Source organism: Pelodiscus sinensis, chromosome 25, assembly GCF_052426305.1.
Source record: "Pelodiscus sinensis isolate ZL-2025 chromosome 25, ASM5242630v1, whole genome shotgun sequence".
NCBI classification, from domain to species: domain Eukaryota; kingdom Metazoa; phylum Chordata; order Testudines; family Trionychidae; genus Pelodiscus; species Pelodiscus sinensis.
The window spans coordinates 20,155,852-20,710,638 of record NC_143076.1 but is presented as its reverse complement, the minus strand read 5'-3'; the positions used below and the strand labels follow the sequence as shown (position 1 = coordinate 20,710,638).

Here is a 554,787-nt window from a genome sequence, read left to right as displayed (position 1 = left end):
CCCCCCCAACAACAGGGATGACTCTGCTCCCCCTTCTGCACAGGGCTGGGTCATAGCCCATAACTATCCCGCCCCAGGAGCAGCTGCATCGGTTCCGCATCGGCCCTTCTGCTTTCTCCCACCCTCCAGCTTTCCAGCACACTCTGCTGCTTCCCCTTCCACCCCAGCAGACCCTCCTGAAACTTGAGAGCCCCTGAGTAGCCTGAGCACAGAGTTGCAGCCCCAGCCCCCAGCCCCCAGCCTCTCTTGCTGCCCTGGGTGGCGTCCTCCATCCTCCCTGGGGCTCGGTGCGAAGCTCGGCTCCAGCCCTGCACCCAGGCTTGCTCATTTCAAAGCTCAAAGGAAAGGGAACGAATATTTTTCAGCAGAGTGCTGGGCTCTCGGTGCTCACAGCCTGGTAGATAAAAGCTGAATGCCTGGGGCCTGCCACGGCACTAAAAGCTCCCTTGGATGCTGTCCGCACCCCACACGAAAGCAGCAGGCAACTCCCTGTAAGGAACTTGCTGAAACTTTCCTCCTTCCTGCCTCTTCCTGCCTCCCAGAGGTGAGAGGCACCAGCTAGCGTTTCCTTTCTGAACCAACGTTCCCGGGGTTTGGAGTCGGGAAGCTCATTGACACCAGCTCTCGACCCCAGTTTCCTCTTTGACAAATCTGCATTTTTCGGGGGTAAAAGCTTTTGTGGAGAAATCGCTGAGCTGCTCTACTCACGACCTGTATTTTGCAGGTAGGAGATCAGAGGCTTGGGGAAGTTACGTGTCTAGCCCTAGATCACCCTGTAAATAAGTAGCAGAGCTCAGCTCCCAGCTCTGGCACAGACTCTCTGGCAGCGCCCAGGGCCCGTGAGTCTGGAGGGGAGGAATACATCGAGGGCTGCAAAAGTAACGGGGCCATTTCGCTCCCCGGGGGGGACACAATTCCCAGGAGCTCTTAGAGAACTGGCTGCATTCACATCACTGGCTGCATCAGCCCCAAACAAACCCGCCAGCAACCTCACTAGCAACGCTCTCCAGCCTGGACCCCCGGGGGCCTGTCCTTGGGGAAGTGCCCGTTCTCAGCTTGGCGCCTGCTGCGATGGGAGGGGAAGCCCTCTGGGCGGCTTGTGTCTTCTGCCCTGTCAGCTCCTCGCCCAGTGTCAAAGGCCCATCAGCCAACAACAGCGGCTGCTTTCCTGTCCCCACCGCCGCTGCGGCTGCTTCGTACCAAACACGAACCCCGGGCTGGGCTGCAGCCACCCTGGGGACACCGGCTTCACAGAGTCGCGGAGCCCACGAGGGGCCATGTTCACCCGGAGCCAGGCCCCAAGCGGAGCCGGGGCATTCAGGCACCGAAGGGGAGTGCTACAGCCAGGGCGAGTGCCCAGCGACACCTCCTCCCTCCCGGGCAAGTCAGCAGCCCCTGCTAGGGAATCCCAGGGAAAGGTGCCAATGGGAGAGCAGGGCTACAAGATCTCAGGATGGGCTAATACAATCCAAGCGGCTCCTCACGCCCCCAGCCCAGGCAGCCAAGCCGCCGGCCCAGCGGGTGCACAGTGAGCCCCTGGCGGCTGAGTCAGGGCTGCAGAGCCTTACCATAGACCTGCAGGCACAGGGACACGGCCACTCCCACCGTCAGTGCTGCGAAAGCTGGTGCCATCCTGGGAGCTGCATTGTCTGTGTGCGCCCGGCTGGGAGAGCAGAGTGCAGCCTGCTGCTGAGGCTCGCTGCACCCTTGTTTTCCCTCTGGGAGGCCGGGTGACGTCTGAGGGGGCGTCAGCAGAGCAGCACAGTCCTTTGGCTTGTTTCCACGGGCCTCTCACTTCCGCCCACTCCTCCGCAGAGAACTTGTCAGCAGCTCTCGGGTATTTCCTCCCGGCGGCCCACAGCCGCTCCGGGGGCTTTTCTGCCCAAAAAGGGGCAAATCCCCGCAGTGGCACACACACCAGGGCGTGGCTGGGCAGGGGGATGTGTTATCATTTCAGTCTGATTCCTTTTGTGATCTGAGGGGCGCTGCCTTTCCTCTTCAAACCTCGCTGCGCTACAGCCTGGGAACGCGTTTCAATCGAAAGAAATGGGCCGGCTCCACCAGCCTCAAGACTCCCAGCGGGAAAGCTGCTTTTCTGAATAAGGAAAAAATGAAGAGAACAGCCAAGGAGGAGCCCCGCTTTATAAATATGGCACCGGAGGGCAAGTGCTGTGTGAAGTGCTTGTTCTGTTTAATAAAATACATTGATACCCTGTTACATCCCAGTTACCATCCTAAAACAGCTTGGCACAAATTTTGAGCAAACGGTTAATTAGCTACACCCAGTAATGCTACTCACTGCTTTTCAAAGTTACAGACTAACACAGCTACCACCTGAGAGTTAATTCTCTAGTAAAGCAGCAATATTCTGAGTCACCACTTTCTAACATTGTACAATGTAGTAGTGGGGGTACCTTGCTGGTTGCTGGGCTGGGGCTGTGGGTGACCCCACTGGCTGCTGCCTGTACCACCGCCCAGCCGAGTAGCTGATGGGGACAGGGAGGTGACCTGTTTACCGGTTACCCCCAGGGAGAGGAACAAAGGAAGGTGGAATGCTGCCCCTGGCTGGGGGCAGGGCTGGAAGGGACGGTCTTTAGTTGCTGTCTGGGAAGCAGGGGAGAAGGAGCTAGGGAGGGGGCTAGGATTGTAGGGCCTAGACACCCTCCATCTCAAGGGGGGGGCACTGAGGCCTCCTAGCCCCAGTTCCTGTAACCAGATGACATCTGTGCTGTGCTGTATCCTGGAGGAGCAATAAACTCCCTCTGTTCTACTGGCTGGTGGAGTCTATTCGTGCCACTACAGGGGTGCAGGAGGCGGGGGACCACGACGCGCCACAACTAGTAATTAATCAGAAACTGAAATTAATAAGCCATGTCCCTTGCTTAAATATCTATAATTAATTAAAGGCCCCTTGCTAGGGAGCAAAAAGACATCCCAGATTTGTGTCGAGGTGCTTTTTAGCAGTAAATCAAGCTATTTTAATAATTGCATCAACGAATGAGAATGCGCCTTTCTTTAGAAAAGAACTGAAGTAGAAATGGAAAAGTTCATTAAAATCTCTGCTTCAAATCAGAGCTTCCCGTCTGGCGATGAACTCAACCGTGATTGACATCAACCCACCCTGCCGGGGGGAGAAATTCAGACAGTCCAGCATAGACTAGTGCCTGCAGTGACGCTTAGTGATGACTTTGTGTTCGGGCCTGGGAATGGCCAGACTCATCTCTGACAGCGCCCACACCAGCTGCTTGGGAGGAGGATGAGATCACCTTCCCCCAGAGAAAGAACCTTTCTGACCCTCGTGTCTTAGAGGCCAGCGCGTGGCCTGAAGCAGGAAGTCTGGCAGCCGTCCCTAGACTCCTGGCTGCGTTTAAATGTCCTGGGCGAACCAGCAGGCTTGCGGGAGTTTCTAAAGACACCTTGGCATCGATGGATTTTCAGGGTAGTGGTGGGTGCCACCTTACAGCCCAGGGTCAAAGGTTTCTGGGAGCTCTTCCAGGCGCATAGATCCAAGGCACTGAGCAGAGGTTTCCTGAGCTGGGTGTGGGTCTGGCCATTAGATAATTCATGGAGGTTGGGTCCATCAACGGCTCTTAGCCAGGATGGGGAGGAATGGTGTCCCTAGCTGGGAATGGGCCTGGTTTATACCCAGCGTGCTGGACTGAGGGGGCCCAGAGGCCCTGAGTGTGCTGGAATACGTTGTTCTGCTATTGCAAAAGGAATCGAGCCTGAGGCGCTGGTGGGAGGTTTTTCCTGCGGCCGATGAGCAGAGCAGCAGCCCTCGTGACAGGCAGTTTCTGTTTCAGAAAGTCGAGAAGGGCTGAGGGGAAGAGAATTTCCCACCTGGGCCTTGCATTAGTAAATCAATAGAACGAAACAGAGAGGACCCAGAGAAACTGAGAATGCAGCCCCGGGTCTCCCGTGCCCGGCAACCAGCTGCACGTGCCAGGCTAACCAGTCCCGTCCCTCCGGTCCCGGGGGTTAGTCCCGGCTGCTCTTAAACGTCCCAAGCAACGGAGCTTCCACCGCCTCCCTCGGGAGGTGATTCCAGCCCTCGCAAGGCCAGAGCCCCGAGGCAGGAAGTTTCTCTTCTGAGTCTCCCTGTTTCCTCTGCATGCCCCTGCTGGCCCCTGCCGAGGAGCCCCTGAATTCAGAGCCTGGCCAGCCCTAACGTGACAGTCAAGCTCCTCCAAAGTGAGCTGGACAAATCCCCCAGGAACATCCCCTCTTAGGGCTTTCGCAGGGGCCCAGGGACTGAGAAACGCAGGGCCAGGTCCCAAGCCCGTCCGAAATGAATGGGAAAAGAAGCGCTGCTACCCAGCTCGGGCCAGGGGCAGTCGCTGGGCTGGGGCCGGCTGCATCCAGGGGCCTAGGAGCCTGTGGGCCGAGGCAGCAGTTCCACTTGCTACCACACCCCGCCGCACTCTGCTTTCTCCTGGGGCTGCAGAGGGGGAGCTGCCCGTCCCGTCTCAGCCCCAGCGGAGCGCAAGCCAGCCCTGGCTCCTTGGGCAGCCGCTGGGCGTTCCCCCTCGGGGGCGCACAAAAAGCTGTAATCCCGCCCCCCCCTTGCGCACGGCCGGTGGGCTCGGTGGAAGAGAGGGGGCCAGCCAGCGCCACTCCTTGCGGTGCAGCTGCTCTGGGGGCTGGGGTGGGGGTGTATCCTGACCCCCAGCTGCACCACAGCCTGGGCTCCAGCTCCGGCAGCCGCCACGCGGCCCTGACCCCCGCCCCAGCCATGGGTGGGACGGCCTCGTGTTTCACTTCGGCTTCTCGTGCTGTTATTCTGAGTGCGCAGGAATGATGGAGGTGCCTGCGGGAGCGAGTGGCGGCTGAACTAGACCCACAAGTGCACGACCGTGCCGCTGACATTTCACGCTGGCCACCCCTCACGTCAGTTCTGGGCGCTGTGCAGTTGTGTTTTCTCAGTCGTGCGAAGGGCTCGCTCACGTGGCTCCTTGCCGGCCGCTTGTTCCGAATCTCAGTGTCGTCGGGCTGGAGAGGAGCCGGCCCGCACACGGCCTGACACGGGGGCGCCAACGTGCCGCGCACGCGGCTCCTTGCTGTTTCGCCCAAGCTCTCCCGATGAGACGCCCGCGAGGTGGAAAGCAGCGGTGGGAGCGGCCGTGTCCAGCCGGGCAGCGGGCCAGAGGCGGGGGAGGCTGCGCACGGCTTAGGAGAAAATGAAGCGGCTGGAGGAGAAAAGGCAGCCGTGCTGCACACTCATCCTGAGAGCGCGGCTTTCGCACCCCAGCCCGGTGCTGCAGTGCGTTGAGCAGGAAACAGTGACAGCTGCTCCTAGCCCCCCCCACGGCCACGCCGACATGCTGGCCTCCCCGAATAGCGGGTGTGCTCAGGGCCGGTGCCCCCAGCAGCGTTCCTGGTGCCGGTGGCACGGGAGGGCCTGAGGGTCAGAGGTGCCTGTCAGGCCCCGCGGAGCAGCAGGTGCATTCGTTCCAGCTGCGCCCCTGCAGTCCTGGGGACTGGGGGGCATTGAGGCTTAGGGCGAGCCCCCTGCTTTCCATAAGCCTGGCAGGTGTTGGGTGCCCCTGGCCACGCACTGCACACGGGCCCAGTAGCCTCCGTTGCTTAGAGAGCGGCTGTCCCCCCACTGCCTCTGGGAGCCCCCAGACCCCTATGCCAAGTCTCCCATCAGCCTCCTCAGGGCGGGGGCTGGGCACCCTGCTGCAGGGAGCGGATGTCGAGAAGGAAAGGGGAGAGGACCTTGGACTGCCCTGGTGGGTTAATCTGCCCAGCCTTGGCAGCAGACACATGGACTTTGCTCTCCCTTGCCCCCAGCTCTCTCACCTCCCATGGGCTGCTGGGCTGGGTCGCCTTTCCCTCTGCAGACACCGCCAGCCCTGGCCCACGCCTGCAGGGTGGTGCTAGACCAGGGCAGGGCGGCCGTGTCTGTGCCCAGCTCGGTACCAGCCCGCCACAAGCCCAGCTGTCCGGGGGGGGGGGGGGCGGTGCCTGGACAGGGCACAGGTCAGAGGGTGCAGAGGGGAGGTTTGAGATCAGATCAGTGTGAAAATGCTACCGAGTTTCCCTTTTCTGCTCCAAGCAATGACTCATTTCTGTTGTGACCGCCAACTCCACGTTTCCAAAGATTGGAAAGCACCCTCTGGCCTTGCAGAGCAACACAGGTTTCGATAGCTCCGTCAGGCTCCTGCAAGCGGCAGCAAAGGAGGCTGGAAGAGGGGACAGGGAGCTGGGAGTCAAGGACTTGTTCTGGTTGTGCCACTGACTCGCCACAGGCCTCGGTCATGTCTCTTCACTGCTGCGTGGTGCAGGGACCCTGCTGGAGGAACTGGTGCTGCTTGCAGGGTGTTTTGGACGCTGTGACGAGCTTGGTGTCCGTGCTAGCCCTGGGCAGGTTCTGCTGCCAGGGTGCGCGAGCTGCTTAGAAGCTTTCTAACTGCCCAAACACTGGTGCTACCGTCCGCTCTGCCAGGGGCTCTGTTCCCCAGCTCGTGGCTGCTCATTACTCAGGAATGTCCCCTACCCGCACCCTGCATGTGGACATTGCCCAAACTCACCTGGTGGAAGGGTCCTCACTGGGAAGCCAGGGGAAAGTTGGGCTCGGCTCAAGAGTCCATCCCAGTAGCTGGGGGAGGGGCGAGCTGATGTGCTGGTCATAGGAAGCAAGGGTAGGTGGCTGCCACCTGCACCTGCATTCCCGAATGAGGCCCTTCTGTAGCCGACACGAGCGCGGGACATGGGTGAGCTCTGCGCTCTCCCATCCCAGAAAGCCCCTTTGTGCTGCAGCCACACGACAGGCCAGGAAGCAGGCGGGAGAGCCAGAGTCACTGGGCAGTAGCAGGCCTCGGCATGCCTGGGCTCTGCTCTGACTTGTCCCCCATTTGTCTGCCTGGGCCTCGGTTGCACATGGTCTAACGGCTGCATCGGGAGCTCTCTGGCCAGGCAGTCACAGGATCCTGGAATCCCAGGGCGGGCAGAGCCCTCAGGAGTCCTCGAGTTCGGCCCCTCCCGAGGCAGGACCAGCCCTGACTCAATCAGCCCGGCCAGGGCTTTGTCAGACCGGGACTCAAAAACCTCCAGGGATGGAGATTCCACCCCCTCCCGAGGGAACCCAGCCCAGCGCTTCCCACCTGCCTAGGGAAATAGCTTTCCCTAATATCCAACCTAGACCTCCCCCGCTGTAACTTGAGCCCATTGCTCCTTGTTCTGCCATCTGCCCCCACTGAGAACAGCCTCTCACCAGCCTCTCTGGAACCTCCCTTCAGGAAGTTGCAGGCTGCTCTCAAATCCCCCCTCACTCTTTGCTTCTGCAGACTAAAAGACCCAAGTCCCTCAGCCTCTCCTCATAGGACATGTGCTCCAGCCCTCACATCATTTTGGTTGCCCTCCGCTGGACCCTCTCCAATGCACCCACATCCTTTCTATAGTGAGGGCCCCAGAACTGGACACAATACTCCAGATGTGGCCTCACCAAAGCCGAATAAAGGGGAATAATGACATCTCTGGATCTGCTGGCAATGCTCCTCCTAATGCAACCTAATATGCCATTAGCCCTCTTGCCTACAAGGACACACTGTTGACTCATCTCCAGCTTCTCTTCCACTGTAACCCCCACGTCCCTTTCTGCAGAACTGCTACTTAGCCAGTCGGTCCCCAGCCTGTACCAATACTTGGGATTCTTCTGTCCCAAGGGCAGGACTCTGCACTTGTCCTTGTTGAACCTCATCAGATTTCTTTTGGCCCAATCCTCTAATCTGTGCAGGTCACTATGGACCCTTCCCTGCCCTCCAGCGTTTCTATCTCTCCCCCCAGCTTAGTGTCAGCTGCAAACTTGCTGAGCGTCAGGGGTGACTGGTGAGAGGGGGACCCAGGGTGCCACCAGCCACATGACCCCCCCAGACCAGGGAAGGGCTGAGACAACCTCCCTGTGTCCCAGACCCTGCCTATGCCCACCCCTGCTCTGCCCCTTCCTAGCCCCCTAGCAGCAGCAGGGCTGGCCTTACCAGGAGGCGAACTGAGGCGGCCGCCTCAGGTGCCAGTCTGTGTGTGGGGGGCCCACTAGGACCCAGAGAATCGAGGCTTTTCACAGTTTTGGCCCAAGCTAGGAGGCAGGAGGGCGTCATTTGAGCTCCCCGCCTCAGGTGCCAAAATGCTGTGGGCCGGCCCTGAGCAGCAGGGAAGTCATTCTCCCGCTCTACTCCGTGCTGGTTAGGCCTCAGCTGGAGGATTGTGTCCAGTTCTGGGCACCACATTTCAAGAAAGATGGAGAAATTGGAGAGGGTCCAGAGAAGAGCAACGAGAATGATGAAAGGTCTAGAGAACAGGAGCTAGGAGGGAAGGCTGGAGGAATTGGGTCTGTTTAGTTTAGAAAAGAGAAGATTGAGGGGGGACATGATAGCAGTTTTCAGGTATCTAAAAGGGCGTCATAACGAGGAGGGAGAAAACTTGTTCATCTTGGCCTCTGAGGATAGGACAAGAAGCAATGGGCTTAAACTGCAGCAAGGGAGGTTTAGGTTGGACATTAGGAAAAAGTTCCTAACTGTCAGGGTGGTCAAACACTGGAATAAATTGCCCAGGGAGGTTGTGGAATCCCCATCTCTGGGGATATTTAGAGCAGGTTAGAGAAATGTCTGTCAGGGATGGGCTAGACAGTGCTGGGTCCTGCCACGAGGGCAGGGGACTGGACTCGATGACTCTCACTAGTGTTCTCTGATTCTAGGATTCTAAGTGTGGCTCCACTTCCTCTGGTGAGTGTGGGAGCGGTCGCACCCCTCCCCTGCGCGGGAGAGCGGAGCCGGCTGGATGCATTGCTTCACTTCCCCCACTGCTGCCGTGTGGGCAGGGGCGCCAGACCCCAGCGGTGGCCCCCCCACTAGTCTGCCCAGACACCTAGGGACTCTGCCCCCCAGCTGCTGGCCAGCCCCTTGCTCCGCCCGCCCTTGTGCACCCCCCATGCCGCCCCCGCGGAGGGTGCAGTCCAACCCACCGTCCGGATCGTTACTGAAATGATTGAATAAAACCAGCGCCAGGACTGACCCTGGGCGCTCCGCTTGATACCGCCCGCCCAGCAGGCACCCAGCCCCTGAGCCGGCTGAGCCCCACGGTCTCGCCAGCTCCGCCACCCTGCAGCCCGTCCCTCCGCCCAGGCTTCCTGCGCTTGCAGGCTGTGCCACAAGCGTTCACGCCCACCGCCTTCCTGTCCCAAGAGCTGGACTTCACCCCCCACGGGAGGGCGGCCAGATGGTCTCCCCAGAAATCCCAGACACGCTTGCCATGACATCCCCATCTACATCCCATCTCATTTAGAAAGTACCAGACATTGCGACTGTCTCATCGCTATTGTCTCCATTTGTTTCCCGAACAGAAGCTCAAATGCTGGACTGTCCCATTCAACACCGGACCCCTGGCTACCCTACCCTCTGGCCAGCTGGCCTCCGCCCGCCCGGGGCTGAGCAGGGACTGAGGCAGTGAGGCGAGGGCCTGGAGCACAAGCCCCCGAGGCCCAGGCGGTAAAGCAGAGGGGAGCCGCGCGCGAGAGGCAGTCCCTGCTCACAGGCGTTGGCCAGGGCAGGGCTGGTGTCACGGAAACACCGAGGGGCACCAGGCACCACTCGTGAGCACGTTCCCGAGGGGTCGTCACAAAACTCCTTGCCAAGGAACATCGCGATGCCCCTGGGAACAGGAACAGCTGACCCTGGCTCAGGGTCCAGACAGCACCGGGCCCCCATACGAGGTCATGGGTGGATCCAGGCGAGGTCAGAGGGGGCCAGGAGCGGGGTGTCACTGGGTTGGACCTGTGTGGTCTCTGGGAGCCTGCTCCGGGGCCCAAGCAGGCAGACGTGCTCTGACTCCGCGCGCGCCAGGCAGCAACAGCCGTGTGCCCGTGGGCAGTGCCTGGGCTAGCTGCCCGCACGCGCAGCCAGGGGCTCTGTGCCCAGACGGCTCATCCGAGGGGCTGGCTGCTCGTGTGTGCACTAGCCAAGCAGGGCCAGTGCCCGCCTGTCCACCCACCAGCTGCAACGGGGCATGCGCAAGGGGGGGCGATCAGCGGGGACAGAGGATCCTCCAGAGCCAAGGCAGGCTCCTCTGGGGCCGCAGCGGGAGGGTGACCCCGACTGGCCCCAGGGCTAGAGGGGAGGCAGCTCCTCCGGCCGCAGAGGAAGGTTGGGGACCCAGCTCCTCTGGCCAAACGTGGCCACATGTTCCTCCTGAGCATGCCCGGGCGGCGCCCTTTGCCCACGACGCGCAGGGAAGGGCTCGGCATGCGGGGGCTGTCATGCAGCAGCCGGAGGAAGAGCAGCTGGGAAGCTGGAACCAGAGACATTCCAACCGCCCAGGCGAGGGGGGCGAGGTCCTCCAGCCACGCAGTGCCGGGGGCAGACCGTACAGCTAGAAAATTATGCCTGGCAAGTGGTGCTGGGTGTGCAAGGGGCCCACACGTACTCCAAGCAACCCGGCGTCTCATCAGAACATCCGAGCGGCCAGCCTGGGTCAGACCAAAGACCATCTCGCCCAGCGTCCTGTCGGCCCACAGTGGCCAGTGCCAGCTGTCCCGGGGGAATGAACGGAACAGGGAATCCTCACGTGATCCCTCCCCTGTCGCCCATTCCCAGCCTCTGACAAACAGGCGAGGGACACCCGCCCTGCCCATCCTGACCAATAGCCATTGACGGCCCCAACCTCCATGAACTTATCTAGCTCTTTTTTGAACCCTGTTATAGTCTTGGCTTTTATAACATCCTCTGGCAAGGAGTTCCACAGGTTGGCTGTGCATTGCATGAAGAAATCCTTCCTTTTGTTTGTTTTAAATCCCCTGCTTATTAATTTCATTGGGTGACCCCTAGTTCTTGTGTCATGGGAAGGAGTAAATAGCACTTCCTTGTTCACTTTCTCCAGGCCGTTGTTACTAATAATGGCTTACGGTATCATTGCACTTGAAGTCAATATTTAGGAAAGCCCTTCCCTAAGTCAACAAGCAGAGGAGAAAGTCACTTTTGTTTCCTTGGGTCCAAGAAGGAAAGGACTGGTGTGGACGGAAGCACTGCTGTGCGCCGATAATCGGTGAAATGACAAGAGGCGTGGCCACAGGAGGAGGCTGTGTTATTTCTAAATGCGCTCTTGGTCGCGGTGGGCTTGGTGGTTCTTGTGGTGCTGACTAACGAGCACAGAGCGGCAGTTAGAAAGGTCAGTCACCTCCATTTCAAAGAAAACTTGGGTGAGGTGCTCTCAGAGCAAGAGCCAGCCCGGACCCAGGAGACCCGCAGGCGGAGGGGCGGGAGGGGAACGCTGCCGAGGTGGGTCATGACGCAGATGCAGAGACGTTCGCTGGCTTTCTCAGAGCAGTGGACAGGCCACCTCCCCTGGGCACCGCCTCCGGGAAGATGGCAGGTGGCACAAGCTTCCTGAAAGGCAACCAGGAAATCCCAGCCCCGGGGGCGGGACACTCCAGTGGCCTTCTCAGTAAATAGGCCACCCAGCGCTGATCGGCAGGGCTGGCCTTTCAGCCGCGAGGGGCCCGCCCGCCGTGGAGAAGCTATCAAATCCATCCAGAGACTGCAGGGGCCGCCTGGTCCCGGCCCGGTCAGCGCAGGACACCAGCCGTGCAGGGAGGCAGGGCCAGGAGGGCGTGTAGAGCAGGGCGTGGGCCTGTGCGCAGCTGCACCCATGTGACAGCTTGGAGACGGTGTCACGGCTCACAGGACGTGGCCCCTCGGCTCCTGGGCGGACCCCCCCAGGGGGCAGCCCCTTCTCGGGGAGCCCCTCCTCTCCAGCGGCAGAGAGACGGCCCTTTCCCAGGGAGTCCTCTGCAGTGTGGCGACCCTCTCTGGGGGGGGGCCCTCTCCCCTGGGGGGTCCGCCCCCCGCCTCCGGGAGGCGCCTCTCAGGCCTCCAGCCGCCTGCTCTCGGGGGGCCCCTCCCTCTGGACCCCTGGGGCCTCCTCTTCCAGAAGGAACAGCGCCCCCCTGTTCTCCAGACCAGGGCGGCTCCCAGCCAGCACCCAACAGGCGGGTTCGTTGAGCTTTGAACAGCAACGGATCCCTCCGGCCAGTCGGCCTGGGCCCTCAGCCCCATGCCAGCCTCCCTGCAGCCGGCTGAGTCCTGCCTGCTCCGCCCTCAGCCCCCAAAACAGCCCCCGGCGCCCAGCAGAGCCCCCGATACCCCCGCAACAGCCCCTCCCCCGGCCAGTGTCTCTCCCCAAGAAAGAGGGTCGCCTGGACCCCTCTTCTCCGCCCCCCTCCCCGTCCAATGTTCTCCCCTGGCTGGGGTCAGCTGGGCCGGACGCTGGGGTCCCCTCTGCAGCCCCTTGTCTCCCTCTGGCCAGAACCGGCCGTGTCCTCTGAGCAGGGCCTGGGGTACGAGGGTCCCAGACACCGCGGCTCCAACTCTGGACTGTTCCCTGAAACAACAACTCCCCCCCTTTGTCACATTAACCAGTGACTGCCGGGCACTGAGCGCCCCTGTGTGCAGCACCCCCCGAACCCCAAACTCCCCCCTTGTCCCATTACACCAGTGACTGACTGCTGGGCACTGAGCGCCCCTGTGTGCAGCACCCCCCGAACCCCAAACTCCCCCCTTGTCCCATTACACCAGTGACTGACTGCCGGGCACTGAGCGCCCCTGTGTGCAGCACCCCCCGAACCCCAAACTCCCCCCTTGTCCCATTACACCAGTGACTGACTGCCGGGCACTGAGCACCCCTGTGTGCAGCACCCCCGAACCCCAAACTCCCCCTTGTCCCATTACACCAGTGACTGACTGCCGGGCACTGAGCGCCCCTGTGTGCAGCACCCCCCGAACCCCAAACTCTCCCCCTTGTCCCATTACACCAGTGACTGACTGCCGGGCACTGAGCGCCCCTGTGTGCAGCACCCCCCGAACCCCAAACTCTCCCCCTTGTCCCATTACACCAGTGACTGACTGCCGGGCACTGAGCGCCCCTGTGTGCAGCACCCCCCGAACCCCAAACTCTCCCCCTTGTCCCATTACACCAGTGACTGACTGCCGGGCACTGAGCACCCCTGTGTGCAGCACCCCCCGAACCCCAAACTCCCCCTTGTCCCATTACACCAGTGACTGACTGCCGGGCACTGAGCACCCCTGTGTGCAGCACCCCCCGAACCCCAAACTCCCCCCTTGTCCCATTACACCAGTGACTGACTGCCGGGCACTGAGCGCCCCTGTGTGCAGCACCCCCGAACCCCAAACTCCCCCCTTGTCCCATTACACCAGTGACTGACTGCTGGGCACTGAGCGCCCCTGTGTGCAGCACCCCCCGAACCCCAAACTCCCCCCTTGTCCCATTACACCAGTGACTGACTGCCGGGCACTGAGCACCCCTGTGTGCAGCACCCCCGAACCCCAAACTCCCCCTTGTCCCATTACACCAGTGACTGACTGCCGGGCACTGAGCGCCCCTGTGTGCAGCACCCCCCGAACCCCAAACTCCCCCCTTGTCCCATTACACCAGTGACTGACTGCCGGGCACTGAGCACCCCTGTGTGCAGCACCCCCCGAACCCCAAACTCCCCCTTGTCCCATTACACCAGTGACTGACTGCCGGGCACTGAGCACCCCTGTGTGCAGCACCCCCCGAACCCCAAACTCCCCCCTTGTCCCATTACACCAGTGACTGACTGCCGGGCACTGAGCGCCCCTGTGTGCAGCACCCCCCGAACCCCAAACTCCCCCCTTGTCCCATTACACCAGTGACTGACTGCCGGGCACTGAGCACCCCTGTGTGCAGCACCCCCCGAACCCCAAACTCCCCCTTGTCCCATTACACCAGTGACTGACTGCCGGGCACTGAGCGCCCCTGTGTGCAGCACCCCCCGAACCCCAAACTCTCCCCCTTGTCCCATTACACCAGTGACTGACTGCCGGGCACTGAGCGCCCCTGTGTGCAGCACCCCCCGAACCCCAAACTCTCCCCCTTGTCCCATTACACCAGTGACTGACTGCCGGGCACTGAGCGCCCCTGTGTGCAGCACCCCCCGAACCCCAAACTCCCCCCTTGTCCCATTACACCAGTGACTGACTGCCGGGCACTGAGCGCCCCTGTGTGCAGCACCCCCCGAACCCCAAACTCCCCCCTTGTCCCATTACACCAGTGACTGCCGGGCACTGAGCACCCCTGTGTGCAGCACCCCCCGAACCCCAAACTCCCCCTTGTCCCATTACACCAGTGACTGACTGCCGGGCACTGAGCACCCCTGTGTGCAGCACCCCCCGAACCCCAAACTCCCCCCTTGTCCCATTACACCAGTGACTGACTGCCGGGCACTGAGCGCCCCTGTGTGCAGCACCCCCCGAACCCCAAACTCCCCCGTTGTCCCATTACACCAGTGACTGACTGCCGGGCACCGAGAGCCCCTGTGTGCAGCACCCCCCGAACCCCAAACTCCCCCCTTGTCCCATTACACCAGTGACTGACTGCCGGGCACTGAGCGCCCCTGTGTGCAGCACCCCCCGAACCCCAAACTCCCCCCTTGTCCCATTACACCAGTGACTGACTGCCGGGCACTGAGCACCCCTGTGTGCAGCACCCCCCGAACCCCAAACTCCCCCTTGTCCCATTACACCAGTGACTGCCGGGCACTGAGCGCCCCTGTGTGCAGCACCCCCCGAACCCCAAACTCCCCCCTTGTCCCATTACACCAGTGACTGACTGCCGGGCACTGAGCGCCCCTGTGTGCAGCACCCCCCGACCCCCAAATTCCCCCCTTGTCCCATTTCACCAGTGACTGCTGGGCACTGAGCGCCCCTGTGTGCAGCACCCCCGAACCCCAAACTCCCCCCCTTGTCCCATTATACCAGTGACTGCCGGGCACTGAGCGCCCCTGTGGGCAGCACCCCCCGAACTCCAAACTCCCCCTTGTCCCATTACACCAGTGACTGACTGCCGGGCACTGAGCGCCCCTGTGTGCAGCACCCCCCGAACCGCAAACTCCCCCCTTGTCCCATTACACCAGTGACTGACTGCCGGGCACTGAGCGCCCCTGTGTGCAGCACCCCCCGAACTCCAAACCCCCCCTTGTCCCATTACACCAGTGACTGCCTGCCGGGCACTGAGCGCCCCTGTGTGCAGCACCCCCCAAACCCCAAACTCCCCCTTGTCCCATTACACCAGTGACTGCCAGGCACTGAGCGCCCCTGTGTGCAGCACCCCCCGAACTCCAAACTCCCCCCCTTGTCCCATTACACCAGTGACTGCCGGGCACTGAGCGCTCCTGTGTGCAGCACCCCCCGAACTCCAAACTCCCCCCCTTGTCCCATTACACCAGTGACTGACTGCCGGGCACTGAGCGCCCCTGTGTGCAGCACCCCCCGAACTCCAAACTCCCCCCCTTGTCCCATTACACCAGTGACTGCCGGGCACTGAGCGCTCCTGTGTGCAGCACCCCCCGAACCCCAAACTCTCCATGCCTCACAGAGGGTCGACGGGCCATTCCACACACACCGGCTGCCCAAGAAGGTTCACCCGAATCACTCGTCTGTTCCAGGACATGACGGTGAAGGACTCCCCGGGGTGGCGTTTCCCTGCATTTGAGCTCTCCAGCAGCGTGACGCGGGCCTGCGCCGGCCAGCACTGTTCAGCTTGTCCCTTGCCCGCATTCCCACCATGCAAGGAGGGACTCGGCTCAGGGCACCTACCTGCGCCAGCGACGTGGCGGCTCCCTCCTTGAGCTCTGAAGGCGCCGCGCTGAAGAGGCTTCCCACAGGCTCACAGCCAAGGGTCAGCGCTGATTTTCTGGAGCATCTCAGCCCTTTGGCCTCACCATCCGTCTTGGGAAGGCAGAGTCTGGTTGCAGCCGGTGCCTTGTTCCCATGGCCGCGCGCCAGCCATCTTCATCCGAGGCAGGTGGCTGAAACGCGGAGCATTTCAAGTGTGTCTTGAGGGACAGTCCCTGGGCAAGAAGCAGATGCTCTTAACCCAGCCTGTGTCTCTCCACGGCCGGCAGAGCCACAGGGCCGGGGCTGGCAGCTCTCCGCGAGGCAGCTGAGCCGTGGGCCCTGCGGACGTCACTTTACATGGCTCCAGCAGCTTTTCACGCGCTCCCTCCGCTCAATGAGGCGCATTCGCAGGCCAGGCAGGGGAGCGGTGCTGAGGTCCTTGAGCAAACGCGAGCAGCGCCGAGGAAAGCCCAGGCGGACAGGGCCAGGCCCCAGCGCAGGCCGTGTGGGGGGAGCTGAGCCAGGGCCCACGAAGGAGGGGCGCCGGGTAGGTGCTGTCCGATGGCCGGAAGAGCAGTCTGCACTGGGCTGGCATCAGGCCCAAAGAACGGGGCCGGTGGCCAGAGCAGGGTGTGGGGCGGCCTCTGACAAGTGGGGCGGGATCGACTAACCGTCCCCAGGCGGCACACGACAGCGCCCTGGAGCCGCAACATCAAACCGCACAGCCCGGGAGTCCCGCGCCCTCCGGGCGGCCGCCTCTGCTTTTGGGTTCGGACCGCGGGGTGAGAACGGCGACAGTAGCGGCGCTGCCAGCGAGGACCAAGCGGCCGGACTTCACAGCAGTGAGAGGCCAGGAGCCACAGGCTGCGTGGGGCAGGCCCAGCTGCAGACAGGCCCTCGGCAATGGCGGGGTTAGTGCTGCTGGTGCCCACCTGCACCGCGCAGAGCAGGAGCCCGCTGCCAGGGGTACGTGCAGCAAGACGGAGGGAGGGCACGCGTGGGGAAGCGAGACCCCGGGGGTCAGCGCTGCAGAGGCGAGGGGGGGACGGCCCCGCTCGCCAGAGCTGCGTGACAGCTGCAGACAGGAAGGAAGCGCGCTCAGTGCGGAAGGGAGTGGGACACGCGGGCTGTCATTCCCTAGTGGACTTGGCAGACACGGAGGCTAACCCCCGCCTCCGGCAGAAAGCGCCCGGCACCGTCCGTGAGCACGGACTGCTCTGATTCGGGAAGGGAACCTGGCTGGGGCTACTGGGGCACCGACTCGCTGGATGGAGTGACACTGAGTCCGCAGCTCCATTTCCTCAGCGCCCAGGGCTTTCTCAGTGCCTCTGCCCCAGGCCTGTCCACGTCCCCCCGCTCTTGCTAGCGTGGGTAGAGCCACACAGCAGACACGATCCTGGCCTGTGGCCGTGTGGCTTCCGGCTGAGCCACACAAACACGATTCTTATCAGCTGCTCTGGGGCTCAGCAGTAACAGGGCCCCAGGAAGCACGTTACACCGGGTAGCTTTGGTCGGAAGGCGAGGGGGGGCTCTCCTGGCTCTACCAGACCTATCACTGGGTCTAAGAATGGCCGTTGTTGGGGGACGTCACTTTCCATTCACATGCGCCACTTTTCAAACCCCAGTTTTGATAACCTGTTTCGTTTCCAGCAAGTGAAACCCAACAGTTTTAACGAGCACTCACCGTTTTCACTGGCAAGCACCTGGCTCCCCATTTCCCCAGGGAACCCCCTGGGAAACCTCACAGAAAATGAACATTTTTCGGGAAACTCTTTGGTTCAGCCCCCCCTCCCCCCCAGCTCTGCCCTGCGGGTCTTGGGACTTGGCAGAGTCCAGCTGTGCCCCCGGAGCGGGCGTTCTGCACAGCCAGAGGGGCCAGAGGCCGGCCCAGCGCGGTTCGGACCACATGGAGGTCCCTCTCCCGTGCAGCCGAGCCGGGGGCTGGCTGAGGTGGCCGAGTCAGATGAGTCAAAGAGACACTTTTCTCTCCCTGCTCCTCGGCCCGGCTCCACCTCTGAGCACGGGGCTGCTTGGGGCGCTGCTGAAAAGGAATCGCAGAGTGAACTGCCCTGTGGAAATGACCAACGAAATGGGACTCAGAGGGCAGGACGCCCCCCTTGCTCCTGCATTCTCATGTACTCGGGGCTAGAACTGCTACTGGATCCAGCTCCTCCAGCAGGAGCAGTCTGCGGCCCCCTTGCGCTGCTGGACGTGACCACAGGAGGGCAGGCCGGCAGATCTCTCCAGCCGTGAGTCGGGACAGGGTTTGCAGCGCTGCACTGACGGCCTCCCCTCGCCAGCCGTGCAGCACTCGCCCGAGCTCCTGTCCCACCCCGAACCGGATCCCCCGGAGCCATGGAGCCAGGATTCTCCGCGCAGAGCAGCCTGGCAGGGACCGGCGACGCCCCACCAGCATGTGGCGCAGAGCATCACTCTCCTGATGTCCTGTGGCAGAGACTGGTCCCCCCTTCTTCCCGCGGCTGGCACAGGGCCGGCGTGATGCTGCTGGGGACATGGTGTGCCCCGAACGGTCCCGCGGGGCCAGCAGTAGCTGTTGTCCCTGGACGTGGAAAGTCGCAGGCCCCTTGGATTCTGTGTTCTCCCCTTGCGACCCCCAGCGGGGGAGGGCAGCTGTGGCTGCGGCAGTGACAGTGAGGGGGCGGGAAGAGACAGGGGCCTGGTTCTCCTCCGCTCCTGTGTTTAGCTCAGGGTGAAAAGGGGGTGTTGGGGGGCATGTTTGTGTCTCCCATATTCTGGGGCAGGCTGCCCAGCCCCAGCTGGGACTTAGAGCAGCCCCAGGGTTGCTCTACTTGATACCCTGCCTCTCATGGCCCCCTGTGGCTTGTGGCAGCGGAGAACAGCCAGGGGCCGTGGCCTGGAACTGGAGAGCTCAGTGCGGCGCTGCTGGGCCGGAGCGGGGCCCTTTCTCCCAGGCCGGCAGCGAGTGAGCTGGCGAAGGGGCGTGGCCGCACCTGCTTGGTGCCCTCTGAGTCACGCTCTGCAGCGAGCGCCTTAGGAGAGTGACCTCACTCCAGGGAGTTCACATGAAACTGGGCTGCTCTCAGGGCTCAGCTGGGGGAGGATGGGGCAGCTCTGGGCTCAGGGAGGAACGTTTGTGAGCCAGCCGAGCAGCGAGAGAACCGGCTTCAGCGGGGAGCCAGGTTAGGCTGTTTCGGCAGAAACCACCCGAGTCTCACACGTGGATTGCGGCATCAGGGCACGAGCGCCCGCCTGCCTCAATGCACGGCTCAGGCTGAAAGTGCCACCGGACTCCCTGTGTCCCCTTGAACCGAATCACGCTGAACGCAACGGACCTCCGAGTGTCCCTGCCCTCCCGCTAGGGCGTCCGGGACTTTTCTTCCCGAAAGATGCAGCTGAGCTGGCAGTGAGAATCCAGGCCCCTGCCAGGTTCCTCCCAGGTTTCTGGTGCCTCTGCGCAAAGATGCCTCTGCCCAGCTGTCAGGCCGGGCGGATGGGGCGGTAAGTAAGAGGCAGATATTTATACACAACGTATGGGGTAACCGGGAGCAAACAGCCTGCAGAGCTGAGTGACAGGTCAGGCTGGTTTTCCTCTGCTGATTACCCTGGCGTTCCCGTACAGGTGTGAGGACAGACACACTTCCTGTTCCATTCCGGCCGAACTCCTGCTCTCTCCGGATCTCTGGAACCATGGAGCTGGCAGCCCTCTGATCCCTGACCCCAGCCCCAGCCGCGGCCCTGGAACCGCACAGCCCTCTGGTAAGCAGGTTAGGAAGCTGCCCAGCTCCTTGCAGAGCTGCCAGGCAGGGATTGGGGGTTAATTAACATGCTGCTTTCTGGGCATGCGATGGGGAGTGGACCTGGGTTTGTTTTCCTGCCCTCTCCGAAGGACAGTCCTCTCAAGCAGCATGTTTGTAGCAGATGGGAGAATTCTGAAGACTGAAGGAACTGGGCTTGTTTAGTTTAGAAAGGAGAAGACGGAGAGGGGACATGACTGCGGTTTTCAGGTATCTGAAAGGAGGAGGAGAAAACGTGTTCTCCTTGGCCTCTGAGGACAGGACAAGAAGCAAGGGGCTTAAACTGCAGCAAGGGAGGTTCAGGTTGGACATTAGGAAAAACTTCCTGCCTGTCCGGGGGGTGAGACACTGGGATAAGTTGCCTGGGGAGGTTGTGGAATCTCCATCACTGGAGATTTTTAAGGGCAGGTTGGCCAGACAGCTGTCAGGGATGCTCTAGATGTTGCCTGGTCCTGCCGTGGGGGTAGGGACTGGACTCGATGGCTTCTCGTGGTCCCTTCTAGTTCTAGGATTCAGTGGAATGGGGGCGGAGGAGCCAGGGTTTCTGGGTTCTTTTCTCTGACACTGACCATCACTGCTCTGTGCCTCGGATTCCCCATTAGTGAAAGGGGCAGAATAGGAGCTGCCTCAGCAGGTGCTTTAAGGCTCAGTGAGAGGTCGCCAGGCAGACGCTGGCATTGTGGTGGTGAAGGGGATGTTACTTTTTCTCGGTGGCTCTGATTTTTCATGGTGAAATGGACCAAGCTCCCATGGAAATGCAAGGCCCAGGGTTAGGCCAAAGGCTCTGCTGGTGTCAGTTGGCCCTGCCGTGGTGAAGTGAATGGAACAGCCCCAACGTGGGCCCAGGCTTGGTACCGTGAGGCCACGGGCCAGAGAACCAGGAACTCCTGAGCCCTGAGCTCTGCTGTGTCACTGCATGGCCTTTGGCTAGTCACTGAAGTGCCTTTCTGTGCCTCGGTTTCCCCATCTGTGACATGGGGCCGATACCTCAGCGGGGTGCTACTGCCGTAACGTGCCGTGGCGTGTTACCGCACAGATTTGCGACTGCTTTGCCCGACGGCCCAGGGAGAGGCCGGCTGCCCGGACGTTTGTTTCTCCTCTTAGTGACATTTATCCCTTTCTGTTTGGAGAACAGCGATCGCCCTCTCCCGGGTGCTGCACCGAGCAGAAAGAACCAGCCTGTTCTCTTTAACACCTGCATGGACTCGACGGATGCACGGTGAGTTCCTTGTCGTGGTGCAAAGCTCCCTGTGTATACACCGGCCTCAGCTAGGGGTGCTGGCCGGCTCTGTGGGCAGTGCTCCTTACCAAGCCAACGGCGGGGGCGGAAAGGGCTGGACCCTGCCGAGGGGGGGGGGGATAACCCCTGTGCCCACCCACTGGCCAGAGCCTGGGCTCGGGGCCTTTGTTCAGGTGGAGGGGTGGCTGGATCAGCAGGCCCAGCGTGGTGAGGGACAGCTCCCGGGCTCCGATGGAGCAGGGAAAGGCCCAGCAGGAGCCAGGGGCTGGAAGCTGAAGCGAGACGGATCCAGACTGGCCAGAAAAGGCTCCTGTGAAGGGCGCGGGGAGTTACCCTGGGAACCGCTCCCCGGGGGCAGCAGGTTTTCCGACTGGTGCTTTCTGAAGAGGGGCTCTAGCTCAAACTGGAGTGGACGCAGGGTTGCCCTCGGGTCTGAGCTTTGCCGGTGGTAGGCGGGCACGCTGGCCCTGCTGGCTCTACTCCACGGGTCTGGGGAGCAAACCATCCCCTGGGGACCTGCCCAGCAAGTACACCCCTCCGGTGCCCTGCGAAGGGGCTGTGCTGAGGACAGGAGGGCTCCTGTGGCACCCTCCAGACTACCAGGTTAATCTGGGCATCAGCCTGCGTAGGTAAACCCCACTTCATCAGGTGCATTGGAGTGGAAATGACAGAGGCAGGGAGATAGAGGTGTGAGCGCTTGTACAACAAAGGGAGGGAGTTACTTATCAGATGCAGGACCAGTGATAAGGAGACCAGTTCAGAGTGGGTGGATGTGGCTCACGCCCAGCAGCTGATGGGAGGTGTGAATACCAAGAGAGGGGAAACTGCCTTTGTTGTGAGAGAAACCTTCTAAGTCCCTATTCAGTCCTAGTATGACTGTGTTAAACTGGCAAACCCTAGAATCCTAGACTCCTAGGACTGGAAGGGACCTCGAGAGGCCATCGAGGCCAGTCCCCTGCCCTCACCAGACGGCACTGTCTGGATCATCCACCCAGAGAAGTGAAAAAACAGACCAGCAGAGCCAGAAGAATTCCCGGACATGAGCAACTTCAAGACAGGCCAAGAAGTGAAAACAACAGAATTCTACTTGTCACCTGCAGCCCACAGCTTAAACCCCAGCAATCTACAGCCCGTCCTGGAAAATGACCCCTCACTCAGAGACCTTGGGGGAAAGGCCAGTTCTCACCTACAGACAACCCCCTCGCCTCAAACAAATTCTTTCCAGTAACCACGCAGCACCCCCCCCCCCCCATCACACTCACCCAGGAACCCACCCCTGCTGTCAGCCCAGGCGCCAGCTCTGTCCACACAGCTACACCAGCGATTTCATCACTGGACCCAACCACGCCAGCCACTACATCAGGGGCTCATTCAATCACACACCCACTGATGTGATCTATGCCAGCAATGCCCCACTGCCCTGGATATTGGCCAAATGGACAGTCTCTATGGGGAAAGCAATGGGCACAAATCAGATATCGGAAAAGGCAACACACAGAAACCTGTTGGAGACACTTTAATCTGCCTGGACACCCAGCAATGGATCTCCAAGTCACCGTGTTACTTCCGGCCAATTCCACAAGCCAAATGCACAGGGAAAGGTTAGAACTTAAGTCCATTTACAAGTTTGGGACCCATCACAAAGGTCTGAATAAAACATTCCCTGGCTAGCACGCGACCTTCCACATGCCAGTGCACTTAACCAACTAAACAATGGGCACTTAAGAACAATTTGCACCTTCTCTATCAGCTTCTTGTAACTCAAGGCTCTAATTCACTCTCTTTCCCCCTTGTTTCCCTCCCCCCTTCCCTGTTTTATTTTTGGAAATGGCCTTTTTATACTCCAGGCATCTGAAGATGTGACTCGTGTCCATGCAAGCTCATGACACCGTCTACAGGGTTTGTTTGTCTTCAAGGTGCTGCTGGACTATTGGTTGTTGTTGAAGTTTTTCCAGTTACAGACTAACTCAGCCACCCCTCTGAAGCTTTAGCTCATCCCTGCCAGGTGTCTGTCCAACCTGCTCTTAAGTATCTCCAGGGATGGGAGATTCCACCACCTCCCTGGGCAACTTATTCCAGCCCTTAGCCACCCTGACAGAAAGTCTCTCCTAATGTCCAACCTAAATCTCCCTGGCTGCTTCTTACCTTACCCTCAGAGGCCAAGGAGAACCATTTGTCTCCCTCCTCCTTGTGACACCCTTTTAGGTACTTGAAAACCACTCGCACGTCCTCTCTCGGTCTGCTCCTTTCTAAGCTAAACAAGCCCAGTTCTTTCAGCCGTCCCTCCTAGCTCCTGTTCTCTCGACCTTTCATCATTCTCGTTGCTCTTCTCTGGACCCTCTCCGATTTCTCCACATCCTTCTTGAAACGCGGCGCCCAGAACTGGACCCGATCCTGCAGCTGAGGCCTGAGCAGGGCAGAGCAGAGCGGAGGAACGACTCCTCGTGTCTGGCTCGCAACAGATGAATTGCAGCTCTGCTGTTTGGCTGTGTAGCCCGGTTTGGAAGTGGCTTTGTAGGAGGATGGCCACGTGTAAATCCATTACTGCGAGTGCAGAGAGGTGAACGGGTCCCCCTCCTGTTTTGTATGTTGCCTTTCTTGGTGTCTGACTTACGCTCGTTTACCCACAAAAGCTTATGCCCAAACAAACCTGTTAGTCTCCCTGGGGCCACAGGACTGCTGGTTGTTTTCGCAGCTACCGACTAACACTAGCTGCATAAGCACGGGCCGGGGAGCCAGGAGTTCTGAGGGTTGCACTCAGCTCTGCTGAGGACTCACTGCATGAGCTTGGGTAAGCCCCTGCCTGGCTCCGTGCCTCAGTTTCCCCCTCTGCAGGGGGGCCTTGGGGTCTGTGGCTGAGGAGCTTGTCTCACTGGGCTGCAGGAAGCCGTGTCTGAGTTGCTCCATCTGACCCCCCACCCCAGAGCCAAGGGAATAATAGCCGTGTGGCGCATCCCGCTATACATCAGCCTTCTTTGGGCTGGCGTCTTCAGTACATCGGTGCTCTCGGGGGTCTGAGCAGATTTCAAAGGGGTGCAGTCACTGCGGCTGCTACCCTGCCCCTTGCTCGGACCGCCCCCTGCCTGCTAGATGGGCCCTTGCCCTGGCCTGACCGTGTCAGAGGAGAAGTCCCAGGTATCGCTGCAGGATCAAGCAGGCTGGTTTGCAGCATCACATCGCGTGTTTTGGTGGATTAGAAACCGTCTCTGCTCTCACCTCAACTTCCTCCTGCCGCCGCGCACGAGAAGGGCTTGTTTATACTCCCGCCCAGAGGGACTCGGCAGGGCCTCTCAAGCTCAGTCTAGCCTGAGGAGGCGAGCGAGGCACTAGCCTGGCGCTGGCTCTGCAGCAGCGGGGACTGTGCCCGTCGCTAGCCGGGGGGCTCCTCACGGCACCAGCAGTGCCAGCCACGGGCACAGAAGAGCCAGGCTCTCGCCCTAGGGCGTTTGCTTTTCCGCTCAGAAAGGCAAACGAGTTCAGAGGCCAATGGGTGATGGGCCGGGAAGGGGGAAGAGCAGATCTTTAGGCAGCTCATTTCAACTACTTCAAAACCACAGGAGTTTTTGGTCTGCCTCTGATCTCATTCCTCCCAAGTGATTGATACTTACCCGATTCCTGGGACTTTCAGTTTCTGTTTGTTTCACCGTACCGTAAGGCCGCAGCTGGGTCCTTTCAGTTTTGCTTAAACACCCACTTGGAAGCAGCCGATAATTTCTAACTGTCACTTGCACCTGCTTTCCCATCATTGATTTTGAACACTGGGCTTGGCCTTCTGTGAACTTTGTGTTAAGGAAATGCCAGAGGAGGTGGTGAAGGCCAGGACTTTAACAGGGGTCAAGAAAGAGCCAGATAGATTCATGGAGGTTAGGGCCATCAATGGTTACTAGCCAGGGTGGGTAAGGAATGGTGTCCCTAGCCTCTGTTTGTCAGAGGGTGGAGATGGATGGCAGGAGAGAGATCGCTTGATCATTACCTGTTCGGTTCACTCCCTCTGGGGCACCTGGCATTGGCCACTGTCGGCGACAGGACGCGGGGCTGGATGGACCTTTGGTCTGACCCAGTCTGGCCGTTCTAATGTTTTTATATGATAGAGGTCTATAAAATCATGACTCGTATGGAAAAAGTGAATAAGGAAAAGTTATTTACTTATTCCCACAATAAAAGAACTAGGGGTCACCAAATGAAATTAATGGGCAGCAGGTTTAAAACAAACAGAAGGAAGTTTTTCTTCACTCAGAGCACAGTCAACCTGTGGAACTCCTTGCCAGAGGATGTGGTGAAGGCTAGAACTTTAACAGGGTTCAAAAAAGAGCTAGATGGATTCATGGAGGTTAGGTCCATCGGCTATTAGCCAGGATGGGCAGGGATGGTGTCCCTGGTCTCTGTTTGCCAGAGGCTGGGAATGGGCGATGGGAGGGACCTCGTGGTGATTCCCTGATCTGTTCACTCCCTCTGGGCACCCGGCATTGGCCGTTGTGAGCAGACTGGACACTGGGCTGGATGGGCCTTTGGTGTGACCCAGGCCGGCCGCTCCGATGTTCGTAGGTGGCAGGTTGTGTCTCAGTTGTTGTCTTTACATCAGGGTGGGATTTCACTGGAGAGACACACTATTGCTTATGCATGAGCCCTGGCACAGAGGCGGGAATTACTCATGGAAGTTTTCCAGCTTGTGCTGAGTGGCTGCTTAGCCTGGATTGCCATCACAGTCCCTTCTCGCCTTGATGCCTGAGTGTGTGTGGGTGACATGGGCTGGTCTGGGGTCAAAGATTAGAGCTGGAAACGGGCAGATTGTGAATCGAGTGCTGCCTGGCCAACATGTTTGCTGAATTTGTGTCATTTCACGGGAAGGGTTTGATCTGAAAGGATTTCTGGTTTAGAAAAGTCTTTCCAGTGTATCGAAAAAATGGCCAAACGTTAAGATAAGCTACAAAACCAAACAAGCCCCTTCGGCTGGTAATTATCTGCGATTACTGGTCACCACATTTTCCATCTTCTGGTAGACCTGGCATATTTGTTTTCAATTTTCTGGATTGCCAGAGAACTGACAGATCGGTCAGTCACCTTGGGCAGGGGGGAAGCATAGGCAGGCCTAGAGCTCCGTCCCAGCAGCCTTTTGTGATGTTGTTCTGCTCCTCCAATGGAAAAATGAGAAAATAGCCTGATTGGAGGAGGCGCAGGGACATCTGTGATGACTCGCCCAAGGAAGTTAGGGTATGTCTACACTACCCTCCTAGTTCGAACTAGCGGGGTAATGTAGGCATACCGCACTTGCAAATGAAGCCCGGGATTTGAATTTCCCGGGCTTCATTTGCATAAGCGGGGAGCTGCCATTTTTAAAACCCCGCTGGTTCGAACCCCGTGCAGCGCGGCTACACGGGGCATGAACTAGGTAGTTCGAACTAGGAGGGTAGTGTAGACATACCCTTAAATATTACATGTACCAAGTGGATAGTGAAATTCGGCAGCCGTTCAATGTACTCATGGAAGAATGTGCCATTCCCATGGCAAAGGGGGCAAACCGAGGCCAAATCAAATAGTCAATAAGAAAACTCAGCAGGAATCAGACCAAGCCGCTGCTCCGGGAGAAAAGTGAAGACACCAGCAGCCCAGTTTTCTTCTTTAAAGGAAGTTTGTGGTTATGGAGAAAAGTTTGAAAAAGTGACTCTGACGAGTTCTAAACCCACAAGGAAAGGACGTGGACGCATTAGAGAAGGGTCAGCGGAGGGCGACCAAAATGCTGAGGGGGCTGGAGCACATGGCCTATGAGGAGAGGCTGAGGGATTTGGGTTTGTTTAGTCTGCAGAAGCGAAGAGTGAGGGGGGATTTGAGAGCAGCCTTCAACTTCCTGAAGGGGGGGTCCAAAGAGGAGGGAGAGAGGCTGTTCTCGGTAGTGATGGATACAGAACAAGGAGCAATGGTCTCAAGTTACAGCGGGGGAGGTCTAGGTTGGAGATAAGGAAAAGCTATTTCCCTAGGGGGGTGGGGAAGCGCTGGGCTGGGTTCCCTAGGGACGGGGTCTTTAAGCCAGCTTGACAAAGCCTTGGTCGGGATGACTGAGTTGGGGTTGGTCCTGCCTTGGGAGGGGGCTGGACTCGATGACTCCGAGGTTTCTGTCCACCCTGGGATTCCAGGAAGGCAAATCGAGAGCCACCGCTACGCGTGTAAACTGGCCTCATGGCTTTTTGGAACCCGACTGTGATTTGTGAATGTTTGGGGTTGGCGGAAGTCGCTCTGGCTTGTGCGGCCGCGTGTCCCTTGCTGAAGGCGCACGCCCTTCCTTTGCTGCACTGTGCATTGCGTAGGGATGGGCCCAAGAGTGGCTGCTCCGGGATGCACGGAGAGCCTCGGGGACGGTCGGTGCCCAGGCGGGCTGTGCTGCTCAGGGACTGGAGCTTCCTTCTTCCGCTGGGTGAGAACTCTCCCTCGCTCAGCGCTTGGCCGGGGCAGCGGCTGCTTTGGGGCGAGCCGGACCTTTCCACCTCGTGGATGAAGGCTTTGAGAGAGAAACGCTGACAATACGTGCTCCCCGCAGCCTCTTGCCTTTGTAACCCGGCCGGGGAGCGGTGACCTCCCGGTTTGTGTCTCTGTTGGAGAGCCATCCACGTCTCACTGGTGTCCCCTTTGCACAGACTGTCTGAAAGGGCTGACTCATAGCACGCTCTGGTGTTTGCTGCGCCATTCCTGGCCTCTCTCGCTGCACAAGTAACATTTTCCTTTTGCAAACTCTCTGTTACAAGTGACTTCTTGCTGCTAAAAGTAGCCAGGGATTTAAAACAGAAACCACTTTACCGACAGGATAGGATACACAAAGAACAAGTTAAAAATCACTTAGGAAAGTTAGATGTCAGCAAGTCACCAGGTCCTGATGAAATGCATCCCAGGATACTCAAGGAGCTGATAGAGGAGGTATCTGAGCCTTTAGCTATGATCTTTGAAAAATCATGGCAGACAGGGGAGATTCCAGAAGACTGGAAAAGGGCAAATATTGTGCCCATCTATAAAAAGGGGAATAAGAACAACCCAGGAAACTACAGACTGGTCAGTTTAACGTCTGTCCCAGGGAAGATAATGGAGCAGGTAATTAAGGAAATCCTATGCAAACACTTGGAAATTAATAAAGTAATAAAGTGATAGGGAATAGCCAGCATGGGTTTGTGAAGAACAAGTCATGCCAAACTAATCCGATAGCTTTCTTTGATAGGATAACGAGCCTTGTGGATAAGGGAGAAGCGGTGGATGTCATATACCTAGACTTTAGTAAGGCATTTGATACGGTCTCGCATGATATTCTTATTGATAAACTAGGCAAATATAACTTAGATAGGGCCACGATAAGGTGGGTGCATAATTGGCTGGATAACCGTAGTCAGAGAGTTGTTGTTAACGGTTCTAAATCCTGCTGGAAAGGGATAACAAGTGGAGTTCCTCAAGGGTCTGTTTTGGGACCCGTACTGTTCAATATCTTCATCAATGATGTAGATATTGGGATAGAGAGTACGCTTATTAAGTTTGCAGATGATACCAAACTGGGTGGGGTTGCTACTTCTTTGGAGGATAGGGACATAATTCAAAATGACCTTAGCAAGTTAGAGAAATGGTCAGAGGTAAACAGGATGAGGTTTAATAAAGAGAAATGCAAAGTGCTCCACTTAGGAAGGAACAATCAGTTCCATACATACAAGATGGGAAGCAACTGTCTAGGAAGGAGCATGGCGGAAAGGGATCTAGGGGTCATAGTGGACCACAAGTTGAATATGAGTCAACAGTGTGATGCTATTGCAAAAAAAGCAATTATGATTCTAGGTTGTATCAACAGGTGTGTTGTAAGCAAAACTCGTGAAGTCATTCTGCCGCTCTACTCTGCACTAGTTAGGCCTCAGCTGGAGCACTGTGTCCAGTTCTGGGCGCCACATTTCAAGAAAGATGTGGAGAAATTGGAAAGGGTACAGAGAAGAGTGACAAGAATGATTAAAGGTCTAGAGAACATGACCTATGAAGCCAGGCTTCATGAACTGGGCTTGTTTAGTTTGGAAAAAAGAAGATTAAGGGGGGACATGATAGCGGTTTTCAAATATCTAAAAGGGTGTCACAAGGAGGAAGGAGAAAATTTGTTCCTCTTGGTTTCTGAGGACAGGACAAGGAGTAATGGGCTTAAAGTGCAGCAGGGGAGGTTTAGATTGGACATTAGGAAAAAATTCCTAACTGTCAGGGTGGTCAAATATTGGAATAAATTGCCAAGGGAGGTGGTGGAATCTCCCTCTCTGGAGATATTTAAGAACAGGTTAGACAGACATCTGTCAGGGATGGTGTAGACGGAGCTTGGTCCTGCCTTGAGGGCGGGGGGCTGGACTCGATGACCTCTCGAGGTCCCTTCCAGTCCTATGATTCTATGATTCTATGACAGAACTACCGATTGTTCTGAGCTCAAAGCCGAGGAGAACGGGGGGAACGTGGCACAGGGATCTGGATTAGCTCAGTAGGGCGCTCAGGAGCAGGGGTGTAAAATCCTGGCCAATCAGTTCAACATTATGTTTAACCAGTCAGCTGATTAAACAGGGGCAGTGGGGCTGGAGCGACCCCCCCCACCATGGGCAGGAGCTGCTCTGGCCAGACGGGCCTGCTGTGGATGGGGGCTGCCCCGATGGGCTGGGGCGCCTCTGCCCGCAGGCCCGGCAGGCCCGGCAGGGGTGATGCTCACTCCCGTCCCTGCTCAGGAGTCGAGCAGACAAACCCTGGGTCCCACCTTCCCGCTGCGCACTTGTGACATCACGGCAGAGCAGCATTCCAGGGCGCAGGAAGTTTCAGGGCTTGGACCTGCAATTATGAATGTCACTAATTAGCCCTGGGAGCTTCATGGGCCTGTTGGGAGGGAGTGACTCAGGGGCTTACATAACGATCGCTGCCCTGTTTCCAAACCCCGCTGCCTCGTGCCTCACCGGGGCGGCGCTGCGGCTGCGGCGCTGCGCCGTGGGGCCGGGCCGAGTTCCAGGGTGGATGCGCTTGGACAAGGGGCCTGCAGTCCCCAAAAGGAGAAACACCAGAATGACGCGGCCTGAGGCTTTTCCATCCCTACAGAAGACACCTCTTTGCCCGTGGTACCCTGGAGGTGCATCTGCATCCAAAGCCAGCCAGCTCCTTCGGGGAGCCCTGCTATTGGGCCTTGCTGGCTGCCGCCCTGGCTCCTGCTTTACCAAGGCCGGTCCTTTGGTGGCCTCCTTCCCCTACTGCCAGCCGGCCCCACGGGCTCCCGGGCCGACTGCGTGAGCGACGGTGTCTCCTTTCCCCGCAGGTCAGTCTGACTCCGCCAACCAGCCACCTTGCTCCCGAGCCCTATGCCTCCTGAGCCAGCCGCTCCATCGCCACCCTGTCTGCGCAGCCCCGAGGGAGTGTCCGTGGGAGCCACTGCACGCCGTGCACGCCAGAGCCTGCGTCGGCCCCACCACTCGGCCTGGCGTGCGAGGACACAAGTGAGTTCGCCTGCAGTGTCCTGGCCTGGGCTGCACTCGTGAGCCGCAGGTGTTCGGGCAGTAGCCCCCCCTTCCCCCCGGGGTGGGCTGGCTGGGAGATGGGACTGAAGGTACCAGCTGGGGGGGGGGGTCCCATGCAGGAGACAGTGTCCTGCCACCCCCTGCTGGCTAAAAGAAACACCCACAGCCTGGGAGAGCAGCGGGGGCAGGGAGGGGTGCCCAGGCGTGTGCTACGGCCATGTGCAAGGACGCCCGTGGCCTGGTTCTACCAGAGCATGCAGGAGTCACGTGCTAAGCAGCACCGTGGGCATCTCCTCTGCCCCGGGCCGGGGGGCTTGGCCTGGCGTTAGGAATGAGGCGGCGACACTCGTCAGGCCTGCGAGACCGGGGCTTGCCCTGGACCCTTGCACAGGGACCCTGCCGGGGTGGGCCCGGCTAGCCTCCGTGCAGATCCAGCCGTGACGGAGAGATGCTGGGGCCTGGCCCCCACGTGTCCCTCGGTCCCCGCGCAGGGACCCTGCCGGGGTGGGCTTGGCTAGCCTCCGTGCAGATCCAGCCGTGACGGAGAGATGCTGGGGCCTGGCTCCCGCGTGTCCCTCGGTCCCCGCGCAGGGACCCTGCCGGGGTGGGCTTGGCTAGCCTCCGTGCAGAGCCAGCCGTGATGAAGAGATGCTGGGGCCCGGCTCCCGCGTGTCCCTCGGTCCCCGCACAGGGACCCTGCCGGGGTGGGCTTGGCTAGCCTCCGTGCAGAGCCAGCCGTGATGGAGAGATGCTAGGGCCTGGCCCCCACGTGTCCCTCGGTCCCCGCGCAGGGACCCTGCCGGGGTGGGCTTGGCTGGCCTCCGTGCAGAGCCAGCCGTGATGGAGAGATGCTGGGGCCTGGCCCCCACGTGTCCCTCGGTCCCCGCGCAGGGACCCTGCCGGGGTGGGCTTGGCTGGCCTCCGTGCAGAGCCAGCCGTGACGGAGAGATGCTGGGGCCTGGCCCCCACGTGTCCCTCGGTCCCCGCGCAGGGACCCTGCCGGGGTGGGCTTGGCTAGCCTCCGTGCAGAGCCAGCCGTGACGGAGAGATGCTGGGGCCTGGCCCCCACGTGTCCCTCGGTCCCCGCGCAGGGACCCTGCCGGGGTGGGCTTGGCTAGCCTCCGTGCAGAGCCAGCCGTGATGGAGAGATGCTGGGGCCTGGCCCCCACATGTCCCTCGGTCCCCGCGCAGGGACCCTGCCGGGGTGGGCTTGGCTAGCCTCCGTGCAGAGCCAGCCGTGATGGAGAGATGCTGGGGCCTGGCCCCCACATGTCCCTCGGTCCCCGCGCAGGGACCCTGCCGGGGTGGGCTTGGCTAGCCTCCGTGCAGAGCCAGCCGTGATGGAGAGACGCTGGGGCTGTGTTTCTCAGTCCCCACAGGTGCAGGGGCGAGGGGGCCCCCGGGCAGGAAGGCGCTAGGGGAACGAGGCCTCTCTCCGTGTGCGCTGGCAGGGTGTGTGCCCTGCCTCTCCGTGGCCTGCTGTCTGGAGAGCCAGCCCCAGTGGGGAGCCCCTGGGCTGGAGAAGAATGGGGCACGCCAGGGACCCCTACAAGCAGGCGCACGAGTGACTGTGTTTCTCCTCCCACCCCAGTGGCGCCGGCGGCGACGTGCACGGTCTCCTCATGCATGAGCCAGAAGAGGCTGGCGCTGATCCTCTGCCTCTCCTTCCTGATCCTCCTGCTGATTGCCCTCATCCTGCTCTGTGAGTCTCTCCCTTCCATAGCCGGCTTGCGTGGGCCCAGGCCAAGTCCCGGCACCGCCCTGGGGGCAGCCGCGTGCCTGCGCTCGGGGTCTGGGCAGGCCCGGCACAGCGACTGGCCCGGGGCTGTAACCCGAGGGGACCGGTCTGTGTGCCGCGCCTGGACAAGGAAACGGAGGAGTGAATACAAAGGCCCGCCCTGGTGCCGGTGGCTCCGGAGAGCCAGAACCGAAAGCTGCCCAGCGTGTGCTGCCTCCCGCCTGCTCCCCGACTCCTGGGCAACCAGACCTAGGTCTGAGCCGCCGCGTTTGCCTCAGCTCCCAGGCGCCCCGGGAGCCCGAGGCTGGCCAGACTTGGCTTACTGCAGGGGGCATGCGCTGGGCAGCTCGGATTTGGGTCCAGAGTGCCCCGGAGACTGAAGGTGGTTCAGCTCTGATGTCCCTCGAGGGCCAGTGTGACGGGCTTGGGCGCATGGGCTGAATTTTCTTCCCTCCCCTCCCCCTCGGGGTAAGAGCATTGACTCCAGCGTGGTGACAGGCTAGCAGGGGTTACTCAGGAGCTGGGCTGGTCTCCCCTCCGCCGCGCTCCCCCTCAGAGCCCTCTGGGAGGGGGGAGGGGTGTCCCTGCCAGCCCGGCCGCAGCCTGGGAACAGAGGCTAGCCCAGTTAGCGCTGCCTGGCTGTCCGGGGGCAGGGGGCTGCCACCCTGCGCACATGGCCCAGGTGCCTCCACCCGTCTGTTTCTGGAGTTTTCCTGACATCTGCTGGGCACCGGGGAGCGAAGGGTTTTGCTGGGAAATTCAATCAAGCCGGGTGGCTCGTTCTGGCTACGTGCTGAGCTGCCACGTGCCCCGAGTACTCGCAGGCCAGCGGTTCGCTGTGTCGATAAGCCGCCCGGCACTTTCCATTTCCTGCCAAGATTTCCAAGTGCAGCCACAGCTACCAGCACTATGCAAAGCCCTTCTCCTCCCTGCCTGTGCCAGGCTGCTCTTGCAAGGGACGAGGGACTTTTCTCACGTACCCCTCCCCAGCGGGGAAACTGCCACGTTGAATGCAAATGTAACATCACCAGGCGGAACCAAACCTGGGTCCTCTGGAGCTTAGTGTGAGCTAAAAGCCAGCTGGCGCCCGGCGAGCAAACCCATGCTCTGCTCTCTGGCTGGACGGGGGCTCCGGGCCATTCCATGGGACAGCCCCACAGCCAGCAGGTGTGTGCGCTGCGCAAGTACAATCACTGCTTTGTTGGCAGTAGCGCTGTGGGGCACTAGGGCTGTGGGGCTGCCTGGGGCACTAGCTGCCAGCCCCACATGTCAAGGTCTGTGTGCTGGGGCTCTGCTGCCACCCAAGCCTGTCGGGGGAGGGGGGTTTTGCTACCAGCTCCATGCCCCCGGTCCAGGTTGCCAGCCCCACATGACAGGGCTTTGCGGTGGGGGTGGGTGGACAATGGGAGGGGCTGGTTTTCAGCCCCCCACTCACCAGAATGTTCCCAGGCCAGTGGGGTGGATGAACGCTGTCTGCATAGGAGCTGACTGGCAGCATTTACACTCAGCGACTTGTAGTGGCCAATCCGCAGAGAGAGAAACGTTATTTTCCAGGCTTCCCCCAGTGAGGAGTTTGGGTTTTTTCAACTCCTCTGTCAGATCTAGCTGCTAGGTTTCCTTTGCTCAGCTGCACTTCGGAGCCCTGCTGCATCCCGCGGATTCAGAGCATTGTTACTGGGCACATCCAGATGCAAATTAAAAGTGGGTGCAGTGAGGATGGACAGTGGACGGAGCTGACCCACACGCAGCAGCTCTGGATTGCCCGGGGGTGGGGAGCGAGCGAACTGAGACTGGCCCAAAGCAGACTCTGGATGCAGAGGACTGGCCCCGCCCCAGACATGCCCAGGCAGCTTGGGCCCGTAACAGTCTGAGGTCTGAGCGCCAGGCTCCGACGGCGCAACCCGAGTGGGGCTGGGCCCTTTTCCAGCGAGACCCCGTCCGTGGGGACTCACGTGCCCTGAGCGCTGGTGCAGGGGAGCCCAAAGGTGCCAAGGGAGAGTCAGTCGACTTCCACCGGCCGCCCGGCTTTGCCTGAGCCCCGTGCAAACCATCCAGGGGCCGCGTGTGCTCTGAGCGCATGTGGGTCGGGGAGCCTCGGGCACAGGCTGCATTCCCAAGGGGCATGGCCTGGCGGCTTCCAGCCCAGGTTTGTCTGTGTCTGGCTTTCCAGGCAGTCCCTCGTGGGGCCGGGGTGGGTCGTAGCGCTGACATAGGGACAATCAGGGTTTGAGGGGGGCACCGGGCTGAGCGGCCTGCTCCTTCCTGCCGGCACAAAGAGGGTTACCTTGGAGCTGGGGGAGTGCGCTTGGGGAGCATCCGCTCCATGCCCTGACCGGGACTTTGGAGCAACCACAACAGTGACTGCTCCTGAGAATCCAGCGCAGGTTTTGCCAGGGGAGTTTGGCCCCTGCAGCCAGGGCAGGTGTGGGAGCGAGTGCCTGGCCAGGGGGATTGGCTGGCAGGAAAGCCCCCGGCCCCCCGTCTCCAGCTCCCCGTGTGTTTGCTTGCAGTCCTGTTGTGGCGGTCGGGCACCGGCTTTCAGTACAAGGAGCCGGCGGAGAGCTGCAACCACAGAGCCGTGCGCTGTGACGGGGTGGCCGACTGCTCCCACAAGAGCGATGAGCTGGACTGCGGTAACTCGCCTGGGGCGCAGCGGCTCCCCGGGCCCTGGCCCCCGCCCTGCGTGCTAGGCTCCTGCCCCCCGACGCAGACGGTCCCAGGCCAGGCCTGTGCAGTGATGCCTGTGCTGGCACGAGGGCGCGGGGCCCAGGCCCTGTGGGGTCCATCGTGTCCCGTGCTGGCCAGGCCTGGCCCTTTGCTAAGCCCCGTCCCGGCCGTCCCAGCTTTTGGCCTTTGTCCCTGGGCTGGTGAGCAGTGGTGAAATGCCCCCTTCTGTCAGGAAAGAGGGGCCTGGAGGGACATGTGGGGGAGGGGGGAGGCCAGCCCCAGCCTTTGGAAAACCCCCTGACATCCAGTCCATGCATCCCCGCTCGCCCGAGCCCGTCCCGTCCCGCCCCGCGGGGCACGCTCACCCTGGTGCAGGCAGCTTTGCTCTTGGCCAGGCCCAGGTGAAGGGCGCAGGCTGGAGCCAGGCCCCGTTTGCCCTCCCACTGATCCGCTCTCTCCTGCCTGCCTGCAGTGCGGTTTGGGTGGAACCGGTCCCTGCTCCATGTCTACTCCAGCGCCGAGAGCCAGTGGCTGCCTGTCTGCAGCAGCGCCTGGAACGACTCCTTCTCCAGGAAGACCTGCCAGCAGCTGGGATTTCACAGGTAATCTCCCGGGGAACCCAGCCCCACCCAGGGAGCGTTCCAAAGGCACAAGGGGCGACTCACCAGCCAGCGTGTCTGCCCCCCAGCCCTTGGTCCTTTCAAGAAATGGATCCGACTGGTGCATGGCAGGTGTTGGAAGGGGGACCAGGGGACTCGTCTACAATGGGCCCCCTCCCCCCAGCACAGAAGTGCCAGCCCCTTGCCAACTGCCCCCAGCGCCGGTTCACAGGGTCCCCGCAGAAGCGACTTGCACTGGTGCTGCTCACCCAGGTTGTTTCCACAAGCAACCGTGCAACTAACTCTACATTGGTGCAGTGCGGGTGCACTAGCATTTCCAGGGGCACGGCTACACTGTCAGCGCAGCAAGGCAACCCCCCTGCCCCGTGCAGACCAGCCTGGGGACTAGGGCACCCGCCTGGAGAGAAGGGACCTTTGCTGCCCTCCAGTGGCTGGTCCCCAACCGGCTCCGGCAGCTGCCAGCTAACGGGGATGTGTCCAGTGCAGCCCAACAGCCGAGTGGGGCCTTGGTGCTGTGCGTAGACCCGGGAGGGATCCCGCGTGTGTGGAAGGTCTCAGCGTTTTTAGCTCCGCAGGCCTGGGTTGGCTGACGTGGTTCAGTGGCAGTCCCGCCACAGGACTTTCATTCCAGTGTAGACATACCCACAAGGCCCTTGCTGCGTGCCCTGGGCAGCTGGTATTCAAAGCCCTCTGGTGACCCAGGCAGGGGCTGCTATGAATGCACCAGGGATGAAGACCTTGCTGCTAACCCAGATTGGGGTACGTGTGAATGAGCAGTTTGTGGGTCACATCACAGCCGTCCTGCAGTTCCGTGCGAGGGCCGTGGGCACAGACCACATCACAGTCACCGTGTAGTTTTGTGCGAGGGCCACGGGCACAGACCACATCACAGTCACCGTGTAGTTTTGTGCGAGGGCCGTGGGCACAGACCACATCACAGTCAGCGTGTAGTTTTGTGCGAGGGCCGTGGGCACAGACCACATCACAGTCACCGTGTAGTTTTGTGCGAGGGCCGTGGGCACAGACCACATCACAGTCAGCATGTAGTTTTGTGCGAGGGCCGTGGGCACAGACCACATCACAGTCAGCGTGTAGTTTTGTGCGAGGGCCGTGGGCACAGACCACATCACAGTCACCGTGTAGTTTTGTGCGAGGGCCGTGGGCACAGACCACATCACAGTCAGCGTGTAGTTTTGTGCGAGGGCCGTGGGCACAGACCACATCACAGTCAGCGTGTAGTTTTGTGCGAGGGCCGTGGGCACAGACCACATCACAGTCAGCGTGTAGTTTTGTGCGAGGGCCGTGGGCACAGACCACATCACAGTCACCGTGTAGTTTTGTGCGAGGGCCGTGGGCACAGACCACATCACAGTCACCGTGTAGGTTTGTGCGAGGGCCGTGGGCACAGACCACATCACAGTCACCGTGTAGTTTTGTGCGAGGGCCACGGGCACAGACCACATCACAGTCAGCGTGTAGGTTTGTGCGAGGGCCGTGGGCACAGACCACATCACAGTCAGCGTGTAGTTTTGTGCGAGGGCCGTGGGCACAGAACACATCACAGTCACCGTGTAGGTTTGTGCGAGGGCCGTGGGCACAGACCACATCACAGTCACCGTGTAGGTTTGTGCGAGGGCCGTGGGCACAGACCACATCACAGTCAGCGTGTAGTTTTGTGCGAGGGCCACGGGCACAGACCACATCACAGTCACCGTGTAGTTTTGTGCGAGGGCCACGGGCACAGCCCACATCACAGTCACCGTGTAGGTTTGTGCGAGGGCCGTGGGCACAGACCATGTCACAGTCAGCGTGCATGGCGTGACTGCTCCGTCTCCTCCCAGCTCCTCGCTCACGGAGTACGTGCCCGTGCCCTTCCCTGGCAAAAGCCTCAGTGTCACCAAGGATCATCTCACCATCCAGCAGAGCCTCAACAGGTAAGGCCGCGGCTCTGTCGCCTTTTCCCTTGTGCTGGGGAGCCTACGGGACAGGGCGGTGCCCTTCCCCAGTGTCCGAGTTACAAAGCGGGGGAGGGAGGGCCAGGATGGGCACCAGTGTTCCCTCCCCTCCGATGGCCAGAGCAGCCGTCTGGGCCGCAGCGCGGTTTGCAGAGACCTGGCAGTGCAGTGAGTGCCGGGTGCCCCGGGACAGCCCTGCAGGCCTGAGCTGCTGCACCATGGCCCGTGCTTTGGCACTGGCCTACCCATGCCTGGTACGTAGGGGAGGGGAAGCACCTGGGAGCAACGAACTCTGGCCTCAGTTTGCACCGGTGCAAATCCAGAGTGGCTCCAAACGGGTCAGCCTGTGTCTGCTGGCCACCGTGCACGCTGCCGGGGGGCGGCTGTGAGACAGGCGCCCCGCAGGGAAAGAAAGGGGACCCGCGGGAAAGCTCCCGGTCCCCCGGACTGACCAAGAGACCATCTGTGCTGCTTACGTGCCAGCCGAGCATGGCAGGAGCGGGAGGGGCCATCCAATCGGACTCTTCTCACCTTGCTTTTGTTCTCTCCAGCAGCTCCAGGTGCCCCACGGGAAAATACGTCTCCCTCCGATGCACAAGTAAGAGGGAGGTTTTACCATTGCCGGGAAAGCGTAGACTTAGTGCCAGGGGAGCTGGGTCTGGGCTGGGTCTTGAAACCACCAGAAGAACTAGTGTCAGAATGGTCTGAAAGGGTTTTACTGGCTTTGGGGATTGATGCCAGCTCCCAGGTTCTCTGCAGCTGCTTGGAAAAGTGAGAGTTTCATCCAAACCACTTTTTTAGTTAAAGTTTTTCATTGAAAATTCAAAATCTCAATTAAAATAATAGTTCACAAAATGTTGACCAGCTCCATCATGTCAACTAATCTGAACTCTTCTTTCTTTCTTTCTTTCTCTCTTTCTTTCTTTCTTTCTCTCTTTCTCTCTTTCTCTCTTTCTACCTACCTACCTACCTACCAACACAGATGTTTTAAAGTGTTTGTTTCTATCCCCTCCAGCTCAGTGGAATATATATTGCTTAGCATGGTAGCTACCCTATGTCACAGTGGGTATATGTAACGGGCCATGCAATTCAAAGTTGCAGGGGTTAGAGAGTCCAATTGTCCAGCTGAACTTTAAAGTTGTAGACAGAATGGGTGTTTCTAGACTACAGGGTTTTTTCGAAAAAACGTCCCCTGCCTCTAGACTGCTGCCACGTTCTTTTGAAAGTAAATTGAAAGAACGCGGCAGTTTTTTCTACCATGGAAAACCCCGTTTTACGAGCAAGGACGCCTTTTTTCGAATGTGCTCTGTAATGCAAACAGGGCTTTTTCAAAAGAGCGTGTCCAGACTGCCTTGCCTTTTCGAAAGTCCTGGTTGTAGTCTAGACGCTCTTTTTCGAAAGAGGCTTGCAGTCTAGACGTAGCCAATGATTTGACACTCTCTCCCCAAGCATGCAGCCAGCATCCTATGTTGTCTTGGGGTTTTGGGTTGGGTTTGTCTTGGATTCTCCTTTGCAGTTCCCCTGACGCAGAAAGGCACGGAGGCAGGATGCTGGAACTAATGGACTCCTGGTCTGGTCTACTGTATGAAATGCTCTGCCTCTGTTGGGCATTCTCTAGGAGCACAGTTTGCCAGGGTGTGATCTGTTAGAACTGCAAGAGACCTCGAGAGGTCAAGTCCAGTCCCCTGCCCTCAGGACAGGACCCAGCCCCATCTAGATAGGCCACCCCTGACAGGAGTCTGTCCAACCTGCTCCCAGATATCTCCTGAGATGCAGATTCCACAACCACTCTGGGCAGTTTCTTCCAGTGTCTCACCCCCCTGACGGGCAGGAACTTTTTCCTAATGTCCAACCTGAACCTCCCTTGCTGCAGTTTAAGCCCATTGCTTCTTGTTCTATCCTCAGAGGCCAAGGAGAACAAGTTTTCTCCCTCCTCCTTGAGACACCCTTTCAGATACCTGAAAACTGCTATCCTGTCCCCCCTCAGTCGTCTCTTTTCCAAACTAAACAAGCCCAGTTCTTTCAGCCGTCCCTCATAGCTCATGTTCTCTCAACCTTTCAGCATTCTTGTGGCTCTTCTCTGGACCCTCTCCAATTCTCCACATCTTCCCTGAAGTGTGGTGCCCAGAACGGGACCCAATCCTGCAGCTGAGGCCCGATCAGCGCGGAGCAGAGGGAGGAATGACTCCTCGTGTCTGGCCCCCCACGCTCCTGTTCATGCAGCCCAGAATCACGTTTGCTTTTACTCCTGTTTAGCTTGTGGGCCACTATGACTCCTAGATCCCCTTCCGCAGGGCTCCTCCCCCGGCAGCCACCCCCTCTCTGTGTGTGCAAAGCGGGTGGCCTGGCTTGGTGGTCTAGCACTGGGCTTGTGTTCCCCGCCTGGCTCCCTCGGGGAGGGGCTTTGGCACCCTTAGCATGTGTCTCTCCCTGCAGGCTGCGGGCAGAGGATCGCTGGCCGGATCATCGGGGGGAGTGAAGCTCTGGCCAGCAAGTGGCCCTGGCAAGTTAGTCTCCAGTATGGCATGAGCCACATCTGCGGGGGCACAGTCATCGATGCCCAGTGGGTGCTGACCGCTGCCCATTGCTTCTTCGTGTAAGTGGTGCTCCCCGAAGTGTGGCCGGGAAGACGGGCCGCTTGCAGCCCCGGGGCGCAATGCCGACCGGCTCGCCAGCAGCGGGCACGGCTCTGGGCTGACGCTGATGTCACCTGGGATCAGAGTCTGGCTCCTGCCCTGTCCTGGGATTTTGGCCCTGCGGCCGGCAGCTCCCCTGGGAGAGCGGAGGCAGAACTTCCCCTAGCTGGGAGCCAATAGAGGGAGCCCGGCTGTGGTCCCTAGTGGGCACCGGCCTCCCGCCTAGCACCAAGCCGGGGTCTCTCGGGCGCGATGCTGAGGTGGGTGCATGGACAGCGCGCAGGCGGGGAGCTGTGCGAACGCCCAGCCGAGGTCTCTGCCGCGGAGAAGCCAGCAGGGGCGCGGCCCGGCGAGGGGGAGTTACAGCGCTGACCGACACAGCCTGGTTCGGCTCAGCCCGAGCCCCATCCGGCCAGCCCTCCAGTGGCAGGGACGGGGCCAGAACCAGATGGGGAGGGGCCTTTTCGGGCCAAGGTCTGGCACCAGGCCTGGCAGCTAAGTGCTGGAGGGAGGCTGGGAGCTGGCCCGAAAGCCCAGCGCTCGGGGACAGTGGGGCCACCAGGAGCTAGCTGAGGGCTACCAAGGTCGCTGCTGGTCTCTGAGCGATTCTAGCCCCTGTGCCCTGGCAGCCGAGCTGTGCAGAGCCCGGGTGCGGGTTTGGGGCTAGACCAGTGGCCAGCCCATCTGACAGCAGAAATTACTGAGTGACCGGGGAGGGGAGCAAAGCTTCCACCCCCCCAAGCCCCACTGCCCTGGGCTGCAGGGGCCAAAGCCCTAACCGGGGGCCTGTAACCTGAGCCCCGACACCCACTTCGGCCCCAGGCCCCGGCAAACCTAACGCCAGCCCTGGCGACCTCATCGAAACAGGCTGTGACCAATACGCTCGCTGCTCTTCCAGCCACGTGCGGGACAAACACTCTGTGCACAGTGGCATGTGCGGATGTGCACCACCAAGAGCAGCGCGGCTCCTGGCGCTGGGCGCTCTGCTGATCAGCTGGAATCTCCCGAGCGGGCGCCTAAGTGCCCAGCCGCGGGGAGCCCGGCCCGTGTCCCGAGCCCCGGTGCCAGAAGGGCTGCACTGGACAGCAGTGGGGTCCAGGCCCGGGGGGAGAGCAGCCCGCGCCTGGCCTGGGCGGGGTGGGCGGCTCAGGGCGGTCACTGCACCGCTTCACCCTCTCTTTAGGAACAGCGTGAAGATCCTCGACGAGTGGAAAGTCTACGCCGGGGCCTCCGACCTGCTGCATCCCGCCAAGGGCATCACTGCCTCCCACATCATCATCAACGCCAACTACAGCGACGACCAGGACGACTACGACATCGCGCTGGTGAAACTCGCCTCGCCCCTAACCATGTCGGGTGAGGCTGACTCCCCGCCTGGCCAGCAGGGCCTGCGGCTGCCTGGCTTGGCCGGCCAGACCGCCTGGGCCTGGGAGGGTGCAGGGATGGAGAGGAGGCAGCAGGCAGGCAAGGGGAGGACCCCGTCCCAGTGCGGCGGTGGGGCGCAGTGGGGCGGTGGCTGAGTCGGCCGCAGGGCGATGCTGGGAGGCGGTGGGGCGCAGTGGGGCGGTGGCTGAGTCGGCCGCGGGGCGATGCTGGGAGGCGGTGGGGCGCGGTGGGGCGGTGGCTCAGTCGGCCGTGGGGCGATGCTGGGAGGCGGTGGGGCGCGGTGAGGCGGTGGCTCAGTCGGCCGCGGGGCGATGCTGGGAGGCGGTGGGGCGCGGTGAGGCGGTGGGGCGCGGTGAGGCGGTGGCTCAGTCGGCCGTGGGGCGATGCTGGGAGGCGGTGGTGCGCGGTGGGGCGGTGGCTCAGTCGGCCGTGGGGCGATGCTGGGAGGCGGTGGGGCGCGGTGAGGCGGTGGCTCAGTCAGCCGTGGAGCGATGCTGGGAGGCGGTGGGGCGCGGTGGGGCGGTGGCTCAGTCGGCCGTGGGGCGATGCTGGGAGGCGGTGGGGCACGGTGGGGCGGTGGCTCAGTCGGCCGTGGGGCACGGTGGGGCGCGGTGGGGCGCGGTGGGGCGGTGGCTCAGTCGGCCGTGGGGCGATGCTGGGAGGCGGTGGGGCGCGGTGGGGCGGTGGCTCAGTTGGCCGTGGGGCGATGCTGGGAGGCGGTGGGGCACAGTGGGGTAGCAGCACCTGCATGTCAGTCTAACGTCTCTGTCCTTGTTCGGTGCTTCCCTCCCTGCAGGGCAGGTCCGCCCGGCGTGTCTCCCCATGGCCGGCCAGACGTTCCAGGCCGGGCGGAAGTGCTTCATCACCGGCTTCGGCAAAACCAGTGAGAACAAAGGTGGGAGCAGCTCTGGACCGGGCGTCCCTGTGGGGCGGGGCCCGCCGGGCAGCACGTGGGGAGCACCAGGAGCCTGCTGGGGGGGACTGGGAAGGCCGATGACTCTGAGGGCCTCAGTTGCGAGAGGCCCTGAGACGCTGTTGCTCCAGTGGAAGTGCAGCGGGGCCCAGCACCCCAAAAGTCAGGCTCTCCCGGGTCCCGCTGGCCCTGCACTACTCTCAAAAGCAGCTGTACAAGGAACAGGCCCAAAACGGGGGAGGGGGGGCAGTTTTGCTGATGTGGTGCCACGGAGCCGCCTGTGGGAGGGAGCCCAGGGTCTGACCGGGGGACACGGTGCGCGTGGTCTCCGAGGGGCTCTTGAGGGCGCGTGTGGCTAAGCCCCCGGGAGCTGTGCCCTGTGGGAGTCTCGGTGCCGTGATACGTCCCCCGGGGGGCGGGGGCCAGCGGACGGCCAGAGGCAGGGCCTGGCTTCACCTGTCTCCTTTCCAGAGAACACCTTCCCACGGCTGAGGGAGGTGGAAGTGAGCCTCATCGACTCCAGGGTCTGCAACGGCAGCAGCGTGTACTCAGGCGAGCTGACCTCCCGCATGCTGTGCGCCGGGGACTTGCAGGGCGGGAAGGACTCGTGCCAGGTGAGGCTGTGGGCCGGGCGTGGGCTGGAGGGGGGCGTCCCAAACGCAGGGTTCCGCTCAGCGCTCCTGACTCTGCCTTCCTGCCGCAGGGCGACAGCGGCGGCCCCCTGGTCTGCGAGGACAGCAGCCGGTGGTACGTGGCCGGCGTGACCAGCTGGGGGACGGGCTGTGGCCAGAAGAACAAGCCCGGGGTTTACACACAAGTCACCGAGCTGCTCAGCTGGATTCACAGCAAAATGGAGGTGAGCTGGCTGCAAGGGCCCGGGGGACGTGCCGCCTCTGCTGCCAGGGCCGGGGGCGCGTGAGCAGGGACTCCCCGACAAACGGGGAAGGACGCTGGCAGCTGGGCGCTTGTGCTCGAATCCCCCGGCAAAGCACAGGCCTCGCTCGCCGGCGCCCGCCCTCCTGGCTCCGGAGCCCAGCGGAGCTGGGGCAGCCAGCGGGGGACGAGCGGACTCTCTCCTCAGGAGTTACCAGCGCCCGCGCGTGGGCCCGCTGCGTCGAGCCCGGGGGAGCTGGGGCAGCCAGCAGGGGACGAGCGGACTCTCTCCTCAGGAGTTACCAGCGCCCGCGCGTGGGCCTGCCGCGTCGAGCCCGGGGGAGCTGGGGCAGCCCCAGGCAGGCCTGGCCCTTGTCTGCATGGCCTGGCAGAGGGGCGCTGGCAGGAAAACGGGTTTGGGCTGCAGTAGCTCTGCAGAGCCGCAGGCGGCAGGCTGCCCAGGCTGGCTCTGGCTTTGCCTGCACTTCCGGAACAAAAGCGCAGGCAGCGCAGCCCTGGAAAGAGAGCGTGTGGCCGTGGCCGTGGCCGTGGCGCCGTGCCAGACACCTCCCGAGGGGAGCCGCTAGCGGGGCCGGCAGCCTGTTCTCACGGGTTCTTCACAGCCCTGCCGGGGGGGTTCACACGCAGCAGCCCTTTGGGTGGGTGGGGCTCTCCCAGGCCCTGCCCGCTTGCGCTGGGTGTTCGATTCCCTGGCGCTCCCTGAAGGCTGGGCCTCGACCAACGTGCGCCTCCCCCCGGCACCGCTGCCCCAGGGCTGCTGCCTGGAGAGAGGGTCGCAGGCCGCCACGGTGTCTCACCTCTCCACTGGAGCCCAGGGGAGCTGGGCCGTGTGGCACGTGGAGCCCAGCCCGGGAGCAGGTGGCCACCCCAGGCCCACGCGTGCCGCTGGAAGCCGTGGTTCTGTGTGACTGGTGCGTCCCCCTTTTCTCTTCGCAGAGCGAGAGAAACTAAGGACGAGGCGGGCGCCTAGCGGGGCTGCGGCTTCTCCCGCTACCAGCCCCTGGTGCGGCGCTGCCCCGGCCCTGTTCTGCTGTTGGGGTGAATGCCAGCGGATCGCCCCTCGCGCATGGACTGCCCAGGGGATTTAGGACCCGGCGGTGCCTAGAAGCCCCAAGCCAGTGTCTCTGGGACTTGGAAGTCCAGTCATTTTGCCAGTAACCCAGATGGGAAGTAGAAGCTGAATGTCCAGGGAAACGGCCACAGATGTCCCCAAGGAGAGTGGGCGAAGCCCCACGACTCGAGACACTTGACAGTGGACTTGACCAAGCACTTGGAAGGAGCCTGTAGGGCCCCGCCCTGCTCTGGGGGCGGGGTTCAGTGACCCAGCACCTCCCTTCCGTCTCTACCTTATATAAGTCTTGTCTTGTAAACCCAAACAGTAGCCCCGCGCCCCCGTGTCTCTGTGCCAGACCCCGGGCCAGCTGCACCTGGTACCGGAGGGGCCAGGCTGAACGCGCCTGGTTCCTTGAGGGGCTCCCCGTCTGAAGGGACGCAGGCTGGAGAAAGGACGGTCATGCTGCCCCCAAGTGCCTGGGCTTGTCTGAGGGGGCCCTGGGCCTGTGGCTGAGCCCAGAGCCTGAGCCATGGGGCTGCCCATCACCTTTCCTGCATGCAGTAAGGGCCCGCGCTCCTCAGGGCTCAGCAGCCAGTGACCTGTGTGGTTATACTCTCTTGGGGGCGGGGGAGCGGGGATTGCTTGCGAAGGAGCTTTCCGGCCCCTATAGGAATATCTGGGGGAGGAGGGGGTATCACGGCAGAATGACCTGCCCAAGCAACCCGCTGCTGCCTGTCCTGGCACCGGGGCGGTGGCGTGGTGCGAGCTACTGTGGTGCCGATACCACGCGCCCGTGCTCAAGTGCACAGGGTTCGGCCTGCCAGCCACAGATCTGGGGCAGGAATCCGCCCCTCCTGGGGAGCAGAGGAGCAGAGGAGCGGCGGAAAACTCCAGGCAGAATGGGACCCCCCAGTGCGCCGGCCAGCGTTAGCCGCACCACCTGCTCCAAAGCACCCGTCTGGCCCCGACGGGAGGGGAGTTTTATAAAGAATCAACGGTGCATCCGGTGGCTTTGCTTTCTGACCACGACGCCGGAGGGAGTTAATGGCCACGCTTCCCTCCTGGCCTCCTCCGAACGGCCAGACCGGCCCGCCCAGCCGAGGGTCCGTCTCTGGACGGGCCAGAGCCAGCTCTCCTGTGTACAAGGGCTGTAGTGCTCCTGGGTGCACAGAACGGGACCCTAAGGCGCAGAAGGACAGAATCCCCCCCATTGATACTTTGTACTGTTCCCTGGGGCAAGGGGCGGCTCCCAGTTCCTGAGCCGGATGGATGGCTGCGTGTCTCTGCACACTGGAGCCCGCTGCGCCAGGCTGTGTCCGGAGACGGGACAGGGTCTGCAGACACCACTGGCACAAGTTATTGCAAAGCACCAATGAAAACTGCTGGGCAGCGCCTCTGGCTGCAAATGCGTCACTTCCCGGGGGACGGGGGCGTGGCTTTCGCCCGGCCCCCGCCCCCAGCACGAGGGGCGAACAGCAGCGCTGAGCGACGTGGGCGAACTGCCGGCGGAGGGTGGCTGGTGGGCGGGGGGGGGCTCCAAGCTGCGGAGTCACGGTCCGTGACCTGTGCGTGGGAACCAGCCGGCGGCTGGAGGAGAGTTCCAGGCTGGGCTGAGCGCCGGAGGAATTTCAGGCCTCTCGCTCGTCTGCACAAACATGCACCCAAAATAGCCCAGCCCAGCCTGGCCTGCGCCATGGAAAATGTGACGGGTTTGTCTCACGCAGCCCTTGGGGATCACAGGCTGAGGGCCAGGGGCCCCGCCTGTCGGGCCGAGGCGGGTTGCTGGGTGTGCACCCCTTTGCTGGCGCACCCAGGGGTGCTTCCCTGAGCAGGGGGTGTATCGTGGGCAGGGAGTAACAGGCGTTGCCTCTTTGACAGGCCCCCGCCTGCTTGGCTGCGTGGACACTGGGATGGGAGAGGCCTGCTGCCCTCAGCCACGCCCAGGTCAGTGCACTGCGGCTGGAGCGAGGGGCTACAGGCAGGGAGCCCTGGGCCCCCAGTGCTCACTCCAGCCACGCAACAGGCTCTGGGACACCCCCGGCTCTTGGGTGCCCTGGGACGGAGGCGTTTGGGCTCCGCTAGCTCTGGCCAGGCACTGGGAGGGGCAGGATTCAGTCTTGGCTCTCCGGCACGGCTCCGAGTAGAACTGGTGTCCCTCCTTGGACGGCCATGGGGCTGCTCCCAGTTTGCACTGGGATAGTGAGAGGAGAGACAGCCCCTGCATCCAGCAGGAACCTCTCCTGGTGACTAGCAAACCCGCCCTGGGGCCGCGCCTCTGAGCACGTCTGCAGGGAATAACGTGAATGGCGAAGCGGAGAGAAGGGTGTGGATCTTGGGGGGGACCCTGTGCTCAGTGACGTACGATGGGATCCAAGCTCTGCCCCCCAGCAACCAGCATGAACCCCCTTCCCAAGGAAGCGCTAGCTGCCGGTGGGATTAGACCCCATTAGCCAAGGGGCAGCGAACGGGCTTTTCGCAGCAGCCGGGGAGGTTGCCTGTAATTGGCTTCCTGCAGCCCATCATCCTCTGACTGCCGGGAAGGTTGAAGGGTGAACTCCCGGCTTTCTTCATAATGGACTGAACCACTCTCCCGCGAGTCCCGTCTCAGAGCTGCCAGGCCCGCCCTGTCTGTGAGCTGCGGGTAAGTGGAGGAGGAGATGCGCTGGAATTCGCAGACCACTCTTCCTGGAACGCCCCAGCCCCTCGCTGCCACTAACAAGCTGGGAAAGGCGGCGTGCAGCGGGAAATGCCCGTGTGCTTCAGAAGAGCTATGGGCAGCTGAGTGGGGAGAGCTGTGTGCGCTGCAGTCTGTGGAGCCAGCACCGCGTGGGGTCTGGTCGGCTCAGGACCAGTGTTCCCTGTAAGCTGAGCGCTTGGGCGGCCACCCAGGAGAGAGTCGGGTGTTGCCCAGCTGATCAGCCGAGTGCCCACAGCTGTCAGTCTGTGTTTCTACTGGTGGTGCATGTTGCCCCATTCTGCTGCACCAAACAAAATTTATTCCACACAAAATGGAACCAATTAGAGGGAACACTGGCCAGGAGTCTGCCTGGTGGCTTCTTTCACAATGGTGCTTCACAGGACTGCCCGGCGTGGTGCGACCGCCAGTCACGGCCTGCTTCAGCCTCACGGACAGCGCATTGTTTGAGAGCTCAGGGAAGGGTCCGGACTCCACCCTCCAGCAGGGGCTCGCCTGACCGCGCCTATCCAGGGCCGCATTCTGCCTTCGTGGGCCCCTCCCACCATAATAATATCAATATGAACAATTATTTTGGATATAACTTTAAATACTTCAACATTTTATTTTTTTTCTGTTTTAGGCAAAATGTAATAGATTTTCATGGGCCCTAAAAGTTTCATTTTTTTCTGATGTGAGAAAAAAATTAAAACATTTTCTTCGACCCTAAAAGTTCATTTTTTTTCTTCTGATTTTAAAAGAAATTAAAACATTTTCATGGGCCCCTACAAGTATCGTGGGCCCTAGGCACTGTGCCTCCTGTGCCTAATGGATAAGTCGGCCCTGCTCCTATGCCGGGGGCACTGTAGGTCCCATGCCCGGATCCCGCAGGTGAAAGCCGAGTGCTTGGCCTGCTAGCCGCCGAGCCCAACACACACAGGGCAGGGCTGCCCGGTGGGAGGGCAGAGGGAAAGGCTGGAAGCCGGCAGTGGACACAGGGAGGAGCTGGGAGCCGGTGCAGCCTACGATACTCTGAGCAGCGCTTGGCCTCTGGCGCTGAGGTGGGGGGGGTCAGGAAGGCCTGAGTGGAGAGGGGGCTGAAGTCAGAGTGGCCCTGCTGAGGGCCCGTGTGGGGCATTCAAGGTGGGGACAGCAAGATGTGTACGGGGAGCGGGGCAGAGGGGACACAGGACCTCGAACCAACCCTGCCAGGCCCTGGGGAGCGGAGCAGGGACGGGTGGGGAAATGGGGCTGCCTGCGGCCTGTGACGGTCAGCGCCCCCAAGGAGCCAGGCCGAGCTACCCCAGGAGTAGCCGCCATGCAGCTAGCGCGGGCACTGCGGCCCTCAGGCATCTCAGGCGCCCACCCGGACGGGGTAGCTGACGTGCCAGCCCTGGTGTCTCCTGTCCTCGCGTCACGCTGGCCGAGGGGTGTGCGGGGCCACTGGGCCGGGACAGCACATGGTGCACGGGCTTGTGGCAGTGCGAAGGGGCGTTTGGCTCAGCTGAGCGGGCTGGGCCAGTGCGCGTGGCACAAGCAGGTTCACCAGCGCCGTGGCATTCTGGCACTGGCTGTCTGTCCGCAAGCAGGGGCAGGGCCCCAGGGCCAGAGCGAGGGAGGGGGCAGCAGGGAGAGGGTTAACGAGGGCCGGATTAAGACCTTCAGAGGCCCTAAGCACTGAAGAGATGGTGGTGCCCCCCATATGTAATTCAAATGAAAAACAAGACTGTCCCGTAACATCACATGTTATTTTTCGAAATGACACAAAACTTGCAGCTCTGCTGGAACGACAATCGCGTCTTTCCAGATTGACTGACTGCAAATTCTGGGTAAGTCCATGGAGGCTGACTCGGCGCAGCACGTCCGCTGCCATACGCAATAGGGAAAGTGAATCCAGTCTGTCCTGACGCATCGCTGTTCTCTGAGGGTTTTTTATTCTTTTCAGCTGAGAAAAAGAGCGTTCTGCCGAGTTCTGATTTTCCCACGGTGACAACTTCGATGCTTTTTTTGAAATATCAAATATCAAATTTAAAAAAAAATCTCATGTTTTTTGGCACTGCTTTGCTGGTGGCTTAAGCACTGCTTAGTCTGCCCACTGGGTAACCCAGCCCTGGGGTTAACCCTGGCTCCTGCGTAGTGGGAGGCCACAGCTGTAAACCCTGCGGGTGGGATTAGCAGGAGGCAGGGCTGGCAATCACCAGGACAAGCCTTTCTTAAAATCAGCGTAGGGCTGTCCCTGATGTAGCTGCCCCTGCCACTTTGAATGTTGTGGGGTGGCCGGAAAGGGGAGCTGAGACAGCAGGCTGGCTGGCAAATATACTCGCCAGGGATTACGCCGGTTATCTCGTTAGACTCTAGTGGATGGTCAGGAGACTGGTGCGTGACAGCTCTGATGGAGATCAAACAGCGGAGAGGGGGCATCTGATCATCGCTAGCGCTGGTGATCCCGCAGCCAGCTCTGTCCTAGGGGCGCAATTAACGGGTGGCTGTCCAGAGACAAAGGTAGCGTTTCTCTTTGAACTAGGCCAGGCTGGCTGCTGTGCTCGTGCGATACGGACGCTGGCTGGCGAACAAAGGCGAACTAGCAGTCATGCACTTGTCAGATGGCTCTGCAGACGGCACAGCCAGGCCTGGGGCTGACCTCAGAGCTCTTGGGGGGAAACGGCAGTGAGGCCTAATGAGCATGAGGCTAGGCAGTGGGCAAGCCTCCGTGTTCCTCCCAGATCCGCCACTGATTTGCTGTGTTTGTGAGTCACTAGGATTTGGTGCGTCTGTAGTAAAGCTGGCTGGGCCTGGCAGATGTAACTGATGCTAAGACTCAGCGCTGCTCTAGCGCCACGAACCAGTGGAATTACAAGCGTTCGTTCCCGGGCGTAAGAGTGATCAGAACCCATCCCAGTGTGTTTGCCAGCCCTGCGGGGGTGTGTGTGTGTTCGTTAGTTACGGGCTGTGCCGGGCCGTGTTTGCATTTCGAGTCTTGCCCTTTGGGTCACGTCCACGCACACGCCCCTGCAGTGGGGCACGGGGTGAAGGCATGGGGCTGTGCTCTTGCCAGCTGCTGGGGGGTCATGGCTGCTGTTCTGCAGGGAGCAGGGGAGGTGATGTTTCCCTTGCTGGAGATGCAGGGGATAAGGAAAAGCCCATGCACATGCCAGGCGGCTCCTGTGCATATGAATGCACTTGCACACACACGTGTGAAGTTTGTGCAAACTCCTGACGGAGGCCAATCGTCACATTTCACCCCCTGTGATTCAGGCAAGGATGCTCCAAGCTGTCACATTCCATCGAATTTTTAAAAATAGAAACAGATCATTTTCTCTCCGATCCCAGCGACTGTCATTTCTAGTCCACTCTGGTCCAGAAGCGCTATGGCGGCATAGAAATGTTCAGCTGGAAGGGCCAGGAGGCTGTCAAGTCCAGGACAGGAAAAGGGAAACTAGGCCACCCGTGGCACGTGTCTGTCCAACCTCCGCTTACAGATGGACAACCCCCTTGGCAAGCCTCTTTCAGAACTAACATTCCCTTGTGGCTGGCTTTCCCCAGGATCTCCCCGTGGCTTCTTGTCCTGCCTTCCGTGCCCGTCGCTCCCCTTTCCTCGGCAGCCCGGAGCTGACTGGAAGGCTGTTCTCCGATCCCCACTCCCATGTCCAGGCTACAGAGGAAAGGTGCCCGGTTTTAACCTTTCCTCAGAGGTCAGGTGTCTCCAAACCTTCCAGCCATTTTTGTTGCTCTCCCATTTGTCCACGTCTTTCCTGCCGCGTGGCGCCCAGAGGCGGAAGCAGGACTCCTGCGGAGGCCCTGCCAGTGAGGAGAGCCGAACTGCAATTTCCCGTGGCTTCTGTGCAGCGCTCCTCTTGGTGGACCCGGAATATTCACCTCTCTCACCATCACATGGGACTTTTCCATCCGGGACGAAGGAACCCGTGTGCCGCTCCAGGAGAGCCTGTGTGCCTGTCGCACACACACGCATTGCATCACAGGACGAATACAGGCTCACGCGTGGATTATGCCCAAGTGTCCTCCACTAGCTCTGCTCCTGCAAGGTTCCTGTGGTGGAATCGGAATGGCAGATCCACACCTCACGAGTGTGCAGTCTTTGTGCTCGTGCAGCTCCAGCAAGCACCCTGGTAGGCACAAGCTGCTGACACATGCACACAAGCATATACCAGTCTGTGCATGGGATTTAGGTACGTTTTGCTTGCATGCTGGCCCTGACCACTTGATGTGTGAAGGGAAAGCGCTTTGGCTGGTCTGAGTGGCTAAGAAGGATGGATCTGAGCAGGGTCTCTGGTGCCCCCTGCATTTTCTATTAGTCTGATTCGATTAGGGATTCCAGGGGTATTAAATCACAGACTGAGTGCGCCTTTGTCCAGATGCTATTTCCTGAATCTCTTGCCTTTTGCCCATAAAAGCCGTGGCATGCAGCAGAGAGCAGCAGGCTCCTCGTGCTTTATTGCTCTGAGATGACATGTAGGAAAAACAAATTTGAAGAAACCTAAACCAAAATTTGTAATCTAATAACAGCTGGTCGTCTTGAAACACTGCTCCTGCTAACAGCGCAATTTCTGTGCCCAGCAGAATTATGCATCTAAGCAGGATTTCATCTTCCAGGTTATTGCTCCTCTGGGCCCTGGGAACATCATCTCTGAAGCAGATAAATGGTTTCAGATCCCTAATACAAATGTCATTTATTTCTCTTAAACATCCAGCAGCCATGCCGCTCAAGGTAACATTCCTCCTTGCAACCTGCACTTCTGAACCGGGGGGAAGCGACTATATTCTCTCGAAGCTCTCTGGACAATTTTTATTGGCTTTTAGCCTTTGTTTAGGCATTTTGCAAGGAAAATTCCACGCAGAAGCGAAGGGGGGATGCTAGACTCAGGGTATGTCTACACAGCAGCGTTATTTTGGAACAACATCAGTTATTCTGAAATGACGTATTGTGCATCTACTCAGCAAGCCTGTCACTTTGAAATATTCAAAATAATGGGCTTCTTACTCTGACTCCCATAACCCTCATTGTATGAGGAGTAAGAGATGTCGGGGGAAGAGTGCTCTGTTGCCAAGCGTGCTGTGCAGATGCGCCCAAATTGGAACTAAGCTATTTGGACATAAGCATGCAATAGCATAGCGCACGTTGTGGCGCTTATTTCAAGGTTAGCCCTGCTGTGTAGACGTGCTCTCGGTTTCATTCCTGTTCTCAGCCCTTTGTGCTACAAGCTGCTGCTCTTTGGGAGGCTACGTCTAGACCACGCTCTTCAATCGGAAAAGATACGCAATTCGTGTGTCTCTTTTCGATTTAACTTCATCACATGGCACCAAATTTCAGAAAAAAGTTCTCTTTCGAGCCATCTCTTCTCCCTCGTAGAACGAGGTGTGCAGGGACGGTGAACGAGCGCGTCCGTTCTTTCAAAACCATTTTTCAAAAAAGTAGACGTGTTCCTTGGACGCGGCGTTGCTTTTCGGGACACTTCGGGTGACCCCCGAAAGCAATGCAGTCTAGCGTAGCCTGAGCCTGGGCAGGGAGCTTTTCAGTGGTGCTGGAGGGAGAGAGCAATAGACACATGCACACGTGAGGGCTGACTCACAGCAGGAGCGAATTGCTGGGGAAGAGACTGAGAACATTTCCTCTCCCAGGAAGAGGGCTAATGGGTTCCTAAAAGCATTGGGAAGAAAGCGATGCTTGGTCCCACGTGTGAAATAAATCCCTAGCAGTGGCCACATCACAAACTCACCTGTTTACTAGAGCGGCGTGGAGGCCAGGACTTGTCCTGCAAACAATCAGCTCCAAAAGCAACCTCGGTCGGCGCGTGGCCCCACACGTCGTGTGTGTCACTGTAGTAACACTGGGAGGAGAAAAGCGACATGGACGGACGCCAGCAGAATCTGGCAGCCCTTTGCAGGGCCAACAATTAACCAAATGTCTCCTGGGCCACCCATTGGACCCGCTGGGCCAGGCGAGGCCACAGGTTGCCCCCCAGGAGCTAGAGAAGTCGGTGTACCCCTGGAAGGGCGCTGTGTAGCCCTGGTTGAGAACCACTTGCCTGAAAACCCATCAGCTCATGGGGTGAGAGTCTCTGGCCTGTGCCCTGCCGGAGAACGCAGATTTGCTAATGGGCTGCTCAGTGTCGCTGGGGAGGACACAGAGAGAATACAGTCTAGAAGCTGGAAGGGGAAGCCGGACAAATTCGGAGTGGAAAGAAGGCCTACCGCTTCTACCAGAGGTGAAGTGACCGTTGGAACGACTGACAGACCCCCCTCCATCAAGATTGGATGCTGTAAGGCAGTGTTCCTCAAACTGTGCACGAGACATCGCCAGGGGCTCCGCGCAGTTGACAAACTGGAAACATCGACAGGTACAACACAGACAATCAGGGACCGCTGGGGCTCCGCATACATTTGTACGCATGTAAAGGGCTCCGGAGCCCAAAAAGTGTGAGAACCGCTGCTGTAGGACAGTGTTTCTTACAGAGTGTTCCACAGCACAGCGGTGTGCCGCGAGGCAGTCAGAGGTGTGCCGGGAGAACAGAATTCAAAATGGCTGCCTTTAAAGGAGCAGGCGACCTTGGTTTTTTGCTCAATAACTTTCCCCCGACCTTTTTTTTTTTCCCCTCAACAAAAAATCCTTGGAGTTCTTCATAAACAAAAATTCTCATTTGGTGGTCCTCGGTCTTAAAAAGTTTAAGAAACACTGTGGTAAGAGATCTGCCCTGGGAATGGCTTGGGAACAGGTCTCTGGCCTGTGTGATACACTCCGTCTTCAGTCCTGTTTTCATTCCAGCTAACCCCCTGGGAAGGCTGTCGGCTATGAACGGAAACCTGAAAGCTCTGATCCCCCAGCCTAACAGCGGATGTATCCCAGAGACTTATCAACCGGCCGGTTATTCCATCTCTGCTGCAAGCCTGCACCCCAAAGTGGCTATTGGTGTAATCTGATTCCCAGCCTTTCCTTTTTCCTTGTATTAATCTTGTATTTAGCCAGCAGATGCTAGAGGATGGGCCCAGGGTGCTCTCTGGGTAAGATCCGCGGTGCACGTTGACCTGGGGCCGTGGCTGGCCCTTCGGGAGCAGAAGAACCTGTTCACATTTTGTGAGGTCGGTTTTCCTAGCCGCTCACCTGTGTGGGGGTGGCGGCAGCACAGCGGAGCTGGAGAGTCTAGGGGACTGCGGGTGGCACCCCCTGCTGGCCATGGGGTGAGTAGAAGCACTCTGTGCAGCTGGTGTGGTGCCCTCGAGTGGAGGGCCCCACACTTGGGCGATGTGTAGCCCTGTCTTTATGCTCTTTGCCCTGATTTGACCCTCTCAGCGGTGCCCCCAGACACCACCCGTATTCCAGGGCCACGTGAGACTCTACGACGGTGCCCTATGCAGGGCTGAGGAGCGCTGCCTACCTGACAGGCCCCTCTGGGTGACTCAGCCCGTCGCTCATCCCCAGGGCAGCGCAGCACGCCCCATCCCTCGCCCACGAAGACCGTGGAACCGGGCGCCAGGGCCCCGCCAGGTCTCAGTGACTTGCTCAGCGCCGCTTGGTGGAGGGAGTTCTGTCCTGTGGGAACAAGGCAGAGGCCCGACAACCCCATTTCACATCTAACCCCCCCATGGCACTTCCAGTGGCAGGATTTGAGGCGGGGGTGGTCTCTACGCAGAACGCTTCCTGTCACTCACATCCTGCTCTCCGGAGCCGGCCAGCCCCCGGCCCAAGCGCTGTTCTGGTTTGAAGTAAGAGCCTTTTCCAACCAGCTGCAGCTGAGAGTGAAACTCTCCTCCCCCCTCATTTTACAGCTCGGGGTCCAGTTCCCGCATCAGAGCAATTTGTACTGCAATCAGCGTGCCCTGGCTCTGACGTGACGGGGGAAAGGTGCGGGGCTCTCACAGGGCAGTTCTGCTGAGCCAGAGACCAGGACCCCGAGCCGTTTCCAGGTCTGGGCTCTGCAGCCGGGGGATTTGAACCGGCTCTATAGCACCCATCTCCTTGGTCATTGTCGAGCCAGGACCCTTCAGGGCACAGCTGGGCCGTGGCGCTGGCGCCATCCCAGTGACAGTGACTTTGCTTTAGTGCCGTTCGGGGCCCGGCTCATCGTTTCTCAGCGTGAAAGGCTGGGATTTGCTGCCGGGAGATGGCCACTGGGAAAGCTGGGTGCCCTGCCCCATGCATAAGGGTGCGGTAGCTAGTCAACCCCTTACAGCCACCGGACGGACCAACGGCACCTACCTCCCACTTGAGGCCCTTCACTGTTCTTGCGCCCCCTTGGAGAGGGCAGTGCGCCCCGGGAGAAACAGAGGCTCTTCCCTTCCCGCTGGCTGGGCACGCAGCCCTCCTGTCCAGAAGTTCTAGTCGAGAGTCTTCTCTTTCCTCTCTCTGCCCCGCGGCCCGCCTCGCTCTCTCCTGACTTGAGAGCGTGTGAATCTCCATCCCGCGCTTGCAACGCTGAATCACAGTCATCTGTTACCATGGCGACATCTGGGCGGCAGCGTTGGCGACTTTATCGGCGCGCAGGAGGAGGCAGCAGAGATGTAGCTGTACACCCCAGCAATGAAAAGGAAGCCCTTCGCCTCGTTTGCCTGGGCCCAGTGATCTGGAAGTGTCCTGGCTTCGTGCAGGGCACGTGATGGCCCCAAAAGGGCTACTTTGTATAAACCAGTGTTTCTCAACCTTTTTTTTATAAAGTACCCCTTAAAAAATGGTAAGTGCCCCCAGTACCTACAGTTTCAGATGCACAATTTTTTTTCTACTGTTGCAACACGTTTGTTTAAACAACTTAATCGTAGTCGGGCGGGTGATGACATTTTTGGGTGTAAAAAGTACAAAAATAATAAAGCACTGCAAAACTTTAAACAAATTCAGTCTTCTCTAAATTTCCATTGTGTTGACGTCCCCCGCCCCCCCCCCGACTTCTCTTGAGTACCCCTAAGGGGACTCGTACCACTGGTTGAGAAACACTGGTCTAAACTACTGGAAACCCCTAGACTCTGGGTGTGACCGGCCAGGGGAGGGGGTTCTGGTGACTGAATGTTTCCATCCTGCTGTTATGCTGGAGGGCTCTGGTGGCACCGGAGTGTCCTGCCTGCTCTGGTAGTTTAGCTGATCCCTTGCTCTTAGCCTGGGTTGTTTTGCCCCCAAGTCCCCCCTTGCAGGTCAGGAAAGGGAGGAGAGGAAACCGGGAACAGGTTTTGCAAAGTCTTGTTTGTTGTGTTGAGACGTTTTGATTTTATTGAACTGTTCGGAGCCGCTCTACTCCTCAGCGCTGCGATGCCATGCGCAAGGCCCAGGGCTGAGCCCAATGCCGGAGGGACTGACCCACGAGGGGAAAACTTCCCCAGAGGGAGGGTGTCCCAGAACTGCGCCTGTGCCTTCTTCCAAAGCACTTGATTCCTGGCACGCCAGAGACAGGATGCTGGGCTAGATGGACCATAGGCCTGGTCTGTGCCTCTGAATATCTTCCTGGGTGGCACTGGCCAAAGATTTTCCAATACAGCAGAATATGGGAATTGCCGAGATCAATGAATCAGTGGTGTCTTTCTCAAGCGCCCCTCTTGTAGCCCTTTATTCTAGCACGTGTTCTGATTTGCTTGCCTGGCATCGCAGAGAATGGTCTAGCAGAATAGTTCTCCGACTGCAGAAAGTTTCATCTTTGATGGGCAGCTTTGTTCTTTTTCAGGCAATTGTTAAACTTGACCATTTTACATGATTGTCATGGCAGCGGTGCAGAGTTCCGTGCTAGACCTTCCCTTGGTTAGCGGTTTTAATTCAACATGTCCTATTGTCTCGCACTCTCTGTATAAGCCAGGGCACAGAGAATGAATCAGTTGGGTCTGAGTTAAGATGTAATTTTTTTTTTTAAATTACCATGTGACTCCATGAACTTTCCCTTGCTCTTTTGTCTCTACTGAGTTCCTGGTCAGGTTCCCTTAGGCTGCCAAGAGGGAAGGTCCTCTCATGGATTGGTAACTGGTTAAAGGACAGGATACAAAGGGTAGGAACAAATGGTCAGTCTTCAGAGTGGAGAGAGGGAACTAGTGGGGTCCCCTGAGGTTCTGTGCTAGGACGAATCCCATTCAATAGTCATAAATGATCTCAAGAAAGGGGTAAACAGTGAGATGGCAAAAACGTGCAGATGATACTAAACTGCTCCAGATAGTTAAGTCCAAAGACTTATTCTTGCCATCTTGCTGTGTCCCTAGCCTCTGTTTGTGGTAGGGAAATGCCAGAGGAGGTGGTGAAGGCCAGGACTTTAACAGAGTTCAAAAAAGAGCTAGTTAGATTCCTGGAGGCTAGGTCCAGCAGTGGCTATTAGCCAGAACGGGTAGGAATGGTGTCCCCAGCCTGTTTGTCAGAGAGCGGAGATGGATGGCAGGAGAGAGATCGCTTGATCATTACTTGTTCATTTCACTCCCGCTGGGGCTCCTGGCATTGGCCGCTGTCAGCGACAGGATACGGGGCTGGCTGGATCTGATCCAGTATGGCCGTTCTTATGTTCTAATGCACATTGAAAAACATAATCCTAACTATAAGTATCAAATGATGGGGACTAAATTAGCTGTTACCACTCAAGAGAGAGATCTTGGCGTCACGGTGGAGAGTTCTCTGAAAACAGCCCCTCTGTGCAGCGGCCGTCAAACAAGCAAACAGCGTGTTACAAATCGTTTAAAAGGGATAGAAAATAAGACTGAGAATATCTTATTGTCTCTATGTAAATCCATGGTACGCCCACATCTTGAGTACTGGGTGCAGATGTGGGCGTCTCATCTCAAAAAAGATAACTTGGCACTGGAAAATTCAGAAAAGGGCAACAAAAATGATTCAGGGTTTGGAACAGCTGCTATATGAGCAGAGATTAATGAGACTGGGACATTTCAGCTTAGTCTCTTTTCTAAGGGGGATATAATAGAGGGCTGCGAAATCATGACTAGTGTGAAGAAAGTAAATGAGGAAACGTTATTTACTTGTTCCCATAACACAAGAACTAAGGGTCACCTAATGAAATGAATACGCAGCAGGTTTAAAACGAAAGGAAGTTTTTCTTCATGCAGCGCACAGTCAGCCTGTGGAACTCCTTGCCAGAGGATGTTGTGAAGGCCGGATCTTTAGCAGGATTAAAAAAAGAGAAAGATAGACACGAAGAGAATAGGTCCATCAGTAGCTATTAGCCAGCGATAGTGTCTCTAGTCTCTGTTGCCAGCAGCTGGGAATGGGCGACAGGAGGTGGATCACTGGATGATTTCCTGTTCTGTTCGCTCCCTTTGGGGAATCTGGCATTGGCCACCGTGGGCAGACAGGACACGGGGCTGGGTGGATCTTTGGTCTGACCCAGTCTGGCCGTTCCCATGTTACATGGCATCGACAAAGGATCTATCTCGTGGTGCAGCCAGCACCGACTACTCACATGGTGCCACTGACAGGTGGGGTTGGCGGTAAGCAAGATAAACAGAGGTGCCCAGAATTAGCTCTGAAAACTCTGTATAACATGGGTTGATTTACAGTAGCAGGTTCATCAAGAGTAGGGCCCTGTTGTGCTTGGTGCTGTACAAACCCAATAAAAGCACCTGTGTCCTGATGAACTTGCGGGCTAACGATGCAAGTCTTAGACTTTCACTAGCCAGGGCTTGCCTTCCAGATCAGTGCCACAAACCTCATGACCCTCCATTTATCGTTCTCAAATGAGTGAATCCTTCACTTTTCTATAGCATTTTTCATTCAGACGTGCTCAACAGTTTCACACATCGAGTGGTAAAACCTTGCGCCCTCGCCCAACCCCATAAAGTTGGTCATTACCATAATTCCCACTTTTCAGGTGGGGGAAACAGCCTCACCAAACAGGGACGTGACTCTGGGTCACACGGTGCCAGGAATATGGACTAACCCTCTGGATTCCCAGCGCTCCACCCCCAGGAATTCATGCTTCCTCTCTCCGCTGGGCACGGTTGACGTCTGCTCGTGTTTCTCCCAGTGCTGGTTTGCAAAGCGACGGAAGGTGTCAAGCCTGAAAGGCTGGCGTGCCAGTGCCCAGCACTGTGGGGTGAGCTGCAGAGGTAATTTCACACAGCCGGGATGCCCACACATATCCTCTGTTTGCATCAATGACTCTGCAAATATTGGCTCCAGGGCCTGTCCCAAATTCTAATCCCTGCCAGGCTGGGGCCATTACTCATCCCATCAGCGGAGCTCATCCCAGCAGTCTCGCCAGACCATGGTGAGTCATGCTTAGCAGCGTCCATGCTGGAAGCCAGTCCCAGGATCAGGGCAGTGACAGAGCCTGCTTGCAGAGCGACGTGGCAGCGAAAAGGGCCATTGTGTGCCTGGGCAGTAAGGAAAGTGAAGAGTAGCAGAGAGAAGCTTTTCCCTCCGCATACAGCACCAGTGAGCCTGGCCCTGGCACCCTGCCTCCAGTCCGGGTGTCCACATTGCTAACAGGACGTTGAAAGATGGGAAAGGTGCCGGCAGGAGTCGCGCTCGTTGGTCGAGGGCTGGAGAAAATGGTGGGCGGGCGCTGAGAGCCCTGCAAAGCGCTGTGTCTTCAGCGGATCGGAGAGAAGATTGAGAAGTAACTTGGCTGCGGTGCCTGAGGAGCTTTGTGGAGAGCGAGTACCAGGGACGGGGCGGGGGGGGGGGGGGAGGAGGGCGGTTTCAGGCTAGCAGAGACAGGCAGAAGAACCAGTGCCTGGAAGCTGAAGCCAGATCATTGAAATTAGAAGCAAGGCCCGTAACCTTTCCTACAGTGAGGCAGTTAGACACCGGAGCCAGCGCCCACAGGGAGCGGGGGATGCTCCATCTCTCGGTGGTCACCCGGCAACGTGCTTTGGCCAAACACAAGGGGCTGGGTTCAATGCGGGGGAAGCTGGGGGAAGGTGACATGCAGAGGAGGCCAGACTAGAGGGTCTGGTGCAGGATTTCCCAACATATGTGTCTGGATCCAGCTGTGGGTCGCCATTACATTTCAAAAGGGGCGCCAAGCATCTCCCCAGCTGGCTCTGCTCTCCCTCCTCCCCCCATCTTTGAATTGCCTTGGGTCACCAAGTCTTCCTGGGTCCCCATCTGGAAAAGGTGGGGAACCGCTGGTCTAGAGGTTCCTTCTGGCCTCCTGGTGCTAGGAAGCCGTGCAGAGCAGGGAGGGCTGCCGGTCTGGAGTGTATCTCCGTGCTTATACCCCTGCGTGCACTGTGCCTGGGACTACCGACTGCTGCTGCTCCAGGATGCTCTTTAGAGCCTCACTTCCAAGCAAAACATTTTGTTTTAGATGAGAAGCCCTCAAAGTAAGTAGAACTGGGGCCCGAGGCCGCTCTGGGATTCTGCTGAACGGGCAGCTGGAGAGAAGGAACCAGCTGCAGCTGCCTGTATCCCTTGGTGACTTGCTTCTCGGCTTTGTGTTCTACTGACCTATTCTCTGCCCTCTTGTGTCCTGGTGCTAGTAACAGACGAAGCAAGCCGGTGGCTCAGCTGACAGCAGGGGCAGCCCTAGACTAGCTGCCAGCAACTGGCACCCCAGGCGACCCTGCAATCAGCGCCCCCCCTCCAAACCCCTCAATGATATTGCACCACCATGTGGCACCCCATTTAACTCGGTGCCCTGGGCGACCGCCTAGTTCGCCTGTATGGACGGGCTGCCCCTGGCTGATGGCTACATCCGTCTGCAGCTCGCGGCCATCTGCAAGGTGGGACCATGGCCAAAAGCACTTGCCCGTCAAGTCAGAGAAGAAAACTCTGCCCCACGCTCCATTTCCCCCCTTCCTTTTGGCAACTTTTTGCCTCCAGGCCACGATGCAAATCTCAGAATGGCCGGACCGGGTCAGACCAAGGCCCATCCAGCCCAGTGTCGGGTCGCCGACAGTGGCCAGCGCCAGGTGCCCCAGAGGGAGTGAACAGAGCAGGGAACCCTCAAGGGGCCCATTCTGAGACTTTCTGTCACGTTACTGGATTTTGAGGGGAGCAGCCAGATCGCTGCTGCACCCATGGGGCGGGGGGTGTTGGCCCCAAAAATGGTATAGAAGGGGCCATGTGAGGTATTGAATAGAAGCTCACTGTCTGCTGATCCTGTGTACGCGGTTCATGTGATTGTATAATGTCTGTGTGTGCAATTATAAGCATGTACTTGTATGGATACTGAATATTTCCCTGCATGTGGTTGAGCATTGGGCAGGGCCCGGCCTATGGGCATGCTAATCAGCAAGGCCCTGTGGGACAATGGCACTCAATGGGCCAAGGACACACCTAAAGAATGAGGGTGACTCATACCTAAGGCCTACCAGCAGGCAACACAGGAATAAGGTGGACCAGGTGACCTGCTATAGCCAAGAAGAGACCAGGAAGGAGGGATAAATAGGCCATGTGGTGGTCTCCATCTTGGTCTTCAGCTCAGCACTTCATCCCAGAGGCAGCAGTGCAGGGATCAAAGAGCCAGAAAGACCTGTGGACCCATCCTGAACCTAGGATGCGCAACAAGGACTTTTAAACCAGCAGCTGTAACATCTCTGCTAGAGCCTGCATCGAGGACTGGGAGATTCGATGCATGTAATGTACTATTCTTTAACAATCTTACTCTCATGCTTTTCTTTACTGTAATAATAAACCTTTAGATGTTAGATGCTAAAGGATTGGCCCAGCATGATTTGTGGGTAAGGTCCAGAAGGTAAATTGACCAGGGATCTGTGGCTGGTTTCTTGGGACCAGACAGAACTTGTTCGGGGTAGGTGGGATTGGGTGCTAGGACCCCCCACCTGTGTATGAGGCCCGGGCCATCTGGGGCACGGATATTGGTGGGGTGCCGGAGGGGTTTTGCTCATGAGGCATCAGGCAGGCAGCTGAAGCGCTCTGTGGGACTGGTTTGTGACCTGTGTGGAGAGATCACCAGTCTGGGGGCTGTAAGGAGCCCCGAATTTGAGCAATTCGCCCTGAGCGGATGCCCTCAGCTATGCCCAGACACGGCCTGGTCTGTCACACTTTCCTTTGAACTTTTCTTTATGGAATCTAAAATAGAAAAGCACCAAGGCCAGGATTCAACATGCCCGTGCTGAAGTTACCTGCAGAACCCCACTGATCGGAGTGGAGCCAGGAGGTCCGGCCAACTTCTCCACTGGAGTACACTGGCATTGCTCCTTTGGCTTCGGTGGAATGATGCAAATGTACACCTGCTTTAGTGGAGCTATGCGGATTCATACCAGAAAGGCCCAAAATCAGAGGAGAAAGAGAATCCCATCAGCAAATCACTGGATAAAGAGTAATCAGTAAAAATCTGTGCAGCAGGAGAAGTATGGAGAGCATCTATTTCCTTGCTTTCTGTTGAAATGCTCGGACTGTAGCAGTGCCCTAACAGACTCTTCGTAGAATAAATCCGAGATGCAATATGCAGCTGAGCTGGGTTAATATGGGGAAAGCTGGGGATGTGGATTTTTCATTCAACTGTTTCTAATCTACCATAGTTAGAGTTTGATCAAGAACTTCTCGTAAATGGTAAGAGCTAAGATCATCAAATTTGGTACACGGCTTCCTCCTGTCATAACTGGAAGCAACATAAGGGCCTGCCTAGCTTGCAAACAGGGAGATTGCAGAGGGAGTTCTCCTAGAGAAGGAGGAAGCTAATACAGGACCCTTGAGGGAAGTGGCTGTAGAGTGAGTTTGTGTTTGGGGGCTTCTTGCTGTGTTGTGCTGAGCTTGTGTTTGGCTGTTTGACTGGGGTTTTTCCCCCTTCCCCCTCTTGCCCCACAGAGTATGTGCTGTGGCTGGCAGGTGGAAGCTGTGAGCTTCTAATTAGGGTTTGAAATCTAGAAGCCTCTGCTCATTGGTTGAGCTTTAATCAGGGGGAGGGGCTATCAGGCAGTCCAAGGCTTTATAAAGGAGTGAGTCAGCAACCAGGGAGCTTGGAGAGGGAGTTGGGAAGGAGGTGAGATACACTTGCCATTCTTTAAAATCTTTTTGCTACACTCCTGCCCTTAAAGGAGGCATTGAGTAACATCTGAGGAAACTCTCGGAAGGAAGGAAGGCAGGCAGGCAGGTTTAGATAGTGATAGGTCTGCTGTTGTTACCAGCACAGCATGTGCCATGTTTGTCTGCGCTCCAAGCAATTGCTGGCTGCGCACACAGCACCAACTCCCTTTGCCAGCGAGAGAGGCAAGGTGGCCCCACGTGTGGCCCTGCCCCTGGGGAGCCCTGGCATGTCTGACCTGCACTATAAGGAGGCTGAGAGGGGGAAGTGATCAGGAATAGTCAGTATGGATTCACAAAGGGCAAGTCATGTCTGACCAGTCTGATTAGCTTCTATGATGAGGTAACTGGCTCTGTGGATGTGGGGAAGGCAATAGATGTGATATACCTTGACTTTAGCAAGGCTTTTGATACGGTCTCCCACAATATTCTTGCCAGCAAGTTAAGGGAGTGTGGATTGGATAAATGGACGGTAAGATGGATAGAAAGATGGCTAGACTGTCGGGCCCAGCGGGTAGTGATCAATGGCTCGATGTCAGGTTGGTGGTCAGTTTCTAGCGGAGTGCCCCAAGGATCAGTTCTTGGACTGGTTTTGTTCAACATCTTTATTAATGACCTGGCTGAGGGGATGGATCGCGCCCTCAGCAAGTTTACAGATGACACTAAACTAAGGGGAGAGGTAGATACGCTGGAGGGCAGGGATAGGGTCCAGAGTGACCTAGACAGATTAGAGGATTGGGCCAAAAGAAATCTGATGAGGTTCAACAAGGACAAGTGCAGAGTCCTGCCCTTGGGACAGAAGAATCCCAAGCATTGGTACAGGCTGGGGACCAACCAGCTAAGTAGCAGATCTGCAGAAAAGGACCTGGGGGTTACAGTGGATGAGAAGCTGGAGATGAGTCAACAGTGTGCCCTTGTAGCCAAGAGGGCTAATGGCATATTAGGGTTCATTAGGAGCAGCATTGCCAGCAGATCCAGAGATGTCATTATTCCCCTTTATTCGGCATTGGTGAGGCCACGCCTGGAGTATTGTGTCCAGTTCTGGGGCCCCCACTATAGAAACGATGTGGGCACATTGGAGAGGGTCCAGAGGAGGGCAACCAAAATGATTAGGGGGCTGGAGTGCATGACCTATGAGGAGAGACTGAGGGATTCGGGTTTGTTTAGATGGCAGAAAAGAAGAGTGAGGGGGGATTTGAGAGCAGCCTTCAACTTCCTGAAGGGAGGTTCCAAAAAGGATGGAGAGAGGCTGTTCTCAGTAGTGACGATGGCAGAACAAACAGCAACGGTCTCAAGTTGCAGTGGGGGAGGTCTGGGTTGGAGATTAGGAAAAATTATTTCCCTAGGCGGGTGGGGAAGCACTGGAATGGGTTCCCTAGGGAGGGGGTGGAATCTCCATCCCTAGAGGTGTTTAAGACCCAGCTTGACAAAGCCCTGGCCGGGTTGATTGAGTTGGGATTGGTCCTGCCTTGGGCAGAGGGCTGGACTGGATGACTCCTGAGGGCTCTTCCAGCTCTATGGTTCTAGGAAAGCAGGATGTGCCTGGAATGGGATTGAGTCTCCTAAAACCTCCCAGAAAAGAGACAATCACCAGATCAAGCACAGTCCTCAAAACTGACATAACCGAGTGCATGTTGAAAGATACTGAACCAAGATAAGCCAGACACATAGGGTGAACCTGGAATAGGATTGCTTGTCAATAAACCTTGCCACAGAGAAAAAGTGGAGAAATTTGGAGTCCTTCTCTGTTTTGGCACCACTCAATCAATGTTATTGGAAGCCAAATTGACTATACCTTTTTTGTTAAGGCATAGCGAATGATAACAGTTCATAAGGGTGAAGAAAAAATGTACTTGATGGAATTCCAATTTTTAAAAAATTTACTGAAAAAACTAAATAGAAAAATTAACAAACATTTTTAAAGAAATCCAAAATAAAAATTAACTGAATAAAAATAACACTATTTTTGAAAAAAGCAGTCACTTAAATAGAGCATGTACACTTTCCTTTTATTTTCAAAAAATCTTCTAGTTTTATAATTACAATAATGCCAATGGGAAAAAAGTACAAATTCCTAGCACCACTGAAATTCCCGCTTGCCTGCCAACATGCCAAAGCTTTCAGTAATGGTGAGTGAGAGGACGATTTACACTGGGCCCCCTTGGCCTCTTCAGAGAGCCAGCAAACGGAGATGTCTCCAGGAGAGGCTGACTGTTATGCCAGGGTGTTTTATTGCACAGTAGAGATAACGGCCTGAGAGCACAGGACTAGTCACAGAGCCCTTAATCTGACCTCATCTCCTGTTTACAGGGTCCTGGTAGAGACAGAGAGCAACTGATTGATCACAGAGTCTCACAATCCCCAACCATAAACAAAAGACAGGACGTTTTCTGGTCATGCATGTGGGCCCATTATTTCTCTAGTGTTCTAAGAAATTGCCTTGGTATGCAATGTTGATTTCTCTCTCCCTGCCCCCTTTTTAAACTGGAAACAGCCGAAGGAATGTGCATCCGAGCATGGAACATTTTTCTGAACAACTGATTCCGTCCAAGCTGCCTGTGAGTAAGGCAGGGAGCACTGCACGGCCCTGCCAGGATTTTGTTTTAACGAGGAGAGAGCTCTGGGGAGCAGCACTTGGGGATGGGCATGTGAACGCATACCCACGTGCATGTACGCGCTGTGACGTTGTGGGGGGCTGTCTGCTCTGGAACCGGGGTCCCCTGCGCTGGGCTGTGCGATTCCCACTGACTCACCCGCATGTGAATTGGCCCAGACACAGGCCCAGTCTGGGCAGTTAGCAAAGCTCTTCCCAGGGGGAGAGACAAGGGGAGGGAGGCGGAGACGAACACCCGCTGTGGGGAAAAGGGTCAGTTGCTGGCTGGGGAACATGAAGGGAACAGCCTTAGCTGAGGGTCTAGGGGTGACAATGGACCCCCTAATCCAGTAGAAGTGCCCCTTTAAGGGGTCCGGGGCCGGGAGGGGGGCAGAAGAGTTGCCCTGGTGTTGGCCCGAGTGGCCACCAGGGAAACCTGGGGAGGGCTAGCCTCCCACTAGTTCGAATTAAGGGGCTACACACCCCTTAATTCGAACTAGCTAGTTCGAACTAGGCTTAATCCTCGTGGAATGAGGTTTACCTAGTTCGAACTAAGCGTTCCATTAGTTCGAATTAAATTCGAACTAATGGAGTGCTAGTGTAGCGCCTATGAAAGTTAGTTCGAACTAACTTTGTAGTGCAGACATACCCTCTCTGAGCTGAGGTTTGCCTGCCAGTCCCTGCCTCTGGGGCAGCCTGCCCTTCCTCCAGCCCCAGCCAGCTAACCCTGGAAAGTCCCAGGTCATGGGACCTGGTGCACTGAGCCCTCTTGTGGCCTTTTTGCCCACAGCGATGGCAAGTTAGGCTTTGGGCTGTCTCTGTCCAGGCCCTGGCTGGTTCTCTGGGGCGCAGACGACCTGTTCCTTGGGCTCGCCTTGTAGTTGACTCCCTCCGTCGCTCAGCCGAGATCCTGTCTCTGCGCGATTCCCTTTCTCTCCGGGACTCCCATTCACACCCGGACCGGCTCTCCGTGAACTCGTCCGCCAGCCTCCCGGCCTCCTGGGGGTTCTCTGGTCTCCGGTCCTTAAGCCACAGCCTCAGTTTGGGTGGGCACGCTTCATAGAACTGCTCCATCAGGACCAGCTTGAGCAGCTCCTCTGCGGTCTGGGCTCCGACTCCAGACACCCACTTGAGGCAGTATTGCGACAGGTGGGAGGCCAGATCCACATAGGTCTCCCGTGGCTCCTTCTGCACCCCCCGGAACTTCTTCCTGTACGTCTTGGGAGTCAGCCCGAACTTGTGCAGCAGGGCCTCCTTGACTTGGCTGTAATCCCTTGGTTGTAGGTCCTCCAGCTGACTGAGCACTCCGGCCGCCTCCTGGTTCAGTGCAGGGATGAGCTCCTGCAGCCAGTCAGCTGGGGGGACCCGTTGCAGTCCACAGGCCCTCTCAAAGGAGCTGAGGAACCCGTCTATGTCACCCATGTCCTTCAATTGGGCCACCACGAGCCTCTCCAAGCGTCTGGTAGTCCCGGGACCCTGGGGCCCATCCGCACTTGGCGCAGCCAGTACCCCGCCGGTTCTCCGCTCTGCCATGGCCAACTCGTGCTGTCGCTGCCTCTCTTGGTCCTGGCGGTCCCTCTCTCGATCTTGGCGCTCCTTCTCTCGGTCCTGGCGGTCCCTCTTTCAGTCCTCTACTTCCAATTCCTTGATCCGCAGCTGGATCTCCAGCCGCCGCAGCTCTGCTGGGCTGGCCCCTGCCCTAGATGGGCTACAGCTTGCAGGCCTCCTGGGGGAAGCTGTCTCATCTCTCCGGTGGGTTCCAGCGCTCTCCCCCCCTCTCTGAGCCTGACACACTCTCAGGAGGGGTCTGGCTGCTCCCCCTGGGGACAAGATCCTGGCCCTGTGGCTGGTCATTCTCTTCCAGCTGGGCAATCAGCTGGGCCTTGGTTGCTTTCTGCACAGGCAAGCCCCTCTCTCTGCACAGCCCCACCAGCTCTGCCTTCAAGAGTTGGGCGTAGGCCATCTGCCCGCTGGTCCCCTCGGTGCAGACTCACCAGTCTAGTGCTGCAGCGCCCCACGATTCCCAGGAACCGCTTCGCTCGGTCTCCTGAATACCTGCTCCAGGGCTCTTGCTTCTATGGCGCCTTGTCACTCACCGCTGGAAGCTCCATCCACGGGGTGCAGTGCATCCCGCTCCTGACACCAGTGTGACGATGCGTTGGGGTCCCCTGCCTCCAGAGCCAGCAGCATAGAAACCAGCCAGGTACCCCCACTACAGCACAACCCTGACGTGCCACCGCACGTGCATGCTGTCTTTGGAGAGGAGGTGTTTCACGAGGGAGTCCGCACTGTGCTGTCTCGGGGAGGGGGCAGCATTTTCAAAGGAAAGTGAATCCATACTCGCATTTGGCTAGAACACGGCCATTTCTATTGCCCTTCTGTTCCAGAAGGCACACGTTGGCCCTGGGATGCACACAGAAGACTCTTACTCCTCCACCTTGCCAGTGTGAAACTGAGCTCTCTCGGGCCAGATTCTGCTTGACTTGTAGCCCACTGGCCCCTGGGCTGCACCAGCATCTCTGAAGTTATCCTCTGACATCAGCGGGTGCATGTGGGATGGACCATGAAGCTGCTGAACAGAATTTGTCCCAGTGGCTTGACATGGGCGGTAAGTCAGAATGCAGCCCCTGGTTTGTAATGGGCCCAGGCACGTAGGGAAATCCCACAAATCCCAGCAAGCATGGGGAGAAATCGTTGCCTTTTATCTCCGATGTTATCCCACTCCGCCAGCGCGCTGCTTGCTGCTCTCTGCCCTTGGGGGCTGAGCCCTCCCCTCCCCCTTTCACTGCAGGGCTGGTGCAGAAACCCAGAGTGCAGCTTTCACACGGGGCCAGCCAGCCTGCAAAGCTGGCCAGTGACTTGTGCAGAAGCCTCGTGGCTCAGGCAGCCGTGTTTTCCCAAGGGCTGGCTGTCCAGCATTGGAAGGTCACAACGCCTGTGGCTCTAGAATAAAATAAATCATAGGGCTGGTACCGTACCTTGCTGTGATTGTGTTTCTCCCCTTCCCACCCTCCCTCCTGCCCCGGCGGTTCGATGGGCAGGAACAGACCTGCCCCCACCATACACAGTGCACTGCTAGAAACTCACCTCCCACCGCATCACGCTCCTCTCCCAGGCTATGCCTACACTACAGAGTTTTTTGCTGCCTCCCCCCTCGGGGCGCTTGGGCTCTGCTGCCCCCCCTTGGAGCGCACTTGGGCTCTGCTGCTCCCCCCTTAGGGTGCTTGGGCTCTGCTGTCCCCCCCCTCGGGGCGCTTGGGCTCTGCTGCTCCCCCCTTAGGGTGCTTGGGCTCTGCTGTACCCCCCCCTCGGGGCACTTGGGCTCTGCTGCCCCCCATACGCTGCTGCTCTTTCTCCCCTTATCCCCTCCCCAGCCTGCTGGGGAAGTGGCAGAGTTTATTCTGGCGGGGACGGTCGGCATTTCTACTCCCCCCGCCCGCCCTGCCAGCGGGAAGCCTGGCCTGGTGCTGCAGCTGTGCTGGGTTCCCCGCTGCATAGGCGGGAGGTGGGGACTGAGCTCTCCACACCCTCACCCTGAGGAACAAGAGCAGGCTCCCTGGAGGCTTTCTCTGCTGCAGCAGGGTGCCAAGCCAGGTAAGCATCCCCCCCTCATGCCCAGACCCCGCCCCCAACCCGCCCCCCTACTCTCCTGCCCCTGCCAAGACCCCGCATTCCCAGCTTGCTCTGACACCCTGCCCCATGTCCCCTCCTGCACCCTCCCTCCTGGCCAGACACCCTGCTCCAAGACCCCCCCTCTCCCCTTCTTCCTGGCCAGACACCCTGCCCCAAGACCTGCTCCTGGCCAGACACCCTGCCCCAAGTCCCCTCCTCCACCTTCCCTCCTGGCCAGACACATGACCTTATTTAGCATTTGTTTATTATCATCCTTACTTTTTTGTGGGCTACGTTTTCAGCTCCACGTACCAGACTGTTATTAGGGCAGTCTTCCTGAGGAGGAAGGGGGCGGGGGATCATGGCACATTTCCACCCCTAGGTCTCCCAGGCACTTTTTTTGTTTGACAAAACAATCCTTGGTGTTCCCCATAAAAAAATGTATTGTTCGGTGTTCGTCAGTCTTAAGACGTGGAAGAAACAGCGCTCTAGAAAGACAGCCGAGTTCAAGAAAACAATGGCGTGAGGTGGGTCACCGTGCCAGGCAGCGGTCTCTGCAGCCTCGCTCTTGTCAAACGTTCGGTAGGCACCGTGGCAAAGGACGGGTGTGAAGGCGACTCATGGGGACTGTGACGTAGTGGGGGGGAACTTGCTGGTTTCTATGGGTCTGTGGTAACCTCACTGGCTGCCGCCGGGGCCACAGCCCAGGACAGGGATGGGTCATTATGCAAAGGGATCTCTCAACCCGTCCGACCAGCTACCCCCCAGGGAGAGGAACAAAGGAAGGCGAATGCTGCCCTGGCTGGGGGGCAGGGCTGGAGGAGAGTTAGTTAGTTTCTGTCTGGGAGCATGGAGGAAGCAGCCTCAGCAACAGGCTGGGGGGTTTAGAAGCCGAGACCCCCCCCATCTCAAGGGGGGCTGAGGCATCCTAGGCCTGCCCTGTAGCCTGATGACATCTGTGCTGTGCTGTATCCTGAAGAAGCAATAAACCACCTCTATTCTACCGGCTGGTGCAGTCTGTTCGTGCCATTCCGGGGGTGCAGGAGACAGGGGACCCCCAACGCGCCGTCACAGGGACCAACATGGCAGGTACTTCTGGGGCCCCGGGAGAAAGGTGCTTGTTTGCAGGTGGAACAGGGGTTCTGCAGCGGCCAGCGTGGGCCCGTGGCAGAGGAGCCTTTCCCGCACAGCGCTCCATTCCACTGACAGGGCCGTTCAGTGGGGCAGCCCTGGGGCTGTTTGCCTGCGCCGGTTCCATAAACAACATCCCGAAGGCTTGTCCCAGGGGCCTGTGGCTGCCGCCTTGGCTCCATGCCTCTGAGGGGCCCTGTGGGTGGATCCCACAGGCCCTAGCCAGCAGGTGTGCTCGTTAGTGGAGCGGATGTGGGGCTGATGCTGACAGCCTGCGCCAGCCGGGTCCGGATCACCTCCCTCTCACCGGAGGGGGCTGCTTCCTGGAATTGCAGCTGGGGAACTGGGTGCCCTCCCTGCTATTTATAGCACAAGCTCTTCAGGGAAGGGACAGTCACTAACTAGTCCACCTTCCTGCACCTAGCACAGCGGCACCAGAGAAGGTGGCCCTAGGGGCTTGCTGGGTGCTCAGGGGAGTTGCCCTGTGCACACCCATTGCCAGCAAGGCGGGGGTGGGGAGGGGGTAATTTGGCTCCAACGAAGCCATTGTGCTTTTGGTCAAGGACACTCCTCCCTTACAAAAGCCCCCCTTCCTCTTACTGCCCTGGCTTGCTGGCCCCAAGCTCCCGAGCTGGCTGCAGATCGGCGGTGCTTGAGGCTGGGAAGGAGCCGGGACTCCTTGGGAAGGAAAGGTGCTCCAGGAATGCCCCAGGACCTCTGGGTGGAACCCAGGCCCCATGGAGGCGAAGGCCACTGCTCTAGCGGGCCTGGCTCATAGGGCGCAGGGAGCCTGTGCTGCTGTCTCACAGCTGTGCCCTCAGGCGGCTAGCAGCTGCTTTGCCACCCTGCCGTGGCTGAGTTTCACGTGCACCGTGGCAGGATGGTGGGGGTCCCATTCCTCACTGAGGCTGGTGAAGTTACAAGGGTGGGGGGGAGGTGGCAGCTCTGCACTTGGGCACGACGGCTGTTCCTATGCTGCCAGTCACGCACTGCAGACCCCCGACACTGCAGCTGTTGCAGAGGGGGTACAGTCACAGTGGCATGGCTCCCTGTAAGCAGCGCTGCCCAACTGATTAGCAGAGCCCATAGCTGGCAGCCTGTGTTTCTACTGGTGGTGCACATCCGCCCCTACCATGGTGCACAGAACAAAATTTATTCTGCACGGGGACGGAAAAAATGAGGGACCATTGCACAGTAGCCCCAGGCTGCTGTTTGCCATTCCCCCTGTGAAATGACCCTTCTCTTAGCAGGAGGCGGGCTCGCTGCTTTCCTCTCCCCGCGCCAGCCCTGGCAGCTGCACGTTCCAGCCATTCGCGGGCCGCTCGCTTGATTCACACCGGAGGGAACCTCAGCTGCGTCTCGGCGCTGGAATCCCCGAGGAGTCGCAGGGAGCGTCACCCCCGGCTAAGGGCGTCTGCACTCGCTCCCTGGAGCGCCCCTAGCTCGGGGCCCGGCGCGCCCCTTCCCCGCCTTCGATCCCTGCCCAAGTGGGAGGCAGCGTTTCCCTCTGCCCCCGGCCCCGCGCTCCCTCCTCACGCAACAGCTTCTCGTCAGCCCCTCCCCGCCCGTCCCCCTGTGCGCCCCCGCCACGCCCCTCCCCTCCCGGCCAGTCCCGCTGTGCGCCCCCGTCCCGCCCGGCCAGTCCCGCTGTGCGCCCCCGCCACGCCCCTCCCCTCCCGGCCAGTCCCGCTGTGCGCCCCCGCCCCTCTCCGCCCGTTCCTCTGTGCGCCCCCGCCACGCCCCTCCCCTCCCGTCCGTCCCCCTGTGCGCCCCCGCCCCCCAGCCATGCCCCTGCCCTCGGCGCGCCTCGCCAGCGCGGCCACGGCGCTTTGAAACCGCCGGGAAAGAGCCACTCGCCAGCCAGCTGCCGCCGCGCTATCTGGGCTCCCGCACGCCCAGCCCCGCACGCCCCGGACCCGCTCCTCGCCAGACGGAGGCGGAGCAGCCGCGCCCGGTCCCTTGCGCCCCGGACCCTGCGGGCACTGAGCGAGGTAGGGGGGCTCTCGGGGCCTGGGGAAGTTTCCTGCCCGGCTGGGCGGTTCCGCCCGCTTGTGCCCGGCTCCTGAGAGCTCGATATTAAATGGATTTTTGGAACAGGGAGTCGGGGCCGGCGGCGGCCGGGCTGCGGGGCGCTGGCTGCAGAAGGCGCCGCACGCTCGGGGCGGGGGCGGCTCCTGGGGGGCTGCGCGCCCCAGTTCCCGGGCTGAGCCCCCCCGGGGCCCGCATTCCAGGTGCAGCCAGGGCGGGGGGAAGGGGCGCCCGGGTCCGGACCCGCCGGGCGCGTCTCCTCTGGCTGTTGTTTTGACGTTGAAACAAGTCTCTTGCCGCCCCCGCCGGGGCCTCCCGCCCCCGCGCCGGCCTGTCTGGCCCGGGACCGCACCCTCCGGATTGTCAGGCGAGCGCCGGGCCGCAGCTGTTTACAAGGGGCTGGGAGGCGGCTGGGTCTGTCCTGCTCCAGGCGACGTGACCTGGGAGTTAAGTACTTCGGAGCAGCCAGGCCCTTGCTGGCCATGGGCCGTGCCCCGACAGCCCCCGCCCTGCTCCCTCCGTCTGCAGCCCTCGCCCCCGGGGCAGCCTGCCCCCCCCCCCCCGAATCCCCCTCCCTGTGCAGCCTGCCCTCCCCCCCCCGAATCCCCCTCCCTGTGCAGCCTGCCCTCCCCCCCCCGAATCCCCCTCCCTGTGCAGCCTGCCCTCCCCCCCGAATCCCCCTCCCTGTGCAGCCTGCCCTCCCCCCCCCCGAATCTCCCTCCCTGTGCAGCCTGCCCTCCCCCCCCGAATCTCCCTCCCTGTGCAGCCTGCCCTCCCCCCCGAATCCCCCTCCCTGTGCAGCCTGCCCTCCCCCCCCCCCCCCCGAATCCCCCTCCCTGTGCAGCCTGCCCCCTCTCCCCCCCCCGCCGAGCTCCACCAAGTCTCCCCCTTTAGGAGGTTGGGGGAGCGTACATTGTGCCCCCCCTGGGAGCTGGGGGGCCTGCACTGCCCCCCCATCTCCTCCTGTGTATCCCTCCTGCTGCCCTGTCTGCGTGGCAGGGCAGTGCTTTGTCCGTGGCATGGGCTGGGCTGGCACAGGAGGGTGCCCGGTGCTGGGAGCAGGCGGCTGGCAGGAGCCCCATTGTTCACGGTGCTTCCCCTGGCTGCCTCCCGCCTTGCCACTTGTTGGCGCCGCGTGTGCACATGTCTCTGTCTCTTTCATTGTGAGCCCGGCTGTTCCAGGCACGTGACCTGCCTTGTAGTTGCCATGCCAACACCCTGGTACCATGGTTCTCCCTCTTTCACAGAGTTGCCTGGATACCAGTTATCCCTGCCTCCTCTAGAAGGATGCTCTTGTCTTGCCTGCTCCCCTTCTCCCGGGCAGTCACACAAGCCTGCGCACACTGCAAACACACACAGAGCAAGGGCAGGGAGACCTTACAATTATCAGTGCCAGGTGGACAGTCTCCCGGGCATCTTCTAATGCACACCCACTTCCACACACGCACAGTCACTCTCGCTAACACAGGCACCATCTTGCACAGTCTCTCTCTGACACGCACACCTCATCTTGCATACTCATCGGGGCACGTGCCCAGACAGCCTCACAGCTGTCCTCTGATACACTCATACACATGCAGTTGTACAGACATCATCTCACAATCACAGACCACACCCACACATCCACTCACACACGTTCTCATATGCACTTCCAGAATGCAGTCCTTTGGATCAGATTTTACACTCTCCCCTTTCCCCCCAAAAAATCTTCTTGGCTAATTGCATGTAAATTTGGAGAAGAGCAAAGGAGTATCTAGTTGTGTGTATCAAAATATTTGGAAATATTTTTGCCTATGTTATTAAATATTGAATAAAGCTAAAGTACTATAAACAAATCAAACACTTTATCCCAAAGAGATAAAGGGAGGCAATATCTAGATCTAGCTATATGTTTAATCCTTAATTAAAGAATCCTGAAAATTGTATATCTGACTCTCGGCTGAAGTTGAGATCCTGAAGGGCTGATTTGCGGGAAGGGCAGTGACAGGTGGCATATCTGGATCTGTGTAAGCTTCGCAGTATAAAAGAGCCGCTTGTGAAGAAATGTTTTCAAAGCTGCATGCGGATTATGACTTACATTACAGTCCCCCTTGTACCATTTCAATCAGTCTGCTGCCAGGAGGTGTCATTGTGTGCTCTGGTCTCAGCACAACATGACATTTCTGCTCCTGTAGGTGCTACTGAAAACAGTCTACCTCTGTTTTGAAAACAAAAAGCACTATCCAGAGGGAAACTCTGGAGAAGTAAATTCCCTTTTCCGTATGGAAAATGTCTCTTCAGAAATACAATGTGTCTTTGGGTATGTCTGCACTGCAGAGTTTTTCTGGAAAAACTACACTTATGTGCACACTGTAGAGGGTTCTTTCAATAGAAAGTCAAAAGAACAGAGGGGTTTTTCTGACAGCGGTAAATGAGGAAGAAGCCTTTATCCGAAAAAGCTCGTTTGGAAAAAGGCATGTGTGGATGCGGAAGAGGGTTTTTTTCAGAAGAAGAGGCCTCCAAGAAAAAGCATAGGTGTCCTGGTAATCACAACTTACATGCGAGATAGCGTCCAATCATTGTGGACGCTATCTTTCGAAAAGCAGATTGCTTTTTCAGTGCGCTTTGGCAGTGTGGACGCTCTCTTTTGGAAGAAGTTTTTTTGGAAGATCTCTTCCAGAAAAGCTTCTCCCGAAAGAAGCCTGCAGTCTAGACTTTGAGTTGAGCAGCAGGGGGACAGGAGCTGAGGAAGGAGAGAGAACATTGTACATTCTCAACGCTGTTCTAGACACTGACACCCAAGGACAATAGTTACTAATTCCAGGCTCAGAGGCAGTGTATGAAACAAGCTCAGTGTTACGATGTTCGCTGTGACTCGCGGGGGTCTGACTGATGTGGGGTGAGTTGGTTGCTGTGAGATTTGTGTCACTGTAGGAGTTCAGTCTGTGGGCTTGCTCCACACATGCCAGCTTCCAGAAGATAGTGCACATGTGCATGACTTTGTCAGGAGTTTAAACTTTTGCAGAGGGGACAACCCTCGTAGCGGACAGGTCCATCAACTGCTATTCCTAGCCTGTTTTCCAAAAGCTGGGAATGGGTGACGGGAGGGATCACGTGACGATTCCCTGTTGTGTTCCCTCCCTCTGGGGCACCTGGCGCTGGCCGCTGTCGGCAGCCAGGGCGCTGGGCTGGATGGGCCTTTGGTCTGACCCCGTCTGGCCGTTCTTATGTTCTTAAAAAATCAGACTGGAAACTTAAATGTCTTGCTCTCTCGTGTCTGCCCTCGTGGTGTCTGTCCATGGCTGCGAACGACTCAAGGGCCGGTGCTGGCACTTGCTCAGACTGGAGCATAAGTGCAAAGCACGATTCTAGGCAGAGCCAGCCAGAAGACTCAGGCCGAGAAGTGCGCGGCGCGTGTCTCTGCTGGGGGTGTTACCAAGGACACAGCGGGGATGGCCTCTCCCCAGGGTGCTTTTGGTTATGTATGTGCAGCGAGTAGCCCTTCCTTTTGAAAACGAGAGGAAATCGCTTTAGACGGGGAGGCGGGGGGTGGATTCTTTGACAGGCTGGTGACGGGGAAAGTTTCCCAGTATTGCCAATATCAGCAAGGGGGTAGAACTAACTTACCCGCTTCCCAGGAGAGAGATTTCACAAACCAGATCGTGCCAAGTCCTGTTGGTTCATTATTGCTGGGCCAGGAGCGGTTCCTGGCCAAGGGACCTCGCCATCCAGGAGTTAGCCAGCATGCCACCGACGAGCAAACAGACAGGCGGGGGCAGCAGGAAGAGGTAGAGGTATATTTGCATAGGATAGTTACCGATGTCTCGCAGGTGTTACATGCACAGAGGGAATGACTCCGAGGAGCAGTCTCAGCAGAATCACCACTGCCCAGCAGTAAACGGGCAAGTTCTTCCTTTGGGTTTTATTTTCCCCATTCCCCTCCCTCGCAGTGCATGCGCTCACTTGCTCTGCCATTAGCACAGCACTAATCCCCGTGGAGAGACTCCTCGGATAAGGGACCAGCAGTTTTCGGGCTGCCAAGTTCTGTGTTACGAGATGAACGTCATGTTGACAGGCTGAGGACTGAGGGCCAAGACAAATACCTCTCAACTGATTTGGCAACCATTCCTTGATGTGTTAGGACAAGCTTGCCGGGAGCCAGGGAAAAAACCTGCAGAAGATTTGTTTTGCATGGTCTTATTAGTCAAAGATAGGGCTGAGGGCCAGGGGAGGCGGAGGAACACAACCTCACTGTTGTTTTGTCCAGCGTGATCTCATGGCGTTGGATTGACCCGTTTCACAAGTGAGCCATGGGGCTCCGTGGCGTGTGGCAGTCTGGATTGGGGGTGGGACCCTGTGTCTCCCAAAGAGCACTCGGATTCCTTTGACCGTCCCCTGCTTTTGGCAGCTCTCCCGCGCCTGCAAGGGACGGATTCGTCTTAGCAAAAGCTGTCTTGTGTCTCCCGTGCCGGCAGCTCGTGAATCAGTGCAGACCTGGAAAGTTGTGAGCGGTGTCTTGCATGCTCCAAGGGTGTAGGCTGGAAACCTATCAGCGAGGAGCAAGAGAGAGAGGAACAATAACTGCATGAGAAGCCACAGTGACGCTGACGTGAAATGGCAGAAGAGCACAGATCTGCATAGCTGCAAATGTCCGTTCCCTCACAACCGCTCGTACGTCCTGCGGGCAACTGAGCAGCCCTGTCACGGGCTTTGGGGAGATTTTAACTTGGTGTGAGCTTTGAGAGATGTCCCGAGGACTCATGAGGGAAGAAGGCGGCTGCCCAGCATGAATTCTGAGAGCTGAGGCTTGACAGGGGCTGATCTGTTTGAAATGATTAAAAATAAATGTTTAAAATTCTTTTCAAGTCTCTTACAAATTGCCTCCTTCTTCTTGAGGAGTTTTCAGTATTTTAAGGGGCTGACCAGCCTCCAGAACATACTGTTTGTCTGCCTGGCTTTCGCTCCGCCCTGCCTCACTTACCTGAGGAAGACGAAAAATTAGGAGGGGGGATTTTTAAGAGAGAATGAGGAAATGGGGAGAGAGATTTGACTTTTACTATGCTCCGGAGCGTGGCGCAGAAGGCGCAGTGCCCCTGTGATCATGCAGTTGAGAGACCAGCCTGCCTTGGGCGTGGCCGTGGGAGAGGTGGGGTAGCGTGTATCTGCGTTCTGGCCTCTTTTCCCTGCGTGGGTCTGCCTCTCCCAGGGTATGTCTACACTACCCGGTAGTTCGAACTAGCGGGGTAATGTAGGCATACCGCACTTATCGTGGAATGAGGAGTAACGGTAGTTCGAACTAGGAAGCCTAGTCCGAACTACCTAGTTCGTGCCGCGTGGCATGGGGTTCGAAGCAGCCGGGATTTAAAAATGGCGGCGTCCGGCTTATGCAAATGAAGCCCGGGAAATTCAAATCCCGGGCTTCATTTGCAAGTGCGGTATGCCTACATTACCCTCCTAGTTCGAACTAGCGGGGTAGTGTAGACAGACCCTCACCAGCTTTCCTGGAGGCCTGACCCCAGCGCAGGAGCATGGCTTTCCCACTGGGGTTCGCACGGGAGGCAGGTTGCCGCCCCCGCTAAATGAGTGAAACGGTCCCCGGGAGTGGAGTGGCTCCTGGTGACTGGCACAGGCGTCCCAATTCTGGCTGCAGTGTCACTCTGCAAATGGAAGGGCCTGATGCAAAGGCCACTGAGAGTCAGCTGCAGTGGGCATTCCATTACACCCAGTTTGCAGAGTAGCCTGGTGCATTTCGGGGAAGGTGCTGTCCCCCCAAGCACCCCCATAGTCTGCCCATGGACCAGACCCCACGCAGAGCCAAGCCAGTAGAATGCTTCCAGCCTTTATCTGTGAATGTGCATAAGAACATGAGAACGGCCAGACTGGGTCAGACCAAAGGTCCATCCAGCCCAGTGACCTGTCTGCCCACAGTGGCTAATGCCAGGTGCCCCAGAGGGAGTGAACAGAGCAGGCAATCATCACGTGATCCCTCCTCTGTCAGCCATTCCCAGCCTCTGACAGACAGAGGCCAGGGACACTATTCCTGCCCATTCTGGCTAATAGCTATTGACGGACCTAACCTCAATCAATTTATCTAGCTCTTTTTACAATCCTGTGATTGGTTTGGACTTCACATCATCCCCTGGCAAGGAGTTCCACAGGTTGACTGCATTCTATGAAGAAATATTTCATTTTGTTTGTTTAAACCTGCTGCCTGTTAGTTTCATTTGGTGACTCCCTAGTTCTTGCTCCCATAACACAAGTAAATAACTTTTCCTTGTTTACTTTCTTCACGCCAGCCATGATTTTATAGACCTTTATCATATCCCCTCTTCGCTGCCTCTTTTCCTAGCTGAAAAGTCTCATTATTATTAATCTCTCATATGGCAGCTGTTCCATACCTGTAATCATTTTTGTTGCTCTTTTCTGAACTTTTTCCACTGCCAAATACCCTTTTTGGATCCACATCTGGATTTATATAAACTGTGGATTTATATAAAAGCAATAAGATATTCTCGGTCTTTATTCTCTATCCCTTTCTTATTCCAAACATTCTGTTTACTTTTCTTGATTGCTGCTGTACACTGAGTGGATATTTTCAGAGAACTATGCACAATGACTCCAAGATCTCTCTTGTTCCAAAACCTCCTGTAATAACACCTCAGTCTGGGAAAGTTTCTGAAATTTGTTACCTAAAAAGAATGTGTCTCAAGTTTGGGAATCTGTCTCATGTCCTTAGCCGTGAAGACAGAAGCAAAGAATTCATTTAGTTTTTCCACAATGACCTTATCAGACTTAATTTTTAAAGTTTTTATTTATTTATTTGCTATTTAAGTTTAGGCTAGCTGTTCTCCAAATTCCTTGTTGGCCTTCCTAATTATATTGTCACACTTCATTTGACAGAGTTTATGCTCCTTTCTAGTTTCTTCACTAGGGTTTAATTTCCACTTTTTAAACAATGCCCTTTATCCCTCATGGCTTCTTTTACTGGGTTGTTAAGCCACGGTGGCACTTTTTTGGGTTCTCTGACTGTGTTTCTTACTTTGGGGGTGTACACGTAAGTTGGGCCTCTATTGTGGTGTCTTTGAAAAGTTTCCATGCAGCTTGCAGGGATTCACTTTTGTCACTGGACCTTTTAATGTCTGTTAAACTAACCTCCTCAATTTTGTATGGTTCTCCTTTCTGAAATTGAATGCCACAGTGTTGGGCTGCTGAGGGGTTTTTCCCATCACAGGGACATTACATTTATATTATGGCCATTATTTCCACGTGGTCCAGTTATAGTCACCTCTTAGACCAGATCCTGTGTGCTGCTCAGGACTAAATCAAGACTAGCCTCTCCCCTTGCGGATTCCAGAACCAGCTGCTCTAAGAAGCAGCCATTTAAGGTATCAAGAAATGTTCTCTGCATCCCGTCCTGAGGTGACGTGTTCCCAGCGAGTATGGAGAGCGTGGAAATCCCCCACTATTATCGAGTCTTTTAATTTCATAGCCTCTTTGATCTCCCCTAGCATCTCACAGTCACTGTGGCTATCCTGGTCAGGTGGTCTGTCATATATCCCTGCTGCCAGATTCTTATGATTGGAGCGTGGAATTACTACCCATCGTGATTCTATGGAACATTTTGGGGTGGAGGGATTGCTCAGTGGTTTGAGCATTGGCCTGCCAAAGCCAGGGTTGTGAGTGCAGTCTTGGGGGGGGGGGGGGGGGCATTTAGGGATCTGACGCAAATCTGTCAGGGAAGGTGCTTGGTCCTGCCATGAGGGCAGGGGACTGGACTCGATGACTCTCGAGGTCCCTTCCTGCTCTAGGAGAGAGGTGGAGCTCCACAGATTATTATGATTTTTGGTTCATTTGATTCTACATTTTTCTTTCACGTATAGTGCCCCTCCCCACCCGCACGACCTGTTCTGCCCGTCTGATGTATTTTGTACCCTGGTATGACTGTGTCCCATTGAGTGTCCTCATTCCACCAGGTTTCTGTGATGCCTGTTATATCAATATCCTTCTGCAGTATGACGCACGCTAGTTCACCTACCTCATTATTTAGACTTCTGGCGTTGTATATCACACTTGAAAGATGTGTCCCTCTTTAGCTGGGTGCTATTGCAGGATGTGAGTGAACGGGACTCTTTCATTTGACTGTTTGCATCAGATCTTCCCCTTATTTTGTCATCCTCTGTCCTTTCCTCCACTAGAGATGTGAAAGGTTAACTGGGCGTGAGCAGTCCCCCACCGGGATCCCGCTTAGTCGGTTCACTGGTCAAACGTTCGGTTGATCTAACACCTAACCAGTTAACTGATTAACCGGGTTTTACATCCCTGCTCTTCGCCAGGACAAGTGACCTTGTGATCCCAAGCTGCCTTTTGCCTTGGCCCAGGAATTTTCTCTCTCAAATGCCTCGTGCGCTCTTACCTCCTGCCTTGTGGATAGTCAGAGGAAGCAAGAATCACAGCATAGACAACTAGCATATCAAGGTGTTTAGGTGGCTAATCCATTGGGATAGCATCAGAATCCTGGTGCGGGTGCCTGCATGTGTGTTTACACGCATGTGCACGTGTGTAGCCCAGCTTGCAAAATGATCACAAGCACATACCTGTCCAGGCACACGACTGACTTACTGGCTGTTCCCATGATGATGACAGTGGAAGAAGCGAATGGGGTTTTGCTAATTGCATCTGGCTCTCGGTATGCGGGAAAGGAGACCAGGGGGAACTCGTGTTTTGATTCAAGTCAGAGGGAGCTGCCGGGCGGGGATCTGTGTGCACGTGTGTTAGTGGTGCTGGTGGTCGCAGATGGAGCGGTTCTGCGGGGACAAACATTTACCATCGGTGTTTGTTAAACGTAGGTTGGCGTGTGGAGCCCAGTGACAGACGGCGCAGATCTGCCTGAGAGAACACAGCCACTCCTGCAGCTGTTGTTCTGACTCACACAGTGCCCGGCTGCCAGGATGCCTGGACAATGGGTGCCCAGCAGCCAGCAAATAACAACCGCTCGGCTAGCTCACACTAAAGGCGCAAGGGAGTGCAGGGCCAGGCCCACTGACACAGGGGGGCAAAGGGGGACGTTGTCCCCAGGCCTGGTGATTCAAAGAGGCCAGCTGTGGGTCCCTCAAATCACCACCAGAGCACCGTGCCATGTGCTTCATGTGGCTCTAGGCGTTGCGGGTGCAGGAAGCTGGCTGCTCCGCCCCTTTCACGAGCAGCTCCGCCCCTTCCACTAGTGGCCCCGCCCCTTCTGGGAGTGTGGAGCCTGCCCTCTCCCCACTTTGCTCGAGGGCCCACACTGGCTGTGCAGGGCAGCAGGGCTGTGGAAAAGGGGGGGTGCAGCTGCTGACATTTTTGCTTTTCCCCTTTCATTTCAGGCTCACGAAACCACTTGTCAGTCGCTTGTATGAAAAGCCTTTGACATTTCATGCAGCCATGCCCATTTGAGAGAGAAACGGGCTCTTTTCTCACCCCAAACCGATGCTGTTCTGTCGCGAGTGAGAACCGTGACAGTTCTGCAGCTGGCTTGGTCTGACGTTGACTTTCCGATTCTCACTTGGGCTTCGATGGGAAAAGACCTCGTTTGCTAAATTGAATGGAAAAAGGAAACAACTCTGCTGGCACAAAACCTCCAAGAACCGAATGGAGAGAAGAGGCACCAAAAAAAACCCCCGAAAACGGTGTTTCCTGTTTGTCAGAGCCCGTCCAGACTAGGGATGTTAAATGTCGATTAATTGGCTAATCGAGTAGTCGACGGGAGGGGGCTCCTCTGCGCCGCAGCCTTTGAAAAGTACAAGAGCCGCCCGTGGCGGAGGCGCAGCAGCGGGGACCCCGCACCAGTGGGACCACTGCGTTCCCCATTAGCGCGGGTTCGCTGCTGCGCCTCCGCCCCCCCACGGAGACGGTGCTGCAGGGAGCCGGCTTTTAAGCTGGTCCCCCCAGCACTGGCTCCTGCTGCCCCCCTTGGTGCCTCTGTTGCAGGGCAGCGACTAGTTGACTTGGACTACCCCATGAGCCTCGGCTTATTGGATAGTCTAGCAGTTGCTTAGATCCCTTGTCCAGGCTGGCGCAGGGAGTCCAGCTGCTCCTCGGGCGCAGGACAAAGTGCACTTTGCTTAGACCCGTGGCGCTCAGCTGGTGGTCCATGGTGACGTTTTCGGGGGTCCACAGAAACATTGTCCAAGTCCCACGGTGTGAGCTGGCGCCGCCGTGAGGCTGTTCTATGCCGTGTTCACACGCACGCGGCGCGTCAGCCATAGCGTCACCTGGGACACAAGCGCGTTGTGTTGCCAGTAACGTCCGTCTGGGCTCTGAGCGTCAGTGTAGCTGCTGCCGTCGCGCTGAGCGGTGGCTGCGTCGGTCGACCGGTGCTACGTGTGCTGGCGGTGGGCCGCGGACTGTTTTCGATTGGCCTGGTGGTCCGTGGACTGAAACGAGCTGAGAACCACTGGCTTAGACCAGAACGGTCTTCTCCCTCCCTCCTGGCTGCAGTGAGCTCGGAGCGGGGAGACGCCGCTGTAGGCTGGTATTCGCCCAGGATGTGCCCATTGCTCACGCCCGGGAGCAGGCTGGCGTCAGTAAGAACCTTTCCGAAGCCTTTTCGCAGGGTTTACAGGCAGCGCCTGGGGCGTGGCCTGAGCTAGGACCGAGTGAAACCAGAGAGAACGGGCTGTGGGCTTGGCCTGTGTGCGGTAGCGGGGGCTCTACTCACTGTCTTGCTCTATGTTGTATGGGACTCCTCCTGTCTGCGGCTCTGGAGTGACTCTGTGGGTATGTCTACACTGCCCCGCTAGTTCCAACTAGGAGGGTAATGTAGGCATACCGCACTTGCAAATGAAGGCCGGGATTTGAATTTCCCGGGCTTCATTTGCATAAGCGGGGCGCTGCCATTTCTAAAACCCCGCTGGTTCGAACCCTGTGCAGCGCGGCTACACGATGCTCGAACTAGGTAGTCAGGTTGCAGGGTTCTTTTTCAAGATAAACTTCAGACTTCTGAAGAGTCAAGTGGAAAAATGATCAGCACGGAACCCTGTCGCTTAGATCCCCTGCGTCCCCCCGGGCAGGCTGCCACGCTCCGCTACCCTGTCAGCGCACAGCGCTCCGGCTCCGTGCTGCCACGCTCCACTACCCTGTCAGCGCACAGCGCTCCGGCTCCATGCTGCCACACTCCGCTACCCTGTCAGCGCACAGCGCTCCGGTTCCGTGCTGCCACGCTCCGCTACCCTGTCGGCGCACAGCGCTCCGGCTCCGTGCTGCCACGCTCCGCTACCCTGTCGGCGCACAGCGCTCCGGCTCCGTGCTGCCACGCTCCGCTACCCTGTCGGCGCACAGCGCTCCGGCTCCGTGCTGCCACGCTCCGCTACCCTGTCGGCGCACAGCGCTCCGGCTCCGTGCTGCCACGCTCCGCTACCCTGTCGGCGCACAGCGCTCCGGCTCCGTGCTGCCACGCTCCGCTACCCTGTCAGCGCACAGCGCTCCAGCTCCGGCTCCATGCTGCCACGCTCCGCTACCCTGTCAGCGCACAGCGCTCCGGCTCCATGCTGCCACGCTCCGCTACCCTGTCAGCGCACAGCGCTCCGGCTCCGTGCTGCCACGCTCCGCCACCCTGTCAGCGCACAGCGCCCTGGCTCCATGCTGCCACGCTCCTCTACCCTGTCAGCGCACAGCGCTCCGGCTCCGTGCTGCCACGCTCCGCTACCCTGTCAGCGCACAGCGCTCCGGCTCCGTGCTGCCACGCTCCACTACCCTGTCAGCGCACAGCGCTCCAGCTCCGGCTCCATGCTGCCACGCTCCTCTACCCTGTCAGCGCACAGCACTCCGGCTCCATGCTGCCACGCTCCGCTACCCTGTCAGCGCACAGCGCTCCAGCTCCACCTCCATGCTGCCACGCTCCGCTACCCTGTCAGCGCACAGCACTCCAGTTCCGTGCTGCCACGCTCCGCTACCCTGTCAGCGCACAGCGCTCCGGCTCCGTGCTGCCACGCTCCATAACTGTGACATAGTGTGGGTACATTGCTGGTTGCTAGGCTTGGGTTGTGTGTGACCCCGACTGGCTACTGGCTGCAGCACGGCCCAGCAGGGCAGGGGATGAGTCGTTATGCAAGGGGGCTCCAGACCTGTCTGACAAGTTATCTCCCAGGGAGCGGAACAATCGGAAGAAGGGGAGTGGAGCCCTGGCTGGGGGCAGGGCTGGGAGTGGGTTAGTTAAGTTTCGGTCTGGGAAGCAGGGGAGAAGGAGCTAGGGAGGGGGCTGGGATTGTAGGGCCCAGACACCCCCCATCTCAAGGGGGGCACTGAGGTCTCCTAGCCCCAGTTCCTGGAACCAGATGACATCTGTGCTGTGCTGTATCCTGGGGAAGCAATAAACTCCCCTGTTCTACTGGCTGGTGGAGTCTGTTCATGCCACTAGGGGGGTGCAGGCGATGGGAAAACCCCAACACGCTGTCACAATTACCCTGTCAGCACAGCGCTTCGGCTCCGTGCTGCCACGCTCCATTACCCTGTCAGCGCACAGCGCTCCGGCTCCAGCTCCATACTGCCATGCTCCGCTACCCTGTCAGCGCACAGCGCTCCGGCTCCGTGCTGCCATGCTCCATTACCCTGTCAGTGCACAGCGCTCCGGCTCCGGCTCCATGCTCCATTACCCTGTCAGCGCACAGCGCTCTGGCTCCGTGCTGCCACGCTCCGCTACCCTGTCAGCGCACAGCGCTCCGGCTCCATGCTGCCACGCTCCACTACCCTGTCAGCGCACAGCGCTCCGGCTCCAGCTCCATACTGCCACGCTCCATTACCCTGTCAGCGCACAGCGCTCCGGCTCCGGCTCCAGGCTCCATTACCCTGTCAGCGCACAGCACTCCGGCTTCGTGCTGCCACACCCCTTTACCCTACCGGTCTGCTGGCTGCGCTGCTGGAGCAGGTGTAGCTCAGAAATCCCCCTCGACAGCTAGTCTCAAGCTCCTGGATCGGTGGCGTTTGCGTGCGGAGAGGCTGCCGTGCAGCACTGTGAGCGTGGCTGAGTGGACAGTCAGTCAGTAGTGTGTTTGGGCAGCAGCACGTGAAGTGTTCATTAGGTCAGTGTAGGGGCGGTTGCCCCAGGGACAGGCGCTTACCCTGTGAGAGCTCCAGCCACTGCCAAGCTCGGTACCTTGCGCCAGATCTTCTGCTTGGGGCATGGAAATCTTCCCCTTTCCCTGATACGTCCCCGTCCTCTCCCCTGCCTGCTCCCTCGCCCTCCTCTCAGAGCCCGACCCCCAGCTCGGGCTTCTCACCCGCGCTGCAGGCACCGGAAGGCTGGGGGCTGAGGCATAAACCAGCAGCCTGTGTCCCGAGGGTCCACGTTGGGTCCAGTGTCCTGCAATGTAATCTCCCCCTTGTCCTCCTGTCTCTGTCCTGCCCCGGGGCCTTGTTCGCTGCTGGATACGAAGCCGCTTCACCGGCCTCCCTCGCTTGCTCCTAAGAGTGTGGAGGTGTAGCTCCCCGGTGTGGCGCGCCATGCACGGCTCCACCACACCTCCATGCCACCGCTCCCTGGGGCGCCATGCACGGCTCCCTGGTGTGGCACACACTGCTCCACCACACCTCCACGCCATGGCTCCCCAGCGTGGTATGCACAGCTCCCTGGCGCGGCACACATGGCTTCCCGGCGTGGCTCTGTGACGTGGCATGCCCGGCTCCACGGCACGGCACGGCACGGCACGGCACAGCACAGCTTGCGTGCCTGTGGCATCCTGCCCTGGCTGAGGCTGCAGCAGCCTGATGATCTCTGCCTTTGTGGGAGGGTAGGAGCCACCTTTCCGACACCTCCATTTCTGGCCCTGCCCGCTAACCTCGCTCAGCTGCCTAGTGCTGGGTCCCTTCGCCCGCTGGCTGCCAGCACGGTCCCCAGCCTGGGCCCCGGCTGTGCAAGAGTCCCACAAGCAATGCTGGGACTCTTGGTGATGGGGCTGGAGGATGGAGAGCTAGGATCTGCCTGGTGGTGGCAGTTTGTGGGCCAGGCTGTGGCCTCCCCTGTGGTCTTGTTATCTTTTCGGTCCTGGCCCCTCTCTCTCATTTTGCTGCCTGTTGCTGGCGGAGCTTGGTGCCGAGGTGCTTGCCCATATCTGCTGGTTTTAAAGGGCCTGTCACTTGCCCTCGGTTACTTTCCAGCTGCGGGGACCAGCGATCCCGTTCCTCCGAGCCGCTGGCTGGTTTGCAGACTGAAATAACGGCTCTGATGTGTCTCCTTTGCCTCCTCCCATCCAGCCCTTCCCCCCGGCATCCACTAAGGCGAAAACCCGCCTCAAACCACGGGCCAAATTCCACCCAGGTTTTGCCCACCTGACTTCAGTGAGCCTGGGATCGGGCCCTTGGGCAGCAGGGGAGCTGGCTGCTCTGAGTGCGAACCCGGAGTACCTTCCCACGGCCCCCCAGTGCTTCCGGAGAGGGAGGAGTGGTAACGCCCGGCTGAGCTCTCCCTCGCCTCACTAGCGCTGGGGAATGTGAAAATTAGGAGGCCGGGTGCAAATTGCAAATCCCTGAAATAGAAAACGTGCCGGGGCTTTTGGCGAGAGACTGGAGCTCGGTGGTGAGGTGCGGTGAGCCTTAGGGCCGGTGGGAAGGAAAGGCTGGGAACGGGCGTGGGAACACTCCGTCAATTCACAGGTACTTCCAGTGCAAAAGATCACGCCAGGCCCAGAAAAGCCAGAGTGAGACAAATATCCATGCTGGCAAGTGGAGGTTTGCTCCTGACGGTGCTAATCAGTAGGTGCTAATCAGTAGGGACATAAGCGACTAGTCAGGTGGGCGACAACCCAGGAAGCTTATCGGTGGCTCGGGTCACTACTCAGCTAGTTGCTTCTCCCCATCCTTTGCTGCCTCTGTCAGAAGCCTGCTCCCCTGGCACCGTCTCCGTGGGGGGCGGGGGAGGCAGAGGTGCAGCGGGGACCGGGTGTGAGCCGGGACACTGAGTTCCAGCTCGCGCCCAGTCCCCCGCCGCGGCTCTGCCTTTTAGATGCAGTAAGGGCCACCCGGGTCTTAATGCACTTAAAGGCAGAGCCGCAGCGGGGTTAGCTCCAGCTCTGCAGTTTCCCCCTTGTCGACTTATCGAGTAGTCGATGGCAATTCCATTGATTACTCGATTAACTGATGAAATGCAATTTAACACCCTTCCTAATCAGCAGGACTCATTATACAAGCCGCCTCTGCAGTTTGTAGCACTGGGAAGCTCTTTCGCTGGGGTTACTCCGGAGACATTCGGCAGCGTGAGGTACGTGGCGTGTGGCTCGTGTACGCGCTCGGGGAATGTGTGGGCATGCCTTTAACCATCGCCGGGTGCTCACTTGCCCGTGCACAGTCTGCATCTGAAAATGGCTTACGGTGAATATTTGCAAAGGGCTTTGAAGAGTAGAAAATATCTAGGAGGAGAGCCCTGCAAATTTGTGGCTCTCCACGGACGTGGATCTGTGGCCCTTGTTTGCGGCTATGGATGTTGTACCTGCCCAGGGCTCTGTCAGTGGGCACTAAGCCTTAGTGGTTCAAGTTTGAACAGCGTTTCCCTCCTTTTGAGAAGCCAGTGGAGGCCGGGCAGGGCCGGGAGGTTGCAGGCCAGTGGACTTTGTGCAACAGGCTGGTCACTGCAAGTGCTGAGCTAAGGGGTTGGTGAAATGGAAAACGTTGCCTTGTGGGGCGATTGAGGAGCTATCCGCATAGGAGCATTTCGAGCAGGGGTAGGCAAGACCCGGCCTGCGGCTCGCCTCGCCAACACCCTCAGGCGGGCTCCCTGCCGGCCGCAGCTCGCCAAGGCGGATCTCAGGGCCGTGCGCCGGAAGGGCGGGGGAGACTTTACCGGACTGTCTGGGTCAGTCCTGGCAGCCCCAGCCGCGGGGTGCGAGGGGCGGCACTGGGCCATCCCCCGTGGGACTCGTGGCTGTGAGTTGACTCAGAATGGTGCAGCCTGGTTGAAGCCTCTTCCCTTGCTTCCTCCTGCATGGCGAGCGCCCTGAAGGTGGGCGGGGCTTGTCTGCAGAGCTGGGTGATTACAGGCCGGAATAGAGTTCGTGACAAGTGATGTCACAGCAGTGCCTGGGCCCGAGTCTGCAGTTGCAACTTGGGTGAGCTGCTTGGGGCCTGATGTGCGTTATACGAAGGCTGCGTTGGTGCCCAAGGGGGCGTGGCCGTAGTGCAGATGCAAATCAGGTTGCACTGATTTCCGTGGAGTCAGGCTGGTGTATTCCTGGGGGGCCCACTGGTGCGGGGTATGTCCCAGCCGTAGTATGTCGGATAATAGAGTCGGTGTGTAACATCGTTGAGAGGCTGTGCCGTTCAGTGAGCATGATCCAGCTACAGAGAGAGTCAAATCATGCAAAAAATGTATCGGATGAATAATTTATTGTACAAACAATGGCGTTATTAATAGAACCTAAGACTCAATGAACACAATTCATTCAGCTCGCGTTTTGACTCTCACCAATCAACATGGCTGCATCTAGACTGGCAGGATTTTCCACAAATGCTTTTAACGGAAAAGTTTTTCCATTAAAAGCATTTGTGGAAAAGAGCATCTAGATTGGCACGGACGCTTTTGTGCCAAAGCAATTTTTGTGGAAAAGCGTCTGTGCCAATCTAGACGCGGTTTTGCGCAAGAAAGCCCCGATCACCATTTTCGCCATCGGGGCATTTTGTGCAAAACGGTTCTCAGTTGTCTACACTGGCCCTCTTGCGCAAATGGGCTTTTTCCCGAACAGGAGAGTCATTGTATTTGCGGAAGGACACTGACAATCTTACATGAGATCGTCAGTGCTCTTGCGCAGATTCAAAGCGGCCAGTGGAGACAGCTGGCAAGTTTTTCCGCAAAAGTGGCTGCAGCCCATGTGTTTTAAAGACAGTCCAAAGTGTTTTGCACACTGTGCACTGTGCATTTTGAATTCAGCATTTCCCACGCTCCGCTCAGAGCAGTACTGGATATTTGTAATGTCTCTTGTTGACTTACCAGCCATCTCATCTACAGAAAACAACCCCGCAAGTTACTGGATCGTCAGCTGTTGGGCTCGCTTGGTGATTTTTTTAACTCAGTCATCGCATGACATGCTGTGACTCACCCTAGACAGATAATCGTGGGGGCACGCTGTACCAAAGGAGCCCCACGTTCTGCCGCACTCTCGAACGCACAGAACCTGGAGCCTGCGGCAGGGAGGGAAATGAAACCAAAGCCTGTTCGGATGGAATGGGTCCATTGCAAAATGACAAGGCACAGAGAAGATCTCGCTCGCGAAGGGAGGTGGCCCGTTATGAAAAATGGGGACAGCTCTGACAATGTGCACTGAACTTTCACGGCACGGAGAATAAATCCCGGGACAGACTCCATTGCCCACTTACACTCGCCCGAAATCCTGGCTCCAAACTGCTGACAAGCCGGGGCCCTGATCGTGTGGTGGGGTCTCAGCAGGCTGGCCCCCCTCCTGTGCGGAGTGCTGGTGGATGCAGTGGGATTCCATGCAGTCCTTTGCAGGCCTTAATGAAGGCCAGAAGCCAGGTGCTGGTCCAGGCACCCGGCCCTGCAGGCCTGGGTCCTGGAAGCAAAGCAGAGCCCAGTTCCTAGGGGCCGGGCACGCCTTGGCCGAGATTGACAACAGGGACAAAGCCCCAGTGCTTTGAAACTCACCAGGCTTGTGTCACACAGACCTCCTGGCAGCCAGCGCACCGGCAGCACCTAGCCCAGCCCGACTTGTGTGTCCTCCCTGAGTTCAATGCCTGGGAGGCCCCTTTCTCACCCACACCTGGCAGTCTCTGGGTTGCATTTGCTAGCCAAGGCAGCCGTGTTCCTAGTCACAGAGGGTAGGTCTAGACTACAAGGTTTTGTCGACAGAAGTGTTGACAGATACTGTTGACAAATCTTCTGTTTACAAAGAGCGTCTAGACTGCATCCAGTTCTGTCGACAAAGCAAGCCGCTTTGTCGACATAACAGTGTGGACGCAAAGGACAGTGTAGATGCAATAACGCCTTCTCTGGACAGAACTCTGTCGACAAGGCGTTATTCCTCGTAGAATGAGGTTTACATACGTCGACAAAACTGCTGAGTTTTGTGGACGTTATGTCGACATAACTCAAAGGCAGTGTGGACGCAGGTATAGTTTTGTCGACAAAACCCTGTAGTCTAGACACACCCAGAGCGCGAACGGGCAGGGGCAGGAGGAGCAAGCGGTGACAGCAGGAAAGAGGAGCGCTCTGACTGGAGTGCCTGTCCCTGTGACAACTTGGATGGTTCTTGTGATTGTGCGTCAGTCTCACCAAGCGGCTGCTCCCATCAGCTGGCGGCCGGAGTTGGGTCTGACCAACGTTCCCTCCAGGTTTGCACCCACGGACAGAGTAAATGTTGTGTGCACTGAGGGGTGTGCACCACCCGGAGAAACACCTGCTGCCGGCTATGGGCTAACTGGCTGAGACCCCTGAGTCTCTCCCGAGTGCAGAGCTTACAGGGGAGGCTGCTCTGACCCCTGGCAGGAGATGCTGCTGCTGTTGGAAGCTGCTCCATTCTGAACATCCCGGGCTAGTGAGATTCCCGCCCCCGGATGGTCTGCAGAGCCTGGGGCTGACCGAGCATTTACGGCAGTCGCCGGCAGCAAAGCCGATAAACAAGCAGAAGGCCTTGAGAGGGAGAGCGGTGGGCAGCTGCAGCCCCCAAGCCAGCGCCCTTCTCGGGAGCCTTTGAGCTCGTCCCCCCGGATGGAGCCTCCATCTGCAAAGCTTCCAGCCGGCCCCTCCGGCGGGAGGCATGTGGGTGTGCGCACGGTGCAGGCAGCCGCTGCCCCGGGGAGGAGAGCGGCCATCGCCCGCCCAGCGGGGAGGAGTGGAGAAGGCCGTCCTGCTGCCCTTCCCCAGGCGCTCTGTGCTCCACTTCAAGCCGTCCACAGAGCAGCAGCGACTGGCGATTGCTGCTTTGCCCGGGCCGCAGCGCTGCGTGGATTAGCCAGCTCAGGGCTCCCCGCCAAACCGATCCCCCTCTTCCAAGCCAGTCAAAGAAACGGGGTGTGGAATCTCGAGCCGAGTCGAGATGCTCTTCCGGGCTCCCTGTGGCGTGAGCGGGGTCAGTCTGTTCCGCCTGCCTCCCTTGGGTGCAAGAAGAGAATGTGCTACAATCCCCGTCGGAGCACAGCCGATCTCAGCGCACGGCAAGCCGCTTTTCCATAGCTCCAGATCAGCGTTTGGTCCAGGGCCCAGTGACTGCACTGGGCTTTGAGACAGGCCTGTAAGTGCCAGGCTGTGTGAAAGGGGAGGGAGGCCATTGTGCCCTCTAATTTTTTTTCCACGTGTGGAATACATTTTGCTATGTGCACCGAGGCATGTGTTATGTGCACCACCAATAGAAACACATGTGTGAGCAATGGTTCTTCAGGACGTGTTAGCTGTAGAAATGCCCCTGTGGAAGTGGATGTGAAAACCAACCTTGCTCTGCAGCTCAGAGGGAAGCCGCATTAGTCTAACTGTAAAAACAGCGAGCAGTCCTGTGGCACCGTAGAGACTACCAAATGTATTAGGTCACGAGGTTTCCTGGGTACAACCCATTTCATCAGATGAGTTGGAGTGGAAATAACGGGGTTTGGGGGGTGTATATAACAGCAAGAGAGTTACCTGTCAATTGTAGGGTCAGTGTTAATGAAGCTAATTAAGCCAGGCTGGATGTGCCCCATTCACAGTGTTCGATGTGGAGATGCGCATGTCAAAGGCTGGGAAATTGCCTTTGTAGTGCGTGAACCACTGAAGGTCTTTCTTCAGCGCAGAGTTGATAGTGTTGAATTTGTACATGACCCCAGTTTCAGTGCTCACCCGCTGTTGTAGAAGAGGGCTACTTTGGAATGCGTTGCTCAGTGTTCAGGGAGGTGAAAGTGTCCCCCCCAGGGACACAGGGGTCAGGAAGGAACCGCTCCGCACAGCCAGGTGCACTGCCGCCCATCCCAGGCAGCCTTGTGCGCAGGCTGGCACTGGAGCCGGGAGGGGGGACCCGCGGGGCCAAACCAGAGAGGTACCCGAGCAGTGAAGCCGGATTCTGGTTCTGAACTTCTGGAAAGTTCACGCACTCTTGGCTCCGGTCCAGGCTCACCGGCTGTCGGGCCTGCTGGAGTGAGTCTGGGGAACCCGAGACGGCCCTTTGCTGCTTGCCCCCGCTCTGCTGCTTTGTCCTCGCTGCCTCGGCTGAAGCGTGACTCCTCTCCTCCTCTTTTCTAGTGGCCATGGAAACCGCACTGATCGTCCTGTGCTCTCTGCTGGTGCCTGTGGCCGTGGCGGACGGTAGGTACCCCGCCCCACACGCCTTGCTGTCTGGAGGGGGACGGTGTATGGCCAAAGGGCAGCGGGCCCCAGCAGATACACCCGGGTTATGCACCCAGGTCGGGGGCTGGCGTGCTCACCCCCTGGGCGTGGAGCAGGTAGGAGCAGAGCAGGTGGGCGGAGAAACATCAGGGCTCGTTTTCAACCCTCTTTCCTTGCTGGGACAATCTAAGGGTACGTCTAGACTACATGCCTCTGGCGACAGAGGCATGTAGATTAGGTTACCCGACAGAGTAAAATGAAGCGGCGATTTAAATAATCGCCGCTTCATTTAAATTTACATGGCTGCCGCATTGAGCCGACAAACAGCTGATCAGCTGTTTGTCGGCTCAGCGCGATAGTCTGGACGCTCCCCTGCCGACATCAAAGGGAGTTGTCGACAACCCAGGTATGCCTCCTGGGATGAGGCATACCTGGGTTGTTGACAACTCCCTTTGATGTCGGCAGGGGAGCGTCCAGACTATCGCGCTGAGCCGACAAACAGCTGATCAGCTGTTTGTCGGCTCAACGCGGCAGCCATGTAAATTTAAATGAAGCGGCGATTATTTAAATCGCCGCTTCATTTTACTCTGTCGGGTAGCCTAATCTACATGCCTCTGTCGCCAGAGGCATGTAGTCAAGACGTACCCTCACTCCCAGCAAATAACAGACACCAGCATGGCCAGCCCTACGCTACCTGATGGGGGCTCTCCGCTAGGGGGACTCAGCCACGTCGCCGCTGCGAGACGCATGGGGGCGCGCAGTGAGAGCCGGCAGCAGCAGGGAGCTGTCGCCACGGGGCACGGGCAGCCGGAAGCCGCACGCGGCACAGGCTCCTGGGAATGGCGGATACGTACTAGCACAGCCAAGCCGTGCCGCCTCCCCGCCCCCTTCCTTGCCAAAGAATGGCTGCTGGAGAGCGGGGGGCCCGTTACCTCTGAGCCCTGACTGGGGCGTCCACTCACCCTTTAAGAAACTAGGTTAGCCCCTTCCCAGACTCACCTGGGAAACGCCCCCTCACGGCTGTGACTTACGGTCCCGACTTCCCAAGGAGGCTGCTCAGGCGCTTTCCCCTGGTGTTTACTGGTCAGCAAGTTCTGAGTTGTCACGTGATCCCTCGTGCACTGATCATTGCAGGGGGGGGGGGGCTCTCCGGCACCCCTGCCCCTCAAAGCTACAGCCGCTGCCAACTTGGAGGCTGCAGGGGGCCCCTCTCTTTGGACAGGGCATCGCCACCATGTTTCCTTCTCCCTGGACGGGCACGATTTCCATAAGTGTGTGCGTAGACTCCAGCGCCGAGGCTTGGCGTGTGAGCCACTGGTTTTGTGCCGCCAGATCAATGGCGAAGGATCCATGAATACCCTGAACGGTCTGGTGAAAAGAGAGGCTCTCGCTGCGTTACTGCCCACACAAAGACACCGTCCTTTCTCTCCACAGAAGGGTTTTGTTCGGTGCGTGGAGTTTCTTGCGGCACAAAGCGACAGGGTGTTTCTTGTTCTTCCCTGGCTGCTGGAACACGGCCCCCAAAAGCAGTGTCTGATGCCGCCTTGCACAGTTTGAACACTTCAAATCGGGGCTAGCTAGCACAGGCTTTTCAGACAAGGTTTCTTCCCCGCGCCTTTGTGCACACAGCTTTGTTTGCTTTCACGTGGATTTGTGATCGTAGACACAAGTCACTGACCCCTCCCCCCAGGTCATCTGTCAGCCCCCGGAAAGATTGGGTCTGTTTCTTCATTTGGGGTACAGGCCAGTTTGAAGGGAGCTGGGCTATTTGATCTCCCCCCAACCAGTTTCCAAAAGAAGGAACCGGGCCAGTTTTACTCTTCGAGGCTTTTACCATGAGACCTGCCCCTTGGAGGGCACGGTTCCCAGGAGGCAGGTTGAAATGTGTGTGATTAGGCTCTCCGGGAGTAGGGGTGCATGGGAACCCGGCTTCTCAGCTAGCTCCCTGCACGTATCCACTCCCACCTGCCGCCCTGTGCTGCTGCCTCTGTACAGAGGCTGCAGCGCAGGGCAGCAGATGGCTCCCCGTGCGTCCCGGGAGCCTGCGTGTAACCGTGAAGGTTGACTGATGAGCCCAGGCTCGTTGGTTAACGGTGCACGCAGCTGCATTTTCACATCCCTAGTGCCCCGGTGTGCGTGTGATCAGCCCAAGTGTCGCTAAACTCTGCTGTCGCACGGGCTCGTGCACAGCCCTGCAATCTGTTCAACGCTCGATTGACCAGTTGCTGAATGGGCCTCCTGCATTAATTAATGGGACCATCATGAACCCATAGAGAGCCGTGTCAGTGATGGAAGCAGATTTTTTTCTGGGCATACCCATCCAAAGGAATGGACAGCAACCGTTAACCAGATTGAAAGAGAGATGATATTGAGCTTTGCTTAAGATATGCTCAGTGCTAGGCATAGGACAAGCAGCTGGTACCGAGACGGCCCTGCGTGTCCTGTAATCAGCGCAAAACCTCACTGTGTTGTCGTCTCAGGGACCAAGGTGACAGGTGATGCCAAGAGCTGCCAGACTCTGTAACTATGGCAGAGCTAACTTGCTTCGCACGCGTCTGCTCTTGCACTTTGCCAGTGACCCTGTAGAGTCTGCTGGGAGCTGGCGCTGACCCTTCTCCAAAGATTTTGTGCGCAAGCAAGTTGCCTTCCCTGGCCTGCTAGAAAACTCCTCTCTGTTGTAGCACTGATGCTGCCTCTGCCATTTCAACTGGTGTCCGTGCCCGGCGGACGTGGACGCTTTCCAGAGATGAGTCAGTTTGGCAGTCAGTCAGCAGTTCAGGGAGGTGGTGCGCCTCAGTTTCCCCTCCTGCACAGCAGATTCTGTTTACAATGGCTTCCCTGCTGCGATAGGCTGTCGGTCTGTGGGAGAGCATTTCCCAGGGGCGTTCCCCACGGTTGGTCTCATTCGCTCCTGCCCAAGGATTGTGCATTTTCTGTTTGTTCACTGGGCTTAGGTCTCCTGTTGCAAAAGAGCGTTGCCAGGTAAGTTCATCGATGGGCCCTGTCTTCTAATGCTTTGCTGAACCTGTGCACGTGCTCAAGTGCTGGCTCTCCCTCTGCCTCCGTGTCCCCTTCGCCGGGATCCCTGCGGAGTCCTCGGGTCCCCTCCCGCTCCGTCTGATAGATCGAACGGGGGGACCCAGCGGATTCTTGGGGCATCTCCCTGGGAGCAAACAGGCAGCGAAACAGCAGCTCGTCCCGATCTCAGATGCTCTTCTTCGCATCCAGGCCCAGCTGAGAGTTGAGGCTCCTGCCTGGACACGTACAGATGCATCTTCTTACACGTGGGCTGTCGCTCTCCAAGGCGGGACCTTCTCCCTGTGTCTGCTCAGCACCCTGCCCAGGGGAGCCCCCATCCCTGGCAGAGCCCTGCGATAAAAGGAGTGGTAATTCACAGCGTGCCCAGGGCCATTTTGCACAGGGCTGGTAATCCCCACGCTCATGTTCACAAACGGTTTTTCTGTTTTGTTTCCAGCGATGAATCAAGAGAAGGAAAAAGACCCTTTTAACTATGGTGAGCAGCAGCGCCCGCGGTGGTGTGGGTGTGGATGGGTGCCTATGGCGCTAAGACGCGTGCGCTCTGGGGGAGACCTGGCCGCGTCTGTGGGAACGCTGCGCCCACTCGGAAATGAAACTCCCTTTGCCCTCTCGCCTCCTAGATTACCAGAGTCTGAGGATCGGCGGGTTGGTGTTCGCCGTGGTCCTGTTCTCTGTCGGAATCCTCCTGATCCTCAGTAAGTTGGTGAGGCTGAGTCAGTGGCCGGGCGAGACGCCTGGCTGAGAACCGGCTGCCCGGGGGTTCCTCGTACCTCAGGGCTGTGCTCGGGGGCTGGCTGATGGCACAGACCTACTGCCGCTGCTTCTCTGCAGCTCCCAGGGCCGGAGAGAACCCTGCCAGCTGCAGTGCAGATGGGAGAAGGGCCCCGAGACCTCTCTCACATCGCTGCTGGGTGCCCCTTCCCCCTGGCGTGCTGCGCGCTCAGCCTCCCTCGGCTCTCTCCTTTCTGACCGAGGAGGAGCTGCGTGGCGCCCCCGCACCTGTCCCTCGCTGCCACCTGCCCAGGGACCCGCTGCCGGGGAGGGGCGGTGACGCGCTGGGGAAAGCCCTGGAGACTCCCCTCCGCGCTCAGGGCGTTTCTTACTCTTGCAGGCAGGCGGTGCAGATGCAGCTTCAGCCAAAAGCCCAGGTACGTGCGGGGCCGCTCGGGGACTCAGCCCCCAATTGGAACCCTTTCGACGCCTGGCCCGTAAAGACACCCAGAGCTGCACCACGGCGGGGGGGGGGCGGGCGGTGCCCGTCAGACACGCAGGCCCCCTCCGTGGGCTTCCACAGCGAGGGCCACAAGGCTCCCTGGGCAGGGAGGGGACGCTGCCTCTCGGGAGGTTCCCTAGGAGGGCATGGCTGTCTGGGACACTTCCCAAGGGATCCGAGTGCAGGTACCAGCCTCAGCCCTGGGGACGCACGTCCCCTTGCAGGTTCTGGCTGCCTTTCTCCTCAGGCGCCTGCCTAGCAGAGTGGCGATCGTAGGCCCACGTGGAGCCCGGCACACGGCCTCTGGCCCCACCACTGCAGGGGTCCAGTGGGGTGCAGGGGCTGCGGGGGGGCTGCTGTACGTCGCATGGGGCCCTCAAAGCCTGGAGAGATGCTTGTGCAGACTGGCTGCTGGAAAGAGCCAGGCACGGTACGGGGACTCCTCTCCTCCTCCCACCTCCCTCCGACAGAGAGCGTCTCCTCCCCGCACCCAGCCACTGCTCTGCGGTGCCCGTGGGTTCGCGCTTCTGCCGGGCTGGGCCGGTTTGCTGGGCACAGACAAGAGTCCGTCCTTTCCTGGGGTCCAGCGCTCGTAAATCGGAGGGCCGAACGTGAGCAGGCCTGGGGCCCACTCAGCCCCTCCCGCCGTGCTCCGGCAGCAGCGTCCTGGCGGGCGCGGGTCTCACTGTGCGTCTCTGTTGCAGAGCCCCGGGGGACGAGGAGGCGCAGGCGGAGAACTTGATTGCCGCGAACGGTAAGAGCTGGGGCTCCAGGCTGCCCATGGGGGTGTCCGTCGGGCTGGCCGGGCCTGGGCGGGGCAGCGGCAGAGGCCTCTTGGTGGGCTCGTAAAGACGTTTTGTCGTTTCCTTTGCAGCAACGGGGCCCCCGAAAGCAGAGAACTGAAGTAGAGCCATCAGGTGAGCCACAGCCAGAGTGGGGGAGGGGGCTGTCTCCCTGCAGGTCGGGGGTAACGGCAGCCGCAGCCTCGCTGGAGGTTGGGGGGGTTGGTTCCCGGAGGCCCCGCAGTCGGGGGGGGAGTCGGTTCCCAGAGGCCCATTCTCAGACAGTCCCAGGGGGGCACTCGTGGAAAAAACCCAGGGCCTGATTCTGGTCTCCCCACACGTGCGAGACTCGCTGAGGGTGAGACTGGCGGGTGTGAGAGCCGAGCGGGGCCCCGGTTTGCCGGCAGGAGCCCTCTTGGCACTCGGCCCAGCCTTCAGGGGGTGCGGAGGTGGCAGGAGGCGCGGCTCAGGAAAGTGCAGCCGCACACGTGCAATCTCTGCGGAGCTCGGCGGCGCGGCGGATTGTACCTGCTGCAGCTCGCCCCACCCGTGCACCGCTCGCACCCTGGCGCCCTGTCTCTGTGCCTTCCTGACCCGCCTCCTAAGCATCACTCAAGCCACAAGGCCTCTGGGTTCCCCCCTCTAGCGGCCCTACCTCACGGGTGTTCCCGCACTGCAGCCCGCCTCGGAAACGTCATCTTCCCGGAGCGTTCGAGCGTCCTGCCCGCTCTGCCCGGGCTCGGCTCAGTGTCTGCAGCGCTTGGTACCAGGGGAAGGTACCTGTGCCGCTGCTGAGTCGGTGTTTGGAGCGAGTGGCCCCAGGCCTGTGGCCCCTCTGCCGGGGCTTTTTATGTGGCCTGTGAGCTCCACTTGGTGAATTGGGGATGGAAGTCAAATCCCGGGGGGGGGGCGCGCGCGCGCTCCGGGCTGCCTTAAGACATTACGTGCCCTGCAAAAGCAGGCGCTTAGCCCAGCCCCTGGCTTCCACCGGCTGGTGTCCCGCTGCGCCGGCTGCCGGACCCCTTTCCTGGGCTGTGTGTGCAGAGCAGGGCGCACGATGCACCGGCTCCATTTCCCCATCTCTGCGCGGGACCCTGCTCCCGGTCGGCGTCCCTGGCGCGCTCTGGGCTGTGCCGTGCTGGGGAGCTGGCGAGCCCGGGGCGAGCGCGCTCCCCATCACGCCCTGGGGAGAGCGGGGCCGGCCTGACTCTCGGCGCCTGTCGGGGCTCGGCTGCGGGTGCGAATTGTGGCCCCACCGTACGGGATTGTTACACCGCGGGCCCAGGCGCGTCAGCGGGAGCGCACGGCACCCAGGCGAGGGGCTGCGCCGCACTTGGCTTTTCTCCTCCGCTGCGGGGCTGAGCGGCAGCCAGACTGACTCCGTCCCCCTCCCGCAGATCAGAGACCTGAGGACAGACGCTTGGACCACAAGAGCAAGTGGCCTGCAAGAAAGCGCCAGTGAGGTCCTGCTCAGGAGAGGCAGCGAAGCTGTGTCCGTGTTCTCCTCGGTACTTTGCTCCCGGTTCTCTCCACAACCCCAACTAAGCTGCGCCCTGCTGTCTGCCTGCAGCGATTGATGTTCGTGTGTAGCCGCTCCGGGCTCGCTGTTGCCCATGTTGTAGTCGTGCGTTTCCCTTCGTTTCCTGGTGCTGTCGAGTGGTGCGAGACGGGGAGGAGGTGCTCCCCTGCCCCTTCGCTTGGCTCCCACGTGGGGGCGGGCGTAACTAAAACCGTCCCTGCTGATTGGCTCTCTTTCACGTGAGGGTGGAGCCTGGGGCAGCCCGGACACCGCACTCGGGTGTTAGCCGCCCAGAAGCCGAGGGATTTAAATTGTTGGTCGCCATTCCGCCCCTTCGGCCCCCAAACTCCAGCTGCTGGAATCCGCCCCCGGAGGGTCCCATTGAGTTTTATTCGCTAGGTGGGGGGCTGGAAATTGTTAGAGCCGCGATGGGTCCAGACCCATCCCCCGCTCCAGTGCGTGTTTGACGGCGGCTGGGAGGGGGATTCTGAATCTGAACTCACTCCCTGATCCACATTTCTTACCGGCCCCAGCCTCCCTTGTGGGCTTTGGCCAGTTTGAGATCTGCCGCCCGGCTCCCAGCCCAGGGTGAGCTGAGCGGGGGACAGGTCTCGGGAGAACCCACTGCCCGTGACACCTGTTACCCACCCATCGCCTGTTCCCAGGTGCGACAGCCAGCCCCTGTGTGCGTGTGCATGACCACTGCTGCACACTCAAAGCATTGCAAGCAGCTGCTTCTTGTGGTAGTTTGTGTTGGGTTTGCACAGGGCTCCAGGGACCACTCCCCTTGTGTTTCGGTTCCACTGACTGTAGCTGCCATACAACACAGGGCGGCTGGAAGAGCGCCTGGGAGACGATTGCAGCTGTAACCTCCTGTCCCCACGGGCCCTGGCTGCGGAGGAGACAGCAGACAAGTCAGTTGCGTTTATTTCCCAGACTGCTCCTTCGCGCTGGTCCAAACCCAGGAGAGCTCTGTGCAGCGTGTGGCTTGTCCCTGCAGCACCCTCCTCTCTGGGCTTCTGGCTAAACTCTCCCCCAAGAATGATTGTTAAAGGTGCTCAAACGCTGCCTTGGACGAGTCAGTCTGGAGCCCCCGTGCAGCAAGTACCCGGCTCCCTCCTCCCGTCGGCGGGACTGCGGGACGGGAGGGGGTTCCACTGTCCCCCCATGCAGCAAGCACCCTGCTCCCCCCCTTCCGTCGGCGGGACTGCGGGACGGGAGGGGGTTCCACTGTCCCCCCCATGCAGCAAGCACCCTGCTCCCTCCTCCCGTCGGCGGGACTGCGGGACGGGAGGGGGTTCCACTGTCCCCCCATGCAGCAAGCACCCTGCTCCCTCCTCCCGTCGGCGGGACTGCGGGACGGGAGGGGGTTCCACTGTCCCCCCCGTGCAGCAAGCACCCTGCTCCCCTCCTCCCGTCGGCAGGACTGCGGGACGGGAGGGGGTTCCACTGTCCCCCTGTGCAGCAAGCACCCTGCTCCCTCCTTCCGTCGGCGGGACTGCGGGACGGGAGGGGGTTCCACTGTCCCCCCGTGCAGCAAGCACCCTGCTCCCCTCCTTCCGTCGGCGGGACTGCGGGACGGGAGGGGGTTCCACTGTCCCCCCGTGCAGCAAGCACCCTGCTCCCCCCCTTCCGTCGGCGGGACTGCGGGACGGGAGGGGGTTCCACTGTCCCCCCGTGCAGCAAGCACACTGCTCCCCTCCTCCCGTCGGCAGGACTGCGGGACGGGAGGGGGTTCCACTGTCCCCCCGTGCAGCAAGCACCCTGCTCCCTCCTCCCGTCGGCGGGACTGCGGGGCGGGAGGGGGTTCCACTGTCCCCCCGTGCAGCAAGCACCCTGCTCCCCCCCTTCCGTCGGCGGGACTGCGGGACGGGTGGGGGTTCCACTGTCCCCCCGTGCAGCAAGCACCCTGCTCCCTCCTCCCGTCGGCGGGACTGCGGGACGGGTGGGGGTTCCACTGTCCCCCCGTGCAGCAAGCACCCTGCTCCCTCCTTCCGTCGGCGGGACTGCGGGACGGGAGGGGGTTCCACTGTCCCCCCGTGCAGCAAGCACCCTGCTCCCTCCTCCCGTCGGCGGGACTGCGGGGCGGGAGGGGGTTCCACTGTCCCCCCGTGCAGCAAGCACCCTGCTCCCCCCCTTCCGTCGGCGGGACTGCGGGACGGGAGGGGGTTCCACTGTCCCCCCGTGCAGCAAGCACCCTGCTCCCTCCTCCCGTCGGCGGGACTGCGGGACGGGAGGGGGTTCCACTGTCCCCCCCGTGCAGCAAGCACCCTGCTCCCCCCCTTCCGTCGGCGGGACTGCGGGACGGGAGGGGGTTCCACTGTCCCCCCGTGCAGCAAGCACCCTGCTCCCCCCCTTCCGTCGGCGGGACTGCGGGACGGGTGGGGGTTCCACTGTCCCCCCGTGCAGCAAGCACCCTGCTCCCTCCTCCCATCGGCGGGACTGCGGGACGGGTGGGGGTTCCACTGTCCCCCCGTGCAGCAAGCACCCTGCTCCCTCCTTCCGTCGGCGGGACTGCGGGACGGGAGGGGGTTCCACTGTCCCCCCGTGCAGCAAGCACCCTGCTCCCTCCTCCCATCGGCGGGACTGCGGGACGGGTGGGGGTTCCACTGTCCCCCCGTGCAGCAAGCACCCTGCTCCCTCCTTCCGTCGGCGGGACTGCGGGACGGGAGGGGGTTCCACTGGCTGAGGGCTAAGCTGGTCCTGTTTCAGCAAGTCTCTGCTAATGAGCCAGTTCTGCCTATCTGAGGCAGCAGAGAGATCCGGGGAAACTGCAGCAGTTTGCCACGAGTGCCGCTCTTGGCTGATTCCTGTGCCGTTCCCTGCCGGGTGGCGCTGCCGGTCAAGACCTTGGCAGGAACGTCCTGTGCAAGTGCAGAGCAGTGACGCTGTCGCGCCCACTTGCTGTACGACCCTCTGCAGGGAGCACCGCGAAGTGTTGCTGCCTCTGTGCTGGCCCAGGGCATGGAGGGAATTTCACCCCAAAACTTCCCCAAGTCTGGTCACTCACCCAAAGCGCTGAGCCCCAGGATGATGGCCCAGCCCTGGCGGCTTACACGTTACAAGGGGCAAGCTCGTGCGGTCGGTTACCTCCTCAGCTTCCCAGCACCTGCCAGGCAGAGGCAAACCCCAAAGAGAGAGGAAAGGGGGGAGAGAAATGAAGTGGCCGAGGGGGGTGCAGGTGGAGGGGGGTGGTGTGAGTTCCAGAGCATCCGTCTCAGTCCCAATCCACTCCAGGGAGACTTCGGGAGAGAAGGGTCCAGCCCGGTTCACTCCCAGGAGAGTGGATGAGCAGAGGGAGGTTGGCTTGGGTTCCAGGACACAGGGGCAGCGGCGTCTGAGCGGGGAAGCACCTCCTGTCCCAGAGTGAATGTGTTGTGCACCTCCCGCTCTTCTCTTTGTCCGAGCTGTAGCAGGCAGTAAAATGTCCCTTTTCCTTGGTGGCGTTCCACGATCCCCAGGGCAAACAAGCAGCCCGTCCCGGCCTGTCCCTGAGCGTTAGCTGTACACGCCCCACCAGTCTCCATGTTCAGTGTCTGTACTGTGCCGTCGGTAGAAAATAATAAATGTAGAAAATGGCAAAATCTTGAATGTTGTAAAATCCAACCGCCTGTTGTGTTTTCATTTTAATGGGCAAACCTTGCTGCTGCCATAAAGGACTCTTGTTGTCTGTGTTGTATCCAGAATCTAAGGGGGGAGGAATAAAATATCATTTCTACCGTAGTGATTCTCTGGCTGTTCTGTCCCATACTGCCGGGATGTCTGGGGGCAGGACCGAACCCTCCGCCGAGTGGTTAGCAGACCCAGCGGGTAGGGGGCTTGGGGCAGGGACTTTTTGTTCTGTGTTTGTACAGTGCCTAGCACAGTGGGTCCCTGTCCATTACTGGGGCGCTGAGGTGTCCTCTGTACAAATAATAACTCCTCTTACTCTTAACAGCAATTCACACTCGTAGCTTCATGTTCCCAGGATGCAGTGCAGTCTTCCCTGACCAAGAAGCATGGTGCATCATGGGAGATGTAGTCTGGCCAGAACTGGGGTATCGCACACTTGAAACACAACTCGCACGAGCCAGTGGCCGCCACAGGGAAATGCCTGGGAATGTGGGGCTGGTTGGGAGTGTAGAGTGTGCAAGCGGTTCCACAAGCCAAAGGTTGAAATTCCAGAGCGCTGAAGGGTTTTGCTCAGAGGTGCTGAATCGTTTAATCTCAGAACCTTTCTGAGCTCCCATCACTCAAAGTATCCTCCTCCCTTCGCACTGAACTACACACACACGACCATGCCTGGAGCCAGCCGACTCTGGGAGGCAGACCCTGTCCTACTGGGGTAAACTGAGGCACAGACAAGCCAGCGTCTGAATCTGAGGTAGAGAGAGGGACAGGACCGTGGGTTGCCCCCACTGCGTTCCAGCGCCAGAGGCATGAAGGAGTTTCCCCCGTCTTCATCTACCGCCTTGGGTTTCATGGCTCTTCCCTGAGCAAATTGGAGTGCGGGAGTCAGCCAGAGAGACACATCAGGCAGGATTTTCCGCAGTTTTGTTTTCACTTCAGCATTTCCGAGGCTTTCATGCGTGGCTGCTCCAGCAGCCTTGCAACTACTTCGGGAAGCAGTGCTGGGGGCACTGCAGGGGCCTCTCCGACGTCTCTTTGGAAGCACATGGCAGCTGTTTCTGGAGCCAGAGCTCCGTACGGCAGAGCGTGCATGCCTACGGCCCGGCCTGAGCAAGCCTCGGCATGGCGCAGCCAGCGCACGCCGCTCGGGAGCAGGTGGAGCCCCGGTGGCGAGGTACCACGTTGGCGTTTGCGCTGGCTCTCCCGTCGCGTGCAAATCGGGCCTGCACCGCATGCTTGCTGGAACCAAAGCGTAACTGAAGCTAATTTAGTCCTGCAGCTGGGCTGTTGGGCTGGACGTGCGGCTTCATCTGCAGGGTGTGTCTGAGTCTGGCCGAGTTTCTCGTGCTCACGAGTGGGGTGAAAAGTGAGCTGCACGTGGCCTTGAGTGGAGAGGGCCACGCGGCCTGAGCTCTTCTAGGGCCACAGCCCTAAACCGGGAGCCACGAGCCCTGGAAATAGCATCTGCCGCCTGAGCCGCCGCCGGGGAATTCTATGGCCCCGGCAGCAGGGCATCAATAGTCCGTGGACCAGGTGCAGTCTGTGGGCTGGATCAAATGGTCAGGCGGGTCGGATCTGGCCCATGGGCTGTATCTTGGCCTGGCCCATGGGCCGTATCTTGGCCCGGGTTACCAGCTTGATCCGCAGCACAGCCACCTCCTGGGAAGGATCGGGCCAGCGTGGAAGCAGTTTCTCCGCTCCGCACAGGCGATCGGGGGCAAACCGAAGCTCACTCGTCCGCCGTGGAACAAGGCTGGGGAGAGCTGGGTTTTCCTGCGGCTCGTGGGGAGCGTTCGAGCCAGTTCCAGGGTGAATGTGACTGGCGAGGGCCGACGAGCCGCACACTCACCCTGTAGCTCTCCAGTGCAGGGCGCAGGGCTGGTCACCAGCCAGGCAGGCCGTGCAGAAAGCCGGGGGCTGACCTTGGGGAATGCCAACGGTCGTGTTCTGCTCCAACAAGTGTTCCGCCTTTTAGCCGGCTCTGTGTATTCAGCTCCACTGTCCGAAATGGGCCCCCCCGCCTCAGGCACTGTGCCACCTGCGAGTGGAGGAGGCCCGGGAGAGAGAAGTGACATGCGATGCCTGGTCGCTGGGCGAGGAAGGGCCCCAGGGCACGGCCAGGCTACTGATCAATCGGCGTGACCCCTCAGCCGGATGGAAGCGCTGGAGGAAAAGCCCCTGCAGCCACGTACCAGCCAAGTCTCTCTCGTCCCAGTGTCGGCGGAGGGCCCTGGGCACTCGTGGCCCTGCGGCAGGGACGGTAAGTCCTTGCTAATGAGGGGAACATGTGCCTGCCGGCTTTCTGGGGCACCGGGGGATGTTGCCGCCTGCTGAACCACCGATGACGCATGCACAGACGGGAGTAACGCGCCTGCCCGAGCGACATTCTGCAGCTGGCTCATACCCTAGCGGATTGTCTTTGGTGCAGCCTCCGGCAGCCGCTGGGGGAAGCTCGGTGAGACTTCAGCTTCCTTTCCTTAGGCTGCACGTTCGTCAGTACAACGTTTGTCGGGCAGGGGGTGTGAAAACCCCCCTCGTTGGGAGAGGCCTGCTGGGCGGGCAGGGAGCGGCCACCCGCCTCCCTCGCGCAGCAGCCCAGCTCTGTGCCGCTGTTCAGTGGGCAGTGCAGACGCAGCCCTTGTTACGGGGACGCGGCGCTTTCGGAGATGAGCGCGAGCCTGTGCGTGCGAGAGGCTTAGAAACCAGGCCCAGCCCCCGGCCTCCCTGAGCACCTGTAGAACCTCCCAGCCGGCTGCCCCCGTGGACACAAGTGCAAGCTGGGAGTGGCCAGTGGCCACCCATGGCCCTAGCGCTCAGGGGCTCTGTGCTAGTGTCAGCCAGGGAGTCTGTCCCTCCCCTGGACGCTTGCAGCCAAAGACACTGGGAAGCGGCTCCTGCCACCCAGCTGTGGCTAGTGCCCATGTGCTGCCGCCCTGTGTGTGTGCGCAGCTGGGGACACCCACGGGACAGCCGGTGGTAGCGCTGACAGCTCTCCCGTCGGCTGACAGGTCAGTTCCGGGCCGGGCGGAGGGAACCTGTCCCCGCGGCGGCAGGCAGGCTCTCGGGTCAGTGCGACTCAGTGGCCCAGCCCCTTGTCAAACGAAAGCTCATCTTACACTGATTCTGTATATGCTCTTCTGCCTGCCTAGTGTCTGGGTGTGATGTTATAAACATGGACTCTGTGTCAATACTGGAAGTTTCTCTGTGTGGGACTGAGCAATAGACGAAGAATGCTCAGCCAATGGACATGCTAATGAACAAGTCTCCATGGAACAATAGCCCTCTGTAGGCCAAGGACACACTTCAAGAATGGGGACCGAAACCTAGGGGCTACCAGCAGGGGACACAGGGATAGGCCACTGGCCAGGTGACCTGCTGCAGCCAAGAAGAGACCAGGAAGGAGGGATATAGGGGCCATGTGGCATCCACCATTTTGTGCTCAGCTCAGCTCTTCATCCCAGAGGCAAGAGTGCAGGGATCAACGAGCCGGAAAGAACTGAGGACCCATCCTGACATAGGACGTGCACCAAAGACTTTAGCCAGCAGTTATAATGTCTCTGCTACAAGCCTGAATCGAGAACTGGGAGATTCGATGCATGTAATGTATGATACTTTAACAACCGCACTCTCAGGCTTTTCTTTCTTGTTGTAATAAACCTTTAGATTGTAGATTCTAAAGGATTGGCCCAGCGTGATTTGTGGTAAGGTCCAGAGGGTAAATTGACCAGGGATCTGTGGCTGGTTTCTTGGAACCGGACAGAACTTGTTCGGGGTAGGTGGGATTGGGTGTCAGGAAACAGCCTGTAACCTGCTGCGGAGGGGCTGTGCATCAGCCAGCCAGCCAAAGGGTGCTGTCCAGCCAGCCCCCTTACACCTTTGCCTCTTGCCTCATGCCTCAGAGACTGGGCCTGACGGAGAGTCTATAACAGACACGCGCCGTTTCCTTGCGGCCACGCTGGCTGCCATCAGTGCTGATTGGATTCGCAGCGCTGGCCTGTGCGGGCCTCTCTCCGGCTAGCCGGCTACGTCTCACACGGTGCCCAACCCGGCGGGGTCCCAGCCCGTCCCCTTTGGGCTCTGGGAATCCGGCACGGAGAGCTGCCTGGGGCAGGTTCCACTGAGCTCGGGAACAGTAACCTGCCAGCACGCATGACTGCCTGGTCACTGATTGCCAGCACAGAACACACTGCCCATAGCCTCGGCCTCGGCCTCGGCCTCCCGGGCAGCACGAAGCAGTACGCCTGGCCAGAGCCAACGGCACGGCTTGGTGCAGGGTGCGGCCGTTGCGGAGACGTGTGCGCACTGCAGGAGCAGCCCGGGGGGGCGGCGCCCCGGGAGCGGAGGTGGGTCGTGGCTCTGGAGCGCTGGGAAGGGAACGGGGGCCGGTGGCGCGCAGGCTGGGAGCTGAGCGTGGGCGGGTGCCGCTTTGAAGCGCCGGGGCGCAGGAGACAAGCAGCTTGCCTGCGGCGGGTCCGGATTTCCGTTGAACGCAGCTCTGCCCTTTGTCGCTGGTCTCTGCTGCTGCCTGATTGGACGGCCAGTTCGGCGAGGGGGCGTGTAACTCGCGTGTTCGAAATGCTGAGATTCTACCGTGTCCCCGCCGAAGGACTGGCATTGGGGCAGGCAGCTCCTTAGGCCCTGAGACTCTGCGCCTGCAGGTGGGCCACGTGCTGCTGGACTCTGGCTGGCAGGGACCCCCTCTCCCCGCCAGGCTGGTGGCGTAGGATTCCCCTTCTCCTCGTATGTTGCTAGCCAGCAGCCAGCCCAGAGACATGGTCAGGTGATCAGAGACAAGGGCTGGAGCTAGGAAATCCCCACACCTCTGCCACTGAGTCACTGGGTGCCCTCAGCCAAGTCTCTTCCCCAGGCCATGCCTCAGTTTCCCCAGTGCCATGGGGATAAGGACAGGGCCCAGCTGGCAGAGCTCATGGGGGCTGGGTGGTAAGGAAAAGCACCTGGAGAGTGGTGCCCCTACTGGTTATTAGCTCTCCCCTCTCCTGCTGGGGCTCCGAGCTGAGCTGACTGTCCGAGTCGGAGGCTGGCTCTGTGTCCGGTGCTGCCCTGCGCTGTGCGAGCTGGCGCCAGCTGGTTGCAGGGGCTTGTTCTTTCCTTTGCCCCAGGGATGTTTCCAAAAGCTGAGTGTGGGCTGCGTGCCTCGCCTTGTGACCAGGCTAAACATTACCCACGGCCGTTAATGGTTAACGATGGTCGGGCCCCGTTAGTCGCTTTCCCGCTGGCGCACACACCAGAGCGAGGCACTAGCTGGCCGCTCGCTGGGACGATGGCTGACGGTAAGGGGCCTGCTGCTCTGGGGAGGCCGCGCGCTCTGGCTGGAGGCAGGCCGTGTTCTGCCAGGCTGCACCCAGCAGCCAGGGCACCGCTGCCTTTCCCGCCCCTCTCTGCCGCAGGCTTTCAGGCTGGGCTGGTAGCGTGGCAGGCAGGTAGCACAGGGCGCTTGTGCAGACAGACAGACAGGCAGACTCCGCCGGCAGGCAGGTAGCACTGGGCGCTTGTGCAGACAGACAGACGGGCAGACTCCGCCGGCAGGCAGGTAGCACTGGGCGCTTGTGCAGACAGACGGGCAGACTCCGTCGGCAGGCAGGTAGCACTGGGCGCTTGTGCAGACAGACGGGCAGACTCCGCCGGCAGGCAGGTAGCACTGGGCGCTTGTGCAGACAGATAGTCAGACTCCGTTGGCAGGCAGGTAGCACTGGGCGCTTGTGCAGACAGACAGACGGGCAGACTCCGCCGGCAGGCAGGTAGCACAGGGCGCTTGTGCAGACAGACAGACGGGCAGACTCCGCCGGCAGGCAGGTAGCACTGGGCGCTTGTGCAGACAGACAGACGGGCAGACTCCGCCGGCAGGCAGGTAGCACTGGGCGCTTGTGCAGACAGATAGTCAGACTCCGTTGGCAGGCAGGTAGCACTGGGCGCTTGTGCAGACAGACAGACGGGCAGACTCCGCCGGCAGGCAGGTAGCACAGGGCGCTTGTGCAGACAGACAGACGGGCAGACTCCGCCGGCAGGCAGGTAGCACTGGGCGCTTGTGCAGACAGACAGACGGGCAGACTCCGCCGGCAGGCAGGTAGCACTGGGCGCTTGTGCAGACAGACAGACGGGCAGACTCCGCCGGCAGGCAGGTAGCACTGGGCGCTTGTGCAGACAGACGGGCAGACTCCGCCGGCAGGCAGGTAGCACTGGGCGCTTGTGCAGACAGATAGTCAGACTCCGTTGGCAGGCAGGTAGCACTGGGCGCTTGTGCAGACAGACAGACAGTCAGACTCCGTTGGCAGGCAGGTAGCACAGGGCGCTTGTGCAGACAGACGGGCAGACTCCGCCGGCAGGCACGCCCAGGCATCTCAGCAGCGGGCTTTGTCGGAGGCGCCAGGCACTCAGCCCCTCCACGAGCCAGGCTGCTCCCTGGGGGCAGTCACCCCTCTGGCCCCAGGCGGGAAGCTTTTGGCTGATGCTTTGAGGTGCCGTATCCTAGTGCCTGGCATGGTCTCATCCTCCCGCTGGGAAGAGAGATCCCTCGAGGGCTGAGGAGAGATCCCAATGGCCCTCCAAGATCTCTGCCCAGGGCAACGGAGCAACAGTCATAGGAAGGGTCAGTGGGTTTTAGTGGGGACGTCCCCTCCCGGCTGCTCTCCCCTGGGAGTCTGGCCAGCCCGCTCTGGAGCAGAGACCGAGGGGCCGGTGGTGCTGGGATATTACTGGGTGACCCGTGTGAGCGGAAGGCAGCTGTCCCGGCCTGCGGCTCTATGTTCCGCTGCGGGGAGACCAGCTCAGCTGTGCCCTGCCCTTTCACCCGTGCGTGTGGGATCGCCAGCTGTGCCGGCTTGCTGGCCAGTGCGGTGCGAGCCGGGGACACGGTGCCACACCATTGGGCAAAGTCTGATTGCAGGAGGGGGTGTCCTCAGCTCCCAGATACCCCGAGGCCATTCGCAGTGACTCTGCCCAGGGTTAAAACGGAGATGGGGGCCATTCGAGCGCTTTCCGGTTCATCCCCCTTTTCTCTCCTATTCCCCAACCCCTCCGCGCCCTGCTTGAAGCACACGGAGGCTGCGTCTACACTGGCATGATTTTCCGGAAATGCTTTTAATGGAAAAGTTTTCCATTAAAAGCATTTTTGGAACAGAGTCTAGATTGGCCCGGACGCTTTTCCACAAAAGCTCTCGCTGCCTGCCCCTGCCCCGGGCTCCTGGCTGGCTTTCCCTCCCTCCCCACGGTGCTGTGCCCAGGGCCCAGGGCGCTGAGCTGGGCAGATGCAGGGCAGGCACCCGCAGCCGGCTGGCTCCGAGCAGGTTGAGATCAGAGCCTGACTCACTGGCTTCAGGGCCTGGGAAGCGGAGCCCTCCCGAGGCTGGCCGTGAAATCCCAGCACGCGTATCCCAGTCTGGCCGGGCCCTGTGCCCGGTGCTGGGCCTTGCTGAGCGCCCGAGCCGCCCGCTCTTGGCTGCCCTCCAGGTATTTCTGTGGCACCGGCCGGCAAGGCCTTTCCACGCGGCGGGGGAGCGTGGCTCAGGCAGCTTGGGGCCGGCGGGCGGGGTGAGCCCCCCCCACAATCCCTTTGTGGAGCTCCAACGCCCCCCCCACTGAACCGCTTCCTCTGTTCCAGACGTCCTGCCCGCGCAGGTGCCTGACAAGTTCACCTATGGTAAGGCTGGTCTCGCGCGGCCCCGGATCCCCTGCGCTCCAGACATGGCGGCACAGACAGTCCCTTGCCCCACGTCACTGCCTCATCAGTGGGTGGAGGAGGAGGGCTGCTGGCCCCCGGTGCTGCGGGGAACTGGGGCAGGGAATCTGGGATGGGCCAGGGATCGAGAGCAGGTCTCTCCGGCGCCCTTAGCCCCCAGGTCCTCCTGCCCCACGGCGAGCCCGGGGGAGCGTCGCCGGCTGCCCTTGCGGCCGCACACACGTCACGGGGCCGGATGCCAGGCTGCGTGGCACAGGGTGTGTCCGGAGCCAGGCTGCACGGGGCCCACGCCCCGCCCCGTCGGCGCTGGTAGGGCGATGGAGGCCCAGGCCGGCCAGCGGGAGAGGGGAGCTCAGAGCTCAGGGAGAGGCGACTCTCCCCTCCCCGGCCCCCTTTCCCCCCAGGCTAACCCCCGTCTCTCTTCCGGAGATTACGAGACCATTCGGAACGGGGGGCTGATCTTCGCCGTGGTGGCTTTCCTGGTCGGACTCCTCATCATCCTCAGTAAGTGTCACTGGGGGCCCAGAGGCCGCGCTGCCAGGGCTGAGGGAGGAAAGGGGCAGGCCGTGCCTAGCCATCGCCGTCGGCGACCTCGGCCCATCTAGCCGTGGGCATGTCCTCGGGGGCCCTGCTGCCGTGCCCCTGCCTTGGGGCAGGGTGACCTCTGCCCTTAGCCCAACCCCTGGCAGCAGGGCCTAGGCTGGGCCCAGCAATGAGAGCATCAAGCTTTCCCTGAACGTTGCCCTGGCCTGTAGCGTGGTGCGCTGTTAAACGCCTCTTGTGGTTCACCCCAGAGCTGGCTGCATGCCTCCCCTCGGCTTTGCTCTCTGCTGCAGCAGGCCCCACTGAGCCGGGAGCCGGGGCAGGTACCTGGCCCACAGCTGAGGGGCAGATGAGGGTGCGGGTTAATCTCTGGTAGGAGTTGGGAGGAAAATTCCCGTCATGGCAAGATTCCAACTGAAAATGGAGGGAGGGGGTGATACTGCAAATATTTGCAGAAGCAGCTTTGCATTTTCCTGCCAGCTTCCCGGCTCAGGGTGGAAAAGTCACTAATTAAAACTGGGAGCAACCGCTCTGACGCTTCTAGCGGCAGAAACCAGGGTTTCCCCAGGGCTCCGCCTCACTGGTGTATGGCAGACCTCACCATGTGCACCCAGAGAGCATAGCCCACTGCACCATGCAGCCAGCTCTGGGGCGAACCACACGAGGCGTTTAACAGCGCACCACGCTACAGGGAAGGAGTAAACTACACACACTTGAAACCGCCAGGGCAGTATAGAAGGAGCAGCAGGACGGGGCTGGCATCCCAGCCCTGTGCAAGGCGCCACGGACTCTGATGGCCTGCGCTGTGCGTCTCACCCACTGGCCCCAAAGTGGCAGGTGGGAAGGGCAGCCCATCCACGTGGGTTCCAGGCACACAGCGGCTCTGCACGGCAGCTCCCAGCAGGCAGGCCACCCTCGCGCTCTCAGCTGGTGTCCATGCCTGGCTGGGCCGTGTGGGGGTGTTTGGGGAGCTCAAGGCGGCTGACGTGTCCGACTGGCACCCATGGGCGGGGGAGGGTGGGGAGCCCAGAGCACAGTCCCACCATGCAGGGGTGGGCAGGCAGCTTCTGAATATCGAGCCCCAAGGGGTGGGAACAGCTAGGTCCTGAGCCGAGACCAGCCCAGAAATGGCATGGTTCTACCCGCAGCCACCCCAGTGCCGAGGGCTAGCCAGCCCTACGCTTCTGAGTCCTGCATGCTTAGACCTGGCTGTGCCTGGAGTTCCCCCTTCGGGAGCCCTGGCCCCCCCGGTGGGGCCACGCTGAGCGGGGGGGCTCTGCCCGCAGGCAGCAGGGCTATTACAGCTGCAGGTGGGGGGAGCCTGGGATCAGAGAGGGTGGGCCGGGCAGGGCTCTGCCCACCAGTCCAGGCCCAGGAGGCCTCAGACTTTGCCCTTGCTTGCAGGTCGGCGGTTCCGCTGCGGCGCCAGGAAGAGGAAGAGGTTGGTGTCGCTGCGCCAGTCGGCAGCTGGGAAAGGGCCGGGGACGTCCCTGGGCTGCTGGGGCTGGCGCTGACGCTCTTTCTCTCTCTCTCCCACAGGCAAGGGGAGGACGAGGAGCTGTAGCGGCAGGTGAGCGGAGCGGAGGGGAGGGAGTGGGCGGCCGTGTGGACAGCAGGGCTGGATGGCACACGGGGCTGGCGGGGGTGCTTGGTGCGCTGGCCTGGCAGCAGCTGTCCATCGCACTAGGCGGGGGCTCAGTGAGCTCCGCTGACCCCCTGGGCAGGGGCCGGGCACCCCGCCGAGATGCAGGGAGATGGGAGTGCGGCGCTGGGAGGCGGAGGATCTAGGGTGTGGGCTGAGCAGTGTCTAGAGAGGAGTCCAGGGGGGTCCCAGGCCGGGAGAATGTCTGAGCGCTCTGCACTCACCAGTGTTGTAGGTAGCAAACCCCAGGACTCTCCATGCCCTGTGGGCTCTGCTTGTAGAGCAGGCTGGGAGAGGCGCCTGCTCACACTGCTGCTGTCTGAGACCACAGCTGGACCTGGGGGAGGGAGGGATCCAGGTGTCCCGCCCCCTTGGGTCTGATCCAATGGCGGGAAACAGTCGTGACCGTGCAGCTGCAGTGTGGTATGAAACCCTCTCAGCCAATCAGAGGGCTCAACAGGCCAAGAATGGGGTTGCCTGGTGGGCGTGGCCTGTCCCCGAGGCGGGGGCGGGTGTCCACAGGGTGTGTTTGTGCCAGAGGAACACCACCGGCACCAGCAGGGGGCGCACCACCGAGCCAGGCGCTATCCTGAGCCAGCTGATTTAACCCTTTCTTTCCCCTTCCAGAGTGCCCTGCCTGCCTGCAAAGGGGCTTCAGCCTGGTGCTCTGAGAGGGGGGAGCGCCCTCCAGGAGCCAAGCGCCTGGCACTGCAGACGTCAGCCTGCTGAGCCCACGCTCTGAGCGGTCCCTGTGCACGTCCACTCCTGCTGTGCCCCAATAAAGCCCCCGCTGAGAGGGGTTAACGCTCCCGCCCCGGCTTTGTCCCCATGTGTCTGCCCCGTAACAGCCTTCTCCTGCCCAGGAACAGCGGGCAATGCTGAAGAGAACCCAGCGGGTGAAATCCCCCCAGGCAGCTTCTGCCTCCTAGCACTCAGCAGCCGGGTCTGTCAATCAGCCATGGCAGGGAAGGGCCTTTCCTGGCGCCCGCTTCTCCGGCTCCTTTGCACAAACGCCCTTCTCCCCGCGCTCCAGGCGTGTTCCCTGGGCATGATGGCGTGTCAGACACGTGGGGCGCACGCTAGGGAGCATCGCCACCCTGCCTGCTGGCGGCAGTGCTGCCTTCGCAACGGGCTGGCTGGGGGAACTGAGGCTGGGCACTGCCAAGCCTAGAGGTGCCAGGGCTCAACCATGGCAAGGCCATCACAAATGGAGTATTGATGGGGCTTCCCTAAGGCCCTGGGGATAATGAAGCCGAGTCCCCCCGTCACAGGGGAGCCCTATAACTGCTCACGGCTCCACAGGACCAGTGCTACGCCCCCCCCCCCTTGGCATGGGCTCCAGGAGGAACCCCCTACCTGCGTGAGACTCGCCGCACTGCGTGTCTGCCTCCTTCAGCTGGACTTCTGGCCCTGCAGCTCTCCTGCCTTGTCCGTGAGCTCTGTCCAGCAAGTCCACCCAGGCAGAGCCCTGCAGAGACTCCAGGCTCCTGGGGGATGAACGTATCACACTAGGCGTTTGCATTGACTCCCCCATAGCACTGTCCAGACAGCTGGTTTGATCTGTCAGCTGCAGCCAGGGCCCTGACGGTTACAGAACCGCCCATTCTGGTGTTGGGCTCCAGGTGAGAGCGCTGCCTCCCCCTCCCCGGGCCGGTCTGCTGGAGCTGGGGCAAAGCCATAACGGGGCCGCCCGCCGGGGGTCCCAGGAGCTAGCTCAGTGCAACATGCGGCGCCGTCCCGCTGCCACTTCCACCCCCGGACGGCAGTGTCCTCTTCCGGGCCCCCCTGCCAGGGCACCAGCAATGCCAGTCCCACCACTTGCCTCCCCGGCCAGGGGCAGAGCATGGCCAGCCCCTCGCGGCAGGAGCCCAGCCACTCTCCTCGCTGGCAGGTAGGTGCCTGGGGACCCAGGCCTGCCGACTACGCTGCGGCTTGACCCACAGCAGCCTGTCCATCCTCGTCCCTCTGCCTGCTCTCCCTGGCCACCCTCGCAGCCCCAGCCTTCCTGGAAATCCGGCACCCGCCCACACTTAAAGCCCCTTCTAGCAGCGGCTATAGGGTAGGGTGAGTGGGGCGGCTGCCCCGGGCCCCGCACTCAGGGGTGGACTGGCCCGGTGGGATAAATTCCCCGGTGCCGCACGCTGGAGGAGCGCATGTGTGGCGTGCTGAAATGCCGAGCAACACAGGTGAGAGAGGAGACGCCCGGTGAGGGGTGGGAGGGGCCCCATGAAATTGAGCTGCCCTGGGCCCCACGGAACTCTCATCCACCCCTGGCCCCTCCCCCAGCCTCTCAGGGACCACGACACCCAGGTGCCACGTGAATATGAGGGACAACTAATGAAAACCAGGTTCCAGGGAGCAGGTCCCAGGGTCGAGACGAGAGCCCCAGCAGGGGCCCCCCAAGCAGAGAACCCCAAACAGCAACCGCTGCTCCTCAAAGCGGTCTGGGGAGCCAGGGGGTGCCTCCCAGTGCAGCCCTGCCTAGAGGCATGAGATCATCCCACAGCGACAGGCTCAGGCGGGGGAGGGGGAGGGAGTGGTGAATCGTGGGGTATCCCGAGTTCCTGCCTAGTCCCCACTCTCCAAACACAGCTCCAGTAGCTCAGCATTGCTCCAAGCAGGGCCCAGGCATTGTCACCTGGCCAGGGGAGACTTGAGCCTTTACCAAGAAAACGGCAGGGAGTTTCAAAGTTCCCCAGGCTTTACAGGGGGAGGGCAGACGTCTGTTTACCTGGTGTGGGAGCAGCAGAGCGGCTGGCTGCAGTGGTCCCCTGGGCACTGGGATATCCTGTGGAGGCGCGGCACCACCAAAGCATCACCAGTAAGCGCCTTACGCCTCTTGTGAACCTGCTGAATGTCAGCGCAAAACGTCCTTGGCAAGTGCAGACGCTGCCATGGGCTTGGCACACAGCAGGGATCCTTTCTGCCGTACGTGGCAGGTGCAGACGCTGCCATGGGCTTGGCACACACAGCAGGGATCCTTTCTGCCATACGTGGCAGGTGCAGACGCTGCCATGGGCTTGGTACACACAGCAGGGATCCTTTCTGCCATACGTGGCAGGTGCAGACGCTGCCATGGGCTTGGCACACAGCAGGGACCCTTTCTGCCGTACGTGGCAGGTGCAGACGCTGCCATGGGCTTGGCACACACAGCAGGGATCCTTTCTGCCGTACGTGGCGGGTGCAGACGCTGCCATGGGCTTGGCACACACAGCAGGGATCCTTTCTGCCGTACGTGGCAGGGCAGACGCTGCCATGGGCTTGGCACACAGCAGGGATCCTTTCTGCCGTACGTGGCAGGGCAGACGCTGCCATGGGCTTGGCACACAGCAGGGATCCTTTCTGCCGTACGTGGCAGGTGCAGACGCTGCCATGGGCTTGGCACACACAGCAGGGATCCTTTCTGCCATACGTGGCAGGTGCGGACGCTGCCATGGGCTTGGCACACAGCAGGGACCCTTTCGGCCGTACGTGGCAGGTGCAGACGCTGCCATGGGCTTGGCACACACAGCAGGGATCCTTTCTGCCGTACGTGGCAGGTGCGGACGCTGCCATGGGCTTGGCACACAGCAGGGACCCTTTCTGCCGTACGTGGCAGGTGCAGACGCTGCCATGGGCTTGGCACACACAGCAGGGATCCTTTCTGCTGTACGTGGCAGGTGCGGACGCTGCCATGGGCTTGGCACACAGCAGGGATCCTTTCTGCCGTACGTGGCAGGTGCAGACGCTGCCATGGGCTTGGCACACACAGCAGGGATCCTTTCTGCCGTACGTGGCAGGTGCGGACGCTGCCATGGGCTTGGCACACAGCAGGGACCCTTTCTGCCGTACGTGGCAGGTGCGGACGCTGCCATGGGCTTGGCACACACAGCAGGGATCCTTTCTGCCGTACGTGGCAGGTGCAGACGCTGCCATGGGCTTGGCACACACAGCAGGGATCCTTTCTGCCGTACGTGGCAGGTGCGGACGCTGCCATGGGCTTGGCACACAGCAGGGACCCTTTCTGCCATACGTGGCAGGTGCAGACGCGGCCATGGGCTTGGCACACACAGCAGGGATCCTTTCTGCTGTACGTGGCAGGTGCGGACGCTGCCATGGACTTGGCACACAGCAGGGATCCTTTCTGCCGTACGTGGCAGGTGCGGACGCTGCCATGGGCTTGGCACACACAGCAGGGATCCTTTCTGCCGTACGTGGCAGGGCAGACGCTGCCATGGGCTTGGCACACACAGCAGGGATCCTTTCTGCTGTACGTGGCAGGTGCGGACGCTGCCATGGGCTTGGCACACAGCAGGGATCCTTTCTGCCGTACGTGGCAGGGCAGACGCTGCCATGGGCTTGGCACACACAGCAGGGATCCTTTCTGCCGTACGTGGCAGGTGCGGACGCTGCCATGGGCTTGGCACACACAGCAGGGATCCTTTCTGCCGTACGTGGCAGGTGCGGACGCTGCCATGGGCTTGGCACACAGCAGGGATCCTTTCTGCCGTACGTGGCAGGTGCGGACGCTGCCATGGGCTTGGCACACACAGCAGGGATCCTTTCTGCCGTACGTGGCAGGTGCGGACGCTGCCATGGGCTTGGCACACACAGCAGGGATCCTTTCTGCCGTACGTGGCAGGTGCAGACGCTGCCATGGGCTTGACACACACAGCAGGGATCCTTTCTGCCGTACGTGGCAGGTGCAGACGCTGCCATGGGCTTGGCACACAGCAGGGATCCTTTCTGCCGTATGTGGCAGGTGCAGACGCTGCCATGGGCTTGGCACACAGCAGGGATCCTTTCTGCCGTATGTGGCAGGTGCAGACGCTGCCATGGGCTTGGCACACACAGCAGGGACCCTTTCTGCCGTACGTGGCAGGTGCGGACGCTGCCATGGGCTTGGCACGCAGCAGGGATCCTTTCTGCCGTACGTGGCAGGTGCAGACGCTGCCATGGGCTTGGCACACAGCAGGGATCCTTTCTGCCGTACGTGGCAGGGCAGACGCTGCCATGGGCTTGGCACACAGCAGGGATCCTTTCTGCCGTACGTGGCAGGTGCGGACGCTGCCATGGGCTTGGCACACACAGCAGGGATCCTTTCTGCCGTACGTGGCAGGTGCAGACGCTGCCATGGGCTTGGCACACACAGCAGGGATCCTTTCTGCCGTACGTGGCAGGTGCAGACGCTGCCATGGGCTTGGCACACACAGCAGGGATCCTTTCTGCCGTACGTGGCAGGTGCGGACGCTGCCATGGGCTTGGCACACAGCAGGGACCCTTTCTGCCATACGTGGCAGGTGCAGACGCGGCCATGGGCTTGGCACACACAGCAGGGATCCTTTCTGCTGTACGTGGCAGGTGCGGACGCTGCCATGGACTTGGCACACAGCAGGGATCCTTTCTGCCGTACGTGGCAGGTGCGGACGCTGCCATGGGCTTGGCACACACAGCAGGGATCCTTTCTGCCGTACGTGGCAGGGCAGACGCTGCCATGGGCTTGGCACACACAGCAGGGATCCTTTCTGCTGTACGTGGCAGGTGCGGACGCTGCCATGGGCTTGGCACACAGCAGGGATCCTTTCTGCCGTACGTGGCAGGGCAGACGCTGCCATGGGCTTGGCACACACAGCAGGGATCCTTTCTGCCGTACGTGGCAGGTGCGGACGCTGCCATGGGCTTGGCACACACAGCAGGGATCCTTTCTGCCGTACGTGGCAGGTGCGGACGCTGCCATGGGCTTGGCACACAGCAGGGATCCTTTCTGCCGTACGTGGCAGGTGCGGACGCTGCCATGGGCTTGGCACACACAGCAGGGATCCTTTCTGCCGTACGTGGCAGGTGCGGACGCTGCCATGGGCTTGGCACACACAGCAGGGATCCTTTCTGCCGTACGTGGCAGGTGCAGACGCTGCCATGGGCTTGACACACACAGCAGGGATCCTTTCTGCCGTACGTGGCAGGTGCAGACGCTGCCATGGGCTTGGCACACAGCAGGGATCCTTTCTGCCGTATGTGGCAGGTGCAGACGCTGCCATGGGCTTGGCACACAGCAGGGATCCTTTCTGCCGTATGTGGCAGGTGCAGACGCTGCCATGGGCTTGGCACACACAGCAGGGACCCTTTCTGCCGTACGTGGCAGGTGCGGACGCTGCCATGGGCTTGGCACGCAGCAGGGATCCTTTCTGCCGTACGTGGCAGGTGCAGACGCTGCCATGGGCTTGGCACACAGCAGGGATCCTTTCTGCCGTACGTGGCAGGGCAGACGCTGCCATGGGCTTGGCACACAGCAGGGATCCTTTCTGCCGTACGTGGCAGGGCAGACGCTGCCATGGGCTTGGCACACAGCAGGGACCCTTTCTGCCGTACGTGGCAGGTGCGGACGCTGCCATGGGCTTGGCACACACAGCAGGGATCCTTTCTGCCGTACGTGGCAGGTGCGGACGCTGCCATGGGCTTGGCACACAGCAGGGATCCTTTCTGCCGTACGTGGCAGGTGCGGACGCTGCCATGGGCTTGGCACACACAGCAGGGATCCTTTCTGCCGTACGTGGCAGGTGCGGACGCTGCCATGGGCTTGGCACACACAGCAGGGATCCTTTCTGCCGTACGTGGCAGGGCAGACGCTGCCATGGGCTTGGCATACAGCAGGGATCCTTTCTGCCGTACGTGGCAGGTGCAGACGCTGCCATGGGCTTGGCACACAGCAGGGATCCTTTCTGCCGTACGTGGCAGGTGCAGACGCTGCCATGGGCTTGGCACACACAGCAGGGATCCTTTCTGCCGTACGTGGCAGGTGCAGACGCTGCCATGGGCTTGGCACACACAGCAGGGATCCTTTCTGCCGTACGTGGCAGGTGCAGACGCTGCCATGGGCTTGGCACACACAGCAGGGATCCTTTCTGCCGTACGTGGCAGGTGCAGACGCTGCCATGGGCTTGGCACACACAGCAGGGATCCTTTCTGCCGTACGTGGCAGGTGCAGACGCTGCCATGGGCTTGGCACACAGCAGGGATCCTTTCTGCCGTACGTGGCAGGTGCAGACGCTGCCATGGGCTTGGCACACAGCAGGGATCCTTTCTGCCGTACGTGGCAGGTGCAGACGCTGCCATGGGCTTGGCACACAGCAGGGATCCTTTCTGCCGTACGTGGCAGGGCAGACGCTGCCATGGGCTTGGCACACACAGCAGGGATCCTTTCTGCCGTACGTGGCAGGTGCAGACGCTGCCATGGGCTTGGCACACACAGCAGGGATCCTTTCTGCCGTACGTGGCAGGGCAGACGCTGCCATGGGCTTGGCACACACAGCAGGGATCCTTTCTGCCGTACGTGGCAGGGCAGACGCTGCCATGGGCTTGGCACGCAGCAGGGATCCTTTCTGCCGTACGTGGCAGGTGCAGACGCTGCCATGGGCTTGGCACACACAGCAGGGATCCTTTCTGCCGTACGTGGCAGGGCAGACGCTGCCATGGGCTTGGCACGCAGCAGGGATCCTTTCTGCCGTACGTGGCAGGTGCAGACGCTGCCATGGGCTTGGCACGCAGCAGGGATCCTTTCTGCCGTACGTGGCAGGTGCAGACATGCCCCTAAGGGTCAATGCTGGGCAATTGGCTTCGCTGTTGTCTCCTCAGATGCTCTATTGCTACATGAGTCGTCCCTAATGACGTCAGTCCCGGGAGCTAGCTAGGGGCTGTTCTACAGGCCTGTCCCACCCGCCATGTGAGGGGGGCAGCGACACTGACAAGCCTGTTACAAACCATTCCTGCTGCATCCCAAGGGGTTACACACCTGCCCCCCCCCATTCCTGCAGCTGTTGTGGGGCCTGAGGCAGGTACTTATCCATTTCTTGCCTCTGTGTGAACACCCCTGAGGGCTTCCTGGCTGTGGAGCATCCCCAGAGCTGGGCCCCGGGGCTGCAGCTCAGTTTCCCTCAGCCTGATGAGAACTGATGTGGGGTGGGAGGCTGCATTCTCCACAGGCCCTGACTGCTGGCGGGCTACTCTGCAGCTGCCTGCAGCGGTGCCGCGTTCATTGCATAGTAAATGGGCCGCACTGGTTTAGGTTGGACATTAGGAAAAACTCCCTGCCTGTCCGGGTGGTGAAACACGGGAATGAGGTGCCCAGGGAGGTTGTGGAATCCCCTTCGCTGGAGAGATTGAAGAGCAGGTTGGACACACACCTGCCGGGGATGGTCTAGACGGTGCCTGGTCCTGCCATGAGGGCCGGGGACTGGACTCAGTGACCCCTGAGTGTCCCTCCCAAGTTCTAGGGTTCTATGAGTCTGATTCTATTTTTATTTCTGCAAGAGCATCACAAGCTTGTTAGCGAGAGTGAAAGGTGCCCCTGTCCGGTGTTAAACACGGCCTGGATTTGGGCATCCGACCCTCCATTCGGAAGCCAACTGACTTGCCCTTCTAATGCAGATGGGAAACGTCCCATTTTCTTAGACAGAGGTGAATAATCCCTGGGATGGAGTGGTTGTCCCACACTGGCGTGGAAATGGTTAAAACAGCCTTGTGAGCGGGCTGATCCTGGGACCCAATCCGGAGAGGGCATGAGGCAGCCAATCAGGGCCGGGCTAGGCCCTATAAAAAGAACTGCAGTGGCCTAGGGCGTTAGTCTCTTTCCAGCGTTGGGGAGGAAGGGCTGGTTATCGATGAGGGGGGTGGTGTCTTGGGCAGGTGCTGTGGGCTGGCAAGGGCCTGGCTCCAGATGGAAGGTGGAGATTGGTGGGAAGAGGGTCTCAACAGGGCTGCCGGGAGAGGGTGACGAGAGGCTCTAAGGCTGGACCGAGTTAATTCCCAGACTGAGCAGCAGGAGGGGTTGGGGGGGGGGGCAGGTCTGTTACAACCTGCGATGGGCCCTTGCGTCTCACTGCTGGTGTGTGCTCTACCGTCCCCTGCCTCCGCGGGGGGGCTGGCAACGTGGCCTCCTCTTGGTCATGGGGCGGGACCCTGGCAAGGGTGGGGCTGCACAGCTAGGTCCCAGAGAGCAAAGCAAGCGGGCTATAGACACTGGGCAGGTGGGGGGAAGGTGGCCTGGCCTGGCCTGGCCTGGCTGCCCTTAGAGATTGATCAAGTTTGATGTAGTGGCAGGGTGACCCCACTCCTGGGTCTCGGTACCCTGCTCAGTCCTTCCTCGGGCAGGCTCAGTCCTGCGCTATTAGCCCTGGGCAGGGTTTGAGCGCTGGTCCCCCAGCCACAAAGGGCCCTGGGGTCAGTGCCCTGGGGTCAGCCTGGGCTGGCAAAACAGTCCCCTGCAGCTCTCAGCTGGGCTCTGGCTGCTACGAAAAGGAGGGCCTGGAACCCCCATGTGGCGCTCCCGTCCCCCTTGCTGGCTCTGGCCTGTTGCTGTTGTCTGGTCTCACTCCGCATCCTCTTTCGCTGCCCCCACCAGCAGGGCTTCCTTTCCAAAGGCTCCTCAGCAGCCTCAGGTGAGATCAGCTGCCCTGTCTCCTTTGCTCCTGATGGGCCAGGGCTGTTGCCTTTCGTGGTTCTCCCTGTTGTAGTCATCCCACCTGACCCTGTCACAATAGAGATCAGCAAAAGTGCCTGTCAATCGTAGGCCCAGTGCTAATGAGGCTAATTAAGTGGGCTGCAAGTGTCCCGTTCTTAGCTTTTGGTGTAAAGAGTGTAATTGTTAAAGGCAGGGGAGCTGTATCTTGGTTTATTTCCATGCCAGCTCATCTGAAGAAGTGGGTTGTGCCCACGAGAGCGCATGATGCCATCTATGGATTCGTTAGTCTCTACGGTGCCACAGGGCTGCTCCTTGTTTTTAAAGCTGCAGACTAACACGGCCGCCCCTGAGACTCATTGTAAGGAGCCAGCCGTTCCCAGTCTCCAGAGCCATTCTGCTGATGCCACGTTTGCATACGAATCCCAGCCCAGCCGTCTGCGTTTGAAGCTTTTTGCTTAAGAATGTCAAGTTTCACGTCTGTTCCCAAGTGTCCAGGGAGACACAGTGCTCGCCTGCTGGATTTGTACCTTGTCTGGTTTGCCCGTTGAGTCTCTTGCCTGGAGACAGTCCGGTTTGTTCAGTGCATGTGGCAGAGGGGCATTGCTGGCAGGTGATGGCACAGGTCACAGTGCGAGATGTGCAAGTGAATAAGCGCCAGGTTACATACAGTGTGTGGGCTTGGCTGGGCCAAGAGAGACCTCTACCGGCCAGCTGCTGGAATCCTAGCTCTAGTTCTCTGGAAACAGCCTTTGGTGCTGAATGGCTGCCCTCCCGTGGCACTGGGGGCAGAGCCAGCCCATGAGTTTCTGGCACCTGGGAAGAACTATGACTGGCAACCCCCCCCTTCCAACACGCAGAAAAATGAAATGTCCAGGGTGAAAGTTTTGCCTTTGTTCAGTTGGCATTTGAAATTAACTGTGTCAATACAAATCTTTTTCTACTTTTCATTAACCCAACCAGAATTACACTGCGGAGGGCAAAGTGCCCAGCAGCGACACTTTAAAGTTGTAACCGGTTTTGAGTTGTACAGTGTTTCTGGTCGGCCTATAGACAGTAGCATTGCAAGCTGCAGCCGTTTTCCTTCCAAAGGAACTGACTTTTGGGAAGTGATGAAAATCTTTATTCCTTCATACTGAATGAAGTCTGATTTTGAGTTGTAACCCTTTTGCACCGGGTCATCTCTCTCCTGTGTGTGTAAATGTTTAGAACTTTGCTTTTTGTGTCTGTGTGTTCACAAAGTTGTTTGAGACAAAGCTTTCAAGCTATTTCATGTTCTTCCGAGACGGTGGCCAGTCCAAAACATCTTTTGGCATGGAAGAACAAAGGTTTGTCTTTATTAATTTTAACTTTGAAAAGCGATGCTCCGCACTAGCTGTTTATTTTTATTATTTCAATGTTCACTTAAAGCTAGTTAAAAATAAAACAACTTCCATTTATTACTATTGCAGTTACAGTGGAAAGGAATGTGAGAGAAGTGGTATTAACATTAGCAGTCAGGATTTTGAAAATCAGGGGTTTACTGTTACTTAAACAGTAATCGTCTACAATAAATACACAATCTTAATCTCACAAGTACTTGTGATTCTCCTTTTACAATCCTGTTACAGCCTCTTACGAAATCCAACACAATACACATTTTTTGTGGGCACAGCATCTTTGGGAGCGCGACAGCCCTGCAAGCCTGTGAATATCTGCTGTGTAGCCATGGGTATCTGCATCCGCCAATCACTTTTGCAGGTGCAGATAACAACTTTGTAGCCACGCAAGGCTCTAGGGAGCAAGGTTTGTAAAACAGCAGAACAGCACTTACGGGTCACACAGGCTCCATCTACACTGCAGTGTTTGTATATTTGGGCTCGATATTCAACATCCCTGTAACCCTCCTTCCACGAGGAGCAAGGGGCGTTCCAGACGAGCGATGTATTAAAATAAGTGCTGTGCAGACAGCGCCGAACTTCAGAATAAGCTATTTTGAAATTACATGGCAATAAGATACACGATGTGCAGAGCTCACATTGCCCCTCATTTCGTGCTCCAGCGCAGCGTAGACGCACCCTGACTGGCCTTCGCTATGGGGCGAGCAACGCTGACTCGACTCAACGTGATACGCTGCAGGGTGCGCCTCCAAAACCGGCACTCTCTGGACTGGCAACATCCTGGGGGTGAATGGCTGGTGGAAGGGCCAGCTGGTGGCAACCCGGGCCCGGTGGCAGGCCCCCTGGCCCAGCGAATGCTCCAGTTTGGCACCAGTCAGGGTGCTGGACCTGCCCGGTCTAGCCTGTACTGAGAGTGACTGACTGCCCAGGCAGCACGCCCAGGCGGTGCTCTTCTGAGGCTCTGCCTGGACACACGTTTACATGCCCCACCAGGGGAATAACGTGCCCAGCCTCTGCCGTTGTCCTTTACACACGAGATGACACGCACAAGCGAAGCAATCGCTCCCCTCTACCGTGGCACCCCTGGAAGCCAAGTGCCCTGGTGACTTCCTAGCTCCCCTGCGTGGGCAGCCCAGCCCTGCTGTGTGGGTGCTGTGAGCACTTCCCTGTGCCCGGGCCTTGTGCTCAGTGGGTTAATTAATGAGCTCTGCTTGCTATTCTGTAGAGAGGCATCAAAAGCCCTGGCAGGAAGAAACCAGACCAACAAGTGACGTAGAAGCCCTGGCGATCCTCGGGTGGGCGGCTAATCCGTACGGGGCCTTGCACCTGCATGAGATCAGACAGTCGTAGGGCGGCCAGGAGGGATGCAGGTGGGTACTGCAGCAGGGGTGTGGGCCTCAGTGCCGGAGAAGCAGGGAGGGAGGGATGAGGCCCTGAGTGTGGCGCTGATGGGGAGTGATTCTGGCTCCATCCCTACGTGAACCTATGGCTGGTTCATCTTCCACTCCAGCCCCTCTGAAGGGCTCCCCAGGCCTGGACCAAGGGTCTGCACGTGCACACGCACACACACAGACATGCTGTTGCTGCCCCCTCGTGTCCAACTCTGCCTGTTGCATTTAGGTTGTGCCTGTAGCATTTACGCGAGCAGAGTTGCATGTTCACACTGTCTCGCTCTCCGGGGACACAGGTTCATGTTGTTCTGCTGTTTCACAGCACAGGGACGGATCATTGTGCTTCCTGTTGTAAGTCCCATTGAAAGCGGGCTCCGCTCGGCTGCAAAGAGCGAAAGGGAGCCAATGGCAGCCGCGAGGCTCCGTGGCCACGGTGCCAGTAAGTAAACATGCGGGGCGGCCCGTTAAAGTGCCTCTCTGAGGCTACGTCTACACTACACTGCTTGTTTTTGCACAAAAACCCTAGCGAAAAAACGCATTGGCAGAAAATATGCAAATGACATTGCGACTCATGCAAATGAGTCCCTCATTAGCATATTTTTTGCCAAGAAAACTCGTTGTGCAGACGTAGCCTGAGTGTTCCCACAAAACGCTTCAGAAACACTGGTCTAGACCAACCCTGAGAGCTGTTTGCCCAACCTGCACTTGAATCTCCCTCATTCACGGCCTCCTGGGCACTTGATTCCAGTGCGTAACAAGTGTGACAGTTTGGAAGTTCCTCCTAAGGTCCAACCTAAACTGCAATTTAAGCTCGTTGCTTCTTGTCCTAGGTTAAAAACACGTTTTCTCTCTTGCTTGTACCAGGGGCTTGGTTTGACCTGGGCTCTGATCCCTCCGGCTCTGCCGTCTTTGACCAGGAGGCGTGGCGAGGTTTGTCTAACGTGCCACGCCTCAGGCACGCGCTGGATTGTCCACGGGGGCATTTTTGGCATGTGGCCTCCCCCCAGTGACCCAGTTTGACTCAGTTACCTGTGGGGCTGTGATCTGTGATCTTCTCATGAAGAGATCTCGCCAAGGCTGCCGCCACGCTGGCAGCACCTGAGTCAATAATTCAATGTACAGGCTGCCACGCTGGATACAAAGCAACCAGGGCTAGCAGGGTCACTGCCGTGTGTTGTGCCAATGCTCCGCAGCCCGTCGCCGCTGCCCCGCAGGGCTAAGCCCTGGGCTGGGGAACGAGTCACTCCAGCCAGCAAGCCAGGGAGGGAGGGGAAGGCCCATGGGACGCTCCCAGGTGCAGCTGGCAGGGGGTGGGAGAGATCCCTTAACTCTTACTCAGTGTAAACCCCCTGGCGTGTGCAGAGCCCAGGCCAGACTGATCCATGGGGGGCTGGCCTGGCTGAAACCGCTCCGGCAATGGGAGAGGAGGCAGCACGCTCCAGGTGCTCAGCAAGGGGAACAATGTCACCCCCCCACACATGGCCTGAGCTCGGGGGGCAGGGCCGGACTGAGCCATTTCGGTGCCCCGGGCAGACAGTTTCATTGCACGCCGGGCTGGGGGAGGGTGCATGAGCGGCCCTGCCTCCGACCGGCACATGGGGGAGGGCGCGTGGAGCTGGTGGTGGCAGCAGGATGCATGTGCCCGGCCCGGCACGGTCCGGCCCAGCCCGGCTAATGCCGCTGGTGTGCAGCCCGGGGTGGCCGTGCAGGGCCCTGCGGCCGCAGGGGGAGGGGCGCTGCTGGCCAGCGCTGCGGGGGGTTAACGTGGCCCCCGCCCCGGGCAGCCACTGCAGGGTGGCCACTGGGAGCTGCTGCAGCCCGTGATCCGGGAGCCGGGCACGCAGCGCCTGATGGCAGCTATCAGGGCGCTGTGCACCCTTACAGCTGCCATCAGGCACCCCCATAGGTTGGTGCCCCAGGCAGCTGCCCGGCTAGCCCCCCCTTAATCCGGCCCTGCCCAGGGGGGGTGAGATTGAGACCCGCGCGGGAGTCAATGGAGCAAAGTCAATGGAGCTCCGGGCCACTACTGGTCCTTAAATCCGCCTAGCAGGCCAGCGGCACATCCTGTGGGGGCGGGGCTTGGGAGAAGGGGTGCCGTGGGGGGGAGGGGCGGGGCGTGGAAGGGCACAGCCCAGGGATGTGAACGTGCACCCCTGTACACCGATAACCGCTGAGCCTGGGCTCACTGGCTAACCCTCGTGGTTACACGCCACGCCCCCCGCCCCGTGCGTCCCAGCAGCCTCCAGGGGCCGTGCAAGGGCACGTGCCCGGTCAGCCCCTCGCCCCGAGCGTGTCCCTCAGGCACACTCACAAGGAGGGTCACACAGATGGGAGCGGCCCATTCCCTGAGCCCCCCGTGGCTCACAGCGCAGATTAACAGGCACAAAAAGCCGCGTCTGGATTCCCTAAGCAGGGATCTCTGTCTGGGCACCAGATGGCATTAACAGCATTAGGCTGCACCGTGTGCACACGTGCCCAGCGGCCTGAGCCAACACCCTGGGAAGGGGCGTGAGAGCACTTAGAGGGCCCCCCGCCAGGCCGGGTTGGGGGAGGGGGCGCCCAGCTGCCAGCACCTGGAGGCTGCGACCTGGCAGCTATGGGGCAGCAGCTGGCTGGGGCAGAGGTTAAACTCCCCGGCCGCCTCTTCTTAGCATTCAACTGGGAGAAACCTAACTAAGCCCTTCAAGACGGGGCCAGGGGTCTCCTGCCTACGCTATGGAGGTGGGGGGCCAGGGCGCGCATGGAGGACTGTGTGGGGGGCAGTGCGAGGCTGCCCCCCTCCCCCAGCTGCACGCAGCCTGTCCTCACAGTCCGGGGTCTGCCTCAGGCCTGGCTCCATGCCGCTGCTCCTCCAGAGGCTGCCGGGAGTCGCCAGAGCTGCGGAGCCCTCGCAGCGACCGCTCCCGTGCAGAGCCAGCCCGGCGCGCCTGAGGCGGCAAGGAAGACGGTAACCCCCGGGCTGACGTCGGCAGAGCTACAGGCTCTCCGCAGCGCCTGTCTCCCTGGGCCCGGAGCCAGCGCTCGCTGCTGGACGGAGCGGCCGGACAGGCCCCCGGGAGCGTCCCTGGATTGTGTCCATGCGGCTGGTTGGGGGCTGCAGCGCTCTGGCCGCTCACGCCGGAGATTAGGCCGGGCCCCCGAGACAGGCCCCCGCTACTGGCCATTTCTGTCCCTGCTCCTGGAAGCTACAAGCAGCGTTTTTTCCTCCAGGGGCGGGGAAATAATTCCCCAGTTGCTGGGAGAGCCCATTGGCCCCATCTCCTGCTGGAGGCAGCGCCTGGGCGATGCAGCCACGGGGACTAGACCCGCTCCCGTGTCACCGTCCGGCCACGGCGCCTGAGGCTGCACAGGCCCATGCGGCTCCACGGGGCACGGGGAGGCGCGAGGTCGAGGTCACCCAGCTAAGTCAGGAGCCGTAGAACCCACCAGGGACTAAGCCCCGAGGCCCAGGGCGGAACCTTTCTCGGGTCGGGGGCCACTGACCTGCAGAAAAATCAGTCGGGGGCCGTACACAGGTGAGAAGTGGGGGTGGAGCACCAGGCTCCCCAATGCTGGAGGGGGAACCCTGAGCCTCGGGGGCTGGAATCAGGCCCGCTGGGAGCCACATGTGGCCCCTGGGCCTTGGGTTCCCCTCCCCTGCCCTAGGCACTGGCCTACAGGACGAGGAGTAATGGTAATTCGGACTAGCAAGCCTAATCCGAACTACCTACTCTGTGCCGCGTGTAGCCGCGGGCACGGAGTCCGCACTAGCGGACATTTAAAAATGGCGGCGCCCGGCAATATGCAAATGAAGCCCGGGAAATTCAAATCCCGGGCTTCATTTGCAACTCCGGTTGCCTACATTACCACCATAGTTCGAACTAGGGTGGGAGTGTAGACATACCCTAAGGTGCTTACCGAGGTCCTAGCCCATGACAGGCTGCCGGCCCGGTGCCCCCAGGGCAGGGGGCTGCTGTAGCCCTGCCTGGGGGGCGAAGAGACCAGGCTGCCAGCGGAGTGCGAGCAGCTGCCCTAACTCCCCAGGAAGGAATCGCTGAGCGGGGCGCAGGGAGGGAAAATACCCCCGTTCCCGCCCTGGTGGCCTGTTGATTCATGGCCCTGGGGGGCGTGGGGCAGAACCCCCGTCCCGGGCGTGACAGCAGCTCCCACGGGCTCGGCTCCTTCCTCCCCGGGGCACGCAGGGCCACTCTCGTCTGCCTGCAGCACTCGGGGGCAGCAGCACACGACTGGGGCAGGCCAAAGGGAGCAGGCACAGAGCCCCCTCCCCAGAGGGGCTGGCCCCGAGCAGGGGTATCGCCGGCTCCTTTGGCAGCCATCCTGCAGTGCGGGAGGCATGGCCAGAGTGCACTGTGCCCAGCTGGCAGAGCCCGGATCCAGAGCAACCCTCGGGCTGCTCTAAACCCCTCTGGCGCAGGGGCAGCGCTGGGAACTCGGCGCCTGGCTCCCTCCCTCTCCCAGGCCGGGCCGGGGTTGCTCCGGGCGGGGGTGCAGCACAGCCAGTCGCAGAGGGCCGAGGGAGGTGCGCAGGCTGCACAGGTGCAGGCAGGTGGCAGGCCGGAGCTGTGCCGGGCAAGGCTGCATGCCGGGTTTCAGTCAACCGTGTGCCCAGGCTGCAGGGGACAGGAACGGAGGGGCTGGCCTCCCGGGAATGGGAGCTGCCCGCCGCCTGCATCAGTCACGCTCGGGGGCTGCCCCCGCCCCCAGGCTCCAGGGCTGTCGTCCAGCCATGCGCCGGGCGAGCCGGGTGCTTTGTGAGCAGCAGAGAAGGCGCCTGCCCTGCCGAGTATGCGAGGCAGAGTGCCCTGGGCGAAGGGCACGGCAGCCTGGGGGCGACAGGGCAGCCTCTCAGCGCACACTCGAGGTGCTGTCCAGGAGCCGCAGGGCGGGGCCGCGAGGCCGGGACACATGGGCCGAACCAGCTTGTCATCGGCCACAGACTCATCAGGGCAGCCTCCTGACTGGAGCCAGCTACTTCTAGGGGGGACAAGGCCACAGGGCGCCCTAATCCCTTCTGGCCCTCACGGCGCCGGGGCACACAGGAGAAGCAAGGGGGAAGACCCCGACGCCTGCTGGGGCCCAGCAGGAAGGTCAGAGCGGGGAGCAAAGGGCGAGAGACGGGCCGGGGAGGGGTAAGGAGAGAAGAGGAGACAGAGAGAAAAGGAGGGGAGATTCAGGGGGAAAATGGGGGAAAGGAAGTGGAAGAAACTGAGGAAGAGACGCAGAGAGAATGGAGAAAGGAGAGATGGGCAAGGAAGGGGTCTGACCCTGCAAGATCCTGGCCTCTTCTCTAGGCCCTCCCTAGCTATCGGTCTCCTGGGGCACCTTGGCTGCTCCCAGATCCTGCAGCTAATCAAGTGCATCCATTAGATGAGGCAATTGAGGTATAATCTTGAATAATTAGCCAAAAATAGCAGGTGCAGAGGCCCCTAAAGCCCCTTGGTTAACACTGGGCCGGCCACCCCCCCACCCCCCCCCACACACACACCCACACACACACACACACACACAGCCACACACACACACACCCACCCACCCACCATTTTCAGTTGTATTTTAACCTTGGCGGGAGAGGAAAGTTTTTCTACACCAAGCAGCCCCTTGGGATTTTCCCCACGCTCCCGAGCCATTCATCTTCCCAAACTGCCCTGTGGCATAAAGGCGATTGGGTAACTAACACCACTTGGACAACTGGAGCATCTCTCCCTTCTGGGAGGCTCTTCCAGGCACCTCTGCCCTGTTTGTGGAACCCAGCGCTGCCCTGCTGCCATTGCGTCACGTGGTCTGTCTCGGACTGGCCTGGGGACGCTGCTGGGGCAGGGGACCAGTTATAGTGCAGGGGAGATTTGAGTGACGTGAATAAAGGGTTGGGTTCAACGCGGGCTCAGCTGTGATGTAAAAGCGCCGGCGGGTTTTATTACAACAGGAACTCTTGGCAGTGGCAAGAGAAGCAGAAGAAATACCCGTGTTGCTCTCATTCGGCAGGCGGACAGCAAGGAAATCAAATTCTACTCTACACAGACGCTCTCAGGGCGCAGAAATTACTGAGCCAAACCCTTCACTCGGCTGTAGGTGCTGCGCACGCTGCGGGAAGTGGAAGGGAGATCACTCTTCCTTCGACTTCCCTCCCACCTCGTCAAAGCAGGACCACCGGCATCGGCAGCAGCTCCCCTCTCACTTCCAATCACCCCCAGGCTCAGGGCGCCCACGGGACGCTGGGGCACGGGCCTCGTTGAAAGTCCCTGGGGGTCATGCCCCTAACTCACACAGGCCCTTCGGAGAATCCCGCCCTTCGTCCCCGGTTCTGCGCCCGGACACCTGGCCCCTTCTCAGAGGCTCTCGGCTGGCGCGGTGCTGGGCTCTTGGGCAGTTGGCCCCCGTCTCTGGCTCTAGGCTCCAAGCCCGAAAGATTCTTCCCCCTTGTCTACGCGGCGCCGTGTCTCACATGTCCGCGCGAAGCGTCTGGGACCAGGGCAGTAGGAAAACGCAGCTGTACGGTGAGCACAGCTGGGTGGGTTAAACGTCCTTTGCCTGCTGCAAAGTGGAAAGTCCGTGGGACAGACGAACTTAAACCCATATATCAAGTGCAGCGCCGGCCCTGGCCACCCGCCCGGCACGGGAACAAGATACCCCAGGAGCGGCCTAGGTATCGCCTAAGGGCCATGGCCCCCCAATGCAGAGCCCCTCGCTCCTCGGTAGGGAAGATCTGGGGACCCCCACAGACTGGTCCTGAGTCACGTGTGACGGAAGCTTTCGGACTCCCCGTCCTTTGCTGTAGGGCAGAGGGGCCAGGGGGCGAGGTGCTGCTAGACACAAGGCACGGCCTCTCTGGCTCCTGGTGCTAATCTACGGCCAACCTGCCTGGTCTGGTCCAGGCTCCTCTCTGCTGCCATGCTCAACACTAGGGGGAGGCACGGAACTGGCTGATTTCCTGGAAAGGTTTCTCTGGGCTGAGCTGAGGGGAGCCGCACGGAGCGTTTGGAGCCGGAGAGCACCTGTCCTTTCCCGGGCACCAGGCCCTGTGCGCGGCCCCTCTCCGAGCAGCCCGTGCGCACCGCACAGCGCACCAGTAGGTGGGTTTATTTAGCGAGCCTGGTCCCTTTGCACCACGAGCCGAGTGTCCACGTCTGGTCTCCCACTGGACCCCGAGGGGACCCAACAAAGCACTTGGCACACAGCCGGGCGGCTCGTTTTACCTGCTCCTGAAATGCAGCCATCTCTGGGGCGGAGCAGGGCAGGAGCGACGCTCGTCTGGGATCCAGTTCTAATGCTGCACCCGCCCTGAGCCACACTGAACCCGAGTCATAGGCACGTCTCCGCCCCGCGCAACTGCCTCCCTGGCCGCGCTGTTTCATGGCAGGGTGACCGAGGCCCAGGCTCCACAGATCCTTAGGGGCTTAGTGCCCAATGCTTGAAGCTTTTCTCCCAGCACCCTTAGCTAGGCGCTGGCTCTTTAAATCTGGCGGAGGCCGGCAAGTAGCCGCACCTGTAGCATGGCCACTTTATTGCAGCATTGGGCGGGGACAGGGCAAGGTTCCTGGCTTCTCCTGCCTTGTGGTGTTGTCCTGGCTGGGGCAGACTGGCCGGTGCTGCTGAGGACTCCTCACCCCACGGTGCGGGGGAAGGGACACACAGGACGGCGGAGTCCCGAGGTCCCCCAGCAGGTCGGTGGCTGGGCTCATCTCTCCGAGCCCCCAGCCTCTCTCCATGTGCCCTGCACCAGACAACCCGGCTCAGCAGCACGTCAAGCAGGGTGCCAGTGGGGCTGCTGCAAAGGAGGAGTCGTCGCAGGCTGGGCTGGGCCCAGCAACGGGGGGAATTGGGATCACGGGCTTGGTGGGGGCTGTGGGAATGTAGCTGCAACCGTAGGACCATTCAGAGCCAAGTGCAAGTCCTGCAAATTCTATGCCTGCCTCAGGCTTGCAGCTTGGGGGGGGCACCTCTCTTCCCCCCCAGAGCCATGCGCCCGCGCCAGCATGTGCCTGGCACGAGCAGCTGAATGGCGGCTGGCAGACCTTTTGCAGACGCTGCCTGGCTCTCCTTGCCCTCTCAGATGTAGCCGAGGGGGGTGAGGCTGGGGGGAAGGGAAATGGAGAGGCTGTGCTTATCTGCAGAACAGCTGCAGCCCGGGCAATGGTCCCACTAGCCTGCCCCCAGCCTGCCGCGGCTTCCCAGAGTGCCCTTGTGGCACAGGGCACGGGGCACCGGCCGGACTGAAGACCCCGGCCAGTGGGCCAGACCGCGTCTGTCGGACTGCGACCGCTCTCAGCCACTGCACGGCCACAAGCGCCCGAGCCTTTCGCCAGGCCGCTGAGCTCCGGAGCCCCTGGCTAGGCCCTTGGCCCACAAGGCCGCTCGCGCCAGAGGGCAAGGGCCTGGGGCTCAGAGGGATGGAAATAACCCGGACCCCAAATGAGCGCGGAGGAGTTTATGCCGCAATTCCTGCCCTTCGCCCAACGTCTCTGCAGCGGGACCCCAGAGCCCGACCTCTGCCGGATCCGCTCCCGGCGAGTGGCCTGTTTGCTAGAGCCGGGCCAGGCCCGGGTGCTACGCTTCCACTCTGACCCGCAGAGCCTCGCGTGCCCTGCCAAAGGCTGGCTGAGACCTGACCAACTCGCACCTCTAGGCGCTCCCAGCTGCGGGTGCCCACGGGGGCTGTCCTGGGCACCTGCCTGGCTGGCCCATAGCCCGGCATCAGCTGTCCGGTTTGAACGCCTGCGGAAAGGACCCTTCCCGTGAGTCTCCCGAGGGCGAGCTCCAGTAGCCACGTTCCTTGGTACGGGCGCGTGAGGCGTGAGCTCCCGCAGGGCCGGCTCCGAGTGGTAGCAGGCTCCAGAGTGTCCGAGCGCAGGGAGACGGGCGCTAAACAGTCCCTCCGAGCCGCCCATGGACGGGCCAGCGCGCCTGCAGGGGAGGGGACCAGCGCTGCCGAGAGGGGCCCTGCCCGGCGGCGCCCGTTTCTCTGGCTGCCCTCGTGCTGGCCGGCACAGGCAGCTTTGCCCTGCAGGGAGGGGTGCTGTGTCTGCGGTTCCAGCCCCCCCGCTCGGGGGAGTAACCAGGGAACTTATCAACAATGCTGAACAGCGAGGGAAGCTAAAAACGGAGCCTCGTGGGCTCCCTCCTGGGCACTGCCAATGGCTATTCCCAAGGCCCCGGCCCGGCGCTGCTGCCAGCACCGTCTCCTGCACCTCCAGCCCACGCGCCCTGCCCTCCGGCCTTGGCGGGGGGGCCGCAGGGCTCCGGCTCCGGAGAGGGAGCTACTGTTGCAGATTCCTACCCTCGGGCGTCCCTGGGCTGCCCTCTCTGCACCCGCTGCCAGGAGGGAGTGAGGGCAGGCGGCCCCCCTCCGCCCGCGAAGGGCTGTGGGGAGGAAACGGCCTGGCTCGCCAGCGGGATGGGGGAGCAGCCGTGGGGAGAGGTAAAACCTAGTTTTCAGAGGGTGAAATCCTGGTCTCATTTAAACCAATGGCAAAACCCCCATTGGCTGCTCAGGGCTTGGATCCGGGCGTTGCACGAATAGCACAGGAGGGAGACCGAGGTGCGGATGTTCCCAGCAAGCCAGGGAACCAGGTGGCCTGCCCCGCGACCACTAGGTAAGGCTGCCTCTCTGAGACCGCGCCCCTCCCCGCTGGGCTTTCGCCTAGTTACCGCGGCGGCTCTGATGTTCTGGGATGCGCTTCCTCCCCTCGGCCGGGCTGGAGCGCGGAGACAGGCTGGCTGCTGGCCTTGCAGGAGCAGGGCCATTCAGCTGGCCAGGGAGCTGCTCTTGCCAGACTTCCAGCCCGCTTCTGCTGGCTCAGGCTAGGAGGAGAGCCCGCCGACGGGGCGCTTCTCTGGGCCCAGTGCTCGCTCTGGACCTGAGGCTGCTTCCGCCTGGGGCGGGGCCCGGTCCGGAGCGCTCTTCCCTAGGGGTCTGTGCTGTAGCATGGTGCCAGGAGGGGGCATTGGGCAGGCCCTGGCCACTTGCCCTTTGAATCCTTCTTTAAAACTCACCTCTGCCCGAGAGCTGGCGAAGGCCTGACCCGCGCCAGGCGCTGATCCCTGCTCACTAGGCGGCCCATCGCCGGCCAGCTCCCTGCTGCGACCGGGGCATCTCGGGACAAAGGCGGGTACAGGCCGACGGACGGATGAGAACGAGGCAGCAGCGAGACGGTGTGGCTGGCCCGGTAAGCAGTGGTCCCAGCGCCGTTGCCCGCGTCTGTGCTTCCCCCGCCTGCCTGCTGTCCCCCATCGTCTCGCGTCACAGCCTGCGGCCCTGCCGCCTGGGACTCTGCGTGGTCTTTGCCGTGTGGGCCGCGCCCTCGCTCCCACTGGGGCCTCCGAGCGACCGTGCACGGAGCTCAGCCTGAGCTGCTCAGGGAGTTCTCTGCTGCAGTGGTGATCACAACCCTGCCCCCTGGCCAAACTCCAACGCAGGGAACCGCATGCTGCCTCCCGAAATTAGCTCCTTGGCTTTCATTGGCTGTTTCCAGGCCCCCGGGGCTGTAGCCTTCTCACCCTGGAGGGCCAGTTGGAGGGGTTATTTTACACTTGCTGACCTAAGCCATTGAGGTATATGAAAAGCTGCTGCGTTGCACTCCAGGGGTATGTCTGCACTACCAGCCTAGTTCGAACTAGGGTGGTTAATGTAGGCAACCGGAGTTGCAAATGAAGCCTGCAATTTAAATATCCCGGGCTTCATTTGCATCTTGCTGGGCGCCGCCATTTTTAAAGCCTCGAGGCGTACCAGCAGTTCGGATTAGAGAGCCTAATCTGAACTACCTACTCCGTGCCGCGTGTAGCCGCGTGTAGCCGCGTGTAGCTGCGTGTAGCCGCGGGCACGGAGTCCGAACTAGCGGGGATTTAAAAATGGTGGCGCCCGGCAAGATGCAAATGAAGCCTGGAAAATTCAAATCCCAGGCTTCATTTGCAACTTCAGTTGCCTACATTAACCACCCTAGTTCGAACTAGAGTGTTAGTGTAGACAGACCCCAGAGGTGGCTGCATTTCAGTGGTGGAGGAGGTGAACCCCATCTATCACGTACAGTTGCCGCCTGTGGGTGTTGTGTTGTCTGGAGAAGGGGCCCTAGTCAGGTCTCAGCGACACTCGGACAGCAGGGGTGAGTCCCCTGGCTGCACGATTTACGCTAATGAGAGCAGAATAAGGCCCAAGGTCTGTTGAGTGCTTGGAGACCCTGGGAAGAAGAGCACAGGGGTGTGGAGAGCTAGAGGTGCCTGGGGTGGTTCTTACCAACTTGGGGCAGAGCCATGTCCGAAAGGGGCGTGACCCTGCGGTGTGGGCTCCCCAGAAGTGCCCTGCCCGATGGCCAGTAATTCAGACTTGCTGGCCCACCTACCCTGGCTAACGGCAGTGTAGACCAACCCTGAGACTGGCTGTTTCGGAGCGCTGGGCGCAAAGGGAGGCACTGACATGCAGTGATGGAGGGAGGGGAAGGGAAGGAACAGGAGGGATCCCAGACTCAGACGGTCGTAGGACTGGAAGGACCTTGAGACAGGTCTTCTAGGCCAGTCCCCTGCCCTCCGGACGGACTAAGATTAGCTAGAGCATCCCTGCCGGAGGTTTGTCAAACTTGCTCTTGAATCTCCGGCACTGGGAGGCTTCCCCCCCGCCCCCAGGGCAATTGGTTCCAACCCTGGCAGGAGTTTTCCCAATGGCCAATCCAAACCTCCCTTGCTGCTGCAGGGCTGGCCTCCCTGGTCCGGACTTCCGTAGTGCGGCACCATCTGGGGTCCGGCGTGGCCGTGGGTGGTCCCAGGCTGGAGCACTGCCCGGGAAACACAACTCCTCCCAGAGCATCCCGTGGGCCCCAAGAACGCTGTGGGAGAGGGAGGGGAGTGTGGGGATGGGGGACACTTGGGGAAGAGGCGGGAGGCTGGGGCCACGAGCACAGCGGGGGCAGGGGGGAGGCTCAGGGGAAGAGGCAGGGATACGGAGTCCCAGGAGCACAGTCTTTCAAAAGTGCACCGAGCCCCATGGCAGCCGGGGGCCCAGGAGTGCCGCTCGGCTGCCCCGGGGCTCCGTGCACTCTGCAGGACTGCTCCTGGGACTCCGTATCCCGGCCTTGAGCCTCCCCCGTCCCTGCTCAGTCAGCGCCAGCCCCTCCGCTGGCAGCAGAGAGGCTGGCATTGACCTCCCTTGATCTGGCAGAGTCCCTGGTTCAGGACCCGGCGGGGTGGGGTATTTAAGCCCTGGCCTTGGACGTGAAGGGGAACACCTCCCCCCCCACCCCCACCCCTTGTAACGCTCTTCCATGGACTTGACAGCTGCTACCATGTCCTTCCTGTGTCTGCTCCTGTCCAGACTGAACACGCCCGGCTTTCTGTCTTCCCGCATGGCGCCTGTCCTCTAGGCCTTTCGCCGCTCCTGTTCCTGGACCCTCTCCACATCTGCCCACATCTGGGCACAGGACTCCAGCAGAGGCTGATCAGCGCAGCGCGGAAGAAGGACGCCTCGTGTCTGGCTCACCACGCTCCCCGAATGCTCTGTGCTTTTCGTGTCTCACTGTCGGCTCACATCTCGCTTGTGGTCCGCTCTGAGCCCTGGATCCCTTGCTGCAGGACTCCTTTCTAGGCAGCCACAGCCCGCCTCGTGTGTGACACGGATTGCTCCTCCCTAAGTGGAGCACTCTGCATTTACCCGCATTGATGCCACCCTGTGTCCCGAGGACCCTGCCCCCCATTTGCACAGACTGATTTCTCGTCTCGTCGGAGGAGGGACTCCTGGGGCTGCCGTGGGCTTGCTGTGCGACCTTGGGCAGCGGCCACTCTGTGCCTGGACACCCCGGCAGTGCGCGGCGGGTACGCTGCGCTCCCCCCCCCCCGTGGACAGATCTCACAAGGCTTTGCAAAGGCGGGAAAGGGTTGTTCCAGGTGTGGAACAAGCTGGCCTGCCCCTTTAAGGGCCGGGAGGCCTGTGGCTAGTCAGCCCCACCTGTTCCAGCCAAAGGGGGCGGGGCTGCTGGGGTCAGGTGACAGCTTGGAACACCTGGCCTGGTTGAGGGGCCCAGTGGAAGCCGCAGGCCAGGGGGAGGCTGGCTGTTGTAGAAGGCCTGGAAGGCTCCGGGGGAACGGGGGCAGCTGGGATGCTGAGGTGCTTACTGGTGCCAGGAGAAGCTTTTTGCCTGGCCTCTGGTCCCTGAGGGAAAGGGGTGAATTCAGTGTGAGCCCATGTCTGCTGTGTGCTTTGGGGGCTGCCATGGAGGCTCTGCGGAGGTGCAAGCAGCCTTTCTCGCAGTGCCGGGGGGGCAGGCTTTTTGGGAGGGTGGATGGATACTCCTGGAGGGGGAGGGAGCAGTGTATCAATGGCAGGTGAAAAGTGGGGTGCTGGTGTGGTGTAGTGGACAGGCAGCACTCTCTGGGCATTCACTGGTGGCTGTGTCTGGGCTGTGGGGGACCCCTACTGGCCGGTGTCCAGAGCACTGCTCAGCAGGTGGGCTGCCTAGGTCACGTAGACAAATACCCAACCAGTCAGACCGGTTGAGGGCAGCGAGGGAACTAAGGAAGAAGTGAGGTTCGGGGGAAGGGGAAGTCTTGGGCTAGCACCATGAAGGGGACAGGCTAAGGAGGGGGATGGGAATCTAGGGGCCCAGGCACCCCATCTCAAGGGGTCTGAGGCATCCTGGCCCTGACCCCTGTAGCCACGTCATGTCTATGCTGTGCTGTATCCTGGAGGAGCAATAAACGCTCCCTATTCTACTGGCTGGCGGAGCCTGTTCTTGCTGCTACGGGGGTGCAGAATCGGAGGAACCCTGACTCGCCATCACAGTTGGGCCAGAAGCTGTGATGGAAAAGCCCAAAGGTAGCCGTCCCCCAGGGAATAGAGGGAGAGGAATCCGAGAGTCCTGGCTCTGCTGACGTATTGTGTGGCCTCGCTGTGGTGGCATGTCGGGTACCCCGATCCTGCACCCCGTCTGCAGCCAGATGAGACCGTCAGCCAGTAGAACGGGGGGTTATTGCTCCTCCAGGATCCAGCCCAGCACAGGTGTGATGTGGACATAAAGAGTAAGGGGCTGGCAGCCCTAGACCCCTTGGGGTGGGGTCCACAGGCCTCTGAACCCTCAGTACTCAGCTTAGACGCCTCTCTTCATGTTTCCCCAGCCAAACTGCCCAGCTCCCAGCCCTGCCCCCCAGCCAGGTGGCTATCTCTGCCTCCCTTCCTTTGTCTCTCCCCCGGGAAGAGCCTTGTTGATGGCTCAGGCTGGGCCGAGGTGTCTGGGCCAATCCACGTGTGGGTGAGTCAGTGGGAATCACGCAGCCCAGCACAGGGGACCCCCAGTTACAGAGCAGACAGCCCCCTTGACATCACGCTCATGCCCTGTGGCTGCACTGTGTCTACCTTCCCCTCGTACGGTGAGGCTAATGCTTACCTGCCGTGGGGGGCACAGGTGGGGTCTCCTTGCTAATGGCTCCCCAGCTCGTGCTAAGAGCTCTGGAAACAGTCAGAATTCATATGAACTAGAGCTGGGCTGCACAGCCCAGATGATGTTCCTGAGGCTCTAGGATTGGGGGTGTTTTATTCCCCGTGAAAATGCCAAGTCTGCTATGAAAAGCCTAAAAATTGTCTTTGAAGACCAAAGCCTGACAGCTTTTACCTCCTTTTTTTGGGGGGGGAGGGTGTCAAACTGAAAAATGTTAACCATGTCCTTGTGAAAACCAGCTCTTGCCTTCGTGGACTAGTTCAGCAGTACGGTAAATAGTCACTTGCTCAGTAGGGTTGAATTTGGTCATCTGTTGGTTGGAGTAGGATCTGCTTAACTGATTGTCCTAGGCCCTGTACCACTAACCCGTTAAAGGAGATTTTCCTTCCAAGCGAACAGTAAGGGCCAGTGCCTTTTTATGTGGGGGGAGCTGAATTCTGCCCTCTCCTCCCTGCCCCCCCATGCTGCACAAAAGTCCAAGGGGCCATGCTGTGCAGCAGTGAGCAAAATGTGTGGCATGAAAGCGGTGGTGAAAAGAATGGGCTAGGAAGGGCAACTGCCAGTGTGAAGGCAGCATTCACCAAGAATGAATAAGCAAAACTTTGAAAACTGGATCCCTTAAACTCCCCTCAGCCGAGGAAGGGGCCGTGCCCAGGAAGCTCGTGGTGCATCTGCATGGGGTGTTCCTCTCCGAGGTGCTTGCAGGACTATGGGTGGCTTTTATTGTGCCTGTGAGCACTTTGGAGAGTTGGCACTAGGCTCTGAGTGGCTCTACTAACTTGCAAGTCCCCAGGGACCCTCGCGGGGCTCAACCAGCGTCCCCACAAGCCCTGTCCTCCCCCTCTCGGGGCCTGGGTGGGCGATTTTGTAGCTTGCTAAGCACGTGTTGAACTTCACAGGTGTGCACAGGCCCGGCAGGGTAGAAGCTTTTCTGAGCCACCTCCTGAACTGTGCAAGTTGGAGTGACCGCCTGGTGCGCCCAGCTCCTGGACAGGACAGGGGGAAGGTCTCTGCAGTTCCCTGCCCATGTGCACGCGTCTCCCCGTGCACTGGTGAAAGGCTGCTCTGGGCGGCTTTCCCGTTCCCGGAGCCCTGTTGTGCACGCACAGGCGACGAGCGTCCTCTGGCGCGGAGAGGCTGAATGTGGCAAATGCCCCCCCGTTCAGATAACACCGATAATCTCGCCCCCCACGGCACCGATTGGCAGCTGCAACTGGCCAGGCTGCTCCCCAGCGCGTGCGGAGTGTGGGCGGGGAGTGCACAGGCAGCCCGGCCCACCCTCCGGCTGACACGAGCCGGGCGAAGGGGGAAGGAGGAGCTGCGGAGAGCTCAGCTGCGAGCATCCGAACCTGGCTGGTCCTGGGAGCGGCCGGGCGCGAGGCGCGGCGTTGCACGGCACCCCAGGGGACGGGGCTCTGGATGGCATGTGGCTGGTAACTTTCCTCCTGCTGTACTCGTGGCACAAAGGTAGGGCGCTGCGCGGGCCGGCCCGGGGGGGCGGCTCTGGGGCTAGCGGGATCTGGTGCCGCCGGGGTGCGCGGCGTGCTCCGAGCGCTGCCCGGGCTGTGGCTAGTGCTCCGGGCGCGCCTCTGGCCTCGGGGCAGGGAAGGGCTGTGTGGACGGCGCCCCCCGCTCGCTGGCTCCCCCAGCCCGGCCGGCCGGCGGGTGCGCGGGGCAGGGCCGGGCCGGGGGTGCCCGCTGGCGGACGGGGGGAGGGGCGCTGAGGGCGCCCCACGGGGCGCGGAGTTTGGGCTCTTGGAAAGTCTGGCTCTACCCCCCCCCCCCAATTCTGCACGGGGAGAGCGGAGCCTGCCTGCTGCTGTTCACTCTGTCGAGGCCCAGGGATGGTGGGAGGCTGAGGGGGGCCCCCGCTGGGGGGTTAGAGGGAGGGGGCCCTGATGGGGGCAGTGGGAGGGGGGCCGTGCAGCCTCCCACCCAGGGTCAGCTCTGGCGCCCCCCCCCCGGGAATGGGGCAGCTCCAGCCCTGCTGCCGCCACTGGGATTGTTAATTCAGTAATTACTCAGGACTGTGGCGGTGTAATTGCAGCGAGCGGGGGGGGGGGGGGGGGACGCGGCTCGGAGCTGAAGTACCCCCGGGGGGGGGGGCCTCTGGGCCGGGGTTGCCATGGGGCTAATCAAGGTCCAGGGGCCGGGCAAGCCCAGACGTGCAGCGCCGGCCGCGCGCACCTGATCCCGGGGAGGGGGCGCTGCCCCCGCGAGGCCTGGGGCGGGCTCCGTGCCGTGGGGAACCGGGCACGCGAGCTGCGCTGCGTTTGGAAACACCCCGGCTGAGCCCGGGAAGGGGCCTTCTGAGGGGGAGGGGCTGCTGCTTCATGAAAGAATAGCCCCCCCCCCTCAGGCGCCCAGTGGCCGGGGAGAGGGGCGCGGAGCCCGCAAGGTGTCTGTTCCCTGCGCCCTGGGCCCCGGCCACTGCCCGCCCCCCTCGGCAGAGGGCTGGGGGGCTCTTTGGACGGTTCTGGCTGAAGCCCGCAGAGGCTGCCCCAGCGCTGGGCTCCGTGCACACGGGGCTGGGCTCCCGAGCCGGACTCGCGACTCCCGTCGCAAGCACCCAGCAGAGCCCAACTTGCGGAGTTCGCTCTGCGGCCGCTCAGCTCTCCCCCGGCCCGGCCCGGCCCCCGCACACGCGCCTCCTTGCCCGGATGGTGCGACGCGTTCTGCCCCGGCCAAGGCTGCAGCCGGGAGCGGCACTTTCCCACCCGCTTTGTCCTGCCGGCCCCGCGCACCGCGCCTCCCCGGGGCACCCACCCAGCCAGCCCGCGGGGGCAAACCGAGCCCGCACTCCAGTCACTGGGAACTGGGATCGTTGGCATCATTCAGATCTGGATGCGTCATGCGCTAAATTGAGCTCGCCAACTAGATGGCATGGAAAAGGGAAGATGTCTGCGCGGAACGCTGCGAGTTAAATTACAATCCGTTTGTTACCAGATCCGATGTGGGCTAGCACAGCGACCCTGCTCTGATTCTGCAGGGTCGGTGGTTGGTGGTTTTTTTGTAATTACTCTTTAATGTATTATCAGGCCACCAGTGTACTAACAGAATTGCCCGTGTTCTGGGAAATGAGCTACTTTCAGCTTCTAAAACATTTTCTTTACTAATCGCTTTTGTCATGTGAAAATAGCAAGATGTGATCTTAGGAAACAGGTAGTGAAGGAAACAAACTAATAGACAGCAGTCTTTTTAAGGATGCCAAATACCCTTTTATTTTAATGGGAATTTAAAATAGTTACTGAGGTTTAATAGTGTATCGTGTTGTTATGATAGTCAATTATTTAATCAATTATTACATATGAAATAACTGTTTTGTTAAAGCTGGAATAAATCTGTTTGGGAGCTTTAGCCAAAATTGCTATTGTTAGACATGGGTTTGAGAGCTGCTGTATTGAACATGGTAGCATCTGCTTTGCCTACATTTGCATGTTTCCTGTGCAAAAAGGGAAAACCAAAACAAATAACCATCCAAGGCAGTAAAACTCTTTCCCCCCAACATCGAAAATAATAAGGGGTTGAGTTGGATTTCTCATTTGTGCACATTTTCAGCCCCAGCCTCTCAGGAAAGAGTCTGTTTCAGAGCTATCTTCTCAGAAGAGCAAATTAAAAGCCTCCATTAGCTCTATACCTTATGGCCTCATTATTTCCCCCCCCCCCCTTTTCAGTTCAAGAGATTTTATTTTTAAGAGTCTCTGTGCTGAAAGTGTTAAAGCGGAACAATTCCAGAGAGAGGACAGTAATACAATGGAAGTTTCATTATAATAGGATGAAAAAATTGAATTGCTTAATGCATGATAAACCTTTCAGATACTTAATACTTCCAGGTATCCGAGCACAACCATTTAATACATCTCGGCTGGAGAACAAGAGCTCAATTAGAAACTAAAAGCAAATACACATTTGATCCCAGGGACCACTAAAGTTTAGAAATCCCTCAATAGACTGTAGCTGCTTTTTTTTTTTCTTAAAATAAAAATAGGTAGTTACAAAATGGGGACTGTAACCACAGAGGGCTTGGTAGTTGATTATACAAGTTAAAGCTAATCCATGACAAGGAAGAGGCGGGGGTGTAAATAGGAAGCAATATGATCCAGGCGGGTGCACACGCCACAAAATCTTGAACCGGGGGGGATAATCTCCCGGTGTGATTTTTGTTGGAGATCTCTGCTTGATGATTTGTGATGCTGGCATTTAGTGTATGCTGTGTTCAAATCCTAGAAGCGGCGAAGTATGTCGCTTGCATTTTTTAAATCTCTCCCCCTCCGCCCCCAGCGTGGTCCGGTGCTCATTTATCTTGGAAATGAAACGTGGAATCCATTGAATCCAGACAGGCAGACCTTGCACTGCTAAAGCCCTGGCAGTGCCCAGTGTCGCTATAGTACGCCATGATGCCATCCTGCTGAGAGACCCGCATCTGTGCCTCGCTCAGCTGGAGAGCTGGGTGTGCCGTCAGTGCACAATCCGTACTCCCAGCCCTAATGTTTTCTGGGACTTGTCTTCTTCAGAAGGGAAGCACAATTGCTGCTTGTCTGCTTGCCCGTGCTAGGAGCCTTTGTCCTCGCCCAGCTCACAGAGGTTGGCGGTGGGTTGTGAATGGAGGAATCTGCTGGCCATGTTCTGGACACCCACAAGATGCCATACGTATCCAGTGTAGTGCCCTCTATGCTGCTCATGCACCACTGAGCTGTGCCTTGTTTGGACCAGCTGCTGAGCCCAGCTTGGAGGTGCCTTGGTGGAAAGAATTCACCTGGCTTGGAAGCGTGTGAGTTTGGAGCTGTTGGAGGACGAGGTGTTAGCAGACTCCCAAACAGGCAGGTTGTTATGTGCAACTTCTGAGGAGAGAATGAAGCACAAAAGTATTTGGTTCTTTCCGTAGAGTCTGAAGTACCCTGCCAGTGAGTTTACCTGGTGGCTAGTTCAAGCCTAAAATGTTATGTATCTTTGAAATACAAGTTCGAAGTAGCTATTTTTAAAAGATTCCTCCCCCCCCCACCCCCAAACAAAAGCCAGGACTATGCAGCACTTGAAAGACTAACAAGATGGTTTATTAGGTGATGAGCTTTCGTGGGCCAGACCCACTTCCTCAGATCAAATAGTGGAAGAAAATTGGCCTGACCAAAGGATACAATCAAAAAAAGTGATCCCTTTGGTATATATGGTCAGGCCAATTTTCTTCCACAATTTGATCTGAGGAAGTGGGTCTGGCCCACGGAAGCTCATCATCTAATAAACCATCTTGTTAGTCTTTCAAGTGCTGCATCATCCTGGCTTTTGTTTCAGCCAGACCAGACTAACACGGCTGCATCTCTATTACTATTCTCTCCCCCCCCCCCCCCCAGATTCTTAAGAAGTTAAAAATAATGCTCTCAATCCCCCTATAGCATTCCCCCTTGCTGACTAAGCTGTATTAAATCTCTAGAAACCCAGCTCCTTAGCTTTGGCTAGCGTCTGCTGACCAGACCAGGAGTTACATTTTGAAAGGCCTGTTTAATTGCAGCCCTGTGGGGACCAAGGAGAGCCAATGTTCATCCCAGCGAGCGGGTGGAAAGGACCCAACTGGGGATTTCAATACGTCCCTCTACCTCTTCCTTCTGTTGATTGGCTTTCTGGTCAGTCTTGCCCCTCGTGGAGTGTGAGGGAAGCCGTCCTCTCTGCTCGCAGAAGCGTGCCGGCTTGGCTAAGGGAAGTCCTGGCCTGCTGGCTCAGGACAGGCTGGCAGTTGCTGCGCACGCTCATCTGACTTGCTGAGCCCTCGCCTTGGCTTAGTTCAGTCCCGCGCCTCCCTTGGGTGGACACGCGCCGTGGCCGAGAGGTGTGTTGGCTCAGCCACGTATCCAGTGAAGACTCAGGTGAAACTTGCCAGCGCTGCTGGGTGTGACGTAGGCAGAACTTGGAGTTGGCTCTGCAGGGCGGAGAGGCTGGTTTGTGCACACCCTGCTCTGGCTCTGAGCATAGTCTCTTGTCTTGTTCTGCTTGTCCCCTCTGTAAATATCCCTGTGCCGAGGGAGGAGGGGGGGTTGCATTGCTACCTCCTTTTTGGGTTTGGGATGTTAAATATCGGTTAATTGAATAGTCGATTAACCTCGTGAATTCTTCTCAGTTACTCGACTAGTCTATAGTCCGTGGGGATTGGGGGGTATCCAGTGTGCTGTGCCCCACTTCCAAGGAGCCTCCTGCCTCTCCACGCTGCTGCCTCTGATACAGAGGCAGCAGCATGGGGTGCCAGGCGAGAGCTGGTCCGCAAGGGGAGCCAGTCTAGAACCCAGCTCCCTTCCCACTGCAGTTAATGTCTCGGTAGGCACCTCTTAGCAGCCTGCGGTGCGCTGGGGCCGTTGCTCTGTCTCCGCTGACTTGACCGTGCCTTGTGACCTGGACTCCGGCTTCAGGCTGCGTGTGCACGTCCGCCCAGAGAGGGCTGTGCTGCAGTGTGCAGAAGAGTGGCGTGTTAGTGACCCCCGCCGAGCCCCTGGGCCACGGTCTGAGGGGTGGGGAGTCAATGCCTTGGGCCTGAACGCCCCACACATGCTGAATTAAGCATCTCCCCCCCCCCCCATTTCTTTGGCTGGATGCACAGGCTGAGAGCGTCAGCGTCCATCGCTTCTTGTGCCTGACCACCAGGCGGCCCAGGGATAGGCGTGGGCTGGCTCTATGGTCACTGCCGTGGCTCCTCGCTAGAGTCCACGAGGGCTTTGCATCGACCCCCCCTGCAGTGCCGAGAGAGACTCTGCTTCTAAAGCTATTGCCCCTTAAAGAGTCCAGCAAACAAGGCTAGTAAATACAGCTGAGGATGACAAAATGACTCGCTTTTCCCAGCGGAGAGGGAGGTATTAATATTTCAATACCCTAGGTTGTAATTGACTGTGATTTAAGAAGATTGCACTGTGGTAACACACAGTCCTCGGTGCTAGTGAGGCACGGTCCAGCTACGCGTACACCCCCCTCCGCAGCTCTCCCCCGCACTGTTCAGGTCTCCAGTGCTCGCTGCACTGCCTCTGCCAGTGAGAGACCGTCTCCTCGTAGGAAACTCTTCCGTTTTTCACCACGCCCACTCCCAGCGCGGGAGGGCTGCATAAATTAATGCCCTCGATATTTAGGTTAGGGTCAGCGCGTGTGAGCAGAAGCCAACAGTGATTTCTGGTTTAAAAATATTGCAGGGTTATTTCTAAATTTTTAATCTCGCTCAGTGATTTGGAGACAGTTTTATGAAACATGGGATTAGGATGGTGCTCAATGTTAAATGGTAAAGGAGATTATATGGATTTAACTCTATGCGTCTGTCACATAACTACCATCAATCCCATAACTTCCATTTTCTATTAAAAATCCATTTCCCCCTTTGACCTGAAAAAGCTTTCCTGGTAATCTGAATTTCTGTCTTTATTTATGAGGTACTTTTCCACTCCTCACCCCAGCCCTCTGTGTATCGCCACATGCCAGGGGGAGGTCTGCAGAGACCAGTCCGTAGCAGGCCGATACTTGATCATTGCATCGTACAGTCAGCAACGGCTCCTGCAAAGTGGAGCTTCCCTTCAAGCAGGGTTACTCACTAGGTGCTGCTCGTTCTGCCTGTCTTGGGGCAGAACAGGGAGCCCGTCCTCAGAAGCGAAATGGGGCGGGTTTCGTTTAACGGGGCGGGATGGGAAGGAATGGGTAGAGTCCACCTCTTCTCTCACACTTAAAGGCACCTCTAGGATCCCAGGGGTGAAGAAGAAATGGGAGAGGCCTATGCTATGGGCCAGAGTGGCGGAATATTCCCAGCGCTAGGTCTGTACGTGCCACCTGTAGCTATGCCGCGGGAAGGACGTTCTGTGCGCTCCACTGATAAAGGTAGAGCGGGCTCCATGCCAGATTGCGTCCTAGGGCATGTGCAGTCTCTTACTGTGATGGGCGGCACACGGATGCCTTCTCTTTGCTTGTTTTCCTTCGTCTGACACTAAACACACATTTTTGCTCTTGTGTACAGGAAACATGAGATGTTCTGAGCAGCAGAAATGCTGCTTCCTGAGGACAAACTAGCCTTACGGCGTGACTGACGTGTGTGTTTGTAGCCAGAGTGACTTAGACAGATTGGAGGATTGGGCCACAAGAAATCTGATGAGGTTCAACAAGGACAAGTGTAGAGTCCTGCCCTTGGGACAGAAGAATCCCAAGCATGGTTACAGGCTGGGGACCAACCAGCTAAGTAGTAGTTCTGCAGAAAAGGACCTGGGGGTTACAGTGGATGAGAAGCTGGAGATGAGTCAACAGTGCGCCCTTGTAGCCAAGAAGGCTAATGGCATATTAGGATGCATTAAGAGGAGCATTGCCAGCAGATCCAGAGATGTCATTATTCCCCTTTATTCAGCGCTGGTGAGGCCGCATCTGAGGTATTGTGTCCAGTTCTGGGCCCCCCACTACAAAAAGGATGTGGACGCATTGGAGAGGGTCCAGCGGAGGGCAACCAAAATGATTAGGGGCCTGGAGCTCATGACCTACATGGAGAGGCTGAGGGACTTGGGTCTGTTTAGTCTGCAGAAGCGAAGAGTGAGGGGGGATTTGATAGCAGCCTTCAACTTCCTGAAGGGGGGTTCCAAAGAGGATGGAGAGAGGCTGTTCTCAGTGGTGACAGATGGCAAAACAAGGAGCAATGGTCTCAAGTTGTGGTGGGAGAGGTCCAGGTTGGATATTAGGAAAAACTGTTTCCCTAGGAGGGTGGTGAAGCGCTGGGATGGGTTCCCTAGGGAAGTAGTGGAGTCTCCATCCCTAGAGGTGTTTAAGTCTCGGCTTGACAAAGCCCTGGCTGGGTTGATTGAGTTGGGATTGGTCCTGCCTAGAGCAGGGGGCTGGACTTGATGACTCCTGAGGTCTCTTCCAGCTCTGTGGTTCTATGAGGAAGGCCGGGCTGTGTCTTGGCTGACAGCGTGTCCAATAGCTGCTGAGATGTTTCGTCTCAGGAAGGATTAACTAAGAGGGGGAATTGTCGGTGGGCAGAGTTTCTCCTTGCTTGTATTCCCAGCTCAGTGAGTGAGCATGTTCTGGAGGAGCCTGCAAGCCGGGACTCCTGGGTTCTTCCATTCCTCTGACTTACCAAGACTCAATGGGCAATTTATTTCACAGTGCCTCAGTTTCCCCATCTCTCCAAAACCAGGACTCCTACGTCCGGTGCCAGGACGTTTTGCGCTCTGGGGAGCTGTGCTGACAGGGAGCTCCCTGATGACTTCCATTGACAGGGAGGCTTGCACAATGAAAAGTCTGCACAAAGTAATGATGCAGCATTTGTCTTCCCCCGTCGGCTCAGGGAGGCCTGAGCCAGCTGGCGCCGTGACGCTCCCCCAGGGCGGGGCGCGAGGTCCCAAACCCCCATCCTGATGAAAACACAAGGACCGGCTCTTTCGGGGAGGGAGTGCTGAGGGCCCCATCGCCGCGTCGTGATGGGAGCCGCTCTGCCCAGCCGTGCTCGAATGGCCTTTTCGTAAAGAGCAGTGGGGAAGCCGTCTCCCTGGGGGGCTCCCTGGGGGGCTAATACAGCCGAGACTCGTCTCCCTTCCTCCCCGCCCCAAAGCTGGAGAAACGGAGGGTCCCCTGTGACCCGTTCTACAGCAGCAGAGCTGGCCACGCCGTGGGCTAGTGCAAGCGGGAGGGACCGTGCTCTCAGCTAGGACTGTTCGTCCTCTGACACCGTGCCCAGCGTTGGCCTGCAAACTGCAGCGCGTTCAAACTGGTTCTATGTGACAGCGAACGTGTCCCGCCCCGTGGCCCTCAGGTGTGAGGCTCTGGCGGGAGAGGCGGGGAGTGGAACCGCAGGAAGGGGGAGCTGGGAGCGAAAGGCCTTCTCCCTCCTGGAGGGAAACGCCCCTCCTCGTCCAGCCGCCACCGTGCTGCAGAATTCCGCAGGCCTGCTGTCTGCGGAGACGTCTCCGGAGGGCCCCTAGTCCCTGCTGCCTCCTCCCTCCCGAGCTCGGCTAGCCCGGAGCGAGGGGGCGGACAGGTGGCTTAGCTGCGGGAGCGTCTTGGGAATTGGCGCTTGCCTTGGCCAGAGGCGTGCTCGCGATGGTTGGGAATCGCCGTCCTGTGGCCGGGCTGGGCTAGGGCTCCGTGGCATCCCCTCGGCCCTGCTCCCGCCGTGCGGAGAGCCCCGTGCGCCTCCGCCCACTGACAGGCTGGCTTGGGCGGTCGCTGCGGCAGCGGCCGGCTCCCAGGGCGCGTGGCTGGGAAGCTGTTGCTCTGCAGGCCGGAGGAGTCTGCCCATGCGGTAACGCCCTGCTCTTGGCTCTGGTCTCTCCACAGTGCGCACTGAAGATGTCGGGACCAGTCTCTACTTTGTGAATGACTCTCTTCAGCAGGTGACCTTCTCCAGCACCGTCGGGGTGGTGATCCCCTGCCCGGCAGCAGGGTCCCCCAGCGCCGCCCTTCGCTGGTACCTCGCCACCGGGGACGACATCTACGATGTGCCGCACATCCGGCACGTCCACGCCAACGGGACGCTGCAGCTGTACCCCTTCTCGCCGTCAGCCTTCAACAGCTTTATCCACGACAACGACTACTTCTGCACCGCCGAGAACGCGGCGGGCAAAATCAGGAGCCCCAACATCCGGGTTAAAGCAGGTAGGGCCTCGTGCGGTGCCGGGGCAAGGGCTGGGGAGATGGCCAGACGCCCGTTTGGGTGCCCCGGCTGAGTCTCTCCGTGCCGTGCAGTTGCTGTACGGCGGCCGGCAGGCTGGGCTCCCGTGATGGGCGAACTGCTGACCGAGGGGGCGTTCCTCCAGGGCTGGAAGGGGGGGCTCTTGAGTCCTGTGCCTGGTTCTGCTGCTGACGCTGCGTGACCAGGGCGAGTCGCTTCCCCCCGGGGACAACGAATGCCCGTTCACGGCCCAGCGTGCTCGGCAGATGTGCGCGCTGATCCGCCAGGCGCTTGGACAACCTCCAGGGAGCCCACGGCGGCTGCTCCTGGGCTTGGAAGGAGGCCTCTCTGCTAGGCTCCCACAGCTGCACGTGCAGGGTCTGCTCCTGCCAAGGCAAGGGCTGGCGCGCACCTCCGTGGGGGGACAGGCGGCCCAGAGGTGGCTCCGGAGCGCTATGGGGAAGGAGAAGCTTCTGCCTGTAGGTCAGGTCGGGGTCCCCTTCAGTGGCTTGCACGTGGCGCTGAGCCCTGGGCTCTGCAGAGGCAGCTGGTCCCAGCAAGGCCCCGGACGGGACACGGCTGCAGGCAGGACAGGGAGTCGCTTCCCTGCGCGGGCGCCACTAGTGCAGGCAGAGGTGGCAGCCCCCGGGCCCAGCGCTGGCTCCTCCTCAGCTGGGGCTCGGGCTCCCTCTCCGTGGGGCGTGAATGTGCCCAGGTGCTTGGGTGTCATCTTGCACCGCTGGGCCAGAGGCTTGTGGCTCAGGCCCAGGAGCCCCGTCACTGCTGCTAATTCTCTTCTCGGCCTTGGGCAACCTGCCTTGCTTCCCCTCGGTGGGGTGAGGCCGGTGACGCTCGCCTGGCCCACGAAGAGCATGCGTGGTCTGCTGTGTGGCTCTGCGGCTGGGCCCTGGGCCGTGGAACATCTCCTAGCTTAGGGTTTCTCCCCCCAGCCTGGGGAGGCCCCTGAGCCTCTGGCTGGGGGGCCTGAGAGTGGGGCACAGAGTGAGCGTGTCTGAGCCGACCCGGGGCTCGTGGGGCAGCTGTGTGCGCGTGGGCCGACAGGCAGCGGGTGTGTGCTTAGCGTGCGGGAGAGGCTTCTCTGGCAAGGCCGTGGGACTAGGACGGATGCTCTATTGCAAGAGGATCAATCGATGTCGGCACAGACAGCTAGTAGATACGAGGGCCGGGTGCTGGATAAACAGGGGGCGGGGTGCCAATAACGTTTCAAAAACTGCATCCGACCCAGGCCAAGAACAAAGGATAATTCAGGCCACTGGCTGGCGGGGGAGCTCTGCAGCGCGATTAGCAGGGAAGGCAGCGGAGGGCCAGCCAGCCTAGTGCTGCCAGCTGAGGAGGGTCCGGGGGAAGCTGGCGGGAGCAAGAGAGCATGGGCCTGCAGGGTGGGTGCCTGTCTGGCAACGTCTGAGCCCCTTCGAGTGCTAGAGAGCCACAGGGACAAAAGCCTCCAGCGCATCCCTATGAGCCGGTCCCAGAGCACTGCTGGGCTGGCACATGGGTCATGGGTCATGGCTCTGATAGCGGCCGTGCAGCCAGGCAGGGTGGAAGAGGAGATGCAAGGACACGGAACTCCGTTCTCTTCCAGGGACTATGACCCGCCTGCAGCAGAACGAGAGGGGGTGTTTCATTTACTGCCCTCCTTGAGCCCTTCTGGAGGTGGGACGTGGGTGCGTACAGCCTGCACCCTGCCAGCTCCCTGTGATTCTGTGGCCGGAGCGCTTTGCTCGCCAGACCCACGTCCACGCTGACGTAGCGGGACAGCAGGCTTGGCACACGGGTCTGCGGAGCAACGGGGAGGGCCACCGGCGTCTTCTCTCCAGCAGCGGTCCCGGATGCCACTGAGACCTGGAGCGGCCCAGTGGCATCTGGCCTGTTTGGAGACCAGACGCTGGATTAGATGGCAGAGTCCAGAGCCAGCTGTTCCAGAGGAAGGGGCAGCAAGCTGCTGTAATCATCCTCACCCACGTCGTCTGAGATGGGCTCTAGCTCTGCAGCACGAGGGTTTCTCGCCCTTCTCGGACTTTCCTTAGCATGAGTCTCAGGAACTCCTGGAGAGTCCTGTATGATTGTCCTGTCCCTCAGCCGGTCCCCAATGGAGGGGAAGCCCCTGCCCCATTAACCCCTTCCTAAACCCTTGTATCTGCATTGCAGGCTCCAGCCCAGCACCCCAAGACTCCTAAGGAAACAAAAAGAGGAGGAGCCCGGCCAAGTGCTGCTTTCCAGAGCGATTCTAGTAAATTATTGACCAGGCTGAGGAGGGCTAATAGCCCGGGAATGACTTCATTAAGTAACCTATTCAAACCAGGGCGAGAGCTCAGAGCAGCCAAACAGACTAAAGGGCGTTTTTATTCTAATTCGTTCTACTGCAGAGTAAACTGGCATTAGGGCCTCTCCGGCCGCCCGCAGAGTGAACGACTCCCCAGCATTAGCAGGCTGGCTCTAAAGCACAGAGGAAGGGCGTGTGCCGTGTGTGTGTGTGTGTGTGTGTGTGTGTGTGTGTGCCGGGTGTGTGTGTGTGTGTGTGTGTTAAGGGAGGGGGTGTAAATAAGTGCTTGTCAGATGTTGTGCGTGGCTTGTGCCAGCCCAGTTCTGGTGGCAGTTGACTGTCCCATCTGCGCATAATAAATAGCAATCTTAGTTAGAGACACCGAGGGAGAGGCAACGCTTCTATTGCCTCACCCACCTTGTGTGTCTAACGTCCTGGGCTGACGCCACCACCGCTGCCCCACATGCCTGGCCCTTCCATGCAACGTCTCATCCATCCAGCTGAAAATAGCCCTGTTCTGCTAATGGGGAAACTGAGGCACGAGTGACTTGGCTGGGTCCAATGCTCTGTCTGCTCCATGCAGAGTTTGAACCAGTGTGGGCTGGGAGCTGGGTGGTGGGCTGCCCAGATAGGGCTCGGTAGGCTGGCATGAGGCAGTATGTGGAGGGTGCTATGGCAGCTCCTGCTCTCCCAACAGCCAAGCGGGGTGGGGGCCTGAGAACAAGAGCGACTGGCACAGCTCTGCAGGCCCCTGCCCCTAGCTGTTCCAGGCCCAGCTGTGTTGCATCCGGCACGTAGCTGGGTGAGCAGCGCTCCTGCAGGCGGGTTTCCAGAGTGGATGCTCCCGTCTATTCCTGCCTCACCCCCTCCCCAAACCCTCCAGCCCTCGAGGAAAGACCTGGAAAGTGCTGCTTCTGCAGCACCGCCTGCCAGGGCCAGATGGGCCACACTGTTTGTGGAAGCAAATGCTGGTGTGGGGAGGGGGAGGGGATTCCATTTTCTTAGTCCCTACTAGGTTTCTAGAGGTGAAACTCCACCTCTGGTCACAACTGTGGGGTCCTGCTGGCCAGTGACTCCCTCTAGACACTGAGATGAGCCTGTGAGTGAGTCCCTGGCAGGGCTGGGGACAGAGCCCAGGGGGCCTGACGCTAGCTCCTGCTCTAACCACTGGACTTGCTTGCCCTCTTTGGAGTGACAACAGGCAGCCGCAGCCTTCATCTCCTGTCTGAAGAGGGGTGTTGCAAGCCGGATGACAAGGCTTTCAGCTGCCAGGCCTGGCTGGTAGACCAGGCCTCCTCTTCTCCTTCAGTGGGTGCCCATGAGACATTTGAACATGCTTGCAGGGTTCCTCAGGGTGCCACTGGGACTGCTCCGCCCCGAGGGTCAGAATGAGTTGGGCTCGAGGAGACTTAGAAACGCTTTGCAAAACCCCTAGGTGTGTGTCTCAGGAGCGTGTGCCTGTTCCCGCCCACTTCCCGAATGCCAGGCAGTTACCCCCTGTCCCTGAAACCCCTCTTCCACCGCTTTGCATGGGCCATCGGCTGGAAAAGCCAATTTGACCATGCTACATGGAGAGGGAAAGCTGGAAAATTGGAGATTTCTCGGGGATCCGGGATGATTCGAGGGCTGTGCAGGCTGCCTTCTAGTGAGTGATGGGCAGCATGCAGGCTGTCTCCTTTGCCCGGCAGAGGGGATAAGGTGCACTCATGGCGGTTTACAAGAACCTACATGGGACAGAGACGTCCGATAGACAACAGCTCTTCGGTCTAGCAGCCCAGCCGCACAATCTAATGGCTGCAAGCGGAGACCAGACAAACGTGGAGGAAAATAGGGGTGCTGAGACCCTGTGAGCCACCAGTAGGTGGCAGGAGAGTGCACCCGGGTGCTTTCCGGTTTCACGCCGCACCAAAACCCAAAAGGCAGCGCCTGCGGGTGAAGCAACTTGCACGGGGTGTGGCACATTCGCCATCACCCGGAGTCTTTCTTTAAAGACTGGCTGGATTTCCAAGGGTCCCTTCTAACTCAGGCAGAAGTGATGGGCTGGAGGCAGGTTCTGGTGCAAGGCTGTCTGGCTTTGCTAAAGTAGGAAGGACCGGCTAGGTGATGAGACGGGAAGCTTGTGTCTTTCACCATCTAGGAGGGAGGGAGCTGCCCCCATGTAACTACCAGGGCTCCTGCTAACCAAGCCGCTCTGGTCCTCGAGCTGCCCCATGCTGCAGGGCCCACCAGGCCTGCCCCAGACTCTGGCCGCAGCAAGAAGGGTCTCCAGTGAAATTCACCCGAGAGTGCACCATTGCCAGGGGATTGTGCCCAGCCCCACCGCGCTCTGGTGCCAGCAGGGCTCGGGTCCTCAGAGAAGAGCCACGTCTTCCTGCCAGGATGCTGCCCTGTGCCCTGGCGGGCCGCGTGGAGCCCTCCCGTGGGAGCGTTGCGCAGCCCTGCAGCGAGACTGCTTCCCCGTGCTGAGGGCTGCAGCCAGGCGGGAGGCCGTGAGTCCCTCGGGGAGGTGCACCCAGGCTCCTGTTGGCAGAAACGCTCTGAGGTGGGAAATATCCGCTGTCCCTCTCCCGGAGCGGCTCGTCGCCATGCGGCGATTGTGAGGGCCATGCCACTCTGGAAGTGGACCCCCCCAGCCCACTGCCGTGCTGGCCTGCTGCTGTGGCCCTCCGTGGCCCGGCTGGCGTGGCATGGCCAGGAAGAAGGTGCAGTCATTGGAGTGCCGTTGGCAGAAGATCTTTCTTGGCGTCTCTCTCCTGCGTGGGCCCTGTGAGCACGTGGGCTGTTGAGGCCCCTGATGCAGGCGCGCGGGCGGGGCAGCCAAGCTGGCAAACGCTGGAGCTGCTCCACGTGTGGACTGGTGCGGTTTCAATGCACGTGTGTGGAGTGGCACAGCTTGGCGTCGGCGCCTTGACCGCTGGCTGATCATCTGCTCTTCTCTCTCCAGTGTTCAGGGAACCGTACACCGTCCGGGTGGAGGACCAAAGGTCAATGCGTGGAAATGTGGCTGTTTTCAAGTGCCTCATCCCTTCTTCAGTGCAGGAATACGTCAGCGTTGTGTCCTGGGAGAAAGACACCGTTTCTATCATCCCAGGTAAGAGAGGAGCAGGCGGGGGGTTTCCCCTCTCCCCGCAGCTACCCACTGCGTTGTCGTGTGCTGAATTGTTGTCTGTGGCGCTCTCTTGGGTCGCGCTCTGTTCCTCAGCCCCCAAAGCAAGGGAGTTTGCTGATGAATCGGCTCTTTGGGAACACGAATGTGAGGGGTTTACGCTGGAAATGAGTGAGATCTGACCATGCCACACGTGCGGGGGGCCGGTTGTATTGGTCAGACTGTGGCCTGTGCTCGGAGGCTCCGGGGTGTAAAGCTAACGCGTGACAATACGTCTGTGTCTTCTGGGCTCTCCCGCCGCTAGTGACCAGGGGCGTCAGAGGCACCTGTGCCCTCATCCTCTGGGAGCGGGGCTTCACGGTCGCCCACCTGAGGCGTCAACAGGAAAGTCTCTCTCGTGACTCTTTGCGTCCCTTCCAGTCCAACCAGAAAATCCCATTTAGCAACCGTGGCTCCTGCCAGCAGGGGTGTGCAGGGCCCTGTGCTGCCTGTCTGTCCGTGGTGCAGTTGCTGCCCACTAGGACTCGTGGGCAGGGAGGAGCAAGGGGCCCGCTCTGTCTGCGGGGGAGGGGAGCGCGCAGAGGACACGTGCCGCCAGCGTGTGTGATTGGCGGGGTGGCTGTACCGATGCCCCCCTGGGGGGGAGGGGCTAGTGGCTGCAGTGGCTTGGGGGGAAAGCCTTTGATCAGAGGCCATGCTCCAGCGGGACCTGGGCCTGAGGAATCCAGCTCCTGGGACCATTTTGGCCAGGTGTGGGGCATCCTGTCACCCCGAAAGCCTAGTGGGCAGGGCTCCATGCCATGTGGGACTGGCCCGTGCCAGGCACGGCTCCCAGGGAGCACAGAACGAGTCCAGGGCCTGGTTCTGGGGTGTCTGCACAGTGTGGGGTGGCCCATTGCAGAGACTTGGGAGGCGAGGCTCCACACTGCCCAGGCACTGAGGGCGCGGGGGCTGAGTGGTCGGGGGGAGCCTGTAGCTGTTCAGTGCTCGGGCCTATTCTCTTTGCGGAGGAGGGCTGTGGTTGTGTGGCTGGGACCGGGCACCTGAGCATGATCCTCTGGACCAGGTGTGCAGACTCCCTGGCACCTCAGCCGGGCCCGACGCGTCACACCCGGCTCCCTCTTTTGCAAACCGGTGCAGATTTGGCAACATCAAAACACTTGACAACTTCCCGTCTATTGCACCAGACTGTTTGGGTTGGAAACAAACCCTTGGGAAGAAGCAGCAATGTTTTGTTTGGCTGGTTTCAAAACACAGCGGCTTGGGTTTTGGTTCCTATTGACGTTTCAAACGTTCCTCTTTGCCGTGTATTTAACCCCCTCCGGAGCATTACAAATGTCCGGCACTGGGACGTGGTGTGCCAGGCAGAACCCACCCACCGGGCCCATCCTGAGTGGCCATTGAGAAATCTGCCTTTTGCCCAGCTCTGCTCCAAGTCATGCCTGCTTCGACTGACAAGCCCTAGGGAATTGTCGAGGGAGGCTGGGAAGCTCCCTGGAAGAGGAGGCTAGCCCCCCCCCACCGACGTGACCTTTTTGGTGGGCACATTGTTGTTTGAGCAGAACAAAAGGCTGCATGAAGTGCTCATTGATTTGTGAGCAAGTCGCGCACAGAAACAATTGCTGCTTTGCTCCGTTGCCCGATGCTCTCGTGTGCTTGGCGGTTGCCTGGTGCACTGATGGTGCGGCGTTTGCAGTGGGAGGCCGGGTTCACTGGGCCATGTGCAAGGTGCTGCACTGAGCCGGGCGTGTTTCCACCTGCCACCCGCCCTGAGGTTTGTGTGCGGCTCAGTACAACTTAGCATTGCTGCTCTCCCAGCGAGCGGCACGGGGGCACCCCGCTCGAGCGCTGGTTGTAGGTGGGCTCCAGGGCTCTTCGGGTTGTGAGGGTGCCCTGGCCTCTGTTTGCTAGAAGCTGGGAACAGGGACCGGGGGGACGGCTTGAGGATTCCCTGTTCTGCTCATTTGCTCTGGAGCACCTGGCACAGGCCACTGCTGGCAGAGACCCGGCTCCATGGGTCTCTGGTCTGCCCTGGCACGTCTGCGCTAACCCGAGTGGGGCAGGCAGCGGGTGAGGTTCCTCCGTCCTGGGGTGACCTTCTGGCTCTCTGCTCGGAGACGGTATTGATGGCAGCGCTGGCCTACCGCGCAGCACGTGTGCGCTAGTAGTAAAGCCGTCAATACGGCTGGCTCTGGGGATCCGGAAAGAATTAAAGGATTTTGCCCGCAGTTAGTGCACTGTGTTTGATATTTGCTCACAGGTCAGTCAATAGGAAGAGCCCTCGGGAGCGCGGGACGGCTGTAGTTGGGATGTTGCCGATGGGCTGGGCTTTCGGCGGCTTGGCCGCCTGCCTCTCGGTGCTTAGTAAAGAGTTTCGTGCCACGCACGCAAGTGCCACCACCAGTTCAGCCCCAGGGGCAAAGCTGGAGCCGTCTCTCAGGGGAGCAGGTGTGCCCCGGGCTTGGCCACTCTCGGAGGACTGTCTCAGTGATGTGCTCGCCTGGTGAGTGGCATGGGGCTGCTGTGAGGGCGAGATTCAGCCCAACCGGCCTGGGAACGCGCGCTTGGCACCTTGCTGCATCATCTCCTGGCAGGGCAGCTGGCTTTCCCGGTGGGACCCGGCTGGCTCAGGGATCTGCCATTCAGTGCGGTGATCCTGTGCCATGTGGTGGATGCCGGGGACTCGAGCTGGAGGGCGGGAGCAATATTTGTTCCCACATTCATGGTGTTTGGTTTCCCCACAAGCCGCGTCGCTGTGAGGTTTACCCTGCTGTCCACCCCCAGGGAGTTCTGGTGACGCTTCTGACTAAGCTGGGAGGGGCCGAGGGGAGTGGTGGCTGTCTGGCCACGGGCCTTTCCCTCTGGGCGAGTGGGTGGGTCCCGCGGTGGTGGGGTCAGTCCCGCTTGGGCCAGGGCGGCGCAGGAGCCGAGGAGAGGGGGGAGCTGCGAGAATAAACGCCTGCTGTCGCGGTGCAGGGAGCTCTGGAACCGAGCTGGGATCTAGGAGGGCGAGGTTCTGGGAGACTTGGTCTAGCTGGTGTAACTAGCCGCTGGTTTAGGCGAGCGGGGTGGCCACCCAGCAGTGCTGCATGCGCGCCAGCCTAGGGTAGCTCCCGGGCAGTCTGGCTCCTTGCTGGCTTGCAGGGCTGCCGTTAACCGGGCCTTCGTCCCGCGCCGTCCATGCCTGTGCCCCGCTGGAGTCCTGTGCTGGGGTGGCCAGGTGTCCGGTATTGACCCGGGCAGGCCGGTATTTTCACCTCCTGGCCGGGAAAACATTCCGAGAATACCGGGCACCTACAACGGCCCGTACTTTGTGATTCTTTCCCGGCCCGGAGCGGGAAGACAAGATGGTGGATGGCTGCCGGCAGCCTGGTAGGGCCAAACTGCCTCTCAAACATTTCTTAAAGGGGCCATGCTGATTTTTTTTAATTTTTAAAATTTTTTTGCTTAACTCTCAGGGTCATTTTTTTTTCCCTCAACAGCTTTGGTCTCCCCCTTTTTTATTCTCAACAGAATTTTTTCCCCGGTGTTTTTTTGAGTGTGTGTGTGGGGGCGGGGGGCATGTAGGTGGCGGTTGTGTTCTGTATTTTTGGTTAAACTATCTGGCAACGTTACCTGTAGTTGGGGGGGAGGGGGCGGGGGCTGTCTCCTAAAGATCCCTGCCAAGTAGAATTGGCCCAGGCAGCAGCGCTGTATGGCCCTGACTTACCCACCAGCTCTTGGGCAGTGAGGCCTTAAGCGACTCTCTGTGGCCACTGAAGCAAACGGCACTTGGCCGAAGAGGTGCGGCGGGGTCCAGATCTCTGCTCATCTCACGCCCCTTCCTGGAGGATGCTGTGTCTGTGGCCATGTCCCTGTGGCAGGGACGTGCAGCTGCTAGTGTTTGCTCTGCAGTGGAACTGCTGTCTCCCTTCCAAGGGCGGCAGGGCCCCACGGCAGCCTGGCTGTGGCTCTGCCACGTGGCCGGGACCGAACTAGCCCTGCTTTGGCAACATGTTAGGGCCCAGCCAGGCTTGCAACAGGAGCAGGGCCCTGTACGCAGCTGGGGCTCTGGGGAAGAGCCCTCAGGCCGGTTCGTTGCCCTGCCTCCAGGCACAAGCGTGTCCCGTTCCCTCCCCCAAATGCGAGTGTGGGCCACCAGGGGCCTTGATCTGAACCCTGCTCTGTTCCTTCCCTCCGAGCGGCCAGCTAGCCTCTCGCCGACTGGTCGGTCCCCCTCCCCCTCGCCCCCCAGTGACCAGTGCAGCCAGGGACCGTTGTCAACAGATGGCTCTTCAGCGCCGTGGCGGGCGGAGAGGGAGAGGCCCTGCTAGTGAGTGTCTGCCACAGCTTCCTCACTCGGCTCGGCTCAGCCAGACTCGGGGATAGCTGCCCCCTTGCCCGCTGGCGCCGCACAGGCCTGGCACGAGCAACACTTGTCCCGCTGCTGCCCGCTGCTAGCTGCTCTCTCGGGCAGATGAAGCAGTCCGGTGTTTGGGCCTGACCCTGGGCTTCCTTTGCACAGTCGGTTTGTTGGCACGTGGGCTGGTTGACCTAGTGCCCTGCCTTTGCGTGTTCCTCGCCTGGGCTGGCACTTCAGTTGTGCAGTTTGTGCCGGATGGTTCGATTTGGGGACGAACTTTGAGCGGAACAATTGTAACGTCTTAAAGCCACGATTACCCTGAAGACCGAATATATAACTTGTGGAGCGTCGACACAAGCAACATACTTGCCATTGGATTATAAATTTGCATCTGCCCAAAGCTGGGTTTTTATTTGCTTTCGTGTTGAGGCTAAAACTGAATTCACCGGGGCTTTGTTCTGAGCTGTTGTGATCCTCAGAGTCTATCCTGGGTGGGTGTATCCTAGGAGGGGGTTATTAGTGCTGGCTGAGCTCTCATTGCTTTGGGTGTTGTTAAATAAAACCAACCAACCAAAACTGGTTCAGAAACAAAGCCCTTTTCTGCCTGAAACCCTGTGTTGTGAACTGAAGGTCAAACCTACCAATGCAGCACTCTCCTGAAGTCATCCCTTCCGAAGAGCAGATCTACGCAAGGACACCTGCTTTGAAAAGTCAATCTTGGCAGTAGCATCAAGCCAGCCGTGTGGCCTAGTGTGTTACCGCGAGCCTGCTCCGCTTACTGTAGCAGCCTGCATCTGCATCAGAGATGTGTGCCTGTTCTTGGCGTGCTCCAGCAGGAGAGACACAAGAACAGCCAGACGGGGTCAGACTAAAGGTCCATCCAGCCCCGCGTCCTGTCTGATGACAGCGGCCAATGCCAGGTGCCCCAGAGGGAGTGAATCGAACAGGTAATGATCAAGCCATCTCTCTCCTGCCATCCATCTCCACCCTCTGACAAACACAGGCTGGGGACACCATTCCTCACCCATCCTGGCTAATAGCTAAGGGTACGTCTACACTAGCCCTCTTGTTCGAATTAGGGAGGCTAATGAGGGCGACCGAAATTGCAAATGAAGCCCGGGATTTAAATATCTCGCACTTCGTTAACATGTTCCCGGCCGGTCGCCATTTTGGAAATTGACTAGCCCGGAAGAACTGCCCGTGTCTACACATGGCAGAGAAGGGCAATTCCGAAATGAGTTTTAACTGGTAATTCGAAGTAAGGGGTTTATTTCCTTGGAGCAATGAATGGGTTAATGCTTGTGCTTTCTTCTGCCCCCTACTGGGCAGAGCTGGAGCTGCCGAGCTGCCAGAGCTCCGGCATTTGTAGCGGTAAAGGAGGATGTTCCTGTTGCTCAAGGGGCAGAGACCTGTGCTGTGTGAGGGGCAGAGTGCACGTCTGTCCTTAGCTAGTACCTGTGATGCGAGTGTAACTTGACGATTGAACTGGAAGGGCACCGAGTGCCTAGAGAAGGCTATTGCATGGTCTTCTCCCCGGGGCGAAGGCCTCTTCTAATGCTGGACAATGCGTCTTTTGGGTTTCACATTCTGTCTTTATGGCTGTTCCAAATTATTTCAGTCAAAGGCATTAGGCAGAATTTGAGGCGCGTGGTCTCTTTCGCGGCTAGTTAACAGCACAGAACTGTTTGATCTGCAACGGGCACCTCTGCTTCGCCTGCTCTGGTTAGCTCCTGACAAACAGCTCTCTCCAGGAGCACCTGCTACGTGTATCTCCGAAAATATTTAAAACAATTGCAGAAAAAGGCTGGACCCCTATGTCCTGCTATTGTAATGGCTTTCTGGCTGCTTTTTTCTTTTCCTAGCCAGCTGCATTATTTAGTTAACTTGGCAACACTGTAACTTACCCTGAAATCAAAGATAAATTCTTTATAAAAGGTTATCCTGTGCATAAATCATCATTAGTCTACCTCATTTTTGTTTAATGCCTACCTAACTGTGCTGTAGTGTAAAAATGTGTGTTTAGTGAAGTCAAGGGTTGCAGAGAAATTATAGGGTTTTCAAAAACCCATTTGCTTTGCTGGTGCTCACATCAAAATCAATTTTGCCTTTAGTTCTCAACCTCCTAGCAAACATGCAGCACCACTCGCTGAGTTCTGGCATTTAAAGTTGGGTAGCGTTTATTCAGAATAAGCCAACAGTGCTTAGAGTGGCGGACTATGTATAAGATTGCATTTCACACCAAGGTTGTGATTTTTGAACTCTGTTGCTAGCAAAGAATCTGGGCTTTTGGGGAAAGGGGAGCTGCAGTATGTTTTTTTTCCTGGGTTACTCTTTCCTCCAGGGAGAGAGCTGATGTGTGGAAACTCTTGACCAGTAAAACTTCAGTTTTGAGCAGTGAATGAGGGTTTTTTTGTAAGGAGTAAACCATCCAACCATTCTAGGTTGGATCATACTGAGAAGTCTAGGAAGTACATGCAAAATTTGTTTTAAAATATGGATCATCTCTCTCTGATTTTATTTCTCATAGAGCCATGCTGCTAGTGTGAGCAACTGAAGCTGCTTTTGAATTGTTGTGCTCTAGTATCATGGCAGCTCGTTAGGTACCTGTGACGTAGTGGGGGTACCTGGCTGGTTTCTATGCTGCTGGCTCTGGGGTAACCCCCACTGGCTGCCGTGGGTACCAGGACCCAGCAAAACAGGATGAGTCACTATGCAAACCAGTATGGCCAGACACCCCCCATGGAGAGGAACAAAGGAAGGTGGAATGCTGCCCTGGCTGGGGGGCAGGGCTGGAAGAGTGTTGGTTAGTTGCTGTCTGGGAGCATGGAGGAGACAGCCTAGGGAAAGGGGCTGGAGTTTAGGGGCCCAGTCTCCCTCATCTCAAGGGGGCCTGAGGCATCCTAGCCCAGCTCTGTGACCAGATTCCATCTGTGCTGTGCTGTATCCTGGAGAGGCAATAAACTTCCTCTATTCCACCGGCTGGTGCAGTCTATTTGTGCCATTTCGGGGTGCAGGAGACGGGGGACCCCCAACCCGCCGTCACAGTACCAACAAAATCTTTACTTTACAAAATCAAAACCTGTTGCCAGAGCTGATTCAAATGTGGAATGCAAGGTTCTTTTTCACAAACTTCATCTATTTGTAAGAAAAATTTCAGTGCGAATTTTTGTTGGTAGTTAATTTTTGAAATGTTTTGACCAACTGTACCGGCAGCAGCTTAGATCTGGATTTAATTTGTCCTAGCCAGCCTATTTCTGTCTCCCTTCTCCTCGATCTCCTGTGTTTGGAATATGTGTGGAGGCCTAGAAATCTTCTTAAACTCCTCTCTGCATTGGTTTTTGTGGCCATCTAGGAAATGAAACTGACATGGCATTTTAATGGTTAAATATATCCACTTTTCTCATGTATGTTTTAATCTTTCCGCTGTTGCACCTTGGAACATCTGTCACATGCTCTATTTTCTCTGTGATATTGGAAGTAAATGTAACTATATTAAAATTCCATTTTAATCTGTCTTCGAGTGTAATGAGAGTCTAGAGACACAGCATGAGGCTATCGAAAATTAAAAACACCAGTAGTATTTATGGGTCTAATGTTGCTCCAGCTTGTCCCTTTATATTCCGCTGCATTGGAAATGAAACGCGTGCGTTTGCATTATAGCTCAGGCCCTGGTGGCAAGCAGGTGGCACGGGCTGCAGAACAGAGGGCTGCATGGAAAGATGATCCAAGGCACAGAATAACCAGAACCTAGATAATTAAGTATTGTCCTTTATCAATAGGCTCTTTTCAGAGACCATCAATCTTGTGTTACTGGAGAAAGCTGGAAGCCCAGCAGAATAAACACTGCAGGAAGCAGTGAAAGGCAATCCTTGTTTGTGTGTTTATCTTCCTGGGGTGGGGCGGGGACAGGAGATAACTTGCAGGGTGTATTTACCAGCTGCCATCTTCTGTTTGTTTTTGCTTGGAAACAAAATAACTCTAACCGTTGCATCCTCCTCCTTCATCCTGCTGTTTGGAATGGTGCAGGACGGGTGCATTTGTGTGACCCCCCCTTCTTTGGGGGCACCGGAGGATGCTGAACGGTCCATGAGTTTCTGCATCGCTTGTGGCTGGAACCTATGAAGTTTACGTTGCGCAGAAATCGGGAAAGGGTTCCGACCGCTGGCATGGGGCTCTCTGGGCAGGTGGAGTGCCAGCCTCAAGCCATCTTGCTTTGTTGAGCGCACGCTCTCACCCCCATTTTTCACTATGCACTTGGCCGGGCCCCGCGTTTGTGCGTACAAAATCCACGTTTGTGCAAGCCCATTGGACAGGTGGCTGCCTGGCTGGTGAGTGCATGAAGCCAGTTGAGCGCACAGTGACCTTGCTGAGCTGCCTGGAGGCCCATGTGTGCGAGCAATCAGGCTGAAGCTGAAACCTTGGAGGCCCTGGCAAGGTTCTCATGCCCTGGAGCTGATTGATGGCCGAGTCCCAAGTCTGCTGCTGCCTTCAGAAGCCAAGGGCGGGTTTATCCATAGTGGGAAGGCCACCCATTTGGAAGTGGGGTGTTTGCCGGAATTGGGGATACTCTGTGCCAAGCGGGCAGCCCACCATGTGCAAATGTCGCCCTTTTTTGACCAGCCAGGGAATTACAGAGTAGTCAGCTTAGCTTCTGTATCGGGAAAGATAAAGGAGCAAATAATGAAGGAATCAATGTGCAACCATCTAGAAGGCACTAAGGTGATAAGTAATAGTCGAGAACAAATCATGTCAGACCAATCTGGTGGCTTTCTTTGACGGGCTAACAAGCCAGGTGGATAAGGGGGAAGCAGTAGATGTGGTATAGCTAGTGTTTAGTAAAGCATTTGAATCACATGACCTTATTAACAAACTAGGGAAATCCAACGTAGCTGAAGCTATTATATGGTGGGTGCATAACTGGCTGGAACACTGTTCCCCAAGAGTCATTGTCAATGGCTCATTGCCATTATAAGTGGGGTTCTGCAGGGGTCTGTTCTGGGACCTGTTCTGTTCAATATCCTTAGCAGCAATTTAGATATCGACATACAGAGCACATGTATTGTTTCCAGATGCTACCAAGCTGGGAAGGGTTGCAAGTGCTTTGGAGCAGTGTCTCAACCTTTTTTTATAAAGTATCCCCTTTTAAAAAAATAGTATATGTACCCCCAGTACCTACAATTTTTAGACACACAATTTTTTTTCTACCTTTGCAACACATTTGTTTAAAAAACTTAATTGTAGCTGGGCTGGCAATTTAAATTTTTGGGTGTAAAAAGTACAAAAATAATAAAGCGCGGTAAAACTTAAAACCAAAATTCAGTTTTCTTCTACTTTCAGTTGTGTTGCTGTACTCCCCAGACTTCTCTCGAGTACTCCTGAGGGTACTTGTGCCACCGGCTGAGAAACCCGGCTTTGGAGGATAGGCTCATAATTCAAACTGATCTGGACAAACTGGAGAAATGGTAAATAGGATGAAGTTTAATAAGGACACATGCAAAGTGCTCCACTTAGAAGGAGCAATCCGTCTCTCACTCACACAGTGGGAAGGGACTGTCTAGGAAGGATACTGCAGAAAGGGATCTAGGGATCACAGTGGACCCCAAGCTAAATGAGTCAACAGTGTGACACTGTTGCAGAAAAAGCCAACATGATTCTAGGATGCATTAAGAGGAGTGTTGTGGGCAAGACACCAGAAGTCATTCTTCTGCTCTACCCTGCCTCAGCTGGAGGATTGTGTCAGTTCTGGACACCACATTTCAAGGAAGATGTGGAGAATTGGAGAGGGTCCAGAGAAGAGCAGCAAGAATGGTGAAAGGTTTAGAGACCATGAGCTATGGGGGGAGACTGAAAGAACTGGGCTTGTTTAGTTTGGAAAAGGTTCCCCCCTTGAAATCTTGACCTCGTCCTACTTACAGGCTTTGTACCTTTGGGTGCTATTGGCTTCCTTTCCCGGAGGTGCTGTAAATACAAAGCTGCTCCTCTAGCTGTCCATGAATGGAGCAGACACATGGGCGTTGCTGGCTTTCATGCATCCTTCATTTGTCTGTGTGGTTTTTCTGCACGAGTCCTATGAAATGGCCTCTCTTCCCTGGGTGCTGGCAGGACTCCCCTCCTCAGGCGTGGTGCAGGCTGCTCTCAAGTGAGGCGAGGCCCCGCTGGGTGGCAGGACATCATGGCCCGTCTCGCTGGCGGAGGAGTCTGGGGCTGGCCAGTGCTGTGCTGAGAGCTATAGCCCAGCCTAGAAAGAGGCATTGGGACCTTTTTGTGGCCAGTGCTCCCTAGAGAGCAGGGACCAGAAGGAGCTGTGGCCATGTGTTGGCGACGGGGACGTGCAGGTTCCAGCTGGCCCGAGGAGAGATTCTCGGGAGCTGCTCCAGAGAGCAGGAGCGGTGGGAGAGGGGGCTGGGCCAGGGGATGGCTTGAGTGAAAGGTCAGCAACCGCTGGCTTCCCTCGCGGCCTCTCTGTTCCTCCTCCTGTGCTAGACACGGAACGTGCAGGAGATGCCCTGCTGGGAGGGGCTCCACCCACGTCTCAGCTGCTGGGACTGTTCCCGCCTCCGCTTCCCCAAGCAGCCACGGCGGGCGTCTGGCACCCCGCTGTTGGGACCACGCAGCAGGCGGCCCTGCGCCTAGGAGCCTGCGCTCCCCCGGCCTCAGCGGCAGGCCAGGGATCGTGCGGGTGAGCAGGCTGGCGGGGAGGGTCCTGGCAGGTCTGGGTGGGGGAGGCTGGGGGGTGGATCCCCTGTGCTCAGGGGTGCCAGGCTGTGACGTCTTGCATGCGACACTCGTGACCTCAGCCAGGAGAGCTGCTCAGTGTGGCCACAGGCCTGGCAGAGAGGCTGAGCCCCTGTGCGCTGCCAGTAACCTGGTCCTGGGGCCCTGCCCATCGCGGGAAGCTGCCCCGCGACGGTGGCTTTGGCATCTGGGGAAGTGTCTCCCCTTCCCCACTGGGCCATGGGGTGTCTCTGCTCCGGCAGCTTGTGGGGTGCAGACCCTGTGTGCCCCCAGGGGCAGGCGCGAAGGGCAGTGCAGGTGGGGAGCCTGGCCTAGACGTGTGGCGTGCAGGCATGCCAGTCGGCGCCCCATGCCTCCCCGTTGCCGGAGCCTTTCCCTGCAGCCTCGGCCACTTCCTTCTCCCGTAGCACCACGCTGCAGCAGGGACACGCCTCGCTGCAGCAGGCAGCTGCACGTACCCGACCCGCTGCTGCCAGTGCAGGCGGCCGCTGGGTGCACGCGCCACGCTTGGCCCTGCTACCTCCTGGGCATTCAGCCCCCAAAGCATTTTACACTCCTGTAGCTGGAAGGCAAAGAGCAGTGTGGCCTAATGGTTGCATCGGGGTGCCTTGAGGCAGGGTTCTGTGCCCAGCTCTGCTACTCTGCTATGTGAGGCCTCAGCTCTGCAGAGCCGGTGCTGGCTTTTCCATGGCTTTTCCAGTCACTTCACCTCTTCCCGCTTCCATCCCCCTGCCCGTGACGGGAGGCTCGCGACTGTCCTGCTCACGGTTTGATGCTGGAGCACAGCTGTGAGAGGAAGGCCTGACAGGTGCGCACAGGGCTATGAATTCATATCCAGCATCCCGCTGGGATGGGCTGGCTCCTGGCTGAACTGGCACTGGGACGGTTCGGGGGGTGGTATCCCTGCAACTCCTCCGTGCCCCCTGCCCTCCCGGCAGGTGCCCTGTCCTCCCCCGCTCCGCCCTCCCAGGGTGAGACACGTGGCCAGACCTGCTACCGAGGGAAGTCGCTCCCGGCGCTGTTCTCACCAAGTGGGGCGAGATTCTGTCTGAAATAATTCCGTCCTTCCCCAGAGAGTTAGCGTGAATTTTCTCTAATCGCCATGGCAACAGATAAAAAAAGGTGTGAGCACATCTCTGTTTGCCGTGATAATTCAGATTTATATATTCAGATCAGATTGGGAGTGCGATGCTTTAAAGGGAACAGATGCAGCAGGCAGCGCGCCTGTAAATAACGGGCCACCAATGTTTGATGCGCCTGCCCTTTAAGACGGCAGAGCGGTTTCCTGCAGGTTTTTTTGGAATATAATTATTCCAGCAAACCCATTTGAACGGCGCTCATTATAGCCCTGATCATGCAGAGTCATGTTGGAGGCAGCCGCACCCGCCACGATGGGGCTGAAATGAGGACATCGAATGCGTGAGAGCGGCATGGGGAAGGGCCCTGTCTCTTCCCGGCGCACCCCCAGAACAGCTGCCCGCGCTGCCGAGATGAGGCAGGCTGGCGAGAGTGCTGGGGGGGAGGAGGCCCTGCCGAACGGGGAAATGGCCGGGCTGAGTTTTCCCCCCGTGTGCGCTGGGTGCTCTCCGGCACGCCTGTGGGACCTGCTCTGGAGCCACCCGCCGTGGGAAAACAAACCCCTCCCCTCCTCCTTCACGCTAGGCATGGAAGGGCCCCGGCCCTGTGCGGGTAGGAACAGACCTGACTTCCTGGAGCCCCTGTGGCGTGCTCTCGGGGATCCTAGTCGCGCCATCCCCCCGCAGCAGGCCCTGCGGTTTGCAGTGCGAGTACCCAAGCGGGCTCCAGGGACCCCCTGCCCTGCCGTGCGTCGGATCCCAAACTGCCTGTGCTACAGGACCAGCTGGCTGAATGGGGGGAGGTTTGGCACAGGCTGGGCCCTGGACGGAGGGGTCCGGTGGGTCTGAGGAGTGCAGGCTAGAGCCGGGTTTGGGGCCCGGGAGCTGCCTGCTGGGAAGGGAGAGAGGAGAGCGGCTGAGAGCGAGGCTGTTCGCCAGCTCACTGCGCGCTAGGTAGGTGTATCCTGCTGGGTCTTGCTGCCTTAGGAAGTCACTGTGGGATGGCACGTGCCTGGCCTCGTGTCCGTTCCTGGAGCGGCCTGCTCCCTTTCCACGTGGCCGTGCGGCGCTTGCACTGCCTGCGGCAGGCGCTGGGCACCGGGAAAAGGAGCAGGCGGCCGAGGGGCTGTAAGTCTCTCCGCCTGCTGGGCGTGGCGGTGCCGTGCCACTGAGGAAGGGTCGCGAAGGCCGGCTGGCTGCTGTGGGCGTGGCCCCGGCGGTGAGGCAGGGCGGTGCGTACTGGGGGGTGTTTGCGTGCGCCGCGGTGCCGAGGGTTCTCGCTCTGCGCCAGGGAGCACGGGGCTGGCTGCTGTAAACACCACCTCTCTGGTACCATGTGTTCCAGTTCAGGGCACCTGACTGTCACCCTCAGCCTTCTGGTCCCCGGCTCTTGTCCCTCTGGGGCGGAGCCTTTTATATGCCTCCCTCCCTCCTTCCCGAGCAGCGTATTGCAGGGCTGGCCCGTTCCCTGCCTTCCCTGGGGCCCTCCTAGCATAAGCAGACCCGCTTGCGGTCCCCTGGGAGGCTGTAGCACCTGCAGTGACACCCCCATGTCGCCGGTGCAAGGGGAGCCCGCTGCACACCCACAGAACCTGCCAGCTGCCTCAGAGGGCCACAGAGATCAGACCTGCTCCTTCGGGGCTCGGGCAGGAGAGTTCACCGCCCCACCCTGGGCTCCGCAGAGAGCGCCTGGCGGAGTGCAGTCGGCCCTTTCTACCGCTGGGAGCAGGAGACGGTTGGTTTCTCCCCACGGCTTGGTTGGAAGGGGGCCGCTTGCATTCCCGAGAAGCCCATCTCCCAGGTACGAGCCTCCGAAGGCCCTTGGCTGGGTACCCCCCAGTGATGGCGTGAACCTGCCTGCCCAAGAGGTTCCACGGAGCCGCGCAGTGGTACTCGGGCGGCTGCCCTTGGGGGGCAGGACTTCAAACTGGAGTTGAACCCGCTGAGTCGGGGGGAGGCCCGTAAGATGGTACAGGGCCCTGCCACCATTGCTGCCCGCAGGGTGAGCTGCCGGGTTCTCCGGGCGCCGAGGGGGCCAGGCGGGCATGGTACACAGCTGTTGAAGGGGAGCCGCCTTGCGCAGAGTGAGTGGCCCTGCTGTGGGAGGCCCCTGAGCCCTCCTGCCTCTGACTCCTGCTGCTTGGACTGATGGCCCGTGGAGCAGGGACGTTCCTCTGGCTGCAGTACAGGCCGGGAGGGGGAGAGACCCGAGTCCCCTCCTGGCTCTGCACTGTAATGGGGGCCTGGCCTGGCCTCAGTGCCCCGCAGCACAGAATCAGGCTCCGGGAACGCTAGCGCTGCAAGGGACCGCGAGGGGCATGGAGTCCAGTCCCCTGCCCACATGGCCGGACACAGTACCGTCTAGACCAGGGGTGGGCAAAAGGGCCTCCGCGGGCTGGATCCAGGCCCTGCTGCTGCCCTGCCCCAGCTGTGTCCAAGGCCCGTCTTAGCCTGCGCCGTGTCCGAGTCCCCCTGCCTTGGCTCCTGTTCAACGTTTCACATGAAACCAGGTCTCTGCTTCACCCTTCTTGCTGCCCGAGTGCTCCACCAGGAGCCACGTGCCCCCCGGGGAAGAGATCCGTCCGCTCACGCCGGTCTTGCCTGGGTACAGGGCGTCGCTAGCGACCCCTCTCCAGGAGCCGGGTGCTTCCTGGGCTCTGCAGCAGCAATTGCCGGCTGTGTCCTGAGCAATCCGTGCAAACTCACCAGGCCAAAGCCACCTTCCGGCCGGGTGCTGTGCACAGGAGGCGGGTTCTGCTCCGTCCGCCTGGGCCTATTTGGAAAAGCGGGCTGGTTCCTGGGTGGAGGCCTGAGAACGGGACCGGCTTGCCGTGGCTGGATGAAGAGTGTCTCTGGTGTCTAGCGAGGGGGGCGCACCTGGCGGGCTGCTGCTCTCTGCCAGTGCAGTTCGGTTGCGCCTACCCCTCCTCCCGCCCGGACGCGGGAACAATCGGGGTCGTTCTGTCTCTTGGAGTGACAGTGGCAGCAGAGATGCCAGCTTCCTCGCACAGCCTCTGCTTTATTTCATCTCCTGCTTTTCAAAGCCTCTTTCATTTTGCATGAGAGACAGATGTGAAGGGCTGCAGGGTTATAAATTCTTCAGTCTTCTGAAAAGAGAAGGGTTTGTTGTCGTTCCCCTCGTTCCAGCCCAGCCGCAGTGGCAGTATTTTCGTTGGAGGGATGTTCTCTGGTTTGCCCTTCTGCCAGGGAAACCCCACAGCTTGAGTGGGGTTGGGCCTCTCACCCTGCCCGGGCGAGGGGACCCCGACGTGGCGTTAGACGCGTGGAGGGGACGGAGACGGGCTGCGTGGGGACCGTGGCGTTAGACGCGTGGACGGGAGGGAGACGGGCTGCGTGGGGACCCCAGACGTGGCGTTAGACGCGTGGAGGGGAGGGAGATGGGCTGCGTGGGGACCATGGCGTTAGACGCGTGGACAGGAGGGAGACGGGCTGCGTGGGGACCGTGGCGTTAGACGCGTGGACAGGAGGGAGATGGGCTGCGTGGGGACCGTGGCGTTAGACGCGTGGACAGGAGGGAGACGGGCTGCGTGGGGACCGTGGCGTTAGACGCGTGGACAGGAGGGAGACGGGCTGCGTGGGGACCGTGGCGTTAGACGCGTGGACAGGAGGGAGACGGGCTGCGTGGGGACCGTGGCGTTAGACGCGTGGACGGGAGGGAGACGGGCTGCGAGGGGACCGTGGCGTTAGACGCGTGAACGGGAGGGAGATGGGCTGCGTGGGGACCGTGGCATTAGACGTGTGGATGGGAGGGAGACGGGTTGCGTGGGGACCGTGGCGTTAGACGCTTGGACGGGGGGGAGACGGGCTGCGTGGGGACCGTGGTGTTAGACACTTGGATGGGAGGGAGACGGGCTGTGAGGAGACCCCGGACGTGGCATTAGAAGCGTGGAGGGGAGGGAGACGGGCTGCGAGGGGACCATGGCATTAGACGTGTGGACAGGAGGGAGACGGGCTGCGTGGGGACCGTGGCATTAGATGCGTGGATGGGAGGGAGACGGGCTGCGAGGGGACCATGGCATTAGACGTGTGGACAGGAGGGAGACGGGCTGCGTGGGGACCGTGGCATTAGATGCGTGGATGGGAGGGAGACGGGCTGCGAGGGGACCATGGCATTAGACGTGTGGAGGGGAGGGAGACGGGCTGCGAGGGGACCATGGCGTTAGATGCGTGGACAGGAGGGAGACGGGCTGTGAGGGGACCCCGGACGCGGCATTAGACGCGTGGAGGGGAGGGAGACGGGCTGCGAGGGGACCATGGCGTTAGATGCGTGGACAGGAGGGAGGCGGGCTGCGTGGGGACCGTGGCGTTGGACGCGTGAACGGGAGGGAGGCGGGCTGCGTGGGGACCGTGGCGTTGGACGCGTGGACGGGAGGGAGGCGGGCTGTGCATCCTCGACATCCAATCGTCTATTGAGCCGTATTCGGAAAGGTGCGAAGCTGAGACCTGGTTTGCTTTGCCGGTTGGGAAGCGACACGAACCAGCTGAGCTGAGAGGGTCTGAGAACCAAACCACCTGCCCCCTAGACACGTCTCCGGACTCAGTCGGCTCACAGCCAGGGCTGCTCCTTTGGGACGGCTGCTGGGTGTGTCCGGACTGCCAAGCACAGTCTCTCCAGGATGGTCCTGTATCCTCACCCTCGTTCCTTCCTCTCAGGACGGACCGGAGCCCTGCTGGGTGCTGGCAAGAGGTTACACCTCCATCTCCCGAGCTGCCAGCCTGGCACCCTTCTCCGCATGGCAGTGAGCGGCAGGGCCGCACCCCGGCGGAATAGCAGCAGGGGTGCAAACTCCCAGTTAATCGGCGAAGTGTTAGATTAACTTAACGATAACCAAGTAGACGGGAGGGGGAGGGGGACCTCTCCAGCCCAGCTGGGGCTTTCCATGGCTGGCTGGCCTCCCTGCAAAGACGCTGCTCCGGACACTGGTGCCGTCCCGGCCTGCAGGGTGTGCCCGGGTGCACAGCAGACAGGGGTGGCTCTGGACAAAAGCAGCCCCTGTCCGCAGCAGGCCCCCTGTGCTACAGCTGGTTCAGTTGCTCTCAGCGCCCCCTTCTCACTGCACCAGTTGTTCCCGCGCCCCTGCACCAATGCAGCTGGAGAGAGTAAAAGGTGCAGAGGCCCCTGGAGTGCAGGGCACGTTCTGGGGGGGGGGGGGGGGAAGGGGAGAGGCAGGAAGCTCACAAACACTGGAAACCCCGGGGGCAGGGGGCTGCTCCAGCCCCCACCGGTTAACTAGAACCGGTGAGGCTAACTGGTTAACCGGTTACCCTTTTGTCTCCCTGGTGCCGCGTGCGACCCAGTCGAGACCACGCTTTGCCCAGCCCGCACCTGGACTGTCGCGCTAACTCCCAAAGGGCAGCGGATCCGGCCCCAGGCGGCTTTGAGAGCGGCTAAGGGGCAGCCAGGCAGGGCTGTGGTCGACAGACAGATCTTAGGCTTTGCTCTTTGTGGTGTTCCGTCACATCCGTCTTGCTTGCTGTGAGCGCAGGCTTCACACCCCTTGGCTTTTTCCTCCTCTTGGCACTAGCTGACGATATTCCTATTTTTAAAAATAAATTGCTCCGTCTTTAATTGCAGTCTAAATAACGGCTTCATTTTTATTTAAATGGGGCTCTGTAAGGCTTCGAGAACAATTAGGAGAAAATACAGGGCACTGCTCTGGTGCATGTTTTCAAGCATATAATTAATTTTTTTATTATACTGATGTTTGCCGAATCTGGAAAAAGATCTTATTGTTCCTCTTGATTTTAGTCAGGCACGAGTTCTACAAATATACCAGCCTTTGCAGAGGGCCATTTCGTAAGCCTGTCAGGCTAGGGATGGACGCCCCGAATGAGCATGTCCCACTGTATTGTGGTGGGGTAGAAGGGACCCGAAGCCGGACTGGGCTGTGGCAGGTACATGGAATGTGAGAGACCCTGCCCTAAAGAGCTTCCTGTGTTCATGTGCTTCCTGGCTCTCCCCCCCAGAACGTGCCCTGAACTCCACAGGGCTTCTGCACCTTTTGCTCTCTTTGGCTGCAGGGGCGCGGGAACAACTGGTGCAGCGAGAGGGGGGCGCTGAGAGCGACTGAACCAGCGGTAGCACCTGACTTCCAGCACCGCTGATTAGTTTGTGCGTTTGGCCTGGGTTCTCCCTGCTGAACTTCAAAGGCTCCTAAGTCACTTGGGAGTCCAGCGCCTATTTCACAAGTGACTTAGGACCCTAAATCTCATTGCAAGTCAGTGACGCTCAGGCGCCAAGGGGCATGTCTAGGGTTACGAATCCGAGCGGGATGCGGTAACGGTTATAACCCTCTGCAGCACTTGTTTGGCTGTTGGACTCGTCAAAAAATTGGTTCATCCATTTATCAAAACATGTATTAGCCCTGTATAAAGGGAACCCTCGACTCAAGTGTGAGAGGTTGCTCCAAAGGGCAATTTCATTAATCCCAAGTGTCCAAAAAATCACGAGGCAGACCCCAAAACCCTGAGGGTCGGTTTTTGTTTTCCTTCTTTTTAGTTACTTTTTTCTTGCCTTCTGTGCCTGCCCCCTCCCCCCGAGCTCTTTTCAGCCAAGTGGGCTGGAACGTTACTTCTTCTTTTTAAAGGGAAGCTGCCCTTTCCTCATGTTCCTGTGACTTCATGAACCAAGACTCAGAAGAAACACCACTATTACGAGATTCAATGCAATTATGAGTTGGCAATGCTGAAAGGGACCCCTCCCCTCCCACCCTGACTTCCTCCACTCGGCGTTAGTTTGTTAGGGTACGTCTACACTAGCCCTCTAGATCGATCTAGGGAGGCTAACGAGGGCGACTGGAATTGCAAATCAAGCCCAGGATTTAAATATCCCGCGCTTGATTTGCATGTTCCCGGCCTGTCGCCATTTTAGAAATTGACTAGCCCAAAGTAACTGCCCGCGTCTACACACACGACAGTGAAACGGGATTCCGGAATAAAGCCCTAAATCAAATGAGCTGTTATTCCTCGGGGGATGAGGGTTACCACCTAATTCGATTAGGGTCAGGGGTCTCCACCCTTTTTAAGCCACACGGTCACTTTTTCAATGGACGTGCACTAAGATCTACCCCAAACCCAGATCCCCTTGCCCGGCTTCCTTCCCGCCCCTTTTCCGAGGCCCTGCCCCTGCTCCAAGGCCTCACCCTGCTCACTCCATCCCCCTCCCCCCCATCCTCCCTCACTTGCACCAGTCTGGGGGAGGGAGTTGGGTGCAGGCTCTGGTCGTGGGCCAAAGGATTGGGGGGGCCCTCTGGGCTTACCGCAGGGTGGAGGATCAGGGTCCAGGAGCGGTTCAGGGGCAGAGGGACTCACTTCTGGGGCAGGAGGAGGTTCGGGGCTGGGCTACGACAGGGGTTCAGGAAGCAGGCTCTGGCTGGGCACCGTTTAACAGGGACGGCCTCCGGGGGGGTAGAGCAGTGGGGTTGAGGCAGCTGACTCCTGCCCTGTCCCTGCACCGCTCCCGAAAGCAGCTGGCATGTACAGCGAAGGCTCCATGCGCTGCCCCCCATCTACAGGCACCGAGCCCACGGCTTCTACCGGCCACGGTTCCCCATTACTGATCACTGGGAGCTGCAGGAGCGGTGTCTGCAGGCCAGGACAGCATGTGGAGACCCCCTGCTCTGCCTCTCTCAGGGCTTCAGGGACACGCCAGCCACCTCCGGAGCAGCAATTCCCACGGGGAGAACGACTCCAGCCACGAAGGGTTGGGCACTTGGGAGCTCTGCTCACAGAATTACATTCAAGCATAAGGGAGAAATGAAAACAATGAAATGCACAGGCCGGTCCAACCCCAACCAACCCACTTTGCAATCAGAGACAGAAGTAACAACTCGCCCCCCTCCCCCGGTGTGTGGCGGGTCAGGAGATGAGCGTGCAGGACAGTGTGTGTGTGTGAGAGTGACAAACACACTCAGAGTTGCATTGCCATGCTTCCTTCCCTCTGTGAGGAGATGGGGGGAGGAGGGACACCCTGCCATCAGCTTCCCCCCACACCCTGCAGGAGGCTCCCAGGGGGGCAGCTCCGAGGCAGAGGGCAGGCGCAGCAGGGCAGCGGGTGAAGTGCTTGAGAGCTTCCCTGCCAAGCCAGTCAGGATCCCCGGTCGGAAGCTCCAAGATCTCCCGGTAGATCCCGGTCTCCTGCTTGGTTCCACTGGCCTAGCCCAACCGGCAGCGCTCTGTTCCACGTGGCTCTTCCCGCCTGAGGGGTCTCCTCCCCGAGCCGTCTCCGTGCTCCTGCCGGGCAGCCCGCCCTGCACCCTTCCCCCTGAGACTTCCGGGGCACAAATGGCCTTTCAGTGATGGCCACTGCAAAGCGAACGGGCGCGGACGGGACCAGCTGTAGGCGCCTTGGAGCCACAACGTCACTGCACATTCATCAACCTTTGCAGCGGGGAGGAGGCGGTGGGGGAGGGAGAAGACAAGGCAAGGGGGCTGGAGAGTCACATGGGGGCGGATCCGGTGGGCGGGGGGGAGAGGAGAGGAGAGTGGAAAGGTTCAGGGCAGAGTTGCCCTCATTATCCAGCCCTCCAGCATCTCCTCGGGAGCTGGGCCCATTGCAGCCCAGGAGGAGAGGAACGTGGGGGAGAAAGCGACCCTGGTTCCGGCCGGCGCGCTAAATGCAGAATGCAGTTCCCTGGGGCTTGCCTGGTGTGACGGACCGGGCCGTGTCTGGGCACAGCTGAGCGCGTCTGCTCAGGGCGAATTGCTCAAATCCAGGGCTCCTTACAGCCCCCAGACTGGTGACCTCTCCAAACAGGCCACAAACCAGTCTCACAGAGCGCTTCAGCAGCCTGCCTGAAGCCTCCCGAGCAAAACCCCTCTGACACCCCAGCAATATCCGTGCCCCAGATGGCCCCGGGCCTATACACAGGTGGGGGGTCCTAGCACCCAATCCCACCTACCCCGGACAAGTTCTGTTCGGTTCCAAGAAACCAGCCACAGATCCCTGGTCAATTTACCCTCTGGACCTTACCACAAATCACGCTGGGCCAATCCTTTAGCATCTAACACTAAAGGTTTATTATTATAATAAAGAAAAGCATGAGAGTGAGGTTGTTAAAGGATAGTACATTACATGCATCGAATCTCCCAGTCCTCGATGCAGGCTCTAGCAGAGATGTTGCAGCTGCTGGTTTAAAAGTTCTTGTTGCACATCCTAGGATCAGGATGGGTCCACAGGTCTTCCGGGCTCTTCGATCCCTGCGATGCTGCCTCTGGGATGAAGTGCTGAGCTGAGAACCAAGATGGTGTCGACCACATGGCCTCTTTATACCCCCTTTCTGGTCCCTTCTTGGCTGTAGTAGGTCACTTGGCCAGCGGCCAATCTCTGTGTTCCCTGCTGGCAGCTCTCAGGTGACAGCTTTCATTCTTTAGGTGTGTCCTTGGCCCATTGAGAGCCATTGTCCCACAGGGCCTTGCTAATTAGCATGTCCACAGGCCCAGCCCTGCCACATGCAGGGAAATCTTCAGTATCCATACAATTACATGCTAATAATTGCACACACAGACATTATACAAACACATGAACAGCATACACAGGATTATCAGACAGTAAGCTTCAATACCTCACATGGCCCCTTCTATACCATTTTTGGGGCCAACACCCCCACCTATGGGTGCATCAGTGATCTGGCTGCTCCCCTCAGGATCCAGTAACATGACACCTGGGATTTCCTGGAGAGCTCTGTCGTCTGCCCCCTCAGTCCGCTCGTCCTTGGGACGGCGCCGAGCAGGACCGGTGTCCGTATGGGGTGGGGGGCTGGCTCTCACGGCGGGTGCCCTGCCGTGGGCTCCTGGCGCTAGGCAGCGCGGTGCGTTTCAGACCCCAGCACCCGGCGAGGCCAGGAGGGGCCTGTTCTCTGCTGTGTTCTGAGCGCGCCAGCAATCCCCGCAAGAGAGCAGCTCATTTGAATCTCATCTCCATTTCATTTGAAGGCTGCGTCACGCTGGGCTTCAGCCTTGTTAGGTTTTCTCCTGAGCAGCGCCTGTAATTCCTGCAGCCTTTGCTATTCCGTTCGGGGCCTCGCTTGCCCGGAGTGCGGCTCCGCACGGATAAATCATCTCCGAGTCGCACCTGTTCTTTCCAGCATGTAACACGCTGATTCACCTGATCCCCCACTCCCCCCGCCTCCTGTGCCCATCTGCTCCGTGTCCCTGCGTCTCTCATGCAGCTCTTACACGGAGCAGGCTTTGCACTGGCCGTGCTGGGCTCAGGTGGGCAAGCCTGGCTCACAGCGCAGGAGATGTCCCTGGCTCTGGACGAGGACAGACGAAAGGGGCACTTGCAAGAAAACGAGGGGGCCAGACATGAATGAGGGTGTTGCTATTAATACCGAGTTCTTGGCTCCGCCCTTGTCAGCCCAGATCTCTGGGGGCAGCAGAAGCCCGCCTTGGGGAACCAGTCACTTCTGCCGCAGCTGCCTTTGCCTGGGCTGGCCGGGGCTGCAGAGGGAAGGGCCGAGTTGCAGATGAAGGACGTGCAATCTAAGTAATAGAGATGCAGCCGTGTTAGTCTGGTGTAGCTGAAACCAAAGACAGGACGATGCAGCACTTTAAAGACGAACAAGATGGTTTATTAGGTGATGAGCTTTCGTGGGCCAGACCCACTTCCTTTTTCTTCCACAATTTGATCTGAGGAAGTGGGTCTGGCCCACGAAAGCTCATCATCTAATAAACCATCTTGTTCATCTTTAAAGTGCTGCATCGTCCTGGCTTTGGTTTGTGCAATCTAAGCTCTGTGTAGAAAGAGCCTAGAATAGCTATTGCAGAATCATTCCCCTGGGGAGCCCTTAGGCTTGGTCTGCACTGCAGCCCCCGACTTCCAAGTGTCCCAGTTACACCCATGAGCTAGCGGAGCCAGCGCCAGGTCGACGGGGGGCTGATGCATGATAGCCAGGCTGTTAAAGCAGAGCAGCTATTCCGCACTAGCTCCCATGAGGAGACGCTGATGCTTAGGGCCCTTTCAAATTCATGGCTGTGAAAAACATGGCGCAGAGCGTGATGTCTGGTGCTTTTACCTTGTACTTGACATGTCACCGGGGAGACCAGTGTGTCTCCAACTGGGGGTCCGGACTCAAAAAGGAGCTGTGTGTGTGTGTGTGTGTGTGTGGTATCGCCACCCTTCCTTCTGCACTGCTTCCTTCGGAGCTGGAGAGCGAAGACTGCTGATTGAGGGCCCAGCCCTGCAGGCAGCGGCATGGCAGGAAGGGTGTTGATACCCTACCATACCATCCTTTCTTCTGGGCTGCTGCTGGCAGGGGCTCTGCCTTCCGAGCTGGGTTCCTGGCCAGCAGCTACCGCTCTCCAGCTGCCCAGCTCTGAAGGCAGCGCTGCTGCCAGCAGCTGTGCAGGATAAAGGGTAGCAGTACTGCAACTTCCCCCAATAACCTTGTGACTCTCTCCCAGCTCCCTTTTGGGTCAGGACCCCTGCAATTGTAACACCATGGGCTACATCTAGACTGGCATGATTTTCTGCAAATGCTTTTAACGGAAAAGTTTTTCCGTTAAAAGCATTTGCAGAAAAGAGCGTCTAGATTGGCAGGACACTTTTGCACAAAAGCACTTTTTGCGGAAAAGCGTCTGTGCCAATCTAGACGCAGTTTTGTGCAAGAAAGCCCCCGATCGCCATTTTCGCCATTGGGGCTTTTCTGCGCAAAACAATACCGCGTTGCTACTGGCCCTCTTGCGCAAAAGCATTTGTGCCAGAGGGCTTTTGCCCGAACGGGAGCAGCACAGTATTTCCGCACGAACACTGACAATCTTACATGAGATCCTCAGTGTTCTTGCGGAAATTCAAGCGGCCAGTGTAGACAGCTGGCAAGTTTTTCTGCAAAAGCAGCTGCTTTTGCGGAAAAACTTGCCAGTCTAGACGCAGCCCATGGAGTTCATGGCTCTTTACAATTTTTATGAAATTGACCAAAATGAAGCATGAATTGGTTGGGCCCCCCTTATGCTGGACTGAGAGTGCTTTTGGGCTGGCTCGACCTCTCCATGCTGAGGAAACGCCCTGCAAGGGGAGGGGACCTGCAGGACCCAGTGGAGCTGAGCAGAGCTGGGAGGGGCCGTGCCCTGTTTGCAAGAATAAGCCCCCAGTGCTTTGGCCGCAGGAAATCGGTGAGAGGACTAGATCGGGGTGACCGTGCTGAGAAATGACAGGCACATGACAGAGGCGTTTCTGTGACCTCAGGGAAGTGCCACTAAGTGGGTGGCAAAGTCCCTTGGTGGCTCTTGTACAGGAGAGGGGGGAGGGTACGTTGGCAGGAGTCAGATGCCGGTTTAGTGGCCTCCAGTGGAGAAGGCCGCAGGACTCTCGGTGCTGCACTGGGTCTGAGACGGGGGTGCTCGGGTCCCTTCGCTGGGGTGCTGCGGCCCTGGAGCCAGAGCGCCCTGTGCTGCTCCCTGAGCGCCTGGCGGAAGCTCTCAGAAAGGCAATTTCCACCGAGGCGGGTGTGACTTACACACGCTTCCCTGCCGCAAGACGACTTCTCCATCCATTTAGCAGTGCTGCCGTGCCCGCTGCAAGGCAGGTGACACTCGTCCTGAGCCGGGCAGGATCCCTCAGCGCCACGGCGTGTTAACGCCCAGCCGGCCTCAGAAGCACTTGGCGCAGCCCTGCTGGAGCGTGCGAGACTCGTGGTTGGGTGGCGTTTGTATCGTGCCCTGGGTCCGAGCTGTTAACCCGCCGTGATTGAGGTGGGAAGAGCATCGGCTGGGGCTGGAGCAGAGACCTTGGGGGCTGCATCTCTGACACCTCCTCCCATCACTTCACCGTGTGCCTTTGGGGGAGGCACTTTGTGACAGCGCGTTGGGGTTTTCCCGTCTCCTGCATCCCCGTAGTGGCATGAAAAGACTCCACCAGCCAGTGGAACAGAGGGAGTTTATTGCTTCCCCAGGATACAGCACAGCACAGATGTCATCTGGTTACAGGAACTGGGGCTAGGAGGCCTCAGTGCCCCCCCTTGAGATGGGGGGTGACTGGGCCCTACAATCCCAGCCCCCCTCCCTAGCTCCTTCACCCCTGCTTCTCAGACAGAAACTAACCCGCTCACTCCCAGCCCTGCCCCCAGCCAGGGCTCCACTCCCCTTCTTCCCATTGTTCCGCTCCCTGGGAGATAACTGGTCAGACAGGTTCGAAGCCCTCTTGCAAAATGACTCATCCCCTGCCCTGCTGGGCCGTGCTGCAGCCAGTGAAGGTCACTCACAACCCACTGCCCAGCACAGCAACCTGCAAGGTACCCCCCACTATGGCACACACTTCCCCTCAAGTCTTGCTGGTGTACGGGGGAGACAACCCTGGGAAGCAGGGTGTGCCGGACTAGCGATTCTGCTGGGCCCGGGAGAGCGCTGTGGAGTCTGGGCATGAAGTGGGGGCTCCCCCAGGAACTGCCTCCCCTCCTGCTATGGGAGCGGCGGGGGAAGGGAAGTGTGCAGCTGCGATCCCGTTCCCGCGGAGCCGCCTCCGTGCCATGCGTGTTCCCGGATTAAGGGCGCCTGGAGCACTGAGGTTTAAGGGCGCTGACTTTCCAAGGGCTGTGCTGTGCCACGCCCTAGGATGGCAAGGGCTAGCAGGCACCTTGCTGCCGATGCTTTGGGGCTTGCACGGTTCCCTGCTCTGTTTCTCATGGCCCTTTCCCACCTGTTCCATGCACCCCCTGCTCTGTTAGGAACCTAGGGAGGAGCAAGAGGGACTGTTCCCCAGTGCGGGAGACTGCCCCTGGCCCGGGCCACACTGAAAGTGGGGGTGTTGGGTTTCTCGGTTGTCCCGTCGTGGCTTTGCTGCTCTCCGGGGATATGGTGATACTGGATCGCGGGGGTGGGGAGTGCGGGTGGAGAGTCCTCTCTCTGTGAGCCCTTCGGAATTTTGTGTCTCGTGCCTAGAGCGCTGCATGAGAGAGAAGACGGCTGCCATTTGTTCTCCATGGGGAAAGGGTTTTGTGTGGTGGCTTTCTGCTGCTTTCTGTGAGGTGAACGGCTCAGACTAAAAATATACACGGCTGCTCTCGGTGCGTTTGCCTGCCCACTTCGGGGCCGGGTGAATATCCCTGCATGGGCCCGCACATGGCGAGGATGTCTGTCAGGACTGGCACGATGTCCAAAAACTAAATGGAACCTTGGAGTAGGAACTCGTCCCAAGACCCGGGAGAGTCCAGTCTCTGGATTGTGTGGGTTTCAGGTTGAACTGGGTTAGTGGTGTCTGAGCCCAAGCAATGTGACTCGTGTTGCTCGTTTCTGCCGATGTACAGATGTCTAGCTCCCTCTAATAGCAGCGAGAAGGGGGCAGGGAATTGTGCAGCTACTAAACCTTGTGGATGCACCTGAAACTGGCATGAAACTCCAAACTGCTCCAGCCTGACTCTGATCACTGGGAGCTGCTTCTGTCCGAAGCCCCCGTGTCACGTTGGAGGGAAGTTCCGCTTGTGGCAGTGAAAATTGGTGACGCCCCTGGAATAGCTCAGTGTGTCATTCAGTGTCCGTCTGATTCGAACCCCGCGTCTGTTTTTGTTCACGTTCTACTGGGCGTTTCCCAGCATCGTGTGCTAAATGGAGTCGTAATCACTGAAAAATTACCACGGCAGTGAATATATACGGTTGCTTCTGTCTCCTTCTGTGCTTTGCGAGCATTTACACAGCATTTTAATATGTATTCACAGCGTTCTTTCTCTGAGAGCGCGCTCGCTCTCTCTCTCTCTCTCTCGGCGGACACTAGAAGTTCTACTTGTACATTTGTGAGCTGTCAGACGCTGGGACGTTCTCATTTGTCTTCCTAGTGTGATTACAGCAGGCTGCAAAATAAAGAGCTAGGGTAGAATTGTTTTCAGCAGTGGCAGGTGAACCTAAGAATGGCCAGACTGGGCCATACCCATGGTCTAGCACAGCCCCGTATTTTGTACTTTTGGCAGGGAGCACAGGGTGGAGTTTTTAACCATCTTGGCTCATAGCCATTGGTGGGCCAGTCCTCTGTGATTTTTGGGGAGCCTGTTGTGCTCTTGGGTTTCACAGAACGGGTTGGCAGTGAATCCCGCAGGGGGGGGGGTGCGTGTAATCGGCTGCCCATCAATTTCCTGGGGTGGTCCCCGGGTCCTGTGCTGGGTGACACAGCAGGTAGCCACACAGGTGTCAGGCGTGTGTGTCTTGTGGTGCTGAAGGATTTGTGGGTGAGTGTTTGGGAAAAGGCACACGCTGAAAAGTGATTACACAGAATATTTGCAGGGGACATTTATAGCAATTGCGAAAAGGTTTTGAGCCTGCATCAGTGAGATCATGGAGAGGGTGTGTGTGAAAATGAGGCCTGGAGATCCTCCGGAGCGGAGCTCCTAACACGTTCTACCAGGGAAACATCACCTAGGCGCATCTGCTGTGCATGTGTGTGTGGTGGGTGCCCTCCCTGCAAGAGCTGAGTTGGGCCAGGTGGGCCCAATCAGCTAATTAGGCTACGAGCAGAGGAGAGGGAGGCTGGAGGCAGCTAATTAAGGACAGGCTGTGCAGGAGCAGGCTGCAGAGAGGGGGCTGCTGGCCCTGTGGAAGCTGGCAGGTCCCTACGCGGAGGGAGTTGGAGGCTGGCAGACTCTGAGGGGGGTAAGCCTGGTAAGCCAGGGGGGCAGCAGCAAGAGGGAGGGTTGTCTGGGGCTGGGGCTGTGTGGGCTTGAACCCAGTGCAGAGTCCTGCCCTTGAGAGGGAAGAATCCCAAGCATGGTTACAGGCTGGGGACCTACCAGCTAAGTAGCAGTTCTGCAGAAAAGGCCCTGGGGGTTATAGTGGGTGAGAAGCTGGATGAGTCAACAGGGCGCCCTTGTAGCCAAGAAGGCTAATGGCATATTAGGTGCATTAGGAGGAGCATTGCCAGCAGATCCAGAGATGTCATCATTCCCCTTTATTCAGCTCTGGTGAGGCCAGGCCTGGAGTATTGTGTCCAGTTCTGCAAAAAGGATGTGGACACATTGGAGAGGGTTCAGCAGAGGGCAACCAAATTGCTGAGGGGGCTGGAGCACATGACCTGTGAGGAGAGGCTGAGGGATTTGGGTCTGTTTAGTCTGCAGAAGAGAAGAGTGAGGGGGGATTTGAGAGCAGCCTTCAACTACCTGAAGGGAGGTTCCAAAGAGGATGGAGAGAGGCTGTTCTCAGTGGTGGCAGAACAAGGAGCAATGGGCTCAAGTTACAGTGGGGAGGTTTAGGTTGGACATTAAGAAAAACTATTTCCCTAGGCGGGTGGTGAAGCGCTGGGCTGGGTTCCCTAGGGAGGGGGTGGAATCTCCATCCCTAGAGGTGTTTAAGTCCCAGCTTGACAAAGCCCTGGCTGGGTTGATTTAGTTGGGATTGGTCCTGCCTTGGGCAGGGGGCTGGACTTGATGACCCCTGAGGGCTCTGCCCGCCCTGGGATTCTATGACTCTATGGTGGACCTGGGCTCCCAGGGGCTGGCAAAGGGCACAGGCGATGCCAGGCAGCAAGTCTGGAAAGACTGTAGGGGGAGGGAGACGTGCTCCTTGGGAGAGGGACATGTTCGCGTCCAGCTCCGCCTCTCCGCGCCGCTGCCTGGGACTGGCCCTGCTGCCGTGCGCCGAGAGTCTGGCCTGCTCTGGCAGGAGGTGTCGCAGGGGGACCCTGCAGGCTGGGGCACTGTGGAGTCTGGAGAGCTTTGCAGGAAGGGCGGGTGCTGCACAAGGCCCAGGCCGAACTAGGGCTGCCAGGTGTCTGGGTATTTGAGCTTTCTGTCCCCAGCGTGCCAGGCGGGTAGAAAGGCGAGTCCCAGCGCCCCTCCTCAGCTCGACAGCCCGCTCCCGGCTTTGTGGCAGGCTCTGGGTGCCCACCCGAGGGGCCTACGTGTTTCTGTCTGTCCCGTTCTGCCACTGGCCCCGCCGGAAACCCCCGACGGCTAGCGGCCAGCTGCAGCCAAGGGAGGCAATAGTGGAGTCCATTGACAAGCTCACCGCTTAATGCTGTGGATTACACCCGTCCTGTCCCCCCGCCAGCAGCCCCACTCAGTCTCGGCTCCCACAGGTCCAGGACCCTCCCGCTGCGACTCTGCATTTAAATTGTGTTAGGAGCCAGACAGGCAGGCGGCCCGTGACTGGTCCAGGAGCTCTGCCTCCCCCTCCCTGGACACTGGCTGCTGCCACCCCTGCACTGCTGCCTTTGATACAGCAGCTTGGACTGATGGGGGGGCTCCTCGGGAGTGGGGCCGGAGCACACTGGTGGCCAGCCCCACCTTGGGGACCATAGACTATTCGGCTAACCAATGAGAATTCAGGAGGTTAATCGACTGTTCAGTTAACCGATACATAACATCCCTCGCCCTGAGTGCAGCGCCCCTCCCGTGCCCCGCCCCTCCCGTGCCCCGCCCCTCCTGCTCGTCCCGTAGAAGCAGGGGTCTCTCCTCTCTCGCGAGTTGCGTGTCCGGCTCTAGCCAGGGGGCCTGGGTATTCATGATGGTCCTGCAGCCCGGGTGAGACTGGCATCCCCAGGACCCCAAGGGGTGTGTTCCAGCATGAGCAAATGGATTCCAGCGACAGAAACTGCCCTGCTGAGGCAGAGCCTGGTGCATCCATACGGTTACCAGCTGTGCTGCCCTACTGCCCATTTTACTTGCGCCCTGAGTTACTCTGCTGCTGCCTCCGCTGAGGCCTGGATTTGAACGGGGGGACCTGAAAACCTCAAGTGTCTCGTCTGCAGCCCCCCGGGCGATCCAGCCCCTCTTTCCCGTGTGCAGCCAGACCAGCGTGTGCCAGGTTCCACCGCTCCCGGAATCTGCATCTGTGGTGGAGTGACCGGCCCAGGGGATGGGGAACCTCGTCCTTGGGATCTAGTAGGCACTCGTCCTGGGACTGCGCCACTGCGTAGCACCTGCGTCTGGCCTGCTGCCACGGCCAACGTGGTTCTGTCCCGGTGGAGCTCCCTGGCCCGCTGTGCAGCCAATGAAATGGGCAAAGCACAACGTGGCGCTGGCGGCGGAGCCGGGCTGTTTCCTGGGCATGCGTTCCGGTGTGCATGGAGAAGACCAGACCCCCCCGGCGCAGAGCCAGCGCCACCAGCCAGGTGAGGCGGAGCGGGGCGCACTGTCGGACGGGGGGAAGGCCTGGCCTTGGTGCTTAACGTCTTCTCCAGCTGCGCCGGGGGCCCTTGACCTCCGCAGGGTCCCGGCGTGAGGCCGGCTGGTGGCGAAGGGGTTTGTGTGCCTCTGGGGGCTAGCGATGGCGGCGTGGGAAAGGAGTGCAGCCAATCAGAGGGGGGTGCGTGCAATTCTGGACAATTGCCGCGCGCTCCTGTGCAGAGCTGTTGAGAAACCGCAGCCGATACATCTCGCCTCATGCTTGTGTGGGGTGAATCACGCCGGGCGCCCTGCTCTCTGGCCGGGGCGGCGGCAGCGAGTGGTAACTTGCCCCGGGTGTGTCAGGAGCGTAGAGATCTCCCTTCCCCGGCTGCTGGCCTGCAGCCCCTCCAGCGTCTCTCCCCTTGCGTGTCACGAGCTCCCGCTCGCTCGGCAGCACAAAACATTTCCTTGTAATGAAGAAATTGAGGAACAAGCCTCCCGCACCTGCAGATGCCCTTCAGGGCTGCTCCGGCCGGCCACCTGCCCTGGCAGTAGAGCAGAGAACTGAGGCCCTCCGGATCCCTTTTGCCCCCCGTTTTGCGCACGGGGGAGCTTTGCTGCAGGCTGCTCTTAATAAAAATAGCGTATTGACCCCCCCCTCCCCCCCCCCCAGGCCAGTCTATTGGCAATTGCCGTGTGGCGTTGTGTGTTGAGCTGGCTGCCCAGGAGGGAGCCGCGGTCCCTACAACGTTACCCTCGGACATCCGGCAGCTGCCTCTGCGGGGAGGCGTGGGATACGGGGAGGCGTGGGATACGGGGAGGCGTGGGATACGGGGAGGCGTGGGATACAGTACGGGGGTTAAGGCAGCTGGAGTGGATTTCACATGCGTGTCCTCAGGCCTTTATTTCCCTTGCAAAGTGTCCAGCCCTGGATTGGGATTTCATCTGGAGCTGTGGATTGCCTTGCTTGCTGGCCTTTCTGCCGTCTTTGTTCCACCGCTCCTGCCCCGTGCTGCTGGGCTTGGAGACGGGTGGTTGGCTACTGCGCCGCCAGCTTCCGGGTCTCTCTGCAGACCAAGGTGTGTCCCTGCCACAAAGAACACTCCCCCCCCCCCAATGCAGACATTCGCCCTCCGCACAGCATCATGCCCGGGTCTCTCTTGGGCCTTGTTCGCTGCATCGTTACCTTTCTGCAACCGCAGAACCCTCAGCGCATTCCCGACTTCTTCAGGTAGGCGCTCTGCCGCTTGGCCCCTTCCACAGGCGGGTCGCCCTGCCCGCAGTCTGCTGGGGCCTGATCGGACCTGGCACGGCCCGTTGTCTGAACACGCCGAAGGCATGCGGCACGCGCGCTTAGTGTCACTTCATTGTCCTCGCCGAGATCTCCCCCGTGGGATGGCAGCCCCACGGGCCCACAGGAGCTTGTGATTCTGGCTTGGCCTTCGGGGCGGCTCAGTCGCGCTGCATTCGGTGGGGTGCGTGGGGATTCCAGCCTGCCTGGGCAAGGGCCAGAGGAGGCATTTCCTCCTCTCCTGCGCCGGGTGCAGCCTTGTGGCTGTGCGGGTGTGGAGTGCTGCCGGGAGCCCTTGCGTCACCTGGCAGCCACCCCCAGCTGTGTGGGGCACTCGTTTGGGGCATCAAACGAGGCTAAATGGGAGCCACGCGCCTGCTAAACGCAGAACGGGCAATGGTCCTCTTCTCTCCCCTCGGCTTTGGTCTCGCAGACTCCTTGGCTCTTCAGAGGGGTGGGGGGAGTGGCCCGGCGGGAGTTTGGCAAGGGCAGCTTGTGCTCGCCTTCCAGAGAGGTTAGACCTTCAGGCCCACCGGTGCGGGGGAGAAACAGGGTGGTTTCTCCGAGGCGGGGGCCTGGCCCTTTAAATCACGCTGCAGTACCACGTGCACATGGACAGCCCCTGGCCCCGCCCCCTTCTGCCCGAGGCCTCTCTCCTTCGGGGAGCGCAGAGCCGGGCACCCCCCTTTGCCTGGGTCCTTGCACAGGCCGTCGGCTCACCTGGGCATCTTGCTGTTCTCGGTAACTGGACAGTCGTGTAACCCCCCCCCCCCCCCCCCCCGCAGCCCAGCCACCTGCTGCCCCGTCTTGCAGCCTCTGATAGAGGCAGCAGCCCTTGTCTGTGCGGGGTCCGAGCGCCCCAGGGACAGAGGCTGCTGCCCCGGAGTAGCCTCTGTCCACGGGGAGCCTGACCTGGCCACGGACAGAGGCTGCTTTGTCTCAGCCTCCCTCTGCCCCTGGGCAGCAGCGTGGGGGAGGGCAGCACCAGGTCCTGCTTGCCCCCCCTCTCTCCCCGCTGGCTCTGTAGGCCCCTCGTTGGCTTCCGTCTGCCTCCCCCCCCCCCCCCCATGCTGCTGCCTCTCTCTCAGAGGCACCCAAGGAATCAATCTATTAAAACCCTTCCAGGCGGCCAGCTCCGCTCTATGGAGGGCCCAGAAGCTGGATTCCATTGGACTTGGCTCAGTCCTTCCGGGTCCATGGGCTCTGTGGGTTCTGGGCTCCTTCCGCTCCTGCGACCTGCTTTCCCCATCCCGCTGAGGGAGCCGATGTTGGGCTGACTTCCTGTTCCTGCGGGGGGTGGGGGGTGCCCGGATTTGCCCCTCTAAATACAACATTGGTGGAAAGCAGTGAAACATGATGAATTACACGTAATGCTGCTGCGTGATGGAGATAAAGCCCTCGTTGTTTTGGCCGCATGACTCCTCACCCAAAGCCTGGGGGAAAATAAAGCCATTTAACTGTGTTTGCTGGGTCCTGGCGGTGTGGCCGGTTGTCGGTTTCTGTCCGAGGCACGGTTCAAGCAGGTCACTTGGGCGTCTCTGTTTCACGAGGGCCGGGGGGTTAGTTTATTCATTTTTGGCTCTTCCATGTTCTCAGTCTTGTAAGTTTGCTGAGATTATGAATTATGCTGCCGCTGGGGTTGCCCTGACTTGAACGGCCCAATCCAGCGCATCTAACGCGCGCTGTGAAATCCACTGGGGCTGTAAGGAACTGGCCGTCCCCCAGAACAACCCTGCGATTCTACGCCACGCGCGTGCATCTGTCACTCTTGTTCCAGCCCTGAGAAGCAATTCCGCCATTCAGGGAACACGAGGCCATGAGCACGGGTTCCAGAGCGTTGCGTCATGGAGACTCACGCAATCTTCTCCAGCTGGCAGAGAGCCCTTTGCCTTTCCCAGGGCCCTAACGCCTTGTCCAGCCTGGACTCGCCCGGAGCCTGTGGGGTGCAGTGTGCTGACTCCATGGACGTCCCGGTGCGGATGGTGCTGATGAGCTTGCAGGGTCCATGAGCTCCTTAACTTGCACACAGAGCAGAGGGGACCCCTGGTCTCCACCACCACTCCCCAAGGCGAAGGACTCGCCACCCTTCACGTTTTCTGCCTGTGCTCTGGGCACTTGGACTGCTCGCCTCTCCTGCGCCGGGTGGTGGTTGGGGGGAATCTGCCCCACAGGGCGGTGCTGAGTGGCCGTTTTACCCTCGCTAGGGTGAGGAAGGGGCTGAGCTGATGTGGCCAGGGCACCACATGGGGCCCAGCTGAACAGGTGGCAGGTCGTAAACTTTTATGGTGTGTGTGTTTTGTTCTAATGGATCCATTTAGCCCCATGCCAGACCTGACCTCCTTTTACAGCGGCTGTAAATCGGCGCTCCCCTTTGGCTGGAACCCTGGCGTCGGGGGTGGATTCAGACTCTCCTGTGTCTCTCTCGCGCCCGGTCCAGCGGCCCTGTTGTGTGCAGCGTAAGGCAAAGGCCAGGGCACCAGTGCCTAGACTGGGACTCCAGGGCTGCTTTCCGTGCTGGTCAAACGCAGGGCGGGCTTGGGCTCTTGGAGGTGGCGGGAGACAAACTGCAGAGCGCTGCTTGCCAGCGTCGTGGGAAGGTGCCCTGGAGTCGGGCGAGCCCTTGGCCTCGTCTAGCGAATGGGTTGCACCGGATGAGGGAGAGGATTTTAGTTAGGTTTGATTTAAATGGGCCAATCCCGGTGTGGACACTTGCAAATCGGTTTAATCTTGGCTTGTCCCATTGAGGAGCATCCAGGGGGCTTTGCACAAGCTTCAAAACACTTGTACTAGAGACTGTGCCTGCGTCTCCTCCCCCTTGGGGATGCCACAGCCCCCCGTAGGAGCACCCCCACGCCCCGTCTCTTCTACCCCACGCCCCGTCTCTCTGCGCCCCCTTCTGCGCTAGGCAGTCATTTTGAAATGACAAGCGGTGCGTCCACACGACCACGCCTGTTCTGCAATCGGCACTCCTGCTTTCCACAAGGAACAACGCGTATTTCGATATAGCGGGGGGGTATGCGCCACTGCTGCTATTTTGAAATGGCAGCTCCCCAGAGCCATTCAACGTCCTGCTCCCCAGCGCCTCCTGGGCTGCCGGGCCAAGGTAGTGCGCCCACGTGAACGGAGCCGGCCTGGGGCTGATTTTGAGGCTCCCCCAGATGAGAGGAGGGAGCGATGCATCCTGCAGACCTAGGCGGGAAGAGAACTCTGCCCCCCCCCCCCTTCACTAGCCCTCTTCCCGGGGCTCTCCAGAGAGGAATCCATCCTGGTGAGCCCCCGTGCAGCCCCCCTGCGACCCACAGCACTGCCGGCGGCTCCCTGGCTATTGCTCGGGGCAGGGCCGGGCTGTCTAAGCTTTGTCACTGCTGTCAGTCGGAGAGCGTGGCTGGGACCCTGCCCGAGTGACAGAGCAGGGACCGTGCTCTCCCCGTCTCGTCCACGCTGGGCCTGCCGATCAGGCCCCTTTGCTGTGTCCCTTTCGGCTTCCTTTGCGCTCCCAGGCAGCGGCTGTTGGAAGCCAGCGTGTTGGCGCGGCTCACGGAGAAGCAGGGTGAGACGCCCCTCTCCTCCCGCCATCCCCTGCTTCCCGGCCGCGATGCTGAGCCTTTCCTCCCTTAGCCCTGGCGAGCTTCCATAGATCGGTAGCCTGCCGCCTGCCTTCGCCTGCCCCTGCCCGCAGCTGAGCTGAGAGGGAGTGATCGGCTCGCCGACGCTGTCGTTAGTTGCAGGCGAGAGGCACTGGGGCCGGCAGATGTGTGCTCTGCGATTAGCCCCATGGACCTGCCAACCAGACGAGACGCCCGGGAGATAATGGACCTGCCTGGAGTGGCGGGCTGGGCTGCTCAGGGCTGGGCTTTCTCGTAATCCCCTGCGATACTTCCCTGGTCGTGCTGCCTCCGCTTTCCTCTGGCTAATCCATGTCTGGCTGGTGCGTGGAGGGGCTGCAGCCGAGCTCTGGAGCTGCACTGGGCTAGGCTACGCAGCCTGGGATGCATCCACACTGCAGCCAGAGTGAGCTGTTCCGGCTTGGCTGCATGGACTGGTGCCGGCTCTGATCCGGCTAGTGCTAACAGTAGAAGCTGTCCCGGCTCAAGTATGAGATTGGACTCCCCCCCCCCCCCCCCCCCCCAGTGCAATCCCGTCAGACGCTAGGCGAGTAGTCAGGACGCTTTGCGCTACCATGACTGGCCTTTGCCTTCTAGCTCATTGGCTTGAGCATTTAAACCCCGGGCAAGGCCAAAGGGTGGTTGAGGAAATAGGGGCACTTAAATGATTTGACCAAGGAGATGCAGCAGGTCAGTGGCAGAGCTGGGGGTAGAACCTCTCTCTCTCGGCTCCTACTCCGACGGCTTGTCTGCACGTCCACACTTGTTTCCCAGCAGCAGGCCTCCGGCAGTCTGGACTGTCCGGAGCGTGACGTGTGGAACGGGGAGGGGAGGGGGATGAGAGGGAACAGGAAATGTGGGAAATCCTAAAGGCCAGAGCTGTTAGCCTAGGCCGGAGCCTTCCCTGGGGGGCACTGGACAGAGCCTCGGTGCAAAGTCTGCCTGGGCCAAGGAGCAGCATGAGCAGGGTGCCGTGCCCGTGGTCTGTGCGCTGTTCAGAGAGGCAGCGGCCATTTTGTGTTTCTGGGGAGCACCTGCTGTGTTCTAAGCCAGGGCTGTGCCGGCTGCGTCGTATTCCCTGGCCTGAAGCAGAGAGCCAGGCTGCAAAGCCCGGCTGAGGTTTGCCGGGGGCGATGTGCTCCGTCACCCGGGCGAGTGAGGAGCGCCAGTCCCAGGCACGGCCGAGGGGGGTACTGTGCCCGAGTGCCCTTGACGATTCCAGCCTCCCCCCTCGGGGGGTGAAACGGAGCCAGGCAGGAGAGCCTGTTCCTGATTTCTGGGGCGTTACATGGAGCCCAAGGGAGCTTGCCAGCCCCCCCTCCCTTGCCCACAAAGGCAGGTGAACCTCCTGCATTCCGGTGATGCTCGCTGCTCTTCTCTCTAAAGACAGCTGGTAAACCCTCCGTGTGCCGCCCCCCGCTGCGGGATGGCTCAGAGTAAGCCATGGCTTTTGAGGCTGGCTGGGTAATCCTTCCCCACCTCCTCACCCTGCACCAGCGTTTTCCAGCTGTGCCCCTGCCTTCAGAGAGACTGGCTTTTCCCACCTAAACGTAGACATTCAGCAGCGACTGCTTGAGCTGTTAGCCATTTATCTGCTTTCCAGCTTAAGTCTGAGAACAGAACAATCTCTTCTGCAGAACTCTGAAGGAAATCCCGCCCTCCCCCAAGGGTAGCGATTTCTTCCTTTTACGCCAGACTATTACTTTAATACTTCGACCAAAAAGAATGGGGTTTTGGAGATGAGAAGGATTGTAGAGCATGCCCACCGGTGAATTGGGGGTCATCTAGCAGGAATCATCTGCTCCGAATATTCCCCCAGAAGCTTTTGTGCCCTGCATCACAAACATATTTCACTGTAAAGGGGAAAGTACACGTATTATCAGGATGATAAAAAAAGTGCAGCATTTATGGGTTCTAATGCCGTGGCTGAGTATTTTAACCCCCCCCCCCCCCCCCACTAAAAGCATATGCATTAAAGCAATTTTCCCGAGTAATACAGCAAGAGGTCTACAGAAGCTCTGCAACATTTGATAATAGTTGCCATCTTCAGCTGAAGATAATGATGTTAACCAATGTAATGGGAGTAATGAGTGGAGATTCAAAAAGCGCCTTTTGTTTAATTTTTTTTTGTAATGGAAATGAGTTTGGGAATGAAGGAGGAGAGCAGAAAATAATGAAAACTTGATTTGAAATGAATCTTAATCCTCCCAGCCAACTGGCAGAGGAGGAGGCTGGGCGCTGCCTCGGGAGCTGGAGGAGGGGGCATTGTTTTCTTCCCCAGTCTCGGGAAGGGGCTTGTTCGTGGCCATGCTGAGCATCGCATGAGGGGTGAGCCTGTGTCGTCCTCCCTCGGGCGGATTGGACAGGCATATGGGGATCGAACCCCTTGTAAGCTTCAAGGGCTGCTCCCCACCTTCAGGAGTGGCCACTTACAACGTAGACTCCCCTTTTGATCAGTTCCCGTAGCTTCCCGCACACCCCAAACCGGAGAGCGCGCTGGTGCCCTGGCTTGCCTCGTTACTTTTCACTGCTCTGGTCACGTGCCGAGCGGCCGTGTCGGGCAGGAGCCAGGGCCCCGTTCTCCAGAGGGGGAAATGGGCACCGAGATGCAGTGAGTTGGCCACGGTCACGCCGAGTTGAGGACCAAGCCCCTGCCCCCACGCTCCCAGCCTTAATTGCAGCATTTCACCATTTCTCTTTCCTCCATCCGCTCCGTGAACCGTGGGCATGAGCGTGCCCAGAAAGGGGGACAAATCGGGTGTAAACGCCCGTCATCCCGGGCCTTTCGCTGCTGCCCGTTCATTCCTCCTCTCCGCCCTCCCGTTTCCCAGTCGAAGCCCCTTCCCGTTCTTCCAGGGGATCGGCCACAGCTGCAGTGTGGGCCGTGCCCCGCAGGAACCCTCGTCATGTGATTTTTCTGGTGGCGATGGCCAAAGGCAGCAGTAGGGCCGGGGCTCGGCGCATTTGCTTTCCCCAGGTACTGGTGAAGTGTGCAGTGCAGGGAATGGACGCGCCTCGGTCAGTCGCATGGTGGCGGAAGGTGATGTAAACTCTTCCAAGAAACACACCTCCAAGGGAAGGAGAAAACACCTCCATCGCTAACGGCCCCTCTGCCTGGGTTGGAGACACAAGCATCATCAGTTCAAACACAGGGAAACTAAAGGGCACATAAACTCAGGCGTGTGCAGCGTGACAGGCCAAAAAAGAATTCAAGCCCCTAGCGACAGACGGACACCAGCAAGGTTTTAATAAAAGCGTCCGATGCAAGAGGGCTGCCGGATGAGACTCTGGGGCCAATGGGTCTGTGGGGCGCTCAGGGGCCCTTTGAAAAGACAAGGCTGCTGCAGAGAAGCGAAATGAGTTATTTGCAGAGGATGACACACGAAGCAATAGGCCAACAAGTTCCAATTAGAAGAATGTTCAGGTTGGACCTGCATAGACAAAGTTCCCCCCTTACCGGTGATGGGAGACTAGGGACCAGACCAATAAGGCGCCGTTTCTCCCCCCCTCCCGTTTGGATCCGTGTGCTGTCCCTGCATTCCAAGTCCCTGTGTCCTCATTCCCCTCCCAGGCGATAACATCCGATGGATTTAATCCCGTCGCATGGAAGCTGGCTCTTGCAGGGCCCGCGGGGCGGAGTTCCCCTAGCACGCCGGAGTGCCAGCGTCCGCTGAGTTGCTGTTTGGGGTGGTGTGCTCTGGGGGCTGGACTTGTCAGGCTCAGCATTGGCTTACAGAAAGCCCTGGAGCTATGGGTGATGTTGAGTCCTTCAGCCGCACCTTGAAGCGCTGCTGGCGGGGCACGCGTGGGCACATACAAAGCTGCACACGCCAAGTGCTAGTGCTCAGCCCGGACGCTCCCCCCTCCCCTTCTCTCTCGTTTCTGCGCAATCCCTCCCGGCCGGGGCAGTGCAGAAGGCAGGTCGCGGAAGGGCGGTGCCTGGCCAAATAACCCAGCTGTGGTGTGGGGGCAGGTCGCTGGCTCCGGCTCGGAGCGACTGCTCAGGTCTGGCTCTGCGCCCCGTGTGCCGCCAGCTGGCATGTGGGCCAGCACGTTCCCCTTTGCACGGCTCCGCGGGGGACGTCTGCGCACAGAGCACGGGGCCCTTGCTGCCATAGAGCGCTCGGGACCCATTTGGCCTCGGAGGAGGGGACACGGACAGTCTGGGAACCAGCTGGCTCTGGTCAGGAGCTGGATACTTTGTGGGTTTCTCTGGCAGGGCCCGGCCCAGGCCATGCACGGGCAGGTGTGTCGCTGGCTGCAGGCCGGGTGCCCTGGCCGTGCAGTTTGTTGGGAGCATGAAACGAGCGGAGGGCAGGTGGCGGTTGGGTTTGTCGAGAGGGCCCAGGGTGCAGCGTGTGCCGGTGGCCCCTGTGATTTATTTCGGGAGCTGCTGTCCTTGGTAGCCCCGGCTGAGTGCGTAATGTGCGGCTCCCTGTGCCCGGTCTCTGCCCGGTGGTGGGTCCCCGCGCAGGATACGCGCCTGCTCTCGCTGGCAGCTGAAGCGGGGGAAGCCGGGCGCCGAGACCACTGGGGGGCCTGTCCTGCGCAGGCAGTGCAAGTGGTGGTGCCCACCCTAAGGTGCTCAGTGGCGCCGTGGGCACTTGCAGAGGTGCCAGGCCGGGGGAGGGAACGGAAGCCAAGCTGCTGAGGCCACGTCGCTGGTGGGGCGGGAGGCTGCAGACCCGCTTTGCGTTACCTCAGATGGATCTGCGGCTCCTTTCCCGCCCCCGCGGGACAGGGCGGGGCCGAGGGCGGAGAGGCGAGAGGCCGGTTGGTGGCCAAGTCTGAAGAATGGTCGTAACGCTCTGCCCGTGGACACCCAGCTACGGGGGAGCTCAGTCCGCACGTGCCAGCACAGCCCCAGACGGGCTGCTCGCGCCGGCCCGGAGGCTGTTGAGGGTGGAGAGGTGCGGTGGTTCTGCCCCGGCGTTGCTTTGTGACCGGCGCGCGCAGCCCTTGTTCGTGGCGCGACCCGCCTGGGTGGCGGGGGAACGTTCCGCTTGGAACGCGATGTTCAGAGGGTTCCTGTTCGCGTACGTGAGCCGTGTCAGCCCGCAGGGCGGGAGCGACTAGGGCGGAGGCACCCGAGGGGAAGCGGTTTGTCTGGAATCGTCCATTTCCTGTATCACCATTCTGGCCGGACGCCCCAAGTCCCTTTTGACACGCCCTGCTCTTAGGTGTGCTGCGTCAGGCCCTTGTGTCGCTGGCCACGCCCTGCAAGCAGAGGTGCACACTCCACCTCAGCCAGCCGTGAGCTGAGCAGACGCCCTGCACCCTGTGGTCTGGGCTGGCCCAGTGCTTGGGGGTGGCTGCACTCTGCCCCGTGCCGTTGCTGGGGGGTCTGAGCAGGCCCTCGTCCTGGCTTACGCGCCTCTGGACACTCGGGCTGAGCGCTTCCCTGAGGGGGAGAGGCGGGGACGGACAGGCTCCTGCTCGGGGGAAGGCCGAGTCCCGGCGCTAGTATCTTACGCCATAGGCCCGCTGGCTGTAACTCCTCGAGCCAGCCCCGAGCGCAGCAGAGCGGCGGCTGTGCTCGGGGGCCCGCGTGCGAAGAGGGCCTAATGGATGGGGCTGGGGGGGCATTGGAACCTAATGGCACCTGTAGCGGGGGCCCCGAGGGGGACACGAGAGCGGAGTGAGCGGCTTTTAGCGTCCGTGCTCAGGAGTGGAGGGGTGAATAATGGATGAGCTCTGCGACGGGCCCGGCTCTCCCTGCTGGCGAAGCAGAGCAGGCGGAGGCTGGGGCCAGCGCAGCTCGGTCCTTTGGGGCACGGTGGGTGAACTCTGGGCCCTGGGCGACTCTCCCCCACGGAGTCCGAGGTGGCTTCCCTCCAGGGGAGCTTTGCCTCCAGGTTGAGTGGGTGCCAGAGAGAAGCCTCTCTGCAAGGGGATCCCCGAGGACCTGGGGAGGGAGAGCCAGGCGGTCGGCAGGGCAGCCCACGTCCGTCTGCTGCGTCGCTGGCACAAGTCTGTGGCCTGGGCGGGGAGGCTTCCTTTTGCCACACACGGGGAGCAGCCCCGCACTGGGATGGCTTTGTACCGAGAGCATGGCACCTCCATGGCAGGCTGCCGTGAGCCTGGAGAGCAGAACCGGCTGTGCCTCTGGGGAGGGCCGAGCTGGGTGGGAGCAGGGTCCCGTTCTACTAGTGACCGTGGCCCACAGCCAGGCCTGTGCAAGGACCCACTAAATCCACGTGGACAGTTTCCCCTGAGCCCAGTGCTCCACTGGGCGCCGGGGAGCGAGGGACGTCAACCTCCGGCAGCGGGGCCACGGCAGGCCTGTCGACTCCAGCTGCGCTCTTCTCATAGCTGGAGCTGCACGTTTTCGGTCGACTTCCCGGCCTTGGTCTAACGGGGAATACCGATCAAGCCCCCGCTAGGGGCTTCTGTCAAATGCCCCCCACCTCCGGCCAGCGTGGGCTTGATTGCAGCTGGACATGGGGTGTGTGGAGCGACGGGGGAGGGGAAACAGAGCAAAGCAGCACGTAACGGGTTAAATAAGCTGCTGTTGCAGAAGCGTAAGCGTGGGGCAGCTTGTCCTCCAAAAAGAGGAGAATTCACCCCGTGGCGGTAGAGACACTTCAGGAAGTTCGTGACACGTGAATGCCACTTCCAGCCTGCCTATGCGTGTTGCGGTGTGTGGCGCAGACTGATGCCTGTCTGGAGTTTGCTGCGCTGTTCCTGTGAGAGATTCCCCTGGAAGCAGACTGTGCTCTGGAGCACTTGTTCCCTACAGTCGGTAAAGCCCAGGGACGTGGTGAGTGGAACACGCCGGCCATCTGAGCGGCCTGTGCATGGGAAATGGGGGGGCAGCCCAGGGGACAGACAGGCATGTCTGTAACTCCTGCGAAATGGCTGCCCTGCCAGTAATGTGAATGGCAGCGGTGCTGGAGTGGCGGGGAGGGGAACGGCAGCAGCACCCCCTAACTTGAAGTGGCTTCCATTCTATGTGGGGTTCACCAGTCAGGTCACTGACTCTCTGCCCTGTACTGTGCAAATGGATCCAGCTCCGCGGGTGCCTGGGCTTTAGCGGCCGGACTGTCCTTTCATTCAGGGTGGGGGACGCTGCCCCGTCTGACTTCTCTGGCCCCAGTAATGTCCGGTACTCCCAGCACTGGGGCAGGCAGGGACGTGACTGGGTGAGCCCAGGGTGTCCCCGGGAGCTGGGCAGAGCCGGGTCATTCCATAGCCCCTGGGTTCCGGCCCCTGGTGGCACGTGGTCCAGTCGGGCTTGAGAGGAGGCGAGGACTCCAGGACTGTCAGCGCTGAGCCCTCTGCGCCACTGTGAGCTCCGCCGCTCCGTGCGAAAGGGCTTCTCTTCGACTCCCGAGTCTGCCGCACGCGCCCCTTCAAAGCCTCCACTTACTGCACAAAGCGCTTTCATGCTCGCGGGCGGATGGAACACAATAAGCCCTTTGCAGCTGCAAGCCTGAATGGAAGGGAGGAGGAAGTTTTGAGCCTCCTGCTGCTCTCTCTGAGCTGCTCTACAAAGCAGCCGCCCGGCTTGGCGAGGAAGATACAGTCAGAGGTTTGAAAGTTGTGACCTTAGCAAATGCATTAGACGGGAGGAAAGAGCCTTTTTTCCCTGCCTCGTACGGTGTCAGTGTAGTCGTGGCTTTTAAACCGCATTACACAGGCTTGTCATCCAAGATAAAATGTTATTAAGATTAAATGCTACGCAGGGAACAGTAGGGGACTTCCCACAGTTGTATTTCAGTGCCGCGGCAGGATGGCTGTCCACCGCACAAGCCTCTGCATTTGCTCGCAGTGAATCCATCACCTGAAATAGAAGCTAAAACGTTTCCCCCAGCAAAAGCCCTCCCCCCCTTTCTTTACATGTGTAAGGTGCTGGCTATGGGTGTGTGACGTAGCGGGGGTAACCTGCTAACTCTCTGGCCGCTGTCTGTAGCACCACCGAGCAGACAAGCGATGAGTCACTATGCAAAGAGGGGATCCCAACTGGTTTGGCCAGCTGACCCCCATGGAGAGGAACAAAGGAAGGTGGATGCTGCCCTGGCTGGGGGCAGGGCTGGAGGAGAGTGAGTTAGTTCCTGTCTGGAAAGCAGGGGAGAAGGAGCTGGGGAGGGGGCTGGGATTCCCCCATCTCAAGGGGGGCACTGAGGCCTCTTAGCCCCCAGTTCCTGGAACCAGATTACATCTGTGCTGTGCTGTATCCTGGAGGAGCAATAAACCACCCTCAATTCTACTGGCTGGCAGAGTCTGTTTGTGCCATTTCGGGGTGCAGGAGACAGGGGACCCCCGACGCGCCGTCACACGGTGCTTTGCCTCCCTGCGTGGGCTGGCCCACGCATCAGATAAGTGCCTACTGCTGCTACCAGCTAAGGGAGCAACTCCTTTTCCATTTCCGCTTTGGTAAGGGAGGCCTTGGCTTTCGTTGGTGTGGGCTATATGGTATCTCCAGCTGCCTGGCTTCTCCTGCTCCCAGGTTCAAGCCCAGGGACCTGGTTCTGCCAGTCACATGTGGCCTTTATTCTGGGAGCTCGACCTGCACGTAATGGGCAGTGGGTGGGCCGGATTCCAGGCGTGCGAGGGAGAAATGGGGTAGCCGCCTGCTGCCGTGCTTACTGTGGGTTCAGATCTCCTGCTGCAGCTGCACCATGGCTGTTCTGGGCACACGGCGGGGAGATGTGGCGGGTGCTCTGAACCCTGCCATGCACGTCCGAGGGGGAGGCTGGGGGAAGGAGCAGGCTCGCCCTGGGTATGGGGCTCCATGAGATCAGCTTAGCCCCACCGGGTGGAAGTCAGGGCATGGAGAGGGCTGTCTGTGCTCTGGGCCTTTCAGGAGGAAGGAAGGGAGGCCGTGTGTGAGAGGCCTGTTATCCACGTCCCGGGCTCAGCCACAAACCCCACGGATGGCAGAGGTGCTTGGTGCTGGCAGGTGAAGACCAGACTAGGGTACAGGAAAGTCGTTTTCCACGTACCCTGCCTGGGGAGGCCACCCTGCTTGCTGCGGGGGGCCGACACCCATAGGGATGAAGCACTGGGCGTCCTGGACCTGCCTGTCACCGTCTCCTGTTTGTGCCCCCACCAGGGCTCCCAGGGGTGAGAACTGCTGAGCCCAGAGCCCAAGGTGTGAGAGGAGGGCAGCGTGGTGCTTGGGGCATACCCTGCATGCCCCTTCCCCATCTGCCCACTCCTGCGCCAGGCTCATCCTGCGCGGTACAGCTGGGCGCCCGGCAGTGAGTATGGCTTCTCCCGTCGCCGGCTCTGATGCCTGGAACAGCCAAGGCAAAGGGGCTCTGGCTGTAGTGAAGCGAGCGGCCGCATCAGAGGCCTGGCCTGTGTGGAGCTGACAGCAGGCATGTGGGAGGCCCAAGGGCCTTCCCCGGGCCCCTCCTTCATGGATCATGGGAATCATTAACTGCAGCTCTTGCCTCTGCCTTTTGTTTGTGCTGCCCTGGCGGTTTTACAGGCCTGGCGCTTGAGGTCATTATCTTCACATATGCTGCCTGCTGCGCCGGCCCCTGCTCCGGGTGCAGATTCTGTTCCTCTTCCCTTTCATTTCTGTGTGAATAGGATTTGATCCAGGGTGTCCTTGGCAGTGGCAGACAGAGCTACTGCCATTCAGGACAGAGGAGCCTCCACGGTACTTCCCTTTCTGGGCTTGGCTGGCTCCCCGGAGAGCATTAGCAAGCCTTGGTGTGGCAGAGAGTCCCTGGCTGGAGTCTGGAGTTTCATATGGGTGCAGAGCTGGCCCTGTGGGTGGGGCTCCAGGCTGGAGAGCTGAGTTCCTTTCCCTGTCCCCCATGGGACCTTGCTCAGTGCACAAGCTAGGACCATAGATGGCGTGGGCAGAATTCTTGCCTTCCGTGGAACGAAGTCTCCTGTGTCCTCCAGTACCATCCTCTGCCTTGGCAGGAGGAGAGGGACCAGGAGGCCAAAGATGGGTGAGGGATGGTGAGGGAAGAAAGCAGAGGAGTGGACACAGGGAAGAGGCTGTTGGTGGGGAGCGGGATGGGGGAAGAGGCAGTTGGAGGGGAGCAGGTGGGGAGCGGGACGGGGGAAGAGGCCGTTGGAGAGAAGCGGGTGGGGAGCAGGACGGGGGAAGAGGCCGTTGGAGAGGAGCGGGTGGGGAGCGGGACGGGGGAAGAGGCCGTTGGAGAGGAGCGGGTGGGGAGCGGGACGGGGGAAGAGGCCGTTGGAGAGGAGCGGGTGGGGAGCGGGACGGGGGAAGAGGCCGTTGGAGGGGAGGGGAGCGGGACGGGGGAAGAGGCCGTTGGTGGGGAGCGGGACGGGGAAAGAGGCCGTAGGAGAGGAGCGGGTGGGGAGCAGGAGAGGAGCAGGTGGGGCGCAGGACCGGGGAAGAGGCCGTTGGAGAGGAGCGGGTGGGGAGCAGGACGGGGGAAGAGGCCGTTGGAGAGGAGCGGGTGGGGAGCAGGAGAGGAGCGGGTGGGGAGCAGGACCGGGGAAGAGGCCGTTGGAGAGGAGCGGGTGAGGAGCAGGTGGGGAGCAGGACCGGGGAAGAGGCCGTTGGAGAGGAGCGGGTGGGGAGCAGGACGGGGGAAGAGGCCGTTGGAGAGGAGCGGGTGGGGAGCAGGACGGGGGAAGAGGCCGTTGGAGAGGAGTGGGTGGGGAGCAGGAGAGGAGCAGGTGGGGAGCAGGACCGGGGAAGAGGCCGTTGGAGGGGAGCAGGAGAGGAGCAGGTGGGGAGCAGGACCGGGGAAGAGGCCGTAGGAGAGGAGCGGGTGGGGAGCAGGAGAGGAGCAGGTGGGGCGCAGGACCGGGGAAGAGGCCGTAGGAGAGGAGCGGGTGGGGAGCAGGAGAGGAGCAGGTGGGGCGCAGGACCGGGGAAGAGGCCGTTGGAGAGGAGCGGGTGGGGAGCAGGACGGGGGAAGAGGCCATTGGAGAGGAGTGGGACAGGGGAAGAGGTAAAAACAAGGCAGCCTGGAAGGGTCTTAAGGCCACCTCCAGTCCTGGGTGGAATCAGGTGCTGGAATTTAAACTGTTCGCTCAGTTATTTCAAACTCACACGCAGTGTTGAGACATCTACTGTGTGGAGAGCCCCAGGGCCCTGCCCCGCTTACCACAGCAATCTGCCACACCCCATTTCCATGCAGCAGCATGGGGAGAGCCCCACTGTTCTGTTTCCCTGTGGGGAGGGGACCCATGGGGCCACAATTGGGTGCATGCCCAGTAGCTCAAGCATCTCCACAGCACTTGAGAACTATGTCCAGGCTCGCTCCATGGCCAAATGCAGCCCCTTCAGGAGGGATATGAACGCAGACGGCATGAGCTAGGCCTGCAAAATGCAAAGGCTTGGCAATAAACGCAGCTGCACACACCTCTTACATAAGAACGGCCGTCCTGGGTCAGACCAAAGGTCCATCTAGCCCAGTATCCTGTCTACTGACAGTGGCCAGCACCAGGTGCCCCCAGAGAGGGTGGACCAAAGACAATGATCAATCGATTTGTCTCCTGCCATCCCTCTCCAGCCTCTGACAAACAGAGGCCAAGGACACCATTTTATCCCCTGGCTAATAGCCTTTTATGAACCTAACCTCCATGAAATTATCTAGCTTCTCTTTAAACTCTATTATAATCCTAGCCTTCACAGCCTTCTCTGGCAAGGAGTTCCACAGGTTGACTAGTGATAGAAATGTAGCCGTGTTAGTCTGGGGTAGCTGAAGCAAAATACAGGACAATATAGCACTTTAAAGACTAACAAGATGGTTTATTAGGTGATGAGCTTTCGTGGGCCAGACCCATTTCCTCAGATCAAATAGTGGAAGAAAATAGTCACAGCCATATATACCAAAGGATACAATTAAAAAAAATGAACACATATGAAAAGGACAAATCACATTTCAGAACAGGAGGGGCATGTGGGGGGGGGGGGAAGGAAGAAAGGTAAGTGTCTGTGAATTGATGATATTAGAGGTGGGGAGAGTGGGATGTTTGTGAGTTAATGGTATTAGAGGTGATAATTGGGGAAGCTATCTTGGTAATGGGTAAGATAGTTTGAGTGTTTGTTCACTCCTTCTTGGAGAGTGTTGAATTTTAACATGAATGACAGTTCAGAGGATTCCCTTTCAAGTGCAGATGTAAAAGGTCTTTGTAGCAGAATGCAGGTGGTTAAGTCATTGAGAGAGTGTCCTTTCTGGTTGAAATGGCAAGAAACTGTTTTTTCTTTGTGATCTTGTCTGATATCTGTTTTGTGGGCATTAATCCTTTGGCGAAGTGTCTGAGATGTTTGTCCAATGTACATAGCAGACGGACAGGTTGACTACACGCTGTGTGAAGAACTTTTATTAGTTTTAAACCTACTACCTCCTCCACCTCCTCTTCCTCCACTGCCTGCCATCCCCTCCCCACCTGGCATCGGAGATGATTCCGTCTCAGCCCATCACGAGCCTCAGCAAGGCACTGCAGGGCTCACACCTCAAAAGAGGAGCCAGTGGCAGGTGCCAGCACCTTCGTAACTGCTGTGTTCTGGACAGACGGAGCGTGCAGAGCAGGAGACTTGTTGGAAGGGTTCTCGGCCCTGACTTGTGTGCCTCGGTTTGCCCATCTCTAAAATGGGAGCTAGCGCCCCGGGAGCTTTGGGGGCTTTCCGGAGTTTACTTGCAGTTCACAAGGACCCATGTGTCCTGTCTAGTGCCCATGGTGGCAAAAGGGCTTTTAACCACTCCCCTTGGGTATGTCTACACTACCCCGCTAGTTCGAACTAGGAGGGTAATGTATGCATACCGAACTTGCTAATGAAGCCCGGGATTCGAATTTCCCGGGCTTCATTAGCATAAAGCCGGCGCCGCCATTTTTAAAAGCCGGCTAGTGCGAACCCCGTGTAGCGCGGCTACACGAGGCACGGACTAGATAGTTCGAACTATCTGTACACCTCGTTCCACGAGGCAGCTTTTAAAAATGGCGGCGCCGGCTTTATGCTAATGAAGCCCGGGAAATTCAAATCCCGGGCTTCATTAGCAAGTGCGGTATGCATACATTACCCTCCTAGTTCGAACTAGCGGGGTAGTGTAGACATACCCCTTGAGTGCACAGACGGCTCTCAACCCTTGCTCCTCAGTGGCACAGATGCAGAGTGCAGCGCCATAGGCAAGACCAAGCAGCTCTCCAATTCACGGGAGGGGCTGGTAACCCCGCTTGAGTGCGTGAGCTAGAAATGAGCCCAAGGCAGCAGCTTGGAGGCCTTTGGTTCTGTGGGTGGCTGGCTGGGTTGGGTTGCCCAGACCTTCCTCACAGCAGCTCCCAAACTGGCAGGGGATGTTCTGTTCCCATCCCGATGGTGCTTGGCCCAGCCTTTAAGCTGAACCCTGCAAGGTTCCCCCCCTTTGGCTTCTCGAGTGTCGACCTGCTGCCTGGCTTCGTGGCCCCCTACGCCCGGAGGAGCTCAGAGGGGAGCAGCGCGGCCGTGCGGGAAAGAGGCCCCCAGACGCTGCCACACTGAGTCCGATACGCCCGGGACATTCCCCTCCGGAGCTGTGGTGCTGCCTGAGCGCGGTTGGGAGACGTGCGGGCGGCATGTACCTGGAGCTGTAAACGTGCTGGGCAGCGTGACTGAAAACGAGCAAACGCGTTGCCCAGAATAGTTAGGCGGCCTGCGGCGCATCCGGCCCCTATTATTAAACCGCCCTGAGCCCGCCGGGAAGGACAACAGCCCCTGCTTAGCTGCACAGAGGGGGCAGGGTGCTCTGGATCATGCTGGCGCCTGCGTGGCTCTTCTTGTCCTGGCTCAGCGCTTGGCTGATGGGCACTTGTGCCGGGGGCCCATGCCCTTCCGCTGGGCGCAGGCCGGGTTTGAGGTCGAGGCAGCTCCTTTCAGCCTGGCCTCGCCCTAGAAACACCAGCGCAGCGGGGCAGGGAGGAAGCGGCTGAAGCTAGAATCGCCCTTGTGGGATCCAGGGTGTGCTAGTGTCACCCTCCCACCTCCTGGCTGCGGCGCTGTCCCATCTGGTGGCCCGGAGACAGCTTACACGCCGCAGGAGCCTGCTCCGAGCCTGCACCGAGCCTGCTGCCTTTTAACTCCTGCGGCAGAGGCTCGTGCACTAAGCTCCAGAGGTCCCGGGTTTGATGCCCCCGTCCGCGTTACGCTGGTTGCCCTGCCCCAAGAGCCTGAAGTATTTTCAGTGTCAATGCCTGGCTCCTGCCATGCAGTTTGAACGTTGCCACGTGCTGCCTCCTCCCTGGACACTTAACGGGCAGCAGCCAGGATCTGCCTACAAGCACGAGGCACGTCTGCAGGGAGAAGGGTCTGTAAACCCTGGGGCGACCCCGCCGCCTCCTCCCTGCTTCCAGGCCTTGTTCTTACTGACTTGGCTGGAGTGTTGCGCTGCCGGTGCTGAGCTAGCAAAGCCCTGTCCCTGTCCGCAGTGCAGGCGCTGGCATGGCTTCCCCTTCAGCCCCCCTCGGGTCTGGGCAGGAGGTGACAAGGGAGTCTCCCTGGGGCAAACGGCTGCTTTGCTGAGAGCGCCTCTCCCTCCCCCCCCCCCCCCCCCCCAGCGATCCCTTAAATCCCCCTCGCAGCAGCCTGACTCTGCCTGCTGTGGCCACTTGGTGTCTGAGCCCCAGGCTTTCGGCCTCCAGCAGTCGATGTGTGGGGGGGAGGGGTGTTGGCGTCACAACTTGCCCCGTGGAAGGGGCCCAGATGAGTTCCCGCGGCTCCCCCGGCCAGCACTGCCCGGGGTCTGGATAGCGAGTGTTCTGCTCGGCGCTGGGAACTTCTCCTTTCCTGCCGCGTTCAGCGCAGGGCAGCTGGAAAGGGGAAGAGCCCAGATAAGCCACTTTCTCTTCTCTGGGTGGAGGGTGGCTGGCCAAGGGCCCCTGCTCTGGCAGGTACGTGGGAAAGGGAAGCGTTCCCCCGAGCCTGGGAACCTGCCGGGCTGGCAGGCGGCCCCAAGGATGGGTGTGCAGGAGGCTCCCTGGGGAGGTGGGACACAGGTGGGTGATTGGCAGGAGACGGACAAGCGTGATTGGGAGCTGGGGGCTGGAGTTGGACGTGCCCCCCCCCCCCCCCCCCAGCTGAACTAGCCAGACAAGGGAAAGCGCCAGGCAGAGAGCACCCAGTACAGCCCTGCTCCAGCCGCCGCCTGTTCTGGTCCCTCCCGCCCCCTTACTGTAGCCTCCCCGCCTGTGTGCTTCCTGGGAGGCTGTGACAGCACGCTGAGGTTTTCCCGTCTCCTGCACCCCCGTAGTGGCACGAACAGACTCCACCAGCCAGTAGAACAGAGGGAGCTTATTGCTCCTCCAGGATACAGCACAGATGGAATCTGGTTACAGGAACTGGGGCTAGGATGCCTCAGCCCCCCTTGAAATGGGGGAGACTGGGCCCCTAAATTCCAGCCCCTTTCCCTAGACTGTCTCCTTCATGATCCCAGACAGAAAACTAACTCCCTTCCAGCCCTGCCCCCACAGCCAGGGCCGGCTTTCCACCTTCCTTTGTTTCTCTCCCTGGGGGGTAGCTGGTCGGACAGGTTTGGAGCCCCCTTTGCAGAGGGCTCTGGTGCAGCTCGATGGGGCTACAGGGCCGTGCGGGTTTCCTAGCGTCTCGCTCCTGTTGGCGCGGTGCCGTTCCTGAAAGCGTTGCTGGCAGCCCAGCCCGACAATTGCCCGCCTGGAGCCACGGGAGTGAGAGAAACGTGACAGGGTTTGCCCCTTCCTGTGAGGAGCAGGCCCTCGGCCGGTTATTCTGTGCCTGGCTGGTGAAAGGGACCCGGGCTGGGGCCTCCTGCTGGGGGAAACAGCGAAGAACCAGGACGAAGGTGCTGGACCCCAAGCCCTGTGCAAACCCAGCTGGCCGGAGTGCCTGGCTCCCTCCTGCGCTCGCCGCGGGGCGGGCAGGTTTGCATTCCTAACTGCTTGTGTGCGCTCCGGCTCCTTGTCCGGTCCAGGTGCGGGAGGGCTGTGGAGCATCCCAGCCTCGTTAGCTTGCGTTCGCTCGGCAGGGCCCCCCCGAACACGTCATGAGCAATGTCTGCTGCAGGCAGGGCCTCCGAAGCCTGCACCCTCGACTCAGCTCCGCCACTGACTGCCCGTGTGACCAAGTCACTTCCCCAGGCTCTCTGGCCTCTGCCACTGTCTTGTCTACCTAGTGTGAAGCAGCGCGCCTGTCCTGGTGGGGCTGCACAGCACTCGCACCATCGGGAACAGTGACGCTCTTCAGCCCTTTGTGCTGCTGTTGCTTGACCATGCAAGGAGGCCGGGTGGCGCCAGGGTGGTGGCGGAGGCCCCGGGCGCTGCCGGATCCACACAGCAGAGCCCCGTGAAGAACAAGGGGAGGGACGAGCCGCTGGGACTGGGCACCCTGGAAGAAGAGGAGCCACGTGCCATTGTGTGCTGGGCTACAGGGCTGGCAACACAGCGCCGGGCGTTAACTGGCGTGTGCGTGGAGGAGCGTCTGAGTGCCAAAGCAGTGCTCTTAGCTGCCTTATTAAGGCTCGTGGCTGAGTCAATACGCGCGCTTCCCCGCTGGCTTAGGCTGTAATTCCGAACGGCTCCCAGCACTTTGCTAACACTGCGTTGCCTTGAGGTTTCTGTGTTTTCCTTTAGTCGAGCTCCAGCCCCTCCTCCCGGCCTGATTGTCTGACAGCTCTTGCTTGCGTGAAGGGCCCAGGTTGACAGCCCCCCGGGAGGGGGAGAAGCCGCGTCGGCAGAGACTCGGCTGCCGGTTCCGAGCGCCCCGCTCGCGTGTGGGTGATCACGGCAGGAGGCCTTCCATGGAACGGAATCCACTCGTGCATCCACCGGCCACAACCCGCTAAGGGGCTCGATCCCGGATTCCTGACCTGGGTCACGGCCGGGCAGACGTCTCCCAGTGGATCGCGCCCTGGCCGCGCCTGTCCCCGTGATCCTGAGGGCAACGCTGTGGAGAGTCTCCTCCTGGCAGGGTCACCCAAGGCAGCAAGCGTGCGGGTGAGGTTCCAGCCAAACCCGCTCCCCTCTCCCCGGGTCCTGGATGGCAGAGCCGGCAAACAAAGAAGCAACTTCCTTCAGGGGCCGTGAAGGTCTCCGATCGTCCTAGTCATCCAGGCTGCTGGATGATGGTGATCCTGTTCCGCACGGGGTGGGCACTAGTGTGCAAGTGTCTGCAGGTTAACGGAATTCTCACACCCGTGTCTTCCATGTTCCCGCCCTTGTCACCTGGCAACGGGAGCAGGAGTGCGGAGTGGCAGCTGCCAGTCATGGCCTGGCAGGCAGGCGGTGGCTGGGGAATAGTTGGTGCTTTACACTGGGACAGGAGTAGGAGTGTAACTTGGCAGCTGCGGCTAAGACCGAGCAGCCCCTTTTTGGATCCCTTCTGCTCCCCCTGCTGGGGGGGGACTAGACACGGGGCCCTCAATAGAGCCCACCCTGCCTCTCCCTGAGAGGTAACTGCGCCGTGGTGACGCCTTACGGCGGGTGAGAGGATCCACGAAACGTGGAAAGCACTTCCAAGCCAACCCAGAGAGCTGCCCATTCCCACCCCGGTGAGAAACACAAGCCCCCTGCTGAGCGAAGTGGCAGCAGACCTCAGTGTCTCCAGGCCCCACAGGGAGAGGAGGAAAACACCTGCAGTCCGACCGATCCACCCTTAGCCCTGGGTAATGGCATCCCAAAGACACCCGGTAAATAGCCTTAGGCGACCGTGCAACGCCCCCGCTCTTGCACTGGCTTTGGGAGGCAAGGGAACGGGTTGGAAGTGCGGACTCTGCGGCACAGCAGGGTTCAAAGCCTCCGACCTGCAGTGTAGCCTCGGGTAGGTCCCTGGGTGTCTCTGCTCTTGTCCTCGCTGGCGTTGTCTAGCCCCAGTGCCGCCCCCTTGTGGTGCGGGCGTTCCTGCACCCGCTCGGTGCTCTGGTGTGGTTTGCCCCTCGTGAAAACAAATCCAGTGCAGACAAGCCCTCCCGCCTCTCCCCATGTTTCACCAGGGTGTTTGCACGCGGCTAGTCAGGTAAACATGTCACGGCAGAAAGAGGCAGCACCGGGGATGGGGCGGGCAGGTGGCCTTGCGGGAGCCTGTCAGCAGGGGGCTTCCTGCGTGTACCGGCTCCCGCCTGCCCCCTGGCAGTGGGGCAATGCCGCTCTCTGCCCCATGGAGCTGGAGTGGCCCTTGTCCGGTCTGAGGCTCTCCCGTCGGTCCCCTCCCCAGCACGCTGGATAGCCTAGGGACACGTGTGCAGTCCCGGGGCAGCTGTCTGATCTGTCTCCCAGCGCTAGCTTGCACCCGGGCTCTCCCAGCCCGCCTTGGCCTGGGGGGTTTTGGGAACTGGGAACTTGTCTCAGTCGAAGCCAAAGGAAGCGTCATGGGACTTGCTCCAAGCGAGAGCAGCTGGGCAGGGGCTGACTGCAGCACCTAGTACAGCGGCGCCCCACGGACCTACCAGTGACACCTGGCGGGCCGCTCCGGGTCTCCAGCACCCACTGCAGGGTTTGGGCCCTCGCCCCCAGGGCCGGTCGTGCTCTAAGGCGGCATGTGTGGGCTTGTCGCCCCGTGTCCGAAATCGCAGCGTTCCTCTGCAGAGCTGCTGCTCGGAAGGAGGCAGATGGCAGGGTCGCCTGCCCTGCTTGGTTGAATGGGCTGAGAGGGAGCCATAAACCAATCGTACGACCTTTGCTCACCGTAATGTTTATGAACCCACCAGGGAGTTGCTGAAGCGGGGCCTGTGTTGGGCACCTGGCACCGATCCCTTTCACTCCCAGCTGGTGGGCAGAGGAGGGAGCTTCCCTGGTTAGCAAATATTTGCTGGCAGAGGGAGTTAATCCTTTTTATAGCCCCGTGTCCTTCCTCTTCCCAGCTTCCGGCCCGTCGGCAGAGGGGATGCACTGTGCGCCAGTGGTTGGTTGCGATCGGAGACGGTCAGGGCTGGCAGAGACCTCGGGGTCCTCGAGTCCAGCCCCCTGCTCCAAGCGGGACCATCCCGCAGCCCAGGTGGGGAGCCGCGGGGGTGCCGTCCCCGTGCCCCCGAAAGGGGACTCCCGTCCGCGAGCTGGCTGGCTCTGTGTCCTGGCGATTTCCTCTGCGGGAGAGAGAACTTTGATTTAAAGACAATGGGAGCGTGTTCATCCAGCTGAAGGGGTAAAAGTCTCAGACCTGGTGTGATGGGCCAAAGCCCTGACCCAGGCGAGGTTTGCTTAGTTCACCCCTCCCTCCTGGGTAGCGTTACAGCCGCCACACCCCACCGGAGGGGGGAGAAGGGCCCTGCCTAGTGCCCTCCCTGGCACGCGCCCCAGAGGGCTCTGTTGGAAGTGTGTGTTGGCTCCTGGAGGCCCGGCCTGGGCTGGGGGATGGGTGGGGAGCCTCAGCTTGGGGCTCGCGTGGTTAACAACAGAGCGAATTCCAGCCCGAGCCATTGCCTTGGGCAGGGCTGCTCCTGGGGCTCGTCGGCTGGAGCCCAGGGACCCACGCCCTGCCGGCTCCCGGGGACGCAAGCACCTCCCAGCTGCTGCAGACAGCGCCCCAACACCCCCCAGCAGCCTGGGCCCAGGGAGGGGTGCAGCAATGGTCTCCCGCCGCAAGCCAGACCCTCGGGAGCCAGGGAGTGGCACGGACTCTGCCCGGGGGCTGCTGGGAGCGGAAGGAAAGGCCCGTTCTTTGAACAGGGTGTTGGCCGGGTATCCCCTTGGGCGCGGGAAAAGGGGCGGAGGTGGCTGCTCACTTGTCTCGCGTTTTGTCGGGTTTCTCCCGGGTTTCATCGGCAACTTAGTTGTATTAAAACAAAACCCAAACAGGACGCCGGAGCCAACGAAAAGCCTTCCCCAGCGCCCCTTCTCGGAGCTTCTGGGCGGCGCGAAAGGCTTGCCGATGGATTGCCGGCTCCCCGGCAGCTGTGCGGAGTGGCTGGAGGGTTAAGGGCTGATTGCACACACGCACAGCTGGTGCCAGTGAGCTGAACAATGAAGTAGCCACTCAGGGCTGATTGGGCTAATCCGCACTGCAGCCCAGGACTTGTTTGCATTCTTTTCAGCCCGTCGAATTAGGCTGTTAGTCGGCAGAGCCTGTTAAACCCGCAGCACCCCGGGAACTCGTGGCTTCCCCCACCACTGGTGAGTGGTTCTTGGACCTGGCAGGCCAGTGTGGCAGCCCCTGGGTGGGGAGGGAAGGAGCTGTCTGGGAAGGTCAAGATTCCTCCCTCCAGGGCAGGCAGCCTAGCTGTTCTGCTGGCAAAGCCCGTGATTGCTGGGACAGTAGCGCTGCTTTCTCCCAAGCCAGCCCGCTGAGCTGGCCAATGCTCCGTGCTTTTCGGAAAAGCCCGTCCCCGCCCCCAGTGCTGTGCGCACTCAGCTGGGCTGCTTGCAGGGCCGGGAAGGGAGGGTTCTGCCCTTCGATCCATCCAGCTCGCCACAGACCCTGTCACGGGGTTGGTGCCTCCTTGCACTGTAATTACCAGTCGCAAACGACTGATCGATCTATCAACGAACGGCTATTGATGGGCCGGCTGTGACCTGGAGACAGCGAGGCCACGTTCTGCATGGCGTTGTCCTGCCAGCCGAGACTTCGGACAGCGGCGCGGGCCCCGGAACGCTGGGCCTTGCTATGAAACAGCAGACGTGCTGTGGGGCTGCGAGTTAAGGTGCTGCCCATCCCCTTGTTCCCCCGCGGCACAGATTAGCACTGGACACAGGGTTTCTAATGAGGGGAGAGCCCTCTGGAGAACGTTGCCTTTGGGGTGTAAAACAGCACACGCCGTGCATCCAAACCCCGGCCCAGGCAGACAGCGGCCCCTGCTTCCCATTAGCACGGAGGCAGTAAGGCTTCGTTAGGCTGAACTCGGTACATGTAGCAGCCTGGCAGGTGTGTGCGGGGCTGGGCGCTCGCTTCCTGTCTGTGGGAAGTGGCAGCTGTCAAGGGGGAGGATAATGGTTGTGCTGATGTTCTTATTAAGCACTCGCTCCTCTAGCAGCTAGGAGAGCTGCACGCAGCTAGGGCCCGACTCGGCTCCGTGCCTGGCCGGAGGCGGACGGGGCACACGCTGCGCTGGGTGACACACGGCCGCCCAGCTTCCTAGCCGAGGGCTGGCTCTGCCGTTCTGGTTGGACAGGAGGGAAGGGGCCCAAAATAAACATGTGTGTTCGGCAGCTTCTATTCTGAAGCCGCCGGTGGACGTCTCGGGCCGCAGCAGAGGTCTCACCGCGGTGATGGGCCCGACCGACGACTTCCCCAATGCGCACGGACTCCGCCTTGCGCTCGGGAGAGCCAGGCACCTCTCAGGGCTGGGCTGCTTGTTGGGTCCCTCCCGCTCCGAGGCTGTGCTGGGAGGGTTGGCCCGTCTGAGCCGGGCGGAGGGCGAACGGGAGGGGGACAGCCCCCCAGAAGTGTCATGAATGTAAACGCCGGCGCGATGCTACTGCCGAGGGACGGAACCCGCTCTTCCAAGACGGTACCGAGCAGTTCCGCAGCCCCTCTCTGTTCCGCCCCTCTGGCACCGAGAGCGCGGGTGGGAAAGGCAGGGGGTCCCCCTGCCTGCCTGGAGCCAGACGACACCAGGGGAAGCCCGGACGGTAACTCGGTGCTTTTCTGCGCCCCTCTCCACCTGCGGCCCAGGGTGCTCGGCAGGCGCAGCCTCCCTTGGCTGGGGAGCACCCTGAGGGCTAGGCCCTGTGCTAGCTCCTTGCTAGTGAGACGCAGCCACCGTTGCAGGAGAAGCGCAGGAGGCCCGGTTCCCGCCGTGCACGGGGGAGTGACGCCCCAAAGGCAGCCGTGTCCTGGGGTTCCCGGAGTCGGCGGGGATCCTGAGGGGCCCTCGGAGAGCTCTTCTGGCTAACCCCGTGGCATGTGCGCGCCTTGGAAGGACAAAAGGCTAAGGGCCCTGCGAGGACTCACCTAACCGTTCCCTGCTTAGTCCCTCAAGGCATCCCCTGGAGGGAGCGAAGCGACACTGCTGAGCCGGCATGCTGGGGTGTCTCCTGAGGGCTCTGCTCCTTCCCTTGGTAATGCTGGAGTGTGTGACGACTGTGCGTCTAGTCCCCCCTGCCCCGGTGCTCGGTGCTGTTCTCCCCGAGCCGAGGGCTGGCTTGTGCCAGGCTGGGGAGGTGCAGGCTGTGCACTGAGCTTGGCCGTGCCGGCTCCCGCTCCGCACAAGCAGGGCGCGTTCGGCAGCGCAGTGTAGGAATCAATGTTTCAGTTGCGCTATAAATAATGGAGTGGGGAAAGATGTTGTGTAAGTGGTGCTCTGGGTTTTGCCAGGAGGGATGTGTGTGTGTGTGTGTGTTTGTTCTGTGTTTCTTCCCCTTTCTCAGTCCTGTGCAGAAAGCTTCACGCCAGGGATTTGAAGGCAAGTACCTCTGCTGCCAGGGAAGGAGACGATTAAACTGTTGAAAGTGAGTAAATCAATTGTTAGCCAGGCACCTGGCCGTGCTGTGAAGTAAGTGACGGGGCTGTCGCTTAGAGCAGGGCTGGCCTTTTCTCAGCTCACAGCCCTGCAGAGGGGAGCTCTGTGCAGGGCGGGTGGAAGGAGGCAGAAAGCAAAGGGCCCCTGGGCGTGTCTCAGGCAGGGGCCTGTCAGAGGTTGGCTTTGTAACAAAGGGACCGGAACTGGTAGCTGAGTGGACCTAGATCTGATGCCATCTCTCTGGTCAGCACAGGCCGGCTCCCTGGGGACACCGAGCTCCCAGTTGGGATCTGGGTGCAGGGCAAATGTGCTATAAAGCCGCCCCTGACCCCAGCTGCGTGCTGTTCAAAAGGGACCGTTTTCATCAAGTCCCAGTTTATGCCACCGTGAGTGGTTCCCCTCGCCGTGCAGTTAGGTGCCGAGGGGACAAATGAGAATATGGCGGCTAGAAACGCCCAGGCGTGTCTGTGTCTGTGTCTGTCTGTGTAGCGGGTGCGAGAGCAGCGGCTTGAAATAAGGCCACGCGGGCATTTCGGGAAGCGGTTTTCCGGTTAGGTGGTGCAGAGAGCCCGACAGAGCTGAGCATGGAGGGATTTGGCAGAGCTGACCAGAGTTATTTTGTGTTTCACTGGCCGTGTGACACGGTAACTAGTAGCCCAGTTTGGTTCTGCTCACGGCATGTCCCTCATCCCTGGCACCACATTCGACTTTGCACTGGGCTCTGGGCATGGCCAGGAAAACACCCACCTGCCTGTGATACCTGCCGCCTTCCTCTTGCTGACGGGTCCCAGTGCCGCCTGCTCAGCATTCCCTAGTCCAGGGAGGCTCTGCTTTTGTGACCTGCTCAATGCGAGGCCTGAGCAGACCCGTCTGCAGAGCTGTGTCCTATTAGCGCCCGCCAGCGGGAGGACATGTAGCTGGACTCCAATGGGAAGGCTTCCTGGAGACAGCTGCGCTGCATTGGCTGCCCATGGCCCACGAGGGTCCCAGTGCCCCTCTGCCGTGCCGACGTAAGGGACAAGCAAGGAGAGTGGCCGGGCAGCAGTGTCCGTGGGCATCTCCTTGAGCGCCAGACACGCCACCCTCAGCACAGCCGCGTCGGCGCGGAATGAGGCATGGTCCTCTCCTTGGCGGCTCGCCAGCCGGCAGCCTCAGTCTTCAGCAGACCCAGCCCTGCCTGTCGAAGTGGCAGGCGAGTCCGTGTCTCAGGTGACAGCTGCATCGAAGGCTGTCTGGGTCGCGGAGCTGATCCGTGCTCTTCCTTCCTCCAGCCCTCCCCCGGGCTCCTCCTCCACTGAGCTCTGCTGCCCCTAAGCTCTTCTGAGGCGTTAGTGGCTTTGCTTGAAGCCAGCCAGCCCAGCATTAGTGGGGGAGAGGATTACAAAAGGACTTTGCTTCTCCCATAAATCAGTGTTCTCGGCTGCTCGTGTTGATGTGGATCTTGGCGCAGATAAGCCAGGTGCTCAGACAGCAGGTTGACTGGAGACCCTGGATTTGGTTGGATTTATACGCGGCTGTTGTTACAAACAAGATCTTAATTGATTTTATCTGTGTGGGAGGCTTTTAATTTTGCCCTAGAGCTGAGGATTTCACACCTAAACCCGCGGGGAGCTTCAGCACTCACAGGTGGAGGGAACCCAGGTTCAGCACGGACTGTACGCTGCCCTTGGTGCTTGGCCAGCCAGAGCTGTCTTGGGGGGAAGGGATCCAGTACCCTGCAGACTTGGATGACGGTGCGTGCACAGCCATGCAGGTGTATTGGCTGCTGCATGCCGAGGAGGAAACAGCAACTCAGCAGAAAGTAAAACATTCCTTGGAGGGCTTGTGTTCAGATAGCGACGGGGCGGGGTGCTTTGAAACCACACCCGCTAGCAGCTTGCTGGGGGCTTTCCAGACGGCAGAAGGGCCCTGGCGGAGCGCAGGGATGTGTGTGACGCTGCGATTCTCCAAGCCTGCGGGCTGCCGGAATGCCCAGAGGAAGTGGATCTACCGAGGCACAGAACATGGCGGAGTGGGGAATGGCTGCACAGGCTTATCCCTCCTCTCCCTCGATGCTTGGTCCTTTCCCTGCTCAGTAGCTCGGGGAACCCGTGGGGAAAGGGGATCTGCAGGGAAAGCCATGGGAGCCTTTGTGTGAACTAGAGGAGAAGGAAAGGGCCCGGTAAACGGGGCGGCTAGAGATAGCTGAGGGGTCTGTGGAGGGGATTTTTACAAGGGATACGTGTGGCCAGAGGTGTTCGCTCAGCCACTGCCCACCACCAAACAGCGTGACGCGAGGCCCCGGGTTTGTCTGCCTAGCCCCATGGCAGAGACCCCATTAAAATCCTTGTAACCTCTCACTCCAGATCCCAAAGCAGGGGCAAACAGACCAAGCCTTTGAAATGCAAAGGGCTGCGTACGGCCTTGGCCCTGTGTGTAGCTGAGCAGTGTCTGAGAGGAACGCCCGGCCCCGGTTTGAAGCCGGCGTCGGCACAGAGATGGGAACACCTGTCCTTGTGCGCAGAAGGGGTTGTGAAGGGCTGGAGACGCGAGTGCATGGAAACGCCCCCTCTGTGACGCTCTCCTGGCTGGGCCCGAAGCTGGCGGTCGTCCCGGGGGGTGTTCAGTAGGCGCGCCGAGTCCGGGCACTGGGACGCACGCAGGGCACGGGGGCTGGGGAGATGGCAGGACTGGCAGGAAAGGGTCCGTTTCTGCTCTCTCCTGCTCGCCTCGTTCCGTTGTCTGTGAGCAGCTGTCTCTCCGCAGCTGACCCAGCTCCCCGGGAGTGGCCCGGTGTGGAGAGGGGCCACAGGGCTCCGAGCAGGCCCTGCACAGAATGTGCCACGTGCATCAGGGTGCCAGCCCTGCGCTGACAGAGGGTGGCAGTGACGTTCCTGGCTCTGTTTGACTTGGGGTGCAGCGCGGCCCCTCCTGGTGCCCACGCCGATGGGGGAGGCTACAGCCCGTCCCTGCCTGGGGGAGCTGCGGGCTCAGCCAGGATGCTGATGGTGGTTGATCTGGGAGGGCAGGCGTTAGAAAGCCGGCGCGTGGCGCTACGGTTTGCGCTCTCCCTCTCGCCGTGTTAGCGTAGCCGCATCTCAGCCCATATTCCTCAAAGGACTGCTGCCGCGGAAACGTGCCGCTGCATTGCCCAGTGTGGGGAGTCTGGCGCTGGAGACTGGAGCCTGTAAAAGGCCCCAGGGCTTGGAGCGGCCCCTACATCTGCCCTTTGCAGCCTGGAGGCCCATGCGCTGTAGGGCAGGTGGCTACTTAGGGGAGGGGAGACCTTAATGAGCAATCTCCATGTCGCTCAGTCCGGGCTGGAAACACCTGTCCCGCCCACGCTGCCTGGGGTCCGGCATTTTTCTTCAGGAGTCCTGGGAGATAACCAGGTGCCCTGATTTTATGTGCTGCGGGGAGAGAAGCGGCTGTTAAAACCCCAGGCTTCTGGCCTATTGCGTGTTTGGGGCTGGGAGAGGACAAGGGTGGTGTTGCTCCGTGTCCGCCGAGGGGAGGACGGGAAGTGACTGGCCTCACCCAGGGCACATGCTAGGGGAGCTGCTGGGACTCTCTAGGGCTCAGGAGAGTGCCGCAATGGAAGGGGCTGTCCCAGGTGCTGTGGAATCCCTGTCGCTGGAGAACCGCTTGGCCAAACCCGTCTGGGATTCCTTGGTCCTGCCCCGTGGCCTGGAGGGCGGAACTCGAGGGCCTTTCCGGGCCAACCTCTCGCTGGGGCTGCGATGGGGAACGGTAGCAGGTCTGGTGTGGAGCCGGCTCGCCAGGGACATGGCCCCGCCATGGCGAGCGCCTCCGGCGCTGGAACGCTTTAGCGGAGACTTGCAGTGCTGGGGGGGCCAGTGCTAGCTGCTAAGAGCAGAGCACTGGCGGGAGTGAGAACAGCCTGGCACGTGGGTCCCAGGCCGCTGCTGGGAGAGCTGGAAACACCCGACGCCACTGCAGAGGAGAGCTCGAGAGAGGGCGTTTCGCCGGAGTGCAGGCGGAGCGAGGCGTGCGGTCTGACTGCCTCCACCGCGGAGCCCGCCTCACACGTCTCACGAGGCCGGACAAGGGTTTTTCCCAGCATGGCCGGGGTCGGGGATGCTGGGGGGCCCTTCTTACCCACACAGCTCAGCTGTGTGCAGCAGGGACGGAGCCTTCGTCGGGGCAGGTTCTTCCCGAATTTTCCACACGTGCCTCTGAAGCAGCCAGCCGTGGCCACTGTCAGGCCAGATACCAGTGCAGATGGGCTGCTGTTCCGAGCTTCTGGGGAGGCTGGAAACGAGTGAGTCCATAGGGGCCGGGTCCGAGACTCCTTCGCAATGGGCCTGGCCCCCACCTCGTGCTCCGAGCTGCCTGGGTAACGGCTTCCGAAGGGCAGGGCGCGCTCGTACCCCGCGTGCCATAGTCCAGGGCGCGCTCCTCTCTGCGGCAGGGGGCACTTGGGGGGCGGCTCAACGGCCCCTTGCACGTCCCATGGGGGCTTTGGCCAGGCCGTGGGAATATTTGCCTCCTCCTTGGCCGTAACTCGCTTAGCGCTTGTCCCTTCTCTCCCTGGGCTGGCTCCCGCCCTCGTCCGCTCTCCTCTGCTGCTGTGAGCCCTGGAAAGCCAGCCCCAGGAAGCGGGCTCTGGCGGGCTCCCGCTCGTCTGTCACATCGCGTGCTTGTCCGGGCAGCTGGCGGACACGGGGAGGCAGGCTGAGGGGTTCATCAGCCAGAGACAGCTCCGGAGAAGGCATCAGTCTGTCCTCCATCACTTCCTGTAGCAAATCACTTCACTTACCCAGATGCGAGTGTACAGACATGCTGCCTTCGGGCTGCCCTCCTCTCTCCCCACAAAGCCGGAGTCTCTTACGCAAATCGCTTTTCACGCTCCCTTAATTGAAACTGTCGGATGGGCTTTACCTATTTTTTTGCAGAGATGCAGACATATTAATTCCACCGCGGAGATCCCAGCAGCTACGAGAGATCAATAGAACGAGGTTGTAGCGGTGACATATATATTACAGCGGCGGCACCGGCAATATTTCATCTGGAAAGCAGAGCTACGCACGCACAATGCAGCCCCTGTTTAGCCACAGTAAGGGCAGCGGGGGGCTGCACCCTCTCCGGGCAGGAGGCCTGTGGGCGGCTCCGAGTGTCCCTTGGGATTTGAGCTAATGGCTGCTAGGCCCTGCTTTGAATAGATTTAAAACAATGGGTTTCTGAGAGGGCTGCAGGGTTCCCCAGCTCTCCCCCTGTGCCTGAGAGCAGCACCGAGCCAGTTGTCCTCCCCCTGACCACGGGGCGGCAGGAAACCCGCTGGGGCCGAGCCCGGAGCAGGCGCAGTCGGGCGTCAGGCTGCAGCCACTTCTGGGCCACCGGGTGCTTTGGAGCAGCGCGTGAAATCTTTGTACTTACCGTCGCTGCCGTGCTCGTGTGTTCTCTGGAGCCGGGGCCTTGCCCGAGGAGCCTGGGCCCGGCCCGAGCAGACTGCCCTAAGGAAAGGCAGGGCGGCCATGGCGCACTTAGACCTACGCAGGCCCCAGGGCGGAACCCGCCTCCTGGCTAATGGCCGAGGTGGCGCATCACTGACCACTGGCCATCGGGGCCAGATTCCCTGGGAGAAACCCGCTGGCAGGGCCAGTCTGCACGGCAGCGCATGTCGACGCGGCTGCGGCGCCGGCCGGGGAGAGCGCTCCTCTCCGTAATCGCCCCGTCTCCCGGGAGGGGCCGGAGCCGTGTCGCCTGCGTGGGGCGGCGTGTCAGCCTGGCATTCTCCGGGGTCTGAAAACTGCCCCTCTCGGCAGTGAGTGAAGGGCAGCAGCGAGCTCCCTGCGGGGATCTGGCTGGCTGGCTTTGCAGGGCAGGTACAGGCGCTTCGGTGTCCACGGGGAGTTGGGGCTTGGGGAACACGCCCCATTTCCATCTCTTGGCCTTGGATCTGCCAAGCATTCACCGCGGGCGCTGGAGCCAGCTCGCAGAGAACTGCAATTCACTCCCTAAAACTCCTCTTTCCGGACGAGCGGGGGTTGCACAGCAATGACCCTCGGGCCCTTGGGCCTGGCGGTGCTTTCGGCCCCGTTAACCGCCTGCGCCTCCTTAGGTGACTGCTGTGGACGCGGCCTGTTCTGCGGCAGAGGAGGATCGAGGAGCGTTGAGCGGCAGCCGCCCAGGGATTTCAGATGCAGCGCGTAGCTCTCTGAGTGCGTAATCTCATCATGCGGGATGGAGCCGAGCTAAACCGATTTGATTTTACATAGAAAATAGAAATATTGACCTAGGCTGCGAACGTTGCATGGCCCCCGGCGCTGGGCCCAGACTGCGGCCATGGGCTGGTCTGGGTCTGCCTGGCGTGGGAAGCCCCCCGTGATACGGGGCAGACAGCAAGGGGCGAGTGTAACGAATCCCTTCGTCTGTGGCCTTAGCCCCCTCGTGGCAGGGACCTCGGCCCGGTCCCCGCAGCCCTTCCTTCCCGCTCGAGTGAGCGCAGCCGGCGAAAGGAAAACGGCCTGATTCCCGGGGGGGGGGGGGGGGGGCGCGGAGGCGGGTTACCGCGTCCCCGTGCTCAGTCTGAGGCCCCTTGTGGCGGGCTGGCAGCTGCGCCTTTCCCAGGGTGCCGCTCGCTCCTCTCCAATCCAAGAGGCGTCTGCTTGTGGGGCAGCGCGGGGCCCGGGGCTGGTGCAGGGGGTGTGATTGTGCAGCACACGGGCCATGGGGCCGCTCTGAGCAGCCCGTGCGAGCCTGACACGGCCTGGCGGGCAGCCGAGGCTTGAACGGGCTTGGGGCTGACGGGGCCGTGGCTCTTCGCTGCGGAGAGAGCCGCTCGGCTGCTGTCTGCGTTCTCCGGCGCCCCGTGTTACACGAGGGACAGGCCTGCGGGTGGAAGAGCAACCCAGAGAATCCCGTTGGCAGCCCGAGGGGCCCCTGCTGCGTGGGCAGGACCCCCTGGGGGGAGGGGCCGGCGCTGCCCCTCTCTCCTTTTGAACCCCTCTCACTTTGCTCCCACTGGTCGGCCCAGCGTGCTGGCTCCTTAGCGGGGAGCTGAGCTTTCCTTGCACGGGAGCGCTTGCAAGGACTGGGGCCTGGGCTCTGTTCCCAACTCTGCCACAGCCTCCCGGTGTGACCATGGGCCTGTCACTTAGTCTCCTTGTGCCACAGCTCCTTGTCCTGGGAACCCTTGTTCCCCCGTGCTTCTGTTGGCTGGTTTGATTGGCAGCTTCTCAAAGCAGGGACTCTCTGGCATGGTCGGTTCTGCCCCAGCACAGCAGGCTCCTGCTCTCTGGGCACTATTCGAAGACCCGTAACGGGAAGGTTTGTAGATCCCTGCAGCAGAGCAAACTGCCCCTGGGTTTTCTCCATCTCGTGGTGGCCCTGCGGGACCCCTCGTGCCTGGGGAACAGGCTGCAGCACCTCTGGACGGTTCCGCGCTGGAGACACGCAGTCTGGCGGCGCTGCGGAAGGGCGCGTGCCCGTCACAGTGGAAGGCAGCAGCTTGAGGGCGTGTGGGTCGGACGCACCTGTCGCAGGGAAGTGCCCAGGTTCGTTGATGGGGAAGTGGAGGCACCTTTGGATGCTCGTTTGGGCTGCGGGCGTGGCGGGATTTTCTCGGGGGTGCAGTTTGTACAGGGAGGGGCTGCCCCAGGGGCTGCTATTTCTGGTGCGCCCGGCAGAGGTGGTGAGCAGGTGAAATGCCGCCCGTGGCCGCATGGGGAGAAGGAGGCAGGTGGCGGAGGGTTCAGACGGGTTCCTGTAAGACTTGCGGACGCAGGTCAGGTCCTATGGCGCCGTTGGGGAATCTCCTTTGGACTCCCGCGTAGCCGGCACCGTGGCACGGCCACTGCGCAGGGGGAGTGCGGCCAGGCCCTGCCACCACAACCCTCCACTCACCAGCACACGGCTCATAGCAGGTCACTCCTGGCCCGAGCGTGCCCGGAGAGCCGGTGGGAAGGGGCCAGCCCCAGGCGGAGTTCCCAGCCGTGTTCGGGCTCCCACTGCCGGCGTGGCTCAGGCATGGCACAGGCACAGGCCTTGTGTTGAACCAGCTACCGTGTCGGCAGGCCCAGCGGCGCCCTCCTGCCCTTTCGAGTGACACCGCTCGCTGGGCTGTAGCCATGGCCCCCTCCCCCCCGGCCACGGCAGGGATTTGTGCTTGATTTTCAAAGAGGGGTTAGTGTAAAATTTGATTTGAGGAACCATTTTCTCTCGCCAGCTGTAGGATTGCAGGCATGTAATCCCCCAAATCGCCTGGCCGAGGTTGTACTGCAATGCCGGTATCGGCTGACAAAGGGGGATTAGACGGCACCGTTCTGCGGGGAAACCTGCCACTCTCGCAGGGCTTTTAGTGCAAAGGAGATAAGGTAGGCAGAGCCGAGCCGTTTTAACCCACTTTTCAAAGCACTTCTGCAGTGGGGGAGGGGGCTTCCGTGTTAATCGCTCTCCCTTTGCATCTGGCCTGTGCTGGGCGCTTGCAGCTCAGCGCCGGGCGGTGGAAGCCACGGTTGAGGAGCGCATGGGCTAGGCTGGCAGGCTCCACCGGGCACCACGTTCCAGGCAGCCGCGGCTTAACCCGGTGCCCAGTGCAAGGCAGCTCTGGCCACGCACTTCACTGGTACTGGCCTGGCCCGAGGGCGGGCTGCCTTGGCCGCTGCGTGCGATTGTACTTTCAAACACTAGCGCTCTTTGAGCGGGACGGACAGCGCGGGCGAGTGACCTGCCATGGCGGTTGCTCCAGGTGCGTGTGAAGCAGACAGCAGCAGTGGCCGTGCATTCGCTGCTGAGCTGTGCACTCAAATAGCATCCTAAGTTCACCTGCCTCCTATTGCTGTTGGCAACGGCCATCGTCCTCCGAGGGTTCCCCCAAAATGTGAAGCAAAACATCTGGACCTGTGGATGGCCGGCCTCCCTGGAGGTCAGGCTGGTTGTGGCCTCCCTGGAGGTCAGGCTGGTTGCGGCCTCCCTGGAGGTCAGGCTGGTTGTCGGTGCCCTGCTAAAATCTCTGGACTCAGAGAACATCGCCACGGACGTGACTTTCACGTTCTCCCAAGGTGGTTGAGGGAGAGCAAATGCGAGCGCTCCTACCGCCTGCCCGCTACCCCAGCTGTGCCGCCCGCACCCCCGGGCCGGGTTTGAGGGGAGGTCACTGTTCTCTCAGGCTGATCTGGCTGGGGGTGTATTCACAGCTCAATCCACTGCGCTTGCATTTTCAAAGCCGCTGCAACGTCGCCTGCCGTGTCCCTGGTACGTTGGGATTTAGACCTCGGGCCATTGCCCTGTGCACAGCATCAGCTCAACCGCTGCTGCTCACGCTCGCTGGGTTTGCATCAACACCTGGCCCAACACCCAGCTTCTTCTCCAGAGCAGCATGTCTCCAGCCGCGGGGCGGCGCTAGCCCAACAGCGCGCGGACTTGGGTCTCTGTACGTCTGAAAATTAAGTCAAGGGTCTGGCCCTGCAGGAGGCTGAGCAGCCAGGACTGGGGATTTCCAGGGGTGCTGTGCATCTCTCCCATCCCTTGCATGGTCCTTGGGGCAGGGACCGTGTGTGTGTGTGTGTGTGTGTGTGTGTGTGTGTGTGTGTGTGTGTGTGTGTGTGTCTCTTTCTTATCTGTTGCATGGTCCTTGGGGCAGGGACTGTGTGTGTGTCTCTCTCTCTCCCATCCATTGCATGGTCCTTGGGGCAGGGACCGTGTGTGTGTGTCTGTCTGTCTGTCCCATCTGTTGCATGGTCCTTGGGGCAGAGACCGTGTGTGTGTGTGTGTCTGTCTGTCTGTCTGTCTGTCTGTCTCTCCCATCTGTTGCACGGTTGTGACGTAGTGGGGGTACCTTGCTGGTTGCTATGCTGGGCAGTGGGTTGTGAGTGACCTCCACTGGCTGCTGGCTGCAGCACGGCCCAGCAGGGCAGGGGATGAGTCATTATGCAAGGGCCCACCAGTTACCTCCCAGGGAGCGGAACAATGGGAAGAAGGGGAGTGGAGCCCTGGCTGGGGGCAGGGCTGGAAGTGAGGGAGTTAGGTTTCTGGCTGCTATCGTGGAGGAAGCAGCCTAGGCAACGGGCTGGGATTTAGGGGCCCAGGCTTCCCCATCTCAAGAACCCCTGGAGCGGCGGCTGTTCAGCTCCTCGTGTCCTGCGGGGGTAACGCCTTCAGGGGCCTGGCTTCTCCTGGCCCTGCCCCAGGGCATGGTGCTCCACCCTGCCAGGGGCTGGGAGCTGGGTGGCACAGCCCATGTCCCACTCTGGGCGCGGGGCAGCAGGCAGGGGCTTGTGTAGCGAGGGCCTTCGCTAGCTAAGCCAGCCGAGTTTGCCTGGCGAGGTTGGCACCCTCTCCTGTCGGCTGCGTATCTGTTCCTGAGAAATCGCTGCAGTAAAAGCCGCCTCGGGGCAGCAGGTTTGTGCACACGGCAAAAGCAGGATGAGTGAAGGCCGCAGAGCTCTCAGATACCTGATCTCTTCTGCCCATCAGACTTCCTCCCCCTGGAAAATCTCTTTGCCAAGCATGACTCTGCTAAGGGGAGAGCTTCCCAAACTCAGGGTGGCCTGGAGCTGACAGCGCATTCCAGGAGGCTGGAGCAGCTAGGGGTTACAACAGGGGAGCCAAGGAGTTGGTCCTGGGAGCGATTCCTAGCCAGCTGCGTGAACATGTGCGTGGCACCCTGGAGTCTAGGAACGTCGCCCAATTGCTATCAAGCAAGATCTTGGGGTGCGTGGTGCTCCAGGAGTGCCCAGTGTGGTGCTGTGTGTGGTCGTGGATGAACCCTAGAACTGGAAGGGACCTCGCGAGGCATCAAGTCCAGTCCCCTGCCCTCCTGGCAGGGCCCAGCACCGTCTAGAGTTAGACCATCCCTGACAGGCGTCTGTCCAACCTGCTCTGAAATATCTTGAACTGGGGATCCCACAACCCCCCCCAGGCAACTTATTCCAGTGTTTGACCATCCTGACAGGCAGGAAGTTTTTCCTAATGTCCAACCTAAACCTCCCTTGCTGCAGTTTAAGCCCATTGCTGCTTGTCCTAGGGCGAAGAGAATACAGTTCGGAGAGCTGCTGGGTTGCCTCCGCTCTGCCCTCTGTCCAAGACAGGCCAGGCACCAGGACACTCGGCCCTGTGAAGGGATAGGACCCTGCAGATGTTCTAGCTCATAGGCTGGGTTTTGTAACAGCTGCCGCATCAAGAGAGCCATCCTCGATCGGCCGCGGGTCGGAACCGGCGCCGTTTTCAGAGTGGTGAGCTGAGGGGTCCAGCACCAGCGGGTTGGGGGGGACCAGAAGGAGGGGACGTGCCGTGGGCTGCAGAAAGCTCAGACTGGCTCTCTGACCAGACCCCCTCAGGGCTGCGTACGCTGGAAAGAGGGGAGCGGTGTGGGAAGGAAGGGGGATGTGGACTGAGAGGAGCGGTCACTGCCCCTTAGCCTCTTCATTGGCCGTCTGTGAAGAGGAGTGAGCTCTGCCCACGTGAACTCGACAGAGGGTGACCTGGGCGGGTTTGAACCCCAGGGAGTCCGAGGAATGGCACAAAGGGGCCAGGAGGGGCTGGAACTGTGGGGAGAAAACCAACCCAGCGAACCCGGCTGGGGAAAGTGAATCCCAAGTCTGGCTCTTAACACGGAGGAGGAGGCAGGGAGGGGCCCCGGAGCACGGCCCGAGTGGCTAGGAGCCTCTGGCTTTGCTCCTGACAGCTGATGCCCAATATCCCTGTTAGTCCGGAGGCGCCATGGGACTCCGGGCTGGTTTTGCGGAGCCAGGCTGACACGGCTCCCCCTCGGTGCGACGAGGCAGGAGAGCCGGGCAGGGTCGGAGCGGCACACGGAGAGGCTTGGATGAGGACGCAGGAGAGACCTGGCTCTGAGACCACTTAGATGCGGGCTGTGCTGCCCGCTAACCGCCACCCCTTCGCCAGATGGACCCACCTAGCCCACTGCACCTCGTCAGGCTGGAGAGAGTCAGCGGAGCAAGGTGCTGAGGAGAGGGGACAGACGGTTCTGAGCTCGGTAACTAGGTAAGGACCGAGCCCCGCAAATACCTAGCGGGTGTGAGGAGCAAATGGGGGAGAGGGATTATTGAAGGGGTGTAACCTGGAATAACGGGAGGAGAGGCGGAAAAGCGTGGGCGTTTCCTGACCGCTCTCTGAGCTGTGGAACGGAGGGAAGGAGACACGGACACCCACCCCAGGCTGACTGCTACAGTCATGGCTTGCAGCGACCTAGCAGGGCTGCCCTGCCAGGTAGCCAGAGCCTGGGCAGCGGGTTGATTTATCCCACGTCTCACTGGAGACCGAGGACGCGAGGGGCTTGCAAAGACAGGGCACCTTGCAACTGCTCGCTGGCTGACGAGAAAGGGCTCCGAGTGCTGGCAGCCCTGAAGGTAGGGCAGGGGAGAGGAGAGGAGAGGAAGCGGGGTCAGAATTGCATGAAAAAATAATGAATTGAGCTCTCCTTGTAATATGCAGCGGTCTAACAAGAATTAGAAAATTAATTATCTTCCGTAATTAGTGTAATGACCTACTCTATTAGAGGTTATTTACAGCGGGAATAAACCTTCCCTCTATAAATGTCACAGTGTGCTGTCTGAATGGAAAGGCTTGTGGTAAACCACCACTGCCAAGCCTGGCCAATTTTTTGAGGCAGGGAGCTGTTCATGTGGGCTTAACAAGCTGCAGAGAACCTGCAAAACACTGATTTCCTCCCCTCTGATCACTTGGCAGACAGGAGCCTGCGGAAGAGCGACACCGCGTACCTCCCTCCCCTGCATGGCTGGCTTCCCCTGGTGCAAAACTTTGTGCCTGCATTGGGGGAGGGGTAACTGGAGGGAGGTCTGGGCTGCCTGATGGGACAGGACCTGATGGCTAGGCCTGACCGGGGAGGGAAGTCTGAAAGAACTGGGTTTGTTTCTTCCGGAAAAGAGAAGGCTGAAGAGTGTCAGATGGAGGAGGGAGACAAATTGTTCTCCTTGGCCTCTGATGATAGGACAAGAAGCAACAGGCTTCAATTGCAAGGAGAGGCAAAGCCACGCTCCGTGCGTTCAACCCGTTGCTGTGGGTTATGTGGGGGAGGAGAAAGAAACAGACAAATGGGAGTAAAATCCCCTCCTATCCCGAGACTGAACATGCAAATGGATCAACCAGGTTTTCTGCAGCCAGGGACTCTGACTGCGTCCTTGGATGCATCGCGGGTTCCTGGCGTAAAACAGTGCTGCTTTGTAGCTGCTTCTCCCGTTCTGAACCCCTGGGGTTCTTCTTCCCCTCCAGCTTGCCTGCAGACCGCAGTGGAAGCTCGTCTTTCTGGAGCAAGCGCTTTGCCTTTCCTGATGCACAGGCCGGCAGCAAATTCCCTGACCAAATAGGAGGCCTGGTGCTGGTGCGGCTTCTGCTTTGCCGCCCCAGTCGGCGTGGTTCCAGAAGGATCCCTTGTCTCTGAGTGGGGCGTGTTGAGGTGGTAGGTGGCGTTCAAGCTGAATGAAGCCGGGGCCTGCATCGTGCCCTTTCCTCTGGGGCCCGTCTTCGCCCGAGCGACTTGGCTCTGCAAACTCCGGGTAAAGCACAAGGCGATTCTCCCCCAGTCTGGCAGGCGGGTGGGGCCTTCCACTCAGTGCGCCTGGGCTGGGGTGAGACTGGTGGTCGCAATGCAACACGTCGAACCCCCGTGCATCTGGTGAACTCGCCCTGTGTCTGTGAAGCCCAGTGGATAAGGAAGGAGGCTGCAGGCTGAGACGGGGAGTGGTGGCGGGGCTGCGGGTGAGCCGTGGGGCAGACGGTAACGGAGCCAGCTGCAGAGCGGTGCGAGAGTCCGGAACTGGCACAGCGGCCTGCGCGGCGGCACCACGGGCATTTACCGGGAGAAGTGAGATGCCAGAGCTGGGCGGGGAAGAGTCTAGTTTGCACTCGGGCAGCATTTTACTCCTCCCCACGTGCGTGTTCTTTCCCCGGTGTCCGTTCCTCAGCCGAGTCCGTGAGTCCCGGGGCCTGGTGGCTGGGCTCGTTGCTGCCTTTGCCATTAGCCCACGGGGCTGCGGACACGTTTGCTTCCTACAGTTGCCTCTGATGCGGCGGCTGGCACGTGTGGGAACGAGGATTTCTTTAACACAAACTTTGAACAGGGCTGGAAACCTATTTATGCCCCCAGTGAAAGCCTCGGATCGCTGTCCCCACACAAGGTCAGCATTTGCGGAATCAGATCTCGCTTGGAAAGAACTGCAGGAGACTCCTGGCTTACTTTGCCCTTCCGCAGTGTTGCAGCATTGGTCCTGGAGCTCTTGTCTTGTGTGTGAGGCCGGGGCTACTGCCGGGAGGAAATGTGCTCATTGAACCTACCCCCGGCCTCTGAGACACTCGTTGGGGGACACATGGGCCGAGTGCTGTTTCATCAGAGACATGCTCGCGCACGAGAGGTGTTCCAGTGGCGCCTGCGGGTGTTACACGAGGGGACGACAGTTGGAGCCTCGAGTCCACTGGTGCTTTCCACTGGTGTTTCGTTGGGTTTAAAGTCACACAAAGTTCTGAGGCTTTGCTCCAAGCCCCCCCTTGGTGGAAACACGGTTGCCTTGGTCTGCCGGTGCGTCCGCCCCACAGGGAACGCCGATCCGATTGCTCCAGCCTATCCTTCAGCCAGGCCGTCAGCGACCAGACACCCGCTTGGCAGGCCACCGTGTGCCAGGCTGGTGGGGGGCTGGCCCAAGCGGTCAGCTCCCCTTCACCTCCCTGGCAGTGGGATTACTGGCACGCGCCACCACGCCGATGGGAACCCTGAACTGATTTTTGACTTATGTCCTTGCTCCGGGCTGTGCTGGGTTCTCTGTCCCGGGAAATGCTTCCATCGAGACTGGGCTTTGTTTTAAAGAGGTGCTCTGGCTCGACAGGCGTTCTCGCGAGGCGGGTCTTTGCCCTGGGGCATACAGGAGGTCAGATTTTCACAGAGGTCCCTGCTGGCCGGGTCTGTGGATCTCGCTTGGCTTTGCGAGTTCCCCTGTAGCGTTTGCGACTGGGACGTGAAGGAGGGGGTGAGTCGAAACAAGAAAGGGACTCGTTTAGTCTAGGGGGAGGGGGAGAGCAGGAGAACCCCAGAATCCTTTTAAGGTCAAGCTCAAGTATTGGTAAAATCTGTGCAGGGCAAGTTTGTTTAAGAAGTTTTCCGTCTTTGTGCCCCTAGAGGCTGTCACTGGAAGGGAGCTGGATGTGTTGGGGGTTTGCAGAGTTATGTGCAGCCCTGCTGTGGCTGTCCTGGCTGCTAGCATGTGTCTGGACAGACCAGCTCCCGCACACGAGCCCTGAGCCAGTGTGTGTGCAGGGCGGGTGGGGGGTGTTCTCTGCATGGGAGGGTAACTGGAGAGGACGTGATGTTTAGGGTGAAGTATCATGAGCCCTGCATTATTAAAGACACTGCAATAAAATGCTGGATCTGTAACTCAGCCGGGCATCAATAATTGACATTGGCACCTGGTGATTAAAATGGAATGAGCAGCAGCCCCATGCCCCTTTGGAGACTCCCACCCATCCAGCCGTGCTTCCAGAAGTGCCCTTGCCCCGAAGTCCAGCTAATGGTGCTTTGCACACCTGCCCCGGTCACACAGAGACTGAAGCCTGTGGTCAGACTGCTGTTAGGAGCTGTCAGGAGCAAGGTCCTGCCAAGCAACCTCTTGTGGTGCTAAGGCAGGCTGGCCGGGAAGGGTTCAATAGGTATAACGTGGTAAAATACATTTCCGCCCTCTCAAACCTTGGGCCGAACCAGCTGCCTGCACGGATGGGTTGCCCAAACAATGGTGCGGCCTTCGGTTATAATTGGTCTCCTCTTTCCCCTGCTCTCATTTCTTCTTTCCTTTTCTAAGAGTGTAATGTGCTTGCCGTGCCTTACACGAGGTGTTGTGAGCATGCTCTGAGGTTCAAATGAATAACTGGGTATTTAGCACTGCAGTGTGCACGTGTGTATGTGTGAAAAATGAGAGTCCCGTGCAATAGTTCATGGGACTTGTACCGGGGGCAGACCCAGCAGTCGGTGACCTCTCCTCGCACACTTGCTGGACCAGTCACCTGGCTGCTTTGCCGACCTGCTTAGGCAGGCTGATCGTTGTTGGTCTGTCATGCAAAGGTGTGACGCACGAGTGGGGGTGTGTTCACGGTGATGCAGAGCAGGTTGCTGCTAGAATGCATCTGCCTGACATCTGACGTCATCTCAGATAAAACAAGCAGAGCCACTCTCCTGAAATCATAATCCTTCCAGCAGACCTTAATGTAATCGGAATGTACAATAGAGGGTGTTTTTATAGCTTAATAATTCAGTGTTTGTGGCACATCCTGGAATTTAAGTGTCTTAAACGTAATTATTGTTAATTGCTCACAAGGTTCTATAAACTCATCCAATTAAAAAAAGTTATTAACTGTAAAAAAAAATATTGCAGGCATCCCAGCACGCCGTATATTCGCAGGGAATGACGGCATGAGCAGGCCGCGCTGATGTGCCATGTAGCAAATTAGTGGCACCTTTTTTCACTCCTTGAAATGCTTTTGTGACAGACAGGGCCGTGTCTGGGCACAGCTGAGGGCGTCCGCTCAGGGCGAATTGCTCAAATCCGGGGCTCCTTACAGCCCCCAGACTGGTGACCTCTCCAAACAGGCCACAAACCAGTCCCACAGAGCGCTTCAGCTGCCTGCCTGAAGCCTCATGAGCAAAACTCCTTCGACAACCCAGCAATATCTGTGCCCCAGATGGCCCCGGGCCTCATACACCGGTAGGGGGTCCTAGCACCCAATCCCACCTACCCCGAACAACTCCTGTCCGGTCCCAAGAAACCAGCCACAGATCCTTGGTCAATTTACCCTCTGGACCTTACCCACAAATCACGCTGGGCCAATCCTTTAGAATCTATATCTAAAGGTTTATTATCACAAGAAAGAAAAGCATGAGAGTCAGGTTGTTAAAGAATAGTACGTTACATGCACTGAATCTCCCAGTTCTCGATGCAGGCTCTAGCAGAGATGTTACAGCTGCTGGTTTAAAAGTTCTTGTTGCACATCCTAGGATCAGGATGGGTTCACAGGTCTTCCGGGCTCTTCGATCCCTGCGATGCTGCCTCTGGGATGAAGTGCTGAGCTGAAGACAAAATGGCATCGACCACATGGCCTCTTTATACTCCTTCCTGGCCTCTTCTTGTATGCAGCCAGTCACCTGGCCCTCAGCCTCTCTCTGCTGGCAGCTCTTAGGTCTCTGCCCTCATGCTTTAGGTGTGTCCTTGGCCCATCCCACAGGGCCTGGCTAATCAGCCTGTCCATAGCAATGCTCAACCACATTCAGAGAAATATTCAGCTTCCACACAGATTACAGATTCCTACCTACACACACAGACATTATACAATCACATAAATAGCATACACAGAATCAGCAAACAATAAGCTCCTATTCAATACCCCACATGGCCCCTTTTATACCCTTCTTGGGGCCAGCACCCCCACCTATGGGTGCAGCCATGATCTGGCTGCTTCCCTCAAATTCCAGTGGGGCCAGCAGGCTCCCTTCCTGGCTCTGCGCGGCTGCCTGGAAGCAGCAGCTCGTCCCTGCTGCTCCTAGGCAGAGGAACGGCCATGGGTGTTCTGAGCGCTACCCATTCTGCCGCACTCACAGCGCTCTTCTCTGCTTCCCAGCCAATGGGAGCTGTGGGGGCGGTGCCTGGGGGTGGAGCCACGGAGGTGCACTTCTGCCTAGGAGCAGCTGGTACAGGCCTGGGGAATGACCTGTCCTGCACCCCAAACTCCCTCCTGGAGCGTGTACCCCACGCTCCCACCCCTGCTGAACCTCTCGGCCCCATCCCCCTCCCAGAGCACCCCCCTCCTGCACCGAGCCTTTCACCCCGGCTCTGATTGACCAGAATATTTAACTAGCCATCACATCACCCCTCCATTTCCCTGACATGCCGGAAACAAAGATTTGGCTGTAATTCCATGAAGACGTATCTGGGTGTTGGAACAAGTTCGCTTGGCCCATGGCTGAAAGTCTTGGGCTCACTCCCTCTGGGTGTTGGAGACCAAGCCCCTGTAGCAGGAGCGGCCATGGGAAGGGGCGTGCGACTCGCTAAGTGTGAGCTGTGGAGCTGACTGCCGTGGCGGCGGCACCGGGACTCGGGCTGGGGGACTCCCAGTGGAGAGCATGGAATGCTCTTGTTTGGTAACCCTGCCATTACCGTGGTGCGCACAGGGAAGGGGATACGCCCCACGCAGCCAACCGTGGCTGCCCCACTGGAAGGAGAAACCTGACTGGCCCCCATTACCCTCAGCCAATCAGGGCAAAGGGACAATTCCATGGGGCGTGCCCCCCCCCCCCCCCCGGCCTGGTGCGCTGACCCTGGTGCTGACGGAGTGAGGCCCACAGCTAACGGAGATGTCCAAACACTGTCTGTCTGAGCAGTAAGCCGCCGGGGCTGGCCCACAGTTAGTGGAACGGAGGGGGCCGTGGCCAGACCCTCTGGCCCCCGGCCCTGCCTGGAGCCCTGCCAAAGTGCTGCCTTTCTGTCACTCTCAAGGTTGCTAGCTGCTTCCTCCGGTCTCCTGCTGCATCGTGGGGTCTGGTTACTGGTCCTGGTCACTGGCCCCGGCTCTCATCCCCAGGGTGAGTTAACGAACGGGGGTGAGGCTGCCTCCCTGCTCATACAGGACTTTCACACCCGCTGCTTGTTGTTCGCGGCGTGCCTGGGCTGCGACCCCGGGCGCTGACTGACGTGCCTCAGGTCCTGGCGCTGGTCGGCATCGCGTCGCAGATCAAATGGCCAGGGCTGGCGAGTGACACCCTTCTCGCTTGCTCCCGGCCAGGGGAGTTTCCAGGTGCCCTGTGGTTGGTGCCAGCCCCACGCGCTCCTTGTGCCGGGCGGGGAGGTGGGGGGGGCAGCATGCGGCGCTCCTTGCACGGGCAGCGGGCTGTCTCGGTGGGCAGGGCGGCTGCGCTGGGACCGCCTTGCTGGGAGCGGGAGGTGGAATCCGTTGTTCCAGGGATCTGCAGCATGGGGTCTGCTGCATATTTGCTTGGGAAATCCAGCTCCTGCAGCCAGTGGTGCTGGTGGTCCAGCAGGGGTAACCTAGCCAGGGGGCTGCCCCAGACCAGAGCCCCCTTTGCACCGTGGGCAGTCACTAGGCTAGCTGAACTCATTCACAGGGTCATGGCGTTGAGGGCACACGAGACCCTGTGATGCACTCAGCACGGGCCTTGCAATGCCCCAGTGACCCCTGCATGGAGGCCAGTAACTGGGGTGAACAAAGCTTCCTCCGGACAGGGAGCCCGCCTGGATTCGGAGACTCCACCAGCCGTTGGTGGCCCGCGTGGTTACGCCAACGCACGGCACTAGTGCTGCCCTGCCGTGCACCGGAACAGCGTCTCCGGGGCTACATTACGCGGTGGATGAACTCCCGGCCAAGGCGTCGCAGGCTCAGACTGGGGCGACCCCTGGCTGTGGGTTGGCAGCCAGCCGGCTGAGACAGCGCAGTCCCTCAGTTCTTGGTAGCCAAGGCGCAGCCCCGGGCTGTCTGTCCCTGGGCTCCGTGCAAAGCCGGACTTGTTCCCGTGAGCGGGTGTGGGCGGCGAGGGCTCCTACCCCGCAGACTAGTGCAGCCCCTTGCTCGGGAGGGCCAGACCCAGCCCTGGATTGGGACCGCCAAGCTTGGGGGTGGATCATCTGCCCTCCTCTTGTCCCAGAGGCATCCCCAGAGCAGGTTGCTGTTTCCGAAAACCCAGCCCTGGCACCGTGGCTGGCGATGGAGGCTCCACCGGGCGCTCGGGGAGTTGTTGCAGCGGTTAATTAGCTCACTGTTGGACCCGTTCAGGGAAGTGGGGCACACGCAGGACAGCCGCTCCCAACCCTGCATTGCGCCCGGCCGTGTCCTGGAGCGCGAGCCCATTGCGGAATATTTACTCCCCTCCTCGTCCGCCTCCTCTTGTCGTTGGGACTCTGCACCAGGAAACTGGGGGGTGGGGAAATCACATCTGGCAGGTATTAATTGGTGTGTGCTAGGAAGTGACCTTTGGGATTTGCAGCCGGGTCCCCGCATTTTATTGCCTGTTTGCTGCTAAAATGTCCGGGATGGGGGAGGGGCGGGTGTTGAGCCAGCCCGCGATTCCCGTACTAATCCCAGGCGGGGGCTGAAAGCCGCCAGCAGGTGCAACACACAGGGCGGAGGGGGCACGGCCGCGCCCCAGGCATGCGCTCCCAGCAGCTCCCTTCCGACATCCCCGTGTAGCCCGAGGGCGGGGCTGCGCCAGGCTGGGCCAGCAGAGCGAGGGCCGAGGCCCCGGGGTCTGCCCGTGCGGCGTGCACGCGGGGCTGGGCGTGGTGGTGCTGAGCGTTCCCCGTCCTCGCCCAGCCTCCAGTCTGCCTTCCTTCTGACCCGCCTGGGGGGCAAACTCGGGGACTTGGGGCTCCTGTGCACAGGGTCTGGGTGCGCCGGCTCCTTCCCTTGCCCTCACGGGGTGCCCCGAGACCCGGCTCTGTAACCGCCACCGGGGAAGACGCAGCGATAGCCATGAGAGAGCCAGGAGGGTGGGCTGAGAGCTCCCGGGGCCCCCTCGCCATGCGGGGCACAGGCAATGGCGGCGTGCCACCGCGGTCAGCCGGCACGGACTGTTGAACGGCCCCAGGCTCCGCGCCTGAATCAGCCGCTGCTGGAGCGAGGGGTCTGGTCCACTGTTGAAATCAGCGAGGTGACGTGGAGGGGTGAGCGCCCCTGCCGGGATCCAAGGCCTGCGGGCGACCCTGCTGCAGCAAAGGGAGAGCGGCTGCACAGAGCCCCCGTGAACAGCCATCTCCCGAGCGCTGCGCGGGCCCGTGGCGCACACCGAGCCCCCGCTGCCGTGCAGCACGGCTGGCTTCCTGCTTGGCCGGCGGGGTTAATCGGATGTCACTAGACAGGCCTGTGTCACACCTGTGTTCATCTGTCCCCCGCCTCTCCACGTGGGGGCTCTGGGAAATGCCGTTCCGCCGCCGCAGCTGCGAGCGAAAGACGCGGGGCTGTACAGGGCTGGCCCGCTTCGCTTGAGCGAATCCTCTCCGGAGTGCCGGGGCGCGAGGAGAGACGCAGGCGAGGCACTTGCTGCTCCCGCTGAACGTGCGCGGCCGGGGTCTGAGGAGAGCGGGATGCGAACACTGACGGCCCAGCAGTGCCTGTCACTTGCTTTTGGCCTCTTTGTCGGGGCCTGACGTCAAACCTGAAAAGAGAAGAGCCTGGAAAGAACAGACAGGGTCGGAGCAGGGCCGCCCCGCCCCGCCAGCGTGGTTCACCCCGGGCCTCTGCAGGCAGCTTTCTTTCAGCACCCGCCTAGCTCCTTGGACAGCCCTGGGGACTAGTCTCTTCCCCCTCCGTGCCCCTGGATCCCCGGCAGCGAAGTGCCCAGTGTGCTTTGGGCTCCTGCTATTTAATAACTGCCCCAGCTGGGCGCTACAGTTCATTTTGTAGAGCCGCACGGCTCTTGCGCTCGTGACATTTCGGTGCGGGGGCGGGGCGGCTCAGCCTCGCGACCTGCTGTTCCAGGTAGATGCCATAGTGTTATGAAATGACTCTTCCAATAACCAGGCGACAGTGAATGTTTATTAACTCTGTGGTCTACTTTTTATTACTTGCTCGTTCTGAAATACCATCTCAGCAGCGACGCGCCTGGATTCCTTTGGGCGGGTGGATGTATGAGGAAGGAGGCTGATTTGAGCTGGACAAAAATGGAAATTTCAAATCAAATGAAAAAAATGTTCAAAAGTTTTGAAGGCTCTTTTCTGCTTCTCCTTCTTACCCTCCCCGCTTTTCCAGGAGAGGCAAAATCCAGGGTGGGGAAGAAAGGAGGAAGAGAGGAAAAAAAGAGGCTGGAGGGGGAACCCACAACCCCCAAATTGTGCACGTCGTTCTTTTATTTGAAAAATGTGAACTTTGATCAATCTGCAAAATTTCCACAAAAATTTCCGTTTTGGAAGCACTATTCTCGTCAAAGACGTGAGGGTGACGTTTCTTTGACAGACTCTGTATCTGATGTGACACGTTTTCCACGAAGGCCTTGGGGGAGGTGCTTCTATGGTGGGCACCCCCTGCAAACGTGTTATGTGAACGGTTGCAAGTTCGGATTTCTCTGTTCGTAGCTGCATTCCTGGCGGGTTCATTGGCCACAGATGCTCACAAAGCAGATTCCAGCTTCATGGGCAAATGCTTATAGACCCCAAACGTAACAAGGAGCAGTCCTGTGGCACCGCAGAGACTAACCACTCTGTATATGGCATCAGGAGCTTTCGTGGGCACAACCCACTTCTTCTAGCCCACCTGATACTATACATATATCTTTATTCTGTTCGTCTCTAACTGGACAGCTCAGTGCCTCAACACAGAGACCCCTCTGAGACCTCTGTGGAGTCCGTCCCAGGGGCCCAGCCACAACTAACCAAGTCCTCGTGAGCAGCAGCCATCGAATGCCCAGCGAGGCCCGGTAGCAATCAGTAGCTTAAATGGCAATTGTCCTGCAAAATTCTAACTGCTTTGCACAGCCGGAGGCCCGTGGATTCTGAGGGATTGCAGTGGACTCCCAGATACCTGGCATGCGGATTGTTCGCCAAATTAGTGATGCCTTATAAATAACATCTGCCCTTTCCTCTCCCGTTTTTCTTGCTGCCTCCTTTTGCCTGCCCAGGGTGGGTACCGTACGTGTTCCTTCTAATCTGTTCCATTCTGGTGCGGAATACATTTTATGCACACCGAGGCAGGTGCGAATGTGCACCACCACTAGGAACACACAGCCTAGCTGTGGGCGCTCTGCCGATCAGCTGGGCAGCACTGGGATCAGTCCTGAGCGCCCAGCTTACAGGGAACTGCTTGGGAGGGGTGGGAAGTGTGTGCAGGCAGCCCGGTCCCCTCTGAAGTGGCCACAAGGAGTGCAGCTGGGTCATGACACCGAGCACACAGTCGCTGTAGCTCGTATTGATCTCTTTATCGCCGCTGAAGGTTTTTCAGGCAATTCAAGCTTTGTTTGGGAAATGGGTTTGAAGGTGGGGGCGGAAGAGGTGCCGGGTACCGGCGAGGGCGGAAGAGGTGCCGGGTACCGGCGAGGGCGGAAGAGGTGCCGGGTACTAGGGGTAGCAGGACTCCCCAAGCAGTGATACTTTCTGCTAACATACATTTGGGAGGAGAGATGAAATGTTTGCTCCGGGATTTAAGGCAACCTCCAGGGATTATCCCACATCTGCCTGCCGTGGGGCTTTGTGCCCTTTGCTGGGAAGCGTCTGGCTCTGCTCACGGTTCGAGACAGGGCCCTGGGGCGGCTGGGCCTCGCTCTGATCCGCTCCGGCTAGTCCTATGGCGGGAAGAGCACCGAGCTCAGGGCTGGAATGCTGGAGCACCCAGCATGAGCTGAGGCCAGCTGTGCGGATGCTGGCGGGCCGGGCAGCACTTCCTGCGACACCGGGTGAAATCCAGGTTACCCGCCAGAGCAACCCTTACGGTACCAGAGCTTTGTCTGTGCCTGCGCTTCCTCGCGCCGAGAGGCAGGCTCGTGAGCCGTGCTCATACTGACCATGCGCAAGTCTCCTCATCTGTTGCCCCCTGCTGCTTTCCCATCCGTCCAACGCCCCTTAGTGAGACACAGTCCTTGGAGACAGCGCTGTGTTACCAGGGACGAGCCTTCTGCAGGCCTGGCGCTCCAAGCGTCGCTCTGCTGGGTACTTCAGTCCCGTGCTTGTTGAAGTCGAGGTGTTGGGGTGCTGCGGGTGAGGGCGCACCCAAGGGTGCTTGTGGCGTGTCTTCTGTGCTGCTTCACTATGGTGGCTCTTAGTACTTGTCAGGAGCTGATCGTATGAAGTACACTCCGGCTGGGAAGGCTGGACTGGAGACATTTCCTCCTGTGCAGGACCGATGTTTGCAAGGGTGGCTAGTTCCTGCTGCTAAGCCCTGCAAATTCTCTTCCTCTTCTACTCGTCCTGCCCCCTCGGCCTTCTGCTGAAAAGACCTCAGAGCACAAGGCTGGGATTCTGTCCATCTCGCTCATTAGAGAACTGAGATCCTGTCTTCAGAGGAAGCTCACACCCTCTCCTTGGTATGGGGCACATGTTCTGAGCAGCATCCTTTCATAGCTCGGCGCTGCTGCCAGAAGGTACTGGCAGGTTGGAGCGTCTCTGCATCACACATGTATTGCATGCCAACAACTAGTCAGGAATGGAGAGCAACTGTTCTCAGTGGGAATCCTGCCTGCGACGGAGAAGGGAAACCACTGCCCGCCCGACTCTGCCTCGCCAGGAAATGGTTAATGGGAGTTGGAAGAGGGAGCTGGCCTTTCCACTCTGCTAGAGCCTCCCCTGTTAGCGCAGAGCTGTGTGAAGAATGTCAGGGATTTGTTCCGCGCGTTATCGAGATGTGGCTTTACATCTGTAAATCCTTTTACGCATCGTAGCTCAGCCGTGAGGCTTCCTCACGTGACCGGCAGCACTTGCTGCCAGGGCTCTCCAAACTGCCTGTGCAACGTGGCCTGCTGGATCTGGAACGGGGCGCGGAGGGGAACGTGTTAACATGGATAAAGGCGCTATCGTTATGAATCAAACACGTGCCCGTCAAGGTTGGGGGTGCACGGCTCCGAATAGCGTCCTGCAGCTTTTCCTGCAGCTCTGACCAAAGTGAGGTCGTAAGAGGCACAAGTGTTTTAAAAACCAACGATCTCCTGTATTTCAGGGCTTTCTCTTCGTGCCCATTGCTACAGCATTCAAACAGAGAGCCTCCCAAGTTCTCTTTACGCTGATGACTCTATTCTTAGTGGGGCCATATGTCTAAGAAGCACGGGGCCACGGTATCAGCTGCTTTAAATGAACTTAGCCCCATTGACATCCATGATCTACAGACAGTCGGACACGATGAGGCTCACACCTAAGCAGATGACACTAAGCGAGGGGGAGAGGTAGATACACTCGAGGGCAGGGATAGGGTCCAGAGTGACCTAGACAGATTGGAGGATTGGGCCACAAGAAATCTGATGAGGTTCAACGAGGACAAGTGCAGAGTCCTGCCCTTGGGACAGAAGAATCCCAAGCATTGTTACAGGCTGGGGACCAACCAGCTAAGTAGCAGTTCAGCAGAAAAGGACCTGGGGGTTACAGTGGGTGAGAAGCTGGATATGAGTCAACAGTGTGTCCCTGTAGCCGAGAGGGCTAATGGCATATTAGGTTGCATTAGGAGCAGCATTGCCAGCAGATCCAAAGATGTCATTATTCCCCTTTATTTGGCTCTGGTGTATTGTGTCTACTTCTGGGCCCCCCACTACAAAAAGGATGTGGACACATTGGAGAGGGTCCAGCGGAGAACAACCAAAATGCTGAGGGGTCTGGAGCACATGACCTGTGAGGAGCGGCTGAGGGATTTGGGTCTGTTTAGGCTGCAGAAGCGAAGAGCAAGGGGGGATTTGATAGCAGCCTTCAACTTCCTGAAGGGAGGTTCCAAAGAGGATGGAGAAAGGCTGTTCTCAGTAGTGACAGATGGTAGAACAAGGAGCAATGGGCTCAAGTTGTGGTGGGAGAGGTCCAGGTTGGATATTAGGAAAAACTATTTCACTAGGAGGGTGGTGAAGCACTGGGCTGGGTTCCCTAGGGAAGTAGTGGAGTCTCCATCCCTAGAGGTGTTTAAGTCTCGAGTTGACAGAGCCCTGGCCGGGTTGATTTAGTTGGGATTGGTCCTGCCTAGAGCAGGGGGCTGGACTTGATGGCCTTTTGAGGTCTCTTCCAGCTCTATGGTTCTATGATTCTAATATAATTTGAGAAATGAATTTCACTAACTGAACTGGACTTGGAAAAGTATCAGACCAACACAGGCTGGAAAGCATTCTCTTTTCCTTTGCCTGATTGATAAAAAGATAATACTCTGCTTGGCCATATTTCATACTGTCCTTGAGTGGGTAGAATGTGCTGGGATTACCTGCAATGTGTTCAGTAGGGGTAAAATCTAAGCAGCTCAATCACTCCTGTTTGTGTGGCTTGTTTACTTCCAACCTACCGGTTTGCACAATGAAATACAGATGAGTTTAGTTTTTAGTCAGTTTCGCTTTCAGGTTTTCGTGCAATAGCACCAAGGGTGGCGGCTGAGCTGCAAGCATTGATGGGGATGTTTATTTAGTCACTAAAATTAAACTCTTTCAGTTGATGTTTAAAAAAAAAATTCATTGAAACATTTGTCTGTGGCACTGAGTGTAGAGTGTGTGTGGGAGAGAGGGAGGGAGGGAGGGAGAAAGGAAACAAACATTCCTGTTGGGTTTTAAAAGAAGCTTTTTGCTATTGATCTGCGTGCGTGTGTGTGCGTGTGTGTGCGCGTGTGTGCGTGCGCGTGCGTGTGTGTGTGTGTGTGTGTATCAAAATCAGCATTTTTGGCCAAAGTCCTCGTCCTTTCACCTCTTTTGAGGCTTTAACTGTGTCATTTAGACACCAGAGAGAGGGTCTAAATGGGGAAGGGTGAGGAGATGGAAAAGCACAAGGGAGCTCTATGTATCAGGTCTCCATTGAATGTTGTATAATTCTCAGAGAACTTTGCTTGCTACCAGTTCATCCTGCTTCTGTTAGTTCCCAGAGTACTTGTGCCTCTTGATCTCAGCCTCTGTTTCACCCCATCACTCGTGTTTGCTCATGTATTTTGTTTTAAATGGGCCTCTCACCCATAGAAGGAGATGGTGACAGGAAGCATAAAGGATCAGCTGGGAAGGAGGGGTGCAGAATGAGACGCTGATGCTGGAGGCTCTGAACTGTTGTACAAGATGACGTGTGAGATACTAATGTGATGGAGTATCCTGCCGTGGATATGAAAGGCTGCCAGTGCATTTCGATGGACTCCAGAGTTGCAAATAGCTTTACAGGCAATCAGAAGAGCCTGTTAATAGAGCTATTTGGTATACTCATGCTGCTTACTTCAGCAGAGCTACGTGTACGTGTATTTCTTTCCACTCTGTTCTTGGTTTTTAAATGAATACTTGGTATTTGTCTGCACCTCATGGCATCCTCTAAAACAAATCTTACCATCTTGATTTACACAGTGGCTAAACTGTACGGGCTCATGTTGAATTTGTGCTTTGATGCGAGGCAAGTACAATAGGATCTCGGGTACTATGAAACATAGATGTGCGTTCCTGGAAACAATACTTGAGGAATGTTCCTGCAAAACAGGACATGAGAAATCATGTTTAATGCTGCTTGGGTTTTTTTTGTAGATCCCAAAAACGTGTAAGAAGAAGAGCCTTAGCGTCTGCACTGTGGGATTGTGGGGTTTCTGGCTTCCAAACTCAGAACACAAATGAGAATGCCAGCCCAGGTAACTTTATTAAAGGGGAGGGCAAACCTCTTTTAAGACCAGTAGCTCGCTGGTGGGAAAAGGGGAGAGGAAGGGAGTCTCTGAGATGTCTCCATGGAAGGTGGTGCAGAAGCTGATAAAAGGGACATGCAGGTGGCTGAGGGTGAGGGAAGGCTGTGGTATTCAATGTCATGGAAAACTTGTGCCAAGGAAGGCAATGGTGCTGAGATGCACATTACAGCAATAATTCTGCAAATTCCACCGCAGTCGTGTTAAGATGTCAGAGTGCTGTCTTCCTCAGCGTTAAAACTCGTAATGCACTTTATCCCGTCAGACTCGCCGCACTTCCAGTGAAAGCCTGGAGAAACATGATTACGGAGCAGAGAATTAATATATGTGGGGGGGGGGGGGGGGCGGAGAGCATCCTGTGACAAAGCTGCTGTTCAAATAGCTTTCTCTGGTACTCACTGTGCCTTTTAATCAGTTTAAACATGAGTAATACACATCGTGTTTTGTATTTAAAGGCTTAATACATATTTGAGTCTCTCTAATGGGGCATGCTCCATGGGAGCTTCCTTAAGAAAATTAGGCTGCCAAATTCGCAGTTGGCCAACAACAGAAAACAGGAGTGCGTGTGTGTGTGCGCGTGCTTGTGTGTGTGTGCGCGTGCTTGTGTGTGTGTGTGTGTGTGTGTGTGCGCGTGTGTGCGCACGTGCGTGCATGCTTGTATCTCTGCAGAGTAGTGGGATGTTCTTTCTTTTGTTTTTAAAATGAATTTTCCCAAGGCCAAGAGGGTAGAGAGCAGAGTTGATTTCTATGCACTCTTGGTATAGCTGGAGTCAGGATCTAGCCTGCTTTGTGTGTTGTCTTGGGGCCTTGGTGTGTATCAGAGGACTCCCTATGGTCCGGTGCGATGCAGGGGGGAGAGGTGTGCTCAGACTGGAATAGGTTGGGGGGTGTCACTAGCGGGAACTCAGAGGAGCGCCAACACTGAATCAAAAAGGGCTTTTAATCATCAGAGCATCTGGCCTGGTGCCTACTCCTCCCGCTGCAGCAAGGGGCATGCACCCCTGTGCACTAGACCCCTCGCCCGGGCAGAAGTGACTTGCTCTAGGCCGCGGGTGGAAATAGCAGCACCGCTGGCTGCAGAAACGCCACCTGCCTGCCTGAAGTCCTGTCCTGCCACATCCAGAGCCTCTGCTCCCCACAGACGTCGGGCAGCTCTGTCCTAGCCCAGCCTGCCGCCCGGAGACTTCTTTCACTTCACGGTCACACGCACTCACCAGCTGCCCCGCCCCCTCCCATCCATGCTCCTGGGAAACCCAACGTGCTGAATAGCCCATTGGCAGTCAGTCTAGGGGCTGTGCTGGCTGCGGAGCTCTCAGAAGAGTCGCCCATTGCCATGTGGGGGTGGGGGAGGCTTTGGAAGCTGGGGGAGGCGTGACGGCGTGTTGGGGTTCTCCCGTCTCCTGCACCCCCGTAGTGGCACAGACAGACTCCACCAGCCAGTAGAATAGAGGGAGTTTATTGCTCCTCCAGGATACAGCACAGCACAGATGTAATCTGGTTACAGGGCAGGCCTAGGATGCCTCAGCCCCCCTTGAGATGGGAGAGCCTGGGCCCCTAAATCCCAGCCCCTTTCCCTAGGCTGCTTCCTCCATGATCCCAGCCAGAAACCTAACTCCCTCACTTCCAGCCTTTCCCCCAGCCAGGGCTCCACTCCCCTTCTTCCCATTGTTCTGCTCCCTGGGAGATCACTGGTCAGACAGGTTCAAAGCCCCCTTGCATAATGACTCATCCCCTGCCCTGCTGGGCTGTGCTGCAGCCAGCAGCCAGTGGAGGTCACTCACAACCCAAGCCTAGCAACCAGCAAGGTACCCCCCACTACATCACAGGAGGGTCCATGGAACTGTCAGAAGACTCATTCTGGGCTGTGAGCAGTAAGGCGGCAGGGGGCCGAGCAGGGCAGGGGTGGGGTGGGGAATACTGCACAGCCTGGCTGCCTTTGCCAGGGGCCCTGGGGCGAGGGACTGCAGCAGAGCTAGGGTGGAAGGAAAGTTTCCGGATTGGCTCGGTGGGGAGAGCCCAAAGGGCATCATTCTGAGCAAGGCAAGTCGTTCAGCAAATGCCCCACGACGTCAGAGTCCCTGGACTGCCCATCCAGTGGGGAAGGCCTGTCCCGCACAGAATGTCTTTCTCTAGTCTGAGCGTCGGCTTAGCCTTGTGCTGCATCTCTTGGACCACCCTTTGTCTGGGAATGGTTTCAGGGGCCCGGCTTGGATTTCCAGATTGTTGATGAGGTTTGTTTTTTATTTTTGCTTTTGTGCTGTCCATGGTCCTGAAAAGCAGCTGATTGCTACTTTTGTGATTAAATTGACTACAGAACTATCCCCTCCAGTCTGCTGTTGTGTGGAGACTAATTTCCATATAATAACATTTTGTTATTTGCAATAAATCATACCCGCAGTAAGGTGACTGGGTTATGTCATTATTTGCAAACCTACCGAATGTAATTATGCTGTGTCTGAAAACCTCCATGCAGAACGGTGGCGTTCCCCCAGTAATGCCGACCAACAATAATAAAAATTTATATTGTACCATGTACGACAGCTCATCACAGTCACCATTCTGTGCAAAACCGCGCACGCTGGGCGAGAGAGATACTAACACACGAGACTTGTAAACGATCCCCAGCTTTTAGCTTCCCCCACCTTTTTATCGCCTGTTAAATTCATCAACCCAGGAGCCTAGACTTTAATTTGCATTCTGAGCATGGAGCTGGGCTTTTTCCTGCATTAAGTACATGTTCATTACACTAGCTTATGGACTCTTCTTAAAATACAACTTGTTTCCCTAAACTGCGGTGCTCTTGCCAAACAAAAGCCTGGGGGAACTGGTTTCACTCCACAATGAATCAGGAGGCAGTAGCTGTTCATTATGTCATTTCAGTGGTGATCAATCCAATGCAATAGCAGCATTTCTCCTATCTGTACCATTGGTATTTTCCATTGCGGTCGCTCTCTCTTTCCTTCTCCCCTCCCCCAAGTTAAGGGGCCCAGCAGTGTTAAAATCTTTTGGAAATCTGCTTACTGGTGGAAGCGGCATGGGGAAAGCATGACTTATCATAGAACCATAAAATCACAGAACCATAGAGCTGGAAGAGACCTCAGAAGGTCATCAAGTCCAGCCCCCTGCTCTAGGCAGGACCAATCCCAACTAAACCAACCCAGCCAGGGCTTTGTCAAGCTGCAACTTAAACACCTCTAGGGATGGAGACTCCACTACTTCCCTAGGTAACCCATTCCAGTGCTTCACCACCCTCCTAGTGAAATAGTTTTTCCTAATATCCAACCTGGACCTCTCCCACCGCAACTTGAGCCCATTGCTCCTTGTTCTGCCATCTGTCACTACTGAGAACAGCCTCTCTCCATCCTCTTTGGAACCTGTGCACTTATCTCCAAAGCTTTACAGTTTCAGAAGCGTTGTGCTTCCCAATGGGCACATTTTTTTTTTTTTAGAAACAAAGATGATTTTTCCAACGGCAGAGTCTTGAACAGGGCTATTCTCCCTTGTCCTTTAGCTTAAGATATTACAAATCTTGGGGGACCTTGTCCCACTTTAGTGGCTATAATCTTATATTTATTGTGTGCAGTGGCAGGAACCCTTTCAGATAATTTTGTTTAGGGCTGTGAAATTAGCCTTCAGAACTGAAATTGAATCCAGTCCTCTGCTTTCAGCAGTACGATGGGTTTGTGTGTTTACCTGTTTCCCAAGGATGTTTGCAGTTATTGATGCTGAGTGGGCCTATTTATCACAGACAATAAAGAACACAAACGAATTTATGAGTAAGTCTCCTGCTCCCATGTGCTTTCTCAGGAAAGCGGAAACCCTCTGTGTTTCTTCTTGGCCCATTTATACCTATGTGGTTTTGTTCCTGTCCGGTCAGACTCAATGGTTGCCGAGGAAAAGGGCTGCCTTAGTGGTTTATGTGCAGGAATAGCTAGCCACCCCAGAAAAGAGGTGCATAATGCAGAAGGGTCCAGTGCTTGACCCCAGGCCTGCAGCCCGGCCACGCTAGACCAGTAACGTGAGTTTGTCCCAACAGCACGATTCATGTGCTGATCTCAAGGTGCTCTGTGAAGTGAGCTCTCTCTGGCTCTGCCGCTGGCTCCCTCTGAGGCCCTAGGCAAGTGACTTTATCACTCTGTGCTGGGCCCCCGCAGGAAGTCAGTGACGCTTGCTGAGGTACAGAGGTGAGCCGCCTGTGGAAGTCCGGGTCTCTCCTCAGTGCACCAGCCTGTCCTGGGTGCCCCATGCAGCACCACTCATTGCCCTGGGAAAGGAGGCGCTAGCTACTGCAATGTCTGGCTATTGATGTTCTTCAAGGCCAGTCACCATCTTCATTCAGCTGATTCCTCTCCCCTCGCGGAGGGCATTTACTTCCATTTGACTGCAGCTTTGCACAGAAATTGCCAAGTGGGCTGCAGGATCTGCTTAGACCTTGGAAAGAAAAAGGAAAAACCCAACATCCCCAGCGACAGGGGATCAGGCTTTGTTGGAAGTCGAGGCACCAACCGCACAATGACCTCATGCAGCCACGTCTGGATGGCAAGGGCATCGCCCATGCAACCTGCCCAGTTGGGAGTTGCAGTTGTCCAAGACAGACGCCTCCCAGCATGCCTGCCCTAGTACCCATCTCTTCCGAGCCTCGCCGTGTGGTTCATGGGCTCCAGCGGGCAGGGACCTTGTCAGCGCCTGTGAAGCGCTGTAGAAATGGGTGCCGGTGTTGGGTCCCTTTGGTGGTAGAGCCTGGCCCGCGAGTGGAGTCCTGTTCCTAAAAGCCTGGGAAATGGAGCCAGGAGACTGCTTGGAAAGCCCAGGGTTGCTGTGCCATGGGCCACTCCCCACTGAGACACACGGCCGCCTCACTGTCCTGAGCACGTGCTCCCACGCCGCCCTATCGCCTGTTCCCCCAAAGTTCCTTGGGACCCCTCTTGCAGCAGCCAGGTGTAGACAACGACCACAGGACAGCGACTGTAACTCTGATCCGCTGCCTGGTCTGCAGAAGTCCCAGTGCTGTAGTGATGCTGGCAAAGACCTTGGAGACCCTCCCATGCAAGACATCGTAGAGGTGTGTGACGTAGTGGGGGTACTTGCTGGGATGTGGTGACCCCTGCTGTCTGGACCAAGACCCAGCAGGGAAAGCCTCACTAGGCAGAGGTAATGCCAAACTTGTTGAACCAGTGGCCAGACACCCCCCATGGAGAGGAACAAAGGGAGGTGGATGCTGCCCTGGCTGGGGGGCAGGGCTGGAAGAGGGTTAGTTAGTTCCTGTCTGGAAGGCAGGGAATAAGGAGCTGGGGAGGGGGCTGGGACTCCCCTATCTCAAGGGGGGGCACTGAGGCCTCTTAGCCCCAGTTCCTGTAACCAGATTACATCTGTGCTGTGCTGTGCTGTGCTGGAGGAGCAATAAACCACCCTCAATTCCACTGGCTGGTGCAGTCTGTTTGTGCCATTTCGGGGTGCAGGAGACGGGGAACCCCAACGCGCCGTCACAAGGTGCAAGATGCGGATGTGGTGGTTGGTCCTTACTCAGGGAAGGACTGAAGCATGTGCTCAGGCCCATCCCTCGGTGAAAAACCTCTTTGGTGCTTCCTAGACTTGGGGCCACTCTTGTTACGGCCGTCTGGACTCGCCTCCATGGCTCCCGGCCCTGTGGGGGTGGGGGGGCGCGTGTCAGCACAAAGCCATGCCGTGCCTCGCTGCGAAATGTCACTCCTCCCTCCGAGCACTTTGCAAAGGGGATCGCTGGTAATTAGCTCAAATATTTTGAGTAGAGAACTCCCCGCGAGCCTTTTGTCACCGTGACAGGCAATGATGTGTGATGCATTTCTTCCATCTGCAGGGACCCAGAATAGGTAAGTACCAAGTGACAAAACCCTTGATCATCTTAATTTTCTGCTGCATCAGACTGCTGTGCTGGGGCTGCCTTTCCCTGCCAGAGACGCCCCAGTAATTCTCAAAGATAAAATTCTGCAGGCAAGGGCAGCAGTGCCTTGTGACAGCTCGGGCCAGTGCAGCTTAGGCCTGTCTGTAGCCGTGTTCCTACCAGGCATTTGCATGGGGGTTGGAAATGTAATGCCAAGAAAGGGCCAGCAGCTGCCTGCAGGGTGCCATGGCTTGGTCTCCGAGTCCCAGCCAGGAAGTCGGGGGGAGCTGCTGTTGCTCAGCGCCTATGAAAGCCAGGCCAGGGGGCTCCGAAGAGAACCCCAGCAGTGCCTGGTTCTGGTGAGCTCTTCCACCAGCCTCGTGCATCAGCCCAGTAGCACAAGCCGCGGGGTTGCTTTGGAGAGGTGCATCCAGCACAGGTATAATTCAGAGCCGGCTCGCTGGCATGCTGCTGTCCTGAGACTGACCCCCCCCCCCCCCTCCCCCACAGTCCCCAAACCCAGCCCGCTTAGCACCAGCCGTCACCTGCTGTAACACTCAAGCACTGGGCTCCAAGACCGGCTCTTCAGAATGCCTGGGCAAGGGCGGCCAGAGGAGCTTGGGTGGGAAGGGCAGGGAGCACGTGGAATACCGGGAGAGGAACTTCCTTGCCCAGTCAGAGCAAGCTTCAGCTTCTTGTGTCCGTGCAACGCACTCTGCCCCCTTCTTTGCAATCCAATGTCTGGACGCCTCCTCGCACGGGAAGCGCTACGAAGAGAGGGGAGTTGGAACTCCGTGTCATTGCCCCTGTGAGCAATCAGTCAGGAAGCTGGAGGAAACGTATGGAAACAAGTCTGAAGACGCTCAGGGCATGGAAGGCAAGAGAGCAGTGGTCGAGACATAAATTTCTAAAACAAATGCTCGTGTTTCTGGCTCTCTACATCCAGAGACATATAACATTACAGCTCCTGGCTTGCCTGACTTCAGCATATTCCCGAAGTCGCTGATACAGTGCAGGAAATGCATTGTGACAGTAGCTGAGTGAGTTCTAGGTGCTGAACAGATGTCTTCTAGCAGACGATGATTCTGAGGCTGTATCACATTGTGATTTCATCAATTATATATCGCTCCTCGCTCCACAGACAGGAGCTCGTGGTCAGGTACTGCCGATGGAGATGCGGGGCAGAATTCAGAAGTAGAGGAGAAGCCTGTGAGGAGACGAGGGATGTCAAATCCCATCGAATTGGTTAAATGGTTAAACGCTAGCACTGCTTTTAACCGTTTCCTTGATTTAAAAGGGGGGCTAGCGGGAGGGCAGGAGCAGCCCCCACTGCAGGCAGGCTGGAAGCTGGCGCCCCTATGGGGGAGGCCCAGCGGGGCTGCGGGCAGGGGCTGCTCACGGGTACCATTTAATCTTAAGGGTAAGCGTTTCACTGGTTATCCATTAGCTAGCTTGAGTTTGTTACTTGTCTTTAATCCCTGCTGTGTCTCCAAATGGCAGTGACATTTGTAATGCTCCATGCTGCAGCGCTGGTAGGGCACAGCCAGCTGCACCCAGCCATGCTGAGCCACAGGGGCAGTTTTCACTTCTGCCGAATAGCCCTCCCTTTGCTTGCCCCGTTGTCCCTCCATCGCACCGTGCCGTGCTGCGGGCCACGGCTGGCCAGGCGCTAGTGCCCGCCGGCTGCCTAGTGCCGTTGGCAGCAGTCGTCCGTGGCCAGTGCCTGTCCAATAGCGCTGTGTCTATTCCGGGAGGGGGCTGTCAGGCTGTGCCACCCTGGGTGGGTCAGGTAGTGCTGCATGACAAACCGCAGCGCCAACGGGTGCCCCCAATTTTGGGAGCCCACGCGGAGTCTTCCACCAGAGAGGCCTGACTTTCAGAGGGGCTGAGCATCTGCAGATCCCAGTGGGTGCTCGGCACCCAGGGAAAAATCAGGCCCCAGATGTCTCAGTTGCACCCTCAGAGTCAAGAGGCCATTCTGAAAATGACAGGCCAATCTCCCTGTCCCCCCTCTGTCACAATGGGGCTGCCCTGTCGCCCAGGGTTCCTGGGTGGATTAATTAGTGTCTGCAAAGCGCTTGCTCTGGCGCAGTTAAGTGCTAAATATTATTATTGTTATTAGGAGGCATCGTAATGAGCACATGTCAAAGCTCCATTGTTCCCGAGCTTGCTGGGAGCTCCCTGGCAGGAGCGCGACAGGCTCAACCCTTTGAACTCCGAAGATCTCTTTAAACATTGCACATTTGATCCCTTTTATTTATTGAGTAAACAAAACATCTCACCTGGCAATCCTCCTGGGTTAAGGGCAGCGCAGGGGCTTTTACTGGGACTGGGCAGCGCCGTCTGCTCTGGGCTGCTGCTGTCACTTGCCACGGATGAAAACCATGTGCAGGGTGGATTTGCCAACTGCGAACAACTTCCACTCACGAAAAAGCGCTTTTCGCTGTGGGGTTGTCGTGGGGGGTTCTCTGCCAGGACGAAGAGGAAATGCAATTTGCTTAAAAGCGAATTAACCCGCTCTGTGTTTAGTTCAGCAGCGCCCAGCAGTGGTCCTGGAGGCAGACCGGGGTGGCCGCAGAAAGCCCTGGCCATGGCATTTTGATACCTGGCGTGCTTTGTCTCTCCCGCCGGCTTCCTCAGATGTGAGACCGTCATCTTGCTCGGGCACATTCTGCTGCTTGAAATTTAACGCAGTTGGGATGAATTCTGCTGCCAAGGCCCTTCCCCCATATTAACATAAATATTTTAGACTAATTGATACTGAATTCATTTGCAGCTGTTCTCCTCTGCAGCCTTCCCTGTGTGTGTACGTGAGCATGGAAATGTATAAATAAGAATCTCATCATCTCTGCAGCTGGCACACGAGCCTCCTCCTCTTAACCTGGACTATATCGCACGTTTCCGTCGGCGGGGGAGGAGGGTGTCGTTAGCCAGCGCGGGAGGCTGTTTGGGAACATGCCCATTTGGCCTCCGTTCTGTCTGAGCAGACACAGCGGTGTTAAGTATCATGCCGTCCCAGGGACCGATGAGATCCCTGCCTCTAACATCGCATGCAGACTGGTTTTTTCCCCCCAGAAATGTCCGCAAACCTCGTAACTCGCTCCGCTTTATTTAAGCCATTGTGACTGCACGGTTATTGGGCAGCCCCGGAAGACGCCTGTCAAATCCCGGTTACTCCATAGTGAGGCTGTCTGTGGGGCTGCACGTGAGTGCCCCAGGTTCGGTTAGTGAGCTGCCCTGTCAGCCCAGGCAGGGAGATGTGATGGTGAGAGGCAGGTGTGAGCACGCTCTCTGCCCGGAGGGTGTGGCACAGAGTGGTTGGACCCAGTGGTGCAGCTGGGGCTCTTTGGCTGCACACGCTGTCAGACCTGGCTGTCCTAATGTCCGCGTTGGGCCTCAGAAAGGGAGGAGTCCCAAGCTTTACAGTGTGAGCAGGTTTGGCACCAGCTGGGCAGGCAGGCTGTATCCGAGCACAGTCACCTGGCCTTCCTCTGGGTGTGTGCCCGCATGCGGGCACGGTGCATCCCCGTACGCGAGCTTTCTGAAGTGTAACGGCTCCTCTCCGTAGCTCTCATTATAAAGCTGCAGCTGACGCGGGCCCGTTGCTAAACAAACTTAGCGCCTGCCAATCAAGGCTTGTATTGTTAGTGCCTAACCTCAGCTATTCTGTTTGTCCCATGCCACGACTGCCAGCAAAGCCACTCTAGGCACAGCTTAACTGTAGCATCTTGCTTAGGGCCAGGGCTGTGACGTACTGCTGGTATGCTCTCCATCCCTGCCTCGTGTGCCCAGGGTTCTGCGAATCGCTGGGGATGGCGCTGCCCAGAAGGTAGATGTCTTCTGGCTGTGTCTAGAAGCCAACATATGTTCAGATTTGCTCTTGCAATATCGGTGGCCTGTAAGGCTCTCCTGGCCGCCCTTGGTGATGGGTCTTGTGGCCTTGAGGTTACAGCTGCTGTACCTGGGATATGTACTGCGGCCTCGCCACTGGGCGCAATAGGGAGGCACTGGAGGAAGAAGGGAGCTGACCGTGTCAATGGTTCGTCTGCCAACTAGTGTTAAAGGTGGATTTCCCAAAAGCTCTTTTTGTTTGTATTTTGACTATTTAAAAACATTTCTGAGTAAGAATATTTTATATAAGAGCGGCCAGACAGGGTCAGACCCCAGTCAGTTTTCTTGCCCTTTTTACAATCTTTTCCAACTCCAATATATTTTTTTAAATAGGTCAACCAGATCTGCACGTAGTATTCAAGAGCGTGCATACCACGGGTTAATGTACAGGAAGGATGTTAAAGTGCATTAAGGTAAACATGTAGCCACTGAAAATGTCAGCGGTTACAATTTTACACCGGGGGGGTCTCCTGGAGAGCCACCTGTTGGCCCCCCACCCACGCTGCTGCCTCTGATACAGAAACAGCGGGCGCGGGGGGAGCTGTATGTAACCATGAAAGTTAACCGATGCTAATGTACAGGCAATATATTTTCTGTTTTATTCTCTATCCCTTTCTTAATGATTCCCAGCATCGTTTGCTTTTTCGACTGCTGCTGCACATTGAATGGATGTTTTCAGCGAATTATCCACAATGACTCCAAGATCTCTCTGGAGTGATAGCAGCTAATTTAAATCCCATCATTTTCTATGTCTAGTTCCAATGGGCATTATTTTGCATTTATCAACATTAAATTTCATATGCCATTTTGTTGCCCAGTTACCGAGCTTTGAGCGATCCTTTTGTAGCTCTTCACAATCTTCCTGGGACTTAACTAGCTTGAAAAGTCATTTCAAACTGAAAAATGGTAATCTTTCATTTGGAAAGGGAAATGTTGCCATTTTTGAAGAATTTTTAAAATGAAACATTCCAGGGAATGGCCATGAAGCAACTTAGCATCTGTGATTCCACAGTTTTTGCCCAAAACCCCTGAAAAATTAAAAAAAAATCACCCGGTTCTAATTTGGGGCCCATAGCTCGCGTCAGTGCTTTTGGCAATCCAGCTGTACACTGCCATGAAATCAGTGTTAAGTGTGGGCTGAAAGAGAGTCCTCTTGTCCCGCCTTCGCCCGCCCTCCGCAGAATCCCCCATTCTGCATTGTGGTGCATACGGTGCATCTTTGTGGTGCTCGTTAACATGGCCATGGTGGATTGTTCGCTGGAGTGGAACTCTCAGCTCTTCTGTGATCGGTGCCTTTCCGTGTGAGGTTTCTAGCTCCCCCCCCCCCCCCCACACTCACTTTTTAACGAGTATCAAGAGGGAAGGATGACAGCTTCTTTAATTTTTCTTCCTCTTCCCTGTGTGTGTGTGGGGGGGGGGAGACACGGTAAGCGTTCCACGGCTCCTGGCCTGCTGGTAGGATTAATTCTTAAGAACAGTCGAGAAGCTGGGAAGATGATTCCCAATTTTCTTTCCCTGTCTAGGCCGCTTGAGATCTCTGCTGCTTCTCTAGAGGAAAGAGTAGGTGCTGTAATTATTCTTGCCTTCGGGAAATGCCATGGTAATTAGCACTTCTGCGGAGAGCAAGGACTAGCTGGGTTTATATGGCACACCGAGGAGGCAAAAGCATCTTGCTGATGCTCAGAGAAACCAGGCAGCTGAATTACACTCTGTTCTGCCGATGCATCTCTGTGCTAGGGTGAGGAAGTGGGGGGCAGGTTTGGCAAGGCAAGGGAAAGGGAACTCAAGGCTGAACACAACGGGGTGGGCAGGGCATCTCAGAGTCCACTGCAGGACAGAGGTTGAGTGAAGAGCTGCAGAAACTGACCAATGGAACCTCAGGTCAGAGCACGAGACCAGCCACAGGGCGAGAGCATCTCTGTATGGGGCAAGGTCAGAGCCGCCCACTGGGTGCTCCGGTGGGAGTTAGGAGCCAGGATTGGAGAGTTTGGGGAGACGCCTCCATGTTTGTGACTGAGACCGTCCGGCTGGAAAGAAAACGGGCTCCCGGGCAGCCACTCCACAGGCTGAGCATCCCATCTCCTGCCCTGCTACTGACCCTCGTGCCTAGAGCACTCTGCTTAGATGATCAGCCCTGAGAGGCAGGGACCGTGGTCTGGGCTTGTGCAGCCCCTAGCTCCCTGGGGCCTGACCCGAGCGCTCCAGGTGGAAGTGTTAAATAACAATCCCCATATGTTGGTGACATGCAGGGGGGAGGGGCTGCAAGTCCTTTGGGGGCAGGATTAGCGTTAACAACCACAGTGAATTAGAGGAGTGTCTGAAGCAGCAAGGTGGCAGCCCATCAAGGCGCATGCACAACACTGCACTCAAGGAGAAATCCAGCGCCCAACTACGGCATCGGGCACAGCTGCATGGCTGGAAGACCTTGGAGCCAGAGCAGAGTGAAAACTGAACATGTGGTGCCATGGTATAAAAAGCTAATCTCATTGGAACAGGCTCCCAGGCAGGTTGTGGCACCCCCAATGTTGCAGGAGTTTAAGGACAAGTTGGGCAAACGCCTGCTAGGCATGAATCAGGGAGCTGACTTGGTGGCTTGTCACGGTCCCTTGCAGATCCACAGTGCTATGTGTCTGTGGTGCCAAAGGACCACGACCGTGAAGGAAGCAGGTTACTTCAGTGGCAGCCTTTCTAGCAGAGTGAGTGAAGGGGGCAATGACCCCTCAGTGTGACCCTGTGTCCGTCCTATGAAGTGGAGTGTGAATGTGGACCCACGGACCCTGGCCAGCCCCAGCGCTGGAGCTGGGAGCAAGGCGAAATCGGAGAGAAGACACGTGAATTGTCCGAACTGGACACAATCCTCCAGCTGAGGCCTGAGCAGAGCAGAGCAGAGGAATGACTTCTCGTGTCTGGCTCACCACACTCCTGTGAATGTTAGGGGTGAGCAAAGGGCTGGGCCGTGCATTGGAAACATTCTGAGTGCGGCTCAGACCTGCCTTTGAAGGTGTGTGTGTGCGTGTGTGTGCGTGTGTGTGTGTATCTTTGCTGGCATCGAGAGCTGCAGAGCAGCAGGATTGGTTGATGACTGTGCTACTTGTGCATGGAAGTACAGAACAGTAGGGGATGCACAAGGCCTGTGCACATCTTGTATACGTGAAGTGGCCCAATCATGTTAATGTGAATTTTCCCTTAGCCATTGTTTTAGGTCTGACCAGAAGGACGAGTGGTCCAAGTGACGCTCCCAGGCTGCCTTGGCAAGTCGTGGCCTGCTATTCCTAGCTGCAAGAGAGGTTAGCGCAGTGATAAAGCAGTACCTCCTGCCGCCCCGTGCAGAGCTGGGTGTGTACAGCCGGCCTTGCGCACCGGATGGGGGTGTTCAAGGGCAGGCAGTGTGCAGTGTGCTGTTAAAGCAGCTGCCTTTCAGTGGCAGACAACATGACGGGGGGGAGGAAGGAGAACGATGTTGCAAATGCCATGGGATGGAAGGCAGCCTGTAAACATGTGTTGTCAAATGTCCCCGCTATTGGTGTATCCAGGTAGAACCCCCCCCCGCCCCCCGCTACTCAGTCTGCTCGGCGGAACTGCTGGAATGATGAATTCAGTTAATTTCTCAGTGAGTTTTTGAATATATTATTCAATTTTTTTCTCATTACTCACCCAGCTCCTGGAGGGGCTGAATAATTAGTGACTCTTCATGAATATGCATGGATAATGCAACACTTGGAGGAACATTTGTGAAGAACATTGGCTGGTTGTTGGCCCAGCCCCAGTTGTAAATTTACCCTCGCGTTTCCCATTAGTGACGGGAACTAGCGGTTGAAGGACTTGGCGTCGCCTGCAGCGTTGTCTGAGCCTCGTGTCTCACCTCCACACCAGGCAGGAGAGCTGGGCTGTAAAAGGCAGGGCACCCCATGGCTCTGGTTAGCTGGTGTGACTGCGCGTTGGGGGTCTGTGACGTAGTGGGGGTACTTGCTGGGCTGTGGTGACCCCTGCTGTCTGGAGCAGACCCAGCAGGGAAAATCTCGCTAGGCAGAGATAAGGTCAAACTTGTCGAACCAGTGGCCAGACACCCCCCATGGAGAGGAACAAAGGAAGGTGAATGCGGCCCTGGCTGGGGGGCAGGGCTGCAAGGGAATTTAGTGGTTACTGTGGGAGAGCATGGAGGAGACCCTAGGGAGAGGAGCTGGAGTAGGGGCCCAGTCTCCCCCCAACTCAAGGGGGCCTGAGGCATCCTAGCCCAGTTCTGTGACCAGACTACATCTGGGCTGTATCCTGGAGAGGCAATAAACTTCCTCTGTTCCACCGGCTGGTGAAGTCTGTTTGTGACATCTCGGGGTGCAGGAGACGGGGAACCCCCAACACGCCGTCACACTGGTGTCAGGGGTGGGATGCACTGCACCCCGTGGATGGAGCTCCCAGCGGTGAGCGACAAGGCGCTGTAGAAGCAAGAGCCCTGGAGCCAGGCGTGCTGGAGACAGAGCGAAGCGGTTCCTGGGAATCGTGGGGCGCTGCAGCACTAGACTGGTGAGTCTGCACCGAGGGGCCCAGCGGGCAGATGGCCTACGCCCGACTCTTGAAGGCAGAGCTGGTGGGGCTGTGCAGAGAGAGGGGCTTGCCGGTGCGGAAAGCAACCAAGGCCCAGCTGATTACCCAGCTGGAAGAGAATGACCAGCCACGGGGCCAGGATCTTGTCCCCAGGGGAAGCAGCCAGACCCCCCCTGAGAGTGTGTCAGGCTGAGAGGGGGAGGAGCGCTGGGACCCACCGGAGAGATGAGACAGCGTCTCCCGGGAGGCCTGCAAGCCGTAGCCCATCTAGGGCAGGGGCCAGCCCAGCGGAGCTGCGGTGGCTGGAGATCCAGCTGCGGATGAAGGAATTGGAAGTACAGGACCGAGAGAAGGAACGCCAGGACCGAGAGAAGGAGCGCCAGGACCGAGAGAGGCAGCGACAGCATGAGCTGGCCATGGCAGAGCGGAGAACCTGCGGGGCCCCGGCTGCGCCAAGAGTGGATGGGCCCCAGAGTCCCGGGGATGCCAGGCGCTTGGAGAGGCTCACAGTGGCCCAATTGAAGGACGTGGGCGACATAGACGGGTTCCTCAGCTCCTTTGAGAGGGCCTGTGGGCTGCAACAGGTCCCCCCAGCTGACTGGCTGCAGGAGCTCGTCCCCGCACTGAACCAGGAGGCGGCTGGAGTGCTCAGTCAGCTGGAAGACCTACAGCCAGGGGATTACAACCGAGTCAAGGAGGCCCTGCTGCACAAGTTCGGGCTGACCCCCGAGATGTACAGGAAGAAGTTCCGGGGGGTACAGAAAGGGCCACGGGAGACCTATGTGGACCTGGCCTCCCGCCTGGCGCAATACTGCCGCAAGTGGGTCTCGGGAGTCGGAGCCCAGACCGCAGAGAAGCTGCTCAAGCTGGTCATGATGGAGCAGTTCTATGAAGCGTGCCCACCCAAACTGAGGCTGTGGCTCAAGGACCGGAGACCAGAGAACCCCCAGGAGGCCGGGAGACTGGCGGATGAGTTCACGGAGAGCCGGTCCGGGGGTGAACGGGAGTCCCGGAGAGAAAGAGAATCGCGCAGAGACCGGTTCTCGGCGGAGCAACGGAGAGAGACACCTCCGAGGCGAGCCCCAGGGACCAGGACCAGTCGTCGATACCCCAGAAAACCAGCCAGGGCCCGGGCAGAGCCGACCCGAATGGGCCCACAGAACCTAACTTGCCATCGCTGTGGGCAACGAGGCCACAAGAGGGCTCAATGCACCAGGCGCAAGAACAGGTCCCATGACCTGGGACGTTCCAGGGTTAACTGGCTGGGGCGGGAGGAAGGGCAGGCTGCCCCAGTGGCAGGGGCTGGCCGGCAAACCTCAGCTCAGAGAGAGGGGAAGGATGCCCAGTGCACCTCCCCTGGGAGGTCTGACCCTCGGGAGACAGATTTATCCGTGCACCGGGTGGGGGCAGGACGGCCCCTACGGAGGGACTGCCTCGTACCCCTGGAGGTGGATGGCAGGAAGGTGACGGGTTTCTGGGACACGGGGGCGGAGGTGACGCTGGCCCGGCCCGACATAGTGGCCCCAGACCGTATGCTACACGACACTCAGCTGACACTGAGGGGCATAGGCGGCACCCCCTTTGAGGTACCTGTAGCCAGGGTGCATCTGAAATGGGAGGCCAAGGAGGGCCCCAAGGAAGTGGGGGTGCACCCACACTTGCCCACCGAGGTGCTAATGGGGAGTGACCTAGAGGAGTGGCCAGACGGACCCCACAGGACGCTGGTCACCACCCGTAGCCAGAGCAAGCGAGGGGCTTGCGGCCCGGAACTCGAGGAGGTTCCCCAACAGGGGGCCCAGGGCCCCGTCCCAGCAGACCTAGAGTTGGACCTAGGCAGTGGGGGGAACCACGGCCCTGTCCCAGCCCCAGCCGCTGAATTCCAGGCGGAGGTGCGAGCGGATCCCTCCTTGCAGGCCCTTAGGGACCGGGCTGACCTGGGTGCTGCTCAACCCCTAGGAGGAGATTGCCAGGAGAAGTTCCGGTGGGAGAGGGGATTTCTGTACCGGGAATGGCTTTCCCCCGGGACGGTAGGCAAGTGGGGGCTCCAGCGGCAGCTGGTGGTTCCCCAAAGGTATCGCCGCAAGCTGCTACACCTGGCCCATGACATCCCGTTCTCGGGACACCAGGGGATCCGGCGCACGCGGCTGAGGCTGCTCCAAAACTTCTATTGGCCGGGGATGTTTGCAGCTGTCCAGCAGTACTGCCGGTCCTGCGACTCCTGCCAACGAGTGGGGAAGGCCCAAGACAGGAGGAAAGCTGCATTGAGACCCCTGCCCATCGTAGAGGAGCCTTTCCAGAAGGTGGCGATGGATATTGTGGGGCCCTTCAACAGAGCGACCCGGACAGGGAAGAAATACATCCTGGTGGTGGTGGACTTTGCCACCCGCTACCCCGAGGCCGTGGCCCTGCCCTCCATCGAGGCAGACACGGTGGCAGACGCACTGCTGACCATTTTCAGCAGGGTGGGGTTTCCCCAGGAGGTTCTCACGGACCAGGGATCCAACTTCATGTCGGCCCTGCTCCGGTGCTTGTGGGAGAAGAGTGGGGTGCAACACACCTGGGCCTCGGCGTATCACCCCCAGACCAACGGGTTGGTGGAGAGGTTCAATGGGACTCTGAAGCAGATGCTACGGACCTTTATGCACAAACACCCGCAGGACTGGGACAAGTACCTACCCCACCTGCTGTTTGCGTACAGGGAAGTGCCCCAGGAGTCCACAGGGTTCTCGCCGTTCGAGCTGTTATATGGGAGGCGAGTGAGGGGCCCCCTGGACTTATTGAAAGACGAGTGGGAGGGGAAGGTCTCCCCGGAGGGTGAGCCGGTCGTGGAATACGTCCTGACATTCCGGGAAAGACTTGCCGAGCTCATGGGCCTGGCCAGAGAGAACCTGAGCAGGGCCCAGAGGAAGCAGAAGGTCTGGTACGACCGCAATGCACGGGCCCGCGCCTACGCTACCGGGGACCAGGTGATGGTCCTGATCCCCGTGCGGAAGAACAAGCTGCAAGCCGCCTGGGACGGCCCCTTCAAGGTGGTTAAGCAGCTGAACGAGGTGAACTACGTGGTGGAGCTGACGGGCCGGACGCGCGGCCAGCGGGTATATCATGTTAACATGATGAAGCCGTACTGGGACAGGGAGAACTTGGTGCTGGCCGTGTGTAAGCCCTGGGAGGAGCAGGGGGAGGATCCCCTGGTGGGCCTGTTCCCTGGGACCGGAGAGGACTCTTCGCTGGAGTCAATTTCCCTCTCGGACCAGCTCACCCCGGCCCAGCAGGCCGAGATCTGGGAGGTGCTGCGCTCCCACCAGCAGCTGTTCTCCAACAAGCCGGGTCTTACCAACCTGGCTGTCCACCGGGTGCAGACGGGCACTCACCCCCCGGTGCGCTGCTCCCCATTCAGAGTCACAGGGAAAACAGCCCAGGACCTGGAGAGAGAGGTCCAGGACATGTTGGCCCTGGGGGTGATCCAGCCGTCCTCCAGCCCCTGGGCCTCTCCCGTGGTGCTGGTTCCCAAGAAGGACGGGTCGATCCGGTTCTGCGTGGACTACCGGAAGCTCAACGCCATCACGGTGTCCGACGCCTACCCGATGCCAAGGCCCGACGAGCTCCTGGACAAGCTGGGGGGAGCTCGCTATCTCACCACCCTGGACCTCACCAAGGGCTACTGGCAGGTGCCGCTAGACCAGGAGGCCAGACTGAAATCGGCTTTCATCACGCCGCTGGGGCTCTATGAGTTCCTGGTCCTACCCTTTGGCCTCAAAGGGGCGCCGGCCACCTTCCAGCGCCTGGTGGACCAGCTGCTGAGGGGAATGGAGAACTGTGCCCTAGCGTACATCGATGACATCTGCGTCTTCAGCCAGTCCTGGGAGGACCACGTGGCCCAGGCCAGCCAGGTCCTGGATCGGCTGAGGGAGGCTGGGCTGACCGTAAAGGCTGGGAAGTGCAAGGTTGGAATGGCCGAAGTGTCCTACCTGGGCCATAAGGTGGGGAGCGGCTGCTTGAAGCCAGAGCCGGCCAAAGTGGAGGCCATCCGGGACTGGCCTGTGCCCCAGACCAAGAAGCAGGTCCAGGCTTTCATTGGGATGGCGGGGTACTACCGGAGGTTTGTGCCCAACTTCAGCTCCATCGCTGCCCCGATCACAGAGCTGTGCAGGAAGGGGAGGCCCGACAGGGTGGTCTGGACGGAGCAGTGCCAGAGGGCTCTCTGTGCACTGAAGGGAGCCCTGGCCAAGGCTCCAGTGTTGGTAAACCCAGACTTCGACAAGCCCTTTATCGTGTTTACTGACGCCTCGGACACTGGGCTGGGGGCGGTGCTGATGCAGGCGGACGAGAAAGGGGAACGTCACCCCATCGTGTACCTGAGCAGGAAGCTGCTGCCCCGGGAGCGGAGCTACGCGACCGTGGAGAGGGAATGCCTGGCCATGGTGTGGGCCCTGCAAAAGCTGCAGCCGTACCTGTTTGGCCGGCGTTTCACGGTGTTCACCGACCACTGCCCCCTGACCTGGCTACACCAGATGAAAGGGACGAACGCCAAGCTGCTGCGGTGGAGCCTGCTCCTGCAGGACTACGACATGGAAGTGATCCACGTCAAGGGGAGCGCCAACATCATCGCCGACGCGCTGTCCCGTAGCGAGGGGCCCGAACTTCCCCAGGTCACGAGCGGAGTGACCCTGCTCAGTTCGCTCTCGGAGGGGGGAGAACTGTGACGTAGTGGGGGTACTTGCTGGGCTGTGGTGACCCCTGCTGTCTGGAGCAAGACCCAGCAGGGAAAATCTCGCTAGGCAGAGATAAGGTCAAACTTGTCGAACCAGTGGCCAGACACCCCCATGGAGAGGAACAAAGGAAGGTGAATGCGGCCCTGGCTGGGGGGCAGGGCTGCAAGGGAATTTAGTGGTTACTGTGGGAGAGCATGGAGGAGACAGCCTAGGGAGAGGAGCTGGAGTTTAGGGGCCCAGTCTCCCCCAACTCAAGGGGGCCTGAGGCATCCTAGCCCAGTTCTGTGACCAGACTACATCTGTGCTATGCTGTATCCTGGAGAGGCAATAAACTTCCTCTGTTCCACCGGCTGGTGAAGTCTGTTTGTGACATCTCGGGGTGCAGGAGACGGGGAACCCCCAACACGCCGTCACAGGGTCCCCCGTCTCCTGCACCCCGAAATGGCACAAACAGACTGCACCAGCCGGTGGAATAGAGGAAGTTTATTCCCTCTCCAGGATACAGCACAGCACAGATGTAATCTGGTCACAGAGCTGGGCTAGGATGCCTCAGGCCCCCTTGAGATGAGGGAGACTGGGCCCCTAAACTCCAGCCCTTTCCCTAGGCTGTCTCCTCCATGCTCCCAGACAGCCAGCAACTAACTAACTCTCTTCCAGCCCTGCCCCCCAGCCAGGGCAGCCTCCACCTTCCTTTGTTCCTCTCCATGGGGAGTGTCTGGCCATACTGGTTTGCATAGTGACTCATCCTGTTTTGCTGGGTCATGGTACCCACGGCAGCCAGTGGGGGTTACCCCAGAGCCAGCAGCATAGAAACCAGCCAGGTACCCCCACTACGTCACAGCTGGCATTAGAACGGGGGGAACCAGTGGGGCCCCAGCTGAGATCCAGCCTCTCCAATGCTTGCAGATGGTCAGCTCTTTGGGGCAGGCGCTGCCTCTCCGATGTGTGTACAGCACCAAGCACGGTGCAGCCTCGCGGTGCTCCCAGAACACCCCTTCACGTGAGCCTGCTGGAGTCAGGTTCTGCTGCATGGAGACAGTGGGCAGCTTGCCCCTTCCACTGGTGGGGGTGTTGACGCCCGACTGGCCTGCAGACCACCGTGATGGCTGGTGCTTCCCCAGGGAATGCTGCAAGAGCGCAAGCATATTCACCCGCACCGTTGAAAGCTGGGAACCTTTAGCAAGGGCTACCGCATGGAGAGAGGTGGGTGGGGCTCTTCCGAATTCCTACTCAGCTCTTCTGAGTGAGCGGGGGGCTGTGCGAAGAGCAGAGAAGGGCCCAGGCGTGATGGGTGTGGTCTGAGGTGCACTGGTACCCGATACCACGGCACACCTGCTGGTGGGTGGCTACTCACATGCGAATCCACCGCCTGGGGGAATGGGAGCCCGCCTGTGGCCCGACGCTCAGAAGAGCAAGCTTGGCTCCAGGGGATCTAAGCGCCCTTCTCCGTACCCTGAACTTTAAAGGCATTGGGGTCCCCATGACACGTCCTATAAGACAGCAGCTTTGGGCATCTCTGGGACAGAACCCTCGTGTGTGGGGCATTGCGGGGTACGTGTGATGTTCCTGGCGATCCCACTTTCTGAGTCACTGACAAATTAGCAGGTCTTAGCTCGCAGGAACCAAAACACCCTTGAACTGAGAGAGGCGGAATCGGAGCACGGGGGCGTTGTCACGCGGCTGCACTTCCTCGGACCAGAGAGCCCCAGACAGACGGCCGGGAAGCGCTGGACTCGGCCCTTTGCGGAGGAGGTCTGGCCATGGGGAATGCCCGCAGCCGGGGGTTGCAGGTGCCTGGGAGGAGAGAGGCGAGCAAGACGGGGATTGTGCTGAGGGCCGCATTCACAGGCCCTGTCTAACTCTTCGTCTCCGCTGCACTCCCCCCTCAGAAACAGGGCGTGGCTTCTCTCTGAGGACACGTAGTCAGGGCTGGTGGGGGGTCCCAGGTACGGCCGGGGGAACGTCGCAGCGAGCTGAGGGGCAGAGCTGGCCTTGGCTAACGTCGCGCAGGTGAGTCAGTGCTGGAGCTGGGCAAAGCGCCCCAGAGCCGCTGCCTGGCGTGCTCCCCGCACACCTGCCTGGACCGTGCTATATTCGCTGTGCCTGCGGTCGCCCCTTCGCACGGGGCTGTCTGGTTAGCGTTTTAGTCACCAGAGCCGCTTGGCCTCCAGCCGGTCTCGTACAAGACTGCTCTGCGGCTCCCCGCTTATGGGCAGCGAGGGTCCCTCCAGCCGAACCGGATTAGGCCGTGCTGCAGTCCGAGCCTCTTGTCGCCAATCCGGCTGAAGCACACAGGGCAGCCATGAAGTGTTTCTTTCCTAAGGAGCTGTTCCCTCGTGCCAGACGGCTCAACACCGAGACAATGACAGCACACCGGCCCGGCAGCTACCCTCTCATCCCTGTGTGCTAGACAAGAGACTCTTCAGGAGGGATTATCGCTCAGGAACCACTTACTCCTGTGTTACTACTTCATGCGCCAGACGTCTGTTCATGTCTGGCTTGTCTGTGAGTGAGCACTTGGGCACAGCTGTTGTGCTAGGAGCAATGGTGATTTCTGGTCCAGACCAAAAGTTGGGAGGGGAAAAAATTCCTGGGAAAAGCCACATTCAGCTTCACGGGCGGGAGCAGAGCGTTCTCTGTTGGCCAGGACTCTGCTGGCAGCCAGCGAAATGCGCAGCAGCAGCATCCCAGTGTCGTATTTCCTTATTGGTCGATGACGCGCCAAAGGTGGGACATAACTCGCACAAGCGTGCCCACAGGAGCTCATGGTGCTAGCTGTGTTTGTGGTGGTCTCTGCCGTGTCACGGGACCCCTCCTTGTTACAGACGAACGCGGCTCCCGCCGTTGGCTCCAGGTGTTACTCTGCAGCGGTGTGTCGGATGAATCCCTGGGCAGGATTCTCCGGCCTGTGTGGTGCAGGAGGTCAGAGAGCCCCTGTGTGACGGACCGGGCCGGGTAATCAGAGAGCCCCTGCTGGCCTTGACATCTGAGTCTTCCCAAGAAAATGAGAAGTAGAATAAGAAATATGATCCTGCCCCTCGGGAATATGGGGGGGCGCTGTGTCCGCTGCGACTCGTACCCAGCAAGGTCTCATTCGGGGTGGTGTCTGCCGGCTCCGTTGCGGTCCCCATTGGCAGGGGAGCATTTATAAGCCTGTGCCGCGTTTGGATGTGCTGAGTGTCTGTGCCGTTTGTGTGGGGACGAGGCGGAAAGTGAGACCGTTCCTTCCCGCTTCCCCTCGGCCCCTTCTTTTTGGGTGGGGTGGGGAAGGTTGGGCGCCACCGCCCCTTCCTGTCCCATGGTGTGGTCCCCGGGGAGCTCACCAGCTGCAAGGAGGCTGAACGGTCAGTGCCCCTCGCGGATTCCAGCTCCCAGCACGTTCTCTTGGAACGGTGCCGCAGGCTTCAGGAAACGATCATAATATTTTTGCCACCCAAACGGGCCCGCCTCACGCTGTCCCTCTCTCCGCTAGGTTAACCGCGGTATCGCTAAGCAAAGCAGCTTCATTTATTTATGTTCTCAAACCCCTAACTAGGTCAACACACGTTTCTCTTGTCTTAATAATTATTGATAAGATGCAGCTGATCACGTGCCTGGCAGGAGCCCAGCTCCTGCTGCGCTGATCTCATTAGAGACCCTGCATATGCAAAAGATGCTCTTGTTTATCTAATTCCTGGATCAGCTGCTGACAGCCCCCTCCAATTTAACCATTTGGAGACCAAAGCCTAGGGCCATTTGCAGCCTTGATTTCCCCCTCCCCCTCCTCTTAAAGTGCATGGCACCCTGATTCCTCTGCGTGATATAAAGCCTCAGAACATTGCAGGTGTATCGAATGCTCATAGCTTCGAAAAGCAGAGCAAACAACCCATGGCTTCTGTGACAACCTGGCTGTGAAGAAACCAGATGGTTGTATTGATTTGAGCAGGGAGCTGTAATCTATCATCTTCGTTATTGGTAGTGAATAGCTGATCAGCTGTGCTTCTCCCCCCCCCACCCCCATCTGACAATGCTGGAGCCTCTGTTCTTCTAATCTTTGGTCTCCCCCAAGCACAGATGGTCAATGGTTGGGGTTCTGGAAGTGCCAGGCTGCCACAGCTGAGCATTGGGAGGGGCAGAGAGCTCCGACAGGCGCAAAGCAGCCCCTGGGTGAAGGCTGTCTCTCTAGGCAGGAGTGTAAACTCTCCTGGCTTGATTTCCAAATGAGGAGCTCTGCGCGCGTGTGTGCGCGTGCGAGCGTGCGCATGTGTGCGCGCGTGTGTGCGCGCATGTGTGTGCGTGCGCGTGTGCGCGCGTGTGTGCGTGCGCGCAAAAGGGCACTGGCCTGCACCAATCCAGGTTTTTGCACATTTGACTTGTGTGCTCCATGTTTCAGCGGTGCCCTTCTTTGCTTTTTTTTGAACACGCGTTGTTTGTGCCTAGCTCTTGTGAATAACAATGTGCACGCTGGGTCCCGCGCTGCTGTCCCACTTTGCGATTCCAGGGATGATCCAGGAAGACGTGTTGGTTTCTTGGTCCGGGCTAAGGAAGAGGGAGGGGCACTAGGGTACACACCTGCGTGTGAGAGAGAAGGTTGTTAACAAACTGTCGCCCGCTATTATCCCACGTCAGTTCTGGGCTGTAGAAGGCCACAGCCAGTTCCTTGTGTGTTGCGCTTTCCCCATTGAATTGAAATGTGGTCATCTCCACTTGAGCTTTACCTTGGGCAATGAATTTCTGTTCTACCGGCTTCCATCTTTGTCTCATTTCACCTTCTGGCAGCGGGACTTCCCATCAGTCCACAGAAGTTCTGGTTCTTGTTCCAATTATTTATTAGTTCCCGTAATAGAAGAACTAGAGGACACCAAATGAAATTAATAGGTAGCAGGTTTAAAACTAATAAAAGAAAGTTCTGTGTAGTCAACCTGTGGAACTCCTTGCCAGAGGAGGCTGTGAAGGCTAGGACTATAATAGAGTTTAAAGAGAAGTTGGATAAATTCATGGAGGTTAGGTCCATAAAAGGCTATTCGCCAGGGGATAAAGTGGTGTCCTTGGCCTCTGATTGTCAGAGGCTGGAGAGAGTTGGCAGGAGACAAATTGCTTGATCATTGTCTTCGGTCCACCCTCTCTGGGGCACCTGGTGCTGGCTACTGTCGGCAGACAGGATACTGGGCTAGATGGACCTTTGGTCTGACCCAGGACGGCCGTTCTTATGTTCTTAAGGAACCCCAGGACCACAGTTTGGGCCTGGGGATAAAGCTGCTGATGACATCATGCCTAAGTTTCCTTTTTCTCTTTCTAACAACCACAGCTCACCAAGGCGGAGTTTGGGCGGCAGCCCTGCGCTCCGGGATGCGGCTGGCTTTTCATCCCGTGCCTGGACGCTGACGGACTTTGGGGAAAGTGCTTGTGTTCCGTGCATGCCTCTCGCACCTGGCTAGTGAGCTCCCTTCTCCCGCCAGGTGCGAGAGGCATGCACGGAGCACAAGTTCTTTCCTCTCACTCCCTTCGTGTCCGGGGGACAGGATGAAAAACTAGCCACGTCCCGGAGCGCATGGCTGCCGCCCTTCCAACCCACCTGAAATTCCGCCCTTGCAGCTCCCAGGCAGATCCAAGCCATCAGGGTCAGAGACGTGAACAGTTACCAGGTAAGCCTTACCCTTAACGGGTGATTCTGGTTAATTGGTGGGGGCTGAAGCAGCGTCCCACCTGCCACAGGCAGAGGGCAGCTCTAGACCTGTGGGGCCAAGCCCCCTTTAATCTGCTCCACCAATGCCAACCTGCCAGGTCCAGCGTTTCCTTATTACCAGCCTTGTTTGCTTGTTCGCGGGCACAGGTGGCTGGTAGAAGCCATCCTGGGAAACGTTTAAAACAGCCTCCTGTGTTTGCACCCATTTCAAATAGAGAAAGCACGTTGTACTTCCTGTCCCAAACTGGGTTTGGCCTTGAGCAATTTCCTTCCCTTTGGGGCTGCCATCTCCCCTGGCTGTAGCTGAGTTGCAAAGGGATCTTTTCCATTCCCTTTCTGATTCCAAGTCCCGTCTGGTCACGTTGTTTCCGAGCAGGACTCCTGTTCTGCTGCTGGGACGTGGGGATGGTTCCTTGCACCAGTGCAAAGTTCCTGCTACAGCGCTTTCCATCGTGCGTCTGATGTGCCTCCTTAAGCCCCGCGGCGGCTGCGTGGTCTGGATTGTGTGCCGTGCTCCAATGCTCGTGGGAAACCACTGGGCTACGTGCAGAAGAAAGGAAAGTAAAACGAGGTTCGGCAAGGTTCGGCGAGGTTCGGCAAGCCCTAGGCCCCTCTGTCACCATGGAGCACACCTTGGCCAGGTTATGCAGCAGGGACCCAGAGTGCTCCGGCCTGCCTGCAGCCACCGCAACCTCCCGAACCCTTCGCCAAACGCGGCATCCTCATCCCGCATGAATATCATTAGCTCCTTTGCCGGGGGCTCGCTGAGCCTCCAGCCATTGAATCTGGAAGCGTCTCGCTGCGGGAATCGGGGGGTTTTCGATTGCAAAACCCCTTGGCCGTGATTTATAACCGCGGCTTCTCAGAGGCGGGGGTGGCCTGGGTTCCTGCTGATGGGGAGAGAGACTCTTGGTTCTGTTCAGCATGCAGGGAAGGGTGACTCTGCACCCTTGTTAGACAGATTTCATAGCGTGAAATAACGAGCAGAGCTGCATCGCAGGGTCTGCACGGAACGCTCTCACTAGAGCCAGGAAGTTAGCCGATTTCCACCTACATTTTGGTTTTCCTCGATCTGATCAGGGGATGATTTATATAGCAAGCTGCAGAAATCATTACAGATCCTGCTAGTGGCCTGGTTAATTAAAATACACAGTTCTCTGGGTAGGGAAAGATGACCTATATTTATGGTATATAAGAAGACATCTGTCAACATGAGACGCTTATTTGCTCAATGAAAAAATAGGTTTGTGCCGTATTTCAGAGTCCTAGAATTGCAACTCTTTTTTTCCCCAAGCATTGCGGGTACACAAAACTAATTTAAAAAGGACGATTACTATTATTAACATAAGGGAGGACATATTTAGACTCCGTATTTTCTTCTCAAATAGGGGGAAATCCCTGAATGTTTCTAGTAATTTCTGCCAAACAGTTTGGTACAAACCAATAATTCCTCTCCTGTTTCCACAAAAGAATATGTTCGAGTGATGATAAAATAGATCATTTCAAAATCTGCAGATGGTTTCCACATATTCCTCCCCAGCTCGCTGCGGCTTTCCACTTCAGTAAACTGGTTTGGAATTTAGCCGGGGGCTGTGGAGCAAGCGTTCTGTCGTCTTGTTTTTCTTGTGCATGTTCTTTATGCCCCCTCTCCTTTTCCCGTTGCCTTCCTCTTTTATTTCCCCTCATTTTTCTCTCTAATAGGCAGTCGCTGTTCAAATCCGCTGCTTGGGTTGCTCAGTTTGTAACTCCTGTTGTATCTGTGCAAAGATCGAAGTTCTTTATTCTGTAGAAATAGACCCTGATTTTAACCATCATCAGCACTAAGCAGAAGCATTTTGGGCTCTGTCTCATAACATCTTCTCCATCCAATATGGCTTTCAAGTTGCATTGGGCTGTGCAGCTGTTTAATAATAATTCTGGTGCAGCTCTTTGTACTGTTAAAGGGAATCAAGACTCTTTTACGAGCTGGATGGCATTTAAGATTTGCATTTCCAGTAACTTGATTGGGGTTATTTCTCCCCTTCATTAGCTGGTTTCCCCCTTGGCTCTTAGATAGCTCCGCATTATAATTTACTGAGATTTCGTTACAATGAATAATGATGACTGGGCAATTTAAATGGGGAGAGGGGGGAGAGAAATCCACATGTTCTCCCGCAACCAAACCTGATGGCAAAACTCCTGCTGACTTAGGTGGGCACAGTAAATTCTCTCATGTGTGGGCAGTATTTTTTTTGACATCTTGTTGCAAATGATAACTTTCCCCCTATATTTTTATCATTCCCTTTACGACACAAATTGCAGCTGCTGTCACATCTGTCAAGGGACTCGGCAATAACGGTTGTTTTGTTGTGTGGTTTTTTTTTTTTACAAGGGAACTTCCATTAAGCCCTTTCCATTTATATTTAATTATCCTTCACTGTTGTGATAGACTTTTATGAACAAACATTTTGGGTAGAGCTGTTCAAAAATGTTCATCCAAAGCTTTTTGACCTCAAAAGGCCTTTCTTTCAAAAATGAATTGGTTTTTTGGCTGCAATTTTTCACTTACTAAAAACTTTTTGTTTTTAATCAATTGAAACATTTCAAAACAAGTTCAGCAAAGACGATAGAAGATTTCCAAGAGATTCTCTCCATTTTGCGCATTCTGCAAAAATGGACACGATTTTTGCTAATCTTGGTGCAAGTTTGTTGTTTGTTATTTACAGGTAGCATGTGAAAAAAGGGACAAAATCTGGTGGTGCGCGCTCCTGCACCCACTTGCCGCCTGGCTAGCCTGCGGAGAGAACTCTCCAGATGCAGGAGGCGTCTTTTTCAAATGCTGGTCCTTGCTCAGGAAAAAAATAGCAGGTGTGTGCATGCTTGGGTGGTAGGGCTGCCAGATGTTTCAACAAAAATACTGGACACACTTGACATCACATCACAATCTACATTCCATCTGATTGAGAAAATACCGGACAGTTCTATTTACTCAATTATAGTGTCTCAATCTTTCCCCCGAACAGAAAGCTCAAATACTAGACTGTTCGGTTAAAAACTGGACACCTGGCAACCCTGTCTGGTAGAGAGCGATGGCCTCACACACGTGCTTAAGGGCTTTAGGTGCTGGGACCACAGCCGGGCACTTTGGCACCGGATTTGGCCAACGCTGTTATGATTTTTAGTTCTGCTTCCCATTTCCACCCAACTGTCCCACCCTTAGAAATCAATCTGGCTGCACCAGAGAATCTGCTCTATGTTTGGGAGAGTTGCTGCGTCTGTCTGTGTGTCCGTCCAGCCCTCTGAGTCCGTTTGTTCAAAAACTCCTCAAACGGGAGAAGCTAGGACTCCCAGATTTGGTGTGTAGCATCCTCTGATCATAACTTAAAGCAAGGCCGGGGTCTGCTTGCGTCAGGACAATGGGAGGCATGTGGAACGCAGCTGGTTTTCATCAAACAGAAAGGGAGGGGTGTGACAGCAGGGTCAGTTATACTCATGAGTGACCACAGGGAGGAGCAGCAAGCAAATGTGTCCCTGACAGTTCCAGAGAGCTGCAGAGCAGCTGCTGGCCAGACAGCATGGCCCCCGCCACCTCAGGCCAGCCCCAGTGAGCAACACCAGCAGCCAGGCAGCACAGCCCTGCCATCCCGAAGTGGGGAGTGGCTGGCCCCATCTCCCAACCCCCCCTTCCCTGTCCCCCCGTCCTGAAGGACTTGAGCAATGCCGGGAAAATCTCCTAGTATCTAAATGCAGAAGGGAAACCTTCATTTTTAGTCTGTTGCCGAAAATAGCCAGAGACGGTTGAACAATATGAAATGTGTCAGTAACTTCTGGCAGCTCCCGGCCCTTTCGAGCTTCTGAGCCAGTAAGAACAAGCAGAGTGGAGCAAGGAAAGTCTGTAGTGGGAAGGGCTTCCTCTACTCCCTTGCTCCTGCCACTGTGGCAGACCTGTCTGGCCCCTTCCCCTACCCTCTCGCCACGATGCTACTTTTCTTACGGAAGTCCTGCCTCTGGCTCGAAGGTGCATATCTGGGACGGTGGCTGAGCTCCCTGGGTCGAGGAGCTGGATGCCAGCACAGGGCGGTAAGCCTCTGTGCTGCAGAAGGGGTTGTGCAGGAAACTGTTTTCCCCGGTACCCTGAGGCTGATGAAAATGAGCTGACAGAACAGAGGCAGCATTAGCCTAATTATGGCCATAAACGTTACCAACTCGGTGGTGGATTTTCCTTTCTCAGTGACTTCCTGTTTTCAGCTTTGAGATGCAAATTTCTGTACAATCCTTGATCTGGATTTTCTTCTCATTAGCATGAAATTTGACTAGTTCCACATTTTTAAAATAACTGCTTTTTGAATTTTTAACCAGTGTGTGTGTATCATACATGTATGGGGGGGAGGGTCACAGCAGAATTCCTGCTTTGTTCCGTGGGGCGAGCGCAGGGAAGCGAGTGTGTCTACAGCTGTACTTTTGGGGGAATAACTAAGCGTGATCAGCAATGAGGGTTTGTCATGCCAGCCTCACGCTTGCATATCGAAGCAGGAGCAAGCCATTAACTGTGGAACCCCCCCGATGGGCAGATGAGGGCAAGCTGTCTTTGCAGATGCTGCGATACGGTGTGATTTTTCCCTTCTCAGTAGACTCCAGTGAGAGATTTGCCCCATGCCCCCACTCTGTAAAAACGAACCGGCAGATTCTGCCTCGTCGTCACAAACACAAATGGAACGGGAATGATGCTTCGAAGCCATTCCTCTGGCCCCCACCTGGAAAATGAAGGCGAGTCATTATAGAAGGGTAAAAACACTTAGCCTGGAAAAATCATTTTGGAAGGAGTCTTACCTCTGCGGCTGTGCTTCATGCCGGTCGTAATCTGGACGCATTGCCGCTGGGAGATGGCTAATGAGCGATTTTTGGCAAATGGCGTTGTCATATTTAGGTCCCCTTGGAGTGAGCGTGTTGTATTGAACTTCTAGGTGCAATCAGGACGCCAGAAGTGGGGGTGTTGGTAGTACTGGCAGATGGGGGGTAGGAGAGGCAGCTGGTATACACGCTTCGACCAACGCCATCCCCGGGTGAGCCTTCCTGCCCTCCCCCATGCCTTGTAGTAAACAGCCATGTTGCGGCTGGATCTTACCGGGCAGGATAAAAGGCTCCCCGAGAGAGGGCGGCGCTGTTTCTCCAAGTCCCCCTGCCCGGAGCCCACTGGGGCAGATACCGTCATGACACACCGCGGTGCAGCTGCATCACGTTGCATGGCCGGGCACTGAGCTGGCTGCTGCCCACGCCCCACAAGGAGCTTTGGGTTTGCCCCACTGGACGGCTGGCGACCCTGCTGGCTGGGCAGGTGAGAGCCTGGGCGGGGCCAGAAGGGAGTGGACCCAGCAGGGCAGCCGGCCGGGGCGGGGGCAGCACACCCGCATGCCAGGCGACCGTGTCCACGCCCGCGCGGCGTGTGGGGCCAGTGGCTGTTCGGCCGTGGGGCCCAGAACTGCTGTCAGCGAGCCTGGGGAGCCTGAGTCCTTTGGCTTCCATTGCCCCAGGGAAATGGGGAAACGTGCCGTGGCGGCTGACTTCTGCAGGCACCTCTGAAAACGGCATGCCCGGCCTCACCAGCCCTAAGGTCAGTCGCTCGTTGGCCCGGACCCGGCTTCCCTCTGGCCCTTCCTGTCCTGCTGGGCCTGAGTGGGTCCTCTGATGCCCCATTGACCATGCCCTTGGTTCCCATCGACCTGAGCTCTCTCCCCGAGTGCCTGTCGGGGCAGAACTGGGTCCCTCCTTGGGCTCGGGATGCCAGTTTTGGTTGGCTGTCGTCCAGCAGGGATGAACCATCCCCTGGCAGTCTTTTAATTCCCAGGGAATCCAGGAGAGTCCTGGAGGGCTGGCAACCCCACGCTGGGCTCGCTCTGCAGACTTCGGGAGGAAAGTGCTTCCCCGTCTGATTTCCCGGGCTTTGCGGCTGAGAAACGAGGCGTGTGACTCGTATGGCGGTGCCCGTCCTGGCCAGGCTGCGCAGCCCGTGGCTGTAACTGCGGGGCAGGCTCTGTTACCGCAGCCCACAAAAATTCCACGTCTGTCACTTCTCGTTTATAATTCACAGGCAGGCAGGGAAGCGTCGTCTTTCTTCCTTCTCCTGCCCCCCAACCGGCTTCCCTCCCTGCCTCCCCTCCTGTCTCTGGCACATAATGAGTTTGATAAGAAATTGTCTCGTTAACAGGATTAGGCACGGAAATCTCTAGTCCCCTCCTATTCATTTTGTAATGTTCCTCATCCTGTTCTGTAATTTTCTGCTGGTATTAGGCGTCTGTGGACCACCTCGGGGAGATTAATTCCTGCTTGTTCGGGGATCGCGCGAATGCTGAGACGCCAGAACCGTGCCCTCTGCAGGTGCCATGCTGTCATTATGGCTAATTTACATGAAAGCCCCATTAACTCTTTCCCCGAGAAGCCTCATCTCTTGAAATCTGCCGCACCCCTCGGTCTCTGCCTTCCGTGCTGCGAGATGCGGGGGCTGAGTCTGTTATGCAGGCGCAGGGGAGGCGGCTGGGTGGCGGCGGAGCGAGGAGGTAGTTTGTGGTAGCGATAGTGACGTCTTCCCCAAAGTAACTTCTGCATATAAATAAAACGACCCAAAATACTCTGCCTTGTGTTAGAAGGCACCCGCTCTTCCCAGAGCACCCTCTCTTTTACAGGAACCGTATGGGCTCCGAGGCATTCAAATCTGATGGACCGACTTCCTCTGTCATTTACCAATGTGAACCCATTGATTTCTGTAGCATAACTCTGGGTTTACCCCAGTGAAAAGGAGAGCAGAAATTGGCCCCATTGATTTCCCCAATTACCCTTGATTTAATAATTCTTCATAACTGTCAGAATACCCCCCCTCCCCCCCGGGATGCTATTAAAAAGAGGCCTCTGTTAATACCAATTTTATCAAGTCATGAGCACATATCTGTGAAAGTGGCTCCAATTTTTGGTCATACTCACCACACATATTTATTTTATGTCAATAAAAATTTGGAGAAGGAGAAATGTCTGAGGAATTTCCTCCCAGAGAATTTAAAAGGGGCTTTGGGAGTTGAATTTAGACCAAATGTAGGCGTCGGGGAGAACGACGCTTTCGAAGAGCACAAGGCCGAGAGCAGGGTTTGTCATTACATTTAAAAAATCCCTGCAAAGTGATTTGCTTAACGATGCAAACATGTCATGTGTGCAGTCCTCTCAGTGCAGCATTTTGCCACTGCATTAAACCCTCCAGCTTAGCATGCGCAGAAGGTGTGTCCTGGTGTATTTCTGAGAGGCAAAAAGTAAGCAAATGGCATTCCCAGGGAAGAGATCAGTACACTGAGCAGCCTGTTGGCTGTGAACATTCGCATGGTTTGGAATTTAGCACAGGAAATCTGGGTTCCCCCCCCCAAAAAAATGATGGTTAACCTGATGGTGTCCTTTTGAAAGTGAATAATTCATTCAATTACTATTTCTTCTTTATATTGCATCTGTGACAGATGAATTTCTTCTAGTTGTTTGTGATCACCGGCCATACTTTCAGGAGCTAATTCCTGAAATATGGATTGCGCCCAGGTCCCTGGTGGTGACATTTTGTATTCACGCCATGTGATTTGGTTGGCCGTTGCTGAGTTTTGACAGGGCACGTAAGCTGCATGGTAACGCTTCAGTTTACAGAACTCTTGGGACAGAGTTGCGGGATTTGAATGGTCGATTCCACAGTCAGTATTTCTTTCACCAAATATTTTCCAAGCTCTTCCTTCAAAATTGCTTCTTTTAGGGATGTTCCCGCCGCAGAACTTGCATGCCAGCATTCTCGTGGAAGGGGAGCGCTGACGGGGCAACAGAGGCATGGCCAGTTGTTTTAAAACCTGAACAAATATTCGCAGGGAACTTATCTGTAACAGTTGCCCAGTTCCGACTGTCTAGCAACCCTCTGACAATGCAAGAAAGCCTAAGGCAGGGTGGGGCCCTTTTTTGGGTCGGGGCCATTGACCCACAGAAAAATCAGTCGTGGGCCACACAAGTGAGAAGCAAAAAACCCCCCAAAAAACAAAAAGAAAAAACCCCAAAGCCTCATTGACGTCCCCAGCCGAGAAGGGGAAGACACTCCCCGCGTTGCCCTCACACCCCAGAGCCTCGGGGGGCCCAGGCTAGGAGATTCTGTGGGCTCCAGCCCTGTGTGGGGTGGGCACACCAATGCAGGCCCCCCAGTGCTGGAAGGGGAGCCCTGTGCCTTGGGCGCTGGATCCAGACAAGTCAGGGGCCACATCTGGCCCCGGGACCTGAGGTTCCCCAATGTTTCCGGTGACAATGCATCCATCAAAGCATGCAGAAGCGCTTGGTGGAACTCTTGGCCACAGCGTAGCGGGACTGACGCCGACCACTGGCTGTCCGAGCGTAGAAAGACACTTTGCCGCGATGTCCCACCCTTCTGCGTCCCAGCTGGCGTTATTTGCGTGCAGGGCGCAGAGCTGAGTTGGGCGCAGACGCTGGGATGTGGCAGCTGGTGCAGCGGGGAAGGGGCTCGAGCCCTGTTTTACAGCTGTGGGCAGAGGCCGAGACGCTGCAGCACTGGCTCATCAGCCGGGAGCAGAGCCAAGCCCGGCACCCAGCAGGGATGTACATTTTTAGCGGACGGGGACCCCGCCGCGCACTCTCGCTGTGAAGAGCCAGTTCCCTGGCGACGCCCCAGTGCTGAGCGGTGGCTCTGGCGGGCGTGGAACGGGCTGTGCCGGGGGGTTGGCGTTGGAAGCACAAACCTGCATGGAGGGCCTGGAGGGGGCCATCGGGCAGCAGGCCCCTGCCAATGCACACGGCGGAGAGCGAGAGCTGGGCACGGCCCGAGCACCGAGCGCCTGGGGAGAGCGGGGGGGGGCCCGTCTCTGTACGGGAACTCGTGGAGCGGGCCCTTGGCCACGGCAGGAGAGGCATCCTGTCCCGGGGCGGTAGGGAGGGCGGAGCCCTCGCTGCACATGATGAGCGATCGCTGCCGTCCCGGGAAGGGCCGCAGTAGAGGTCTCGCCTTGCCCATAGGAGGGGGAGACCTGCCGTGATGGGAGGGGGCTCCAGAGACGGGTTTGAGGATCACCCACGCGAGGGGCAGGTGAGAGAGTGGGAAATAGCATCCACCCCGTGCAGGGCTCAGCCTCCGGCTCCCCGCAGCACTGCCGGGGGAGGAGGAGGCTGGCGGGAAGGCTGTGCTATGTAGGGAGGAGGGAGAAGAAAACGTTGCAGGCACAAGAAATACAAGGGCCTTGGGCAAGAACAGGGGGGAGATGACAGGCCGGAAGCAGGCGGCAGGTTTTGCAGAAGGGCTGAGGTTCAAGCCAGAGCAGTACAGACCAAGCCTTGCACGGCGCGTGGCATCCGTCCTGCCCAGTAACACTCAGGTTCTCGCACTCAGCTCCTGTGTGGTGGCGGCTGGCAGGTCTCGTTTTAAAATGCACATGGCCCTGCAGACTAAAAGAGCTAAGCGTGTGTGGCCTGGCTCCTGGATGGCCAATGAGGTGACAGAGCAGCGTGCTGGGTATAAACGAGACTCGAGCGGAATGGTTGTTTGCAGGCTCTTTGGGGCAGAGACTTCTTCTGCATTGGAACAGAGCCTGGAATATATGGGGGCTGTTGCAATAGAGATGTCAGATAGGGGGAGGGGTGCACAGGAGTCTAATGAAGAGCCACGGGGTAAAACAAATCAAAATGAACATGGCACCCAGGAAATGATTTCCAAGCCACTGGGTCTCAACGTCACTGTGCACAGGCAGTCGTCAGAGAGCGGGTGTGTGTCTAGTGGGGGCCGGCTGGGATCAGGACTTGGCCCTGCATTTTTTAACAGCTTTATCAATGACCTGGGAGAGACCCTAAAATCCTCTCTGATAAGGCTCGCGCATGGCCCCGGACTTGGGGAGTGAAGAGGCGAGTCGGCGATTTCGAGCGACCTGGATCGCCCTGGGTGCAGGGAACCAGAACACCCGTAAGTACAGCTGCGAGTGAATGTGTGGATGCGTCCAAGCCCGGAGGCTGCGGGAGAGGGGACTCCGCCCGGGGAGGCAGGGACGCCCTGCAGCTGTGTGGGGGCCGTGGGTGATACTGAGCGGAACGTGAGCTCCTGGTCTGCGGCTGTGACCCTTGGCTGGGGAGACGAGAACACCAGCCAGGCAGGTCGTCGCTCTGCATCGGGGACTGGCGTGGCTGCGAGGGGAATATGTGCCGGGTTCGGTGTCCCCAACGCAGGACACACGTCGCTGATTGAAGGGCCCAGAGAAGAGCGGGGACCCCGGCTACCCACTGCAGCGGCAGCCCCAGTCCCGCCATGGTCTGGGGAGGAGCAGGGCAGGCCTGGCCATGCGGAGTGGAGCCCTGGCCACGCCCGCATTCCCAGCCCACCCCCCATGGGGTCAAGGTTAACTGGTCAAGCATTGTGTTTGTCCGGTTAACTGGTTAACCGCTATTTGCCCCACTAATTTCCACTCCCCAGGTCGGTTCCATCCTGTTTTCGAAACATCCTCTTTTCATTTCCTCTTCTCTGGTGTCATTGTCCTCGCTCAGAAAACCCATTCAAACGCGATTCCAGTCTGACAGCATCCCCTTGGTGCGTGTGCAACGAATGTCAGGGTGACCCTGTGCCAGCGAGCCACCGGGGTCCAGTCATTTGGAGCATGCCCGGGCAGTGCTCCCAGTTTGATTACAGCAAAATTAGAAGTAAAATCTTGTTGCCCCAGGCGAATGAGGTGGGTGTTCATTCTGGAGCAGGGCGATAAAGCTGTGCAGAGAAAGAGACTAAGGCCAGAAAGAGAGCAGCCCTTCACAGCACCCCTCTTTCCAGCCCTCTGGCTTTATTTGCTCTGGCCGGCTCTGTAGCTGTTCGGCGTCACTTGCCGTAGCTGGCTGCGGGGAGACGAGCCGTTCCCCAAGCCCCAGCCCTGTGACGTCAGCGCGCTCCATGCCCGCTGTCAAGGAGCCAAGAACACGGGGCTGCCACCCAGTGCAGGGTGGAATTGGGGGCTGGCTAGTCCGGAGCTCTCTGCCTCAGCACTCAGCCGCTGCACAGCCAGCAGCTTGGGGCTGGCGTGAGGTCTCTGGGGAGGTCGAGATGGCCTGGCTGCTCGGCTCTGAGCAGCGCGAGGGACACGCGTCTCTCGGGCTGTGGAAGGCACCGGTCCCCAGAGACCCCACCTGCGGGCTGCGTGCCTTTGGCCGCTTAGCATACGCCAGGCATTCAAATCCAGCCCCGGCTCGTCAGCGAAAGTGGGTCATTCCGATGTTGCGGCCTCTTTTCATTGCTTACAATCACTTCTTGGAATTGTCCCTTGGAGACGCCCGTGAAAATGTGAGCACACACAGGAGCGGCACCTGCGGAACCGCGGTGGAATCCCTCAGCGGAGCCTTCGGCTGTGCGGGCCCAGCCCTGCCTGCAGCGGCACTTGCAGAACCCTAGTCTCCAGACGTAGCTTCCCCTTTCACGTGGGGACCCCGTGCACGTCACACAGCCGTGTTAATGTGCACGTGTAAGTTGAGTGCTAGTGAACAGCCCCGCTGGGCACCACTGGAGGTTCTCTTCTCCCCCTGTAAAGTGGAGCAGCCGGGCCACTGGCTGGGCAAACTTCCGCCCACTGCATGCCGTCAGGTGCTTCTTCCCTGCCCAGGACTGGCCACCCCTGCTCTGCTCTGGGCGTGGCTCCTGCCTGCGGCAGGGCTCTGGACACCAGACTAGCCTCACTCCCAGGAGAAGGCCCCATCAGGCAGGCCTGAAAGGTGCCCCTGGGCCTCGCACTCCCCGTGCTGCCATGGAGCCAGCAGCCGCACCTCGCAAAGGTGATGTTTCTGGGGTCCGTTCTCCTCGTGCGCTGAGCCTGGCTCTGCCTGGGCAGTGGAGAATGAGGAGAGGCTTGGGTGCGTGGCGTGGCGTGGCGTGGCCTGCTGACGTTGTTTTGCAGGGGCCACGGAACGCGAGGGTGGCCGGGTCCTGTGGCCTAGTGCTGCTCTGTGCCACTCGGCCGTGTGCGGCTGTGACGACGCGTTGGGGTCCCCCATCTCCTGCACCCCTGAAATGGCACGAACAGACTCCACTAGCCAGTGGATTTGAGGGTGGTTTATTGCTCCTCCAGGATACAGCACAGCACAGATGTAATCTGGTTACAGGAACTGGGGCTAAGAGGCTTCAGTGCCCCCTTTGAGATGGGGGGATCCCAGCCCCCTCCCCGGTTCCTTCTTCCCTGCTTTCCAGCCAGGAACTAACTCACTCTCCTCCAGCCCTGCCCCCCAGCCAGGGCAGCATCCACCTTCCTTTGTTCCTCTCCATGGGGGTCAGCTGGCCAAACCAGTTGGGATCCCCTCTTTGCATAGTGACTCATCGCTTGTCTGCTCGGTGGTGCTACAGACAGCAGCCAGAGAGTTAGCAGTTTACCCCCCACTACGTCACAGCGGCCACGCAGGGGAAATGTCGCCTTGGAAAGGGGTAGGAAACCCGCTGCTATCGTCCACCCCAGGGACTGAGTGTGCTTGGGAACGTGTAATACAGGGGCCAGAGAGCGTGCAGCACGTCTTACATTTGTATTTGGGCTCCTGGATGGCTTCCATTTCACACCCGGGGCTGGAGCCTTACTCTGCCTGATCTAACCTCTCTCTGGTGCAGGGTGTGTGCAAAGCTAGCGACCTGCAGGTCAAGGGCCTGTGCTGAGGGGCAGTCCCATTGTGCAAAAGGTGACAAGGTGGCTTTGGTAGCCGCGGGAGTGCTGATAGCTGCAGCGGCAGATAGCACAGCCGGGCAGCAGGCCTAGAAAACACCGTCTGGGCTTGGCTGGCAGAGATTTTCCATTACCACTGAGCCGGAGGAGAGAGGCCACGTCCCTCTCCAAAGGACAGCCCCGCCGACAGGCAGGCTAGGAAAGCAGATGCAGCTGCCACTGAAAATCACAGGCCGGGTCCTCGGGGCTTCCCCGCCTGCCTCCCTGTCATTGCTCCGGGGTTCTCTCCGTTACTTTAACTGTGGCCGGAACTGGCCCCGCCGGTCGCTGCCTGCTCAGGGTGGCGTGTGCTCAAACGACAGCTAATTCATGAGCACTGGCACCTATCGATCCCTGGCCGTTCCAGCAGAACGTGGCCGGACGTATCGGCCCCAGCGTGCCGAGGGAAAGTTCTCTCGTTAGTCTAATGAACTACACAAGGGCTCTCTCCCGCAGCCCTGACCCCTTTGTTTTTCTAGATCTATATTGGATGGGGCAGAAACTGTGAACCTGTATCGATCGTCGGTTTTCTCTTGCCATTGGAAGGCCACTGGGACAGATGCCCCCCCTTCCACCAGCCCTCGGAAGTGGGATTTTTGGAGGGTCACTTGCAGAGGCTTCTGGTCGCCTCTAGCGCCGAGAGTTAAACCGGCGCAGCTCCGGCGCGCTGGCCACGCGTGCACTTAGCCCTCCGCTTCCCGAAGCCTTCCCCCCACAGACGAGCAGGGTCTGCAAGGGCGCCCGTCCATACAGGTGAACTGGGCGGTCGCCTAGGGCACCAAGTTCAGTGGGGCGCCAAATGGTGGCGCAATATCGTTGAGGGGTTTGCAGGCGGGGGGGCCGATTGCAGGGTCGCCTGGGGCGCCAGTTGCTGGCAGCTAGTCTAGGGCCGCTCCTAGGGGTCGGTTTGCCTGCTTGGGCTTCTGGCCCGTGCTGGGGGACATGCCCTGACTGGGAGCTGGGAGTAGCTGGGAGAAGTTTCCTGCCGTCCGGTGAGTTTGCTGTGGGTGTTGCGTGGCGCTCTGGGGCTGGGGAGCATGCGCGTGAAACTCACCCGGAGCCTGCACTGAACGGCTCCGCGCCTGGGTCCAGGATCTAGTGCACACCCCAGCCTGGCTCCCTGGCTCGCCCCCTGTACGGAGTCGCTGGAGCTGTCTGCTGTCCCGTGCCGGGCCGAGCTCCCCGTTGGCAGCGCGTTGGCCTTTCTGGCCCCGCACACGGCCTAGGCACGTGCACCCTTACACCCCCTGCCCGGCCTTGCTCCGTGGGCCTCGCTGCCTCGGCAGGGTGGGTGGGAAGGGTTCTAGGCTGTCTCCGGGCCCGGGGGCGGGGAGGCCAGGTGCAAATAGGTGTCTGGGCTTCGTTTGTGTTCGTTTCATGGTGGGGGGTGTTCCCCTCCCCCTTGTCTCCCTGTGTTTTCTTGGCTCTCCATTGTGAGGGCTCTGTAGGTTCCCCAGCCCCCCCCCCCCCCCCCATGCCATAATTGGATTCTCATCAAACATGCAGGAGCGATGCTGCAGAGGGGCCCTCTAGAGGTTTGAGCGCACAACTGCCGGTTCCTGTCTCCCTCGCGCGCGGCACGGCGCTCGGCTCGGCTCGCAAGCCTTTGTTTCCGGGGAGTCGCAGCCTTCTGAAAACGGCACCGCAATTAAATATGCACAAAAACTAGCGGGGGGAAGAACGAGGACACTCGGGGTTGTGGAGCAGCATTTGGCAGCAGCTGCTTGTTGCCATAGAAACTGCCTCCCCCTTGCTTAAAATTCCAGTACAGCCAATATTCTGTGCTTACTGGTTTGCTGCGAGATGAAAAATTAATGATCTATTTGCATTTTATTGCAATTGCACCTGTAGGGCTTTTCTGTCTCTCTTGGACCTTTCTATTAATCCCTGGATGCTTCCGATTGACAGCTCGGAGCTACAACTGTTCTGCAATGATGTGTGCGCTGCGGCATTGTCTTTGCCATGTCATAACACAGAGACAAAACAACACATGCAGATTTTGGCTAATGAGCATCTAGCCCCTCCTTGTAAACACAGAGAGAGAAATCTCTCCTCTCCGCCATCCGCCCCCTCCCCTTGCAGGTTCTGCAAAGCAGCGTGTGCAGCGACTCTGCCTGATCACTTGGGTGACTTGTCAGGCCTCCGTGTGGCTGCAGGGCCGGACATCGACTTGTTGCGCCTTCCAGACGTTGTGGCACGTGGCTTTGCGGCCTGTGTGCGCTCAGGCGCGCTGTGCAGTGAGATGTGAGCTCGCGGGCTCTCTCCGCGTTAGGCTCTGTGTCAGGAGTCGTGCTGGGAGTGCAGTTCGCGGGGGACACACGAGTATCTGTCCGGGCCGGGGCCGAGTCGCTGCGCTGGGTGCTGCTGAGATGCTGTGGTTTCCTGCGCTTGGAGGGCAGCCTTTGGTCTCGCAGGGGCTCGTGATTCTCTGTGCATGTCTGGTTCTGGCTTCTCACCCCCTCGCTTGAGAACAGCCCTGTGTCCGTCATGGCCATAGACAGTGCTCTTCCCCCGGCTCTGCTCGTCTTCGTAGCCACAGCTGGGCTCAGGAGATGGCATCCGATCCAAATTGCCCAGGCCTTTGCAGGGGGGGCATGTGGCGGTGCCATGCTGCTGGTGAGCAACTGCCGTGGCCCCTCCCGCCGTGGCTGTGCTGCCGTGGTGGAGTGAGAGATCCCAGCCGTTGCTCTCCGGGGAGCACAGGCTCTATGCGAGGGCAGTCGCACCAGGATACAAGGTGCTTCCCAGGGGCCGGAGCCGGCTCCAACCTCTTTCCCAAGCCATTTGCTTGCTGCTTTTCCAGGCTGCTGCTGCCTTCTTCCACACACTCTTGAGCGTTTATGAATATTCATGGGGAAGAACAAAGCTGGGGGGCAGGTTAAGAAGTGGGCCGAGGATTGCTCCTTGGCCTGCTCACCGCCCCGGGGCAGAGGCAAGGGAGGCCTTTGCCGCGTGAGAGCCGTGCTGGCTGGCCGGCGTTGTGCTGCGCGTTCCCTGCTGCCCTCTGGAGTCTCCCCCAGCGCTCGAGTACCAGCTCAAGCTCTTGATTTGTTTTCGCACACGGCTAAGTAAGTTAAGCTAATTGTTGTCTCGGCGGGATGGATTCCCTTCTAATTGTCCCCTTGCAGTGGGGCACGCCGAGACGGGCTCAGGCTGAGGCGGGAGCCGCAAGCTCGCCTCTCGCCCGCCCTGCCGGCATTACCAAACCACCGACCCGCCTGGGGCGCTCCTCTCACGCCCAGCACCTCTGGTCCCTTCCCGGGCCTGGGAGGGGCTGCAGAGACGTACTCCTCTGCCCCGTTCCGGCCTTCCCCCTCCTCTCGGCAGGGGCCAGCGGCTGGGGTTCGCTCCCGCCGCCCAGGCGCACCCTTGGCTGCAGGCCGCCGATGGCTCGCCCCTCCCAGCTTGTCCCCTGGATGCCTGGCGATGCCCCCTGGATGCCTGGCGATGCAGTGTATAACCAGACTCCCCCTCTCTCCCGCTTGTCTCCCCAGAACATCGGTTTTTTATTACTTTCTATGGGGGGTTGTACATATCGGACGTGCAGAAGGAAGATGCCTTGTCCACCTACCGATGTATCACCAAGCACAAGTACAGCGGAGAGACGCGCCAGAGCAATGGAGCCAGGCTGTCCGTGTCAGGTAAGGCTGGGCCCCTGCCCGGATTCGGAGGGCAGGCCTGGTCTCATGCGGCCCTGCTCCCATGATCTCAGCGCGCCTCCCGGCATGGTGACAGATGCATGTGGGGGGGACAGCCCGGGAGGCTGTAATGTGACGGGGTTGACGGGGGCTGGATTTGCAGTGGTATCTCCAGGGTCAAGCCAATGATCCTTGTAGCTCAGCAGCCTCTCCTCCGCCAGTGCTCAGTGCCAGGGGCTTCGCTTTCCTCGAATGCCCCAGTGCCAGCTTGTGGCAGGCACGTTCTAGGGGCACCCAGAGCATGGCGTGCATCCCCAGCCATCACGTAATAGCCATTGATGGACCTTGCCTCCAGGAACTCCTCTCTGTAATCTGCTTCTCTTTTCGTCCTTCACCACATCCCCTGGCAGTGAGTTCCACAGGTTGACTGTGTGCTGTGTCAAGCCCCTAGGGCACTGGGCACTTGGGAAACCTCGGCCATGCTGTTCTCTCTCTCCTCCGGGCGGCGGAGCCCAGCCTTTGTGTTATCTGGTGGGCCAGGCCTGTTTGCTTTCTTGGGGGGTGGGTGGAGGTGGGGGCAGCATGGAACGAACGAGGGGTGGGAATGGTCAAAAGGGGAAAATCTTACCCTCCCAGTCACCCCCGTGAGCAGACAAAGACTCCTCCTGACGGGAGAGGAGCCAAGCCAAGTCCTGCACTCCCCGGGCTTCTGCCCCAGGTGGCCTGTTCCTTCTGCTGCCCAGCAGAGCTCTGGCAGGGCACGCCCAGCGCCCAGGGAGGGGCGGGGAGGTCGGCTTGCCTCCCCTGTGACCCTGCAGACAGGAGCCTGGAGTGGGGACCTGGGAGCCCTATGGGGCAGCGCTAAGAGCCAGGCACCGTGCGCAGGCTGCTGGCTGGAAGAAGCTCCTGTTTCTGCAGTAATCTATGGCTCTTGCCCGGCGACTTCCCTTTCTGGAGTCCTCCGCACGGGCGGGCCGTCGGGCTCCTGGAGGGGCTTTGGCTGCTGCAGCAAGTCGGGTCTCGACTCTTCTCCTCCACGGTCGCCAGCCCGCGCGGGACTCCAGCCCGCGCCTCCCACGGCAATTCCCCCCGGCAGCAGGGGCCAGGGCAGCTTCTTCCCAGGAGACACCCTGGCGGGAATTGCAGGGGTGCGAGCATGTGGGTGGGAAGGGCAGCAGCCAGGCTGAGCGCGGGAGCCCGAGATGTGGATGTGGACTGAGCTGTGCAGGTGGGGGGCAGGGTCGGACCAGGTGGGGTGCAGAGCCACGGGGGGGACAGGGCCGGACCAAGTGGGGTACAGAGCCGGGGGGTGGTGGCAGGGCCGGACCAAGTGGGGTGCAGAGCCAGAGGGGACAGGGCCGGACCAGGTGGGGTGCAGAACCGTGGGGGGCAGGATTGGACCAAGTGGGGTGCAGGGAGGGCAAAACAGGAGACACTTGAGGGTCAGGGCTAAGGTGCCTGGGCAGAGCTGCAGGTGAGGACCCCAGGTCTCCCTCAGGTGTTTTTACCGGGTGACAGCTGAGGCTGGCCCAGGACAAGGGGGTGCGGAAGGGACTTGGTGAGGTTGGAACTCAGCTCCTTGGGCAAGCCGCACCCGCCCCTGCCTTCCCGGTGCATCCCGCAGGCCCGTGGGAGAGGGGCCGGGGCTTTGGCCCGCGTCTGGCGGCCAGTGGCAGCTCTGTGCAGAAGCACGTGTCACCGCGAGCCGCCTTTCCGCCGAGGGAGCTCGTCTGCCGATCGACTCGCCCACCTGGAACTGACGCGCAGCTGCCAGGCGGGGAGCCGCGGCGCAGCGCGATGTGATGGGATGTGACAGGCCGGGATGCGAGCGGCCCGATGCGATGTGACGAAGATGCAAGTGATACTGCAGCAGACAGCGCGGTGGGTGTCGCCGGGAGCGCCCGGCCGCACTGCCTGCCCAAGTTACTCTGATCGGCAGGGACTTCGCTCGCTCGCTCGCTCGAACTCAAAGCCCCGTGACCGAGCAGTGCGGCGCCTGCGTCTCCACCGCGTGTCCGGGGCCCTGCTCCGTGGGCTCCGACGTTCGACGGCTGCGGGCCGGGGGATGGAGGAAAGAAGCAGGCCCTCACTTCTCTCTCCACGCCCCGGCCGCAAGGGGGTGACGCGGATCTGGCTCACGGCAGGGCCACCAGGCCATCCTGTGCTTCCCCAGCGCACCTCTCCACCGAGGGCCTGCCCCTCGGGGTCAGCAGCCGAGCGCCGCCCTCCCGTCACAGCGCAAAGCAGCCGAGGGAGGGGAACGGCTGCGGCACAGCTGGCAGCGCGTGCCCATGAGGAGGCGGCCTGGGGACAGGGGCGGAGCTAGCTTCCTCGCAGGGAGCGGCATGTTGCACCAGGCAGACCCCTCGCTAGCGTGTGTCCCCACCTGACGGGCGGGGACAGGACCGGCCCCTTCCCTGCCTTTGCTCTGTCTTCTCCCGGTGCCTTTGGCATGCTTGGCGCTCTCCTCTCCCAGGCCGTGGAGGGCACAGGGGTGGGGCTCCGTCTGGCTGGGCCCTGGCCCTGCCACTGCTGGTATTTCCACGGCGTGACGCCTGCTGCAATGGGCGTAACCAACGCAGCGTCTTTCCCCGGGACTGATTCCATTCCTGAGGCCCAGCCTTCCATTTGCTCCTCTCCTGGCCGCCCGCCGGGCCCCGTGCTTGTACATTTCGTCGGCTGCCACGGAGCCTGTGCATTTCCCACCAGCCGGCTCACCTGCTGTGTTTACCCCGCCCTGCTGCAGGCGTAGGTCTCCCTGCCTTCCGGGGAAGAGCTGAGAGGCGGCCAGCCCTGGCATTGCCCCACCGTAGGCCAGTCACTCACCACAGGCTAGCCCCAGCCCCCACCTTGCTGGCCCTACCCCACGTGTGCATACAGGGCCCCAAGCCCCAACCCTAACACGCGGCAGCATGGGTTCTGCATACGTGCAGCTGTCCGGCCATGTGCTGCCCTGCCCTCGAGAACACCCCTGGGTCTTCAGCACCCAAGCCACCTGCGTCTGGACCGTCTGTAGCTGAGTTCTGTGCTGCCCAGGCCTTCCCTGGTGTCCCTGTCCTGGACGCCTGGGTCCCCAGTGTTTCCCACCACTCACGCTGGTCTGCCCCCCCCCCCCACGTGTGCAGGGGGCTGCCTCGGCCCTTGCTCCGTAGCTGCTTCAGGGCCATTTGCTTCCTCCCTGCTCCTAGACCCGGCCGAGTCCATCCCCAGCATCCTAGACGGCTTTCAGTCCCGGGAGGTGACGGCTGGCCAGCTGGTGGAGCTGCCCTGCATCGCCTCCGGGTACCCCAACCCAGCCATCCGGTGGATCAAGGACGGGCGCCCGCTCCCTGCCGACAGCAGGTGGACCAAGCGCATCACAGGGCTGACCATCAGCGACCTGCGCGTGGAGGACAGCGGGATGTACATCTGTGAGGTCACCAACACCTTCGGCTCGGCAGAGGTCACCGGGACCCTCACAGTCATAGGTGAGCGCCCAGCCGCGGAGCATGCCCAGTTACGGGTCACTCCACTGGACATCTGGGGAACTGGGGGGAGGGGCAGGAGGAGAGTGGATACTTCTGGGGATCCGGGGGGCAGGGGGAGGCAGGAGGGACGTGGGTACATCTGGGGAATCGGGGGGGGGGGGGAACAGGAGGGGGAGTGGGTACTTCTGGGAAACTGGGGGGGCAGGAGGGGAGTGGGTACACCAGGGGGGAGTGGGTACATGTTGGGAACCAGGGTGGGGCAGGAGGAGAGTGGGTACACCAGGGGGGAGTGGGTACACCGGGGGAACGGGAGGGGCAGGAGGGGAGTGGGTACACCGGAGGAACTGGGGGGGCAGGAGGGGAGTGGGTACTTCTGGGGAATCGGGGGGGGGGCAGGAGGGGAGTGGGTACACCAGAGGGGAGTGGGTACACTGGTGGGACCGGAGGTGGGGGTGCAGGAGGGGAGTGGGTACATGTGGGGAACCGGGGGGTGCAGGAGGGGAGTGGGTACTTCTGGGGAATGGGGGGGCAGGAGGAGAGTGGGTACACTGGAGGAGCCGGGGGGGTAGTGGGTACACTGGGCGAACCAGGGGGGCAGGAGGGGAGTGGGTACACCGGGGGGTAGTGGGTACACCGGGCGAACCAGGGGGGCAGGAGGGGAGTGGGTACACCGGGGGGGGAGTGGGTACACCGGGGGAACCAGGGGGGCAGGAGGGGAGTGGGTACACAGGGGGGGAGTGGGTACACCGGGGGAACTAGGGGGGCAGGAGGGGAGTGGGTACACCGGGGGGGAGTGGGTACACCGGGGGAACCAGGGGGGCAGGAGGGGAGTGGGTACACCGGGGGGGAGTGGGTACACCGGGGGAACTAGGGGGGCAGGAGGGGAGTGGGTACACCGGGGGGGAGTGGGTACACCGGGGGAACCAGGGGGGCAGGGGGGGAGTGGGTACACCGGGGTAGCCGGGGGGGAGGGCAGAAGGCGGCAGCGAGTACATCTCTAGAAAGGATCCATCCTCCCCTTCAAAGACACGCCTCCTGCTCTGTTCGTCTGACTCCATTAATATTGGAACTGGGCCGGGACTAAGGCCGCTGATCCACCCCCCTCCCCTCCCACGAACGCTGGCTCAGGTGGGATTCCAGTCGGGATCGGAGCCCCGTCCCAGGCTTTGCCCACCCCCAGCAGGCCCCTTCCCTTGTGACTCGGGGGCTGATGGAAAGGCTGGGGGCAGGGGCAGGGGCCCGGGCTTGCAGCTTCCCCGCCCTTCTCCGGAGCGGGCCGGCGGAGGCCGAGCCCCTGCTACCAGCACGTGAGAACGCCGACGGCCCGGCGTGCGCTAGGCCAGAGTGGGTGCGCACGGGGGCATGTTCCCAGCAACACGGCCTGGCGGCTCGCCCTGCAGCCTTCCTGCAGACGTGCCTAGTGCCGCTCGGCTGGCCCCACTCCAGTGCCCCCGTGGCCTGTGCCGGGGGGCTCGCTAGATGGTTCCCCAGGCCCTGAGCCCTGAGCGTGTCCCTCTCGCCTCCCACCCGGCCCTGCACAGACCCACTGCACGTGAGCCTCACGCCAAAGAAGCTGAAGACGGGCATCGGCAGCACGGTCATCCTCTCCTGCGCCCTCAGCGGCTCGCCGGAGTACGCCATCCGCTGGTACCGCAACACGGACCTGGTGGTGCTGGACGACTACATCTCCCTGCGGGGGCTGAGCAACGAGACCCTCCTCATCGCGGCCGCGCAGAAGAGCCACTCGGGGGCCTACCAGTGCTTCGCCACCCGCAAAGCACAGACGGCGCAGGACTTCTCCATCATTGCGCTGGAGGGTGAGTCGGCCGCTCGGCCTGGTGGCGAGGGGGCAAGGGGAGGGTCTCCCCGTCCTGTGCCCCCCACACTCCCCCGGGTGCACCAGCGCTAAGAGGAGAGTGCAGCCCCCTCTTTAGACCCGACTGCCCCTCTCCAGGGCCCTGTGTGCTGGCTCGTGATCCCCAGGACTGGGTCCCCCCGTCTGCATCCTGTCTGGCAAGGTCTGCCCGCGTGCAACCCCGGCACGCCCAGTGCTCTGCCCAAGTGCCTGCTGCGCCCGCGGTGCTTCCCGTCCAGTGCCCGTGCGATGCGGCCGAGTTCCGCCCAGCACCGACATGCAGCCAGCTCTGGGGGCCGTTATTTCACAGCACCCACTGACGCGGGCCAGCATTTCAGGAGAGGGGGAAGAATTCCCGCCTGCAGGAGGAGCGGGGTGAGATGGAAGGGAGGAGCCAGGAGGGGCCGTCCCTTAGCGAGGCCCAAGGGCGCTTCCAGTAACCAGGACTTCGGGGTGTAGGCTGCTGTGGTAACTGCAGGGAGCGGCCTGCAGCGGGGCCTGTCCCACGCAGGCAAAATGCCCTGCGGAGATGGAGATGGGGAGCGAGGCCCCGTCTAGATGGGGCAGCCCCCTTTCTCCAAGGCAGCCTCCTTCCTCTGCCTCGGAGGGTCAGCCCCCCTCAGTCACGCTTGGGCCCGCCCTGAAGCCCTGACCTGCCCTCCCCGGTGTCTCTCCCTAGACGGGACCCCCCGGATCGTCTCCTCCTTCAGCGAGAAGGTGGTGAACCCGGGCGAGCAGTTCTCCCTGATGTGTGCCGCCAAAGGCGCTCCTCCCCCCACCATCACCTGGGCCTTGGACGACGAGCCCGTCGCCAGGGACACCGGGCACCGCACCAACCAGTACACCATGTCGGACGGCACCACCGTGAGCCACATGAACGTGACCGGCCCGCAGATCAAGGACGGAGGGGTGTACCGGTGCGCCGCGCGGAACTCGGTGGGCAGCGCCGAATACCAAGCGCGAATAAACGTAAGAGGTGCCTGTCTACTTTTCAATATCAGCATAGGGCTCGTACCGGGCTTTGTTGTGTTCTGCTTTGGTTCCCTGGTAGACTCTCTTCTTTTGGGGCGTCCCACCCCCTCCCCCACGGCCCCGCTGCACTGCCAATCGTCAGCACACACATGGCGGAGCGAACCCTCCCTGCGGCTCGTCTGGTGAGACAGGAGCCTCCGGAACTCATTGCCACAAGCTAACCGTGAGGCCAAAGGCTGAGCCGGAGTCCCAGATGGGGTGTTTGTGGCTGTGGTGGGCATCTGCAGCTGTGTCCTAGGGTTACAATCCACAGGGAGGCGGGTGAACCCCCGTGCTGCTCTGCCCAAGCCAGTGAGAAATGGGCAGTCCTGTAATTGTCTGTGGCATCTCTTGCACCCTCCCAAGGCCTCTGGTGCCAGCCACTGTCAGGGAGCCCAGCCCGCCATCCTAAGATGGCCACCCTGCCCCTGCAACATGGTTCCTTGGGAGCTGTCTGGGTCACGGTGCTGACGGAGGACGCCTGGGGCCTGTAGTTCCCTGCTCCACAGGCCCCATTCCAGGGCTCCGTGGCAGAGGCCATAGTCCATCCCCCCGTGTGGGCGCTGTGCCCTGCCACAGCTGTTCATTGCAATTTCCACGTGACAGCTGCACGTCCCGCAGACTGGGGGAGAAGCAAACGCTCAGCGTGCCAGCGTCACGCGCCTGCCCTGCCCTCGGCCGCCCGCTCCAGTGCAGCTCAGTCCGACTCTGCCCCAGCCCTGCTACTGCAGTCTGGGCAGCAGAGAAACCTCTTCCCTCCTGCCCCATCCTAATGCAGTGGGGTGCTGCCTTGCTGCGTGGGCCGCAGCACCCCTGGCTCCGGAGCAGCTCTCGCCAACGGCCCCAACCGCTGCATTTGGGCGGGTGCGGCAGGAGCCAGCTGAATTCTCACTGCAGCCCAGGGGAGATGGGAGCCCAGCTCCCTGGAGGCGAGAGTGAGTGCGCACTCCCCCTCTTTGCTCTGGCCCCGGGGGCCAAAGTGCAGCTGGTGCATGTCTGCCCACTTGGAGAGCACCGCTCCAGCCAGTCCCCGGCCCAGCTGTGAGCTTAGCTTTCCCTGCTTCTGTCACCTGCTCTGTGTCACCTCTGCCCTGCCCTCCTGGTCGCTCTGCCTCTGGCCTCCTTTCCCAGCTCTAAGCGCGCCCGCGGGCCTTGTGTTTCCACCCATCGGTGAGCCGGCTGGGTAGGTGATGGGCCTTGGCTTTATTTTCTTCGTCTGCTGAAACCCAGCGTGGTGTTCATCACTCCCCTTGTCCCGGCTGCGCCCGCTGCTGTTTGCCTTCCAGGGACTTGTGGGGGGCAAAATTCCGAGCCCCAAGGTCCAGCATTAGCCCCCGCCCAGTACCAGTGAGCGCTTCCCACTGCATCGGTGTGACTAGACAACGCCACGAGTCATGGGTCCTGCCATGGGGGCAGGGGACTGGACTCGATGACTCTCGAGATCCCTGCCAGTCCTCGTATTCTAGGATTGTGGGATCTCCCAGGAGCACGTTTGAACGGGCGTGTTCATCCGGGTCTCAGGCCTGCGCTGGGCCTTGTGGCGTTTGCCTGGGGACCGCTGAAGCTGCACGTTGAGCGATCGCGCATGTGCATTCCCGTGTGTGCGCATGGGCCGCGCGCAGGCTTCCTTGGCCTGGGGGTGTCACATCTCTCCGACAGGGCTGCTCATCAGGAGCAAGCTTTTAAAACTGTTCCAAGTTCTCTGTCACATTGAGACACGTTGGACTGACCCTTGTCAGGGATGATCCAGGCCAGGCGTGGTCCTGCCGTGGGGGCAGGGGACTGGACTCGACCTCGCGAGGTCCCTCCCAGCGCTAGTGTTCCACGAGTCTATGATTTACTCGCACGTCTGTGTTCTGTGGTGGGTGTGACTGTGCTCCCTCTGTCTCCCCCTCTCTGCTGGTCCAGAAGCCAGCGCTGCATGGTCAGTGTAATGCACGGTGCGTGTTCCTGTGTGAATCACCTGGAGCTGATGCTGCCTGTGCTGAATTTGACTCCAGATCTAAGCAGGCGGGGTTGGTTGCCCTCGGTTTGCCAGGGTTTGTTTTCCCTCCACTCCCAGAGCTCTTTGGGGCCCTTCTCTTTTTCAGTGATCAGGGAGGAAATTGTGGCTCGTGCCTCTGAAGAGACGCTCTTTTCTGTGCGGGTGTTTTCCCTTTGATGGATGCTCCGGTGTTGAAGTCGTGTCCCATCCATGCCCCGGAGCGAAGGCTGGCATTTTAAATCCATTTTTTATTTGATTTCCCAAAGGCTTTGGAGCGGTGGAAGCGGTGGCTTTACCGGAGCAAGAGGCAGCTGCAAGTTTCACCAAAACACTTTTCCTCTCTCCTGTCTCCCTCCCCCACAAACGTGACATGCATTCGACGCAGTGGGTCTTTGCCCACGAAAGCTTATGCTCCAATAAATCTGTTAGGGTACGTCTACACTAGCCCCCAGTTCGATCTAGGGAGGCTAATGAGGGCGACCGAAATTGCAAATGAAGCCCGGGATTTAAATATCCCGCGCTTCATTAGCATGTTCCCGGCCGGTAGCCATTTTAGAAATTGTCTAGCCCGAAGTACCTGCCTGCTGTGATGTAGTGGGGGTACCTTGCTGGTTGCTATGCTGGGGCTGTGGGTGACCCCCACTGGCTGCTGTTTGTAGCACGGCCCAGCAGGACAGGGGATGAGTCACTAGGCAAGGGTCTCTCAACCTGTCCGACCAGCTACCCCCCAGGGAGAGAAACAAAGGAAGGTGGAAAGCCGCCCCTGGCTGGGGGCAGGGCTGGAAGTGAGTTGGTTAGTTTCTGTCGGGGGATCATGGAGGAGACAGCCTAGGGAAAGGGGCTGGAATTTAGGGGCCCAGTCTCCCCCATCTCAAGGGGGCCTGAGGCATCCTAGCCCCAGTTCCTGTAACCAGATGACATCTGTGCTGTGCTGTATCCTGGAGGAGCAATAAACTCCCTCTGTTCTACTGGCTGGTGGAGTCTGTCCGTGCCACTATAGGGGTGCAGGAGACGGGAAAACCCCGGCGGGGGACCCCAACGCATTGTCACACCCGCGTCTACACGCGGCAGTGAAACGGGATTCCGATGTAAAGGCCCTAACTCGAATTAGCTGGTAAACCTCATTGCAGGAGGAATAACAGCTAATTCGAGTTAGGGCTTTAATTCGGAATCCTGTTTCACTGCCGGGTGTAGATGCGGGCAGTTACTTCGGGCTAGTCAATCTCTAAAATGGCTACCGGCCGGGAACATGCTAATGAAGCGTGGGATATTTAAATCCTGGGCTCCATTTGTAATTTTGGTCGCCCTCATTAGCCTCCCTAGATCGAACTTATGGAGCACGTGGGTGGAGGGTCTAAAAATGCCGCAAAGGGCTTCTGAGCGTGTTAGTTTTCATGCCCCTCAGGGAGCTGAGGAAATGCGTCTTCCGTAAGAGCGTCCCGCGCTCCCGCCGAAGGAGGCACGCCGCAGTTGTGCTGAGGCAGGGTGGCGTATTGCCTGGCTGTTCTGTGCAGGCAACAGCTGATAAACAGGAGGATTGTGGCACACGGTGTTGAAATACTCCAGGGCAGCGTCCTGAAAGCCAGATGGGAACTGCTTGCTGGGTGGTGGCTTTTCACGGGATGCTCAGGCAGGCGGTGCTGTAACACTGAGGTGAAACAGTCTCTGTTGCGTTCAGGTTGGTGGTGGGGAGGTCCTGCTCCTGGCGTGTTCCTGCGGCAGCAGAGGGCAGCGTCCTGTCCAGAGAGACGTGCAGGGCAGCTGTGCGGGGTCGGGCGCTGATGGGAGCGGAGGGAAGCAGCCGAGAAGCACCCGGCCTGCCCAGCAAAGCCGCGCTGCCCCTGGCGTCAGGACGTGGGCGCAGAGGTGTGCTTGGAGCGCCCTGAGGACAGGAGCGAGTGGCCCCCAGGGGGTTAGGTTGTGGTTTCGGAGCACACGTCCCGGGGACTTTCCGTGGGGCGCGGGCGTCCCTGTTGTAGGCTGCTTTGGAACGACCCCCCCTCGGTGCACAAGGAACTCGGGGCCCAGACGTGGTCAGAAGCCGGCCCCGCAATTGGCTGGCTGCCCCATACTTGAGCTGTTGCTTCCTCTTCAAAACAGGAGTGAGTCCTAAGTGTTTATCTGGCCTCCTTGGCCTGTGGAGTGTGCTCGGAAATAGCAACAGATCTGAGTGCAAACAACTTGCTCTTGGGAATTAACCTAGCCTGCCTCTTTCCTCCTCCCCACGCCGCAGGCCCCCCCAGCATCCGAGCCATGAAGAACATAACGGCCGTGGCGGGAAGGGACACCTTTATCAACTGCAGGGTGATCGGGTATCCCTACTACTCCATCAAGTGGTACAAGGACGCCCTGCTGCTGCCGGACAACCACCGCCAGGTGGTCTTTGAGAACGGCACCCTGAAGCTGATGGACGTGCAGAAGGGCATGGACGAAGGGGAGTATCTCTGCAGCGTCCTCATCCAGCCGCAGCTCTCCATCAGCCAGAGCGTGCATGTGACTGTGAAAGGTAGGAGGGACCTCTGCCACTGTGCGGGCTAGTCCCGGGGTCCTGCCCGGGGGTCCTGCCACCTCTTTGAGTCTCTCGTGCGCTTGTTGCAGGGGAGCTTTCAGGCCGGGGTCTGGCGGAGCCAGCTGGCTAATCTCAGCACTGTCCTTTTGGCGCTCCTGCTCCCACACGCCCACGTGGGGTCAGAGCTGTCCCGCGTCCCTGGGCTCCCTAGGGCGGGAGGCCCAAAGGGATGTAGAGAGTGAGAAGGGCACAGTCCTTCGGCCTCCTTCACTCGGGGGGAGAAAGGGCGACAGTCAGGAAATCCCCAGGCCACGGCCGCCTTTCCTGGCTGGGAGATGTCTGGCCAGACGCCTTTGCCAGCTGCCAGGCCAGGCCCATCCTTGCCAGATGCACAATGCGCAGCTGCTTGGGACGAGTGAAAATCCGGGGCACCGCTGGGTCTTACTGCCCGGCCAACCGCCCACTCTCCCTCTCCCTGGCCTGGGCCCGCTGTGGCCTGGTGACCAGCATGTGGAGAGGAGCTAGTCACGGTGCCAGGGAAAGAGCCTCCTAGCCGGCCTCCGAGCGCCCGCTGACCCTGCTGCGCCCGAGCGTTTCGCGGGCATTTGCCAACCCCAGCGCCATTCGCCAGCTTCTGAACTCGCCGGGGGGCGACAGGACCTGCATGGAAAACGTCTCATCTCTGCAGAACCGTCATTGCCCCCCAGCCCGGGCTGCCGGGGCACCGGTTTAACTGCGCTGCAGCGGGCCCCACGCGTCCTGAGGCCGGCCCGCCATCCCTCCCGGCCCCGCACTGTCTAGTCGGCTTCCTACCCAGGCCCAGGGCACAGCGTCTCCCCCAGAGGTTGCATCTAGCTGCTGGGGGATGAGGGTGGGTGAGCCACGCAGGGCAGCCCCTGGCGTGGCTTTGGACATGTTCCGTGGGTCCACGGTCGGTTCCCCGGGGGAGCTGCCGCAGCTCCCGGGAGTGAGTTGTGTTACTGCTGCGTAACAGCCGCTGCCCTCTGCGCCCTGGATCCATTTCCCATTACAAGCAGGGGAGCAGGAATTGACAGTGTAAACACCAAGTATTAAAACATCTAACCTCTGCTCGGCTCACCTTCGCCGGGGCTCACAGAACAATGCGCTCCGCCTGCCGCGCGCACAACATCTTGAAAGCTCCTCCAGCCCATCAATTATTCAGCCCCATTCAGGGAGCTATCAGTCCTAATGAATTGAATCTGATGCATTCCATTCCAGCGGCGTGCCGAGATTGTGTTACGAGCGGGCGCTGCTCCGGGGTGCTCCCGCCGCAGCATCGCTGGGGCTGCCGTCAGCTCGGTGGGCACAGCCACCCCCGGGGAGAAAGCAGGGCCGGTCTCCTTCTCCCCGTCTGGCGGAGCCGAGTATTTCGGGAATGCCCTTGGGTTCTGTGCTGATGCCCCATCCTTCATGTCCTCGTTAGGCACTGGGTTAGCAGGAGAGTGCATCCATGCTGATTATGGCTTCTGCCACTTGATTAGCCCGGACGCTCCTCTGAGGCGTAGCAAAGAGAGCGTGGGGAGCTGCCTGCTGTGGATGGCATGGGTCAGATCTGCAGACAGGGTTCTTGGGAGCCCTGCAGGCTAGTATTAGTGCTTGGGTGTCTTGGCTGGCAGGAGCTCTCTTTGTTTTGGAACCCCCCCCCCCCCCCGGAATGGATGAACACAAGCTCTCGAGAGGACAGGTTGCAGGACAGCAGTGCTTGCTGGTGCGCCCAAGTTAACGCTGCCAGGCACCTCGGCAGCTGGTCACCCGGGCTCGGGGCATCCAGGAGAGGTGCCGCCATGCACTGGGCTCTGAGGGACAGTTTGGGAGTGGGGCGGTACAACACCTGGGGCTCTGTCTGGGAGACACTGGCCTTGCTGCCTGCGTGGAATGAACCCTTAGGAGGATGGGGGACATTTGCATTTCTTCTTGTCACCAATAGACAAGAAGTCAGGGAGTCGTCGACGATCCAATAAGCCTGGACTTCTCAGGTAGCCGAGTCGACTACTCACGTTCTCCCCCCCCCCCCCCCCGCCTTGCTGCCTCTGTATCAGAGGCAGTGGGGGGATAGGGAGGAGCAGGAGCCAGTGCTGGGGGGAGCCAGCTTAAAAGCCAGTTCCCCTCCGGCACCGTCTCCGCCATGCTGCCTGCTGCACCCTCACTGCTGCCTCCCTAGCAGTATTTTAATGAAGCCTGATTAAAGGCACAGGAAGAAACCATCCTGACGCACAGCAAGAAAAGCAAATATGGTCGGCAACCAGACTGGCCTACCGGGGACATCCTTGGTGAGCTTAAACACAAAAAGGAAGCTTACAAGAAGTGGAGACTTTGCCAGATGACTAGGGAGGAGTATAAATATATTGCTCGAGAATGCAGGGGAGTTATCGGGAAGGCGAAAGTGCAATTGGAATTGCAGCTAGCAAGGGATGTGAAGGGGAACAAGAAAGGTTTCTACAGGCATGTTAGCAATAAGAGGGTGATCAGAGAGGGTGTGCGGCCCTTACTGGATGAGGGAGGTAACCTAGTGACAGATGATGTGGGAAAAGCTGAAGTACTCAATGCTTTCTTTGCCTGTCTTTGCGGACAAGGTTGGCTCCCAGACAAATGCACTAGGCAATGCAGTATGAGATGGAGATAGACAGCCCTTGGTGGGGAAAGACCAGGTTAGGAACTATTAGAAAAGCTAAACACACACAAAACCATGGGCCCAGATTTAATGCATCTGAGGGTGCTGAGGAAGTTGGCAAATGTCATTGAGGAGCCTTTGGCCATTATCTTTGAAAACTCGTGGAGATCGGGAGAGATCCTGGATGATTGGGAAAAGGCAAATGTAGTGCCCATCTTCAAAAATGGAAGAAGGACAATCCAGGGAACTACAGACCAGTCAGCCTCACATCAGTCCCCAGAAAAATCATGGAAGGGATCCTAAAGGAATCCATTTTGAAGCACTTGGAAGAGGGGAAAGTGATCAGGAATAGCCAACATGGATTCACAAAGGGCAAGTCATGCCTGACCAATCTGATTAGCTTCTATGATGAGGTAACTGGCTCTGTGGACATGGGGAAGTCAGTGGATGTGATAGACCTTGACTTTAGCAAGGCTTTTGATACGGTCTCCTACAACATTCTTGCCAGCAAGTTAAGGGAATGTGGATTGGATAAATGGACTGTAAGATGGATAGAAAGCTGGCTGGAAGGTCGGGCCCAGCGGGTAGTGATCAACGGCTCGATGTCAGGATGGCGGTTGGTTTCTAGCGGAGTGCCCCAAGGATCTGTTCTAGGACCAGTTTTGTTCAACATCTTTATTAATGACCTGGATGAGAGGATGGATCGCGCCCTCAGCAAGTTTGCGGATGACACTAAGCTGGGGGGAGAGGGAGATACACTGGAGGGCAGGGATAGGGTCCAGAGTGACCTAGACAGATTAGAGGATTGGGCCACAAGAAATCTGATGAGGTTCAACAAGGACAAGTGCAGAGTCCTGCCCTTGGGACGGAAGAATCCCAAGCATTGTTACAGGCTGGGGACCGACCAGTTAAGTAGCAGTTCTGCAGAAAAGGCCCTGGGGGTTACAGTGGATGAGAAGCTGGATATGAGTCAACAGGGCGCCCTTGTAGCCAAGAAGGCTAATGGCATATTAGGTGCATTAGGAGGAGCATTGCCAGCAGATCCAGAGATGTGATTATTCCCCTTTATTCGGCTCTTTTGAGGCCACATCTGGAGTATTGTGTCCAGTTCTGGGCCCCCCACTACAGAAAGGAAGTGGATACATTGGAGAGGGTCCAGCGGAGGCAACCAAAATGATTAGGGGACTGGAGCACAGACCTACGAGGGGAGAGTGAGGGATTTGGGTTTGTTTAATCTGCAAAGAGAAGAGTGAGGGGGGATTTGAGAGCAGCCTTCAACTTCCTGAAGGGAGGTTCCAGAGAGGTTGGAGAGAGGCTGTTCTCAGTAGTGACGGATGGCAGAACAAGGAGCAATGGTCTCAAGTTACAGCGGGGGAGGTCTAGGTTGGATATTTGGAAAAACTATTTCCCTAGGAGGGTGGTGAAGCACTGGGCTGGGTTCCCTAGGGAGGTGGTGGAATCTCCATCCCTAGAGGTGTTTAAGTCCCGGCTTGACAAAGCCCTGGCTGGGTTGATTGAGTTGGGATTGGTCCTGCCTTGGGCAGGGGGCTGGACTGGATGACTCCTGAGGTCTCTTCCAGTCCTGGGATTCTATGATTCTATGCTGCAACCCAGCCCTTGTTTACAGGGGGTCCCAACTCCCTGCTGGGGCCCCCGTGAATAGGGGCTGCTTCCGGCTGGGCTGGCTCGCAGGGGGTCTGGGACCAAACCCCACTGTGGCTCTGCAGTTTCAAAGGCAGTAGGAGCTGGGCATCCTTCCCCCTGGCTCCTGTTGCGTTTTACATTGCAGAGTGGCAGCAGGGTTTGGTCCTGGACCTGGCACAAGCTGGGACTGAGCCGGCTGCCTATCGACCAATTGGATAAAATTCTGTCGACTACTCGATTAGCTAAATACCTGCTTCTTGACATCCCTCGTCCCTCCCACCCTTTCCGCTTCCGACTACAGTCTCTTGGATTGTGCTGTTGGTTTGAGCTTTGCACAACTCCTGGGCTCTGGTGGGGAGAGCTGACCCTTGTTCCCAGGTGTAGCGCGAACAAAGCCAAGCCGGCACGCTGTCGGGATTCACACGGTCCTCTCAGAGCGTCGCCCCCACCCCTAAATCTCTCCTGCTCCCTGTGAGCTGACCCTCTTTCCACTGCCCAGACACGGGGGATCTCGGTGCGGTTCCATCGCCGGGGCCGAGGCTGGCCTGGTGTCAGTGTGAGGGGGTGGGGCCGGCGCACTGCGGTGGAGGGGTGTCTGGGACGAGTGGCTGCGTTGGGAAGGGAGCGTCCCAGCAACAGAGCTCAGGGTATGAAGGCAGGTGGCAGAATCTCCTAACTTGAGACGTGCGGAGAAGGAGGCTGCCCAAAGCCCTGGGAGGACACTTCCGCAGGGGGCAGGCTGTGTGTTAGGGCCCACGGCCAGCTGCAGGAGGAGCGCTGTGTTTCGGCTAGCCCCGTTTCCGTGGGCGCGGGTGCGAGAGAGGGCCCATGCCGGTGTGGGCGCATATAGCCAGCTGCCCCCATCTCCAGAGGGAGCCATTAAAGGAGGCAAGGGCGCTGATGTGGTCCGTGGATCCGTATATTCTGGGTGCCCTTGGCAGGCAGACGCGTCGCAGCCTGGACTTACTGTCCTGGCGGGAGTCAGGGACCGGTGCAGAAGGTAGAGCTCCTGGAAACGTCCTCCAGCCTGGCTGACAGGGCCTGGCTGATGGGAAGGGAGGCGCGTTTATTTCCTCGGCACCGTGGCTGCCGAGCCTTGTCCAGGACCGTAGGTGTGTGTCTGTTTTACATATTCACTGGCCACCGCGTAACAGGGAGGCGCCTGCGATACAAACCGAGCTGCCCGAGTGTATAAACGGAGACGCTGCGATCTCAGAGAGCAGCTTTTATTGCCGCAAGGGGCGGCGGCCACGTGAAGAGCCACGCGTGAGTTATGAAGGTCTTCCCAGGGAAGAGATGATCTCCGCTTTATAGCCCCCTTGGGCCTGTGCCTGGTGTGTTCCTGCCACTTTTTTTATCTTCCTCCTCTCCAGCAGCTTTTCCCTCTGGGCGCTCGTTCCGCGGGAGTTGATCCCGGGGTGCTCAAGCTAAGGGGCTTCGCCGGAGTCGTGTGACACCGTCTCGGGGAACGGCTTGGGACAGGACGGGCTCGGAGCTGTGCGTGGTGGGGTTGCTGAGAACCATTGGACCAAACTGTGCGCCCGGGATAGAATGGGACCAGCTTCAAGCCGGGGCTGCCCCTCCCCCCCATTGCAGCCCTGTGCGGTAGTGCCGTGACGGGGGGGGGCATGCAGTGGTGAGGGGAGCAGGAATGGTGCGGGGACCGCTGCCCTACCGCAGGCCAAGCTGAGCCTGCTCTGCCCGTCTGTGGCTCCCCCAGCCTGGGCTGCACACCCCACCCCGGTCATTGCGATCCCGGGGGCCGCTGGGTTACTGGGAGCGAGCATCTGGGATGCGACCCCCACAGGCACTCGCTCCACTTGTGAATTACCAGGCTGGGAGCCACCTTTGCTGCCTCCGCGCGGGCGCCCCACGGGGAGCCGGTGAATGTAAAGCCCGACCCTGCGCTAGGCCAGTTAGAACACGGCCGGCACGCCTGCGGGGCTCCTGCTGGGCCTGCGTGGGTGGCGTGGCGTTCCCAGCGGCTTGGGAGAGACGACCAGCCCTCCTCCCCGCCGCAATAGACTGCAGAGCACACGCAATTAATTATTCATTAATTATGGAAAGCAGGCGCCACTGGCTCCGAGACTCCAGCCGCTCCTCCGCAGCTGAGCTGAGGAGCAGCCGGGTGGCATCGGGCGGAGGGTCTCCTGCCCTCGGCCGCTTCGGGCTGCCAGAGAGGGCGTCCCCAGGCTGGGCCGAGCCCAGCGCACTGCACGGCCGCCTCCTTGGCTGCAGGTGTCTCAGGGAGGCCGTGAGCAGAAGCCGTTCTCCAGGGGCCTCCTGGCCTCGGCCCTGACCTAGTGGAGAGGGGCGGGCAGGAGAGGAGCTGCCCCATGGGGGCACTGTGGGAGCCGGCTTGCGGTGGTGCTGGACTGCGGAGCAAGGCTACGCCGCGGTGCTGGGCGTCAGCCCCAGAGGGAGATGAGCGGCTCGCCCAGAGCCTCTTTGCATTTCATTTAGCTGCCAGCCTGGGGAATGATGCTGGCTTGGGCTTCCTTTCCGCCTCCCCCAAGAGGGGGCTGAGGCTACGGGAGGGAGTGGGAGCCAAGATTGCTTGGCTGGGTTTCCAGGTCCGGCATATGGCCTTAGACAGGTCACCTGCCGACCCCTCAGTCTTCCTGGCCTGTACAATAGGGGCAGCAATAGACTCACATTACTGGGGGTTGGGAGCCCTCATGGATCCTCCCACGCAAGATGCCAGCAAAAGGCTCTTAGTGTTGATGGGGCTCCACTGGGAAAGATTGTGACTACAGATTAGCTGGAAGCGGGGAGGGGGTAGCTAAGAGTGTAAGGGTTGCAATGCCAGCTCAGCACAACTGAGCAGGGGCCTGCTGGGTGAGGGATGCTCTTCGGCTTGCAGAGGGTGTGCTAGAATCCCTTCGGACATCAGTGCTTTCAGCCCACTCATAAGAACATTAGAACGGCCAGACGGGGTCAGACCAAGGGCCCATCCAGCCCAGCGTCCTGTCGCTGACAGTGGCCAATGCCAAGTGCCCCAGAGGGAGGGAACAGAACAGGGAACCCTCACATGATTCCTCCCCTGTCACCCATTCCTAGCAAACAGAGGCTAGGGACACCATTCCTACCCATCCTGGCTAACAGCCATTGGTGGACCTAACCTCCATTTTATCTAGTTCTTTTTGAACACTGTCAAATCCTGATCTTCACAACATCCTCTGGCGAGGAGTTCCACAGTTTGACAGCGCGCTGCATGAAGAAAAGCTTCCTTTTGTTTGTTTTAAACCTGCTGCCTATTCACTTCATTTGGCAACCCCTAGTTCTTATGTTGTGGGAATAAAGTAAATAACTTTTCCTTATTTACCTTTTCCATACCTGTCATGTTTTTATAGACGCCTATCATATCCCCTCTTACGGTACATCTAGACTGCACTGTAAAATCAAAATAAGATATGCAATTAGCTCTATGCTAAAAGCTCGACCCCCCTCCAAGAACTCTAGCAGATTAGTAAGTATGATTTCCCTTTACAGAAACCATGTTGACTTTCTCCCAACAAATTCTGTTCATCCATGTGTCTGACAATTTTTTATGTTTTACTATCATTTCAACTAATTTCCGCAGTACTGACATTAGACTTACTGGTCTGTAATTGCCAGGATCTCCCCTTGAGCCCTTTTTAAATATTGGCATCATGTTAGGTATCTTCCAGTCATTAGGTACGGAAGCTGATTTAAAGGGTAGGTTACAAACCACAGTTAATAGTTTTGCAATTTCCCTTTTGAGTTCTTTCTGAACTCTTGAGTGATGCCATCTGGTCCTGGTGACTTGTTCCTGTTACGTTCATCAGTTTGTTCCAAAACCTCCTCTAATGACACCTCAGTGTGGGACAATTCCTCAGATATGTCACCTAAAAAGAATGGCTCAGGTTTGGGAATCTCCCTAACATCTTAGCCACGAAGACCAAAGCAAAGAATTCATTTAGTTTCTCCACAATGACCTTATCGTCTTTGAGTGCTCCTTTAGCATCTCGATTATCCAGGGCCCCATTGGTTGTTTAGCCGGCTTCCTGCTTCCGATGTACTTAAAAACATTGCTATTACTTTTTGGCTAGCGGCTCTTCAAACTCCTTTTAGGCTTTTCTTATTAGAGTTTTACACGTAATTTGACAGAGTTTATGCTCCTTTCTATGTTCCTCACTAGAATTCAACTTCCACTTTTTAAACAATGCTTTTTTATCTCTCAGTGCTTCTTGTACATGGTTGTGAAGCCCCAGGGCACTTTTTTGGGTTCTCTTACTGTGTTTTTTAATTTGGGACATACATTTAAGTTGGGCCTCTATTATGGTGTCTTTGAAAAGTGTCCATGCAGTTTGCAGGGATTTTACTTTTGTCACTGTGCCTTTCAATTTCTGGTTAATTAACCTCCTCGTTTTTGTGCAGTTCCCCTTTCTGAAATTAAATGCCGTAGTGTTGGGCTGCTGAGGTGTTATTTCCACCACAGGGATGTTACATTTTACTACATTATGGTCACTATTTCCAAGCGGTCCAGTTATATTTACCTCTTGGACCAGATCCTGCGCGCCACTCAGGACTAAATCAAGACTAGACTCTCCCCTTGTGGGTTCTGGAACCTGCTGCTCCAAGAAGCAGCCATACAAGGTATCAAATGGCGCACTCACCTCTCCCTGTTTTCCCCTCCTCTGTCCCTGCGTCCCTCCCCGAGCTGTCCTTGCTAGGGCTCAGGCGCAGAAGAAAGGAGCCGAAAGCACCGTTGTCATGTGGATCCGCTCCCTGATAGGGCTCCAGCTCTCACGGGGAGAGGTTCCGCCAAGGAGACAGTTGGCAGTCGGCCATTTTAGTCATGGTGCCTGCTGTGAGGAGATCGAATCTGACAGGTGCTGGGCCGTGTTAGGCTAACGAGCTACCGCTTGCTCTTGCCTTCCCGGCCCCCCATTGGCTGGAGGGACAGCACGCGGCTAAGGCCTGGCTTACACCAGGAAATGACGTTGGTATAACTGCATCATCGCGCCTGGCAACACACTTCAGCTGAGCTCGCTCCCAGGATAGATGGCATTAGGTCAATGGAGGAGACTCGCTCTAGCCCCTGGGGGAGATGGATTACCCACGCTTCTGGGCGGATCCCTCCCTTGGCAATAGGCAGCGTCTTCTCGGAGGCGCTAGGCTGTGCCGCGTTCCAAGTGTAGACAAGGCCAGTCTGTAGCCAGAGCCTTCAAGAAAGGCATCAAAGGGCCTTGCTAGTGGCAAACTTTGCAGTGAAACTTCACAAGGGGGTGCCCGTCCGACCCAGGCAGAGGTGCTCAGGCTGGGTCTGATGCCTTGGGGTGTCCGTCTCCAATGCAGGCTGTGGTTCTTTGAGATGGACCAAGTGTCCGGTAGGTCCCTCTTCACTCTTTGCCAAGCGCGTTCGCAGCCTCCACGCTTCCAGCCGGGAGGGTCATCTTGGCCAAAGTGACAACGGATTTGTGCCTCGGTTGTTGCAGGAGACTCGGCATCGCTCAGTGCACAGACCCCCTCAGCCTGGGGCTATTGGGCCCCTTACAGGCATGCTCAATTGGTCTGGCATGACTCAGAGTGGAACCGATACGTCCCCTGCTAGTGGGGCCCACGGGGACCCTGTGTGGCCACAAAGAGCCCTGGGCTCAGTTCCCTGCAGTATGAGTGGGCGCAGCAGCTCCCCGGAAGCCGTGGGGGTTGGGCCCATTCCCCCAGGGCTGAACTTGCCCCAGCGACTTTCAGGCTTCCGGGTCCTTCTTCCAAACCAAGCTCTTGACTTGCCTTGCCAGTGCCTCCCCTGATCCAGCCCTTCGAGTTCCCGCCAGCCTCCATCGGGCAGCTCCTGTACATCCCCTGCGTGGTCTCCTCGGGGGACATGCCCATCCGCATCACCTGGCGGAAGGACGGGCAGGTGATCATCTCTGGCCCGGGCGTCACAATCGAGAGCAAGGAGTTCATGAGCTCCCTGCAGATCTCCAGCGTCTCCCTCAAGCACAACGGCAACTACACCTGCATCGCCAGCAACGACGCCGCCACCGTCAGCCGGGAGCGGCAGCTGATCGTGCGAGGTGAGAGCCGGGGGGTGGGGCCGAGGGGAGGGGTGCCGCCGAGGTTCCCAGGAAGGGAGGGGGGGAGCTGTGGGATGGGTGGGAGGCCGGTGCTGCCGAATCGGCTGGAGGGGTCCGTGGAGAGGCATGGCGGGTTGAGCCGAGGTGATCTCTGCTCTTTACTTTTCCCCAGTGCCGCCTCGCTTTGTGGTCCAGCCCAACAACCAGGATGGCATCTATGGCAAAGCCGGGGTGCTGAACTGCTCGGTGGACGGGTACCCCCCGCCGAAGGTCATGTGGAAGCACGCCAAAGGTAGGGGAGAGCCATGGGCTGGCACGTCAGGGAGGCCTCGCTGGCTGAGTGGCCCGATGGCAGCTGCTTTGCCTGGGCCAAGGGCGTACCCGGGGGCGAAAAGGCACCGTGACCACCCCTCTCTGCGGGTTCCCTGTCCCGTGACAGGCCTTACAGGGGCTCTCCCCAGTGCGAGCCACCCTCTGGCAGTGGCCATAGCAAGGGGGTGCCAATCCGTGTCACTATTGCTCAGCTGGGATCCCACCACACCTCTTGTGCGACAGCCCATTGCACGAGGGGCCAGCCTCTGTCCTGGAGCTTTCCGGCCCTGAGGTCTCTTCCGCTCCAGCTGCTCCTGACCACGGAGGCTGCTGGCGCTTTGATGCCATTGTGACTCTGGGCATGTTTAGATCCCTCCCTCTCCTTGGCTGGCGTGGCTGTTTTCCCTTCCTTGTGCCAGGAATGGGGCTCAAGCCAGTTTGGTGCCACTTTTGCTGGTGGCCTTCGTCTTTCTTTGCTGACCATGGTGGACAGTGGGGCAAGCCGGGGTCTGAGAGAGTAAAAAGGCTTGGACTTTTCAGCTTAGAAAAGAGGAGCCTAAGGGGGGGTGGGATCGAGGTCTATAAAATCATGACAGGTCTGGAAAAGTTATTTACTTGTTCCCATAAGAACTAGGGGTCACCAAATGAAATGAACAGGCAGCAGGTTTAAAACAAACAAAAGGACGTTTTTCTTCACACAGCGCACAGTCAACCTGTGGAACTCCTTGCCAGAGGATGTGTGACCACCAGGAAATTAACAGGGTTCCAAAAGGAGCCAGATATATCCATGGACGTTAGGTCCATCAAAGGCCGTTAGCCAGGCTGGGTAGGAATGGTGTCCCTAGCCTCTGTTTGGGTCTGTCTACACTTCAGCACTACTTCAAACTAACTTAATTCAAATTAGTTAATTCGAACTAAGCTAATTTGAACTAGTGCATCTAGACCTAAAAACTAATTCAAATTAGCGTTTTGCTAATTCGAACTAGCATGTCCACATTGAGTGGACCCTGAACTGAAGTTACGGCTGGCTGGAAGCAGTGCCGGCAGGGCATCAGGTTAGGACTTAGAGTGTGGAGCTGCTGCCTCAGGCTAGCCGAGGGCTGTGCTTGAAGGGACCCAACCCCCACCCTGGACAGACAGTTCTCAGGGTTCCCCACTTGCTTGTCTACCTCGATGAGGGACAGCAAAGCAGTCCTGTCTTGGAGTGCCCTGAGTGCCCACACTCGGCACATCACAGCACTCGGCCATCAGCCCGGCTGCACTTGCTGCAGGCTGCCATCCAGGGGGGTCAATCGGGGGGCTGTTAGGATCCAGGAGGCCCTGCAGGAGAGCTTCTGTCCCAAGGAGCCCGCAGAGCCACCCCAGTCCTCCCCACTGGGGGCTCATGCCCCATTCCTCCCTCACCTCCTTCCACTTACCCCTCCCTACCCTCCCTTCCTGATGTAAAAAATAAAGGACACGTGTGTTCAAAAATACAAACTCTCTTTATTTAACAAAACGGGGGGGGGGGGGGAGGATTAACCTCTGGGGAGACTGGGAAAAGCAGGTGGGAGAGGGGAAGAGAGAGGGTTGGAGAGGGGAGGGGGAAACCTGGGAAGAGGGAGCTAGAAGGAGGAAGCCAGGGGAAGAAGGAGGAGGGGAACTATAAAACTATGGTACACCGTATCTTCAGTACTGTGTACAGATGTGGTCTCCTCACCTCAAAAAAGATATTTTGGCCTTGGAAAGGGTTCAGAAAAGGGCAACTACAATGATTAGGGGGTTTGGAACACGTTCCATATGAAGTGAGGCTAAAGAGACTGGGACTTTTCAGCTTAGAAAAGAGGAGACTGAGGGGGGATATGATAGAGGTCTATAAAATCATGAGTGGTGTGGAGAGGGTGAATAAAGAAAACTTCTTCTGTAGTTCCCATAATAGAAGGACTAGAGGACACCAAATGAAATGAATTGGCAGCAGGTTTAAAACTAATAAGCGAAAGTTCTTCTTCACACAGCACATAGTCAACCTGTGGAACTCCTTGCCACAGGAGGCTGTGAAGGCTAGAACTATAACAGAGTTTAAAGAGAAGTTAGATAAATTCATGGAGGTTGGGTCCATGGAGTGGTATTAGCCGGGGGTAGGAATGGTGTCCCTGGCCTCTGTTTGTCAGAGGCTGGAGATGGATGGCAGGAGACAAATCGCTTGGTCATTGTCTTTGGTCCATCCCCTCTGGGGCACCTGGTGCTGGCCGCTGTCGGCAGACAGGCTACTGGGCTAGGTGGACCTTTGGTCTGACCCAGTACGGCCGTTCTTATGTTCTAAGCTCAGGGTCGGGGGGTCCCACTGAAACAACTTGATTTTCATGCAAACCTGGTCCTGGGTTCGCATGTGGCCTTTGGTGGCCAGGCTGGCAGCTATCCTGCCCTAGACGGCCACATTCCTGTGCCTAGTGTGGAGATTGTGGACATTGGAGGCTTCCCCCCAAACCTCGATGAGGTCCACGATCTCCACACTAGACCAGGCGGGCACCCATCTTTTACGGCCCCGGGCAGGCTCCTGGGAGCTGCCAGCCTGGTCCTGGGAAGAGGTGGTGGGCTGGGTGGCAGCGGGTGGCTGGCTCATGCCATGCCAGGTGCAGGGTCTGCTGGCTGGGTGCTGGCAGGCTTGCAACTGGCACAAGCACCGTAGCCAGACCGTGTCCCTTTAAGGGCTCCGGGGCTGGGAGGGGGCAGAAGAGTTTCCCTGGTGGTGCCCAGAGTGGCCACCAGGGCAAGCTGGGGAGGGCTAGCCTCCCACTAGTTCGAATGAAGTGGCTACACAGCCCTTAATTCGAACTAGGCGTTAGTCCTCGTAGATTTTCCAAGTTCGAATTAAGCACTCCGCTAGTTGGAGTTAAATTCGAACTAGCGGTTTGTATGCTTAGCCCCTATGAAAGTTAATTCGAACGACGGCTGTTAGTTAATTTGAACTAATGGCTCTGTAGTGTAGACACACCCTTTGTCTGGAAATGGACGACAGGGAAGGGATCACGTGATGAGCCTGTGGCAGGCGGCAGGGGGTGCAGGCCAGCCAGGGGCTGACGCTCTCTGTGGGGCTCTCCCAGGGATGGCGGCGTCGGGGCAGGCCGGAAGGGAGGCGTGAGCAGTCTCGGGGACATTTAAAAGCAACAGAGGTGCCCCTCAGCCTCTTCTGCACCTCTTAGGGTTGTGTCTTCATGTCTCCTCCTAGGAAGCGGGAACCCCCAGCAGTACCATCCCGTGCCCCTCACGGGCCGCATTCAAATCCTTCCCAACAGCTCGCTGCTCATTCGCCACGTGCTGGAGGAGGACATTGGCTATTACCTGTGCCAGGCCAGCAACGGCGTCGGGACGGACATCAGCAAGTCCATGTTCCTCACCGTCAAGAGTAAGTAGCTCTGCCACTTGGCGCACAGAGCGGGGGCCGACCGGCTGGGGGCCAAGGGGAGGAGTCACCCAGCAGGGGGGCAGCAGGGAAGAGATGCAGCGTTTGACACGCCCCAGGAATCTGGGTGGCCTGTGGCGTTTGGGGGAGGGACAGCAGCATGGTGGGCCGAGGGGGTCGGAGCCACGCACTGCAGGGTGGCTGGGGCGGCAGGGGCTGCCGAGCTCAGGTAATTGAAACACCAGGGAGAGAGCGGAGGCTGCAGGCGCCGGCGATGTCTGTTAAAACCCAGTGCGCTGGGGAAGCTGGCTGCAGGGTCCCCAAGGAATGCTGGGGCTGAAGTCCCTCGGTCATTGCTCGCATGTTGGCCTTGGAGGCTGCCTGTTGGATCCTTGCGCGGTGTCGCGGGACGTCGGACGCTGCCTGGGCTGCGGCCTCTGGCGCGTGTTGCAAACCACGCTTCCGCGGTTGGCCGGGGCGTTCCCTGCCGCCGCAAACAGTCGCACCTGGCGATCCCCCAGCAAGGCGCCGGCACAAAGGCTGTTGCTGGAGGACAGGGGCGTGACAGGGACTTTCACCCCAGCTCGCTGGTTTGAATCCAGGACAGTGACTGAGAGCGGGCAGCCGTGTGCATCTCGGGTCCGTTCCCAGGTGTCCACACCTCGACTGATCCCCTGCTGGCCCCTATGGCCGCGGATGCAGGGATTGACGGAGCCCGGAAGAGGGACCTCGTCTCGCCCCTAGAGGTGGGACCCACCAGCCCCAGACAGGCTGTGAGGCGCTGGCCGGGGAGCATGGGGCGCTGGGACTATGGCTGAGGGTGGAGCTGCCCGCCTGGCACCTTTCAGCAGGAGGCGCGATCTTTGGTAGCAGACGGGGGCCGTCTCCAGGAGCGGAGCCGTGCGCCAAACGGGAGCCCGTTTTTCACAGAAAACTCTTCCAGTTGTGGGAAACCGTGGCCCAGAACGTCCTCGAAATGTCAAATGTTTGCTCAGCCGTGCCCGCAGCAAGGGGCACCCGCGAGCCGAACGTCCGAGGAAAGGCATCGTGGCGCCATCCTGGCAGTGCCTATGATGCCGGGTGTAATTCGCTGGGGGTGACAGGGCCAGTGGTGTTAGTGGGGGAGAAAAGGGCCCCTACAGAGCGCCAGGACTGCATCTCCCCCTCTGGTTTGGGGTCCAGGTGGCTCAGATTCCAGAGAGCCTGCTGTGGTCCCTTTACTCGTGCGTGGCCCCTGGTGCCGGGAGCGGGGCGTCTCAGCCGGCTCAGGGCCGTGCCATCAGAGAGCTCCCTCCTTTCTATTCGGAAAGGCTTTATCGCATGCAAAGCCCTTCCCGCCTCGGCGGAGGCCTGGCAATCAATGCAGAGAGCTGAAAGAGGGATTGATTCCTACCCCCCAGGGAACTGCTTCCCTTACACTATCAAAAAACACTTTGTCTGTAATAAAACCGGGCAATCAATCTACATCATCCAGGGGACGGAGGAAGGGAAACAGCTTTGCTAACTCGCCGCAGCCGCGCATGGGCCTGGCCGTGTTGTCAGACACCTTGTTCGCGCTGCGCCGCGCTGGATGCCTCTCGCTGCTGTCGGCGCAGTAGATAACCTCCCGCTCCTTCTCATTCGTTCTTTGTGTTGCAAGCGCTTAAATCTGGAGGCAGACGAAGAAGATCCCAGCTGTGCTCATGACTCTGGAGGCTCGCTGCTGTCACGCGTTAAACTTGTGCCACGGCCCCGCTGCTGAGCAGCTGATGTTGGGGGCTTTATTGCCGCGCCGTGGAGCAGTGTCACGCGGGGCTGCAGCGGGTTCACCCAATTTCACGCCGAGATGCTTCCGGCCTTTCAAGCTTGTAGCGTTGCTGTGCATGCGGGAGCAGCTGTGCAGGTCCGTTGCCGAGGGAGGACCCGTGCTGACCCCTTGCAGAATGACTTTAGCAAGCTCACGAATGCACGGACAGGCTGGACCGCGCTAGTCTGGCACCCTGGGGCCTGACCGGTGCCGAACCAGAGAATTTGCCAGACCACGGGAGGTCACTATTGTCCAGCATTGCCCACACTGCCGCTGCTCATTGGGCTCTCAAAGACAGTTAGGGACACGTTAGAGCCAAAGAGCAGCACAGAACCCGGAGAGCCAGGCCTGGTGGCTGTAAACAAACTGTAAGGGACCCCAGGACACTTGGCCACCCCATGAAAAGTGGGCGTGTGGCTGACTAAAATCATGCCAGACCACGGATGTTTCTGGACCAGCGTGTTCTGGACTAGGGAGGTTCAACCTGTAAAATGCTCTGAGAGCCACAGTGGGGGTACGTCTACACTACCACCTTAGTTCGAACTAGGGTGGCTAATGTAGTCATTCGAAGCCCGGGCTTCATTTGCATCTTGCCGGGCGCCACCATTTTTAAATCGCCAGTAGTGGAACGAGGTGTACCAGTAGTTCGAATTAGAGAGCCTAATTCGAACTACCTACTCCATGCCGCATGTAGCCGCGGGCATGGAGTCCGCACTAATGGGGATTTAAAAATGGCGGCGCCCGGCAAGATGCAAATGAAGCCTGGGATATTTAAATCCGGGCTTCATTTGCAACTTCGAATGACTACATTAACCACCCTAGTTTGAACTAGGGTGGGAGTGTAGACATACCCAGGGAGAGGCTGTCTTCACAGCCTAACCATGTGCGGTCCAGACTTCCCCTTAGTCCTTGCACAGACGGAGCTCTTGGTGGAGTCGATGGCAGCTTTGCCCAAGTGAGGGCTTCAGGATGTGTCATTTGCTGAGTCTGTTATTAAAGATTCATCTTCCCCCGGCCAGGTGGGTGTAAAGCCCTTCATGCAGAAAGAGCACTTGTGAGCAAGTCTCACGCACGTCCCTGGGCCCACTTGTGAGTAAAGTGACTCCTGTGAAGAGCTCGTCGGAGCGGACCCTTACGATGGCATGTTTGGGACTGGCCTGGGCGCGACCCACTGACGGCTCCAGGCCCGACCCATGGGACAGAACGTTGAATGTGGCTGTGCTCAGGGTGGGAGGCGTTGGAGGATTATTTCCACTAGCTTTAAATGGAGTGAGTCAGCCTCTCCTGAGTCTGTTTGCACCAGGGTTTTCTTTGCACCATGAACAGGAGTCTGCCCCAGCTGGGTCACTAGTGCTTGTGCGTTCCTAGCCAGGGCGCAAACGTTAGAAATTGGTTGGAAAAATGAAATGAACAGACTGGCTCTGCAGCCCCTTCCTCGCGTCTTTCTCCGCCTCTCCTCACATGTGTTAATTTCTCCCCCGGATTGATGAATTGAAAAGAGCAACTTCAAACAAACCCCTTGAATAAAAGGCAGGTACAAAGCCCAGGCGGCTAATCCCGAATGACTGCATGGAGCTATCCAGAGGCTGACCTGTCGCCTCGTCCCCGCTCTGGTGGGTAATTGCATCCCAGGACAGGCTGCTCGCTGACTTGAATAGCCCATCACCTTAATATGCATGTGCTCTTATGTGTCTGGGAGCCCGCAACAGCCTTTGAAGTGGCTCCAGTGAATAGGTAGCCAAAGCGCTACAGCCAATTAAATGTGAGACGGGTTCTTTGTTTTCTTTCATTTTTTTGATTTTGTTTGTTTAGTGAAATGTCAGGCCAATTAAAGCGAGATCAGTGCGAGCTTTCATTTTGAGGCAGGCCACTGCGGAAGGAGTCAAATGAAAGTTAATCAGACGCCAAACAGAATGTGCCCAAGTGCAGGAGAGAGACAGGCACTGGCCCTTGAGAGCCGTGTCACTGAGAAGGGTCCAGAGGCTTCTCACGCGTGGGGAAAGCGCCGTGTCTGTGTGCCACGTGCCCAGACACTGCAGTGACGGGCGCTGTGCAGAATCAGATATCCCGGAATGGCTCATTGGCCCTCCATTCAGGGTTTGGGGGCGTGGCTTGGAACCCTACAAAGCCACCAGCCCTTCAAAGACTGAGCCGGTGCCTTTGTCAGGTGGCAAGTAAAGGAAACAGCCCTGGTCATAGCCTCCTATGAAGTTGAACCCGTGGGGCTGCCATTTCTAAACCCGCCTTTCGGGCTCCGAGCAAGTGTGGGGGTGGAAGTCAGGAGAACACGCCAGTGGGCGGAAGGTAGTGCCGAGCTGGTGCTGGCTCCCGCTTCGTGGCACAAAAGGGATGTGCAGCAGTGAAGGAGTACTGTCTAGTGGCCCTGACTCCTCGGTACTTGCCTCGGCTCAGCCACAGGCTTTGCTCTGTCACCCTGGGCAACTCTCGTTCCCATCTGCTGAATGGGGCTAGTGCAGCAGGCAGCTCGGCGGCGGTGGCTCGGTCCGATTCATAGTGAGCAAAGTGCCTGGGGGTGTAAACACATTTGTGTGAGTGTGACGTAGTGGGGGGTACCTTGCTGGTTGCTATGCTGGGCAGTGGGTTGTGAGTGACCTCCACTGGCTGCAGCACGGCCCAGCAGGGCAGGGGATGAGTCATTATGCAAGGGGGCTTCGAACCTGTCTGACCAGTTATCTCCCAGGGAGCGGAACAATGGGAAGAAGGGGAGTGGAGCCCTGGCTGGGGGCAGGGCTGAAAGTGAGTTGGTTAGTTTCTGTCTGGGATCATGGAGAAAGTAGCCTAGGCAACGGGCTGGGATTTAGGGGCCCAGGCTCCCCCATCTCAAGGGGGGCTGAGGCATCCTAGGCCTGCCCTGGAACCAGATTCCATCTGTGCTGTGCTGTATCCTGGAGAAGCAATAAACTCCCTCTATTCTACCGGCTGGTAGAGTCTGTCTGTGCTGTTACGGGGGTGCAGGAGACGGGAAAACCCCAACGCGCCGTCACAGGGAGCACTGAAGGAACTGTCAGCGTTGGTCTGGTTCTTCCCAGGGACTGGGGGCAGCAGGGAAGTGGAGCTCTGTTCAGAACATGAGTCGGGTGGGGGGGGGCTCTTGTGCGTCCACTGAGACAGGAGAGCTTCTTCGCACCTGGGATTTTCCCCTCGGCAAATGCCAGTTGATTATTGTTCTATTTCATTCCCCGTGCCCTTAACCCAGCCGTCGATCCTGCTGCAGAGAGCACCTGGCCTGGGCAGTGTCATTTTGGGGTGACAGTTCCACGCGTTAGAGGAAGTGGATGGTCTTTCATGGCAGGTTGAGTTTATTCACGGGAAAGGCGGGGGCTGAAAGTTGCTCAGGCGTTTGGAAGGTGAGAGAGAATCCCGGGGCAAGGCTCAGTGAGCAGAGGGCAGGTGAGGGGACCTGAGGTGCGTGAACACTGGGAGTTAGGGCCGGGGTGGGGGGTAGATCCTGAGCTGGTGGAAATTTGGTGTTGATGTGGTGGGGCTTTGCTAGGCCCGAGCCCCGGGCCAGCGCGTACGTACTGCGCTTGAGAGCTGGCGTCCCCGGGGGACGGCTCGGGGCCGCTCCTGCGGCAGCGTTAGTGTGTCGGCAGTGCAAAGCCCCAGTGCATCGTCTCCCCCGCAACCCACGCGTGATCGCCGGTCTCTGCGGCCGGATGGAGGCCTCCCCAGGCTGAGGCAGCCCTCGGGAGGCTGAGGAGGCCGTGTCTGTCGGCGTGCTCTTGTGGAGCGTGCAGCTGTCCCATTGCCTTTCTGCCCGGCTTGGAGGGCCTCCATTTTCGGACAGCCTTCTGCTGCAAGATGGCTGCTGCAGCTGAGCAAGTCGCACGCTGGGATCTCCTGGGGAGAGGCTGCATCTGTTCCCACTCACCCGAAATAGAAGGTACAGAGCCTGCCAGGGACCCGCGCTGCGTGAGCAGGGCCGGAGGGGGGGGAGCGGAAACCCCCCAGCGCCGAGGGCGGCTCCGCTCGCGGGTAGCAAGACCCATTTTGGGGAGGGGGGCAGCTCCAGGCTTCAGTTTTCACTGACTGCCGGGCCCTCTCCAGTGGCTTGAGCTCATTTCCAGGCAGTAGCTGCTTTCTCCGCCTCTGCTACTTCCCCACCCCCAGCCCCACTCCCTGTCAGCCGGCGTGCCAGTGATGCCAGGACATGCTGCCGATTGCAGTGGGCTCGCACCTCGCCGCGGGGGAGACAAGCCAGTGCCAGGGGAACAGGCCAGCAACCAGGGTCCCAGCGGCTTTCGCAGAGAGGTGGAAGAGCATCTGGAGCGGCTCCCTCTTCGGTGGAGGCTGCGGGGGGGCGGGAGAGGTGACGAGGCAGGGGGGGCGGGAGAGGTGACGAGGCAGGGGGGGCGGGAGAGGTGACGAGGCGGGGGGAGCGTGGAAGAGGTGACAAGGCCGGGGGCGGGAGAGGTGACGAGGCAGAGGGGGGGGCGGGAGAGGTGACGGGGGGAAAGGTGATGAGGCGGGGGGCTTTTCGTAGCAGTGGCTTCACCAAAGCCTAGCCTGTTCACGCCCGGGCCGTGCTCGTGCTCTGCGGCAGCAGCACACACGCTGGGCCCGAATCCCCCATCCCACGTGTCGAAATACCTGCTTGAGGTAGCTCTCTAGGACAGGGCGTGTGCACCGCCCCTGCCCGCTTGGCTGGCCTCTAGGCTGTAAGCGTGTGGTGACAAGAAGGGACGTTATCAGGTAACCCGTTACGTTAACAGGTAACGATTAACCAGTACTCAGGGAGCCATCCCCCAGCACCTCTTGGCCCCTGTGCATGGCGGGTGATAGGGGGCCGCTCTAGCCCAGCTGGGCGGGGCAGCCCCTGACCACCCCCCCCTTAATCGGCTAACGGTTAAACTTGACGTTTAAGTGGTTAGCCAGGGGCCCGGGATTTTGGGTCCCGAGTGAAACGCAGTGAGTTTAGGGGAAGGGTTTTCCAAGGTGCGTTTTTGTTCTGTGTGCGTTGGAGGGAAATCGAAGGTGATTTTGCCAAATTTAAAACCCGGCTTGAAAGCGGAGAAAACCCTTCTGTGCGCTCAAGAGCAGGGGCTCTCGAAACGAGACTGGCGTCCCCCGTAATGCTCTTCGCTCCATTTCTGCCTCTGTCTCGGCTGGACGGCCAGCATAGCTCGGCCAGTGTGACCCCGGTGCCCGGGCAGTGCGGGGGCCAGTCTGTGGCGAGTACAGGAGGGGCCCGAGGCGATGGGGGACTGCAGAAGCAAGGTACTGTTCCGCATGAGCAGTGGTGCGGCAGCTGGCCCGTGGCTTGCAAATGCCGCAGGGGGAGGTGATGGTCCAAGCAGCTGCTTGTGCCTCTTCCCACGTTCCCAGCATGGGAATATCTCCCTCGGTTTTGTCTCTGCAAAGGCAGCGCTCAGGTAAGCGGCGGCTAAAAGCCGTAGCTGTCCGTGGTACCGATGGGAGCAGTGTCGGTGCGCTGCACTCCAGCTGTCAGCCGCCCGAGCCGCTGTCAGGCGGCCAGTCTGTCCCCGGCTGGGTTGTCATTGAGAGATGGACACAGCCGTGCCGGGCGCGAGGGCAGAGTTGAAAGCAAGCCACAAAAGGGAGACATCCTAGGCGGTCACTGAGGGCAGGGAGGGCATGGCGGAAGCCCTGGGAGAGGCCCTTGCTGGGTACAAAGCTCCTTTTTTGGGACGCCAAGTGCCGGCTGCTCCCTTGGCAAGCCCCCGGTGCTGGAGGGCACCCGGTGCCTGGCCCGGCTGAGGACCAAAGGGAGTTGGGAGCAGGTGTGCACAGGGATGCAGGGTGCACGTGCCCCACGCTGGCACATGCGTGTGCCCTGTCAGCGGGCACCAAGCGGGCTGGATTTGGAGCTGGGCTGTCAGCACTCCAAGAGCGTAACTGATTGCTTCCATGCAATTTGTATTAATCTCATGCTTCAGGTGGAACTCAGCTAATCAGTGTAGACAAGAAGCTGAAATGGGTGCAATCACATTAACATCACAGAGCCAGCTCCTGAAGAAAAGACTTGGTGCTTTGTTGTGGTTTGCATTTGATTGTCACTCCAGCGTGGTGCTGCCCCCCTTCCCCTCCCGGCCCGGGCTCAGGACGGCAGAGCGCACGGCGCATTGACAATTCCCTTTGTAGCAATCTTATCTCTGCCCAGCAAATGGGATCAGCCTCTTGTCTGCCTCGTGTTAACAAGACATGGACACAAAAGGCGAAGACTCCAGCAAAGGAACTGCTCTTGGGAGGAGGGGGCTGTTCTGGCTTGTGGCTTGGAGGGGGGGGGGCGGGGATTTAGGAAGTGCCAGAAAAACGTTTCCCAAAGGAGCCCTTCAAACCCCTGCGTGCGCATTCCGAGGTGTCCGCTCCGCTCCCGCCTGCTGTGTGCCGGGCTAGGAGGCAAACGGGACACGGAGGCAGGGCTGAGTTCTCCAAGGTGCTGAGCGCAGGAAATCCCATGGGTTTCAGCTGGCCCAGCCCCTCGGACCGATTGCAACCTCTTAGAAGCCCTTCTGGGCCAGGACCTGCCTGCAAGGAAGAGCTCTGCAGGCATTGCCTTTCCGCAGCCGTGTGTGTCGGGACCTCGGGCCCACTTGTCTGTCTGCCCGTCTGCCCTGTGGCTTGTAACCGGCTGTGACTTGCTGCTGTGGCGCCTCCTGCTGGCCTTTCTGGGAGCTAGCTCTTCAGCCACGGCACGCCTTGTGTCTTTCCCTCCATCACCTGTCTCCTGGTGTGGGTCAGGCCCCATGGCCCTCCTGCCCACGGTGCCCTTTCCTCACGACACTGCCCTACCGCAGCGCCCTGCGCTCTGGGATCCCCAGCCCCTGTGCCCACCGTGCCTCAGTGACCCACGGCCTGTTGTCATCTAGCGCCTGCCCCCGGGGCACCTGCAGTGTGACGTGGCCACTGGTCATTGGCAAGGGGGTGTGCCTGCAGCCTCCCTGCAGCCCTAGTGCCCTCAGGGAGTTTGCCTGGCCAGAGCTCCCCAGCTCTGCCTCCCTTTCCCCGGCCCTGCTGGGTCTCAGGTACCCTCTGTTGCGAACCCAGCTGGAGCCAGTGCGTCTATCTCCCCCCTTCCAGTGGCCCCTACTTATACTGCCCCAGCTGGGCCCTGATTGGCTACTTGCCTCAGCTGTGGGCTGGGTGTAACCCTTGCTGCGCTGGTGCGGGGCAGCTGCCCGGTCGCCGCTGGCATGTGACTCCCAGGTGGCTGGCTGGTTAGGATTCCGGCCGCCTGCTGCCCCGTCTCTGGGCCTCCTGTGGCTGCTGCCAGGCTGGCTGTTGGCGGGGCGAATCCAGGGCGCTGCCAAGGGATGGGAAGAGCCCTGCGCCCGTGTTCAGACACCTCTCGATGCCCTTCCCACCCTGCCCTGGCACGGCCGGTGCGCAGTGCGTCAGCGGAGTCTTCTCCTGTCCCGGCAGCGCCGCACCATGCTGCACCGCGCCGGCCTGGCCATGCCTGTGGCCCTTCCTGCTGTCCTTGTGCCCCAGGTGTGCTGGCGCAGAGCACCAGGCGCCGGCCCCTTCGTTACATGACTGGCGGGTTTGGGATTGATGCTGGTGTGGCTCAGGGCGCTCCCACGCTGCTGTCGGGCACCCGCGGCTGGCTGGTGCCCGCTGGCTGCAGGCCCCGTTCGTGGCAGCGGCGACGTGCCGGCTTTGGCTGCAGCCTGAGCTCTGGGACCCTCGCCCCTGCAGCGTCCTAGCGCTGGGCTCTCGCCTGAGCCCAGGTGCGCGAGGCAGGGCCCGTCGGGAGGCAGTTCTCTTCCCGTCTCCAGGCGAACTCCTGGGCAGGGATGATCGTGCTCTGGGTCCGGGGTCCTTGGGAGCCTGCGGGCTCAGTGCGGGGCAGCGTGGGCCAGATGGGGGCCAGCTGGACCCGGCTCCGAAGAGGAGAGCGGGGTCAGTCTGCCTGCAGAGCCTGCGCCACGCCTGGCAGGTGAATCGGGCCAGTGGAGGGAAGTCTGGGGCCCCTCTTCCCTGCCTTCCCCTGCCCCCGTCCCTGCAGCTCCTCTGCCCCAGGGACCTCGGCGCAGCCCGTGCCGCGATCACGCTCTGCTGGAACCGTGGCCGCCTGTCAGAGCCATGAGCAGCGCGAGCAAGTGATTAGCGGCGAGCGACCGGGGCCCTGCCCGGGGAGGGTTTGGAACGCTGCAGCTGCCAAGGGGAAGGGGCACTGCCTCTCCCAACTTGCACCACGGAGGCTGGGGCACATGGCTGGGAGAGCAGCCCTCCACAGCCAGAGCCTGGGGGGGGCAGGGAGGCTGATGAGGCACAGAGGGCCCCAGTTCACTCTGCAAAGAGAGCTGGGGAGCCGCTGCAGAGTGGGGGATGGGAATGTTGCTCTGTGCGCCCACCCCCTCCCCCCCGGGCGTGGGCTTGCCATCTGAGCTAGCAGCTGACACTGTGGGCTCCAGGTTCCAGTCCCAGCTGAGCCTGGCCCTGCCCTCCAGCACCCTTTCTCCTCCCTGCAGGATCTAGGACCAGGGAGACGCTGCTGCCCTGCTGTGGGAAGGGGCTGTTGGCGCTGGCACTGTGGGTCCAGCCTGGAGCATTTCCCTGGCCACCGGCGTCCCTAGAGCGCGGCCCAGCAGCCCCTCTCCCTGCCGCAGTGCCCGGTGTCTGCAGAGACAGATCTCCTGCCTGGGCGGGGCCGGAGCAGCCGCCAGCTGTCAGAGCCCTTCCCGGCTGCGCCCTGCCAGGGGAGTTCCCGCCGCCGCGGTGCAGCGAACCTGGCGCAGATGCGATGATTCAATTAGCTCGCGTGGCACCGTTTGGTCCTGCGCCAGCGTCTGGCAGGAGCCAGTTTCCCACCTGGCTGCAGCTCTGCGAGGTGCCCGGCAGGGTTTGAGCTTGGCAGGGAAGCCAGAAGGTGCCAGGCGGTGTGGCGGGGGGGCTGCTGGGGGAGGGGGGGTTGCTTTGACCTCATCCCCAGCTCTCCCATGTTACGGGGAGTCCTGCAATAGACAGGGTCTGCCTAGAGCTTCCCTTTCGAATAAAGCGCTTGTGTCTGGCCTTCCGGGTGCAGCGAATAGCCTGGCAGTGGGACCCGGCGCAGCCTAACGCCTGCCGGCAAAGAGACCCCGCCAGAGCGTGGATCTCCAGTCCCATGGCGCAGGGTCCTGCGGCGTGATTCGTGGAAGCGTGGGGCCGGCTCCGCCGCAGCCTTGCCCTGGTGCCGCTTTGCAAGGTCCAGTCTCGCTTTCCTGTCACTTCTGGGGGGGTTTCCCCCTCCACTTGTCTCAAGTTTGAGGGGCATCAGTCTGGCTGCAGGCAGACAGGGTGGGCACATCCCCCCTTGTTTGCTAGCTGGTGCCCCAGGAGCAAGGCTGGTGGACAGAAGGGTGGTGGGTGCTGTGACGTAGTGGGGGTACCTTACTGGTTGCTGTGCTGGGCCGTGGGTTGTGAGTGACCTCCACTGGCTGCTGGCTGCAGCACGGCCCAGCAGGGCGGGGGATGAGTCATTATGCAAGGGGGCTTCAAACCTGTCTGACCAGTGATCTCCCAGGGAGCGGAGCAATGGGAAGAAGGGGAGTGGAGCCCTGGCTGGGGTCAGGGCTGGAATTAAGGGAGTTAGATTCTGTCTGGGAAGCAGGGGAGAAGGAGCTAGGGAGAGGGCTGGGATTGTAGGGCCAGACACCCCCCATCTCGGGGCGAGGCACTGAGGCCTCCTAGCCCCAGTTCCTGTAACCAGATTCCATCTGTGCTGTGCTGTATCCTGGAGGAGCAATAAACTCCCCTGTTCTACTGGCTGGTGGAGTCTGTTCGTGCCACTACGGGGGTGCAGGAGGCGGGGGACCACAACGCACCACCACAGGTGCGACCTCTCTTGCCCTGGCCTGCTGGCTTGGCTCTCTGGCTCGTCCGGGGCGTGGGCCTGGCACCGTTCCTCAGCGCGGTATCGTGTGCAGAGGCTCTGAGCACCAGCCGTGGGCCCCAGTGCGAGGGAGGCTGAGAATCCCTGGCCGGGGTCGGCTCAGGAGGGTGAATTGGGAGGGTCAGGCACTGGGTGAGCCAAGTGTCCTCTAACAGCCCTTTGCCCATCCAGGCCAGGATCTCGGGGCGCTTGGCAGGCGCCCGGGAACGAGGCCTCCCGGCTCCCCGTGGAGTGGGATAAATGGGGGTTTCCCCAGCTGCAGAGTGAGCACGAGAATCTGACACCCCTAAGCCCTGCAGCAGGGTGGGGCGAGACCGGACTCTGCCTGCCCATTTCTCTGAGCTCTCTCCCCCAGAGCTAGGAACAGCTGGGCAGCCAGGTCTGCACCCCTGCACCCACCCTACCCCCGCTCTCCCTCCCCATTGCCCCTGCCCCACTATCCTGTCCCCTCCCCGAGGAGCAGTCTGGGCCATTCTGCTGCATTTCCATTCCTGTTGAATTAAAGTCCGAGCGCCTGCCAGGCCGAGCCCGGCGCGTCTCCCAGGCCACACGGGAGACTGTGTCTTGACAAGTGTCTAGTTTCTGAAATGGATTTTCTCCTCTCGGCTTGCTCCCTGCCCCTTTCCCTGTCCCCCGGGACCAGGGCAGCATTGAATTGGGCAGACCAGCTTTCTCCATCGCTGGGGGTTTGTGTGTGTCTGACTAACTACTCGCAGCCAAAACCAGTGGGGTGGGGGACGTTCCCCGAAGAGCAGGCGGCCCCAGGAGGGCTGCCCAGCGGGAACCCTTCGGCTCTCGGTTGGTTCCTCTGAGCGCCAGTCCAGGCCCTGGCAAATTAGCATGTAAAACGTACGCGGTGTGGGTTTTGGCTGGTGTTGCTGCTCCCCCCTCTCCGGGCAGCACGCTGCTCTCCCGGGACCCCGGCCGCGCCGAGCAGTTGATATGTTTACAACCGCAGCGCTGCCTTTAATCAAACATCAATAAGTGCATGTCAGCCAAGCAAAGCCTGCCACAGAGCTGCCCTCCCACCCGCGGCTCCGGAGAAACGGGCTAATTGCCCTGCGCCCCCCTTCCTGCCCAGAGACTGGCGCTTGCGGGGTCGGGCTGATCCCTTTTCTGTAGGACCCAGGATTCCCGGGCAGCAGCGTCCTGCAGCGCCTGCCCCCACCCTGGCAGGGCACAGGGACACCTCAGGAGCACTGGCACTCGGAAACCTGAACTGGGCATGCTGGGCTCAGCCGGCAGGGCGGGCAATGGCGGAAAGGCACAGCTCAGGCTGTGGGGTTATCTAGGGAGAGCTGGGTCCAGACGGAGGTTTGGATGTGGCCACTCCTTCCCAGTGAGCCGAGTCTGGGCTGCCAGTCCGGAGACGGTTTGTGGGATTCCCAGAACCCCCTTCCTCCACCCTGGGTGGGGGTGCCAGGCCCATCTCTGCTCTGTGCGCCGGGCTGCGTGTTCGTAGGGCGCCATCGGCCTTTAGCACCCGCGAGCAGCCCCTGGGCGGGGAAAGCAGCAAGCTCCGGTGTGTGCATTTGGGGCCAGACCCTGCAGGCTCGAGGCCTGTTCTTTACAAGCCCTTTTGGCCTCTTGGCCCCTTTTTTCTCCCAGGGCAGCTGCTCGGGCAGCTGGGGAGGCTGCCTGTGCCAGGAGGGCCCGGGGGGGTGAGCCAGCCTGGGCAGGGCCGGCGATGGCTGCAGAGTCCTGTTAGCGCTGCCGTGACGGGCCAGAGGGCAGGCAGCTCTGTGCACTCGACTGTCCCGGGGCCACTGGGTGGAACGGAGGGTCTGTCTCTGCGCCTGCCCGTGAGTCTTCCCGTTCGCTGAGCCGCCGGGGAGCGTGTGCGCAGCCATGTGCCAGCCGGCCGGAAAGGCAGAGGAGCCAAGCGCCAGCTACACCGGAGACTGTCCTCCCTCTAGCGGTCACCTGGCTGCAGCTGGCAGCGCCGGGGCGGGCCTGGCTCGGTTGCGGAGCTGACGTCCTTTTCTATTGCTTCTCTCGGGGGAGAGGATGCTGCTGGGGGAGCCCATGTCACTCCTGGGCTCCTGCAGGCGCTGAGGTGAGGAGGTCCAAGCACACCCCCTCTCTTCCGCCCCATTGCACGGGTCTGAGCTGGGGTGCAGGAACTCAGGCCCCCCCAATTTTTTCTCCTCTTGGCTTTGGAAGACACGCGCTGATCAGCTGGAGCCCAGGGCCACCTGCTTCCGAGCCAGCGCCCCGTCCCGCTTGCGCCTCGTTAGCGGTGCCAGCACTCGGGCTCAGACCTCGGCCAATCACAGCCGCCAGCTGAGATCCAAACGCCGTCCCGCGCAGGGCAGTGGGCGCATAGCGCCTCTCGCCATTGCGGCGGGACTGTCTGTCCCCTCCTGCGAGGCCCGTGACTCCAGAGGCAATGGGGCTCTTTCTGGGTGTGGGACTCCGTGGGGACGGGCAACGCGGGACGCGGGACTTGCGGGGCTAGCGCCTGCTGGCAGGAAACTTGAGACCACGTTGCACCCTTCTGCGCAAAGAAATCCAAACTCCCATGCCAATATACTGACCAGTGTGTGCTCACACCACTGCCATGGGTTGGATGGGTTCAGAATGGCCACGCTGTGTGTCATGGCCCTGTACTGCTGAGAGAATCTCCTTCAGCCCAAGCACAGTGGCAGCAGCATCGGTAGTTCTGTTTCCAGTGGAACTGTGAAATTCCCGCTGGCCTGGTTACAGCGCTTTGCCCTTCTGTAGCCCCTGGAGCTGGGAGCCGTTCCCAGGAGGCAGGGTGGGGCTGCTGGCCCCATTTCACTGATGGGAAAGCTGGGGCACAGGGCGGGAAGTCCCCATCCAAGGTCACACGTGGTATCCGTGACAGACTGCAGCCCTCCCCGCCCCGTGCTCCAGTCACGCTCCGCCCTCCCCCTGTAACACGGAGCTGCTGTGACCCCTTTTCCTTGCTGCAGTCACCGCGCAGTTAGCCGAGCTGTGGAGCTGGGAGAGCTCCCAAGGCACAGGCTAGCGACACTAGGAGAGCGCTCCTTCATCCGACTCGGCGCTCTCTCCGTGTACCCCCTCCCCCCGCCGCTTGCGTCTGTGTCCCACGGTGGCGGGCATGTTCCCTGTGGCCTGGGAAGCGGTTCTGCCCATCCCTCCTCCCCTTGTGCCACCCCCAGCGTTTTGTCTTCGGTGCCCCCCGAGCCACACGCCGCTCGTGTGCAAAGTTGGGCATGGCCACAGCCCCTGGGGGGGCATCCGGCGGAATCGTCACCCAGTGCTTTGAAGGCTTGTCACGAGGCCGAGCCGCCAGGCAATGCGCCGGCCCCTCCATGCCTGCGCCCCCAAATCACACCCCACTAGCCCGCCCGGGCGGCGAGGACAGGATCCTCTGGCTGTTAATTGAATTACATTGCCTTGGAAAGCCGAGGAGCTGTAGCTCATTAAACCCTCCTGTGTCCCATTAGAGCAGAGTGTGTTGCCTTTGCGGATTGTCATTATCATATATTACTGCGGGACTCGGCAGAGCTGTTTGTTTATGCATTACATTTTTTTCCTGCCTACCCCACCCCCCTGAACCCATTTTTCCAGCATGGTATATGCCACTCTGGGGACCGCGGAGGTGCAGCCTTCCCCGCTCGCGGGATAAATAATGACTTCTGTAGTGAGAGCCAAATTTATTTTCCTAAAGCGAGATGAGCGGCGGCTGGGCCAGTGCCGGGGGTGCTGCGGCGTTAGGTTCTCAGTGACTTGGGGCGGGGGAGTGGCTGAATGGTGTTGCTACGCCCCCGCCATCCTCAGGAGCCCGGAGCGGCCCCTTGGGTAGCCCGGGGGAGCTGCACGCCGCTCGGCTGATGGGTCGGAGCGTTCTCTGGGCCCCACGTCTTGCTGCACGTGCCGTGTGGGTTTGTGGGGCGGGGAGTGGAGAGAAGACGGAGTCACAGCCTGGCCCGGTTGCTGAGCCCCCTTGGTCTCTCCCCTCCCCACTGAAATGCAGCTGGCTCTCGCGGCAGGCGCGGCGGCGGCTGACCCGTGGGATGGAGAGGCAAGGCTGAGAGTGTGCCCTGACTCTCAGGGTGTGCGGGAGCCTTCCCCAGGCCTCACGGCACCAGGCCATTTCCTAGCAGGAGGCCAACCAGCAGCCCCCCCTCCTCCGGCTGAGTCCCTTGGCGATGCCAGTCGCGTTCGGCCGCCACCTGCCATACCCAGCGCATGGGCGCAGGGCAGGGTTTGCCTTTCCAGTTCTGGGTCTGACCGAGACTGGGAGGTGCTGGAAGGTGGCCAGGGACTGAGTGCCCCCCCCAAGCAGGCTTTGAGTGGGCCTGATGAGCCCCCTGTTTTCCCCTGTCAGTACGGTCAGCTCCTTTCTCCCAGCGGCCAGGTCCCCTCCCACCTTCCTCTGCTGCTGGGTCGGGGTGCTCAGGAGTAGGGGCCTGCTCTCCCTCACATCCCTCTCAGCACAGAGGACTGGAGGCCCCGTGTGTGGGCACTTGGAAATGCTGGACCGGCGCTCTCCCTGGGGCAGAGGCTCCTCCCCGGCCAAGGTGCGCGCTGGCCAGAGGGGCCTTGTCTTAGCTCTCCACCGCCACACGGCTGCTCTGCTTCCTTTTCTAGCCGTGACCTTTGCCACCGCCACGCCAAAGAACGTCCTGGTGTGTAATCTGCAGCCGGGCTCTGACCGCTCTCCTTGGTTGTTTCTGGGGGCGGGGAAGGCGCTAGCAGCTCAGGCCAGGCTCTAGGTGGAACCTTGCCTGCCTTTGCTTTCCAACTGCCTCTGTCTCTTCAGCTCCTCCAGGATCGTTCTGCTTCGCTGGGCCAGCTGAATGGTTTGCAGGGACCTGGGAGCACAGGGGCCCTGCTGGACGGAGCTTAGGAGCCCAGTTTGAAACTCTTGCCCCTTCCCTGCGTGGGGCTGTCGGGGAGGGGAGCGTGCCAAATGGGACTTGCAGCAGAGAGGAGTCCTGCGGGGCCGGGGCTGGGGCAGGTGTTTCAGGCTGAGAGGAGTGGGTGGCAGGTGGTGCAGAGATGGCTGGAGGATGGGCAGCTGCACGGCCCCGCTATGGAGGAAGGAAGAGGTGTGGGAACGGGGTAGGGGGGTTGGGCAAGTCCTGTAGGGCCAGGGCAGCCCCCTCTGGACCGCCTGGCAGCCCGCTGGGCCCGGCGCGGGTGTCAGCCCGGTGACCAGCCTGTCACGGGAGCTGTCGTGCCCGGTCGCCATCGGCGCTAGCATGTGTCAGAGCAAGGGGACTCGGCCCTTCCCCAGTCTGACATGAGGCCAGGGCTTTGTGAGGGGGCTGGGAACCTGCTAGCTCCAGTGCCTGGAAAACTCGCCCAGGGATCATGGCTCACATGACGGTTCGGTGGCAACGCTAGAACGACTCCCCCAGGGAGATGACTCCAGCCTGCGTCAGGCCGTGCAGGGCTCTCACCTTTTCTGGGTCACCTGGAGAGGCGGAGCCCCGCCTTGCCCACGCGCCTGCGTATCGAGGGTCATGCCAGCGACAGGCTCAGTCAGTGCTTTCATGGGGCCGGTGGAGAGCTGCCCTCTCGGCCAGGGAAGAGGAGCCATGAAGCGCATGCCTCTTTGGGGCTTTGTTTCAGTATTCTGTGTGGGTACGAAAAGAATCTCTGGCATCTGCAATGCAAAGCCTGACTTGTTGATGTGAGACCGTACTCTGTATTCTGCCCAGGTTTCGATGAGTGAATTATGCAAATTTCTGATGGAAAAATATTCCTCCTCACATCCTTGAGAGTGTAAAACCTTAGTCAATAATTCATAGTCGTGCGTCTCAGACTGGAGGCATTCTCTTCATTATAACTTGCACCTAGTTATTTGTCTTTCACATTTTATTGTATATGCCGGTGTAATGCTATGCATTATAAAATTTATCTGCTTCATTATTTTATGATCCTGAGCTGTATAATGCAACAAAACTATTCTGTTTCTGACTGCATGACCCGTTGGTTGGATCCGTGCTGATAAACTGTATTTGGCCTCCTCAGAGATAGTGTTCGTGGGGTAAACTTTCAGGGAGCTGTTTGTGCCCTACCCACATGCCTGGGGATGGAAGAACTGGGGTTAATTCTGCAAGAGCAGCTGTGGAAATTAACCCCTGGATGCATCTGCACATCCCCAGCCTGAGCAAAGTCTTGGCCTGGTGGGACAGTGCTTAGAGCTCAAGGAAGTGCGGAGGTGATTTGTTGAGGGTAGTGAGGAAGTTCCTCGCTGTGTCGGTTAACGCGGGCGCGGGCGCACTGAACTCCAGTTTCACCAGCCTTTCATGCCAGAGTGGCGGGGCTGACATCTGTGGCTGCACACGTCACGGCCGTAGTGCTCCCTAAGGGTTAGCATGGCGGGAGGGCAGCCGGCTGAGTGGTGCCGTTCTCCAAGTCCTTCTGTGCCCTGCGGTGGGGAATGGGGTTTTCTCCTCTCTGGTCCCCACTAAGGCAGGCAGCATGCACCATTGCATCTCTCCAGCCATAGAACCCATCTCCTGAGTCCCAGCCTCTGTCCTGCCCACTAGCCCAGCCTTCCTCCCAGGCCCCTTTCAATGCCTGGCTGGGTCCTGGAGGTAGGGAGCAGTGTTTGCCAGGGAGCTGATTATTGCTGGCTGCTATGGGGCTCGCTGCTCCAGCAACATCAGCTGCTGCTGTGAAGGTTACAGAGGTGGGGAAACCAGCATCAAGTCACAGACCTGTTCCAGGCTCAGCCTCAGAGCCCCACGGTGGGGGCCCTCTCCAGCAGCAGAGCTGCCCAGGCTAACTGAACAGGAGCACATGGCTCTAGAGAGCCCCTGGGACAAGTAGTGCAGCCTTTGAAAGGCAGCAGGGGGACCTGGTAGCTTAGCCCTCAGCTACATCAGCTTTGAAGGCAGGCGGTTTAGCCTGGGCCTGGTGTATTTACTGTAGATGTGAGCATCAGGACCGTGCAGTCTGCAGCCAGGCCTACACCGAAGGGGAAGGTAGAATCAAGATACACAACTCCAGCAATGTTAATTATGTGGCTGGAGCCAACGTACTTCAATTGAGTTTCCCCTACCCCATCCCCACAGCAGGAGGCCAATGGGAGCACATCTTCCTGTCGGCTTCCACGGGAGCAGGAATACCGGCCGCCAATGAGGGTGCCCCCGGAGTTTGATTTAGCGGGTCTTTGCTAGACCCGCTAAATCAAACTAAGCTGGATCGCGGCAGAGTCAATGTGACCTAAGTTCCCTGAGGTCTGGTCTGCCTCACGCTGTAGCAAGTGTCTCTGAAACCTCCGTAACCAAACTCCTTTCTTCCCCTCCTCTCAGTCCCAGCCATGATCACCTCCCATCCCAACACCACCATCGCCATCAAGGGCCAGATGAAGGAGCTGAATTGCACGGCCCGAGGGGAGCGGCCAATCATCATTCGCTGGGAGAAAGGCGACACGGTCATCGACCCCGACCGCAACATGAGATACGCCATCACCACCAAGGATAATGGGGACGAGGTCATCTCAACGCTCAAGGTGAGAGCCTGGGGAACTGGACCTGGGCTGGGTGCATTTCACACACCGGCAGGGTTTGGTTACATTTAATCACAAAGGGAAGCCATCCTCCCCTGGGCATTTGCTACTCCCGCGGCCGGCCTGCGCCAGGAGTGGCTGCGTGGAACGCCGGGAGCAGGTTGGCTGCGCATGTGCAGCTTTGTCCCGCCTGCTCTGCAAAAACATCTTCCCTCGGCTGGGCGATGGTTTTCATTTCTACTGAGAAATGTCTGTTTTTCACTGGCAACAATAAAACGTGGACCTGTTGAAAAAGGGAAAACATTCAAGGAAATGAAACTTTTCCCTTGATTTGTCCAAAGAAAACGGGAACTTTCCTGCCTGCTCCAGAGGGGAAGCGCCGTGTGCCTGCGAGCGCCTCGGTGCCAGCTGTCTGAAGAAGTAGCTCTAGGCCTTCTCTCCTGGCCTGTCTGTCCCTGGGCAGGGCTGTCGTTGAGTTTTATTGGCGACTGGCTTGCTCGTTTGGCCAGCATGCCGTTCAAACCTGGGCCTCACGGGAATGTAGCTGAGGAGAGACTGCAGGAAAGCAGAGGGAATAAAAGCATCTCAACATTAGCGCCCACGTGGGGCAGGAGAAGCACCTGGCTTTCGAGCGCAGGCTCTGTAAGGCGTGGATGGAGCGTGCTGGCTGTCAGCGTGACCGAGGGAAGAATGTGTGTTCTGCTTAGTGCATCTCCCCAGCTGGACAGTCCCAGCGAGTAACCAGCACTGACGTCTCCTGCCCTCCCTGTCACTCTGGCAGCCACGTTCTGAAACGGCCTCTCTTTTGCCTCTTACGTATCCGCAGCTCAAACCGGCCGACCGGGGGGACTCTGTCTTTTTCTCCTGCCATGCGATCAACTCCTACGGTGAAGACAGAGGCTTGATCCAGCTCACTGTCCAAGGTACTCGCTTCCTCCGGCCCGGTAGAATCCTAGACGTGTAGGGTTGGGAGGGCAGCTAGTCCTTCCCCCATGGTGTGCCAGTACCAGCACACCCAGACCATCCCTGATGGGTGTTTGTCCAGCCAGTTCTTAGAAACCTCTGGTGATGGGGAGGCCACAACCTGCCTCGGCAGCCCTTGCCAGAGCTTAACTGCCTTAGGCTATGATTACACTGCAGAGTTTTTCTGGGACGCTGGAGGGTCGTGTCCAAGGAACGCACCTGAATTTTTTTTCAGAAGAGCAGACATGCTTTTTTGGCATCCCTGTAACCCTTGTTTTACAAGGAAGAAGGGATGTTCCAAAAAAGGGTTTTTTCTGACATTTGGCCCAGTGTAGACGGGCCAGATGTCGAAACACCTCTTCCGACAAAAGAAACGGAAAAAGCTACACATTGCGGTTGGCAATTGACGTAACTTTTTCCAGAAGAACAGTGCAGCGTAGACACGGCCTTAGCGTTGCAACACTTGTCGTAATATTGAACCTAAATCTTCCTTGCTGCGCATGTAAGCCCTTGAGTCCTCGTCCTGCCTGCAGTGGCCATGGAGATGAACTGATCCACTCTCCTCTGCGTAGCATTCGAACACCATGCCCAGGTCCTGCCTCAGTCGCTTGTTCTCCCAGCCACGCATCCCCAGTTTTGTAACCTTCCCTCGTAGCTCCAGTTTTCTCACCCTCTCATCATGTTTGCTGCTCTCCTCAAGGCGCTCCCCCGTTTGTCCACCTCTTTCTCAATGGGTGGTGTCCAGAGCTGGAGTCTGAGACACCAGCAGTGGAGCCTCCTTCCCTGGAAAATGTTCAGTCTGGTTGAGATGCTTTTCTACAAGTCCTGCCCCAGTCCAAGCAGGAGTTCACACTGGAAGTCCTGTGGCCTGTGCATCGTAGGAGGCCAGGCTGAGCTCATGGCTGTGGTCCCTTGTGGGTTTATAGCCTCGGATTCTGACCCCACGGGGATGAGGAGAACTCACACTCTGCGGGGGAAGGGCAGAATGTCCCCGTCGGGGTGAAATGGTTCACAGCACTGGGATGGATTCTTCATTCAGCCGCAACTTTTTCTCTCCCTTTTTCTAACCCAAGAGCCCCCTGATCCTCCAGAGCTGGAGATTCGTGAGGTGAAAGCCCGAAGCATGAACTTGCGCTGGACTCAGAGATTTGACGGGAACAGCATCATTACTGGGTTTGATATCGAGTACAAGAATAAGTCTGGTAGGTGACTGCACTTCCGCCCACCCTGGGATTCCAAACCATCGTGCACTTGTAACCGATAGAATTTCTGTGGATGACATGGTTAACCACGGCCCCCTCCATGCGGCCTCCAGGGGCTGCCACGGCCCCCGGCAGCCCTATGACAGTGTAACTGGTTCCCTGGTTACACTCTTAGGGCATGTTTTGACGGCATGTTGGGGTTTTCCCGTCTCCTGCACCCCCGTAATGGCACGGACAGACTCCACCAGCCAGTAGAACAGAGGGAGTTTATTGCTCCTCCAGGATACAGCACAGCACAGATGTCATCTGGTTACAGGAACTGGGGCAAGGAGGCCTCAGTGCCCCCCTTGAGATGGAGGGTGTCTAGGCCCTACATTCCCAGCCCCCTCCCTAGCTCCTTCTCCCCTGCTTCCCAGACAGCAACTAAAGACCGTCCCTTCCAGCCCTGCCCCCAGCCAGAGGCGGCTTTCCACCTTCCTTTGTTCCTCTCCCTGGGGGGTAGCTGGTCGGACAGGTTGAGAGACCCTTTTTGCATAATGACTCACCCCCTGCCCTGCTGGGCCGTGCTGCAGACAGCAGCCAGTGGAGATCACCCACAGCCCACTGCCCAGCATAGCAACCAGCAAGGTACCCCCACTACGGCACACATGTCTACGCAGCAGAGCAGAAGTCGAATTAAGCAACTTCAACTATGTCAATTGAGCAGCCGAAGATGAAATAGCTTAACTCGGCTTTTGGCACCGTCCACACTGCAGTTAGTTGAAGGGACAACGCTCTTCCACCGACTTCCCTTACTCCTCTTGAAATGGGGATAACAGGAGTCGGAGAAAGACGTCCTCCAGCTCGACGTTATTTTAAAATAATTGCTTGCTGTGTAGACGTGCGCTATGTTATTTCGAAATAATGTCAGTTATTCCAAAATAACGCTGCTGTGTAGACCTACCCCCACATCCCTACTCTGCAGGTATCATCAGACAGAAGCAAGCATGCGTGTGTGGTGTTATTGTCCAAAGATACAAATCTAAACAGTGGAATCATAGAATCATAGAATAATAGGACTGGAAGGGACCTCAAGAGGTCATCGAGTCCAGCCCCCCGCCCTCAAGGCAGGACCAAGCTCCGTCAACACCATCCCTGACAGATGTCTATCTAACCTGTTCTTAAATATCTCCAGAGAGGGAGATTCCACCACCTCCCTTGGCAATTTATTCCAATATTTGACCACCCTGACAGTTAGGAATTTTTTCCTAATGTCCAATCTAAACCTCCCCTGCTGCACTTTAAGCCCATTACTCCTTGTCCTGTCCTCAGAAACCAAGAGGAACAAATTTTCTCCTTCCTCCTTGTGACACCCTTTTAGATATTTGAAAACCGCTATCATGTCCCCCCTTAATCTTCTTTTTTCCAAACTAAACAAGCCCAGTTCATGAAGCCTGGCTTCATAGGTCATGTTCTCTAGACCTTTAATCATTCTTGTCGCTCTTCTCTGGACCCTTTCCAATTTCTCCACATCTTTCTTGAAATGTGGCGCCCAGAACTGGACACAGTACTCCAGCTGAGGCCTAACTAGTGCAGAGTAGAGCGGCAGAACGACTTCACGAGTTTTGCTTACAACACACCTGTTGATACAACCTAGAATCATATTTGCTTCTTTTGCAACAGCATCACACTGCTGACTCATATTCAACTTGTGGTCCACTATGACCCCTAGATCCCTTTCCGCCATGCTCCTTCCTAGACAGTCGCTTCCCATCTTGTATGTATGGAACTGATTGTTCCTTCCTAAGTGGAGCACTTTGCATTTCTCTTTATTAAACCTCATCCTGTTTACCTCTGACCATTTCTCTAACTTGCTAAGGTCATTTTGAATTATGTCCCTATCCTCCAAAGAAGTTGCCACCCCACCCAGTTTGGTATCATCTGCAAACTTAATAAGCGTACTCTCTATCCCAATATCTACATCATTGATGAAGATATTGAACAGTACGGGTCCCAAAACAGACCCTTGAGGAACTCCACTTGTTATCCCTTTCCAGCAGGATTTAGCACCATTAACAACAACTCTCTGACTACGGTTATCCAGCCAATTATGCACCAAGGAGAAGTGTTAATTAGTGAGGCGGGAGCATTTGAAAGGGAGTGTTAAAGGAGGCAAAATGTGCAAACAGCCATACCGGGCATGGCACAAAGGCAAGGGGGGAGAACATGCCACCTCAAACGTGGGCCAGCTCAACAAAGGCCATAAAGTCACCATGAAATAATCGTCCCCAGCCCGGCTGTCCCCGCTGGCTGAAATGGGGCTTTTCAGAGACGTCCCAGCACCTAGCAGCACACGGGTGCAATCAACCGGAAACTCCCCTGCGGGGCCCGTTGCCTGGCAAGCACGGCTGGGAAAAGCCCTATGCCAGAGCTCCCATGCTGCCCCTTGGCTGCGATCCAGCCTGGGTCAATGCCCCATAGTGGGCAGGCCGCCGGGAGAAACCAGGACGGGTTCTGTCAATCCCCAGGTCGTGTTGGTGCCGCTGCCTGGCACGTCTGTGGTGATCCCCAACCTGAAGCTGCAGGCACAGCAGCCTTGTGAAACAGTGTTTGTAGCCCAGTGTAACCCTCACCCTCGCCACGGCCCTCTCCCCAGTGGCTTCTGTTCTGGAGTCTCTGCAGGGGAAGGGCTGTTCAGGCCTGGTTTCCGCGCACACCTCTGGGGCAGCAGGGAAAAGCGGGATCGTTGTAAGGCCCTTGGCCCCACCAGAGCTCAGCAAACAGACCCGTGCACACAGTACTGCAGACCTGTGCAAGTGTTTCTGCTTTGTGGCGTGTCGATGATATTGGGAGTATGTTTTCCGGCCCCACTTTACCGTTCACCGTGTCAAACTGGCGGAACCATAAACATCTGAGCCCCATTTCCGCACTGAGTTTTATCTTGGCGTTTGCACTTCACGCTCGTGGCTGGCCAGCGAAACTAGCCCCTTTGGTTCCCTGCAGCAACAGGGCTGTCAAACTGCAAGACTCCTCTCGCAAAAGGGGCTTGTGGCCAGGGACCGTCAGGAAACCCTTCCCATCAGATTTATCATTTCTGTTAAACATGAATCCAACTTCTCTATGGACTTTGGTCGGGAGATGCAGATCCCTGACCTCCTGAGGGTGTTTCGGGTGTCGTCTTTGGGGAATCTGCCATCCTGCCTCTTTCCTGCACCAGAGCACCTCGTTCTCCCGCTGTCTCTGCAGGAGATAAGCGACAGATGATTTTCTGAACAATCTGATATAGAACAGAAATCTCAATTTGTGCTCACCTCATTACAAGTGTGTGTGTGGCGTTGTGTGTGTGTGTCTGGCTCTGTGTGTGTGTGTGTGGGTGTGTGTCTGGCTCTGAGTGAGTGTGTGTGTGTGTCTGGCTCTGAGTGTGGGTGTGGGTGTGTCTGGCTGTGTGTGTGTGTGTGTGTGTTTGTGTGAGTCTGGCTGTGTATGTGTGTTTGTGTGAGTCTGGCTCTGAGTGTGTGTGTGTGTATGTGTGTTTGTGTGAGTCTGGCTGTGTGTGTGTGTCTGGCTCTGTGTGAATTTTGCTTCCACATGAATTAAACCCAGGCCATACACAGAGCCCCCTACACTCCACCTCCACGTTAGGATAATTTTAGTCATTTAGAGCTTGATCTTGCAGGACACGGAGCAATTCCTGGATCACTGAAGTGTCTCCGCTCCCCTGCAGGCCAGTGGGGAGGGAAGGGCTCAGGGCCTTGGTGAAACGGCCCTAAAAGAGGGGCCTGGGTAAGTGACTGGCACCGTCTGTGAGCCAGAGCCATCTCACCCGCAGGTTAACACCTGTCCTGGTGCTATCAAGCACGGCTCCATCTCCAGCATCAGCGCCCCGGCCACTCCCAGCGGTTCCAGGCGCCCTGCCCTGCCTGGGTGGCACAGAGATGCCCTGGTGCAGAGCCCTTGGCACGTGTGCGGCTCAGTGGGAAGGGAGGCAGGAGACAGGAAGATGTGGCGGGGGGGAGAAGGGCAGACACAAGTTCTGGGGTACTGGGAGTCAGCCAAAGCGATCAGGCAGCCTAGCCTGCGGGGCTGACAGAGCCTCTGCAGAGCCATTCGCTCCAGGACACTTTCTGGGAACTTTTGTCCTCTTTCACTGGATTTGTTTTCCCCCAGATTCCTGGGATTTCAAGCAATCTACCCGCAACATCTCTCCCACCATTAACCAGGCGAACATAGTGGACCTGCACCCGGCCTCTGTCTACAGCATCCGCATGTACTCCTTCAACAAGATCGGGCGCAGCGAGCCAAGCAAGGAGCTCACCATCAGCACAGAGGAAGCAGGTGCATTTCCCTCTGCCGGGTGCACGCCTCCCGCCAGCCTGCCGTTCTCCGGCTCCACGGGCCTCCCCGCCACTCCATGCGCTGACTCTGGCAGGAGGGAAGGACCGGGAGGGACGCAGAAGAGAGCCTGCGGTGCTGGGAGGGAAAGTCAGGCCATGTGCGGGGGAGAGGTTGCGAGCGGCCGGAGTGGATCATTGCAGGACCTGTGTCACTGTTCCCCTCTGGCTTTCGCTGAAGCAATTAGCAGGCAAGGTGTGGGCTCTGCCCCCATGGAGCTGGCCTTGGTCTGGACACAGTCTTCCTATTGGCAGTGAGGAGCAGGGAGCTTTCCGTGGTCCTGAGCAAGCGGTTCCGCAATAAGGGGGCTGAAGGGGGCTGCCCCTTCTCCTGACCTGGCTCTAGAGGGGTTTCTGAGCAGAGCATGAAAGCTGTGCTGTTAGAGCGGAGCCGTTTTTCTGTGCGTGTGTTTCACCTGGGCTCATTTCCCTGTGTGTGGTGGGGACCCTTGTGCGGAACCTCCTCAGACACTCCTAGGGGGTTGATTTCCTCGCTGGCTAGGACCCGCACGTGGGCCCAGCCGAACGTGTATCAGGGAAGCAAAGCAGCCAGCATTTTGGATAACGTTCTCCGGCACTGAGATGGGGACAGTGCGTGCTCTGTGCATTGTCCTCTCCCCTGAGGGGCCTCGTGCGCTCAGCAGTGCTGCGTTCCTCGGTGGGAAATGAGAGCGCGGAGCTGGGAAGGGGGAAAGGCTTTTCTTTCCAGCACACTTTATTTCAGTAGTAGGGAAGGGGGGCGGGACGTACATGGTAGCACCCAAGGGCATTTACTTTTCTCTAGCCCTTTGTTGGTTTTCCCCTGCTGTGAAGTTTGCCCCACTGCAGAGCTGTTCCTTTAAAGTGAGTTTCACTCCAAGGGACTTTGTAAACTTGTCTCTGTTTCCCCTCAGCTCCAGACGGGCCCCCGATGGATGTCACCTTGCAGCCAATGACCTCGCAGAGCATCCAGGTCACATGGAAGGTACGTTGTTTGGGGGGGTTGCTGCGTGTGGAGTTTGCTTGGCATGGCGATACCCCAATGGCAGTGGTGTACAGAGGCAGGCCCGATAGCACATGACAGCGGCTGGTGCTTGGGCACGTCACTTTGTTTCTTTGTGCCCGCTCCCCCTCTAGAAAGTGAAGGCTGTTCCCCACTCTGGCACTGCGAATGCAGAGGGTGGGAGCCCACAAGAGAGCTTCGAAACCTCGCCTCCACAGGCTCTGGGTACAACTTCCCCCCAGAATCCTAACACCCAGATACTGGGGATTTCGCTGCCACCATCAAGTGCTTTGATCCCCTAAAAACAGAGGGGGTGAACACTTGGAATCACCCCCAGGGTACCCCAAGCTCTTTTGCCCCAAAAGAGCTTGAAAAAAGAAAAGAGAAAAGCAAGCTGCCGTCTCAGGTAGCCGACCCCTCACTCAGAGGCCTGCAGACACCCACAGGCAAACCTGCCAGGACACAGGAACCAAACCCTCACCTGAAAAGAAGTGATTTGTATTACAAAAAAAAGATCAAGTTGATAAGGCAGACTCGGTTCCTAGATGTTACAGAGCAACTGAGGAAAACAAATGAAAACAGAGACACATCACGGCACAATGCTTAGATGGTGAGGGCAGAGGGGAGGCAGAGAATCACAGAGTAGTTCAAACCAAACCACAAAATAAAGAAAAATGACCCTGAGCACAATTGGACTTGTATTTCCCTGGTAGTCACGTCTAATTTTCTCTTTGTTCAGTCCGCTCCCCTTCTCTGAATTTCTTGGCAGGAGGGGTAGTCTTGCCCGGGTTAAATCATTTTGTGTCTCTCAACCCCTGATGCTAACTCTCCCACACAAAGAAAACCGGCAAGGAATCTATATCCAATTCAAATTCCAAGCCTCTGTCTCAATTGGCTCTCCCGGCCCCCTGGCTGACACCTTTGCTAGGTACCTGAGTTAACCCCTGGGGGTATGTCTACACTACAGCACTAATTCGAACTAACTTAATTCGAATTAGTTAATTCGAACTAACCTAATTTGAATTAGTGCATCTAGACATAAAAACTAGTTCGAATTAGCATTTTGCTAATTCGAACTAGCATGTCCACATTGAGTGGACCCTGAACCGAGGTTAAGGATGGCCGGAAGCAGTGCCGGCAGGGCATCAGAGTAGGACTTAGAGTGTGGCGCTGCTGTCTCAGGCTAGCCGAGGGCTGTGCTTAAAGGGACCCGACCCCCACCCCGGACAGACAGTTCTCAGGGGTTCCCCGCTTGCGAAGCAGTCCTGGCTTGGAGTGCCTTGAGTACCCACACTGGGCACATCACAGCACTCGGCTATCAGCATGGCTGCACTTGCCTCAGGCTGCCATCCGGGGGGGTCAATCGGGGGGCTGCAGGAGAGCTTCCACCCCGAGGAGCCCGCAGAGCCACCCCAGTCCTCCCCACTGGGGGCTCGTACCCCATTCCTCCCTCACCCCCTTCCACTTCCCCACCCTAGTCCCCCTTCCTGATGTACAAATTAAAGGACACGTGTGTTCAAAAATAGAAACTCTCTTTATTGAACAACACTCGGGGAGACTGGGAAAAGGAGGTGGGAGAGGGGAAGAGAGAGGGTGGGAGAGGGGAGGGCAACTAAAATGATCAGGGGTTTGGAACAGGTCCCATATGGAGAGGCTAAAGAGACTGGGACTTCTTAGCTTACAAAAGAGGAGACTGAGGGGGGATATGATAGAGGTCTATAAAAACACAAGTGGTGTGGAGAGGGTGCATAAAGAAAAGTTCTTTATTAGTTCCCATAATAGAAGGACTAGAGGACACCAAATGAAATGAATGTTCAAAAATTTCTTCTTCACAAAGCAAATAGTCAACCTGTGGAACTCCTTGCTGCAGGAGGCTGTGAAGGCTAGAACTAGAACAGAGTTTAAAGAGAAGTGAGATCAAGTCATGGAGGTTGGGTCCATGGAGTGCTATTAGCCAGGGGGTAGAAATGGTGTCCCTGGCCTCTGTTTGTGGAAGGCTGGAGATGGATGGCACAAGACAAATGGCTTGGTCATTGTTTCGGTCCATCCCCTCCAGGGTCCCTAGCGTTGGCCACTGTCGGCAGACAGGCTACTGGGCTAGATGGACCTTTGGTCTGACCCAGTACGGCCATTGTAAGCTCAGGGCTCAGGGGGCTCAGTGGACCACCTTGATTTTCATGCAAACCTGCTCCTGGGTGGCCAGGCTGGCAGCTCTCCTGCCCTAGCCGGCCACTTTCCTGTGCCTAGTGCGGAAGTCGTGGATGAGGTCCACAATGTCCGCACTAGACCAGGCGGCCGCCCACCTCTTGCAGACCCGGGCAGGCTCCCGGGAGCCGCCAGCCTGGTCCCGGGAAGAGGCGGAGGGCTGGGTGGCAGTGTGATGTAGTGGGGGGTATTGGGCGGCTTTCTATGCTGGTTCTGTGGTAAGCCCACTGGCTGCTACCGGTACCACAGCCCAGAAGGACAGGGAGTGAGACACTATGCAAAGAGGGTCTCTCAACCTGTCCGACCAGCTACCCCCCAGGGAGAGGAACAAAGGAAGGTGGATGCTGCCCTGGCTGGGGGGCAGGGCTGGAGGAGAGTTAGTTAGTTTTCTGTCTGGGAGCATGGAGGAAGCAGCCTCAGCAACAGGCTGGGGGGTTTAGAAGCCGGACCCCCCCCCCCCATATCAAGGGGGGCTGAGGCATCTTAGGCCTGCCCTGTAACCTGATGACATCTGTGCTGTGCTGTATTCTGGAGAGGCAATAAACTTCCTCTGTTCTACTGGCTGGTGGAGTCTGTTCATGCCATTTCGGGGGTGCAGAAGGCGGGGGACCCCAACGCGCCGTCACAGACAGCGGGTGGCTGGTTTGTGCCGTGCCAGGTGCAGGGTCTGCTGGCTGGGTGCTGGCAGGCTTGCACCTGGCACGGGCACCGTAGTCAGACCGTGCCCCTTTAAGGGCTCCGGGGCCGGGAGGGGGGCAGAAGAGTTTCCCTGGTGGTGCCCAGAGTGGCCACCAGGGCAAGCTGGGGAGGGCTAGCCTCCCACTAGTTCCAATTAAGTGGCTACACAGCCCTTAATTCGAACTAGTTAATTCGAACTAGGCGTTAGTCCTCATAGAATGAGGTTTTCCTAGTTCGAATTAAGCGCTCCGCTAGTTCCAATTAAGTTCGAACTAGCGGTTTGCCTGTGTAGCACCTATCAAAGTTAATTCAAACTAATGTCTGTTAGTTCGAATTAACTTTGTAGTGTAGACAGACCCTCAGTTATCGGGTGCTGGTCAGCTCTCCCCCCGGGATCAAAGTCCTAAACAGCAGCCCTGCTGCCTTCACCCAGAATGTCTCAGATTGTCGCCTTTCACCAGATTGCCCAGGTCCAAGTGAAATTCACTAGACAAAATGGGCCAGTTGTGAATCTCAGCTCTGTCACACGCTGCTTCTTTATCGTGTGTTGGGAGTTGTTTATTTTCTTACAGGTGTCCATGCAGGGTGGAGGGGAGAGAGGATAAATATGTAAAAATCAAGACACTTAGCTACAAAATGGTTGCGCAACAATCAATAACATTTAGAATCAGATTTATTTTTCAGAAGCCACATAATGAAAAATAAAATTGATTATAAAGTTAGGACTTCAGAATGAACCAGCAAGTCAATACATTTAGGGCTCCATCTTCTATTCCTCCCCTCCCCTTCAGCATTCAAAAACAGATTAATGAAAAATAAGATTCACTTGGAAGATAAGTCACTTGGTTTTAAGAGTGTTTCAGCGAGATGGATTGCTCTGGCTTTATAACCTAAATTTGCAATCAGCCCTATTGATTTCTTAATGCTTCAGAGGAATATTGTTAACATTGATTTAAACCCAGTTCGTGCATTTTTAAGGCTGTTGGCCCCTTTTCTCCCCAATCAGACCATCCTACTTGAGCCATTGTCCCAAACAGCTGTTCTAAAGCGGTTCTTCCTCATTAGCCAATCAACATCCAGTTCTCGCTCCCTCTGCCTGGCTCTGAAGGGCTCTGGTTTTGTTACAATTTAATTATCGGCTCTGAGCTCTGCCTGATAGAAGCTAAAACGCAGGAATATTAAAAAAACCAACCAACAAAGATCCGGTGAGACGGGAAACCAATGGACAGGGCCGAGGAGAAAAACCTTCGAGCCCATAGGAGAAGCCACCTGCTGTCCCAAAGGAGCAGTGTCCTCTGGCACTAAGTTTGCAGTGTGAGAGATCTCACTACGTTTGCAGGCTCATCCCCACCAACGGCCTTCATCTCCGTCCGTGTGGACCTGAGGGACCAGTGGCAGTGCTGCCCTGGCTGGTCAGGAGAAGTGGGCTGCAAAGGGCTTTGTAGACCACTAATGAAACACCAGGCACTTAGACAGCAGTTGCTGTTTCCAAAGAGCCCTGCGAATGCTGGGACAGTCTCACAGCCTCCCCCTTGGGCGCTGGGGTCGATTGGATCAGCCCCAGCGGTGACTGAAGCACGTTAAGTATTTGCCGGGGCTGACGGGAACGCTGGGGTTAGAGCCCCTGGCCTTACGCTCAGTGCGCATGGGCACATGGCCTCGGGTCACTAAGGGCCGCAGTTGTCCTGGGCAGCGCGGGGTGAGGGTGGATGCCGCCCGCCCTGTGACGCTGCTCGATGTGTATCCCCGTGTCTGCAGGCCCCAAAGAAGGAACTCCAGAACGGGGTGATCCGCGGCTACCAGATCGGCTACCGGGAAAACAGCCCCGGCAGCAACGGGCAGTACAGCATTGTGGAGATGAAGGCCACGGGGGACAGTGAGGTCTACACCTTGGACAACCTGAAGAAGTTTGCACAGTATGGAGTGGTGGTGCAGGCATTCAACCGGGCGGGCACAGGGCCCTCCTCCAGCGAGATCAATGCCACCACGCTTGAGGACGGTAAGCTCGCCAGGCACCTGGGCGTACAGACAAGGGTGCGGGTTCTCCCGGTCTCTGGTACAGGCCAGCTAATCTATGGCAGCAGCAGCCACAATTCTGGCCTTGTCAGCATGGGGGACTTGCCACGATTTCACCCTGCTTTCCAGCACAGTTGGCAATGCTGGTCGGTCTGCCCCGCCCACGGAGCCGGCCACCCGTGGCGGATGATCCAGTAGTGGCAGGACCCGAGAGTGCGTGTGGCAGGGGGGCAGCAGTGTCTCTGCCTCTCGTTCTGTCTCCATCTGTCAGCCCTTCCCCCTTTGGGAGTAACGCCTCGGTGCTCTCCTGCGCGGCGTGTCTGACCCCTCTGCCCACTTCGCCTCTGGGGCCAGCACAGAAAGTACTTCCGGGCTCTGCCCCTTTCTGGTGGGGGGCAGCGCGTCTGGGATCTGTCCCCTGCCTGATGGGCCAGGAGGCTGGCTCGGATTATATCCCGGGGGTTTGAATTCTTTACCTACACTGTTTCCTGTGACAGGGAGTTCGCCCTGCACTGGCCCTTTAAGAGCAAACCCTGGCCCCAAGCAGGGTCTGGGAGTTTGGCCCCAGCTGAGGCCATGTTAGCTGATTGGGGCCCAGCTGGGAACCATATAAGATGATGGGCGGCTGCTCCTGGGGGAGAGCAGTGAGAGCCTGGCTGCTGGGGGAGGAGGAGGCGGTGGCTCCTTGGAGCTAGAGCAGGGCTGGGGAAGCAAGGCACGGCAGGGCAGGGCAGGGCAAGGCAAGGCAAGGCAGGGCAGGGCTAGGGGCGCTCGGGCCAAGCAAACCCCCAGATTGCAGGGCCTGAAGAAACAACCACCCCCGGAAGGGGGGCTCAGAGACTGACGTGGGCACTGCCGGAGGGCAGTGTCCTGAAGAGAACGACGTGGCCTGGAGGGAAGAGGGGAAACACCACCTGAGGGAAGGCACCCTGCCAGCAGGAGGTGCTAATTCCGGGGACAGACGGCCGGGGGTGCTACGGTGGTGAGTGAACCCCCTCACATTTCCCAAGAACGAGGCGACTTGAATCGGTGCACAGGGATCCAAATTCTGCAGGATCTTTAGCCCAACCAAAGGGATGTCGGGGTGGATTTGCACATCCCTGATCATCCGAGAACGGCTCCTGCAGGATGAGGGCTCTCCGGAATGTGGTATTACGAGGCCATTTATTGCAGAGCCCCCGCACTCTGAAATATTTCCAACTCCCTGCACGGGGGGATGGGGCAGGGAATTCGAGCCAGTAACTCAAACCCAGCCTCCATGGCACTCGTGCAAGGGGCCTGCTGCCTGCTCCTAGATCAGCCATGTGTCCAGCAGCAGAGAGAGCCGAGAGCAGCAGGGACGTAGCGAATGACCCACCCCAAGAACCATCTCGGCGGCTGCCCAGGAGTGGATGCAGGCGGTCGTGTCTGGCCGTGCCCTCTAACGAGCGCTGGTCCCTGGCCAAGAACACTCGTCACTTTCCCCATCTCCCCTCCCTGAGGAGATGGGGGGGTCTGGCTGCCTCAGCGGGGCCAGAACTCCTGGTTTCTGCGTGACCTTAGGTAAATCCTCTCAGCCGCGGGCCCAGGAGAGCTGTGTTTCACTGGGCGGATGGACCCACATTTTGAGGGCCTCAGATCTGGGTCAGGTTTTGCAAAGGAGGCTCTGATTGGGGCTCCACGAAAGGCCGGATTGTCGGGGCACTGCGCGCCCACGGCTCCCGTCGACTGCAGATGATGTGGGGAGTGTTCAGCGCCTCAAGACAGGCGTTGCGTGTCCATCGCTAGGAGCCCAGAATGAGAGCCTGCCTGGGGGCATGGGACCTGTACCCTGTGGTGCGTGGGAGGGGCGGATGTTACCCGCCTGCTAATGGCTGTGCTACTCTCCGCAGAGTGCGCGGCGGCCCTGGAGGGTAGGGGCAGCGCCCGGTGGGGTTACCCGAATGTCGTCATGTGCAAATGGCTGCCACAGATCAGACGCCAGCTGAACTGGAGGAATGTTCCACTGAGCAAACCTGGGGGCCTGGACAACCTGAACAGCCAGGTGTCTAAGGCTGAATGCTGTGACATCAGCCATGTGCACGCCGGGGACTGGCCCTGAAGGAAAAGAATCGGCTCCTTTATTATGATTGATCCTCACTTCCAGCTCGTGTGTCCGAGGCGACTGGGTATCCGGGGCCCCCACTCCCCAGCACTGTCGGGGGCGCTATGCTCCGAGTCTGCCCATCAGGCTGGCGTTTTATTTCCTCTTGTGTTTGGAATCTCAAGGCTGCCTATCCTGTCCGTGCTGACGGCACCATTCGTATTGTGCTAACCGCCCCACCCTACCCCCCGCATGGCTGAGTGTGCGTGGATGCGGGGAGGTTCAACAGAAGAAGGGTCTATTTAAAAGAGAAGCGGGGAAGCAGGCAGTCTTGCCAGCCGGTGGTGCATGAAACCACGTGCAGAGCATTGCCCCATCCGGCACCTCCCAGCCCAGGCAGGGAGCTCACCGGGGAAGGGGATGCAACCACTTGCCCTGCGCCTCGGGCGGCGCTCGTCCTTTGAAGAGCTCAGAGCATTTGGGGGGAGGGAGAGGAGTTAATTACGCTTCCTGGCAGCTGTATGAGGTGGGTAGGTGTTGGGCCCATTTAGCCTATTGGCTGAGCTATGGCTCGAGGTTGACTGGCTTGTCCGGGATCACGGGTAATTGGCTGCTGGCAGAGGGGGAATAGAGCCCTGGTGCAGACACCCGTGTTCTTGCTGTGAGACGCGCGCTCCCTCTGCCCAGACGAGAGGCGAGCGTCCGAAATTCCATCATGCAACCAGGGCGGGGGGCGCCCCAGAGCCCGCGGTGGGGAGGTGGGGTTCTTTGCCTGCCTTTGTTGGTGGCTTGCTGCGTGACCTGGAGCATGGGGCATGACCTCTCTGCATCGGAGCTGCTGTTGGTACAGTGGGACTGGCAGGTCTGGCCCTACGGTGTTGGGTGCTTCGGGTCCCCGGCTGAAAGGTGCTACGTGAGTGCTAAGCCGGAGTGGGTATTTGGGGCTGCCCTGCCATGCACCTTCTCAGCTTCTGGCCTCTTTGAGTGGCTGAGCGTGCCCTGAAAGCTGCAGGTAGCAGCTGGAGGGGGCCCAGCCTGTGAGCCCTGGCAGCTGCTCTACCTGCTCCTTGCAGGGCTGTTTTTACAAAATGCCTTCGATGTTTCCATTGGGGAGAGATTGCTGTTGGCCTCGGAGTCATTTTAAAAACAAAAAAAAAGTTTCACTCTGCATTTGCTCAGCAGTTTTTCATACTTAATTAAGGCTCTCATTAGCCTGTCAAAGCATGATCATTTCCTGGCTCGATTAGCACTCCTCCTGGGGTATTCAAGGGCCCCTGTTTTAGCAATAGTGTCTTTTCCATAATTATATTGCCTTCATTTTGTTCAAACGGACTCCCTGTATTAGTTTATTGCACTCAGTCCCTAATTACATGGTGCTTATATTTTTACACCTAAGTAATATGAAACAATAATCATTTTCAAAGAGGATCGTTAGGATGATGTATTATCATGTAAATGCTCATAAAAATTAGAGTTACCTCTTATGGGGCAGAGGGATCTAATTACCTTGCATCCAGCAAGCTCTCCTGCTTTTCCCATGGCTGTAAGTGTGGGATACGCACTCTTGCGGCTCCCCGGAGTGCGGGCTCTCCTTGGGCGTGGAGCCGCGCTGGAGCTCCGCCCGGCCGTGCTGGGTCGGGTCTGCGAGAGGCAGCCAGTTGCCGTCGCAGGGCAGCACGTTTCTGGGGTGCCCCTCGCACCGTGCTGACCTTGGGCACCCTACTGGTCCTGCAGCTCGGGGCCCCTTTGTGCAGGTGGGTCAAACGCCGCCCTGCAGGACAGCCCTGGGGAGGGGAGGGGAGGGCTGAGAGTCCCCTGGGTCAGGCCCAGACAGCTGCTTCAGCCTGTGCCCGGGGATGCTGTGCAAGTCTGCCTGACAAGCAGGGCCACCACGTTTCGGCACCTGAGGCGGGGAGCTCAAAAGACGCCCCCATGCCCCCTTTTCTCCTGCCTGCCTGTGTCTCTGGTGCCTCCTTCCTCCAGCCCAGCCTCCCCCAGCTCTGCATCCAGCGCAGAGAGACTCCATCGGCACCAGCAGCAGACACCATGTTCTGCACTCTGGGTCCTAGTGGTGTCCCTCCCCCCATCTGGCACCTGAGGTGGCTGCCTCACTTCTCCTCACGGGAAGGCCGGCCCTGCTGACGATCCCGGGAAGAGCTGGAGCTCACGGGGCAGGACTCCGTGAGAGCAGAGGGGCGGAGATGCCAATGGAGTGGTGTGGGCGGGGCATTAATGGGGTGATTAATACTAAGCAGCATGGACAAAGCGCTGGTACCTCGGCCTGCTGTTTGCCCAACGCCAGGCCCCTTCTGCAGCTAGGCGCCTCCAAAGCAGAGGATTCGGGGGGCTGGTCAGACTGACCACGGAGCCGGGCCTCCCTCAGCCCTGCCGAGTGGCTCCGCAGTGTGACCTGGAGGTGGAAGGGTGGCGCCCAGAGCAGGACGCATAAGAACGGCCGTACTGGGTCAGACCAAAGGTCCTTCTAGCCCAGTAGCCTGTCTGCCCACAGTGGCCAGCACCAGGTGCCCCAGAGGGGGTGGACCGAAGACAATGATCAAGCGATTTGTCTCCTGCCATCCCTCTCCAGCCTCTGACAAACAGAGGCCAAGGACACCATTTTATCCCCTGGCTAATAGCCTTTTATGGACCTAACCTCCATGAAATTATCTAGCTTCTCTTTAAACTCTGTTATAGTCCTAGCCTTCACAGCCTCCTCTGGCAAGGAGTTCCACAGGTTGATGCAGCTCAGTGCCAGCTCCCTGGGTGGCGATGCTGCACACCCATGACTCCACGGGGCTGCTTGCTGTGAGTCCCTGAAAAGGGCTCAGTGAATGGTGCCCCGTAGGGTGACCCCTCTAATGCCTGCCGCCTGTGCTCTCCACACACCCCGGCGGGGCGCGCCCTGGGCTGGGGGGAGGAAGGGGTCTGGAATCTGGCTGCTTGCTTAGGGGAAGCACCTGTGTTAAGCAGCCAGCCTGTAGAAGTGCCCAGGCTGGTTCTGCCCCACGCCAAGCCCACTGTCCTGCCTCCCTCCACCCAACCCCCACCCCATTCGTGGCCAAACCCAGCCCTAGGGTTGAAACCCGGTGCTGTAGGTTAGTCCACCTTAGCTTGCGTGAGCTGGGCCTAGGCTATGCTGCCAGCCGCTGTATGTCAGTGAGCTCCCGATGGCAGCAGCAGGTCTGCTCCGTCTACAAAACCCCTTGGCTGCTTTCTGCTGTGCTGCAAACTCGTCCTTTCCTTGGGCTTCCTGTCAAGTCTGGTGGGTGCTCGTGGGGATGCCTACACCGCAGCTGGGCGGCGGCGTTCTCAGGACTGGCAGACAGATCCCACCTAGCGGACTGCAACTGGCAGCATGGCTTTGTGCGGCACGGATGGTAGCTTGGACGAGCCACCTGAGTTCAAACCTGCCCAAGCCCTGAGCCCGAGCTCTGGTGGCTAGCCCGCTCTGCTATTTCGCACACACTAGCTCTAGCTGAGCTGCTGCAAATCTGTTTACCTCCCGGGGAATCACCCCTCCCCAGCTGCAGTGTAGATGGACACTGTTACCCTATTTACACCCACCCTGGAGCAGCCCTGCCTGCCACTGCGTCTGGTTTGCATCTTCTAACCCCCATTTGGCTGCTGCTAACGTCACTTTCAGTCCAAGCTTTGCTGCAGAATGGAGCCCTCTCTGGTGGGTGAACTAGGTGGAAAGCGGAAATTCTAGCCCCTGAGAAATCCCAATAATTCGGCTTCTGCTTTTGTCTCAAATGACTGAAAATATTCACAGAACGTTGAGAAGTTCTGATTCGTAAATGTTCCCGTGAGGCGTTCCAGCTCCTCAAGCCAAGTCCGGGCTCCGATATCTCCCAGCATCGTCCTCCACTTTGAAATGTGGATTTGGAATAAAATACGTGGTTTCAGCACGACATTAAAATGACCATTTGAGTCGGACCAACACGCTACACAAGGCAAAACGTGAAACGCTCCTTTGAAATCGTTTTTCCTGGGGGACCGTGTCGGGTTGCACAAGCCCACGTTTTCTCATGGGAATGGGTTTTGTGGTTGGGAAATTCTGACCCAGTCAAGTTGGGGTCCTGTTGCATGCAGCACCCCGCTGTGGTCTGGCTTCTCACGTGCTCCGAGGGGCAAATCTGAGAGCCTGGAATTCGTACCTGCTCATTGCTCACACGCAGCAGCCAGGCAAAGCCTAAGAATAGACGCTGTGAGACTGGAGCTACCTGAACAGACAGATGGTGAGACCATCACTGATGCTCTGCTCATATTGCGATGCCTCCTCCCCCGCTGATTCACATCCTCTCTCCCCCTCCCTCTCTCTGCTTCGCTTCTTCCATCAGTTCCCAGCCAGCCCCCTGAGAACGTGAGGGCGTTATCCATCACGTCTGACGTAGCTGTGATCTCCTGGTCGGAGCCCCCACGCAGCACCCTGAACGGCGTGCTCAAAGGATACAGGGTCATCTTCTGGTCTCTCTATATGGACGGAGGTGAGGGCTCAGCTGGACTGGCTGGGTTTGCTTTCTGTTTCCTACTCCCCTAATTCGGAAATGTTACGCAAAGGTGAGAGCCTGGCTAGATCGCCAGCTCCATGAGCCCCAGGTGTGTCTGCCACCTCATCTACACGCACAGCTGGGCTCCACTTAGCACCTGGCCTTCAAGGCCCCTGCCATTGTAGTCTGCAGCCAAGCCTGCTGTGCGACGGGTTTTTCTGTGACCGCGGTGTGACGGCGCGTTGGGGTTTCCCATCTCCTGCACCCCCGGAGTGGCACGGACAGACTCCACCAGCCAGTAGAACAGAGGGAGTTTATTGCTCCTCCAGGACACAGCACAGCACAGATGTCATCTGGTTCCAGGGCAGGCCTAGGATGCCTCAGCCCCCCTTGAGATGGGGGAGCCTGGGCCCCTAAATTCCAGCCCCTTCCCTAGGCTGTCTCCTCCATAATCCCAGAGAGACACTAACTAACTATCCCTTCCAGCCCTGCCCCCAGCCAGGGGCAGCATTCCACCCTCCTTTGTTCCTCTCCCTGGGAGGTAACCGGTCGAACAGGTCACCTCCCTGTCCCATCAGCTACTCGGCTGGGCCGTGGTCCAGGCAGCAGCCAGTGGGGTCACCCACAGCCCCAGCCCAGCAACCAGCAAGGTACCCCCACTACGTCACATGTGGAAATGGCCCTAAAGAGCCAGGATGCCAGGGGGGCCCTGTGTCACGTGGCAGAATAGAGCACAAGGCCGCGCTGCCTTTGGAGGCTTCCGTGGTGGCAGGTTCATGTGCTCGTAGTCTCTGGGGACGGTTGGGAATCTCCAAGCCGTGAGCCCCCAGATCGGAAGCTGGGCCCGGAAGCTGCAGGAATAACTCTGCACAGATGGGCGGGTAATGTGGGCTGTGACCCAGCTGGCTTCCCTGTCCCTCTGCCTGGCCTGAAAGCAACAAGGGATAGTTGTGCCCGGCTCAGACCCCTGGCCGCGCATGACAGGAGCACGCACTAGTCCTGCCAAGGGGGCCAGGCCACATCCTCGGGGCCAGTGTTCTCCCAGGTGGTTAATCAGCCCTGCCCACTCAGAGGCGCTGATAATCACCGGTGGAGCTCTGCTGCCCTGCAGCTCGGAGGGAACATTGCCTGTGACTGTCAGGAGCAAAGCAGCTGTCTGGTCCTGAGCCCCCCGGTTTGTTCCCCTGCAGAGTGGGGGGAGATGCACAACATCACCACCATGCGTGAGCGAGTGGAGCTGCGGGGGATGGAGAAGTTCACCAACTACAGCGTGCAGGTCCTGGCGTACACGCAGGCCGGCGACGGGGTCCGCAGCAGCGTGCTCTACATCCAGACCAAGGAGGACAGTGAGTGCCGCCCACGCACGGTGGGGCCCCAGGGAGGAGAGGAGAGGGTGTCGCGGGTGGGGGGAGGGCAAGAGGGTTGCTGGTACGGTGGAGAAGCGGGGCCGGCTGGGGCATGGCGGTGGGGGGCACGGGCTGTTTGTCCGGCTGGGGCAGGACATGCCAATGCTGCAAGGGGACGCCAACGCAGCAGAGGTGGCGGGGGGAAGACGCTATTGAGCCAGGCTGTCAAGGGCTTGTTGAACTCAGGAGCCGAGGAGAAGGCTGCCCTCGCCAGTGATGCCAGCCAGCGTCCCGGGGCAAATGCTGACTCAGCTGCCCCGCTCCGGTCTTCTCTAGCTGAGGAGCCCAGTGCCCGCTGTGCTGGGTCCCTCCCCTGCCATGGTGCCAGCCCTCTGGCCAGCGTGGAACAGGATGGGACCTGGGACTCAGGCTGAGCTGAATGTTCTTGCGGCTGGGTGGTTTGGGCCAGTCCCAGGGAAGGACACGGGAAGCCAGCGAGATGCCACAAAATATCACGGGTGCTGATCCGGAGCTCTCTAGGGGAGTGCGGGCAGGCACAGCTGGGGCTCTCCTTGCAGGGGGTTGTTTCTAATGCCTCAGGGCGCGTTGGGCACCCTTAGCCAATCTGTCCCTCCCAGCTCAGATCCGGCTGGAGAGCCGGGGTATCCCGCGGGAAGGCTTGAGTGCCAGATAGGGAGAGGGTGTCAGGTGGGGTGTCTGTCTGTCCCCGCTTGGCACTCGGTGATTGGCACTCAGGTCAGCTGGGGGCAGCTGTGATGACGTCCTGGCTGTTGTTCGAGATCCCTCCACATTTGCTGCCTCTGAGCAGTTGATTCCTTCCCGTGTCCTTCGTAAGGGAGCTGCAGCCCACGCAGCACACTTGGGTCTGAGCTGGATAGTTACACAGCGAGCCCTCCCTCCAAGAGATGCGGCACACTTGGCTCAGAGGCTCGGCTCGCCGCATGCTACCAGAGGAAGGGGGGACGTTATGGATTTTAGCACCTGTGCGCGCTCCCCTTTCCTTGGCTGAGAGACTATTAACACGTGTTAATTAGAATGAGGAAGATTCAGCTGTGAGTGAGTCATTAGCAATGAATAAAACAGCCAAGATGTTCCCAGGCCCCAGAATCAAGACTGACAAATTAGGACTCACAAGGATGGGGCAGGAGTTTAAGCTGATTCGGTTCCTTCCTCCGGCGTTAGGAAGTGATGCGCAGCCCCAGTTGCAGAATGCTGAGCTGCTTCCCTGGCAGCCTGGGGACGGAGTCGAGCTCTGGTCTGGTCGCCATGCAGTGTGTGCGGGAGCGGTGGGGGGGTTGTGTGGAGTGGTGGGTGGGGCACCCCGCCTCGGCCGACGTGACTGCAGCTCGTGCAGAGCCCATCTCCTGGACGTGGTACGCTCCAAATAACGCTTGGGTCTCCCCCCCTTCCCCCCGAGTAGTGAGAATCAGAGCAAAGGAAAAAGACAAAGGCGGCCACTTGGGCAGATTTCTGGTTGCCTTTTGGGGCTAAGCTTTTGGGCGGGTTATAGGTCTGTGCTCAGAAAGGGACGTTCTCCTGCTCCTCCTCATCACCCCAATGTCATTACCTCACAGACACTAACCTTCCCCTACCCCCACTCTGTTCTAAAATCTGATTTGTCAATTTCACATCTGTTCATTTTTTTGATTGTACCCTTTGGTATATAGGGTTGTACCAATTTTCTTCCACTATTTGATCTGAGGAAGTGGGTCTGGCCCACGAAAGCTCATCACCTAATAAACCATCTTGTTAGTCTTTCAAGTGCTACATAGTCCTGTCTTTTGTTTCAGCTGCACCAGACTAACACGGCTACATCTCTATCACCATCCCACCTGATATGTGCTCCAAGTAGTCTCAGGCGCAGTAAGGGCTGTCTTCCTCCCCAGGGTTTCCCAACCGATGGGTTGGGACCCAAATATGGGTTGTGGGTCCCCAGGTGTCTCCCCAGGAGCCATTCACACATTTTTTTGAATTGCCCTGGGTCACCAAGTCTTCCTGAATTGTCAGAATGGGTCCCCATCTGGAAAATGTTGGGAACCACTTGAGTCTAGGCTGGTCTGTCTCCGCAGCCACCAGCCTTCCTGCAATAGACTTTCCTCTTTCAGCTTCCTCCATTCCAGCAGAGCAAACCTTCCAGGCTAGTCTAGTTAGTGCTGTGTGAGCCCAGCTCTGTTAGAGAAAGGGTGTGCCTCCTCCCAGGTAGGTACACATACCAAAACCAGAGTGTGAGTGTGAGTGTGTGTACAGATGCATGGATCCACATCCACCCTTCTTATCTGAATAGAAAAAGATACAATTTTTGGATGCATAAGAAATGGGTAGAAGTTGACACTGAAACCTACGTCTTAGGAAACGGTGGGTTTGGAGTACTGTGTCCTGTTCTAGTCGCCCTATCTCACCATGCATAAAGTGCAGACAGAAATGTTTGAGATGGAAATAACTGGCACCCAGAGATCTTTGATCAGTTCAGAGAGACGAGATAGAAGTGGTGTACACCAGAAACTTCTGTTCACCCTTTTTCCTAATAGAAAGGCAATAGGGTATTTATTAAAACTGAAAGGCTGCGTCTAGACTGGCATGATTTTCCAGAAATGCTTTTAACAGAAAAGTTTTCTGTTAAAAGCATTTTCGGAACAGAGCGTCTAGATTGGCAGGACGCTTTTCCACACAAGCACTTTTTGCGGAAAAGCGTCCGTGCCAATCTAGACGCGCTTTTGTGCAAAAAAGACTCGATCGCCATTTTCGCGATCGGGGCTTTTTTGTGGAAAACTAATCTCAGCTGTCTACACCGGCCCTTTTGCGCAAAAGGGACTTTTGCCTGAACAGGAGCAGCATAGTATTTCCGCTAGAAGCACTGATTTCTTACAGTAGGAAGTCAGCGTTTTTGCGGAAATTCAAGTGGCCAGTGTAGACAGCTGGCAAGTTTTTCTGGAAAAGCGGCTGATTTTCTGGAAAAACTGGCCAGTCTAGACACAGCCAAAGGGAAGAAATTTGTAACGGAAACAGAAGCACTTCTTTGCACAGTGCAAGAGTAACATGCAGAGCTCCTTGCCACAAGGTATCACAGGCTGAGCTCCTGGGGGTTCAAACAGGATCAGATGGTGGCATTGCTGAAACATTCAGCTATGCCGCTGTCAGAAGAGGGGGTTGTGGGCAGTCATGTCTAGTAGTTAGAGTCCAAATGCTTGAGCTAAGGCTCAAGAATGCATTGCAGCCAGGAATCAGAGCCAAGGGTTGGAACCACATTCCCTGGAGGCAGGGAAGAGAGCAGGAGCAAGGCTCGTTCTGCGGCAGGAGTGAGGCTGGGACAGGACTGGGACAAGGCGGCGAGCCGGGCAGGGTCTTGGCTGGGTTCAGGGCAGAAGCAGGGAGTGCAGTGAGGGGTTCAGGGAGACAGAGAATCCATGGGCATGTTGCATTGAGCTGCTACAGCTCTTGGGCTTCAGGGCAAGCCAACTGCCAAAGCCAATCGGGCGCTTCTGCTGCAACCTATCTGTCCCTGCTGGCTGCTTACCACTGGGGCAGGAGCCGGGGCAGCTGCGGCTGCTCCTTCCTGCTAGCTATCGAGGGAGGCACCCTCCTGAACCCAGGCGTAAGCAAACGGCCGAGTGCTGGGATGCATAGCGCCCGTGCCAGGCTATTGCCTGAGGATCCACTATGGAGCTCTGGAGAGGAGGTGCTGCTCACCCTGCCATTCTGGTGCCTCCATCTCTGACGAGGGAAGTGTAATGCACAGATCAGCGCACTGTGCTCACCTGCTTGCTCCCAGACAGCCAGTGGAGGGACTGTCGCTTCATACGGGGGTCGGGGAGAGCAGAGTTTGGCCTCCAATTTATAGGAGTTGTCCCCTCCCTGGGACGGAGGGAGACAGCCTTGCCCCAGATAGTCCCCCTGCCACACAGCTGCAACCCCATGGCCTGTAGGCAAACCCACGTTGTATAGTCATCGCAGTGGGAAGGAAGTACATTAACTCTTGGGCTGGCAGAGACAGGAGAGCCAGGAATCCCAGAGCTCCTAGCTGGCCTGCTGCCCTCAGCTCCAGGGTGGGAGCCGCATGGAGTTAGAGATACCTCCTCAGTTTCTCACCAGCCAGCTCCCCCCACGCTGCCTACGTGGACAATTAAACTGCGCTGCCTTTCGACAGTGTGGCGAGACTCGGGCGGTGTTGAGAAAAGGGGTGAATCCTCGTAAAGCTGCCCCTTCCCCACGCCATGTCCCGGGACGCTGGATGGGTCCCAGATAAAAGTTCCCTTCAAATCTCCAGAAAGAGAAGACAAAATGGCACTTGAGGAATTTCCAGAGTCTACTCAAATAGACTCTTCACTCTGCTTCAGGGGCCCCTTTCAGTGGGGAGGGGGGGCAGCGTCCTTCAGCCACAGGCACAAAAAGGCTCCGCTAGTTTAAACGAAAGAGGAATAAGACCTGGGAGGTGGCGAGGCCAAGCCATCGGTCCAGAGGCGGGGGAGGGGGCGTGCGCATCTTTTTCCGGTGACTTTTTCTTCACTTTTGCAGCAGTTTCCTTCTTGCATGTGTCCTCTTGTGCAATTGGTCCTGAGCTGCTAGAAAGAGAGAAAGTCAGAGAGGGGAGGGAGGGTTTTTTGACTCTGTTCTTTGAGTGTAATTGTGGCGTATAACTGCTTTCTGATGTCTCCCCCTCTCCTATGTTTCAGCTCATCTTTGTCAAGCAAGCCTGAGCTCTTGCAATAGAACTAATCACTTCTTTTTTTTTCTTCCTCAATGCTCTGAGGTTTCTTGCCTAATATCCTTTTGCCCAGTTAATTCAAGTCTGCACACGTACCTCCCACTTCGGACCTTTCTCAGTCATTGTAAAGTGCTTTAGTAGTTTCCTGCCCAGTAGTTTTTGTCATGCCTCCATTCTTTTTTCCCAAGTGTATTCCATATAAAATTCTCCTCTACACTGTGTCCTACCCCTCTGCGCTGTGTGCGCGATCTCCCACGGTTTCTATCTCACTTCTCCTGCGTTGGCAGAATCACCTAGCCCCAGTACAATTCCTCATCAGCTCAGCCCTCCTCATTATTCCTTCCCCCACAGGGGCCCTCTTTCTGGCCAGCACAACCCTCTGCAGTGATTTTGCCATCCAAGCCCCCTGTCCAGCCAGCATGACCCTCGCCCCAGTTTCTCCCAGCCGGGCCCTACTTCCTTGTCAGCACAAGCCACTTCAGTCATTTTCCCCGTCAGTTATTTCAGACGAGTCCAGGCAACCTGCCTCGGAGATTTCCCGCCCTGGGCCTCCTGCCTGTCACCCGTACCTGCCTCCAGCTGTTTTCCCACCCTCCGCCCTGTCAGCGCCAGCCACCTCCGTTTTCTCGCACCCGGCCCCTTCTGCCCAGTGTGCACGAGCCACCTCTGGGCTTTCCTCAGCCGCCTCAGTGGTTTTCCCGCCCACGGCCTCCTGCCCGTCAGCCCAATTCATCTCTGTTTTCCTGCCTCGTGCCACCTGCCCTGTCAGCTCAGCCCACTTCATTGGTTTCCTGCCCCTCCTCCGCTGTCAGCACAACCCGCTGCCCTGCTTTTCCTGCTCATCGGCTGGCCCCACCTCCAGGCTTCTCCCACCATGACTGCCTGCCCTGTCAGCGCTGGCCACCCCCACTGGTTTTCCTGCCCAGTGCTCTACCCTGTCACGTCAGCTCAGCTCACCCAGGTTGGATTCCCCACCCAGTGCCTGGCCCTGTCAACTGGAGACACCTCCGGCCCACGGCCTCCTGCCCGTCAGCCCAATTCACCTCTGTTTTCCTGCCTCATGCCACCTGCCCTGTCAGCTCCGCCATCTGGCCCCCTCGCCCTGTCAGAGCCAGTCACCTCCCCTGGCTTTCCTGCCCTGCACCTCTGCCCTGTCAGCGTGTGCCAGCCGGGGGGCTTTTGCGCCTCAGTCAGTCTAGCGTGTGGATTCCCAAGCTAGGAAGCTCTTTAGAGAGGGCAGGGGGCCTGGAGCTCCCCCCCCCCCCCAAGGAACGTTGCTGGGTTTTCCCCCTCGCTCCTTGATAAAGGAGGGGCAGAGTTTGCTGCACTCTCCTCACTCTGGCTGGGGAGTGCAGGGGGCAGATGAACCTGGACTGCCCCATCCGGGAGACATGCACCTCTCCCTTGGCTGTGCCTGTGGGAACTACAGTGGCCATGGAGAGGCGCTTCTCATCTGGCCCCAAGGCGCTGCCGTGAGAGAGGACTGGGGTGGTTCTCTCCCCAGGGCGGCCTGTGGACTGCATCCCTCACCCCGAGGAATTATTCAAATGAAGCTGGGACGTTCTCGTTTCATTTTCTGAAAAACAGAAACTAATTGAGTTACAGACTCGAGCAACGTCGCCGTGTAGCTCTTCTGGTATTTGTAATAAAACTAATATAAAGTGAACACTTGCTTACTTCACGTTGTGTTGTAACCGAAATCAGTGGACCTGAGAGTGGAGGAAAACCATCCAAAAGATTTATAAGAAATGTAGATTGGTATTCTGTTCTGAACAGAGCGATTAAACCGGCATTAATTGAGACAATTCTTCTAATCTCACAGTTAATTGCTATTCTGTTTACTCGTTTGACAGTTCTACTTAGGACTAAATCAAGAAATCTGGGTGCAGCTCTGAATGTTAGGACCTCCGTGGCTGAGGGGTTGGGAGCCGGGCAATGCAGTTTCCTACATTACTGCTGTCATGGGAGGCGTCTTTAGTCTAAACACGTGGACAGGAGCAGGGTTTGGCTCAGGAATGTTAGTGGAGAGAGGAGGTGTCTGTACCTGGGGTGGGGGGCTGTCTGCTCTGTACCCCGGTGCCCCCCTGCGCTGTGATGTGTGGTTCCCACTGACTCACCCACATGTGGTGTAGTGTCAGTACCTTGCTGGTCGCTGTGGTTGCACTGTGGATGACACTGGCCTCTGCCTGTGAGCACTGCCCAGCAGGTGGGCTGCCTACGTCACTAGACAAAGACCCAACTGGTCAGACCGGTTGAGGGCAGCCAGGGAACTAAGGAAGGGAGTGTGCGGGGGAAGGGGCAGTTGCTGGCTGGAAAACATGGAGGAACAACCTAAGCTGAGATCTGAGGGTCTAGGGGGAGGGGGGCGATGGACCCCCTAACCTCGGGGTCTGAGGCATCCTGGCCTTGACTCCTGTAGCCACATGACGTCTGTGCTGTACCCTGGAGAAGCAATAACCCCTCTCTACGCCACTGACTGGCGGAGCCTGTTCTTGCTGCTACGGGGCTGCAGGACCGGGGGGGAACCCCGACACGCCATCACAGAGGGCGCGATGGATCCAGTTGGAGCTTTGCTGCTGAGTGCAGCAGTCTCAGGAATCCTCCCGCACTTAGCTGCTTTGCCCAGGCTTGGCTCTTTTGTATGTGCATGATCCTCCCTGCCATGCTGAGAGTCTTGGCATGCAGGAGGCAATGGGTCCGGGGACTCACTGGACTGCCTGGTGTGAACTCCCTGTGCCTCTGGTAAATGACAGCAGGGCCCAGCCCTTCACTCCATGGAGGCCTCTAATCTCCCTGCTTGTACCTCTGTCCAGTGATCCTGCAATTGGCAGCAGATAGCAGTGAGCCCCTGCAGTGTGGGGCTTGCCTAAAGACCATCTCTGGCAGGTCCTGCTGCTCTTTCTGCGAGAGGCAGGAGTTTGCCTCGGAAGTCCTTAGAGACCTATCCCTTCCCCCAGCCTTCTCTCTTCTACAATCTGCTGCTTAGCCAGCCAGCTGTCACCCTCATCCCAGATGTGGCTGCATTTCAGCGGTGCCCTTTGTGTAGGGTTGGAATGCATTTTGGGATCCGTGGTGCTGTACAAGTGCAGGAGGGGTTGCAGCTCTGGGCCTGGGGCGGCACAGCACTTGCTAGGGTCGTGTTGATCAAAAACCAGACTTTTGTTGCTGATCCTGCATGGTCCTTTCTGCAGTTGATACGTCTACATTTTCAGCTCAGTGGGCAATCAGTTTACTGGCTGATGTGGTGCCAAGTTGCTCCTTACAGCTTTAGATTCCTGCAGGCTGAAATCTGTCAGGGGCTCTCTGGACAAGCATATGTTTGTTAGTTATGCAGATATAGTGCACTTCAATCTGAGCATCTAACCCCATGGAGCTGAGAGAGGCAGCCCTGCCCTGCTGGTGACCAGTCCTCCTTCCCTTCAGAGGAAGAGAACCCAGCTAGATGAACATGAGAACTGGCTCAGACCAAAAGTCCATCTAGCCCAGTATCCTGTCTTCTGACAGTGGCCAGCGCCAGAGGGAATGAACAGAACAGGTCATAATCACATCCTATCACCCATTCCCAGCTTCTAGCAGACAGGCTAGGGACGTCCCTGCCCATCCTGGCTAACAGCCATTGATGGACCTGCCCTCCATGGATTTATCTAGCTCTTTTTTGAACCCTGTTAAAGTCCTGGCCTTCACAACATCCTGTAGCAAGGAGTTCCACAGGTTAAATGTGCATTGGATGAAGAAATGCTTCCTTTTGTTTGTTTTAAACCTGCTGCCTATTAGTTTCATTGGGCGACCTGTAGTTCTTGTTTGTTATGAGCTGAAGGGCATCTGAGGAGGTTGAGGCGTAAGGAAGACAGGGTTGTGAGCCAGGGGGTGCAGAGAGAAGAGGCGCCGTTATAAGAAGCAGGCGAAGGGGGAAAGAGGGGGTTTTGACAGGATACGAGCTGAAGAAGCAGAGGCCAGAAATGGCTGTCTCCAGCATTAACACGGGAGAGCGTTGCCTGCTGGGGGCGTGAGGCAGAGGGAGAAGGGTGATGGCAAGTGTCTATAGGGAGGGAAGTGTGAGACTCAAGAAGTAGATTTGAGAGCAGCCTTCAACTTCCTGAAGGGAGGGTCCAAAGAGGATGGAGAGAGGCTGTTCACAGTAGTGACGGATGGCAGAACAAGGAGCAATGGTCTCAAGTTACAGTGGGGGAGGTCTAGTTTGGATATTAGGGAAAACTATTTCCCTAGGCGGGTGGGGAAGCTCTGGGGTGGGTTCCCTAGGGAGGGGGTGGAGTCTCCATCCCTAGAGGTGTTTCAGTCTCGACTTGACAAAGCCCTGGCTGGGTTGGTTTAGTTGGGTTGGTCCTGCCTAGAGCAGGGGGCTGGACTTGGTGACTCCTGAGGGCTCTTCCAGCCCTGGGATTCTAGGGTTCTAGGGTCTGGAGAGGTCTGTGCTTTGGGTTGTGGGGGAGATTTGGACGCATATGAAACAGTGCAGTAAAAATAACCCAAGCCCAGCCCCCTGCTGCCAAAGCCATTAGCACTTGGCGAAATAAACACTTTTTTTAAAAGCTCTGGTTATTTAAATATTTACATGTCTGCCTGGCCTACTTTAATTCCATTACCTAGTTGGAGTGTGTTCCTGGGACCGCGCTGTCCTTGGGCAGGGAACAGGAGACAGGGGCCCTGGCTCCCTCGGCTGCCTGTCTTCGGAAAGCACCAGATGCTGGGAAGGCACATTAGGGTAGCGCAAGGATAAGCCAGTCGGGCATGTTAGTGGATTAAGGAGACAGACATTAAAAGCCAATCACGGCTTCTAACTACGAGCGTGCGCTGGAATGAACTCTCCTGCCTCCGGCTTGGCCAAGCGCAGGGGCTGCCCTCGGTTAGAGGTGGCTACGTGGTTTCCGTCCTCTCCCAGGCTGGTGCCTGCACACGAGTAGACCCAGCATCTTGCAAAGAAAGGTCTGTGGGGAGAGATGCAGGAGGGGCCGCCTCCGCTCCCCTTGCCCTAGCCATAGGGTTGGGGGCCCAGTGACCCCAGCAAGGAGCCCGCAGCTGCGATTCTTAGGCTCCACTGCTAGCTCACTCTCTCATCCGCCCCTCTGCAAAGCTCGGGCACGCCCTGCGCGTGACCCGTGTGTGAGGGGGCTGGCTGTGGTTTGGAAAGTGCTTTGTGATCCTGGGCCGGGTAGTGTCCTTGCACTGGAGGTGGGAGGGAGGGCTTGTGGGGCCTGTGTCTCAGGGGTATTTCAGCTGCCCCGCGGGGCAGAAATGAGCTGCCAGACAAGCTGTAGCATCGTGCCTGTGACCCCACCTTGAAATGACCCCCCGGGGAAATAGATTTTCACACGAGGCCTCAGACCCCGCACGATGTCAGACCGCAGAACTGTCAGGCGTCACAGCCTGAATGCCGCCCGTGTTCTTGTGCCGCGAGAGGGCACCAGCGACGAGGATGCATTTGAACCAAACTACAGCGTCAGGCGCCTGTCTCAGTCTGGGCTGAACACAGGCGCACAGGAGAAGAGCCACAGACGCGACACAATGCTTAGGAAACCTGACCTGCCAGGAAAGGTTAAAAACTGGGCATGTTGAGACTTGAGCGAAGACCCGACGAGTCTTGAACTATGCTAAGGGCTGTTATAAGGAGCCCGGGGATCAATTGTTCTCCATGCCCACGGAAGGCAGGACGAGAGCCAACGGGCTTAAGCTACACCAAGGAGGAACTTGGTGAAATATTACGAAAAGCGTTTTACCGCTGAGGCCGTTAGGCTCTGGCATGGGCTGCCAAGGCAGGTTGCAGCCTCCCCGCCACCTTGCTCCTGCCTCAGTGCCAGGAAGGACCAGGTGGCCTATCCAAGTCCCTTCCGATCCAGCATTTCTGTGGTTCTGGGAAAGCCCCAACCCGGGGCCTTCCAGCGCTGAGCCCAAAGGGACAAGCAGAATGGATTTGTCCACCACCGGACTGGCTGACTCAGCATCTGCCCTCATTGGGATGGGAGGTGGACGGTTCGGCCCCGTGGCAGGGGAGGTACGTGCAGCCTCCAGAACAGCTGTCCTCCATGTCGTGCACCCGGAGGGGTCCTGTGCCAAGATGACGTCTGCTCCCCACCCCCACCAGGGCAGGCTTCAAAGACACTTTCGGCAGCGCTGACTGCCCAGTTTAAGGCACTGCGCTGAGAGCAAGACTCCCAAGGCTGTGGCTGCCTGCAGGCGCTGGGGTGCAGGGAGAGCTCTGGCTCCTCCCCCCTGGGAGAAGGAATCCGCACCCTGCTCCTGGCCGGCTTTGCTCAACGGGTCGTGTCTCAGCTGATCTCTCTTTCTCCCTCAGTTCCAGGCCCCCCCGCTGGGATCAAAGCTGTCCCCTCTTCTGCCAGCAGCGTGGTCGTGTCCTGGCTTCCTCCGGCGAAGCCGAACGGGATCATCCGGAAGTACACCATCTTCTGCTCCAGCCCCGGGTCCGGCCAGCCGGTGAGCGGGACGCGAGGGAGGTGGGTGGTTGGGCAAGTGCTCGGCAGTGAGGGAGTAAGCCCCCGCCCTGGCCCCCCATCCTTAGTGTGCACCCACCTGGGGCTGCCTGGCAGCACAGCACTGGATGTGGCAAACAGGCACGCTGGGCTTGCCATCGGAGGGAGCTGGGAAACATTCAGCGCAGAGCGCAAGGGGTCAGAGAGCACCTGCGGGCCCCACAGCTACACGAGCTAATGGGTCAAGTAGAAGTGACGGTGGGAATGCCAGGGCCCCTTCTCACACCCTGCCTGTCTCCTGGCCCATTTAAGAACCTGCCTCCCTCGAGTCAAACCAGCGCACGAGAACCTACCACTTGAGCTGCAGGAGTAACTCCGTTAGCAGCTAGGAGTAGTGGGCTGTTATCCTCTATGGACCATCCCGGAGAAGGGGACACAACGTTTCTCTAGCATTTTGCATGTATTGCCTCTGGCTCATCTGGCCCTGCCATTCCCGATGCTCGTAATCTAAAGGCACCTTAGCGGCGAGGGCAGACGCCCACTGCCCTGCCTAGGAAAGTTCATCAGTTGTTTGTATGGTGGATTCGTGTATTTCTGTAGCGGGGTGGATTCTGTCCCAGACACCCCTCCGCCTGTGCATTTCTTCCTGGCAGGTCCGTGGGTCGGTGGGAGGGATCGCTTGTGCTTTTAAGAAGCAGCCAAGTCAGAAGATACATGTTAAGATGGCGCCTGCTCTGTTCCCCGGTCCGTGCGGACTGCAGGCATGGAGGCCCCGTGGGAGAGTCACAGCGATGCTGATGCTGCAGCACAGCTTCTGGTGGGGCGGGGCGTTATTTGTCCTGGGGAATTCTCCGGAGTGGCGGCCGTCGTTTGTTTATTCTGCTTAGGTGACTCCTTCCACGGGCCCTGGTGTCTTGGGTTGAGCGCCCTGGCTAGCCAGGAGCCCTTGTCTGCTTGCAGTGGGCAGAAAGAAAGGGGGCAGTGCCCATGTGTGAGGGAGGGTGAAAGAGCACGGTCGCTCAGGGGGGTGCTAGTCCTTGGTAGGACTGGGAGGCTGAGCAGAGAGCCAGGTGCACAGCAGACAGGGGCTACGCTAGCTGCCCGTCAGCCCTGGCACGTGGCATCCGCTTTATTCCCGAGATCCCTGTTCCTCCCTCTCCAGCTCTGCCCCGATCCTGTTACCCCCGTTCCGACTCTGCTTTCCAGGCTGCTGACTATTCTGAAATGGGCAGAGCTGAAGGACGCCCTGCCCCAGCCCATGGAAAATTCAGGCTCCTTGTGTCTGGTACCAATTCCCCCCAGGTCTGCGCTACCTGCAGACACTTCCACCTCATCTCCCATGCCCGAGTCGGTCTGAAGCAAGCTGCTTAGCGGGCTCATGTTTTATAGATTTTCGTGTTCGGCTGTTTACAAACCTCTCGGAAGTAAATATCTGAGCAGCGTTCCAGCTGCAGGTGTGTGTAAGGGAGGCCGTGTCGGGCAGCGTGACAATAGCCCAGGAAAGCACAGAACGCGATGCCGCACCTCACAAATCAGAGGCGATAGCCCGGCTGGTCCGGAGGGATCCATCCCACTGGCTCCGTGTGGGACTGGTTCTCGCTGTGCGTGGGCTGGGGGTTTCTCCGTCCTTTCAGATTGAGGGGAGGGGGCGACCTGTGCATGCTCTGAAGGGGGGGCCCAGAGCATGGGGGTGGGAAGGGGAAGACAGGACAGCAGCTTCAGCAGTGTTACTGAGCATGCTCAGTGCAAGCCAAGCAGCAAAAGGGAGGAGACCGATTCTGTTTGCCCTACACACGCGTACGCATGCTTACACTCACACTCACACTCACCCTACACTCACACTCACACTCTCACACTCGCCCTACACCCAGTCTCTCACTCGCCCTACACACACACTGTCACACTCGCCCTACACACACACACACACACACACACACACACACGCACACACACACACACTGTGACGGTGTATTGGGGTTTTCCTGTCTCCTGCACCCCCGTAGTGGCACGAACAGACTCCACCAGCCAGTAGAATAGAGGGAGTTTATTGTTCCTCCAGGATACAGCACAGCACAGATGTAATCTGGTTCCAGGGCAGGCCTAAGATGCCTCAGCCCCCCTTGAGATGGGGGAGCCTGGGCCCCTAAATCCCAGCCCGTTGCCTAGGCTGCTTTCTCCATGATACCAGCCAGAAACCTAACTCCCTCACTTCCAGCCCTGCCCCCAGCCAGGGCTCCACTCCCCTTCTTCCCATTGTTCCGCTCCCTGGGAGATAACTGGTCAGACAGGTTCGAAGCCCCCTTGCATAATGACTCATCCCCTGCCCTGCTGGGCCGTGCTGCAGCCAGTGGAGGTCACTCACAACCCACTGCCCAGCACAGCAACCAGCAAGGTACCCCCCACTGTCACACACACACACACACACACACACACACACACACACACACACACACACAACTCTAGTTTTTTGGCAGGTAACTTAGCAATTAGCTGACAGGCGCCCTGTGTCTAATTCAGGGGTGGGGAACCTAAGGCTCAGGGGCCAGATCCAGCCCCCAGCTTGTCTGGAGCCAGCCCCTGAGGCTCTGGGCTCCCCACAGCCCCCCAGCATTGGGGAGCCCACAGTGCTGCTCCAGCCCCACACCTCTCCCCCCATGGGGCTGGAGCACCAGCGCTGGGTGCCTGTTGTGGAGGGCGGAGCCCTGAGCCTCATGGGCTGAAGTCAGGGAATCCAGACCCATGAGCTCTGTCTGGGGCAGGGGGAGGGAGCAGCTCCACACGCTGCTGCTCCTCCTGCTCTCGGCTGGTGCAGCAAAACGCTACATGGAGGCTTCCCCAACAAAATCTACTAGCCTCCCCCCCCCCCCCCCCCCCCGGTTCTGCTGTTCAAGGGAAGGTGGGGGAGTGTCTTTCTGCTTCCTCCTGCCATGTCAGTGAGGTGGGGTGGGGTGGGGTTTTTCAGGGGCCCCCGACCCATAAAAGGTTCCTCACCCCGATCTAATTCCTACATAAAAGAAATAAAATGTAAATAAACATTAGACCCACTCCGCTCTAATATTAACGTTCTGACATTGTCTAGCAAGTCACTTTAGTGACAGTGGTTAGTCTCAACAATTTAATATACGTTCTTCCTAACTGCAGAGAGGGCGACTCTCAGGACTCATGAGCTCTGTCTAGCTCAGCTCTGGAAGTGGAGTGCCGTCTAGTGCAGGGGTGGGGCAATAAAAGAACCGGCAGCCCGTGGGGTTCGTCCCTGGTGGGCCGCTGCCGCGATGTTTACCTGCACCTCCACAGGTATTGGAGGATCGCAGCTCTGGCTAGCTGGGAACATCTCCCAGCAAAGCGTTCCATAGGTTGACTGTAAATAAATAGTTTGTTAAATCTGCTGCCTATAAATGTAATTGAGTGAGCTGCTTGTGTGATGTTAGCAAAGGAATAACTAACATTTATTTGTTCCATTTTTCCATTCATGATTTTCTAGACCTCTAATGTCTCTCCCCCATCTTTTACTCATATTTTTCCAAGCTGAAAAGTCTTGTTAATTTCTCCTCCTATGGAAGCTGTTCCTTATCCCTGATCATTTCTGTTGCCCTTCTCTGGGTCTTTTCCAAATCTAATAGATCTTTTTTTAGATGGGGTGACCAAATCTGCAGACAGTATTCAAGATTTGGGCGTACCATATAGAGGCAATGGGATATTTTCTGTCTTATTATCTATTTCTTTTCTAATGATTCCCAATCTTTTGGGTTCTTTGGGGGGGAGTTAAGTTTTTAGTTGGCCACTGCACATTGAGCGGATGTTTCCAGGGAACAATCCACAATGATTCCAAGATCTTTCTTGAGTGGTAACAGCTAATTTAGACCCATCATTTTTGTATATCTAGTTGGCGTTATATTTTCCCAAGTACTTTACTTTGCACTTATCAACACTGACTTCCACCTGCCCTCGTGTTGCCTGTTTTGTGAGATCTCTCTCTAGCGCTTTGCGGCCAGCTTTGGACTTAACTAAGTTGAGTCATTTTGTAGTATCTGCAAATTTTGTCACCTCACTTTTTACCCCGTTTTCAGGAAGATTGATAAATTTAACAGCAAACCCAGCTGCACAACACTCATTGCTACTCTTCCCCCTACCCCCAATCTTTTAAGTACCTGGCAATATTTTCACGATGATCTAAAGTTCCTTCACTTACTTGAATGACCAGTCTTGTTATTCTTAAACACCTGCCTCCCTCTGTTTATAACAAACTCCCCGCCCCAAAGGCAAAGCTGCAGGCAGCTCAAGCTCTGTTGCACTTAAGAACTGCCTCTGGAGCCCAGGGCACTCTGCTTTAAGCAGACTGTAAGTATGAAATCTGGGGGGGCATAGTGTGACGTAGTGGGGGGGAACTTGCTGGTTTCTATGGGTCTGTGGTAACCCCACTGGCTGCCACTGGTACCACAGCCCAGCAGGACAGGGATGGGTCATTATGCAAAGAGGGTCTCTCAACCTGTCCGACCAGCTGACCCCCATGGAGAGGAACAAAGGAAGGTGGATGCTGCCCTGGCTGGGGGGCAGGGCTGGAGGAGAGTTAGTTAGTTTCTGTCTGGGAGCATGGAGGAAGCAGCCTCAGCAAAGGCTGGGGGGTTTAGAAGCCAAGACCCCTGCCCCATATCAAGGGGGGCTGAGTCATCCTAGGCCTGCCCTGGAACCTGATGACATCTGTGCTGTGCTGTATCCTGAAGAAGCAATAAACCACCTCTATTCTACTGGCTGGTGGAGTCTGTTCGTACCATTTCGGGGGTGCAGGAGACGGGGGACCCCCAATGCGCCGTCACACATAGCCCCCCTCAAATGACGCCATTGCCCCTCTCTCCGTGTCCATAGGGGACACTGTTGCATAAACTGATCACTCTGCCTGCTGGAAGGTACTGAGACCTGACCTAAAATGTCTTTGCTCTACTTCCTCCTGGTTACACACGCTTCTCTTCCTTCTGACTTTCCACCCCTTTCGGACAAAGTGAAGTCTCCTAAGCTAGCTTTCTGCCCTGTCGTAGGGCTTGTCCACACCAGGAAGCTGATTTGGATGGTGAGGTCGATGCAGACTAGCTATTCCTCCTTAACTGCCTGTGTGCGCACTCGTATTCTGGACTGAGAGAATCTGCACCGGGAGTGGATCAGGAATAACGCCCCATGTAGACAAGCCCCTGGAGCACCACAGAAGAGTATCCCCAGGTGCATGGGGGGGGGGTTCTTGCACCATTATCAGAAGCTCTTCTAAGCAGCTGACCTTCATCTGACCTGCTCTCCAGTAAGGAAGGAGCCAGTGTCGGCTCAGCTCTCATGCCCCCCCCTCCAGCTGTATTTTAGCCAAATGCTCTCCTGGGGGTACACTCCGGCTGGGACTCCAAAAGAAACGGAGGGGAATTGGTGCCCAGATCTCCTAGGTGGTGGCTGGGCCCCTGCCTCCCTTGGGAAATCCCAGCCTAAAGCAAAATGTTTGAATGTGGAAGCCTCACGCCAGTGCCCGTGTGTCAGTGGCTGGGTTTGTCCAGGTGCCAAGCAGCCATTAGAGGCAAGGCTGCGTGTGCCTGTGATGGGGTGGGCAGGCTGCAGCCACTGGTGGCTGTGTGGGCTGGGGGTGACCCCTGCTGGCCGGTACCTGTAGCTCTGCCCAGCAGGACGGCTGCCTTAAGTCACCTAGGCAAAAAGACCCAACCTGTCTGACCGGTTGAGGACAGGCAGGGAACAAAGGAAGGGAGGTTTCGGGGGAAGGGGCAGTTGCTGGCTGGGGAACATGAAGGAAGCAGCCTGGGCTGAGGGTCTAGTGATGACAAAGAACCCCCTAATCCAAGGGGTCTGAGGCATCCTGGCCCTGACTCCTGAAACCACGTCCCGTCTGTGCTGGGCTGTATCCTGGAGGAGCAATAACCCCTCTCTATACTACTGGCTGGCAGAGTCTCATCTTGCTGCAGTCGGGTTGCAGGGTCGGGGGGTGCCCGATGTGCCACCTCAGTGCCCTTTTATTCAGTTTGGACCCTGAGCTCTGGGCCCTGCGGCATTGGCTCTTTCCCCACCCCACAGACTCCCTGTGTCCCTGAACTGCTATTGCTCTGCCCTGAATCTCCTCTGGTCACCCTGGTGCTGGGTGCTGGGGTGCTCTGCAGCATGGCGGTGGGCTGCTGTATTGCATTGCAAGCACATGCCCTGTGGGCCCCTCTCCGCACCCAGGCTGGGCCCAGCTGGGCCAGGTGATCTCCTGCCAGCTCCCAAGAGGAGGTGGGAGCCTGGCCCCATTTCCATTTCTAGCCTGATGGCAGGGGAAGGAAAAGCAGCGAGTCTGAAACAAAGCGGCTGCTTTGCTGGAGCAGACGTCCCCGCAGCAGGACCCAGAGCTGGGGGTCACTGCTGCAGAGACTGGGGAAGAGGTTTAATTGACCAAGAAAAAATATTAGCAGCAGAGCCCAGTGGTGTGGCTGGAGGTGGGTTTCATTTAGCTCCATGCCCGGCGTGGGCACTCACACCCCTCTTATCAATTTGTGTACGATTTGCATTGGCTCATCATCTCGCCATCTGTTTATTACCTTCCACCCTTCCTCCCGCCCCGGGCCCTACGCCATTTCAGAAGGGCAAATTCAGGAGACATCTCTCATCCCAGCAGCTGACCGAAATTAAAATAAAAATTAAGTAGGGTCCCATCCCTCCATCGCAAGGGGAGAGGTTGACAGGAGGTCTGCACACTAGTGCTTATCAAAAGCTCCTTCTCAAATTCATTTCAATATCTGAGCCTCTGGTTTCCAGGGCAACATAATCTTTTCATCAAAGCAACTGGTAAAACCTCTGGGATCTGATATTGTTTTCTTGGCATCATGTCAAAACTGTCATTTGGTTAAAAAATTATGCATACAATATAATATTTATATAGCTGTAGCTGTACGGTGGATTATATTTACATATATCGTAGCATATATACACTGCATGTTGTGTATATGTACAAACACACGTATGTAAGTGTGTGTGTAGATGTGATCAAGTCTCTATTCTGTGGAATGAATGGGGGGGGTTATACACATGCACACGTAAGTGTGTTTCCATATGAGCCACTGTGTGTGTGCACATGAGTGTGTATAATATATACACAACTTCTCCATCCCATGGACTGGAGCCCTCCTGGGATTCCCTGCCCCACAGTCCATCCCTTTCCTAGTGTTGGGGCAGCCATCGACAGCTCAGCGATGGGCTAGGCGGGTGGCTCCTGGTTGTTTGACAGCTGGGGGGCAGCGTTTCCAGGCCCCTAGGGAGGAGCAATGGCCCTTGGAGGTGCCTCCTGTCCCAGCCTGGCACCCCGCCCCTCTGGCGCAGGGAGTCCGCGCCAGTCCCTGCTCGTTGGCTGCCCCAGAGCCCATGGCTTTCCCTGCGCCCTCACCTGGCTCACTCCCACCCGGGACGCCGCCCTTGCGGTGTGAGCGCCAGCGCTTTCTCTCTGGCCCCGGCCTCAGAGGCATGTGGCTTCTGTGAGGCGGAGGGCCTGAGTGGTAGCGGCTGAGGGTTTCGCTGGGCCCAGGACTAGCGTTCGCAGGCGGCTGGAGATCTCTGGTAGCCTTTGCCTGCCGGGTTCCCCGGGGGGAGGCCTGGTCGTCCCTGCAGGGAGCAGCGTGCTGGCTGCATTGTCCAAGCACAGGTTCACAGCTGCCGCCTTCCCGCCGCAGAGATCTCTGCTCCCCCGTCCGGCCGCTGCCCGGGCAGCGTCTCCGCTGTTCTCCATCAGGGAGCACTGGAGAGGGAGAGAGCATGGCCCAGTCGAGAAGGCGTTGCTCTCGCAGCCAGAATGCTTGGCTTCCAATCGCAGCTCTGCCCAGGTCCGCCCCGCCCCGCCCCGCCCTTCGGCTTGTCTATTTCTTAGGCTGGATGCTCTTTGCGGCAATGACTCCCTCTGCGCTGTTCGTACAGCACCTAGCGCCGTGGGCCCCGATCTCATGGGCGCTGCTAGGCTAGGTGCAACCAAGGGGCAGCCAAGCAAATCCCTTTCTCTCAGCTCCTCCTCCCTCTCCGGAGTGTCAGAAATGCCTCTTGCCCCGAGTCGCCCTCGGTTCCGCAGCGCAAGCTCCGGAAAGCGGCTCTATCCAGTGGCTCTCTCGTGTCCCGTGGCGGCTGCGCTGCCTTTTGCCTGGGAGAGAACAACTGGAAACCTGGCATGGCTCCAACTTCTTCTCTGTGTGGGAGCGGGGCTAGTGCAAAACGAGAGGGGGCACTTAGGGCTGCATGGGGGCAGCTTGTTGGGGGCATGGCCTGTCTTTGGGAGCCCCCCTCCCCCGGATTTTATGAAATAAACCTGTCTCTGGGCTCCAGGGTTTGTGCTGTGCAGAGAGGTGAGTGAGGAGGGGCCCGGTGCAGTGCAGGGTGGCAGGCAGCCAAAGAGCGGTGCAGGGGCGGTGGAGGGGCCCGTAACACGGCGTCAGTGGTTTTGGCTGCAAATTGTTGTGGGGCTTTGATGGGGCCGTCCTGGGCTCCTGTCCTGCTCGTGCTGTAGAGCGGCAGGAGGGACCGTGGGCCCTCGGAAGCGTGACATCGCTGGAACACATCACACCGTTGCTGCCATCTGTTCCTGAGGCTCAGAGCTGGGCTCCCTGGAGAAATTACAACACCAGCCGGTTTACACTGGCATTGAGAGATGCCAGGCAGAGCTGAATTAGCTTCCGAAGCGAGAGCCAAGCAAGCCAACGCAGAGAGCGAGCTGTTCCGAGTGTTCTCCCCTTGCTGTGGGAGCAGAGGGCGGCTCTCTCATCTCTGTCCTTGCACCTCCTGGGGCTGATGGATCCTGTCTGAAGGGTGGGGATGTGGTTGGGGGGTTGCAGATTTAGGTCTCCACCTTCCCTTTCAATACAAATCGTGAGCTCTACGAGTAAGAGGTCTGGTGTTCCCAGAGCACAGCCACCCCCACGCACCCCATGTCTCTCCGGCCCGCCTGCTCCAGCCCTCCCTCCTTGGGGGGACGAGACGTTGAGGAGAGGGGCTGGACCACCGAGTGTTGACTTTTACTGAACGTCCTCAGGAGCAGCTGCCGCCCAGCGGCCAAACCCACTGCCCCAGGCGGGGGGAACGCCAGCCCCACAGCTCCGCTGTTAGTTGGGCCATAGGGCCGTCGGGTACCTCAAAGGGCTGGAGAAGCCAGGGGTGCCCCACCAGGGGAGGTGCAAAGGCGGGATTTGGACTCTGCGGTAGACAGGACGTTCCTGGTCAGGAGTTGTGGGCGATGCGGGTGGCACAGCCTGGGCAGGGGCAGGCACAGTCTCTTCGTCCTGTGGGCGTACAGCGCCTAGCGCCATGGGCCAGGAATAATCTACAGACAACTGCCCCACCACGGTCTTTGGGAAACCCCCTGGCAATTGTCCTCCCCAGGGAGAGGTTGGGCCTGCGACAGGTTGTCCCGGGAGATGCTCAGTAACAAGCTCCCGCGTTGAGCCATGTGGCCTCTGGCGGCCGAGATGGTGGCCGTCGTGCGAGGATAATCCAGGCCTGTTGCAGTGGCCGAGCTGGGGTGGGAGGGGGGAGGCTGCCTGGGCCAGAAGAGGCACGTGAAGGGGGGTTAACTAGCGGCCTCCCCTTCTTCCCCCCGCCAGGCCCCCAGTGAGTACGAGACCAGCCCGGAGCAGCTCTTCTACCGCATTGCCCACCTCAACCGCGGGCAGCAGTACATGCTGTGGGTGGCGGCCGTCACCTCGGCGGGGCGCGGCAACGTCAGCGAAACGGTCACCATTGAGCCTGCTGGGAAAGGTGCGGAGGGGCAGATGGGAGGGGCTCTGGGGAGCCGTCTGGGGGCATCTGCCACTGGGATGTAGCTCAGAGTAGCGGCTGGGGAGCCCACTGTGCCCTCCGGGGCCAGGCTCCGGGTTGGCCCCTGGTCACCCGGACTCGCCGCCGCCAGCCCCTCACCATGCGCTGGCTGCTCCTTCTGCCTGCTGCCCGGCGCGGGTCCTGCCACGTCAGCGGGCGAGGGGGCGCCCAGCCCGGTGCAGCGTGGTGGGGTGCGGGCTGGTGGGATAGGCAGGCTCTGGCCGCGCGGCTCGTCCAGCCCAGCTGACCTTCCCTGCTCCCCGCAGCCCCGGCCAAGATCATCTCCTTCGGCGGCACCGTCACCACCCCTTGGATGAAGGACGTGAGGCTGCCGTGCAATTCGGTGGGGGAGCCGGCCCCGGCCATCAGATGGACGAAGGACAGGTAACGAGCGCCTCCCTTTCCCCCTCTCTGGGCGCTGGCAGGAGGGAAAAGCTCCCTCCTTCCCGGAAGGGCTGATCTTTCGTTTGCGGGTGCTGCCTGGCCCTTGGTCAGTGGAATGGCAGGGTGGGGGGGCGCCCCTGCGGGCTGCCTGCGTCCCAGGCGCCAGGAGCGTCTCGCTGCCGGGAGGCTGGGGCAGGGCTTCCCGCTGATGAGCTGCCGGCCTGCCTTGTCCCTTGCAGCGAGGATTCTGCCATTCCCGTGGCCGTGGATGGACACCGGATGATCCAGGCCAACGGCACACTGGTCCTGCGCTCGGTGAAAGCAGAGGATTCTGGGTATTACACCTGCACCGCCACCAACACCTGGGGCTTTGATACCATCATCATCAACCTGCTGGTGCAAGGTAAGGGTCAGCCGGGTACCCTGCCTGGCCTGCTCTGCCCTCGCCCACGTCTCGGCCTCTGGGGCTGCTCCTGTGGCAGGCAGAGCTGGGGGCTGACTGGTGGAGCAATGTGATTAGCCCCGACCTCACCTGCAGGTTTCTCCGAAGCCATTGGCGCTTTGCCACCAGTCGGGTTTTGTTTTACACGTGGGTGAGTTTTGCCCACGGGCTGGCGAGTGGCGCCGGGCGATGCGCCTGTTGGCTGGTCCTGCTCTCGTTACTGGGGCGTCCGGCCGAGGGGCTGCCCTGGACGCTGTGACTGATGCCGGTGAGAGCAGAGAGCAGCCAGCCCAGTGCCCCATGCGACGGAAGCCAGGAGGTGGGGGGCTAGCCGGCCGGGGGCTAGTGATGCTCACGCTGCAGCAGGGAGGAGAGACGGGATTGTGTTGGTTTCTGTTCCAGGCCCAGCTTACTCTCAGGCCTTGTGCATTACGCCAGGGCTGTGTCTGGGTTGCCGGGGGGACGTCCAGAAAGGCTGATTGATGCAGAATTTACAAAAAAAATCCTCTCGTGCAAATATCTCCCTCCACATTGGGTTTTGTAAGCCGGCCCTAAATCCTGAAGCTCAGGGTTCCAGCCATTCCGCTGTCTCCACGCCGGTGAAGCTGGGAAGCTGCGTCTCTTCCTGGCTGGGTGACAGGCTAGGGAGCCGTCCTGGGCACGTGGGCATGGGGCGTGTATTGGAAAGGAACTCCACAAAGGTGCAGAGGCCTGACTCCGGTTCCAGGATGCGATGCGCTCAGTGACTTCGTGCTGTTTGTTCGATCTAGTCCCGCCCGACCAGCCGCGCTTGACGGTCTCTAAAACCTCCGCTTCGTCCATCACGCTGGCCTGGATTCCTGGGGACAACGGCGGCAGCTCCATCCGAGGTGAGGCGGGAGAGGCTGGGCAGACGCAGGGCTGTGCTGCTCAGTGCTGAGATCCCCTTTTCCAAGGAGGAGAGGACGTGGCAGGAATCCTGGGGACTCTGCATGCCTTTCCCAGGAAGGGCTGTGTCTGCTGAGAGGCGCGGGGGTGGCCTGCCGCGTGTGAGCCCCTGGGTTTGCTTTGCCTCTGGGGCAGCAATGCCAGCTGGAGGCACCAGGCCTCGAGCAAGGACGGGCTAGCGGCTCTGACGCTCCGGATGCTAGCACGCTAGGGCTTAGCTCCTGGAGAGCCCCACGGCCTTCTGAGGTTAATGCTGAGTCTGTGCCCTGGCGTGTGCCCTTGGCCCAGGAGACTCTGGCGTGGCCCCGTGCTGGCCTGTCTGTTGTGGCTGGAGATGCTGTGTCATTTGTGCTGCCTGCCTCCCACACAAAGCCCAGAGCCTTCCGGGTACAGCGCAGATGTAAAAGGCTGCGTCTGGGGCAGGCAGCAGGCTGGGAAGAGGGAGCGGCCCCCGCTGGGTGCTGGGAACGGAGGGTCAGGACTCTCATGCGCTGTTCCCAGCTCTGAGAAGGAGCCTTCGTCCGTGGCTTAGGGCTAAGAAGTGGGAGCCTGGACTCCTGGCTCTTCCTTCCACCCGTTGCTGCCGGCGCCAGGCGAGCGGATGGCTTGGTCTGTGCCTGGCTCCCCTCGCCCAGGAGGGTGACGGGCTGCAAGTCTCAGGTAAACGGCCTGTGAAGTGTTTTGACAAGATCCTGGGAGTGAAGTGGCTAGAAAAGCCAAACCTCTAATTGCTCTTTCTGGCTGCCTAGGAGAGCTCTTGTAGCTGCCCGGACCGTGAGCAGGGTCATCTCCTGCCTCCGCTCCCTTCCCCAGCAGAGCTCACGCTGCTGGAGAGCGCGAGGAATTTCCTGGCTTCCCGAACCCTCCTTTCTGCTCTGATTCATCTAATGAATTCTGTGTTGAAGCAGCTGCAGACGGGGTTGGGGGGAACAGAGACCTCACTTACAATTAATTAAAAGCATGAAAGTAATTACAAGCAAATCTCCCCAGCCAGCAGCCTTTCACTTCAATGGACTCCGTTGATAAATTTGGTTATAATTGGATTAGAAATATTAAAAACAGGCTGCCTATAAAAATAAATAATTAACGACCGGTGGGTGTCTTGTCCCGGCGCATCGTGGCGTGAGCCTTCCGCACAGGAGCCCGTGGCCTGTTTTAATGCCCCGTCTGGGGCTCTGCCTTCCGCGGAGCTCCGTGGTGTTGGCTTTGCAGGGGGAGACAGTGCCACCTGACGGGGATGAGCTGGAAGTGGCAGCATGGCAGAGTTGTACGGCCTGGCTGTTGAGGGCAAGGAGGGAGAAGCGTGGCAGGGTCTCTGTGCGCCCCCAGCTTGGCTCACGCTGTGCTGTGTGGCCGTGATTGCTGTGTGCCACTGGCGGTTTGCAGGGGCCACGGCACTTTGGAAACGTGCCAGCATGCCGTGCCCCCTGCAGAGGTCGGAGTCTTGTGCACGGAATTAGCTCGTGTTTGTGGGCGGGCCGTCGGCATCGGGGCTCCTTCCCAGCAAGCGCTCGGCCTTGCGTGGTAGCTGGGGAGCCCTCGGTGCAGAGGCCGGGGTGCTGCCAGCTTCCTCTGGGCCCTGGACGGGCCCCTGGGAGAAGATTGTTGGAGTCCCGGCGCTGTGCTGAGCCCAGCGCTAGCGAACCGAGCTGACTCTCGCGGCATTCCCGCAGCTGCAGCAGCGCGGGGGCAGGGGTGGCATGGGCAGTCACAGGCGTCCGCAGGCCACGGGCACTGGGGAAGAGGCACAGAAATGTCCTGTGTTCGGCGTGTGCCCCTGCAGTTCTGGGAGGGGCAGACCCAACACTCAGTCCAAACCGCTGAGATTCGCTTGGTTTTTATGACGCGGGGCCACACGCTGCAGCAAACAATGTCGCACCTGAACCGGCCCTGGATTGCGACAGGGCACGAGCCCAGGCCCCTCAATCCGTGGCCTTCCTCCAGAGCTGGAAATGTGCAGTGCAGTGTGGAATCAGGCCTATTTGGGGTGAGGCTTCCCTGGGCACATGCGTGTTAATAACAACACGCTGCCCTGGTCTCACGCCTTCATGCTGCGTCTCTGGGCTCTGCCAGGGCTCAGGGATCCAGCTGCACCCCCCACACCGAGACGTGGCTCAGTATTCCTGCCCCGTCGCCCTGAGGGGTAAACCCAGGGGCAGGAAGAGAAAGGGACTAGCTCAAAGTCTCAGACACAGCCACTAGCAAAGTTGGGAACAGAACCCAGATCTCCCTGCATAGAGCCTAGGCTGGCGCTTGAGAGCCCTGAGGTGTAGTCCCAGCTGCTGGTGACCTTATGCAAGTTCTTGACCTGCTCAGTGCCTCAGTTTCCTCTCCCACCATGTGTCTGCCTTGTCTGATTAAATTATGGGTTCTTTACGCCGTGGGTTGTCTCTTAGGCTTTGTCTACATTGCAAGGTTTTTGCAGCAGACAGTATGCTAATGACAGACTCATTAGCATGAGTTGTGATATCATTAGCATATTTTCTGCTGATGCTTTTTGCGCGAGGGGGTTTTGCGCAGAAAGAAGCAGTGAAGCCGCTTCTGTTTTGTGCAAAAAAACCCTTTTGCACAAGATCCTGCTGCCCCTCCGGGTAGTGTAGACAAAGCCTTACGGTGCGTCTGTCCGTACCACAACTAGCACAAGAGAGCAGCAGCTTTGACATCTAGGGGCTACCGTAATGCCAGTTCCTTTAACGACACCACCTTTCCCTCTCTTTTGGGTCGCCGGTGAGTATGCGTGTGGATCATATTGTGGTAAAACAAGCGCACTTGTCCCTGTGATCAAATATTGTCAGACCGTCAAGTCACACAGGTGTCCAGGTGAACATTACCAGATTCCTTTGAATATTCATTCATGAATTTGACTCATGACGCACATTTGCACACACAGGGGCCTCTCTTCCTGTTCTATTTTTGTTTAAGAATGAGTGAGAGTAAATGCAAAAATAAACAAACACGAAAGTTGAGATTTGCATATAGATATAAAGTTGAGTCAAGATTCCCATGGAAACAATAAGTCATCAGCATTACCCGCCAACAGTGACATGAACCCCACCCCACTCACTCGTTAGAGTGTCTAATAACTGTAACTGTGTAGTGTGTGTGTGTGTGTGTGTGTGTGTGTGTGTGTGTGTGTGTGTGGTCCTATGTGGGATCCTTCAGCTATAAATCCGTCTGAGATCAGTGTGGAAACATCTGTGAAGTCATGCACAGTCCTGCGTTACCTGATGCAGCAGATAGTCCCTGGCTCTCACTGTAAACGAGGTTTACAGGAGCGGTCGACAAAGGCTTCCCTTGTCGACCGATCCGCGTCTTGACTCGCGCTCTGTGCCAACAATCAGCTGAGCCGGCACAGCGCGGCGGCCATTTTTATTTTAATGAAGCTGGGGATATTTAAATCCCCGCTTCATTGACAATGTCGTGTAGCCTATTTTACATGCCTCTGTCAGCAGAGGCACGTAGTCTAGGCGTACCCTCTGTTCTCAGCCACAGATCAGGCTGGCCCAAGGTGTAACAGTGTCACTATTCCCCTATAGCTACATGGGCCAAATTCTCTGTGTAAACAAGCCTACAGTTAAAGCAACAGTATCATTTATTGAATCATACAACGGGAAGGCACCTCAAGATGTAAACCTCTCCAGTCCCCTACACTCATGGCAGGACCAGCTACCGTCTAGACCAGGGGTGCCCAAACTTTTTTCAAAGAGGGCCAGATTTGATGAAGTGAACATGCGTGAGGGCCGACCATTTTGCCTGACATTCTTTGAACCATTAAAATTAAATGCAAATTAACTATTTTATGCAAAGTTTATTGCAAACGGCATACTTTTCATTTTGTCACATGGATGACAAATCTAAACAGGTGTTAAATCACTCTGCCTTTCATATCTGAAGGCCAGATGAAAAAAAATCCAAGAAGCTGAAATATATGTCAGGAACATTGTAAAGTACATTACATATTATTGGTAATAAAGGTTGTCTGTCAACTTTTAAGTTCAAAAAATATGAACAGGAACATAACACCAAGTATACATGTTGTGTCCAAATATATTTATAACTGATTTAGACCAACTGACATTAACTGAGATTTTACAATGTATTCATCTCAATACATATGGATTCGTTGGGGGCCATAAAATATAGATATTGCCAAATTACCTGTGGGGCCGTATTAAACCGGAACGCGGGCCGCAATTGGCCCCCGGGCCGGACATTGGACATGCCTGGTCTAGACCAATGGTGGGCAGCCTGCGGCCCATCAGGGTTCTGCGTGTGGCCTACAAGACATTGTGTCTTCCTAGCAGTATTGCTAAAGTGGTACGCACGGGAGGTGTGTGCAGACGGCACACGACAGTGACCGGGAGAGCCGTGCGCTCCCTCTGCTTCCTGTCACCGCGCTGCTACGGTTCAGTCGGCACCCTGCAAATTCTAGGTGCGCAAGCACAGTGAGCAAAACTGCCCTCGCCCAGGAAACCACATAGCGGCTCCCTGACATGGAGGAGGGTCACTTGTGCAGTCCATGCACTAGCCTGGGCTTCCCACCGCTGAGCGAGGCCATCGCAGACTGGTCTGTCTGACCTATTCTTGAAACTCGCCAATGATGGAGATTCCACAGCCTCCCTAGAATTTTGTGTGTGTGTGTGTGTGTGCGTGTGTGTATGTGCGCGCGCACGTGTGTGTGTGCGTGTGTGTGTGCGCGTGTGTTATTCTTTGCGTGCGTGTGTGTGCGTGCGCGTGCATGTTATTCTTTGCGTGCGTGTGTGTGTGCGCGTGCGTGTTATTCTTTGCGTGCGTGTGTGTGTGTGCGCGTGCGTGTTATTTCCGTGCGTGTGTGCGCACGCGCGCGTTATTCTTTGCGTGCGTGTGTGTGTGTGTGCGCGCGTGTTATTCTTTGTGTGTGTGTGTGTGTGTGCGTGCGCGTGTGTGTTATTCTTTGCGTGCGTGTGTGTGTGTGCGCGTGCGTGTTATTCTTTGCTGTGCGTATTCTGGAGTAGCAAGGGGATCGGCTCAGAAGAACAGTCACCTCATGGAAGTCTCGCAACAGCTTGTGGGTGTGTCTGCGAACCTGCCTCGCTCCCCCATTCAGCCCCAAGAGCCATTTTAAGCCATGTTGTTGATGGGCGTGTAACAGGTTTATTCATCTAGGACCCAGTGTGTTTCCTAATGCTCTAAATCATGTGAAAGGAGGCAGCATTCAATGACAGAAGCAACTTCCTTGCAGCTTCCCAAGGGAGCTAGTTAATTCTGGCTTTCCTTTTATAGCCTCTCTCCAATCAATCACGTTCCACACTCACCGCACTCTGTTGCGGAAACCAGTAATTGGTGAAAACGCTGTGGATGGTGCCAGGTAGGGCGCGTTGTGTCCCAGGCAGAGGTGGGGAGAGCGGAGCCACCGGAATCCCGGGCCCGCGGGAGGCATCTGCTGAAGGGGCCGGGCTTTCGTGTGCTTTTCCCAAGGCAGAGTGGGAGAGCGAGCCGGGTTCGGATGGAGGGGCAGAGGCTCGGGCCCCAGGGCTGTGAGCCGTGTGGGGAGGTGGGGAGCAGACCCCAAGCTGCAGGCTTGCTGAGGGTGGGTGGCAGGGCCGTGTTGTTCCGGGCTTGCACCAGAACGCTGCACCTTGCACTGTCCTCTGTTACCCCATGTCCCTCCCCATGCTCGCCAGCCCTGCCCCACAGCACACCTGTGCCCTCTGGGCCGGCCACACGCCTCGGAGGGGTGGGTTCCGGGATGTGGTGGGTGATCTGCCCTGTGTCCGTGGGGCTGCCAGGTGCCCGGCTTTGCACCGGATAGTCCAGTGTTGGAGCTTTCTGTCCGGGAGCCGGGGAGGGGGAGGACGGGCGGGTGCAGCTCTCCGCTCAGGTGTGAGACGGCGCGTGCCGAGCGCGGCTGTGTAAGGGCCAGTCTAATCCCCAGGAGCCAAGCACCAGACTAATCCCTCGGATTACAGCACCCCGGCTGCCCTCGGCCGCTCAGCATTTCTCCCACGCTGGTGCGCGCTGCTTGGATCCGGGCGTCTGCCTCTGCTGACTAGCAGCGCCATGCAGCCTCAGGGCCCCGTGGGTCTGCGCTGGGGGCGCTCTGCACTCGCAGATGCAAAGAGATTATCACCCCCCCCCCCCCCCCCCGCCTTCCTGGAGTCTGTGCCTCTGGCCTCTGCAGCTTCTGGGGCTGCAGCGCTGCCTCGTGGCAGGGCGGCTCGCAGGTTAGCGCTGTCTGTTCGGAGCCCAAACCCGGGGCTCGTAGGGCCTGGGTGCACGGCAGCGTAAGCCCCCCGCCACACGGCTCGAGTTCACAGACCCGGCATCGGTTGCTCTAGGGCTGGAGCGTCTACACTCCTGTGTGACCCCCCCGCTAGGAACTCTGAACCCTGGGGCTCTGCATTAGTCCAACCGCCTGCATCCCGGCCCACCTGGCACCCTCCCAAAACGTGGGGCCTTGTGGGGCACCTGGGCTGCCCAGCAAACTTGGCCAGCGTCACTTTGGGGGGTTCTCCTGGTGGATTCCCAGAACACACCTCATTGGGGGGGGGGCTGCATCTGCCCTGCAAAGCAACAAGGCCTGACACCCCACCCGGTCCCCGCTTGCCGCAGGTTTTGACCCTCGGGGTGCTGGGAACCGGAGCCCGAGGCCGGAGTTCGCCCCATTGGGGTGTAGACGTCGCTGGGGTTCGCCCTGGCCTACGCCGCAGGGCCCTGGCTCTGAAACAGCAGATTGGAGCTGGATTCCCGGGCCCCGGAGGACTTTGCTGCTGGCTCCCTCGGCAGCACTGGGCAAGTCACTGAGCAGCAGGCTGTCCCCTGGGGCTGGCGTGTGTGCAGCCCCCAGCCCTGCGCCCGCCAGGCTGGGAACCCGCACGTGCCACGGGCTGGCCCTGTACTTTGCAGAGGCAGTCGGTGCACAGTGCTGCCTCGGTGCTGCCAGGCTGCGTGACATGGGCGGGCGGCGGCCTGCTGGGTGGTTGGAGGCACCGACTCAGAGCAGGCTAGACCTGCGTGGCCAGGGCTCCGGTGACCGGCCCTTTGCCCCCTGCTGCACCCCCGGAGAGGGGAGGAGGCCGTGCTCTGCCCCTGCCCCCGGCCTGCGCGCTCACAGCCCCGCTACCCCGCAGGCTTTGTGCTGCAGTACTCGGTGGACAACAGCGAGGAGTGGAAGGACGTCTTCATCAGCTCCGCCGAGCGCTCCTTCAAGCTGGACAGCCTCAAGTGCGGCACCTGGTACAAGGTGAAGCTGGCCGCCAAGAACAGCGTGGGGGCCGGGCGCATCAGCGAGATCATCGAGGCCAAGACCCACGGCAGAGGTAAAGCAGCCGGCCCGCCCAGTCGCAGGGGGCTGCGTGGAGGACTCCGGCCCCGCGCTGGTTCCCCTCTTTCATGTATTCGGGGGCGAGGAGGGGAGGGGCTGTCCCTCACTCAGCATGTCTGCAAGCCGGGCGCATCCACCCAGGCCGCCGCTGGAGGGAGGATCTAGGACACTGGGCGAGCCCTCCCGGAGCTAGTTCTAGCCTGTCGGGGGGGGGGGGGGGCGCGCAGGGCAACGCTGTTCCCGAGCAGCTGGCCAGCCCCGGGGCATCCTGGACCAGCTGCCACTCGGCCGAGCCCTGAGGCAACTTGCTCTGTCTTGTTCTGTGCCATTGGCTGGGGCCTCACGAGCCTGCTGCAGACACTCCCCAGCTGCACTGCTTTTCCCGTCCGGGGCTCACATTAATCTCCCTCTTGTGGGGTCAGGCGCGGGTGATTTTACCCTCCCCCCATCCCAATGTACTTCCATGCACCCAGTGGGCGGTGCTGGGCCATGGTTAGGTGGTCAGAGAGCGCCCCATAAGGCCAGTGCTACCTTATTGCAAGGGCGGGCAGAGCAGGAGCCTCAGGAAAACTCCTGCCCCAGTCTGGTTGCAGAGCTATTGGGCTTTGTAGGGTTGCTGCAGGGGCCGCCCAGTGACCCCTCTGTGCGGCCATCAGAGCTCTAGTCTTGGCTGAAATGAGCAACTCTGGGGAGGGCATTTAGCATCTTCCCCCGGAGCATGCGGTGCAAAGCAAAGTCAGCGTATCGGCCTCGCACCCTTGACCAGAGTCCTAATCGCAGTGGGTCCTGGCTGCCGGCTGCCGAGCGTATTGCTGGCTGTGGCCGACGGTCAGCGAACTCAGTCCTCTTCGGCTAAGATGCTGTCGCAACAGGCGGTGACAGAAGTACCGCGTGAGGGACAACCGCTCCCGCAGTCTCAAGTATCGGGGGACTAGATTCATGGCTATCTCCGTGTTCCACGAACGCTGCCCTTCCGCGTAGCCCTGTCTGAGCCATGCACCAGAGCGCTGGACGCCAACGTTTTCAACTCCTTTAAACCTGAGTGTGAGAGATTGGGGAGTGCGGCTTTCGTCCTGCCGGCTCCCGAGCCCTGTCCCCCGATGTCCAGAGGCTCTTTCCTTGACCCCCGTCTTAGAGCATTGTCACATTAGCGGCAATAGAGCTGGCTCCCCCGCTGCCCGGGCGGTGGCCTCGGCTGTTGTATGTTATGGCCGTATGTATGCCGGGTGGGAAGCTGCCCCCTCAGGCCCTCACGGCAAGTCCTTCTCCACAGAGCCCTCCTTCAGCAAGGACCAGCACCTCTTCACCCACATTAACTCCACGCACGCCAGGCTGAACCTGCAGGGCTGGAACAGCGGGGGCTGCCCCATCACGGCCATCGTGCTGGAGTACCGGCCCAAGGGCAACTGGGCCTGGCAGAGCCTCCGGACCAACAGCTCCAGCGAGCTCTTCCTGACGGAGCTGCGCGAGGCCACCTGGTACGAGCTGCGGATGAAGGCCTGCAACAGCGCCGGCTGCGGCAACGAGACCGCCCAGTTTGCCACGCTGGACTACGACGGCAGTAAGAGCGGACGCCGTGGGGGGGGGGGGCTTGTCTTCGGCGGTTGGGGCTTCCCAAGCCAGCGGGGTTGTGTGGAGGGCTTGTCTCTTGCCCAGCATTGGACTGCTCCCTGGGGCCCAGCATCCAAAATCTGCTGCTTCCATCGTGACGTCCACCCGGCCTCCCGCACTTCCTAGCTCCCACTCATCATCCACAGCCCCGAGCCTTCCTCTGCCCCTCACGCTCCCCTCCCCCAGCGAGGGGTACCTGGCCCCGAGCTGGGAGAGGAACACGAGCCGTGCAGGAGGGTAGAGACAAGCTGCACCGAGCGCTCGTCTCTCACCGCAATAAAAGACATGACCCGCCCCCCCCGCCCTCTGAGGCCGCTCTGCGGCTGGGAGAAGCTGTTGTCTGCTGCCCGCCCGGCCTGGCTCGACTCGCATGGGGTTCCGGAGCTGGGGCGTGTGTCTTACCGTGTCGTGCGTGCGGCTCTGTCCTAGGCACCATCCCCCCAATCAAATCTGCCCAGGGGGAGGGGGACGACGTGAAGAAGCTGTTCACTATCGCCTGCCCCGTGATCCTGGCCACGCTCGGGGTGGCGCTGCTCTTCATCATCCGCAAGAAGAGGAAGGAGAAGCGACTGAAGAGGCTGAGAGGTGAGGCTGGACCCGGCCTGCCCCGGTGGGAGGGGAGTTAGCCGCCCCTGCCTTAGAGGAAGACTCTGTGCGAGTCTGTCTCCATTGTGGGGTGCCAGGGAAGCAGGGCAGGGCTGAGACTCGGGCTCGCGGCTGGAAAGCTGCTGAGGAGCCTGCGAGTTGTGAAAAGCCGGGTTCCTACCCGGGGCCCAGAAACGAGAGAGCAGATGTCACGCGCGCCAGCGGAAAGCTCCTGCCCTGTGGAATGGAGGGAAGGAGCCTTCCACAGCAGCGTCCGCTCTCGGGGTGCCAGAAGCTGCTCCAGCCCTGCTGTGCTGCTGCGGCTGGTGGCGTGGACCCCGGGGCATTTTAAATCAGCCAGGGGCAGCTGGCGGGGGCGAGCACACAGAGACCCCCTGTGTATTGGTGCACACCAGAGTCATAGCCGGGTGGGAGGAAGGACCCTCGCTAACAGACAGGCCGAGTCAGCAAGGTGGGGTCACGGGAGATGCCCCCATTGTGTTAATATTTGCTGGGGGAGGGGGAGAGGCGATTACTTTTCCCCGGCCTTAGAGTGTCATGTCTCGCTGCCGTTCTCCTGGAAGGCGCTGTGTGGTTTGATCAACACCTCTGGGCTTTAGCGGGTTTGACCCTGGCCGGCCGTGTTCCCAGCTGGCCTTTGTAACTCATCCCAGCAGCTCGGCTTGTGAAAGCACACCCAGTATTTGGGCAGGTTTCCCTGCGCTGCTCTGAGGTGCTGGGAACAGGCATCTGGTGGCTGTGTGGGGTGATCCACCCCCCCCCCCCCCAGAGCACAGACAGATGCTTAAGGAAGCCGGGAACGTTGACGGGGGACAGCTGACATCACACACGTTGCAGTAGTTGGCAGGCGACGGGAGATTTCTAGTGGGAAGCGCTAATTAGGCATTGCGGGCATCCGTCCTGCACAGGCGGGGGCGGTGGCATCTGACAGCAGACTCTGTAAGCTGCCCTGCCGGGACAGTGCCGGGGGTGGGGGAAGCAGACGCAGGACAAGGCCCGCCCGACCTCTCCGCAGCACTAAGCTCCATGCTCTGCTACATGCCAGTGCTCGCTGAGACCCTGGGTTGTGCTGCTCTTTCATCATTAACTCAGCAGGGCAGGATTTGGGTTGGATGGGCGAGGCCAAGAGCTTCATTGATTTTTTTAATAGTAAACTAGTGTGTTCAGACAGAACTAGCCGTGCCCTGGCCTCGTGCAATAGTTGGCGGGAGCTTGAGGGCAGGACGGCGTGACCGTACACACCTTGCACTAGGTGACTGCCGGCCCTGTCTGTGCGCATGCCGTGTCCCGCCCCGCTTGGCGTACACAGAGCGCTGTTCCAAAGCCTGGCTTCCGCCGACCCCACACATCAGTCTGCAGTGGGAACAGAGACTCTTCCGGCTCTTCATGGCTCGCTTACAAACATCTCTCTTCTGTTGCAGATGCAAAGAGCTTGGCAGAAATGCTGATCAGGTGGGTGCACTGGGCCTCGTTTCCTCCTGTAACAGCCCGTCTCGCTTGCTGACGTTCCCCACCAGGATTCCCCTGGGGGTGTCTGCACCTGCTGCAGTGTAGACAGACCTGCAGTGACCAGGGGTCTGCCTGTCCCTTTCTCATGCTGCGTGAACGCCGGGCAGCCAGGAGCTTTTCTCAAGGCTAGTGCTGGCCGCCTGCTTGGACAGCAGTCGCGTATTGCATGGGAAGGGGCCCTGTGGAGCGCGGGGTGTTGGAATCCCTCGCTGGCGCGGCCCCAGCGTTGACCTTGCAGGCAGGACGCTGCCGGGGGAGGAAGAGGGGATAGACCTGGTGCCCTGACAGGCTTGGCTCCCCTCACAGTCCTGCCTGCTCAGTGGGGGATGAGAGCAGGCGGGACTGCAGGGACTAGACCCAGGTGATCGCGGAGCGTGGGAGAGACCCGGTTCTACCCCCTGCGCGGCGATCCGAGGGCTTCACGCCACTGCCAGTCCCAGTGGTGGCAGCAGTGTGGTGCCTCGCCGTCTGCTCGAGTTGGAACACGGCCGAGCCATTTCCCTCCTCGGCCCTATTGCTAGGTACCCCAGCCCCAGTCGGCTCGTCGGCCGGGGCGCGGGGACGGCGTCTCAGCGAAGGGGAGGCGCTGCTGGACTCACTGGCTTCTCCTTCCCCTGCAGCAAGAATAACCGGAGCTTTGACACCCCTGTGAAAGGGCCTCCCCAAGGCCCCCGGCTGCACATCGACATTCCCCGCGTGCAGCTGCTCATCGAGGACAAGGAGGGCATCAAACAGCTGGGTGAGCAAGGCTCTCACCTGGGATCGAATGGCAGGCGCCCATCCCCCGGCCCTGCCCACACTGCACCTTCCCACTGGTCCCTCGGGATCCGGCCCATCTCTGGTGGGCGCGTTACTCGCTGGGATGCGCTCCGGCCCTGCACCGGGATGAGGGCAGCCACAGCCAGCACTGGGAGCTGGGCCAGGGACTGCTGTAGGACGGGCCCTGGGGAAGAGAATCTTTCTCCTGCCGCACATCTGGCCAGGGAAATACTGGTAATCCGGGGCTGGAGAGGCCGGTCCGGCCACGTGGTGCAGGATGCTCTGCTGCCTCCACTGTTGCTCCAGGGCTGGAGAGGCCGGGCTGGGCCGCATGGCGAAGGACACCCTGGCGAGGTTGCCAGGTGTCTGGTACTGACCCACACAGGCCGGTATTTTTGCCTCCTGTCCGGTAAAAAATTTCAGAAAATACCAGACACCTAAAACGTCTGTTATTTTCTGATTTTTTTTTTTCCCTGCCAGGAGGCGAAAATATCAGAAACCTGGCAACCCTACATACACTCAGCAACCAGGCCCAGCCCCTGCCCCCCAGACCGCCTCTGACCCCCCCCCCAAACGCCCACTTACCTGGTTCTGCAGAGGAGCTGCCGTCTGGCTCGGATCAGGAAAACAACATGGCTGCCGGCAAAAAGTCTTTTCTTAAAGGGGCCATGCTGTTTTTATTTTTTAAATTTTTTTTGCTTAATTACTGTTGGGGTTATTGCTTAATAACTTAGGTCTCCCCTTTTTTTTTTCCTCAACAGAATTTTTTCCCTGGTTTTTTTTGGGGGGGGGGGGGCTGTTAGTAATTTTTGGTTAAACCATCTGGCAACCCTACGCCCTGCCTCCTCCCTCCCTGGTGCTCCAGAGGCTAGAAGGGGGGAGCATGCGTGTGATGCGCCACCCACCTCCTGAGGGTGGGAAAGAGGAGGGGCCCAGCAGAAGGGGTGTGGGGCTGGGAACTTGCCTCCCGCAGTCCCCCTTCACTGACCACCCACGATGCACTTCCCAGGGAGCTGGGAGGGAAGCTGAGGGGCCGGTTCCGTGCCAGGAAGGCGGAGGCGTGAGGTGCTACTGGCAAGTGGGTCTCACGGCAGGGGCGTGCGATGAGGCGCTGTCGCTGCTCAGTCCCCAAACTCTTCTCCTTGCAGGGGACGACAAGGCGACGATACCCGTGACAGACACGGAGTTCAGCCAAGCTGTGAACCCCCAGAGCTTCTGCACGGGAGTGTCCTTGCACCACCCGGCTCTGATCCAGAACACGGGCCCCTTGATCGACATGTCCGACATTCGACCTGGAACCAGTAAGTACTGGGAGCTGGCGGCAGGTCCCTGGCCCTGCAGAGGCAGAGAGGAAGCTGAGCCAGGCCCGAGTATCCCAGCCAGCGAGTGGGACATTAGCAGGGAAGCTGGCTGCTCTCAGCCCGCCTTGGGCGGAGTTAGCCAGCCTCTGAAGGGTTTGCCAGAGCCAGTCCCCCAGGGCAAGGCAACGCGTGTGCACCCAGCTGGCAGAGCCCTGCTGGGGCTAGGCATGAGAGAGCCATGGCAGAGCTCACGTAGGCAGCAGGTTGTGCTCACAAGACCCAGGGAAATCTGAGAGCAAAATCTTAGGTGCCATGTGAGTTCAGGCACCTCTAGGGTTGGGGCACGTCCAAGCTAGGGCTTGGGGGATCGCAGGGGGGCCTGGAAGTGGCACTCAGGTACCCTGGTCTCTGTGTGGCTTTGGCTGTGGGGTTATGGTGGGGACTTCCCGCCGCGGAACTGTGTGTTGTGCACAGAACTTGCGCTCTGCTCTGAGCGTGGGGAGCGAGTGAATGGGCGAGCCAGGCCCAGCACAGCTCTACTACCGGTATGTGTCTTTGGGTGCATCACTGCTTCTCCCCTGTGCCTCGGTTTCCTTTTAGTGGAAACACGAGGCTAATGATCCCAACCTGTCTCCCACGGGCAGGGGGATTTCTCCGTCGCTGTCTGGGTCCCTGGAGGGCGTGGAGCAGAGGGGTGCAGCAGGTACTCAGCATGCTGCGCAGGACCTGGCCCTGGACATACCCGTGCGCCCGTATATGGGAAGATGGCAAACTAGTTGAAACTATAGTAAAGAACAGACACGTAGAAGAACGTTGTGTGATGGAGAAGAGTCTACGTGGCTTCTGTAAAGGGGAATCCTGCCTCACCAGTCTGTTAGGGTACGTCTAGACTACATGGCTCCGTCGACGGAGCCATGTAGATTTGTTTGTTTGGCAAAGGGAAATGAAGTCGCGATTGAAATGGCTGCCGCGCTGAGCCGACAAACAGCTGATCAGCTGTTTGTCAGCTCAGCGCACTAGTCTGGACGCTCCCCTGTCAACATGAAAGCCCTTTATCGACCTCCCTGGTAAACCTCATCCTACGAGGCATAACGGGGAGGTCGATAAAGGGCTTTCAGGTCGGCAGGGGAGCGTCCAGACTAGCGCGCTGAGCTGACAAACAGCTGATCAGCTGTTTGTCGGCTCAGCGCGGCAGCCATGTAAATTTAAATGAAGCCGCGATTATTTAAATTGCGGCTTCATTTCCCTCTGCTGATCAGCCTAATCTACATGGCTCCATCGATGGAGCCATGCAGTTTAGACACACCCCTAGAGTCCTTGGAGGGATTCCCCAAGCTTGTGGACAAGAGGATTCCAGGGGATCCGGATTGCCAGAAAGCCTTCGACAGGGAAGGCTCGTGAGTCCAGTCAGCACTTGTGGGATACGAGGGAAGGCCCTCTCCTGCACTGCTAACTGGTTGGAAGACTGGAAACTGGGGAGAAATAAACGGAAAGTTTTCAGAAAGGAGAGAGGGAGCTTGTGCTGTCCTGCAGGAGTCCCTACTGGGATCAATCCTAATCAGTATATTCTTGCCTGTGGAAACATCACTTAAATGTGCTTGGGGCTAACAGGCTCTCCCTGGGGGCCGGTGGGTAGGCTCAGCGCGTGTGGGTGCCAAGCTGCACTGGTCCCTGTGCCCTTGCCTTTCTGTGATGGGGGGGGGGGGGCTGTGCCCCTTCAGTCTTGCCTGTTGCAGCTCTTCCCCTCCAGTGAAATGTGCCGCGGGCCAGGTTCTCGGCTACCTCTGCGCTCTAGTCCAGGTGTTAGGATACTCGCCTGGGTTGTAGGAGACCTCAGCCAGTTGGTGGGGGTTTGTACTGGGATCCCCTGCCTCCTAGGCAACCGTCCTTTGGGGTGGGCCATCCTTGTCTTGACCTCCCCCCGTCCCAGTTGACGCTCTCTAGGGGTGGCTCACTAGTGACGCTCCCCAGGAGGTGGCAGACCCCAGATCCACACCCCTCCAAAGAGCAGGGGAGTGCCAGCAGAGCCGGTCTTACCATGAGGCGAACTGAGGCAGCCCCACCTCGGGTGCCAGACTGTGGGGGGGGGGTGCCACTAGGACCCAGAGTGCAGATAATTGTGTCTGCTGCTGGTGCAGCGAAGAGGCTTGGGGGGGGGGCCTTTGAGCTCCCCGCCTCAAGTGCCAAAATGGTGTGGGCCGGCCCTGGTGCCCTGGGGCGCCTGCCACAGCCTGGGCGTGTCCCCTGATCACGGTGGACTAGAGCGAGGGGGTTTTACTTCCATCCTGCCTCTTGCAGCTCTTCCCCGTAGTTAAATGTGCTGCAGGCCCCGCGCCCAGCCACCGCCGCTCTGAGTGTGTAACGCAGCAGCCTTCCGCCAGTGGAAAAGGCAGAGAGCACCACATGCGAATGCCTGCAGCTCGGCATGGACCAGTCACCGGCGAGGCGGGAGAGCCAGGTTTAAATCCCGTCTCCGCATGAAAAAAGGGGCTGTCGGCGCCCCCCCGCCCCGCCCCATGCTGAGCCCACTGGCCCACCACCAGGCTAGACAGGGCTGCTCTCCAGCGCTCTGGCCCCAGCCCTGTGCAGTGAAAATGGAACAGATTGAACAGGAAAGATCCAGGGGGGCGAAGGAGCCAGGAGCGCCGCTCTCAGCCAGGGGGTCCCTCGTCGTCAGGGTACAGCAGTGCGCATTGCCATAGACACAGCGCTCCAGTTTAGCTAAGAGTGAGCCAGGACAGACAGCAGCTGCATGTCCGGGGGGGTAGCAATTCGGGGGGCACCAGCCCTGGCTTTGGAAGCGGGTCCAGTTGACTTCAGTGGGCGTTGGGCCAGGCCCTTGCTGAGTCTTCACCTGTAGCCCAGCGGCTCAGCCTTGCGCCTGGGGGGGCACGAGGGATTCAAATCCCCCTGTTCCGTGAGGGTCCCCGCGTGGTGCTTGGGCTGGGCGGAGCGGCCTGCTTGCCTGTGGACACTCTTCCATTTTAGTTCCATGTGAGTTGGGGCAGCATGGCTTTCAGCCCCCTCCGTGGGCCAGTGGTGGGCTCAGGCCTTGCTCCTCGGGCATGTGGGTTCCCTGCGCTGCTGCCTTTCCGGACAGAGGAGGCCTGTGGCGGCTCGTCTCATTCAGTTAAACATGCTGGGGCCAGGCTCTCCGCTACCTCTGCGCTCTAGTCCAGGGGAGAGGGTACTCGCCTGGGTTGTAGGCGACCCTGCTTCAAACCCCTCAGCTGTTTGGGTGGGAATCCCCCGGTCTCCTAGGTAACTGTCCTGTGGGGTGGGCTATCCTTGTCCTGCCCCCCCCCCCTGACTTCTTGCGAAAGGGAGGGGGTGGGGATAGGAGAGAGCTCACCAAGTGACTCTCCCCAGGAGCTGGCAGCCCCCAAAGGAGCAGGCAAGTGCCCTGGGGTACCTGCCGCAGCCTGGGCGTGCAGCCTGATCATGGCGGACTAGAGCGAGGGGGTTTTACTGCTCCGCAGCAAAGCCTTACTCCAAAACAGCAGGAGGGGCCTGCCCGTGGCCTCTTGCCGCAGCGCAAGGGCAGAGATCTCACACCCCAGAGGCCCTGTAGTCACCCAGCCAGGGGATTTGATCCAGGGGCACCTGCCCCTCTCCCATCCCACTCCAGAGAGCTCCGGAAGCTGGTTGTGCGCCGGTTACCATTACTAAAACGGCGCTCTTGAGCGGGCAGAGAACAGAGGCCATTCCCCCTCCACAAGCAGAGCCCACTCCAGCACAGTGAGGGCTGAGGGGCCCTTCCCCCAATCCCCATTCATAGCTCTGGCAAGGCAGAGCGCGCCCACATGGGACTAGCGCCCGCTTAGCACTTAGACCGTTCACCTGCGAGGCCGGAGCTCAAGGTTCAACTCCTCCCTCGGGCAGAAGGATCGGGCTCTGAGCCCACCACCCTCTCCCTGCTGGGCCCATGGGCCCACCGCTAGACTGGCCCTGAGGAGTGAGTAGACAAGATCCAGGGCTCTGTCTCGAGGGGGCAGCCCTGGACTGTCGCACCAGCACGCTGGATACCATGGGCTGCATCATGCTTGCAAAGAAGACAGTAAGTGGGAAACGGCCAGCTGCGGCCCCCTTCCGGAGCACCTGAAATGTGCAACCATGGAACCATGCAGCAGTTCAGAATCTTCCTCTGTTGACGGCCAGCCCCCGAGGGGTGACAGCTAGCACTGGACAGCTTGTGCCTGCCACCTGCCCCTCCGTGCAGCGTGGCCGTGTGAGCTCCTGTGCACAGAGACGATGCAGCTGACGTAGGCAGGCTCCAAGGTGCTCCCACGCTGAGAACGAAACAAACCTCAGACAGATTCGGGGGCAGTGGGAGCAGTGAAAATGTTTCAACTGGTTGCAAATTGCTGTCATCAAATATAGTGCACCAGCCTCTTGCCTTAGACAGTCAGCAGCTCAGAGTTAGCTATAGGGCTTACATAAGAGTACATGTTATAGGCGGTTGTTCTACCGCTCTCCTACTAAGCGTTATCCTGTTATGTAAGTAGTGTGTACATACTGCCAGTGGAGTTAGTGGTAAGATAATGACAGCAGGATCTGTGCTTTAGGTTTATAGCGCCAGCTGAGCAGATCACATCAACAATGCATGTTTTATAATTGGCGGGAAGGAGGCTCAATATCTGCATAACTTCATAAAAATGTCTCCGCTTAGTCCATTCTACAAATAATGACACATATTTTGACATACTAGATGACACAAACAACTGGCTACTGGATCTTCTTGAGGAAGGCAGAAGTAGTGCAGGAAAATCCATAATTTATCACGTGAAGCAGAGCGTTCTCCAAACTTTCCAGAGAAGTGCTATGCTGAGTCCAGTATCAGAGGGGTCGCTGTGTTAGTCTGAATCTGCATAAGCGGCAAGGAGTCCTGTGACACCTTATAGACTAACTGAAGTGTTGGAGCATAAGCTTTCGTGGGCAAAGACCCACTTCGTCAGATGCATGTAGTGGGTCTTTGCCCATGAAAGTTTATGCTCCAACACTTCAGTTAGTCTATAAGGTGCCACAGAACTCGCCGCTTATGCTGAGTCCATAGTCACATCAGCAGTCGTATTTCTTGCTTTCTGGCACTTGTCCACAAGTTATGGCTTTTTCTCCCCAATGTAAATGTTACCAGGCATCCAACCGGAAAACAAGTAACAGGAGGTAGAAAAACTGCACCATTACCACCATCTATACCCATGCTGGTGATCACCACCAGATATATGCCTGACAAGCAGCAACTTGTTCTAGCTCATGAGCTACCCGCGTGCCCCAAACAGGTGATGACTGGTAGATGCCAGACACCTGTGTCTGCCGGTGGACAGCTGTGCCCGGCTGTAGGTACCTGTGGAGGGGAAGCCCTGCGCATCTCTCAGTTCTCAGAGATCAACCCGGACTTTGTTGTGCAACTTGTGTGTCTCAGACCCGGTTTCCCGGAAGAGCGTGAAATCCGCCCACAGCACCCGGAACAGGTACTCCAGCCAGTGGACGCTCACCAAGTGCCAGGCGTCCACTCCGGCCCGCACACTCACCTCTGACTGGAGGACGGTGGGGTCCCAGCACGGGATTACAGTCACCGAGAGTGACAGCTACAGCGCCAGCTTATCGCAGGACACGGGTGAGTCGGGGGGCGGAGGAACGTGGCTGCAAAGCCCAGGAGCTCGCACACCTTGGGGAGCCAAACAAACCGGGGCCAGCAGCACTGCCAATGGGAGCTGCTTGTGGCCCGTCTGCCCTCTGCCATCTCCGGCAGGGAACAGCCCCGTAGCCACAGGAAGCCTCCCTCTGGCCCTGCCGCTTTGCTGCTGCAGCCAGCTTGCATGCCTGTTAGCTGGGGTGTCCAGGCAGCACAGGGAGCGGGCGGGGCATGCCCCAGCAATGCTTGTGCCAAGCACGCCAGACGCATTCCCATCCCCTGTGCCTCACAAGAGACCAGCCTGCTACACCTCCACGCCAAATGGACCTTTTGGTTTTGTATAAACTACCCGGGGGTTAAACAGACACCAATAAAAAGGAATGCATTTGGTTTGGCTTTAAACCGGCGATGGGCAGCACAGCCTAGTGAGCGGGCCTCCTCCCTCAGCAGCTGCAGGATTGCTGACCACGACGTGCCCCCAGGGTGGGGACGGTTGTGGAGTGGGCTGTAGCAGCGCTGTGCCGGGGCGCCAGGGGAGCGTGGGGCTCAGTCAGCGTCGTGGGCACCTGTGCCTTACAGGTGTGTCGTTTTAGTAACAGCGGTAGGAAAAAACCAAGACGTGGCAGAATCTGACAGTCCTGCACGTGGGCAACAGCAAACAACCTGTCTCACAGGCCACGTGCAGCCTGCCCTCCACTGGCTTAAAGGGTGCGTTGTGCATTGACAAACAGCAGGCGCACAAAGCAGAGTTGTTAACAGCTACACAAAACCAAAACTACTGCGGTGGCTGGTGATTGTGTAGGGTTTTAATGTTAAAATACAAAGTTTTGAAAACCAGCCAGCTTTTAGGCAGCTGTTTCACTGGCAAGCTAAATGAGCGCAGGCCTGTCCGGTGGGCCATTTCTGAAGCGCTGCGCCCACCTGCTCTGGGATGGCTTTAATTGTGTCCCTGTTCTCAGACAAAGGGCGGAACAGCATGGTCTCCACGGAGAGCGCCTCGTCCACGTACGAGGAGCTGGCCCGGGCCTACGAGCACGCCAAGCTGGAGGAGCAGTTGCAGCACGCCAAGTTTGAGATCACAGAGTGCTTCATCTCAGACAGCTCTTCCGACCAGATGACCACAGGGACCAACGAGAATGCAGACAGCATGACGTCCATGAGCACCCCGTCCGAGCCAGGGATCTGCAGGTTCACCGCCTCGCCGCCCAAGCCGCAGGACAGTGACAGAGGCAAGAACGTGGCGGTGCCCATCCCGCACCGCGCTAACAAGAGTGAGTATCCTGCGGGCCAGGCGCCCGGCAGCCGTGCAGCCCAGGGCCGGCCCCAAAGGGCTCATGGGCAGCACGGCACTGCTGTCCTGGGGAGTGCGCAGCAGCACCCTGGGACCTGCTTTTACGCAGCCCGGCCGTAGGTGTGGCCACACCTGGAACACCAGCGCGCCCCTGTCTTTGCCCCGGCTGCCGAAGCATGGGAGGGGACAGGGCTTATCGTGAGGAAATGGCTCCTCCCCCGCAATGCATCCGTTCTGCAGCGGTGTGGGCCCTCGCTAAGGCCAAACCGCGGCGTGGCCAACTCACGGAGCCTCTTTGCTCCAGGGGGCCGGCGGCAGGGATCGTGCTGCTGTGCACTCGGCGGCACGCACAGCCACGCAGCTGTTCAGACAGAGCCTTCCGACACACGGATCAACAAGCGCTCAGCTCGTTTTGCGTCCCCGCCCGCCCAGCCTCACACGCCTGTTACACACAGCGGGGCCCTGGCAACTCCCCCGCCGGGGACTGATGGATGCTGCTTTCGGCCCCACGCCTGAGGCGCTAAGTTAGTTCTAGTCAGAGACAAGACCAGTCCGGGGCTGAGGAAGGGCTACGGGCTCATTCCTGCGCACCCTGCCTCATGCCTCATGCCCCCTCCGCTTGAGCTCAGGGGGACCCCGCCCCTGGCATGGACCGGGGTAGGGGGTATTCGACTAGTCGATAAGCCTATGCTTTCTGGGTAGTCAAGTGGACTACTCTCTTCCCTCCCTTGCTGCCTCTGTGTCAGAGGCAGCAAAGGGGAGGGCAGGAGATGGTGCAGGGGGAGCCAGTTTAAAAGCCGGTTCCCCCATTCCCGTCTCCACATGGGTGAGGGAGGGGGACCGGGCGGCAGAGCTGCAGGGGTTCTGGAGCTGGGATTGCTTAGTCCTGGCTTGCACCGCCCCCGGGACCGCTGTAGCTCTGCCGGGCTCTCACTACATTGAAGTGCCGAGCTGCAGCGCAGGTGGCTCCTGGAGCTGGCGTGATCTGGGCCAGATGTCCCATCCGGGACAGGGTTGGTGGAACCCCCACTCTAGCTCTAGCATTCACTGGGCCTGTATCAGAGGGGCAGGCCTTCAGAGTGGATATCCAGGGCGTGCAGGGCTCTGTGGATCAGGACCATAGCGCAGCTGTAGCCAAGAAAGGGGACCTCTCCTCTCTGCAGCTGCGACGAGCCAAGGTAAAGTGCATTCAGACCCCTCGTGCCTGCTACACAGAGAGCCCTGAAGAGCCAAAGGCAAACCGGAGCTTGTTCTCAGACACACACGGTTTCCCACAAGCCAGCGCTGAACAAGATGGTGGAGTATTTCAAGCACCTTACCCCATTCTGTTTGTTTCCTGCAGGTGATTACTGCAACCTTCCCTTGTACATGAAATCAGAAGCATTCTTCCGCAAGCCTGACATCCACGATCCTTGTCCAGTGGTCCCGCCCAGGGAAGCCTCCATCCGAAATCTCGCCAGGGCTTATCACACGCAAGCAAGGCACATGACGCTGGACCCAGGCAGCAAGCCTTTGGGCCTATCCCACCCGGGCTCTTCCACAACTACTTTACCTCAAAGAACTCTCACCATGCCTGTCTCGGCAAACACCACTTCTGCTGCTGCTGCTCCTGCCGCCGCCGCCGCCGATCCCACTGCTGCCACCAGTGCTGAGCCACGCATGCCCACGCACACCAAAATGGGAGGCTCTAGAGACTCTTTACTAGAAATGAGCACATCCGGTATAGGGAGGTCTCAAAAACAAGGGGCCGGAGCGTACTCCAAATCCTACACTCTTGTGTAGGAAACTAGAAACCAATTTAAAAAAAACTGCTGGTTTCCTGCATTATTTATATTGAAATGAAATAAACTCTTGTATATAATGAACTCTTTTGTATAAATGAAACTATTTTCTTCTTCTCCAAAACTGAAAAAGCAGCCAGGGCACAAAGAATTTGATGTTACAGATTTAAAAATATATATATACACACACACACACACACACACACACACAGAGAGAGAGATTCACAACATTTTGAAAGGGGCACAAAAAGACTCAGCGAATTTTTCCCGGTATTATTGGTGGTTTTGAAAAGCAAATTCTCAAAGATATTGCATGCTGTTTACTGTTCTGAAAACAACAGGAGTTGCTTTGATTTGCAAATGCTTATGTGTTCATACCTTTTTCTATGAAAAAACCCCAGCGCCGTGTGCAATAAAGGTTATGTTTGTATGTTGGAGTTTTCCATCTACTTCAAGCCGCAGGATTGCACCAGGAATGCCCAGGGCCTGCCCTTTCTTGCCTGCCTTTCGTCTTGCTGCTCAGTGGTCGCTGTGAGCCTGCAGCAGGGCAGGGAGCCGGCAGACTGGCTGTCCGCACACACAGCGCCCCAGTGGCGCCGGACAAACTCACTGAAGATGAAACCAGCAGTGCTACTGCGAGGCGCGAGCAGGCTGCCAGATGTATTGGAGGCTTGGCAGCCTGGCTGTGGTCCTGCTCCTGGAAAGGCACGTGCCACTGCAGCCTCCGGTGACTGCAGGCCTCAAAGATGCGAACGCCAGCCCTAACAGACACACCGCTCCGACAGACACAGAGGAGCTGACAGAACTGCTGGGCCCTGGGCAAGGTGGGTGGTGCCGCCGTGGCATCCCACACGGGATGGGCCTCAGGCAGAAGGGGCGTTGCTGGGGCACCTGGCCCTCAGCGCCCCGGATCACACTGCATCCCCTCTCCGGTGCAGCCCAGATCGCACGGCGCCCCCTTCCCTGGCCCTCGGTGCCCCTGGATCGCACGGTGCCTCCTCCCTGGCCCTCGGTGCCCCTGGATCGCACGGTGCCTCCTCCCTGGCCCTCAGCACTTCTGAATCGCATGGTGCCCCCTCCCCGGTGCCACCTGGATCACATGGCGCCCCCCTTCCCAGCCCTTGGCACCGCCTGGATCGCATGGGCCCCCCCCTTCCCGGCCCTCTGCACTGCCCAGATTTCACTGCGCCCCCTTCCCGCCTCTCCTCCGACATGGAAGGCCCCGCACACACCGTTGGCAGGAGTACAGGGCCATGGTGGGTGACGTGTTCCCGGGGCCTGGCATTTCAGCCCAGAAGCGCCAGTGCTACAAATGAGACCAGTCTGCCTCTGGGCCAAGTGAGCTGGCAAAGGAGAGGCAGGAGACTCGCTTGCCACGTCTTTATTGTCGTGCGTCTGGTACAAATCTCACGCCCACGTTCTAACCAAAACCTCCATTGTACTTTCCCACACAGGGCCATGCCGGACAGTGCCCGTCTTTAGCCAGTCTCGCCTTCTGCCCCGGAGAGACGGGTGGGACACAGCTCCGCGCGCGGCCCGGCCTGTGGCCACCACAGGCAATCGCTGCATTTCAGGGCAGGTGCGTGGCCTGCAGGAATCCCAGCCAAACTGGCCAATCGTTACTTCCCTCCTGCGTCTCCTGCCTGCAAACATGGGGGGGGCGCAAGCACATCGTGCTACGGCAGCAAAGCTGAAAAGGACACAACTCTCGAGTCCCCCTTCTCCGGTGCTAGGGCAGCACCAGCACGAGGGGCCTGATCCTGGCCCAGCACTGAGTAGGAGGAGCAAAGTACTGAGGCGGCGCAGTGGGGTACGGCTCCATGGCACAGCTACACTGCAGGGAAGCCTCGGAAGGAGGCCGAGGCAGGTTTCCCTAACGGAGACGTGCCATCTCGCCGCAGAGCCCGCGAGGGATAGCTTCGCTTGCCCTGCCGAGGGGCTAGTTTGAAACTGAAAGCAGGTGCGCGCCGACGCTCAGCTGCTGCGGCGGAAGAGGCGCGATCCCTCATCGAATGAGGCTCACAGCAGTCGGACTAAGCCGGCCCTTATTTCAAACTAACGGGATGCCGTGCAGACGCTCACAGGTATTCCACAGTAACGTTGCTTGTAGACGCCCCCTCACGGAGGCAGCACACGCCAGCGCGAGCCCATGGCTTGCGCCGGGGCTGCAGGAGCTCAGCGCTCAAGAGGCAGGCCAAGGACAGGAGGCTGCAGGACTCCCGGGGAGGAGAGAGGCTGGAATACCCTGGGATTTCCATGGAGCCTGCTGGCCAAGCACTGGCTCCCAGCACGCTGCAGGGGCGGGGCAGGATCATGGCCACGCGGGAGGGAGCCAGCTCAGCCTGCAGCTGGGGTGAGGAGGCAGCTAGAGGGGGGGCCAGGTGCTCTCAAGGAGAGCAAGGGGCCAGTGGCCACTGCCCAGAATCACTGTCGGCCGCAGCAGCAGGCAGCTGCGAAACCGAGAGGCCAGAGGCACCCAGCTCAGCACCAGCCATGTCTTGCCTGTCTCCCCCTGCCCCCGGGGCCGAGCACCCCTCCCACCGCAGGTGCAGCCTCCTCTGCCCTCGCTCCATGACCCCTCACTCTCTGCACCTCTGGGCTACTCGCTCCAGCTACACAACCCAGGGCTTTACAGCTTCAGCCTGCTCTCCCCTGGGCCCTCTAACAGCACCCTGCAACATGGCAACCCCCTGCCTCCACGGGGCAGGGGCCACTAGCCATACAGCACCCCCCTTCCTGTCTAGTGCCCCCCTGCTCTCCCCTGGGCCCTCTAACAGCACCCTGCAACATGGCAACCCCCTGCCTCCACGGGGCAGGGGCCACTAGCCATACAGCACCCCCCTTCCCGTCTATTGCCCCCCTGCTCTGGCCTGAGGCACCTCGGCCCCGCAGGCTCTCCTACCCGGCCGCGGGTCATGCACAAGGAGAGGGGGGCCCATTGCGTGTATCTGGGTAAGGGGGGGCAGTGCCCACCCCCCACACTAGACAGACCCCACCCGTGACGGTGCTCAGAGCTCCCCAGGAAAGCCCCCGTTAGCTCAGTCTGCGGGGGGGCCCTGTTTCCTCACCGTGACGGCACACACGGGGCTGTCGTGGCCAAGGCAGGCTGCCTCGGGGGCCTCCGATCACCAACATGCTGGGGCAGCCCAGGAAGGGTTTAGCAAGGGAGAGACCAGGGTGATGCCTAAGACTGGGCCGAAAAGCAACAAGCTCAGAGCTGCAAGGGACGTGTAACCAGCCTGCTCAGGGCTCCGACCAGCCCTTCAGAGACCCGGGGTGAGCAGCTGCCCCCGCCCGGCTCAGCACCCCCCCTCGTGCTGGCGGGGGGCGGAGCCCGGTTCCATTCGTCTGTAAGAAATGGCTGCGCTTTGCAAGGGGAGATGGGAGTGAACCAGTCCAACGGGCGTGAGGGGCATGGACCCTTGGGATGCTTAGACAAGGACGCGTCCTGGCGCAAGGCCTGACCCCTCCCGTCTCGCCGCGCTCCCATGGGGGTGGGGGTGGGGGTGTGGCGAGGCCAGACAGACGCGTCTGCCCCCGGGCGCAGGGAGCACTACGGAGAAGGGGGCAGGCTGCTGGCTAAAGCGGGTCCAGGGAGCCACCGCGACAGCGACGGGGTACAAGGAAAACCAGCCGGGGCCGAGGGCAGGTCTATTTCTGCTCCTGCTTGTGCTGCTGGTACTTCCGGTAGTGGGTCTGGATGGTGACGGCCGCCCGCTCAGCCGGGTCACACGTGCACTTGCTCTCGCGGCTCGGCTCGGGCGGCGCGGCCCCTGGGGAGAAAGGCAAAGGCCACCGTGAGAGCAGCATCCAGGCCCCGGTGGCAGCCCTGCATTCCAGGCTCAGCGCCCCAGCCAGCAGCAGCCCCCCACGCCTTCCCCCCAGAGCCTGCCAGCACCTCACACCTGGCCTGGAGGGGCCTCGCCTAGGGCCCAGGGGAAATGCAGCCTCTGCCGTCCCAGCACCCCCACCCCGGGCCACGTTCGCGCCAGATGCTGCTGAATAAACTGGGCCGTGTCCCCCGAGCCCATTTCTAGCCACCTCCGCAAGGAGACGGCCAAGTAAAAGGCTGTTGGGGATCGGCTCCTGCCTGCTCACAACAGGCCCTGTTCTCCAGACGCCCCCATGCCAGCAGCCGGGCGGGGGGCTTACGGCTGCATAGCCCCAGCGGTGTGGGCTGCTGACAGCCCTTCCCGGACGAGTGTTGTGGGGTGGAGCAGACACTGGACCCATGGACATCGCTGCCCGGCTGGAACGCTGCGGCCACAAGCCCAGTTCTCCCCAGGGGCCCCCACTCGGGCCACTGTCCTTTTCCAAATCCATCACTCCAGGCCTCAGAACAAGCAGCAGCTGCAGGTGGCTGGCGGGCGTGGAGCCCGGCCTTTGGCATGTCTGACCACAAGGCTACACTGCCCCTCTGCCCCCCAGGATAGGAGTCGGTAGTTCCTGGCTCCGGGACTGTGCAGACTGGATAGTCACACACTGATTTCCTAGCAGTGACCCAGGGACCTGCTGAGCTGTAGAACCGGCCTGGGCATTAGTGACCGAGACGCCCGGCGCTTCACACAGGCGACAGGTGCATCCTGCTGGGCAGACAAGGCCGCGCAGCTGCCAATGAGCCTGGGCAAACTCTGGTGTCCGCCAGGCACCTTTGGGCTTGCATCTCGGAGGGCCCAGGCCTGGCGATGGAACAGGCTGCCTCCATTTTCAAGGGCCGGCCCCTGGAAAGCCAGGAACTCCCCCGACAAGAGCTGCACAAGGAACCCCGAAATGGCCTGTCACAGCCCCTGCCAGAGAGCGGCCCCGACAGCGAAACCCTGGGAAGTCACAGCCCCACGTCTAACGCTTCTGCTCCAGCTCCACACCAGGCGCACGAAGCCACGCGGCCCAGGCCTGCATGGAGCCCCGGCAGGGGGCTGAGCCGTGAATCCGGCAAGGGCAACCAAGAGCCAAGCAAGAGGCAGCGTCGTCCGCACTGCGCTGGCCTTTCCGCCGGGCGCCCGAGCAGTGTGCTGCTGGAATTCAGTCCAGCGGCCGCCTGGGGCGCCAGAGAGGAGACGCCATGCTGGACTCCCTCCCCGGAGCCTGTGCGGAGCCGGACACAGCCCCTGGCTCAGCGCCCAGCTCAGCAGCACGCTCCAGGCCTGCGACCGAGCCACCAGCACACGTGCCTCACCCGATTACCGCCGGGCGGCCCTGCGAACAGACGGGGACAAAGCCCATTTGCTGAGCACTTGGCTCCTTTCCAGGCAGCAGGATTCGCGGGCGTTTCCCAGTGGCTTGTGCCAGGCCAGGAGGGAAGAGGACGGGGTGGCCACAGCTGCCGTAGGGCAGAAGGGCCTTCTCGCAGCCTGCTCTTTCCATTGTGGAGTCAGCGGGGCCGGTTTGCGGGAGAGGCTTTGCTTAGACACAAGCATGACAGGCCCACCCAGAATGGGGCAGAGCAGCCCCCCAGGGTGGGCGCTGGGCTTTGGGTGCTGACAGCAGCCATCCTGCCGAGGACCCTGCATCCACTCCCAGTACGTGCAAATCAGCACAAACGTGATTACACGTTAATGAACTGGAGCACGCCAACTCTGCTGGGTGGGAGCAGCGCGGCTCGGGGCTGGGCAGCCCTGCCGCAAACCAGCCCTCTTCCAGCTGGTGGGCGCGGCTGCAGGCCCCAGCTCCCTGCCCGGCATGCCAGGGGCACGCCGCATGCTCACCTTTCCGCCCCGGCAGCGAGTAGATGCTGTTGTGCCGAGAGCGTCCATCTTTCTGGAAATAGAACAGAGACAGGAAGAGTCAGTTCTGTACCCGGCTGGCCCTTGCCAAGGGAGACGAAAGGCCCCGGCAGGAGGAAGGGCTTTTAAACTCTCCATTGTGCGCAGCGACTCACAGCCAGGCACAGGGGCAGCGCGGAGTAACGCTCCAATGAAGTAACAACGGCGAGAGCTCCGGGAACAGCAGTATGGAAAAGGGAAAAGAAGCTGCCTCTGGAGATTCAATTTGCATATTCTAGGCTCATTAATGGAACAGCAGTTCAGATGAACGCGAGAGCCTGGTCAGTTTCACCATCGCTCAGACCCTCGCAGGATGCTGCAGCGCTCGGCGGGGGGCGCTTCCATCCAAAGGGAAAGCAACGTTACTGTGCTTCCAACCCCCAGGACCTTTCTGCCTGGCGTGGTCCCTTGCAGAGACGTTCTTCTCTGCCCTTGGGAGAAAGAGTCTCCTCCCCGTTTACGCAGCCTGTGTTCTCAGCAGACTGTTAAACACACACTCCCCTCCCCCCGTTTTATTAATCAAACGTACAAATAGGCCCATTTGTATCACTACCCAGGCGAGCCCGACCTGCGAGTTCCACCGATCAGAACCCAGGAAAGCTGGCAAAGTAGTGCCCCAGACTAGCTCTGTCACGTTTCGGGCAGGGAAGACCCTTAGTTCCAATAAACACAATCCTAACAAACGGGATGCTGCCGAGGGAACTCCCCCACGCGCCCGTGATGTAGTGTCGGTACCTTGCCGGTTGCTATGCTGGGCGGTGGGCTGTGGGTGACCCCCACTGGCTGCTGTTTGTAGCACGGCCCAGCAGGACGAGTCAAAGGGGCTCCCAACCTGTCTGACCAGTGATCTCCCAGGGAGAGAAACAAAGGAAGGAGGGAAGGCCAGCCTCTGGGTGGGGGGCAGGGCTGGAAGTGAGTGTGTCAGTTTCGGTCTGAGAGCATGGAGGAGACAGCCTAGGGAAAGGGGCTGGGATTTAGGGGCCCAGGCTCCCCCATCTCAAGGGGGGCTGAGGCATCCTAGGCCTGCCCTGGAACCAGATGACATCTGTGCTGTGCTGTATCCTGGAGAAGCAATAAACTCCCTCTGTTCTACTGGCTGGTGGAGTCTGTCTGTGCCACTACGGGGGTGCAGGAGACGGGAAAACCCCAATACACCGTCACACCTTCCAGTTCAGCATTTCGTGGCAGGAGAAGGCATTGAGGGAAGGAAAGGGCACGGAGTTTTGGAAACCTCCACTTACTGCATGAGGTCACCGTTTCTTTAGTCCACGGTGTGTCACCAAGTTCATAAGACTTGTCAGCAGGAGGCCATTGGAGCTGGCTGGGGATGGACCCGCAGAAGGAAGCAGGGTTGGACGTAGCTAGTGAGCAGGGCCCTGCGTGCTGTGCTAGCTGGAGTCACTGTGGTGTTAGGGGGCTCTTGCTTTTTTTCCTTCTCCAGGCAGAGAATTATGTTCACGTTTCCCCCGAATCGTTTCCTACCACGTGCATTAAACACACCTCCCCTGAGTGTCTCTTCTGGGGAGTGCCTCTCTCACTCTTGCGGTCCAGACCCACCTCGTGCAGTAGTTCACCTCCAGACTGCCCTGGTGCCTGACCACCAGCGCGATTCTGCTTGTGTCACTGGGGGCTATGGGGAGTGACAAGCGGCTGGTTCTCCAGAGCTACGGCAGCACAGCACAGCACGGCGCACGCCCACTGGCACGTCAAAGCCCAGCATATCCTTTCCGCCCTGGCCGGCGGGGACGCTGCGAGCAGCATCCAGCAGACGCAATGCAATTCTCCACATCCACAGCTTTCCCTGTGCTGTGGCTCACAGCCACACCGCCACAGAAGGCTGGCTGCAGTTGTAAAGGGGCTGTGCTTCAGGGAACGAGGGCTCTGGGCACTAGGCTGGGCTGCAGCAGCCAAGGGGAAACAGCTAGTCTAGGCCAGGCTGCCCCGTCGCTCTCGAGACCCCACCCCTGGGCAGCCCCGGTGGCCCGCGGTACCCTGCTGCCATGTCTCCAGCATGGCCCAGGCAGGCAGCCCCTCCCCGTCGGATGCACTCGGGCTGAAGGAGGAGACAAAAGGAACAGCACGTACCCCGCTGTCCCGGCGGCTCTGGGTCACACACTGGACCTGCCACGGCAGGGGCTGGTACACGAGATAGGGCAGCGGCTCCTCATGGAACAGGCTGGTTCCGAGCTGGGTGGTGGAGCACAGCAATGCAGGTTAGAGACAGACCCACCCCCGCCTGCAAGGAGACTAGACGGAGCCAGAGCTTAGGAGCGCCCTGAGCTCTCCCGGGCGCGACAACTCCTCCCTCCCCCTCCAGTCCTTGCACCGCCCCCCCCTCGCCCTCCCCCGGTCCAGCGAGACCAAGGGACTTTCCCACACGCCCACCAGGGGTCTGGGGCAGAGCAGGGAACTGGCCGGGGCCCCAGGCTAACACTGGCCCTTCCTTTCTCTGCCTAGATCCTGGGGGAGGAGGAGTAGCAAAGGAGCGTTACATTTACAGCAGCGTGCCCGTCCATGGGCCGGGTGTTACTCAGACGCCAGCGCGGGCTGGGGGCAGTTCTGCGGCCCATCTGGGGTTAGGTTAGGACCCTCCATCCTCTCTGAGAGCCAGGAGGTTTGCAAACCCTTGTGCCTGCTGCTTCTGCCCATGCCCCGCGTTGGAGGCGTAATCGTCCATTTGTGACCTCACAGGCAGCTGCCAGGGAGACGGGTGTGAGGTCACAGGCGGCGGAGCACAGGGAGGAGGGGGAGCAAGGCCACTGCCACAGACGCACAGTTACGGCTCCGCAGGGTGGCCAGGTGGCATCGGGATGTTCCGCAGGCCCTGCAGCGAGGATGGGCAAGGGGCTGGCTCTTACGCCAGGCTCTCCGCTCCCAGGAAACTCTCTCGGAGGGGAACTCACTGCCCCCTCCCCTCCCTCTGGGGTCGCTGCCGGACCCCGGGCGCCGCATGGAGAGGCAGACGTGCGCAGCCTTGGGAAAATCGCTTCCCTTCCCTGCGCCCTGCGATGGCGTCCGGCCTCCGCACGACAGGTGCTCGGAGAGCCACGGACCAGGGCTAGCAAGGGGCGGACGCGGAGGGACGCAGGGTGCCGCAAGCCAGGGTCCTCCTCCCCGGGGCGCACCAGGCTTGGAGACTGCCCCCGCTTGAGGGAAGAGAAACGACTGTACCTGCCGCTGCCCCGGGGTCCCGCCCAGAGGCGGGTGAGAGGCTCTGGGGCAGATAATTGAGCTGGCACCGCGGCGGACTGGCTGGGCTCAGCCCCACTGGCCATGGCTGGGATTTGAGCCCGGGGGAACCCCAGGGCAGGGCCGGCCTGCCCGTGAGACGCACTGAGGCACCAGACTGGGGGGGCCAGTGTAGAGCGCTGTGTCTGCTGCCGGTGCCGATGGAGTCTCCTGCGCTGGATGCTGGGCTGGGGGAAGGAGGCACCAGAGACACAGGCAGGCAGGAGAAAAGGGGGCGTGGGGGCGTCAGGTGCCCGAATGTGGCGGGTTTCGCTGCACGCGCTGCAGGCAGCCCAGGAGTGACGGGGCAGACGAGGCATCGCAGGCGGATGGCCCGGCCCGGCTCTGGGCTGTACAGCCAGCGCATGGACCCCGCACCCCCCAGCAAAGCCCCGCCCCACGGCAGGCAGCAGGCTCTGCCGGGCTTGCCTGCCAGCGCGCTGCGGGGGTCTCGAGCCGGCAGGAGCCAGCGGCCCCGGAGAGTTACCAGCAGCCCCCGCCCGCCCCGCCCCGCCTCACCTGGCCCAAGGCGCGCACCATGAAGAAGAGCGCGGTCAGCAGCGAGGCCAGCATGGTCAGCGGGGCCCGCCAACGGGACCCTCTCCCGGAGAGACCGACCGGCTCCGGCGCCTGCCCCCGAACTGGCCCCGTCGCCAGTGCCCCGGCGGACCCCCCGTAAGGAGCTTAGCGCCCGCCCCGCCCCGCCCGCGCGCCTGGGCCCTGGGCCGGGCCAGATGGCACCGCGCGGCCTCGTCTCCCCCCCGCAGGGGGCTTAAGGAGCCAGGGACGTGGCCCAGGCAGGTGCCGGGCGGGGCGGGAGGCGTCACATGCAGACGCACCGCAGGAGCTCGCAGGCGCTGCCCCCTCCCCGAGCGCGCTGAGCCGGGCCAAGCCCCAGGGGCGCGGAAAGGCTCCGGCGTTTCATCACCCGGAGTGAGCCCCGGGGGGGGGGGGGCAGGGCCCCTTTGCGAGCCAGCAGGACGCACCCAGCCGAGGGGCCCACGGACCCGATTACGCCCCACGCGGCAGCACGTCCCGGCTGAACAGGGGCCGAGACGGAGCCAGCCCGGAGCGCGAGCGGCCAGCGCCCTGGGGCAGTAGCGGGAGGGGGCCCGTCCCGGGAGAGGCAGCGCACCGGGCTTGCCCCAGGCTGGCCTCGCCCGGGTCCTCTCTCTGGGCAACACGCCCCCAAGTTCCAGGCCAGCAGCGCTGCCCGTCTCCTGTGTCACCCCCAGGCCGGCTCCCGGCCCAGGGGCACCAGGGGGCTGCAGGGCGCTTGGCGTGAGCCGAGCTCAGGGGGCGGGATGGCAACGCCGGCACCAGATGGAAGGAGACAGACACCCCCTCCCCCCCCCGCTTGGTTTCCTCAGCCCTTCTCCGGCAGCACCTCGGCCCACACGCATCCCTGCCGGCAAACCCAACTCTGAGCCCCCGCGCCCCTCGGCCAGGGCCCGGCGGATGAGCCCCTGCAAAGCTCTGGCTGGGATGGTTTAGCTTGGGGGGGGGGGGGGGACTGATGGTCTCCTGAGGCCTCTGCAGAGGGCCCAGCGCCCGCAGGACACGGCCTGGCTTCCCTCCTGACACAGTGGGAGCAGCGCCCACTGCGCCCTGTGCCAGCTGCTGGGAGGGCACGAGGGGCTCGCCCAGACACTGGCTTGCAGGCTGCCAATCCGGCTTCGCCTGTTCTGCGCCTCCCAGGACTCTGCTGGTTTTCCACTCGGCCAGCCTGGGCCCAGCCTCATCCCTGGCGCTGCTGGCCGGGCCGTTCCCTGGCCCCGGGGAGCGGCCTAGAGTCAGGCTGGCCATGCCAGGGGTGCTGCGCTTTGACCGAGGGGAGGAAGGAGGCAGCGGAAGCAAGTCCACGCTGGCCCCAGCCCACTGGTCTCTGCAGCAGCGGCGGAGGTCCCGGGGTGAGCCGAGCAGGCAAGAAACTGCTCCTGGGCCCAGTGGCGAGTGCGAGCGAAGGAGCCACAGCGCAGTCCTGTCAGTCGCTGCACAGCCATGGCCAGTGGAACGGCAGCACCACGCAGCCTCAGCCTGGCCCACCACAAGGGGCGATTCCGACGCCGGCCTGGGGCTTTGCGGGGGATGCGGCTCCGGTGCTCCAGCAGGGAAAGCCAAGCCGAGTGCAGAACCGGCTCGGGAGAGTGGGAGCACAGCCCTGGCTGGCCAGGGAAGAACAGGCGGTGGTAGGAAATGGGGGGGGCGGGACGAGCCGGTGAGCCGAAGGGGGCACCAATCTGCCCGGGTTCCCAGCGATCCCATCAGTAGCCATCGGTGCTCTTATAAAATAAATGCAAATGTCAATCGTGACAGCCAAGCCGTGATTAACCAACTTTAACACCCCCCATGCGCCAGCCAGCTGCCCCCCACGTACCGCACAGCACAGCACAGCTCTGGAGCGAGCCCTGATAGCGCCCTGGTGGAGTCCAGCACCAAACCTGCCCTCGGACCTTGGCTGGACTGAACGGAGCTGCATGGCAGGAGGGGGAGAAGCCCTGAGGAACCCTGGCTCCAGGCTGAGCATGAGGAGTTTGTTCCCTAGCTTGCTAGTAGCCCACTGAGCACCCGGCCAGATACCGAACAGGCTCGTTTGCGGAGCTAAAGCCACAGCGAGCGGCAGGTCTTTGCTTTGAAGTTGGCAGAGGCACCCAGCCAGGGTCACAGCAACACAACTTGGCCAGGAGCCGGGGAAGTGTCTGGGAGCAAAGTGCAGGGCTGGGGCCGAGGGAGACAAACCTCTCTGCTGAGAAAACAAAGCTGCAGCCGTCCCCGTGGTACAAAATAGACCCGCGTCCTTTAATTTGTTACAAAACAGGATTGAGCACAAAGCATCCCGAGGGCGAGAGCTGCATCACCGCGACAGGATTTCAGCACTAAAATGGTCCGTTACCCGCACTGAGAACAGACGCTCTCTAGTGTGGACGGGTGGTTCCCAGGGGGTGGGGCACATCTCCTGCTGGGAATGCTGTGGGTCCAGTGCCCAGTGACAGCGGACGGGTTTTGTGCTGGGGGAAGCCTGGACAAGAGGGACTATTAAAAAAACAGCTGAGGCTGGCAGGTGGTTGTCGACAGCAGGAAAAGGCCCAGCGGCAAGGATCTGTGTAATCCGGCAGAGCCGGGAGGCCCGCTGCAAAGATCCTGCCTCTTCCCAGGGGTCACTCTCGGCCTCGCAGCCGCTCAACGCTGGACCTGCCCTGGGTTTCTCTCAAGGCCAGCAGCACGAGATGCTACTGCCAGAGTCCGCAAGCAGAACCCCGCCTCCCTGAATCTGTGCAGCCCCAGGCCAGGCCCTTGTTTAAAGGGACACTACGCCCGGCAAGCCCAGTGCTGGTACAAAGTTGTGAAATGTAAAAAACAGTTTCTCATTTTTAAAAATTGTGTCAAAATGTTTCCGTTTGCTTGTAAACAAGCCCCTGCAGCGGCTGCAGCCCTGGGCTAGTGCACGCGGCAGCAGGCAACACAGCCCCGCAGGGCCCATGCTCTGCAGCAGCCCTTCCGCACGCCCCGGCGGAGCAGTGCAGCCCGTACGGAGGGTGGAAGGCTGCCGCTTCCCAGCCCTCCCAGCAGCGCTTCAAAGGGGCAGCTCTCCTCCGGCAGCCTCCCTCCAAAACAGGCGTGCCGGCCGACAACGGCCCAAGAGCAACCTGCTGTTTACAGAGCGTCAATATCCCAAGCCAGCTAGCAGGGCGGCCAGCGCCGCACATCAGCCCCCTCCCCCCCAGGGCAGTTTCCAAGGCTGCGCCAGACGGGTGTTTCACATGCCACAGCCGCCCCCAGGACTGGTCCGACACTGGGGAAAGGTTCTTACAAGGGACCTTTGGCCTGGCCCCCAGTTGGGGGGCCGACGGGACACTTGACAGGCTGACTCCGCAAGACACCTTCCCTGCCATCCAATCCCACTGCATCTGCTCAGCGCTTCTCAGAGCTGGGCCGTCTGGGCTGCCTCCACCACACGGGCAGGGAGCGCAGGACACAAGGGGCCCGTCCCGCCCTAGAGGCCGCCTCTCTGGGGCAACGCTGGCCCAGACGCTACAGAACCCGGCTGGAGGGGCCCAGCACAGAGGGGCTGCCAGGACGGGGTGCGGCCGCGCAGGCAGCTGCCGTGAGAACAGCGACGGGGCGGAGCAGAGTGACCCTATCCAACGTGTCAGCCACCCCCGGCCTCTGCCGCTGCCCCGCCCACGAGTCCTGCAGAGCCCAGGCAGATGCCTCATGTAGCGCCCAGCTCCACCCCGATCAGAAATGGCTCCAAGCCAGCCCAAGTCTGGAGCTGGGCCGGAGGGTGTGGGGGGGGGGCACTCGGCCTGGGGGCCTCCACCTATTTCTGGTGGTCAGTCAAGGCCACACGTTCTGGTCTCGCACCAGGCAGCTCCACCATCAGGAACAAGGGGGACGCTAGCGAACACCGGCCGTTGGCTCTCACACCACAGCCTCTGCCCACCAGCCCAGCGCTCAGCACGTCCACACCAGAGAGAATACAGCCACAGCGCTTGGGCAGGCAGGGCAGGGAGCAGCCATCCCCACCAGGCACAGTGGCCCTATGGCTTCTGTCCTGTCAAAAACAAAGCGGGTGCGTTAAAACCCTTCCGGAGGCTTGGCCCCCGCGGTGCCCTGAAGGGTCTGTCCGAGTCCCCGCACTCGGACACACCGAATACAAAACATTTTCAAGTAGAAACAAACCCAGCGCCGGGTACTGCAGGCAACCCTGACTGGAACAGAAAGCCGGCTCTGTTCAGTCGGGGCGTGGCGCCAGCGTGGTGCTCTTCCGTGGAAGAAGCTACAGACACTCTCCCACGCTCAAAGATGTGCCACTGTTTGTTGGGGCTCCATGGCGCGTTCATCTCCTCTGGCACGTTTTCGGTCAGAAATCACCTCCCCCGCCACGTTCTTCCGAGTCCTGGGCGAGCCCCCGTGCCACCAGGGGGCTGCTGGGAGGCCATGGAGGGGACTGCTGGTGTGTGGAAGCCCTGAGATTGCAGCACTGGATTAAGCCGTCCATGAAGTGCATCTGGACACGTTCCAGGACCGGAAGAATCCGCTTGGGAAGTTCACTTGCTCCTCCCTCCTGGAAAGAAGCTGTATTTCAAGGGCCGAGCAGAAAGAGAGACGAGAGCGCTGGGTAGCACGGCAAGGCCATGTATTGCTAGAGGGGACAGAGTGCAGCTCGCCAAGCCGGCTCCGTGGCCGCTCAGTAGTGATACACTTTAATTTGGTTGTTTTCATCCAGGCCAAGCTGCACCAGGCCAGGGCTGCTGGCAGAGGGCTTCTGTGTGCTCGCGAAGAGAGGCCTGGCAGCCGCGTGAAGGAAAAGCAGGACTCGGGTGTGAGACTGGCCTGAGGGACCCGGGAGGTGGACGAGTGACCACGGGCAGGACACACCTCACACTCACATGGCACACGCAGAGCTCTGCACACGGATCAGCTAGACTTACAGTGGGATTATGGAACGCAAAGCAGCACCGAGATCAGGACAAACGGCTCTGTCCCGGGGCAGGGGATTTGCTGCCCATAGCACCGTGAGCTGCAGAGAGAGGTACAGCTGCAGCGTAATGCTGGAGGGCACGAGGGACCTATTACCCCCTTTAACAGCACTGGGAGATTTCCCTCTCCTGCCTCTGCTCCATTTGACACAATTGCCCTGCATCGCACAGCAGCCAAACGGCTCCTCAGAAACTGCCCACAGCACAAACATCGGTGCTGCTAAATGTCTTGCAGGAACCAGCTTTTAGTGGATCAACTTCTGCTGGGAAGAGACACAGTCAGGCTACACAGAGCTCTCCTGTAGGGTGAGTGTCGCGGACTCACACATGATGGACCAGATTGTTTGGTGTAAGAGGTAACACACATTTCTCTCACCAACAGAGGCTGGTCCAATAAAAGGTATTACCTCGCCACCTTGTCCTCTAACATGGGAGCTACAGGGCTACATTACACTGCATACAGGGACTAGCGTGACCTGACGAGATTCAAACAAAAGGAAGGATTTCTTCACACAACGCACAGCAAACCTGTGGAACTCCTTGCCAGAGGATACTGAGAAGGCCAGGACCTCAACGGGGTTCAAAAAGGAGCTAGATAAATCCTTCTAGGATAGGTCCACCGATGGCTACTAGCCGGGATGGGCAGGGATGGTGTCCCAAGCCTCTGTCAGAGGCTGGAAATGGATGACCGGAGAGGGAGCATGTGAGGATTCCCTGTTCTGTTCCCTTCCTCTGGGGCACCTGGCGCTGGCCACTGTCGGAAGAGAGGAACCTGGGCTGGATGGGTCCTTGGTCTGACCCAGTCTGGCCCTTCTTGCACTTAACCCTTCACTTCCCAGCTTCCTCCCGTCGTTGCTCCTGTGGCCAGCCAGAGCAGTGCAGTACCTGGACTAGGAGGGGCAGCGCCTTGGGCCACCAAGGCACAAAGAGAAGGGATTTCTCTCAGGTCACAGGGAGTGAAGACAGCTGGGCAACAGAATCCAGCAGTCCCCTTCTGCTCTAACCACTAGGCACGTCGCCCCTTGCAGGGACCACAAGCAGGAGGCTCTGAGGTGTCACCGTCCCTGAGCGCCTGGCTTCCGCTTCCACAACAGCAGCCAGCAGAGCACACGAAGACCAAGGCAAAGGATACACTTTGGAATCCTTCCGGAAATTCGCCAGCCACCTCTTGTTGGCATCAATCATTCCCTGGACATTTGTCCTGTCCGCCTCCGGGCCGCGGGGCTGGGAGTGCTGGAACAGGCGGAGTTGCTCCCTGGCATGGCGAGAGAGAGAGAGAAAGGTGTGGCAAGAAACGAGACCGAACCGTGGAACCAGCCACCTCTTCCTGGCACAGTCTCCGCTCCTCCTCACCCCTCCCAGGCCGGGAAGACCTGTCAGCCGGCAGGCAACTCAGCTGCCACCCTCCTGGTCTCTCTCGCACCCGTTCATCCCCAGCTACCGCCCTGGGAGTCTCCATTTCCCGTTACCCACGGTCCAGTGGCACCAACTCACTCTTCTTCAGGGAGAAGGGGGAGGCAGCACCACCCTTGCCCCGGTCCCTTGCTGTTGGGTAGCAAAAGCCCAGCAGAGAGAGACTCTAGAGGACACAGATGTAAGGGGTTTGGAGAGGAGAGGAGAGGAGAGGGAAGGGACGCCCAGGCAATTAAGCTGCTCTCTGCACTCGCTGCAGGTGCTGCTTAGTCAGGCCCAAGTTCCACGGACACAGGACAGATTCTTAGCACTGCCGGTGGGGGTCGGCGGAGCAGCTGTTCAGCAACGGGGAAACACCAACCCCGGGCCGGGGGTAGCCAGCCAGCAGGGAGCTGCGCCGTCGGGACGGTCCTTGGCCTGTACAATGCCAAGCCCTTCCAACGGACGAGACTCGGGGGCTGCACCCAAGAATCGCACGGCATTTTACAAAGCAACGAGAACCGCGGTGATCACACGAGCGTCGCTCGCAATCGAGCGGAGCCAGGCAGCTGCAGCCCAGCTGGACTAGCCACAGACAGGCCTTCTGGGGAACGGTGCTGGGCAAGGGGGGTCGTTACAAGAGGCAGGGGAGTCGGCGGAGTGGCTGCTCCTTGTGCAGGGCGTGCGCTGGAGGCCACGTCTATCGCCACGGCACTCCTGTGGGCACGGCGCACTCAGCACTCGCGAGAAGAGACTGAGGCCTGGGAACGCGGGTTCATCCCCTGCCCTTTCCGAAAGGTTCCAAAGGATCTTTTAGTTCTATCTGCCCGCCAGGGTCTCCACCGCTCAGCCACGAAACCACGGGGGTCCAGAATGCAGCCCTCCTCCCCCCAACCAGCCGGCACCACACTGATCCGGAGTGTGAGCTCCCACGTGGCGTAGGACTGGAACCCTTCATGTTCCGACCCTGGAAGCCGAGTGCTGTGGGCTGAGCCTTCCAGGGAGCACTCGTGGGAAAGCTGCAGCTGAGTAGTTCTATGGGGCCCTGGCTAACACCTGCAGCTCTGACCCGCCCCAGCCCATGTAACAAGCAGATCGGGGCAAACTCGGACCTGAGCTACCAGCCCCGCGGAAGCAGTAACAGCTGCGCCTGGACACATTCACACCCAAGGGCCCGGAGTCTTACCCTGCAGGCAAATAACCTAGTTTGCTGTCCAGAGGGGCAGGACTTCCGCTGAGCGCCGGGACCCCGCCTGGAAGAGAAACGGGCACTAGAGACCGAGCACACGCTGCAGGAGAGGCTTCCCGGCCGGTCTCCAGGGCCGAGCAGAGCTCTCGTCTCTGAGCTCGACAACACATCGCCCTGCACGGGGAGCTCACCCGCTGGGCGCTCTGGGACTGAGCTTGTGGAAAGTTCGCAGCAGGGTCTGTTCCCAAGGGGAGACCGGGAACAAGGAACAGCCCGCCCCCCCCCCCCCCAATTCCTGTTGTCAAGCCTCAGATCCTCCCGATTTCTAACTTCCCTTGGGATCCCTGCACCCAGCAGCAGGACAGCCCTTATTGCCCCTAAGGCAGGGGCAGGCAAAATACGACTGCCCCTCCCCCCACTGCTCGGAGCAGCTCTCTGAATGCTGCAAGCCCAGGGGGAGGGGAGTAGAGCAGCGGTCCCCAACCTTTAGAGGCTCCCGGGCGCCTGGGGGCGGGGCCACTCACGCGCCGGGCGCCCAGGGGTGGGGCCACTCGTGCCAGGGGGTGGGGCCGCGCATCCTGGGGCACGCCAGGGGTGGGGATGCCCTTGCACCCGGCACTGGCATGTGCCCCGGGGCTGAGGCCCGCACCAGGCGCCAGTACGTGTTGTGCGTCTGGGACCGGCGCCTCCAGTGCGCCGCGCGCCGGGCCAGCCCAGGTTGTCGGCGGGCGCACACAAATGCCCTGGCGGCGCCATGGCGCCCCCGGGCACCGCGTTGGGGACCACTGGAGTAGAGGCTTCATGCCCTGCTCCCGCCCCCAGCTCAATCTCGCAGCTCCCATGTGCCAGTTTCCAGCCAATGGGAGCTGCCTGTTTGCAGGACAGGCGGCATGCAAAGTACCCCTCCCCCCGCTGGTTTCGCAGCACTCACAGCCTCACATGGTCCTGGAAGCTGATGCAGGGGCCCCGACTGAGGAACCTGCTGGGCTGCTGGCCAGGAGCTGCCCAGGTAACTGCCTCCCGGCAGGAGCCTGTCTCTGGCACCCCATCCCCTCCCTCAGCCCACCTCCTGCACCCCTCCCGCTGAGAACCGCCTCTCTCTGTACAGCCCCCCTTCAGGGAGTTGAAGGCCGCTGTCAAATCCCCCCTCGCCTCCGTCTCACTCTCCCAAGAGTTTCCTTGCCCCCCAAAGGCAGAGAAGAGGGTCCCCCCCACCTGGGACCTGCCCAGTTCTCCTTCTGCCATTTAAATGGCGCATGAGCAGAGGGTCTGCCAGTGCCACGACCCCCAAACCCAGGGGCAGGCTAGGGAGGCAACGCCCCCCGCAAAACGAGGCAAAGGTAAATCACTAGGCCCCACAGCAACGCTCGTCACAGGGCCCCTCGCGGCGTTTACGCAGGTTTCACATTTAAGTCCTCGTGAGTCAGTGAGCCCTTGGCACGTGCTGCAGCGCTTTGCTGAATCTGGGCCCAGCTCCTCGGCCGGGGGATAGCTTCCGGCCTGGTGCTCGCACACAGCACTTCCTAGCCCCGCAGGTCCGCGGCTGGCCCATCCACGCCGACCTCAGAGAGGGCTCGTAAAACAGAACGCCTCTGCCCTCAGCACGTTCTCACCAGGCAACGCAGCAAGCGCGGGGCTGCCGCCGTTTGCTGGCTCGGGATTAGCAGGACTCGGGGCTGGGGATTTAGGACGTAAATAGAAAAAAATTAGCTCTGGCAAGGAAATTGTAAAGTGGGAGCCACATGTATCGCGTCAGTGTCTCCAGTGAGGCACACAACCCAGTAGAAAGGCCCTCCCCTTCGCTGGCCCCCAGTGGCCAGGCCTGTGCACGTGGCAGACGCTGAAGTGCTCTGGAAACACGGTAATGAGATCAGCTTTGCACTTCGCTCCCGGAACGAGCTGCTGTTATCTCCTCCTCTCTGCGAACCGCCACCCGCCCCAGTGCAGGGAGCTGTCTGCCATGGAGCCCGCTGCCCAGCAGGGCACAAAGTCACCTTGTTCTCTCCCCCCTGCAGAGAGGGCTGGCTGCCCCCAAGCCACACTCGTCAGGCGCTAGCCCTGAGCTCAGGTGTGCACCGGAGCGCCGCTGGGTCTCTCTAAAGAGCACACGGCAGGCAGATCACCCAGCCAGCACTTCAGAGCAGCTGCAGAGCCACGAGCTCTCCAGTGCACCCTTGCTGTAAGCCCCCGGGAGCCCGGCCTGGCTCTCGCCTGCCCCCTCACATTTGGTTGGTCCCAGGTTTGGTTCTGGCCCTCCCAGCCCCTGTGCTATGCCCACTGTGTTAAGCCAGCCTGCTACCGGAAAGGCACCTCCCTGGGCGCGGTCTGCTACCAGCACACCTAGGCCGTGAAAACGGCAAGCCCACAACCCGCACTGGGATCTCCTCTGCGAGCAGGGAGAGCCAGCTCTGCCTGGGATGGGAGGCAGACTCCAGCCACCGGCCACTCCTGCACCTCCACGAGGGCCGCCCCACACGACCCCCTGGGAGCTGGCAAGGCTCCCCCAGGACATGCAGCAGAGAGCAGAGCCCTACGCCTCCTCCACGTAGCGCACCAAGCGCTCTATCTCCAGCGAGCCGAGTCCAGCACCAGGCTACAGCTGAACCAGGCAAGGCTGCAGGAGACGAGCGAGAGCGTTAAAGAACCTGCCTCCCCAGGAGCATCACTTCCCGCCATTCCTGCAAATCCCTAGGCCGGCCAGCAGCCCCGCCCCAGCACTTCCAGACCCAAGCAGGCTGCTTCCGCCTGCCCCGCGACAGGGAGACCTGGCCATGCTGGCCCATGGGGCAGGTGGCCCATCTGCCCAGCGCACCGTGAACACACCACCCGGCGCCAGCTGAACAGAGGCCGGCTCAAGGACCAGAGGACCCTGCGGGATTGGCTGAGGCACGACCCCTGCTCTCCCCCCAGCGACATTCCAGCGGAGCAAAGGGACCGTCAGCCCTCGGGGAAGGCTTGGGAGGCAGGACACGGTCCCGGCGGCTGGGCCACGGCTATGCAACGAGCCCCCACAGCACTCGGAATGGACACAGTGCTCCCATCTCTGGTGCAGCTCCGCAGGCACCCACCCTAACCACTCCAGCCACGTCCCCTACGGGCTGGCAAGGGAGAACCGTGACCCTGTGCAAGACCTGGGGGAGCGGAGCTGCTTTGGAAATGCAGGGAACCACTGGACGGAGCAGAATGGAACAGCGGCCAAGGACACAGAGACGCTGCTGACAGTATGGGGCGGGCCATGGCCCATTTGGGATGGCAATGTTTAACCGGTGAATCCATTAACCACAAAGCTGCTGCTCATCAGTTCCAGTTAGTGCTCAAACCCCCGAGGGCTGTCAAAAGCCCGTGGGGGCCAGGACCCTGCAAAGCTGGCAGCCTGTGGGGGCCAGAGGCTGGTGGGGCCGGCACTGTCATCAGCCCACAAAGCCCCCAGCCCACAGGGAGCGGAGGCCTGTGGGGCTGGTGCCGCTGGCAGCCCGTGGGGCAGGAAGCAGGCGAGACCGGAAGCTGGCAGCCCACGGGGCTTGTTTAACCGATTCAAACATTAACGGGTTCCATGGTTAACATTGTCAAGTCTTTTGCCTCCCTAGTACCGATGGAGCCTGCTTCAATCCTCCAAGAGCTGGCTCCTAACCCGCCCATGTAGGGCTCCGGTCGCTCCGCGGTGTGCCCAGCAGAGGGTGCAGTGCCAGGGAGTGCGTGGTCAGTCCCCCAGGGCAGCGGGCCCGGGGCTCTCTGCTGCACCCTGGCACAGAAGCGGCAGCACAAGATCGATGGTGACAGACAGGAGGAGGAGGTGCGGCGCATACCTGGGAAATACTTGCGCCACTTCTCCGCCAGCAGGCTGTCCACCGACTGGCCGGCGGCGGCGAGGCTGGAGCTCACACCCGTGCTCCAGGCCCACTGGTTAACCAAAGGAACGCCAGCAGGAGGCACTCTCGCCACAGAGGTGTACGCAGAGAGAGGAAGCCCGTCGCTGGGGAGCGCGGGCGCCGGGCCGGGCGCGAAGAGAGGAGACCGCTCGCGGCTCAGGGAGCCCAGGGCGCCGAGGACCCCGTTCAGCTCCGTGGTGATGTGCTGCAGAGTGTCGGTCAAGTGCTGGATCTTGTCGAGCTGGGGGAACTGGGCGTCGGGTTTCACGTCAACTGGTCAAAAACAAAACCCCAAGACCACCCAGCTCACCGAGGGAAGGGAGAGAAAGGAGACCCTGAGCGCCCCGGCCAGCACCGCTCTCCAGCATCGCCCCCGGCCTCTGCCTGCTTGCGACATGGCACGAAGGGCCGGGCACGTCAGCGAGGCGGGCGTGGAGCCCGCAGGGGCACGGCGGGGGATGTCCATCGGCGTGGTGTGCAGGAGAGGGAGGTGGGAAGCGAGGGACAAGGGGACAGGGCCCCCAAGGTTCCAGGGAGGAAAGTCTGCCGGGGAAAGGCGGAGACGAAGGGACGGCACAGCTGAAATGCGGCTTGCAGCATGACTAGGCGCTGCTGTCCTGTGCGCCCGCCCCGTCCTCGGGAGTGCACAGCTGCTGGGCTCTGCGGAGCACCCACTTCCACCACAGGCTCTCCCCAGCACAAAGCCGCTTACTCCCCAGGAAACGGGCCAGAAGTAGGAAACGCCGGCCCAGCCGCAGCCTGGTCTGTTTCGGGACTGGGACCGCGTGCAAACGGAGCAGGGAGAGCGCGGGCGGGGCGCTGCGGCAGGGGCAGGCCGCGGGGATTTGATCACTACGAGACTCTCCCTCCCGCACAGAATTCCACTTTCGTTTTGGTGACTGCTCTGACCCTGGCGCAGGAAGGGTCAATCCCCAGGGCGCTGCCACAGCCTCTGGCAAGGAGACGGGACGAGGCAATAGCGCAGCCCTGGGCGGGCGCACAGTGCGAGGGAGGCTGAAAGCCGTGCTCGGCCCCGTTCCTAGTGGGGAGGAGGGGAGCGCTCTGATTCACACGCACACAGGGAAGAATTCCTTGCACTCACACTGGGCCTGCAGTGCTTTAGGGCAGCCGTTCTCACCTGAGCTGAGGCTCCTTGAGCCCCCCCGCAGGACCAGCAATTACACTCACCGGGGCCCAGGGCAGAAAGCCAAAGTCGGCCACATGGGCCTGCAGCCTGAGGCCTCCTCCCGCCCCCGGCAGAAGCAGACGCCCGAGCAATGGGGCTCGGAGGAGCCCTGTGGCATGAGGCCCCAGGCACTGGCCTGCCTGCTACCCCCCGAGCTGGCCCTGGAGTTTCCAGAGCGTGCTGGGGCGCTCGGAAAGAACCAGGGGGCGAGCGGCTGCCTTGACGTTTAATGGAGACACGCAGAGACCAGGAACGCCCGGGGGGGGGGGGGGGGGGGGCAGAATGCCAGCCCCGCGGCCAGCCCTCGTGAGAGAGACGGGACCTACCTGCGTGCGGAGGGACCTCTGTGCTGCTCAGGCTGCTCGTGGCGTCAGAGTCACTAAGGTCAAAGGTCACCGCCTTCTTACATGCCAGCCCCCTCAGCGTGTCTTCGTCAGAAAGCTGCTCAAGAGAAGGAAAAGGAAACACGCTGCTGCCCCTTGGGAACCAGACTGGCATACGGCCACCACCTCGCCCAGCCAGGTACACAGAGCAGGCTGCCCCGGGGTTAGCGCTGGAGCGCTACGAGCACGTGGAGAGCGCAGAACCAAGGTGCTCCGTTGCTCTTGGGGAGCGAAGGCCGGGGGTGCTGCAAAGGAGGAGGGCTTAGCCCATGGAGGAGGCGTGGTGTGGCGGGGAGTGCACAGACTCCCTGGAGTCAGGTCATAAGGCCCAGCACGAGACGTGCCCCCATTCAGACCCGGCCTTTCCAAGATGCGATGGTCTTCCACCTCCCTGGTCCTGGGCCCGGGGAACTGCCCAGGTCACTGGCAGAGCTGGGAAGGTTCCAGGAGCCCGAGCTCTCCTTTGGCCACTAGACGCTAGTGGTACTCACCAGCCAACATGTCCTCAGCTCCCGACGGGGCCAACTGCCAGGTACCTGTCCCGCTCTCTTACCTGGGAAGCCCCCGGGCACGCAGCCGAGCGGTGAGCAGGCCGAGGAGGGTACAGGGTCTGAACCTCCCCCGCGTGGACAGCTAATCACACTGCTCTTTAAAACACACGCCAGGGGTCCTTCGACTGCTCAGTGTCTCGAGAACCCTTCAGTCTCCTCTGAGCGACTGTGCTTCTTCCACTCCCCTGCCTGGCAAGCGCCTTCCACCCCCAGCCCCGCTGGGCTACATGGCTAGTGAATCACGTGGGTTCATTCCACTTTGGTTTGGGCCTGCCAGGAGCCACCTGACCAGCCCTCTCTCCCCACTGTGCTCGCTCCCAGGCGGAGTCCCCAGCCAGCTCCCAAAGCAATCCAGCTCCGGCCAACAACTCTCAGCCTTCAACTAACCACCTCTGCCTGGAACCGAAACCCCATCAAGTCCCCACGGCGGGGAGTCGACCTGGCTCTCTCTGAGGGCTGCTCCGTGGGCATGTGGGGCTGGTGAATGCCAAGTGACTGGGACGCTGGCAGTTACCTCTTCCAGCAGCGATGACTCCAGCTGGCTCAGCTTCTCCTCCTTCTTCTTCAGCAGCACCTGGCCTTTCCGCATGGCTGACTTCATCCTGCCCAGCTGCTTCGATTCCTGCAGGAGCAACCGGCCGGCCAGGGAGGAACATTCACACAGTGAGAGGAAAGGGACGGTTTTTCTGATCTGCAATTGTTAGCTCATGGCTCCCCAAGAGAGACAACTGTGATCCCGAAGTCAGAACACAGCCAGGAGGGGAGGGCGAGGGAAACTCATCCACCTTATGCTCATCCACCGGAGGAAGTTACAGCCCCCTCTCTCCGCCCCCGGCTAACTCTGAATCTGCATTTTCAGCCAGCGTGAAACTCAAGATCACCACCATGGCAAGGTGTGGAACAGGCGAGGTGTTAGCCCCACATATCCCAGCCAAATTACAGGCTGCAGCCCACTAGATTCCAGGCACACTGGACACCAGATTCCTGCTCCCTTCCTGAGGGACACGGCGCCGGAGCCCAGGGAGTGCTCCCCTCATACAGTCTGTGCACTGGCCCGTTTGGCAAGAGCACTGCGGCCCCCCCATCCCCACTGTGAAACCGCAGCAGAGCACCGGGGGCACTGAATCACCACGGGAACGCCCGCCCTTCCTCTGCAGCGTGCACACGGCTCTCGGACGCACAGCCTCCGCGGGAGCTCTCATGGGACACAAACCAAATTCCCCCCTTTGCTCCGGGCTTCCCCAGGTGATCAAACAGTCACGTTGCATATCCGAGCAGGGGCTCAACGGGCTTTGCAGGCTGTAATGAACTAATCTCCCCGGCCACCCGGAGGGGGGGGCGGCTTTAATCCCCGTCACACCGATGAGCACACTGAAGCGCACCGTCCAACAGTGACTCGGGGTGCCCGGCCCAGCCACGCCAGGGCTGATTTCCGGGAGGACGAGCACCTCCAGAGCCGCCTGCAGTCGTGTGTACGCGCCAGCCCCGAGAAAAGCCAGGTCCCTGCCTGTCTGAAGTTGGGCCCCCAACTCCGCGGCCACTCTCCAACAGCTACGGCTTAGTGGCTTGGCAGGACTTTGTGGCAGAGACACTCCTGGGCCAGAGGCGGAGAACACGGGGATGCAACTCACCTCCTCCAGGCTCTGGCGCACGTCGTCCAGGAGCTGCGAGCTATCCAGATCCTGCCCCTCGTCCTGGGCCTGCTGCATGTCGTGCCGCCACTGCAGCTTTGCAGCTTTCAGCACCGCGTGCCTTTTCCTCAGGGAGCGAGTCTGCTGCACCAGGAACTCCTTGGCGCTCCGTATGGAGACGCCCTCCGCAGAGATGTAGTGTCTGACGCTGCAGGACGGAACGGAGGGAGAAAGCTTTTAAACGCCGCTACCCTGGGCCCACGGCGGCGCTGCCGGGGGATTTTGGAGGGCAGCTTTCTGCTTCGCTCGAATAAACCGGGCAAGTACGCTGCGGCCCTCAGAGCTCAGAGCCGTGTCTGAGGTGCAGTCATGAGGCACGCCAGGCCCTTCTCGTGGCTGCATCAGCCATGCAGACCAGCCACAATCCCCCATTCACTGGCTCCGCCGCTGACGGCTGCGCTAACCCAAGTGCTCGGGCGCATCGAGCCGTGATGCTCTGTGGCAGAGAAGAGGCCTGCACTGGGCCTTGTCCTCTTGGGCTGTGCAGACCACCCTGCAAGCCTCGGGCAAGCCCGTCCCCTTAGCAAGGCGCTTACTTATCCAGTCGGAGGTCACTGTCCCCGTTGCTGTGCGAGGGTAAGGAAGCAGGCTCTCTGGAGGCGCGCTGGAGGGGTCAGACATTTCAAAAATCAATTCCTGCGAGATCAAAGGAGAAACCTCCCACGCCCAGTAGAGCGCGAGTGCAGAGCACGAACGAGAGCGGCGCGGACAGCGCCCAGGAGAGCGCGAGCGCAGAGCACGAACGAGAGCGGCGCGGACAGCGCCCAGGAGAGCGCGAGCGCAGAGCACGAACGAGAGCGGCGCGGACAGCGCCCAGGAGAGCGCGAGCGCAGAGCACGAACGAGAGCGGCGCGGACAGCGCCCAGGAGAGCGCGAGCACAGAGCACGAACGAGAGCGGCGCGGACAGCGCCCAGGAGAGAGCGAGCACAGAGCACGAACGAGAGCGGCGCGGACAGCGCCCAGGAGAGCGCGAGCGCAGAGCACGAACGAGAGCGGCGCGGACAGCGCCCAGGAGAGCGCGAGCGCAGAGCACGAACGAGAGCGGCGCGGACAGCGCCCAGGAGAGCGCGAGCACAGAGCACGAACGAGAGCGGCGCGGACAGAGCCCAGGAGAGCGCGAGCACAGAGCACGAACGAGAGCGGCACGGACAGCGCCCAGGAGAGCGCGAGCGCAGAGCACGAACGAGAGCGGCGCGGACAGAGCCCAGGAGAGCGCGAGCGCAGAGCACGAACGAGAGCGGCGCAGACAGCGCCCAGGAGAGCGCGCCGCAAAGGAGCCTCTCTCTGTGGACACTGTACAGAACAAAACTCTCCTTCCGCTCCCAGAAGCTGCTTTCTCCCCCAGTGCCCCGGCCCAGGTTCCACAAGAGCATGCCGACGTCCAACGGAGGTAACGCCCACAGAGGAGCACTCAGGGTCCGGATCTGTTCCTGTGGGCGCTAGGGGAGCACACGGGACCCCGGGGCTCTGGAAAGGGGGGTTCCACACAACACGTGGCGGCTTCGGAGCGACTCAGCAAAGCCCTTGTCCACGTCAAAACGAGAACCAGCCAATGCAGTCGCAGGTATCTCCCTGCCCGCCAGTTACTGAGCAGGGACGGGCGTCCTCTGCCTGCTTCAGCACAGGCAGCTCTGAGAATCGGGGAGCCGCCAGCATGAGCGAGTGCTCGGCGTGAGCACCCTGCCGCAGAGCAGAGTGCAGGGGAGCCGAGGGCCAGCAGCACTCGCCTTGGGCGACCTGTGGGAGAGGCTCTGTGAGGACTCTGCCCGGGTATAGAGACGGGATGACGAAAGCACCAGAGACGTGAACGTACGGGCTGGCTGTGGCTTCTCCCACAAGGTGCTGTACGAACCCCGTTTCCAGGCCAGTGCAGGGAGCTGCCTGCCGGGAGGGAGCAGCACTGGGGCAGGGCCAGGCTGCTGGCTGCCTGTCCCGTGTCTCGGTCACTAACTTGGCTTCTGTGAAGTCTGTAAAACACCTGCCCCGATAGCCACCCATCTCGGCATGAGAGAGCCAGAGCCGGCAGCACAGAGCCACGGCGGGATTGCCCAAGGGGCCTCGGGGAGCTATGTGCACGGTCCCACTGGCTTGGGACCCTCTAAACAACACCGCCACACGCCACTCGCCCAGGGAGCTACACTCACCGCCTCCGGCGTCTCCCTCAGGTCCTCGACGTGGAGCTCAGCTTCCCTTCTGGGAGACGCCACGCTGTCTTCGGCTGCCAGCTCCTTCAGGGCCTCCTGCTTGCTCTGCACGGCAGCCTCCAGCTCGCTGCCACAGCGTGTGGGGAGGGAAGGCGGGAGACATGACACGACATCCAGAGCAGACTGGGACACACAGCCACGCGGCTCACAAGAGCCCACCCCGCCCTGCAGGAATCAGCTCTCCCGCGAGTCCTCAGCTGGCTCCTGCCCACCCCCCCGAGGGAAAGCACCAGGGACTACGTGCTCTGGCAGACCCAGGCACTAGCAAGGGGGCCTGGGTGTACTGCTGCTGTTTGAACACAACGTCCCAGCGCTACAGGCGGAGACGCCCCCGAGCGCCTGCCCAGCACAGTAAATACCAGGGCTACGCTACTGTTCCAAGGTAACCAAGTCCCCTGAGGGCTTGGGACAGTGCGGGGTGATGCCTCGGACGCCCGCCCAGGGGCATCAGTTGTCTCAGAAAGGTCTCTGGAGTCCAGCCCAGGCTCTCAAAGCATCTCCAAACGTTTCCTCCGCCTCGTGACACTGCCCCTCAGAGCTCAGAGGCACCACCATGTAGGGTCAGTGGAGCCGGGCCGGGCCGGGCGGGCGTGGAAATACGAGCATCAGTCCCTCAGACACACACCTGATCCGTTTCTGCAGCCTCTGGCTTCGGGTCTGCAACAGATCCACCTGGGACTCCAGCTCAGCTTTCTGGTCCTGCAGCTCCTCCAGTGCCCTGCGCAGCTGGCGGATGGATTCCACAAGGGCAGCATGCTCCTTCCTAGACTCCTCCAGGCGGAGCTGGGCTGCCAGAGCCGCTTCCTGGAAGTGAAATCACAACCCTCTACGCCCCCGGCTCTGTAGTACGAGCACGCAGGAGACGAGAGCGCGGCCCGCAGGGCTTGCAGGGCAACAGGCGGCAACTCAGCACAACATCGGCCTCCAGCCTGCGGCTCTGCAGGGCATTTGTCCCTGGTCTCGCCCCTGAACCTCTGGATCGGAACAGCCACGAGCTTGGTGAGCAATGAGCGCGGTGCCCGGGCTGGGAACGGGCAGCGCGAGGGATCACGCGAGGACCCCGTGCCGTTCCCTCCCGCTGGCAGACCGGACGCTGGGCTGGAGGGACCTTTGCTCTGACCCCGTCTGGCCGCTCGGACGTAATACATCTGGCTCTAGATCTGGACTGTGCCTTGTACACACCCCAGCGAGATGCCGTTGCCATGGGGATGCAGGGTTCAGAGGAAGTCACCACCCTGCCTGCAATAGTTCAGATTGGGGCTCTGCAGCCAGGATGCCTGTTGCTGTCATGCCCCCCCCACCTCCTTCCTCCCTCCCATCTCCCCCCCCCCTCCCCCCGGCGCTGCAGGAGGGGAGCAAAGGGAGCGCCCAAGTACCCGACACTAGCACGGACAGTTCTCCAGTTCGGAACATGGAGTGGGGAGGAGCGAAATGGCTCACGCAGCCCGGCCTCGCCCTGCTGATGCCGACCCACTGGCTTCCTTTTCCTCACCCGCCTATGCCTGTCCCATCCTGGGCCTTCCACCCAAGGGACGGTCTGCTCCTCCGCGGGTGAACCACAGCACCAGGGACGCACCGAGTCCTCCTCCGGCCCACGCTCAGCAGAGGGCAGTGCAGGGCTGAACGTGGCCAGCTCCCATCGCTCCCCGAAGGACACGGCCTGCTGTCCCATCCCTCCCTCGCTGTGAGGCTCTGCCCCTCTTCGCCCTCCCCGCTGTGCAGGCCCACCGCGCCCTCGCCACTTCTGGGGTGCACAGCCGCTCCACTTTGCTCAACTCCTGCCAGGAGGCAGCCCTGACCTTGAAGCCCACCTTGGAGCTGCAGCACCCCCAGACCCCTCAGCCTGTGCGATGCCCAGCCCCCGCAGGCAATGCAAGGAGACAGTCGGGCGTGCCCAGCCCTGTCTGGGAACGGGCAGACACGGGCAGGCAGCACGCAGCATGGGAGTGTCCACGTGCTCAGCTGGCTTTGGAGACGGCTTGGCTCAGCTCAAGCTGGCCCCTCACACTGCATGGAGCCATCGGCCAACCTCACCCCCCACCCGCAGGAAGCTCTAGTCTACTATGAACAGAGGGGGAGAGACTCGAGTTCTCACCGCCCAATGAGATTCAAAAGCAACAGAAGCAGTGGGACAGCAGCTTCCCAGTTCCTGGCAAGGAGCAGGTGGGCCCAGACGAGCAACCCCTGGATGCAGTAACCTCTCCCTTTGCACCACGAGGAAATGCATCACAAGAGCATCACAATGGCCAGCCTGGGTCACACCAAAGACCCAGCTAGCCCAGTGTCCTGGCTGCCAGAGCCAGGTACCCCAGAGGGCATGAACAGAACATGGAATAATCGCATGATCCGCCCCCTCTCGCTCATTCCCAGCTTCGGACAGAGGCCCGGGACGCCACGCGCAGCTCATCAGCCTGCCAACGAGTCAGCGCCTCTCGGAAGCAGGACAAGGGGGATGTTCAGATCCACAACTCGAGCTATTTCTGAGCTTGTGCTTTTAGAGCCACGGTGCTAATCGGCTCGAATACAAGGAGCGATGGGGAGCTGGAGCACACGTACGTTTCTCTCCAGCTCTAGTTGTTTCTCGTCCTCCAAAGCCTGCTGCCTTCTCTTCCTCATGGCCTCTTCCTGCACAGAGAAGTGGAGAGCGAACAAGAGAACGTGGGAGCGTCAGGACGCCAGGCACCTTTGGCCTCAGGGTCAGGTCTAGGCACCACGCAGCCCCAGTGTTCAAGGCCTGTGGGAAATTCTTCAGCGCGTTTCTTTTTCATGGGTCTCCCCCCACTCGTTTTGGCCCCTTCCAATTATTTAGAGAAATTCCCTTCCCCCGTATTTGGAACGTGAATTGGACGGGGCGTTTGCTGCCCCCTCCTGTGCGTGCGTGGCCCCGTGACACAGGGCTGGCTAACCGACACAAACCCTTCGGAATAACCCCGCGCCGTTCTCCGAGGGCTGCAGCCAGCCCGGCGCCTGACACGCTGCCCTGCTCAGCCACACCCAAATTCAAGCGCTGCCGATTGCGGGGCCTCCAGCGCGGCTCGGCTCCCTTCCCATCCCACCCGGAGGCTCCGCTCTCAAAGCAAGGCAAGGGAAGCAGGGGGGGCTCCAGCCTTTAGAACAATCCAGGGCCACAGCCCGAGTGCTGCCCCCACAGGATGCATGAAGTCCCGGGACCGTCTCTCACACAAGAGCACATACCGGTGACCAGCCCGCTGGGCCGTCCCAAGCCAGGGTCGCTGCGAGCTGTGCCCTGCAGCACGGGGGGCACAGAGCCACTGAGAACAACACGCTCCCGTGCCGCAAGGCGTCGCCCAGCCGACACGTATCCCCAAAGCGAGGCAGGAAGCCCAGGGCGCTGGCTCGGATAATGCAAGCCAGGACTTCCCAGGGCATTCAGCACTGGCCCAGCTCTTCCTGGGACTTGAATGGGCACAGGGAGTCCCATGGACCAGGGGAGATGAGCTGGGCCAGCCAGGAACTTCCAAAGCACCCGGCAGGACCGGCTCACCTGGTGGTTGAGCTGAGCAGATCTGGCCTTGGCCTCTTTCGCTCGGATCTCAAGTTCCATTTCCAGCTCCTGGAGTCTCTGTTCCTGCGCAGAAGCGGGAGGGTCTGAGATGAGGGTCTGCGGCTCAGAACTTCCCCGCAGGACAGAACAGCGACATGCTCAGAAAGGGGCCCCTGGACCAGGCTGGTCTCCCGCGAGCAGCGCGCACGGACCGGAGACGGCGCTCTGCTGCTGGCGGTGGCTGGGCTAGAAACAGGAGCCATCACTCACCTTCGCCTTGTGACCCTGCTGCAAGTCACTGAGCTGTTCGTCCAGCTCCTTCCGCAAAGCCCTCAGCTGCCCATCATGCAGCTGCCTCAGGCGCTCCAGCTCACCTCTCAGCTCCTCCAGCTTCTCGGCTCTTTGTTTTCTCTCCTGCAAGGCGCAAAGCCAAGAGAGAAGAGCAAAGCTTTAGGGTTCTGCAGCATCTCCACAGGCATCGTGCTCCCCGCCGCTCCCCACACACCGCCACTCCGGGGGCAGGCGACCCCCCAAACAGCTGTGGGAAGCAGACTGTGTAACAGGCTAGAACAAGAGCCTCTCCTCGGAGAGAAACAGGCCAGAGGAGGAAACCACCTTTCCGTTGCCTGGGGCCTAGGGAGCACACAGCTTTATACACGCCCAGTCGCAATTCCCTCGTCGGAAACTGGAGACATGAGGATGTTCCAGGCCAGTTCCTGACCTGGCACAAGCAGCTGTGTCCGCACAGAACTGCGCCCCTGCTTCCGAGGCACAAATCCATGGCTGCACGCACGCGCGAAGGAGACTCGCCCACTCTACAGGTCACCCAGCACTTTCCTCCACAGCCTGAGCCCTAGACTCATTGCAGGTGTGATAGTGCTGCACACCCAGGGAGCAACTGGGGCCCCGGGCCCCTAGAGGATGGGCCCTGGGCCCCTGGGGGTGTCAGGACACCAGGCCCTTGGAGGGTTTTGGGGGCACTGGCCCCCAGGCTCCTTGGGGGGGTTCCCAGCCCAGGAGGGAGGGGGCCCCAGGGAGAGGGGGTAAGGGGCCCAGCGATGGTTCCAGCCTGAGAACGAGGGGATCCCTGGTAACCGCGTCTGGGACAACGAACACCACGCACTGGACATTACAGGCCGAGTGCGGCTCTCAGCAGCATTACCTCCTCCTCGTACTGATCCTGAATCCTTGCCAGAGCTTCCCTGTGCTCCTCTTTCATCCTCTCCATCTTCCGCTCGTGGTCCCGCTCCACGTCCTGGCGTGTCTCCTTCATGAGCTCGCTGAGCTGCAGTGGGTGCAGAGGCAGGCTGCGTTACACCGCGCTAAGGCACGACGTCCCCCCGTGCGCAGCCACCCCGGCGACGCGGAGGCATCTCGGCGCGCTGACACTGGGGCAGCCTGGCACGCTCGTTGTCCGGCTGGTGGAGCACAGAGGTAAGAGACTCTGTCTACAGCTGGGACGGATTCCGATCTCTGGCGCCCCTCTCCGCCACTAGAGAGGGCGGCGTCCAGCTGGGCTCTCACACCACGGCTAAGCAGGCCTGCAGGGAGGGCGGCATGGACACTCTACCGCCAGTGCACAAAAGTGATCACCTCTCGTTCGAAGTCTGCCACACGAGACATTTTGTGCTGCACTTTCAGCTCGGCTCTCTCCAACTCCTCCTGCAGCTGGGCCTCCTCACACCTCTGGGCCTCCGCTATTTGCTTCCGGAGGTTGGAAACAACCTGCCCCGAAAGAAACCAGCATCATTTGGGCCCTCTGCGAGGGCTGCCCCGCGGCGTGCGCATGGGAGAGCCGTGTGCCCGCGCTGGAGCATAGCCAGGTGCCGATGGAGGTGAGGGGGTGGAAGAAACGGCTAAGAAGGGACCAATGGCATTCAGGGACGCTGCTCAGTGCGGAGCAGCTACCGGTGTGTCTGGGAACAACGGCTTTTACCTTTTGGTGCTTTTCTTCTGCGGCAGATTTTAGCTCCTGCAGCTCAGTGGCAAACTGCTTCTCCAGGGCCTCTGCCGCCTGTGGGGAGCCAACAGCCTTGCTTGGAAAGGCCCCTGCCACGTGACATGACGTACCAATGCCCATTTCAACAGCCATTTACACACTGCCTTTGAGAAAGTGCAAAGCTCCCCCCAGTCTGGGCTGTGCACAAGTGTCTGTGCTGCCACCACCGAGACACCCGGCTGGAACAGAGCACTGGCTACGTGGGACTAGTTCTCATATAAACAACAAACCCCAGTGGGGATGGTAGGAGAGTTTCCACCACCCCTCTGGTGGCCTGAGGCACCCCACCTCAGTTTCCCTTCTCACCCAGCATTCCTCAATAACTCATCGCACAGTCCCGTAGTATTCAAACCCTCTCTTTCCGGGGTCTATTTATTTAGGCTTTGCACCATTCCTATGGCACACCGGCTTCACCCAGTTAACGGGGCAGACTTACCGGTTCCGGTTAGCCATTAACCAGTGGGGGCTGGAGCAGCCCCTGCCTGCCACGGACGGGTCTGCCCAGGCACCCTGCAGGCAGGAGCTGCTCCTGTAAATGATATATTTAATGGGTTACCCATTTGAACGGATTTTACATCCCTACTGGCTTCTGGTTTCAGAATTCAAACAGTTCTCTCTCCCCATGGCTTGCTCTGGCCAGGCGAAGGCTCGTTCGTCTGAACCTGTTTGCCCATTGAAACAGAACTCCTGCCTAGGACACGGGAGGTGCGAGTCCTCCCTTCAGCAACCCTGGTACTGCACCCGACAATGAAATCGGCCTCCTGCTACTGCATACCATTGCTGAAAGACTCAGTTTGTGTCCACTTGTCCCCTTAGTGTCAGACCCAGGCCAGAGCCCCGCAGGACCTGGGCAGACGCGTCCCCCCACTTTGACAGCAACAAGGAGCAGCGCACCCACATGTCTCTAGTTTGTTCATGGGGGTGTCAGTTGTCCGTTGCTTAGAACCGGAACAAGCACTGATGGGAAGAGACTAATTAAGTCAGGCCATGACCTTCCAAGCCACAATATACGCTCCAAGCTGGTTTTCCAATATTAGGGGGGTTTCCAGCCACATCTTTTCAGACTGTTCCAGTCCGAGACGCCTCGCTACTCTGCAGCTTGTGCTGTCGTGCAGGCTAAACCGTATCCCACTATTTCCGGTCACACTGTTTAGAGCCACAGGCATGCTCGGTTCATCACAGAATGCACAAGAGATTCCTGACCCCCCCACCCCCACCAATGACTGTCCCCGGATGCCCTGCAGCCACTCACACAGCTCCTAGGCAGAGAGCCTCCACCTGGCCCAGCCACAGGAAACCAGCCCACCAAGTCTGCCGAGCCCAGCATGCAGCTCTTATCAAACACAAGGAACAACGTGACTTGGAGTCTCTGAGATCATCACACGATTCAGTGCATGGGCCTCTGCACCAGGAATCATGCACTTGGTGGGAATGATTAGAAGCATTGCCAGAGCGCTTCAGAGCATCAGCATCTGCAGAAACCATTGCCTGGAGCGTGAGGCCCTCTCCTCCCCCCGAAGTGTGAGCCAGCTGTCACTCGGGTAAGCGGGACTGGAAGGGTGCACTGGAAATGGTGCATATCACAGCCTCAGAGCCAATGCTCGGGCAGGGACTCTGACCCAGGGGCTTGGTGCCACAAGACAAGCCTTCTCCGCATGCCTGGGAGCAGCTTTGACTCTGCCCGGTATAAAAGCAAGTTTCACCTCTCTTCTCTCTCTTTCTAATCGCTCCTTTAACGCCTCCAGGACACGCTCCTTCTCCTGCTCCAGCTCGGCCACTTCTCTCTGCTGCGCTTCCTCCACTTCCAACTTCAGACATGCCAAAGCCTGCTTCTTCCTCTCCTCCAAGCTCTCCTGCTCCACCTTTTGCAGGGACTCCCACTCCTCCCGCTGCCTGTGCAATGCAGCCGCTTGCTCTGCCCTGGGGGGTGTGAGAAGGGGAGACGATACAGGTAAGTAGAACAGTCGTACTGCAATGCCGCATCGCACGTAGTAACTACAAGAGGCAGCAGTGTGTGGGGGGGGGGAGGGGAAAGTCTGGTGCTCATGGAGAGCTGGCTCCTGCCTCCTCCCCTTGCTGCCTCTCATACAGAGGCAGCAAGGGGGGCGGGGGGAGGAATGCGTGTAGTCAACTCATGAGAGTAGCTGTCTGGCAATGACCAGAGACAGCTATTAGACTATCTAAAGTCTACATTTTGTGCGCGCGCGGATGTGGGTGTGGGCGTGTCTAAAAAGGAGAGGTGAAAATTATGCTCCTGATTTCTCAGTTCCGGGCCTTGCGTGCCTCCTCCAACTCTCATTAGCCCTGATGCCCCTTACAGAGCTAGCGAAGAAGTCTACTCGCTCCAACCATGTCCCCAAGCACCAAATCAAAGGGACAGTGGGACTCACTTGTAGGGAGAATTCATCCCCAGTCCCCAGGGCATCCAAGGGGGATGGAAGAGCAGAAGTGAGTCTCGGGCCATGCGCGGAGGCTGAAAAGAGCATTAGTGAACCTTGCAGCCCAGGCTCTGATGCCCTCTGCCACGGGGCTCTTTTCTTTTTGCTGTGTAGACAGGCTCAGGCGGAGCAGTCAAAGGGGAATGAGACACACAGCAAAGCCACGTGGTTCTAGCTCATTTCTACATCTACGTCCTCTTCCGCTGTAGGAACCACAGTGAGCGTGAGGAGAGCTGGCCAGGGCTGCTGTGCATGAACAGATCCATTTCCCTCACTGTTTGCAGGATTACGAGAATTTCCCCAGAGTTACTACGGGGAGCCCTCGCCATACAGGGATTAAACCGCCACTTAGCCAAGGCACCAGCTGCGGTGAGCGGACATTTGTAAACGCAGCCACTCTGCTGCCCCACAGCATGCAGGGTCCCTATGTGCAGGGAGCAAAGGAAGGCTCACACTCAGCGTCACGCAGCTTGCGCTCAGCTTTTCACCTTATTTTCTCCTTTTCTGTGTCAGCCTCTGAGCTGATCTGGGCTCGCAGCTTTGACAGTTTCTCGGCCTCTTCCTCTCTCATCCGCAGCTCTTCTTCCTCAGAAGCTTTCGTCAGTTCCTCCTTGAGAGACCTGTGCGACCAGCAGCAGGAAAGAAGAGTCAAAGGCTATACTCACCTCACCGGCTTCCCTCGGAGACCCACAGATCTGATGCTAGTGCACAGAGGCACTGCCAACCTGGCGGAAGCGCTCCCAAGAATCCGGGCTCCATTTCTGGTCCTTACGCATTAAAATTTGGCTCTTGGGCACAAAAGAACCTTGAAAGGTCCAAAGTTTTGCAGCATTCCTTCAAATCTGTCTAACAGACCCGGGGCCAAGAGACAGGATAGAGTCTCCTTGGATTTCGACAGGGAATTACTTAGAACTCTGTCTCAGTAAAGCCAGTTGCTGCGCAGTGCTGAGCACGCTGAAAACGAAAAGGTGTCTCCAGAGGGGCTGGCTGGATCCCTCCGCAGCGATCTGGGCTCTGAGGTCTCACACCAACAACTCTTCTTATGCTACTACCTGGCGCCCCTTCTACTACAAATCCCTTCATCTTGTTCCTTGGCTTCTCCCCCATCTCCTCTGGGTGCTACATCTCCTGCTCCTTCGACAACAAATTATTCAACCATCAATTGGTGAGCGCCTGGAGGAGGAACAGCCAGCATGGACTTGTCAAGAGCTACCAATGCCAAACCAAACTAAGTTCTTTCTTCAACAGGGTTTCTAGCCTAGCAGCTGGAGGGAAGCAGTAGACATGGCATCTTGATTTTAGCAAGGCTTTTGAAATAGTCCCATATGACAGTCTCAAAAGCAAGCTAGGTAACTGTGGTCTTGGTGAAATGACTAAGGTGGGAGAAGACTGGTTGAAAGAGCAGTTACTATCGTTCACTGTCAGACTGGAAGGTGTATCTCCTGGGGCTCCAAAGGGATCAGTCTGGGCCCACTAATGACTATTTTCACTAATGACTTGGAAAACGGACAGTATGCTTCTGATGCCACGCTGGGAGGGGCTGCAAGCACTTTCAAGGATAGGATTAGAATTCCAAAACAACATTGATATAAACTGGGGACTTGGTCTGAAATCAGAGATGAAGGAAAAGAGCAGAGGAGAGGCTGTTCTGGATTTGATTCTGACAGACAGTGGGGAACTAGTTGTGAAACTGACAGTGGAAGGAAGCTTCAGCGAAAGTGATCACAAAACAATGCAGCTCCTAATTCTAGGAATGGCAGGAAGGAAAACACCAGAATAAATACAATCAAGTTAGTAAAGTCTGCTCTCTGAAGGACAGAAAATGGGTCGATAAGATCTCACTGGAAGCAAGTCTAAGGGAAAAAAAAGAGTTCAGGAGAGTTGGCAGTTCTTTTGAGAGAGACAATCTTAAGGCCACAAGAGCAAACTATCCCAATTCAAGGGAAACAATAGGAAGTATGGAGAGAAACCACCGAGTGACCCAGAAGACCTTCGATGACTTGCAGATCCAAAAGCCGGTCCTACACAAAGTGGAAAATAGGTCAAATTGCCAATGATGAATATGAAGACCCTGCACACATTTAGGAATATAATAAGAAAGGCCAAGGCAAGAGATGAGATTCAATGGCTAGGAATATAAAGAGCAAGAAGAAAGCATTATACAGTGCTGGGAAGCCAAAGGAAGAGCAGGAACAGGGAGGCTCCACACTAAATGAGGAGGAAAGAGGCTGCAATGGCCAAAGCGTTAGTCTTTTTTTGTTTCAGCTCTCACCAAAGAAGTTAGCGATGGTGAGAGAACCCAACGAATATCAGAGTGAAAAGGGACTAAAACAGGTACCAAACAAACTAACGATTACACAGACTAGTTAGATGTCGTCAGGTCAGCTGGGCCTGATGAAACATCCTAGAAACCGTAGATCTCTGAGCCATTATAGCAATTACGTTTGAGAACTGGTGGAGGATGGGAGAGATGCCTAAGGGGAAACATAGCATCTCTCTATAAAAGGGGAACAGGGACAACCTAGGGAATCACAGACCAGTCAGCTTAACTTCGATGTCCGGAAAGGAGCAAATAGCTGAATATGCTATTTGTGTGCACTTAGAAGACAAGGGGGTGATAAGTAACAGGCCACATAGATTTGTCAAAAATAAAATGTGTCAAACCAACCTACTATCCTTCTATTACACGGTACAAGCCTGGGGTGGGGGAGGCAGTACATGTCATACATCTCAACTTCAGGAAAGACACTGATACTGGCACTTGACCAGAGAACAAGCCAGAGAACTACAGCCTAGACAAACCTGCTATAGAGAGCTGCCTACACTGTACCGAGGTAGCTCAGAGGCCGCCCAGAGGCCAAGTGCAGACATGCCACTGAATGCTGAAACCGAGAACCTGAGGCTTACAAGGTTCAGCTCCCTGGGCAGCCCAAGCAGCCTGACTGGCTTTGATATTCAGCTAGCCCCATGCCTGATGTGGATAAATCTCTGGAACATTTCCTTCTAACCATGTATCCTTCTCATAGAACTTTGTATAAAGGGATTTTATATATCTATAAGAACAAGATATGTATACATCTTTATGCTAAGCTTTCTTATAGAATCCTTGTATTAAGAGAAACCCTGTATCCAGCCTTTTCCATACAAACTTTGTATCAAGCTCTTTATGCTATAGGTTTTAGGAATAGGTAAGGTAAAGAAAATTGTCTTTTGCTAGGAGTAGAATAGATCTCTCCCCTTTCCTGGACTGCCCTGGTGAAATGAATGAGGTGTGAATGGAGAATGAATGGTGAGCACATCAGCAGCAGTTGCAAGGGTGGAGAGGGTCTGGGAGCCAGATCCAAGACAATACCTGTGAAGTGAGCTCATTAAGGGGCCTGGACATACAGGCACCTTGGGAGTCCAGCAGCAAGTGCCTGCCCTTGGAAGAACTCTTTGAAGCAGCATTAAGCGAGGGGATGACTAATTGGCTGCATAAGAGGCATAAATAGGAGGCATCTTGCAGGGGGACCCCGGGCTTTTCATCTAGTCAACATGGGAACATCGATCCAGATTGACAGAAGCCGGGCTCCACCCCTCCCCCATCTAACTCACCTGGCCAGCGTAGTTTAGTTAGGGGGAGCAACTATTGGTAAGAGAGAGAGAGAGAGAGAGAGAGCGTGTGTGTGTGCGCGTGCGTGCGCATGAGTGTAATGTATCATACGCATGTGGTAAAGTGCTGATTGATCTATGTATGTTCAATAAATGTGGCGTGTTGCCTTATCCACTGAAAAAGATCCCGGGTGCTTCTTTTAAGCACAACACTGACGCCGAAAAGCCTAGTTGTGAAGTAGCTGGGAATTCGGCATGCGGCACTCCAGGGCTGTGTCCAGACTCAGGGGTTTTTTCGAAAAAAGTAGCCTTTTTTCGAAAAAACTTCACCTGCGTCCAGACTCAAGCTGCGTTCTTTCGAAATTAAATCGAAAGAACGCAGCTTTTCTTTCGATGGCGGTAAACCTCATTTCAGGAGGAAGAACGCCTTCTTTCGAAAGTTCCTCTTTCGAAAGAAGGCGTTCTTCAATGTAAATAGGGCTTCTTCGAAAGAGAGCATCCAGACTCACTGGATGCTTTCTTTCGAAAAAGCAAGCCACTTTTTCGAAAGTTCAACGTGCAGTCTAGACGGTCTCTTTCGAAAGAGGCTTGCAGTCTAGACATAGCCCAGGAGTAGCCCCATGTCCTCTCATGCTCCAGTTTCCCACTCTCTCACTGCCTCTTAGCCCGGGCTTGAACACCTGCCATGCTGTGAACATGAGGCCAGAGAAGGACACTTACCTAGGCTTACAACCCACGAGACAGGGGCATATGCAGAGAGCTACCTTTGCATCAGATCACAGCACTACCTGCTGGATGAGGGGAAGGCTCCCTGCTCTACACCGGAAAGACCGAGCGCTTCACCCACACACGCTCTGCACATCCACGTTAAGGGTCCATCCGGTCCATAACTCAGGTTATTGTCCACTAGATGCCAGGGCCTAACCAGGCAAAACTAGCCCCTCACTCATCTCCATCCAAAAACCCCAGCCCAGCCCTCTGTGCGCCAGACACGGGCAAAGGCCCCAGTCTCCTTTGCAGGCGACACACGGTCCCTGCAGACATCTCGAGATCCCAGGGACAGCCGGCTGTGGGAGCACGCGCGTGGGGCCCGCAGCAAGGAGTCTCAGCAGGAAGGTGCACGGTTAGTATGAAAAGAAATTACTGGAGGGACTTTTCTTTCTGCTGATGAAGCATTCGAGCTTCTTCCTCCTCCTCTTGCCTCAACTCCTCCTGGAAGCGCTTAAGCTTCTCCTCCTTTGCTTGCAGGAAACGCATTTTGTCTTGCTCCAGCTCCTGGGCGATTTCCTCTGGGGACTGTGCGCAAGGCCTGTTCAAGGACGCCGCTTGCTTGATTTCCTCCCGCAGGGCTCTGCCAGAAGAAAAGGAAGCTGTCTTTAAAAAGGGTAACTGGCTAGTGCACTGAGAACAGCATTACTCCACCGATGGTGCAAGGGTCTCAAAGCCAGGCACAAACGCCAGCTGAGCCCCCTGAAAGGCACCTTGGTGAAACAACACACAGAAATCACTGCCGCCACCCCGGCCTAGAGCACAGCAGCTGCTGATGGGAGGCCGAGCAGTGTAGACGGTGCAAGCAGAGGGGCGGGGCAGAGATGGGATGTGCTTCGCTACACAACTTCTCCCCTTGCTGTGCCTCTCAGGGTGACGGGAGAACTAAGCCAGCCCCTCGCCAAGCTCCCAGTCCCGCTCTGTGGATGCCATGACACCTCTTGCCTTGTATCCAATTGGGACTGCAGGAGATTCAGGGGGCAGCATCTCATTACCGAGCTGGAACTGAATCAGCAGCGCAGCAGGGTCAATAGCACAGCTCTGCCCAGCAGGGCTCTCGACAGGCAGCGTGACGTGGGCAGGGCGTCACTTGCATATTTCATTCAGAAGCCAGGACCTGCACCGGGAACCCCCTGGCACTGACTGACTCCAACCCGCCCTCCCCTGCACATCACTGACTCCGTCACCACTTGGCTTGCAAGAGGTGCCAGGCGGCGCTGCAGGAGGGGCTGGCTGGCGGAAGTGCTTGGCGGCAAGGGCTACAGATGACAAGCTAGAGGGCATGCCCTAGGGACCGCTGGGGTCACACCGAAAGGCAAAAGGCTCTAAGCTGCAGCTCCATGCAGTGGCCAGGGTGCGGAGAGCAGCTCGTGCAGGGTGTGGATTCAGGCCAGAAAGGCCTGGGCTGAATGGGCAGGATGCCAGAGTGCCCCGCCGTGAAAACACCCCTCAGAACGCCTCTGGCATGGGCGGGAGACAGGGCAGGGGCTAAGCCTCCGGACTGGAGCGGGCAGCGGGAGCCAGGGTCAGCAAACTCCAAGTAGAACGCTCAGCTTCATAAGGTGGCCCTGGGCGCCCTCCTGTGGCAGGCCACCCCCATGCAGGCAGGCCTGCCTCAGCGTCCCACCTTCCCCGGCCCCAGTACCGCCATGAGACGCTCCTGCAGGGCCAGTCTGTTACTGAATCACAGCGCGAGCAGCCCCCCACTCAGGCCTGGAAGTCCCGCGGCAGCAGGCTTCCTCCACAGCCCAGCCCTTCCAGCAGGAGGGCATGCCTCCTCCGGCTGGGCGCCCCTCGCTGGGAGAGCCTCCTCACCCAGCGCACCCCTGGCTCCTGCCCTCCGCTCTCCAGCCCTCAGCTGCAGCTCGCGGGCTTGGAAGCCAGCAGGCCCTCTGCTTTGGTGCTGCCTTCAGCACCGGCTCTCCAGCCCATGTCTGGCATGGGGAGCTCAGCTGGCAAACCTCTCTCGTGCTCTCCCCCAAGAAGCTCTTGCCGCTCTCCTCGAGGCCCTCCTCCCACTCGGATTCTCCCTGATCCTTCATCTCCTCGTCACCTGGCCTTCATCCGAAGAGGCCCCCTTGGGACGGGGGCCACAAGAAAAGGAGAGCATAGAGCAAAGCCCAGGGATACAAGAGCTTGCCCCTCCAGCTCGGTAACCCAGACACGAGGCTGGCAAAGTTGGCTCCAGCCAGCGAGCTGCTCCCACCATCCGGGTTCTGCAAGAGACCAGCTCCCCCGGCCACAAAGCACAGCAGTAGGCTCCTCTGCTCTCAGGGGACATCAGAAAACAAGCAGGTGGCCTGGCAGGGCTGCCCGGCGCTAGAGGGCAATTAAGTGAAGTGCCAGACTAATTCCTGATCCCTGCCCCGAGATCTACTCCGGTTTGCTTGGCAGCAGAGTCCCTGGGCCCAGGCACCAAGCTGGTGGGTGATTTAGCTACAGCCCTAGAGGACACTCGAGGGGAGGACATCAGAGGACACTCGGGGCTCCGCAGCTCTCCGGCGGAATGACACTGCATCTAGCAGGCGTCACACCGAGGGACGAACGCGCTGCCCTTTCCACGGATGGCGACCGGCTTTCTCGCGTAGGAAGCAGCGAGGACACACTGCTCAGCGACCGCTGGGCACAGCATCACAGCCACAAAAATCCATGCAGGACTCGGAGTCCTGCCCCCGCTGCTGCCAGGCTGCGTGACTGGGAAAGCCACTTCCTCTCTTGGTGCCTCGCTTCCCAAGCAGACACACAGCGCAGCCTTCCCGGCGGAAGGGGGGCAGGCCCAGCCTTGGGATCCAACCTCCCCATTCCTACGGACAGGCACTGCGCGGACACCCGGCTCACACGCAAAGGGAACACCCAGCTCCTGTGGGTACCTACGCAGCTGCTTCCCTCCCTACACTCTGCGGTGCTCCTGATGGAAGTAGAGCAAGGGGCTCTCCCCTTCTCATCCAGTCTCTGCCTAACCTCGCTGACCTCACAGCACTGCACAAGGACCACCTGGCCCCCAAGCTTGCGCAAAAGAGGGGACAGAAGGAAAGTGTCTCTTTTGTCTCTTCCTGGCGGGGGGGGGGGGACTGGTCTCTGGGTTCCATGTGCTTCCATCAGTTCCAGCAGCGGAACCTTCCCGTGGCGCTAATGCAGAGAGGCCATGTGTTACGCTAATGCGCGCTTTCCTGGTCACGTGCTCGGAGGAGCCCGGCAGCCCTTGGCTTTGGAAAGCCTAGCTTGCCCGCCTCGCCATAAACAAGCTCACCGCCAACGCAGCGGGCTCACGTGACAGTTAACAGCGGGTGGGCAGCGGCACGAGTCAGCAGGAAACCTGCTTACAACAGGGAAAACCGGAGGCTTCCCTGCAAATATCGTGGAGAACAGCAGCTATGGGGATGGAAAAAGAAAAGGGAAAAAAATGGAGAAAGAATGACAGGTTTGAAAAGAAAAGACCATTCAGCATTAACCCCACTGGAGCTCCCCAGCGCGAAGGCTTGGCTCCGTAAATACACAATTGCCATGCACAAACACGGCACACTTTCCATAGCGCCTGTCTCTTCAGAGAGCTCTGCCTTCTCTAGTCCCCTGACTCTGCACGGACTGGAGACTGGTTACTTTGCTCAGCCAGCTTCACTCCTTCCCCAGCAAAGCAAACCTGCCAGTGTCTGGCTCAGGCAAACATGCTACCTATGGAGCAGGTGTTCTCCTGAATCAGACACAAATGTGCTGGAAGTGTGCCAGGCTCCGGTAACAGAAAGCAATAGGATCTCACAAAGAGCCAGTGAAATAAAATAAAGCCCTATTTCGAAATACCTGTTATTCCTCCCGCAATGAGGTTTAACAGGTAGTTCGAACTAGGGCTTTATTTCGAATGCCCGTTTCACTGCCGCGTGTAGACACGGGCATTTATCCCGGGCTTGTAAATTTCAAAAACTGGCGCCCGGCCGGGAAGATGCAAATCAAGCGCAGGATATTTAAATCCCGGGCTTGATTTGCAATTCCGAATGCCTACATTTGCAGCCCTATTCCGAAATAGGCTGCAAGTGTAGACATACTCCAGGTCTCTCAGGCCAACGGGCAGTCCAGCGTTCGCTGGTGGCAGGGCACTTAAACGCAGTTGAGACTTGTGGCTCTGGTCTCGGCAGTGCTTCGCCATTACGCTTTGAGACGTTTCTGCTCTCTGGCATGAAACTCGATGGGCACGGCTGGCCTTGCTAGCCCCACAGAGATGCTGAAGTGCTCTCTTCCCAGCAGGAAGGGAGCACATCTGGCTTCAGTCACTTCTGTACTGCCCGGGAACCAACCTGATGGTCTAATTCCTGACCTGAATTTTCTCACGCTCAGTAATAGATCCTGAAGCCTGACTCTGGCAGGCCCAATGGCTGGGCAAGAGGAGCAGCTACTTTATTTTCCCTCGGACAGACAACTGGCCACCGGACTGTCAACAAAACGCCTTAGGAACAGGTGCACTTAGGAGGCGCACGCTGCAATGCTCTTGTTTTCACACTCATTCTCGTAGGCCCGACTGAGAATCTCACTGAAAGCACCAAGCCACATCGCCACACTCAGCCGGGGTCACACAGGAGAACAGACAAGCCGGCGCCAGAGCCCTTACACCTGGTGAGGGGCTGCAGACTCCTCCGGGCCAGTGCGACTATTCAGCGATCCCTCCTTTTGTTCCACAGCAGCTCTCTCTTCCTGGCCGGCGCTCTCTAAGCTCAAACACTTCTCTTCGGCCCCTTCGCAAGCACTCGCGGGGCTTTGTTCCCTCTCGCTTTGCAGCAGGAAAAAGGTAACAGAAGAATAGATTAGTGAAAAGTGGACTCCGCTGCTTGCTCCATGTAAACAGGATGGAGGGGGGCAGTCTGCAGCACAGTCGCATCCCTGCCAAGGGCACCTGCTAGCTAGTCCAACACTGTTGTAGCCTAATGGCAAAGCAATAGCTCCCTTCCATCACCCAAACCAGAGGAGGAGCGGCAAGCATTGGAAGGCCAAGGCTGTGTCTACACTGGGGAGGTTTGGAAACAAAAGTGCTGTCCACATGCAAACGTTGTCAACATTAAAAAACAAATCGAACCATTTTTTCTGCCTCCCATTGTCGACATTTCATGGCCACATTGCTGGCACCCTGGTGACAGACAGAGCAAAGCAATGTGGGTGAGCGTCCCACAATGCAGTGCGGTGGGAAGGCAGAGCTGATCCCTGCGCTTCTTGGGATTCCCTCGTAGCTCTGGGAGCTCTCCGTGCCAAGGAACGTCAAAGCAGCCCAGCCGTCTCTCCAGCCCTCCCCCTGCAGCAACAGTCTGCTTGCCACTGTGTTCCTAGCAGGGCAGAACAGGAGCATCCCAGTGATTTGCTATTTGTTTGTTTCCCAAATGGAGCAGCTCACTCAGCTGTCAGACACTTCCTGGAACTCTGAAAAGGGGGGGGAGGGCACAGGCCTGCAGGGCAGCAGGGATCACAAAATACTGAGCAGAGCCATCAGGGCAGGCATTGTGGGATATTGGCGGAAGCCAGTTCAACCGGCAAAACAAACAGCCGGGTCCACACTGGCTCTTTGTTGACAATAAAGGGAGGGGAAAAGACAAAAGTCTCTCACAGGGGTAGAAGTATTGTGTTGCCAAAACTGGGTGTCCCCTCCCCCCAACATAAGGCACATTGCAGTGTAAACACTCTCACTGTTTTGTCACCAAAAGGCACTTTTGGGGGTGGGGGAAGCAAAAAGTGCCAGTGTAGACAAGGCCTAATAGGTGGCTGGGGGCATAAGTGAGTGTCTGTCCATCTCTAACTGCTAAATCCCTTCCAAGGAAAATGTCCCTTCTTCTCCAAGTCCTGGGAGAATTTCCCAAAGCATTTTTGAAGACAAACCAAGCCCCCTAGCAAGCTCTCCCCTGGATCTGAATGACAGCTGGAAGTACTGGCAGGCATGCCCATAGCGACAGACAGCCTAGGGAAGTACAAAGCAGGGTTACCAGCGGAGAGGAGGGGGAAGAGAGTGAACACAGCGCTGGGGTGCAGGTACAGTGATAAAATGCTTGCTGCACAGAGGACATATTTTCAGCATATGAGCAGCATCTCCAAGCACAAGTGCACGGGGCACCCCAGGGCCTGCAGCAGGTCGTTGAGCACTACTGCGGATCAGTCTCTCCATCAGCCTGGCTGGAAGAGGGCCGTCTTCAGCACTCGGGCACGGAACTGTGGCTCCCAGATGCCCAACACCAGAATTCTACGATGCCACAGACGGAGAGGAGTTTCTAATTCACGTTTCCTCTACAAACAGAGCAGGGCTGGGTTCAGCCTTTGGCATTAACAGGGAGCCAGGCTGTCACTGGCAAGAACGTGGCCACGGATAAGCCAGCTGCACAGTACTGACATTCCCACGGGCCCAGTTTAAAGAGGGTGGGGGTTGTGTCAGCCCCTGAATAATCGGGTGGTATCAGTGATATCTAGAGACTGGGTCTCCCATGGTTAAATGCCTCGAGCCACAACAGGAGAGCTGAGCTGGTGTGGAGAACCCGGAAAGGACAAACGGTTAGCTACGTTCACCCAGGTCAGCAACCTAGAAGAAAGACAAGTTTCCTAGCCTCAGAGAAAAGCCAAACGGCCGGAAGGGAAACATGCAGCTGCTGTTCTCAGGGAGATGAAAGGTACGTGTTTGCGAGCCTGCCTGCCAGAGGCCTGAACAGCACTGACCCTGCTGAAAGAGCAGGGACGAGGGAAAAGAGCAGGGACGCAAATAAAGTGAAGGACAGAAGACAAAGATAAGAGAAGCTGTAGCCGTCCTGGGGTGTCCCTCAGGTGGATTCCTGCAGAGGCTGCAATGACCACACTACAATAGCCTCAGGTCTGGGCTGGGTAGGAGAGCAGTGGAGAGCTGGGCCTCTCCAGCCATCCTCTGTAGTACTGGCCTGTTTCTACCATACCTCTCAGCACCTTCGGTTCTTTTGCTTTGCTCTGCTTCCAAGCTGGCTTGGCTTTGGTCCTTTTCCTCTTCTCCCAGCCCCTGGGCCTGCAGGGAAAAGCAAACGGTGGGCTGTTGCAGACTCCATTGTTCTTGAGAACGGACAGCGGTTCGGCAGAAGGGAGGCGGGAAGCTGGTGAAGCACTGTCCCTGTAGCTGAGCACCCTGCCGAAGCAGCAAACGAACTGCCCCTCAGAAAGAGGCCAAGCAACCGCTGAGATCAAAATGCTCAGTCCTTCTCAAACCCACACCGCACCCTGGGGAGAGGGTCTGATCGTGGAGAACAGGGGTGTCCAAGTTGAGACATCCGGAAAGGTTTACAGAGAGCAGGGACTCGGCACCTTGGAAGCCAGGTCAGGCACCAAAACCACTTGTTGCGTTAGAAAAGACAGGGCTGAGTCACTGGCCCAATGTGATGCCGGGGTGAAATCACATGCCAGGTTCCCGGCACTGGCGGAGGCTGAGCTGGCAGGGGAAGGGTTAAGAGCCCGTCCCCAGCGGAGGCTCCGCGCACTCATCGGTGGCGGGGCACTCAGGCGCGCCTTCGCCATACCGACATGCACCAAGGGGCCGGGCCGACATTTGAAGAAATGAAATTATAAATAGCCCGGATTTATGCAAATGTCTAGCAGAGCAACCAGCAGCAGGATTCCCTGCTAGTGCTGTCACGTCTGATCACATCAACCCGGTCAGACCTCTGCAGGCATCTCCCGCTCTCCTGCAACTAACGGCTCCGCTCCCCAGGAGCCAGGTGGCTCCTGGCTGCACTGTCCCCGTGGAAAGCACAAGGGCTATTTTTACTCCTCGGAAGCTCTCGCTGCCAGCTGGAGTCACCCTCACGCTCGCTCTCTAACTGGAGCAGCCTGCACCCTTAACTCTGCCTGTCAAGGGTCATTTCTAAAAGCTGAGCTAGCCTCTACCTTCGGCAGGGCAAGGCTGCCGCCAGGGGGCGGCTTTGGGCCACTGGGCTGGGAGTGAGGAGGCCCAGGGCTTAAATCCTGACTATCGCTGACTCATCGTGTGACCGTGGGCAAGTCCTTCCCCTCTGGCCTCAGTGCCACCCACTGAGTGGGGATCCTGGGAAAGAGCGAAGGCTGCCACCACTCCGGGAGACCACTCAGGGAGAACAGCCCAGGGAGACCAGCTGCTCTCCAACAGGTGAGCCTAGCCCCCTGCTCCGTGTGGGCAGGATCACAGCCCAAAGCAGGCAAGTTACAGTGGGGGGGGTCTAGGCTGGACATTACGAAAACTATTTCCCTAGGCGGGTGGGAAGCGCTGGGGTGGGTTCCCTGGGGAGGGGGTGGAGTCTCCATCCCTAGAGGTGTTTAAGTCCCGGCTTGAGCAAGCCCTGGCTGGGTTGATTTAGCTGGGATTGGTCCTGCCTAGAGCAGGGGCTGGACTTGACTCCTGAGGTCTCTTCCAGCTCTGTGATTCTAAGATGAGATTCCCATGGACCCCACAGGGGACTAGACCAGGCCCTGTGCCTGCTTCTATATTAGCCTTTTACCACTATGGCTACCAGGGCGGTAGCTCCATTGGCTGAACAGGATGCCAGCAGCTCACACACGGCGTCCTTGGAGCCAGTCCAGTGGCAAAGGGTTAACACGGATGGGGCTGGGGTGCCCAGCCTACGCTAGCTGCACTTCCGGAGCAGAACCAGGAGTAGCAGTAATGGCACCGCCAGGAGGGAAAACGCTCGTCCAGCTCAGACCGAGGTGAACAACACTGTTCCCAGAGCCACATGAAACCCCCTCCTCCTCAAGAAGGGCCCCCCCACCCTGCTCTGCCGGCCCTGAGCAGAGACAAGACAAAGATTTCCAGGCTAAAAAACCTTCAGTGGAGATCTCAAAGCACTGGGCCATCCCCAAGCTTTCCACCCTCCTGCCAGGCGGGACTTAGCCCCCTCCCGTCCCCGGAAAGGCTTGGGGGCAGGGGAGGGAGACGGCGCCATCAGCGGGGGCTCCCCATGCCTCTCGACACAGACACGCAGCCTCTGCAGAGCTATGGCACACGGCTACGGCTGATCCCGACAGGGCACGATGCGAGCAGCCCTCCCGTGGCTCACTCGGCAGTCACAGGGGCTAATATGCCAAAGCAAAAGCAAGCCCCGTGTGTAGAACTAAACCCACCCTAAGCAGCTAGAAGTGTCGCTCCACACACGGGAGCAGCTGCAGGTCTGCGGTGGGCACCATCTCAAACCAGCTCTCTTTCCCGGGGACAGGGAACATGGGCCTGCACGATGCGCACGCTGCCGCGGAAAGGAGAGGGGACACCCCAGGCAGATATCCTGCTTCCCTTTCACACCCCATCTCTTCGCTATTGGGCACAAGAGGCCACGTGTGTTCTCCACAGTGAGCTCAGCAAAGTTGGGTTTCTACTCCCTGCCCGACACTCCGCTCGGCCGATCGACTCCCTTCCAATCAGATCAGGGCGGAGTAAAGCCCAGCTGGAGCCACGACCCGAAGCCTCCTGGCACTGCACAGTGCGCTCCTTCAGCTGAGGCACTGCCAGGCTGGGCTGACAATCAGCCTTGGTAACAAGCTGGAGAGGCTGAGAAGCTTCCTTCCAACAGAGCTGCCCTCGTCCAGCCATTCCCTGGGGGTGGCAAACGCCCTCCCTTGCCACCGTGGCCCAGCGAGAAGGGCTCCCTTCCCGCCCGGCGAGGCCACACGTACCAAACGCTCCAGGCTCTTGGCACTGACCTGTCTGAGCAAGTCAGCCTCTGGCTTTCTTGGAACAGCCGTTTATTTTCCCCCACCAGTGTTCTCTGGGACCCAAGCCCCACCCATCCGCTCAGGGGAGGAACACCCCCCCAAAGTACCCTCGGCCCCCAGCAGTGCAGGGGAGGGCCCAGCGTGCACACACACAGGCACTGGAAGGTCGGCCCACAGGGCTCAACGGGGAACTGGCTTTCCAAGCAGGGAGCACCCAGCACTGCCTTGGCGCTTAGCCGAGGGCTGCATTCAGCATTGCTCTAGGGCTCAGGCAGACGTGGTTCTAAGCCCAGCTTGGCCAACACTCACCACGTGGCCTTCACGCTGCGCTTCCGTTTCCCTTCGGCCCGTCTCATGGGGCAGCACAGAGCAAGTGCCAGGGTTCTCCCCCGCCACCGGACACGTTACCTCTGCCCACAGCGCCATGCACAGACACCGCTCACCTCCACCTGGGCGCTGTCCAGAGCGGCAGAAAGAACACCCACGTCCAGGACCTGCTCCGAGAGCCAGCTAGGGAAACCAAAGTCCTTAAACAGAAAGAGACAAGGGATTGCTTTCAGATGGGCACGTAGGTTTTAACAGAGATCCCTGGGGCCAGAGCATGGACGCCCACTGCCAGGAACATCCTCCCCATCTGTTCAATGGCCGCACGCTGCTCAGGACACCTGAGATGTGAAGAGTGGCAGCGGTGAGAGAAGGCAGAGATCGGTACGCGGGGCTTCACTAGCACATGCTCGGAACCAGCAACAGGCTGTACGTGCTGGCTGGGGGCGCCGTGAGCACTCTCGTGTTAGACTTGCATCCTGGCGCACTGGGGATCTCCCATGGCTGCCCCCTCCCCCCGCAGCATGCAAGCCAGGGCAGCGCTTGGTGTGCCGCGAGCGCGGGGAAGAGTGGCTGGCCCCACTGCTCACTGGGCAGATGAAAGGATGCGGATGGGCACTTTCCTGCACACCCCCTGCCTGCCCCGCTGGCTGTTCCGCTGGGATCTTACGGGCCGGGCCCCAGCCCCCAGCAGCGGAGGAGAGAGGGGGGCCCCTGCAGAAAAAGGGACTGTGGTCTCCTCAGCCAAGTTTTACCTGGGTTGCTATTTTTCTTGCTTGTCATTCTCCAGTTCTGACCCCTCCCCGGCTCTGTGCTCCGCCCTCCTGCCCAGGCACTGCTGCAGAGGAAGGTCCCTTGCCCCTTGCGTATGATCCCAGCTCCCTAAGGGAGAGGTCTCGGAGCCCCGTACCCGGCCCGCTGACAGGCGGGGCAAAGGGAGAAGCTGCCCCGGGGCCCAGCAATTCAAAGGTGCTCGGGCTCCCAGCCAGCAACATGGCTACTGTAGCAGTGGCAGCAGTGAGAGCCCAGGGCCCTTTCAGTTGCCGCTGGAGCACAACCCCGTGCGGCGCTGGGGGCTGGGGCGCTGCGCTCGGGGCAGCATGGGGGCTGGCCATGCTCTATGCCCAGGGGCCTGTGCAGCCTGTCGGCTCCCCTGCCCATTTACGACTATACCTCCACCCACTGCATACACAGCCCTGTCACCCTGACGCCTTTGTGCACCACAGGGCCTGTGCACAGCCCTCCCGACGAGAACACGCCACACCCAGCAGACCAGCTTTGGAAGGAAGTATAGCCTAGGGGTTAGAGGGGGTGGCTGGGAGTATGGGAGCTTCAGAGCATCCTTAAGCCACATAGCAAAGTTCTCGGTGGTATTTAGCAATAAGCTGCAGATGGCCTCGCCAGTTCAGCGGACCCCAAACTCACTGCTGTTGTGACCTGCATCTGAAAAGCGTCATGTAGTACATCACTGGCAAACTCGTAATATCCTGGTCGTGAATATCACCGTGAAACGCTCGTAATAACACTGCAGCTGGAATTATGGCTAGCCTCTGATATTAAGTTTTGGAGAACCAAAAAGCAGGCAAAACAGTGGGGGGGGGGGGTGACTGCGCGTTGGGGGTCCCCCGTCTCCTGCACCCCAAAATGGCACAAACAGACTGCACCAGCCGGTGGAATAGAGGAAGTTTATTGCCTCTCCAGGATACAGCACAGCACAGATGTAATCTGGTCACAGATCTGGGCTAGGATGCCTCAGGCCCCCTTGAGATGGGGGAGACTGGGCCCCTAAACTCCAGCCCCTTTCCCTAGGCTGTCTCCTCCATGCTCCCAGACAGCAACTAACCCACACTCTTCCAGCCCTGCCCCCCAGCCAGGGCAGCATTCCACCTTCCTTTGTTCCTCTCCATGGGGGGTGTCTGGCCTTACCGGTTGAGAGGTCCCTTTGCATAGTGACTCATCCTGTTTTGCTGGGTCGTGGTACCCACGGCAGCCAGTGGGGGTTACCCCAGAGCCAGCAGCATAGAAACCAGCCAGGTACCCCCACTACGTCACAGTGGTCCTCCAAAGGGGAAGGCAAGCACTTCTGGCTCCAAGACTAACCAAGCCAGGTGTGACAGACGTGAATAATGGAGTATTAATTTGCATCAGAAGTTGCAGGAAATGCATTTGCTTTGTGAAATCAAGGAGCACTGCAAAACTGACATGGCGTTGGCTCCGTGGAGGTCAGAGCGAGCAGAGCCCCTGGGAGGCCTCCTGACATGTCAAATAAATACAAGCCCATTGGGGATACAAGGGACAGAGAGTAAATCTTTATCCTTCGCATGAGAAGACAAAGGAATCAAGCAGGCGATACCGAAGCTCTCAAGGCAGTTAAGTCCAACGCAGACTGTGAAGAGCTACGAAGATCTCTCACGTGGGTGGCTGGGCAACAAAATGGCAGGTGAAATTTGGTGTTGATTAATGCAAAGTAATGCCCATTGGACAACACAATCCCAACCCTGCATATACAATGGCGGGATCTAAATTAAACTGTTGCCACTCCAGAATAAGATCTTGGCGTCATTGTGGATAGATCGTTCCCTGAAAACACCTGCTCCACATGCAGCAGCAGTCAAAAAAACGAAGAGAGCGTTAGGAAGATTGGGAAAGGGCTCAATAATAAGGAACAAAATACCATAAAGCCACTAAATTAATCCAGGATACATCTATACCTTGAATGGCACATCCCGTTCTGGTCACCCATCTTAAAGATATATTAGAAGTGGAAAAGGTACAGAAAAGGGCAACAAAGGTTACTAGCAGTATGGAACAACTTCCATATGATGAGAGATTAAAAAGACTGGCACATCTTAGCATGGAAAAGAGATAACTAAATGAGATATTACAGAGTTGTGGAAGGGTGATTTCCCCACACTGGAATGGAAAGAGTCAAAACAGCCCTGGGCAAGGGCTGTGGCTGGGAGCCAATCAGGAGAGGACCTGAGGCAGCCAATCAGAGCCTGGCAGGGGTTTATAAATAGGTGGCTGGCCAGGAGGAGCTCAGTCTCCCTCCAGCTCTACAAGGAGAGGGACCTAGCTGCCTGCTAGCAGTGATGATATTCACTCTGTTCGCTTGTCACATTGCATAGGATTTCTACTGTCCTGTGCTGTTGTAACTCTGTGTGTGACTCAGTTTCCCTGGGCACTGCACCCATCCTGGCTGGGGATGGGAGTTTTGGATATGACTCTCACTGAGGGGAGGCTGCTCCAGGGTGCCCTGGCCCAGCACATACATAGTAACTCAGGCTCTCTTATAACCTGAGCCTAGGTGGCAGGGGAGGGGGTGTAACCAGATAACACCTTTTGCAGGGACAAAAGAGGAAGCGGGGCTGCCTGAAGGGCTGGGACCAGCTGCTGTGTGAGAGTTAATCTTGGCTGGCTTAGGATGCAGGGAGTCTAGCTGGCTTGGAGGGCAGAGATAGGGCCAGGGCCCCCTTCCTCCCAAGATGGATTGTAGTGACAGCTCCTAGTACCTCGCTAACAAGTCTGTTCTGCACGGCGTCCCTGTGAACCAATAAACCTTCAGTTCCACCTGCCGGCTGAGTCTCCCCTCTGGCTGTGATTGGGGGTGCAGGGCCAAATGGTCCCCACCCTCCATGACAGGTACCATGGACAGAGCGGTGCTGGGAGAAGGTAAGGTGAGCCAGGGGAACTCAGGCCCTAAGAAACCCCTGGCTGAGACCCAGCAACAGGGGCCCAGCGAGGTACCAGGGCTGCCAAGGAGCAGCCAGGCCAGCAGAAGGCCCCCACCCTGTTGCCAGTGACGCGTGGCCACGTCAGACTGCAGTGTGCCCCGATGGAAGAAGCTAGATGGCGACTGGGGGATAATGGGTTTCTCTGGGAGGCGAGGACCCTGTGCGGGCACTGCTGCGGAGCTGTGCCTAAGGGAAGGGCGCCAGAAGCAGTGGAGAACTCCCAAAAGGGCAGGGAACAGCAGGTGAGACACCGCTGGGGGGGGGGGGGGGGGGCCGTGTGCCTGGACTGGGCTGAGTGATGAGCAGAAGGCACTGCGGGGCTGAGTCACACGCTGCTAACGGGGGTCTATAAAATCATGACCGGGGGGGGGGGGGGGAGTGAACAGGTGAGTGTCGTTTCCCCTCCACAACACACAAGAACCCGGGGTCACTCAGAAACGAACAGGTAGCAGTTTGAAACAAAAGGAACTAGTTCTCCACACCGTGCACTGCAAACCTGTTAAACTCATTGCCGGGTAGGCTGTGAAGGGCAAAACTATAGTTGGAAGAAAACCCGAATGCAGTAACTCAAGGAGGATAGATCTACCAACAGCTAGTAGCCAAGACTGTCACGGATGGAACCCCTTCCTCTAAGTTCCTCTAAACTTCTGACCGCCAGATGCTAGGACTGGGTCGCAGGGGATGGGTCACTGGATAACTGCCCTGTCTGTCTACTCTCTTTGAAGCATCGGGCACTGGCCACTGCTGGATGACAGGTCAGTGGGGCAGATGGACCTCTGGTCTGACCCAATTTGACTGATTTTCAAGCCGTTTGAACTCCGTGACAGACCCTGGCCAGTAATACCTGGGAAGGAGACTGTAGGTGAGAGAAAAAACTTTGAGCAAAGACTGTCATCTTGCTAGATTCGATTAGTGTCTTTTTGTTTGACTGTTAATTGCTTGTAACCATTTCTACCGTTATCCCCACTAATTGATATCACTTACCCTACGCCCTTTTGTTCACGAACATGCTATTTTTGCTATAAACCAATTCAGTGCTGTGCTTGAAGGGAAGGGTGTGTGCAGCCCAGTTCAGTTAAGAAGAGGCAATGCGACAATGCTAACAGATCAGCAAACCTAGCATGCTCTGTGCCTGAACGGTGACAGGGCCTGCATGTTGAAGAGGACCATCTCTGAGGAGCTCGGGAGCTGGAGTTCCAGGCAAGGTTTGGGCTGGGAGAGCCTAGCGGAGTTTGCTGGTGAGGCAGGGAGCTGATACACCGTCCCACCACCAGCAAAGTTCACTCCTGCAAGGGCAGCGGGTCTGACGTCGGCTCCCAGCTCTGGACCTCCCCAGCAGCATGGTACGGAGTCAGAGCTGGGTTCCATTTCCAGCTCCACCACTGACTCACAGCAGGGTCTCTATCCAGACCCCTCACCTCTTGTGCAATGGAGTTACACTGAGCTAAGCCTTTCAAATGTCTTTGGAGACCTCTGGAAGCAAAGCTAGGCAAGTGCAAATGGTCGGGTTGGTCTGGGCCACCTTGTGAGGTTCTTTCCCAGCAGCGGAGGGACAGAGAAGGGGGAAGGCAGGAGGCCTGGGGACCCATTTGCCGAGTACTCACAGAGGAACACAAGGCTGATACCCAAGGACTCACCATCACATGAAGCAGCTCATGATCCGACTGGTCAGAAACCTGCAATTCTCTCACGTGCTCGCTGGCATCGGACTCCTTGAAAAACCCAAAAGGGATGCATTTCAGTTCATATGGCGGCAAGTTTACTGGGCCATTTCCAACAAAAGCAGACCTAAGGGTGCTGGGAAAACAAGTCCAATCTGTACATGCTACTGGGCTGCACCCGAGTTTCCGACACTACACAAAAGACATTTCTACAGGTGCGCCCCACAGACAAGCAGGAGACGCCGCATTGCGGGGAGAACAGGCTTTTGGAAGCAGGCGGGGCTGGAGGGGTAAAGAAGTGCTCTTCAAACGGGTCTCCAAACAGTCGGCGATGAACGGCGCCTGCACAGAGCTCAGGCTCTTCCCAAGCCCAGCCACTCCCAGTTCTGACCATTATTCCCTCCCCAGGCCCAGCCTGCTGTGCTGGCTCCCAGCTGAAGCCTCGCACCGAGCTTCTCTACGTCACCACTTCTCCGCTCCAGACCTCATGCTGCACAACTCGGCGGTGATCTCCACACGCCACCTCCTTCTGATCCACGGTCTACAGTATGGCTACTCATGCCCGAGGGCCCAGCCCAGCAAATACTTCAGACCACGTGTGGAAGCTACCACTGGCAGCTAAACATGGTCTTTGTTCGACTTCAGGGGGGATGGACAGGAATGCGCCCTACGTCCCAGTCCTGCAAACTTCCATGCATGCTTAACTTTACGAACCTGAGCCAGACTAGGGAGGAATTGGCCTCTGGGGATATGCTGTCCATGGACTGGACACTGCATCTGTTTAGACTCCACTCCAGCAGGCAGAGAGTTAACACACCCTGCTGGAAAGGAAGCACTTGGGGCTCTTGCGAGGGACTGCACAGCAAAGCACCGCAGTTACTGGCTGGGGCGCAGTGGAAGAATGGTGGGAAAGGCGACAATGTGTCCTGGAAGGTATCACAGGGGGCAGAGTCTATCCACATCTGGAACCAAGCCCCCTCCCTTCAGCATACGTCCTCGGAGCTGTAAGTAGCAGAGCTGGTAACTTGTACACATTTGCCCCACCTCCACACCAGCCAAGAAACACCTGACAGCTGGGCACGGTGAGAACACACAATGATCAGATTGTAGGACTGGAAGGGACCTTGAGAAGTCAGCTAGTCCAGTGCCCTGCACTCAGGGCAGGACCAAGCACCGGACAGACAATCCCTGACAGGCAACCTGCACTTACATATCTCCAGTGATGGAGATTCCACAACCGCCACAGGCAACTTATTCCAGTGTTTGACCACCCTGACAGGTAGAAAGTTTTCCTTACGTCCAACCTGGCTGCAATTTAAACCCATTATAAGCCAGCTCCTCGTGTGCACCAGCTCCTAGGGAACCGACTGTCCCCCCGCCCCCTGTGAGAAATTTTTAGCGGTTACACGGTTACTTAAATTCATTTTAACATCCCTACTTAAAACAGCTTCCTTGCTACGGACGGCAGCGCTGAAAGCTGAGGTCTATCGCTGCTCAGAGATTTGAGATGTGTTTCCCAGTTCAGGGCCTTTGCCTGCTGGAGCTCTGAGCAGCACTTCTTACGTGCGTTACGGAAGGGACTTCCTAGAGGCAGAGCAGGGGACCTGTTGAGCACTTGCACCCCAATTCAGGACAGCGTTACTATTAAGAAAGCTCTTTCACACTTGCTGCCCTTTAAGAGCCTGCCAAAGTCCCTTGCCGCCAATGGGACTGCTGCACGTGCGCACACTGCTCTCCTGAGTCAGGGCGTGGCAAAGCAGTGGAGGCAGCAGGCGGGGGTTCTCACAATAAGCTCTGCCCGTGCAGGCAGGTTTCTTACTTCGCTAGCATCCAGCTTCCTGTCGCTTCTCCGACCAGCTGCTTCTGCCCTGGCGCCATTTACACTCTTGTCACTGGCAGGCCTGGTGTCAACAGTGACAGCCACACGCTCCATCCGATCTGCCTCAGCCGCTCTGACCCCCGCAGATGCGGCTGTGGGAGGCCCAAGACTGCTGACCACTTCTGTCCCCACCGCTGCCCTTGTCCCTGGGCTTCCTGACTGTTCATAAGCTACAGAAACAGCATCTTCTACATCAGTCTCTTCCTTTTCCAGCAGCTCACTCCCCAGGGGTTCCCCACGGGGCTCCTCCTTGTCTGGGCCACACAGACTGCTGTAAGCGGGCTTGGCTGGAGCTGGAGGGCACACTCCATCGGAATCCAAGGGACACTCATGCCTATCTTCAGGGCGACTCTCCTGCAGGGACTCCTTCTAGGCAGCAAATTAAACACAATTAGAGCTACAAAGCATCATGCTTTGCCCCTTCTCTGGAGGGTGTCTCCTCCCAAGGCAGGTCTACATTCTCCTGCAGCGGAGCAGGAATCACAAAGCTTTGGGTAACTTAGGCCAGGCCAATTCCAATGTATTTGAACTTCTCCCCCTTTGAGAAAAGGAACCTCACTGTGATGAGGGGCCCCATCGTTTAGGGCTGGACTCTGGTTTAGCAGAGCTGCTTTCAAACCCCACGGATCCCAAGTTAGTGACTGGTAACGCCCAGAGGCCAGCCCGTCAGTCGGTCACACCCTCGGCAGCACTCACACCGCCTTGGGCATTGCCACCTGCTTGGGAAGAGAAGTCAGAACAGGAGAGAGTGTTATTGGTTTTTTAACTTCTGCTTGGAACCGTCAGGCAGGCCAGGTAACAGGCCACGCCCACGGCATTGTCCACCTCGGCTCCAGGCCAAGGAGACACGCAGGATTTGAACCCCCCAATCTTCAGGCCCCGAATGAGATGATACCGACAGGAGCCAAGGGACTCGTCTAGCCTAAGGCCCCCGAACAGGGCGGATTAGACTTGGGTCTGAACAAGCTTAGTCACCCAAAGCTCCACCAGCAGCTCAGCAAACTCCCGGCAAAAGTGCAACCCCCAGGAGACAGCTGTGGGATGCAGAGCAAGCCGCTGACAGGGCTTTACTTCTCACTCTTGTATCAATGCTGTGCGACTTGTCAGAGGCTGCAGCGGAAGCCTTTGCAGTTTGCACTGCACACAGATGGCATATTCCAGCTGGGTATTTTTACCAAGGTGTCACTAGAACGGTGTCACTTTGAAGCCCAAAATGCCAAGGTACGAGGAGGCCTAGCCGGCTGCCTTTTCGATGAGGGAATTTAGCAGGACCCAGGAGATTTATTAGCTGAGTTGGGGAGAGCAAAGCAAGAACTCAAACCGGGGCAGCCTCCCCAAACACTGCCTCACAGCTGTATCTCAGAGAGTCACCAGATCACAGCGTGAACCTACATCAGCTCAGGGCCCAGGCAATACAGGCTTACAGATGAATGACTAGCATTGCTCAGCTCCACAGGGCTTTTCAAAGGGACGGGAAGGCTCAAGAATGGGTTTGTTTCACAAACTAGAAGAATTCTAGATTTTCCCTGACATTACCCCACCAAACTCCCAGTGCTGAGCAAGTGTCTCGCACTCCTGGATGGTCCTGGGTCGAAGGAGGTTGGCCACTGACTGATGCCACTGCATAAGTCTGTTTTAGAATGTATTTGTTTTACCACTAAGCAGCCAAGATGCCTAGTGATGGTCGCCCATTTCCAATCTCATTCCACAGGGTATGTTACAGTGTAGGAGAGTACATGTGCCCAACATGACCCTGCTCCAGGAACACATCAAGCTACAAGTCTATTCTTCTCTTTGATGAACACAACTCCCCTCTGCATTCATCGGAGGTCACGTTTTACCTGACACACTGGAATGGCTCAGAAGCATTGTAAGAAGGGCAAGCCTGTTTTCCGAATGTTATATCCATGCAGTTCTATAAAAGAGTGACTCATGAAACCAGACACAAGCAGAAATGCAAAAGCTCCCATTTTGAGAGGGCAGAGCAAATTCTACCAGGCTGTAATTGGCACTAGCTATTTCAAGCTGTAAGATATTTTACTGCAGCTCACTTTCACTCAATGGTGTGAAATTCCTGCCTATCAAATAAACTGAACATCCCACTGATCCGCATGGACCCGCAGCAAACACATCAGTACCAATGGACAGAGTAATCCTCGATACGCAGCGATGAATATCACTAAAGCTGAATTGCTGCTCACCATGGAAAAGCAACGCAGCAATGCTGCTTGTTGGTTTGTATTTAACCAAGTGAACGCAAAAGATCATCATGCTGGGAATTGAGCTTTGAAAACAAACATACGGCACACACAATTCTTCTAAAACGGGAGCTCTTAGGCTTGTATTGCTTGAAGCCAGACTCTGCTGGGAAAACAAGCACACAAAGCGGTGCAGGATCTGCAGCATTAGCCTGGGAAGTTTTCCCATTTGCTGCTCAGGTTGATAAATCTTTTCCAAACAGCAGAGGAAGACAACCACCATCTGACTCGATTGCAGCCCCAGCAGATTGCTCTTTCCCACTCCACGCAAAGCTTCAGAGCCACCATGCAAGGCCGTTCTCGCAGAGGCCCACTGTTCACCTCTCAGACTTCCAGCTGCATCTTCAGAATTCCTTACGTGTGGGAGCCAGGTTCTGGGACACTGGCTAACAGCAGAGCCCTGCAAATCTGTGGTTTTCAGCTTTATATCCACAGCTACGCACATCCGCAGGTGGAGGCGGATATCCACAGATCATTTTTGAGCACAGAGCTCTACTACCAGGGTACCACAAACGTTGTCTTCTGCCCAGCAGCTGCCCTGATGGGCAGAACACTTCACCGCTGCTAGCCAAAACTCATCGGTCACCCCTTTGCACTGGGGGCGTAAGATGCATTTCATGTACTTTCCTCCTGCACACTCTACAGTACTAACTCACATTCCCCTAAAAGGCGTTTCACAGCTTACATCTCTTACAGGTGCTGTTGAAATGCAAGAGGGGTCTGGAATGTTCAAGCCCTGAAGACATATATCCTCCCCCCCCCCCAAAAAAAAAAAAACAACTAACCAGACTGATTTGGATACGTTGGAACCAACAGATAGTGATCCTATAAGCCAAGAACAGAATCCAGAGCGTCAGAGACACTTAAATCACTCACTTCACCTGAGACGTCCCCGGAGGTCTGAGACAGACACAGATTACCAAGATGACTGACATCAAGGACTAACTTCATCCCCTCTACAAACCCTCTTCTACCAAGACAGACCCTGGACGAGATGCTACGCTGGCAGCAAAAGGGCAATGATGGAGACAACCCCAAATGGGGATACATGGCCATTCCGCCTAATGAATTCACTGCTGTGGTTAGCAGCTCCTGTAAGCTTTACCTTTGGCTGAAAGGGCAAAGCTGCTCTTCCACATTTGTAAGACACACTGAGAAGCCCTGCATCCGGGATTCCCAAATCTCACACTGTACATGCTCTGCATGTTTCACTGCTTCTGCTTTACAAACTGCTGGTCAGGCAATTAATTCACTGTTCTACCAAGCGCTCTCTGCTTCAGGGGCTTGTTCCGCTGGCCTGCGGAGAAGGCTAGTGGTTACAGAAGTTGCTAACCATGCTCTCCACTACAATGGAGTATAACGCAATGAACAGCTTATCTATTCTTACCCTAAGCTAATCGACACTGCAACAATTTATGGATGTCCGGGGAGACTCACATGTCTTCCTCGGAACACACAACACTCCCTCCTGCACACACGTCTCTGCATTAATGCAAACCAGCACACTCGTCTGTGCTGCAGTTAGCTAGGGAGCTGGTTTGCCTCACACATTTCCATCTGCTACACAACTGCTGTATTTTAATTTTCCATGGCATAGCTAGGCCCCGAGACTCCCAATGTTACCTGCAGACAGGCCTTTCTGGAACGCAGAACGCTAAGGGGATGATTTGCTACTATGTGTCATGCACAATTTCCTATTGCCAGGCCCCCACAGCCAGAAGCCTTCAGGTCTCTCCCAGGAAGTATTTCAGTATTCCCAGTCATGTTAATACAATCGCTGCTGCGATGACCCCAGCAACCCCCAGCCATAGGTTCAGAGAACATGTCATTCAAACCCCTCCCTACCTTCCCAACCCACAGAAAGACATTTTCCATTTGCACAAAAGCAAGTCTCAAGTTTTCCAATAGCTGACTGCTTTGACTCCCCCCGCCCCGGGTAAGTTCCTCAGCTCAGGGGGCTGTACGATTCATTTCCAGTTCTCCTGCGCTTGGACCAGATTCATTTCATTCTTTAAAGACTCCTTTCCAGCAAACACTGCTGCACCACGGCCCTTCTCTACAACTATCACCCACTGTCTTGACTGGATTTTTACCAGCTCTGCAGCCACGCTGGCTTCTCCCTGCACCCCATCACTTCTCACACTCTCTTTGGGGCCTGTTTCACACACCTTCTCTTCCTTTGATTTTGGCAGCAAGCTAGTGAATGGCTTGGGCTGTGGAGAGAGATTTGGCTAGCGTTCATGCTTTTCTACTGTCATCTGATGGAATTAAATGTAAATGATAACGTCCAGTGGGGAATTAATAACCCATCAGGACTCCAGAGACCATCCATCTAGGTTAGTAGTTCTTAAGAGGCAGTCTGGCTGTCCCGGGCCAATTGCCATTCCATCATAGATTCCCAACGCCCTGCCAAGCAATCAAATGCAAAGCGCTCTCTTTGTTCCTAGCCACATTAGCATTTTGGTGGCACACTGGGCCCCAACAGATCTCTTGTTCTGGAGATTGGGGTAGCTTGACTCCTTCCTATTCACATCCAACTTCACACAAGCTGCCTTGCACACTATGCCCAGCGCAGCAAACAAGTTCTCCAGCACACCATTCGAAAGCTTACCATCCACGTGCCACGAGAAAGTATAATGAAAACACTACATGGCATTTTAAAAATCAATTAATTTGCCTCAGATGCTGGAGCCAAATTTTAAATGCACTGAGAAGGGATTAATGCCCACACTTCTACAAAAGGACAGCAGTTAGCACTAGTTACAGGACAAGTTTCAAAGTGCAGCCATTTTTTAAACTGACCTACACGATGAAAAGAACGTGGTAATTTTTACTGCTTTTTGAAAATTGGAATTTCTACCTAACCAGCTCACAAGCAGAAAACCCAAAGAAAGTCTGGTTGCATTTTGTTCAGACTTAAAAAAAAAAAGACTCACCTTTGGACAGAGATCAAGGAAAATGTCATCCCACACAGTGATTTTTTTAGAAAATTATCATGTGAAAACAAAGGGGGCATACATTAAAATCATATGCAGCCTGAACGACAGTGAGTTCTACAGAAATACTGCACAACCCACAAAGTTATTTTATGCAAACTAATGTTACTTCATCAGCCTCATTAAAAATGCAATCCCAGAACCTCTCTTAAAAAGCCTAGTTACAAACATATTGTTTGTGTCATTTGCAGGACAGTAACTAATGAACAGCAAAGCAGCTCATCCCCAAATACCCCTCCCCCCCTTGCACCTGGGACAATCTATCTAGCTCATCATTACTATCTCGAGTGGCTCACTTTCCTCCTAAATGCCCATGATGGTTCCAAAGACTCACCCTTTCTTACCTCATACTCAAAGCCGTCTCCTAGGGCACTAATGTCCATGTGCAAATTTCTGAGCAGTCTCGCTGTCCCACGGGGAGTCTATATATTTAAAAAAAGAAAACAACAGCAGATGACTCTGGATCTTTGCAACTTGTCAGACTTAAGGTCATACCTGGGGGCATTCTAGGAGTTATTAACTGGTGGAAACAGGGCAGAACTATGTGCTGAAGCAACATTATGTGACCACCTGATTAGCAGAGTATTCTCTGCACGTGCAAATGACGGCTAGCTACGCCTGGCAAGCGGGTGCTCCACACTGACGTGTGGGTGGCCATCATTTGCATTGGTAGAGAAATAATCTGTGTGAGCCCATTCATTTGTGATCTCATTGCAGTATCGGGGAATGGCAGCTCAGGGTAGCAATCTCCTGCCCCACCAGACAAGGAGTACCAGTGTCTATTCCCTCACTCCCTTTCTGGGATCTCCCCCTGCACACACATCCTATCCCTAACCCCACACAACCAACACAAGGCAATCACAGAAATCCAGCAGCTTTCTCAGTGCTCTCACTACCTGATCTTCACTCTCTTCTTCCTCTTCCCCCTCCTCTAGAGCAAGGAGATTGAAGGAGGCTTTTCCGTCATGCATGGATCCCAGCAAGCTTCTAGTGAGGCCAGAGGGTTTAATGGTCTGTGGAGCCTGGAAAGCCAAAAAAAAGGAGGGGGGGGAGTAGTTAGAGGAGAGAAAACCAAATGGGCAAGTGGAGACAGGTGTCCACTCGGGCATGCCCAATTCCATGCCTAGCAAAGGGACTCTCTCCAGCTTACTAGCACAGTCAAACAGCCAGAAAATCAAGGAATATGCAGGCTACCTTGATGGTTTGAGACACTGTTATTTTGTAGAGAGTCACTGCAAATACAGGCGGCCCCTGACTTGCGATGCGATTAGTTCCTGGGGAAGCGTCTCAAGTCGGGGGCGTCATAACTGGAACCCTCATTTACAATAGGCATCGTGCACCGTCATAAATGCCGGCCGAGGACGTAAGTCGGGGCCTTTTGGCCCCTTCCGCACTTACAAAAAAGGTTATAAGTGCAGGAGTCGCAACTCAGGCGGTCGCATCTCAGGGGGTTCCTGTAAATCTTCACTACTGAGGTGGTGAGTTCGGCTTTAGGAGAAGTTTCCATTAAAGCAGAGGGGCTCTCACTGTAAACAAACACGCATGCAAAGTCTTTCCACGCAAGAAAATACAAATTCGTCCAGCTGGATTTGCAACAGACTCCCTCCGCCCTCTGCGTTTTCTTAGATGACTGTGGTGCTGACGGAAGGTGGAAGATGGATAGCTCTGGGGACGCACAACCTCTATACTCTAAAGATGTTGAGTAACGGTTAATTGACTAGTTGAGTAGTCGATGGAATTTCCATTGACTAGTCCATAGGCACGTCTGCATTCCTCCTTTGAAACATACAAGAGCACCCGCTGGGGACTCCTGTACATTTCAAAGGAGGAATGCGGAACTCTGTGTGCAGCCCAGGACCAGTGGGAAGTCCCGCTAACTCCCGGCTGCATGTGGCGTGCCAGCTTTGAAATGTACAGGAATCCCCAGCGGGGCCTCTTGTGCATTGCAAAGCGGCAGCGCAGCATGGAGCAGTCCATGCTACGCTGCTGATTTCAAATGCCATGCGGAGCTGGAGTCAGCTGGGGACTCCAGAGGCGGCATTTCAAAGGGGCAGTGCTGCACAGCTGAGCCAGGGATCAGCTGTGCAGTGCTGCCCCTTTGAATGCCGCCTTGGTGTTTCAAAGCGGCAGTGCCACACAGCTGATCCCAGGCTCAGCTGTGCGGCACTGCTGCTTTGAAGTACCCCCTCTTCCCCCGCTTTGCTGGCTCTATCTGACAGAGGCAGTGCGGGGTGGAGGGGGGGGAATTGACTAGTCAACTAGTCCTTAACATCCTTAGTGTACTCACCAAACAGCAGTAAAACTTCTCACTCACTTGTTTACAGAGCAAGTTACTGAGAGGCAAGCCAGCCTGGGCATCTGCAGCCTCCCAGCTCTGCATTCAGTAACATCCCAGCCGGACACTGCCACCGTGCTCTCAAAGTCACCTCTCCCCCAAGATTTCAGCCTGCAGCTGCCGTGTCCACACAACAGGCTGGTGCACTGCAGAGTCACACCCTGGTCCGCCACATAGCAACTGGCTTGTGAGCAAGCCCTGTGTCTCAGCTTTCTGCTGAGGGACCTCTTCTAGGCAGACAAAAGGCAGTTCAGTCTCTAGCCCATTCCTTCCTTCCCCTCTCTGCAGTGAGCAATGAGGGGCGGGCGGGGGGCCATTTTACAAACTGAACGTTTCCACTCCGGGCCGGACCGGAGGCCCAACTGCTCATTTCGCTGTCAGATGGGAACTGCTGCTCAGCCATGACTGTGACAGCACCTGCGGTGTCCTATTAGCAGACCGAGTGAGCGCCCGGTCCTCCCTGGCAGAATTAATATGCAAATGCTATAACGCCAGGCACATGCATGAGAACGCCCATGCCGAGAGAGGCGCAACTCCTACGCTCCAGCGTGTCCGGTCCCGTTGGGCTAGATGCCGTACAAATGGGAGGCAGAGGAAGGAATCGTACTTCGCGTTTCTAAGCATGGCTTCACAAAGCCAGCATAACGAGTGTGGAAGCGGGACAGGGCTATTGCCATTGAAACACCATGCTGGCATTTGGGACAGTTTCCTCAAAACATGGTGCGCTGGAATAAACACGCCCCAAAGCGAGTTTGCAATGAAAACGGAGAGTTACCAGAGTTGCTTCTCTGAGCAGCAGACTGGATACTCCGGAGTTCTCCACACTGGTGCTTGGTGAGCCACGGAGAGCACTGCCTGGGCCATCCATGACACCACGTAAAGGAGCAAGACTCCCTGAGGGAGCCTGGACAGGTGCTAGCAGGGAACCTGGAGCCTAGGGCACGGAAAGACAAGGTAAGTATCTGGACACAACCGAGATGGAGCAAGAGAGCAGGCTCCATTTACAGTCGACAAGTAGGTACAAGGATAAAGGGCCCCTCCTATCTGAACACTGCCTGCTGCCCTCTACCCCATCTCTGCTGCAAAGCTGCTGCTGAGACCCAACGCTCAGGTGTGTGAGAAAGAACAGGTGGGTTCACTTGTGCATATAGCAATGACCCACATGTAAACCAACTAACTGTGTTCAACAGCCAGGTGTTTGTCTGATTCACAAAGGTCACAGGAATAACACACATTAGGGAAAAGGGAAAATTAATATAGCTGGGTTGGCAAACACAGACCTTATACATGCACATTCACAAAGAAAATTATATGAATGCCTAGGAAAGGGGTTAGAACCTCGGTACTATTCTAATAAAATGAGGCCAGACAGCTTTTCCCCTCCAGGACCCCTCTGCTGCTTCTCACAGTGCTGAATAACTGAGGACTAACTGAATAACAGGTTGACAAATTAGATTTCTTGAGACGTCTATGAATTAGTGACCCGCTGTCAATAGGGGACTTTTCAACTATGAAAGCACCACAAGAGTTACTACACGCTTGGTATCTGAAACAACCCTTCCCTGCCTTGGTCCCTCCCATGCCGGCACTGCCTCGCTGTTGAGTTCTGAACGACTGGCCAGGAAAAGGGGGAGAAGCGATGCTACATGAAGCGATAGGAGCTTGGCAGCCCAACGAACCGACTGCACAGCACCTGGACTAACTGTGTAGCTTCACCCTTCAATTACCCATGGCGGGTTGCAGGGCCATGTCATCATTTTCTGGTTTGTTACTCTAGGCCAAAGAAGGCATGACAGTCTCCTGCCTTCCAGAGCTGCAGGAAGCAGGTGGTAACTTTGGCTCAGAAGCACAAATGCTTAGTGGCAGGCGATTCTGCTGCAGGACTTCACCAAGAGGCGCCTAGCAACATTTACTGGGGCTTCTCCCATATCCAGGCAAAACCCTGAAAGCAATTCCTCCCTCCATCCCAGTGAGGGGCTCGGAGCAGAGCTACACAAACTACTGGAAAGCATTAGAAATGCAAGGAGCTTGGCCTGCTTCGCTTAATGAGAAGGTGAAGGGATGTTTACCCCCGTAAGTACTTACATGCAGAACAAATATTTGATCCTGTGCCTTTCAGTCTAGCAAAGGTAGAACAAGGTACCCTGGCTGGAAGATGAAGCTAGATCCAACTGGAAATAAGAGGCAGCTTTAGCAGTGAGGGTGATCAATCTCTGGGGTGGCTGCGGTGGGTTCTCGGTCACAGAGAATGTTTAAAGCAAGACAAGAGGATTTTCTAAAAGCTCTGTGCTAGCTCTAACAGAAATTAAGTCAGGGAAGTCCTGTGGCCTATGCCATGCAGGAAGTCAGACTAGATGATCACAGTGGTCCCTTCTGGCCTTGACATCTATGATTCTCCAAGGGCTGACATCAAAAAGGTCAAGCTGGGGAAAATGCCAAACTCTGCTGACCTATCAGATGAGCCAAAGTTGAAGTGCACTAGTGACGGTGGGCCGAGACACTACAAAATAGCTCGAAATCATCTGTCTTGTGCAGCAGTGACACAAACAGGCCCCCGCCAACAACCTGAGCTCCCACCCCACAGAGCCGCTTCAAACTCTTCTTTACGCAGTGGAATGGTTTCTGTGGTAAGTCATAGTTTGCAATGAGCTGCTTGACATAAAACAGGAAACTAACGCCCGCGACAAATGCAGAGCACGTGTGTGTTAGCAGGGGATGTGTGCGTTGGCAGAGCCGTCTCCCGGACACTGTGTTTACACAAAATTGCAGACTGCAAACACAGTTAATTCACTAGCGTGCTGGGGACAGGAAAGGAAGCTAAATGCACACTCATCTCTCCTCCACCAAGCCGCTGCCAAGTCAGTGGTTACAGTGTAAATTACGCATTCTGAGGAACCTACTGATTTTCTACAATGGCCATTAACTATGTGTGTGGAAGTTAGTTGTCCGTTAGTGAGAAAAGCTCACTTCCACTGGGTAATCTGCAGTTTATCTGATATTTATAGTCATAGTTATTATCAGCGAAGGAGGTGGTAATTGGAAACTGAAGCTAGCAATTCGGTGCAGTCCCAGCTGGATACCAGCAATACAGAGGCAAAGCAATTCATTAACATTACACACTGGCCTTTTATTTTGTTGGATTCCCTAGGAACACACCATTTGGCAAGTCCTTATTAAACCGGAGCAATTACTTAGGAAACAAAGAGCAAGCCAGCCCAGGGCGCTCTTCACACGATGGACGAGGTGCCTCCTGCTGCATGCAGCGGACACAAGCAGCTGGGCCCACAACTAGAAACAAGGGCCTCAGCCTGCCGTGGGTGCACACACCATTGTGTCCCCTACAGCAGCGGAGAAGCTCCGCCGTGCTGCCTCTTGCGGAGAAAGAGCGAATCTCAAGCACATGCAGGTGCAAGCCAGAGCAAAACAGCTTGAGTACTTGGCATCCAACATTATGCACCACCTGGAGTTTTGTTTTTCCTCAACAAGCACAATTGTAGCCTCAGGCAGATGTCCTAACAGCGGAGAGATGGGCGCTCTGAACACAGACAAGAACACTTCGGAGTCACTGTTTTCTCAAGAGATGAAGGGCAGAGAGTTTTAAAAGCAGCCCTGTATAGTCCAGTGCAGGGGCGGGACCCTTTTTTGGGTTGGGGGCCACTGATCTACAGAAAAAGCAGTCGGGGGCTGCACACAAGTGAGAAGCAATAAAAACCCACCACAACCCCTCTCTGATGTGGTCCCTGCGTGAGCAGGAAAAAGACCCACCCCACATTCCCCTCCTGCACCAGAGCCTCGTGGAGCCCAGACTAGTGGGTTTTGTGTGCTCCAGCCCTGCAGTGAGGCAGCAGGGAGGAGGGCTGGAGTGTCAGCTCAGGCTCCCCGATGCTGGGGGAACCCCCGAGACTCAGGGGTTGTATCCAGGCAAGCCAGGGGACACATTCAGCCCCCGGGCCTGAGATTCCTCACCCCAGTCTAGCAGCTGGGTTGCAGGGACAGCATGTGGGAAGTGCAGGTTTAAAACCCCATTTTAAACTTGAACAGGGTTCAAAGAAGAGCTGGATACATTCATGGAGGAAAGTCTGTCAATGGCTATTGGCCAGGGTGGGCAAGGCTGGGGTCCCTGGCCTCTGTGTGTCAGAGGCTGGGTACGGGTGTCAGGGGAGGGATCATGTGAGGATTCCCTGTTGTGTTCCCTCCCTCTGGGGCACCTGGCATTGGCCACTGCCGGCGACAGGACACTGGGCTGGATGGACCTTTGGTCTGACCCAGTCTGGCCGTTCTTACGGTCCTGTCCCGTGATATTCAAAGCAAAACACAGAAAGCGCTGCATGGCATCTGCTGTGCACCAGCACGTCTCCTGGTCACCTAGGTTTGCAACCCTTTAATGGGTGCATTGGGGTCTTCTGGCTCCCCAAGAGAGGAAGGAATGGATGGGAGAAGATTGCTTTCAGAGATGGCACCGCTCCAATTCCACCTGTGCTGATCTCCCATGAATTGACCTGACTTGTCTGTCAAGTGAGACGCATCATAAGACAACAGCAGAGGGGGTCAGTTTAGGACTGAGGTTTGCTCAAAGAAGTTTGTGCAGCACCTGCCTGCAAAAGGCCTAGCTGGGGTCACAGAGCTAAAACTCAACCTCTGTAAAATCATTAAAAAAAAAAAAAAGTGTATGCAAACCCTTTGTCTGTCTGAGTTTACCAGGAGGGGGCGGCCCCATCGAACTAATTTCTCACCTGCCCACACCCCTGCATAATCTTTTCTAACTCTCCCAATCTCTTGGTGCCTCAGTTCCTTGTTTGTGAAATGCGGACACTTTCGTTCTCCCACCGTTGGTCTATCTCGTCTGGTTAGACTGCTCACTCGTCAGGCACAGGCTGGCTCTGCGTGTTTGGACAGTGGCTACCACAGTGGGCCCTATTCCCAGCAGGAGCCTCAACACAAGAGGCAAACAAAGAAGGGAACTGCTCCTACAGATGACTGTCTAATTAAATGCAATCATCTCAACCCATGGACTGCTCTGTCTGACCTGCTGGATAGCTCAGAAGACAGAAATAATAATGCCAGGATGTAAGCCATGGGACACTTACCATGCCAGGAAGGTCAGCAGCAGGGTATTTTTCATCCTGCATGTCAGAGCTTTCATCAAAACACACCTGCCACATCAGCTCATGTGACTTTCCCATGCAAGGTAATTTCCCTTTCTCCTGAAACTCAGCTCTGCAGCGAGACAATGCCCACCCCCAACTCCTTGGCTTCATTTAGACTGCAACAGCAGCCTTGGTACAGAGGGATTTTTAAATCTAAGCTGCCTACCTCATTACTGCCTGCTCCTTCCCACAGCACCAGTTTGCTGTTCTCCTCAGTCGCTTTTCTGCTCTGGGTCAGCTCTCCTCCCTCCTGTCGACACGGCCTGCTGCTTTCCTGGCACTCAGCTGGCTGAGCAAGCCAGCCAGGAGGAACCTGTAAAACCTCCGGGAACAAATCTGCCTCTAGCCCTCTAGGAACTGGCTCCGTCCTTCCCTCTCCTCCTCCTGTTTCTTCTGGTCTCCCCTCAATGTTCTTCTCAGGAGCATCACGTGACCTATTCAGTTTCATGTTAAAACTGACACAGCTATGTTCCTGACTGGGCACTTGATCGTTTTCTCGCACGTGCTGAGAGCGCCTCTCATCTTCAGAGTTATACTCACTCAGCAACTTTTCATTGGCCGAGCTTTGTGGCTGAGCTTGGAGAGCTGCGGTGAGAGGAAGAGCGGACAGAGGCCCTTTGGCAGCCGTGAGCAGGTCTGTCTGCTTGTCAGACCCATGAGAGCTCTGGAGATCCCAGGAAAAGTTATCGACCTCTCCCAAAACCTGTGATGCAAAATGATCAGCTGAACTGCTTGTAATGCTGCTCTCAGGTTCGGGCCCCAAGCAATCTGCCTTCCCCTGGTCTTTGTGCTGGCCGGCAGAGAGACAAACAGGCTCGGAGGTGGGGGTATCAGCTCCTGCCCTTGTGGTGTAGGGTAAAGGATCTGCAGCCATGTCAGAGCCTGTTCTCTGGCCTGCTCCTTCAGACTGCACAAGCTCTGCCTGCTTCGAGCCCTCTTGCTCACACTTGCCCACAGCCTCACTGCTCTTGCAGAGTTTGGTGGCTTGACTCAGCACCTTCCTTCTGCTCTCAGCTGCTCTGCTGTGCGCCCTCAATTCTTGCTGGGGACAATGAGCATCAAGCTCCCCCATCAAACTCAGGTCTTCTGTGGGACTGGCCTCAAAGAGAATCATTGCACATTTCCTGCTGTAAAAAATGTGGTCAGGGGCACAGGGGGTCAAGGCAGCTTCATTGTCATCGGCTTGCGATAAACCTGGACCTTTTTCTTTATCGCCACCAGGTCCTGTTGATCTCTCTCTGACTGGCAAACTGTCATCAGGCAGACAGACGCCCCCTCCTGCCGTTTCCTCCTTCTGGTGACTAGCCAGCTTTTCCTCAACAAAGAGAAGACCTTTGCCCTCCCGGGCCTCGGGGCAACCTGGGACATTGCTCACATTCTCAGTGTCTTGTAAACATGATTTCTTTGACACGTAGGAAAGGAGCTTTGGCTTAACATCTAAACCTTCAGACTCGGAGTCAGAACAGCCAAGACCAGGCTTGTCTCCAATTCTGGGGGCCTTGTCTTGGCCCTGCTGGTTGTCTACATCCAATTTGCTAAAAGATGACGTCCTCCCTAAAATTTTCTCCACATCAGCTAGGATCCGGTGAGTTCTGCTGGACTTTGCTGTGAGAAGTGGCTGCAGTTTATTTGGGGGGGCCCCTGAAAGCTGTCTGTTTGACTCATGTGTCTCTGGTGGTCTCGCAGAGGTCCTTCCTTTGCCTTTCTTAAGGAAGCCCTCATTCCTAATCTGGCTCTCCTGGTCTAGATCAGGACTGGCACACTCAGAGGACAAGATGGGAGAGGACATTCGATAAAAGGATGTTGAAGGAAGAATCCCTGGCTCTGGCTGCATTTCCTAAGTAAATAAATATCAGCAGACAGCTAAGACACACGGCATGCGATGCTCACACTCATCTACAGCACGAAATGGAACCTCTGAAATACGACACACTAAGAAGTTGCTCAAATTAAAGGCTTGGATCTTTTACATGGAAGGTGCCTGCCTGGAGCACTTCTACCCCGGAGAGCCTGCTGCCCTTTAAGGGACAGTGCAAGGTACCTCTCATCAGCCAAGCACTGACCCAACTGCTGGCAAAACTGGGAACGCCTTCTCTATTTGGAGGGGGAGCAATGGTTGCCGTTGGGATGCCCACTCTTGTTGCCAACCACCAAGCCAAAGAGACCAATCTATTGCTCTGAAGCCGTGCCAGGCGCCTAGATACCATAGTAACTGGTGCTCAGTTACTGCATAAACAACACTGGGTGCTCCTGCCAGTGAAGAAAAACAGCTCCAAAAATTCGACAGTCCACCCACCCAGCCCAGCAATGACTCCATTCCCGAAAGGCAGGAAGTACGAGGAATGGCCCACGCTCAGGGCCCTGGGCCCATGCTCTGCAAAGGCCTGTGACCGCACGTGGGCGTGCCACGTGTTAGGAACGGCGGGGGGTGCCACGGACCCACTCTACCTCAGGCACATGAGCAGCTGGACGCCTGGGTCCAGGCAACTGGGAAGAACAATATGCTGGAAAGCCGGGGCCAGGGCTCAGCACAAGCCCTCGGGCCCTGCAGTAGGAGGGCTCAGAGTGGTGCGTGCAGCCACACTCCCCACTCCCACTCCCTTGTGAGCGCAGGACTGGAGAGAGGAAACGTGCGCTGAGCCCGCCTTCCTTCCACCTCTCGGCCCCTCACACCAGGCGTCGGGAGACCACAGCAAGCCAAGTGCAGAGCTGCTGAGGGTAACAGAGTTTAGTGGCAGCAGCTGCTCCCCTGAACAGGCCAATTTCTCCCCTGGGCCAGGGTTCCTTAGGGATTTGACCCAGTTAATAATGGAGAAACGATGCCATGCCTGCCTCCCTCCGCACCGCTCCCCGCCCCAGCCACCTCACGCCCAGAGCCAACCGGGCAGGTCATCCATTCTGCCCAGCTAATACCACCACAAGCAGCAGGCTGTACTACACACACCAGCAACCGGTCACGCTCACTCGGGCTGGCTCTCCTGGCCCTCCCCAGCGCGCCTCTCCGTGTACTCACTGCAGCATGATTCACTGGCTCCCTCTCCCTTTTCTCCTTCTTCTCCTTCTTTTCTTTCTTCTTCTTCTTGTCTTTCTTTCTGACGCCGCCATGAGCCGAAAGCTTCTCCCGCTCCTGGACGACAAGTTCTCTGTAATGTTCGTCACAAGGGTGGTCCCACGTGGACTGGCCATTAGCGAAGTTAAAGTAATAGATGTCACCAGTGATATCTTGACTGACGTGGGGAAACAGACCAGGAAAACAGCAGAGTTAGGGCATCCGCTCTGTGCATGGGAACTACCTGCCAGCTGAGCATGGCACAGAACCTTTCATCTCTGGCACTCAAAGGGCTTTGCCAACTGGCCACGGAAGTGGAGCGTACGGCCCCAGGAAAGCCCAAATACACAGGCGGGGGGAGCAGCTGGCCCGCAGCACGTCTCAGTCTCCACCACACACATCTCCCAAACTGCTTCTGCCCTCGCCCGAGGGCAGCTTTCCCACCACCCTGCAAAGTCTGTTACTGCTGCACCCCCACTTACAGGCACGGAGGGGCGTGACTCACCCACAGTCACAAACTCGTTTTGTTGCAGAGCTGGGAATAACACGCAGGAGCCCCGACCCCCAGCCCCTTGCTCCGGCCACACGCTCCTTTCCCCTGTTCCTCAGACAGGGGTTAGCAAGGAGGGGCTGGCAATCTACTGAAAGAGCAGCTGATGCAGAGTTCTCACCATGGTTTCCACTCTGGAGGTAAAGGAGCCACAATGCCTTCTCTGGCCAGCCACATCAACCCCGGCTCGGTCTCCGGGTCAATCCCTATCTCCCTGGCAAACTCCTGAATCTCTGGTAAAACAGAAGCAGAGGACACAAAAGTCAGTAGAAGACAGTGTGGGAGACAAGCAAGGCTTGCGTTACTGTATGAGCCTGTGACCAGTACAACCAAAGGGAGCTGGGAAGCCCCTTCATTGAAGACACCAGAAATAGGCTGCACAGAGCTGTAGAAAACATCCATGCGCCAAGGAGACTCTTACGATGGGCGAGCCAGGCTGAACCCTGCAGGGGTGGGAGACAGAGACAGCCACAAATGGGAGTATATCCATAGGGATGGAAACCAAGAGCCTTCGTCTCCGATCACACGACCCAACACCAGAATTCACTGCATGGAAGTCAGTGGCATCAATGCATGCAAACTGCGGTAGATTAGGACAGCGAGGTAGCACATTTAGGATTTACTGGTGTGGCATTCTGACTTTTTTCCTTTTTTGGTCAGTGATGATAAACATTTGGCTGCGTGCATTTTCATAGGCTCCCTCAGTGTATCATGCCAGCTCTGCGCAGGTAGCTAGCATCATAGACATCAAGAAAGCCCCCAAAGGCCACAGACTCAAAAAAGATACAAAGGCACCGAGTCAGGTTTATCGTCGAATGACATACATTAATAGTCGATCGTAGTCACACAGCCCCTGAGCCTCTATGCAATTTGTACCCGCGACAATGGACCCAGCTCAGTCAATAGTAAGGATTTCACTATAGCCCCCTTGGCCAGCCAAAGAGTTAAGTTGAGGGACCCAAACCTTTATAGATGGAGATAAATAATTTATGATACATACCTTAGGCATCATCTTACACATTAATGACACATGTGGTACCTCCCCTTGCACTTTCCTCCAAAGCATTCCCATTCACCACCCGTTGTTCTGCTTTCACACCTGCTGTTTCAAACTCTTTGATTATGTACTAAGTCAGGGTATCCTTGTGCTGTCCTGGTGGAATGCATTTACAGGTCTCATGTACTTGTAGCAGTGCTAGCACTTCTAGTGCCGAGACACACGGACCTACCGGCAACATCTGCTTGTGACAAAGCCTGTCTGTTACTCATAGGATAACTCTTGCTCACTTTGCTTCAGGTACCAGACCTATGCTTCAGGCTCTTTCTTCCTCCTACATTCTCCCACTTTTTATAGGGAGGATGTTTACCTATCATCCCAGAAAAGCATAATGCATGGACTGATGGGGCTATTTTGCTTTGCCATTTACACATTCATGCCACATCTGTCCCTTGGTTTGCACATTCCCTTGTACGACTGACAGACAGATTTTATTTGCTAGTTATATTAAGTTTTTTATGGTGGGCCTGGGAATGTTAGGCCTAGGACTTTGGTTGAGGAATGTAGTTTTACGATTGAACCTTGGAGCACTGCCAAATAAGAAACATAGATGGATAATGTGGATATGGTGTATATATATTTGGTGTAAGTGGACATACAGGTATGTGTACCTATGACACCACCTTATACCCAAGCTTTACAGTTACCGTTACTGGTTATAGGCTGTGTTTTGCAATATTGGGATAAGCATTGTCAGAGCGTGTGCCACAAGACTACGGGTGTGAAAAGTTAAAGAGAAAGTTGGAGTCGTGACATTACAAATGAGGTTTTTATATACAATTGTTTTTAATTGGTTACTACATAGTACTGTTTATTTATGTTACAGGTTACCTTTACTGCTGGTTGTAGATTTTTGGTATAAGCTTAGCTGGGCAGGAAACAGGGATAGCTTCTTTGTTCCATTGGTAACACTGCTTTGTGCTATGCCAGTAGTTGATATAGAGTCAGGTTTTTTTTTTCTAGATGCTGTTTTTTAGATAACCTACTGAATGAGCAGGAACCGATTAATTAAATGTTGTGGTGTCAGGGTTTAGTATTGGTACCCAGACACTGAACAGGATTGTTTTGAATCACGTGCCTCAGAACAGTGTTACTGACTCTAAAGTGTGATTCATGCTAACAGTGAATTTGTTTATTTAATGTATAGTTATGATGCAACTTTTTATTTACCATCTTGTTTTGTTGTTGGCTGTTGATTGTTTTTTACCTTTGTGATGGTTAAACAGTTTAGCAATGTTATGCACATTGTAAATGATGTACAGCAATAATACACTGATACAGCAGTACTACTGTTCGTTTTATAGAATAGCCAACTTTAAGTTAATTAGCAGTGATTTTCAGCTGACTGCCAATTTAAATGTCCAGATATAGTAGATTGAGTGCATTTGACCTGTTTTTTATTAATAAAATTTTTTTTTATATACCTGGGCTTTTTTTTTTTTAATTGTATACCATTATTTTTTGTGTCTTTGTGCTGAGTTTTTTAAGCATTTTTGGTTTGGAGGATACAACCTTAAACAGTTTAAATTAAATAACAGAATAAACATGTGTGTTTGTTTTACATTTCTCTTGTTTTTAGTAACCCAAAATGTAATACACAGATTAATTTAGTTTGATTACCATATAGGTTGCTGAATTTTTTACAACACAAGCTATAACTTAGCAATATTGAATATTCATTTTTTCTTGAGATACAGGCAGTCCCCAGGTTACAAGATAGGGACTGTAGGTTTGTTCTTAAGTTGAATTTGTATGTAAGTCGGAACTGGTACATATTGTAGGGGAAACTCTAGCCAAACATTTCTCCAGAGCTCAGTTTTATTCTCCCACACCTCACTTCCCTCAGTCCTTTATTCTCAAGCTGAGGTGTCCGCTGAGAAAAGCTGCTCCGCGTCTCCCTGGTCTGCTGGGGGGGGGGGGGGGGGGGCGCGCTAGCTTCGCGTCTCCCTGGTCTGCTGGGGGGAAGCAGCTAGTGCGGGGTTGCCTCAACCCGTTTGTAAGTAGGGATCCAATGTAAGTCAGATCCATGTAACCTGGGGACTGCCTGTACATTACGAATATTTTATACTAAATATAATATTTAACTGCTAAAATGGATGCTAACACTCTTCTGTGAGAAGGTGTATTACTTTTTTTTCTGAGCACTTGTTTTTAGGAAAAGAGCTAATTACATAATTTTTACCATGATTTTTAGAATTAATTTGCTTGTGAAACCTATTTTAATGTTTATTAACTGTTTAGAAGCACAAACATTAGCAAACACAATTTCCCTTGAACAGAACTTTTAAGAGAATAAAAATAAACCAGAATGAATTTTAAATACAGGCTATACAATCAATAAGAAATTTAAATGCAGGGTGATGCATATACTTTGCGGGTATGACAGTTTTCTGATCCTTGATCATGTTGGGAAACAAAGGTGGAAGCCTGTTGAAATACTCTGGTTAGCTGTATGCCTAAATTGTTATTTTTTAACCATTTAACTATGATGGCAGTCTTATAACTATATTTTAAAAATGCAAACAAATTTATAAAAATTAACACTTTGTTAATATCACATTTACCTTCTGAGGTTTCCCCTAAAAATGTTATTTGAATAAATAAAGAAAACTAATTAATAAAAGAGGTGGGGGGTTGGTGTGTAATTGCATTATTTGCTGAGGAAGAAATACATGTACATATATTTATGAAATCTTTTTGAACTTTGCAAAAATGATATTAGTACGAGTTTAAGTGAGAGGAGAATCAGGCGCCAAGAGCCCTGAAACTCAGCATCCCGCTCTAACCACTAGATGACACCTTCTCCCCTTGACAATCATTCCCCCCCCCCAGTTTTCCTAAAAGAGTTTGTCTCTCTTGCTCAGCCCCCCATGGCTGGTTTCCTCTGGGACAGACCCAACCACAGCAAAGGACTGGAACCAGGAATCAACTTGGGATCACTTTTTAGTGAGTACCCTAGCCAGTCTGACTGGATCGATGTCAGTCTCCACCTTCGCCTTGTAACCCCGCCTGCTTGAATGTGCCAGCAGATCAGAATCTCTGAGAGACTGGCTGCTAAGGATAGCAGGAGGGAGTGCCACTACAATCCTTTCAACCCTCCACCACGGCCTTCATTCTAGCTAACTGACCCACTGTCTGTATTTGCCATTCCCCTCCAGTATTTAAGAACAGCTCAGCTCTGCTGAGCCCTGTCCTTCTGCTCGGAGGAAGGCAAATGTCAGTTACCATGCTCGCTGGGTATGTATGTTTCATCATAGTCTTCTTCTAGGATGAGCTGATCCCCAATGCGTATAGCAGGTCCTGCCATGTCCATTCATAAGGAGGACGCTGACTGCACCTGTGGGGAAAACACAACCAACGTCCTTAGCTAGCGGTAAATGTATTACACTCATTACATATTAATTGGTGGATATGCCTGTGGGGCTGGGATCGTTTCTTGGGGGGCCCAGAACTTGTTACCCTGCTATCTCAGCAAGAGACTTGCTGGAACTAATCTGGGTGACGCTCTCTACCAGCTCAGCCTGTTAGGCAGCCAAACAATCCAATCTAAAGCCCTGCCAGTTTTTACTCTGCCTTGCAGACAGTGTTCTCTGTAAGCCGTGTGTATGTGCAGCCACTCAGGAGAGATTCAAATGCCACCAGCTGATTAGCAGAGTGCCACAGCTAGATTTTTGGTTTCTATTGGTGGTGCACATTCACAGGTATCTCAATGTACATAAACATGTATTCCATGCCGTCAACCTGCAGAACGCTTTGCCAGACTATGCTGTGAAAGCCAAGCAGGGCTCAAAAAAGAGCTGGATCGATTCATGGAGGACAGGTTCATCAGTGGCTATTAGCCGGGATTGGCAGGGCGGGTGTCCCTAGCCTCTGTTTGTCAGGAGCTGGGAATGGGCGACAGGGGAGGGATCACGTGAGGATTCCCTGTTCTGTTCACTCCCTCCGGGGCACCTGGCATTGGCCGCTGTCGGCAGCCAGGACACAGGGCAAGATGGGCCTTTGGTCTGACCCAGTGGAGCGGTTCTGATGTTCTTACGATAGAAAAGAGAAGAGGGAACATTGCTTGTAGATAACTCTTGATGTGTCCTAGTTCTAGAAACTGGAAGAACGTTTCTTCCTCATCCAGCCCATCACGGGACACGCACAGAAATTAACAGAGAAAGTGCATGCACGGCCTGCTAGGTGAACTGAGGAGCCACACTTCGGTATAACACCACAGAGGAGAACTTATAGTAACACCGAGAACAAGTTCATAACTAAGAACCAAAATGCAAGTGGGTCTAAGCAAAGAATAGAAAGATCTAATTACAGAAAACCAAGAATCAGGATAGTATCATGAGCCAGAGTCTGCAAGGACCAGCTGCACTGGTGGGAAGATCATGTCATGAGGTTCCTTGATTACCCACTGCCTGAAGTCCCAGTAGAACCACCTTCATTCAGCCAGGTAGCAGTCTGTAAGCTGAAGCATCCGGAGCATAAGAGCATCTCTGGGAAGATGCTGTCAATGAGAGCAGCGCTCTATAAAGGCACAGAAGCTGTGCTCAACGCAGTGGCAGATCCACAATCTGCTTTCCTATTTCCACAGGTGCTCAGCTACGCTGTGTTCTGTTGCCGTCGTTACTCAGTACCAGCACTGACGAGTTCATAGACAAGCTCAAGGAGCCAGCTGTCAGTGGCAGCAATGAACAGCATTCTCTTGGGAGATTTCAGCTATGCCAATGACACTGCCTTGATGGCTCAGATTGGTCAGTCATTGAAGTCGATGGCTGATCTAGTTGGACAAGAAGCAATGCGCACTGGTCTGGTTAATCCCTGGCCATCACCATCAAGCAGCCTCCAGCTTAAACAGTTTAGTATTAATCTGTCTAGATTCTGGGCCCCCTTATCCTTCCTTTGTCCCAAGGGTGCCATCACCAAGGATAGACCTGGGCTGCCCCAGAAAAGGAGACGGCTCTAGCATGGGGAAGGCAGGATAAGGGACACAGACGGTGCAGTGGGTCCGGGAGTGGCTGACGGGATAGGGCATTCACCTGGGGAGCACACAGTTGTGGGCTTGAGTCCCCCCACCCCTGGAGCAGCAGGACTGCCAACACTGGCTGCCCCAGAAATGGAGCCGGTGCCAACTTGTGAAATACTTGGGAAGAATTGCTGGAGAATTCTAAAAAGATGGGGACACTCAGATGGCAGGGACCGCTGTCATGCTGCAAGCCCTTCAGCAGCCTCTGGGAGGACCTTGAGGTATCAAGCATGCTACAAAGAACCATTGTTATACCAGCTCTGTTGTATGGCAGCGAGAGCTGAAGAAACGCAGATTAAAGTCTGTAACTCTCCTTGTCTTTGTCAGCTGATTCAAGTAAAGTGCCAAGACATCATCAGAAATGAGCACAATAGACGCTGAACCCAGCAACTGTCTCCATCAGCACTCATTCCGTTTCAGAGCCCCTGAAAACTCCCCTCAGCAGATTTTTACTTCCTGAGGGCCTTTGCACGTGTCAATGGTCACTATGAAAAACAGGCAGTGTGCCAGGAACATTTGTCAATACACTAACCACGACAGCTCTAACTACTAGCACCACATTGCTGCCGTCCCTCATCTCTCTCCCTGGCATTTCCCTCCCCAGTGACCTCAGATGTCTCTGTATTTTTAACTCTTATGTAAAATGAGCTACGTGACCAGCAATTAATCCTACGAGAACCAAGACTGCAATATTTTCAAGACCACAAGATCAAAGCAGAATCACAAATCCTACTCCACATGCTTTCCTCAACTTGGGATCTAAAACACCTGAAAATGGACCATTTTAGGTTAAGACGTTTCCATACTTATGTTTTTTTTTACCAGTGTTTATAGTCATCTCACTTACACACAGTAGCAGCAGTAGACAACGTCTATGCGGACTTATTCCAGTTAAAGGAATCCCAACTTGTACATGTCCCACAGTGCTTGTGAGTACACTATGTATCGCCACACAGGCCGACTGCGAAGCAACGAGCTGCCACCCTAATGAAATGAGTACGCTGCTCCCAGCTTGGTACTAGAGGCTCCCACCACACCTTCAATTCACCACCACATAGGGGGAAAATTAGGCAGAGTTCCTGATTTCTTAGCTAAAAGCAGAACAAGGAACAAACTCCATGTCTCCAGCACAAAGAGATGCACCCCCCCCCCCCACTATGTGCACTCCCCCCGGGCTGCGAGCAGGCACTCACACCCCTGGCACGCCCCCGTCCCTTCTGCACACTCAGTCACACCAACACACACTCCTGCACCAGCATTCCCTTCCCCGGGTCCATAGTCAACTGCCACACTCGCCTCCTCCCCCTTGCACACGTGCCCCACCTCCTGCCCCCTTGCACACGTGCCCCCACCTCCTGCCTGCCCCCTTGCACACGTGCCCCCACCTCCTGCCTGCCCCCTTGCACACGTGCCCCCACCTCCTGCCCCCTTGCACACTGGTCCCTGCCCTCTTGCACACGCGCCCCCGCCCCGACAGACCTCACTCCCCGGGGCGGGGCGGGGCCCGGCCCTACGGGCAGCAGCGGGGGGGGAGGCGGGCCCCGGCCTGGGCTCCGCGTCCTCCGCTTCCATGGACGCCTCGGGGTTGCCCGGGACCGGCCAGCAACTACTTCCGGCTTGGCTAAGCCTAGCAACGGCAGGGCCCGCCCCAGCCCCTGTCTGATTGGGCGTCGGAACGGCCCGGCGGCATCGGATTGGAGCAGGCCTCGGTCAGAGTCACGTGGGGCCTGAGGGCGGCCCAGGGGGCTGTGGGAGTTGTAGTCCGCTCGGTGGGACTGCGCTGACCCTCATTGGATACAACGAGCCCCCCCCCCCCCTCCCGGGGGGCAATCACCCTACAGGGGCCGCGAGCCCCACAACTGGGCGTCATGACCCCCCCACAACATGAGAGTCTGACCCCCCAGGGCACCCCACAACTGGGTGTCATGCCCCCCACCACATGAGAGTCTGACCCCCCAGGGCACCCCACAACTGGGTGTCATGCCCCCCACCACATGAGAGTATGACCCCCCAGGGCACCCCAAAACTGGGTGTCATGACCCCCCACCACATGAGTGTCTGACCCCCCCAGGGCACCCCACAACTGGGTGTCATGCCCCCCCCCCACCACGAGTATCTGACCCCCCAGGGCACCCCACAACTGGGTGTCATGCCCCCCCACCAGGAGTGTCTGACCCCTCAGGGCACCCCACAACTGGGTGTCATGCCCCCCACCACGAGTATCTGACCCCCCAGGGCACCCCACAACTGGGTGTCATGCCCCCCCACCAGGAGTGTCTGACCCCTCAGGGCACCCCACAACTGGGTGTCATGACCCCCCACCACATGAGTGTCTGACGCCCCTGGGCACCCCACAACTGGGTGTCATGCCCCCCCACCAGGAGTGTCTGACCCCTCAGGGCACCCCACAACTGGGTGTCATGACCCCCCACCACATGAGTGTCTGACCCCCCTGGGCACCCCAAAACTGGGTGTCATGCCCCCACCACCACGAGTGTCTGACCCCCCTGGGTACCCCAAAACTGGGTGTCTGACCCCTCCCTGGGAATGCTCTCCAAAACCACACAAGGTTGCTCATCCAATGTTACTTCATGTGACTTCCCAGAATCATTTTATTTAAAGCAAAGCAAGTTTCCAGCCCTCCCCCTTGCAGAGAAACACTTGAAAATGTGTCATCCTGCTCCCCCTCACCCACAGGAGTTTGGAAATCCAACAGGAAAGAAAATAGTATCGATTCATTTTAAATTGTGTTATTTTTAAGCCAGTGTCGTGGCTGCCCGGGCGTCCAGCCCTCCATCCATTAAAATAGAGTTTGCCTGACTAGAGTCTACGGCAAGTAGTTGATGTTTTCATTGCCACCTCTACCCCTTTCCGTTTTTATGGTGTGCACTTCTGCCATGCCCCTTAAGAGGGCACCATAAGCAATAATACTTTCGTATACTGTAAAAAAACACATGAAAAATCCTTCCTTGATTAATACCATCTTCCCTCAATAAGCCAGACTGTGGGCTGTGGAAAGCTTGCTGGTTATCATAATCTACAAGCTCTCCTCCTCACTTTCTTCAGCTAAATCACCACATCTAGGCCCACTAAATCAAAGGTCGAGGGCACCCCCATCAATTGCTAAAGTCCACCCTGCTGTGAGGAGTGAGGGAAGTCAAGCATTTCTCCTGTCACCCTCCACTGGGGGAACGGCACCAGAGTTCAGCTTAAGATACCTCAGTTCCAGCAACATGATTTCCACAGCTGGAACTGCATACCTTACGCCACGACTGCTCAGCTCTGGAAGCCTTGGGGGCCGCACTGGTACTCACAGCACATGCCGAGGGCCGCAATAGCTTCTTTCACACAGACGGGCATGAATACGAAGATGAAGGCAAAATTATACAACACGCAGGCCCCATTGAAGTCAGTTCTGCTGATATTAATAACATGCAATAGTTACCTGATTTCCACCCATACGACAGCACTTTTCATGAGCAGTGACAGTCCAGGAATGTAACTACTAAAACACATCTCAACAAAAGACCATTCTATTGGCTACTTTTTTTTTTTTTTTGGCTCTCACCCGCAAGCCACGTGTTGAGCCCTGTGTAAACCCAAACCGCACCATAGCCCTGCCTTATGCTGACCTTCCCTGTAGCATAGGGATATAAGCCACACTTCAGCCAGCTCGGTACTAGGTTCATTTAAGGTACGCAATACCAGCTATCTAAATAAGGAATGTAAATAACCTGCAAGCACAATGCTTCACATTCTTTTTTTATTGAAGTCATTTTATGACCCCCCCTCCCCTCCCCACACACACACACTGTGGCTACGTCTAGACTGGCATGATTTTCCACAAATGCTTTTAACGGGAAAGTTTTCTGTTAAAAGCATTTGCGGAAAAGAGCATCTAGATTGGCACAGATGCTTTTCCGCAAAAGCACTTTTTGCGGAAAAGCGTCCGTGCCAATCTAGACGCGCTTTTGCGCAAAAAAGCCCCGATTGCCATTTTCACGATTGGGGCTTTTTTGCGCAATACAAATCTGAGCTGTCTACACTGGCCCCTTTGCGCAAAAGCTTTGCGCAAAAGGACTTTTGCCCGAACGGGAGCAGCATAGTATTTCTGCAAGAAGCACGGATTTCAGACAGTAGGAAGTCAGTGTTCTTGCAGAAATTCAAGCGGCCAGTGTAGACAGCTGGCAAGTTTTTCCACAAAAGCAGCTGATTTTGCGGAAAAACTTGCCAGTCTAGACACAGCCACAGTGTGCAAACAATGCAAGAAAATTAATTGTTAGGGAGGCATATTTTTAATTCAAGACCAATTTAAACAACAATGCCTGGGGAAGGAAGTAGGGTTCTCTACAGCAATGAAAGTCACTCTTGCAATTTGACAGTGACTCTTTATTTGGTGTTTTTCTTAAAGCCCCTGCACTTTGAGTTATAGGATTATACAAGAACCGCAGTTTTCAGTTGCTTTTTTAAAGAAAGAAAGTTTTTCTCTTTTGTGGTTGCAGAGAAAAGCTGGAAAGCGTGAATCGCCACAGGCTCAGAAGAATCCCAAATGTATTTTTTCTTTACATCTCAGTTGTAAATGTCATTCATGATTGGAGGGGGGAGGGGTCACCTCTTGGGCTTTGCTGAACGATTGTTTCTCTTATAGCAATATTGCCAAACCTGGACAGCTCTCTAAAAACTACTTAGCCTGATATCAATCTTGCTTCTTGTGACCAGCAACCTTCCTCTAGGCCTGGGCGCACACACTCATAACCAGTGTCCCCTGTAAGCTGTGCACTTGGACAGCCACCCAGGAGAGAGTCAGGTGCCACCCCACTTCTTAGCATAGCACCCCAGTGACCAGCGTATGTTTCTACTGGTGGTAGTGCACAGCAGCACATAAAATTTATTCTGCATATGGATGCAAAAAAATTAGAGGAAATGTTGCTCATAACCCTCTTAAAGGTGGCACGGATATTCCTGGCACATGTAAACTTTCTCTCTTAAGCAAGCAAACAGCATCTTCATTTTCTCATGTCACTTTCTTCGTTAGCCACCTCCCATTAGGTGAAATGTAGATGGAAAAGGTTCTTGAAGGGGTTTTTTTTTTTTTAATCTTTCTCTTGGGATTCATGGACTACAAAGGCAGAATTGGGCCCATTCAGTCCGGCTGGCAGAGATACCTTTACGCTTCACCCAAAGCAGGGCATCCAAGCCAGCCTTCGCCATTGTGAACAGGAAGCAAAAGTGGAAAACTACACTTCCCAGAGATCTTTGAGGGGGAAAAAAAACCTTTGGCTTTGACAGCAGCAGCCACAAGTCTTTCCGCCTCCAAATCCTGATGGCAGAGTGGAGAGATTATGGTGGACTCACAAATGCTGCCTCTGGGGCCTGGAAAGGGACTGAATTGCCTGCTCTCCCATGCTGCCGCTAACCAGGAGGAGGAAGAAAAAACCAACCACCAGCCCAGCAGGACTGCTGCTTCCAGCTGCCGATTTGCACTGAATTGCCTCGCCTAGTGCCTGATGGTTCTCACTGTAGGTTCCCCACTCCGGAGATAATTTGCAAGCTGGAATTCGCTCTGCCCCAGAGATGCTCCTGGTGACTGGTGGCTTGCGCTGGAGGAGCATTTGGTTAGCCCAGTAAAACTTTTTCCTGGTCCTTATGCAATTTGTCTTTGCAACGGGAAGGATTTCCTTGAAGAAGAAAAACAGCAACAGCACCCCAGGAGGAGAAAATTCAAGGAAAGGGCTGGGCAGGGCTGTCACCAAGATGGCTCATGCGTTGCCATGGTTGCTGCTGTGGCTCGGGTCTGGGATGGTGCGAGCCAGCCAGCCTCATCTGGGGATCCGGGTGCCTCTGAGGAACGGGATGGGCACTTTGCAACAGGGCCCCAGGGTGCAGCGCTCAGTGGCGGAGGAGCAGGAGGACTCCAGACAAAGGAGCAGTTTTGTGAACATGATCGACAACCTGAGGGGGAAATCCGGCCAGGGCTACTACGTGGAGATGACTCTCGGGAGCCCCCCGCAAAAGGTAAGGCACGCTAGCCCAGTTCCCCGGCCACGGCTTTGCCAAGCGGAGACCGAAGCCTGACTCGGTATGTGTAGCTCTGTGTGTGCGTCTCACCTAGGCACCGTGCACCTGAGACCCCACAGCTGCTCAAGAACGAACCTGGAGAGTCTTTCAGCAGGAAAATTCCGATTTTAGAAAGCAGCCACGCCGGCTGCAGGGGCGTGAGAAATAAGTTCACTTGCAGGGCCTGAGTACAGAGCCACTATCCTGTGGGCCTCCCCTAGGCATTCCCAGCCCCCATTTCAGACACAGGCTGTCTTAGAGACACAGCACCTTATACAGTGCTCTCCGCAGGCGTTTGCAAACACCACGCTCCTGGCGCCAGGGCACCGCGTGGCCAGTAGTCTGAGGTACACGAGGGGTCTCTCGCTAGTCACAATGCAGGCCTTCAGTGCGGTCCGTTCCCGTGTTTAGGCTGGCTATTTTGGGCATCCGGATGCTGGGGAGACAGTTTTGGGTGCTGTGACATGCGCCATCAGCAACGCAAGTGCAGCACAAAGAGGCAAATTCACCTGCTCCTTAGGCCAGACCCACGGGGCTGCAAGGCTTGTCCCCAAATGACTCCTGCTTCCACCCTGCAGCACTGAAAGGCAAAGCCCCGAGCCAGCCTCTGTCCTCAGCTGACTCCGGTGTGCTCAGGGTAACCTCGCCCCCGAGGAAGGAGCTTGCAAACGCGGGATATTGCTGCTCTGCAGAGGAGTGCAATGCTTGCTGATGCTTCAGCGACTTTCTCGTGGACTCCTAGGGACCGCAGAAGTGCAAGGGAAGGAGGGGCAGGGAGGTGGGGAATACAATATCCCCTGGGGAACCACAGCTCTATTGCGAATGGAAAGTATTTGCTTGGCGAGTCCCCACAGCTGTACACCCTGTCAGCAGGAAGGCTCAGAAATGGGAGCCTGGCTCTGATGACAAGAGCCAGCCTTGTGCGAGTGGCCAGCCTGGCACGTGGCCAGGTTTTCTTCACTGTTTCCATACATTTATAAACAGAGGAGGGGTTCAGGGAACTTGAGCTCCACCCCATGTGACGATACAAAATAGAGGGAGACTGGGGGGGGTGCATGGGGTAAGGGGGGTCGGGACTGTATGTGTGGGTCTGCGACCACAATACAAGTCTGCTTCTGCGCCCACTGAAATCCACGGTGAAAGTCCTCTCGCCTGCAGTCAGGCACAATCAGTTCTAAGCAAGCGTAGGGCAGAGGTGAATGTGCAACCTGTGTGCGTGTACACAAGTGTGGAGGGTGTACACGGGTCTGTGCAGACGTGTGAGCGCAGGTGTTAGTGCGTGGAGTCAGAGTTTCCAGCTCATGTCTCCAAGCAAGCGCCGGGTGCATGACAGTAGGCTAGGTGTGTTTAGCGGCTGCTTGGAGTGGGCATGCAATTGCTGACTGGTGCACACCTAGGGCGTGTTTGGGTTGGAGCCTTGAGACCTCTGCTTGCTGTGCTGTGGGCACAGGAGCTAACTAAACCCACTGGGGCTTGCACCAAGCCCTTCTCGGATTAACTATCTAGTGCTGAGCAGGGTTTCCTGGGCTCCCTATGGCCTTGTGTAGCTCCACCCCCTCCTCAGGGCAGTGATGCTCACAGCTGTGAGCATCCAGGCAGGCGGGGACCGGGCCAAGCAGAGGACACTCCCAGGGCATCCCCAGTCACATGGATTGTTGTTTAGGCCCAGCGCTTGCTGGGTTCCCCCTCCACCCTGCCTCTGGAAGCCCCTTGGGCCAGGAGCTCAGCATGGTCCCTCCCGATTCGGCAGTGAAGTTCTGGAGTCCTCGGGCTGACGCAAGGGAGCAGCCTGCCCTGCTGCTGCCCCAGTTAGGCGGGGACTGGACCACAGTCCCATCCCTCTCGCAGAGACGACCAATGGCAGTTCCAGGTGGCCCCTTGTCCACTGGGAGCCGCCAACCCGTGTCCCGTGCAGCACACGGAGCAGTGCCCATACCTGCTGTGCCGTAGTGTTGGTACCTTGCTGCTTGCTGGGCTGGGGCTGTGGGTGACCCCCACTGGTTACTGTCTGGACCACGGCCCAGCCGAGTAGCTGATGGGACAGGGAGGGAACCTGTCCGACCGGTTACCCCCAGGGAGAGGAACAAAGGAAGGTGGAATGCTGCGCCTGGCTGGGGGCAGGGCTGGAAGGGACGGTCTTTTAGTGTCTGTCTGGGAAGCAGGGGAGAAGGAGCTAGGGAGGGGGGCTGGGATTGTAGGGCCCAGCCACCCCCCATCTCAAGGGGGGGCACTGAGGCCTCCTAGCCCCAGTTCCTGGAACCAGATGACATCTGTGCTGTGCTGTATCCTGGAGAAGCAATAAACTCCCTCTGTTCTACTGGCTGGGGGAGTCTGTCCGTGCCACTACGGGGGTGCAGGAGGCGGGGGACCCCGATGCATCACAGGAAGCGGCAGCTGAGGGGCTGTGTTAATACCCTAGAGCAGAGCAAGGTGCCGCCATGTGGAGAGTGAACCCCCCCCGACTCCAGCCCAGCTCACTGCCGGCAGCCCTGCTGTGCCGCTCCCACCGCCCCACACAGCTATTTAAAACGGCCAGTGGGAGCCATGTTCTGGTTCACAGAACCCCCTCCCCCCATGCTTGGGGCATCCCCTGCCTCTGGAATACGCCATTCCCACCCCTGCAGTGTCATTTGCTCCCCCCGTGCCCGGGAGCCCCTTGAACACAGCACACCTGGAGCCTTGAGCTACTCCGCTCTAGTCCCCATCACAGCCCCATGCGGTAACGCCGACGGGGCCCCGAAGCAGGGCCCCGGGAGCCCAGCTCAGGCACTGAGGGCCAGCAGGCGCGGTGCCTCGGCGGGAGAGCAGACGCCTTCTCGCGCTGGCGTGGGCTCGGGGCCCCAGGTGGGACAGCGACCCGCCTCCAGTGCAGCTTTAGGCACTGACCAGCCCAGGACGTGGCTGCCGTCCCCCATGGCCTGATCACACCCTTCTCCTGGGACCTCTCCCCTGCATGGCCAGGGCCACGAGGGAGGCGCTGGGAGCTCCGGGGAATCCGCCGATTTAGGCACATTATGGAGCCAAGTGGTGGGAGTGCTCGGGCACATTACCACGAGGAGGGGAGGGGGGAGCGCATGGCACAGCTCCCCTTGCCCCAGCCAGTCCACCAGGATCCAAGGGGCTCAGCCTGCACTGCACGCTGACGGGGGGTCCAAGACTCGGCTCTGACAGACCTGCCTCTTCCCGGCCAGGAAGGGGGATGCCCAATGGAGGAAAATGGGGCAAAGAGGGGAAAACCCCACCCAGGCACACAGAGCCTAGCACAGGGAACCAGGTCTCCTCGCGGTTCCCCCTTTGGCCCCGTCCCCTAGCAAGCGCCTCCCTGGAGTGGAAGGGTCGTTTAGAGAAGGAGAAAATGATTTCTGAAATCAGGTGTTAAAAAATGTTTTTTGTCCAAATCCGATCGGTACACGCACGCTCACGCGCTTGCACGCGCACACACACACTTTTCACGGCAGTCAGGCAGCCTGTTCCCACTGAGTCCCGGGAGGAGCTGAGCCTCTCACCGCCCTCGGAAGGGTCTCCCCCCCCCCGGGAAAGGGGGTAGCTCCACGGCCCTGCCTCCGGGGGCAGGAGTGAGGCTGGGCGTTCCCGCCCGCCAGGTGCTTGGAGCCCGACCCGCGGCGGGCGCAGGGCAGTACTGTTCCAGTCCCCCGCCCACCCCGCAGCGCTGGGAGCCTTCTCTGCGGGCAGCGTCCTGCCTTTGCCCAGAGGGACGCTTGCCCACGCAGCCTGCCTCCCCGCTGCCAGGAAAGCTGCTGTGCTCGGGACCCTTTAGCAGCCACGGCACACGCCCGGACTCAGCGTCCGGATTCTCACTTGCCAGTGGGCCTGCAGGGCAGCGCGCGGACTAGAGCCGCTTTCCCTCAGGGCTGCCCAGCCTCAGCGCGCAAAGTACGCTTGTTCCTTCTGCAGCCACGGCCCTCACGGCAGCGGCTCAGCTTCCCCGGCTGCTGTGCCCCTCCGGAGGCGGGCGTGTCCTGCCCGTCTGCTGTGCCCCTCCGGAGGCGGGCGTGTCCTGCCCGTCTGCTGTGCCCCTCCGGAGGCGGGCGTGTCCTGCCCAGCTACGTTATTCCCCACGTCTCTGTTTGCTGGCACAGACCCCTCGATGCCACAGGGTCACAGCCCTCTGCGCCTGGACCAGCACTTGCTGCCTCGGTTTTACCGCAGCGTCACAGTAAATCAGCTGGAATCTAAACACTGTTCCTCCTTTGCACCGCAGAGAATATGGAGCAGTGTAAATGAGTCCTATGAAGTTTTAGCTTGTACTGATTCCACTAGTGCTTTTTATGTAGCCATCTGTAACTCAGGCAGGCAGCCAGGTGACATACGCCTTGGGAGACCGTGGCATAAACAATGTTCCCTCTAATCTTTTCCATCCATGTGCAGGATACATTTTGTTTTGTGCACCGAGGCATGTGCAAATGTGCACCACCAGTAGACACACTAACCCTAGCTGTGGGTGCTGTGCTAATCACCTGGGTAGCATCAGAATGTCTCCCGAGCAGCGTACAGGAAACGGTGGGGTACCCCACTGCCTTAGGGGGTCCTGGGGCCAGCAGGGATACTGAGTCAGGCTCGCACTCAGGCCTGAGAGGAGAATGAAGCAATGAAAGGCAGTGACCATGCACCAGGCTGCACCCGCAGCATCACTGCAGTAGAATTTAAAAACACGAAAGGAAATCCCTGCTTAACAGGGGAGGCAGGGGGGTGTCAAATCCTGCTGGCTCAGTGGGAGCAGGAAGCACTCAGCACCCCCCCCCCTCCCGCCCCCGTGCAGGACCAGGCTCAAGCCAGCTTCTGGCCCAGTTCGTTTCAGAAGCCAGGACAGCACCGCAAAGCGCAGCCCCACTGGGGACCTGCCTGCTCCCTGTGCCAGGCTGGGACCAAGGGCTGCACCCAGCCCCCGTCTGTAACTCACCTTCCCTCAGTAGCCGAGCCGGTTTGCGCACACTGCTCTGCCCAGGCCGCTGGCTCCTCGGCTCCCTGGGGAGCGTGCACGGTGCACCCTCAGCGTGGCCACAGCCGGACAGGCCTGCAGTCCAGGGGACAGGCTCCTGCCCGGCCAGCGGGGTCTGGCGTCCCGGCCTCAGCCCAGCCAGGGGGACCCACTAGCCACTCTCCGGCAGCCTGGGGCCGCTCCCCCGGCCTTGCACCTGGTCCAGGGACTGCTCAGACCCAGCCTTCACCCCACACGGCTCCTTTCTGCCAGCCCTCCCTGAGGCGGGGCTCGCTCAGCCTTACGGGGCTCACCTGCCCCTTCCCCAGGCCCAGCTCCCTTCTCAGGGGCCCTGGCTGTTTCATTAAGTAATCGTGTCCTGGCTGGACGTTCCCATGGTTACGCGCCAGCCGGTGCCCAGCAACCCTTTGGATCCCTACGCCAGACAGGCCCGTGCATGGCGGCCGTGTCAGGGCGTCTCCACCGCCAAGGGGAGCGGGACCCGCTGGCTAGCTGAGCCCACCCAGCATCCAGGGATGGCAGCCCCAATGGGGGCGCTTGAAGCACTTTTTGACCAAAGCTGCGGCTCCCAGAGTTTGACAGGATCCCCCCAACACACGCACACGCACACGCACACGCACACGCACTGTCAGTCACTATCTCCAGCTCTGTCCTCAGGCCTGGCAGAGGGATTGTGCCTGTCGGAGTCCCTGGTTCCCCAACACTCAGCCTGCAGGCCTGTCCACTGGGGAGGCTGTTTCATGCCTGCGTCCTGCCGTCTGCTCCCCCCCTCGCCACTGTCCCTGCCCCCCTCGTTAGGCTTCATTTCTCTGGGCACTGCTGGCCGCGATGGAGCCAGGGCGCCCCTTGCTGCCCATGTGGCCCAGGTGTGAGCGGCAGGCCAGGTGCAGTCTGACAGCCTCTGTGACGGCGCGTTGGGGTTTTCCCGTCTCCTGCACCCCCGTAATGGCACGAACAGACTCCACCAGCTGGTAGAACAGAGGGAGTTTATTGCTCCTCCAGGATACAGCACAGCACAGGTGTCATCTGGTTCCAGGGCAGGCCTAGGATGTCTCAGCCCCCCTTGAGATGGGGGAGACTGGGCCCCTAAATCCCAGCCCCTTGCTTAGGCTGCTTCCTCCATGCTCCCAGACCAAAACTAACTAACTCTCTTCCTGCCCTGCCCCCAGCTAGGGCCGCATCCACCTCCCTTTGTTCCTCTCCATGGGGGGTAGCTGATTTGGAGCCCCCTTTGCATAATGACTCACCCCCAGCCCTGCTGGGCCAGGCTACAGACAGCAGGGGTCACCCACAGCCCACTGCCCAGCATAGCAGCCAGCAAGTTACCCCCCACTATGTCACACCCTCCCCCCGCCATGGGTCCCGCAGCCCCCCGCCGCCATCCCGGCTCCTGTGCAGGTGGGGAAAGGGTTGAGGAGCCCCGGTGAGCAGGGCAGTTCTCCAGCGAGGCCCCCCTGGAGGCCCCCCCACGGGACCGGCACCAAGCCGTTGCTAGCACAGATGGCCTCTAATTGAAGCTCAAATAGAGCTGCCCTGGCAGCCGTGCGGGGGGCGGAAGGGCACTGGCTGCAGGCTCCGGGTTGCCTAGCGCAGGTGGGGGTGCTTAGCGCGAGCGCTGCTAGATCACTTTTCCTCCAGCTGCTGACAGCACCGCGGGCTGCGCTTAACCCTTGGCTGGCACAGCCCGGAGCGGGGGGCCCATCTGGCCGGCACGTTAGGCCAGCGCTTCCCAACCCGGGGCCGGACCCGCTGGGGCAGGTTCTGGGGGCTCTGGCCAAATACAGCAGTGAGTAGGGCCAGAACTCACGGGGAGCCAGGCACAGAGCCAACAAACCGCAGGCCCTCCCTGCGCCAGGCTACAGCCAAACCCCCGCATGCGGCCTGGCTCCAGCAGCTTCATTGGCTCCTTCCTTAGCAGAGCACTGACGGGCCCTAACGAGCCCAGCGCACGCGGGCCGGGTGGCGTGAACTCCCTCGGGGCGGGTCTCCCTGCTCACAAGCAGCCCCGCCGGGTGCCTGGCACGTGCCAGGGGTCCTCTGGAGCAGAGGGGGCTGCTCTCTGCCCCACGGCTGCTGGAAGACAGGGCGGGGGGTGGGACAGCTGATGGGGGAGCCAGGCGTGTGCTGCACAGACGCGGCGGAGGGCAGGCCTTTTGGGAGCTGTTCAGGGGCTGCCGCAGGGAGGCCGAGCGCGCTACCGGGCACCTTCATGGAGCAGAGGCAGCCTTGGCTCAGGGCGCTGAAATTGGTTGTTTCCGCGAGGAGAAGGCCTGGATGCCAGAACTGGGCAAAGGAGGAACATCCCTCCCCCCTGTGCTTTTCCTAGCAGAGGCCCTTCCCACCCAAGCAACAGCCCACCGAGAATTCACCACCGAGCCGAGCAATCGGTTCACCAAACTGAGACGGCCCTGCGCGGAGGCAGCCAGCGCCCCACTAGCGGTGCACTGTGCTGAGTGAGGCAGTGGTGCGGCGCACGGCACCGCGCTGAGCTGGCCCTCGCAGGGGAGGCTCCACCGTGCTCTGCAGGGCGGGGGGAGGGACCCTGGATTCCCAGAACTGTCCCCATGGGGCTCTTCCCTCGGCAGCCGCGGCGCTGGCCACTGGCCGACAGGCCCCGCGGGGACCCAGCCCGCCGGTCTCTGGGCGCCGGGTTAAACCCCTGGAGGTCAGCGGCCCCTGCCAGGCGCCTGCTGGAGTAACGCCCGGCCTTGGTGCCGCCCTGCCCCGGGGGAGCGGCTGCTCCGCAGTGCAGAACCGGGGATGCGGCTCAACGGCTGGTTCCCGCAGGGTGGCGGGAGTCGGGGTCCTGCCCAGCCACCAGACAGCGTGGCCCTCACTCAGCGGCTCCGATTGATGCTCGAACCCTCCCCACCCTGCAGAGCCCATCACGGAGCCGCAGGGCACCGGGCTGGAGTGCGGACAGCAAGGGCCCTGGGAGCCGGGTGGCTCAGGACCTGACGGCCTGGGGGCTGCACCCCGAGGGCCCACGGTGTGGTCAGCAGAAATCTGGGCACCGCCACGCTCCCTGCCCTGGGGATAAACGCTCGTCTTGAAAGCCAAGGGGTTAACTGCCAGGCGTGCTGCCCGCTGTGCCCCGCGGGGGGGGGGCTGCTCTGCCATGCAGGGTGGAGGCTGCTGCCCGCTGTGCCCGGCGGGGGGGGGCTGCTCTGCCATGCGGGGTGGGGGCTGCTGCCCGCTGTGCCCGGCGGGGGGGGGCTGCTCTGCCATGCGGGGTGGGGGCTGCTGCCCGCTGTGCCCGGCGGGGGGGGCGCTGGCTGCTCTGCCGTGCGGGGTGGGGGCTGCTGCCCGCTGTGCCCGGCGGGGGGGGCGCTGGCTGCTCTGCCGTGCGGGGTGGGGGCTGCTGCCCGCTGTGCCCGGCGGGGGGGCTGGCCCGCTGCCCGGCGGGGGGGGGGCTGCTGCTGCCCCTGTGCGGGGGGGGGGCTGCTGCCCGCTGTGCCCGGCGGGGGGGGGGCTGCTGCCCGCTGTGCCCGGCGGGGGGGGGTTGCTCTGCCATGCGGGGTGGGGGCTGCTGCCCGCTGTGCCTGGCGGGGGGGGCTGCTGCCCGCTGTGCCCGGCGTGGGGGGCTGGGTGGCATTGACGTTTCCTGCCCCTCAGTAACGTGCGTCCCTCTCTCCTTCCCCAGCTGAACATCCTGGTGGACACGGGGAGCAGTAACTTCGCGGTGGGGGCAGCGCCTCACTCCTTCCTGCGGCGGTACTACCAGCGCCAGCTGTGAGTATGGCCCGGGCGCTACGGGCCTGGCACTGCCCTGGGGAAGCCCAGTCACCCTGCCCTGGGCCCCCCCGGCAGGGGCCCCGCTGCTCTGGCCCATGGAAAGCGACTCCCATGGGACCGCAGAGCCGCTCCGGAGCCTGGCCCCTGCCTGGAACGCCCTCTATTGCCGCCCCCTGGCGTCAGGCCCCTCTCCGTGCTCGCCCCCCGCCCCTCGGCGTCGCTCTCCGCAGCACCGCAGGGGCCCCGCGGCCTGGAGCGACTCCTGGGCCCGCTGGGAGAGTGTCAGGGCCTCGGTGCCAGGGCCCGGGAGTGGCTCCTGTGGGCTCCGTCGCGGGCACGCTCCAGCCAGCTGCAGCCTCGTGGGGACCCGGAGGGGCCTGTGCACTGTCTGTGTCTCGCTCTCGCTTCCCAAGGCCGGCACTGCCAGGCGCTGCTCAGCCTCCATGACGGCAGCATCTGCCCCGGGCAGGGCTCAATGGCCCCTTTCTGTACGGAGAGGGCAGAGGAGCGGCCCCGCCCCCCAGCACACGGAGCAGGGCCTGGCCTCCGGGGCCTGGGCACGCTGCACAGGGTCTGGGCTTGTTTGTCCCCCACCCTGGGCTGGGCCCACAGTGCTCCCATGGCCCTGGCCCGAGTGTCTGAACAGGAATCAGCCCTGCAGCGCCAACTGCCCTGTGCACACTGGCAGCGGATCCTAGTGCCCTGTGCACTCTGGCAGCGGATCCTAGTGCCCTGTGCACACTCACAGCAGCTCTGAGTGCCCTGTGTCCACTGGCAGCGGATCCTAGTGCCCTGTGCACGCTGGCAGCGGATCCTAGTGCCCTGTGCACGTTGGCAGTGGCTCCGAGTGCCCTGTGCACACTCACAGCAGCTCTGAGTGCCCTGTGCACGCTGGCAGTGGATCCTAGTGCCCTGTGCACGCTGGCAGTGGCTCCGAGTGCCCTTGGCACACTGGCAGCGGCTCCGAGTGCCCTGTGCACACTCACAGCGGCTCTGAGTGCCCTGTGCACGCTGGCAGTGGCTCCGAGTGCCCTGTGCACGCTCGCAGCGGCTCCAGCAGCGGCTCCGAGTGCCCTGTGCACGCTCACAGCAGCTCCGAGTGCCCTGTGCACACTCGCAGCGGCTCCGAGTGCCCTGTGCACGCTGGCAGCGGCTCCGAGTGCCCTGTGCACGCTGGCAGCGGCTCCGAGTGCCCTGTGCACGCTCGCAGCAGCTCCGACTGCCCTGTGCACACTCACAGCGGCTCCGACTGCCCTGCGCATGCTCACAGCGGCTCCGACTGCCCTGTGCACACTCACAGCGGCTCTGAGTGCCCTGTGCACGCTGGCAGCGGCTCTGAGTGCCCTGTGCATGCTCGCAGCAGCTCCGACTGCCCTGTGCACACTCGCAGCGGCTCCGACTGCCCTGTGCACACTCACAGAAGCTCTGAGTGCCCTGTGCACGCTCAAAGTGGCTCCGAGTGCCCTGTGCACGCTCAAAGCGGCTCCGAGTGCCCTGTGCACGCTGGCAGCGGCTCTGAGTTCCCCGTGCACGCTCACAGCGGCTCCGAGTGCCCTGTGCACACTCACAGCGGCTCTGAGTGCCCTGTGTACGCTGGCAGCGGCTCCGAGTGCCCTGTGCACACTCACAGCGGCTCTGAGTGCCCTGTGCACGCTCACAGTGGCTCCGACTGCCCTGTGCACACTCACAGCGGCTCTGAGTGCCCTGTGCACGCTCACAGTGGCTCCGACTGCCCTGTGCACACTCACAGCGGCTCTGAGTGCCCTGTGTACGCTGGCAGCGGCTCCGAGTGCCTTGTGTACACTGGCAGCGAGGGTTGCCAGGTGTCCGGTTTGGAACCGGACAGTCCAGTATTTGAGCTTTCTGTCCGGGAAACAAATGGAGACAATCGAACTGTCGGGTATGTCCGAAATCCGGCGGAATGCCGATTGTGATGTCATGCCAAGGGTGTCCCGGATTTGTGTTGAAACCATCTGGCCACCCCACTGGCAGCTGCAGCCCAGTCCCTGGGCGGGCGCCCGGGAAGCACGGCCTGGAGCTGCCGGGGAGCTCGGCCTGGCGGGCCCTGGCCTCGGGGTGGAGCCAGCGGCCGACAGGGCCCGAGGGGGACAGGTCGGTAGCGCTTGGGCACCGCTGGTGTCCGGGGGGAGGGCAGGGGCCTGGCCCTACACTGGGACAAGCTGAGGAGACGCAGGCGGGCCGGGAAGTGGCATTTCAGCGAGCCCCAGAATGCAGCAGGTCAGAGGCCCAGGTGTGTGTGGGGGGTGCGGACACGGACACACAAAAGTGCAGGGGGTTCCTCCTTGTGTGAACGCACACGTGTGGGAGTTCCTGGCACGCGTCGACACAGGACACACAGCACACCCATGCGTAGGCACAGCTCCACACATCCACAGGGATGCGGCGTCACAAACACACCACTACGCAGGCCAGTCCCCAGGCACACACATCCAGCATGTAGCCGATGTGGGTGTGCACTCACACACACATACGTGTGAGTTCACAATCCCTCCACTTGCACACACACGTGGACATTCACCAGTACTCAGCTCCACCATCTCCCCCAGAGCCCTGCCGCACTCCCGCGTCCCCCCCAGTACCCCGGGCCTGAGGGCTTGCTCGTGTCTCTGGTGTTTGTTGCAGGTCCAGCACCTACCGGGACCTGCGGAAAGGGGTTTACGTGCCGTACACGCAGGGCAAGTGGGAAGGGGAGCTGGGGACGGACCTGGTCACCATCCCGCACGGCCCCAACGTCACCGTCCGCGCCAACATCGCTGCCATCACCGAGTCCGACAAATTCTTCATCAACGGCTCCAACTGGGAAGGGATCCTGGGGCTGGCCTACGCCGAGATCGCCCGGGTGAGCGGGCCCCTGGGCGTGGACCACAGGGCCTGGGAGAGGGCGGGCAGCGCTGCGTAGGGGTGTACGCCCCACGCCTGCCCCCAGCCTCCGATCTGTTACTGCACCCGAAACTGCCCCTCAGCCACTGGCTCCGTCAGTGCATCCCCGACCCCCCTCGGCCGCTGGCTCCGTCAGTGCATCCCCCCCACCCCCTCGGCCGCCGGCTCCGTCAGTGCATCCCCCCCACCCCCTCGGCCACCGGCTCCGTCAGTGCACCCCCGACCCCCCTCGGCCGCCGGCTCCGTCAGTGCATCCCCGACCCCCCTCGGCCGCCGGCTCCGTCAGTGCACCCCCGACCCCCCTCAGCCACTGGCTCCGTCAGTGCACCCATACCTAGCCCAATGTCTCCCTGCTACCATGTCCATCAAGGCACCACAAGCCAGCTCTGCAAAGAGGAGCACCCCAGTGCCCTTCTCTCTCCAGCCTGCCCACAAGGCAGCCCCCCAGTGCCGCCCCCCCTTACAGCTGGAAACAAGGCGCAGAGCGAGGCTGCAGGTTACCCAGGGCTGTAGCCGAGCGGGGCCCGGAACCCGCTGCTCTGAGAGGGGGTGAGGTGCCTCCAGCTCCCCGTGTGCCTGGCTGCTCCTGGCCCCGCCCATGTCACACCCTGCCAGCACGGCAAACCCCTTCTCTGTCCCTGCCCCCAGCCCCGGGGACCCAGCCTTGGCTCTCGGAAACGTGGCGGCCTCTGAGCGTGGAGCCAGCGCCTGGCCCTGTGGCCTTGCTGTGCCAGCTCAGAGCCGCCTGCCATGCTGCTTGGTGCCCATGGGGGGAGCCTGGCAGGGTTCTGGGTCCCATGGGGCAGCGGCGTCCCCAGGCACCGGGGGTGTCCCCTTGCAGTCCCAGTGGGCGAGCATGCTGGCCAGCCCGCGCCTCTCTCTAGCAGGGGGACGGAGCCAGGCCTCCTCCCCGCCCGGGGACCTCGCGGAGTGCTCCCGGCCACTCACCCGGCTGCGGCTCTGTCTCCCCCACCAGCCCGACGACACCCTGGAGCCTTTCTTCAACTCCCTGGTGAAGCAGACCCGGGTGCCCAACATCTTCTCCCTGCAGCTCTGTGGGGCGGGCTTCTCGCCCAACGAGTCCGAGGCCCTGGCGTCCGTCGGGGGCAGCATGGTGAGTGCCGGGGCTGGGCTCGACAGACGGGATCCCCGGCGTGGGGCCGTGCCAGGGGGTCGCGAGGCGGAGCGCTCCCCCCGTTATTGGGGGGTTGTCCCAAGGGCTGGTTCCAGGGTCAGCGATCGCTTTGGCTCCCTAGTTCCTTTCCCAGCTGCCCGAGCTGACGGCCGCTGGCACCTCTTTCCCTGCTGCAGATCATCGGGGGCGTGGACCACTCCCTCTGCGTGGGCAGCATCTGGTACACGCCCATCCGCAAGGAGTGGTACTACGAGGTCATCATCGTGAAGATCGAGATCAACGGGCAGGACCTCAGGATGGACTGCAAGGAGGTGGGGCGGCGAGGGCCCGGAGCGGCGGGGTGGCATGAAGCAGGGCCACACGCCTGCGGGGGGCGCAGAGGCAGACGTGGCGGGGGCAGAGGATCCGCACTCCCACGGCACGGCGGGCTGGCACCAGACCCCGGGGGCAGCCGCAGCGCTGGGCTTAGAGCCACACGCCATGCAGCTCTGGTTCCCTGCAGCCCCGTGGGGCGCATGGGGATCGGGCACACCCTGGCCCTGCACGCTGTGGCCTGGGCAGCCCAGGAGAGGCAGGAGGCAGCGCAGGGCCCCACGCGGGCGGCTAACGGGGCGAGCTGTGTGCAGGCCCGTTCCTCGTCTGGAGCAGGGAGAGGGATCCCTCTGGACAGACCTGCGCCAGCCCCACAGCCGACTCACGCGCCTGGCCCTGGCAAATCCCCGTGCGCACGGGCTGTGCGGAGCCGCCGGCCGAGCTCTGCGGCCAGACAGGCACTGGGCACTGGGCGCTGCCTCGCCACCCTGGCAAATCCCCGTGCGCACGGGCTGTGCGGAGCCGCCGGCCGAGCTCTGCGGCCAGACAGGCGCTGGGCGCTGGGCGCTGCCTCGCCACCCTGGCAGGCTCCGCGCGGCCGGGGAAGTTCTGCGGGAGACCCGGGAGACTGGCCGCAGGGGCCCCTGGCTCAATGGAGTCAGCCCAAGCCCCAGGCTTTGACCTCTGACCTGAGGGATGGGTCCTGGCCGGCACAGCTTGGGGGGCAGGGCAGGTGCTGCCTCGGGTGCCCCGGGAGAAGGCCTCATTCGCCACTGGCTCCCCACAGTACAATTACGACAAGAGCATCGTGGACAGCGGGACCACCAACCTGCGGCTCCCCAAGAAGGTGTTCGAGGCAGCCGTGAAATCCATCAAAACGGTGTCTTCGGTCAGTGCTGCTTGCCGACGAGCCCCGCCCCGCCCCGCCCCACCCCACCTGTCCCAGCCCCGCCCTGCCCGTCCCTGCCCCACCTGTCCCCGCCCCGCCCGCCTGGCCCCGCCCTGCCCCGCCCCGCCCGTCCCCCGCTAGTGCCGAGGGCTCGGCAGCCCGGAGACCAAGCCGCAGGGCCCTGGGCGAACGAGAGCGCTTGGCGGGCTGAGTTCAGGGGTCCTGGTACCCAGCACTGCTGGCAGCCCCCTCTGGGGCAGGAGGCGGCAGCTGGCGAGGCCGGGAAGTGAAGTGGCGGGGGGGGGGAGGAGGGCAGTGGCAATATGAGCTGCCCCGGGGCTAGAAGGCTGCAGGTGAGCTGCCCTGCCCTTGGGGGAGCACCAGGAGACCTGCGCAGAGCACAGACCGGCAGGGCCCACCTCTAAAGGAGTCTCCAGCGGGGCAGCACCCGACCCCCGTCAGCAGCTCCCCCCAGAGGGAAGGGGCCCCGCCCCGCAGCCTCACCAGCCTCACGACTCTGCTTCCCCCGCGGCAGACGGAGAAGTTCCCAGACGGCTTCTGGCTGGGAGAGCAGCTGGTTTGCTGGCAAGTTGGCACCACCCCCTGGCACATCTTCCCCGTCATATCGCTCTACCTGATGGGCGAGGCGACGAACCAGTCCTTCCGCATCACCATCCTACCCCAGGTGGGTCCCCCCGTCACCATCCTACCCCAGGTGGGTCCCCCCCGTCACCATCCTACCCCAGGTGGGCCCCGGTCCCCTCCCATCACCATCCTACCCCAGGTGGGTCCCCCCGTCACCATCCTACCCCAGGTGGGTCCCCCCCGTCACCATCCTACCCCAGGTGGGCCCCGGTCCCCCCCATCACCATCCTACCCCAGCTGGGCCCACGGGGCGGGCAAGCACAGCGTGGGCTGGTGCTCACAGGCAGCCTTCGGGTGGCGTGAGCAGGATGGAGCCCTTGGCTCAGTCCCTGGGGGCCGCAGGAGCAGAACCAAACCCCAGGGATTCGGGTGGGAGGGTAGCAGGTCGGAGCGGGCTCCTCTCTCCATAATGGGCTGAGCCAGAGCTTGGGAGCCCAGCACCCCAAAGCTTTGAAATCCAGCTCCTGGGGGCCCTCTCCAGCACCAGCCCTGCCCGCGATCCCGAGGAACACGGCCCGCTTCCCGCCCCTTCCCAGGCCGGCCGGGTGCTGTGGTGGGAGCGGGGCGCTGGGCTCAGAGCAGTGAGCCCGAGGCCTGGCGCTGGGGCTCCGCTAACCAGCCCTGTCCTTCCAGCAATACCTGCGCCCCGTGGAGGACGTGGCCACCTCCCAGGACGACTGCTACAAGTTCGCCATCTCCCAGTCCTCCACAGGCACCGTCATGGGGGCCGTCATCATGGAGGGCTTCTACGTGGTCTTCGACCGCGCCCGCAAGCGGATCGGCTTTGCCGTCAGCACCTGCCACGGTGAGCGGGGGGGGCTCAGGGGGAGAGCCGGGCGCTGCCAGGACATTCGCGGGGGGGAGATTAGTGTCTCCATGGGGCTGGGATCCTGGCTCATTCTGGGGCGATGGCGGCAGGAGGGGGGGTGCGGTGCCCCCTACTCGCCCAGCTTCCCCCTCCTGGTGGCGGGAAGGGAGGGGGTGGGCCAGCGCCCCCCCAAGCTGAGCAGTGGGTCTGGGCTCACAGTGGGTGCAGCCTGGCCCACAGCCGCCCTCCTCCTTCACACAGCGGCTCTGGGGGCCGCTCCCGCCACTCTGGCGCTGCCTGGCTCTGAACGGCCCGGCCGGGACCCAGGGCCAGCTGTGGTCTCCCTCGTGGCACCAAGGGCAGCTGAAAGGGCCGGGGCCGCCCGCCGCTGAGCAAAGCCCGGCCCGGCCCGGCCACCCTGAGCTGGGGTCCCGTCCACAGTGCACGACGAGTTCCGGACGGCGGCGGTGGAGGGGCCCTACGTGCACCCCAACATGGAGGACTGCGGCTACAACATCCCGCAGACGGACGAGTCCACCCTGATGACCATCGCCTACGTCATGGCGGCCATCTGCGCCCTCTTCATGCTGCCGCTGTGCCTCATGGTCTTCCAGTGGCGCTGCTTCCGCTGCCTGCGGCGGGACCCCGACGACTTCGCCGACGACATCTCCTTGCTCAAGTGACGCCCGGCCCGCGGGCACGAGGCCGCCGGCGCCGGGAGGAGGCGGGGAGGGAGCGCGTGAGCGGAGCTCGTCGGCACAGGCTCCTCTGCCCGGTTTGGCGGGAGCGGCCGCCAGCCTGTTGCCACCACCAGCCCTTGGCCCAGGCCAGAACCGGGCCTGCCCTGCCCCCACCCTGTCCTACGCGACCCCCACACCAGGCAGCTCAGCTGACACGGCCCGGAGCCGTGGCTCTGGCCTGGGAGCGGGCGCCGGAGCAGCAGGGGCTCAGCCGCGGGGCAGGCCGTGGCCCTGCGGGCCGCTCGGGAAGTTGCCGAGGAGAACACTGACGCTTGCTCGCTGTTTAGCTCCCTGCTGTGTGCGGCTGAGACTCACACCCCATTGGGGTCCGGCCCACGGGGGCCTGCTCCCTTACCCTGGGGATACGGCCTCGCCACGCCACGGCCCTTCCCAGCGCCTTGCAGCCTGTGCTCCAGGCTCCTCTGCCGCACGCTAGCCCCGCTTGGAGGCCTCGCCCCACTGCCGCCCACACGCGGTCTGACAGCGCAAGGACCCTGCTGGGGGTGCCCGGGAGCCCCCCAAGGCTCTGGTCCCAGTGCTGCAGCAGCGGTCAGCACAGGTCTCCAGGCCAGCGCAGGGCTGCGGGGCCGGGTTCACAGCGGCGAGTCGGCACCTGCACCCCAGGGTCCGTGGAGGAAGGTGGCCAGGTCTGGGCGGTGCCCCCAGTGTTTTGTGCAGGGCCCTGTAACCCTGGCTCTGTGTTCAGCGTTGGGGTTTCAAAGATTCTAACACGACCATTTCAAATGCGGCGGAAACGCCTCCCCCAGCACACGCCAGTTTGCGGTGCTAGCCAGCCCCGCTGCGAGCCCCTCCTTTCCCGGGGGGCGGGCGGGGGCTTTCAGAGCCCCACACTGGCACGGCTCAGGCAGAACGGGGGCCCCACGGGCACAGCAGCATCGCAGCCCAGCCCCCGCGCTCTGTTCGCTGCAGCCTGCCCGCCTGCCTCCGTGAGCTGGGCTCACCCCTTCGCGTCCCCAGGGCCCGTGGCCACAGTGCAACGGAAGCTGAATGGATCTGCCCCAGGCCAGCCCCAGCCTTCCTTCTGCTCCACAGATCCAGCTCCGGGTCGTTAAGGCCAGCCGGTCCCGCCCAGGGCCCTGGTTTGCAGCCAGTGGTAATAAACGAGGGTGCTCAGAGCTGACGCGCCCAGAGGTGCCGGGGTTCAGCCCAAGTGCACACGCCACGCCCTGCCTGCAGCCAGCACGGCCAGGTGGTCGGCCGGGGAGCAGGGTGGCTGCCCCAGCCACGGGTGCCAGGGGACGGGTCTCCAGGCTGCTCAAGCACGGCCAGGCTCACGCTGCAACGGGGGCTCTGCTCTGGGATTACAGCTTAACCCAGCCGCTCCGCAGCCCTGGGGCACAGAGCTTCCCCCCGGCCCAGGGGGGTGTCGCCAAGGCGGGAGCTCAGCCACCGTCGCTCTGCAGCCCCTGCTGGCACCAGGGAGGGCAAAAGGTTTCTCTGCTTCCCACCCACCACCCTCAGCTCTTCCTGGGCTGGGACTTGGGGAAAGGGGCTAACCTGCCCCTGCTCCCACCTCTCCTGCCAACCTTCGATGGGCCTCTCTGCAGCACCGGGGAGAACCAGCAGCCTCTGCCCCCACGGGGCAGGACCAGCAGCCAAGGAAAGTGCGTAAGCCACAAAACCAGTTACCCAGCCTGCTTGGGACAGGGAAGCCGGAGCTGCCTCCTCCAGGCGCCTCCTCCCGTTCCCTGGAGCCCCGGCAGGGAGGGCGTGCGGCACGAGGCAGGGTGGTCTCCCACGGCACCTGCTCCGGAAAGGAAACCCCCTTCCCTGCACTGGACGTACCCGTGGAGGCCATTAGCTCCTGGAGTACCCGCCTCTGGCTGCGGCGGGGGAGGCCAGGCCCTGGCCACCGCACTAAATAGCTCGCGATGTCGGGGATCCGCAGCAGCACGGTCGCCCTCCTTACGGGCATGTTGCAAACACGGGGCTGGACTTTATTTTTCTCCTGGCAAAGGGCGGAGGCTGCTGTGCGGAGCAAAGGGCCATGTGTACATAGCAGGCTGCGTGTGCGTGTGCGTGTGCGTGTGCGTGCCGCTACCGAATGCTTCTCGCCTGTGCAATATATCCCTATTTTTATATTTGTAATGCTAGTGCGGCAAGCCCCGGCTCATCGCAGGCCCAGCGGGAGAGGCCTGGGGGCTTCTGCGCTGGCTCTGGGCGATGGAGCCGTGCTTAGCAGTGGTTTGTCTGATGGAAGCGCTCTGTGGATTGATGGATGTGTCTCTTGTAATATTGCCAGTGACGGGGCAGGCAGGGGGCTGCAGGGGATGCAGTCAGACCACACACAGCTGTGGCTCACAAGCCCAAGGCGGTTTTTGCTCCTGTCCCATTTCCGTTCAAGGAAGGTTTTTCTAGTACGTAAGAATCCCCCCTCTCCGAATGCCAGTGTCAAAGGCCTGCACATTTGGCTTCAGTTCTGTACTAATTCTTGCTTAAGACAGCAACTTTGTCCCTTCCCAGCGAGGGTTCTCTTCCTACTCCACCCTGCAGGCGTCTCCTCTGGGGACGTGTCACGTGGCCCCGGCCACAGCACGAGGTGGAGCGAGACCATCCTGGCGAGGGGGTAAGTACCAGAGCAGCCTGGGCAGGGGGAGGCGCCCGGCTAAGCACGAACACCCGGGCTTTCAGCCCAGCAAAGCCGGCAGCTGAGGACTAGCTATTTGTAGGAACGTTTGCACAGCTTGGGAATGGCTTGTTCAGAGCTTTGTTAAGGAGCTCGGGGTTTAACCTGTCACCAGCTGGCCCAGCAAGGTAAAGGCGAGGGTTCGGGTCCACAATGTACCTCCCCACAGCAGCTCTATTGCCTGACGGCAGGGCAGGGGTAGCTGGGAAGGAACCTGACCCCTCACACGGGTGGGGGCAAACCTCTCAGTGGTGTGGACCTCTCACCTGCTCGTGGGCGCCAGGGGTGGAGAGCTGGTGAGAGCAGCATTTCCGGAAACCTTCCCCGTGCGCGGTGCAAGAGCAATTCCACTGGCAGCATGAGCCAGAGGCAAGACTGGGGCTGGGCCAGGGGCTGGACCGATGACTCCAGAGGTCTCCTCCAGCCCTGGGATTCTCTGACCGCAGGGCCGCCCTCTCTCCTGAAGGCGAGTCATTGACCATCCGCAGGCTCAGCTGATTCCAATACCTGACCCAGCAAACCTCCCTGTCCTGAGGAGCTGCCGCGCCTGAGGGAGGGCAGGGGAGAACTGGAAGGGACTGAGGCGAGGGGGGAGGAAAGCGGAGGCAGAGAAGGGGGCTCCGGCTTGACGAGGATCAACCCCCCTTAAAGCGCAAGGGCTCCCCAGCTGCACGGCAGGGCCTGGCCCGCGGGGGAGAGCCAGTAGCATAAAGAAGGACACGTGCAGGGTGGGGGTGTTACCGTGGCCTTTCGGCTTCAGTCTCCCCTGTAGGAAGCAGCACGGCGGCCCTGGCGTGAGGCACGAGCCAGCAATAGAAACCGTAGGCCCTGGCTAGGCCCAGTGCGCCCTGGCTCGCCCCCACGTGCTCTAGGAGCCTGCTTTGCAGCTAGTTGCGGTGCTGGTGAGCCAGTTGGGCGCCAGGATATGGGGGGGGGGATTTCTTAGTGGACCAACTCGTGTTGGTGAGACGTTTTTGCCCGTGTGCAGAGCGGTGCGGCCCCGTGTGCCATCGTTCCAGTCACAGATACTCCCGCACCCGTCTCTGCTTCACAAGAATCAGTTTTGCTTTAGCCAGCAGGTTCCATAAGTGGCTCCAGTCCTGCATTCAGACAGCAGCCCGGCTCCCGCCAAGGGGAAGTGATGCACCTCTGCAGACCTCCACCCCAGGGCCTGCCCAGGGCGCCGCCGTGGCCCCTTTCAGCTGCAGACCGCTGCTTTCAAATAGCTGTCTGTGCAGAAGTGCACAGGTGGGGCCAAACCCAGCCATGCTGCCTGCAGGGGACACGTCCACTGACTCGGGTGGAGCCCCACCGGCGCCGAATTTGTCCCCAGGACTGTGCAGAGTCTACAACGTAGGGGCCAGATCCCGAGAGGTGCTTGGCACCTTCAATTCCCATTGAAATCCGTAGAGATCACTGGTTACGCCAGCCCGACGCAGGAAGTGCTCAGCAGGGGCAGGCCGGGCCTCGGAAGGTTATTCTGAGCTGCAGCGCAGCCAGCTCTCTCGGCAAGAACCCCGCTGCTGCGGGCCGGGGCTGGAGAAGCAGGAGCGGGTGAGGAGCGCACAGCGGTTGGGGAGCAGGACGAGGGCTGGGCACAGTTACTCTCGGCGGCGGCTGCAGACGCCCATTCTCTGTAACCCTCATGTCGCTGTAAGAATAATGAATGTTACACAGTAAATTATTCAAGAGAAAAGCCTCGTGTTTCCAGCCTGTGCAAGGAAGGAGGGGGCCAGGGCTGAGGGCTGGTAAGGGAAGTGCCTGACTTGAGAGGTCCTGGCTGCTAGCAAAAACCCAGGTGCCACGGGAAGCCACAAAGGGCTCGGTGGAAGCAGGCACTTGGGGCGAGGGGGATGTGGAGGTTCAGCATTCCTGTGTGTGTGTTCAACGGGCAGGGATTGCTCACAGGGCAGGTCATGGGCCAGTGTGAGGGGAGCCTGGCGCCCATTGCTCTGCACCACACGCGGGTGTTCCCAGATGGCTGCTGTTCCAGGCGTAATGACGGACATGCACCTCTGGGTGATCATTAACTGCCACACTCGGGCTTTGAGGCCAACGGGTGAAGCTGCGGTTGCCAGCAGCGCCCTGAGCAGCACAGGGCAGAAAGCAGTCGAGTGACGCCAGCGGGGAGAAGTGGGCTGTGCCCCCACCTACATGTTAGTCTCCCAGGTGCCGCAGGACTGTGTGTTGCTTTTCGCATTTTTCCAGTGACAGAGCAGCCCGGCTCCCCCCTGGCACTTCTCAAGCCGGCTGAGTTTGTTGCCAGGTTGGAAGATGGCAGGAGGCACGTCGCACTGCCCATCGCGACAGGAAGCCTGGCTCCTCCTAGCGCACCCAAGGCCAGCGGGAGCTGGGAGTGCGGCGGGGGCTGCGGAGCGGCGCGACCTTTCCGCGCCGGGAAAGGGGCCTGCGGAACAAGCAGAGCCGGGGGTGGGGCTCGCCGAGGTCGCGACAGCAGGCTGGAGATGCCGGCAAGAGGCAGGAGGGAAGCTTGCCTTGCCGCCAGGGTGACAGGCCTGGCCGAAGGGGAGTCAAAGCTCGTGGGCACAAGGCGTTTCATGGAGGTGTGACCTGCCCATCTGAGCACCATCCACAGTAGCCCAGCGAGGCCAGGCCCGGGCGCTGGGCCGCGATGCTGCTGTGCTCATGGGCACTCTCGGCTCAGCAGCAGGGCCCCGGGGCCAGGAGCTGCTTTAACCCGAGGGAGGGGGTGTCACGCGCTGACTCCCCCTTTCATGGGGAATGTAGGATCGAGTCGCCCTCCGTGACAACTCAGAGGGCTCCGATCCCCAAGCCGCCGGGTTCTGGGGAGAGGCTTGCGCCTGCACTGAGGCTGTACCGCCTGCCCGGCAGCCTCTTCCCCGGCAGGTCGCTCGTCCTCCACCGCGACTCCCTGCGGCTGGGCTAATGTTCCCGCCTGGATCAGGCGTCCCGCTGCCCGTCGCTCCCGAGTCCCCTGGTGCTTAGTCCGAACCGTAAAACTGCTTCATTTAGCATCTAGCTCGTTGGTTTGCTGGTAGGGTAGGGAACCCGGGCCCTCCCACACTTCCGGGTTCCAGCCCCAGGAGCCTAAGGTGAGGCCGAAGGGACCTTACCTGAATGGTGAGCCGTTGATTAGCCACTCACCACCCCTCTCGGGGAGCTAGTCGCCGTCTTCAACGACGCCCCGTCCTGGGACCACTTCCTACGAGCTTAGACGCTCCAGCGTCGGCTGCTCCTTCTGGGGTTGAGAGATTGGCGCCCCAGCGCTGGCAGCGGATGTCCTCGCTCGGGGGTCGGTCTCCCCGTCTCCACCGTCTGGGAGCCAAGCCACCTGCCTCTGGGGCCGTCTTTCTCTATGGGCCGGCCGCCTGCGGCTGCCCCGGCACCTCCGGCAGCTCTCGCCCCTGCTGCCCCGGCGTCTCCGGAGGCCCTCTCCCCTACGGCCCTGGCGCCTCCCTCGCCCGCTGCCCCGGCGTCTCCAGCAGCTTCCCCTTTGATTAGCTGAGCCGGCGCCGCTTTTGAACACGGCGCGTGGCTCAGGGCTCGTGTTAACAGTGCCGAGCGCGCGGGGGGGGGGGGGGGGGGGGGGCGCCGGTCGGACTCTGACCCGGAAGCCTCTTGTGCTTCCGGCCCCAGGAGGAGGGATGGGCCAGCACTGCTGAGCCCCACGACAGCAGGCACCCCAGTGACAGCTGCCCGTGCCTTCTCCCCCGGAACAGGGCGCTGCTGTGGCCTTGGCGAGCGGGGGAGGGAACCGGGAACACCCCTGGAGCTCACGAGGCCCAGCAGCCGCCACTGGCCGCACAGTGCTTTCACCCAAGGGACTAGGCACACCAGGAAGAGCCTCCCTGCACACAGGGCCAGGTGAGACCTGTGGAGAAGTGACTTGCCCCAGGACACCCGGATCTCCCCGCACCAGCCCTGGGCAGGGCCAGCACCTCGGGACAGACGGACACAGCCGCCATAAAGTCAGTGAGGCTAGAAAGCCAGACCCAAAAAGGAGCAACGCTGCCTGATCTATGCATAATATACACACTTTTATTTGTGCACTCCTATGTATACAGACATTCTATACACACATTACCTGTATAATAAAAATGTACATGTGTATACACGGGGTATAAATACAGAACCGTGGCAATCTCGGCCAACCTTGCCTATTCACACCTCTGGTGCTTTGCTCCGGGGCTGTCATTTGGGACTCGGACAAAAGGGGCAGGTGTCATTCGTGTTGGTCTGGGCCCAGAATTTGATGCACTGAAAAGAGAGCCAGTAAGGAGCCACCAGCCCACTCGGAGGCGGTGTTACACAGAGTCTACCCGGAGCTGTCACCAAGGGATCCCAGCTCCCACACCGTGCACACCCAGGATGCTTGGGGCGATGGGAGCCAGCTCCGCCACCTCCCTCTCATCCAGAGGCTGATGCTGGGACCTACCCCAGAGCAGGACAAGATTTGGGTCTAACCCTCTGGACACGGAGAGGGCAAGAGAAGCTTGGAGGACTGTGTAACTCAGTGGCCAGCCAGAGGGCAAACCTCCCAGGCTGGGGCGAGGACGAGGGCGAGGGCGGGTTGGCTCACTGATTCCTCCTGCCCCAGGAAGGGCTGTTCTTCCTCAGGAGCCTCGTTCCCCACCAGCTCCGTAGGCTCCCCGGCCCTGCCAAGGGCAGCTGGCTCCTGCCGGAGGGCGGGACGGGGCACCAGGCCGCGCAGTGCACCACTCACCTCCTTGTGCAGTACATGAGAGCAGGCCATGGGGTGGAGCTCGCTGGGCTGCACGAGCTTCTGGCACATCAGACACAGCCGGCAGGTGGCGGGGGCCTGGGTCACGGCAGCAAGCGTGCGCACAGAAATGAGAGTCACCATTCGCAGCTCTACGCGCCCTGCGCCCCCAGCCGCGCGGCACGGCGCCTGCCCCCGTCCCCACTAAGAAGGTACGGAGGGGAGAGTACTTCGGGGGACGGGGAAACCGTACCAGCTTCGGGGCGCTGATATGACCGTCTCCCGCAGGAAGCAGCTTGTTGGGACCGCCCTTTGGCTCCCTCCTGCCCCCGTCAGCGTCGCATGCTCGCCTATCCCAGCACTGACACGCCAGCTCCCCCCAGGCTCTTGCCTGTGCCCCGCTAGGGGCCTTTTCACTCCTTCCCCTTGCCTGAGTGCTCGTGGCCAGCAGAGGGGGAGAGGCCTGCCCTCCCACCTCACCAGCCTGAGGCAAGAGCCCAGAGCCTGCACCGTGGGCGAAATGCAACCCTGGCCTCCCAGCCTGAGGGGCACACGGCGGAAAGGCCCCGCTCCCTGCAGGCTGGGCTGGGGGACATGCAGGGGCTCCCAGGTAACTCAGAACATCTTACATGAGTTGGTGTCCCTGGGTAAGACACCTGAGCCGGTGGCAGGAACATGGGGGTGCTGATCTGGGGCAGAGGAGCAGGAAACAGGGGGGCCCTGATTCGGCCAAGTGGCTGTTAGCAAAGACGATAAAACGCATTAGGCATGTTTTAGAGGGAGCGCCGAGCCACCCCAGGGACGTGCAGGACTCTGACTAGCGCCTCCTTGCTCGGGATGGAGAGCGGGACGCTCCGGCTGGGCCTCTGCGGAGGCCACTGGCGTCTTAGGAAACGGCCCAGGACAGCAGCTCTGATCAGCTCCAACCCACTGCGGCAGGGCGGCCCTGTCTGGGAGCCACACGCTGCCTCCTTCAGTAGGACCTCGCCCCCCGGACCCGGGCACCACGCCTGCAGCTGGCCCACCTGAACACCCACCGCTGCGCCCTGCTGCTCAGCCAGCTTGGCTGCCACCAGCCGACTCAGCTCTTCCATGGTCAGCCCTGCCATGGTTCTCCTCGCCGTCTTGATCTGCTGCAGTATGGTCGTCAGCTGGGCCCTGAGGAGACAGCGAGCGGGTCAGAACCACCTGGGCACCACGGAACAGCCCCCTTTCCGCAAGGCGCTGCCCCGTAGGGGCACGAGTCGAGTGAGGCGAGGCACCGCAGCGCCCGGCAGCGAGGGCAAACAGCAGCCGCCAGCGGGCTGCTCGAACACACCAGTGCAACCCGACTGCAGGCTTTTCTCCAGGGGCCCAGGCTGCACCTCCCAACAGTCTCTGAGCCCCGGAGCTAACGCCGCCCAGTGCTGTAGCACGTGTCCCTCACTGGCTTCGCAGTCCCCAAAGGTCTCACAGCCGGCAGCAGCTCCTCCGCCACGCACAGGTCAGGCGAGTCGCCTAGGCCCTGCGGGGTTACAGAGCTACTGGAAGGACCGAATGCCCCGTACCCGCCTTGGCTCTACTCCTGCCACCGACGTCAGCACATTCAGTCCTCACTCCCAGCCACCCTGGGACTGCCAGCTACGCGCTTCCCGAGCCTCGAGTCCAGCCTCTGATCGCCTCCGGCACTACCCCACACGCAGGCCCCCGCCCCAGGCAAGGGCACTCACTTGTTACACTGGGGAAACCGAGCCAAGAGCTTCTCCAGGATCTTTTCCAGCTTATCCACTGGCTGCGGCCTGTGAAACTCAGGAGCGCCCTTGACTCCTCCCAGCCCTGGCGGAGGTGGGATAGAGGCAGCAGGCGTCATGTGAGGACCATGGGTGCCGAGGAGAGATGCCAAGACAGGGCTGTTCCGCCCTTGGGAAGCAGGCAGAGGGGGGGAGGGCTGGCTAGGCCTGGAGATGACAGGATTAAGGAGCGGGAAAGAGAGTGCCCGAGGATCAGCACTAGGCATGACCATGGGAACCGGGACTGGCCCGATGGGGAACGGGAGCCTGGGGGTAAGAGACGGATTGGGCTGAAATGCCGGCATCATGAATTCTGTCTGCGAGAGAGAAGAGAAGACGGGTTAGAACAGGCAGACGGAGGCCAGCCAGGAGCTCCTGCCAAACAGGCTACAGCCAGGCGAGCCTGGGGACAGGAACCCACCGCCTCGCAGATCCCCCAGGCCGGCCGATGAGGGCTCCTCCCAGGCTCTCTCCAGAGGACAAGGGGAGGACTGTAACGCATATCCCACACACACCTGTCAGGGTGTGCGACCAGCTGCAACTCCAACCTCCCACGACAGGCAGCTGTCTGCTGGGGCCAGCACGAGCTAGCCTTAGCAAAGCCACGTGCCCACAGCCCTTCCTATGGCGCATCTGGGCCTGAGTTTGGGGAGTCACACTCACTTCTGAGGGCGGGGGTGGCAGGGTGGGGGTGGGGATCTGTGGTAGGCTGCTCAGCTTTGCTCCATTCCTCACCAGCTGAATGTGACCATTGAACTGGTCCTGAGAGAGAGAGAGAGAAAAATACATCGTGTGTGGAGGGGAGGGGTGACCAAGCTCTCCGTCACTCCGGCCTGCTGCCTGCCACGGCTGCCTGGGTGAGGGGTCCTGATGGATTCCACATCCTAACACAGCTCCCGTCCTGCTGGGCTGGACTGCAGGGGGGAGTCAAAGGTCTGGTGGGAATTAGCGCTTCTGCAGACAGCCACACGGCTGTATGGGGTGCGTGCACAAACTGCATTTCCACCTATTGGCACAGGACAAGCTGAGGCATAGCTACCCACAGTCAATTCTGAGGGGTAATTTGGGGTCACTGCATCTCTGGGAAGGAATCCCTAGCGTAGAGTTCACAAACCAACAAAAGAGTGAAGGCGAGCTAAGACACCCAGTAAAGCAAACCCTAGACTCGGCCAGGACTATGACTACAGAACGTTACTGGGGAAGCAAAGAGAAACAAGCCTAGAAACCTCCTGGGGAGAAGACTAGGAGCTATTCAAGAGCATTTTATTGAGTCAGAAATCAGCTAGTTCCTGAGGCCTGCCAGAGCTGCCTTGCTTGCATGCTGTTTAATTACTAAGCCCTGACCCAACTTGACATGCACGTAATCCATGTTTCCTATCTCATCACGTTTATCTTTGACAACGCTCACGCGTCACGTATAAAGACCAGGCCTAACATGTAACGGCCAGGTAGGGCTCAGATCATTCCTATTTGCCTTGCGACAGACAGTTCCTCTCCTGAGTAGCTGCACTGACACACTCTACAAACTGCCAAGTTCCTGCCACAATCACATTACAGATGAAAGGCAAGTTTCTTAAGAACATCACAAGGCGATGACCTTCAGCCCCACAGAAGCCAAGCTCATGGCTGAGCAAGCAGATCTTCAAAGGCCATTCATCGGGAGCTTCCTAGGGGTATGGACAGCAGCCCCAGTGCACGTGGTTAGAACATTTACATGAAAGCTGTATTAACAGTCGCACATCTGAACATCACAGATAAATACAGAGAGGGCTTCTGGGCATGCTGCCAACCAGCAAGGCAGCAAGTAGAGCCCAGCAATTCGGCTCTATCGCCGTAGATATCCACCATTCATGTCTACGGATAATGGAGCAGATGTGGATGCTAAAAAGGTTGGGGAGCAGTGCTTGCTCTGCCCCGCTCCCCGGCACTTACCAGGGAGTGAGGTCGGGTGCTCCTGGCGAGGGCATGGCTGGCGTGCAGGTGCTTTTCTGCTCCCTGTTACGAGCGCCTGGCAGGGCACAGCAGGACAAGCACTCTGCCCCGGCCACGCTCCTCCACAGGAGCGCCCGACACACACACAGACGAGGCGACGCAGCTGTGGATGGCCATACAAGGCAGAGCCCGGAGTGCCGCTCGGATACATGTTGTTTCTAGTGGATGTGGGTGAACATTTTTATATCTGCACAGAGCTTTAGCAATAAGAACCCAAAAACTTAGTGAGGTGCCCTCGGTCACAGTTTCTATTGGTCAGAGCAGCATTCTGAAAGTTCTCCACTGTAGCTGTGCCCTGCCTCAGTGGGTTCAAACTAGAGAACAACAGAGATTTAGAGAATCTCAGGAAAAACTTCCTACCTGCAAGAAGAGCAGGACAGGTCATGGATGCTCTTTCGCTGGAGGTTTTCAAACAAAGGCTGGATCGCCATCTGCCTCAGCAAATCCTGCATTTTAGGCTAGATTACCCTTGCGACCCCTGCTAGCCCCGTGATCCTATGGTGTGAGAACACATCTGAGGCATGACGCTGCCCAGCTCGTTAACAGCTGGCCATTGGGAGCGTCAGATTTCATGTGCATTGACAGTTACTCAGTTATTCATACAGCCTGTTTGTGCAGCAAGTGTTGGCAATGTGGTTGGAGCTGTAGGAGACAGAACTGGGACACTGGGAACCCTGACAAGTTTACTCTAACGATCATCTGAGGGCTTGCTAGAGAACACCTGACAAGACTGGCAGAATCACTGAAGGAAGAGGTGGGATAAAAATTAAAACAAATTTTAATACTGGATTTGTTTTATGTTCTTCTTTCTCCTCCTAACTATTTAGGGGTTGCTTGGCGCACAGCAGAGACCCTACCTGGACACTCTCTTTGGTCATTCGTATCCTGTTCAGCCTCATTTCCCATTCCTGCTTGGGCCGGATGGTCTCCAGCGTGGGTGGCGCTGACCTACTCAGAGACAGGAGAATTAAAGGGGAATAGAGGGTTTGAGTCCACATTTTTGGTAGCGAAATGGGAACAAGCAGACCACCACCCCAGATGCCTGTTTATACATGTTACTCCCCATCTTTTTCTGGCGCCTCTGCCCCTCCACTGCAGTTCTAACCCACTTTCAGCTCAAAGCCAGGAAAGGAGGGTTCAAACCACACAGCTTCCCTCTGCAGGAGAGAGCAAAGCTTCAAGCAGTGCAGTTTGAGAGCTAGAGCACAAGAGGAGCATCTCCTGGATGCGAGTGAAGAAAGCTACAACACGCAGTGTTCAGTGGATTTGGGGCATGAGGATGCTCAGCAGACAGGAGGAAGGAATATGCAGCAGCTAAAGATTAAGGGAAAACCATGGAAAATTGGAACTCCACCATCCTGTTCTTTAAGGACCCCAGGTCAGGAAACCTAACTTGGTTGTAACACAGTCTCTCACATGAACGCCCAGAATAGGTGGGGTTTTTGGAGGGGATGGATAGGGGTAAACAGGGGTACTCTGCCACCTTGTGGCCTATACAGAACTCACTTGAGGTAGGTCAGGTGCAGCTTCGCCTCTTTTTCAGCTTCTTCTAGTTTCAGAACCAGCAGTTCCTTCCGGCTCTCCAAGGACAGTATCTAATGGACAGAGGGGCCACAGACATGGCAGGCATGTACCTGAATGTATGACACCTCTCTCATCCTCCCAGGTCATGCTTGTTAACTCGAGGCAAGCGGTTCTCAACTCTTAGCCCCCTTGCAGTCCAATCAGCACCCAGTCGCAGCCCACGACCATACAGGTAGTATATCTAGGGTGTGACGTGGCCCACGTAACACACCAAGAGTGGCATACGTGATGCACGTTGTTATATTGTTTGAGAACTACTGGTCTATGCACCATTCTGCATCAGTCCTTGACTTGCAACCATGCCCTGCTGCTTACACCAACCTCTGCTTTCCAAGCCCTTTCTGTTTCCTCCAGGATGTTCCTGTTGATCTCATTGTGCTGGTTCTTCAGCTTATCTAGTTCCATCTCCCACACCTCCCTAGAGGCAAAAGCAGAACATGTCTGTTAAAGGCCCTACTGTGACATGTTGGCTGCCACCTGGGTAAGCTGCCAGTACAGTCTTTAGTTACCCACAGCCCAAGGGTGGCACCCAGATTGCAGACTACGGAAGCAACGACCTTCATCTGACATGCAGAGGCTGCAGATCTCAAGACCAAGCTGGCTCAGTGTATGCACGAGACCAGTCATTTCACAGCGGGACATCTAAAACCTTACTCTGAAATGGGCCCCGCTGCATCAGCAGTAGAGATCCCTGTGAGCTGTTGTGCTGCTCAAAGTTACACCTTCCAAGCCGGGGTCCAAAGATGGCAGTAATGAATGGCCCATTCTCCTTCTGCATGTGTATGGGGGGATGGGACACCTAACAAGGCTGAAGGTTACCCCTTGCCAAGACTGTGTTTAAAGTTGGCAGAAGAAAACCCATATCTGAACTAGAAAGAGACCTGCGAATGATACAGTGGGTCACAAACTGACTACAAGTCAGCAATGCGATGCAGCTGTGAAAAAGGCACATTGTCCGGGGTGGACTGACTGAGCTGCCGTATGCAAGACAAGAAAGGTAACTCTCCCGCTCTACTCAGCACGGGTGAGGCCTCCTCTGCAGACCTGTCACCAGTTCAGGGTGCCATACTTCAGGAAAGATGTGGACAATCCGGACAAAGTCCAGAGAGCAACAAAAATGACAGAAGTCTTAGAAAAACTGACCAAGGTTAAAAAGACTGGGCATGTTTGGTCATGAGAAAAGAGTAGAGGGGGGACCTGGGAACAGATTTCAAATACATTAAAGGCTGTTAAACAGAGGGCAGCAATCAGTTGTTCTCCATGTCCACAGAAGGCAGGACAAGAAGTAATGGGCTTCGTCTGCAGCAAGGGGTCAGTTTTTCCTCCTGAGGTTAGATTTTAGAAAAAACTTTTGACTATGAGGCTAGTTAAGCTCTGGAAGGGAGTCCCAATGGAGGTCGTGGAATCCCCATCAGTGGAGGTTTTAAAAGAACAGGCTGGACAAACATGGCAGGGATAGTCTAGGTTTACTGGTCCTGCCTCAGCGCGGGCAGCTTGCTTAGAAGATCTCTCAGGGCCTCATCCAGACCAACATTTCTAAGAATCAAAACCCCAGATCCAAACAGACCAGATTCAGAAGTTCAATCTTTAGGAGATGTATTACTGCCCATCACCATTGCCTAAGCACTCCAAGTTTGGGTCTGGATCAGAAATTGAAGCTTGAGCCTGTCCCAATTCACCTAGGTAAAACACGGCATTCGGGCACAGGTATGTGATAGCACTATGGGAAAAGGAACCAGTCTGACCTCTGCAAGCACAAGCTCAGTTACAGCAGAGGTGACAAAGTCAGTCTGCTGGGCCCAATCCCCTTCCCCAGTGGATCGTTAGCCACGCCAATGAAGCACGTGGCAGTCTCTGCTCATGCATGACACAGGCAGGCACTGATGGGCACTGGTGAAGCTGGGGAGGAGACAGAAAGCATGCAGATCTAGCCTGCGTGATCTGCCTCTTACTTTCACCCACAGGGGAAAAGGTGAAGCACGTCTCACGATGGAGCGACTGTGCGAGATTTAACGTTTCCAAGGAACTAAGGGGAAGGGAATGGAAAGAGCGCTCATCAGAACCGATCATACAGAAATAGTGTCCTACTTCTCATCAGACTGCTCTGCGATTAGAGAAACGATTTTATTTTCCTTCTCCTCCTGTTCCGTCAGTAACCTGCGAGGGGGAGAGAGGACAGACCAAGTCACTTACCGCAAGCGCGGGGGCTTTTCACTCATCACTGCTACAGGCCTCAGAACTAAAAGTAGGGATGTCAGAGGTTAACCGGTTACTCACTAAGCAGTAGGCTTATCAGCCTGCTTACGAGGTAACCAGAGAATTGGCCCTGAAGGCTGGACCCGGTTGTTGGCCAGCCCTGCCAGCGGTGGGCCAGAGGAGCCTCCTGCCCATGGCCTTGGCTGCCCCTGCCAGCTGGACCACATCCACGGCAGTTAACCGGTTAACAAAATGTTTAAGCAGTTAAGTATGTGAGTGTGTTTTCACATCCCTAACTAAAAGCACAGCATAGTCAGGAGCTCTAGACAGTGATCTCCTTGGAGAGACCAACCACCACATCAGGATTTTTGTAAGAATTTCCGTATTCAGAGGAGCATAAGCTTTGCTATATCATGACACTGTGCAAAGCAAGCCATGGGAAAAGGGCAGTGCACGCCAGCCACCAGTTTATATGCAGAGGGACAGACACACAGCAGGAATGTTAAAATGCAGTTACACATTTACACGCGGGGGGAGGGGAAGGTAGTAACGAATTATCCATTCTCCTTCTGCATGCGAAGGGGGATGGGATGCCAAACAATGCTGAAGGTTACCCCTGCTGAGACTGTGCAACAGTCCCACTGAAACCAGTGAGGTGGTTTGCATGAGAGAGGGAAGCAGCACCTGGGCCTAGAGAAGAACAGCAGCCGTTTTACAGGCCTCTCAACTAAGCCCGCCACAGCAGCTCAGCGTGAGCAGCACAGAACGCCTTGGCCATCCAAAACAGTTAGCTTTCTGCAGGGCACCCATGCACACAGCATCTGAGCAGGCCACACGCAGGGATAATTCTGGGTGTAGAGGAAGTCATCGAGCTGAAATTGGGCCATAAGACCAAAGTGGAAAAGCACCACAGGACTGAGTAAACCCTAAGTTCTTCAGGCTCCAGTTTCAAGATCAGCCAGCACTTATAGCCAACAACCTCGACCCTGGCTCTGAAAATACAAGTTGTCCTGTGGCACATTAGAGATGGACAAATACAGGCAGTCCCCGGGTTACGTACAAGATAGGGACTGTAGGTTTGTTCTTAAGTTGAATCTGTATGTAAGTCGGAACTGGCGTCCAGTTCCGACTTACATACAGAATCAACTTAAGAACCCCAGGCGTCCCTAAGTCAGCTGCTGCTGAAACTGATCAGCAGCTGATTCCAGGAAGCACGGGGCAGAGCAACTCTGCCTCGGGCTTCCTGTAGTCAGCACTGGTCAGTTTCAGCAGCAGCTGACTTGGGGATGCCTAGGGCAGAGCAGCTGGGGTACTGCTGGGTTGCTCCAGTAGCGCTGCTCTTCGGCGCTACTGGACCAACCCAGCAGCACCCCATCTGCTCTGCCCCAGGCGTCCTGATTCAGCCGCTGCTGAAACTGACCAGCAGCGGCTGAATCAGGACGCCTGGGGCAGAGCAGCTGGGGTGCTGCTGGGTTGGTCCAGTAGCGCCCAGAGCGGCGCTGCGGGACCAACCGGCAGCGCCCCAGCTGCTCTGCCACAGGCGTCCGGAGAAAAGCCTAGTCTGCTGGGGGGGGGGGGAGCATACTAGCTGTGCCCCCAGCAGACCAGGAAGACGCGGGTGGCGGACCAAGACGCACCGCGGTCCCGCCGCCTGGGTCCTCCACAGCTTTGCTCCCAGTCCGCGGCTGTCCCGCTGCCGGCTTCCCCCGAGGCCCCGCTGCCCGAGCCCCTCCGCGGCTTTGCTCCGCGTCTTCCTGGTCTGCAGACCAGGGAGACGTGGAGAAAGCCCCGGAGCACATGGGCGGCAGGACCGCGAGGTCCCGCAGTCCATGTCCTCCGGGGCGAGCCCTGTTTGTAACTGCGGATCCGACATAAGTCGGATCCGCGTAAGTCGGGGACTGCCTGTATAGCTATATATCGTATCATGGGCAAAACCCACTTGTCCAGATGGTCTTAAGATCATCTCATCTGAGCAAGTGGGTTGATCCCATGAAAGCGCATGATACTACATATATATATTTGATCATCTCTAAGGTGCCACAGGACTAGTCTTTGAAAATACATTGATTTTGGGGAAACTCTGTATACTTAGCAGATCTAGTAGAGACTAAGCTGTTTACAACTAGGGATGTTAAGGACTAGTCAACTATCCCATAAGCAAATGCTTATCGGATAGTTAGTCGACTAGTCGATTCCCCCCCTTGCTGCCTCTATCACATAGAGGCAGAAAAGGGGGGGGAGAAGAGGGGGTACTTGAAAGCAGCAGTGCCGCGCAGCTGAGCCCGGAATCAGTTGTGTGGTGCTGCCGCTTTGAAACGCCGAGGCGGCATGCGGCATTCCAAGAGGCAGTCCCTGGCTCGGCTGTGCAGCGCTGGATGCGTGGAGCCTGGGGTCAGCTGGAGACTCCCTAGCTGATCCTGGGCTCCAGCGCAGCATTTCCCTGGAACCCGCTGGGGACTCTTGTGCATTTCAAGGCTGGCACCCGCGTGCAGCCCGGAGTCAGCTGGACTTCCCACAGGCCCCGGGCTGCACGCGAAGTTCCACAGTTCTCCTTTGAAACGTACAAGGGCCCCAGTGGGGGCTGTTGTTCATTTCAAAGGAGGAATGTGGAAGTGCCTACCGACTAGTCGATGGAAATTCCGTCGACTACTTGACTAGTTGATTAACCACTAGTTAACATCCTTATTTACAACCTGAACAGACCTCTCCCAACATGTTACAATCCATCCTGACAGTCCAGAAAGGTTACATGGCAGTGTGCTCTACATCCGTATACCAAACCAACCAGAGGGGTTTTAGATTTCACTTCAATAAATACTTGCTGTCCTGCAGAAATACCTTCTGCCTTTCTCACAGAGCTTCTCAATTTCAGCTTTCAGATCCTGCTCCTTCTGCAAGAACTCTTTCTTCTCTTTCTCCATCTTCTTCTTGGTCTCTTCTCGTTTGATTGTCACATCCTGAATGGCCTTCAAGATCTCCTAGAATAGAGCCAGCACCAAGCCAATAACGAATGTAAGCCCACCTACCACAAGATGGTTTTTAAAATTCCGAATTAATTGTGTGGGTAACTACATGTGTCACATGAGGGTTTCAAAAGATAAATGTTAGCGCATCCGTCACATGAGGCAATGGGCTGAGGATCAGAAACAGGAAACTAAAAACTGCAGCACAAGATAGACGAGTGGTCAATGTCACAGTTCTTACTGGTGGGTAAGTAGTGGAGGTGTCCCTGACAGGTATCAGGGGCTTCCTCCCTTTCTTTAAATCTAGGTGAGCAGATGTGCTAAAGCTTTTCTCTGTTCTGATGAGGGGCACAGTGTGGAAGGGACTGAGAACTACTGGTCTAATCCAATGGCTCCCCTGCTGTGGGCCAGAGATGACTAGCCACACATTGAGAACGCTCCTTGTTCCCAGCTCCTAGGATTAATGCATGAAATATTCCTTAATGCTACTGTAGCTGTCATGGGGATGTTAGGAGATCATGAATGGGAAGGGATCTGTCCACAAAATGCCGTTTATTTAGATGTTGCCCACATGATTAAAGATTTGGAAAAATCAACATCAAAACAAGTCCTCCACCCTTACTCTGAGTGACCAATATCTGATGCTTGAGGGAATCCCCCACATAACTCCCTTGACAAGTTCTGCTATGTTCTCCCTAAGAAGAATCCCTTCTAGATGGCTCCAAGCATCATTCTGTGCCCTGCAGCATGACACTGAATGGCCCCAGTTTAGCAGTACAATGATTAATGGTGTTGGGTAGGCAGAGAGAAAAAGGGTTTCACTTGATACCTGGTGATTCTTCATTTCTTCTTCCCTTCGTTGTTGGAGCTGCTTGAGCTGCACTTGGAGCTGATTCTCCACCTGCCTCTGTTTGTCTAGTACTTCCTGGTAACGTTCCTTCAACAAAGCCCTCTCGGACATCATTTTGCCCTGCAATTCACAAAAGAGTAGGTAAATATTTCCTCTCCCCTACTGCCTCAAGGAGAGTGACGAAACCCGACCTGATACCAGCTGCAATCGGAGAAAAGCGAATCATCCCAGTAGAGTATAGAAGTGCAGGAAAAGGCAAGATGAAGGCTGTGAAGAACCATAGTTTGCATGACTCCCACTAACAAAGCACAGGCCTTCTTGGATCAGAAGACACAAAAATACCCATGTCACTGGAGCAGGCATAACTAGCCCTCAGCTTCTTGTCTGACAACTAATTAGAGAACTGTAAAGTTGTCATTTAAATGAGGCAGTATGTCTAGTGGTTAGAACAGGGTGGGGACTAGGAATTCATAGGTTCTAGATGCCGCCTTTTGGAAATTCACTTAATGCCTCCTTGCTGCAATTTTTTCAGCTGTAGAAGCAGTATTAAGGCTCCCCACTTAACATGAATGCTGTGAGGATTCCTGGGAGCCAAGGAGATCGAAAGGAACAAGGGTGCGGGGCAGTTGGAAAGAAAGAAGCCCACAGTATTTCAGTTGCCCTGAGGCCAGGGTGAGATCGAGGCAGGTCCAAGGCACTGTACTGGAAGGAAAACTGCCACGCTGCTCCTTGCCCTACATGTCGCGCATGTAACATGTGGAACAAGTGGTGCAGGAAATGGCACAATTATACAAATACTATTACATCATCACACGGGCTTTGGAAAGGGTCTCAAAGAACTTTGCAAACATCAGTGAAGTCAACAGGTAGAGCGAGGCTGCTGTGTAAGCCCAGCAACAGTAGAGCTCCAGTTAGCAGGCCCTCAGTTTGTTAACACAGGGCTGAGTGTCTATACTCACTTGTAACCCTGGGTCCTGGCTTAGGGTGTCCCAGGACTTTGGGTTGGCATGATTTGTGTGTAGACAGAAGGGGGTTAAGCTTAAGCCTAAGTCTGAAACCTGGGCTACATTGCAGTGTAGACATAGCCATTAATATCATTTTACCTGGAGGTAAACAAAGTGTCTAGGGCTCAATTTTCAATGCTGCTGAGCACTGTGAGCTCCCACAGACTTGCAGACCCGGATCCCAGAGACGGGGGCCTGAGTACCTTGCCCAGTGAGAGAGAAGTGAAGGATATGTGATTTTAACCTAAGAATTTGAGAAGTAATCCTCTGCTCTAACCATAGACTGGCTGTTCTTTAAGACTCACCAAGTTCTTTTCAATATCTTGATCTGTATTCACCTCCAGATCAGCAGTCTTAAAGTCCGTCTGCAAAGGCAGAAATGATGATTTGCGTTAGAGGTCTTTAGAGATACAAAGAATAGTTTCATGCACAGACACAGCTCCCATTTTTAGAGGAACTTTCAGTGGTATCCTGAGGTAGCCCTGACACAGTTTAATTCATCAACTTACAAGCAACATTAGACAACCAAGCAACATGACTGGGACCAAATTCAGAGCTCAGGTCAGTTGGTGCTCCTAATTCCCACACCCTCTTTTTGATTATAAAAGCCCCATACATATACTGTAACCGACTTTAGAAAGTACAGTAGGCATGGAACACCCTATCAAGGGAAAGCACTTCCAAGAAGCCTAGAAAATTACTTCTACAAACTAAGAGAAAAAAAGAAATCATCCAGACCAGAAGCTTTACTTCCTCCTGCTACAAGAGGTGCATATCACATGCACAAATGGGCAAGACAAAGATTGTTCCAGACCTAAGAAAATGACTGGATTGTAAAAGGGATCCTGTCTCTAGGAAGAGTTCTAGCAGGATCCTCTGTACCATATCACATGCTGTGGGTTAAAAGGCCCTATGGAGCGCTTAAGCATTTTCTTGCCTGTAAGAAACAAAACAACCAGAAAAGCATGCCTGGTGCACACAACAAACGCTTGGTTAGTGATTAGTGCTTTTGTCATCCAGACTAACACGACCTCCCAAACAAAAACAAACAAACAAACGAACAAACAAAAAACAAGTGAGAGAAAGCTCAAGCTTCCTGAACATAAGCCAACTGGTACCCGACCTGCACTGCAATGTTCTGAGAGGGCTTCTGGGATGAAGCTTCCTGATCTGAGTCCTGTGCAACTCTGCTGTTCTCAATCCCATTCTCCCCACTGGGTGGTACCTCCAGGGGTTTATTATCCTGCTCCAGACCCCCATCGCCTCTGGTCTGCTGTAGGTATGAAGCTTCCAGGTCACCTGCAGAGCAATTATTGGTAGCTTGTTGCTGTTCTGCATGGACATCAACCTGGAAGTCCAGAGATACTGTCTGTAGATTTTCCACCGGTGGCAAGGGTTTCTCTTCTTCTTTCGCTGCCCTGTCTGAACCCTCTGAATCAGACTGATACAGATCTTCACTTGAAGAATGCGCTTGTGTCTCTCCAGAAAGAGCACCAGAGTGTCCTGTTGCTCTTGGCATAGGTTCTTCTCCTTTGTCCTCTGCAGTTAGCAGTGATGCACTGGTCAGCAATACCTCACGATCCCTTTCTGCTCCTCCTGAATGAGCATCTCCTGTACTTTCACTTGTTACTGGTTGGCTATGATCCGCAGCCTCCACTGATAGAGAATCATTCTCATTCTCTTGTATAGAAAGGTCACTTGTGCTGTTCAAAAGAAACAGATACTAATCCATCCTTTGCATTTCTATTGCATCTTTCACCCAAGTCTCTCAAAGTGCTTTAAAAAGTATTATAACCCACAATCAGTCTGGGAGGTAGCTCAATATTCTCACATTACAGATGGTGAAACAGAGAGAGCAGAAGGAACTTGTCCAAGCCCACCCAGCAAGTAAGCAGCAGACACAAACTCTCAGGCAAAGGAGACCCAAGTTACTATTACGCCATGCTTCTTCCCTGATACGCTTTGCTCTGTTTACAGTACACTCTCTAATTGGTTCAACCCTCTTTGCTGCTAGGGATTTTAGAAACGTTCACTCAAACCACAACTAGGAAAGCATTCTCACTCTATACCTGCCATATGCTGTCTCAAAAAGAGTGGCTCAGTAAGTTAATACCACATTGGACTTCTCCCACTACGGTCAGGGCTGTTGTTATGGAAGTGAGAGGCCATTAACAGGAACCATTTGATTGATTTTGTACATCTCTTGACACAAACCATCAATGAGCAATCGGATACATACACATGCCAATACCCTACCTCACAGGCAAATTGTCGAGTTCTTTGTATGGGTCTGATTCTTGCAGGGGCAGCTGACCAGCAGTGGATTTCTCAGGAATTGGTACTTCATCCATGGTTTGTTCTGATGCCATAGTCCTTTCACTACTTTAAAAAAAAATATCATTACAGAAGCACATAGAGGTTCCTGCTGAGATGAGAGCCCCTTTATGCTAGGCACTGTACAAACATGTCATAAGAATCCCCTCTGCAAAGAGTTCACAGTCTCCCCAGCCAAGACAAAAGGTTGGGGAAAGGATGCATCATGATCAGCACTTTACAGATGGGAAATGTGAGCCATTAAAGAGATTTATTCAGAGTTATAAGTGAGTTGGAAATGTAAGTATAGGACATTACAACAAAGACAAACCTGTTTGAAACAGAATTAATCAGAACCATTAAAGTGGATACATCAGTATATGCCATCTTTAGATATTATGGGCCATAACCACCAGACATTAGTTAACAGATGAGTAAAAATACAAATCACTAAAATTACAGCCCTCTCATCTTCCAATATTAAAGAGATCCAAGGGTGTCAGTGACAAACAGCACACAAAATATAAAACAGGAAACAATAACCACTGATGAAGTACCCCTTTTCACCAAACATTCAGACCTGTGGGGCTGTCCCACGGCACCCTTGCAAATGTGCAATATACACACAACGGCAGACTGTCCAGTGTGACTCAATCACTTCACAGTCTCAGATCAGTTGGAATTCTTCAGTGGGTGAGTTTTGCAAGCAAGTGGCTCTCTGCAGGTATGCACAAAGAGGACTATGCAGATCTCTTACACACAGTGCTAAGCTCTCCGAACCCGATGGCTGAGTTGGGCTGGTGCTGCTTTGGGCAGGGGGCTGGACTCGGTGCCTCCCGAGGTCTCTGCCCGCCCTGGGGTTCTAGGACTACACTAGAAAACAGGATAGGACCCTCAGCCTATTTCTTGGCCTAGATGCACAGCAAGCCCTTCTACCGCAAGGGTGCAGGCTGGGACCCGGCCGGGCTGCTCAGAAGTAAAAGGTGCCGCAAGGCAGCCCCAGCGGGTATGTTAGAGACCAGGCAGCGGCCGTTCGATGCACCCCGGCTGCACCCACGGCTCAGGGCAGATACAGTCCGTGGGGGGCTAGGGCCTCCCGCAGCCCCGGGCCGTTCTGCCCCGCCCCCAGCGCTGCCCGAGTGGGAATGATCACGCGGTGCTGAGCGCTGGGCCCGAGCGGGGGCCGGACACCCCGAAGCGCAGGGCCCCATTCCACCGGCAGCGGCCGTGAGCCCCGGGCTGGGGGCGCTCCCGGGCGGGGTAGGAGGCGGGGCTGTTTGCTCCCGGGCCCCGCCACTGCAACCCGAGCCGGGGCCGCTCCTGAGGACGGGGGGGGGCACGTGCGGAGCCTGTTCAGACCCCCGCGGGGGGGCCGGTCGGTGGGGGGGCGGGGGATTCCCGGGGGGGCCGGTCGGTGGGGGGGGGGGGGACGGGGGGGGGGGTAACCCGGGGGGGGCCGGTCGGTGGGGGGGCGGGGGGAACCCGGGGGGGGCCGGTCGGTGAGGGGGCGGGGGGGCCGGGGGGGGAGGGGGCGGGGGGATCCCGGGGGGGGGCGGGGGGAACCCGGGGGGGGGGGCCCGGGGGCCGGGCCGGCGCCGCGCACCCACCTGAGGCCGGGCCGGGCCTAGCTGCGCCCCCGCCGCGGACGCTTCCGGGGCCGCTGGCCGAGGCGCGCGGGAAGCGGCTGGCGAGAGCGCCCCCTGCGGCCCGGGGGAGGCGGCTCCTGCTGCCGCAGCGCGGGGGGGCGGGGCGGCCAGGGGGGCCCGCGGGCCGGATCCGGCCCGAGCAGCGCGGCGAGGGGCGGGCCCTGGCCCGGGCGGACGTGACGCACCTGCCAGCGGCCCCGCGGAACCCGGCCCGGGCCGGCCCCATCCAGGAGGCTCCTCGCACGGTGAGCGGGGCAGGGGGAGCAGGGGGGGGGCCGCGGAGCACGTGGAAGGCGAAATGGGGGTGCAGAGCAGGGCTGGGGGGGTGCTGGGAGCTGGGCGGAGGGGTGCAGGGCAGTGGGGGGGGGCTGGGCAGGGCAGGGCGGTGGGGGGGTGCTGGGAGCTGGGCGGAGGGGTGCAGGGCAGTGGGGGGTGCAGAGCGCTGGGGGGGTTCTGGGAGCTGGGCGGAGGGGTGCAGGGCAGTGGGGGGTTCTGGGAGCTGGGCGGAGGGGTGCAGGGCAGTGGGGGGGTGCAGAGCGCTGGGGGGGTTCTGGGAGCTGGGCGGAGGGGTGCAGGGCAGTGGGGGGGTGCAGAGCGCTGGGGGGGTTCTGGGAGCTAGGCGGAGGGGTGCAGGGCAGTGGGGGGGTGCAGAGCGCTGGGGGGGTGCTGGGAGCTGGGCGGAGGGGTGCAGGGCAGTGGGGGGTGCAGAGCGCTGGGGGGGTGCTGGGAGCTGGGCGGAGGGGTGCAGGGCAGTGGGGGGGTGCAGGGCTGGGGGGGTGCTGGGAGCTGGGCGGAGGGGTGCAGGGCAGTGGGGGGTGCAGAGCGCTGGGGGGGTTCTGGGAGCTGGGCGGAGGGGTGCAGGGAGCTGGCTGGGCAGAGCGCTTGAAGGGGGGACAGAGTCTGGCCAGGGCCAAGCAGAGGAAGTCAGGGTAGCAGGGAGCGAGGAGGGGAGCAGGAGTTAGGGTTCCCTCATCCTGGAGAGTGGAAGACCTAGGGTAACATTTCATTCCATTCTCCCCTTAAAGGAGCAATGTATCCAGCTCCCCTCCTCCAGTCCCTGCCTGTGTCGCTGCAGGGCTGGCCAAAGTCACTGCTGCTGAACTGTCATGGCTCCCTGCATATTTTGGGCATGAGAAGAAGCAGGAGAATAGCGCTGTCCAATAGCTTAGACATCCAGTTGGAGTCAGGGCTTCCGGGCTCCTTTCCTGCTCTGCCTTTGACATTCTGTGTGACTTAGCTCCCTGTGCCTCCTTTTCCCCACATGTGACTTGGGGCTACTACTTGGGAGCCCTGTTCCTGTAAGCTGAGCACATGGGCGGCCACCCAGGACAGGTTCATATGCCGCCCAGCTGATTAGCAGAGCACCTACAGCTGCCAGCATGTGTTTATTCTGGTGGTGCATAATCCTCTGTTCACATAACAAAATTTATTCCTTGCATGGATGGAAAAACAGAAGGAAAATTACTTGCAAGCAATAATTACTGGGTACTTTGGAATCTGATGAGAATAAGGTGTTATAGAAGAGCCAAATATTATCTGTTGTAATTATGATTATTCAGTGGCTTTGTCTAGTTTTGTCAGAAAGTCTGTCTTTGGCTGCTTGTTTTCTCTATTTGAAGAGCACCTGTCTCATCAGGAAGAGGGGAAACTGTACAAGGTTTTAGCAGCTGCTGTTTTCAGAAATTTAGAAGCATCAGTTTCCTTCTTTCAAGACGATCCGTCGTATACAAGTATGAGCTTGTTTGGCATAGAGGAGGGAACAGATCTCAGGATGAAGTAGGATAGAAACCTGGCTGACAGCGTCCCATGTGCTGTTTTAGCAGTCACAATCGGCAATACATTTCCTCCAAATACTCTTATCTACCCCTTTCTGGGGTGTTCATACTCTGTTCTCATGCTCACCAGCTCTTGGCATGAGTCCCTCTCCCAATACCTAGGCCTGTTTGTCTTTCACCCCTACGTCTTCCTGCTCTGAGTTGTATTCCTTTTTTAATCCGCACCTCAACATTCTACAGTTTAGAAAGAGAATAGACAGTGAAACAAGATAAACACGGCCTGTGACTAACCCTGAGCATGACAGAGGGTGTGCCAATAGGGAAGTTGCACTAGCTGAACTAAAGGTGTGGCTTTCAGCCTCTGTAGTTACATGAGTACAACTTCGTATATAGACAAGACCAATAGTGAACCCTTTAGGGCTGCTGGAAGTTGGGAAGTCATATTCTGTGCTAAAACAGACTGTGGGGGGATATTTCTGATCGTCCGTTATACACACTAGAGAACATTAATGCTAATTCTTGCTAGTGGGTATACAAAGAGAACAACATGCATGAACTTTTCAAACATCCTGAATGAACAACTCAAAGGGAGATCATGCAAGTGCTTTCTTGACATTGACTATAGCTTTGCTTTAAACAAACCATTCGAGAGAGGATAAATAATCAGTAAAACTTGAGGCATGTCAACTTAGAGGAATAATAACAATTAGTTCTGTGTACGTCCTTTCCATGTGGATGTTGATGAGCGAGTTTCAAAGACAAGCTGTTACTATAGCAGTTGTTTGGCCAATAGTTATTGCCTCGGTTAACCGTTTACTGAGAGTATTCTGTATTTTCTAAGTGCATTCAAGGTGCATTTCACAGAAGTTAATTAAGCCTCAAAAAAATCTTTGTAGGGTGGATAAATATTATCCCCTTTTTGTAGTTGGGTAAGCGGAAGAGAAGTGACTATTGAGTGTAACTAGTAGGCCGGTCAGTAGCCTGTAGCTTGGAGGCCTGATGCTTTGCCCCACAAGCCAGTTATCAGAGTGCTTTGTACTTCAAAGAAGTGGGAAGTTACTGATTTGCTAAACTGTTCATAAAAATAACCTTTGATATAGTGTCCTGCTGTCTGGACTGAGCAAGCAATGTTCTAACTGACAAGAATCCAAAACAAGTAAGCAGCAGCTGTTGATTATGCCATTGAAAATTTATGAAATACAAAAACTCCGGAAGTGAACTGCAAGTAATCTGTTTCTGTATAGAAAAGGGGAACCAATCGGAACAGCCTGGGATATAGCTGTGCTAGGCTGTATGCAGGTAATTGGAGCAGGCTCAGAGCAGAGGATGAGTGTGGCGGGTTGTAGGACTGGTTCTCACAGACTGTGATAACTCCTCTTTCCACAATGTGCTGTCTGATTAACTAATTACTTAATAAATCTAGTCAATTTGACTTCTTTAATTACTGAACACGTTCAAAGTGTGCTAAAACCCTTGTGGGAACAGCATGCTACTTGGCAGAGCTGAGAAAGAAACCCAGAAATTCTGGTCTCTTGCCCTGTCATCGAACAGGTGGTAGAGTTGTGTCTATAGTGTGACTGTGTTTGTGTCACTCACTGCGCTTATGGGAAATACTGGAAATCGAGTTGGAAAGGGAAACCGAGGGCAGGACATGTAACAAGAACGAGGGGTCTCCCCATGACATGAATAGGCAGCAGGTTGAAAAGAAATGACTACTCCACCCTTGGCCCGGTCAACCTGTGGAACTCATTGCCAGGGTACTGAGCTAGATAGCGTAGCTGTTCTTTTGTTCTTTTTTGGTTTTGGACAGTCAGAGGGGGTGCCTCCCGGAGTTACAAGGGGCACTGGGGAGGGGCAGATGAACCGTGCCCTCGTGTGACCTTTTCTGGCTCAGCCGCTTAGTATAATAGTTCAGTGAGCAGCTCGGCTTTGGCCTCCAACAACAACAGGCCCCCACGGAAACCCCCCGTTCCTCTCCTATCTGCAGGCAGGTTTCTGGATCCCGTCTTGTGGCGTAGCACTTTACAACAGAGAGATGGGAATACAATGGTGCCCTGTGGCAGCCCACCTATCTGGTTGGTCCGCCCACGGAAGCTAAGCGTGGCACTTGGTTTGTGTGAGATCTCTCATCTCCATTGCTCTTTATAGTGAGCCAAAAGCCGGTGCCACTTCTATTCCCTTTTCACCAGGGGCTGTGCTTTATTTTTGAATTGCCTCTCCTGCCCTGTTCCCTAGGCTTTCAGGCCTCGTGAGCATCAGTTGCAGCGATGCCTGGCAGAAATTGCTTGTAAACAGAGTCAGGGGAAATCTCTTTTATAACTGTTAACAGCTTAACTGGAGGTGAGTTGATGTATAGAGCCCTGTGCGGAGACAAAATTTGCATCTGCATCTGTAGCCACAAAAATGCGCCACGGATGTCCGCATTGACATCCGTGGATGCGGATATAACTCATAGACTCATAGACTTTAAGGTCAGAAGGGACCATTATGATCATCTAGTCTGACCCCCTGCATAGTGCAGGCCACAAAATCTCACCCACCTCTCCTAGAATAATCCTCTCACCTATATCTCAGATATTGAAGCCTTCAAATACTTTGAAGACCCCAAGATGCAGAGAATCCTCTAGCTGTGATCTGTGCCCCATGCTACAGAGGAAGGCGAAAAACCTCCAGGGCCTCTGCCAATCTACCCTGAAGGAAAATTCCTTCCCGACCCCAAATATGGCGATCAGCTAAACCCTGAGCATGTGGGCAAGACTCATCAGCCAGAGACCCAGAAAGTTCTCTATAGTAACTCCTATCATCCCTCCATTGACCTATTTCCCACTGATAATGAATGGTCAATTAGTTACCAAGATCATGTTATCTCATCAAACCATCCCCTTCATAAACCCATCTAGTTTAATCTTGAAACCAGATAGATCTTTTGCCCCCACTACTTCCCTTGGAAGGCCGTTCCAGAACCTCACTCCTCTAATGGTTAGAAACCTTCGTCTAATCTCAAATCTAAACTTCCGACTAGCCAGCTTATATCCATTTGTTCTTGTGTCCACATTGGTATTAAACTTAAGTAATTCCTCTCCCTCCCTGGTATTTATCCCTCTAATATATTTAAAAAGTGCAATCATGTCCCCCCTCAGCCTTCTTTTGGTTAAAGTAAACAAGCCAAGCTCCTTGAGTCTCCTTTCATAAGACAGGTTTTCCATTCCTCGGATCATCCTAGTGGCCCTTCTTTGTACCTGTTCCAGTTTGAATTCATCCTTCTTAAACATGGGAGACCAGAACTGCACATAGTATTCCAAATGGGGTCTCACCAATGCCTTGTATAATGGCACTAACACCTCCTTATCCCTACTGGAAATACCTCGCCTAGACCGTCCCAAGACCGTATTAGCCTTTTCCACGGCCATGTCACAATGGCGGCTCATAGTCATTCTATAATCAACCAGGACTCCGAGGTCCTTCTCCTCCTCCGTTACTTCCAACTGATGTGTCCCCAGCTTATAACTAAAATTCTTGTTATTAATCCCTAAATGCAGAACCTTACACTTCTCACTATTAAATTTCGTCCTATTGCTATCACTCTAATTTACAAGATCATCCAGATCTTCCTGTATGATATCCCGATCCTTTTCTGAATTGGCAATAGCTCCCAACTTTGTGTCATCAGCAAATTTTATTAGAACACTTCCACTTTTGGTGCTAAGATCAGCAATAAAAAGATTAAATAAAATTGGCCCCAAAACTGATCCCTGAGGAACTCCGCTAGTAACCTTCCTCCAACCTGACAATTCACCTTTCAATATGACCCGCTGTAGTCTCCCCTTTAACCAGTTGCTTATCCACCTCTCAACTTTCATATTAATCCCTATCTTTTCCAATTTAACCAATAATTCCCCATGTGGTACTGTATCAAATGCTTTACTAAGGTCGAGGTAGATTAGATCCACTGCATTTCCTTTATCTAAAAAATCTGTTACTTTCTCAAAAAAGGAGATCAGGTTGGATAACGTGGGTGTCTGTGGATTTGCAGGGCTCTAGTGATGTACCACAGAACTCTAGTGACTAGTAGTGCACTGGCTGGGCGTGGCGGAGGCACACAGAGGTCAGCAGGTGATAGGAATATTCTCACACCTGTGTGGAGTGGGACTGGCTTCCAGTGCGACATTTCAAACTCAGATCCTCAGTTGGGGAGTTGGACATGCGGCCTCCAGTTCCGAGAGGGAGAGTCAGCCTGCCGAGAGGAAAGCAGTAGCGTATGCCGGGGCAGGCTAGGAACACGGTGAAGGAGACTTTCCAAGAGGGATCTGGATCTCAAATGTGGCCATCTGACGTGAGGAGAGACGTGTGTGTTTGTTTCCGTGTGGCTTTGTGCCTCTCCCCTGCCGTGCAGTCTGGGGCATATCAGTCTGGGCAGAGCCGGAGCAGGAAATGGGCTGCTCTTCTGTTCTGCCATTCAGCAGCACTCTGAAGAAAACCCGAGGCCAGAGACTTGTTCCCTCATTGGCCTGGGCTTGAAACTGCCCGTCAGTCTGTGATCCCAGGACACAAGCCAGCAGTTTGTCTGGCAAGCAGTAATTCCGCTTACCCAAAGTGGGTTCGTGGCTGCCAGCTGCCTGGATATTGTCTCCGGGGCTGGGTGTGGCGCATTCAGCTCCAAATCTAGCGTTACGGGAGAGGTGACCAGCAGGGAGAGCCAGCACACTGCCTGTGTCCACAAACACAAGGGCGCTCCTTCTCTCGGAGCCAGCTGCACCAGGGGGCTTTGCAGCGCCCTGGCTGTGTTTTAAGAGAGAGTTTCTCCAAGGGCGGCTTTTTGGGTCAGACTGGGCCCGGGGGGAAGCCCGTGTTCGGAGTGGGTTGAGGGAAGGGTGCTCACTCTGTCCTGGCTCTCCACAGCTCGCTTGTCTGATGCTGCATTGGAGGAGGAAGGGGCCACTATGGAGTGCGGTCATGGAGGCCTCGCTGTGTATCCGCACGTGCCTTTGGCTGGTTCCAGCCTGCATTCCCTTGCTGTCGCCAAATGGACTTGCACACGGTACAGAACTCCTCCCTGGGGCTAGGACCCAGGAGCTGCCTCACGGCTCTGGGGCGTTAACCTGGGCAGTGCACCTGAACGTGCCCGAGGGCTTGGCCTCCCGCGAGGAGGAGCTGGAGCAACAGGCGGATGAGCTGGCCAGGACGGGAGGCCTGGTGAACCTGGGCCGGATTGGGGAGTTGAAGGGCCATTACCTCTTCACCCACCAAGCAAGTGGGCAGCGCGAGCGAGGCACTGAAGCAATAAGGAGATCGGTAGAGGCTTTATTTGCACAGCACGACAGCGTGCGGTGGCACTCGGAGCAGAAGCTTCTGAAGCGCTCCAAACGCAGCCTGCACTTTAATGACCCCAAATACCCCCAGCAGTGGCATCTGGTGAGTGTCCTTCCCGTCCTGGCGGCTGTGGGATCCGGCCACTGCTCTGGGCAGGCTGCAGAGCTGCCGGGCGGGCCCTGGGAAGTGGGGGAGGGAGGGAGAACAGCCTCTGGCAGGATGAGGGGATTTCGCCCATCAACAAACTCCTAGAAACAGAGGCACTGTCTGGCCCAGTTCCTGTATTGCCGGACCACTGCCGTGGCTGGGCCCCTGGCTGGCTCGCTAGGCACGCAGGGCACAGAACTCCCTCCCATCCTTGGACGCAGTCCCCTGGACCGGGGGTGCTCCGCAGGGTGTCATTCCATCTGCTGGGGCTGGCGACCCTGCAAGCAGAGCGGGGAAGGAGGGTCAGCATGCACGGGAGGGGGGGGCTGCTCCCGTAGAAACTGACCGGTCCTGATTCTTACTGGGGCGGGGAGGCGGCAGGAGTAACACGAACCTCAGTGGGGCCAGCCAGAGCGTTGTGCGGGAGTCAGGCTGGGGTGGGAGTCCCAGCCTTCCTTCTGCAGCAGGGAATAGGTACCAGCCTCGGGCCTGCTCGTCTTCATTCGTTTGGGAGCGCCGGCACCCGCAGCTCCAGCCGGTCGCTGGGAGCCATAGGTGCGCGTTGTCCCGGGAAGTCCTGAGGCCGCTTGCAAAGCCCAGGCATCAGCGTCACGCCCCTGCCCAAACCAGGGCTGTGAGCAACTGCTCCTGTCCTCCCCCGTGCATGCTGACCCTCCTTCCCCGCTCTGCTTGCTCACCCCTGCTTCTCCCTGCCGGCGCGCAGAACAACCGGAGGAGCCCGGGAAAGGACATCAATGTGACGGGTGTGTGGGAGCGGAACGTCACCGGCCGGGGGGTGACCGTCGTGGTCGTGGACGATGGGGTGCAGCACACCGTCCGAGATATACAGCCAAACTACGTGAGTGCGCCCGGAGTGTGCCGCCTGGGCTCCGGGGCTGAGTCACCAGGCCCTTCTGAATCACCAGGCCCTGGGCAGTTGCCCCCTCTGCCTGTTCCTCAGCCCTTCCTTGGTGGGCCTGTGATGCTAGTCCTGCCCCGTCAGAGGGAAGGGTCAGGGGGTGGAATCAGAGGAGCGGAAGGGCCTGGCATGTATCCGGGTGTGCAGGAGGCTACGTGAGCACTGCCCGCACAGCCAGCGAGCAGCAGATGTCCGGGGCCTGCTGTTCCCAGCTGCTCAGCCGTGGGCACGCGGAGTGAGGTGCCCGTCCGGAGAGCTGCTCCCTCAGGCAGGGAGGCGTGGCCAGGCCAGCTCTCCGGGAAGGAGCTTTTCCTCGCCTGCACGGGAGAGGTGGCAGCCGCGTTTGCTGCCTTCTGCTCTCTGCCGCCGGGTGAAATGAGGGTCCCTGGCCTCTGCGTGCAGGTGTGGCCGTTGTGTCTCTCTTGGGTGCGAGGGGCCGCAGGCTTTGGGCACTGCCGACGTTCCCTGTCTCCACAGGCAGGCCGGGCAGAGAGCAGCTGCGGGCGAGGGACGAGTGTCCCAGCAGTGGCTCGGAAGATGCCTGTAAAACCTCAAACGCTCAGGCCCCCTGGTTCCTGTGCCAGAGTGTTGGGTGCCGTGGCAGGGGCCCGCCGGCTCTGTGTTGCCATCCCTATCTGGCTTGTGCGTGGAGAGAGAATGGAAACCGGGGGCCTCGGAGGCTGGGGCAGGTGTAAATCGGGAGCTGGCGATCGGAGAGAGAAGTAGGCCCCGCTAACAGCAGGGCAGGGAGAGGACGCTGGCTGGGCTGGGGAGGAGGGCGTGTTTTCTAGGTGCTTCAATGTCTTTACATTTGGCTTCCCCAGTCCACTGCCCAGTGTTGGCGATGAGGAATGGGGATTGGTCGCTAACCCACATGGGCCCTGCCTCTGCTGTCTCTAGGCTTTCAGCCCATGCTTTCCAGGCCTGGGAAGAGACTAACTGTTGATTTCTCCAAAGAAGGGAGACCTCTGAGCTACAGTTGTGGGTCTGTTTCAGAGCCCCGAAGGCAGCTATGACTTGAACTCCAATGACCCTGACCCTATGCCCTACCCTGACGCAGAAAACGGGAACCACCACGGGACCCGGTGTGCTGGAGAAATCGCAGCTGTCCCAAACAACGGCTTCTGTGCCGTGGGCGTTGCCTATGGCAGCCGCATTGCAGGTACGCTGCCCCCCTGCCTCAGGGAGGGAGGGTTCGATGGGCGTGTGTTGCCTTGGCTCCCCTGCCATGCTGTCTGAGGCAGGTTGGCGAGTTACAGCCCAGTCAGTCTGTTGTTGGTTTGGATGCGGATTGCAAGAGAAAGATCCGTGCTGACTCCTCGGCCCCAGAGGCTTGGGGTGTTTGGATGTTGGGGTTTCGCGTGGCCCCATTGCTAGAAGGTGCAAGTTGGGCTTATGTTTGGGAAGCTCCTCTGAGCGCCTGCACCCCAGTGTCCTTCTCTGAAACGGTGTCCTCCTCGCATCTGCCAGAGGGTCCCAGTCCTGCCTGCTCCCTCGGCGCCTATGGCGGCTACACTGGCGCCTGGTGCGCTCGTGGCCTTGTGCAGGAAACCAGCCTGATCAGCCAGCGCAACTGACGGGCTGTGTGGTTTGCAGAAAGTCCGGTTCCGGTGGAGCGGTGAAAGTGGCTGTGCCCCTGCGGCTCCGTAGTGTGAGCCTCCCCACGCCCCAGGCAGGTGTGAGCTGGTGGGTCTTGCCCGGGACATTGGTGCAGCCACGCACAGATCTGACCCAAAAGCTCCCTGGGCTTTGCTGGGGCAGACATGAGCCTTGGAGAAACCCACGCTCGGGTGCAGGGATCCCACCCAGCGGTCTGGCTCCCAGAGCCCTTTTCATGCCAGTGAAACGAAGCGGGTGCCAGCCCCCAGCAGGCCCGAGCATTCCCCTAGCCCTTTGTCTCCACAGGCCGTGGCTGGACACGTGTTCTGTGCAAAGAAAGGTTCCTGTTATCCTTTGGGTTTGGGTAGGGACTAAAACCACCGTGACACCCATTGATTTCAGTGAGCGCTGAGAGAATGTAGGCCCGCAACCTGGACTCTCCACCAGTGTTCCCTGTAAGCTGAGTGCCCGGGTGGCCCCCCAGGATAAATTCAGGTGCCCAGCTGATGAGCAGAGCAACCACAGCACCCACAGCTGGCATCATGTGTTTCTACTGGTGGTGCACCTCTGCACATGCCTTGGTGCACATAACAAAATGTATTCCACCGCGAAGGGAAAAATTCGAGGGAACTTTGCTCTGTACTGATGTTGCATATCCCTGCAGTCCAAGCCATGACCCCAGCTGGCTGATGCAGATGGCCACAGGCAGTACGGACATGTCCGTTGGGTGTCTGTGAACGTAATAGCCCTGCGTGTCCGCTTGTCCAGCAGATGGCGGTGCTCTCCTTATGATGAATCCAAATGTCCCCGGAATAGGGAGACCACGGGACTGCAAGAGGAGACTAAAAATCAGTTGTGCTCCTGCAGCGTTAGTTCTGTTCCTTGGAGTCCTTGTCCCTGTCCCTCGCGGCCCCTGCGCAGCCCCTGGGCAGGTGTGCATGGCTAAGGCCCCTCTCTAGTGTGTACTGCCTGGCTGGGCTTTGGTTACTGCCATTGGGAAGTGGAGCTTATCTAGCATAGTGCACTAGGAAGAATAGACTTGTAGATTAAGCCATGGGGCCAGGGTCTACTCTCAGCTCGGCCAGGGTGACCTCTGTCTGGCAAGACACTTTGTTTCTCTCTGCCTCGGTTTCCCCATCTGTCCCTCGCAGAGGAGGTGAGAGCGTAAATCCACGTCTCTGCCCTGCGTGGAGGCCGATCCGTGGACGGAAGGTGCTCTAGATGGCCAAGTGTCTATTGGCATTAAGTCGAGGGCCGGCGGGCAGATTTTGGTTCACACTGGTTTTACGGCTAACTTGGCCCATTCCAGAAGCGCTAATTGTCCTTTGCTGTGCAGGCATCCGAGTCCTGGACGGCCCCCTCACGGACAGTATGGAGGCCATCGCGTTCAACAAGCACTATCAGATCAATGACATCTACAGCTGCAGGTGAGCCGAGAGCGCGGGCAGGTCCTGCCAGAGAACGTGGGGCGGCTGCTCTGGTACAGAGCCCAGTGCTGGGCTCCCTGCCCGGGTGCCTGGCAGAATCTCAGCAGGGGCTGAGTGGTACGGGGTTGCTGCCCCCTTCCCTCCGCGCCAGCATCTGCCCTTGTCTCCCACGCTGGTGGAGCGGCTCTTCCATGGGCACCATACCCCAGCCCCTGTTCCTTGCGGGCCCACGTTTCCATGAGATGGAAGTGCTGGAAGACGCGGCTCCCTGTGCGCAAGGCTGGTTGGCCCAGAGGCGCTGTTCTCCTGCTGTCTGGCCCAGGGAGACGCAGCAGCACTTTCCAGCCACCTGTGCTCAAAGGGCTCGGAAGGAAGAGAGGAAGCTCAGAGGTCAGGGCAGGGTCCTGGTGCCCTGGCTCGAGTGTGTTGCTCTGTGTGCCGGCCCACGCCTCTGCCCTTCCCATCCTATCCTGAGCTTCCGGCTTGGGGCCCGGTGGGAAGAGCCAGGGACTCCTGGTGTCAACCCCGGGGCTGAGTTTTTATTAAGCCACGTGGCGTGTCTCGTGCTGGCAGCAGAGGATCCACGCCACGAACACCAGCGCTGAGCAGGGGGCTCCGTGCCGTCCCTGCGAAGCCCTCTCTGGAAGGCAGGCAGGAGCTAGCACAGGGACACGGGCTTGGGCCTGCCTCGGAGCGAAGCTTTCCTAGCTCTCCTGCCCCGGCCTTTCCAGGAGTCTGCACAGCCAGAGAGATGCAGGCCAAGCCCGTGTCCACATGGCTAGCTCCTGACTGCTCCGGACAGGGCCATGCCCAGGCTGCCTGGACCCCCCTGCTCAGCGGCTGTGTTTGTGGTGTGGATTCTTCTGCCGCCAGGGGGCAACTGGAGTTGGAAGCAGCGTCCCAGGGTGGCTGCGTCTTTCTGTAGAGTCAGAACACTCGGACTGGCAGGGACCTCAAGAGGTCAACGAGGCCAGTCCCCTGCCCTCACGGCAGGGCCCAGCACTGTCTAGACCGGTGTTTCGCAACCTTTTTTTTAATAAAGTACCCGTTAAAAAAAATGATAAATACCTCCTCCCCCTGCCTCTCCCCCCCTCTCCCCCCATGCCCACAGTTTTCAGACACACAGTTTCTACATTGCAACACATTTGTTTAAACAACTTAATCATATCCGGGCGGGCCATGAAATTTTTGGGTGGAAAAAGTACAAAAATAATAAAACTCTGTAAAACTTAAAACAAAAATTCAGTTTTCTCCAAATTTCCGTTGTGTTGATGCACCCCCCAGACGCCTCTCGAGAACCCCAAAGGATACTCAGACCGCTGGTTGAGAAACACTCGTCTAGCTCATCCCTGAGAGAGGTCTGTCCAACCTGCCCTTAAATCTCTCCGGTGATGGAGATTCCACAACCCCCCCCAGGCAATTTATTCCAGTGTTTCACCATCCTGACAGGCAGGAAGTTCTTCCTAATGTCCAACCTAAACCTTCCTTGCTGCAGTTTAAGCCCCTTCCTGCGTGTCCTGTCCTCAGAGGCCAAGGAGAACAATTTTTCCCCTTCCTCCTTTAGGTACACCCGTTTAGATACTTGAAAACCGCTCTCACGTCCCCTCTCGGTCTCTCTTCTAAACTAAACAAGCCCAGTTCTTTCAGTCTTCTCTCATGGCTCATGTTCTCTAGACCTTTCATCATTCTCGTTGCTCTTCTCTGGACCTTCTCCAGTTTCTCCATCTTTCCGGAAATGTGGTGCCCAGGACTGGACACACGACTCCAACTGAGGCCTGACCAGCACAGAGCGGAGCGGAAGAATGACTTCTCGTGTCTGGCCCACCTCACGCCTGTTGAAGCAGCCCAGAACCACGTTTGCTTTTTTTGCAGCAGCGTCCCACTGTGGACTCTCATTTAGCTTTTCGTGGTGTCTCTCTTCACAGCTGGGGTCCGGATGACGATGGCAAAACTGTGGATGGCCCTCACCAGCTAGGAAAGGTATAAAACGCCGAGCCAGCCCCAGGGTGACCCTTGGCCTGGGATGTGCTGGGCCAGGCTGCAGCCTGCAATTCTCGGTTTGCCTAAAGGCCAGAGCCAGAGGGGACTGCCCTGTGGTGCAGCGAGCCCTTGCGTGGCCCCAGTGTCCACGTGAGGTCACCCTGCCACGGGGAGACACGGCGTTCCCTCAGGGAGGGCGGCTGCTGGGCTGGTGACGTGGCGGTCCCAGGGAAAGTGCTTCTCTGGGCAATAAGACTCCAAGTGGCCGAATGGAGACTCAGTCCTGCAGTACTGAATAGCTTTGCTATTAGCAGCTGGGGCACCACTGAGAGAGCCCGGGAACACATACGGGACACTAGCCCCCGAGGAGTGGGAGAAACGGCAGGGGACATGGCTCTGGAGGGGCATGGGCAGGTGTCGCACGGTGCCCTGCCTAGGAGCAGGAGGGGGCTGGAAGGGAAAAGAAGGAAGGAGTGATTTGTGGGTGAACCCACCTAGCAGCTGGAGGGGCTCCCTTCCCTCTCCCCAGCCTAGCTGTTCTGCCAGGTCTCTGAATGGCACCATCACCCCTTGCAAGCGAGGACGTCCCTGGGGCTGTGGGTTTGTCCAAGCAGCACCTGGAACAACCCCCGGAAAATCCTGGCAGGATCCAGGCTGCTCACGCCCGTGCAGCCTGCGGCCTGGCCCCTTTCTGGCCCTAGCACCTCACTGAGATGCTGATGCTCTCGGCTTCCACTCAATCAGCATTTCTCCCAGCCTGCTGCGCGCTAGCTCTCCCCCCGTGCGCCCAGGGCCCGGCTGGCTTCCCCAAAACCCACAGCCCTGGGAACGTCCTCGCGTGCAAGGGGTGATGGCGCTATCCAGAGACCTGGCAGAGTTAACAGGCAGCCGAGCAGGATTACGGTCTGCTGGGGGCCAGATGACCCCGGCTCTCCAGCAGCAGCCGGAACAGCTAGAGTAAGAGTGTCAGGGTCAAGCCCCCAGTTTTAATCCAGAGCACACTGGAGTCAGGGGAGCTATTCCCGTTGGCTTCAGCGGCTTCGGGACCAGGGCCCATCTGCGTGTGGCTGAGGGGGTCCTGTGGCCATCGTGGTGAAAGTGTGCAGCGCTCCTTGGGGAAGCACGTGGGAGGCTGCGGCTGCGAGTGGAGCTGTGGAACTCCTTGCCCTTGGAGACTGGGATGGGCACATCCCTCCTCTCTGCCCAGGCAGCCCTCTGAAAGTGTCTTTGCCCCTTCCAAAGCCCTTTCTTCAGAACAGCCCGTAGAAATGCACGTAACCGAGGGGCACTGGAGAACACTGACAGCCTTCACCCTTTGCTGCTTGTGGTGCGTGTGATGCCTGGAGCCTGCAGTGATGGGCTCAGCTAGGCAATGCCTCCTTTGCAGTACTCACCTAAAAATTGAGCAGCACGGCTCGTGTCTTGCTCTCCCCTACCACCGTTCACACTGCTCGCTGTGCAGCGCCTTTGCCGTAGTTCTGTAACCGCAGAGCGACACTCGCCCTGCAGCGCGGTGCCACGGATACAGCATATGTCTCTATCACATCATGGTTCCAAAGGGATTCCGGTTGGGCCTGTTCATTTATTCTTACCCAGCATTCGCAGGCCTCTCCGAAGGCCGAGACCAGCTCTGGTCTGCAGCTGGCCGTGCAGCTGGAGAGACTGACCCGGAACAAACGTTCTCCGAGGGGCTTTTTGAAAGGGCCTTGCCCTTGACCCTGCTCAGGAGCAGCCAGGAGAGGCAGATGCTACTTACAGCCGTGTCTGGCGCTTGCCCACTTCCATCACACACGTGCCCTTTGCATGGGGGTGGCCCATGGGAAATGCAGACAGAGGTTCCGGGCTGCAAAAAAGATGCTTTCCAGGCAGCGTTAGCAAGGCTGAGTGCTACACTAGACAGAGGAGTCAGAAATGCATGTGGCCGAGGGGGGGGGGGGGGCGCTTTGCAGAGGAGCAGAAGCTACAAACCCAGCTAGTCAGTCTCTCTCTGCAGCAGAAAAGCTGATCCCAGCCGGAGCTCTGCCAATGCCCAAGGTGGCTTTCCCTGGAGGCCAAAATCTGCTCCGTTTTTTGCTTTGCACCACCGGTAGCTGCTTGTGTTAAATGATGGCGGGGGGGGGGGGTGAAATCCATTCTAAAGCACGCCGGGACCCTGCCTCTAGTAGCTACGTGTCACTTCTTTAGCACATCTCATCCAAAGAGCTCAAAATGCCTCTGAGAGGCAGCCTCGCACCGCTGCTGGGAGGTCGGAGGAGGTATCCTTGCTACCTACTTGGCTAAATGGAGGCACAGCGGTTATGACTGGTCACACGGGGAGCTGGGAATTGTAGCCTAAGCCTATTGACACCCAAGTCCCAGCTTTAAGTGCCACAACCCGGTTTCCTAGCACGTAGAGTGGTCCGTGCAATTCACCCTTCCCTCGGGCCACTGCATGTGCCTTTGGAAGTGCAGCCACCTCTGGGTAGGAGCCTGGGTGCTGCTTGCGGATGTTGCACAGATCCAGGTTTGAGACGAGCGCCCGTCTCCAGCCGGCGCGGCAGGGGACACGTGAGCGAGCGGCACGTCATTCAGCTCGGCAGAGAGGGAGCCGAGAATTATGGGCAGCGGGGTGAGGAAGCTCTTCGGCGTAGATCCGGTTGGCTGAGTTCGGAGCCGGGCAAGCAGGCTCAGTGGAGCTTCATCCTCTGGCCCGGAGCCCGGCGCCGGCCCAGCGTTTGCTGGTGCAAAGGCCCCCAGGTGCAGCAGGGTGGGGGTTTCGGGCTGCGGTTGCGCCGTTACACCTGGGTAACAGGAACCTGCAAAGTGGCTCTGGGGCAGTGACGTGGATTCTCTCTTCCCCAGGCTGCCTTGCAACACGGGGTGATTGCCGGCCGCAGGGGCTTTGGCAGCATTTTCGTGGTGGCCAGCGGCAACGGAGGGCAGCACAATGACAATTGCAACTACGATGGTTACGCCAACTCCATCTACACCGTCACCATAGGTAACAGCCCCGCCAGCCCTGCCTGCGCGGGCACTGAAGGGGCTGGATTGGCACTGCCCGTTAGGTCTGAGCACAGTCCACCTGGCTGCAGGGCCTTAGAGCCGAGGTGCTGGTGGGAGGGCTCGGCGGAAGCCCTCCTGCCGTCCCTGGAGAGTGAATTTCAAAGCCGGGAATGGAGACGTTTTTCCCTTTTTCAGGAAACATCTAACTTGGCTTCAGTAGGGCAAAAGCCGTGTGTGGGCGGGTGAAATCGGACACAGTAGCAGAAAGCAGCTCTTCCCCCTCGTATCTTTCCATGGCTAGCAGCCCGTGTGGGTCCAGTTTCCTTCCGGCCGTCGCCCGCGTGATCCCTGGGCACTGAGAGTTGTTGGTGCTGAATCGTGCAGTAACCCCCACCGTGCCAAACGGCCGCCGCTCTGGTAGAAACCGCTGAGCCATGACGCCAGACTGAGCCGTTCAGGGTTTTGCCCCCAGCCCTGGTTCCTGACCACCCCCGGGACAGGCTGGCGTGCGAGTGGCTGAACAGGAGGCAGTGGGCACCCACAGGCATTGCCTGCTCAACTGGTACAGTTGCCCAAGGAAGCTGGTATCGCCCACCCCCGGCATCCCGTTCGGAAATCGGCGGGTTCCGGCGTCCAGAGGTCCAGACCCTGCCGGGAGCTCTGTCCGAGGCAGATGCAGCTCGTTTGTGGGGAGCCTTGACAGCAGGGCCTGCCCAAGCCGTGTGAAATTCCACTCCCTGGCATGGCACCCTGCCCGGTCTGACTGCAGCCCCTCCTAGCGCTTCCCCAGATGTGACTACCCACTACCGGGGGAAGGTGGGGGCAAGGGCCCGAGAGCAGACGCGGTCCCATCGTGGGCTTCCTGGGACCCCCGAACCACGTCTAGCGCGCTGCTGTTGGACGAGTCCCTTTATGGCTCGCCGGGAGCCTCTGTTGCCCCAGCATCCCTGCCGTGTGGGGTTTCCGCTCCTCGCCCCCCACGCCTGGCTCGGTGCGGGTGCAGCATGTGAGTAGTTCCGGGACTGATGGCTTGTCCTGGACTGTAGCGACTGCAGGGCCAGGAGGGAGACAGCGCATGGAACGCGGGGCTCTTGCTGCAGAACGCACCACTACGGAGCCGTTGCCGGGGTGTGTGTCCATCCCCCCCCCCCGCCTCCCTGGCCTGCCTCCCTTCCATTGCGCGGTTTTGTTTCTTTCCGGCCGGCTGAGGGACTGAAACTCCCCCCGCAGGCGAGAGGTCAGGCTGCCCCGCGTGTGACTTCGCGGCCAGGAAGTCAGGCCAGGCTACGGAAAGGCACGTGGGGCTAGGGACCGGGAGCACCTGCCGGGGCTGGCTCTGCAGCCTCTGGCATGGGCGTTACGTGCACTTCCAGGGCATCGCTCTCCCCGGCTCCAGCAGGGCAGGAACTTGCCTGCGTCACACATGGCAGGGTGACGAATGTTGTGAAGGGCGACTTAGTAAGACCTGTGTGGGAGAGGGATTTTCCCATTCCGTTGAATAGCCAAGATATTCCTGTGTCCTGGGGAGGGAAAGGCAGAAGATTCTTCATGGTGGTGGTTCTCTGCTCATGAGGCTATGGATAAAAAATTTGCTGAGCAACATCACAGGCTGAGAGCTCTGCTTCTTGTCTTCTGCTGGCACTTCGCTGATTAAAATGAGGCTTAATATGGTAAATGTTTGTGGAAACATCTTCCGTGAGGCCAGGCAGAGCCCGTGTTTGCTGCAGGGCTCTAGAACAGGGTGTCTTTGTGGGATGGGATGTACGGCCGCCCGGCCCCGCGAGCAGTGCTTGTATCTAATGGGGATGGAATAGCGGAGTCAAGAAAAAGCTCATAGGTTAATGCTATAGTCTGCTTGCTTGCTCCCCCCCCCCCCCCCCCAACCAGTCAATTTTTTAGCAGCCTGGCTCAGTTCTGGCTCACGCCGAGTCTGGGACCTACCCCCGCTGCAGCTCTGCATTGAAAGTGTATTAGGAGCAGGGCGGGCAGGCAGCCGGTCCCAAGAGGAGCTCGTTTTTAAACTGGCTCCCTTCGGAGAGGAGCTCCCAACTGGCACCCTGCACTGCTGCCGGTCCCGCCCCCGGGGACTAGAGAACAGTCGACTAACCGATAAGAATTCATGAGGCTACTTGACTATTCAGTGAACCGCTATTTAACATCCCTAGTATCTACATAGCCGTGCAACAGCACCTTGTGATGGCCGAACGCACAGGGCCCGTGTTCCACAAGCAGCGTGCATGGGAGATAGCCGTGTTACAGTCTAGCACACGGATGGTGATCTGCTGTCATGCCTGGGGGCAGTTTTTCCCCACTCTCCTGCTGCTGAACCGGGCCCCTTGCAGGACTGGGATTAGGGTTCTGGCCGCTGGGGGCTAGTGCCCGGAACGTGAGAACCGTGTTTCACGGGGACGGATGCGTGGAGCAGAGACCATCTAGGGAGGGAAAGGAAATTGCTTGAGTTGACGTTTGCTGTGCGCTGGCCGAGAAGGCTGTTTACACTTGCCCGTATTGTGTGCGGGCATGTGCCAGCTAGTGGCTGGCGAAAGCTGGAAGGTAACTTACAGTGTCTTGCTTTGGGTGAGTCTGTCTTCAGGCTGCTGAACACTGCTCAGAATTCAGGAGCATTCGGGATTGTCCATGTCACGAGGGATCCCCTCCTGGGCCCATCTCCTTCCCCCTTCTTGGCTGCCAGCAGGTTCCCGGCTGTGGCTTGCTGGCAATCCGCATTGCCTCCCAGCACCGTGAGAGCCTGCCTGCTCCTACCCATGGAACTCAGCTGGGAGCCCCCCATTCCCGTCTGGGCCCCAGTCTTCACAGGGCCATGGGCTAACTGGCCCAAAGAGGGTGCCCGGGAGCTGTTTGGAACAGCCAATAGAGCATTACGCTCCGAGGAGCCGGCCCGCTGCTCCCACCGAAGCCTGGCGAGGGCCGAGGGCGGCGTGGCCATGCCTGTCCCGGGGCCCTGGGCAGGGTGGCCGAGAGGGTGAGACGTGTGTGGGCGAAGTCCGTTCCGGGCCACATTGTAGCTGGTGCCCTGCTCCTCTGGGGGCCGCCACGCCCAGGCGGGTGGTGCGTCGATACGCGAGGCCGTCTCTGCCAGGAGCGCGCCACGGCCGCCTCCTCCGCGTGACAAGTCCAGCGGCCGCCCCGGGGGGGGAGCGGCCCCTGGAGCGTGATGTCTCCTTCGCTTTCCCCCAGGCGCGGTGGACGAGGAGGGGAACAGACCCTTCTACGCGGAGGAGTGCGCCTCCATGCTGGCCGTGACCTTCAGCGGCGGGGATAAGACGATGCGGAGCATTGTGAGTAATGCCTCAGGCAACGTCTTCCCTGCCCACCCTCCTAGCCTGGCTGGGCTTCTGCCCTCCGCCAGCCGCCTTTCCCCAGCAGGGTGAGAGACCCGCCCAGCCGCGTGTGCGATGGGCGCTCACGCTGCTGCGCCAGGCTCGACAGTGCTAGAGCTCGCCGGCGCTTTTCTGGAGTGCAGAATCAAACGGAGGGGAGTGCGTAGACCCTGCTGTGGAGGCAGGAAGCCAAGAGCTTGCAGGGCTTCCCGTGGAAACATGCTTCTCCCAACGCTGCGGGCTCGTCCTTTGGGCCTGCGTGGCTGGGTTATTTCCACAGCCACTAACGTTCAGGAGCCACGGTGGCTTGGTTTTACTGGTGGCTGCTCTTCAATACAAGCAGGTGGGAGGGAGGAGATTACCCTGGGGGAGCCGCCTGGGGAAATCTCAGGGTATTTCCAGCATAGCGTACGTAGGAGAGAGCCTTCCTCTCTCTGATCCACAGGAGCCATCCCGCGCTCCTTACAAGGAACCACCGCCATCGGAACTGATCTGTCGGGTTCCAGGGCTCAGTTTTGGTGGCAGTTCTGCACTCAAGGGCGCTCACGAGTCCCTAGCTCTGGAGCAGCCGCCTCAGTAAGCTGCTTTGCAGGCTATGCTAGCTAATGGGAGCAACGAGGGGGAATGACAGGGTCTCCAAATGGAAACGGGGACCTTGCTGCGGCTGGGGACCATGATGAGAGTGCAAGCTCGCTAGCCACTCAGTTTGGGGGCTGAGAAGTGAACGAGCTCTCTTAAGTCTGGTTCCCTTCATCTCTGAAAACCAAGGGGCTGGTACTAGGAATCAGTGTTCCCCAGCTGGAAAAGCCCACGTCCCCATCTAAGAGAACGCTGCTACAAAAGAAAGAAAACTTGTAATGGAGTTTACATTTTCCTTTTCAAATTAACTTGGATTAATTCATGCTGGCTTGAGCACCACTGGTGCTCGAGAAGAAGAGACGCTAGTCAGCGAGGAACTCTGCTTTCCCTTTCATCTTGGAGTGTGTGGTAGTTTTCATCTTTCATGTCCCGCTTCCTCCAACCTGAGATCTGTGAGCTAATTGTGGAAAGTCTGACATGCCTCTTTGCCTTAAAGAATGGCCTCGTGTGATGATCAGACAGGCCCTTCTCTCCCCTCTGAGAGTCAATCGGCTGCCTGGCACAGCCCAGGAGTTACACAAGACACAGACTCTGTCCTCTCTTTTTAGTAACATGATCACTACTCCAGTGAGCCTGAGCCTTTCTGTAGGGTATGTTCAGTAAACACGTCCCCGTCTACAGAGAATATTCTCTGCTCTTGTGCTTTTTCATTGTCCTTTAATAGTATCAGACTTAATGTTTTTGACATCCCTCTAGTTTTCAGACTATAAATGTTCTGTCATTTCCGTTAATGGGAAGAATTTAATATGGTCTCTGGCATGAATTGCATCTCCGACTGACGTTTGCATGGCTTGCTGGGTTTTTTTAATAACATACAGTATCTTAGTGCAAATTGCAGCTGTTAGCCGCTGACAAAATGCTTTGGAGCAAAACATAAAAGTCAACACAAAAAAGTACAGTTCTTGGCACTGGAGGGTGCCCTGACGTCCCACTGCAAGCGGAGAGGAACAAAAGTTTATGCTGCTTGCCCTGGGTTTTGACCCAAACCAAGTTTTAATTAAGTGATTTCATGGCATGATGAAGCACGGAATGATGTACCATTTGGAGACTTCTCAAGTGACTCTTTTTTAAGGCTCACTTGTTTACTTGTATTTAATCGAAGAAGACACTTTTTAAAAAGGTCAAATTTTGCTTGGCTACACCCATGTACAGGCAGAATAAATCTCGTCTCAGGTCACATTGCTGTAACCAACACAGCAGAACTTGGCCTCATAGTTGTATTTCTACCAGGCACAGTGGCTGCTTTTCCTCTCTCCTGACCAATAGCTGCATTTAAGTAACTTGGGGTTTTTACACTCTGGCACACTTAAGAAAGTTAATCCAAATTAACTGAAGGTGTGAAGTTAAAGTAGATGAGTTAAACTGCACTGAGCCCCTTTGTGGAGGTTTTTATTCAGAATTAAAGTGGCCTTAATTCAGTTTTTCTTCATGCCCTGCCAGGGCACCATTCTTTGCGCTGGGGCCTTTCTCTTCCTCTGTGTTTTAAGAAGAAATCGTATCCGGCTCGTTGGAAGAGGTGCAGCGTTCATGGGCAGGGTTCCGTCGCTGCACCACTGTCCACGGGGCAGTGCTCGAGCAGTCCTGTGGCCTTGGAGGGCGGGAATCCATGTCTGACCGTGGGATGGGGAGGGGAGGGGAGGTGGTGGTTGGCGTGTCCAGGTGAGGGAGGGTCTGTTGGCAAAGGTAGTGCCTTGCAAAAAGCTGAGCAAATGTCCCGTAGGGCTGGGTGCAAGTGGCTGCAGCTATTCTGATGCGCCTGCCCGTTTTAAGTCCCGTGGCTGCAGGATTCGGTAGCCTAGAGGCTGAGCCAAAGTGGCCCGAGTGCTTCCCGGGAGCAGGCGGGCGGCGGGGGACTCCCCCTGCCTCTTGGGGCGGGAGGGTGCCTGGCTGGCTGGGTGGTGTCCGCGGGTTAGTGGTACAAGTGCTGCCGAGCCTCGGGCGAGAGCTTCACTCCGCTCACGGGGGGCGGAAGGGCAGCCAAAGGGCTTAGCAAGTTCCCGTGCTTGCTGGCTGGGGAATACATGAAAAGCCTCCTCAAGCCAGGCGCGGAGCCGGGAGAATCACCCATGGCAGCCCGGAGAAAAACCAGCTGCCCTGGTGCTCTCGGGGGCTGGAGAAGTGAACTGCTGGGTGCAAGCCGCTAGCAGCTCTGCCCTGGGGGGCGAGGGCAGGCCCGAGAGGAGGCAGGCAATGGTGTTGCTCATGCAGCAGAGGGGGCAGTGATGTGATGTGGGGCGGGGCGGGGCAGCCACCAGACCAGAGCGGTGCTTGTGACACGGCCAGTGTGAATCCAGCCCAGCGCGCTGGGGGCTGGCAGCTGCATTTGTCCCTCTTAGCAGTGGGGGGCTGGGCGGTCGCCCCCTGGAACCCACGCTCCCCCGCCCTCAGTTGAGAGCTGCGGGAAGGAAGGGCTGTGCTGCGGGTGCCCACGCTGTGTCCTGCTCCGTACGTCCCTGACTTCGTGGGCAAGTGTCACCAGCCACTGCCCTGCCGCTCGGCCCCCGCCGGGGCCACTTGGAGAGGAGCCGCCATCCCCGGCTGGCGTGCCCGGGAGCGCAGCCTGGGGGCGGGGAGGAGCAGTCCCGCACGCCTGTGCCTTGGAGCCTGGGCGCCAGCCTGTGCAGCCAGTCGCCCGGCTGCTGTAAGCATCAGGCCCAGGCTGCGCTCTCCGCAGAGCGAGGTGCTCTGCATTGCCACTGCTGCGGGGGTTGGTCACCAAGGCAGCTCTTCAGCTCCAGGCCCAGCGGGGCCACTGCACCGGGGTGGGCCCCACGGCACCCAGCCTCACCGCTCTGAATCCACACAGGGCTCTGCCTCGGCTCCCGGGGCGCTGGCTCCCAGCCCCAGGGAGAGGCAGCAGAGGAGCCCGGCTGTGAGGGTGCCACTCCTAGCCCCATTGCTTCTCTCTCCCTGCGCCACGCTGGGCCAGTCCCTCCCCTCTCCTTATGCCAGTCGAGCTTTGCAAAGGGCTGCCTGAGACAGAGGAGGGGGAAGGGCTGTGTCCCACTAGCCGAGCCGGACTGTCCTGGGGGCAGCGGGTCTCCTGAGCGTTAGTCTCTCCAGCGGCTGGGCCCTCTGTCCCGGTCAGACCTCTCCTGAGCCCGGCGCCCCTTCCTCTCCCCATCACCAGTGCCTACCAGCTGCTTGTGGCAGTGGCCAGGCCACCCCGGGCTCCTTTTCTGCGTAAGCCAGTGGGTTAAGTGGCCAGGGAACCGTTCCAGTTACTGAACCGTGTCCCGCTGGTGGTGTTCCATTTCTGGCTGGGCGTGAGAACGACAGACCTTCCGGCAGCTTGGCCTGCCCGGCTGCATCTTGGCATGGGCTCAGCAGCCACAAAGAACAAATAGCCCCCGCATGCAGCAAGTCCACAGGCGGCTGGAGAGGAGGCTGCTGGTGTTTCCTGTGGCCGGGCCGGGGAGATGAACCCCAGCCTACATGGAGTTATAGGGACCAGCGTTCCCTGGAAGCTGAGCCATTGAGTAGCCACCCAGGAGAGTCAAATGCTGCCCAGCCTGATTAGCAGAGCACCCACCGCTGGCACCGTGTGTGGCTACAGGTGGTGCACATCTTGGTGCACAGAACAAAATTTATTCTGCACAGGGAATTAAAAAAGTTAGAGAGAACAAACAACCCTGGGGACTGCACTTGCACTTCCCAGGGTCGGAGTCATTGCAGCATCCCCATGGGGCTCCCAGTGCCTGGGCACCGGAGAACTCTGGCCAAGTGCAGCGAGAGGAAGGAGAACCCTTGGGCCATTTTTTACTCTTGTCACTACCCCTGTCTGTGCGGGGCAGGAGTCAGCAGAGCTAAGTCGAGTCACCTCCCTGGACCTCTGAGCTTGCGCTGGGGACAGTGTTCACCCGTCTTGGCACAGGGCGTGGGACTCTCCAAAGCAGCCGCTGTACACGTGCAAAGCATCATTTGTCCTGCTGCCGCGAGCCCTAGCGTGTGTGTGAAAAGGGGGGTGACTGCGAGCTACTGTCTACAGCCACCCTCCCGTTTTGGGCCCTTGAAATAGCTCCCTTCCTGCGGGAGGGCCAGTGCAGCGGGCAGCTGCTGGGGGGAGCCGCTCCGCTAGGGGGCATGTGCCTGCCCTCTGTCCCGGCTGGTTTGTGCTCCCATTCCCACCCCGATGGCCCTTTGTCCAGATGCTCAACGCAGTCTCCCCGCCCACATGCTTCCAGGCGCTCTCATGCCTCTGATCACCCTGGGGGGAGACGGAGCATTTGGGCTGGGGAGCCTGGCTGGGCTGGTTACCTGAGTGGGAAGGGGAAAATCTGCTACTGGCAGCTTGAAACATGCCGTAAATGCCGTAAGCGCTGGAGTATTTAATCAGCTGGGATCATGGTGAGGTCATCCCTTCCTCTGGCCACAGCCACTCCGGAGGGCCTGTGGGCGGGTGGGAGTTTGCAGCCAGAGGAGGCTGGGGGAGACTTGATCACAGTCTAGAAGAAGCGACACAGGGAACGAATACTGAACACGGGGCCCCAGCAGAGGAAGGTAGAAGGCGGCCCAGTGGCTGGAAGTCAAAGTGAGACCCATTCAGGCTGGAAAGAAAGCACCATTGTTCACTAGCAGTGAGTGTGATTAACCCCTGGTGCAATGCACGAGGGGCTGCCATGGGTTCTCCAGCATGGCCATTTATCAGTCAGGACTGGGCTTTTCCCAATGTCGAGGCATTATTGCGGGGCCTAGGTGAGTCCGGGGGGTCAGGCGACATGGCCACATGACAGCCATTTGAGAGCCCAGGGCAGAAATCAATGGGCCTCCTGCGCCCCTCCCTCAGCCGGAACCACAATCCCCCCTGGCTCAGAGAGCCCCCCCAGTTCTGCCACCCTCCCCCGCCAGAGGCTGTTGGTCCAGCCAGCCCCAGCCCTGGTCCCTCCCGTTTCTGGACCCGGCCAGCCGGCTCTGGGCCAAGCCTGGACTGAAGGACACTTTTGAAACTCCCCGTGCATGTTCCAGGGCCAAGTAACCTCACCCCAGAACCCGCATGGGCACTGTTCCCCGTGAGCTGAGCACGTGGGCAGGAGATACTCAGAGAGCCCACAGCAAGCAGCACATGTTTCTCTTGCTAGTGCACATAAGAAAATTCATTCTGCACATGGGGGCATATCAAAAGCGTCGGTCCATCAAGAGGTGCTTTTCCACAGGGCTACGGCGGCAGCGACCGGGGTGCGGGGCCCTTTCAAATTGCTGGGCCCCTGGGCAATTGCCCCTTTTGTCCCTCCCACCTGCATCGACAGGCCCGCCGTCTGGCCTTAGAATCACTTGGGCTAGGTCTACACTGGCGGGTTGTTGCGCCAGGAATATGCAAATACGTGGAATATCGCCGAGTCTCATTTGCATACCTAATGAGCTGCCACTTTTGCGGAAGAGGCTCTTGCACCAGAAGGAGCTGTCTACACGGCCCCTTCTTGCGCAAGAAAAACCCTCTTGTGCAATGCTGCTACGCTGATTATTTTAGGTATGCAAATGAGGCTCGGCGATATTCCACACTTAGCCTCATTTGCATCTTTCTGGTACAACGACCTGCCAGTGTAGACAGCCTTAATGTATTCAAGGACAGCACAGACGTTCCTTCCTGGCTGTACAGCACCTTGCCCCACGTAGCTGGGGCGCTCCGAGTCCTAGGGGAGTTAGGAGTCGACTTCCCATTGAGAGTCAGCTTTGAAAATCCCAGCTGAGTGCTACGAGGAGCCCATGACGACTCCGTGCCCTGGGGGCTGCCGTGGAGCGACACACCACACGGAGGCGGGCAGTTCTAGCAAGCCCGGCATTAGCCTAGAAGCTGGGCGCTGTGAGGGCCAGTCCCTGCTTTGCCACAGGCCTCCTGCATGACCTTGGGCAAATCTCTTAGCCTCTCTGTGCCCCAGCTGTCCCACTGGCTGGGTGCCCTGCCCTGCCGCCCGGGGCGACGGGCGGATAAATGCAGCGTAGGAGGGGCTCACGGATGGTGGTGTTGGGAGCCAGGCAGGTGCCATAAAAGGGGCGCCGGGCCCTGTGGAAGAATAGCCCACGGAGCGGTTGTGCCCCTGGCTTTTCAGTGACCCGGCTCCTTGTCAGACCAGGCTCCTGTGGCGCTGAAGTTGGTCTCCCCAGACGCTGCTCCGTTCCCTCCCCTTTCCAGCTGCACCGCAGGGTCCCTCGTCTCTCATCTCGCCCGTGAGGGGCCGGGCGCCACTTGGGGCGTGGTGAGCGCAGTGCGGCAGGCCTGGCCAGGATGTGCTGGGAGCCGTCCCTGTGTGAGCAGCGGGTGGGGTTCCAGCCAGGCACCCCGCACCCTGTGCCTTCAACCCCGGCCTGGAAGTCTGACCCCTCGCGGGGGGGGCGCCTTCCCGGCTGGGACTGGCATCATTTGAGAAAGCCCCAAAACCTTTTTCTCGGCAGCCCCCACTGCTTGGCTGAGGTTCAGCTTGAGCTGTGAGCAAACCAGCCTGGGCATTCACGGGGGCCAGGCTGCACCCAGGGCTTTTGTTCTTGGCTGTGTCCGAGCCAGGGGTAGCCTCCATCGGCTGGTGCTGTCCCCGGGCGTGGGGGGACCCCTGCACGCCCACACTCAAAGCACTAGGCGGCCTGCCTCTGACAGGAGACCTCTCCGTGGCGCTTTCTTCCAAGGTGACGACAGACTGGGATTTGCAGAAAGGCACCGGCTGCACGGAGGGCCACACGGGGACCTCAGCCGCCGCCCCCATCGCGGCCGGCATGATCGCCTTGATGCTCCAGGTGCGCCCGTGCCTCACCTGGCGCGACGTCCAGCACATCATCGTCTTCACAGCCACCAAGGTGAGGCGCGAGGTCGCCCCTCGTCCGCCTGCGGCTGCTTTTCCCCGCCCCTGGCCTCACCAGGAACAGGCCTGAGGCAGGCAGGTGACGTTTGCTCCAGCCCCTCCTGACTCTGCCAGGACGAGCCGGGCTGGTACGAGAGCTGGGAGCCAGGGCAGAGTGCGGCGGGCGTGGCGGGGCCGAGGTGACCCGCGCGCTGGAGTTTTTGCTGTGGCGCCTGAAGCCCTTGCCACGTGACAGCAGAAAGGCCCGGCCTGCCCGTGGCATGTCCTATGCGGTCAGGGGGGTCGGTGTCGTAGCGGCAGATGGGAAGAGCCCCTCTTGCCGACGCTGAGTCCTCGCTTTTCGGCTCGGTTCTGCCTCGGGCAGTGCGACTGCAGAGCTAGTGAATCCGAGTGAGGCCGCAGGGTTTGGCCAGTGGCCGGGGGGGTCCTTTATGCAGACACACAAAACTTGCTTTGGGGCAGGGTGGCTTTTCCCACAGTTGGAGACAGCCGCTGCGCCAGGCCCCGTGTGCGCTGCCCCCGCGCTGACGGCCGTGCCGCGTGTATCCCTGTGAATCCGGCAGCCTGGGCAGGCAGGGAGGAAAGGCCCCGCTGGGATGTTTCAGGGCAGAGGCGCTTGTGTCCTGTGTGCTGTTTGTTCTGCTTTGGAAGAGCGAGGGATCCCGGCTGGGCCAGGATTCAGCGGAAGCGAGGGGCGCCCTGTGCTCGCTCTCAGGGCCCGGGGCAGCACCTCGCTGCTGTGGCAAGTCACCGCCGAGCCTCTTTTCTGCCAAGGTGGCAGCGTGAGGCGGACGGAGCCTCCTCTCTTCTGACCGGTGCGAGACAGGGCCCAAGGGCAAGCGTGCAGCAGGGCGGGGAGGGCGCTCTCCGGTTCCCCCAGGCCTCGTCACTCTTGCCTTTGCACGGCAGGACGTTAGCTCGCCCCACAAGAGGCAGGGCCCCCTCCGCGGCTGACATGGCTCCCGCTTGTCCCTTTTCAGTATGAAGATCGTCGCACCGTCTGGGATGCTAACCAGGCCGGCCTCAGCCACAGCCATGAGCACGGCTTCGGCCTGCTAAATGCTTGGAGGCTTGTCAACGCCGCCACGGTAACGCCGCCACCATCCATCCGATGGGCAAACCCAGCTCACAACAGCTTCTCCCTCCCTCCTGCTCCTGGTGGCCCGGCCGAGGGGTGTCAGCCATCCCGTGTGTGCTAGAAAAGGGCAGGGGCTTCCCCTCCTCAGAGTTCCTGGGGCTGGGGGCGCGGGTTCTAGGCTGGCTCGTGTCGGTCACGGAACGGTTCCCTCCGTCCCAGCACCGCATGGGTGAGGCCTGCGAGGAAAGGCGCCCAGCTTGACACTCAGGCCCCGCGGGGAGATGGCCGCCCTGGCCATGTGCGATCATGAAATCCTGGCGGAAAACTGGCGGAACCGTTTGGGGGGATGGCAGAGATGAGGAAAGGCAGGCGCCCCCGCACACGCGTGCTGTGAGAACACGGCTTCGCTTTCTGCCGGGCCTCCCGCGGATCCTCTCCCATCAGCCCCGAAGGGGGACAAGGCCCAAGGCCTTCCTTGTAGGGCAAGTGAGATGCTGACTTGGGGGCCAGCTGCAAGGACTCCTGCTGCACCTCCTCTCTATGCAGCTGCGTTGGGGGTGAAGTCGGGAGCCCTTAGGCCAGTAGTGCGGGCCTGCCCTCCGCAGTCGGAGCTCGGATGCTGCGGGAGACTAACTTGCGCCCCCTCTTTCCTTGCCCAGGTCTGGGAGTCTGTCCCATACTTGGCCTCGTATAGCAGCCCCGTTTTAAAGGAGGGCAGGACCATCCAGCAGGGCCCTCAGGCCCTGGAAGTCACCTGGAACGGTAAGCTCGGCGTGTCCCCTTCCTCGTGCCCCAGCGAGCGCGCCCACCTAGAGGAGTACGAAGCCGTGTAGTCACAAGGGCCCCAGCTCAAATCACCATCTAGGCCATGGCCACCAAAAGCCGCCGTCGCCTGTGGGAGCTGAAGGTGGAAGGGTCCCGAGTCACGCCTGCCCCCCTCCCCCCAGGGTGCCCCAGTGGGTGAGGCTGTGAGTGGGAGGCGTGCTGCCACTGCCCATGCAGGGCTCACTGTGTCTCCAGGACTGTCATAGACCCCCCCAAAACGTGCCTGGCAAAGGGCTCAGCAGGCGGCAGAAGATGCAGAGAGAAGCTTGGGGCCAGGAAGGAGTCGGAGCATTCGGGGCCCAGGCCCGCAGCAGGGAGGAGGGGAATGGCGGGAGCGACGCTTGGGAAGGAGCTGGATCGGGGGACGTAGGGAGGACAGGAAGGCTGTTCCAGCATAAGGCTCACACCCAGCTGATGGCTCAGAAGGGCGTTTCTCGCTGGTGTAGGCTGCTGCCTTGCTAAGGGGTGACAGGCCTCCAGGGAGCACAGTTGCCCTGCCCTGCCATGCAGGGGCAGGAGAGCCGCTTGGGGGAATAGCTGTGGCTATAGGGATGGCCCAGGGGACAGGACGGGAGGGCAGGGACAGGCTGGCCTAGCACAAGCCCAGGGATTTCGGACGATGAAAGAGTTAAGTGTCCCAAGAAGCCGGATTCTCCTCTTTCTTTTTGAGGCTGCTGCTGTTCTGGGAGCTTGAGCTGTTTCTCCTCCCCCCTCCCCCCGCCCCCCGAGGTGAATAAATGGATGGCTTTGGAAAGGCAGGCGGCGTGAGCGAGCGCGTACGCCAGGGCCCGTCGCGGCAGGGCTGGGTTGTAGCCAGACCTGTTCGGCTGCCTTTGACCATTTTAGGTAATATTGCAGCTTCTGACTTGGCCGGCCACTGTCAACACGAGCAAGGCCCCTCTCCGGAGCGCTGCCAGTGGGAAGCCGCGGCCCAGCCGTGAAGTTGGGCTGGTGCGGTGCAGCCCGAGCAGCGGGGCTTGTTTTCCTTCCCATTCCCGGAGCCCCCGCGCCTGCCACGTGGGCCCGCGTGTTTCGGTCTGTCCTTCCCCGCCCCGACTCCCCAGCGGGGGCTGAACCTGGGAGTAAACCCGGGCTGGGAACCCTTATTTGGGCCGGGGGCCATGCAAACATGAGCAGCAAAAAACCCCAAACCCACAAACAAAGTACCCTCCCTGATGTGGCCTCTGGGCTAGTAGATTTAGTGGCCCCGACACGCTGGGTGGGGGCAGGAATGAGGAGTTCAGTGTGGGAGGGGGCTGTCAGGAAGCAGGCTTGGGGTGTGGGGTCTGGGTGCGAGGGAGGGTCTGGATCCCCGATGCTGGGGAGGGAGCCCCAAGCCTTGGGGGCCAGATCCAGGAAAGCCAGGGCTGCATCCGGTCCCTGGGCCATAGGTTCCCCACCCCTGGATTAACCCTTTGGCTCACTGGTCCTGGGAATTCATCCCATTGTTGAGCCTGGTGAGACCGCCAGGGTGCAGAGGAACATCCCCCTTGCCCCTCTCCGAGAGGCCCAAAGCACCCCGCTCTCGCTGGGGGGGACATGGGGAGCCCCTCTGCCGAGCGACTGACCTGCCAGACAGCGTGGAATCCTGGGGCTGCCTCTGACGCCCACCTGCCCCTCTGCCTGGCAGGGAGCCCCCTGCTTTGAACCCCTCCATCCGTGGGCGAGGCCCAGCTGACTGATTTCCCGCACAGTCGCACTGAGGGTGACCCCCTTGTCTAGGATTAACCACTCCAGGCTCCGAGTCCTGGGCGCTAGCGCCTGGTCTGGGGCGCGGGGCAGCGGGCAGAGAATTTGGAGTATCAGGGGATTTCCTCCATTGCAAGCCCACTGAGGCGCCTTGGCAGGAGTGTGCCCTGCGTATTTTGTGCCGGCTGTGCAGAGGGAGTGGAGAGGGGAGGGCCCATGTCCTCCCTGAGCACTGAATTCACACACAGAGCCCCGGCCGCCCAGCCCCGGGAAAGAGGCAACCTCTGCAGTGAGGCTGTAAAACAGCAAGAGGGAAACTAGCCCTGTCCCAGCAGCAGTGTACATGGAGTCGGGCTTGTTTTCCGCTGGGGGAGCCTCACAGCGCACGGCGCGGAGAGAAAACCGGGCGCTGCTGCAGCTGGGGAGCACTTGCCCTAAAAGGCATTCCGGGTGGGAAGTGCAGCAGCAAACAAGATGCTGGGAAACGCCCGAAAAAAGAGGCTCGGGGAGGCCAAGTATGTCTGGAGGAAAGCGGCTGCTCTGCTCTCCGCCCAGGTGCCCTGGGTTCTCACTGGGGGCTTAGCCCTTGCTCAGCTCTGGGCCTGGGGAGACAGGAACGGGCCAGGACACAGGCGAGAGGCCTGCGTGGCTGCAGCCAAGCCCAGTCCGTGAGGCAATCCCTGGGTCTGTCTGGTGGGGGTGGACTCATGAGCCAGACGCTTCCTGGCTGGAGGGCTGTTGAAAGAGCAGCCGCAGCGCCCGTGACGCGGCTTGGCCAATAGTAAATATGGCCAAAATGCACCGGGCTGGGGACAGTGGTGGCTGGGAAAGATGGATTATTTTGAAAAAGTCCAACTGTTGCTGTCAGCTATTCCCAGATGAAACGGGTGTTTCGTTTGGCAAGGCAACTCGAGTTGTTTAAAAATAAACAGCAAAAAAGGAAGAAAAACACCCGAAAAGGAAACAGCAAGAATTCCTTCCTTTTCGGGGGTTGCTGCTGGTGGGTTTTCTTTTCTTTTCTTTTCCGGGGTCCAATGAAATGTGTTTCTTTCCGTGAGAAAAGCCAAACATTCAGTTTTGTTTCCAAATGACCCGGCATTGGTCTGAGAGTTTGGGGGTTGCCCCCCAAACTAGAGAATCAATTATTCACACAGCTGCCAACTCTGGCTGAAATCTGCTGCTGTCAGACTCCCTGGCGGAGTGGTTCCTAGTCAGTGAGCCGCTCCCTTGGAGGGGCAGTGCTGACCAATGGCTGGAACTGTGGACTGGGAGCCTGGCCTCCCTTGCCACTTGGAAGCATGTAATTTACCCTCCCTGTGCTTCTGTGCCCCAAGCTTCAAGTGGGAGCACAGATCCCTCCAGCTCCCCGGTGGCTGGGAGGGTAATTCCCTGGGGTTTGCAAAGGGCTTGGAGATTCCTGGGCACAAGCGAGGGCAAAGGATCAGTATTGCAGTGCCGACGACTGCCAGGTTCTCGGTGCAGCCCTGACCCGCTACATCCGCACCCTCCTCTCACTGCTCTGGAATTCGCAGTCGCTGAGGCAGGGCCGTGTGGAATTCTGGTTGTAAACCGGCCTCTCGGCCACCTTGAACTCAGCCCGGCCGTGCCGCGGAGCGTCACGCTGTACCGGAGCCGGGGCACTTGAATCCCTGTGGGGGAAGGCTGGAGCATTCCGTCCTTCCATTTCCCGGGCCCCACGGGACAGCCCAGTCGGGCAGGAATCGCCCTGCAAACCCAGCGACGCAGCTTGGGAAGATTGTGCAGAGGAAGGTTTGGCTGGGGGAGCAAAGCGCATCTGCAGTGGCTCCCAGGCCTGGAGGTGGCTGCGACCTGGTGGCGCTCGTGTGTCTGATCATGACAAACTTCCTGCATTCAGGCTGCGGGAGAGATTCTCCAGGGCCCGAGCCCGGCCCCCCAGCAAAGCAGAGCAGCGCCCCCCTGCTGCGCCAATGTGCACCTCGGAGCAGGGGTGCAGCTGCTTTCTGCTGATGGCGGGAGGGAACAGCGAAGCCCTCCCCCGCCCTGGCCGTTTTCCCACAGTGCAGGTGGCTCATTCGAGAGAGTTGAGACACCGGTGGCAGCGTCGGTGCCCGCGCACCAGCATTCGAATGGGAGGCAGCCTTGCCGCGTGTGCGGGCAGAGTCGGGGGGAGGTGTGCGTGCAGCCCACAGCGTGGGAGAGGCTGGGGGTACATGGGGAGCGCTCAGCAGGCATCCGACAGGCCAGCCTGCTGACGCCTGCACGTCTTGACTCCTTTCCAGTCACGGCGAGCGACCTCGCGCTGTCTGGCATGAGGACCCTGGAGCACGTGGCAGTGACCGTCACCATAACCCACCCTCGCCGGGGCAACCTGGAAATCAAACTCCTCTGCCCCAGCGGCATGGTGTCCAAGATCGGCACCGCCAGGAGCCTGGACTCGTAAGCAGTGCGGCAGCTCACCCGTGGGAAGAAGGCGTGGGGCAGGACTCGAGAGCGCCTGTGGGCCTGGAGATGAGGGGGCCGGGGGGCTGCGTGTGGATGCGGGCGCTGAGCCCAAGGATAGCTCCTCACTCGCCCAGGCGTGTCTGTCCCCAAGGGCTGTGGGAGCTCCCTTCTGAGCCCCGCAAGCTGCTGCAGAGCAGTTCCTGCCCATTGCGAGGCAGCGCGGGGAGCAGGCGGGTTCATCAGGCGCAGCGCCCCGGTTCCTGGCCAGGTCTCAGCACCGCCCTCGGGATGAGCCGTCTGGGCTCTGCACCCCAGCTGTCCCTCTCCCACCACCTCGTGCTGCAGCGGCCAGGGCAGAGCCATGGCTGTCAGGCCTGTGGGCACTGTCTGCAGTCTGCACTGACACCAGGGACTCCCCGCCCGAGTCTGCGCGCTGGGGCAAGGCCAGACGCCCCCAGGCGCCCGCCGGCTCCCTCGCCCTCAAGGGTATTTGTCTTCTCCCTCGCGCAGGGATCCCAACGGCTTCGCTGACTGGACCTTCTCCACCGTGCGCTGCTGGGGGGAGGAAGCCCAGGGCACGTACAGACTCATTATCAGGGATATCGGTGAGTCCCGCCCGCCCTCCGCCCCAGCCTGGTGGCGACTTTCATTTCTGGGTGGGGTCCTCGCCAGGCTCCTCCCGCTGTGCAGAGCGACTCCACTGACTGCTGCTGAGTTCCTGGGGGGCTTCTACAACGCTGCCCCTGCTCCACCCCCCCCCCAGCACCCCTGCTTCAGCCCTCTGCTGCCTGCTGCTGCACCCTGCCGCACCGCCTGCTGCCCCAGGGCAGGCCTCTCCAGCACCAGGGCTGCTCGCTGTGCGGGGAGGGGCCGTGCCGTGGCTCAGGCTGCTTGGGGCTGAGGCCTACCAGAGCCCTGGCCACCAATGGCATTTGCTTGCAGAGCCGCTGGGGCTCAGCCCGGCTGCGGGGTGGCCAGGTGTCCGGTACTGACCCGCACAGGCCGGCATTTTCGCCTCCTGTCTGGTAAAAAAATTCCGAGAATACCGGGTACCTACAATGTCCGGTATTTTCCCGGCCAGGAGGCGAAAATCCCGGGTGCTTACCTGGTTCCACAGGGAGCTGTCCAGCCCGGAGCAGGGAGACAAGATGGCAGACGGCCGCCAGCAGCCTGTTAGAGCCAAAGAGCCTCAAAAGCATTTCTTAAAGGGGCCATGCTGGGTTGTTTTTGCTTAACTCTCAGGGATTTTTGTTTTTTTCTTCCCTCAACAACTTTGGTCTCCCCCCTTTTTTTTTTCCTCAACAGAATTTTTTCCCCAGTGGTTTGTTTGGTTTTTTTGCGGGGGAGGAGTGTTCGGTATTATTGGTTAAACCATCTGGCAGCCCTACCTGGCAGCGAGCGGTGCTTTTGGGCGTGGGCACTGCCGTGCGTTCTCGGGGTGCTCGGATGTGGGTCCTCTCAGGAACCACGAGGGGAGCAGGCGTTTGTGTGCCGGCTGGCTGCCACGGGGGCCACGTGCCCACTGCCCACGTGATGGCAGAACAGTGCCAAGCACGTTCATTCCCAGCCCAGCAGGCACACAGGCAGGGCCAGCCCACAACACTTTGGCACCTGAGGCGGGGAGCTCAATTGACGCCCCCTCGTGTGGGCCAAGACTGTGAAAGGTCTCGATTCTCTGGGTCCGAGTGGCGCCCTCCCCCCCCCAGTCTGGCACCTGAGCCGGCCGCCTCAGTTCGCCTCATGGTAAGGCCGGCCCGGCACACAGGGCAAGCGGGAAGGCTGTGTCCTCTGGGACGCTGCAGCGGCAGGTGCCAGTCGAGCCTGGTAGGATTGTCCTCCCTTGGCTGTTCCAGGGGATGGGACCCTGACGCTGGGGACGTTGAAGCAGTGGCAGCTGACGCTGTACGGCTCTTCGTGGACTCCGGCGGAGATGCGGGAACGGCAGAGGTAGGAGGGCCTCTTCCTGGGAGCTGGGTGGCCAGGCTGAGGCCAGGCAGCAGGCGTCTGTATGGGGACAGATTGCCGGCAGGGCACACCGAACGAAGCAGCTCGCTCTCTCTCTCAGTGGGGTGTGACTGTGTCTGCAGCCTTCCTCCAAACGCACCCCGCGAGAGAGCTACAGTGATCCCGGTTGCCAGGATATCACCCGGGCGACTCGGCAGCCGCATGGAACGGTGTTTCCATGGCTCCCGAGGGCAGCTGAATAACAGTGACAGCTCTGCACAGCCCTCCTCGGCCTGGGACCCATTCGTAGCCGCTCGGCATGGCATTGCCGATGGGGGTCCTTCCAGCCTCGCTCCCAGGAGGGACCCCTGGGCTCTGGGAGGAAGGGCAGTTTGGGTCTCCAGAGAGGAGGAGTCTGATCTCTCCGTAGCCTCACAAATCGGGGGCTGCTGAGCAGCTGGAAGCAGCGTCTCTAAGCCTCTTGCCTCCTGGGCAAATGAGGGAGCAGCGCAGGCGACTTCACCTCTCGCTGTAGCGCTGCCTGTCAGACTCGTTACCAAACAGGCTGGCAGCTGATGGGCCCTGCGTCTCCCCACCTCCCTGAGCGGAAGGGAGATCCAAGCCAGTCCCCCGCCGATGGGGGCCAAGCACCTTCCGGCAGGGCTGGTGCCTCTTACAGGAGCGCAGACCTGGGCAAAAATGGACCCCTGGAGGAGCGGAAACCCGCTTTCCTAGCCCCGCGGGCAGTGCCTCTGGAATGGTCTCCTGCTTGCTGCTACAAGCTGGTGGGTCCGTCCCTCCTCCCCTCCCCTCCATCCTGTTTGTCTCCTGCTTGTGCCCGTCTCGCCTGGAAGAGCCTGTCCAGCGGCATGGAGCCGTTTAACAGCCATTTGCCCAGCCCGGGCAGTCGGGTCCGAAGGGGCTGTCTCCAGGGGCGGCCGTGTACAGACGAGTGCCCCGTGGCCCCTCGAGACGAACAAATAGATACGTGGTCCCACGCACTTTCGTGGCAGCCCCTGCTGCCATCTCGAGTGCCTGGGGACCTTGGTGTAAAACGCGTGTTACCGCTATCGCATCCGTGCCTTGCGGAAGGTTCCAAATCCCAGTGCCCCCTAAATCCTACGGAGGGCGCTGGGCCCTGGGGGGCCTGAGCCAGCGCTGCTCCTTGCCTAGCCCGGCTTCTCCCGGCCGTTCCTGGCTGCAGGGCAGTTCCGTGAGCCCGTGTCTTGGCTTCAGGCTCCTGGAGGAGGCCATGAGTGGACGGTACCTGAGCAGTGACGAGTCCCTGCCGTGCCCGCCGGGGCTGGAGATCTCCGAGCAGGAGCGGTACACCATCCCGGCCAACACCCTCAAGGTAAGGCCTGCAGCCTGCACGGGGGTATCCGGCCTTGCTTTGGGGAGCTGACTGGGGCCTGGGTGGCTCCGGGGGCAGCGGTAGGACCCGGGGCATGTCCTCTGGGGCCTGTTCCTGTTCAGGACCGCAGTGAGCTGGCGCTTAACACCCGACCGCTGGCCAGTGCAAAGTGAGTCGGGGGCAGGACACGGCTCAGCCCCACCCCCCCGCACCAGGCCACGTGGCACAGGCCAGGGACACCCCATTGGCCTGACCTGCCTGGCCCCTGCTGGCGGTCTCCTCAGAAGGCCTGGGGCTGCGTAGGCCTGCATGTCTCCTCCCAGATAGTCGCTCGGCTCACTCTGCCTTCCAGTGCCTGCGTGTCTCCTCCCACTTCCACGCTCGCGTGGGCCCCGTCCAGATAGTCGTTCTGCTCGTGACTCCCTGGCGAGATCCCAGGGGCCGTACCTTCGCCGGCTCGAGGGAGTGCTGTCCAGAGACCAGACAGTTCAGTCCCGGAGCCCACCCACCCCTCTTATCCGCTAGCCCAGGTGCCCTGGAGGCAGGGAGCCAGCTGCCCCGGGTGGTTGCAGCCCCTTCTGGGAACGCAAGGCTGTCTGCTCTCCGCCTTGGTGGCCAACACGAAAGTGCAGGCTTGTTCGAGGCCTGCCCTAGGGCTCTCCCCTCTCAGGCCAGCTGGCATGGCTGCCGGCTTGGCACCCGGCTTCGGGGGAGATGATATCAGCTCTTGGGTTTGGATAGGAGGCTTTGCCTTCTAATGGGGCTTTCTCCTTCTCCTCTCCCTCCCCCAGATGCTGATGTTGCTCGGGTGCTTCGCGGTCTTCTGGGCCATCTACTACATGCTGGAGGTTTCCCTGTTGAGAAACAAGGTGGTTTTCAACCTGGCGTGCCCCCGCTTCCCCGCCTGCAGATGGCCCCCCAGGGCTGGGCGCTGGCAGAGCGTGGAGAAGGGGACGGACACCGAGTCCATCCCGCTGTATGGAGAGAAGGACACGGAGGGTGTTGAGATGGAGTCGGAGCATCCACTGCCCAGCCCGGAGGCCCCCGAGAGCTTAGGGGAAGAGGGAAGCTGGAGCCCTCAGACCCCGGTACCTCCCAGCAGTGGCAGGAGCCCAGGCTGTCGCGAAGTTGTCCATTTGGGGTCAGGCTACCTCGGCCGGGACCTGGCCTGTGAGCTCCTGGTGGCAGACAGGGAGCAGCAGACGTGCTAGCTGGAGATGAGCGCTCAGGATGCTGGCTGATCCTGGCTATCGTCCTCCCTGGTTGTGGGGGGGACTTTGCTCACACCCTCCCAAGCCGCCGCAGGCTTTCCCTGTGTAACAGGGTCGGATGTGGCTCTGACAGGCCCGCGGCTGAGGCGGGACCAGCAAATCGCTCTCGACATTCCCCATCGCAAGAGCGAAACGAGCCTTAACTTGCCTCATTACGGAGACCGGCCAGCGGCACAACTCAGGGCTTCCCCCGCTTCCTCGGGCCTAGGCCCTGCGCTCCCGCAGCACTCGGCGTCCGCTGAGCGGAGCTTCCTTTCATTCCCGGGGCGCCCCGCCCAGGGCCAGCCTGCCCGCTGAAGGGGAAGCCCGAGCTGACCGATGGCAGCCCGCGAGCCTGAGCGCGCTCCTGGGGCCGGCTTTGGAGCGGCGCTCGCAGGCGCTGGCCAGAGGAGCCGGAAGGTTTCCCCGTGGCGGGTGCCCTCCCTGGTGCACACACAGCCCGTGCCTTCCCCGGGCAGGGCGGGGATGGGGGAAGGGCCCTCGGGAATTCTCGGGATTAGCCCAAGGAGAGGCCTCGGGGCCTGACTCCTCACAGCAGCTGGACCCCAGCGTGTCTGCGTTGCCGTCAGTGGCCGCCCTGGGAGAGCAGACAGGCCCTTGGAGCTGGACTCGCTCCAGCCAAGCCCCGCGGCAGCGCTGCTCGGGCGCCAGGGGTGTCTCTGATCCTGCAGACGGGAGAGTCCGGCTTCCGGACCCTGCTAGGGTTATGCCCAGCCCCGGACTTGGCCCAGTCCCCTTGCCAGGAGCCTCAGGGGCGCCCCCGGTGGAGGAGACTGTCACCCCTTCATTCCAGGCCCTCAGTGAGCCGGGTGGCGCCCTGGCCCCACGCTGTCCAGGAGCCTAGGGTGATGGTGTCTCGTGGCCACCCCCTGAGGGGTTAACGTCTCTGCAGTCCCTTTGGCCTTGTCGGGTCTGGGCCCGAGTCTTTGAGGTGCCTCCCCAGAGGGGAGTCCAGCCAGACCTTCCCTCCCCCTGTCCCCAGCATGGGCTCCGTGCCAGCTGCCTCGGGTGGGTTTGGTACCCCGGGCACTTCCTGCTTCCAAGAGCTCGAACCGAGGGTCACTCCCTAGGCAGGCTCCTGAACCCCTTGAGACGTTGAGGGGCGTGGGGAGCGGACAGCCGTGCCCGCCTGCAACCAGCAGGCTGGAAGGCCGGAGCGAGGCTGTCCCTTCCCCGCAGGCTGCGGGGAGCCCGGGCCCTGGCCGCAGGCGGGTAGGTGCCATTGTGGCTTAGCTCAGGGCTGGGCTGGGCGCCCGGGGCCTGCAAGGGGCAGAGTGAGGGTCTGTGCAGTCGCGGCCCCAAGGGAAGCGCAGTTGTCAGCTGTGGCTTCCCCAGCCCTACCCGGCGGGTTAGCGGGATGACAGCAGGGGCCCTGTCAGCGAAGGGCACCTGGCTGCCTTTGCATCGGGCCCCGTGGCTTCCTGTTTTCATGGCACAGGGGCAGGGGGAGGGTCTCAGCCGGGGCCCTGCGTGGCCAGCAGCAGCCGCAGTTTGGCTAGTAGTGTTTGCTATAGTCCCAAAGCCGCTGTCCTCCCTCTCCGGTCTGTGCCATGGCAGCTGCTGCTGGGAAAGTCTCTGCGTGGGACGGGGCCTGGGCTGTGCTGCCTAGTGCCTAGTGCCTAGTGCCTAGCTCCGTGGGTCTGTGTGGGAGGGGAGCCTGTGACGCTGGCCAGGAAGCTAGCCTAGGTGAGGGTGCTATGCAGTGCGAGAAGGCCTAGACAGGGTGTAGCCGCTTGGTGGCCTGTAGAAGCCGACAGGAAAGCTAGTGGTCTCTGTGTGGCCAACCGGAGTCTTCATTTCCCGGTTCCTCAGCCAGCTGCCGTCCCCTGCTGCCCTTGCTTGCGGGGCTCTGCCTGCTGCCTGCGTTTCATCGCCAGATCTCCTAAGAGGTGGCTAACGCTAGCCGAGCGTGGACAGAAAGACGCCTCTGCCCATTTCCAGTGGCAGCAATTGCCCCGTTCCCTGCCGGCCGACACGTTTGGCCCCTCCTCTCACCCACTAGCCAGGGGAAGGTGAAGCGAGGGCCGGCACTGGCATTCCCAGCAAACGGCGGGGGCCCAGCCTGTGCGGAGAGGAGGTGCCTTTCTGCGGGCCTAGTTTCTATAGCACGGCTGTGTCGGAGCCCCGGATGGGCCAGAGGAAGCGAGTGCAGAAGGGTGCTGCGCTGGGTGAGCCTCGGGAGTGGCAGGACCCTGAGGCCGGCAGTACATTGCACGGCGGGCTGGGTGTGTGACGGTGCCCATGTGTCTCTGCCGCGTGGCGCGGTGCTCCAGTGGGGCGGAGGGGTCGGCTGCGTATGCAATCGCCCGTCACACAAAAGCTTTTCTTTTTCTAAAGGTGGGGGTGGGGGGGGATTTTTTAAACAGCAAAGTCCTTTTTGTGCAGCTTTCCAAAATAAAGTCTTGAAAAACCGGACTGGCTGCGGAAATCTCTCCGTGGGCCACTCCGCTCGCTGCGCAGGAGACCAAGATCCCTGGGCACCCACCAGCAGGCCGGGGGACGGGGAGCGTAGCTTTGACTGACTCTTGGGGCTGCTCTTCAGGGGCGCTGAGCACCCACGGAGCCCAGGGATGTCAGTGTGTGTGTGTGTGTGTGTGTGTGTGTGTGTGTGTGTGTGTGCGCGCGCGTGCGCTTGCGTGCGCGCAGGATGTCTGACACTCAAGCCCCGCCTGCATGGGGTGGGTTCTGGCTGCTGGTTGTTGGCAGGTGCGACAGCGAGTCGGGGCTCCTCCGATCCTGCAGCCCCGTAGCAGCAAGAACAGACTCCACCAGCCAGTAGAACAGGGGGGTTTATTGCTTCTCCAGGATACAGCCCAGCACAGACGTGGTGTGGTTACAGGAGTCTGGGCCAGGATGCCTCAGCCCCCTTGATGCCTCAGCCTGGGCCCTTAGATTCCAGCCCTCTCCTTAGTCTGTCTCCTTAGTCTGTCTCCTCCAACCCAAAACTGCCCCTTCCCCCGCACACTCCCTTCCTTAGTTCCCTGGCTGTCCTCAACCGGTCTGACCGGTTGGGTCTTTGTCCACCTGACCTAGGCAGCCCATCTGCTGTGCAGTGCTCACAGGCAGAGGCCAGTGTCATCCACAGCTCACAGCCCAAGCACAGCAACCAGCAAGGAACTGACACTACATCACAGCGTGGATGAGTCAGTGGGAATCACACCGCACAGCGCAGAGGGGCACCGGGTTACAGAGCGGACAGCCCCCGCACTACGCCACAGCAGGCGCTGCTC

General features: G+C 58.7%; 9 protein-coding genes across 32 annotated transcripts in view; 6 read left to right on the top strand and 3 right to left on the bottom strand.

The window, feature by feature from the left end:
* The window catches only part of IL10RA (interleukin 10 receptor subunit alpha), an 8,058-nt gene extending 6,224 nt beyond the window's left edge, over positions 1 to 1,834 (bottom strand). Inside the window, exon 1 of one of the 2 annotated variants that reach the window (XM_075909405.2) lies at positions 1,569 to 1,834. In XM_075909405.2, coding sequence (XP_075765520.2) covers positions 1,569 to 1,632 — 64 coding nt within the window. In that variant the 5' untranslated portion in view covers positions 1,633 to 1,834. The remainder of the gene's footprint in view (positions 1 to 1,568) is intronic. The other variant, XM_075909404.2, reaches the window with a different exon arrangement.
* Positions 1,835 to 19,154: 17,320 nt separating this feature from the next.
* Positions 19,155 to 47,409, top strand: TMPRSS13 (transmembrane serine protease 13). Of its 4 annotated transcripts, none has more exons than XM_089773324.1 (14): positions 19,155 to 19,385; positions 20,559 to 20,642; positions 29,953 to 30,130; positions 31,743 to 31,853; positions 34,400 to 34,522; positions 35,029 to 35,158; positions 37,018 to 37,110; positions 37,686 to 37,729; positions 39,568 to 39,727; positions 40,951 to 41,123; positions 41,950 to 42,048; positions 42,538 to 42,680; positions 42,770 to 42,922; positions 43,897 to 47,409. In XM_089773324.1, coding segments are annotated over exons 3-14 (1,245 nt in total). In that variant the 5' UTR covers positions 19,155 to 19,385; positions 20,559 to 20,642; positions 29,953 to 30,129; the 3' UTR covers positions 43,912 to 47,409. The 4 variants fall into 4 exon arrangements, with proteins under 4 accessions (XP_089629450.1, XP_089629447.1, XP_089629448.1 ...); XM_089773321.1 differs by having other exon boundaries at positions 19,162 to 19,385; positions 37,683 to 37,729; XM_089773322.1 differs by having other exon boundaries at positions 19,162 to 19,385; positions 20,554 to 20,642; positions 37,683 to 37,729.
* Positions 47,410 to 71,691: 24,282 nt separating this feature from the next.
* LOC102455176 (FXYD domain-containing ion transport regulator 6) lies at positions 71,692 to 102,375 on the top strand. Its single transcript, XM_075909695.2, has 8 exons — positions 71,692 to 71,931; positions 92,133 to 92,195; positions 95,692 to 95,730; positions 95,876 to 95,950; positions 96,367 to 96,403; positions 97,173 to 97,222; positions 97,343 to 97,385; positions 98,648 to 102,375. Exons 2-7 carry the CDS (start codon positions 92,138 to 92,140, stop codon positions 97,369 to 97,371), a joined length of 288 nt encoding a protein of 95 aa, XP_075765810.1. The 5' UTR covers positions 71,692 to 71,931; positions 92,133 to 92,137; the 3' UTR covers positions 97,372 to 97,385; positions 98,648 to 102,375.
* A 4,205-nt stretch (positions 102,376 to 106,580) lies between these two features.
* On the top strand, positions 106,581 to 113,070 carry FXYD2 (FXYD domain containing ion transport regulator 2). The gene is made up of 7 exons (XM_075909696.2): positions 106,581 to 106,721; positions 107,499 to 107,669; positions 109,997 to 110,035; positions 110,504 to 110,578; positions 112,022 to 112,058; positions 112,157 to 112,187; positions 112,887 to 113,070. The coding sequence occupies exons 2-6, from the start codon at positions 107,501 to 107,503 to the stop codon at positions 112,179 to 112,181; spliced, it is 345 nt and encodes a 114-aa protein (XP_075765811.2). The 5' UTR covers positions 106,581 to 106,721; positions 107,499 to 107,500; the 3' UTR covers positions 112,182 to 112,187; positions 112,887 to 113,070.
* An 18,924-nt stretch (positions 113,071 to 131,994) lies between these two features.
* DSCAML1 (DS cell adhesion molecule like 1) lies at positions 131,995 to 390,680 on the top strand. 2 transcript variants are annotated; one of them, XM_075909312.2, is made up of 33 exons: positions 131,995 to 132,123; positions 149,152 to 149,469; positions 154,714 to 154,860; positions 280,381 to 280,527; positions 283,713 to 283,991; positions 285,533 to 285,808; positions 286,526 to 286,822; positions 291,075 to 291,347; positions 301,392 to 301,670; positions 301,843 to 301,962; positions 305,191 to 305,367; positions 324,269 to 324,468; positions 325,292 to 325,388; positions 326,502 to 326,630; positions 330,777 to 330,944; positions 331,894 to 331,964; positions 336,624 to 336,864; positions 343,284 to 343,430; positions 344,624 to 344,779; positions 355,813 to 355,952; positions 365,545 to 365,698; positions 366,025 to 366,142; positions 366,382 to 366,545; positions 367,355 to 367,453; positions 374,621 to 374,809; positions 376,088 to 376,375; positions 376,855 to 377,010; positions 378,453 to 378,483; positions 379,161 to 379,279; positions 380,448 to 380,600; positions 386,023 to 386,217; positions 387,195 to 387,506; positions 388,869 to 390,680. In XM_075909312.2, the coding sequence occupies exons 3-33, from the start codon at positions 154,758 to 154,760 to the stop codon at positions 389,306 to 389,308; spliced, it is 5,718 nt and encodes a 1,905-aa protein (XP_075765427.1). In that variant the 5' UTR covers positions 131,995 to 132,123; positions 149,152 to 149,469; positions 154,714 to 154,757; the 3' UTR covers positions 389,309 to 390,680. The 2 variants fall into 2 exon arrangements, with proteins under 2 accessions (XP_075765427.1, XP_075765426.1); XM_075909311.2 differs by lacking the exon at positions 131,995 to 132,123 and adding an exon at positions 139,925 to 140,343.
* Positions 390,681 to 392,945: 2,265 nt separating this feature from the next.
* On the bottom strand, positions 392,946 to 469,831 carry CEP164 (centrosomal protein 164). Of its 10 annotated transcripts, none has more exons than XM_075909321.2 (36): positions 469,694 to 469,831; positions 466,423 to 466,534; positions 462,262 to 462,373; positions 461,555 to 461,768; positions 458,708 to 460,378; positions 454,170 to 454,328; positions 451,956 to 452,081; positions 451,404 to 451,481; positions 445,746 to 446,174; positions 443,903 to 443,977; positions 438,651 to 438,734; positions 435,456 to 435,541; positions 433,148 to 433,306; positions 428,924 to 429,130; positions 424,677 to 424,808; positions 423,454 to 423,670; positions 421,688 to 421,765; positions 421,345 to 421,476; positions 420,914 to 421,036; positions 420,022 to 420,165; positions 419,752 to 419,835; positions 418,803 to 418,871; positions 416,872 to 417,050; positions 416,187 to 416,313; positions 414,578 to 414,645; positions 413,982 to 414,189; positions 412,865 to 412,972; positions 411,743 to 411,857; positions 410,168 to 410,503; positions 407,975 to 408,037; positions 406,359 to 406,425; positions 404,913 to 405,035; positions 400,675 to 403,588; positions 397,155 to 397,256; positions 395,013 to 395,064; positions 392,946 to 393,080 (listed from the first exon to the last, which is right to left on the bottom strand). In XM_075909321.2, the coding sequence occupies exons 2-33, from the start codon at positions 466,508 to 466,510 to the stop codon at positions 403,489 to 403,491; spliced, it is 5,961 nt and encodes a 1,986-aa protein (XP_075765436.2). In that variant the 5' UTR covers positions 466,511 to 466,534; positions 469,694 to 469,831; the 3' UTR covers positions 392,946 to 393,080; positions 395,013 to 395,064; positions 397,155 to 397,256; positions 400,675 to 403,488. The 10 variants fall into 10 exon arrangements, with proteins under 10 accessions (XP_075765436.2, XP_089629417.1, XP_089629416.1 ...); XM_089773291.1 differs by having other exon boundaries at positions 419,752 to 419,829; XM_089773290.1 differs by having other exon boundaries at positions 445,746 to 446,171.
* A 3,670-nt stretch (positions 469,832 to 473,501) lies between these two features.
* BACE1 (beta-secretase 1) lies at positions 473,502 to 499,706 on the top strand. The gene is made up of 9 exons (XM_075909350.2): positions 473,502 to 474,229; positions 482,875 to 482,963; positions 485,610 to 485,826; positions 486,844 to 486,981; positions 487,179 to 487,313; positions 488,102 to 488,203; positions 488,739 to 488,888; positions 489,482 to 489,653; positions 490,098 to 499,706. The coding sequence occupies exons 1-9, from the start codon at positions 473,861 to 473,863 to the stop codon at positions 490,337 to 490,339; spliced, it is 1,614 nt and encodes a 537-aa protein (XP_075765465.2). The 5' UTR covers positions 473,502 to 473,860; the 3' UTR covers positions 490,340 to 499,706.
* On the bottom strand, positions 497,044 to 514,161 carry RNF214 (ring finger protein 214). 9 transcript variants are annotated; one of them, XM_075909342.2, is made up of 16 exons: positions 514,024 to 514,161; positions 512,360 to 512,485; positions 511,227 to 511,806; positions 510,409 to 510,468; positions 509,079 to 509,219; positions 508,125 to 508,264; positions 505,179 to 505,247; positions 503,412 to 503,508; positions 503,013 to 503,101; positions 502,364 to 502,454; positions 500,178 to 500,276; positions 499,455 to 499,831; positions 498,771 to 498,903; positions 498,375 to 498,482; positions 497,749 to 497,844; positions 497,044 to 497,282 (listed from the first exon to the last, which is right to left on the bottom strand). In XM_075909342.2, the coding sequence occupies exons 2-16, from the start codon at positions 512,470 to 512,472 to the stop codon at positions 497,217 to 497,219; spliced, it is 2,259 nt and encodes a 752-aa protein (XP_075765457.2). In that variant the 5' UTR covers positions 512,473 to 512,485; positions 514,024 to 514,161; the 3' UTR covers positions 497,044 to 497,216. The 9 variants fall into 9 exon arrangements, with proteins under 9 accessions (XP_075765457.2, XP_075765456.2, XP_089629453.1 ...); XM_075909341.2 differs by having other exon boundaries at positions 512,360 to 512,482; XM_089773327.1 differs by having other exon boundaries at positions 498,783 to 498,903; positions 512,360 to 512,482.
* A 4-nt stretch (positions 514,162 to 514,165) lies between these two features.
* On the top strand, positions 514,166 to 553,967 carry PCSK7 (proprotein convertase subtilisin/kexin type 7). Of its 2 annotated transcripts, XM_075909336.2 has the most exons (16): positions 514,166 to 514,307; positions 520,737 to 521,249; positions 522,019 to 522,153; positions 523,210 to 523,375; positions 525,149 to 525,239; positions 527,165 to 527,219; positions 530,061 to 530,199; positions 533,400 to 533,500; positions 540,800 to 540,967; positions 541,953 to 542,060; positions 542,710 to 542,812; positions 546,826 to 546,982; positions 547,499 to 547,593; positions 548,842 to 548,935; positions 550,169 to 550,286; positions 551,078 to 553,966. In XM_075909336.2, the coding sequence occupies exons 2-16, from the start codon at positions 520,749 to 520,751 to the stop codon at positions 551,495 to 551,497; spliced, it is 2,451 nt and encodes an 816-aa protein (XP_075765451.2). In that variant the 5' UTR covers positions 514,166 to 514,307; positions 520,737 to 520,748; the 3' UTR covers positions 551,498 to 553,966. The 2 variants fall into 2 exon arrangements, with proteins under 2 accessions (XP_075765451.2, XP_075765452.2); XM_075909337.2 differs by lacking the exons at positions 514,166 to 514,307; positions 530,061 to 530,199; positions 533,400 to 533,500 and having other exon boundaries at positions 551,078 to 553,967.
* The last annotated feature ends 820 nt before the right edge of the window (positions 553,968 to 554,787 follow it).

Coding starts and splice junctions, on each gene's coding strand:
- BACE1 (XM_075909350.2), top strand. CDS start 473,861: ATGCAATTTGTCTTTGCAACGGGAAGGATTTCCTTGAAGAAGAAAAAC. Junction 474,230..482,874: donor TCGGGAGCCCCCCGCAAAAG/GTAAGGCACGCT, acceptor CTCCTTCCCCAG/CTGAACATCCTGGTGGACAC. Junction 487,314..488,101: donor TCAGGATGGACTGCAAGGAG/GTGGGGCGGCGA, acceptor GGCTCCCCACAG/TACAATTACGACAAGAGCAT.
- RNF214 (XM_075909342.2), bottom strand. CDS start 512,472: ATGGCATCAGAACAAACCATGGATGAAGTACCAATTCCTGAGAAATCC. Junction 508,265..509,078: donor AAGAAATGAAGAATCACCAG/GTATCAAGTGAA, acceptor GCTCTATTCTAG/GAGATCTTGAAGGCCATTCA. Junction 499,832..500,177: donor TGCCACCCCCGCCCTCAGAA/GTGAGTGTGACT, acceptor TCTCTCTCGCAG/ACAGAATTCATGATGCCGGC.
- PCSK7 (XM_075909336.2), top strand. CDS start 520,749: ATGCTGCATTGGAGGAGGAAGGGGCCACTATGGAGTGCGGTCATGGAG. Junction 527,220..530,060: donor GCCCTCACCAGCTAGGAAAG/GTATAAAACGCC, acceptor TCTCTTCCCCAG/GCTGCCTTGCAACACGGGGT. Junction 540,968..541,952: donor TCGTCTTCACAGCCACCAAG/GTGAGGCGCGAG, acceptor GTCCCTTTTCAG/TATGAAGATCGTCGCACCGT.
- DSCAML1 (XM_075909311.2), top strand. CDS start 140,301: ATGTGGCTGGTAACTTTCCTCCTGCTGTACTCGTGGCACAAAG. Junction 285,809..286,525: donor CTCCATCATTGCGCTGGAGG/GTGAGTCGGCCG, acceptor GTCTCTCCCTAG/ACGGGACCCCCCGGATCGTC. Junction 343,431..344,623: donor GTCTCTCTATATGGACGGAG/GTGAGGGCTCAG, acceptor GTTCCCCTGCAG/AGTGGGGGGAGATGCACAAC.
- TMPRSS13 (XM_089773323.1), top strand. Junction 35,159..37,017: donor CAGCAGCTGGGATTTCACAG/GTAATCTCCCGG, acceptor GTCTCCTCCCAG/CTCCTCGCTCACGGAGTACG. Junction 37,111..37,682: donor ATCCAGCAGAGCCTCAACAG/GTAAGGCCGCGG, acceptor TGTTCTCTCCAG/CAGCTCCAGGTGCCCCACGG.
- LOC102455176 (XM_075909695.2), top strand. CDS start 92,138: ATGGAAACCGCACTGATCGTCCTGTGCTCTCTGCTGGTGCCTGTGGCC. Junction 92,196..95,691: donor GCCTGTGGCCGTGGCGGACG/GTAGGTACCCCG, acceptor TTTTGTTTCCAG/CGATGAATCAAGAGAAGGAA. Junction 97,223..97,342: donor GAACTTGATTGCCGCGAACG/GTAAGAGCTGGG, acceptor TTTCCTTTGCAG/CAACGGGGCCCCCGAAAGCA.
- FXYD2 (XM_075909696.2), top strand. CDS start 107,501: ATGTTTCCAAAAGCTGAGTGTGGGCTGCGTGCCTCGCCTTGTGACCAG. Junction 110,036..110,503: donor GCCTGACAAGTTCACCTATG/GTAAGGCTGGTC, acceptor TCTCTTCCGGAG/ATTACGAGACCATTCGGAAC. Junction 112,059..112,156: donor GGCGCCAGGAAGAGGAAGAG/GTTGGTGTCGCT, acceptor TCTCTCCCACAG/GCAAGGGGAGGACGAGGAGC.
- CEP164 (XM_075909321.2), bottom strand. CDS start 466,510: ATGGACATGGCAGGACCTGCTATACGCATTGGGGATCAGCTCATCCTA. Junction 421,037..421,344: donor TGGCAGACTTCGAACGAGAG/GTGATCACTTTT, acceptor CACCCACTGCAG/CTCAGCGAGCTCATGAAGGA. Junction 416,314..416,871: donor AGGCTGCAGAAACGGATCAG/GTGTGTGTCTGA, acceptor ACGCTGTGGCAG/CGAGCTGGAGGCTGCCGTGC.